Raw genomic sequence first — 489,837 nt, forward strand, 5'->3', positions numbered from 1 at the left:
CTTGTTTGCTTGTTTGCTTGTTTGCTTGTTTGCTGGTTTGCTGGTTTGCTGGTTTGCTGGTTTGCTGGTTTGTTGGTTTGTTGGTTTGTTGGTTTGTTGGTTTGTTGGTTGTTTGTGCTTTTTTGTAAATGTTTTTGTCTAGTTAAAGGGTATGTATGTTTGTTTGTTTGTTTGTTTGTTTGTTTGTTTGTTTATTGTTGAAGGTTCTGTTTGTTTGTTTAGTGTCTGCTTTTAGTCTAACTAGAATGTGTTTGTTCTTGTGTCGGTGTGCTTGTTTTGTTGCAATGTCTAGTTAGAGGGGGTGTATTGTTGGAGTTACTAAACTAAACTAAATTAAATTTAATTGATTAGAGTTAGATTAAGTTAAAGGCAGTTGACACTATTGGTAATTACTCAAAATCGTTAGTAGCATAAAACTTCACTTGGTAACAATAATGGGGAGAGGTTGATAGTATAAAACATTGTGAGAAACGGCTTCCCCTGAAGTGATGTAGTTTTTGAGAAAAAGTAATTTTCCACAAACTTCATTTTGAGACCTCACGTTTAGAACTTGAGGTGTTGAAATAAACCATCTAAACGCACACAACTTTGTGTGACAAGTACGTTTTTTCCTTATATTATCTCGCAACTTCGACGATCAATTGAGTTCAAATTTTCACAGTTTTTATTTTATTTTATGCAATATGATGAGATACACCAAGTGAGAAGACTGGTCTTTGTCAATTACCAATAGTGTCCACTGTCTTTAAGGAAAATTGAATTAAATTGAATTTAATTATTTAAATCAAGGTACCTGTCTTTATCTTTGCGGATAAAGACAGGGCCCAGTCTATGGTTTAAACAGCTTTAATGTACACAAGAGGGCGCCATACCCTCACACTGATGTATGTACATGTAATAGCATTGTTTGTATGACCTTGTGCAAGCAAGCTTATCCTCCATGGTGCAAAGGTCACTGTAAAAGGCTCCTGCCACTAAAGGTGTCATGCATGTCAAGCACTCTTTAGAGTAGAGCCTTCACAGCCACTGACTAAGATGGAGGGAGCTGGAGGAATTTGTTTCAGTGACCATCGAGGTAGACCATCATGCAGTGACACTCTTGTATTCTTTTGCAATGGAAAAAAGGCAAGTGTTGATTTGTTGTGTTTTCTTTCTACGGCCAGGAACTCGTGTCATAGTAGAAATGATAACACTGGGTCAAGGCCCGGTCACACAGGCCCCGATAACGAGAACGAAAACGATAAAGATAAAAATGCAAGCTCATGATTGGTTGAATTGCTCCTTGCAGAAAACGCCCACGTCATTCAACCAATCGAGGGCGTGCATTTTTATCTCGTTTTCGTTCTCGTTATCGGGGCCTGTGTAACCGGGCCTTTCCCCCCCCCCCTTTAGTATGATGTACTTATTTGTATCATAATTATTTGTTCGGGAAAAATTACTGTATCCTGCTTAACTTTTTCATTCTTAATGAAATAAGTTAGACCTACTCAAAGGAGATTTTCTTTTCGGTAACTGTAGTGAAAAAAGGTGGCAGGATACGGAAATCTTTTCTCCCCTTTGCAACAGAACTTTAGCAGAAATATGTCCATCTGGCCGACCGCATTAAAGTTTTTGGGAATGTTAAAGTTTTGGGTTTAAGTTTAAGTCTTCGAGTGGAGTTGTTTTGGTATGAACAAGCCCAAGTGAGATTGTTATATTTAATTGCCAGTCATTTTGGGGAAATTTTCAGCTATGTTTTCAAATAGTGTTGAAGTTTTTGGAATAAAAAAAAAAAGATAAAGTTTTTGAAATAACAACAAGTTTTTTTCAGACTCAAACATTGACATCTGGATAATAAAAAAAACCTCAAATTATAATCTTAAAGTTTTAAATAACTTCTGTTAAACAAAAATCAAACTCTCTGTCACTTGTTACAGTTAAATAAGCTGAACTTAAAACATAAACAGTCATAACCCCTGATTGCAATGATGTACTGACTTGAAACTTATTTCAAATATTGCTTCATCCATGGAGATTCATGGATAGATAAAATTCAAAGAATTAATCAATGGTTTCAGTTGAGTGAGCTAAAACAATGTAAAACTTGGCATAACTCCTTATTTCCATGACCTACTAACTTGAAACTGAAATCAAGTATTGCTTCTTACATAAAGATGCATATGAAAAGATAAAACTCAAAGAGTGCACCACTGGTCCCAGTTGAATGAGCTGAAACAATGAAAACCTTTAATGGCCACACCTTCTTACTGTAACAAATTACCAATTTAAAACTTAAATCAAATATTGCGGCTAACGTGTAGATAATATGAAAAGGTAATCATCATCAAAGATTTTATCACTTGTTCCAGTTGAATGAGCTAAAACAAAGATAACCTTTAATGGCCATACCTTCTTATTGTAACGAATTACCAATTTAAAACTTAAATCAAATATTGCTGCTAACGTGTAGATAATATTGTAGCGCCGGTGCAGATCGATCGGTTGGGGCACCAGCACGATTCCCCTTCGGAGCACTGCTTTTGGCCCAAGCCGGTCGATTTGTGAGTCTGCTCGCCAGAGAGGGCGCTCTCTGGCTTAGGCCTTCTCTCTCGTGTAATTTCAGTGAATTGTTGAACTGATGACAGAATAGCCAGTTAATTGTACCTTTCTTGTGTCATTAAACTGTGTGCATTGCAACCCCTGGTTGACGCCACAATATGAAAATATAATCATCATCAAAGCTTTTATCACTGATTTCAGTTGAATGAGCTTAAACAATGAAAACCTTATAGGGTCATAACACCTTTTTGCAATGATGTATCGATTAAAAACTGTAATCAAATATTGCTGTTTACATGTATGTAATATAAAAAGATCACTGGTTCCAGTTGAATGAGCTAAATCAATAAAAACCTTAAATGGTCATTACTTCATATTTGTCAATGTCCCCACCCCTTTGACCATCAATTGATCAAAAGATTGGTTTTTCATCAGTCATTGGTTCTATCTGGTGATCGGCAGCTTCGCTGCTCTAGTTTATGTATGGGATACACCAAGTGAGAATACTGGTCTTTGATAATTACCAATGTTTCCGTGCCTTTAAGTACAAACTGCCAAACATTATTGTAAACTTGTACAAGTTTTGAGAATTTCGTGGTAAGAACACAATGACCAATGACCAATGACCATCCTCTATCCTCTAACAGGTTATAGATCACCATGCTGATCCTTCGATGACATTGCTCTCCTATCTGCGAACCAAATGTATCCTTTGTAAGCTTTAAAAGTTTGTTTGTTTCCAAGTTTTGTACTTTTTAGTGTTCCCAATCTCTGCATTGCTCAGGAAAATCAAAAATCAAAAGTTGCATCCCCCTGGCTGCCGCTTCCCACGTGGTTGTACTTTAAACTTTGGTGTGATCCCTGTTTAAATGCTCGTATGGCTTCTGGCTATAGCACCCCAGTCAAAGATATATTAACAGAGATAAAGAGACTGTCAACATAGGGCGAAATAGCTCAGTTGGTAATCCGGATGTCATTCAAATCCCGCTTAAGTTGTCTTTATTCATTCCCAAAATGATTTTGCTTGCAAATCATTTTTGAATTTGAAGGAATACTTAATATTTCTTAATGAGTTGGTAACAGTGCGTTTAACAGGAAGTAAACTAGGATGCGGAGAGGGTGGGTGCGGTGCCTGCACGGTCATGGTATCCAAATACTCACCGAAGGACAAGTCCATCAGGTATGATTAGGTAATCTGGGGCTTAATTTTACAGAGCTGCCTGAGCTGAAAATTAACCTTTGTAACTTTCTGCTAACAAAAAATTAGACCAGTCCAGATGGGACGCATGGAATGAAACTAATTCTGGAATTAAATTATAACTATTTTGTGCTGCTAGCTACTTTAGTACTTAAAGGCAGTGGAAACTATTGGTAATTACCCAAAATAATTATCAGCATAAAACCTTACTTGGAAACGAGTAATGGGCAGAGGTTGACTATATAAAACATTGTGAGAAAGGGCTTCCCTCTGAAATAAAGTAGTTTTCGAGAAAGAAGTAATTTTCCACGAATTGGATTTCGAGACCTCAGATTTAGAATTTGAGGTCTCGAAATCAAGCATCTGAAAACACACAACATCGTGTGACAAGGTCTTTTTTCTTTCATAATTATCTCGCAACTTCGACGACAAATTTAGCTCAAATTTTCACAGGTTTATTATTTTTATGCATATGTTGAGATACACCAAGTGAGAAGACTGGTCTTTGACAATAACATATAGTGTCCAGGGGTCGATTTCACAAAGAGTTAGGACTAGTCCTAACTTAGGACTAGTCCTAAGAGATATCAAAAATGTACAGCTAGTACTAAGTTAGGACGAGTAATTCTTCCTAACTCGAGATAAGACTAGTCCTAACTCTTTGTGAAATCAACCCCTTGGTCTTTAATCCTCTTGTAAAAACAGGTTTGTTAGCCACATACAAACGATTTTGCATTTGAAAATGTCCGTAACACAGTCATGCAAAAACAGTTTTGTTTTTGGTTTTGAAACAACATTTTCTATCAAAATTCTTTCATGGAAAAGAAATTTAAGCAAAAAGGAAAACATTTTGGCGAAAATCAAGCCATGAAACTGATAAGGGCCATGTCACAGGATGCAATTTTCTGGCAACACTTTCAGGCAGTCTCCAAGAAGAGAATCTATTCACATTTGAAAGTTCACATATTTTTCTTGAGGACTGTAAGACGGTGTTTGAACGATGTTTAAGAAAAAAATAATATTTTTCACCAAAGTGGTCCTCTATACATTGGAGCATGCACTGCAGTTGGTTGCCTGTAAAAATTGCCTTGTGTGATAAGGCCTTAACCATCGTAATGCATGAAGGTCAATATTCGTTATATTGGACCAAAATTGATGTTGAAACATAAACAAAGAGAAGATTGTATTTTTGTTTTATTGATAGCCATCTTGCAGTGAATGCATGCCTGACTCCCATCTGTTCTGTACACTGTATGGCAGTCACAACTGTAGAAGGAATTGGAAATACAAAGACCAGACTCCATCCTGTACAGGTATGTACGTCAGATACTTTATATCTAAATATCCCATTAATGGACAGGACGCACATCCCACTACGCCACTTAACAATGTATTCAAATGTTTTGTCCCCAATGCTCTTATAACCGCCTTATCCAGCTCATCATTATAAGTTATCACACAAGCGCGAGTGGAATACAGAAAAATATAGCGCTTCTGCGTCCCATATCCAACGAGGCCGAAGGCCGAGTTGGATATGGGACGCAGACGTGCTATATTTTCCGTATTTCCACGAGCGTGCGTGTGATAACATACTTATCTTCAAGCAAACTTGGCGCGTGACATAGAACACACAAGACGCATGGTAGTGATATTAGCCGTGCAATATAGGTTTTTATCACCACTCCATTCTGCCAATCTATACTTATCATATAATAGGTGTGGAGTTCCTCTGTATCATGACATAGGTCAAGTGTTAATGGCAACTGATCCTTTAACTATGGATTGGGGACTTGTTATGGCAATGTCATGCTGTAGTTTTTTTTTGTTTTTTTTCCCCCAACTGTTTGGTTTTCACCGTTTTATAGGAGCGTCTCGCAAAGGCTCATGGGTCTCAGTGTGGTTTCTGCACTCCAGGCATTGTTATGTCAATGTACACCCTACTCAGGAACAGACCACATCCTACCATGGGGGAAATAGAGGGTGCCTTGGAGGGGAACCTGTGTCGATGTACGGGGTACCGGCCGATTCTACAAGGCTTTAAAACATTCACAAAGGTATACTTTATCATCTTAAACAATCCCGCCTATTAAACTCAAACAGGGCTAAGTTTCGTAAAGTTTAATAACAGTTGGTCATCGAAGTTTCAAGTTGTTGCACAATCCCTTGTTGCACAAATTTGTGTGCGTTCAGATGCCCAATAAAGGCTTCAGACTTTTTAAAAATATTTTTTTATTATTTTCTTATTTACCCTGGGGAAACCTCTCAGTGAAACACTGTTTTCCAGAGGTGGCCAGTGGCTACATACACATTACAATTTTAAAGACATTAAGTGTTTTAGTATTTAAGTAAGAAATTACCTCTTTCTAAAAAAACATGTTACTTCAGAGAAAGCCATTTCTCACAATGTTTAATACTATCAACAGCTCTCCATTGCTCATTACCAAGTAAGTTTTTGTGCTACAAAGACTTCAGAGTATGCCAGTAGTATCCAGTGCCTTTAAAAGGAAATACTATTCTTAAAAAGTTTACTACACTACAAGTCTTGTTGTCTTTCGTTTCTGTTTGCAATACCTTTGAATTGATCTTTATGGTTCATGTCCAGGAAGGATGCTGTGGCAAAAATAGCAAGAACTGCTGTATGAGTTCGTCGTCGAATAATATAGACCTCGGGGTGAGTATATCAATGTTTGAAGCTTAAAAAAAAATGTAATAATAATAGTTGGTTCTTATATACGACACTTCTCACACCAAAGGGTTCACCCGAAATGCACATTATGGGCTTTCTTTACAAGGAAGCATAAGCGATGTTTGAAATTATAAGATCCATTTTACTGTGAAGTAACACATTGTTACAATTTACAAGGTGCCATGCCAGAAGCACAAGGGCAAACCCTTTCTACTGTGTTCTTTATAAAATAATAATAATGATCGGTTTTTATATATCGCTTGACACTCAAAGGGCATCTCATGAAGCCTGTGCTGCCAAATATGTAGTGAAATAAATTCTTTCCCTGGGTGGAGAGAACTGCAATTATAGTTAAGTGTCTTGCTCAAGGACACAAGTGTTGAGACCAAGCCCCACACTCTGCTGAACAGAAACACCAGAGCTTGAGTTCAGTACTCCTACAGATCTACGGATCATAGTATGTTTTTGCTTTTGTTGTCCCTTGCCCATCTCGTGGTATATTGTCTTGTATTTTGTTTTGTACTGTTATGGCAAATAAAATAATAATAATTACACTACACACCAAGCCTAATATTATGGCTTGACACCTCATCCGTAGGAAGAAGCGATAATGGTGACGAGTTTTGCTCGTAAGGATACAATTAGTGTCATGATCGTGACTCAAACACAACACTCTCCTGATCAGAAACACCAGTGCTTTAGTCACAAGTCTTATTATTATTATTATTCAGCCACGACACGTATACCACAATCAGAAAACACAGAGTATAATAGAGTTCACTGCGTTTGGCATTTTTAGTCAGTGACGCGCTGTTAATGATGATGATATTCATGCTATTTCAGTTGGGTTTAACAAAATTAACAAACAGTCGTAATTTTGATTGTGACATCAACTTTGAATCAACAAATCCCAAAGTTGTTACTTTTTCCCAATCTGTTGTAAAGATCAGTGTTTTGTTTTCAGGTTTCAACCCAACTATTTGACCCGACCAAGTTCGTGCCCTATGATCCTACACAAGAACCGATCTTTCCTCCAGAGCTGATGGTAATTGTATGATCTGATAACTATACTATTTGTAGTCCCATAGGGTTTGTTTGTTTGTTTGTTTGTTTGTTTGTTTTGTTCCCGATTTAAAACAAAAGGGAACATGTGTCTTGGGGAAACCAGAAAGCCAGATTTGACCGAGTTATATAAACATGTATTTAATATTTGTTTTTTTATCAAACCTACCCACAGATCCTTCTCATGGGATGTTCTTTTAAGCTTTACACAATTAACACAGTCTTGGAATTATGATTTTTAATTTTAAATTTTCAAAGATGATGTTAACAGAGAAGACACCTGTACTTGAGACCTTCTGTAGTGATAAAGTGACATGGTTTCGTCCAGTCCTTTTAGAACAACTCCTGAAGCTAAAGTCTAAACACCCACAGGCTAAGATGGTTGTTGGAAACTCTGAAGTTGGTAGGTGAAACATTCAATCACGCCCCCCCCCACCCCCCTGCAACGATGTGACTTGGTCTCATACGGATAGTCTGGTGCCCTTTTGAACCTCTGGTCTTGTTTTGGTATAGCCCCACCCCAACCCTCCCCAACCCTCTAAAATCGGCCTCCCCCCATGAGATCCATTATAAAATGCATTTAAAGCATCAAAAAATAACTTGTGACACCCGCTTGTCCCTTCCCCCTCAATGCCAAATTAGATCACTGGTGTCGGTCCAAGTGTAAACCGTGCTCCATAAAAAAAAATCAAAGGACAGTCTCAAAAGTCTCTTGATGTTATTTAAATAATCGGGGGGGGGGGGGGGGGGGGTCCTATCACTCTATTTATCTCTCGAGTCGACCGAGGACAGAATCATGTTGAGATTCAGCTATTGAATAGACTTTCCCTCATTAAAGGCAGTGGACACTATTGGTAATTACTCAAAACATTTATTAGCATAAAACCTTTCTTGGTGACGAGTAATTGGAAGAGGTTGATAGTATAAAACATTGCGAGAAACAGCTCCCTCTGAAGTGACATAGTTTTCGAGAGAGAAGTAATTTTCCAAAAATTTGATTTTAAGACCTCAAATTTAGAATTTGGCGTCTTGAAATCAAGCATCTGAAAGCACACAACTTCGTGTGACCATGGTGCGACAAGGGTGTTTTTTTTTAATATTAATATCTCGCAACTTCGACGACCGATTGAGCTCAAATTTTCACAGGTCTGTTATTTTATGCATATGTTGAGATGCACCACCTGTGAATACTAGTTTTTGACAATTACCAATAGTGTTCAATATCTTTAAGTTGGGGATATCACCTGGAAGCACCCCGAAGTCCATAGATATCTCAAAGATAATTCGCATTCATAAATGTTTGTTACAATTTGTCTAGTATTGAACTTTCACTCTTGTTTTGACAGGTGTGGAGGTGAAGTTTAAGAACCAGCATTATTCTACTCTGATTGACGTCAATCACGTACCAGAGCTTAAACGAATTGAAGACACGCCCACTGGGGTCAGAGTTGGGGGGTCAGTATCTCTGACGTCACTGGGGGATCATCTGAAGAAGCTTATAGGCGCAGAACCAGGTATATATTTTTGTTGATTTATCTCTTCACTGGTGCGTTAGGTGGAGAAATAGTTGAATAACTCATTATTTGGGTAAATCGGTAAAAGATTAACATGTGGTAATTAATGACCTAGTTAAAATGACACAATAAAGATCAGTCCAACTGACCCAGATTGTAATAAAGCTTTAAAAAACATCAGATATTGATAATTAAATCTTAAGTCACTATGTAAATTACCTGAAATAATCACTATAATTGATAGCCTTACATCGTTAAAGTTGTTTTGAAAATGTCTAATTGCCTTTTATATTGTGTTGATATTCTAGAACACAAGACGAGGGTGTTCAGTGCGATCGTAGAGATGTTGCGATGGTTTGCTGGATGTCAAATTAGGAATGTTGCCGTAAGTTGCCTGACCATCTCATTCGAGCTGTTATAATTTTCTTGGTTGCTTCGTGTTTTTTTTTCTTTTTCCATTTGTTTTTTTTATTGTCATTGCTTGCTATTGATTTGCTTTTTTAATTCTGACGTTACTGATTTCTCTTATGTATGTGTCATTGTCAGGCATGATATATCCCTACTTTAGTCTGTTTTCTGATTTTTTTATTTGCCCTTGGAAAATCTTGACAGTTTTGATTAAAGACCCTGGACACTATTGGTAGTTGTCAAATTACTATTACTCATTACCAAGTAAGGTTTTATGCTAATAATTATTTGGAATAATTATCAATAGTGTCCACTGCCTTTAACTAATATTCATCTTGAACTCAATCAAATATTCCTACCATATATCATTCCTGCATTGTATTGTTGATGGTTATTCAGCAGGCCTGGAATTTCATCTTTAAAAGGCGAGGCCATTTTTATTTTGCAAAGGGCACTTCCATTATAAGATCTTCAAGTCAATGGGGAACTTTGAAGGGGCACCAAGGCCAAGATGAGGGGCACTGAAGGCAATGGCCTCCGTGGTCTGTGTGTAATTCCAGGCCTGATTCAGTTTTCTTTCTCCTTTTTTATAGTGCCTCGCTGGTAACATAACGACCGGCAGCCCAGTGTCTGATCTGAATCCTTTATTAATGGCAGCTTTGTGCACAGTTGAACTGATGTCAAGCAAAGGTATTGTGCACTTACTGTAGATTTTCCCCTCCAATTTCAAAAAGTTTTTTTTTAAGTTTCACTAACACGCATTCAAATTCATGAATTTCCCCCAATCAAACTATAAAGGTTTCTTTAACTATGATGAATGGATCATTGTCGATTTCTTGAACGCATGATTTTCTTTTTCAGCAAAAAAAGGTACCCTACTTCTTTTACACAACCACATACCGTAGCATTCACAAACAGACACAATAGAAAATTACTGTGTGTCCCCCTAGATGAGGCCAACTTTGGGGATTCGAGTTTGTCGATACACTTTTATTTGGATTATTTAATCAATGTGGGTACTTCAGACAATCAATCAATCAATCATAAACAAATAATTTGTCTAGCGCCTAAAGCAAAAGTTTGCTCAAAGGCGCTGAGGCACAGAATAGATAAAAAGTCATTGATGGTAGGCCTCCTGAAACAAGTGAGCTTTCAGAAGGCCTTGAATGTGTTGAAGGATATTGTGTCCCTGATTGGGCAGTTTTTTCCAGAGTTTGGGTTCATTTTGGGAGAAGGATCTGACAACAACATTTTGCAGCCTTTTTTTTTTTTTTTTAGGGGGGGGGGGGGTCATTACCAAAGTATGCAGTACCTGTAAGTGAAAGGCACTGGATTCCCACTTAGTTCATCTCAAAATATGCATACAATAACAAACCTGTGAAAATTTGGACTCCATTATTTGGTCAGCAAGAGAATAATGAGGAAAAAAACACCCTTGTTGTGCTCAATGTTTGTGCTTTCAGATGCCTAACAAAAGTGAGAAATTATCTCTTCCTCAAAAACTACACCACTTTAGAAGGATCCGTTTCCATTGCTCATTACCTAGTAGGTTTTTTTTATAACAACTTATTTGAGTATCTATACCAATAATGTCCAGTGCCTTTAAGTTAAGTCAATTTTAAGGTTATTTACAACTTATGTATACAATAACAAGAACATCTTAAAACATTAATGTAATTTTGTTCCCTTCTGAACAGCCTTATAGTATTGTTTTGGAGTCGACATAAACTTAATTTGTATTTTTTATTTAAGGTGGGCGCACGGTAACTTTGGACGGTAGTTTCTTTACTGGCTATAGAAAGAACATCATTGAACCAGAGGAGATCATTATCAACATCAGTATTCCATTCTCGTCACAGGTAAAGAATACCATTTTACTCATTTTTTTCTTGAGTTGTCCTGCGTACGAATCCCATTGGAGCAATATGCCCGTGACTTTTTGTTCACAGAACTCTGAAAAATACTATGGGTGAACAGTGGTAACACACATCTCTTAAAGGGTGGCTGCAGTGTTTTTTTTTAAATTCATTTAAACGGTTTAACATGACTTTTTAAACCTAAAATATATTTTGGGATTTTTTATTAAATGCGCAAGTATTTTAAAAATGGTTTTCAAGGAGAAGGGGAACCCACCCCACCCCTAAAAGGGAGCCTTCATTTGTATAAACGTGACGTCATGGCGGTAACCCGAGCCGCAGGGCCCCCTGGCTGTGTGCATTATAGAGATGTGTGGACTGTGTGGCCTGCCGTCGATTTCACAAAGAGTTAGGACTCGTCTTATCTCGAGTTAGGACGAGTAACTCTTCCTAACTTAGGATTAATCTTAAGGTCTGCATGCTACAGTGCAGGGTTGTGACTCGTCCTAAGTCCTAAGAATAGTCTTAAGTTAGGAAGAGTGAAATCGACGGCAGGTACCTAGGCGCGTGTAGTTAGGGACCAGACTCTTTTTGCCGACGATATGTTTGAATTCGTGACGTGACGTCGATGGTAGGGGGGCGGTTACAATCCACAAAAGGGGGGGGGCATGACTTATTCGCTAATTATGCAAGTCAGATATGTCGGGAATAAGCAAAACACATTTTATTGATGTTCAATACATATATCAGAAATAAATGACAGCAAAATTTACTGTTTTATTTGAATTCACTGCAGCATCCCTTTAAATATCAGTTTAGTTCCATGATATGCCAAATGATAATTTTTCATCGGGGATGAAGGGTATAATATGTATATTTACCCTAAAACCAAATTTATATTAAGCACTGTATACTCACTAAGATTTTAAACTTTGCTTGGTGGAGGGTTACCTATAAAAGAGAGGTTTGTGGTAACACCATGTGAATATCTCTTTTGTATTGAATATCCCTCATTGTATTCCAAGGTTAAACCTCAACTAAGCAGAGCTCTTTAAATAAACAGTCATTCTTGTTTGCATTGAGCTTATTCCTTTTTTTATAAAAAGTTGTTTGTTTGGCTGGAAGGAGTTCGATAAAGCAGAGGTCAGACTTTTACATTTAAGACTATTCTATGCTTAACACATAGAAAAAAACAGTTGTTTGTGTGTGAATTCTGTTCAATTGAACCTCTGGCAGTAAATGGGGTCGATTTCACAAAGGTAGTCCTAACTAATTGGACAAGTCCTGTAGGAGTTAGGACCAGTAACTCTTCCTAACTCAAGATAAGACTAAACAGGACAATTACCAGACATGTCCATGGGTGGATTTCAAAAAGAGTTAAATCTCTTTGTAAATACCCACCCATGGACACGTTGGGCATTTCACAAAGCAATAAAATTCATCGCAAGACAATTTTTCAGTATCACCATAGTAAGTTGTATTGTGACATCACCATTTTCATAGCAACTACGATTGATTTGCAGTTACGATCAACCTTAGATCTTTGTGAAATCGGGCCCAGGGCCCAATTTCATAGAGCTGCTAAGCACAAAAATGTGCTTAGCATGAAATTTCTTCCTTGATAAAAACAGGTTTACCAACCAAATGTCCATGTGATTTTCAGGATAAGCAAACAAAAGCTGAATACCAGTAACAAGCACTATGTAACAAATGGAAATTTGGCTGGTAATACTGATTTTATCGGGGAAGATAAGCAGCTCTATGAAAGTTGGCCCTGTATTCTCGCTAGGTGTATCTTCACACAATGCATAAATTAACCTGTGATAATTTGGACTCAATTGGTAGACAAAATTGCAAGAGAATAATGTGTTGCACAAATTTGTGTGCTTTCAGTAGATGCCTTAAAGGCAGTGGACACTATTGGTAGTTGTCAAAGACTAGCCTTCATAGTTGGTGTATCTCAACATATACATAAAATAACAAACCTGTGGAAATTTGAGCTCAATCGGTCATCGAACTTGCGAGATATGAATGAAAGAAAAAAACACCCTTGTCACACGAAGGTGTGTGCGTTAAGATGGTTGATTTCGAGACCTCAAGTTCTAAATCTGAGGTCGCGAAATCAAATTCGTGGAAAATTACTTCTTTCTCGGAAACTATGGCACTTCAGAGGGTGCCGTTTCTCACAATGTTTTATACCATCAACCTCTCCCTATTACTTGTCACCAAGAAAGGTTTTATGCTAATAATTATTTTGAGTAATTACCAATAGTGTCCACTGCCTTTAAAAAGGCTTCAGGCCTGAAGTCTTTAAGTATATTAGTTGAAAATAACTTCTTTCCCGAAAACTATGTTACTTCAGAGAGCGCTGTTTCTCACAATGTGATACTGTCAACAGCTCTCCGAGTTTTTATGCTAATAATTAGTTTGAGTAATTACGAATAGTGTCCTTAGTGCCTTTACAAATTGAATTGCACTAAAAAATAGATCTTTATATATTTTTTTCAAGATTCTGTGATTCTCTGGAATTATTCAGAGGATCAATGGCATGCATATATGTGTAATCACCTTAACTTCCATGGTGAGAGTAAAAGTATGCTTGGAGCACTCCTCTTCCACATATCTGACAAGTAGGCCTACGTCTGATGCAATTGTGTCCGCCTTGCAGTACTGACCGCTCCGGACACTTTTGCATATGCATCGTGTCCGGGGCTATGCAAAAACCATTCGGCGGACATGTACATGAGTGCAGTACATGTATATGCGCGCGTAGGCACTGAACCTACGTATTTTTATGCAGCATGAATATTCACGTATTTTATGAGCAGCGAATACCCAATGGCCAAACATTTTCCATGTCATTAATGACATGCTCTTAGCTTGTAAAAAATGGCGAACGCATTCCGTATACCAAGGGCGTTTAATTTACTGTAAGGATGGTTTCACACGGGGGCGGACACAACTGCATATGCAAATGTGTCCGGACGGACACAATTGCATTTTGCAGCAGGGTCCGGTCGGACATTATTGCATATGCAAAACCGTCCGGCAGATATGCAATAATGTCCTCCGGATAGTATTGCATAGAGGACATAATTGCATGCGACACCCAACTAAATAACCATAAACTCATTTGGTTTGTGGTGATGCAATGGCACAAGTTCAGAGGGGAATAGTTAGTTTTATCTAGTGTGTGATATTGCCAGACTGGAGGTCGATCATCAATCAAGATCTCCCCTCAAGGTTTCAATTATAATATTTACAGATATCTCTCGGTTCTTATCAATTGGATGGAATACAATAATATATAATTCTTCCAAAAATAACTTCTGTTCAAATCAGCTCAAACAATTTGTTTTTATAACGGTTCGTCCTTGGCGAGTGAACAATATGGAGTTATTATGCAAATACATGTGGTGAGATGTTGACTGTTTCGTAATCTCACACACAAGTTATGAATCCTGTAAATGTTATAGATTTTTTGGGCCCTCTCAAGCAATCAGCAGAAAGGATGCGTTTTAGGGTCAACTGATCTAACAGTTTGCCTATTTTGAGGAACAAAAATTATTGGTCAAGAGGCCCTAAAAACATTTACCTGGCTGCTTACCGGTCTGTTATACATCCTAAACACTCGAAACAATTCAAGCTGTGACATAATTACCTCTGGGTTTGGTCAAATCGATGCATAATCCACGCAAAACGACAGTTTGTTGACCAGTTTCTGGGTCAGCCTGATCTGAAATGGGTCAGGCACATTGACCCAGAGCCCGGTTCAAATCTGACCCGTTTTAGACCTGGTTTGACCAGGAATGGGTGTCAAAATAACCCAGAGTTTGTTCAAACTGACGCAAAATTCAAGCAAAAATATAAAAGTTTCAGTTTCTTGGTAAGCCTGATTTACAAATGAGTCAGGCTTATTGGGAACCAGAAACCGGGTCAAGTTTGACCCATTTTAGAGTGTATCTGCCATTTGTGGAGTCGACGTTTCATGCACGAAATGAGCAGCAAGCCGTAATGCTCTTCGACCTAGTTCTCTGACCTCAAAATGGCTCCTCCAAGATTTTGCAGATGAAGACGTGTTGTGAAATGGGTCAATTACATAGACATTTGTACTGTTAAAAACTTGATATTTTATAAAGTATTTAAAAAAAATATTAAAAAAAATGTTTAGTGTCCTGCCTTTTTTATCATTACATTTTTGTTTAATGGCCCCCGACACATTTTAAAGACAGGTTGCTGGTATTTAAAAAAGAAAATTAAAAAAAACATTTTAAATTGTTAAAATGTCTCCTTTTTGGGGGTTAAAATGTAAATAAATAAAAAGGAGGCAGCCTATAAAAAGGAAGTTGGCGGCAGGGACGGTAAACATGGTTAGTTTTTTTGCCTAAACAATTTTAGAAGGAAATTAAGGGACTTTCTCTAAAGCCCGGTTCATACTTCCTGCGAATGGGAATGCGATACGAATGTTGACGTCACAAATTCGCAACGAATAATTCGCAGCGGTTCAACTTTGTTCAACTCACTCAAGAATATCGCTTCGAAAGGAGGGTTGTGACGTCCCTTTTAGTCTGGTTCTATTTTTTCTTGTTTCAGAACGAGTATTTTTACGGGTATAAGCAATCCCCACGTCGTGAGGATGATATAGCAGTAGTCAATGCAGGGATGAGGGTTGTGTTGATACCAGGGACTGATGAAGTGGAGGATTGTACTGTGGCCTATGGAGGAATGGCTCCCACCACAGTCTTAGCAACAAAGACGATGGAGAACATCAAAGGGAAGTAAGTCAAGTTGATGGATTATGGACGAGAAAGTGTAAGTTCGTGGATTAAATGTACAAGCTGAATCTACACTTTAGTCACGAATCTACACTTTAGAGTCTATTTTCTACTTTAACTATTCCCTCCAATGATTATGTAGCAATGAATTGGATTGCCAAACATTAATAAAACTTATTAGTTTATCTAATTGTGTGTACTTTGTCTAACGAGGACGACAGTTGGTCACATTTTATAACTCTTTAATTTTTTTTTTTATAGATGAGATATAAATTAAGGCAAATTAACTTACAGAGATATTTTGTAATAATTCCTTGTGAAGAAATTGGAGCGATGGTTTGGTGGAGCACATTACTCCGTTTCTGGTTGAGGATCTACCCCTGCCACCAGGAGCTCCAGGGGGTATGGAGAGCTATCGTCAATCACTGGCTCTCGGTTTCTTCTTTAAATTCTACTTGGCCGTCTTGGAACAAATCAATCGCGATGCGGTAAGAAATGAAGGTTCTTATTAAACTTGGGGAGTCTTTAAAATTGCACTTTCAGCTCAAGACCTTAAAGCAATTGGACCCTTTCGGTACAGAAAAAAAAAAAAAAGTTCACAGATTTACAAATTATTTACAGGGTTTACAAAAGGTGATGGTGAAAGACTTCTCTTGAAATATTAGCCCATGAAATGCTTTACTTTTTGAGAAAACGGTAAAATAATCTCGTTAGCGAAAATTACAGATTTTGTTAAAACACATGTCATGACACGGCGAAATGCGCGGAAACAAGAGTGGGTTTTCCCGTTATTTTCTCCTGACTCCGATGACCGATTGAGCCTAAATTTTCACAGGTTTGTTGTTTTATATATAAGTTGTGATACACGAAGTGTGGAACTTGGACAAGACTGTTTACCGAAAGTGTATAATGGCTTTAAAAGGTTCTACAATGTATTAAACATGTAGTGTTTAAGGCAATTGTAACCTTTGGTGTAGTTGTCAAAGACTAGTATTCTCACTTGATGTATCCCAACGTTACATGCTTGAAATAACAAACAATATGTTTAAATTTGGACTCAATTAATCATCAAAGTTACAAGAGAATATTGAAAGACAAAACTGATGCATAATAAAAGGTTTCAGCTAAAATCTTTTAACATTGTTTGAGTGAGAAATTACCTCTTTCTCATAAACTGTGTTACTTCAGAGAAAGCCGTTTCTCACAATGTTTTATACTTGTCAACAGCTCTCCATTGCTCTTTACAAAGTTAGTTTTTATGCTAACAATTAATTGGAGTATAAATCACCCAGTGCCTTTAATTGACTTTGTTAAAAGTGATCCTGAATGACTAATTGTGAGGTGGTGCATGAACCATTAACATTCATTCCAACTTTCCTTGTTTGTTTTCTTTTATAAAGGTCAATATCATTGGTTCATCCATCCCAGAATCTTACAAATCAGCCAATCAGTCGTGGGATAAGAACTCTGCACAGGGTGTACAAATGTATCAGGTAATGTCATTTGTAATAAACCTCACCTGGGTAAATTCTATATAATTTTGAGTTGAATTGCGATAGCGATTGATAAAGTTTGGGTACAATTTGTGTGAATACACCCAAACCAAACAGTAACAGTAATATTGAAGTCTTATATAGCGCACGTATCTACCAAACAGGGTACTCAAGGCGCTGAGTATATACAGTACAATTTCAGAATGATAGGTTATTGCAGTGATGGATTCTGAGACCCAATTATGTAGCACCTTATAAGGGTTTACAAGGTGCTACGGCGCATACAGCAGCCACAGCCAGGAACACAGGGGCGAACCCCTTCTCTTTTCGATAAGTGCACTGGGTTTCTACATGCGTTACACAACACGTGGGACCAACGGCTTTACGTCCCATCTTAAGGACGAAGCAATGGTAAAGTGTCTTGCTCAAGGACACAGTGTCACGGCTGGGAACACTCCTATCAGGTCCGCCACACCTCAAAAAGGCTTATGGCTTCTGACTGGCACCCCAGACTTAAAGCTGGATGAGCTCAGTTGATAGAGCACTGGTACGTTATTTTGGATGTTGCAGGTTCAAGTCTTGCTGTAATCAATTTGTATTTGTTCAGCCAAAAAGGATTTGGTAACTGTTAACCTTGTAGCAACTTGTAAGATGTTTCTGCCTATACCTTACCCCCCCCCCCAAAAAAAAAAAAAATGAAGAAATAGTTTGTCAACCTCAACCAACGTGACTAAAAGCACTAAGTTTATAATACAGATATACTCATTTCAAATGGATAAGTTTATAGCTTTCATCATTATAAGGGACCTTTTCTCTATGGTTTTATCCACATTAAAGTCCCCCACAGGAAGTGCAGTGAAGTAATATTATTCATATAAACGTATAAATTTATTAATAACATGTTAATTTATTCCACTGATATCCACTTGGTTGTCCCACCCACAGGAAGTGCCGTCGGGTCAGCCAGATTCAGACGCCGTAGGGCGACCTTTGACCCATCTATCTGCACTCAAGCAGACAACAGGAGAAGCAGTATATGTTGACGATATCCCTCACATGGATGGTAATGTTATTCATACAAGTGAATTTATTCATAATATGCTAATTTATTCATACATTATCTAATGTTTATTTGGTTGACTTAAAGTGGTACAAATGGTTGATTTAACTCATAATTATTCAAAGTTCCTCTGTATCCTCCCTTGAATTCACTGGGAAAAAAGAAAGTGCAAACAAATAATTAAAAAATTTATAAGTTTCTTCTTTGACAGTTAAATTATTGTTATTATTTTTTTTCATTAACAGATGAGCTTTATCTAGGGTTGGTCATCAGTAAGAAGGCTCACGCTAACATAATGTAAGTCATTGTCTAATTTAATTAATAAAGATTTGGTTTGCAGTAACACTTTCTACTTGCCAGGTATAGTTTGCTTTGAGAGAACTGTCTTGCTTTATTCTAACACTGCGGAGTAGATTGTTCGGTAGTTCGGACAATCTACTCAGTGGTAGTAGAATAAAGCAAGAGAGTTCTCTTTGAACAAACTATACCTGGCAAGTAGATTCACACATGGTGTTTCCGCAAACCAAATATATATTGATACCTCACCATGCAATGCCTCAAATCCTATATTTAATTAGTTGAATATGCTGGACCATCTATTTGGAATACTCTCCCACTGAACCTCAGACTAGTCGTCACTCTCTCCAGCTACAAAACTAACTTGAAAACACACTTGTTCAGTTCAAGCTTTAAGAAGTACTGTAATTAACTGATTTCTTTTCCCTTTGTGCCAGAAGTGTTTTTGGGCAGACATGGTGCACTAAAATTCCCATTAATATTCTTGTTAAATAATAAACCAAAAGGGAAATTGGTTGAATTTTAAATGATTTGGGGTTAAACAAAGAAAAATTCGCTTGAGCGTGATTTGAGCCAATGACGTCCAGAACGTGCAGGCGCTGTACCGACTGAGCTAACCATATGTTGGCAGTCTCCCTATTTTGTCAAAATAATATTGTTGTTGTTATTAAAACAACACCAAACAGAATTGTTTAAATGTTAATTTTACAGATCTGTTGATGCAACTAAAGCTTTGGCCGTTGAGGGAGTTCATGCCTACGTAGACGTTAACGACGTACCAGGACGCAACAGGTTTGGGCCTTCATTGCTTTACGATGATGTCCTCTTTGCAGATGCAAAGGTATGGTCAATATTGTGATGTATGCTTTGAGACTGTAAAATTCCAGACCAATGGTAAACGTTGTGAAGTCCAACCACATAACTCTGTGGTGATTTGCTACAGAAGTTTTGTAGAACTATATCGAGTCACAAGAGTTTTGTACATATTGGTGCTTAAGAGGAAAATAGTGTTTTAAAAGAAACAATGGGGTAAACCCTCTGCCCCATATTGGGCAGAGCACAGGGTTTTTCTTTTTTAAGTAAGTCCTGTCTATTGACCCTTTGCACGCGAAATTGCCCACCAGTATGGCGCATTCAAGATTTTTCTGATGATGACGTCAGATGAAATGGGTCAATTGGGTCCACAGTGCCCTGCGGAACAATCTTGTTGACATTGTTCCAACATTGGTACAGTTGTAACTATACAGCAGTATGAGTTTACCTCGGAGCTACACTCTAACATAAAAGTCTTCGGTCAAAATATTTTTTTTCAGAGAATGGTTTTGCTAGTCATAAAAACGTTTGAGCCGAACCGACCAGGATCCAATTTCATAGAGCTTCCTCAGCAGAAAAAAATTGCTTAACAAGTTTTTGCTTATCAAAAATGAGCTGGCTATACCAGTCAAAAACTGCCTTTCTAATGTTTTGGTTTCTAACCGTCATCTGTTATGCATATGTTGTTGTGCTTAGCTGCTTGTTGTGCTAAGCAGAATTGTTGTGCTGATAGGCAGGATTTAGTCATAGGGTTTTGGACTGGGATACCAGATGTGGTCTCATTCGTTGATATATTTATTTATTTCCTTTTATTGTTTATCCTTACCTTATCTGTTATTTTTACTTGTTTATTTGTTATTCTTATTAGATATTTATATTTATTATTGCTTTGTGTACTTTATTATGTTAAATCTATATTAATTTTATTGTGTACCCCAGATGTGGGGCAACAGATCTACGGATCATAGTATGTATTTGCTTTTGTTGTCCCTTGCCCATCTCGGGGTATATTGTCAAAGTATTATGTTTTGTACTGTTATGCAAAATAAAATAATAATAATAATAATAATAATAATGAATAATAATGAATAATAATATCTTTTTTCTTCAACAATCTCTTGTGTCTTGTTTAATAGGTAACGTGTGTTGGTATGGTGATTGGTGTAGTAGTTGCTGACAATCAAGCTATAGCACAAGCAGCCGCAAAGATCGTCGACGTGAAGTATGAAGAATTACCTGTTGTGGTAACCATAGAGGTACGTCCCTAAACCTAAAGACTAAGGTCAGACTTAAATGACAATCATCAATCATTATGTTGTGGTAATACTACATTTTTGCTCGTAATGATAAAAAAGGTCATAATGTAAGCAATTGTATAAACATTTGAACAAAATAATTCAAAATAAATAAAGAAAGGTTTTACCTAAAGAATGTATGTTTCTTTTTGCCAAATAAACACTTTGAAGACCACTCTAGTGGTTAACAAACCCCATTTACCAGGAGTTTCAAAATATGCAAAAGCAATTTCATAAACCCGTACAATAAACTTGATATAAATTGAATTGTGTGCTAGCTGATGGATCGCAACTGCCAATGGCTTTTCCTCAATGTAAATTTTAAGGAAAGCTTCAGAGAGAACCTTTCCTAATGTCTTTTGTTGGTTTGCTAGGGTTTGTTTGTTGAGGTGTTGGTTTGTTGTGGTGTTGGGGTCTTTGTGTTTGTTTCTTGATTTGGTTTCGTTTGTCAGAGTGTTTATTTGTTTGTTGTTTGTGCTGGAGTTGGGAAAAGGTCGGTTTGAAGTGTCAAATTATCGTTGTGAGTCTTTTAGTCTTACACCAACATTCTGCCTCTTATGTAAACAATTACTACACTGTAATTCTTGTCCCAATCACCATCAATCAATTCAATTCAATAAATTCAATCAAATTTTATTTCCATTTTGGTGAAAAAGGGAGAATAATAAACAAATTAAGTACAATTTTGTTATTCAAAGCGGTCAATTACTGGTCAAGAAAAAATAATTAAAATGAAATGAAAATAGTATGCAGAATTGGAAACGGAGCAAACCAATAATGGTTCATTTACAGAAGCTGATGGAAAAGCTTGTTTTGAAATGCCTGACAAAATCAACAGATGAAATGACATCAAAAACAAAAGCCACAAACAAACAAACAAACAAACAAACAAACAAACAAACAAACAAACAAACAAACAAACAAACACAAAATTAACAATTAAACTCAAATAGGACAAGAAAAAAAAAAAAAAAAAAAAAAAATGATCACATGATTGTTCTTGACAGGATGCCATTGAGAACAACTCATTTTTCCCAATCACCCGTGAGATTAAGACAGGGAATGTAGAAGACGGTCTCGAGGGCTCAGATGTTATTATCGACGGGGAGATTAAGATCGGAGCACAAGAGCATTTCTACTTGGAGACTTTCACCACGTTGGTTATACCGAAGGATGGGGATGAGGTTGAAATCATATCAGCAACACAGTCACTCACCAGAACACAGGTACGAGTACGAGGGTGTTTCTACCTTAACATCCCCTTTAAAAGTAGCTAGGGTCATGATTGGTTTCAGTATTTTCAATTCATTTCAATTCACATTATTAACACTATAACACATTTCCACAAATTACGGACTTATATTGTAATGCATATACATAAGAGACATAGTATCTCCAACAATGACCACTATAACTTACTGGTAGGGCCTAAGGGCTTTGTCATATGAGGCAACTTTTACAGGCAACTTGGAGGCAACCAACTACAGTGCATGTTACAGGATCATCTTGGTAGCACCAAGTAAATTTTAAAAACATTGTCTTCAGTCCACAAAAAATAAATTTTGCCTGTGACATGGCCCTAAGGCTTACTTGGTGAGAAGCACTGCGGCTGTTGATTGTAAAAACTATTTTGAAATAGGATTCTTTTTGTAGTTTATTATATGGTTTGGATAACTTTTCACTCCAAAACATTTGAATCTGAGAAAAGATTTGTGCACAATCATTTCTCAGATTTCTGAGAATGTGTGTCTGTTCGCGAATGCTGCGGCAAGAGATGAGATTAAGAACTTTGATGCTCTTATGAAAATACTGTGACAATTTGCCATTTGCTCAGCAAATAACAGCTGTATTCAGCTGAAACTTTCACATGTGACTTTTATTGTATCTTTCTTTATTTGTTCCTATAGATCAGCATAACGTTGACAAAAAACAAACAATGACCCTCCAGAGTTCAAGCCAAAACTGTTTCCCCAACATATAAGCATATTCAACCGAAAACTTAAATTCAAGATCAGTGTCTATCTATTCTCACAATGAAATCTTAGACCCTAAACGTGTCTTTTATGTATGCTCTGAGCACATTGTGTAGGATGGGAAGTAGAATAAATAAACCTGACATACAACAACTTCAGTGTGTTTCAACCCCTCCCCCCCCCCCCCTGCTCCTCTCTCCCTCTGCACCCTTACAGAGCCTTGTAGCTGAAGCTTTGGGTATCCCGATTCACAAGGTGATGTGTCACGTGAAGAGACTCGGAGGAGGGTTTGGAGGCAAGGAATCTAGGACCTGTCTTCATGCTGGTGTATGTGCCGTTGCTGCCAATAAGTAACTACGTCTTTGATACTTCCTTTTGGCCACTTATAGTTTTTTTTAGCGTATTAGCTTCCAAAGTGCATATTGATTGTATCCAGGAAGGTTGAAATTTTTTGCCGGTTTTAACCCAAACTTTTTCTCCTGACCCACAAAACAGATTAAAGGCACTGGCTACTGTTGGTAGTTACTTCAAATAATTGTAAGCATCAAATCTTAATTGGTAGTGAGCAACGGAGAGCTGTTTATGGTTAAAAACACGTTGTGAGAAACGGCTCCCTTTGAAGTACAGTAGTTTTTGAGAAAGAGGGAATTTCTCACTATAATACAAGACTTCTGCTGAATATGAAGCCTTTAATAATGCATATGAAATCACACAAAGAAGCAACGCAACAAGGGTGTTTTTTTCTTTCATTATTCTCTTGCAAATTTGATGTCTAATTGAATTCAAATTGCCGCAGATTTGTTATGTTATGCATATGCTAAGATACACCAAGCTAGAATACTGGTCTTTGACAATTACCAAAGGTGTCTAGTGCTTTTAACGTAAACTTTAGTTTTTGCATCTGACCGTGTTTTGTTTCTGTCCCCAGAGTTAATCGACCAGTGCGTTTAATGTTGGACCGTAATGAAGATATGCTGATCACAGGAACCAGACACCCTATCCTTGGCCGTTATAGAGCGGGAGTCTCAAAGAGTGGCCAGCTGAGGGCGCTTCACATCGATTTATATTCAAATTGTGGTCACACGTATGACTGCTCAGCGGCTGTAAGTATTAGCTAATCAGTCGGTGTATGGGTAAAAACCAAAATTAATATTCTTTATCCCCGATGCAAATTTAACATCTATTATATCGTTGCGGTACCCGCTGCCAAAACATAGGATTCGAACTGCCTCTAGCTGCCGGGCAACCTTGGTAGTCTAGTTGGTAAGACACTGCTCTAGAATTGCAAGGGTCGTGGGTTCGAATCCCACCCGAGTAACATGCCTGTGATATTTTTTCACAGGACTCGGGAAAGTACTGAGTATACAGTGCTAACACACATCGGTGTATGGGTAAAAACCAAAATTAATATTCTTTATCCCCGATGCAAATTTAACATCTCTTATAGCTAATCAGTCATTTGCTTTTCAACAGGGGGATTAGCCGGATGGACCTTTCCCTTTTTACAAATATTGACTCATTTTCTAGAGGCAGCCTTGGGTTGAGCTGGATTGGCACAAATTGTGCCTAAAAAAACATTAACACTCTGTACAAAATAACAATACCTTTCGATTTTGTGTGGGTGTTAACCATAATTTCAAGAGTGATTTTGGCCAATTTAATAGAATCTGTTACAAGTTAACCTTTGTAAATGATTTTGGGTTGAATAGAGAAAAATTGACTAGAGCTGGATTTGAACCAGATATTGACTAAATAGGGAGATCGCCAACATAGGGCTAGATAGCTCAGTTGGTAGAGCGCCGGCACGTTAATCCGGAGGTCGTTGGTTCAAATCCCGCTCTAGTAAATTTGTCTTTGTTCAACCCAAAATCATTTATAAAATGTACCCAGTCAGTTTCCCTTGTGGTTTATTATTTGATATAAGTTATACTTTGTTGTACTTTTTTTCTGTGAAAGCTGCCCATACTATTGCCATCAATGCTTTGCGGCTGTGATGGTTCAAAAGGATTGGTTTAAATCAATAGGGGTGACTGCCTCCGTATTGACTTTATTAGAAATAAATTGAAATATTAAATTTTTATAAACCTTCATTCAAGGTTGGTTACCATCTTCGTGACTTTCCTATCTTGACTCTCGATAGTTTTGAATAAACTATTCTGAAAGGTTGTTACCATACCTTGAAAACATTAATGACACTCGTCTCTGTTGATTACAGGTACTAGAAAGAGCAATGCTTCATGCTGACAACTGTTACAAATGTACCAATGTCTGCGTGACCGGTCATTTGTGCAGGACGAACCTAGCTTCTAATACGGGCTTTCGTGGATTTGGAAGCCCACAAGCCATGCTGGTCGCAGAGACTGTTATGTCGGATATCGCGACGAAATGTGGCTTAAATCCACTTAAGGTAGGCTTAATCTTATTCCTAGAAAGAAAAAAAAGTTGCAAATTTAATATCTTTAAATTGTTTGCAGCACCCGCTGCTAAAAAATTTGATTTGAACTGCATCTAGCCATAGGGCAATCTCGGTGGTCGTCTTGGTATGACACTGCTCTAGAATTGCAAAGGTCATGGGTTCAAATCCCACTCGAGTAATACGCCTGTGATTTTTTTCACAGAACTCAGGTTAGTACTGAGTATACAGTGCTAACATCTGTGTAAAGGCCGTTGGGTAATGACTCATGTAGAGAATGACTCATGTGCTACCATAGTGTTCCTTTTGCATGCACTGCAGCTAGTTGCCTCCAAGTTGCCTGTAAAAGTTGCCTCGTGTGACAACGCTCTAAGATGACGACTTCCCGAGGTAATGTCTCGGGATGTCCACATCTTGAAAGTTGAATGTCTTTGTTCTGCAGTTAGCTATCTCATTACCTTTCTGAGCTACGTAAATATAAATAACAATGACATTCAGAATAGAAATAATATAGCCTCTATGCGTCATTGCAAACAACTTATAAAGATAATAATGTTTAAAAACTTTTTTTTAATAAAGTATTTTGACCTGAATTGCAATGGTTTTCCTTTTAGAAATGAGTAAAACAAATCTGACAAAAATGAAACCATCATATAGGGGTTTGAAAATATTTTCCCAAAACCAAAGGTATGATTTGTCTTTAAACTGCCTCATTGAAGAGAATTTAAATGGACTCCATGTGCTTCTTTTACTTGCAATATTTTAATCTGTAATAATTTACTCCAAAAGGTACGAGAACTAAACTTCTACAAGGAGGGTGACCGTACTCATTACGGTCAAGAGTTGCAAAGTCTATGTCTGGAACGATGCTGGGAGCAGTGCATTAACACCAGTAACTTTGTCAATAGAAGACAAGAAGTGGATGAGTATAACAGGTAAAGGATGGCTAAAGGAAAGCAGGTCAGTACTCCTGTTTCAGACAGGTGTGCCAGTGTCCCGTCGAACCAAATAGATTAGGAGCGACTCTAGGTCGACCCATATAACTTTTTGTTTCAGACACTCAGGCGAACTTAACATACCATTTACATTGGCTCGGCTCATGACAAGTTCGACGTCTGAAACCAAGGAGCTCTTTCAACTTCTAGAGCATCCAGTTGCTCCTAACTGTTCTAGACGTCAAATTTTTATGTACTTAATTCAGAATTCGGTTCAGTTATTCTGCTAGTCTTGATTGTTGATACTGTTTTTTTTTATGAGTCAAATAAAATTACTAAAAATTAAATTTTTGCATGAAAACTTTATTGGTAATGGAGTAATGGAGCAATGGAGTGTTGATAGCATACAACATGGTGAGAACTGGCTCCCTCTGAAGTAATGTAGTTTTTTTTCAAAGAGGTAATTTCTCACTCAAATAATGAAAGACTTCAGCTGATGCCTTTTATACATCTGAAAGAACACAAAGTTGTGCAACAAGGGTGTTTTTTCTTTCATTGTTCTCTTGCAAGTTGGATATGTTCACAGGTTTGTTAATTTATACATATGATGGGATACACCCAGTCAGAATACAGTTGCCAAATTTCATAGAGCTGCTTAAGCAAAAAATTTGCTTAAGCACGAAAAAATAGCTTGCTTATTTTACACATGTTACTGGCAAAAATTTCCTGCCATGTCAATGCTTGTGACTAATATTTAGGTGTTGTTTACTTAGCATCACAATTGAGTGGAGTCTTAGCCGGTAACCTGATTTTACAAAGCAAAGATTTTTTTGCTTAAGCACGAAAATAGCTCGCTTGTTTTACACACGTTACTGTCCAAAATTTCACGCCATATACATTGCTTGTGACTGTATTTAGCTGTTGCTTACTTAGCATAGCAATTAAGTGGAGTCTTGGCCGGTAATCTGATTATACTTAGCAAGGATTGTTTTTGCTTAAGTAAAATTTTGTGCTTAAGCAGCTCTATGAAATTTGGCCCTGGTCTTTGTCAACTACCAAAAGTGTCCAGGGGTCGATTTCACAAAGAGTTAGGACTAGTCCTAACTTAGGACTAGTCCTAGGAGATACACAAATTGCATTGATAGTCCTAAGTTAGGACGAGTAACTGGTCCTAACTCGAGATAAGACTAGTCCTAACTCTTTGTGAAATCCACCCCAGTGCCTTTAAAGGACTAAACTATTGGTAATTGCTGTATTTTTGGAGAAAACGTGGTTTGGGATTGGATCTGTTAGTAAATGTTTCTCAGGAAAGTTGGTAGGCCTACTGGTATCAAACTCGGACATCAATTATTTTGATGGTTTGTACTTTGTTGTTGATTTATTTCAGAGGTAATCGCTGGAGGAAAAGAGGTATTGCTGTGATACCAACAAAGTTTGGTATCTCGTTTAACTGCAAATTATATAATCAGGTAATTCCTCAATTTTACATGCCTTCAGTCTTATAGTCCCATTACAAATTATGTCAGAGTGTTTTTAGGATGTGATTTCTCCGTTTTTTAAAACTAGAATTTTGTTTTTGGACCCTACAATTTTTTTTTTTTTTTTTAACCCCCTCTTTTTTTAAAGGCAGTGAATACTTTTGGTAATTACTCAAAATAATTTTTAGCATAGCACCTTACTTGGAAATATGGAATGGGGAGACGTTGATAGTACAAATTATTGTGAGAAACGGCTCCCTCTAAATTGATGTAGTTTTCGAGAAAGAAGTAATTTTCCTCGAATTTGATTTCGAGACCTCAAGTTTAGAATTTGAGGTCTCGAAATCAAGCATAAGAAAGCACACAACTTTGTGTGACAAGGGTGTTTTTTCTTTCATTATTATCTCGTAACTTCGATGACCGATTGAGCTACAAATTTCAGAGGTTTGTTATTTCACGCATATGATGAGATACAGCAAGTGAGAAAACTGGTTTTTGACATTTACCAATAGTGTCCACTGGCTTTAACGATCAAATTCTTATAAAAAAAGAAGATAAAACCATAGAATATCGCTTTATATTGTAGAGTAGGGCCTTTAAAACCAAAGATAAATGTTAATATTGGGCTAGTTTTTTTATTGGATTGTATTTGAGGAGAACTATTTTTTATGATGAGAATCCAATACTTCAAATTCCGGTGATTGTTTTTAATCATTGGCTAATAATCTTGTTTTATCAGATTTGTTTCCCCATTTTTGCCTTCATTGTTTTTTGTCATCTGTTCAGTTTTTAACTGCTAGGAATACTCTTTTTTAGCTGGTTTATTCCATAGTGGGGTTTCAATGTATAAGAGGGTTCCCCCAACACCCTGTGCATTTTTTTATTGTCTTTTAGTGGTTTATCTAATATTTATTTTTACTTATTGTCGTCTTCTTATATAATGTTCCTTTGTAATACCCTGTGGTGGTGCAATTTTTGTGTATTTTATCTATGCAGTTTTTAGCAATATTGCTATCTTGTAATGCCACATTATTCAGCTTCCTGCTGCTAGTTGTTTTTTTAATAAAATGAATGAATGAATGAATAAACCATACTCATCTAATCTAATCTAATAGGCTGGTGCCTTAGTTCACATCTACGGGGACGGATCTGTACTCATTGCGCATGGTGGTACGGAGATGGGTCAAGGATTGCACACCAAAATGATCCAAGTTGCCAGTCGAATCTTACGCATACCGGCAGACAAGATTCACATCAGTGAGACATCCACGTCTACTGTGCCCAACACCTCTTCAACAGCAGCTAGCTTCAGCTCCGATTTAAACGGCATGGCAATAAAGGTACAAAGATTGCAGTCACCGAACCCTGGAATTACATGCAGGCCAAGGGGGCCATGCCCCTCTTTTACCCTTGGTCTTGATCTTGTTCCCATTAAACTTTCAGGTTTTCCACTGGAAGTGCCCGTTTTTGCAAAATAAAAATGGCCTTGTCCTTCCAAAATGTTCAAAGATGAAATTCCAGGCAATTTAAACTAAATAAAAATGTGGGTTGCGATTCTGCAATGTTTGCGGACGCAGAACACCTATAGAATAAAGTTTATATAACTGTTCCTTCAATAGTTGTTCTCATTGCTCATTCGCTGACTTTTGTTAATTTGTAAATGCTTTTGTAAAATTTTTTCAAATGTATTTTAATCTGTAATTAAACTGTATGGTCATAGGGCTTTGGCACTCTTTATGTTAGGCGGATGTTTATTGTGCCATTGTATTATTAATTAGTAAATTGAGCCATGTGACTCTGAAAATAACTTATGTTGTGCTGCCGTTGTGAACAATAGTTATGTTTGTCTTCATTGGTAAACATCTGGACTCTGGTCCTGTAGCCTGCTTTTCGGAGTTTCAGCTCAATGAAGGATCCGAGATTAAGATTTTGCTGATTTTATTTGAACTTTAACCAGGAAGCCTGTGAAACTCTCTTGCATCGCTTGGAACCGTTTATTCAGGACGACCCTAAAGGGTCTTGGGAAAGCTGGGTAAGTTATTACACACACACCACGTTAGATGTGGACAACTTATTGTTTACCTTGAGAGGTTTGCAAACACCATGTGAATATCTCTTTTGAGTGGTGTCAGTTCTGGAAAGAACCAGGGGTTAATAATGACTCAACGTTTCGACCAGTATTCTCCAATAGTCTTCAGGAGAACCATTGGTTCCTTTCAGAACCAACACTATTCAAAAGTAATATTCACATGGGTTTTGCAAACCTCTCTTAGTTATAATTCGACCATACAAAGTTTCAAATCCAACCCAGGTCAAAATTCCAGTTGAACCTAGTTAACTGGGGTCAATTCAACTTGTTCAACTGGATAGTGATCAAACTCGTCCATTTTCCATATATTAACCAACTGGTTTGGACTAGGTTTAACTGTGTTCAACTATGTTGAAATTTTAAACCAGTTGGTCTCTGTCCATTTTCCATATTAAACCAACTGGTTTTAATTGTGTTTAACTAGTTTATCAACTGGTTTCAACTAGTTCCAGTTAAACCCAGTTTAACTAGGTTCAACTGGAACTTCGACCTGGGAATTTTTATTGTTAGCTGTCAATACAGGTATTTATCTTATTTGGTGGAGGGTCTTGTCTCGTTCTAGTCAATTTATTATTTTGTTCTCCGAAAATATATTTGTACTTGAAATACACTAGAATTATACTCATACCAGTTTATCATCATCTCAGGTAAATGCAGCATACATGAATCGTGTCAGTCTGTCTTCAACTGGTTTCTTCAAGTAAGTTTATTTTTCTTATCAGTTTTGTTCAAATCGTACTGTATAAACGTTAACTTTTTCGCAAACAATAATTGCTCTGCTTTCAGATACAATAGTTTCAAAATGATATAGCAAATTTCAAATTGTTTGTGTTTCAAATACTTAAAATGTTAGAAGGCACTGGACATTGGTAATACAATAATTGTGCTGTCAATAACAAAAAACCACTGTGAGAAAAGGCGTACATATTTGTTGTTTAAGAAGAAATTTCTCATTCAAATATTCAAAAGACTTCATACCTGAAGCCTTTCATTAGTAGGAATCTGACAAATTTGTGCGACAATGGTGTTTTTCTTTTGTTATTCTCTTGCAACTTAGATGGCCCATGAGTGCCAATTGAGTCAAAGTTTTCACAGATTTGATATTTTATGCGTGTGTTTGGAGACACCAAGCGAGAATACTGGGGCCAATTTCATAGAGCTGCTTAAGCAAAAAATTTGCTTAAGCACGAAAATAGCTCGCTTATTTTACACATGTTACTGGCCAAAATTTCATGCCACATACATTGCTTGTGACTGGTATTTAGCTATTGTTTACTTGGCATAACAATTGAGTGGAGTCTTAGCTGGTAATCTGATTTTACGAAGCAAGGATTTTTTTGCTTAAGCAAAATTTTGTGCTTAAGCAGCTCTATGAAATTGGGCCCTGGTCTTTGACAATCAGCAAAGGTGTTCTGTGCCTTTACATTAAAACAACTAAAAAGCAAGACAATTTTTTTTACTGGTAGAGCAAGGGATCTTTACTTTGATTGGGAGACCGGCCAAGGAGAACCCTACACTTATTTCGTGTATGGTGTGGCTGTTTCTGAGGTCGAGATTGACTGCCTTACAGGTGGGCATCAGGTACTACGGACAGACATCGTTATGGATGTTGGAGATAGCTTAAATCCAGCCATAGACATTGGACAGGTAAAACGCAATATATTATTATTATAAAACATGGGACAACATGCTTCCGAGCAAAAGTAATCAAGTTTACTTTTGTTGTTCCTGACCCACATAAGTTGTTCTTTGTTGGTCTGTCCAGTTGTTTCCCTCAGTTGATTTACTCCCCATGCCTGCATGCTCCTCTTAAATTCGTTCCCTTTTTTGCTCATCTAGTTGCCCTCCTGTCATGTTTCGTTCTGGGTTTTTATTTTTATATTTTTTTGTTTTTATATTTATTGTGTGCTTTTTGCTGGTTTATTTATTGTATTCGCTATTATTTTGATTGGTTTGTTGCTTTTCCTTAACTTTTGCTGTACTTTTTGATGTACTTGTATTTGTTGAGGTCAAATAAATAATAATAATAAAACTTAGGCTCACCAAAGATTAGTTTGATGTTGGGGGGACGGACCAGAACGACCTCTTGTTTGACCAACAAATTAACAAACCTGTGGCCTACAAACTAACTCTGTCTATTATATATAGTGCACATTGATATTATTTTGTCAGGAATCTGACTGCAATGGTTTAAATATCTTAGTTGGTATTTTGGATCCCCAAATTACTATAATTATTATTAATACAAGAAAGTTTTGTGATTTATGAATGCGCTTTGACGATTCAATCCACAGATTGAAGGAGCTTTCGTCCAGGGCTACGGTCTATTTGTCTTGGAGGATTACAGAGTGACCCCATCGGGTCATCTACTGACCATTGGTCCAGGATTCTACAAGATTCCTGGCTTTGGTGACATCCCCTCTGAGTTTAATGTCAGCCTATTGACAAGGGCACCCAACCCTTTCGCAATCTGCTCTTCTAAGGTTAGCGCTAATAATTATAGACTGGTCCTTGCTATGTAATATGCATGTAAGTCAAATTTAACTGGGAATCTCCAGCAACATGAAAACCATGTGAAATGATGCCAGGTCAAAGGTGATACAGCAAATCCCACAATACTCTAAGTGTGACGTCGGATGTTCAGGCTAGTGCTAAATATGCATACTTAATCTTTTGGCAACTTTATAAGGTGTGGTCCCTAATGTCGACTCCTCACCCAAGCTAACATAACAGTAGAACAAAAAGCGAACCAACCAGACTACATTTCTTTCCAGCCCTCGGTATGATGGCATTGAGTTTGAATGATTCAAAACCATCCATAGGCACATAAGCTGTTGCTATAAAGACGTCACACGAAAACCATAACACGATTCGCGCGCATACCACCGGGCAAAACCTTTGTGTTTTGGCAGCCAGCTAGAAAGTGTACGCAAACTTACTATGACTACGCAACTCAGTGCCCGGCGAAACATGACGTATATATAGTGTTTTGTCAACAGAGGGCGGTTTGAATGTAAACATAGGTCACATTGGGCCAGATAAATAAAAACTAGCATTTGCTTTTACTAGTCCTTATAAATAAAAGTAAGCCTTAATATTGCTAGTAATTGGTCGAAATAGTAGGTAAAATCAATGCTTGAGGGACTCTTCTTATTGAGATGTAAATAAAACCGACATTTTACTATTACCTGATAGTTTCACAAGATACTGGGCCGTATAAAGGCCAGCATTAACAAATGTCGATCAGTTTAAGATCAGGCATGAGAATTTGCTCAAATCTATATAAATAACCTTTTACTGGGAAAACACCATTTACTTGAACGGATTAGTAAGTGGTCGGAGAAAAGCACAATAGCGGGGTATTCAGGAGTATAACAATAGAGGCACGGACTCATAGATCAATAGCGATTAACAGAAATGCAGGCGGGGCAGTTTCCTCCACGCCAGCGCTCTAGAGATTGGTTCTTTTAGAGCAATTAAAGTACATAACAAATTTATAAGTAACATTTATAGTTGGATCATTAGGCCAAGGCGCGATACCGAGCCATATATGCAACACTGTTGTTCAAGTAAAGTCTCAAGCTCCTCATGCAGTAGCTTGTAAAAATACAAGTAATTGCTACAGTATGTTAGTAAAATGACGTTTTTATTTATATGTCTATAAGTGAAAGGTAATCCAGTGAGCAAAATGTTCATGTCTGATCTTTTACTTTTCAGTCATCTTGCTAATGCTGAACCCTTAACTTGATAAGTAAATGCTAGTTTTTATTTATCTGGCCCATTGTCTATACACCCCAGACCTAGATATTGCCATTTTGTTTAATGTTAAATTTTATACAAATTTTTAGTTTAATATTTATATTTGCATGTACTGTCAATTTGATTATATCATTTTGTGTTATTCTGTGATTCATGGTAGCATTGAAATAACCTTAAGTGTATTTATGTCTTGGATATTGTCTTAGGCTGTAGGAGAACCCCCTTTGTTCCTTTCAGCATCAGTCTACTTTGCTATCAAGGATGCTGTCCTATCAGCCAGGGAGGACGCTGGTATCAAGGGAGTATTCCGCTTAGATAGTCCAGCCACTGCCGATAGAATCCGTATGGCCTGCCAAGACCAGTTCACTAAACAGGTAAGGTTGATTTACATTTAAGATAGATTGACTAAAAGAATCTTATAAAAATCTTTTAATGCATTGGACCCTTTCGGTAAACAGTGTTGTCCAAGGCCCACACTTTGTGTACCACAACTTCTATATCAAATAACAAACCTGTGAAAGTTTAGGCTCAATCAGTCATCGGAGTTGGGAGAAAACAACGGAAAAACCCACCCATGTTTCCGCGCGTTTCGCCGTGTCATGACATGTGTTTAAAATAAATCCGTAATTCTCGTTAACGAGAATTTATATTGTTTTACCGTTTTCTCAAAAAGTAAAGCATTTCATTTCATATTTCAAGAGAAGTCTTTCACCATTACCTTCTGTAAACCCTGTAAATTATTTGTAAATCTGTGAACTTTTTTTTTTTTCTGTACCGAAAGGGTCCAATGGCTTTAAAGTGTTTTATTAAAAACAGTTTACAAGATCTTATAAGTATCTTATCAAATCTTCCAAAATCCTGAGAGCATTTTAATGAACTTCTTCTAAGATTCTTTTAAGTGTTTTATGGGAAACAGCTTTTACAAGATCTTATAAGAATCTTTCAAAAATCTTATAAGAATCTTGTAAGAATCTTCCAAAATCCTAATTACATTTTTTAAAACTTCTTATAAGATTCTTTTAAGCGTTTTATGGAAAACAGTTTACAAGATCTTATAAGAATCTTATGAGAGCATTCTTATAAGGTTCTTATAAGATTCTTATAAGTATTTTATATGAATAGTAGAATCTTGTAAGAATCTTATAAGAATCTGACATTCAAGATAAAGTTTAATGAACACAATGAACATGAGGGAGCATTATTGAAGACTCAAATAAAATTGTATATAATTTTTCCCAGTTCATTATCGTCCACTCTTTCACATTGTCTACCCCCATGTCTTATCTGGTCGCCCTCTAACAAAGTTATGTTACAGCAACTGTGTAGTTATAAAATATAGGCCTAGTGTTTCAGTACTTCCTTTAGTCCCAAAACTGATTTCTTGTTAAAAATTGGTTTGTAATTGTTTATTTTGCAGTTTCCATCGCCAGCGCCTGGTACATACAAACCATTCTTCGTTCGTCCTTAGGAAGGATAAATTGGACAAACGGCTGACTACGTGGACAAAACTTGTTGGACAAAGCTCTATATGGCCTGCAAAAACGCCAGAAAATGCTTTATTTTTCGAGATAAAACCAGATTAAACTATATTATGGGGTGTCGTGGCCGAGTGGATAAGAGCACCGAACTCAAGCTCGGATGTTTCTGTTCAGCAGATTGTGGGTTCGAATCCAGGTCGTGACACTTGTGTCCCTGAGCAAGACACTTAACTATAATTGCTTCTCTCCACCCAAGGGTAAATGGGTACCTGTGAGGGCAGAGATGGTTCTTGTGATTGGTTTAGCCATGTAGCGCATATATTTGTTGCACAGGCTGTATACTCCCCAGGGAGTTGAGATGGTTTGAGGAATGTTTTAAGGCCCAGTGACCAGGGGTAATAATGTCGGAAGCGCTTTGAGACACCCTGTGAAAAAGCGCTATATAAAACCTGTGTATTATTATTATCATTCATGTATAGGAATGTTTAATACCTAAGATAAATTACAATCCTACGAGAGATAAATAATTTGAATCTTTTCGTATAAAACCTGAAATGTTTGCAAGGCCAGGTTTGCTAGTCATGACCATTATTTATGTGTTTGTTTAATACCATCCATCTAAACACAATCATGTATGGCATCCTAACCCAGCAACTGTTATATCAATCAAACAAATATTAATGGAATTTATTACCAAAAAAATGGTGGACGTGACCTTTCTGATCACCGCTAGTTACTAATCTATTCGTTGTTTAAAGATGCTATGTCAGTTTTTTGGCCCCAAACATTAAAAAATAGATATTTTTTTTAGTGAATGGTATTTCAAAGTGTATCACCTGCTCGAACAAAAAAAAAGTTTAACTTTTACTTTTAATGGTCAGGAACCATGACAAAAATTTTAAACAATTCTTATAAAACACATAACTATTGGTCATGTGATATATATTGTGGGATCCCAACAAAAACTAATTTTGAGCACTTTATTTCACTGTTACTAACAATTGGCAGACCTTTTCGAGCAATGGCTCAAATGAAAGCTTGTAACTTTCTCGACCCCATCAAAATACCTATTGAATTTTACATCAAAATTTTTGGGTCAAATCGGCCAAAAATCTGACATAGCATCTTTAATGTTACAAAAACTGTCTTTCAACTAAACAAATACAAATAAACTATATAAAGTTATATATTATTTCATAAATATTTTTGTACTTTGGTTTTAGTACTTTTGATGATCATCACCAGCAAGACCTCCAGTGTATTTACCATTACAGTTTAAAAACTCCTTGGGGTGGCCAGAATTGGCCTGGGTTTCGTGTTTTCTGAGACATAACTCATCTCTTGGTCGATAGCCTATGGTACGGAATCTGACCCAGAAATGGGCCACAGGTATTCAATTTTAACCGCTGACAATTTGTAGTATTTTTTGTAAAAATACAATAAATCTATATATCAATAAATGTGTCACTGCAAACCAAACATTGATACCTAACCATGCAATGCCTCAAATCCTATTTAATAAAATATGCTATTTCTTTGTTACCATTGTATACGCGCTTGGATTTAATTTATTTGACAGGTGTAATTATTAGGAAACGGCCGGTAATGGTCGATTACCGTCAGTCTGTCAGTTTTGGTCATTAGATGGTCAATATGTTTGAATGTGAAAATTTTGCCAGAGACTTCGCTGCAAATATTGATCGATTCCCAGAAGTCTTGTCAATCTTGTCATTCTTGGAGTATTGTAGAAAGTAAGTGTTTAGGCTGGTTGTATGGTTTGCTTAGTGAAGAATTAAATATTATTTCACAAATGGGACATTCGATTCGGATTAAGTTTGATTAATCATTGGGAGGGGGGGGGAGTACTTCTAGAAACTATCTAGAAGTTGTGGGGGGGGGCCTGATGAGTTGGGGAATCGGGCACCAGCAAGAAGAAGACAAAATAGACAGAGAGAGCAAACATACTTTTTATTAGAAATCGGCACAAAACTATGTTTCTGACAGAGTGTTTATATGCTTTGTTTTTTACATACAAACAATAGCGAGCCGATGCCTCCCCCTCCCCCTCCCCCTCCCCCTCCCCCTCCCCCTCCCCCTCCCCCTCCCCCTCCCCCTCCCCCTCCCCCTCCCCCTCCCCCTCCCCCTCCCCCTCCCCCTCCCCCTCCCCATGCCCTTTATACAAAAAAGTACCCGCCCCTTTCAAATATCGAACGTTAGAGGGCGCTCCACCGAGTAACAAATACCACGACCACTCGCCGGCACCGGGACGGGACGAACGAGAAAGGTAAACATGATTTAATGATAAAAAATAACACATTTGTGAGTAAATAAAACGCAAGTACCATTTACTTACAGTTACTCTCCGACCCAACTCTGTTTGTTGTAGACCCTTGGGCTGTGACATCGTCTGCAGCGTCAAGAACACCACTCTTGAAGGTGAGGGACGACTGACTAGTGAAAATGGCGTTGATGGCAACAGGTTGCAGGTGGCAATCAATTATGTTGTTGGGCCTTGCCACCTTCATCATCTGCAGTTATGTTACAGGTACACTTTCAAGTCTTTGCATCATATCAATTTATCGTCAAGGGAAACAGTAAGTTTATCGATTAATTTATTGGTGGATGCCTGGTGTGTTTTTTGACATTTTGTTTACTTTGGTTGGGGGCGTATGCGCCTTTGCCTGTTTTGTTCTCCTCTTGTAAATCAGTATAATAGCTCCATGCTGTAGAATAAGTATTATGGCATGGAACTAATTCACTGTAATTAAAGCCAGGGATAACTTTCCGTATGGCGCCACCACTTTTTCACTCATTTTTACAAAAAGGGATATATCAATCAGGTAAATTAGATACTATATTATTTTATTTCGAATGGAAAAGTGGTGGCGCCATACGGAAACTTTTCCAAAGCCATAATGTTACTAGTTTTTTTCTGTTTATAAATATCCATAGGGCCTATTTTATAGTGCAAATTTGAATTTGAGTTCATAAATTCATGTCTGTGGACTACTCTATTGAAAGATACTTTCATATTCAAACTGATAGTGTAAATTCTGACATATACATTGTAGGGCTATGTAAACCCAGTAACTGGGGCGCTGTACTAATTTATTTTTTATTTGGTCATTATCGGTCGACTGAAAAAGGGAGTTCAGCGCCCCAGTTACTGGGTCTAATATGTATAATGTAATTGTGAGGGATCTGCAGTCTGTTTTATTCTACACATTATCACTGTAGTGATCACTTTTGGGGATATAACATTTTTAGTAGAATTAAATTTTGTAATTTTTGTAGGCCCAATCACATAAAAAAAATTCTTAAGAAAAGTTGTTGTTGGAATGACTTATCATTTGGTTGCATGGTCGGTAAAATACCCTCACACAAACGTAGGCTTACGTATTCTGTTTAAGAGTGACTGTTGATGCTGTTATTTCAACCCACCTCTTTCACTCTGTATTACCCAATCTATGATTCTATGATTGCTTGTCAAATGTTGGTGTTTACTGTTTAGGTCAGACCAAATAATTATTCTTAATTGCAATGGTTACCTCAAGTATTTAAACCGTTGTTTCCTTTTACTTTTTTAAGGAGTGAATGGTGCAGATGGAGATGAAGCGCCTATTGTTAAGTTAGGTAAATCATCGTCTGTACAGGGACTGATCTTAAAGGCATTAGAGTCCCCAACACCTGTCTATAACTTCCGTGGTATCTATTACGCTGCACCGCCAACCGGCAAACGTCGCTTTGGACCCCCTGCAAGAAGAAAACCTTTCGAGGGACTCTCAGATGGCACCAGGTTTGGACCTCTCTGTCCGCAAAACCTTGAAACAACAGAAAGAGTCTTCAGAGGCATGCCGTTCCCGACGCGGGAAATGAACGAAGACTGTTTGCATCTTAATATCTATACTCCTGACCTGGACGAGAAGGCCAAGTTGGCCGTCATGGTGCACTTCTCCGGAGGTGCGTTCGCTAATGGGGGAGGAGGTTTCTATGATGGAACAGCCTTAGCGGCTCATCATCAAGTAGTGGTGGTAACCGTCAATACACGTCTCGGTGCTTTAGGATTCTTGAGTACCAGTGATGTCTCAGCAATGGGGAACTACGGGCTCTTGGATCAAGGTGTTGCACTACACTGGATCGGTTCTCATATCAAACAGTTTGGTGGGGACCCCGACAGAATCACCATCATGGGTGAGTCGTCCGGTGCCATGAGCGTCAGCCTCCAACTCATGTTTTCACTGAGCGAGGGGCTCTTCCATCAAGTGATCGCTCAGAGTGGTGTTGCCACCTCACCGATAGCCCTGGTTCGAGATCCTAGAGAGTTAGCGGAGAAGCTAGGTACCGCCCTCAAGTGTCCCACGGATAACTCCAGGATTCTTGTCGACTGCTTGAGACAGAAACCAGCCGATAAGATTGCGAGAGTGAAGCTGGTTAATCGACCCATTGAGTTTGGTCCGGTGGTGGATGGGATCTTCTTAAGAGACGACCCAAGAACAATCCAGACTCAAGGAAAAATACCCAGGAAGAATGTTCTTCTTGGATTCAACAGTGATGAGGGAGGTGGGTCTTTACTAGACACCAGAGTCTCGAGTGACCTGCTAAATCTTCTCTCACAGAGTACCTTTAGTAAATTCCTTGAACAAATGGTAAGAACAAAATTAGAATGTAGGATAATTTCAGCTTATTGCAAAATCCGATTGAATATAACTTGTTGTTGTTCTAAAAAGGAAATTCTTTCTTTATAAGAAATATATTGAGAGGAAAGAAAATTCTGAGATACCAAGTTAAACATACAGTAACAAAAAATATATACAAAGAACACCATAAAACGATCCCAGTACTTGGAGATAAACGAATTATTTTACATCTCAAAGAGTCGGATGTAAGTGGTCAGACGTAAGAAATTAAAATTTTGAAAAATTACCCTTCAGATAATTTTTCCAGGGAAAACCCATGCAGTCAGGTAGGAACTGAAAACCCAATCCACATAGTGCCCTGGGTGGGATTCGAATCAGGGAACGTTAGAGGAACACGTTGCCTTGGATCGGTCGAGTTGGTCTTTGAAAAGCGTTTGTTATGATATGCATATGGGTAGAAAGATGCTGTAAAAGTAGAATACAATGATCCACACAAACATGCCTCGAAATTGCACGGTTTTCCTTTTACCTCGTCGGCTAACACGATCGGCCATTTATGGGAGTCAAATTTTTGACTCCCATAAATGGCCGACCGTGTTAGTTCGCACAGTAAAAGAAAAACCACGCAATTTCGAGGCAAACTTGTGTGGATCATTGTATTCTACTTTTAAATTATCTTTCCAACCATATGCATTTTATAACAAACGGTTACAAACGCTTTTTTATAGACCAACTCGTCCGATCCAAGGCAACGTGTTCCTTTAACTACCTGCCAACTAGACCACTGATTGATACTGTTATGTTGGGAATGTTTAATCATCTTGACTTTATTCTTTTATTTGCAGCTGTATCTGGTGATCCCTAAGAGTTTACCAGCCATGCCGCTGGTGAGGGCCATCACCAATATGTACGTAGACACTGAGGGTACATGGGACGATGATCAGGCTCAGCAGTACTTTAGCGACATCATCACTGACTGTGTGTATGTAGCTCCGGCAGTCAGTACAGCTGATGCTCTGAGTGGTTAGTACCTCACCTCAGTCAGTGATAATTACACTACACATGTTGCACCACCCTATAATGAATTGACCAAGTTGTGATATGGCCCTTTTCCAAATCACGGCTTCGGCTTTGGATTCTGCTTCAGGCTCCATTCTCTCGTCTGAAGCCCTGAGGGCATGTACGCAAAGCAGGCACAATTGTCAAATCAACTGGCGGGACCAAGCTAGCCTGAGCCGAATCCAAAGTCGAAGCTGCCGCTTCGAAAAGGGCCTAAGGTTGCGTTTGAATTTGCGGCTATGGCTATAGCTACAGCTGTTGCTAAGGATGTTGCTATGGGCCTCGTATGCTCGGTTCATGTTCTTGTGACAATCAAGCTGCAGCCACAGCCGGTAAATTGGCTTGTTAAGGCAGCCAAAGTATGAAAATTGGAAGTTTCTGTTGCTTTCATGTTTTTCTTTTGTTCGTTTTTTTTACAGTGGGATGGGTGTTTTTTTAACTGGGGGGTGGGTATTAGGGGAAATTCTTTGTGGCAAGTCACCTGTTCCTCCTCGCCACTCACTGGCTTGGTACTTTTAGCTATTTTGGTTCTTTGTTTCTTTATGTATAGATTTGTATATTTATATTTTTATGCCACCGAAAGTCTAATAAAACTAAACTAAAACTAGTGTTTAACTGCTTTGTTGAATAGACAAGATTATCGTGCCGGCGCTCTACCAACTTGGCTATCTTGCCCAGTAGGTTTTAAAGGCAGTGGACACTTTTAGTAATTACTCCAAATAATTATTAGCATAAAACCTGACTTGGTAACAAGTAATGGGGAGCTGCTGATAGTATAAAACATTGTGAGAAGTGGCTCCCTCTGAAGTAATGTAATTTTCAAGAAAGAAGTAATTTTCATTAAATTTGATTTTGAAACCTCAGAATTAGATTTTCACAGGTTTGTTATTGTATGCATATTGAGACACTTTGCATCAAGTGCAAAGACTGGTCTTTGACAATTACCAATAGAGTCCAGTGCCTTTAACTGCTTTGTAGCCAAGGATCACACCCAAGTTTACAATACAACACGGCGGGCAGCAAAGAGATCACCTTAATGTGATCCAGTCAATTTCCCTTGTAGTTTATTACTTGATGTTTAGTTCAACTTTGATTTGCTGACCCCCAAACTATTTACAACTATTATCTGGCAAAGTTAGAAAGTTACATGATCATTGTTAGTTAAAGTCTACAAATTTAACAAAAATTGCTTTGATTTTAGATGAATTTTATTATTTAAAGTTTAAGAGAATATCATTCTTTGCTCATTGCCAGCTATGGGCTAATGGATGTTTTTAATAATTATGTTTGTGAGTACATGTAGGTTATTTGAATCCAATTTCAACCTTTTCAATCGTAACTTTTCCTCTTTTCCAGTGAGAGTTTTTTCTGTTTTCATGTATATATTTTAACATCATTCTCATAATTCGACCTTTTCTCTCTTGACTTTTCCTCTTTTTTTCCAGAGAGAGGTTTTTCTGTTTTCATGTATGAATTTGAACATCGCTCTGGAGATTCCACTCTCCCGTCGTGGGCCAAAGCAGACCATGGTGATGAAGAGGCATATGTATGGGGCGAACCATTCATGGACAGGGGATGGAAAGGACCAGAAGCCTTCACAGAAGAAGAAAAAGAGTTGTCACAAAAGATGATGTTGTATTGGACAAACTTTGCAAAATATGGGTAAGACTTGTGTCTTTGGAGGAATTCTGTATTGTTTTGGGGTCACCATCAGTGCCTTTAGATCAGTTTGTACTCAGTTTGCGGAACACCATTTGTATATCTTCTAGTTAACTGTGTAGATTCTTTAAGAACTTCTCTTGCTATTTATTCTTCTGTCGCGGAGTAGATTTGGGAATTCAGGAGACTACTTATGTAGTTCTGAAAAGAAAAGCTGTCCCCTGCTTATTAAATACTACTTGGGCAGAAGGTAGAAAAACAGCTGGGACTACTACTTTTACTTTGGATCAAGGGAACTTTTATTTATTAACTTAACTACCGCTAAGTGAGTTCTTAATTGGTTCCAATGTTTTGACCATGAGCCGGCTCTAGTCATCTTCAGAAACTAAAGAGTGTGAGACATGTTGGTCTATTTATGGGATTCAGAGGTTTTAGGGTTGAGTCGGTCATTGCTCTGATTGGTTTACTGACAGGAAAACTGTGGCTGGAGGGTCCCTTTATACATCTTTGTAAATTGTCTTAATTCAATAGTTTATTTCCAAACAATCAATGATACTTAAAGGAGTAAACTAACATGACTAGAAATAAAGGGTGATTAAGTATTGGGGGTCTTCATAAAGCAGCGCTATAGTTCAGTAGAGACCCCCATGACGTAGGTAGCTTAGGGGTATAAGTTGTATACAGAATTATTAAATTGTATCACACTAAATGAATATAATGAAGAATTACTTTTCAAATGCACGAAACAACAAATTATTTGTAACTCAGGACAGATATGATTAGATGTTCAACTAAAATGTCTTGTTATTTTTCTTCCTACTTAGCAACCCCAATGGTGTTTCAAAGCCGCAAGACAGCAATCTCTCCGCACCATACTGGTCAAAGTACACCCGGGCTGACAAGAAATACATGCAGCTTGATAATACCCCACAAGAAGCTCAGAATATCAAATCTGAGAAAGTCCTCTTCTGGAATAAACTCTTTTCCTTCTGGAAGCTCGGGAAGCGAAGGAGGGAGGAGCTGTAAGTTCTACCACAGATACTGTTGCTTGAGAGACACCTCCAGACAGGATATTCTTCCTACTTAAAGGAACATGACAGAATTGGTAAGAAGAAAAATCATGAAGATCACAGATTTCCATAAAACTTATACGGTCTAATGATGATGATAGTAATGATGATGATAGTAGGAAACATCCCTTGAAATATTTCTGTCTGAAATGTCATATTTGATGAGAAATAACTAAAACTAGTTTTCCATTTGAAGTTTATCGCTCAGTGAGCATTTTATTCTTCTTTTTTAATCAATGTCATGCTAAATGTGTTATCGGCTTTTTCACTATGCTCTCGTGACCCAGATGTCCAGATCTTAAACCTCTACAGGTTTGTCAGTTTATGTATATGGTGGATTGCATAAAGGGCTTACACTGTCAGCAAATGTTTTGTTAGCAAAACCAAATTCTGTAATGTTCCTTAAAGGAACACGTTGCCTTGGATCGGACGAGTTGGTCTATAAAAAGTCTGTAACCGTTTTTTATAAAATGCATATGGTTGGAAAGATGTTTTAAAAGTAGAATACAATGATCCACACAACTTTGCCTCGAAATTGCGTGGTTTTCCTTTTACTGTGCGAACAATCACGGTCGGCCATTTATGGGAGTCAAAAATTTGACTCCCATAAATGGCCGACCGTGTTAGGCGACGAGGTAAAAGGAAAACCGTGCAATTTCGAGGCATGTTTGTGTGGATCATTGTATTCTACTTGTTCAACATCTTTCTACCCACATGCATTTTATAACAAACGGTTACGAACGCTTTTTAAAGACCAACTCGACCGATCCAAGGCAATGTGTTCCTTTAAGTCTGATTAGTTAGTTTGACCTCGGGGGAAAATCAGAGATACTAAATAGCCTGGAAAATGTAATATTGCTAGTTTGCAAGTCAAATATTCAGCTGGTTTCCATGTACCTCATGATTGGAAATAGCTTCCATCAAACTGCATGAAACAGGAAGAAAAATATCATTGTTGTGCCACTCCATCCTTATATTTGGTATTTTCCCCATAATCCACTACACATACTTCTTCCCCCTAACCCATCTCCACCTCTTAAATAATAGATGCACCACCTTTTGAATGTCTAGTGCCCCTTGTTCGAAAACAAACAAAAACAATTGTGTACCTCTACCTTTAAGCCTCTGGGCGGCTGTTTGAAGTATTGACCTGATTTCAGTACTCAGGAATTCTCAGGGAAATTGTATCATAACAAACGGACATACCAGAGATATGTAATGGCGTTGACATTAGTGGACTGACTCTACATACAATCCTTACACATGTATGATTATCAGTATTCATGTATAACACAACATTGTGTACACATCATGTGCAATATCTACAGTGGATTTTGGAAAATAACTTGACATTGGTATTGAGTTTTCCAACAGCATATTGTGCCGATCAAAGTATTTCATTGATGTTTATGTATACAACAAGAAAGGTAGTTGTAGCACTGGACACTATTGGTAATTACTCAAAATAACTGTTGGCAATAAAACTTACTTGGTAACAAGCAGTGGAGAGCTGTTGATAGTATAAAACATTGTGAGAAACGGCCCCCTTTGAAGTAACATAGTTTTTGAGAAAGAAGTAATTTTCCATAAATTTGATTTCGAGACCCCAGAATTAGATTTTGAGGTCCCGAAATCAAGCATCTGAAAGCACACAACTTCGTGTGACAGTGCTGTTTTTTCTTCCATCATTATCTCGCAACTTGTTTTTTATGTACATGTAATACTTGATATTTAAGTGCTACCATTACCTTCCTGGTTTTATCTATCAGAATAAAAAAGCTTTTGTTTTATATTACTTTAGTATATAACACAATTATATTTGCACTATTTCAGATTAAGGCCTAATTATTGAGGGAAAGTTTAATTGTGTATTTAACACAAGTTGGTCTTAGATTCAGAATATACTGTGTCATTTATCCAACTTTGTTTTAGTACATGATTTGCACAGGCAAATAGTAACCAAATTAATCCCACCCAAGTTTTCTTAGATCATGAGTGTAAATATTGTTTGTACCCATATTTTTTCATACAATTGTGCGTGAAGCAATAGAGGCTTTTTTTGTATACCACAGCTGCATTAAAAAATTAGTGTTTTCCGATTTTATTTGCAGGGTGTGATGAAAGAAAATTTTAGAAATATAATTAATTAAGTGTCAGATCATTTTTACTATTTAAATATATACAACATTAATTTGATGTTGTTTTTTTAATTGATGGATATTAAATAATGTTTTCAAGATTGAACTCCGCCAGTAATACGTAATATACAGCCCCATGGCTGTTTGGAGATTTGTTTGTATGTATTCAAAAGAGACTGGACACTCGCTTGCTGTGCTGAAGTATTTTTTAGTAAATTCCACAAAAAATTAACCTTAAAGTCACCTGGAAGTGGTATTTTTTTTAAATAAAGCTTTTGTCACTAAAATATGTGTTTTTACGAGAGGAATGTGAATAAAAAGTTAACTAAGGTTTAAAAATATTAGTTTTGATTGTATTTACAAGTTTACGAGTAGGCCCCGACCCGAGAGGGCGCTGTTCGTGACGTAATTCAAGGCGCGATATTTGAAGAGAAAATTTGTAGTCAGGCCCCCGTATATTACGTCTTTCAGATACCTTCTTCGATTTCCCACTAGCTGGTAAAATTGTTGGGACGGCGTCGTGTTTAAGAATGGCTCTTCTCGTCATGTCAAATGAGAGGTGTATCCCGGATTCGAAGCACGACGGCTCGAAGTGTTCGCTGCATAGCGCTGAAAAAGACGTCGGACCGAACCACTTTGCTCTAGTTAATCTGACTTTCGCAGCCCACAACCGCCTATACTTGGGATCTGCAGGAAATAGATAAAGACTAACCCCATCTTTAGTTGTTTTGCTGCATCCAGCAGCAATACACCTGGTTGGCATTGCCGGAAAAATGCCAGAAAAAAAACCTTTTTCGCAGCGTACAAACTCACGTCTTAGAATTACATGTACTTTTGCACGTGTGTTTATCTACGCATCGAGGCAAAGTCTTCCTTTTCCTACGTCACAAAAGGGGTAGGCGGAGTCAACCCCCAAGCACTTAATTAATTTTTTAACATATAAATCGGTACAAACAATTACTCAAAAAATTGTTTTATTGTTAATAAACATATACTCTTATGTTTAAAAGAAAAAAAAATCCTATTTCCAGGTGCCTTTAATATTTATGTGTGTGCAATTTCTTGACAATATTAGATTATACAGATTATGTAGTTGTAGCTATGCAATAATTTCTGTGCTTTGTTTTTGCACGATAGTTTTAGTTTTATAACACATTTGTTATCTGAAATTATTGATTTCCAATATATATGATTCTATGAATAAATCAATTATTACTCTTAAGTATTCAAATAACTTTGACTAGTATTTTTCTTTTTATGTTGCACAAAGGCTCTTTATATTTATTTCTTATTTGGGATACGTGTTCTTTAAAAGTCAAAAACCTTTTTGTCTATTCCCTCTGTTGAAGAAATTTGTAATATTTATTTTATTACAAAAAAAGTTCCTGGTAAAATGAATGCATACAGTACGACATACTCCTGCCTCCCTTATTTAATTTCTCTTCCTCGCCAGCTGGAAATAATAAAACTCTTTCTTCACGTTCCGATGAGAGCCTCAGACTAGCCAACCAGTCGGCAGGTTCCACAACTCTCTACGCATACCACGCTATACATAGTTAATAGTTGCCGAGAAGTGACTTGTTTGTAAGTCTATTCTCTTGGTTGAATTCTTGCCAATATCTGTGAGCACGTTCCAAGCAAACTTGGCCACATGATCGGACCGCAGCTATGCTAGGCATCTAACCGACGTGTGCAGCTCTCCCCCAGCCCACTAATGGCAAACCAGCGCGTTTTAACCAACGGGGAAATATAATCTGACATAGGATGGACATATTTGGTAGTAGAGCTTGTTAAAGCAAAGTGTACATTATTATAAGATGCCCTATTACTCTCTCACGACAGCAACACAAATTAGGAGTGAAATTGATGGAGGATACTGTATGTATATAACTGACCATGCTTTCCGCTGGAATGAAAAATAAAGATTCCTCGTATGTTAAAACTTTCCGTATAGTAACAAGGAGGTTATATTGTTTTAAAGACTTAAAAAAGTTCCATCATTGAGAATATTTCGAAAGATGCCCTGCCGTATACGTGACAACCTCGCGAAGACAGAGGGATGTATAACCCCATTGGTTCACACTACCTGACCGAAGCCCCCTGTCTTTGCCCTTTCGAGGTATAGGGTATTTACGTGTCAGATATTGAACTTTATGTTACTATACCCATTAATGAATAACTTGACTTGTTTAAGAATTGCTCTACGATTCAAAAGTATACATGTGTACTTGCTTTATTGAGGATATAAGAGATGTAATGGCAAACCAGCGCGATCTCTTATTTCGTTGCGGTACCCGCTGCCAAAACATAGGATTCGAACTGCCTCTAGCTACCGGGCAACCTCGGTAGTCTAGTTGGTAAGACACTGCTCTATAATTGCATGGGTCTTGGGTTCGAATCCCACCCGAATGACATGTCTGGGATATTTTTTTTTTCACAGGACTCGGAAAGTACTGAGCATACAGTGCTAACACACATCGGTGTACATTGGGTAAAAACCAAAATTAATGCTTATTGTGGATGTTGACATTGTTTGAGGGTCACACCTATAGTCACCGACATGCCTGAACATCCAAGTGGCAATACAAAATGGGGGATCTAATGTAAGGGGGCTACCTGTATTTGTCACTCGTGTGAGAACATCAACAAATAAGAGGCAGAGATATTTGTCAGCAACTTTTTAATATTGTGCAAATCAACTTTACAATAAAAAAACAATTGGAGGTGTGTCATATTTACAGACAATAATAACAATATGGTATTAAACAGATCAAGGTAAGGTTATCAAAAACCTAGCCCTATACTCAAATAATATTCATTAAAAACAACATTTTACAAACATTATTTGGATGATAAATCATGGTTAAAGCACAGGTTTTCCCATCAAGTATATATCAATTTCTTGAAGTGTATTTTTCTCAGTCAATTTCTTATGATCTTGTAAATATTATGCAAATGTTATGCAATATATGCAAATTTATGCCAAATGTTCATGCAGTCAAAACAATTTTTATCTTGGGAAATCACTGGCTATACATCACAGCGAATAAATAAATAAATATGTTAATATAGCCCGGATCTACTATCAAAAGGATTGACATTCATTTTGTTTGTCGTGCTTGGATTTAGATCATAAGTTACTGTTTTTTGGATTCGAGTTTACAACTCGGATATCTTTTTTACTTCTATAATTCAAATGACCCCTTTTTTTAAGTGAGTGAAACTGAAGTAGCATTATTCTGCCTGGAGTTTGTTTTGAAAACATTTCCTGCTTGTCTTGCAAAAAAAGATGGCTGTCGATTCTAATCTTGTCCAATAAATATTCTCAACCATCCCCAGGGGGTTCCAAACTATCTTCTCATATTATTTCTTCCGGTTTTGTTGGGCACATCTATAGCTCAAGGCTTTGTTTTTGTTTTATTCTGGGCTTGGATAAAATCAATTTAAAGAGGTTTGAGGAGAAACACATTGCGAAAAGGTTGAACAAAACACATGTATAAATAAACGGTTAAAGGGGCACATTGCTTTCGGATTTGGGGCACTTTTGGTCTACGCAAAGCGTTTGTGTAGTTGAAATGAATAAATGTGGAAGTATTTTGTTTAAAGTATATTCACATCCGTTGAAATTGTGTGGAATTTCATGACAGAACACAGTCCGATATTTTTGAATAAAAGTTCTGAGTCCACAAAATGGCAGACCGTGTGTTCCGCTGGTGGTGTAGGTCTTTTTTCATTTTCAGGAGTCATATGTAGTTTGTTTTTGACCACTTCTCACCTAAACAAACTGTAGGTGTTTTAGTGCATGAGTAATTTCTTGAAAGGAACAATATTACAGACAGCAGAATTTTAAGAGCTTTGTAGGCAATGCGCCCCTATTAGATTGAAGTTATAGAAAATATATAATTTATATCACTGAATGGTTAAATTTGTGCCTGAAATAAAGTTATCACACAGGAAAGGACACACTCTAAACAAAAATGACCCGGGTCCAAACATTGACTTCGAAAATGATCAATATCTGCGTTGGTCGTAATAAACTATTTCAACGTTTGACCTAAAAACCATAAGTATTTCCGGGGGTCAACACTTGACTTGAAATCCAAGCCAGGCACACATCACTGATTCGAATTCATCACAGTGCGACCTGGAAATGGTTCGTGCTGACCCGGAAATGGCTCGCGTTGACCCAGAAATGGTTCGTGCTGACCCGGAAATGGCCCGGAAATAAGTTCGGGCCATGGTGGGGCTGATCCAGTTTGTGACCCGGAAGCATTAAGAGTGCATAAAACACACAAAAATGGTGATACCATTGCGCCTTTCTCATTATTTCACTGTGCTTTTATACCATTTTTTGACTTGCATTTTGAAGACTAATATTTGTTTTAATGTGATTTTATGATATACATTAATTTTTAACAATCCGAAGCTTTTATAATAATACCAGTTAAAATGGCAATTCATCACAGCTTTAAAGGGAAGGTACACGCTTGGTAATTGTCAAAGACCAGTCTTCTCACTTGGTGTATCTCAACATACGCATAAAATAACAAGCCTGTGAAAATTTGCGCTCAATCAGTCATCGAAGTTGCGAGAAAATGATGGAACAAAAACAACCTTGTTAGACGAATATGTGTGCTTTCAGATAGGAATAAAAGACTTCTAGCTAGAAGTCTTTTATTATTTTAGTGAGACCACCTCTGTTTCGTTTTCCACAATGTTTTATACTCAATTGCTCTCCAATGCTCGTTACCAAGTCAGTTTTTTAATATTTGTTTTGAGTAATTACCAAACGTGTACCTTCCCTTTAACAAAATAATAATGGATTAAGTAAGCATGTAAAGCAAAACATACAATAATGTAGGAAAACCCTGGAATACTGTGAAATCTTTTACGTAGGAAAATGAGCCTTTTGTAAAAAGGGGTGGTACAACATCAGACTTGAGCAAAGCACACTTAGTTTGTTACCTTTTCTTTTCAAGAAAATAGAGCTATAACTTTAAAGGCAAATTATACTTTTGGTTTTACGAACCGTTCGATTGTATTAATCCTAGATATGCAATAAAACTATTGATTCAAAATTTCATTCTACAAGGTGGTAGTGTTTTTGAGATATTGCCGAAAATCCAGAGCGGTTTTGTCCACGCATGACATCCGTCATTCGAGCACACAATCTTGAGAAGCGTTTCTGACAGAAACGCTTCTCAGATTCAAATATTTTGTTGACCAAAACTTATTGTTTTTTTTCTTCTTCCTATAACCACATTACTCCGAAGTGAAATGATTCTCAAAGTGCTTGAGAACTATCGAAATCTGCTGTACCAAGAAAGTTTGTATTTGCCAATAATTTTGGCAGAGTGATTATCTCTACGTATGTTTTCTGAATAAATGTACCTGATTGTTGTTTTATAGCAGTATATACAGTTTGGTTTATATTTAGCTTTTTCCAAAAGAAGCTACTTTAAGCGGTAACATTTCCTAGGAAGCATGGACGGACACAGCTCACAGCTGGTGTCTTCATTTCCTCATAATTATCATTTAAGAATGAGAGTTTACCAACGAAGTTCCATCCATTTAGGTTCGGGCCGTTGCACTTTTAAAGACAGATGGCACAGGACTTAAAACTCATAACTATAATAATACTTTACTTCTAAGTTCGACAATGTTGTTAACAATTTTAATTTCTGAAACTTGTTAACTATTTGGCTTCAATTTTGTTCAAAATAATACCCTTTCATGCTTAAAACGCTCATCGATTTTGTAAAATTCTCAAGAGGGAAAAAAATGAACATAATACAAAAATCTCTCTCAAGTTCTCACTTCAATGGAATGCAGCTTCAATTTTGTCCGAGGCCCCTGTACGTCAAACTTGGCATTTACCGCCGCCCTCACCAGGTGTATGAGATTTAACCAACCAATAGATCAAATTAATTACCTAGCCATACACCCCGGTATGCTTCAAAATGTCACAGTCTTATTATGTCTGTACCTCTCGTCGCTGCTTGTGAATATAACAGACACGCGATATTTTGACATTTTAAAGGGGTGGCAGCGTTGCGTTTTGGGTTAAAGACCTTTTCAGACGACAACTATTTAGCAAGGGTCCCATGCTTATTTACCATGGTTGTGAAGTTTTACAAAATACACCTCGTGTGAAAAGAAAAATTTGTTTACTGTCCATAAAGGACAGCAAATTTGAGAATATTTCACTGGGGACTTTAGGCAGTTCAAACAATGATATCCTTTCATACGAAGCGTAACTTTCACAACCATGTTGAATAAAACAAGGGACCCCTGCTAAATTTCTGTCGTGTGGAAAGGGCTTTAAGAGTACACTGCCCAAAGTTCAAAGTTCACGACGATCATCGTGAATGAGTCGAGACATTTTCATCACAAATGCTCCAGGGGTCGATTTCACAAAGAGTTAGGACTCGTCTTATCTCGAGTTAGGACGAGTAACTCGTCTTAACTTAGGGTTAATCTTAAAGTCTGCATGCTACAGTGCAGGGTTGGGACTCAACCTAAGTCCTAAGATTAATCCCAAGTTAGGAAGAGTTTGGTGAAATCGACGGCTGATCCCAGAGACGCCGTGGAACAACAGTTCGCATGTATTTTTGTCACAATGTGTCAAACTCATTGTTTGTACATTGTATATAGCATCAGTCTCAAGTTTATCAAAGATGGCGACGTATTTTGTTTCAAAGTTTATTATTCAAGCGAACTTTGGAATACTTTTTTTGGTACTTTTGAAAGTCCGTATTTTATCATCAATCATTGACTACAAAATTGATCTCCATGTTGGAGATTTATCGTGTTGCAATAATTTTAGTCAGGTGCCACGTGTAGAGTTTATAGCACCAATTTTGCCAGGCCATCCCTTTATTTCGTTCCTTTCTGGCCTCGTATCCATACAACGGAAATATTTCCCTTCATCAAAATATTAAGTTAACCTTAAACAATAATCCATTCACATTTAAATAAATTTGATTAAAACGAAAAAAATTCCGATTCAAGCTCTGAAAGACACTCTTACTTCAAGATTAAAATCACCTGTTTTCAATATTTTAACACAGATTATAGGTATTACTCAACATAAATAACATTCTATATAATTGTTATGCCCTTCACCGAAACCGTCTTTTTCAAAAACAACAACTTCACCGAGGAATTTTGACTTTTGTGAACTATCCATTTTATAAGTGATTCCGCCGACACTCACTCTGTAGTGCTGCAAACTTTTGTCAATACTTTCTTGCACTTTATGTATTTTTTTTTTATAACTCAATCATTTTATGAGTCTGTTTTTCTTGTTTTTTTTAACGACTTCGCTGCGGTAAAACGTCACAAAGGCACTGAAAACATCAAATTTAAGTATGTCTTCAAATTATAATTGCAAGGGCTTTATCGCAAATTTATTGTGCCGGGAAATTTTCATTGCCAATGGCATCTGTGTCCTGCATCCAAAATGTTAAATGGAACGGCCATTTTGTAGGATTGCTTTTATTCCTACGTCAGGACTGAATGACTTCTTATTTCCACCGATAGTGAGGTCTCATCTAAAACCCTTAAATTCCTTCAAGACCGTCTTAAAAGTCAAGAACCGAATACAAGCTTGACGCCTCCACCTTTACTCGGCATAACTCTCACACCAGGCTGACCCATGTGGACTGTCACCCCTCCTCCGGACGAGGGGCTCTGGGACGGCTGAACTATCACCCCAGGTGGTGACTGACTGAATTGGATGACTTCATTCGGACGTCTATGACCACCAGTACGGATAACCACACCTCCACCCTGATGTCTGATCTTTGGTTGCTGAGGCTGTATCGGGATGCGGATGTAGTCACCGACTTGAAGAGGAGCATTCTCTGGTATACCCATGTTGAATCTGAAGACGACACCATCGCTGCTAGACTCCTGCCGCTGAACGATGCTGTGTTTGTTGGCACTCGTAGGTATCATCTTAATGATCTGACCGCCATCGGGCTGCTGCTGGATGATGTGGGCCGACTCTTCAGCCCTCTGGACGGGGGACATCGGTGGCATGTCCGGGCTTTCCGGCACCGGCTGAAGCTGCAGGACTTTCATGACCCTCTTGGACTCCCCTGGTTTGGATTTCTTCTGGCAATGAGGGCATACGCTGTGTGAATGACCGGAAGGTTTCTTGCCGGCTGTACCGCTGATTTTAACGGTGTTCGAATCAGATACTAGTGTTGCCTCAGAAACACTCATCGGTGGTGATTCTGTCGATGATAGCCTGACGATGGTCTTTGATGTTTTTCTCTTGGGTTTTGGGCTTCTTGCAACGAGCATCGGACCTCCCACGGCCTCAATATCTACGGGCCTAACCTGGAAGGTCATCATGGTTGGCTGGTCGGGAGCTGTACCGGACTGGGGATGAACCACCTGATCCGGCAGGCATGAGACTGGGATTTCTATTGTGGTTTTGGCGATTTTAGACTTTGGCCGACGGGAGCGATGAACCTTGTCATGATCATCTACATCTCCTTGTTCGTTCTTACCCTCTGTAACATCTGGGATAACATCAGGCATTTGTTGGACTGATGTACCCACATCTGATTCTGTATTCGTCCCCTTTTCTACATTCTTAGATTTCACAGTCTCTGTATTCGGCTTCGTCTTGGCATCTGTAGAACTCTCTTTACTTTCCTCTTTTTTCTGCTTCTCAAAGGTACTTATTCTGTCCCTAATGTTCATCTTTTCAATTTCCTCGTTGTCAGCTGCGAGAGGCGAAGTCTTGGTTCCCTGCTTGGTCTTCTCTTTCATCCTGGATTCCATTTCGGCCTTCCGTTTCTTTTCGTTCTGAAGGCGGATCTCTGAGTTCTTCCGGCGAAGCTCTTCAACTCTCTTTGCTTTGGCAATAGTTGCCATCTGATCTTGTTTGGCTTTTGCTTCTTGCTCCTTGAAAATTCCAATCAGGGACGAAGCTTTTATAGCCTCGGCTTGTTCCTCTTCTGTCGTGGTGGGTGCTTGCGCCTCGGTACCTGGTTTGACAGACTTCGGTGTATCCTTTGTTATAGATTCAGATCTAACGAGCAGGCTTCGTAGGTCCGGTTGGGAGTTGCATTTCCTGGGGCTCTCGCAACCAACTGGGCTCATACGAAGGTCAGCAACGGGCTCTGCATCCTCAAACCTCCCCTCATCTGTGTCTTCTCCCGCACATTGCTGCTTGTTGACGTCATATGGGATGGAAGTACAGGTGGTGGTCGAGTACTCGGACTCGTCACTGAAATACTCAGAGCTGTCACTTTCCTCATCCATTGTGGAACCTTCACCTCGGCTGACGTAACGCCATGGAGTACTGCTATATGATGCGATCGAGTTACAGCACAGACATTGACTGCATTCACTGTCTGAGTCCTGGTACGACTCTCCTGAACCGTCGACGCTGTTATTCGACTTACTGTGTCGACGGTGACCCCCATCTGATGTGGTGACCTCGATGGCGTTCGACAACTCGCGAGCACCGTTCTTTGCTTTCTTACCTCTACTACTTCCCGTTGACACTGACCTCCTCAACTTTGGCTCGCTGTAGTCTTTCTCCAAGTCGCTCATCTTGTTGACGTCATCTTCTGTGTCGACAGCGTCTCTGGCTATCTGTTCATCTTCGGATTCGTACTCAGAGTCGGCGTCTTCGCCCTCATCGTCGTCTTTGATCTCTTTGAGGTTGCGGTACATGGACGCAAGCTGACGGGAGAGGGAGCTACCGGATGACTGTAGATTTGTCTGTTGAAACACAAATCAAAAGCATGATCATTGTTTGATATTATAAAACATCTTTAAAGACTGTGAAGGGGGTAACACTGTTTCAGGCCCAGAGGTATATCAACGTGCCTAAATCAGTTTAGTGTACTACCTCGCCTCACATTGAAACGGCCGTCCTTCTCCTTGTGATGTTAGGCGACTTCGTGTAAAAACAACAAAAAGCAGATTTTTAAAAATGAATTCCGTGCACATGGTTATCATGGGATATAAGTGTTTTATAAATAGTCAAACGGTGGAACAAAACACTTGGACTCATTTCGTTTGGTTTATTGAAAGTTGCTCTGACGCAGTTGTATATACTGTCTACCCCTCGATCTTACATTTTGTGGGTCTTAATACACGTAACGATGCTGAACGCGCGTCGTCTAAAATTCAAACTTTATGTGTCACCCTTGGTCTTCTGGAACCAAAACAAGTATAGTGGTCGAGTATAACACACTGTGGCCCCTTTCGAAACACAGCTTTGGCTTTGGATTCGGGTTCAGGCCCCGTCCTCTAGTCTGAAGCCCTGATCTGAGCGCGTACGCAAAGCACGCGCAATATTGTCAAAACAACCGCGGGGCCAAGCTAGCCTGGGCCGAATCCAAAGCCGAAGCCGTGGTTTCGACAAGGGCCTGTTATTCCCAAATGGAACCATAGCTCTGTGCCCATCGGCCACATTTGGGTCAAGCACCTTTCCCTTGTGGTCGGGGCCGGCTGCGAGCCGACAAACAACATCATAATAATTGGGCTACGTCACAATGAGATTGGACACCTGCACCACCTGCTAATTATCAAGGACATTGCAATCATTTATAGGAATTATTTCCATGGTTATTTGAATGGTAGATGAAAACATTCAACCCGTTGGAGTTCATAATATCCAGACATCGGGGAAATTTATATTTTTGTATACGAATTATGTGAAAGGCCAGCCTAAGCCACTCTTAAATTTATAATTATTTTGCATTCCAATTTTGTTTTGGTTTCACGTGTGACATGGCCAAGTGTCCAAAAAACATAAATTGTTCTGAAACCCATTATTCGTTGATCTCGACAAGCTTTCAAGGACCTTCTTTAAAAAAGGTAAATTCAGTGTGTTGGGTACAAACTTAAAAGATACAAATGTGGTCGCAATTTGATTTATTAGTTATTTTTCAACAATGTCTTCCGGGTGCTCTCATTGTCCTTTTAAAGAAAGAAAATTGCGCTGCCATTTCTCAAACGAAATTGGGTTATTTTATCAAGGCTTGATGGGAAGAGTTTCGTCTCTCTGTTATTTTGACGGGATTGGCGAATTGGGTTATGGTAACTTATAAGAGTCCTTTCTCTAAGCACAGAGGGACAACAACAAGAAACCAAACTAAAGAATGAATACAGTTTCAAAAACATCTGAACCTTTCAACTGAATTTGAGGGAGACAACAAATCCCAATTCGGTTTCCTGTCCATCATCGTTTCCAATCATTAAAAGACATTCAATACTGGTTACGATTCTTGCCTCTGGCTACTACCACTGACGAGGCCTTGGGTCAGAACCCCGTAATCCAATATGATTGAGTGATTTACAACACCGACTAACCGAAAGTGAAGCATTGTCGGAAACACAGACGGATAGATCACAGATCAAAGTGGGAAGGTTAAGTGTGGGTTGTGTTTAGACGAGACGCTTAGACCATGAACCGCTGGGTGAGGTTGGGTTGGGGATGCCAGAGAGTATCATAGGGTCAATAGTTTCAACTCAACTCTTGGAAGGTTTTTAAAGGAAAAACATCGAGATGTTTGGCCGTTTATTCTTCAATAAAAGAAAACAATAAAATTAATATATTTAAATTTTTGCATAGTCATAATTGAGTTCTTTTACCCTACAAACGGATATTTTGGTCAGTATACTTTCTTGAGTTTTGGGAAAAAAATCCACAGGCAAATCACACGATTGGGATTCGAACCCTTTTAAAAGATTGATCTTAAGTTCGTTTACCAACTTTAACTGCTAAGCAAAGCAAAGTGTGACGTCACGACACATCGTTGTGGTGATGTTGACAAGTCCTCTTTGAAATATAATTTCACACACCTTTTATGATTAAATCGTTATAACCAATTTAATGGATGACCAACTTTTTCCTATTTCAGGAAAAAAGTAACACATTCGTTTCAAAGAAATCTTGCAGATTTCAATGTAAGTTTTTATTTGTTATGTAATCCTGTCGCTCCAAATCAGGAAGTGTACTCAATTAAACGAAAGTACACCCACCAAAAACAAATTAAGAAACCCCCAGGCCTAGCCTATTATACTTCTCATTTCAAACCATCATTGACTTCACGCAAAGAATTCTTTAAAGTTAAAAACATTCCTCATAATTTTCTGGGATTTGGTCAGGGCGCTACAAACACAGTTGGGTTGCACTATTTACATCTTTAGGGTATGATTGGAATTGAAGTCTATGTTTGAGAACCATCAAGTCTCCATACCTGAAATTCCAGTAGTCTGAAACTGAACGTGGTAACCGCCATGTGAAATACAGTAATAACCCTAAAGGTAGTCAGGTTACCGAGCATGTGCCTTGATAAAAATAACACCGAGTTGTTTCTGTCTCTCTGAAAAACAAGTTCCCATTAAAGGGACATTCATTTCTCTGAGTGATGGTTTTATGGACTGTGCAAATCTCGCGTGTATTCGAAATTCCGAGACCAAGTTGGTCGCGCTTCTGTTTCTTCAAATACTTCAGTTTAAATTAAAACCAAGAGGACTTTTCCCCATTAATGGTCAAATAACTCTAATGTTACCGAGTTTGTGAAATAAGGCGTTTTAACACATTGATTATGATAAATGGTTGACAATGGCAGAGATAGCCGTAGTAGTCTTTAGTAAATAAAATAAGGAAGGTATAATAATCATTACTTTAAGACTTACTGCATTCAAAAACTGCATGAGCTTGCGGAAGCAACAACTCCTTCCTCAGATGCAAAATGGAAAAGATAGAATATGAAAAAGAGTTGCTTGGTTGTGTGATCACAACAGCGGGATGTGTGGTTTGGTGTGGTGTTGTAATCACTGCAACCAGAATGTTCGGACTATGGAGTAACAAAATGGTGACTTGGGTAGAAGAAGTTCAGAGAATTTTCCTCGTCATCTTTGTAAAACCACGTCATCTCAGCTCGCTGAGGAGAGAGGGGCATTCGTGACGATGATGCATGCATGGTGTAATGACAAGTGCGTCATCGCGACCTAAATTCCACAACTCTTATGAAAGTTGATGTTGAGGGTAAAAGGGGGAGGGGGTCACGCCGAGCCATGTGCCTCTCCATTGTAAGCACACCTTTGGTTTCAATACTACATTTGATCGGGTTAATATGCTGTTCAAGCGGCGCTTTGATATGTCACTGAAGTGTTTGAAATATCACATCCGTGCGAGTAAAGTGGCGATAGCAAAATGTTTTCCTCCCACGTCTAAAACTGAAATTTCCGAAGTTCATTGTCTTTTAAACAAAAAGTTGGTGTGAACATGGAGGTTTAAATAGTCCTCCATTGTGTGATATTTCCAATGCTTTGCCGACTTTATTTCAGATTCGGAGATACCGCAGTGCAGTGTATACGGCTAACACTATTGGCGGGAAAAGTTTACACGAAATTATTTCGTCATAATAAATCTAGAACATCCTTTTTGTTTAAAGTACATCCTGAAAGCCCCGAATGGTTTATGGTTTACGTGCGGCTCCATCTCACTCAACCCTCTCTATTTCGTAGTCTCTCTAAGGGAATAAAGCAAAGCAGTCCCAAGTCCCCCGATCCAGAAACCTACTTACAACACTCACACACGCTTAACTATTCTCTTATAAACAAAATGTTTATTAAGACTGGAGGCAAGACTATACGATAACGGCAAGGGTGGTTCCCGCAACACTCGCTGGTGTCCACTGGGAGCTGAGCTTTGATACCTCCCTTTGGGGTTAAGACCAAATTAATTCAGATTTTTAATGTGGTTTACGATCGACCTCTCTTGGTGTGACCTCCCAACCTCCCCCCATCAAACATCAAAACAAGATTTCCAGGCCTCCCGGCAAAATACCAAGATTTTATTTGAACTTGACCTGCGAGTAGTTTCACATTTTTTTTGCGGTAAATAATTTGGTAAAATCGAAGCGAAGAAAGACACTAATCATAAATAGTTAGTTTTATACGAGCTATACAATTACGAGTCAAGATATGTTCACCAGAAAACAAAATGCTGTTGACTTGAAGTTCCTCAAAAAGCTGTTGTTGTAGTCCTACTGAGTATTAAGGGCATACAACCACAGCCACAATACCCTTTTGTAAAATAAAAAAATAAAAAAATAAAAAGCAAAATAAGAAATAAGCAAGCATGAAACATGTAATTTCAAGGTTTATAAATCTCGTTTTGAAGTGCATCTTCATAAATCATTAACAATGATGCCCTCGTATAAATAACAAGTTGTAAGACTTTGAAACAAAAGAAAAATAATGCGCGAGAAATGTTTTAACAAAGCAACGTTCTATTTGACCCTAGGGTACGGATGACGTATAACTGTGCATTGTGTATCAAGGTGAAACGGCCGATGTCAAATCAAGACTCAAACCAACTTCAAGGAAAATTTGAGATTATTTTTGTAAAGTGGTGTATAAGTTTAAAATAGCGCATTCATAGATAACAGGTCAAACTTAAAGTTGAACTTTTTTTAACAAAAACATATTTTACAACTGACGGTTTCCTTTTTACAAAGGCGTAAAGAAATTAAAGTCTCGACCAGAGTTACACATTTACCACAGTAGAACGGTGAAATGCCACAAATCTTCATCATGTCACAGAAATATATTTCCCATCTGCTTCCGGTTCAAAGGAATGTATATAATTTGGAAATGGACCTAAAAACCATTCACTGAAGTAAAGTAAGAAAAAGTAATCTAAAAATAACATGAAAACCTTTTATCAATACAACTAGGTCTCTGTCTTTCATGAAACCGGCAAAGGACTTGTATATAATTTTCCCTTCTGGTGAAACAAATCTGCCAGATGGGTAACGTGGAAAGACAAACCTATGTTTTGTGCTTTTATTCACACCAATGTGTTTTCCCCATGTGGGATCAACTCAGAAAGCACGGAGTGTAAAGTGCTTATCACACGTCAATATTGTAAAGGGGGGCGCCAAAATTAAGACACCATTAAAACTTTTATAACTTTATTCCAAACAATCTGATATAGCTATTATGAAATCTTTTAAAGGGAAATCATAATGAGTACAAAAGTAGGGTCACAGATTGGTTATTGTAAAAGGCACAATTTTGAGGAAGATAGATTACAAGTCACGTGAAAGTTTTAGCTGGTGCCATGTGCCGATCCCGAGAAAACAGACAACAAAACTGTCGCACAAGGACGTCGAATAAGCGATATGGGCAGCGGGCACTAACCGCACCTCTGGCCGCAGCATTCGCGAACGGACACCAACCCGAAATCTGACAAACGATTTGTGCATTATATTGTTTTTTAGATTCAAATGTTTTTGGGTGAAACATTATCCGGATTACCTCGAGAGGAATCCGTTCTCAAAATAATGTTTCCTATCAACAACTGCAGTGCTTCTCACCAGACTGGTTTTTTATGGTCACTACTTTTTTGAGTTCTCACCAATCGATGACCCTATCTTGAAAGGTCATATGAATAACAACAAAGCGGGTTCGTTTTAATGTTACTCCCTCACAAAGAAAGCAGCATATCGAGAGGAAAACATGAGTAAAACATGGCCGCACACTGTGCTTGAATTGGGCCTATAGTAAAAAGTTATTTTCCCTCTTGAAAACAAAAGATGGTTGGGATGACTTCACCAAACCCATGATGTATTCCTTGAAGATGTGTATAATAATAATATACAGTCCTTTAATAATATTATTATTATATATTTGGTTTGCGGTAACACCATGTGTGTATCTATTTGCCAGGTAGAGTTGTTCTTAGGGAACTGTCTTGCTTTATTCTACTGCCGCGGAGTAGATCATCGGAGGTTCGGGAGACTTATCAGTTCTGAAAAGAACTGTCCTGCTTTTATAACTATTACCAGGGCGGATGGTATAGAAATTAGACTGGACTACTACTTTAGCTTATGGATCGTAATAACTGTACTGCCGCGGAGTCAGTTCTGAATTGGTCTGAACGTTTCGACTAGCTTGCTCTAGTCATCGTCAGTACAGTTATTATGATCCTATAAGCTAAAGTAGTAGTCCAGTCTAATTTCTATACCATCCGCCCTGGTAATAGTTATAAAAGCAGGACAGTTCTTTTCAGAACTGAGAAGTCTCCCGAACCTCCGATTATCTACTCCACGGCAGTAGAATAAAGCAAGACAGTTCCCTAAGAACAACTCTACCTGGCAAGTAGATACACACATGGTGTTACCGCAAACCAAATATATATTGATACCCCACCATGCAATGCCTCAAATCCTATATAATATTATTATTAAAGGACTGTATATTATTACTTCAGTCAAGTGAGAAAGCTGAACTATTTACCATCTCATTACGGAGGGACTCCTTTTGTTTTAGTTTACTCTGAGTTACCGCATAGGCAGGGGAACAAAGGAGTGATTTACCCCCAGTATGTTTTCCCTACAATTTGTCTCGCAATTCAATAATACTGGTCGAACCAGGGTTTCAGTGAAAACATGACATCTTGAGTTTCGATGAGGACCAGTGACCATCACAAGGCCACGCCCCTTATTGGAAAGTTACTACAATTTTAAATGAGAAAACCAAGAAATACTCACCATCTGATCTCGTAGAATCATCAAATTGAGATCCATTTTACTGGAGTGATATTTCATTTTGTTATAATCTCTGGGCGAATCCCCCGCTTCGCTACTGTCCGTAGCCATACTGCAGTCAGCAGCGGCTCCCGATGTGGCATCACTACCGGTCGTTTGCGACTGAGTCACGGTGGAGTCATCCCCCTTTCCGCCCGCTGCAGGGCCCGTGGATCCCGTCGTGACATCCGAGCACGATGCCCCCCGGCTTCCAACACTCATCCTCTAAGTCCTTGTTTGTTTCACCCGCAAAATAAAACCACGATTAGGTTGCAAAGTTTTAGAGTTAATCCTCGAGCAATAACGTATAATTCGAGTCAATTTAGAGATGGCAAGTTGATAAGTTTGGTCTGTGTGCCGTTGTTTCTTGACACTTCTCCGATGTGGACCACGGAGTGAACCTGCCTACCGTAGATGACCGACCCCCTAGAGTGGGCAATTGTGTCCCGCCGCCGCTATAAAACACGAAACAAGTCTGCTCTACGACAGATTCCCGTTGGCTATATTTACCATTCAAGGTGAAAGCTGTCAAAAGTGAAATGCGCTGGGTACCAAGGAAAAAGTTGAGACCGCAAATAAAAATGAACTTGCGCCAGGCGCTCGAGTGAAATGTTATCTTATGGGTAGAACTGCAATGACTAACGATAAGAAGTCATCACTTATTATTGAGTTGTCTATAGCCATGGACAGTCTACAGTGTACCTACACCGATACGAGTGTACTGATAAAAACTTGAGGGCTATGAATTGGCCAATTTATAGTTATTACATACAAAATGGCCGCTGGCGATATACCAATACACATCTTGGATATTTTAATTTCTGAACTTGGGTGTTGCGGAAAGTATTTATATATTCTGTTGGAATGATAGACCACCGAGTTTGCTATGGTAACATAACATGGCGCATTTTGCGTCATTCCATAACAACATACGGCATTGACACTTAATTATTGATGGCTTAAAAATGACTAGAGCAAGTTTAGCAAAAGCACTCGGACTCAGACCCCAAATACGCCACATCAGATGCCTGGCATACTTCAAGTTGTTTGGGTAGCATTCCTTAATGGCGTATCATCGCTCAGTCAGAATGCCAACGCGCTACATTAGCCAATCAGTGCACTGGATAAGTGATATCAGCGCATAGATTAGACAAAATTATGCTAATAAATCACGAGTCTGTTTCTCGTCATATACATCGCTGACAGCTTAGCCAATCAGTGTCCTGATAAGTATATTTAACTGCATAGATTAGGAATAATTATAATAATAAATCACCACAAGTCTGGTTTGTGTAATAATGGTACATTTTGTATTCCATACAGTGTTATTCGGCCAATTGGCCTACGTCACACGTACGATAAATATTTCTTGTTTTACTCCCACTGAGTATGACGAAATCGAAGTTGTCGCTCTTCTAGAACATAACGAGATGACGTCACCCGGCCCTCAGCAGCTGGTAACGATTTAGATGAGGCACTTGCTCAACAAATATTTTGAAGAGACCTTCTGCCCCGACTCCCCCCCCCCACCCCCAATGTTTTGATCACCTAACCGAATTGGCCGAAAGATGAGAAACCATGGGGGTATGAATGTTTTGTAGATATCTTCTGCCCCCCCCCCCGAATTGGTTCAAAGTGTTTCTCGATCACCTGACTGAGTTTCCCCATGGTTTGCCGAAAGATGTTAAATCATGGAGTTAGAAAATAAAAATGAAACTATATTAAGCGTTTAATTTGAAGGAGGGGATAATTATTTCATTGGTTATCAATTATTTGTTGTAAAGTGGACAAACACTCGTGCTTCTTCTGCATTTGATTTCACTTCAAGTGATGCATTTCAGTTCATCAAACTGACAAGGAATGTCATTCATTGTGAAGTAGGAACTTCATGTATTTCTTCATGTCTCATTCATGTCTTTAAGAAACTACCCTTTAGAGGTCACATTGTATCGTTTTGAATGTGCAAGGTTAATCGCGGCATGAGCAACAGACGGCAAATAACATTCTCCTCAATATACCTCTGGTATAATCCCCCCAACCCCATTAATGACCATCTTACTTGGTAAGATTATAGGCAGTGGACACTATTGGTAATTGTCAAAAACTAGCCTTCACAGTTGGTGTATCTCAACATATGCATAAAATAACAAAACTGTGAAAGTTTGAGCTCAATCGGTCATCGAACTTGCGAGATAATAATGAAAGAAAAAACACCCCTGTCACACGAAGTTGTGTGCGTTTAGATGGTTGATTTCGAGACCTCAAATTCTAAACTTGAGGTCTCGAAATCAAGTTCGTGGAAAATGACTTCTTTCTCGAAATTATGGCACTTCAGAGGGAACCGTTTCTCACAATGTTTTATACCATCAACCTCTCCTCATTACTCGTCACCAAGAAAGGTTTTATGCTAATAATTGTTTTGAGTTACAAATAGTGTCCACTGCCTTTAAGTAAACATTTTGAGAAACGAATCCATTCTTAGGAAAGATTTTTTTGGAGAAAGGGTTAGGAGACTGAAAAACGTTTCACGCAGTAACGTTTCTCAGGTTGTGTGTTCCAATTACGGATCCTTCTTCCTGATTGGACATAAACCGCTCCGGATTGTTGGCGTTATCTAAACCATGCTACCTCCTTTTAGAATTAAATGTGTATGGGTTAGTTTTATTGTATAGGATGTCTACATTTTAGAGTATCAAACGGATACTTTTATTATAATAAAAAATAAACACAAAATGACGTTTAGGGAACTGAACAAAAACTGGTAACAAAAGAGAAAAAATTACACTAGTCCAATGATTTTGCAAGGTACAGGTAGTTTTAAATTGGGAGATAAGAACATACACAATCTGACTCTTCGGAAGTTCTTTTAAATCGAAAATATTTATTAGTAGACAACAACATTACTTCAAGTGCAGATATGTTTTCAAAAATTTACAATTCTACATATTTATTTCACAATTTGTACATAAGTATTGCAGTTCTCTGATGAAATTCAATTAATATAGTTACAACAAAGCAAAACTATTAATATAAATTAAATAAATTTAACACTCTAGATATAACTTCATTTCTTACAAATATAGATAGGATACAGCAATCTTGCCGAACAGAACAGAAAGCTACAAGGAAGTTAGTAATAGTATTTGGCATGACGCGATTATGTAGGAATGTCCTCGTTCAAGAAAGGCTGAACAAATGTTAAGTTCAAAAAGAAATCACTAATAATTATTTATGAATATATTATGCAAAATCACACTTTTAGATATTCAATTTGTTGCTTGAGATATTTGATTGACAAACCAAGCTGTGGCCACGAAGAGGAAATTTTATTTATATTTTCACTTGATTTATTGGTATAGATGTACATGTATGTATTACTGATCATTGGTCATTATAGCCTTTGAGGAAAAAACTCTGCTATAGACGTTTATCACGATGTGGTCATCTTGTTTTGACTCCATTCCAACTCATTGTAATAATAAATAATAGTCTGGTGACATGCGCAATGAATGTTAGCATTCATTACTGTTATTGGAAACAGAGAACATGACCAAGATGGTGACAGCGTGATAAAGGGTCAAAACATCTGGCCATTAACTATTTTTTGCACTGACAATTTTACTCATCTGGCAGCTTCCGCAATTTTTCATTTAAGTTTGTCTTTCCCATATTGAACTTGAAAAGAAGTTGAATCTGACAATTTGGCTTCAATTGACAATTGTAACTGTAAGGTCTACTTCTCAAAACTAATGTATCAAATTTCCCCTGATGACCAAACTTGGCGCTTAACTTTAATTTTTAATTAATTAATTACACATAATTTCAATGCACAATCTCAATGAGCTGCAGGCACATTTTAATCAAATCCTACATTAAAAAACAAAAACAAGTATGGGTTAACACATTCTCTAGATCTCAAATAGAAGTTAAATAGAGGGCGCCCTTCACTCTAACCAGCCAGAGCTGTTCGCTCGGCCCCAGCGACCAGTCTATCCAGGACCGCTGGGATGGGCTAATCGCTTGCACAGATTCTTGTTCAGGAAGAACGTCATGCATACAGTGCATAGAAGTATAGTGCAATGTGAGTGTGATGCATGACGGGACTGCGCATTATTAAACCAATGACAGTGCATGGCACGTTTGCCCATCCCAGCGCCTTAGGTTAAAGGAAGGCGCTGGGGACGAGCGAACCAGAGCTGTGTCATGAGAGAGTTGAGACAACTTAACGATTAAGAAGCCTTTTCAGGTCCCCCCCCCCCCCCCACCCCGAAAAAAATGCATGTGCACATACAGGGTGGCAGACTAGACTGCACATTGGGCTGCGCTGCACTTGCAAATTGGCGTTCAGCAAACATGTGACAAAAGAAAAATGGTCCCTCCATGTCGCAACTCTCTACATACATAGCTCTGTTCACAAGCAATGATGAAAGTCCAATATTCATGCAGCCGATTTCACAAAATGCTAGGACTAATCCTATCTCGAGTTAGGACGAGTAACTCGTCTTAACTTAGGATGGGTTCAATCGTCCATGGATATGGAACTCCTCCTAAGACCTAAGATTAATCGTAATTTGAATTCTGTGTAATCGACGGCTGGGGCCTTATCACATTTGAAAACTAATTCTAAGCTGCATTATCAAAATATTACACAACCTCTTGATACTTTTTGATTAAAAAAATATATATATATATTTCAACCCGCCTACTCTTCTTACCATTCTTTACACCATTCAACTACACGGGTTGTGTATAGTTGCATATCATAGTTGTGCATAGAACTGAACTGATGTGTGTACTGTGTAAATACATGTACATCCAGTCATAAACCACACATTATATCACACTGCTAGCATAGTTTATGTGTCGTTCAAGAGGAACAATGATCTTAAATGACACTTCATTTTCTTCCTCAAAACACTTTAACCAGCCTGACTTGATCAACAGATGCACATGTCAACTTTCTGCAGTTTGATGCCAAGTTCGCAAAGTTCATCTTTCAAGGTTCATTTATTAAAATGACAATATCAATCAAAAGAGATCAAAACAAAAATACATCTTTTGGCCTACAGTTATATTTCAAGAACTAGATGGAAACAAGTGTATGACACTGCAGAGGGATCCATTTTTACAACCAGGGCTAAGCACAACAAAATTATGCCTGCCAGAACAGCCGTTGATTTCACAAAACTCTTCCTAACTTAAGACTAATCTTAGGACTTGGGACGAGTCCCAACCCTGCACTATAGCATGCAGACCTTAAGATTAATCCTAAGTTAGGATGAGTTACTCGTCCTAACTCGAGATAAGACGAGTCCGAACTCTTTGTGAAATCGACCCCTGGGTTGCCAACCAAAATACCATGTTACATGTACGATAAGTGACTGGTATCCCTTCTCATTTCTGCTAAGCAGAGAATTGTTGAGCAATATTTTCTGCCTATAAGCAGCTCTGTAAAGTTGGGCCCTGAGCTTGCAGGCACTAAGCCATTTTGAGATATGGTGGACAACATTAATAGTGCATTATTGTCTGTATACACACAAACCAAGGAGTGCAGCCTTACAGTGCCAACCATACCTCAAAGAGGCTAAAGGTCCCAAAATGATCATAAAAATGAATACTTCTTCAATCAAAGTGAAATAATTGATCTGTAAACCGCTGTAGATGAATGGGCTTGGAAGGACTGAGTTTGGATGGATGTAATTAATAAGATAAACATTTAGATTCAACTAGGAACAATCTGTATAAGTTGTTATCATATTACCAACACGTTGCTTCACCGTTCTGCACGTTCGTCCGCCTGAATGAAAACGAAACAAAAAGCAAAGCGTCAATAGCTTTGAAAAGTACTTCATAATTTGTAACCACTTGAAAAAAGGGTGACAGTTCCATACACAACTCATAAATTTTTTCGTTTGCTAGCCATATTTGGGAGGAAAATCAACAAGACTGCAGGGTTAGTATAATAGCTCAGCAGCTTTACTGGACCAAAAACGATTTTATAAGACCAAAACCAGTATAAGAAAAACTTGTTTATATAGTTTAAAGGAACACGTTGCCTTGGATTGGTCGAGTTGGTCTTTGAAAAGCGTTTGTAACCATTTTTTATAAATTACATATGATTAGAAAGATGTTGTAAAAGTAGAATACAATGATCCACACAAACATGCCTCGAAATTGCACGGTTTTCCTTTTACCTCGTCGACTAACACGGTCGGCCATTTATGGGAGTCAAATTTTTGACTCCCATAAATGGCCGACTGTGTTAGTTCGCACAGTATTTGGAAAACCACGCAATTTCGAGGCAAACTTGTGTGGATCATTGTATTCTACTTTTAAAACATCTTTCCAACCATATGCATTTTATAATAAAACGGTTACAAACCCTTTTTATAGACCAACTCATCCGATCCAAGGCAACGTGTTCCTTTAATGTGTAAACTGTTTTATTTGAACAAGCACTGCAGAAGATTTATCTTGTTCTTATTTGTTAGTTTGCTTTGATACTCAATAACAGAACTGAAATATATTTATCAGACTCAATGTCAACATTTGAAATATCATTTTTGTTTTAAAGTATTTCTTCAATAGAAAACACATAACCCCCCAGAATTTGTAAAGTTGTGAGTTGACTGGTCTTAGGCCTATGGTCCTGTAAACAATTGGATATTAAACATAACATAGAAACAAATTTGTTGGATTTTGTTGACCAAAACAAAGAACAAAGGGTTGATTACTAAGGGAATCAATGTGTGGTGAAGAGGTTTTCAACTATTGGTTTAAACCCAACGAGGCCTGGTTCTTGATAATTTTACCGAGACAAAGTCGAAGTAAATTATCAAGAACCAGGCCTCGGCGGGTTTAAACCACTAGTTGAAAACCGATTCAACACACTTTGATTCCCATTCATAAATACCTTTTCGGTCAAAAAACATCAACACTTTTTGATCAAAAAGTAAAATAAATATGCAAAAATTATAATTGTTCAATGATTTCTTTCAATACAACACCCCTCCAGCTACAAAATGGTAAGCCCCTCGGGTAAACAACTCCTTATAAGGGAATGCTGTGCGCGTCGCGCGTATGACGTGATGTGGCACAATTGTTTCAGCCGTTGCTCTTGACCAATAGGAATGAAGAAACTGTCTTATAAGCACAGGTGCAAGCTCGCGTGTTATGCCCATGTTTCAACACTTTTTACTGGTCGTTAACAAAGGTTTATAACACACCCATGTGACGCGCTCTCCACCAATAGGAATAGCGAACTGTCCGAGGTATTTATGAATGTTCCTTTAGATGATCTTTGACATGCCCTTTTCATCTGTGAAAATGGTAACTGAGAGCAAGTTTGAGTGAGGCACTATAGTCGACCATTGGATGATTTTGCCTGGTTACCTATGCATTCAATACATCCTGGGTACCAGGCAAAACAAACCAATGGTCAACTATAGTGCCTCAATTGAACTTGCTCTAAAGGTGGTTGGATTGTAGTTCAGCACCTACACTCTTAAGGATAAGAGTACATTCTGACTACATTCTTAAGGATAAATAAATCTGGACAGTGGCCTGGATCATTTCGCTTACCGTTTGAATGTACTTTATGATGAGTGGAGTGAAATGTACTTCGGTGCCCATGAGCGTCGTCAAATAAACTGTCGCCAAAAAAGGAATCATGAGATCCTCTCTGCTCTCTCTTTGACTGTGAGAAAAAGAAATTGATGTTTAAGTAAACATGGGATGAATCTCATCTTTTTAAACTGGTTGTTTGACATTTTAACTTTTTGCCAGCTTTCTGTATCTAGATTCCTAAAATTAGTTTTCCGTGTAATACTTTTATTATTGTTCTTTTCCAGCGCCTTGAGGGCGGATTCTTTCTGCTATTGTTTTTGCGCTTTATAAATTTCTCTTTATTTATAACAACTTGAGAAAGAGAGCATTGTTTATTTGCAGTCAATTCAGAGGAAGTCTGATTTCACAAAACGATAGGATTAATCCTATCTCAAGTTAGGACAAGTAACTCGTCCGGACCTAGGATGGGTTCAACGCGTCCAAACGTCTATGGTTGCGGAAATTAACTAATTCTTAGGATAAATCCTAAGTTATGAAGAGTTTGGACTTCCTGCAGACTTGAACGGTAAAGTATCTTGCTCAAGGAGAAAAGTGCCACGACCGGGACTCAAACCCGCATGCTGCTGTTTAAAAACACAGAAGCTGAAGTCAGGTGCACTTAACCACTCAGCCACAGACCTGCCTTATGTCAATAGAGAACAATAAACTTGTGGGTTTGAATCCTCCAGCTAACCCCTTATTTAACAATGACTAGAATAAATATTTTGTCTAGTCACTGAATCACAATTTCTTGGTTTGTGCAGTTCATAATCATAGATGTTAACCCATGTTTGTATGAGAGTGATTGGCTTGGCAGTTATATCCCTTTGTGGGAACTTGCCGAGTTCCCTTGATGGGAAGATCATTCAAACAAACAAACAAACAAACAAACAAACAAACAAAAACTTACCCGTGCGTGATTGTGAGCCTTTACATGTGCATTGTGAACTGTGCGTTGATGTTGGTGCATTCTGTTTTGAGACGGAAAACCAGAGCTAAAGAAGTCCTCCTCGAATCCTCCCCAGAAGTCACCTCCAAACTTGGATCCCATGCCCTCAAAGCCTGCGTCAAAGTTTGCAAAGAACTGTTTGAAATTGAACTGTTGTCCTCCGTGCCGGCTTCCACCTCCTGCGTTTCCACGGTTACCTTGATTCTCATATTCTCTCAGACCGAGTCGATCATAAAGCTTACGTTGCTCTGGATCCGATAGTACTTCGTAAGCTGTATGGAGACAAACCAACAATGGAATTAAATAAATAAGAACTTATAACATCTGTACATTACATAATATGTTTTTTTTTTTAATCCAATAGTGTTAGCTTTTATTGGTTGCTAACACAATGAAAGATTTTTACAAATAAAGGTAATCTGAAATTGTTAACATTTCTCCTTATTTATCAAAACTGAATGAGGAGGGAAATTAAAGATCACTTATATGCTATAAAAATATGGTATCATTATTATAATTAAAGAGGTTTATCCCTATAAATTATTGCAGTTCATAAAGAAAGTGTGTGAAATCAATTAAAAGATTATGTTCAATTCGGATATTTCTCTACAACTTAAAGGGGAGGGGAGGGGGAATAAAGATCGGTTTTACCTTTAGCAATTTTTACAAATGTTTCTTCTGCATCCGGATCCTTGTTCTTATCTGGATGATACAGAACAGCGAGCTTTCTGAATGATTTCTTGATTTGTTTGTCTGTCGCTGACCGTCTCAGTCCAAGAAGTTTGTAGTAATCTTCATCTTTACAGTCTGCAATCTTTACGAGGAGGATGCTGAGGCAAACTGCTCCTAGCTGAAGGAAAACTTGATATTGCATCCTCGGATGTGACTGCACCTGTGATAGAAATATTTATATTAAAAGGTTGACAAAATAAAGTCATAAAACACAAGGGAAACTGAACGAGTACAATTTCCCCATTCAGTTTCCAACAGATAAAATAGGGATCAAAGAGCGCATGTTCAAATGACATTCTAGTAGATTGGTTCACCCCCACATTTTAATATTTTTCTTTAACTGAAGTACAATGTGTTATCAAATTTGGCAGGTAAATAATAATTAGTAAAACTTTAATAATAATAGCCCATAATGAGTAACCCAGAAATTTTGTCATTAGTAAGACCGATAATGACTACATTTCGGGAAAAGCAGGACAGCGCCCTAGTTACTGGATCTAAATAATCAGTTTATGTCAATGTTACAGCCTTATTTGTACAAAAAGCAACTATAAGCATTTTGTTGACCAGCGTAGAAATTGAACATTAGTTTTTACGACCGTCTACTGCCCTACTAATCAAATACGTTTTACAAGGTTCTTGTTCTTGTAAGGGTTCAATACAATTCAGAAAAAGCATTTTGAATTTGACAATAATTTACTCAAAACAATAAGGATAACACTCCGTATCACGCCACCACCTTTTCACTCATTTTTACAAAAGGGATATCTCATTGAGGTAAATTAGATACTATATTATTTCATATCGAAGTGAAAAGGTGTGGCGCCATACAGAAACTTTTCCAACAATAATTAATTACAAATTAGCGCCACTTGTGTGGGCAAGGCTAGCTTTGGCCACACAAGTGGGGCTAATTACAAATTAGACAACTCAATATTTAAAAGTGAAAAGTAGGGATAAACAAAAACATGTTTCATTTTAAAAGGGTGTTAAAATAATGTTTGATTGTTCCCACATAAAAAGGTGTGGTCAGACAGCATCGTACATCCTTTCACTCTATTTTCCTCATATAAAAAATGTAACCAAAATACATGTTTTGACAGTTACATCATCAATCATGACATAAGCAAAAAAATCAGTTCGTCTTTAGTAATTTTCTTTCTAATGTTATTATTATAAAACTCCAATCCATTGCATCTTCAGTTATAAAGAAGTAGCCTACTGTTCAAAAACAGTTAGTGTTCTCTTTTTTACTACATGGATGACCCTGAAAATGACATACCTTAACAAATTTGGTTAATGCAAAATCAATATTTTAGTTAGGAAATAAACAAAATAAAAAGGAAAACAACTGTCAAACTCTTTTCTATCCACAAAATAAATGTAATAACTTACCTTCCCAAACAAATTGGTGCACCAAGAATTCTACCTCGCCTACGGTTTCGTTTTTATCTTTCAAAGAAGCAAAAGTGACACAAAACGCAGTTAGTTATGGTTAGAGACGTCCACAAAATGAGCAATCATACTTTACTGCTCAATGAGATAATGAGATTTTTGTAAAAATGAGTGAAAAAGTGGTGGCGCCATACAGAAAGTTATCCGCCTGTACTCCTTTTTTCAAAATTGTGTACCGATAATGACAATAAAAAAAAAAGAGAGGAGTACAGCGCCCCAGTTACTGGGTCTACTCTATGCCCACAATAAATTGCGCAATCAGTTACATTGCTTGAATGTGCGCCTGTAGCCTGTGTGCCCCACTAACTTCATGCTAAGCAAAGGAATTTTTTAATTATTATTATACCAATACAGACTACTACTACAGCAGGCAAAACAGTAGCCCCAATTGTGTGGCCTAGGCTAGCTGAGTCTAGCCTTGGCCACACAAGTGGGGCTAGCAAAACAGTTGACTTTCGGACAGACTTCAAGTTCAAATCATTATTCATAAAAGCCTGTGGTGGTGTAAACACTTTCTAAGCACAGAATAGAATTATATACCAGAAACAGGTTACCAGCCGAAATCATATTAGGCTTGGTGGCCACTAAATTTTTGTTCAGCAAAGTAATTTGACGAGCAGTAATTTCTTCTTGAAAGCAGCAGTGCATAAAAATGCTGGGTGTGGCTCGCTGATCAGTGATCACCGATTGAATTACTCTTACAACCCGGAGTCAATTGATTAAATAAACGGTCATACATGCGGACAAGGGATTACCTTAAATAGACTTCAATTATCTCATCAAACTTCTCGCCGAATAAAAGATTATTGACAATAGAGAATTTCTTTCTCGCCTACACTTCTTGTTTACTAAAAAACAAAGACAACAACTAACTGCTTTAATCTCACCAAATGGTGGCGCTCTGCTACCTGATAAAGGACCAGAATAGACCATTATCTGATAGGGGTAACAATTAATAATTCAAACTTAAAATGACCTAATGTTTTATTATTTTAGAAGAAAACTTTAATACAATTATAAAAAACACATATTAAAATTCGCTTTAATAAAAATTGTTTCAAAATTACCGTTTTTTTTTAAATAAAAGTGGATACAAAAAAATACAAAAATACATACGCATTACCCATCAATACAAATGGAGTATGCAATCACGTGATAAGTTAAAATCCTTGTACCAATTTTGAAACACAGTAAACTGGTCAACCAAAAACCAAAGCAAGACGAAGGTAAATAAATGATTGTGTCCTATTTCTTGTATAAAAATGGCTATACTTTATATTAGTTTAAACATTTATCTTCTTGTCAACTTGATAAGTAACGTTTAATGTTTTGAATATTTAATGATGGGAAGCGATAACCATCGGTGGTTGTCAATTTCTTCAGCAGTGTCATTCTTTTTCATTGCAAAATTATTTTATTTGCATAATGGCGTATTTAATTTATTGAGGCAGTCCTGTTTTGTTTTATTTTTGTTTGTTTTTAAACGTGAGACGATAGTGGAACTTATCTCATAGTTCTAGGAGTAGATGTGGTAGGTGTCTATACTACTATTAAAGAACAATGTTGTTACTTTAAAAAATATTGTTTAATTTAATTTAAAAAAAACATTTATTTATTTAATTTTAATACTGAAAGTGAAATAAAACTTAAAGGGTAGCAACAAGTTTTTAAACTGCTGCTCAAAATCGGCAGGGTCGTGGCTGTGCGATAAAGGCCCAATTATTGTCATTATCAGTCATGCTTAAACGGTTGATAATGACCAGCTGGGCTCCGTTTAAGACAGGCTGGCGCGCAAGCTCATGTATGCCAATTTTATTACACGCAACATAATTCATTAAAAAAATCACAGCTATTAAGTATTGGTATCCTGTAATGTGTGTATAAAATGTGTGTATATACACACCATCCAACGCACATGAAACATTCTCACAAAAGATTTTGAACTGTGAAACTGTTTCACCTTTTAACAAAGAGCATTTTGTGAATTGGAATAAAAGATTAGGGACTGGTTCTTAAACGGTCGATTAAAACCTTGCAAAAAAAAATTGCAGGGTCGTGGCCAGGCAATATTAAAGGCTCTCGCCTCGCACAGCCAAGATCCTGACGGTTTCAAACAGCCGAAGAACTCGTCGTCACTCTTATTACATGTAGGTGGATACATGCGCAATATAAATTGTCATTATTATTATTATTATTATTATTATTTTTATATACCCTTAGTATTATTTAGTTGTTTACCATATTTTCTTATTGTCATTTGAGTGGAGCTGACAAGTGACAACTGACAATGACATGTTACAGCAATGCATTGAAATACAGACCGCAAGGGAATCGCTTTGTCATTTTTGTGGGATTCTGCTTTATCAACCAGAGAACTGAACTGTTTACCAACCCAACTTATTTTGTCTTCTTTGAATACAAATTTCAGCTAAGTCAACTTTATACATCAGAATACCACCATGGAATCTAGAAAAAAATGTCAACATATCGGTAAGTGTGGTACGGGACTCATTGAATTTATAACTCATCAAAGATTAAGGTTTAGTTTTTCCCCTTTTCTTTAAAAAAAAAGGAAATTTCATGAGATCACAATAATTTTATTTTGATACACAATTGCTATGACCTGCTGAACAGAAACACTAGAGCTTGTTTGCTGTGTGCTTGACTGTTTGGTCACGATATGCCATCAAATGTACATGTAGATCAGCCCCAAGTACTCAATAAAATATTCAGCACTTTTCCCATGGACCAAATAATATCATGCCTGTACTATGTATTTCAATCTTTCAGAGCCCGAGGTTGGCTTGTTATTAGATCTAGATTCACCAGTCATCCAGAAGCCGAACAGTGACACCTCATTACCACCAGCCAATGGAAAGCCAAATGAAGAGTTAGCCAACCAGCCACAAGGGGATTGTGATGTCTCTGGTTCAGATCCTCCTAGGGCAGAGATAATTGCTGGCGAGAAGAGATCTTCAAAAAGCTCGACAGAAAAGGGTAGTCTGGGGTCTGCAAGTCTTGAATCTCCTAATTGGCCAGATTTTACAGGTACAATAGATTTTTTTATTAAAAAAGAAAAAAGCATTAGACATGGGGGAGCTAACTTGAATGATCACTTCCCATGCCAAATAGGCGCAAGTTGTGGGCTGATCCGCAAACAAGAATGTGGCTTATACACAAACAATAAATGTTTTTTTATACAAAAAAATACAAAAACCCTGACTTATACCATAGTGACTTTCGGAAATTCTACTTCTTATAAAGATGGTAATGGTACAAGTAGTAAACATCCAGTGAAATTATTTTGATAAAAGGAAGTCAACCCAGTTAAGATCTCCAAAGTATGCCTGAAGATAAACTTTGGAAATTTCCTTGTTGGAGGATACGCTTGGTACCCACTGTCACCATGTCAGTTTTTCCGTGTTTTCCCAAAAAGAAGACACTTTACTCAACTTAAATTTACACAGGTGACTGGCATTATATACTTCTTGCTAAATATGTTGACAAGAAAATAAATGATGACCCTACCTTTAACCAAAATGTAACCCAGGATTTGTTTGTTACACACTGTTTGCACTATGGCAAATTCATAATTGCTATAATTTGATTCTTTCTGTTGTAGATGAGCACCTGATTGACAGTGAACAGTTTGATTTTGACCTTCCAGTTTCACCAGTCCCATGGTATGTATAGTCTCATTGTATAAAATCTTTGGTTCGAATCCCGCTCCTTTAAATTTTTCTTTGCTTGTCAAAAAATGTTTTCCAATCACCGAGTCAGTTTTACTAGCAATTTGTTACTTAGTAGTTTATAATCTTAATTTGTTTTAACCCTTACACCGATGTGTGTTAGCAATGTGTACTCGGTACTTTCCCTAGATCTGTGAAAAAAAATCACAGGCATAGGTCTTGGGTGGGATTCGAACCATCTTCCTTTGCAATTTTAGAGCAGTGTCTTACCAACTAGACCACCGAGATTGCCCGGTAGCTAGGGGCAGTTTTTTCTCAAAGAACTCAAGAACTCAGGAACTCAGGAAAGTACAGCGGTGTAAGGGTAAAACTTTAATTAATATGCTTTATCCCTGATGCAAAATTAAGATAGTTAAAAAAAATTCTTGTTAAACTTCTGAATCCAATGGGTATTAAGTCTAAGATTGTAATAGTCATCAGTTGTAGCCTGTCAAATCTAAAAGTAACTTTTAAATGGGGAAGTTGGTAAATGAAATAATAACTTTTTCCAATAGCTCAAAAGCTGTAGATGTTGATGATGAAGATGAAGTCTTCTTCGGTCCGGTTGGATTCACAGAGAGCTGTGTTGCTAAGAAGACTCAGCTAAACAGCCAGTCACCTATCGATGACAATAAACCAATGAGTCCACTCAATGTTGAACAATATCTAGAGCTCTTCCTTGAGGCAAATAAAGTCGCGATGGAGTTGACCAAGAGAGACAAGAGCAGTGGTTCGTCCGTCGGTGACGAGACGGAAAAAGACAAAGAAGCCTCGGATGCTGAGACGCAAAAGTCTGATCCAGGTACAAAATCCGTTATCCAGGAAGACGTTCATGACAAGGTGGGGCAGCTTCCGCAAAAACCAGCTGCAAAGGACTTTAAACGATTGGTGAAGAAAGAGATAAGGAGCCCACGCCGTGGGACCTACGTAGTGGCCGTTACCCCAGCCGGTACCCCACCTCCACAGCACTTACCGTCGGCCGATGAGTGCGTCTCTAAACTGGCCAAGGATAAACCCAAAGTAATGCAGTTCAATGCAGCAGGGAGCAAGGAGAGTCAGATAAATAAAGAATCGAAGCTGCCTGTACGAGGATTAAGGAAATTATCCAAGTTGCCGATGACTGCTGGCTTGAAGAAGGCAACAATTCCACAGGTAGGCCTATGTTTTTTCATAAAAAATATGTTTTTCTTCTTTGGCAGAGTAAATTAATGACCATAAAACTTACTTAGTGAGAAGCACTGCAGCTGTTGATTGAGAGTATAAACTTTTTCGAGAAGGGATTCCACTTAAAAGTTGGGTGTCGTGGCCAAGCGGATAAGAGCACCGAGTTTAAGCTCTGGTGATTCTGTTCAGCGGAGTGTGTGTTCGAATCCCGGTCGTGACACTTGTGTCCCTGAGCAAGACACTTCACTATAATTGCTTCTCTCCACCCAGGGGTAAATCGGTACCTGTGCGGGCAGAGTTGGTACTTGTGATGGATTAGCCTTGATTGCGCTACATATTTGGCGGCACAAGCTGGATACTCCCCAGGGAGCTGAGATAGTTTAAGGAATGATTTAAGGCCCAGTGACCAGGGGTAATAATGTTGAAGCGTCACTGCGTGACGGACCTGAGCGCTATAATAAGAAGCCACTATTATTAAAAGTAATATGGCTCAAAAATATTTAAATCAGAGAAACATTTCATGCATGAATCATTTCTGATATTTCTGAGGGTTTATGTTCGTTTGCAAATACTACGGCCAGAGGTACGGTTAAAAAGCTGCTGTCGCCTCACTAAATGTGGCCTAATTTAATATTCTTCTGGAAAGACCTCAACATTTTTTTTTGCTGTTTTCTCAGCAAGTAGACACTGCATTCAGCTGAAACTTTTACAGGTGAGTTTTATGGTATGTTTCTTTATAAATGTTGCCTACAAATCAACATGACGTTGACAAAAACCAAACAATGGCTCTACTTTTAATCATTCTTGTTTGCGTCACTTTAAAATACAGCCGTCTACGGTTACCAGCACGGACAAACTTCTGCGGAAGAAAATATACAGCCCTCCCAAGCGTAAACGTCTGAATAGCTGTGAATCTGAAGACATCTCTGAGGGAGGTAGCAGTGTGAAGTCTGAAACCTTTGAGGCACCTATCCCCCATCTCGGCATACCCAAAGGAAAGCGCCCTCTATTGGGCAATCTCAATCCTAAGGTTAGATTGAAAAAGTGGCAGAAGTTATGAATGCTTGGCTCTAGCAAACAGGGCCTGTAATGAGTACAAGTTATGCTATGTAAATTATCACTTTCTAGCAACTTCGAGTGCAATTAACACAAAGTCAGAACACCTGAGCTTCCAAACTGTATTTTGGATATCAAATATTAAACCCTGAGAGAAACTGACTGGGTAGTTTGTTTGAATGATTTGGGGTTGAACAAAGACAAATTTACTACCGCTGGATTTGAAGCAACAACCTGCGGATTACTCTACCAACTGAGCTTTCTACATGTAGCGTTATGTCGGTAGAGCGCCAGTACATTAGTCTGGAGGGCATTGGTTCAAATTCCGGTCTGGTCATTGTTTCTTTGTTCCTTTAAGTTCGGTTACAACTTGAACTTCACCTAGGTCATTTCAAGTTCTTCTGAGGTGTTTTAACAAATACAAATGTGATTTATCACAACGTTTACAGGACAAAAGTGGAGTTGGATCGTCAGGACAACCTGGCAGTGGGTCCACTGATGCTAAAGCGACAGGTAGGTCAATAATGTTCCTCCACTAATGTGCATGTTCATCAACAGTAGACCATAACAATAACTAGAATAGAGGTTCATTTATGTCTTTGATCAGAACAATTAAAGGCACTGCAGCCGATTTCACAAAACTCTTAGACTTGACTCAAGTCCCAATCCCGTGCCATCCCCAGAAAAAAACCTGTTCCGCATGCGGGACAGGGACTTGACGATGTCGCAGTCGCCTGGTATGTAAATATATTCACTTATGAATATGTAACAATGTTACGTGTTACGTTTTGACCAATCAAACGCACCCAAAAAGAAGACTAGTTCATTTGTCACTTGTGGGTTAAGTACTAAGTTGATGATTGAAATATATTTTTTAATAACCAATTAATTGTAAAAAAGAAAGCACTAAATGTTCATTTGAATTTAAGTAATACGTTGTAACATACATTTGGGGTCGGTTTTGTTTGCAAAATTTGAATTTTGGGAAGTGCAATAAAACGACTTATGACACCGACACCCCCTTGCCTGCTAATGAGTTTTCCCGCCCCACGCGCGTGCCAGGTATAGACGCGTACCTTACAACGTCTTCTAATGTAATGTCACAGAGTATAATGAATATTTTACCGGCAGGGCAGCGCTTCCACGCTCCCATTGGTTTTGTACATCTCCCCATTTGGGGAGATTTTCCAATAACAACGTGCAGAGTAAGAAACGACTTCGTCAAGTCCCATTCTCGGGACCACATTTTGACGGCGAGTGCGCACTGTACTGTGTATGCTACGTGTTGTTATATAGTAAGTTGAGGTAATAGCTTAGGGACCTCTCACACGAGAATGGGACTTGAATCAAGTCTACAAAACTCTAGGATCAATCCTAATTTGAGTTAGGACGAGTAACCCGTCCTAACTTAGGATGGGTTCAATGCGTCCTACGTATTTGGATACGGGACTCAACTCGTCCTAAGTCCTAAGATAAATCCTAAGTTAAGAAGAGTTTGGTGAAATCGACGGCTGGACATGTTTGGTAATTACTCAAAATATTTATATGCATAAAAACTTATTTGGTAACAAACAATGGAGAGCTGGTTGATCTAGTATATTAAAAGGTTGTGAGAAACGACTGTCTCTGAAGAAAGATGAATGTTTTAAAGGTTATTTCTCACTAAAATGTTTGAATCTGGGATGACTTCAGGCCTGAAGCAGTTCTCAGGCATCTGAAAGCACACACATTTTGTGAAACAAGGGTGTTTTTTCTTTCATTCTTCTCTCACTTTTGATCTGTTTTGTTATGCGCATGTTCGGATACACTGAGTGAGAAAACTTGTCTTTGACAATTACCAAAGGTGTCCAGTAACTTAATTAACATATTCATTATGATAATCATCCATTACCAACTGGCAACATGAAAATAACTTGATGATGTTTCTCTTGATTGTGACGTTTTTCCAGCAACCAACGTCCACAAAGCACCAGTAACAAAGCCCAGCCTACTCCAGCAAGGATCACTCAATCGCAGGGTGGTGCAAGCCAATCGATCATTGAAACTCGTCAAGCCCGGTCAACATGGCTCAATGGTGCTAGCCAAGAAGCCACAGCCAGTCAAAGCTGTAGCCAAAGGGGCCAAGGTTGCAAGCACTGAGGAAACACCAAAGAAAACAGCCACTGCAGGTAATTAGTATATCTCCCCCCCCCACACTTCCTGGTTGTTCACTGGGTTCTCAAAGTGTACAGTAGTATAATTTCAAGAAAGTTGTTTGAAAGCTGTTCTCTTAGAGTAGACTTGCAAAAACCAATTGTAATATAGTGTCTTCTGAAGACTTTAACCCTTACAGACTAGAAATTGTATTTGTAGCATTTGGCCTCAATCCTTCCATATTCTCTTTTCCTATGTCACTCAATACCAAAGTATTTGGACCTTGATTAGATTAGAATGTCTGACCCATGTGGTGGCTAGCCCCAGTCCTTCTGATGAATCCATCATTTTGGCAATTAGGAGATTTTGACCCAATTCACCTGATTCATCATCAGAATAATCTTAGATGCGCCATACTGGTGGGTAATGTCACTGTGCGTTATTCAGTGAAGTGCGCATTTCAGGCGACGCAGCGTTTACACGTAAACCTATTGCCCACCAAAATGGCGAGCGTGGCACAGTCGCCGCATGTGACGTGCGTGCAAGGGGTCAATAGAAGAACTTTGGACTGTTGCCTATGGGTTGACACATTGGGTATTTTTGAAGCAGGCCTCCCTCTTTCACTCTATGCAAGCCCCCAGGGTGTTCTGTCTAACAAATAATAATTATTTGAATTGATTAACAGCCAGCACAACCAAGCAGATGACTCGCCTTCAGCCTCAAACACCAAGCACCCCGATCCATCAAGCCAAGAAATCTCTCCCAAAGAAAATTTTGTCAAGTGAGATGTCTGCTGGCAAACCAACACCTAGGTGAGGATGTAAAACCAGGGCCCAAACATTGAAGTTGCCTTAGCACTAAATGACGCTGAACAATTTGCTGCTAAGCAGAAATTAACAGTATACCAGTCACAGGTGGTACATGTGGAAAGGTATTTTGGCTGGTAACCTTATTCTGGTAAGCATGCTTGTGTTGTGCTCAGATGCTTGTTGTGCTTTCACAAGCAATCATTCTTGCTTCATCCGCTGGATGCGACATAAGGCTGTAGGCCCCATTTGTTGTGTAATGTACGTAAATAACCCCATATCACTTGGTTCTATGAGTCTTGCAATGGCTGCTGGATGCGCCACAGCACCTTGTAAACCCTTACTTAAAGGTGCTACATTAAGCAATCTCAGAATTAAAAAATCTCAAAAACTTGTCTTAAATGTTTCGTCTTGTTTAACAAGTGCCTTGAGTACCTTATTGATCGATACGTGCGCTTTATAAGCCTCCAGTGATGTAATTAATTTGTTAATTCATCGCACCTCACTTACTCACCTTTGACCTCTCCCCTCCCCCCTCAAAGATCATTAAGTACATCATCAGTTCCAACCCCTAACGCCAAGATACCGCCCTCGACCCCATCTCGCTCAGACTCCAAAGCAATTCCAGCTAGTGCTGGATCAGCAAGAAGACGTTCAGGTCTTCCTACGCCATCTCGGCTGAGAACTTTTGCGTCTACATCGAGGAGTTCAACGAGTAGTGTTATATCCAATCCAAGGTAGGCAGAATTGCTGAAGATTCTAAAACAGTTCAAAAAGTAGCTAATATTTCCACTCATTCAGTTTGTTTACACAATGCTTATATTTCTTTTTATTGTCGTTTTTATAGATTTATGTACCTCGTGGGGTGATGTCATTTTATATTTTGATCTTTGTAATTTTTAACTTTTGTTTTCTTTCCTTGCAATGCAGCTTCTCATCGCTGGGTGTTAGGATATTAGCCTCTGTTGTTGTAAAACTGTGTTTTTGAAAACTGTCTACTGATGGAAATCAAAAGTGATTAAATTGTACCATTTTTTCCAACTCCTCAGCCCAATAAAGTTCCGCCTTTCAAGAGCCTCAACGACATCATCCAGTCCCTCTACCACCCCTCATCCCCCGAAGCCCTCTCATGCATCAACAGAGGGCGCTATTCAACTAGAATTAGACTCCTCCCCAGTGTGCATCAAAGAGACTCAACAAGTCAGTGTCAGGCCGGCGCTTGAGACAAAGACTAACTCCCTGGGGGTTGACAAGAGTTCACCAGGGATTGGCTTGGTAAGTTTTTTCTTTATTGCATCAGAAAATGTTCAAGCTCTTGGTATAATAGTAATGTCGCAGGCCTGTATGCTTCGGGGCAGGGGCACCATGGCATTTCCTCCTTGGTAAAGGGCACCTCATGAGGAAATTGCAAATTTCTGCTGGGCAAGGGCACCAAGGCAATGACCAGGGGGCATGGAGGCAATCGCCTCCGTTCCTGGATTTGTCAGTGTGTATTGAAGTATAGTTTGTTTGAATTTCAATATCTTTTATAATTTCCTGATTTTAAGTTTGAAATCCTTATTGCATTTTTCTTGTACAGCTGTTTATACATTTCTGGTGTTATTCATCATAGGAGGCAGAGTGTGGTGGTAGGAGGGGGCCCGGGCTACTCAAGAAATGCCTCTACTCTTGCTCGGCTTTCTATTGTTTTAAATATTTAATGTTGTGTATCTTTTGACTATGTTGAACTTTTCTGCATTGAAATTGATTGTCTCTTTTTCCCTGTTCTTTATTTCCCCTCTTTTTTATGTGTTTAAAAAATGTGTTTTTGCTGATTTATATAAATGTCTGTTTAACCAGATTTTGTATTTTGTATTTCTTTGCCTTCATTACAGGTTTTTAATCTTAATCAATTCAAGATTTGTTCAGGTTTACTGAAATTTGTACAAATAGTGTTGTAACTTGTACATAAATAGCAGGGCTCTTCCTTAACACTAGCCCGGTGACCGGTGTACACCTTGTCTGAAACTGTCATGGGCTAGTAATACCACTTCTCAACTTGCCCTGTGGGCTACTAACTAAGGAAAAAAAGTGCAACCTACTTGTTTATAATACTCAATAGTTCTTCCTTTTCAGATGTGAACAGCAGTTTTAAAAAAGTGAGTGGGTGTGTGCATGCGTGAGGTGTGTGTGTGTGATTGTAGTTTTCAAGTAACCTCTAAATAGTTGCAATTGGTAGGCCTACCATTAATCAGAAAGATACGTTTATGACTATACATGTTTCAAATCTGGGCTACTAAAACTTTCCTGGGTGCAGTGAAGTGCACACTTTACTAGCCAGCAGACGATTTCACAAAACTTTAAGCAACTGCGTAACTCCACTTGCGCAACGTTTATGGCACAACTTAAGCCATAAACGTTGCGCAAGTGGACTTTTGCAGTTGCGTAAAGTTTTGTGAAATCGGCCAATGGTGGGGGACTTTACAAAAAGCCTTCAGCACACTGGCCTGTGATGTACATTGTATCTAATTGTAATTCTTCTTTGTGATAACTTATTCTTTTCTAGTTTGTATTTTTAATAGAGTAATATTAGCTTGTTTTCTAATACCTCGCTAGACCAGATATTATTTGATTGTATACAATACTTAATTTTTGTTTTAAAATGAATGAACAAATCAATTAACTTTACCATTTTGAGTTTTGATGAAAGTAAAACTACAAAATATAAGTGTAGGAGGACTAGAGAGTAAAATTTATGACACAAACACTTCTGAATTTTGGTTGACACATTGTTTTTATATCAATCTGTTCTGTTTCCAGTTGGTTGACTTCAGTCATGAATCACCAGCAGAAAAGGTGAGTAAAAATACTCTCTTTTGGGGGTCAAAGCTCAGTTTCTTTTAGCCAAATAGACCTTTCCCCTGAAGTATGTAAAATGAACATAGCACGTGCTCACTAATTTTTTGGTTGGCAAAATGAGGGAAAAGCGCTGTTTTGTATGCCGCTAATTGCGGCGTGACCAGAACGCGATTGTGCGTCTGCTTTGTGCCATCTGCAATTGCACATCTCTATCGTGTTTGCAACCAATAGGGTCTGTACGCATGCGTGAATGTAACTAGCATGTTTCATGGGAAGGGTCTATTCACCGCCACTCCTAGTCTTGGTGCAAGATGCTCTTACATTATTGTTAGTAAAAACCATGCACACTCTAAACACAACACGCAATTCTATTCCACTGATAGAGGGCGTTCTCTTGTGTCAAGTTTTGCGTAACTGCACCTGTTAACTTGAATGGTTCTTGTATGCATAGTGTATGGTGTGCAATACGCGTCATTGACCGCCATCTTTGATGTATTTTACACGTGAAAAATGCATAAGAGTCACACGCAGTGCGTACACGCGCGCACTTTTCACGTGTAAAATACATCAAATATGGCGGTTGATGATGCGAAGTGCAATCCATCTATAGTAAGCAGATAGGGAGAATCGCATGTAGTGGAATGATAATGCACAATGTCTTGCACCGAGACTACCCAACTCCTTGAAAAGGTGTGCATGTTGTTGGATTGCCTCTTCTAATACTAAAGTATATGGCAGGTCCTACACAGGTTTTTTAAAAAACTTTGGAATTCTCGCATGATTGGCTGAAGCACGCTAAATTACAAAACAAGGTCTTCAGATTTTTTTTTTACAAAATGTAAATCTTGAAACCCTACAGTGCAATCTGAAGCATTCTATATGATTTTTCTCTTGATAATATTTCATAGAGCCCTATAGCTGCCCATACATTTTGTTTTTAATTGTTCTCATTTACTAATAGTAGTTGTGCTCTTTATTTCTATAGCTTCCCAAAGCCTACAGTGCAATCTGAAGCATTCTATATGGTTTTTCTCTTGATATTTTTTCATAAAGCAATGTTGTACTATCCCAATAGCTGCCCATGCAGTTCCTCTTTTGTTCTCTTTTACTAATAGCAGTTGTGCTCTTTATTTCTATAGCTTCCCAAAGCCGTGGTCCGTCAGGCAAACACTAGAATCGACAAGGAAAATTTGATTGATCTGCTGTAGCGACAGACACCATAGGGTAACATGAGAAATAAATACTATACATTGTGTACTACTCAAGTTAAACTTGGTTCATACTTCCTGCGTATGCGAATGCGGTGCGAATTTTTACATCACAGAGCTGTTTTCGCTGTGTTGAAATTGTTCGTTGTGAATTTGTGATGTCAAAGTTTGCTTCCCATCGGCTTTTGCAGGAAGTAGAACTAGGCTTTATGCCTGTGATTTTATTTCCACAGAACTTTGGAAACAATTGAGTACAGTGATTGATCAGTGAAAGGGTGGAATCAAATAACATCAGTTATCCCTGATGCAAATTTTACAATAAATTGTTGCTGTACCTACTGCTAAAATACAGGCTTCAAACTGCATCTAGTAATCGGGCAATCTCGGTGGTCTAGTGGTAGAACATCTGCTCTAGATTGGCAAAGGTTGTGGGTTCGAATCCCAACCGAGTAATATGCCTGTGGATTTTTTTCACAGAACTCAGGAGAGTACTAGTGCCTTAGACACATTGGTGTAAGGGTAAAACCAAATAATATGCTTTATACCCAATGCAGATTTAACATCAATTAAGTTTAACATCTATCATATAGTATTCAATCATGAATTGTAGCAGCAAACTAACCTGTTAAGTTTGTAACAAATATACCCCCCCCCTCTAAATTAAGTTCTTTGTTTTTTTTCTTTTGTTTTTTCGTTTGTTGACATTTCACAAAAACACTCCATTGACTCGGTTTGATCAAGTAAAAATAGTTACCTACGTACGATAAACCCTGATAAGTATCACACCCAAGTTTTAACAATTCTCACTTATTACCTGTGCATAAATTATAAATTCTGTCTTTAACTCTAACCATTTTTGTGTCGTCATGAAACTAAAAGATAGAATAGCCGTTAGAATCAAATTGAGTATATAGGTAAATATCACTTGTTATATAACTGACATACAGATCCTTGTCATTGATTGGTGGAATTTGTATGATTTTTCATTATGTTATACTTTTAAAATACATCAAATGACAAGGATCTATATATGTCAGTTATATAAAACAAATATTGAGTGGCTTTAATTCGTGGAATGGAAGGAACATTATCGCTCGGTAAAATTTGGACTGTTCCATTTCGCTCGGCTTCGCCTCGTGAAATGGAACAGTCCAAATTTTACCTTGTGATAATATTCCTCCCATTCCTCTCTGAGCCACTCAATATTTATATACTATACTTGTGATGTTTAAAGGGAAAGTTGGTTTTTGGAACTGTTTAATTGTTTCAATCCTATATAAATATAGATATAATACAACAAAGCTATTATCTGAAAATTTCAGTTCAAAGACAAAATGGAGTTGGGTTGTTGAGATATCGCCAAAAATCCAGAGTGAATATGTCCAGGCAGGAAGAATAATCCCCTTGAGGAATTCATAACTTGAGAAACATTACTGCAGTAACTGTTAAAACTGATGACAGCACTTTAATTCCTGATTGAAGTTTTGCTTAAATTTACCTGTTTGAACTGTATCCATAGTTCATACTTAGGGTACAAATTAACACATTTGGTACGGTCCAAAAATAAATCAAAGTAGGGTCTCAAATAGAATGTACATTATGGCTTCTTCAGTTTTTGTTTAGTTTTTTTTATATATAAATTTATTATAGTGAATGGATCTGTAAAATTAACATCACTCGGAGTAAAAAATGTCTGTCGTTAATCCTCATTAGTTTGATCTGATTAATAATATTTTAGCTGGTATTTAAAGAAATATATAATATCTAGCATATTTTCAAGCGAAATGTTTCTGATACTCTGCTATTTTTGGAGTAGAAAGACTGAGGAACTGGCAACAGAATTGTAGGGCTTGAATTTTTAGAATGGACCGCTGGCCCTCTAGAGGCCAGTGGTTTCAGTGTCAGGCCAGTGGTTGAATAATACCTCACTGGCCCTGTGTAATATCCCGAACAAAAACATTTGTTTAAATGTTGACTTTGAGTCTTAAAAACACATTTTAATTCTATAGACCGTATTGAATGACCCCTTTTTTTGCTATGAAAGTCGCCATCCTGAGGGCGAACCCTATGCGCGTCCAAACACGTACATCAATGAAGCACGCAGCATTTCCAGACGCCATGTTGTAGGGCAGATATTTGAACGGTGACATCATATTCAATACGGTCTATTGAGTAGTCCTGCCTCATAAAGAGAAATGAGATCAAAATTCTTCACATAATGTCTTATAGTGTGTTTCAATGCATGTTCTCAGGACTCACTAATTGTTCTTTCAATTTGACCCTGGTATTGTACAAACAATTCTTGTCCAGTCAACGCTTTGAGCTACATGCCCTGTAGTCTTGTGAATTCCCCCCCCCCCCAAATTCAAGCCCTGAATTGTGTACAAGCTTTATGTCAAAATTTAATGAAAGGGAAGGTACACGTTTGGTGATTACTCAAAACAAATATTAACTTAAAAACTGACTTGGTAACAAGCATTGGGGGGCTGTTGGTAGTATAAAAAATTGTGGGAAACGACTCCCTCTGAGGTAACATAGTTTTTGAGAGAGAGGTAATTTCTCACTAAAATAGCTAGAAGTCTTTTATTCCTGTCTGAAAGCACACAAGTTCGTCCAACAAGGGTGTTTTTTCTTTCATCATTTTCTCGCAACTCCGATGACCAATTGAGCTCAAATTTTCATAGGCTTGTTATTTTATGCTTATGATGGGATACACCAAGTGAGGACACTGGTCTTTGACAATTACCAAACGTGTACCTTCCCTTTAATTCAGCTTCTTGATGTTCATGTCGTAGACCGACATAAGGAAGGCATGCAACAATACTTACTTAAATTTAATCAACTAAAATGTATTCTTATCTGTACAATTTATGTGCATGTAAATAGTTTTATTTTCAAATTACTTGATATGCATAAAATCAATGACAGAATATAATTAACCTACAAATCCCTATCCCCGTTGTGAATGTTTTATTTGGCGTGTGCTTCGCATTGCTGGTGGACACCACACTGAGTAACACAGTATACTTTAGATGGAACATTTAATTTGTTTTCTATAATGAAATTGTATTTATAAGGCTGTAATGTTTCCACTCAAGAAGCGAGGTTGTTCCAGAATCAAAATCTGCTGATACATTTTTTTAATTTGCGAAAATAATGTTTTTCTGCGTTTGCTTCAGAACCAATGTATCGTTTGAAACAGATAACTCTTCTCCAGTAATTCTTGTTGCGCTATCAGCAACTGGCATTAAAAAATTGTATTAGTCACCAGTAGAGGGCGCAACATCGACTGGCTCGGAGGCTGGGATTGGGCTAGTCTATGAATCTGGATCAAAAAGTTTGTATCCACATGTTTGTTTGATACAGATAACTCTTCTCCAGTAATTTGTATTGGGGGGGGGTGCAAAGACATAATTTAGGGGACTATTTGTTGATGTATTGAATCACTGTTTTGGAGAGCTCTGATGGAAAGCGAAAGGTTCCTGAGGGAGGGGGAGGGGGGGGGGGCCTGCCCTACCCTGTCCCCCTCCTAGCCATGCTGAATCCATGGAATCTGCTTTCAATCACTTTTTTGAATATCCAAATCCTGCAATTACAAGGTCAAAGAGTCATTATTTTCCTCGAGGTCTCCGACCAAAGTCGGTGCACAAAAACAGACATTACTAAAATACTGCATAATAAATAAATTAATATAAATCAAAAGCAAAAAGATATGTTGAATATGTTACATTTCTTGTTTTATTCAAACAATCCATGGGCTATGGTACAGGGGATAGTGTAAATACAATCAACGCAATATTATCTACCATATAGAAAAATCTAGATATAATAAAGGATATATAAATGCCTTTTTCTTTCAAATAATTACACTTTTCAAAAGTACTTTTTTTTTCTCACAAAGAATGATGCGTATATATAAATAGCAAGTGTTAAAATGTGAATATTCAGACAACATAAAGATCAGTGTTAGTACTTATAGGCCCTTAGTTTCATTCTCTCAACATTATACATACATTTACAGTAGGGTTGTGACTCAAATATTTGCATACATTTTGTTAAACAAAAGGAACAGTTTTATAACAAAGCTGGTAAGCGGGATTGTGATGATAGTTGTCAACAAGTGTTTTCAAAAAGGAAGTGATTGTAGAAGCCAAGCTCTTGTAAAATGTTCATGTATTTACATTTGAAATTTAAATACAGAACACAAATTGATAGAAACAAGACCAGTTTGAGAATGACCCTGGTGCGTGTTGACAAATAAAAAACAATATATCATCCCAAGAGCTGCTTCAATATATTCATGGTTTGTCCCTGACGGGTTCGGAAATATAGAAAACCTCAAAACATCACAAAACTCATTGTCTGATGCCATCTTTCTGATTTCTTTTTGTTACTAAAAAACTTAGCTCATAGGCCTATGTGACACTTCTTACGAAAACCTGGCACTTTCTGCCAAAAATTCCAAACTGGGTTAATTTGCTCATCACACAAAATTTAATGTGAATAGGAACATTCAAATAACACCTAATATAGTTGTTATTGATGTAAGTATTTATCTCAGATAATTACCCAGTAACTTAAATGGACACAATCTTTTACTTTTTTTTTTTTCAAATGGCGACCCCCCAAAACGGGTCACAAAAGCACCCTCAAGAGTCATCTTTCCCATGCTGAAAACCGGGTGTTCGTTAGTCTTTATTATTTTTTTTTTTTACAACAATTTTTTTCTGAAGGGATTTAAAGATACATCACCTTGATATAATGACAGATTTTTTTCTTCTTCATGTTTTTCATTTCTGAGAACTACCTGATTTTGGCATAGGGGCCGATCACAGTTCAGTTAAGAATGCATATATGAATGAGCTATAGACGCGCAGCCCAAGTTTGGCCAACCAAGGTTGGGAAGCTTGTCTATGGGAAGCCATAAATGCCCAAAGCAAAAACAGTTAGCCACAGTTTGTAACAAATGTTACACAAAATATTCAAAAGTAGTGTTGAATTTGATGGAAACAAAGCAACATTTTTTAAATTTTTTTTCACTGTTAAATTTGCAAGAAATGTCTTGAATGTTTAATGAACATTCGGCCATCCATGCTCTTGCCAGCCCTGTTTGTTTATCGGCAATAGAAAGGGATTATTGGGCTATGTATGTAATCAAAAGCTACAGTTCAGAGCCAATAATAATATAACAATCTTGAAGACACACCCACACATAATATTTGGTCCAAAAATATTAATTACAAAATAGTCAAAAAATATACTCCAATTTGTGGGGTATAATGGGTTGTACTTAACAATTCCGTCGAGTCTGAAGACAAAACAGTTCTAAGGTGGGTGTGGAACTGGAAGAAATAGTAGGAGCTTCCTGAACAATGGGAGTATGTTGCTAACTTTGCTAAGAGGGAATATGAGATGGTAAGGATTTAATACTTGGGCCTGCCACTGTTTAACATATGTAAAATTCACGTTTCAACTTTTAGGAAAATATTTGTTTTTTGTTGCTTTTTGGTGTGAAGTGTAAACAAGAAGTTGATGAGCATACTATGATATAAACACAGCTGAATTTTTTGATATAGTTTTCAAACATCCACAAGACAACATGAATAACTTGGTTATAAAGCTTTAGAATACACATAAAGAGTGCTACAAGAAATATAGCTTTTTTTTTAAACATGTGAGTACATTACATGTTGCAGTCTAGGGCACTTAATGGCGTGAGTCAATTCCTTTGCTTTAAAGGAACATTACAGAATTGGTAAGAAAAAAACTTGTCTAAGATCAAGGATTTACAACTATTACACGGTCGAATGATGATGGTCGTAGAATACATCCCTTGAAATATTTCTGTATGAAATATCATAATTGATAAGAAACAAATAAAACTAATTTCCTGTTTGGAGTTTATCGCTCAGTGAGCATTTTATAATTTGTTTGTTTATCAATGTCATGCAAATTGTGTTATCAATTTTTCCACAATTGTTTCATAACCCAGATGGCCAATCGATCTCACTTCTACAGGTTTGTCAGTTTATGTTTATGGTGGACTACATAAAGTGCATACAATGCCAGCAACTGTTAGCAAAAACCAATTCTGTAATATTCCTTTAAAGTGTTTTCTTCTCCCTTTGACGATAGGCAATAGTTCTGATAATCTCATTTTGAGAACACTTCTGTGAGACCAGCTCAGAATTGTTTAACTTTATGGATAATTACAACAATTCAATATCCGATTGATTTATTTTCCAACCTGTCTTATATATAATATACTTTGTTTATACACACTGCCTTATATCTCTGCTGCAAATTATTCATCTATCGTCAACATTGCACATTTAAGGGGAGTATGACATCAAATTGGCACTTTACCCACGGCAATAAATTACAAGAAAAAAATGAGTCTCAGATTAATGTTTCCATTTCAAGAAAACATTCTGGTATGTTAAAATATTGAATTTTTTATACATTTGGATCGTGGGTGTGGGTCGCTTTTACAATATTGAATTTCATTTATGCCTGAATACATTTGGGGAGGGGGTGGGGTGGATGTGTGGGGGTGGTCTGTACAATACTTTATGACCAATATTGTGACTGCTTCAATCTATGCAGGCCTGTAATTTCAGCTTTAAGAGGGCAAGGCCATTTTGATTTTGAAAAGGGCACTTTTATTGGAAAGTCGATGGGAAAGTTTTAAAGGGGCAGCAGTACCAACAGCAATTAGCTTCGGAAAGAAAATGTATTCATCAATTGATCGAAAACTGAAACATTGAAATCATTTTGAAATAAAAGACGATGTTACAAACTGCACAAAGTGTATAGAAAAGGAACAAATAAACATGTAGTAAAATATTTCACAAGATTCTCAAAAGCTCTCAAACAAATATCATTTGGTTGATTCCACTATGTTTCATAGAAAAACAAAACTCTTTCCTAATAAAGAAAAATATGATATTGCTGTAATACGTTAAATTCATTGTTGAATTGTTTTGCAAAATATAAAGAACCAATTCTTGATTGAATTTAGCTCCAGTTGCAAAACAACTTTAATGTGAATGTATCAAAATAATAAGACAGACTTTTCCCCACAAGCACTGAATGTCTATCCCTTTTTCTTGTTATATACCGCGGTTATAGATTGTGAATTTTTATTGGTCGAGAACCAATCATGTGATGTGCTTCACGTACAAAGACGCACATACATGTACATGCTCTCAGGGGAACACGGAGTTATAAACCCCCACTTTGTGAGTGTCGTCTTTCTAGCGTCAAAAACAGCCCCAGGTTCGAGGTCGTAATATACGCTGGTACTACGTAAATTGGTTAACCTTCCTGTGCGATGTGCCTTAGGGAACAGTGAAGCAATATCTTTATCAATGACACGTTCATCTGAATTTTTAACTGTATCGATTTCAATGTTATATTAATGTTTGACGATGACAACAGATCGCCTCCAAAGAAGAGGTATCTATTACCATTTTTGAAAGCACATCAAGTATTGCACACCCGTATCTTTTCTTTTGAAAGATTGCACTATTGTTTTAATAAGTACTATAAATCCTTTCAACAAACCGATTTGCGGTCACCCGAAATACCTTTGATAAAGCAGTATTTGGACAAGTTTTACTGAGCTGAAAGTTTAGACTATTGACTAGTGATTGACTAGTGGGAAATTGTTCATAGAAAAATGAAAAGACTATTCTTCCTTTGTCCGACCTCCGCAACCTTCAGTCAAAACTCTTTCATGGGGGAAAATCAACCAAGAAACAGAAAGTAAACTGACTGTACAATCTCTGTAGGCCTACATGCTGACAATTCTAATAAAGCACCCCAAAATTGCTTCACTAAACAATCATGCAAAAAAGCCGGATATCTCACCAAATTTTATAAGCAATAAATAAATAGTCTTCTTCATTTATAAAATATTTCATATTTTGTGTTTTTCATTTTGGTTTATGTTAAGAAAGCTGTGATATTTGTCCAAGTTATATTATACAGTGTATATTAGACACAATGTTACATGACACACATACACACACATAGACAATGTTTTACAATTGTTCGAGATTAACATCAAAAGTGGTGAAACAAAAATATCAAACAATTGCAGCCACACTGGTCATCTTCCCCGCTCAACTACTGATAATTGCTGTGGAGCTAAATGCCATGTCACAGGCACCAGCCTTTTGTTTATACATTGCCTCAATATGGGCTGTATTGACACTTGACCAAGACTACAGTTTTACAAAGGTTTACAAATGAAAGTCAGGGAAATATGCAAAGTTAACCACAAGAATTGAAGATTAATATTTCGGAAGCTAGAAAAAACATGAAAAGCTCATTTGTTCCTTGTTTGTATTCAAGTGTGTGTGATTAAACCAAACAAATGTAGCAAATATCTTTTGTTATGATATATACATTACCAATTGAGTGGTACAAATTAAGGCAAGAAAGCTGACAACTTTTCAAAATAGAACCCCTCCCCCCATAAAGAAACATCTTCACAGAGCTACGTTGAAGCAAGATAGTACTGTGAAAAACGATAAAAGCCCAAGAAATCTTCTCGAGAGAGTCCCCCCCTCTGAAATTCAGACTCCGCCCCCGAACACACTATACCGTGCATGAGGAAACACTTTCTGTGGAACGAATGAATGTGATTGGAGCATACAGTTTAAAATAATCCATCGTATAGACACATAGTGACTCAAACAAAATGCCGAAAGCAATACTCAACAATAATCTCAAATATCTAGTCGGCCTACACTCCACATCTATCCCAACATTTCCCTATTTATATACAGAAAGACACAAGCCAACATGACTAAACATTTTGATACAGCCAGAAATACTCCCCCAGTTATCAGATACAAAAATGGTTTTGATAAAATTTGATATAATAATATATATATATTTAAAACCGTGGAATGAACACTGTTAGAGGCACCAGTGTATTAGCTCTGCTAATTAAGTGAGTGAAAAGTGAACAGAAAAGTGAACTCATGAATCTATAATACACTACCACAGCAATGATCTCACTCATCTGAAGTCATTGTTTACTGACGATTTAAGAATGAAAAGTTTCACACCGAGAAAGAAATTTAGAAAGAAGCTCTCACGTCTGACTTATTATAAAACATTCAATGTGTTAGTGTGAAATAAGAAAAAATCAGAAATTGCACCAATTAATAACTCGTTGAAAACTTAATTAGCATTCAACTGTTAATGGATGCTATAACATCCTGGGAACTGTTTCAAATGCTGTCATTTTTTTAAATTTTTAATCAACAATGTCCGCAAATATTTCTTTAGAGGACGTTCTTGTTTGTTTATCAACCTACATGAGGAACTTGGTTCATTCAACATGGTTGAGATACAATGGTATTAAGCCATTGTCTTAAAAAATGAATAAATAACGGGCATATCTTCTGCCATAAAATGCTCACCAAAATGGATGCCTAGAATTGTACCCTTCCAACATTAATCACTTTAACCCATGCATTATTGTAGTGATGCTACATAAGAGCACAGTTCTTGGGGAGTGTCTTGCTTGTGAAGGCTACACACAACCACAGTCCTTGAGTAGTGTCTTAGGAGTGATAGCTACACACAACCACAGTTCTTGGGTAGTGTCTTAGGAGTGATAGCTACACACAACCACAGTTCTTGGGTAGTGTCTTAGGAGTGATAGCTACACACAACCACAGTCCTTGAGGAGTGTCTTAGGAGTGATAGCTACACACAACCACAGTTCTTGGGGAGTGTCTTGCTAGTGATAGCTACACACAACCACAGTCCTTGAGTAGTGTCTTAGGAGTGATAGCTACACACAACCACAGTTCTTGGGGAGTGTCTTGCTAGTGATAGCTACACACAACCACAGTCCTTGAGTAGTGTCTTAGGAGTGATAGCTACACACAACCACAGTTCTTGGGGAGTGTCTTGCTTGTGAAGGCTACACACAACCACAGTCCTTGAGTAGTGTCTTAGGAGTGATAGCTACACACAACCACAGTTCTTGGGGAGTGTCTTGCTAGTGATAGCTACACACAACCACAGTCCTTGAGTAGTGTCTTAGGAGTGATAGCTACACACAACCACAGTTCTTGGGGAGTGTCTTGCTAGTGATAGCTACACACAACCACAGTCCTTGAGTAGTGTCTTAGGAGTGATAGCTACACACAACCACAGTTCTTGGGGAGTGTCTTGCTTGTGAAGGCTACACACAACCACAGCCCTTGAGGAGTGTCTTAGGAGTGATAGCTACACACAACCACAGTTCTTGGGGAGTGTCTTGCTTGTGAAGGCTACACACAACCACAGTTCTTGGGTAGTGTCTTAGGAGTGATAGCTACACACAACCAAAGTTCTTGGGGAGTGTCTTGCTTGTGAAGGCTACACACAACCACAGTTCTTGGGAAGTGTCTTGCTTGTGAAGGCTACACACAACCACAGTCCTTGAGTAGTGTCTTAGGAGTGATAGCTACACACAACCAAAGTTCTTGGGGAGTGTCTTGCTAGTGAAGGCTACACACCCACAGTCCTTGAGGAGTGTCTTAGGAGTGATAGCTACACACAACCACAGTTCTTGGGGAGTGTCTTGCTTGTGAAGGCTACACACAACCACGTGTCTTTTGGAGTGCTTGATAGTGATGGCTACATACAAACACAGCTCTTGAGGAGTGACTTGGTAGTAATGACCACACACAACCATCGTTCTTTTGAAGTGTCTCATCAGTAGTGAAAGCTACACACAACCACGGTTCTTGAGAAGTGTCTTGGTAGTGATGGCTACATACAACCACGATTCTTGAGAAGTGTCTTGGTGTATTCTCCTATAAGTGATCAAAGAAACTTTGATGGTCCTACGAGGCAGCTGAGTTGGTAGAGAGTTTGTAGCGTAGGTAACTTTGAGAAATTTTCTTGCAACTTCCACAAATTATATGTGATTTATCAAAGAAGACGGGCAACACAAATGATCACATGATGATAAATCCGAAGGATGTTGGAGAATATCCACTTTTATAGCGAAGTTGTTTTTTAAATAAAGTCCATAGGGTCCGTCACTGCCTATGACAATTTTGTTTTGTCGACCCTCCTGAAGGAAGAAGTAGAATAATGTTTCCCAGTATAACTTCAGACAGGACGCCGATAACACTGATTCCAATTAAAAACAACGGAACATGATAAAAATCCTTGCGATAAAACGTAAAGTTCTCTTCCACAAAACGATCTCCAAGTCTTTTTGAGTTGTAAAAAAAACCTTAAATTGCATTAAATACAAAAAAACTGATCCGTGAAGAGTGGAATCTATGAAGAAATATATTACATCTTGTTAATTATGAGGCATGTCAAAATCTAACATGCCTGCTAGAGAGTTGTGACATAAACCATGTCCTGCTCAGGGTCAGTTGCTATGGGCTTCTCGTCCTCAGACTCTGGTTCGCTACTTTCACTGTCGAGGTGAAGCCTGCCCTCGCCCAGCGGGGTGCGTTCGTGTGGAGAGGATCGCTGCGTATAGTCCTGGAGCTCATAACCACTGAGGTGGTCAAAGTAGGGCAGCGGCGTTTCACCCTGGTTGGCTTGTATGAGTTTATGGGCGGCTTCGTCTATTTCAATGTGTGTCATGTCGCAGGCTTCGGCAAGTTCTCGTTTGACAGTGGTGATGAGGTCGCGATCGTGAATGGGAGAGATGCCTTCTTCTTCTAGTACCTAAAGAAACAAAAAATAAGAGAGGAGGAATATCAACAACAAGTCAACAAGTTGTTATAATTGTTCCTAAGGAAACCAATATTATAGGAATAGGTTAGTATTCTTCAGCCATTCATCAGAGGTGTCATCGCCAAAGTCGACCTTTGACCTCAATGGGAAGATCCGAGTGCAGAACGGTTTGAGGAGCACCACACCCATATCTGTTCCACAGTTCCAAGTCAATGAGAAGAGCATTACAAATATGCAGGCTTATTATTAGTAAAGAATTTGATTTGAAGAAGTTGATTATGTAATAAAGAGAAACTTGAATCAGATACAACTTTAAAAAAGGAAGTGTTTGGGAGGTGAAGACCTTCTTAAAAAAAACTGTAGGAAGTAACAGCATTGAGGTAGACAGTTGTTAAAGATGATGATAAAAAATAAATATCGAAAAAGGCAGTATATAAACTATGGAAATCATAAATTATTCAAATAACTTGCTAGGGGTGTCAAGCGGATAAGAGCTCCGAACTCAAGCTCTGGTGTTTCTGTTCGGCAGAGTGTGGGTTCGAGTCTCGGCCGTGCTGAGCCAGACACTTAACTATAATTGCATCTCTCTAGAGGGGTAAATGGGCAGGTATGGTTGTTGTGTTTGAATGAGCTTATTAGTAGGGCATTTGTTGCACAGGCTGAGTACTCCCCAAGGAGTTTAGATGGTTTAAGGAGTTAATTAAATGGCCCAATGACCAGGGGCTAAGATGTTAGAAGCGCTTTGAGAAGCCCTTCGGGTGTGTAAAGCATGGTACTTTTATTATAAATGTCTAAAGGCAGAATAAAAGTCAATCATGGAGGAAAGGAAATCTCAAGCTGGACATGCAGATACAAAACCAAACGTGTGAGACATTTACCTGGCTGTAACCATCTCTTTACACATCAACTTTAATGCTGAAAAATAAAGATGGTTCTGCCACAGACAAATGTCTTAAAAACAAAGCTTATTCAGTTATCACTTTGTTTACAAACTATCACTTATCAACAAGTTTAGTTCAGAACAGGACGCTAAATAAAGATATGAAGCCAATTGCAACGAATGGTCAAACTGAAATTCCTGTATCTTCAATTAAAGAACACTTCATCAAAAACAAGCCTCAAATAGCAGAAAAGAATCAGATGATTTCAGAAGGAGAGATTAAAGATGAGTAAAATGTTCCAAGATGCACAATCTCTGACATGCTCAAACGGCACACCCCATCGGGATTTACAATAATCATAACAAACCTTAAATGTCAATCCACAGCTCGTTTGACAGTCCCTGTAACATCAGAATCACTCTTCATTGATTAGCATGTAAAATATTAGACTAGTTTGTCCTTTGTTATATTCCTGTTACCCGTCCCCCCATTTTTGGATAGCCCCGCCTTGATCGAATAACCATTTACTTTTTATTAATTTTGGTTTTTACCCATACACCGATGTGTGTTAGCACTGTATACTCAGTACTTTCCCGAGTCCTGTGAAAAAATATCACAGGCATGTTACTCGGGTGGGATTCGAACCCACGACCCTTGCAATTCTAGAGTAGTGTCTTACCAACTAGACTACCGAGGTTGCCAGGCAGCTAGAGGCAGTTCGAATCCTATGTTTTGGCAGCGGGTACCGCAACGATATAATAGATGTTAAATTTGCATCGGGGATAAAGAATATTATTACCTCGGGTGGGTTCGAATCCCACCCGAGTAACATGCCTGCGATATTTTTTCACAGGACTCGGGAAAGTACTGAGTATACAGTGCTAGCACACATCGGTGTGTGGGTAAAAACCAAAATTAATATTCTTTATCCCCGATGCAAATTTAACATCTATTATATCGTTGCGGTACCCGCTGCCAAAACATAGGATTCGAACTGCCTCTAGCTGCCGGGCAACCTCGGTAGTCTAGTTGGTAAGACACTACTCTAGAATTGCAAGGGTCGTGGGTTCGAATCCCACCCGAGTAACATGCCTGTGATATTTTTTCACAGGACTCGGGAAAGTACTGAGTATACAGTGCTAACACACATCGGTTTATGGGTAAAAACCAAAATTAATATTCTTTATCCCCGATGCAAATTTAACATCTATTACATTTACTTTTTCAGTGCCTGCTTTCTGTTTGTGTTTTGAACTTAAACTGACCGGCCCTTGATTTCACCGAACTCTTCCTAACTTAGGATTAATCTAAGGACGATTTAAATTACGTATCCAAAGGCGTAGGACGCATTGAACCCATCCTAAGTTAGGACGGGTTACTCGTCCTAACTTGAGTTAGGATTAATTCTAGCGTTTTGTGAAATCGGCAGTAGCTGTTTTTGGATTTTTAGAAATTCTGTAAAAAGAAAATTGAGAAAAAAGTCTTTCTTATCAAACAAAATGTGTCTTGCTGATTTGTGTTGCCTTGGTACATCCCAAAGTCTATAGTATTTATTGAGTGATACTGTCATTTTGTGATAAGAATGAAACAATTCAAAATGGAAATAAGCTCAAGATTTCATCTGGGAAAAAACTGAGCATTTTCCCAACGGGAAGACAAGTGTATTTAAAAACATAAAGACAAGTATTGAAAACAATCTTTAGTCTTGATTCCAAACCTGCATTACCTCTGGATTCACAGTCATTGATCACTGCTGATGAGTATCAGCTCCCACAATTGGCAAAGCAACGTACATTCAGACTTGAACAAAGACTAAGAGCTTTCTTAAAATATGAAAATCTTTACCTGTGCTACTAGACTCTCTGCACTCCCCTCAACGCTCTCCATCTGACTCGAAATCGACTTCTGACCCTTGGGTATCAGCGGCTGACGCACTTTGGGTTTCGTCAACGCCTTAAAGAACGCCGACGATGGATCCCGAGATGTTCCGATCTCTCCAGTCGAATGACGTTGTGCCAACGGTTCCTTTGTGTTATTGTTATCAGTAGGCATGAGGTTACCACTCCCTAGTGCTCGCCCACGAGGCGGGGTCGGAGTGTGGTACGAGGAACGGACACGCCTTGGAGAGGAGGGCGGTGTTAGCCAGAGACTTGGTCTACCATCGTCTCGAGGTTTACCCTCTGGTGTCATACCCGCTACGGCCATCACCTAGACCATAGGAACAATTAAATATATACACTTGCAATTTGCAAATGACTGAAACGTTACTTAAATAAAATACAAAATGACAAGCCATCAATTTTCTTGATGAATGACTTTTGAGACATCTGAGAAAACTTTCAGAAGTAAAAGAAGATCTTGTGTAATAACCTTTTCCATTCTAAACTGTTTCTAAGAATACTTTTAACATCTGATAATGACAAATGACAAGAAAACAAATTGGATTTATTGCTTCCTTAGCAGATAACCACCCCTTGGTGGTGGAACAATCAGTAAATCACTTGTAACTTTAAAAAACAAAAAAACACCTGACTTTCCTTGATGAAAAATGAATTGTACAAATCAGAGTGTTTTTTTATTTGTACAAAACTTAAAACACTTAATGATAATTGTCATTTAGTTAATAACATGTAAGTTTGAGTTGCAGTAAAAAAAATTTGACGTAACAACTTTGGTGGATAGCAGTGAATTACTTCAAATCTTGAGACTTTTTTCAAAAAAATCTTCCTACACCAGAAGTTGATCAAACAAGCTGAACGTTTAATCAAAGTTTTTTCCAATTCACCTGTGCTTGTGCCAGCTTCAATGGGACCGCCGTCTTTCTCTCCGAAACCGGCCTGATGTCTGGCGGTTTCCCAACACAGGCCGAGAGAAGCGAAGACCCCGACGTCTTATGCGTCAACGAGGGTATTCTACGCTGCATCGGGTAGCTTCTGAAACTATCGCAATCACCTACTGGAAGACTAGAGTCGTCACCGTGGTACTCGGCGACCGGGTAATCGGAGACGGCAAAATCAGCCGGCACCAGGGAGGAGGTCTGAGGTGAGGCGCTGATACTTCTTGAACCGGAAGAGCTCCTTGAAGGAGATGGGGTGTGTTCGTGGCTCAGGAGAGGGTAGGTGGGAGTGTGGGAGTTGTCTGACGATGCATCGTCTTCGATGTCGGATTCATCCTCGTAGCATTCCGTGGTGAGTTTCGGTGGAGGCTCTCTGGGAAGAGGCAAACAAAACAACTATGTCAAGATCAGCGAGACCATTTCCTTAACCTGTGATTATGAGTTAGGCAGAGTTCCTACTCCATTTATTCTGATGCAGTCAAAAGATTCCTTGCATAACGCGCAAAGCTGCAGGGAGGATGAGGTCAAGCGCACGTTTTTAACCAAAAAGTACATCTAGCCAACAATGATTTGTTTCCTTTGGACTCAGCAAGGGTGCATTTAGGCCTTTTTGAGGTGCTTTTCAAGAGTGTGCCATCGTATGCGAGGGGTCTGTACAAATGCCTTTTCATTTACAAATCACTTGATGCAAGATCATGAAATCCATATTTGGTGGGCTATTGAAAGTTCATTTTTAGTAGTATGCAGCTGGACTTCGGGCAAGGATGTTAGAGTCAAAATGACCACTACCGAGCACAAAAATTAGTTCAATTCTCGTTAAGATTTATACAATGTAAGCTATCATTACATACTGATTAATATATTAAGTTATTACAAGAACTATCGGTTCCTTCAGAACTAGAACAAACCAATAAAAGGTGTCTCCGTTAGTGCTACTGCAAACCTGCTGAACGTGTTATTCCCACATGCAGATAATACAATCCTACGTACAGGTTTGTTACTGTAGATGGTTAATATATAAATTACATAATTTGCCTATTAAATCTTTAGTACATTTGTTGATCCATTGGGCAGCCTGTTAGTTGGTGGAACATTGCTTTCACACATCATTAGTAAATGTTATTTGCACAGGTCGAGTAAATAATAATAATAATAGTAATAATGATAATAATAATAATATCAAAGTCTTATACAGCGCACGTATCTACCAACAAGGTACTCAAGGCGCTCAGTATATACATGTCTACAGAAAGATAGGCTATTGAAGTTATGAATTCTGAGACCCAACTATGTAGCACCTATGGGTTACAAGGTGCTGCGGTGCACTCAGCAGTCACAGCCAGGAACACCGGGGTGAACCCCTTCTCTTTTAGATAAGTGAATTTTTTTTTCTTTGTGCGTTACACAACACACAGGACCAACGACTTTACGTCCCATCTGAAGGACGAAGCAATGATTAAGTGTCTTGCTTAAGGACACAAGTGTCACGACTGGGACTAGAACCCACACTCTGCTGGAACTCGAACCCAAACTCTGCAGAGAGTAGGGCAACACTTTTTACTTTCAAACTTGTAAAACCTGTAATCCCTACAACTAATCTCCAGAAGATTATGCTGGGATTAAAATGTCTTAATCTTTGAAAAACTGATTGTTTGAACGATTGGGAAGCTACTTACAAGGGCTACTAACAAGGAAATTTTCTCTTTTTTCACGTCTCATTTTTTCAACAGATTTTTTTCTTCAAATTTTCCATTTTAACCATGGGGTAAACTTCCCATTAGAAACACATGTGGGTTTTCTTCTCGACAAAATAATTCTGATTTTGTTCTCATTGAGGTTGGTATGTCACAGGTTTATCTGTAAATTGAATGCAATCAAATCATGGTAAAACCTACAGTAGCAACTTTAAATGGAACAAAACAATATTAAAGGGGGCAGTTGTGATTAATATTAAGAGTAATAAGTAAAATTCAAATAAAAGTTAATAGGTTAACCAATCAAAACTACATAGCCTTCTCATCATCCAATCAGAACACTGCAAACAACTTTTTGAGTTATCCTTGTTATATGATTGGCTATCTGTATCTGTGATGTCACACCATGCTTACTGTTATTACAATATTTTTTAGTCGCATCAGTGAAGTTAATTTCAGCAACATGGAAGAAAGAATGTATACGTCTTACCTTATCAGACTGCCATTTATAAAAAAGACAAGAGGCAGATGATCAATTTGTTTTTCATAACTTCATTAAAACTCCCCCTAAGAGAAACTTTCCGAGTCAGTTGTAAATCAATTTTATGAAAAAATTTATCAGAGCTGTATTTGAACTTTAACATTTAGGTATCTTTTGCGTGTTGTACACCGGCACACAGTGGTGTAGCCAGAAATTGTTAATATCTGTGTTGTTTAATAATTTTAATTTTGGTTTTGTTCTCACTGGGGGAAGGGGGGAGGGGGGGCTGGATTGACCCTCCTCCCTAATGTCAACCATCTGGGGCTAATTTCATAGAGCTGCTTAAGCAAAAATGTTGCTTAAACACGAAAATAGCTCGCTTATTTTACACATGTTATTGGCAAAGATTTCATGCAATATACATTGCTTGTGACTGGTATTTAGCTGTTGTTTACTTAGCATAACAATTGAGTGGAGTCTTGGCCGGTAATCTGATTTTACTAAGCAAGGATTTTTTTGCTTAAGCAAAATTTTGTGCTTAAGCAGCTCTATGAAATTGGGCCCTTGTTATGGCACTGCACATGAAAGTTGTCTTCTGCTCTGACTATAGTCTTGAAATTCAATACAAATGTAGTATACCATTTTGATCATTTTCATTCTCGAAACATTACGAAACTATGGATTTGGTCTATTCACTGTCTGCAGTATACGCGGACAAGGTATGGGCCTATCCTCATCACTGGTACAAAATTAGCATATTTTATTTGATCTTTTTATGGCAAATATTTGTAGTGAGGCTGCAGTGAACAATGGGGAAATGGATAGTAGTCAGCATTGTGTCTGGGTGGATACAGCCAACACTGTCTGAAGCGGCAGATTTTGTCGGGGAAAACAAAAAATGCAAACTTGAACTAACTAAACTGATGATGTAGCCATAGTTTCAAAAAACATAGTTTCAAACCATTATAAAGTATGCAGAGCCAGTTTTTATGACAACTGAAATCATTTCAAGATAAACATATTACAAAATGCCAATTATTGTATCTTTCCTCATCCAAAATGAGAAAACAAATTGACAATGAATATATGCAAAACCTGACAAATTCACTTCAAGCAGAATAGATGTTTACAAAATGTCACTTGCCACCTCTATATTCTCCATAAAATCCAAACAAAAAATGTCTCCTATCTTGGAGAAAGCATAGGAGTTTCTGTGGTCCTCTCTATGGAGAAAGGTACCTCTGAAAATTGTACTGTAAGTGAGTAAATGTATAACCTTTTGATGTACATTTTCTTTTGTTTCCAAGTATCGTTAATAATATTATTTTGTTTTTGTTACAAAGGTTTATTTACCCCAATGACAAACAAAGGAAATTCACTCTCCAAGTTAGAACAACACGAAGTAACAAAAGAAAAAGAGATAAGAATTTCAGATGCAATTTTCATAACTGTCATCGCCAAATATTATGACGATTAATACATGTATTTGAAAAGAAGATTTCTGGTAATATAATGAGTGGGAGACTAAGAGAGAGCAATGTAAATCACATGACATTTTGGCAGGTGCTAAAAGTGCACATCAGAATTCTGCTCAGCATTACTTGACATAGGGGCCAGCCGTCGATTTCACCAAACTCTTCCTAACTTAGGATTAATCTCAGGACTAAGGACGGGTTCAGTTCCGTATCCAAATACGTAGGACGCATTGAACTCATCGTAAGTTAGAATGGGTAACTCGTCCTAACTCGAGTTAGGATTAATCCTAGCGTTTCGTGAAATCGACTGCAGGCTTATTACGTAAGGTTGATGAGTCAGGGTGAACAACAAACATTCAGGGGTGGATTTCACAAAGAGTTAGGACTAGTCATATCTCGAGTTAGGAAGATTTACTCGTCCTAACTTAGGACTAGCTGTACGTTTTTGATATCTCTGAGGACTAGTCCTAAGTTAGGACTAGTCCTAACTCTTTGTGAAATCGACCCCTGAACAAAGCCTTAACACTCAGTAGATATCAATGTTTACCATTCAAATAAAAGCATATCGAAGCAAGGCTGGCAGGAGAAAAATAGTCTGGTGCTGTTTTTATGTTTTTAAAATCAGTCTTCATTATTGACTCATTACTGCACATTGGGAACATGTCCAAAATGGTGGCAGTGTTGTAGACCAGAAAACCCTTAATGTACTAAATGGTCAAATTACAAGCGTTTCAGGTAACAACAATTTTTTAAATATTTTTTGTAATATTTTTTTACAGACATTTTAGAGAAACTGCGCTCAAAAGGAAACAAAATAGGGTTTAACTGAAGGACAATTGCAAACATCAATTGTATACAAAAAAGGTAATACTTATAAACTTAGTTTTTAGGGGGTCACAAACTAGACAAAACATATTTTGTCCACCAAAAGAAAAAGAAAAAAAATCATCGCTCAACCATTTTATTCCACTTAATTTCAGAATTCACAAAGTTTAAAATTATGTCCAGGCCAAAACAATTGGCTACACAATAAATAAATTAATAGATAAATAAATAAATAAATAAACAAGTTAACACAATAATCCACAATTTGACAATAAAGTTAATTGTTAAAAACTTATCAACAACCATTTCTTACACTTCTTACCTCAGCCTTCGTTTTATCCGAGAGAAAGTCGAAGGAAATCTAAACTCCCGATTTTATAGAGCAGGGATCGGAGGAGAAAACACCATAAATAGTTTTCAATCATGAACGCTAGCCCTCCGCACTTGATCTGCAGATGTAGAGTCCTAATGTAATAGCAACGTCTATTTATTGCAAGCCGTAAGGCTCGCCAGATATAAACCAAACATCAGGTGACTTTTAATAAATGGTGTTAAATTTTTAGGGGGGGGGGGGAGGTTGGTAAACAAGACGATTTCAAAAACAACTGTTCAGTTTTGTTGCCTGGGGCATCAGTGATTTAAAAAAGAAAATGAAGTAATTGCACATTGTTGCTTGGTTATTTACTGAGGATGGTCTCTCCCTCAGGATGTCAGGTGAATCCATTTATCATGGTGGGGGGGGGGGGGAGATTTGATTAGAATGGTGACCTAGAATCTCGATAGAGTTGTATTTTGGTGTAAAAGCTCACATCAATGTATAAAACTCTCCTGCTTAGAGAATTTGTTGTTACAAATTATGTAAATTTTTAACTGTACAATATTGTCAAATTTTTTTAAGACATAAAGCTATCTTTTACCAGACATAAAGAGCATCGGGATAACGCCATAACAAGGGGGAAAATTTTCTCCGCACACACATGAGTTAAAAGAACAAACATCAACCAGTCTCAACACATTTTATGGATGTTGGTTACCAAAATACTGTGATATCCACGTCCACTGGATTTTTGGAGTGATCCTAACTGATACACCATGCTTGTTGTATTTCAATCTTAGCCCACCCCTTCAAACCCTGTAATTTGTCTTGAAGCTAGACCATGATATGGCTTCTTGATCATATATACATGATAGCCTGAGCAAACGTAGCCTTCCCTCAAGCTGTTGTCTTTTTCCCTCCAGATTCTTCAGATCTGTTTTCTTTATGAGGTCTCAGGAAATGACTCGGGGGCTTTGTGAGGGTACTATGGTTATTAATTTCCTATGATGATATTTACTAAAGTTTCTGCCTCGGATCAAAATGATTTGGGGCTCACAGGTTCATTACAAATTAGAGACTCAAATATAAACAGCACCATAGTAACAGTACAAGTAAATTATGTACAGAGAACATCAGAGCCTTAAGTTTCATGGGGCTGCTTCAATGCAAAAAGTACTAAGCACAATGAAATGACACTTAGATTACAAACCAAAAATACCATGCAAAATGTAGAATTTGTGAATGGTATCCTGTAAAATTTTGCTTAGCAGAACATTTTAAGCCAGTTTTCTGCTTAAGCAGCTCTATGACCCTGGGGTCGATTTCACAAAGAGTTAGGACTCGTCTTATCTCGAGGATTAATCTTAAGGTCTGCCTGCTACTGTGCAGGGTTGGGACTCGTCCTAAGTCCTAAGATTAGTCTTGAGTTAGGAAGAGTATTGTGAAATCGACGGCTGGCCTTTAGCAGGAGGTACAATAGTGGTATTCTAACAACTACATCAAACTGAGAGTGAAATATTCTCAGTGGTTGATGCTCATTGTGTAGACATCAAATCATCAAATTAGGAATAATAAAACTTGAATACCATGTGTGCATGAGTAGTAAACTATATGGGAAACTGACTGACTAAATCTTTAAATAATTTGGGATTGAACAAAGACAAATTTACTAGAGCGTGACTTGAACCAATGACCTCCAGATAAACACCCTTTTTTTTCTTAGATAAAAACAAACAACCATTTTTCTAGATGCAGACCAGGCACTTATTGAATTGCACTTTATATTCTCCCTAAAATCGAAACAGAACAATCCCCTCCTTTCAAAAAGAAAGGTACCTCCGAGAATTGCACTGTAAAATGTGCTGTAAGCGAGACGTATACCCTTGTTTTTGATGTACCTTTTCTAAAAATTAATATAAGAGGCTTCATTGAGACTAGGGCTGAACAAAATGATTAGAGCAATGTAATTAAAGCCATTGGACCCTTTCGGTAAACAGTATTGTCCAAGGCCCAGACTTCGTGTATCACAACCTCTATATAAAATAACAAACCTGTGGAAATTTAGGCTCAATCAGTCATCGGAGTCGGGAGAAAATAACGGGGAAACCCACCCTTGTATCCCCACGTTTGGCCGTGTCATGACATGTGTTTAAAATAAATCCGTAATTCTCGATATCGAGAATTGATGTTGTTTTACTGTTTTCTCAAAAAGTAAAACATTTCATGGAATAATATTTCAAGAGAAGTCTTTCACCAGTACCTTCTGTAAACCCTGTAAGTTATTTGTAAATCTGTGAACTTTGATTTTTTTTCTGTACCGAAAGGGTCCAATGGCTTTAATGGATGCGTAGCCTGATTGGCCCAAGGCTGTACTCTACTAGCTATTATAAGCTGTTATAAGTATTAGGTGACTGTTTTAAATTAGATAAGTCCCTAACACAAGCCACGCTTCAAGGGCTTGGTTGCAATCATAAAGACTTGCTCTCTCTGTGATTAACTTCTGTACCCTTAGGGTAATTCAGAATAGTCAATGTTTAACAATTTCAAAATTGCGGGTAAGGTTATGTACATACTCAGGGTGCTTCGTCTCCACAACAAGAGCAACATCTAATAAATTTTTCAGGATTTTTCACTTGTCATTAAACCACAAGGGAAACTGACTGGGCAAATTTTGAAATGATTTTTGGGGGTTGAACAAAGAATTGACTAGAGTGGGATTTGAACCAACGACTGCCGGATTAACGTGCCGGCGCTCTACCAACTGAGCCATCTAGCCCTATGTTGGCAGTGTCCCTATTTTGTCAATATCTTTATGATTTTTCACTTGCATACAATTTTTTCCTTGATCGTATACACCAAGAAGCTGACTTTGAATTCTGATTTAATTCAGCCCTTAATCTGAGGCAAAGACAAACAACAAACATAAACCACATTTATATTTATGTATAAATATACAGATGCACTGAAATAAATAACAACAAATAGGTACATGTACTCATAAAGGCTGGCAGTCGTTGCTGTTGCTATGGTAGCTGAATAATAATTAATGCACAACCAAATAACAATTATAAAACAATATTATATATAACAACAAAACAGAAAAATATGTACAGCTTTTATTTATAGCTGGACTTATTGGTGTCATTGGTGCCCTGCACCAAAACTGGTTACCATCCAGAATAAATAGTACATCATACAGATATAGTTATCTATTATAAAGTACATCTATATGCAACAATATCTTCAGCTAGTTTAATTACAGTCTACTACGAACTATGAACACTTTTCAAATCACACTGCACTCATTTTTGCAAACTTAGTTTTGGTTTGATTATTCTGATGACGTATATAAAATATTCTGACGATGTCTATAGACGATATCATGATAACCCAGCCTACAGTGAACCTGGGCTGGATTCCACTGAGCACTAAGATTTATTTTAAACAGGCCCATAAAAGGATCTTGGAAAAAAGGTAGGAACATTTTATTGAGTACAAAAGCTGGCCTACGTGATGGTTAAAGCCTTTCATAGACTTCTCAGGCAATTTTTAAAAATAAAAATTTTGCTGATTTTTCTGAGGGTCAGAAAAATAGGTTCAAGTAGGAAGAGTATCATGACTGATTGTATAAAGGCACGCTTTGCATTAGGATTAAGATGAATACACATCTTAAAATCTGTCTTATAGCTCTTTGTGAAATCAACCCCTGGTCATTGAGGAGCGCTTTGATATTCCTAGGACACATGTATCGGTAATCTTGTTTTCTTTAAGAAATTTTCAAAAGAAACTGACTGTACAGTATTAGACTGTAGAACCCCTGTATTATGATACATGTAGGACTTTGTAGAATATTGCAAGCACAGCGCTGTGGTGATAAACAACTTTCAACTAGAGATACCAAACTGACTAACAGCGCTGTACATGTACATAGCTGACCAATTTTAGTGGTGGGCTCTAAATCCAATTTAGTCCACCAAGGGCGAGCGGTTCAACAACATTATTCATGTTAAGATATGGGGCCATCATTGCCATTGAAGTAAAAATATGATGGAAATCTGTACTGGGCAGCACAGTGTAATTTACTCGGAGTGCTGGATGAAATTTGTTAGTTCAGGGGTCAATTTCATTAAGAGTTAGGACTAGTCCTAGGAGATATTTAAAAAAAATTAAGGCTAGTCCTAAGCTAGGAAAAGTTCTCGTCCTAACTCAAGATAAGACTAGTCTTAACTCTTTGTGAAATCCACCCCTGGGCAGCCTCGCCCGGCACTGCCCACCAGGGCTACAAAACTGCTGTACTAATTATTGACAAGGTTCTAACATTGCTCTTACCGGCTGTAATCCCTGTACGGTTCTCTGTATGGATCCTGGTACGGCTCTCTAGACTCACTGATGCTATCTGCTCGTCCCTGGCTGAGTCCCCGACTGAGCGTTCCATAGTTTGGATCATCTATACTGTTACGGTATGGTTGGTCTCCTCGAGAATCCTCTTCAGACAGAAGGGGCTGGGTGCCCTCTCTACTTGTTGTGGAGCTGTGTTAAAAGTTATTGTAAAACTTAAGTCAAGTTGTTATAACTTTAGAATACTAGCAGGCTTTGCAAGAATCAAGGGGCTTAGGCCTACTGGCAGCAGCGACAACATTAGCGTTCCATAGTTTGGATGGTCTATACTGTTACGGTATGGTAGGTCTCCTCCGGAATCCTCTTCAGATAGAAGGGGCTGGGCGCCCTCTCTCCTTGTTGTGGAGCTGTGTTGTTAGGTTATTGTGAAGTCAAGTTATATAATCTTAGAATACTTACACGAGGAATCAAGGGGGTTTTGGCTAAGGCTACTGGCAGCAGTGACAAAACATTGAAGAAAAAGCCTTTACTTTCTAGCCACAGCCAAAAATGGCATTGGCGACAAGGTCTTGCAATATGCATTATCAATAATGATACCAGGAGACTTAACAACAATAGATGGCTGTGATACGTTGGGCTATTTTCATTATTTTGTTTGAAGGGTTTTGATGATACCTTAGATCAAGTTTTTGGCCATGACATGAATCCCTACTCACTGTGAGAAAAAGATGTTTGTTATATAATTTACCTGTAAAAGTTTCAACTTCCGTTTGTTGAGAAGCTTTTGAGAAAAAAAAACAATAAAAATCACAGAGCAATGTTTTCATGAGAGTCAGGTTAATACCTTGTACATGCCTAAATAATTTTTGTGACTTTGTTTGACTCATTTAAAAAAACAAAAAACACCTCAGCAAGAAATATTTTTAAGGGAAGCTTTCTGACATCACTATCTTCAAACCATGTAAGTTTAATGTAAATCTGTGGACATTGTGTTTTGGGTAGGGGAAGGGTTGCCTTGGTGAGTTACCAACAGATCTCAACCTACCTGTGTCTATGATTCCTATTAGTCATATTGTTAGGCGAGTAGCGCTGAGAACCGACCGGTGAGAAACCCGTCGAGTTTGGTGACGACACATGCAACGAGTTACCCGTCTGTGGTGACCGACCTCCACGGAATGATCCTCCTCCCGATGACACACTATAGGGAGAACGACTACGTGGGGTGTAACTATAACTATTTAAGGAGTTAGCCGGCGACAGCTTTCGATGTGTATTGGATGGAGACACTTGGAGGTTGTTCGTTAGGGGGAGATTTGGAGGATGTGAGTTGGTCATCGGGGCGGATTGACGGCGATTGTGATACATGTGGTGGAGCATGTTGCCAAATAGTGAATGACTCCTCTGTTGGAGAAAAGAAATAACAGTCATCATTGAATGCTGTGACGGTCAGTTTATAAGTTGCTCAAACCTCCATCATCGTAGTCCAGAGAGTCTGATTGACCAAATTGTGACCCTTCTGATGATGATTTCTATCTCTACCTGTCCAAAGCTGACCGGTAGGTTGTGGTCAGAGACATACCTGTCAGATCCTGTATTCCATCGGTCCAGCAGAGTTTCTGTCTGCCATCTGGTCAACATTTCCTTGGACAATAATCTTCTCCAGATTATCTCCATCTCTTCTTGAGACATGGCCAAAATACTGAAGTTGGTTTTCTTAATCATTTGGCACATAGTTGTGGTGTCATCCTAAATCATTTTTCTGACATAATCATTTTGTTTCTTGCTCTTTCCATGAAAAGCTAAAACGGTACATTGACTTGCCTGAACAACTTGTCATAAAATGAGAGCACATGCCATTGTGCATGATGGCAAGAAATTTTATAAAATGAAGGAATTATAACATAGATATTTTAGTGACATAACAATGTAAAACATGATATAAAACATGATATTATTAATCAGAGTTTCCTGACAAATTGACACCTAGGCAAAAGTCTGTGACACGTCACAGTGACATTGCTAGATTGTGACAATGATTAATGACAGTGGCAGTCACAATGACAATTACAATGGCAGTGACAAATTGACAGAGGCAAAGTCTATGACACGTCACAGTGACACTGTTAGATTGTGACAGACACAGCAAATTAGTGACAGTGGCAGTCACAGTCACAATGATTCAACTCACCCGATGTGATGGTTCATCTAGCTCCACAGCTTCACTGACTTCATCATCCATCTCTTCCAAGTTACCAGAGATGGCTCTCTTAATCTGAGGTCCTATTTCTTGAAGCGTTCTCAGACCAGCCTAAGACACAAAATGATGTTATCTTTTATCTGACAGTTACTGTTGTTTACATGTTTAAGGGGTGTATTCAAACAAATGGACAAGTTTGGAAGGTAGTGCATTCTGCTCTACAAGCCAGGCTCCAAGTGGCCATGCGTGGTCTTTGTTAGGTGATCTGTCATTAAAAAAATTGTTTAAAAAAAACCCCCAGCAGGATTTGTAACTTTTTGAAAAACAAAGTGTGAATAGGAACTTAAGACTGTAAATATTCCTTCTAAGACAGAATGAATGAAGAATGGGAGAAGAGAGGGGGGTACCTGGAGTGCCACAGTGCCCTGCTCATGCCCTTGCATCTTGAGCATGTCGTGTTTCCTTTTCTTGAAACGCCGAAAATAATCCTGAATCAGAAATGTTGCATAGAATTTACCCACAGTCACGTCATCTTCAGCTGCAATGGAAAAAAAAATAAAAATCAACACAAACAAACAAACAAACAAACAAACAAACAAACAAACCGGTAATTACAGAAACATTTCTTCAAAACCATTAATCTTAATCAATGAGAATCATACTCTGGTGGCAGTGTGTTTTGACAGACATGGAGATGCATACAATTACAGCAGAGTAATTCTTAAGTCAATAAAGACAATGAGGGGGGTCAGGTTGGCTCGGTGGTGTGTTTCCTTAATGCAGAGTAATTCTTAGGACGAAATGATCGAAGGGAATCAGATTGACTTAGCGGTTGCCTTGTCTTTTACTTCTATGGACCGCAGTTTGAATCCTGCCTCAGACCAAAGCCTTGCATGTGGATTGGGTTTTCAGTCTCTATACATGATTGCTTGAATTTTCCTCCCCCTTTGGGGGATTTCCCTCCACATCTAAAACTGAACCTCTTGATTCCTGTACTTGTGCTGTTTGGTGTATACCTGTCTGTTGGGTGTGTAATGGCGGGCTCAGTGGTTTCTTTCCGTGCCTTCCACCTCTGTGGACCCCGGTTCAAATCACACCTCAGACCAAAGCCTTGTATGGGGTCTGGGTGTTCAGTCCCTACCTGATTGCATGGGCTTTCCCCAGTTTGGGTTTTCTTCCCACATCTAAAACTAGAATTTTTGTTCCTGTTCACCCGGTATTGTTATGGGTGCTTTCACCACTGGATGTGTAATAAAACAAATAAACATATTTGGTTTTGCTGTAATTCACCATGTGTGTATCTACTTATTGGGTAGATTATGTTCTTCTGAGAACTTGTCTTACATATATTATATTCTACTACCGTTGAGTAGGTTTTTTGGACATCGGGATACTTCTCACTTCTGATAAGAACTTTCCTGTCCAAACTACTACGCGGCCTGAAGGTAGGAGATCAGCTGGGACTACTACTTAATAGCTTTAGTGGATTGAGGGAATTTTTTTTATCGACTTCACTGCTGCGGTTTGAGTTCTTCATAAGCCATTTGCGAGTTAAATTTGAATGTCTGGTACAATGTCTTGCTAAGTTACAATGCACTCTTTACATTTGAATTCCGCAGACTATCGAGACAGTTGCTACGCCACGTGATTAGGGGCAAGCTTTTGTATAGCAACCTCCAGGATGAGCAAACCCTGGTACCATTGTGCTATAAACACATCCATTCAGAATTGTGTATGGGTCTTCACCGTCTCTGATGTAACTATGCAAAAGCTTGCCCCTAATCAAGGGGCGTAGCAACTATCTTGATAGTCTGAGGAATTCAAATGTAAGCAGTGCATCGCAACTAAGGGAGTCTTTGTACCAGACATTATTCAAATCTAACTCACAAATGGCTTATTGGTCTCAAGGTTTTGACTAGCTTGCTCTAGTCATAAATTAGAGAGAGAGAGGTCTAGAAGATAACTTACCTCCAGCAGGGGGAACTACACGGTCGAGCATCTTAGTGCTCGTTCTCTTCCATATCTTCCTAATCACTGATCTCAATTCCTCATTTGCCTTGTCAATGTTCCCTGAAATTATCATAAGGAAAAGGAAATCGTAACAGCTACATCTTGGAACTAGTACTGTACTCTAGAATGCACTCAGGGAATGTGGGTTCGAATCCAATCCATGTAGCATGAAACTTGTTTTCTGCAGGACTCTGAAATCCTTAAGTATACAGAACTTATTACACATCGTTGTAAGAAAAATCAAATAAATAAACACAAACAATGTAATTACGTATTCAAATAATGTAAGTGATTATTCAATAAATTGAAGTTACTCATTTAAATAGCTGAATTACTTATTCAAATATTGTAACTGCCTATTCAAGAAAATGTAATAACTTATTCAAATAATGTGATTACCGGTACTCATTCAAAAAGTTGTTTACCTTAAAGCCATTGGACCCTTTCGGTACAGAAAAAAAAAAAAAAGTTCACAGATTTACAAATAATTTACAGGGTTTACAGAAGGTAATGGTGAAAGACTTCTCTTGAAATATTAGTCCATGAAATGCTTTACTTTTTGAGAAAACGGTAAAACAATATAAATTCTCGTTAACGAGAATTACTGATTTGTTATAAACACATGTCATGACACGGCGAAACGCGCGAAAACAGGAGTGGGTTTTCCCGTTATTTTCTCCCGACTCCGATGTCCGATTGAGCCTAAATTTCCACAGGATTGTTATTTTATATATAAGTTGTGATACACGAAGTGTGGGACTTGGACAATACTGTTTACCGAAAGTGTATAATGGCTTTAATCAAATCATTTTTTTTTTTTTTTTAATAGTGTTACCACTCATCCAAACACTGTAGTAACTTCTTCTAACAATGAAATTCCTCATCCGAACAATGATATAACTTTTTAAAAGAGTGTAATTACTTATTCAAATAATCTTATTAAGTAACTGCTTATTCAAGAAAATGTAACTACTCATTCAAATAATGTAAATACTTATTTATTTATTCACAATGTACTCACCCTCTGTTTTGATCTTGAGAGAAGTCCTGATAAGAGCAAAGAGTGTTGCATTAAACATGACTGTACCATCTTTATTCAGAGGCATGTTCATCGAGACCAATCTCTACATATGGAAAAATAAAGTTCAAAAATAAAAATCAACCAATTGTTAAGAACATTCCTGAGATTTTCTCCTAGAATAGTTTATGCAATCATGAATCAGAAAAGAGCTTTTAAATGGTTCTGCACATCATTCAATTGATCAGAATCAAAAAGGTTTAAAAAATACTTTACCTTGCACGCTATTCTATACGGGCAGAGCTTCCCAAATCCCAGTGGAGGAGAAATCTGTCTCAGCAATGCTACCACATCTAGATGTTTAATCTTACCCCTAAAATTAGGAATAACAAATAAAAGTTGTCAAATAGAATAAGGTTGAATCACATGACATTATCCTTAATAATAATAATAATAATAATAATAATAATAATAATAATAATAATAATAATAATAGTAATAGTAATAGTAATAGTAATAGTAATAGTAATAGTAATAGTAATAGTAATAGTAATAGTAATAGTAATAGTAATAGTAATAGTAATAGTAATAGTAATAGTAATAGTAATAGTAATAGTAATAGTAATAGTAATAGTAATAGTAATAGTAATAGTAATAGTAATAGTAATAGTAATAGTAATAGTAATAGTAATAGTAATAGTAATAGTAATAGTAATAGTAATAGTAATAGTAATAGAATAGTAATAGTAATAGTAATAGTAATAGTAATAGTAATAGTAATAGTAATAGTAATAGTAATAGTAATAGTAATAGTAATAGTAATAGTAATAGTAATAGTAATAGTAATAGTAATAGTAATAGTAATAGTAATAGTAATAGTAATAGTAATAGTAATAGTAATAGTAATAGTAATAGTAATAGTAATAGTAATAGTAATAGTAATAGTAATAGTAATAGTAATAGTAATAGTAATAGTAATAGTAATAGTAATAGTAATAGTAATAGTTATAATAATAATAATAATAATAATAAACAACGCTTATAAAGCGCCTTACATCCATGACTGGACCCCAAGGCGCTATACACATTAAAAATAGCTGCAAACAAGAGCAAAAAACCCACGAGCATAAAAGATTTCTAAAAATATTTAACCCCACATCCTACATCTAGATGTTTATAATGTTACCCCTAAACACTATAGGAATAACAAAGAAAAGTTATCAAATAAAGTTAGGTTTAATCAAATAAAAATAATAATAAAAGGTAGGGGCCATTAATAGTCAATGTTAAAAAAAGAACCTCCCCTAAACCCCCAGAGCAGCTCAGCCCTACCACCCATCCCCAAGAATTAGAGCCTCCCTTATACCCCCAGTGCAGCTCAGCCATACCACCCATCACCAGGAATTAGAGCCTCCCCTATACCCACATTGCAGCTCAGCACTACCACCCATCCCCAGTAGTTAGAGCCTCCCCTATACCCCCAGAGCAGCTCCGCCCTACCACCCATCCCCAGGAATTAGAGCCTCCCTTATACCCCCAGTGCAGCTCAGCCCTACCACCCATCCCAAGGAATTAGAGCCTCCCCTATACCCACAGTGTAGTTCAGCCCTACCACCCATCCCCAGGAATTAGAGCCTCCCCTACCCCCAGAGCAGCTCAGCCCTACCACCCATCCCCAGGAATTAGAGCCTCCCCTATACCCACAGAGCAGCTCAGCCCTACCACCCATCCCCAGGAATTAGAGCCTCCCCTATACCCACAGTGCAGCTCAGCCCTACCACCCATCCCCAGGAATTAGAGCCTCCCCTATACCCACAGTGCAGCTCAGCCCTACCACCCATCCCCAGGAATTAGAGCCTCCCCTATACCCACAGTGCAGCTCAGCCCTACCACTCTTCACCAGGAATTAGAGCCTCCCCTATACCCCCAGAGCAGCTCCGCCCTACCACCCATCCCCAGGAATTAGAGCCTCCCCTATACCCACAGTGCAGCTCAGCCCTACCACCCATCCCCAGGAAATAGAGCCTCCTCTATACCCACAGTGCAGCTCAGCCCTACCACCCATCCCCAGGAATTACAGCCTCCCCTATACCCACAGTGCAGCTCAGCCATACCACCCATCCCCAGGAATTAGAGCCTCCCCTATACCCCCAGAGCAGCTCAGCCATACCACCCATCACCAGGAATTAGAGCCTCCCCTATACCCAAAGTACAGCTCAGCCCTACCACCCATCACCTGGAATAAGAGCCTTCCCTATACCCACAGTGCAGCTCAGCCCTACCACCCATCCCCGGGAATTAGAGCCTCCCCTATACCCCCAGAGCAGCTCAGCCATACCACCCATCACCAGGAATTAGAGCCTCCCCTATACCCACAGTACAGCTCAGCCCTACCACCCATCACCTGGAATAAGAGCCTCCCCTATACCCACAGTGCAGCTCAGCCCTACCACCCATCCCCAGGAATTAGAGCCTCCCCTATACCCACAGAGCAGCTCAGCCCTACCACCCATCCCCAGGAATTAGAGCCTCCCCTATACCCACAGTGCAGCTCAGCCCTACCACCCATCCCCAGGAATTAGAGCCTCCCCTATACCCACAGTGCAGCTCAGCCCTACCACCCATCCCCAGGAATTAGAGCCTCCCCTATACCCACAGTGCAGCTCAGCCCTACCACCCATCCCCAGGAATTAGAGCCTCCCCTATACCCACAGTGCAGCTCAGCACTACCACCCATCCCAAGGAATTAGAGCCTCCCCTATACCCACAGTGCAGCTCAGCCATACCACCCATCACCAGGAATTAGAGCCTCCCCTATACCCACAGTACAGCTCAGCCCTACCACCCATCACCTGGAATAAGAGCCTCCCCTATACCCACAGTGCAGCTCAGCCCTACCACCCATCCCCAGGAATTAGAGCCTCCCCTATACCCACAGTACAGCTCAGCCCTACCACCCATCACCAGGAATTAGAGCCTCCCCTATACCCCCATAGCAGCTCAGCCCTACCACCCATCCCAAGGAATTAGAGCCTCCCCTATACCCACAGTGCAGCTCAGCCATACCACCCATCACCAGGAATTAGAGCCTCCCCTATACCCACAGTACAGCTCAGCCCTACCACCCATCACCTGGAATAAGAGCCTCCCCTATACCCACAGTGCAGCTCAGCCCTACCACCCATCCCCAGGAATTAGAGCCTCCCCTATACCCACAGAGCAGCTCAGCCCTACCACCCATCCCCAGGAATTAGAGCCTCCCCTATACCCACAGTACAGCTCAGCCCTACCACCCATCCCAAGGAATTAGAGCCTCCCCTATACCCACAGTGCAGCTCAGCCATACCACCCATCACCAGGAATTAGAGCCTCCCCTATACCCACAGTACAGCTCAGCCCTACCACCCATCACCTGGAATAAGAGCCTCCCCTATACCCACAGTGCAGCTCAGCCCTACCACCCATCCCCAGGAATTAGAGCCTCCCCTATACCCACAGAGCAGCTCAGCCCTACCACCCATCCCCAGGAATTAGAGCCTCCCCTATACCCACAGTGCAGCTCAGCCCTACCACCCATCCCCAGGAATTAGAGCCTCCCCTATACCCACAGTGCAGCTCAGCCCTACCACCCATCCCCAGGAATTAGAGCCTCCCCTATACCCACATTGCAGCTCAGCACTACCACCCATCCCCAGGAATTAAAGTCTCCCCTATACCCACAGTGCAGCTCAGCCCTACCACCCATCCCCAGGAATTACAGCCTCCCCTATACCCCCAGAGCAGCTCAGCCATACCACCCATCACCAGGAATTAGAGCCTCCCCTATACCCACAGTGCAGCTCAGCCCCACCACCCATCCCCAGGAATTACAGCCTCCCCTATACCCCCAGAGCAGCTCAGCCATACCACCCATCACCAGGAATTAGAGCCTCCCCTATACCCACAGTGCAGCTCAGCCCCACCACCCATCCCCAGGAATTAGAGCCTCCCCTATACCCACATTGCAGCTCAGCACTACCACCCATCCCCAGGAAATAGAGCCTCCCCTAAACCCACAGTGCAGCTCAGCCCTGCCACCCATCCCCAGGAATTATAGCCTCCCCTATACCCACAGTGCAGCTCAGCCCTACCACCCATCCCCAGGAATCAGAGCCTTCCCTATACCCACAGTGCAGCTCAGCCCTACCACCCATCCCCAGGAATTAGAGCCTCCCCTATACCCACAGAGCAGCTCCGCCCTACCACCCATCCCCAGGAATTATAGCCTCCCCTATACCCACAGTGCAGCTCAGCCCTACCACCCATCCCCAGGAATTATAGCCTACCCTATACCCACAGTGCAGCTCAGCCCTACCACCCATCCCCAGGAATCAGAGCCTCCCCTATACCCACAGTGCAGCTCAGCCCTACCACCCATCCCCAGGAATTATAGCCTCCCCTATACCCACAGTGCAGCTCAGCCCTACCACCCATCCCCAGGAATCAGAGCCTCCCCTATACCCACAGTGCAGCTCAGCCCTACCACCCATCCCCAGGAATTAGAGCCTCCCCTATACCCACAGTGCAGCTCAGCCCTATCACCCATCACCAGGAATTAGAGCCTCCCCTATACCCACAGTGCAGCTCAGCCCTACCACCCATCCCCAGGAATTAGAGCCTCCCCTATACCCACAGTGCAGCTCAGCCCTATCACCCATCACCAGGAATTAGAGCCTCCCCTATACCCCCAGTGCAGCTCAGCCCTACCCAACAACCCCTGGGGCCAATTTCACAAAGCGCTAAGATTGATCGTAACTGCAAATCAATCCTAGTTGATAGGTAAAGTGTGACGTCACAATGTAAATCACTATTGTGATACTGACAACTTGTCTTACGATGTATTTTATTGCTTTGTGAAATTGAGCCCTGAAGCGTAACTAATTGCTAGAAGTTAAAATCCTAAGAATTTGAGTAGAATTGAAGTAAAAATCTTACGTTGCCTCTGGGTCGTACTCCGCCCAGTTACGGACAAACTCGTCCAAGTGATGGGGCCCGAGAATGGACCAATCACGAGTCAGGTAGTCAAAATTATCCATGATGACCGCCACAAATAAATTGATGATCTGCAAAATAAAAAGAACGACCAAAAATGACAAACAGATTTTGTAACAGATCCTTACATACATACATACATACAACAGAGCATTTATAAAGCGCCTTTTTGCTAAGATCAAGGTGCTATAAAGTGAGCGAACCAATGGAACTATGCTACAACATATTACATTTGATACAGATAAGTTTTAAGAGGTTCCTAAAAATTGGCAAAAGAGTTCAAAGATACTGAGAGGTTGTTCCACATTTGGGGAGCAACGTAGGTGAAAAGCCGGTTGTGAGCGGATGAGAGTGTTCTGGTAGGCTGAGCCCCTTCCCCTACCTCACATTTTCTAAACACTTTAATCACTGTTTTTCCTTTTGTTGTTTCCTTATTATTATTTTTTTATTGAAGATAAATTCTTAGAACATTTTTGTTATCCAAGGCTTTTTTGTTTTGGCTTTTCATAATGTCTTTTTTATTGTGAATGTCTTTTTTATTGTAAATTAAATCGCAATTCAGCGGTATGCTGCTATGACATTTTAAAAATAAATAAATCATAAACCTTACAAACTGAGTGAAACTCAAAGCGAGCAACAGTTGTAAATTAAGTCGCAACTCAGGGGTTTGCTGCTATGACATTGTAAACTTAATAAATCATAAAACTAGAGCAACAGTTGTAAATTAAGTTGAAATTCAGCGGTTTGCTGCTATGATATTTTAAAATGAATAAATCATAAAACTAACAAACTGAGTGGAACACAAAGCGAGCAACGTTTATCTTTAAGAAAAACATTTCAAACAAGAAATCTTACCAGAAATGAGCAGAGACTGTAGAAGGTCAAGAAGTAAAAGTAGGCAAAGTCCGTTCCACATTTCAAACCCTCGTCCACTTCATCCTCTCTCACGTAGCATTTTGCTGAAGGCGAGTCTGCGCATGCTAACATAATCTCTTGCCACGCCTCACCCGTGGCTGATCTGCATAATCAAATCATAAATCAACTCAGATCAAATCAAATCTGAAATCAGTCAAATAAATCTTAAACTGATTCTGAATTTCCTTTGGAAACTGGAAGGGTTGGCAAGTCTTTTCCAAACTTCAACGTCTAAAATGTTCGATCTATTCAATAAGTAGGGTAAAATCAAATTGACTGGTCAAAGTTTACCATACTTTATGCTTTGTTTGGTACACATTCAACAGCACAACTAGCGCCAATAACAGGATAAATAGGAATTGAGAAGCAATGTTGTTTGTTTTAACTTTTTCTATTTATAATTAGACAATAAGTGTAAACCTTAATCTGAGTTATATAGCTGGCAAAGCAATAATGCAAGGGAAGGTCTATTCTGACTTATCTTTATTTTATAAATATGGAAGTGGCACAAAAGAAGGATCACAGCACTCCATGATTTGTTTGTAACACCAAAAAGGATAGCCTCATTGTCTAAATGAATGTTTACTCACACCAGCTTTTGTAAAGAAGACAATGACGGAATTCAAATTTTAGGTGTGGGAGGAAAACCCCAAACAGGGAAACCCACACAATCAAGTAGAGACTGAAAACCCAGTACATATGCACAGTGTAGTGGATTGGATTCGAACCCGATCCACAGAGGTGAAGAGCAAGGAAAGAAACCACCAAGCCAACCTGGGCCCAATTTCATAAAGCCTGTAAGCACATATGTTGCTTAGCACGAAATTTCTTCCTTGATAAAAAACAAGATTACCAACCAAATTTTACTTTATTGCATATTGCTTGTTTTTACTGGCATTCAGCTGTGTTGTTTGCTTAGCCTGAAAATCACATGAAAATTGGTTGGAAACCCTGTTTTTATTAAGGAAGAAATTTCATGCTAAGCAAATTTTCGTGCTTACAGGCTTTATGAAATTGGGCCCTGATACCAACAGCAAGAGAAATAAACCACAGACACAAGGACAACCTGATCCCCCCAAAACTATTTTACAATCTTAAAATTCCCCCCGCCACTTTCCTGACGAGTTCATACCTGAAAAGTACTAAAAGAGCCGCAACAAACGTCTGGAAGTTGTTGTTTCTATTTAGAGGTCCATCTCGCGTTGTTTGAATCTTACCAAACATCTAAAGGAAATGGAAAAAAATTATGGATGAAAACTGGGATTTTTTTTAACTCACTTTTTCTTTAAAGGTGAAGTTCACCTACAGTTTGATTATACTTATCCTATATAAACATAAACATAATGAGCAGGAAAACTGTCCCGTGAACATTTCATTTCCAATTGTGGTAGCATTTTTCAGATATCACCCAATAGACCGTATTGAATATCAGGGGTGCGTTCCACTCGCGCAAACGTTGCCAACAGTTGCGCACGTTCGCCAACAATTTCGAGTGGAACGAGTTGTTCGCCGCCACCGTTGGCGAACGTTGGCAACTTTAGGCAAACATACTTCTGAGGTGTTTGCGAGTGGTTTCTAAAATGGCGGACAAGCATACGGTATTATTTCTAATTTACATTGTATTTTCAGTGGATGATAATGCAGATTTGGAATAACAAAGTTAATAAGTTGATGTTATAATGTCAAAAAGAGGACTATTGCAGCAAAAACGAAGTTAAAAAAAACGTACATATGGTGCGCGCCATATCATTCAAACGATGAAAAAACGTTTGCGCGAACAGTTGCGAGTCGTTTGCGCGAGTGGAACGCACCCCAGGTTTCAGGTTTTCCATTCAGGTTTTCCATACCATGGGTACATGTACAATCATAGAGCAAGGGTACAATGTAAGGGAAAAACTAATTAAAGAACTTAATAACAGTATGGGGAGGTCGCAGACAGAAAGCCTAGGCTGGTACAGGATCTGGCCTCTACAAAAAGAATACATATAAATAATAAGGGAGGCTCTTGAAAATAGATAAATAAGCAATATTAAATATGAAGTTTATTTATTGAATAATTTCATTTAATAACGTCACCGTTCAAATATCTGCCCTACAAGATGGCGTCTGCGAGCGCGTGCATGCTTGTGCCGTCGAAATCAAATCGGGAACGCTGCGTGCTGCGTGTTTCTTTGATGTACGCATATAGAGGCACATTCAGTTTGCCCTACAAGATGGCGACTTTCATAGCAGCGAAAGGGGTTATTCAATACGGTCTATATGTCCACGCAGAAAGAATAATCCGCAATTGGTATACACAATCTGAAAAAAAAGACTTCTCAGATTCAATTTCTTTTGGAATAAAAGAATTATATATTTGTCATAACCACATGACTTTGAAGTTTCTCAAAAAATGGTTTATGCTATCATTAGCTGCTGTACTCTTTACCAAGTAAGTTTTATTTGATACTGAACCCCTTGAGGTGAGTGAGAAAACTTAACTACAGCTACATCTGCAAATGTCTACATATCATCCAGACTAATGAAACACTTATTCACTATTCACTATCATGTATTGGATAAAACTGTTTTCCAAAATATGTTTCCCGCCCAAAAATATCTTTGTTCTTTACCTGCATACCAATGACTGCGTAGACAAAGAATAGCATGACTATTAATAGGGCCACATAGGGAAGTGCCTGCAAAAGAACAAAAGATTTGTATAAATATGGATATCACAAGTACTTGTAGATGTTTTAAATTGCTTTAAATGTACAGTTGAGACACTTAGACCATTGTTTTCATCGTAAAAACTTAATCCTAGCACTGGAACACTGATAAGGTTACTTTATTGAAAGTCAATTGCCCACTTCTTATTGAAAGTCAATTGCTCACGCCATGAGCGCCTGCATTGGCGGATACCGTTGCTATATAAGACTTTGATTATTATTATTATTATTCTAAAAAAAAACCTTTACAGAACCACTTTTTTTTTTAAGAATACAAACTTTATCCATTGCTTTAATGTTTTATGTTTTTCGATTTATGTTTTTCGATTGTGAGGCTGTGATCTGAAGCGTTTAACTCTTGCCAATATTCTTTATGTTGTACTGCACTGTATAAATATCGATGTTATCTTACTGCCTTGTTATCCTGTTTTTGAGCTTTAATCAATCTAAGACATGTAAACTTTCCATATTTTTTTCTTTTTAAAGAGTGGACAATAAAGAATTGAACTGTTTGATACTATCTAAAATCCTACAAATGAATTAGTGCGAGCCTCTGAGACTCAGATGCTTGAAGTAAAGGATTTTTATTCATCGAGCCCCTCCTCTTACCTGGAAGGACTTGATAAATGTCCACAGCAAGGTTCGAATGCCCTCTCCCTTGCTCAGCAACTTGACCAGTCTCATCACTCGGAACAATCGGAAAAAGTTGATGCTAAACCGATTGTCAGATCCCTGCAACAAAGAAAACAACACACATGAGCCAACTTGTTCCAATTGGTAGAGCATTTCATACACCATACAATTTTCTGGACTAATCGTTCTTACAGATATGCCCGTCTTTATACGCAACTTCAGGCTTTTGGGCTGTGTCCTATTTTCTGGACTACTCGTTCTTACAGATATTCCCGTCTTTAAGCGCATCTTCAGGCTTTTGGCTTCTGGGCTGTGTCCAGTGTCTACTTTTTACAACTGTTTAAGAAGGACTCTTTTATTCCTAATCATAAATGCCCTTTTGTTAAAAAGCGACATTCTGTCGCTTTAGCAAATTTTCGAAGTGTGTACATTTTCAAAATATTTTTTTAAAGTTCTGTTTGGTGCACGTTGGGTTGTGTATACGCTCGTTTACAAATAGATTATGTGCCGGTACTAAAAGCTATATATTGCATTCTGCGTAAATAAATTGGTGAACATGAGCTTGCACACCCAACTTGTGAAGTCAGCTGACCTTTAACAGCTCCATTTATGTAATGTCTCTATCGGCTGTTTAAACAGGCTCTCCACCAATAGGAAAAGCGAAACTTTCTGGGGGTATTTATGAATACAACCTAAAAAACTAAAAAAGCAACTAATGAAGTTTGTGATGTTTACAACAAAAATATATATAAAAAAAATATATACAAAAATTAAAATTGGTGTGAAATGAGAACCTTCAGAACACTGGGGAACAACCAAAACACTACACAAACATTTCCAACTGAATAATTTCTCCTTTAAAAATTGAATGAAATGTTCAAAAATGCATGCAGCAATATACAACGGTTGAAACTGAACTTTGAAACAAAATCTGAAAAAAATATTATTTTAAAAAGAAATGGAAAAATGGGGCACCCTTTTAAAAGATCTTACCAGCTTTTAATATATTTATATATATTTTTGCGACAACAAATATTACTTCAACAAAACATGCTGTAATGGAATTAAATACAAGCCCAAAAAAAAAAGACAACAACAAATCAATTTGATGTGAAGGGAAGACAAGGTGAGAACAAGTCGCACATTTTTGTTTCTAAACAAATTTGACAATTTCAAGTTTTAACAATAAACTCTAGATTTTTGTTCATTGCAGTTTTCCAAAGGGCGGAGCTCAGGTAGCATAAAGACAATAAGTTTGAGTTTTTTCATCAGTGCATTTAAAAACATTTTTTTATAAGAAAAAATTATTAAAAGCCTTCTTAAATTCTAAATTTATTTTTGAAGGAAAAACAATCAGTACAATAACACATGCTGAAATGGAAACAAATACATACAAATAATTAAAAGAAAATGAAGAAATAAATTGAATTGTTGTGAAGGGTTGAAAAGGTGAAAACAAACCACACATTATTTGGAAGACAACACATATTGACAAATTCAAGTGTAAACAATAAATATAAAAAACTCCAATTTTTTTTTTTATTGCAATTTCCTCACTCCAAGGTCCAGTTTGGATCAAAAGCCAAGGCCGCCACTCAATTTGAATATTTATAAATATAAAATGTCCCTTTCCCTTCCAAAATTACTGAAAAACAAAGTAAAGAAAATACTTTAAAATAAAGCAAAGCTTCTCGGCACAACCAATTGTAAGAAAAATAATTGTAAAAAATATATGTAATTTTTTTAAAAAGCTTTTGAAGACACATGCTCAGTTACATTTCTAATAAAACCATTAGAACAAAATTAAATGTACCCCGAAAAAGGAATTGAAAAACAGATAATGAATACAAAAATTTTAATGTACCCCAAAAAAGGAATTGAAAAAACAGATAATGAATACAACAAATTTACTGTACCCAAAAAGGGAATTGAAAAACAGACGATGAGTACAAAAAATGTCACCAAAGACGTGATTAAAAAAGACAGAGTTTTTACCATTTGTGAAGCCTGTATACCAGTAAGCTCAAGTAAAGCAATAAAGGAAGGTAAAGAAGTAACAGGAAAAGATGGAGAGCACGTTAGAAATGTGAATGTCATGTCATTGAAAAAAAAACGAAAAAAAAAAACAACAACAACAACAACAACAATAAAGCAAACCCTTCAACTAACTTATCACATTCAAGTATCCTGCAATTCAGATTTTATCAAAGCGATAGACCTCAATTTTTCCAGTCATTTAACTTTCAGTTTGAGTGTTTTTGGTGTTCCCAAATTTACTCATGAAAGTTTTTATATCTTTTAGTTTCGAAAACCAGTGATCTGTTCAAACAAAAGTTAAAGTTGAATCACAGATTTGCATGTGTGACCTCACCAAAGATTTAACCAATCAGTTGCTGTCTTTCCACTGTTTGCTCAGTTTAGACTTCCCATTGGTCATCTGATAAAAAACATTACCTTCAAGTACGCGCTAATCCTCAAATCAGATTCGCGGAATGGAGTGGTGATAAAAACCTATATTGCACGGCTAATATCACTACCATGCGTATTGTGTGTTCTATGTCACGCGCCAAGTTTGATTGAAGATAAATACGTTATCACACGCATGCTCGTGGAAATACGGAAAATATAGCGCGTCTGCGTCCCATATCCAACTCGGCCTTCGGCCTCCTTGGATATGGGACGCAGACGCGCTATATTTTTCCGTATTCCACTCGCACTTGTGTGATAACGTATAATGTCAAATTGCAGATGTTTATGACATATTATAATAACCTATGTTTCATAATATATGAGCACTGAGTAATTAATCTCAGCTCACAACTTCATCAGTTGAAATCTGAACACTAAAATAAACTTTAGACAATCACCGATTGCTGGATAAATTGTATATTTGTTTCCATACATGCCAGTAAACTAAATGTGGATGGTTAAAGTTGTCAGTAAGATTGTAGTACTCAATGACTTCACACCAGTTAGAAAAAAGCTACGGACCATACAGACTAGAGAATAATGTTAAAAGGCAAAGTTCTTCCTGGAATTTGACAAACTACATTCATGTCAAACTCACATAACTAATGACAAGGGGGTGCGAGTGAGTACAAACAACGTTATTTTGAAATTAATATTCAAATAAACAAGACAGTTTAAAAAACTATCTGAAAGAAATGAAAAGAATACTAAAAATGAATGACAAAAGTAAACAGGTTTTTGTTCTGGTAGAACGCAAGTAATAGGGTGGATACAGGGTGTCATAGTTGAGTGGTTCAGGGCATCAAACTCAAGTTCTGGTGGTTAAGTTATTGTGTGTGAGTGTAGGTTCGAATCCCAGTCATGACACTTGTGTCCTTGAGCAAGATGCTAAAAAACATATAAAATGTAATAGAGGTGAGAGTCATTGGGTGTTTTTGCAAAGTGGTTTAGAGATCGGACTAAAGTTGTGGTAGTTATGTCATCTTGTGTGAGTGTGGGTTCGAATCCCGGTCATGACACTTGTGTCCTTGATATTATGTTTCCTGACCATAAGGCAGTATACGTTTATTGATGATAAAATGAAATTAAACAATAATTTTGTGCTGGCAAGTTTGCAGTCATAAAACTAAACCTTAGTGCAATATCATTAAAACTTGCAAAGTATTTCGACCCAAACAAAAAAATAGTGATATAAAATTGAAACTGCGATAACTGAAATTAAAATAAGTTTGTTTAGAACAGGATGAGAGACAGCTTTCAAGAAAAAGTTGCAACATTGGTTAGTCAGAAAACAGTTTGAATTCCTTTTATTTATTAGTACTTATTATTTTTTTGGTGCAAAGGAGTCATTCCTGGAAACAGTTTTGCCAGAGAAGCTGGAAAAATGTTCAGGCTTTAAGAACAGTTTTGTAATCATAAAGCAATGTTGCAACTTTCCATTGATATTATAGAAGACTACAAACAGATTCACAGAAGTCTTGAAAAGAACAAAACAAACACTGTTTGATAAGATGAGAATTAAGATGGGTTTTTCAAATAGACAGTATGCAATGACATCCAAGATCATTGTATAAATTTGATGACCAGTTCACCAAAATAAAAACAAAAAGGTAAAAGAAAACGCTGAAGGATGCGAGAAATAAAGTTATAAGCAGTTTATGTTTGATTCAAGGAGTTCCAATAGCCTTATACGCTTGTCCCAATGCACATGATCAGCATGCAATGGATTCTTGGTAATATCCAAGTTCAAGTTGGCAACCATCATAGTGCGCTGATTTTGAGACAATGCAATACACATCTTCAAAACCATAGTTACATGTGAACAACTGCTTGGCTGCTTGATTTATTTTCTAACTGTATTTGTGACCCGCTCTGTGAAAATGAGTCAGATGTAGGCAATTTCAGGAATTGAGTCATATGCATGGCTGGAAAGAACACACCACTAGCAGTTATTTGGTATGTCTAAGCTTTGGGGTGTGTCGCGTTGCTGAGTAACTCCAATTTGAAAAGTAAAGTGTGTTTTAAACTACCATTTCACGCAAAAGGATACAAATTCGACCAAAGTATGATCACAAAATTGTTGTATTCATAGCTTTATTGCCTAAAAAAAAAGTGTTCTAACGGTTTACCATGCAAATATAAATCTTAAAAATTTTTAAAAATATATATAAAAATGTTTTGATATTTTCCACATTAAACTTTCCATTACTCAATAATGCTTTTGGCGACATCTGACTCATTTTCACAGAGTGGGTCACATTTAGTTTCCTAGGATGCATTGCAGTGAATTTTTTGAGATGGCGCTTGTGCATTATAACATCCTCTAATCAATTCCTGCAACAGTCTTATTTTCTCTTTTAATTTGTTGTTCTTTTATTTTTTGTGCTAAAAGTTTAAAAAGATCTTGCACAAAAGTGATTTCGGGTACCAGCTTTTGGCTCGAAACTCAAATCTGATATCAAGATAACAGCAAATGGTGACCTGCATCATTGCACAGGGTCTGGGGAAAGTGGGGGGGGGGGGGGGGTCCATTAGTGTTGTGATGGGGAGTACAATGGGTCTATCGCAGTGTATGGGGGCAATCGGCATTGCTAATAGTTATTAGACTCCTCAAATTAAAAGTTGATCCGAGGGTACATTTTGTTGGTCAATGGATCTACTTTGCTATCAATTGTATAGTCATTCATTAATCCACTTTGTGAAGAATATCTCTGTAACATTCTACAACCTTTATATTTTCAAAAATACTCTGACAGGAATTCAAATTGTTACGCTTTTATAACAAAATGATTTGCTGATCCATATTGACCCCTTGCACGCGCGTCACACGCGGCGACTGATGCCACGCTCACAATGTTGGTGGGCAGTTAGGTTTACGTGTATTAACGCCGCGTCGCCTAAAATGCAGATTTCACTGCATAACGCAAAGCATAGAGTTATATACAAACGCACAGTGAAATTGCCCACCAGTATGGCGCATTCAAGATTTTTCTGATGATGACGTCAGGTGAAATGGGGCAATAGGCTGTATTTTTACCTCTGTCTAGGAGTGTGTGAAACAGGGTAGGAAAAGGAGATTGTTATAGTTGTTGGCAAACATAATGTACAGCAAGACATGAACGAATGATTATACAGGAACTAACAAGGGTCATGAATATGCATAGACCTTATGAATAAACATACAACCTAGTAGACTGACCGTCTGAATATTCAACAGAGACATCAATGGTGTGCAATGGAAGCGAGATATTAATGAGGCAAAAGAATGCAAATGCAAAGAGAAATTGATTATTTACATGGAAATGGATTAGTTTGACAAGAAATGAATGATTCACACAAAAGAAAACAATCAGAAAGGACTAAAAACAGAGTGGCAGCTGTCGTTCCGCAAGAAGAAGAAATGCAGACAATGATGATGAGATATGAACAAAAGACTTGTTTGTAGTTGATAAAAAGATTGTGGGGTGAATAGGTAGATGAATAACAGAATCATTTCCAGATTGTTACTTTGTCACAAACCAAGTGTTTGAAGTGAAAAGTGAACAAGAATGACTTTTCAAAAATCCAGTGGTAAATGAAAAAGTGTGGTGAATATGTAATTGAAAAATAGAATCATTTGCAGATTGTTACTTTGCCACAAGTCGAGCGTTTGAAGTGAAAAGTTACACCAGATTGTGTACAAGAGTGACTTTTTAGTACTTCAGAGGTAAATGAAAACAAAAAAAATGACAGGACGTGTACGAAGCAGAAACTTTGTAACATCATGGGGCACTTTTGTAGTTGTCTCTGTATATATGGAATAAGTCTTGAATTTAAAAAAAAAAATAATCAGCGACAACTTCTTAAGTAAAGCTCCATTTTTCAAATTGAAACAACTATTTGAACTTATGTAGGTGTCTCTGTATATATGGAATAGGTCTTGAATTTAAAAAAAAAAATAATCAGCAACAACTTGTTAAGTAAAGCTCCATTTTTCAAATTGAAACGACCATTTGAACTTATGTTATGTATTGATGCAAACGTAAATTATCTCCGCTTGCTGCAGACCATCTTGAATGAGTCTGAAATTTTTAAGCAACTTTCTACCAGGAAAATCATGAAACAGTGAACAGTGTCCCTCGTACAGCAAGAGCAAAATGCTACACAAAATGTATCAGTTGGTGCTCAAAAAATAACCATTTGCCAGTCACGATTAGCATTTAGTGTGAACCAAGTCTGTTCAGACAAACAAAATTTGCTATGCGAAAGTGCTAGATGATATTGTTCCTTGACGATTCCATAAGTTTATTGAATTCCATGCTGAGGTACCACACAGGATTTCTAGTTCCATCCGCTCACCTGTATTGGAAATGCAGCTTTTAATCTTATCTTTCACTTTTTGTAAGTCGTAGAAATACAAACTTAACAAAAATTATGCACAAGGAGAAGTTTTCACAGAAAAACTTTCTTATAGAAATATAGCAGAGGTATACTCACATTTACTTCGGAAATAATTATATCTATGATGCTACCGATGACAATCACAAAATCAAATAAGTTCCATAAATCTCGTACATAATTCTGTAAGAACAAACAGAAAACGAACATGTTACTAACCATGTGTACATAATCAGGAAGCCAGTTATAAAGGCAACTTTATACAAAATACATGTTACTTTAGTTGGTAAATAATTTCAGCTGGGAAAAGGACCTATTTTATTCTCTCAGAGGAGAAGTCATACAAACGAATAAAATGTAACTTAAATAAGGGAACCAATGTGTGGTGAAGAGGTTTTCAACTTGTGGTTTAATCCCAACGAGACCTGGTTCTTGATAATTTTACCGAGACGAAGTCGAGGTAAATTATAAAGAACCAGGCCTTCGGCGGGTTTAAACCACTAGTTGAAAACCGATTCAACACACTTTGATTCCCATTCATAAATACCTTTTCGGTCAAACGGTAAAATAAATGCAAATTCTATAGATGTTAAATGATTTCTTTCAACACACACCCCTCCAGCTATGAAATCGTAAATCCCGCCGCCGCCCTCGGGTAAACAACTCCTTCTAAGGGAATGCTGTGTGCGTCGCGCGTATCGCGTGATGTGGCACAACTGTTTCAGCCGTTGCGGTTAATAACTTGATACATGAATGGTTCAATACAATAAATAACCCCCCCCCCCCCCCAACCCTCCGGCACCCAATATGTCTTTTTACTAGGAAAGGAAGGGTGTACATGTAAATGAAAACAGGGAAAGAGAACAGCATCACTGGGTATAAAAATGGAGGTACGTACTCAGTACACCACTCACCTTTAACTTGAAGGCAGTTATCTTAAGTATACATTCCACTAAAAAGATGGCTGTGAACACTATGTTGACTCTATCTAGCACTTCAGAATAGTTATCTGGCTGATTGTAGTACTGAAATAAGAAAACACACAGAAAATTAACGTTCCTAAACTTCCAAAGACTAAAAATAATGCCTCATCTCTCTTCATTTTATTTGATGATCCCTCAAAAAGGGGAAAAAAGAGTACTTGAAATGAGTCTAGGAGATGAGACTTTTACAACAAATTATTCTGAAGAGTCAAAATTCTTTTGTGAGACAGTTTCACACATAAAAACAAGTTTGTGGTGCACTTTTTAATCGAATGGACAGATCTTACAGATTAGTGTAGACATCAACATTGTGGACAGCAGAAGAAATCCGATCAGCCTTTTTGAGGTATGGTGGATACTATATGAGTGCACTGTTCGGTATTGTGTGTATACAGACAGATTTACCCAAACCTAATAGTGTTGTAGTAATGTGTCCACCGTCTCATAATGGCTTATACTAGCTAGCTTTAGAACTAAAATCGTACATCAGGCTCCCATTTATACACCCGGGTCAAGAGAAGCAATTATGGTTAAGCACCTTGCTCAAGGACACAAGTGTCGTGAACGGGAATCAAACCCACACTCTGTGAGTATTCAGCCATCAGAACATGAGTTAGTCCGCACAGCCACAACATGAGTAAAGAGTGATTTTTATTATTATCCACTATTATCTTCCACTACACGCTTATCCTCCAATCAGATGCTCAAACCAGAGTGTGATAACAGACGATAACCTACTCGCAGTTTTAATATTGCACTCTATATTGCATTCTATACGTGCAAAACTAAAAAACAAAACTCAAACCTAACCTCATTGACTTAATGAGGCTGGAAGATAAATTCATAGTCACACTCGTGCTCGTGGAATATGGCCGAGTTGGATATATGGGACGCAGACACGCTATATTTTTTCGTATTCCACTCGCACTTATGTGATAACTTATAAAATTATTATTGAAAAAGAAGTGTGAATGTAATATTTTCTACTCTACTCACCTTCATGGCTAGTACAATAGTGTTCATCATGATCAGGACAAATATCAAATACTCAAACGGTCTCGACGTCACTATTTTCCACACTTTCAACTGCTTTGAATTCTTTGGAATGTACTTGCGGCCCGGTTTGGCTTTGAGAGCAAATTCTAGGCACTGACGCTGTGGAATTAAGCAGTCAATAAGAACGGAAATTAATATAAAAATTATGATAAGCACCTAATAAAATGATGAAACATTCATAATCAAAAGAGTACAATGTATTTATCTATTTGTTGATTTATTTGATAAATCAAGACTCTAACTAGTCCAGACTAGTCCTAGGACTCTTAAGGAGATATTTTAAAACATAGGCTAGTCCTAAAAGACTAGTCTTAACTCTTTGTGAAATCCACCCCAGGCCATAAAAAGCCATTAGAAAACATACAGAAAATCTTAAATTACAGGCCAACCATTCCAAACAGAAATGCTGTAACAAACAGTGGCACTGAACCAAAGGTGAACCAAATCACTACCTACGACAGTAATTCCCTAAAAAACAAACCCGAAAAAGTCTATAACACCAGGGCCCAACTTCATAGAGCTGCTAAGCACAAAAATTTGCTTAGCATGAAATTTATTCCTTGATTAAAACAGGATTTTCAACCAAATTTCAATTTGTTGCATATTGCTTGTTACTGGTACTTAACTGTTGTTTGCTTATCCTGAAAATCACGTGGAAATTTGGTTGGTAATCCTGTATTTATCAAGGAAGAAATTTCATGCTCAGCAAATTTTTGCGCTTAGCAGCTGTTTGAAATTGGGCTCAAGTCAATCCCAGGTAGTCACCCCGTCCAAATTTGTAAAAATTGGTCATCAGACAAGTACCGGTGTAGTTACAGCGCAGTACGATCAAACAAATGTAATAACATAGTTTTTCAGGAACAGAAAAACACTGTTCAGAGACAAAATATGTATAGAAAGGAATATTCCAGAGCAAAAACCTGGCCATGCAACTTGAAAGTTTTATAAATGATTTCATAAAATGTGTATAGAAAGGAATATTCCAGAGCAAAAACCTGGCCATGCAACTTAAAAGTTTTATATATGATTTCATAAAATGTGTCTTTGAATTGCAATTAAATTATTGTATTCACTATCCATCAATAAAACAAAACGATAGATAAGATAAGAACTTTATAATCCCACACTGGGAAAATTAAAACTGGCTTTGGAGTACAGACATAAACACTACATATTTAGAGCAATAAACAGACAGATTGAAGAAAAAGTTTTGTATGAATATCAAGCATACAAATATGTTTAAAACAGCACCTGATTTTTGTCCAGCTCACAATTCTTGAACTCCTGTTCTCCTTCGTTCTGGAAGGTGACGATGACAAAACCAACGAAGATGTTGACCATAAAGAAGGCTATAACGATGATGTAGATGAAGAAAAAGATGGCCACGCCCAGTTGATTATTCCTGATTGGTCCCCTACCACTCTTACTGGCGTCTACGGCGACATATAATAACCTGTGGGTATGACAAAGGAAAATAATGCGAAATTAGAATTAGCTGAACTTGCAAACTGCTTACAAACCCAAAAGACCTTTTGGTATAAAAGCAAACAAATAGTTAATGGCCTGATATGTCAAAAGTCTTTCTGGACAGCTAAACGACAACACATGATAACACAAGTATTGTTTGAAGCTTTGTATGGTGTCGATAAATATGAAGAAACTATACATAAATAGTTAACTTGCAGGTACAACCATGTGTACATCACTTTTGTGGGAGTGTTGGCTCTGAGAAGAGCCGGTGTGGTCTCGACATTTCGAACAGTAGGCCTATACTTTGCTCGTCTCGCATGTAGATTGGGTTTTCAGTCCCTACCTGATTGTGTGGGTATCCCCTGTTGGAGTTTTCCTCCCACATCTAAAACTGAATAATTCTTCATCATCTCCTGTGCATCCTACTTGTGCTGTAGAATGTTTAAAGTAAAGTCTTTCCCGAGCCAATCTGGCTCATCAGGCCAGTGTTTTTATCCAGTTTCCTTGGCATCTTCTCCTATTCATTCTGTTATTGGAGCTAATTGTGCTGTAGAATGTGTAAAGTAAAGTCTTTCTCGAGCCATTCTGGCTCATCAGGCCGGTGTTTATATCCAGTTTCCTTGGCATATTCTCCTATTCATTCTGTTATTGGCGCTAATTGTGCTGTAGAATGTGTAAAGTAAAGTCTTTCTCGAGCATTCTGGCTCATCAGGCCGGTGTTTATATCCAGTTTCCTTGGCATCTTCTCCTATTCAATCTGTTATTGGCGCTAATTGTGCTGTAGAATGTGTAAAGTAAAGTCTTTCCCTAGCCATTCTGGCTCATCAGGCCGGTGTTTATATCCAGTTTCCTTGGCATCTTCTCCTATTCGATCTGTTATTGGCGCTAATTGTGCTGTAGAATGTGTAAAGTAAAGTCTTTCTCGAGCCATTCTGGCTCATCAGGCCGGTGTTTATATCCAGTTTCCTTGGCATATTCTCCTATTCATTCTGTTATTGGCGCTAATTGTGCTGTAGAATGTGTAAAGTAAAGTCTTTCTCGAGCATTCTGGCTCATCAGGCCGGTGTTTATATCCAGTTTCCTTGGCATCTTCTCCTATTCAATCTGTTATTGGCGCTAATTGTGCTGTAGAATGTGTAAAGTAAAGTCTTTCCCTAGCCAATCTGGCTCATCAGGCCGGTGTTTATATCCAGTTTCCTTGGCATCTTCTCCTATTCGATCTGTTATTGGCGCTAATTGTGCTGTAGAATGTGTAAAGTAAAGTCTTTCCCGAGCCATTCTGGCTCATCAGGCCGGTGTTTATATCCAGTTTCCTTGGCATCTTCTCCTATTCGATCTGTTATTGGCGCTAATTGTGCTGTAGAATGTGTAAAGTAAAGTCTTTCCCTAGCCATTCTGGCTCATCAGGCCGGTGTTTATATCCAGTTTCCTTGGCATCTTCTCCTATTCATTCTGTTATTGGCGCTAATTGTGCTGTAGAATGTGTAAAGTAAAGTCTTTCCCAAGCCATTCTGGCTCATCAGGCCAGTGTTTATATCCAGTTTCCTTGGCATTGAACAACTTAGAATACTTATTCCCCCCCCCCCCCACCCCCCGGACGGACAGGATACCAGTCCATCGCAGGTTACTCCCCAGCTCTCAATGGTACCAATTTGTACTGTTGGTTAGAGAGAAGCAATTATGATAAAGTGCCTTGCCCAAGGACAAAAGTTTCTCGATTGACCAGGCAATGATTCGAACCCATATTCAAATTACAGAACTTAAAAGTCCACTGTTGGATGTGTAATGAAATAAAGAAAAAGACTAGAGTGGACTTACTTCGGCCATCCTTCGAAGGTTGAGATGGTAAACAGCGCCAACATTCCACTGGCCACGTTGTTGAAGTTGAAGTCATTTAAAGTCCAATTTCGATCTTGTACTTGTGGTTGTAAGTAGTTGCCATCTTTGTACACTATGAATTCACCTCTGCAAGCAAACACAATTAGTCATCAATAAGGGAATCAATGTGTGGTGAAGAGGTTTTCAACTAGTGGTTTAATCCCAACGAGGCCTGGTTCTTGATAATTTTACCGCGACGAAGTCGAGACCTCGGCGGGTTTAAACCACTAGTTGAAAACCGATTCAACACACTTTGATTCTCATTCCTAAATACCATTTCGGTCAAAAAACATCAACACTTTTTGGTCAAATAGTAAAATAAATTCAAAAATTATAATTGTGCGATGATTTCTTTCAACACAACACCCCTCCAGCCATGAAATGGTAAAGACCTCTGTCGCCCTCGGGAAAACAACTCCTTATAAGGGAATGCTGGGCGCGTCGCGTGTATCACGTGATGTGGCACAACTGTTTCAGCCGTTGCTCTCGACCAATAGGAATGAAGAAACTGTCTTATAAAAACAGGTGCAAGCTCGCGTGTCACGCCCATGTTTCAACACTTTTTACTGGTGTTATATCATCCATTCAAACAGCCCCTCGTGATGCCCTCACGACCAATCAGAATGGATAAACTGTCTTAGGTATTTATGAATGTTAACTAATGTGAACAGTACATTTTTTTCTTCGTACATTTTTTTCTTCACAGAAGTCGGGAAAGTACTGAGTATACAGTACTAACACACATTGGTGAACCCATGTATTGGTAAAACCAAAATGAACATTCTTTATCCCAGATGCAAATTTAACATCTATAAGTACCATACAGTTGTTTCAATGGGCCTGGAATTAAACAGAGGCAATTTCCTCTGATGCCTTTGTTCTTTGCCTTGGTGCCCCTTCAAAAGTTTCCCATACTCTTTAAGACAAAATTAAAACTTCCTTGCCCTCTCAAAGGTGAAATTCCGGACAACTGTGTAAAGTGAAATAAAATGGTCAACAACTAAAAAAAAAAAACACCCCAAAACCCAGCGTTTCGAATTAAGACAAGTTTAGACTAAAGTAGTGACTTTATTTAAATCTATAACCTTGATTATCATTCACCACAGTTGAATTGAACTCCCATACTCCCTGTGGAATTATTTTTAAAACAAACACAAAAAGTTTCACCACACTTGGCAATCAATAAAAGAGGTTGAAACTCACTGGCAATCTTCCTTAGTCATCTTTGAAGCGTCCGTACACGACGAAAACTTGCCGTTAAACAGCTGAACGCCGATACAAGCGAACATGAAGACCAGAAGGAACATTACCATCATGATATTACCAATCGTCTTAATAGCAACAAACACACACTGAACCACATGCTGTGGAATTAAACAAAGGTAAACAAAGGTACATGTACCAGTCAAAAATAATAATAATAATAATAACAGTATTTATAAAGCGCCAAATTGCCAAAGGAAACAAGGCGCTGAGAAAGAAGGGGAAAAGGACCAAAGATAAAGACGACCAGCTACAAAGAGGCAAAAAGGTGGGTTTTGAGAGCACGTTTGAAGGCTGGGGGACACTGTTTGAGCTTCTGGTTAGGGTAGGTAAATAACTGGTCCTGGATTCTCACCTTTTACTACAAGAATTTCTTCTTTTTTTGGGGGGGGGGGGAGGGGGGCGATACCAAGAAAGCATTTTAGCATGCATCATGAAGCCTAACATTGTGTGACATAGTCATACTTAACCTATATACCATATGGTCTGTCATCGATTAGGAACTAAAATTTAAGTCCCTTGTTGCTGTTATGGTTAAGTACTAAACCTCCTTGCTCTAGTATCAGAAAGTACTTATATTCCAATCCTTAATATTGCTGTTATGTTAAAGTACTATTATTTCAATCCTGCGTCATTGTTATGGTAAAGTACTAACCTTTAAACCCTTTGCTCTGTTAATGGCCCTGAGAGGTCTTAGCACTCTTAGAACTCTTAAAATTTTCACGGCTGATATAGCTTGGCCACTGAAATAAATCAAAACAAAAGTATGAATTTATTAGATGTTAAATTTGCATCGGGGATAACGAATATTAATTTGTGGTTTTTACCCATATACACCGATGTGTGTAGCACTGTATACTCGGTACTTTCCCGAGTCCTGTGAACAAAAAATCACAGGCATCCCACACGAGTAAAATGCATCTGATTTTTTTTTCACAGGACTCAGGAAAATACTGAGTATACAGTGCTACACACATCGGTGGATATGGGTAAAAACCAAAAATTTATAAAAGTATTAATTGATTTGAAATGAACATTTTAATAATTTACAACTATTACAAAGGATCGGTTGAGCTGACAAAACAGACGCAGTAGTTTCATGTTTTGTGTGATCAACCTTATTTAACTTGGAAAAAAAAAAACTGTGAAAAAATGTGATTTATTGATTGTGCGAGTCAAGAGAAAATAGTAAAAACAAAATAATAAGCAGTTTTCAGCATTTAAACACATCTGGGGCCAATTTCAAAGCTGCTGAAGCACAAAATTTGCTTAAGCACAAAAATAGCTTGCTTAATTTACACATGTTACTTGCCAAAATTCCATGCCATAGACATTGGTTGTGACTGCATGGTATTTAGCAGCTGTTTCCTTAGCATTTCCTAAGCTCTTAAGTTAAGCAGCTCTATGAAATTGGACCCAGCTGTTGAGTCTGTCAAGGTTTTCAGATAGTTCTCTCAAATACGACTTCATTTCGGAGGAAAATATTTCACATGATTTTAGTATGAACTTGATAATCAGTAATATTTCTGACTAAATTAATAATCCTTTATATTACTTTTGAAAGATATCTCATCCAAGTTTATTTTAATTTTTATTGGACAGAAAGTTATCAAGTGAGCATGTTTTTTTTCTTCAAAGGTTACAGCATAGAATACAGCAACGTCGAAAAGAATTATGATTAGGACAATTTCTGGCTTGATTTTGAAGTTTGGGAAAAGTACACTCAGTTATACACATGAGATTTTTGAGGGAATTATAGTTTACTGTTGTTAACTTACTTCTTCTGCGTTCGAAGAGCGATGGAGACATATGATACTGTGACGACTAACATATCCAGTAGATTGAACGAATTACGACAGAAGGCACTTCTGTGAATAACTAGCCCGTAGGAAATAACCTTAGGGGGAAAAAAGTGAAACAAATTTATGTTGATTATTGGTTATTTTTTGAGGGTGTTGCAACACCAGGAACTGTCCATCGAAAAGTCTGTCAGAGAATTATAATAACAACAATAGTATGGGTTAAACCAAAATGAACATTCTTCATCCTATAATAGATGTTAAATTTGCATCAGGGATTAAGAATATTAATTTTTGGTTTTTACCCATACACCGATGTGTGTTAGCACTGTATACTCAGTACTTTCCCCGAGTCCTGTGAAAAAATATCACAGGCATGTTACTTATAATAAAAAAATAAATAAAAAAAAATGCAAATTTAACATCTATAAACAATAATATGAATAATAAGTCATTCTTGTAAAAGCGCATTCTGTCCATAAACAAGACCCCAATGCGCTGTACATGCATTAAAACTACTTAAAGTTCATGTAATTCTGCTGCTGGCAGCGAATTGAATAGATTGTTAATAAACCATTGAATGAAATGAATTAAAAACACTAGACACTATTGGTAATTGTCAAAGACCAGTCTTCTCACTTGGTGTATACCCACATATGCACAAAATAGCAAATCTGTGTAAATTTGAACTCAATTGGTCGTCGAGAGTTGCGAGACAATACTCGGAAGAAAAAACATCCTTGTCACACCAAGTTGTGTGCCTTCAGATGCTTGATATTTTAGTTGAAAATTGCTTCGTTCTTGAAAACTACATCACTTCAGAGGGAGCGGATTCACACAATGATTTATACTACCAACAGCTCTCCAATGCCTCCATTACAACAAGTACGTTTTTATGCTAACAATTATTTTGAGTAATTACCAATAGTGTCCAGTTCCTTTAAACCATGTCTTACGCACCTTTAAAAGAATCTCTACCGTGAAAATACCTGTGAAGCCATAGTCAAAGAAATTTAAAATCTGAAAGAAGAACGAAAGATAATGACAAACCATTAGTTTTAAATTAAAGTACAGTACAAACATTCCAAACTTCAAGGTTTGTTTATTTTCAAATTGGGGAGGTAGTGCTTTCTGCTCTACCGGCTAGGCTTTGAATTGAAGATACCCAAGCCTACATTCGTATGGACTGTGAAAGGGGTAACCCTGTTTCAGCCCTAGGAGTAGGGGGCAATGGCCTCTGGAAACAAATAATTGTAGCCCACACCTTGAAGTGGCCTTCGGCCTTGTGTGTCAGGCGACTTGCATTAAAAAATAAAAATAAAAAAAAGTTCAAAGTGGACAACAACAAAAACACAGACACACCACTGGAACACACAGTCGTGTTTGACCATAGAGGACACCTTTGTACTTTCTGTTGTTCCTGTATTGAAGCAATCTCTATTGGTTTTGTACACAAATGACTAGTGAGGACCCATGAAAACAAAGAACCGACCAGTGATGAGGACCTATTGTCCCTGTTGAAAAATGTCCTCGGAGGGTTGGCCATACAAACCCAGAGATGCAGGCCCGAGGGATTGCCTAAAAGCTAAGAAACGTTGGGAGGCTTTCCCACTGCACTGCACCCGCTCAACGGAGAAAAAAAAACCAGGAAGACAAGACAAGACACACAAAATACAGTTTGTTTAAGACTAATGTAAAAGAATGATTTCTTCTGTAGATCAAAAAAAAAAAAATAATAATGGTCTGAAATTTCGACCATAGCAAAGTCATTCTCTTTAGCCTTCGAAAAAGACTCTGCTGGGTTGAAGTAAGTCAAGGCCATTAACTATTTTATGCATTCATACCATCGGTCCTTTTACTTAATAACTTCTTTGCAACGCCTAATTCTATTTTCTTTTTAGATGATGTATTTCTCTTACCGCATTTAAGTTTTTGTTGATACCTCTGGGGTCTTCCGCAGCCAGCATACCACTACTGACTAAGATGAGAACCAGTACTGTGTTTGAGAAGTAGCTATGGTTCACGATGTAGAAACAAGCTTGACGGAATCTGTCAAGATTTTAAAAAATCAATAAAGAATCCATAAATATAACATAACGGTAATAATAATCGGTTTTATAGGGTTTTACACACCTGAAGGGAGTCTCACAGTGCTTCCTACATTACCCCTGGTCACTGGGCCTTTAATTCATTCCTTAAACCATCTCATGTAAAACTCAGTTCACTATAGTCCAGTAGCCTTCTTTACAATAAACTCTTAATGTAAAACCTGGACATTGAAGCATCCTTGCTTTCATTGTGAGGTAAAGAAACTATTTAAAGTCACCTGTAAATGGTATTTTTTCAAAATATTTTTTCAAAATAAAGCTTTTGTCACTAATATATGTGTTTTGATGAGTGGAATGTGAATAAACAGTTAACTAAGGTTTTAAAAAATCAGTTCTTATGTTATTTACAAATTTAAGAGTAGACCCCGACCCGAGAGGGCGCTGTTCGTGACGTCAATCGAGGCAGACTTTGCCTGTAATGCGTAGAGTAAACACAATTGCAAAGTACATTTATGGACCAAGTTGTGAGTTTGTACGTTTCAAAAAAAGATTGTTTTGGTTTTTTTCCGGCAATGCCGACCAGGTGTATTGCTGCTGAATGCAGAAAAACACTTTTTGAAACGTACCAACTTACGACTTGGACGTACATGTACTTTGCACGTGTTTACTATACGCATTGCAGGCAAAGTCTGCCTCGATTGACGTCACAAAAGGGGGAGGCGGAGTCAGCCCCCCAAACAACTTTATATATTTTTTAAACATATAAATCGTGACAAACAATTACTAAAAAAATTGTTTTATTGTTCGTAAGCATATACTCTTATGTTTGAAAGAAAAAAAATTATATTTCCAGGTGACTTCAAAGGCACTTGACAGTTTTGGTAATTGTCTAAGACCAGTGTAATCATGTGGTGTATCCCACATGCATAAAATAACAATCCTGTGAAAATTTTTACTCAATTGGTCATTGAAGTTGCAAGAGAATAATTCTTAAAAAACACCCTTGTTGTACAAATTTGTGTGCTTTCAGATACCTAAAAAGGCTATTTGAGTGAGAAAGTACCTCTTTCTCAAAAACTATGCTACTTCGGAGGGAGCCATTTCTCACACTGTTCTATATTATCATCACTAGGTTTTTATGCTAACAATTATTTTGAGTAATTACCAACAGTGTCCAATGCCTTTAACATGAGTGTATAAATAATATAATTGATTGACCGCACCTGTTATCCGAACTGAACATAAAGAGTGAGCTCTCCTTAGGCATCGGTTGCTTCTTACTCCGCAAGTCAATCTCAGACAGACGTCTTGGCCTGGCTGATTGAGTCGTCACAGTTTCTTCTTCTTCATCCTCATCTTCATCTTCCTCCCCTAAAGATGAACAAGAAACAAAATAACCAGTCAGAGGATACACACTAAATGGCATTTAAAATATTTTAAGCTGTTAATCTTACAGACAACAGGTGGTGCTTTCATGTCTGAAAGCTACAACAGTATGTCCCATTCCGTTCCCTACGCTCTTCCTCAGAGAACCTCTTGGCCGAACATCGCACCGTCTCTAGAGCTGGTTCACAAGAATTTTCTGCTAATAATCCAAATCTATGGAATTCATTACCACCACATCTTCGCCATACAACTTCACTTGGACAATTCAAGAATCTACTTAAGACTCATTTATACAAAAATACTTGACTGTTTTTTGTTGTCTTCACTTTACATTGGAATCTTGAGTTTGGACTTCTTTGTTGCATCTTCATTAGGCGCTTTGTAACCTTAGGAAAAAGGCGCCTCATATAAATGCTAATATGTTCCTAGTACACATGTCCCATCATGCCTGCGTCCCATACTCTATTCGCTGATCAGAGATGGAGAAAAACGCATGAAATATAGCTTGAAACTATACCTTCTTCGAATTACCAAACATTGAAAAAGAAATTTGCATTATGATCAGCTCATGACAAAATCGAAGTGTGCAAGATCAACGTCCGATGCTCCAGAGTTGTTTTGAACGACTGCAACAGTCGATCTATCGACTTTTAGTGCATCAAGTCGCTCATAAGTGTTTTAGGCGTAGAACTTGTGAATTAAGGCCCAGTGACCAGGGGTAATTATGTTGGAAGCGCTTTGAGACGCCCTTTAAAATAAAAAATGCTTTAAGACGCCATTTAAAATAAGAAATGCTTTAAGTGGATTTTGTATTTCGGCGATAGCACTTACCAGGTTCTTTAAGGGCTTTCTTTGCCTCATCATCATCTGTGTTAAGTTGCTGTAAAAAGATTCAAATCAAGATCAGATCAAAATTTATACAATACTGGGCGAAAATAAGGCTAAAGAATCTTGGAATTAAAAAACTTAAACTTGGAGCACTTTGTCAAAATCTGTCAAAACTTGAGTTTAACCACCAGTCTTTCACAGAACCGGCACAGCTTATATAGAGGGTGGTGTCTCCTCAAACCTTACTCGTTTTTATTCCAACCGTCGTTGTTCGTCTTGTTTATAACAAATACTAGTTTTTGGTTCTGAAAAATGTGGACAACTTTTACAATCGTCTTCTTTACCTTTTCACCATCTTCTGATGCCCTGCAAAAAATGAGAAAAATGGAATTTGGAAAAGTTACAAACAAGGCAAAGTTTTTAATAATAATAATAATACCATTTATATAGCGCCTTTTCCTAAGGATACAAAGCGCTCAGAGAATGACAGGAAAAAACAAAAAAGGGAATGCAAACAAAACCAAGAGGAAAACCACGACTAGGCAAAGCTAGCAGCATTTAGCCAAGAAAGTCCCGCGAAAAGCCGGTCTCTCTTTGACTAAAACCGCAGGCCAAGCATGCGAGATTTACTGATTGAAAATGAATGTTTTCAGAGACCTTTTGAACAAGGTAACAGAGCTAGAACTTTTGGTTGAGTTTGGAAGGGAATTCCACATTTCATATTTTACAGAATATATGATATGAATATCTAAGACATGAATTGTTTAAAAACCTCTTTATAACAAAAAGAAGAAATTAGCAGAGTGGTGATTAATGTCATATATTGGCTACGGCCGTATCAAAGTTTCACATAGCTGTTAACAAAATTCTGCTGAGCAAATTTCTAGGCTAAGCAAGAAATGATCTGGTACCAGTCGCAGCAATGGTAACTGTATAGTATTCTGACTGGTAACAATTTTTTGCTAAGCAAAAGTTGTTTGTGCTAGGGTAAGTTTCTTTGCTTACATGCTTTATAAAATTGGGCCCTCTTGACTCCCAAGATGGTGAGACGGCACAGTCACTGCGCGTGATGTGCGTGCATTGGGTCAATACTTCAACCTACGTTGAAGCGGTGATCAAACCATAGCTGTTTAGCCATAACCCCCAATTGGGACACCTACACTACCTTAGTTTCTGATCCACCAATCAGACTAGTACCCTGACTCCTTGTATACCTACTTGTGGTTATTTGCAGCTGGGGATGGAGTCTCTTTATTCAGTGCTTTCCGTTTCTCTTGCAACCTCTTGGGTCCCCGAATGACTCCCTTGGGATCCACTCCTGGAGGCAGCTGCTTGGATAGATCCAGCTGGTTGGCTCGTCTTATCGACTTGTTTCTCTTCTCCTCCTCTTTCTCTTTCTCTAAGGCCGTCAGACTCTCCGCATCGGCGAGGTTATCCACAGCGATGGCCAAGAAGACATTCAGTAAGATGTCTGCGAGATGGGTAGCTCAGGAAAGTCTTTAAATAGTGTTGGGTTTGAACAGAGAAAAATTTATAGGAGTGGGACTTGAACCAACAACCTCCAGATTAACATACCGTCACTGTACCAACTGAGCTATCCAGCCCTATGCAAAAAAAAACCAGCTTCTTACATGTAAAACATTACCAGGACATTAATCAATTAACACAACTTTGTACGAGATCTGATGATCTAGTTCGTTGTTGGCGGGAAAAATTAGCCTCATACTGTGGTTTTGGCACTGGTTTGATGACCACGGTCCAATTTCATGGAGCTGCTAAGCACAAACATTTTCTCAGCATGAAATGATAAAAACATGATTAAGATAACTTAAGTTTAACGTGGCCAGTGATCTGTCTTTTTAAGGATACAGTTTCCGCAGATATAGAGGATCATGAAGTAGACGCTTGCCACGATACCCATAGATTGGACTCCACCATATGCTCTAATACCGTCGTACATCACCACATTCCAATCTTCACCAGTCAGAATCTGCAATAAATAGTAACAATAAATCCATCATTTAATGACTTGATGACTAGAGCAACCTAGTCGAAATGTTGAGTCCGATTAAGAATTCACTCAAGTTAATAACAAGAAGTTCCGTTGATCCACTAAAACAAAAGTAGTTGTCCCGGTCGATTTTCTACCTTCCACTCAGGCAGTAGTTAAAAAGCAGGACAGTTCTTTTCAGAACTGAGAAGTCTTCAAAAGAACATAGTCTACCTAGCAAGAAGATAGACACATGGTGTTACCGAAACCGAATATATATCCAACATTCAAGTTATGTTGGAATAGAATAGGAAACCCATTGTATTGTTTCGTGAGTCTTAGGTTTTGTGTCGTGGCCCGAGTTGTCTGGGGCGTTAAACCCAAGCTCTGATGGCTGTTTTAGAAGTGTGTGGGTTCAAGTCCGAGTTGTGACACCTGTGTTCTTTGGCAAGACACTTTACTACGATAGCTTCTTAAACCCAGGTGTAAATGGGTACCTGCGAGGGTAGAGATTATTGATGTGAATTGTTAATCACTATGCCTGCCCATTTGGTGCTCATGCATATTCCTATGGAGTTGAGGTGGTTTCAGGAATGCTAAAGGCTCTCCGAGAAGAAATTGAATGCATTCACTTTTCAATGTTGACATAATCTTCTCTAGGGTTTGTAAGACCCTTAGAAGCGAAATCGTCTCCAAGTGCAGGCATCGAGACAGACGTGTGCTTGCTTCACTGACTTGAGCGCTTACTAACTTCATTGACAAAATGCGCGTAACGCGAGATCAAGCTTGATTAGAAAAGGTGAATTTGCTACTTGTGTTCTTTTTTCGTCATTCTGCTGATGAGTGTCTTGTGCTACTAAATTTTGCTGGTAACTTGTTTTTGTTAAGCAGTACTTTTCTGTGCTTAGCAAGTATTATAAACTTTAATGCGCTTCACAGCTTGGACAACTCTAGTGAGGGCGTTGTTGGATAGCATCTAAGACTGCAAAGTGCTCCTGAATGACTCTAGATCGATTTCCAATATTGAGGTTAAGAACTAGAGGTTTTTTCTTTATGATGAACGGATCCTACCTGGAACACGGTGAACAGCGACTGCCAGAAGTTATCAAAGTTACTACGAGGTTTCTCCTTGGTATCGGCGAAGTTGAAACGGCCGCCGAAGAGTTGCATTCCAAGAAGAGCAAAGATGAGGATGAAGAGAAAGAGCAGGAGAAGAAGGCTGGCGATAGAGCGCATACTGTTAAGAAGAGATGCTACCAGGTTACGAAGTGATGCCCAATATCTGCAAAAAAATATATACAAGAGACATGATATTTGGTTCTTGGAAAAAAAGTAGGAACATTTCATCGAGTACAAGGGCTGATCTATATGTACATAAAGTGTAGGCTTGAACATGCTTTTCATTTTATCATGACTTTTCTGATATTTCAAAGTGCAAACAAAACTGAAGAATATCATTCTTGACACAAGAGAAAAGTCTATATTTATTGACTGTGCAAGTCTTGTTTGTATTCCGACTTCAAGGACCCACACAGGCCTCCAAATATCCCCAGGCACCCACACCAATTGCCTTGGTGCACTAGAGGAAAATTGCTGTGCCCCTTCAAGAGTGAAGTTTAAGGCCTGCCCAACCACATGAAGTTTTATGTGTGGCTGGAACTGTTTCTTCAAATATTTCAGTTTAACAAAGCTGATGGCTCTACAATTGTTGGGAAAGTAAAATTATTACTATGTGGGAGTTTGCAGAGTTCCCTTGACGGGAAGATCATTAATAGTGGGATTCAATGTGTGGTGAAGAGGTTTTCAACTAGTGGTTTAATCCCAACGAGGCACAGGTGCACAGGTGCAAGCTTGCGTGTCACGCCCATGTTTGAACACTTTTTACTGGTGTTATATCATCCGTTCAGACAACCCCTCGTGATGTCCTCTCGACCAATCAGAATGGATAAACTGTCTTAGGTATTTATGAATACAAGACAACTACATCCCTCCATGGTTTTTTTTTTAACATTACCTAGTGACTTTGAAGACCCGAAGTAATCTGACGCAGCGTAACACACTAATCCCAAGTTGGATAACTTCTGCATACATTAAGACCACCTCTAGTAGGCTGCTGCATACAACGAAGCAATCAAAACGATTGAAGAGCGAGACAAAGTAACCCTGGAAACCGAGACTATACATCTTGATGATCATCTCAACAGTAAAGATGACAACAAAGAGGAAGTTGCCAATATCTGCAGAGAAATAAAGATGCAAGGAATATACAAATTATTTTATTGTAAATAAGTATGGATTTTTAATATATGGCCAGGGATATTGGAAATGAAGGCCTTCGGGCTACAGTTTTTTTGTAAACTTTTTCAATTCCAGGCGTATTTCCCTGATTTTTGTTTTGTTTTACGTTTGTTTTCTGCATATGTTTTATGCCTTAATAATAATTAAGCATCTAAAGGGATAGACGTTAAAGGCAGTGGACACTATTGGTAATTGTAAAAGACCAGTAATCTCACTTATGTATCCCAACATATGCATATAACAAACCTGTGCAAATTTTGCTTATCGCAGTTGCAAGAGAATAATTAAAGGGAAAATAATTGGAGGGACAACAAATGTTGGTGCTATCCCATCCAGTGACGCTGTGTCTATTGACTTGTCCTAATTAGACGAACTGCATTTGCGACGATACGTATTCAAATAATGGCAACTGTGCTGGACTATTTCCGCTAGTGTTGTTTTAACGGAGGAAGTGGTAAGGAAAGAGTACAACCAAGGGAGTTGACCTTTTATGATTGTAAAGGTCAGTAGTGAATGTGAGGGTTCGAGGTAGAGAGATTGGTTTGACAACAAAATTAACGTAAGGCAGTGTCTTCATTGACGGTTTTGGCATGAGCTCAATTTTTGTGAAAATTTCAAGAAAGACCGCAGGGCATGTAGCTCAAAACTTTTAAATCAGAATCTTTCGTAATAACAGAAACTGGCTACCAGCCAAAATTCCATGAAAGTTTACACTGTTACACTATTACAAACAAGTTTGCTAAGCAGTATTTTCTACTTAACAGCTTGATGAAATAAGACCCTAATTATGGCACAGCCTAAAATTGTTACAAATGGTGCCCGCTCATCTTTTGCTTACCCAATAAGTTTGCTAAGCAGTATTTTCTACTTAACAGCTTGATGAAATAAGACCCTAATTATGGCACAGCCTAAAATTGTTACAAATGGTGCCCGCTCATCTTTTGCTTACCAAATAAGTTTGCTAAGCAGTATTTTCTGCTTAACAGCTTAATGGAATTTGGCCCTGGTTAAGACACAGCCTAAATGCTTACGTGCCCATTCATCTTTGGCTAACCAAATAAGTTTGCTAAGCAGTACTTTCTGCTTAACAGCTTAATGGAATTGGGCCCTAAACTCTGAAGAGAAAGATGATGTTACCTTGGAAGCCCTCTAGCCATTTAGGTTGGTTATAATGCTCCGAGGCTAGGATGATTGTATTAAGGAACACCATGATGATAACAATCCAGTAGAATGCTTGGGATTTGACGGCTTGTCGACACATCCTCCTACATCGACGATTCCATCGCCTCAATTGATGCCTATCAAAAGGAAACATGAATATGATAATGCATCAGATTCAAATGGTTTTATAGGATTTGATGCATTGCATAGTAAGGAATCAATGTATGTATTGTTTGAAGCTTTGCATGGTGTGGAGAAATAAGAAGAAACTATAAATAAATAGTAAACTTGCGGGTACAACCATGTGTAAATCTCTTAGGATTAGTGTTGGCTCTGAAAAGAGCCGGTTTTGTCTCGACGTTTCAAATAGTACACAGGTATACTCAACTCATCTTCACATTCACTACCATACTTTAAGGGTAGATTAGGTTCTTTTGAGAACTTGTCTTGCTTTATGTTCTATTACTGTGAAGTAATTTGTTTTGGAATTCGGAAGCCTTCTACTGCAGAGTAGATTTTGGGAATTCGGGAGACTTCTCGGTTCTGAAAAGAACTGTCCTGCTGTTTAACTACTATCTAGGGGGAAGGTAGAAAATCAGCAGGGACTACTACTTTAGCTTAGTTGATTGTGGGGACTTCTTATTATTTCCACGGAGTGAGTTCTTATGGTTCAAAATGGTTTTGCTAAAAGAGAACATAATGCATTGTTCATACTCTAAATGAGTAATTGTGATCATTTTTTGACAAGTTCTTTTTCTTTAGTGGCGTGTCGTGGCTGAGCGTTTTAGAGCACCGGACTCAAGCTGTGGTATTTTTAATCCCCCGAGTTTTGGGTTCGAGTCCTAGACGTGACTGTAGTGTCCTTTAAGCAAGACTCTATTATTGCTTTGTCCTTCAGATATAAACCCAGTATTATTTTCTATACAACAAATACAATGCAAGTCATTTAAAAAATGGTAGTATTATGGTATTTATAAACTAATAAACATTTGTAAAAGAGTTTTTAAAATGGTAGTCCATTTCTTCCACATCATCAATTATGGAGTAAATTTGTGGGGATTCGGGAGAATTCTCTACTTCATTATGACCGAGACAGTTGGCTGCATAGCTACAAGAAAATATATCATCCTCACTTCTTCCTCTGCACCCATGACTGCATCGGGAGGTCCCCGCTTCCAAGCTCTTCCGATTTCTCTGAGGAATCCGACTCGCTCATCGGCTTGGGAACTGTTAAAGGGATGAAATACAACATCAGACAAGCGTGAAAAAAGCCAAACACCAAAGGAGAGCGGCCTGTTACGACACGGACTGCTCAGTTGAGACATCCATCGTGTAGTTTCACACCTTCTGGAGGCAGTCAGCCGCGGGGGAAATCTTAAACCGGGTCGTCGACACTATCTTATCATTCTTATTACCTCAAGATCTCACACACACACACACACACACACAAACACGCACAACCGCACAACGCAACAACAAAAAAATCGCTGGCAAATATTTGAGTTGGGAATTTTGTTTTACATCACTGCGAGGTGCCAAAAGAGCATTAATAAATCACAACCTGGATTAGAACAGCTCAGATTTCCAAAGCATGTTTCAATTTTTAACAAGTAGTCAACGCAAATAGTCTCACTTGTTGTTATAAGCCGTTAATATTGACGCCAGCCGAGTTGCCAACTAGACAGAGCGAGCAGAACTGACTTTTTATCACTTCCCAATATAAATTGTGTGTTAGTGCTGTATGAATGTTTACTAATGGGTTCAATTATCAACCCAATTATTGAACGACAATGTCATTGTGTCTTGCTAGGATTTAATTTTTATTTGTTATTTATTTATTTATTTATTTATTTATTTTTTTATTATTATTATTTTTTTTTGGGGGGGGCAAACCTAACAGGCCTGGAATTACATGCATGCCATAGAGGTCATGACCTTCATTGCCCCCGAGCTTTGCCTTGGTGCCCCTTCAAACATTTCTCATTGACTCTAAGATTTTACGATGTAATTAAAAGTGCTCTTTACAAAATGAAAGTGGCCTTGTTGCCCTTTCGAAGATGAAATTCCGAGCCTGGTGTAAATTTAACATCTGCATGGATTTCGAGCAGTGAGTGGTCCATGATCTTTCCTTTGACCCTGTTAATAACCTCCCATAAGCTTTATTGTACACAAACTTTCTTGTGGAGGGGACCCCAGTCTTTAGAATTCCCCTATGGAGACCTTTTGTCTTCCATTTTCTATTTTGTTCTTTGTCTCCATAAGGTAGTGAATATGAAATCATAGGAACTTTAATAACCACATATAATGGTATAAATCTGTGTTGTAAAGTGTTTGGGAGGATATCAACCCCCAACAAACACTTTATATACAATTTTAACCAAAACAAAATTGTGTGCAGTTTTTCTTCTTTTTTTTGCTCAAATTATTCAACTATCATTTTTTGTATGGCAAATTCAGGGGGTGATAATCCTATGAACCTTCATCCAAATAGGGAAATATTTTAGCACATTCCACCTATGGTGTACATATTCTTTTCATCACCTTCTATGGTTTTTTTTTTTTCACTGAGTAATTTATTTGAGTATCTATGCAGCATAGTTCCATGGCTATTTTTGGTCCAATCTAATTAGTTGTTGTGAATACCTCATGGCAGTTGATACACCCCATGGTATAAATGCTCACATGTATGATGGATTTATGGCAATGAAACCATTTGTTGAAACCTGGGGCCAATTTCATAGAGCTGATTTTACTAGGCAAGGATTTTTTTTGCTTTAGTCATGGCTCTGCTTATCGTATACAAAGAATTGGCTCTTACGTAGATGGGAATTCTGTGCTTACATCAAGCATTCTTCACAGGTTAGCAGGGAACTTGTGCTTGTGCTCATGCGTACTCCACTATACAAGGTATTCTTTGCTTACGCAGCTAGCTTTGATGCTTACACAGTAAACGGAGAATTAGCGATCGTAAGCGCAGAATTGAGAAGTAAGCGGAGCCATGGAATAGGAGACTTTAGGAACGCTTGGTGGCAGCAGACTTACTAGGTAAAATCCATTGTTCTTGATACGAGCGCACGCTCAGAACTATGTAAACAATGAAAATTTACCTCATAAGCCTGCTGCCACCTAGGGTTCCTAAGTCTCCAATTGGCCAGAGGAGTGTTTGCGAAACATACACTATCTCCCTATAGGGGCAATCTTTATCAACTCAACATGGTACGCTTCTTTTATAAGTAATCAGGCCGATTAAACAATTTTAAACCTGCAGCAATAGACAAAACTATTAAAGCATTATTATTAAATTTTGCTAAAACATCAATTTTCTTTGAACCAGTAAAGAAAGATTCAAGAATCTCTTGTTTGCGAGGACATGAAGGCCATTCCATGTTTCAATGTTGTGCTTTTTTTTTTTTAAGCGCATGGGAGCAGTTTTCATCGAGTTGAATTGAACACTTTATGTTGAAAAAAATTTGCGAGTCAAAGTCATGAGAACCAAGTAGATTTTTGAATAACCACAAAAATGGGATGGAAATTAAAATGATTCCAAACCAAGAAAGTTTTGTTCAAAATGTAACCAGTGCTTATAAATTACTCATCGACTTGAAAAGTGTATAGTGCTTTTAAAGACTTTCATTTAAAGGGAAGGTATATGTTTGATAATCGCCCTTTAAATTAATGGCAATAACAACTGACTTGGTTGAAGAGCAGCTTTCGATAATATAAAGCATTTTGAGCATTTTTATCCAAAACAATTTGAATCTGAGAAGCATTTCAGTCAGAATCGTTTCACAGGTTGTGTATTCCAATTACGGATTATTCTTCCTGCTTGGACATAAACCGCTCCAGATTTTCAGCAATATCTCAGAAATGCTATCACCTTTTTTAATAATATTTTTATTTATCATAGGATTCTAAGAGAAGAATTTTGTTTTACATTTCTTTCTCGTGAGAGTTAAAGGAACATTACAGAATTGGTTTTGCTAGCAAAAACGTTGCTTGCAGTGCAAGCACCTTATGTAACCAACCATATACATAAACTGACAAACCTGTAGAAGTTTGAGATCGATCGGCCATCTGGGCCACAAGAGAATAGTGAAAAACCTATTACAAATTTTGCACTGCACCGATGCCAAAACCAAAATGAATAAAAACCCTCACTGAGCGATAAACTCCAAACGCAAAATTAGATTATTTATTTCTCGTCAAATATGAAATTTCAGAGAGAAATATTTCAAGGGATGTTTTCTACTATCATCATCATTAGACCGTTAAGTTTGATGGGATCTTCACGATTTTTGTTTCTTACCAACTCTGTAACGTTCCTTTAACTTTTAAGCAGGCTTCAGAGTCTAATGTCATTCACGAAAGACATTACATTATAACAATATGCTAAAAGACTACACAGTATAACACTATTCTGAACATGCATTCTGGATAGAAATTATGTAAGCACCTGATGACAACATGCATTATACAAATAAGAAATAATGAACAATACTAAAGGTTGACTAATAACTCTGAAAGTTTGGCTTTAAAACCAAACCTGCTGTTCATGGATTCAGTTCACGACTTCCTGTTTCTAAAATACAACTCTATAATATTTATAGTCTACCATTTTTTTCCCATTTATCTCTTCATTCAAACACAAAATCCAACAAAACTGGAATTTCACAGAGGCGTATATTGCATCTCCATTGCCTCTTGCCCATCTGGACCTAATTTCATAGAGCCTGCCTAACACAATTATGCTCACCAGAATAAGGTTACCAGCTAAAATACCATGTCACATGTAACATCTGTGACTGGTATCCTGCTTATGTTTGCTGAGCAGAAATGTTTCTAAGCAATATTTTCTACTTAGGCAGCTCTATGAAATAGGCGACTAGCCATTTCATGCGCATAATTTTTGAGTGGTTTCATGCTAATTTGTGCTTAACAGAAATATGTTAAGCAAGATTTACTACTAAAGCAATTCTATGAAATTGGGCCATGAGCCCAGCTTAACAGAACTGCTTAAGCAGGAAAAATTGCTTAAAAACATTCTGATTAGCAACTAATTGGCAGGATGTCAATCCTAAATGGTGTAATTTGGCTTGTAACCTTTTTCTAGTAAGCATATTTTTGTTGTGCTTAGCTACCTTTTGTGCTTAAGCAGCTCTATGAAATTGTTCCCTTGATTGTTCCCAATTTATGTGCTTGTTACTCTCGAGAAAGAGGTGCTGGAGAAACATTCATGAAAATCCAGCTTTGTGTTAAATTCAATTCATAATAATTTCCATCAACTCCTTCATTAGCAATTGTTTCAAATACTGGCATTCCTTACTCTGAACATGCTTTCACTAATACATAAAACATTACTTTACACACCAGCACTGTTGCATTTTTTTACGCGACTGTACTCAACATAATTACATCACAAAATTTACACAAAACAATTCATCTACAACAAAGTATCGCACAAGACTTGTTGTCTTCTACAAGACATGCAACATGAGTTCATTCAGTGCTACATGCACAACATCCAAAGAGAATCCACAAGTACAATTTGCCCGCCCTTCTCGACTGACTTTTTATCTCATGAGGGGGCAGCAAACATTCAACCCACGCCCTCCAAGTACAAAGTCAGAAACATTTTTAACGATTCTCCCTTCGAGGGTTCAAATTTTGAAAAGAAGGTGTACTGATTTCACAATTGATATGGCCAAGTTCTGGAAATTTAGGCCGTGTCCGAAACTGCGACTTCGCCTACAGCTACCGCTAGATCGTGTGCCTATTCCTCAAAACTGTCAGACACATTGATTTAACCGTAGCTGTAGCCCAAGTCGCCGTTCGGTCACGACCTCAGAGTTTATTCTAGTACATTCTTTTTTGTGACAGAGGATGACATTACAAAAAGTCTTGCACATTCTCTTTGGATGAAGATAGAGACATCGAAATGACATAAATGGAGACTGAGATACAATACCTTTAGTATTAAGAGTGCCTAGTCTCTTCCAGAGTACTGTTCAAAACAGTTTTAAAATGTTTTTTGGTTGAAAACAAACAAATAAGTATTGAGGAAGAGGAACAATAAGTGATTAAGGGGTGGGGGGGGGGTGGTTGGGGATTGGATATGGGACAATAGAATGATCCATTAAAGGAACACGTTGCCTTGGATCGGTCGAGTTGGTCTTTGAAAAGCGTTTTTGACCGTTTATTATAAAATGCATATGGTTAGAAAGATGATGTAAAAGTAGAATACAATGATCTACACAAATATGCCTCGAAATTGCGTGGTTTTCTTTTTACCTCGTCCAATAACACGGTCGGCCATTTATGGGGGTCAAAATTTTGACCCCCATAAATGGCCGACCGTGATAGTTCGCGACGTAAAAAGAAAACCGTGCAATTTTGAGAGATACTTGTGTGGATCATTATATTCTACTTTTAAAACATCTTTCTAACCATATACGTTTCATAACAAACGCTTTTTATAGACCAACTCGTCCGATCCAAGGCAACGTGTTCCTTTAAGCTTCCCTCTTAATGCATTATTAACAACTATCAGTGGTCCTGAGTGCATCCAACAGTCAGACATTTTAAAATGTCCCAATCCCAAAACAGATTTGTTTTTGTGTGGTTTTCCTTAAAGGAGAAGGGGAAGGGCTGGGGAAGTTTGTCTTTCAGGTTATCAACTATTCTTGAGACAGACTTCTCACACAAAACAGAATCTGTAAACAAAACTTGTTTAATGAGTTAAACAGTTCAACTATTATCCTTAACGCTACCCCCCTTCAATTAAGAAACATTCAGTGTTCAGAACTAACATGGAAAACGTCAATTGAAAAAAACAGACGCTGTGTGGGGTTTTTGAAAATAATATTATTTTTCAGCAAGTTAACTTTGCCAAAAATTTAGCACAAAAGTTGTGAGTGATTATTGAATCTGCAGGGAATTAGCTGGTGAAATGAAGAACTTATTTTTATCAACAAAAAACCTTCAGTGTGTGTGTTAGTTTCCATCACAATGGGAATTAGGCACAACAACTCAAGTAGTTTTTTACTTAAATAGTCAATATTAATATTATGTCAAAAATGAAACACTGACGTTAATGGGATAACCCACCAGCCCAACATAACTTGACAAATTTTTCTGTAAGTTTTTTTTCTTTTCACTATTACCCAATACTTTTTCTGATGTGATATTGTCCCCAGCCCCAAGCCCCCTTTCACACAAGTGTGACCCTAAAGTTATGTTAAGTGTAAGATAATTCCAGCATCTAAACTAAAGTTGTTTTGCACTGACTCCCAACCCCCCCCCCCCTCCTCCCCCCACAGCAGTGCCAAGTTTCATATCTCAAAGAAAATAGAACCACACCATAATTTAATTGAGCCCTTGCCCTCCCTTGCACAAAACATGAGTTATTTGCACAAAATGTTTTCAAACCGAAACACATGACACACTCAGACATAGATTACCATATGAGATAGAATAATTAATTGTTATTTTGAGCAGGTAAAAACAAAGTTTTCTGCCACTGACAAAAAAACTTGATGATGAATTAGCTTTCTCTCTTGTTTTTTACTTCAAATTCTTTCACATTAAAACAAAACTTGATTTGGGGTTGAACAAGGAAAAAGAAAAAATTTACCAGAGTGGGACTCGAACAAACAACCTCTGATTTATTGTGCCGAGGCTGTACTAACTGAGCTTATCTAGCTCTAAATTGGCGGTATAAGTATTTTAATAAACTTAACAAACTCTTATCATTTTCTTACCGTGTTTGGGTGGCTCCCCGTGCCGTTCCGTCTCTGTGTCTGGATCAATGTCTTCTACAATGATAAAGAAAAAATATTTTTTTTGTTTTTGTTTACCATTCAGCGCTTTCAACAACAAAATACAGGATGGAAGTTTTTAAAAAACAGGATAACTTTACAGAAAAATATAGCCATTGGAGCGCTATGGTTGCCCAGGTTGCACTCCCCAGTGAGCTGATTAAAGATGCTATGTTTGTAACGTTTCTTATAAAACACATAAGAATTGGTCACGTGAGTTTTTGTCGGGATCCCATAATTTTGAGCACTTATTTCACTGCTACTAATAATCGGCGGACTTTTACGAGCAATGGCTCAAATGAAAGCTTGTAACTTTCTCGACCCCCACCAAAATACCTATTGAATTTTAAATCAACATTTTTGGGTCAAATCGGCCAAAAATCTGACATAGCATCTTTAACATGTACGTTATTCGCCAAATGACCTGCAGGGCACAAATGTAAAGTGTACATAGATGGTTATTGAGAAATCGCTATAAAAGAACTTGTTATTATTATTTTATTATTATTATTAACATTTTGTTATTTATACAACATTTTATAAGGCGCACTTTCCTGTTAACCATTCAAAGGCACCGGTCTAGTAGAAGTTAAAAAAAGTTTTGTCAAATTGTTTGGAAAGCAAATACTCTTGTGTTTTAAGTTTCTGCTTGAAGAGAGTGATGTTGTGCATTTGTCTAAGATCTTCAGGAAGTGAATTCCAGAGCTAGTCTTGGTGCTATGATGAAAAAGGCCCTTCTAAGATTGATGAAGACTGAAAATCTGTTTGTAAAAAAAACACAGACTCTCCCACGGGGGGACGTCATGTCAAAACATTTCAAAAAGAAGAGGTCAAGTATGTTTTGAAAACTATGACAGAAAATCTCAGTTCATCTGCAAACCGCTCTACATTAGCTGATTGCATCCCAGATAATCTTGAAAGTTCAAGATGTCCAACTCAAATCTCCTCAGAGCACATCTTGCAAAAACAAACCCCCTCATACATTAAGATGATCTTGTTGATGTGTCTGGTATCAGACAGGCAATCCAATTTAATGTTGTGAAATAAATTGTGTTTGTCACATTTCACTTGAGTGCACTAGAGAGGATACCTCAAAAGATTAATAATAATTAATAATAGTAATAATGAGGAATGTAATTAAATTCATATTGGCGACTGCGCAAACCGTACCATTTGATGTTGCCCTACCAATGGAATAATATAATAATACGGAAAAGTTATGTTCAAATGTTGACTATTGAGTTTGATTATATCAAAGTGTACCAACTCAAGCCAGATGAGAATGACTCTCAAATAAAAGTAGTTTCTTTAACTGTGAAGAAAATACTTTCTCATTTAGATTCGGGTCAAAATTAAATCTTTTTGAAACCTTTGGTTGTGTGGAAACACCAGTATTTTGTGGCCTGTCGAGGCCGAGTGGGTAGGAACACATGACTCTGGTTTTCTGATCAGCAAAGTGTGGGTTCGAGTCCCGGTCTTGACACTTGTGTCCTTGAGCAAGACACTTAACCATTCTTCCTGCGTCCTTGGGATGGGACGTAAAGCAATAGGTCCCGTGTGTTGTGTAATGCACGAAAAAGAACCCAGTGCACTAATCGTAAAGATTGGCTGCATATTGTGCAACAGCATCTTGTTAACCATCACATAATGCTATACATGTAGTATGTACAATGTACATTTTTGTAAAGAATACACTAGTCTACAGGTCTCATACTTCAAAAACAGCTCCGCATACCTTGAAGGATAAATACTGCATCATTTAAAAAACGTAGTATTAAGCGCGGCAAAAGTATTTCGTTGTCACCATGGGCTGGCTCCATTTCCGACTTAATCAACACGGTTTTAAAAACGAATCAACAAAAATTGATGAGCATATAATGTGCAGGTGGTTTTTCTACAAACAGTTGTCAGTATTCAGACCTCCCCCCCCCCCTGTAAGATGCAATGGCTTAAGTGGCACAATAGAGCGTGTCGTCAGGAAATCAAGCTATCCGCAGTTCAGGAAGAAGCAGACTTTAGTCAGGGATTCTACCTCGACGGTCAATGGCCTATCGAGTCATGTCGGCACAGCTTGAGGGACATTTATCACTCGGAGACAGTCGCAATGGGAATATATATAGATATATATATTTGTACGGCCAAAGGCAAAGTGTGAATATGGTTTAGGCACCAAACGGGAATGCCATTAATTCACCCTATAGTGTTTCTGTGACTGTCAGTGTGGGATGAGTGTTCTCAGACTGCCAGATTAAAATATTGAAATATTGACGATGAAATATTGACGATGAGAAACGGTAACATACATCCGTATAAATGTCACCTGCTCAATGACAGAGTCAAGTCACATGACATAAAGGAATATATAAAGTTATTAATTCACATCGTTGAAATGTGTGGATGTCAAGCACCTAGCATTTACGTAATATGGGAAGTCTGTATGGGTGGTTGGCCCCCCCGCTGCAGCTTAGTTCCTTTTGATACTTTTTTGTGGGATATGTCGGTCTTAGAATTATCAGAAAAGACCAATCCAATATTGTATTACAGCTAATGTCTTGAATTAGTTTTTTAGATGTCAATAGATTAAAATATTCTTAATTGATTATTCACATGACTGAAGCGTGAAATTTTAAATATTAATGCTATTTGCTATTTGAAACAAACAGTTTCCTTTCTCTCATTATCGTGAATTGGTAGACCTGCGAAAGTGCCACCCTATGGTTCTTCTACGAGAAAGTATTCAGGATTCAGAAAACAAAAAACTTAAAAAATATACTGAAATATCACTTCTTTGACCAAAACAAAAGGTAAAATTCGAGCAAGAAAATTCTGGCTAATTATACATGAGTCACATGTCTGTTTGATGGTTGACAGGACTTAATGATGTTATTTTCTCTCATAAAACTAAATTTGACAGTAATTAATTGTCCGTACAGCGAGACGAGATGATTTGCATAACATTGGCCGACAGCCAAACTGATATCATTATTAGCTTTTAGAATTATTCATTGTACACGCAAGTATCAACACACAACCATGAATATACAATACCTCTTCGGAGTTCAGACAATAACAAATTACAATGAATTAAATTACAAAGGAGTCTTTGTGAAACTGAGAGCTCGGCGATGGTTCTGGCCTCGGCTATTAACTCTTTCATCAGTGCTGCTTTTTATTTGCGTTTTGAACCTAAAACGTACAGCTACTTTATACAAATTAAGTCTTTCTAACCCCCAAAAATGTATCTTGTTCATTTGTGTTGCATCCCAAAGCCAAGAGTATTTCTTGAGTGATAATTGTGTTTGCAAATTATGGATTGTAGGCCAATGATTGAGCACACTTTTTGAATAGATAAAATAATGGCACTTTCAGGATACATAAAATAGATTGTTCATGTATGACCTTGGCTGGCACTGAAAGAGTTAATGTTGTACATGCTTAGATACTTTTTGACTCAATGAGACAACAATTTTCTTTTTGAAATTGTTTGACTTATTTCTCAAAAACTACAGCACCACGCAGCGACTAATATTTTAATATTCTATAGCAACATTATCTTTAAACAGTTCGCGGTAAATCCATGGGTGTCTGTGTTTTGTGTCGTACAAAAAGTACCTAAACTCTTTAAAAGAAAAGCTTGTATAACTCCCTTGAACTCCTCTCTCAACCTAGTTCCTAGTTCCTTTTTTTTTTTTTTTTTGCTAACCTGCTTGCATGATCCAGTCCAGATATCCCCTTAGATCCTCTTCAATCTGTTTCTTCTCTCGGAATTTCTGAAAGGCCCCGCGTGCTTTGGCTTTCTCCCTCTCCTTAGAAAACTCCCTGTAGCAAAGGAAGAAAAAAAAGGATGAGACAAAAACAAAAAAAAGAGATGAAGATAAGAATCAAGACGAGAAAAGCATCTCAGGAATAACCAGGTCTTCTAGATACGTGGATGTAATAAAGAATCTGGAGTAAGAAAACAAAAATATTTGAAAATATGCTCTACTCTAACTGATAGGATGTATTCACACCAGGGGTAAGAGGTTTATATTTGGAGACGAGAAGTTAGGAAGAGGTAAATCATAAATTAGTTTGATCACAAATAAACAGATTTGCTCCAGCATGCCCAAAACAAACAAAGCTCAATTAAATTACTAGCTTTAACCAACACTCAAGTTTTCAGTGATACATACATATAAACATACATACATGCATGCAACAGAGCATTTATAAAGCGCCTTTTCGACAAGACCAAAGCGCTATTCAGTGCGCAAACCAATGGAACTATACTGCAGCAAATATAGAATACTGCAGAACAAAATTCTGCAGGAAAAGAAATTACTGCAAAAATAATTTTTATTATTATTACAGAACACTGAGGATAGCAACCAGCAAATATAACGCTACAGAACAGAATTCTGCAGCACAAAATAAATAATGCAGAATAAAATCCATAATAGAGAGTGACAGACAACATGGGATAAAGTAACAGGACACTGCCGAGAAAAAGTTTGATACAAAATGCAGAATAGAGAAAGCTGGGAGTAAAAAAAAAACATTACAGAGGGGAGCAACAGGACTCTACAGCTCTGGCTATGACTGTTGCTAAGTGTGTTGCTAAGAACATTCTATACTTCAATGCATTGTGACCTGGAAATCTAGCCGCAGCCGTAGCTGTAGCCGCTAATTCTGACAGCTTTATTCTGCTATAGGTAAATTTATTCAGCTATAGGTAAACTTATTCTGCTATAGGTAAATTTATTCAGCTAAAGGTAAATTTTTCAACCATTTTTGTTTCAAAGAAAGAACAAAAACTGCAGTGCGATTCGTGACAATTTTGTACGGTCTGTGAATCATATTAACGTTCAGCAATGACCTGACCACATCGCGCAGCAGCCCTCAATAATTGACGAGATTCTTGGGTGAGTTTCCGTCCAAGGATAGGTGATGATTTTCCATCAGGTCTGTGCCATACTGTTATTATATTATGGTCGGCCATGACACTGCGCTTACGGTTGCTCTAATTAAACTCCAGGCATGCCTTTTACTGGTGTTCGTATATCTAGAAATCTAGCCGAGCTCTAAGGCTTGATTAAAGCTTTATGACTGGCAGAAATGGGTTTTAGTTAAAGTTTGTCATAATTAACCGCTTTGAGTTATGGTGAACCCATTATTATGACACTAGGTCGGGTAAATCTGAATCTGTACACCTAAACCAAACAGTGCAAACTCCTACAGTGTTTTTGGTTTTCTTCTTTTTTTTTCTTTTTCTGAAGGGTAGGGTATTTGTTTAAAGAAATTATGGCAGGACGGCGTTGTAGAGGTGTTGTGCTGGTCACCTGTTCCTCCTTGCCACTCACTGACCTGGTATTTAATTCAATTTGAATATTTGTATTTACTTTTTATTGTTTCAGTCTGTTCCTTTTTTTAGGATTGTATATTTAGTTTTTGCCAGTGTGAAGTGTAATAAAACTATTAACAAATAGAAATAATAATATTAACAGTGTCCATCATACCTAAAAAAAAAAAAAGCGAATGGTCTTTTTACATCTTATTTTAGTTCAATTCCAGCCAAAGCTACTGCCCGCATATGGAATGCCCTTCCCTTGCATATCCCTGCAATCAGACCAGCTTTTGGTCAACGTTAATCGCCATCTTGACATAAACGTGTCAGCTGTCTCTACAAGAAGCCTGGGATATTCCATAAAGAGTACATGTACCATTCCTTGTATTCACAATCGATAAAGCCCGGTGTGCACAAATGTTTCCTTTCTGGTACTCATTTTTACATTAGGAGAAGTACACAGTGTTTGTTTGTTTGTTTGTTTGTTTGTTTGTATGATTGTTTAGATGGTCTTCTCGTCCATGGAACTTGCCAAACTCCCACCAGGGGGATAAAGAAAACAAAAATGGCACAAAAATCTGCGTCGCACAGAAAAGTTATGGCGAGTGGAAAGATGATACACTGACCCTACCCCTTAGAATTGATCCAGAGTCCGGGCTGCAGGGGGTCTGACCCAGTTTTGATCATAACCAGGAATCTGTGGCATACTGACCCAAAAATTTGTCCAACTGACCCAGATCTGTGTGAAACTGATGCATGAGCCGAGTCAAAATCCAAAGTTTCAACCAGTTCCCGAGTCAGGCTACCCAGGTGGGGTTTTCGAACCAAGATCTATGCATTCTAGAGCAGGTGCCTTCAGCCCATAGACTGCCAAGTGTGCCCAGTAATTAGAGGGCAGTTTGAACCATGTAAAATCATTTTTTTGGTATCTTATACTTTTTGTGTATTTGTTGTGTAGTAATTTTGTGGAAAACCAACAATTATTGAAATTTTCTCCCTCTATCTAAAAGGAGCCAGTAAAACATGCAGAAACTAGACACTCATCAAATGGAAACATTTTAATGATGAAATTAGCTCCTCATTCTTCTACATACCAACTCCACACATTTGACATTTCGATTTTAACTTGCGAAACAAATTCAACGCCCAACAACCCATCAGGAAAAGTTCAAGAAAACGGTCTCCATCCATACGACAAGATTAAAATGCCGACTCGCATTTGTTAAAACACGAAGATGACCCTTTCAAAAACAAGAAAAAGGGCCATACGAAGTAGACGACATCTCCACGTGGGTAAATGATAAATGACAAGTCTGATTAGCGCATTCTAAGCCTGGGACTTGTTACTACCCCCATGATGGCATGCATCCAATACCGCCTGGATCCATATCAAACTCTGTTTCCTCAGCTGCACAACAGAGACCTACAGCAAGAAAATGTGCCATGAATACATCTCCATGTCACAGATCTTAACTCCATAAGCGTCCAAATGTCAAACCCTTCCGCCAACACGGCACCTGCACAAGGCTTAACTGCTTTAGGGGAAGGAGAGGGGAAAGGGGGGAGGTGGAGTCAGGTTGAGGTGGCTAGAGACAATGTGAGGCATTCATGTGACTTAAAACAATTCTAAGAAGATGAGAATATGTATAAGCCAGAAGGGAATTTCACAGTTTATCCCTTCTGAAATCATCCTTGGAAACGGATAATTTAGGTTGATATTAAAGAGCAGTTGGAATTACAAGAGTAGAGGGGGGGGGGGTGTTGAGAGGAATAGTGGATGCGACAAACGAAGTAAGACAGGACTGAAGATGTCTTGAAGAAAAGAAGATGTCTTGAAGAAAAGACCAAGTAGTTTATACTTTATGACCTTCGGTGTAAATCACTACCGATTTTTTTTTCAAAAGACAGAGCCGCAAAACCAAACAAAAATCAGCAGCCCAACTCTATTGACACCAACAGAGAATCATTGCAAACCAAAGTTGAATATTGTTGAAGATTTGGAATAGACATTTTGTGGTCCTCTTGGCTCGGTGCTCACGAAGTGAGCATCTAGTACCAATTAGTGTCTTTTAATATCAATTAGTGTCTTCTAATCATTTTAGGAATTTGCAATTAAGTCAGAATTTATGCGATTTCCGTTATCAGATAAGAAACATACTTCCTTGTGGGATATGAAAAAAAGGTGTCGCTAAAGATGTTAAGCGAGGCCAATTTAACAGGGTGAAATTTTACTAAACTGCCCACGGCGTGTGGTGATTGTGATTGGGGGGGGGGGGGGGGGGGGGGCAAGGAAACATTCCAAAGATTGTTTTTGTACAATTCCAAAAGATAATTCTAGAAGATAATACATTTATGTTTAGAGTGGAAGAGGGCAGATAGAGAAGGTGAATGCGAGGGACTTACAGACAGCGCAGGTTTCTTGCTTTAATGGTGAGAGAAATGGCAAGTTGCATCCACAATAAAAAATGTAGCTGGCATTTTCATTGTGTCCGTCTGACTCAATGAAAGGTGTCCGGTATCGGTAAATGTCACACTGAGTGCTTGAAGCTCTTAAATGTCAACTCCCCCCCCCCCCCCCCCCCCCCCCCCCCGCCCCAACCACCGAACTCAGCATTCTATTGAATAATCTGATGATTTCATCTTAAGTCAACAAATAGTAAGTTCGGATCAGAAAAAGATCAGAGCTAATGTCCAAGCCATACCTTTCTTTGAAAAAAATATCACGAGCGCGTGGAAATTGATACTGTTTTTATTTTTGTATATTTTTTTTTATGACAATGTGTTAGACAGTCAACATGGTTTGAGTTCATCAGTCTCTTGCAGAGGAGCCAGACATTCCATTTTTTTAATGGCAAAGGAAATTAAATTTTGTCCGGTATTATCTTTTCTTTTAATTTGTTTCTTAAGACACCATTCTTCAAGAGAAAAAGACAAAAAAAGGGAATCAGCTGAAAAGTTGTGTGTCTGTATGAAAGTACTACATATTTTGTGTTCTATATAGTTTGCAACAATTTAAAGATTATTACATTATCTTTTTTGGTTGTTGTTGCTTTGTTGTTGTTGTTTTGGTTAGGGGGTTTTTGCGGGAGGCTTGGAAAAGTTAATCAATTTCAGTCCTCTAGTCTTTTATAAATACACAAATAAAAAGGAAAGCCCCATAATACAACCAATCGTGTGACGATTTAATCAAGTCAATGAAGCCTGGTTCTAGTGACAATAACAAAGAATAATGGTCTGCGTTTTTTATTGTGGTTTTAAAAGCAAGCAATTAATGGTGATTTGTTTGAGTCTTTCGGTGCTTTTTTCTCCAATATGAGAATAAGTTTATTACAAAAGTATTTCTCCAGGGGATGGATTGCTTTTCTATGCACTTTGTAATCAGTGAGTTTTCAGTTTAAAACTAATCAATGGTTTGTTTTGTTGTTTTGGGTTTGTTTGTTTTGTTGTTGTGGTGGGTTTTGGTGTTTGGGGTTTTTTTTTTGGCGGGGATGGATACATCCAATCTTCTACTCTGTCTTTTAAGCACTGATGATGCAGTAAGTTTGAGTAAAAAGGTGCCGAACACTTAGATGCATGGCTAAACAAACTATTAATTTGTTTGCTAGAATATAGAATATGAACTGCCTTTATCTACCAGGCTAGCTAATAGTGGTCCAGTGGTAATAAATCTGCAAAGGTCGTGGGTTCAAATCCCATCCAAGTAGTATGCCTTGTGATTTGTTTATAACAGAACTCTGGAAAGTACTGAGTATACAGTGCTCACCATACATCAATGTATGGGTCAAATCGAACTAATCTACTGTCCCCAATGAATTTAGTATTTGATAATGAGAAAGTTTCGGCATGATTGATACAGTATGTTTGTTTGTTTTGGATTTTGTTTTTATGAGGCAGATGTTCTATAAAATACAAACAGTGTGCGCTGCCACCAAGCCAGTTTTTAATAACCTCCTTATATCAAGTAAAATCAAAAAGTATTTTGCCCTAACTCGTTTATTTACACAGTCATTAATCAAAGAGACTGTCACATTGTAAATGCAAAAAGATTAATATGGAAAGCGTATTTCATGCACAAATGAATAACAACAACTCAGTTTGTTGTATGGAAACTCATAACACGACTATTAAATTAAAATTTCTCAACAGGGCAGCTCTTCACTAATCTTTACACCAGCTCTACTTCCAAAAATGAATTGAGAAAAACAAAAACAAACTGTCCGTCCGATAACATCAACCCAGTTCTGGAAATAAATTGGTATACACCGTCGATATTGCCGAAGGGCAAAGTCACTAGCTGTCCAAAGCTAGCTTTACCCAGTCACCTCCTATGCAATCAACTACTCAACATGTACATTAATTGCTCTCTTTGTTTCTGACTCATCTTGCCACTTTGCAATAAAAAATGATCAATGGATATGATCCAAAATTCTTCCCCCAAACCAGACATTGGTTTAAAGGCAGTGGACAATATTGGTAATTACACAAATATTATTGGCATAAAACCTTACTTTGCAACGAGTAATGGGGAGAGGTTGATGGTATAAAACACTGTGAGAAACGGCTTCCTCTGAAGTGACCTGGTTTTGGAGAAAGGAGTAATTTTCAAACGAATTTGATTTCGAGACTCTCGAAATCAACCATCTAAACGCACACAACTTCGTGTGACAAGGGTGTTTTTTTCGTTCATACTTATCTTGCAACTCCGACGGCCGATCGAGCTCAAATTTTCACAGGTTTGTTGTTTTATGCATAATGTTGAGATACACCAAGTGAGAAGACTGATCTTTGACAATTACCAATAGTGTACACTGTCTTTAATGTCTATGATTATGAACTGCATAAATCACGAAATTGAAATTCAGTGACTAGTCGACAATACTTCTTTGTGAAATCAGCGGTTAGCTTGGTGGGATTCGAACCTACAACCTTGTGATTGCAAGTCCTGCAGTCTAACAACAGTTGGACAACAGTGACCACTGTGTATTTAGCTTTTCTATAAATAAATTTGCCCAAGTAGAGCCATTCTCCTGTTTGCTTTACGGAAAAAAGTAACCTTCCATTTATCTCATTTATTTTCTATCGAGTAATGCTGTATGATTTAAGGGTTTTTGAAGATTTGTGTTTTTGCTGCATTGTTTATTTTGTGACATTAATTATTCACACTTACATAACAATATATTTGTAAATATAGCTGTACTTGGTTTTGTAACTGTCATCATGTGATAAATTTTTATTTAATTGAATTGAATAAGCCTTTTTGAGGTATGGCGGACACAATGCTACAACACTGTAAAGTTGTGGTTAATTTGCGCGCATTGACCATAGAAATAGAGCGTATGTTATTCAGTGAAGTGCGCATTTTAGTCGCTGCGGCGTGTACACGTAAACCTAATGACCACCAACATGGTGAGCATGGCATCAGTCGCAGCATGTGACGCGCGCCTATCATGTTCGCCGTACCTCAAAAAGGCTTATTGAATTCATTGAAAACAAAATGGGTAAGGATTTTTGAGGAGGGGAAGCAGTTAGAACACCAGCTGTAGATAAATCAACAGTCCGACAAATAGGGAAAAAAAACCTCAGAAAGTCAATGCCAACACCAGGAAAGAATGAAGAAAATAATAAATTTGTCCACGCACATTCATAACTTCTTTTTCTTTACACATAAAATATATCAAAAACCAAACCGATGGTTTATTCAACACCTCAACACCTTATTGTTAAATCAGTATTCATATAAAATTTGTATGAAAAAAAAAACACTGGAAAAGGAAATGCTATTATTTATGAATAAAACCAAAGGTTCCAATGGACAAAGGTAAACACATGGCATCACGACATACATGTATGACGATATTCCTGAAATTATATCACACTTCTCAATTCACCATTAATCACATACAGCAAATTGTCCAGCTGTTACTATGGTAACGTATCAACCGACAACAAAGGAAGCATTCACGGCCAAAGTAGGACATTATGACCTTGATAGTCATCCAATCTGAATTAATTTCAATCTTGCATGGGTTTTTTTGTAATCAATTTCAATCTACATCATCTCAAACTAATGGTTATTATCGCAAAATTAATTTGAATTTTCGATTGAAATATGAGCGAATCTGATCTTGATTGTAAAAAAAAATGTAAGGATTTATAAGCAAGTTGTATGTGTATACAAATCCCATGTCAAAAACAAAAACAAATAACAATATTTTAGGTAAAAATTTACAGGTTTTAACAATAGCGCATCAACCATATGCTGGTCACTTCAAACATCAGTGATCAGTATTATAAAGCTACTAAACACAAATATATTTAGCACAGAAAAAAATGTTTGAAGTGGAAACAGCTTATACTTAAAAATTAAATATTTCATGGTTGGTAGGTACTTGTTAAACTAAGAGAGATTTCCAGTAACACCATTTTAAAATTTCTTTTTGGGTAGTGTTGGTTCTGAAAAGAACTAATGGTTACGGCTCAACGTTTCGATCATTACGGCCGGTTTATAGTCGGTCGCGCGATGGTCGCGCGACGGAAATCTTGCACGCAATCCAAAGGATGAGGCCTAAAAATCGTGTATTTTTATGAACGCGCGACCAGATTTCCGACGCCCCGACCATCGCGCGACCAACTATAACTTGGCCTTTAAGCTCTGATCATCTTCATGGGGTTGGCCTGATCACCCCATGTGAAATTAAACCTGGGCAGTCATTATTTTAAAACACCATTCATGCTTACTGACACCATGCAGCACTCCACTTACCCGCTTAGCACACCCAGAATAAGGTTAAGCACAAAGAAGGAGCCGAGCAGTATAAGGGTTACAAAGTAGAACCACGGCCACCAACCCTCAATGGCATAGTTAACCTGATCACATCCATGGGGGATGGTACACCGAGGGGGGTATACACCATAGGGTACATCAGGCATCATGCCACGAAAGGAGGCAGTGGAGGATTAGGGTCAGGGTACCAGAGAAGGGGGGTAACGATGTGGGTACAATCGGAGATGGGAGGAAAAAGGTGGAAGGTTACGGCCGAAGGTGTTCAAGGGGACAGATATAGATGAAGCAAGGGAAGAAACAATCAAGGCAGAGAAGGGGGCAAAGATTGGGACACGATGGGAGATGGAAGGGCAAAGGTCGAAGGAAGGGGATAATGGGAACATATGTAGATGAATAAGAGAAGAGACAGTGGTCAGGGTGGAGAAGGGGGCAAAGTTGGGGATACAATGAGAGATGAAAGGGCAAAGGTCAAGGGTTATGGAGGAAGGAGCAAAAGATGGGGATACAATGAGAGATGAAAGGGAAAAGGTCAAAGGAAGGGGATAATGGGAACAGATATAGATGAATATAAGAGAAGAGACAATGGTCAGGGTGGAGAACGGGGTAAAGATGTGGATACAATGGGAGATGAAAGGGCAAAGATCGAGGGTTACGGAGGAAGGTATGCAAGGAGAAGAGATATAGAGGAAGTAAGGGAAGAGACGTTGGAACAGAGGATAAGAAGGAGTTAGACAAGGTTTTATGGGATCCAGAAATGGGGGTAAGGGTTACCCAGATAAGAGTATTGCAGTGTAAGGTGGGGAAAGACACAAGGAAACGACAAGGGTAAGAAATAATCAGCATGGGGGGGGGATGAAGATAGATTTGATAAGACACAGAGACGAGGATAGTAAGAAGAGGAAAAAGGAAGTGTGCAAGGATACCGGGTACGCCGTACAAGGTTCACAACATCAACAACACATGCAAAAAGAAAAAGGGAAAAAAGTACATCCTTGAGAAACTTGATGAAAATATTTGATGTTAAACAAAACAAAATGACCCTGGAAGTCATGAATGTGTTTTATGTTTTTTAGATTGTTGACCCTTGACCCTTGCACAAAGATTGTTTTGATCCGACGTTGTTATTTAGTGCCTGATTTAACAAGTCTGAGTGCAGATTTTAAAAAGGAATATCAATTCCTTTCTTCAGCTCCCATGAGTTCTTTTCACTTTAAGTTATTTTATTCTTCTTGTAGCAAACATACCAAGAGTGGCTTTTAGCCTTGTTTGGGGCGAGCTTGTGTAAAAAGAAAGAGGAAAATAAAAGGAGTAGGATGACCATGCAGTCAACTCCGTTAACAATCAATCGTCATTACCCACACGGACCACTGTATTATAAATATTTCAGGCTCTCAGCATGGACGCATCTGTCCATGTAATATGGGATTTAATTCCTAATGACGCCAGAGAGCAAGTATTACCACCCAGTTTCTCTCATAGGAGTCCCATGTTTTATTTATGCGGTGAGACTTCGCAGTCGAGGGCGTCAGAGCATGACGGCAATGTGTCATTGGGTGACAGGACCCATTACTGGCGTATTTGTTGCGCTTCCATGATTTGGGTTGAAGTCAATATATTGATCACGTTTCCTTTACCTGCCGTCTACTGCCGATCAAACTGAACCTAACTCAGTGCATTTCTGGGCTGCGTGTGATCTGGCTGGGTAATTTAAAGCATTTTACATTACCTCAGAAACCCAGACCTGATACTTCATGGAGGCATAGATGCGATTGCCCCCCTGCCCCTTAGTCATTGCTTAGTGCCCTTTCAAATGCTTCTGTCAAAATTTACAATTTTCCTTATAAGGTGCCCTTTACTGCATTTTCTTTCAGGTGTCCTTTACCGAGGAGAAAAGGTTTTGATGCCATTGCCCTTCCAAAAGCGAAGCGTACCGGCCTGCAATTGTCTCTAACAATTTTTGTTTAAACCCCAAACTAGAACCTCAGACTTCCAGGATGATTTTGTTTTGCTTTTTGAACCAGGCTTACTTTATGATCCATCAAACTACAGTGAGCTAAGAAATATTTCCAAGTTAAAAATATCAAATAATAACTTCAAAATATTCCTTAAAATAATATAAATAATACAGCAATAAAAACTAGACTAAAGACAGCGGCGTTGTGAAACAGGCAAGTGCTCTCGTACCAAGACCCAAGGCAATGTGATGATCAACTCTACTTTTGAGTTGATGATATACTTACCCGCTAAGTACACCCAGGACTAAGTTAAGTACAAAGAAGGACCCCACTATGATGAGGCTAACAAAATAGGCCCAAGGGCCAGACCCGACTGCATCTGTAATCTATCCAATGTAAGCAAGAATCAAGAAGAGTGGAAAAAAAAAAGGGAGAGACGAAAATAACTGTATTTAAAGTAGCATTTTAAATTGATGCAGTGTTAAAGTGTTTTTGAGACCTGGGACAAAAATTGCCCAGAGGTGAATTTTTACTGGCAGTCGAACCTTTTACCTGTCGGATTAAATTAATGATACATGTATTATAAAGTCTGCTAGAACTATTGTCAGAGTTTTTATTAAGATCTTACAGATGAATGCAGAAAATAAACGTTCTTGTTAGTTTTTATTTTCCATTCTGGAGTGTAAGGCGGTGGGGGGGGGGGGGGTCGGAAATCTGCTCCAACAATGCAAAAGTCGTGGGTTTGAGTGAATTATCCATGGATATTTTTTTCAAAGAACTTTGAAAAATACTTTACAGTGATTAATACACATCAGTGTAAGGGTAAGAAACAAATCATCCTCTTTAACCCTGATGCAAAAGTAATATCTACTAAAAGCAGTATCTTAAATAATTATACAAAAGATCCTACATAATTATAATAATTTATCAACCATTGACCTTTTACTTGAACCACCCATTCCAAATTAACACTTTTCGCAGCCACAATTTGTACATGACACACCTGAGTGATTTACTCTGACAGTGAGGGTTCCGCTTGAATGATTGTGCGGGGGGGGGGGTGGAGCTCCAGGGGTTTGGTGATACTTATTGTCGTTATGTCATCACTTATCATTGATGTGATTTGTTACATCAACTGTTACCATGGAAACAGAGGCCTCCACATCTGTAATAGGCATGTACATTGTAACGCTCGGTTTAATGGAATGGAATTGTTTTCCTTGGAGTGTGTCACTGTACACAAGCTACATGTAGCATTTCCACTTAAACTCTGCACTTTGTTTGTACAAATGTAGAAAACTAAACAGAATTATCCGCCGGTTGAACCCATGTTTTTCACCTTGCGGCTGTGGTTCTGGTGAAAATGAGCTAGGCGGCAACTCAGAGTAGAAACAGTCTCACGTTTGAATGAGCACAGAAAACAACCCCCATCCACAGAATTGAAAATGCTTCAGTTGATCCAGTGTTTGTTTTTTCTCTCTTAAGCATGAGTCAATCAATCACAACAATAAAAGCTTTGCTCTGTTCATCAACTTGTAACATTTGTTGGGTCTTTCCGTTGAAAAAATTAAACTCCTTTTTGGACTGACTAATTCACCCTGCCCCAAATATCAACATGTGTTTTTCATTGATCTGTGAGTGTTTGCTTAATTCGTAATACAAGTACACTATATACCACAAAAGTTTGTGCAAGTTCTAGTCTGATTATGGCTTAACAATATCTACCATAGAACTATGACCTTTTTCCAAACCACGGGTCTGGCTTAGGCTTAGGGTTTATGCTAAGGCTTATGTTTAGGCTCGGGCTAGGCTCTGTCTTGAGCCCAAGCTCTTTGAGTGAGGTCTAGACTGGTCTGTAATAGACCATTCATCACAGGACAGTGTGGCCGTATTGGCTTTTAAAATCTCTGTTAAGCCCGAGTCACACTGCAGCGATAACAAAATAGATAACGATCACGACACAATGAGAGCGCATTCTAGTGGTTGAATTGCTCCACGCATACGCACACGCTCATTCAACCAATAGAATGTGTTCGCTTTGCGTCGTGATCGTTATCGTTTTCGTTATCTCTGCAGTGTGACTCGGCATTAACAGACTTGAAATTTTGTCCCCACCTTCGTGAGGACTCTATCTATTGTAAAATGAGTAGATCACAAAACATTATTTTGACCTTGCAGCAACTCTTTAACTTCTTCAGGAATTCCTGGTGGTCACCCCTCAAATTGTCGATAAGATTCTGCCAAGAGTGCACGTATCTCATCAACCCCAGGTGCCCGAGCTAGAAAGCGCCGGTAAACAGGGACATCAAGCTATGCAATCCTTAGTAGTCACCGTTAGCTTGAAATGTCAACCCTGTCAATAGTTGCACTACTACGCCATGTCAGTCCCTCTCAACGATTTGGATTTAATCAGGTCAGATTTAGGTATGGTGTGGAAAAACCTAAGTCAATTCCTATTGCAGAGTTGATTTCCCCTGTGAAAGGTCCCGGATTCGTTGTCAGACAAAACAATAACATTGCATGGTCTGAATTTCGCTAATTTGTCTTTTCACACTGAGTTTAAGGCACTGGGGGTACCATTGGTTATATTCTCACTTGGTGTATCCCACCAACATAAACCTAAAATGACAAATCTATGAATCTATGAAATTTTCCTCAAATGGTCATCAAAGTTGTAGAGGGAATTAATGAACGGGAAAAAACCCACAAACATTGTCTGCTTTCAGATGCCTAATAAAGGCTTCAGGTGCTGCTTAAATATAGGATTCGAGTTGTCTCTAGCTACCAGGCAATCTCAGTTGTCTAGTTGGTAAGACACTGTTCTAGAATTGCAAAGCTCGTGGGTTTGCATCCCACCAGAGTAATATGCCTGTGATTTTGTTGTTTCCTGAGCTCGGGAAGTACTGAGTATACAGTGCTAATAACACTCATCGGTGTATACTGGGTAAAACCAACAAACATATTCTTTATCCACCGATGCAAATTTCCATCTATTAAAGCATTAATGAACTAATGAATGAGTGATTTCATTTGTTAATTGGCAATTGTTACGTCTGATGGATTGACAGAAAAACTACCCCGTACCTGACTAAAGAGGGTTATTGTGACCCTGGACTGCTTTCCACAGAGAATACAATTAGCTGAGGATTATATCATTCCAAAGTCTTCCACTAAATTAAACGCTTGCTAATTAAGATTTTCTGTTTGGGGTGTTAGAGACGTTTAGCATTGTAAGCCACCTGAATCGCTCTGGACTTAATGTCGCTTAAAGGTGACATAGTTTAGCTGAATGTTTTATTCATAGCTTTTACTCATGTTTTTTTAACAGTGTATGTAGAATTCTACTGGCTGTTAAAGTGGCATAATTTAGTATAATTGTTCTCTTCATAAGCAATTTCCTTAAGTTATTTATCTATTAGTTTTTTCGTTGACATTTATTCTATCATTGTGTTGATCTCCTTCCAAACTATTTATAGTCGTCTTTCGTTATAAGGAGCACTGTTAAAGGCAGTGGACACTATATATTGGTTATTACTCAAAATAATTATCAGCATGAAACCTTACTTGGTAATGTGTAATGGGGAGAGGTTGATGGTATAAAACAGTGTGAGAAATGGCTCCCTCTGAAGTGACATAGTTTTCGAGAAAGAAGTAATTTTCCACGGATATGTTTTCGAGACCTCAAGTTTAGAATTTGAGGTCTCGAAATCAAGCATCTGAAAGCACACAACTTCGTATGCAAGGGTGTTTTTTTCTTTCATATTTATCTCGCAACTCCAACGACCAATCGAGCTCAAATTTTCACAGGTTTGTTATTTATGCCTATGTTGAGATACACCAAGTAAGAAGATTGGTCTTTGACAGTCACCAATAGTGTCCATCATCTTTAACAAGAGGTTCTGCTTTATATAAAGAGTACATTATGAAGTTCCAAATCTCGTTTCTGCTCTTTGTTTCTTTGTTTCGCTGTCCTCTTATAACATAATCCTGTTATAAAGAGGTAATTCGGCCATTCCAAGTGACCTTGTTATAGCGAGAGCCGACTGTATTTGCCTCTGGGTTCCCCTTTCAAATTGGGGGGGGGGGGAGGAGCAATGGGGATGAGAGGGAGTAGCAAGCTAAGGGTTAAGAATCATTAAGAGTTTAAAGGCAGTGGAAACTATTGGTAATTGTCAAAGACTAGCCTTCACAATTTGTGTATCTCAACATATCCATAAAATAACAAACCTGTGAAAATAAGAGCTCAATCGGTCGTTGCACTTGCAAGATAATAATGAAAGAAAAAACACCCTTGTCACACGAAGTTGTGTGCATTTAGATGGTTGATTTCGAGACCTCAAGTTCTAAATCTGAGGTCTCGAAATCGAATTCGTGGAAAATTACATCTTTCTCTAAAACTATGGCCGGGAGCCGTTTCTCACAATGTTTTATCCCATCAACCGCTCCCCATTACTCGTCACCAAGTGAGGTTTTATGCCAATAATTATTTTGAGTAATTACCAATAGTGTCCACTGCCTTTAACTGTTACTGCACCCCTATCCTAAAGACAGGCACGATGTATCCTTGTGAACTAGTCGGACAAATTAGTTTGACCAAGTGGACTGATCTACTTGCTCATACATGGTTCAACATATTTTTCAGGCTAAAATTCATCTGATTTTGAGTGGGAAGAATATATATTTAATCAAAGGGGCACATAATTAAGCACACTTATTCCCTGTGCAGTGTTGGAAAGGTAGCTCCTATACTAGGGTAGGCTAGTACACTCTTGAACTTCTCTATGCCTAAGGAAACCAAATCTCACACGCATCACACGCATGCCAGCCGACAGAAAAAAATAGCTTTCCTATCTTTGCCTCCAGTGAGTGATGAATCGATAACATCATTAAAACATCTGTTGTGTGATTTTTTTTTTACCAACTCATAAACTTCTCTCTTTTTTGAGTGTTTTTGACTAAAAAGAGGTTTCTCTCCAGGGCCGATATTCATAGAGCTGCTTGCGCACACTGCTTGACACATTTCTGCTAAGCAGAAATGAGCAGGATATCAGTCACAAATTGTACTTGTGTCAAGGTATTTTGGCTGGTAACCTTATTCTCGTAAGCATAATTTTGTTACGCTTAGCTACTTTCTGTGCTTAAGCGGCTCTATGAAATTGGGCCCAGGCCTTCAGCTTTTTTTTTAAAGTAGTGAACTGGGCTAGTGAACTTTGCATTTCACTTGCCTCAGGAAGTTTAAGTTACCCAGATTTAGAGTCGTAAATGTTAATACAAAAGAGCCACAGAGCCTGGACAGAATAAATACAGGTCCAAGACAGAACTTCAAAGCCAATTTCCCTGAGCATATTACATTTAATACAGTGACTAACAATATCTCAATGGTCACATAGGTACTAATTAATATTATTATTAACCAGGGATGAGAGTCACTGCCGACAAAAAAGTCTAAAACTGGGATTCCAATCTTAGGGGATACATTGAAATGATGGCATTTCAAGCTTTTGATCCCCCTTTGGAGTTCTAGATTCCAAGTAGTTTCTGGGAACAGTATCCTCAGTGCTAGAGAAGTAGATCAAAGAGCACTTTCTATAACCAGGTTGACTTTTAAAAAGTCTGAAATCAGACAAAAGTCTGACTGGATAAATCACATCCTTGTATTAACTCAACGAAGTACATCGCATACTTACATCATAAAGTACATCTGTCCATCCTTCCATTGTAATACACTGGAACACAGTCAACATAGCAAGGCCTATATTATCAAAGTTAGTAATGCCGGCGTTGGGACCTTCCCAATACTCGTCGCAGTAAGCTCCTCGCCCTAACTCACTACAATTAAATCCCCGCTTGCCACATGGGTTGGGAGACTCTTGGGCAAACTCTCCTACGTTCAAAACAAGAAAGAAGAAAATTACGGAAATAGTTTTATGGATCACTGGATGAGTGTAAAGGCCGAGTCACACTGCAGCGATAATGAGAACGATAACTATTGGTTGAATGAGCGTGTGCGTATTCTGCATGGAGCAATTCAACCAATAGATCGCATTCTCTTTGCGTCGTGATCGTTATCGTTCTCGTTATCGCTGCAGTGGGACCGGGCCTTAACTGACTGGCGGGTTGTTTTACTAGTTTAAAAATACCTTTTTACATAAGGACAGTAACATTTTTAAACCAAGTAGGTCTCTCGAATACCGAAATATACTTCCCTACAACAGTAAAATAAAAAATAATCTACACAGTAAATCATGAAAAGAGAAGATTGAGGATTGCCCAGAAAACTAAAATCAGGGGAAAAACTAATCAATCAAATCAATTTTCGATTCAATTAATTTGTTCGGATACCAATTATTTTCATAGTTTTTATTTATTTATCTGCTCAGTATCTCACAAATCCCCCGCAAAACAGACACCGAACAAAAGTGACCATAGGTCAAACCATCAGCATTCAAAGCCATTTTTATAAACGCTACATAACTGGCATTCTGGAACAGAGTATTGAGTCTGTATATTGTGGGGAGAAAGGCTCTAGCCCAGAGCAGGTGGAGTCTGGAGGAATGTCTTGCCATACAATCAATAATTAGGATGCAGTTTGGCAACTTGGCCATCTCCAACCTTGCTCCCAGGGGTTGATTGATCTTGACGTGCCATTTTTTCCCAGCATGCTCTATTCCCCATAACCCCTGGAGTGCGTTTTGGCGACCCCAACCAGAAACTGTTTCTGACATCATAAACAAAACGGTAACTGAGCTCACAACTCGGTTATCGTTCAGTCTGAACAGCAGAACCATCGACCAACAACCGAAACAGTTTTTGGTTGGGGTTTGCCAAAACGCACTCCTGGAATAGACCACATCGAATATGACCCACAACATGGCGTCTCTGAGACGCGCGTGGATGTGTGCATGTGCGTGCCATGTAAATCAAACTGGGAACGCTGCATGCTGGGTGCTTCATTGATGTACCCGTTTAGAAGTGCATACAGCCTGTCCTACATTGTGGCCATTTTCATAGCAACAAAGAGGTTATTCCATATGGTCTATTGGCTCATTAAAATGTGCCATAATCTAGCACATAGGCTAGTGGCCGATCCACTACGCGCCTGCTCAAGTATGGTTGCCCACAAAAAAGGAAGGAAGTCCAGAGCAACTGGTCCCCTGTCATTCTTCTTGATAATGTTTAAATGTATGCAGTTTAGGGTGACTGTGTAAAAACAAGATTAATTTGAAATAGGATTGCGTCAAAATGCTTGCATTTGATCACTAAATGAGTTGAGGTTGTTCAGAAAAGACCGGTGGTTGAAACTTCTGGTTAAAACACCTCCCTCTTCAGGACCACCCAAACTCATTTAGACATTATCATTACATGTTGTTACCGCAAACCTTACTTTATCGTATTTCCTCCATGCTAAGTTTCAAATCCAAAGAGTTTTCTTTGTTCAAACCCAGATTAAAAAAATTAAGGTGTGAAGACAATATAAGTGTGAGTTTGAACTTACGTCCGCCGTCGATGTCAACCCAACACGTACTATGTAGCTTTCCTATAAACAACTCCAGACCAATGACAGCATAGATGAGAATGACAAATATAACAAGAAGGGCTATGTGAAGAAGTGGCACCATGGCACGGACTATGGAATTAAGGACCACCTGTAAACCTGCATGGGATGACATAATAAAGAGCAAAATGTTGAAGATCTCATAAGTGGTATATCTAGGGCCACTTGTTAAGATACATCACATCTCTTTGTATGTTGTAAAACACCAATCTTAATAGTATTGGTTTCTTACAATGTATAGGGCACGTATCTACCAAACAAGGTATTCAAGGCGCCGAGTATATACAAACTTATAGAAAGATAGGTTATTGCAGAGATGAATTCAAGTTGCTGTGGCGCATACAGCAGCCACAGCCAGGAACACTGGGGTGAACCCGTTCTCTTTTCGATAAGTGCACTGGGTTCTTTTACATGCGTTACCCAACACATGGGACCAATGGCTTTACGTCCCATCCGAAGGACTTGTTCTCCTACAGTCTAAAAAAATGTAGCCTAAACTGGATTGGGCTTAAACTGCGGGAAAATAGGGGGGGGGGGATAACACACAAGTAATTGGGTGTGTACGAGTCCAGTATCGCAGTACATCAACACGAGGTAAAATCTGGACTAGTCTATCTGTTACATTTTACCACTATAGCAAAAAAAAATCACAATTCACTACTCACTCAAACAAGTGTGTAAATAAATACCCGCAATCTGGGACATCCTTAGACTGGTATCCTGCTTTATTCGCAAAGATAAAGCAGTTTTGAGAACCAGTGATTTCATTGAATATCTATACTATTAAAAGCGTAACCCGCGCCATCTTGGATTGAAAATTAGAAGGTCCAGTGGCATGGCATCCTTGTGGAATCCAACACGGTTGTATCGTTACAGACGTCGGGTTGCAAGTCTACAAAACCCTGAACCGAACTCCCTCTTACGAGTTGTCTGATTGGCTGGAGTCACGAGCGATATCTCCTTACATGTGTGGTTGTGATATGGGCCACCTGTTGGTCGAAGGGGGAAGCCGTAGGTTGCGCACAGAGTCACCTCTGTGGTTGTCTGGTTTTGATATGGGCCACCTGTTGGTCTAAGGGGGGGGGGGGAAGCTGTAGGCTGCACACAGAGCCACCTCTTTAGGTTTGAAGTGGGTGGAAACCTCAGACTTCCATTAACATTCCATAGTGACTCATTGATGTTTCGCAGAGGGGTAAATGGCATTGTGTATATACCATTTTGTACAGGGGGGTTTAATTTCGCGTGTTAAATAAAAAACATTAGACTTTAATACATGCATCTGTTACATATGTGTTTATTACAATTAAGTCACTCATGTAGGCCTACCCAACTTTCCAGCATTTTTAAACGCATCAAACAGCAACCCGTTGTTGTGAAACTTTATTTGTTCCATTTAACTCTGCACCATTAGTGGTAGAGTCCATATGTCATCCCCCACACATAGAACGTATACACGCAAAAGTTGAAACATTTTCAAAAAGAAAGTTGAAACATTTTCAAAAAGAAAGTAAATACATTATACTGATTCTTTTCATATACATTGTATAGGTTTTTCCAGTTAAACCTACAAAAGAGTACATGAAATTACCGTTTAAGAATAGTATGCTTTCATGGTTACGAACTTTGTGAAACATCAACGGCTGTTTTGAAGCTGTAAACGAACATTCCATTCAAAGTTCTAAAGCAACAAAATTGTTAGAACGCAGTTTGGTCAGGACTCAGGACGTAGATTTTGCCAAATCCTTTTTGTATTAAGCAATCGGCCGTCGGGTTTTGTTATCGAAAGAGCTCTCATGTGCAGCTGAATCAGGTACTTTTCACGAATTTCTCCATACAAAATTAACGAAACTGGCCTATAAACCCTTAAAACAACAAGGCAAATGTTTTCTGAAAGTGAATTAAGTGAGAGGATGTAGGGGTAGCTGGCATACAAACCCTCAAAATAACTAGGCAAATGTTTTCTGAAAGTGAATTAAGTGAGAGAATGTATGGAGTAGTTATTAAAGACCAATAAAATTACCGTTTCTATTATTTTAGTTTGTATAGGGTTCCACAGATAATTATGATAACATAATTATAAAATTGGATGTTTTATCAGGGGACTTCGTCACGCGGGGCGCGCGCCCCGGCGGATTTTGACCAGAAAGTTTACAAGAGAATTAATTGATATGCAATAAACTAAAAATTAATGAGGCCGACGCTCTGTTACTCCCAAAAGTGGTGGTAAAAACAGTAGATTAGATGTTGCCCATCATGTTCCGAAAACTCGCTTTATTTGGTGCTCAGACAACTTTGTATGCGTCGTTGGACGTACGCTCAATAAATCACGATGAATGGGGCCTTAGACTCTAAAATCGTGTACACGTCATTGGAAACAAAGCAAAAATCATTCAACATATTATAGCAACCAATCATTAAATATATTTATTTTCAATACAATTTGCAGAAATTGACTTTGTCGTTAAAGTCCATACCAACTGGCGCATTTTTTTTTTATCTGCTGTATACCAGAACTTCTTCGAAGCTTCCTTTTCAGTCAGATAAACTCCGCGGCTATTAGTGGCTGTGATTACGAGTTTGTTTTAAAAGAGGGTACCACTTTCATACAAGCCTTTTTAGTCAGATTTCTCCTGTGCTATTAGCAGCGGTGATTATTGTTGAGGGGGGAGACCAGACTTAGACCACTCAAATGCTATATTTTTAGTCGACTAAGCATTATTACCCTTACAGTCATCTAAGCTGGGAAATACTCAGTGCAGTGGATAAAATTGACACAACGACAAAAGCCGATTGAATTAAAACTATGCGTAAATGAGGCGAAACATAATCCACATTACGGATAATGCGTTGGCCCGCTCGATCAACACTAAAATATTACGAAATACCCTACATATCATGCCAAGTACCATCATTGCCAAGTATACCCATCCCCAATATTAAAGCTCAATTCCAGAAACGAACACCAATTCCTTGAGTTGGAGAACGCAAGAGAGAAGGTGAGGAGGGGAGGGGACGCGTCGCGACGTTTCACAACTAAGTTGTGCATGCTCAACAATTAATTTTTATCAAAATACAACATTAATGACAAATTTCCATACCGATTATAAATACAATTTCTAATCCAATCCTACGAAATGATTATTACCTGTAAGAATACCTCCCTTGCCCCCACATTACCTTTTACAACATTTGTATACTAGAATCCTCCTCATCTAGCGGGGTGCCGCGCGAAGCGCGGCATCCCGCTTGTACATGTTATGATTGGATAAACGTGCAGTGACAACATCATTACATAGCTGTGACTTGATTGGTCTGAGGTGATGTTAGTGCAGCTGAAAAACGTCACCTCGGACCAATCAAAACACAGATATGGAAAGCTTACTTTCGGCGTCTGCGTGCATGCAGTTTACAGGTGTATCATATACAGTATACGTACATGTACTTGCATGTATTGTTTGTGCAGAATTTGACGAGTTTCTTTTTCGGTTTGTGTTTCGTCATCAATTGTGGCGCAGTATACATTAGGTACTGTGTTTACAACATCAAACGTAGCTCGGAGCCAGATACAAAGCCTAAGCCAAGGTTCTTGAAAAAAAGCCCCACGACTAACAGCGATTACTGTTTACTGAGCAAAGGCTCCGGCTTTGGCTACGGTGTTTGGTGATTGGCTACATTTAAAACGGTGCATAGTGATCAAGCACAAGAGTCAGGACACAGTCATGCTTGAAGTAAGAAGTTTGAGACAAATAATTTAAGCAAACGCCTCTGTTTAGTATGGGAACCATGCCACCGTGTTGCGTTTCTCTTTCACAGTGGCAGTGGTTCTCTTTCGAGGGCATGGACGTGTTTCTCTTTCATTTGGTGGCGTTTCTCTTTCACTTGGTAGTGTTTCTCTTTCATTTGGGTGTGGTTCTGTTTCACGTGGACGTATTTCTCTTTCACTTGGCAGTGTTTCTCTTTCATTTGGTAGTGTTTTTCTTTCACTTGGGTGTGGTTCTGTTTCTAGTGGACGTATTTCTCTTTCACTTGGTAGTGTTTTTCTTTCACTTGGTAGTGTTTCTCTTTCACGTTGGTGTGGTTCTGTGTCACGTTGGTGTGGTTCTGTTTCACGTAGACGTGATTCTCTTTCACGTGGTAGTGTTTCACTTTCTCTTGGTAATGTTTCTCTTTCACGTTGGTGTGGTTCTGTTTCACGTAGACGTATTTCTCTTTCACTTGGTAGTGTTTCTCTTTCTCTTGGTAGTGTTTCTCTTTCACAGTGGCAGTGGTTCCCTTGGAAGTTGACGTGAAACCACCATTTTGATATCAAAAATGAGTCGTACAAACAACTTCCGAAGAAATATGTTATTTCTGTGAATCGCTAAACGTCATTTTGTGTTTGCATACATTGAAGATGAAATTACAGTTCATAAGGAAATCAGATGTTAACAGAGTTTGAATTTTCGAATCACTTCTCTGCAGTCTTTCCTGAACCGTCTGTTTGCAACTCCATAGATGAATGGGTTCACCACGTGGTTAATGTACAACATGATAAATGTTTCATTCACTACTTGCAAGAGTATAGGATCGATGTTCAGGCCACCCTGTACGGCAAAACTTACAATGATAAAGATCCAATATGGCAGCCATGTAATGGAGAAGATCACACTTGCCAAAAAGAGCATCTTCGTTGTCTTACGCTGAAGTTGACTAACGTTGGAAGGCTGTTCGGGGCGTGTTCTTTGACCGTTTGCTTCCAACCCTGACCCGGTGTCCAGTGAAGTTGGTGTATGTAGATCCGTTGCAAAAGCTTGCTTTGCCGATGTTGAATTTTTGCAGAAGTTTTGATCTTGAACGGTTTTTCCATAGAGTCTAGCAGCTTGAGTTGGTACAGATGCAACCAAAGCTTCCTTCCGAACTTTAGAAGTGCTTGGTTGTGATCCATCTTTGATTGAGCTAGATCCCTGAACTACAACATTAGCAGGGAAGATTGTCGAACAGTCATTGCGACGGGTTCGGAACGAACTGGCCCCAACTTTCACATGTTGCCTGATTGATTTGTAAACTAAGCTGTAGAACACGCGACCATCACGAGCGAAGTTGCACAGATTATAGCATGACATGCCGTTCTTATTATGGGCAAGATAGGACTATTCGAGAACAATTCAACATACTCTGGACTATTTATAAGAACCGAGAACAAGAACGATGCCCAGGCTGCTATCTTACCCCATCTGTGAGTGAAGAACCGCCGATGTGGACGGCAGACGCAGTCGTAGCGATCTACTGCAATCACTGCCGTTATCATAATGGAGGTACCAATGGCAGTCGCATCAAATGCTCCAAAAAGCCGTATAACAACGGGTATTTCGTGTCCCATCATGAGTAAAACTCGGTATGGAATGTTGACTATTTTGATGAGGCAGACAGCAAGATCGGCCCAGGCCAATGTCATGATGAAAACGTGGGTGCTTGTCTTCAGAGTCTTGGTCCAGTACACGCGGAGGATGAGAGAGTTACCGGGAACACCAAGTAATAGAATAAGTGTAAAGCAACTTATCCGGAATATATTTACACCAAGCTGAACGAAGGCAGGTTCAAGCTTGGTGTCGTTCAAAAGTTGGGTTGAATTGAATGCTGACGATAGGTCTTCCATGTTGTTACTGCTGTTGTACACTAACGGTTAAGACTGACATGAAAATCATCCCTTTTTATATGAAGCAACATTAGATATAAACACAAGACACGGTGATGTCTTTCTTTATTTTAGGCGCGCGGTTAAATTCATATTCATAGTCCACAACCGAACAGTCAAAGCTATAATCCCAACACAATGGACAGTAATTCGATTATAGCCCCTTTGTTCGGACTCCGGACGACCAGACAAGCTCAGCGCACTAAAGCATTTGAAGAACCTATCCCCCAATCGTCTCACAACTGCTGCTGAATCGTTTGCTACTGTAATCGTTTGACAATCGTGTGATGGTTGCCGAACCGGCCCTAAATGGACCGTGCGCCTAACAAACCATGGATGGGCTTTGATCAGAATGGTGATCCAGAACTTTGAGCCTGCTGGACAGAGAACTGGGCAAACAACAGGGCAAAGACTTGCAAACCGGGGATCATCCAACGAGATGAAAGATGACACTTTAAGCTCAATCCAATCAGTGAGACCTGGTTTACATGTCTTGCTCTGTTCGAGCCATCTTAGAGCATAAACACAGAAACTGCTCCCACGGGTGTGCACAAAGATTAAGGGGATGGATTGGGGAGGCTTACTCCAAAGCCTTCCCTCCCTTCGGTCATCTGAAAATATTAGGGCAAGGTTTTCGGCTCAAACTTACTTGGAACCCCTGAGACAAGACGAAGTGGTCGTAAGACTCTGAAGGCGCGTAGTGCTTTCACATCTAGTGACGTACCATGGCCCCCACTTAGTGCATCAGCTGAAAGAATGGTGCTCATAATTCTGAAAGAAAGACGAAGGAAAAATGTAAGCTTTCTCATAGAAAATATTTTATGACGTTTGTAACAGTAAAAGGCAGATAGAAGGAAAACTTTGATAGTGGATGAACAGGCTTTTGAGTCAAAGTGTTTTCATTTTGGTTCATCCTGGTTCATCTTAGATTGATATGTCTTTACTTGTTGAACTCCCTCCCGCTCCCCTCTTCCCGAATCCACTCCCCTTCTATACATTTCTCATTCCCTTTCCCCATCTCATTAATTTATACTGTACCTCTATAGTATCTAGATTCTTTGACTGGTATTTTTGTTATACTATTAATCTTTCACCTTGACTGTCCTTGATGTATGACATTTCTTACTTTGTATCATGTTTTTATTTCTAATGTTTTGGCAAACAAAATAATAATAACAATAGCAATTATTCAGATGATCACAAAGCATCAATATTTACAACTCTAAAAAAAAAAAAGGAATTTAGGGGACCCTTATCTCCCAATATAGGTCAAATATCCCCAATGTAATAATTGATATCCCTAAATTGGGTAGACCTTCGGACTTGTCACCGTGGTCCAGTGGTTAGACTGCAGGACTTGCAATCACAAGAGGTTGTGGGTTCAAATCCCCCAGCTATATAACCACTGGTTTCACAATGACTAGAATAAGAATTGTTGCCTAGCTACTGAATCACAATTTTTTGATTTGTGCAATTCATACTCATAGACGCTAAACCACCTCTGTTTGAGAGAGATTGGCTGTTGCCAGCTTGGTGTTTTTATCCCCTGGTAGGAGTTTGCCGAGTTCCCTTGATGGGAAGATCATCTAAACTTACTTACCCTATAAGTACAATAATAAAGTCAAGGAAGTTCCAGGCATTTCTGAGATAGGCTCCTGAATGAAAAAGGAAGCCATAGGCAATGATCTTCAAGATGGCTTCTAATGTGAAGATGATTAGGAAGATATACTCAATCATCTCCTGCAAAACAACAAGAAAGAAAGAAAACAAATGCTGACTTAGTTTTTAAAATAATGTACATACATTAAGAAATATTTAAGAAAACAAAGTAAAACAACAGTGGGGTGCCCAGGAGTGCATGAAAGTATTTTAAAAAACTACTATTGCCAAAAGGCAAACGTCTCCTAAAAATCGATCAATTAAACAGAAGAATGTTTTTAAGCGCCTAAGTCTACACAAGTTGTTCAAAGGCACCCAAGACAGTTCCATGAAACGATTTGCAGTACATTTGTTGAAGAAGATACTATTGGAGCAATTTCTTGAAAATATAAACAGTCCTCGATGTGATTTGGAAGAGTGCTCCATTCTTTTTGGGCAGGTAAACAAGCAATCTAGATAACCTATATCTGCCCTTCTTTGGTGTATATTTGTACAGCAGGTTTTACCCTGCTTCATTTAAAAACATCCAGTGGCCAGTCTGTCAACACTCCACACTGTATGATTTTCTTTGCTCTAGTAATTCATCATTCCTTTCTCTTTATAATTTGCTTTAAGAAATAAAAAATATCCATACACCGATGTGTGTATAGCACTGTACACTCAAGTACTTTCCTGAGTCCTATGAAAAAGTTCCACAGGCATGTTAATCCGGTGGGATTCAAACCCACAACCTTTACCATTTATATTCAGGTTTTCTTTGCAGATTTGTTATAATTTGTTAAATCTACTGAGGCAATTGCCTCCGTTGCCCTGGTCATGATGGCCTTGGTGTCCCTTCAAAATGGTTCCATAGACTTAAAGTTCTCCCAATGGAAGTGCCCTTCGCAAAACAAAAATGGCCTTGCCCATTCACAGATGAAACTTCAGGCTTGCTTCATCATTAACATCTGCCTGTAAAATTCACGATCATCTGTTGGTTGCTATTGCTAGATATTTTACCCTAGGGATATACAGGGTCCAAATATCGTTAAAGGTCAGGCCTGCATGGTATCTAAATTGAAGTAGAGCGGAGTGTAGTTAGTTTCTCATTATTGATACAATTTTGCAATATGCTTCATATCCCAATTGTCAATACTAAGTAGGGACGGAGGTAATAACACTTTTCATTTGCGTTGTAATCATGTGTGGCCCAAAGAACACATCTTATTTTGTTACATGAGGAAATTTTTTAAAAGTCTTATTTTTCTGTGTCAACCGATGAAATTATGAGAATCGATGAAATTATGTCAAACACATTCGAACCAATTAACAATAAGTATTGATCTTGTATGTATCTTTATTATTATTATTCTATTATTTTTATTATTAATATTTTTTGCACACTGCAGGATGAAGACAAATTTTCCCCGCTAAATGTGACCGCTAAAATAAATGATAATGAATGAGCAATAACGATAGCATGTTATACTTCATACTTCCTGCGAATGCGCATGCGATACGAATGTTGACGTCACAAATTCGCAACGAATAATTCGCAGCAGTTGAGCTATACTCAACTTTTGCGAAACATTGCGAAAACACAATTGTGACGTCCAATTCACCTCAATTTGCTTGGCATTCACATTCGCAGGAAGTACATATCTATGAACTGGGCTTTAAACCTCAAGGATTACAGATATTATGTATTCCTTTGTGCAGCCAACATTGTCAAACAGTAATTGTAAAAGGAATGAAAAGGAGAAGTACTCTCCTCTTGTTCTGGACAATGAAGCTACCTCAACTGTAATATTATGAACACTCTATGGCAAACTCTTTAAATCAGCTTAAAATAAACTGAACTAAATTGAACTGCTGAACTGAACTTTTTTAATTGAAGCTGAATGACTTTTAGGAAAGTTCAAAGCTACAGGGTTGGGGTACTTTTTGTAACACAAAACACAATGTCCACAGATTTACATTAAACTCACACAGTTTGAAGATAACGATATTAGAAGGCTTCCCCTTAAAATATTATTTGCTGAGGTGCTGTAGTTTTTGAAAAATTATTAAAACAATGTCACGGAAATACGTTTATACATGCAAAAATAATTTTTGTCTCCCGAGTTGAAAAATTATTTTTGTGACTTGTTTTACTCATTTCTCAAAAACAACAGCACCTCAGTAAGTGATATTTGAAGGGAAGCTTTCTACCATCATTATCTTCAAACCATGTAAGTTTATTGTAAATTTTTGGAAATTGTGCCTTGTGTCCTGCAAAAAGTACCCAGACCCTTTAAAGACATATCTATGAAAAGACCATAATGTGAAATTAATCCTTTCTTATTTTGCGCCCTCCTGGATAGAGTTGAGCCTGGTTCATACCTCCTGCGAATACGAATGCGAATGTGATACAAATTTTGACGTCACAAGTTCGCAACAAATAATTCCCAACAGATGACTTGTGCTAAACTCCTGCAAAACATTCTTTGCGAAAACAGCCCTGTTGCATCAGAATTCACATAGCATTTGCATTTGCAAGAAGTAGGAACCAGGCTTTAAAGGGTCTGTGTAACTTTTGTAGGAAAAAAAACACAATGTCCACAAATTTACACTAAACTTACACAGTTTAAAGATAATGATAGTAGAAAGCTTCCCTGAAAATATTACGTGCTGAGGTGCTGTAGTTTTTGGGTAATGAGTAAAACAATGTCATGAAAATAATTTTCGTCTCATGAGACAAAAATTATTTTAATCATTTACAAACGTATTTTCATTACATTTCTCAAAAACTACAGCACCTCAGCAAGGATTATTTGAAGGGAAGCTTTCCACTGTCATTATCTTCAAACCCTGTTAGTTTAATGTAAATCTATGGACATTTTGAAAAAGTTTAAGCTATCCTTTAAGCTACCCATTGCAGTTATGTTAGACACGTATTGCGTAGATACTGAATCCTGCTCATAACAAATTTTAAAAATCTCTATCGTCCAATCTTGGTAATCAATCAACGATTGTAGGTCTCGGTAGACTGCCTCTAGAGGCTCCCCCTGATGTCCTCATTCAGCCAAGAACGTCCCATCACACCATCATCAAGGCATCAAATTAACACATCACCTGCCTCGTTCTCGCTCTATTTCCAACCAATTGAATTAAAGGTATGGACACTATTGATAATTGTCAAAGACCAGTATTCTCACTTAGTGCCACCAAACAACGTATCTTACTATGTTTTATACTATCAACAGCTTTCCATTGCTAAATAAAAAGCAAAAGAAAATGAAAATAGCTGTTGCCAACTGCTTCACAACCAAAAGGACCTATGGTAGAATGTAAAAAGTAAGTATATTGGCCTTAAGTTTTGACCCTAGCAGAGTCTTTCTCAAAGGCCTCGAGAAAGACTCGCTACAGTTGAAAGGTTAGGCTATGTTTGTGTCCCCCCCCCCTAAAAAAAAGAGCAAGATTTAAAAATCTAATTTGGTTTTTAATAGATTTTTACATCCATCCTTTTTAGTCTCTCTGGGTCTGTTTGGTTTTTGTATTTCTATTTCTTTTTTGCCTTTGTGTTTTTGCAACTTTTTTTTGTAAGGATCAAAATGAAAATAAGACTATCAGTTATTGGGTTTTTAAAGTTATCTTTTGATAATTGTGTGTAGTCTTTCTATCTTGTTTTCTACTTTTAATTATTTAGTTCCATTGTTACCCTCCCATCACTGAGAATGTACATCCAAATAAATTCAAATAAAAGGTTTTTGCGTCACATTAGTTTTTTGTTGTAATATTTTTTTTGTCCAATGCAGAATGGCCATGCCTTTGAACTAGAGTTCAGTTCATTTACATCTTAGTATTTTTTCAAAAGTACATACGTATTAAAAAGTCCCCTGCACTTGATAGTCCACAGCCAAATAGCCTTGCCAATTCACCAACAAAGGTTTATGCCTGACAACGCAGCGACGATTTGTTATATTTAATGCCTTTAGTATGTTGTCTTCCTCAACCCTTTTTTATCTGTAAATATAATTGAGCGAGTACAATGTCTGATTGATGATACTTGAAAAGTAAATTGCAAGATAAAGTAACAAAACTTCCGTATATTATCAAAGCGTCCATTATGTTACTACAAATAGTATACAAATATTGACTGCTTCGAGTGCTATGGTTAAAACTATGACTCCCGAGGTGAATCCCGGAGCGTTCTATTTTCCCGAGGCGAAGCCGAGTGAAAATAGAACGCTCCGGGGATCACCGAGGGAGTCATAGTTTTTAACCATTGCACGAGTAAAAGCAGTCAATATTTGTTTTATAACACCCCAAACATTTCTAAATACTGTACTATTATTATTAAGTTACAGACCTGAATGCTGCAATCCACGGACGACGCGAATACAGATTGCAAACACTTTTACTTACTGTGTTGCATGTAGTGTCGTGCAATCCGAAATGGTTACAGACTATTAATTTATCATCCTCGTACACGCAACGGACGTCTGGGTACTACACGCCGTGTGCTAGTCTGTCGGACTAGCGCACGGCGCCGTGTGCTAGTCTTCGGACTAGCGCATGGCAAACCGACGCACTATCACACGGCCGTCGTCTAGCAAAACTAAGACATGTCATGCGACGTGCTCTAAACCAATGAGCAGGCAGAATACTTGCAAGGGGTGTTATAATAGAGTCTACACATCAAATCGCCTGCGTCCTTATAGATCAATGATGATCGTCAAGAGTGCAGGCTTATAATTTAGAAATACGAGCCACGCAATCGCAGAGCTAACAACATCACCTGCCTATCATGGGAATCCAATAGAAACAAACTTCTCTCATCAATGTTTAAAGGCACATGGACACCTTTGGTAGTTGTCAAAGACCAGTCTTCTCACTTGGTGTATCTCAAATGTTTAAAATAACAAACCTGTGAAAATTTGAACTCAATTGGTCGTCCAAGTTGCGAGAGAATAATGGAAGAAAAAAACACTTTCAGAATTTGAGACCATTCAACTCCACTATAAGGCCTACAGTGAAAAATTACTTCTTTCTCAAAAACTGTTACTTCAAGGAGAACTGTTTCTCACAATGTTTTATCTTATCAACAGCTCTCCTTTGCTCATTACCAAATAAGTTTTTATGCTCACAGTTATTTTGAGAAATTACGAATACTGTCCAGTGCCTTTAAGCAGATGAATCCTCTCCTCTGGCTCAAGAACAACTGATATAAAGTTACCACTTAGTGAAGACTGCAACAGAATTGCCTGTGTGTTTGAGACCCAATCCATCCTAATGAATCAGAGAGCCTCCAGAGCTACTTCTTTGCAACAGGCTTTCTTCTTTTTTTTTACAACATGAGACCTGTGGAAACATCACCACATCCTACAAGGTACAATGGCGAGTGTTTGTGACCGCTAGACCATTCTGAATATACATTCATAAATACCTCAGACAGTTTCGCTATTCCTATTGGTGGAGAGCGTGTCACATGGGGGTGTTTAAACCTTTGATAATGACCAGTGTTTATAACCGGTTGTGAGCGGATACTCTGCGCTAGTCTTGGTGCAAGATGTTTCTTGTTATGGGCGATGCGATGTCAGTAAGTTGGCCGTGCTGTGTGTGAAAGGAAAACGAGAGTGTGTTGCACCAAGACTACGCCCATGCGCACGAACGGAGCCGGAAACTGTCGGAAAATAGGCGTCTCAGTCATAACAATACAACACACGGACGTCGTACATGTACATGTACATACAGAGCTCAAGCACATCAGAAACGGATAAGTTTTACAGAGTTTCTTACTTTATTACGCCTTTTAACCAAAAAGACATTTATGAATGGGAATAAAAGAGTAGTGACTCGTTCTTTAACAGCCGTTTAAAACCTTGCAGGGTCGTTGCCGTGTGATAAAGGCCCTCGCCTTCGGCGCAGGCCTTTATCACATGGCAACGACCCAGCCAGTTCTAAACGGCCGTGAAAGAACTCGTCGCTACACTTTTATTCCCTTAATAAAAGACGATTATTGGGTGCTGTCAGATGCTTGATTTCGAGACCTAAAATTCTAAATCTGAGGTCTTGAAATCAAATTCGTAGAAAATTACTTCTTTCTCGAAAACTACGCACTTCAGAGGGAGCCGTTTCTCACAATGTTTTATACTATCAACAGCTCCCCATTATTCATTACCAAGTAAGGTTTTATGCTAATTATTATTTTGAGTATTTACCAATAGTGTCCGCTGCCTTAAAGCAGAAAATAATCAGTATCCCAATTACACATACACATGAAATGGTATCTTGGCTGGTATTCTTATTCTGGTAAGTTAAGATTTATGCTTAAAGGAACACGTTGCCTTGGATCGGACGAGTTGGTCAAAACTCAAGCGTTTGTAACGCATATGGTTGGAAAGATGTTTTAAAAGTAGATTACAATGATCCACACAAGTTTGCCTCGAAATTGCGTGGTTTTCCTTCTACTGTGTGAACTAACACGGTCAGCCATTTATGGGAGTCAAAATTTTGACTCCCATAAATGGCAGACGTGTTAGTGGACAAGGTAAAGGGAAAACCATGCAATTTCGAGACATGTTTGTGTGGATCATTGTATTCTACTTTTACAACATCTTTCCAGCCATATGCATTTTATAAAAAAACGGTTACAAACGCTTTCCAAAGACCAACTCGACCGATCCAAGGCAATGTGTTCCTTTAAAGCAACTCCATGGTCCAGAATGCCATGTGATATTACTTTTGACTAGTATGTTTCAGCATATCTTTTATATTCTAATATGGCAGAGATTTCTGGGCCAAGGCCTAAAGTCCATGGTACAATGTATCTGTGCTGGGTTTTTTCTTTTCTTCAATTAATCAATCTGAAACATGTGTTGTTTTACTGCATCCGAGAAGCAGCCTATACCATTCTGCACAGTAAAACGTGTCATGGCCGAACGGTTCAGCATGTTAGAACTAAGCTATGGTGTTTCTGACCTCAGCAGAGTGTGGGTTTAACGATATACTACTTTATATGGGATTTGAGGCATTGCATGGTGAGCTATCAATAACATTTGGTTTGCGGTAAAACCATATTTACTTGCCAGCATGTTCTTTTGAGAACTTGTTCTTGCTTTATGTTCTACTACCGCGGAGTAGATTTTTTGAACTCAGGAGACTTCTTAGTTCTGAAAAGAACTGTTTTGGTTATCTACCTCAGGGGCGGAAGGTAGAAAATTGGCCGGGACTACTACTTTAGCTTTAGTGAATCAGGGGGACTTCTGGTTATTTACTTCACTATTACGGAGTGAGTTCTTAATTGGTCTCATAACTGTTTCATTCAAATAATATTCTTTATCCCAGATGCAAATTTAACATCTCTTATATTGTTGCGGTACCCACTGCCAAAACATACGATTCAAACTGTCTCTAACTACCGGGCAACCTTGGTAGTCTAGTTGGTAAGACACTGCTCTAGAACTGCAAGGGTCGTGGGTTTGAATCCCACCCGAGTAACATGCCTGTGATATTTTTTCAAAGGACTCGGGGAAAGTACTGAGTATACAGTGCTAACACACATCGGTGTATGGGTAAAAACCAAAATTAATATTCTTTTTCCCCAATGCAATTTAACTTTTCTTGTGTTTCATTCATGTTATTCATTGTAGCTTTGTCTTTCAAGTAGAGCAGATCAAGCCGTTTGCCTGTGCAAGTGTGTAACTGTAACCACGTAAAGGAATCCAGCCCCAGCACACTTATCCATAAGAATGGGGGGGGGGGGCACCCTGGTGTTTTCTGGAACGGTTGGCTGCAGATTGCGCTACAGCACCTCCTAAACCAATACATAGCACTATGTAAATATGCCGACCGGTTTTATATTTCGAACATAGCTCTGCACACCTTGGAGGAACAAAAATAATGAGTTCTTTGATATATGCCCTTGGATGAGATCAAGCGTTATAACAGAACTACGGACATAATGATGTTTGTCATAGCTGCAGTGCAAGGACTGTTTAGTTGCACATGTACGTGAACATTTATAAACAAACAAAATACCCACACTTGCATACACTTCTCGGCAGTGTTGTATTCACGGCAGGCGGTGCAAGGTGGGCCTGCCAAGCACGAACAAATTTTGCCCAGCACTCTCTCGGCAAAATACACTGTGCTGCCCAGTGACAGATTTACCCAACTTCAGCAATGATGGCCTCATATTCAAGCGTTAATATTTTGGTTACAAGCGCTTGCCTTCGGGTGCACTTAATTTTGATTTAGAGAGCCCACCACAAAAATTGGTCTAGCTACAACACTGCTTCTCGGGTAAACGATGAGGTAAATGAAGAAGGACCAAATGCAAATAAACATTAGTTTAAAATCCTATTGACTTAAAAGGTGGGGTCATTGTTGTTTTGTTTTATCCCAACTTGGAAATCTTTGGAGATTCAACAATTTGTCAACATACGTTTATTGATTGATATTTTAAAACTTGTACTGCTTTTTTTTTTTTTTTTTCATAATTTATTTAAAAAAATTCATTATTTATTATTTTTTTAGGGGGGGGGGGCTAAACAAAAACTTGTTGCAGAAAAAAACCCAGATGAACCCCATCCCTATTTTTTTAGAATGAAAATCTTTGCAATATACACTTTTCTAAACCTGTCCACTTCAAGAACGTGTTCAAAATCAAGCGTTTACCCCCCATCATCCAGCACACCCGACCTAATCAATATTTGTAATTAATGTTCATGGACAGGGGGGGAGCTAGACATGACGAGATCTACGTGTGTACCCCAGAGATCACTCCAGCTTCATCTTCCTCTCTCCTCACTGAGCACACCAAGTAGACATCATTTAATATTATTCCAATTTCATCAATGTCCGATCATGTCGACCCCAAATCCAATTAGAGTAACATGGCCCATTAGATTGTTACTTGCTAAGTGCCGCCTGATTCACACAACTTGTTATGACTCAGACTTGGAAATTCATCTATCGATATTAAATCAAACCCAGTTGACGAATAATTGATTATTTTTTTGTTGTTATTATATATACAGCATGCATCAATGGGCTGCAGGCTTTTTGGAGGTTTATCTCTAACCAGCCTTGAACCGATTAGCTAACATGATAAATGTATGTTTTATTTGTCTGTATTTACAAGTTCTGGATTGATGTTGTTTTACTCAAACTTCAAACTGCGAGGCTCTTTGCACTCTGTTTCATTTATTCAATCACTGTTTTAATTGATGGTGACAGAGCTACATTTAATTGGTGAGGAATGATGCATGAACATTGTTTTGGTTTGTGCCAAACACCATGTGACTGCAGGTATCTACTTGCCAGGTAGATTATGTTCATTTGAGAACCTTGTCTTGCTTCATATTTTTGAAATTCAGGAGACTTCTCAGTTCTGAAAAGAACTGTCATGCTTTTACCTGGGTGGATGGTAAAAAATCAGCTACTTCAGCTTTAGTGGTTCAATGCATGAGTTAGGCTACATTTCTCGAATTGAGATTTCTTCCTTTATAATCAGTATGGACTGTAAAAGGGGTAACCCTGTTTCAGCCCTAGGAGTAGGTGGCAACGGCCTCTGGAAAAAAATAATTGTAGCCCACACCTTGAAGTGGCCTTCAGGCCTTGTGTGTCTAGCGACTTGCATAAAAAAAAAAAAAAAAGTATATGTGATCAACCATAAAAATTAAATAACAAACCTGTGATTTTTTTGTTAAATATTATATGATTCTATACTTCCTTGTCATTTTTCGGTTGTGAATGTTTTGCTGAACTTCAACTGATTTGTATATACCTCTCTTGTTAATTCTGTGTTGAAAGGGATTTTTTAAATGTTTCTTTGTAAGCGTCATGGAGCATTGTTTTTTCTATGGATTTGGCGGTATTTAAAGATTTTGCTAGTATTATTATTATTAAAATGTGGGCTTAATCCGTTGTGTTGTTCAGACGAAAATAGTGGGGGGAAAAAACCAAACTGTCAGCAACCGAAGCACATTAACCTAACATAACAGTAAATTATATTGCGACTACCCCAAAACCCCCAAATTCATACTGTGTTTTATTCAACAACCTAGACCCATAAGTTCTTAGCATGAGACAAATCAACAAGCATCCCTACATTACACTAGACAGTTGCGGCTAATATCCCGCAATACATCAATATATCAAATCAGGTTCTGCAGCAACCACGGATATCTTTTCAATTTAGACACAGATCACGAAAATTGTATATCAAACTGGCTTCACAAACAAACATATAAACCTCAAACACCCACATACTTCAAAAATGAACTGTCAGCGAAGTGATATCAATTTACGGTGAGAGATTTTTATTTATTTTTTTCAGTTCACCAAGATAAAAACAAATACAAGAGTGGGCATGTTGAATATTGACTCGTGCTAACTTCAACCGGAGCTCATTTATCAGGTACAGAGCAGATACAACACGCTCGCTATAAGGCAGGTTTTACAATTAATTTATACGCAACGAGCAAACGATTGCCTAGTCATTTCGGATTTGGATTATATCAAACCAGGTTCACATGCACTTTGGATTACAGTAACGGCCTTAACACTATCTTATAATTCATCAACATACTCTGGTTTCGGGTGCAGGGTAATGAGGAATGAGGAAATACGCATCGTGATCGCCAGACTATTTATTGATTGGCTAGAATTCACAGTACATCAACCTACTTCACAACAACTAAATAAATAACAAAACTCTCTAGTGTTCAACGTTTGTTTTTTGTTTTTTCGGTAACATGTGTTCAATCATGGTAGTTGCACAATCACATTCATTCAACGGATGCCAACTGTGAAAATATGATTACAAATTATGTGTCCAACATAGTGTTACGTGGTAGACGCTGAGGACCAACTTGTCGATTTTTTCTCTCCTTAAAACACTGCTTAAAGCCATTAAACACTTTCGGAACAGAAAAAAAAAAAAAAAGCTTTACAGAAGGTAATGGTAAAAGACTTCTCTTGAAATATTATTCAATTAAATGCTTTACTTTTTGAGAAAACATTAAGACAATTATCAATTCTCGACATTGTCTTTATTGTGCACCATGTTTGTGTACATGCACACCCACTATCTCTTTGGCAACCATTACCAAATGAATAAAAGAAATCCCTCTGGTGTCATCACTTTCTGGTGAATTTACTTGAATGTGGAGGAAAAAAACACTAATCAATGGATACTGGCGAAAACACCGGTCCAGTTTGTAATTGGATTTTTTGTTTACAACTTCGCAACTCCTCCGCAATATTGTAATGGTGCTAGCACACTGTAACTGAAGGCAAGCAAAGCTTTTTAAGACTCCCACTTCTTAGAACGGAAAAAAAAGGGGAATTTATATGTCCAATCACGTCAAGACTTTATTGGAAGTTATTGAAGACTTTAAATACTCCGTCCTTCAGAGCACTGCAGCATGCCTCTCATTATGAAAACTGAAAGCTTTTAAATGTCATCGAACATTTTTATGACAGTGAGAAATGACCGGAGCATTAAGTGCATGTGATGACTGCAGACAGAATCAATTCTGGGAAACTTCAGTGTTTTTTTTTGTCAGTCATCTTTTGCTGAAGTATCCCCAGAGTGTTTTGTCAGTATGGATCTCATCGCACTCATAGGGCCATTGACCTTACATGATATCAAAGATTTGACCCAAGCACAGCAAACGCAAATGTGGTGAAACTGTACACCATGGCTCAATATCATAGAGCTGCTTCTAAGTGTAAAATATTGTTTAGCAACTTTACCTGCAGTTCTGTCCGACTTGTTTCTGCCACTCACTTCAAAAATACCTAATGGGTTTGTTCTGCATATTGCGACCACATGGACGCAGCTTATGTGTGTCTTGTTTGTTGTGTATCTATTATTAGTAAGTATACACAGAGCCAGCGAAAAGGGCAATTCGGCATCTGGTCCGAGGGACATGTGGGGAAAATCATCATCATTCAACCTCATACAAAAATTGTTAAAAAAGGGTGAATTAAACTTGTGAAATTTCTGTTGCAATTCGTTGTTAACAAAAAAATTGCAAGCCTTTCTTGTTTATAAGTCAAAAGTCAAAACATTTATATGTTTAACCATGTACATGTAATCATCTAAACAATACTTATTTTTTTAAGCCCCTCATAATTATGCTTGGCAATACAAAGTTATTAGCAAAGGTGGTGTCCTGTATATTTTTGCAGAATTTTAAAAGCAAATCATTGCTTAAAAAGGTTCTAATGGACTAGAGTTTAATTATGATACAAAAACGTTATATTTTTTCTTGTTCTGGCATTGTATAATGGAATCATATGAAAATTGCAAAAAAATAGCATCTTATCGCAAATTTGCAAACAAAAATAGAACCACTCCTTTGTGTCTTTCCTTTTCAATCCCGTTATTAAATTTCAGTCAGTACCATCGAGTGCCACTCTAAACCACTCAAAGTCTCAGGAGTAAACTAAAACAATATTGGAAAGCCTTAATGCTATTGTGGTCATGTTTTTAGAGATGCAAGAGATGGTGGTCAGTACGTGCATAATAAAACCCTGGTCTAATGTCACATGCCATCATGGTCAGACAGTAGGCAGGAAACCTTTGTAATGATAGACAAAGGTACGCCAGTAATATATAAAGATCAAAGTGTCTTCAATGAAAAGGGTTTTAACTTGAAGAAGGTCAATTTCAAGACATCTCTAAAACGTTTTTCTTTTGTGAGGATTTAAAAAAAAACAAATTTGCAAAGGTCACTTACAAAAATTATTTTAAATTTAAGGAATATTTTGATAGTAAGTGATACGCAAGATAAAAGGATTTTGAAACTCTTCAATGATTTACGTGTTTAAGCAAAACCCAGAGTATGAAATTCTATAGTTTGGGAGAGGACGGTGCTGAAAATAAGATGCAGTTTAAGAGGTTTGTTTGAATGATGACATTGCCACCTTTCAGTAACCCCTGGAGATATAGATGTCAAGGAGTTTCTTGAAACAGTATCCCCAGCGCTATAGATCAAATAGATCAAGGAGCGTATTATTTTTTTATAGGATTTGGGTACCTTTTCAAAATGTCCATAGATTTACATTAAACTTACAGGGTTTGAAGATAATGATAGTGGAAAGCTTCCCTTCAAATATTACTTACTGAGGTGCTGTAGTTTTTGAGAAATGAGTAAAACAATGTCATGAAAATACGTTTGTTTTACTCATTTCCCAAAAACTACAGCACCTCAGCACTAATATTTTCAGGGAAGCTTTCTACTATCATTATCTTCAAACTGTGTAAGTTTAGTGTAAATCTGTGGACATTGTGTTTTTTGTCCAACAAAAGTTACATAGACCCTTTAATACTGCTGAAGAATATAACAGCTATCGTTTTGTTTTTTATCAGGCAAACAAAAACAAGTCTGAATACAAATAAAAGTCTACAATTTCCATAGAGTTATATATAAGAACTAGAGAGCGCACAAGTGATGCTTCGTACACAAATGCCACGGGACCGCAAGATGACAAGCGCGTCATTCTGCACGCGCGTTGAATATGAAACACACGCTTGAGTTTTTTTTTATTGAACGCTCACGCGCTGCTGTTTGTTCAACTTACAAAATGGCCGCACAAACACACGCTGTGAGATGCCAGTTTTGTCAACTTAGAAAATGGCCGCCTGCGCGCATGTCGGAGCGCGTATATAGGCCAGTTCGCCCTCTAGTTCTTATATATAACTCTATGACAATTTCTCATCTTTGAATAATTTATGATTTGATTAAAAATTGTATCTGGAAGCAAATTTCAGAAAATATGCAACATATTGAAAGTCAAATAACAATGGAACCTGACTGGATAAATTCCAAAGGATTTGGGGTGGAACAAAGATCAATTTACCATAGTGGGATGTGAACCAAAAAGCCCCAGTTTAACATGCCTGCCAGACTGGCGCCAGCGCTCAAAACAAAACAAAAAGTCCAAAAACAAACTAACAGTCAAACAAACCCAGTTGAACAGTTTAACTCCACGCATACATAAGTTATGGGAAACTCACACACATGTGTGATACATTAACGTTTGTTTCAATGCTGCCATTTAATCACAGAACAAAGTGTAATCAAATTAACAATATAGGCCTATGCCAATATTTTACAAAAACTGATCAAAGTGAACAATTAAACAAATGGTAACATCTTGGTCCAAGATGAAGCAACATATTTTGTTCCCCAGCCTATAGATGCAGACCTACCAAGTCTCACGCATTAGGCGTGAGACTCACGCATTTGGGCTCTGTCTCACGCTCACAAGCACAGCAACCATTTTCTCACGCATTGGGGCCAGACCGGGAAAAAAAGAATAAGCATTAACGACAATGCATTGCCAAATCGCGCTTGTGTGTACAAAAAACGCAATCTACAATGTTTGCACAATCTTCAGATTGCACGCAGTTTATCAGAATCATCATCTTGAGCTGCCGCACAAACAGAGCGCAAATTTGCAGATTGTGCACGCTTTTGCTCTCCCAGCAGGTTCAGCTAAAATTCGGCAGAGCGCAAAATGCTTATTGCGCACAAGTTTTCCCAAATTGTTGAGCAAATTCGTTAAATGCGCTCCACTAGCGAAGACACAACAGGCAGAAGAAGTGAGCAGGGTTTTGGACATCATTTTTAGTCGATTTTTTTTATTATTTTGGGGGGAAATAATCTGACACAATCGTACCTCCACATTAACCATCAACATCTCCTGTGTACCTCATGTGAGTTTTAATTACTCTGAAGAGGTTTTTGATGCATTTTGGAACACTTTTTTGTCCACAATTAAATTTCTGCAATTTTTTAAATTTTATAATACAAATAAAAAAAAGTTGGGCAGCGATTTCGAAAGGCCTTCTAAAACTGGGGGGGGGGGTGAGCTTTGAAAAATCTCACTCAAAGCTGGACTCTGGACTTGGCATCTCTGAGATGGACAGACAAAATGACAGTCACCTCCATGATATTTACATAAAAAATTACGTACAGTATTTTAGCATGGAATTAAAAAGGCAAATTTTAAGCAAGAGTGTGGTTAATGATTTAAAAGAGTCATCCAGGCTACTCCACTTTCCAATATAGAGTGCCTCATCATGCAACACTATTTTTTTTGACGTGGTTCTACGATAATTAACATAAAGATTTTGTCCAGTAGTATGTGTGGGTGTCGTAGAAATGGATGCTTGAGGTTGGTATAATAGTATGTTGAACTGTCAAAGCATTGTCTGTCTAGTATACAGATGTAATGTGGTTTAAGGTTTCTTGAAATTTGCAATCCTTTAAGGTGTGTTGCATCAATCCACTCCAGTGATGGTAACACATAGGAATTCATGGCATGTAGACTCCGTATTGGTAAAAGATACCACACTAGACATGTAATGTTGTAATATTATATTAATTACCACACTACTGATAGACAGTATGCAGCTAGATACATTTATCTTCAATGCAAAGTTTATGTGATGAAAGTGAGGCTGACAGGTCCCTTGTTTTTCTTTTGCAGATAAACAGTGTATAGAAGACAGGATACCAGGCTCGATTTCACAAAGAGTTAAGATTGATCTTAAGTGCAAATCCATCTTAATTGCTTCGATATTATTATTATTGGTATTATTATATGCCACAATACACATCACTTATAGTAATACTAATGAGATGAGTTTTGTGAAATCGACCAGGGCTCAAATTTGAAATAAAACTCATCAAACTCACATGGCTTGCAGATGTAGCTGAAAATGTTTCTGGGACCATAATAATTCTTGATCATCCTTGTTTGGTGCGGATGGGGGACGGAGGGAAGTTTTGTTTTTTGTGTGTTTTTTTAAAGTTTTGTTGATATGCCAAATATGAAATCAAGAATAAAGAAATCATCACAATCACTATAAAACAGAGGGTTTGTGTGTTTTTATGTTTTCAATAGTTTTGTCAAACAAATTTAACTCCTAGATGACATTTTCTGAAAACTTTTTCAAAAAAAAAAGAAAGTGTAGCCCAAGTAAATATTTGAAGAATTGTTCTCGCTTTGCCAACATGTTCTGTAAACATCTTTTCAAACCTGTACATTTTGAAAAAAATATCAGCTGAAAAATCTGGGCAGTAAAAGTATAAAGAGATATCCAGGCATGGGGGGGGGGGGAATGGGGTCGGGGGTCTTGAACGGTCGGGTGGGGACGATCGACAATTTTTTTATTTTTATGTGGCCTAAGAATCAAGAGCTGCTGACCCTGCCGTCAACTTCACCAAACTCTTCCTAACTTAGGATTGACTCAGGACGAGTTAATTTCCGTATCCAAAGATGTTATGACGCATTGAACCCATCCTAAGTAAGTATGGGTTACTCCTCCATTACTCGAGATAGGACTAATCTTAGCGTTTCGTGAAATCGGCTGCAGGACTAATATGCCAGCATCATTTTTCTCTGGGTTCAGTTCATAGTGCAACAATAAAGAGTGTTGGTCATGTATGAATATATCATTACCAGCATATTTAAATGTTAAGCTCTATCATAAACTTTTATTACGTAGTATTATTGCATTTTGAAGATAGTCATTATCTGTTTTATTGTCACACACCAGTCACACACACAAAAACAGTGAAATTCACTTTGGTTTACGAGTCTGATGTGGGCGTTCGTTCAACAGTATGTACACAAATCAATTTACTGCAGGCACACGATATGGCATTGCTGCTACATTTTTTGTTGCTAGAATCATACTTTTGCTTTTACACAATATGGCATTGCTGCTACATTTTTTGTTGCTGGAATCATACTTTTGCTTTTACACAATATGGCATTGCTGCTACATTTTTTGTTGCTGGAATCATACTTTTGCTTTTCCACAATATGGCATTGCTGCTACATTTTTTGTTGCTGGAATCATACTTTTGCTTTTCCACAATATGGCATTGCTGCTACATTTTTTGTTGCTGGAATCATACTTTTGCTTTTCCACAATATGGCATTGCTGCTACATTTTTTGTTGCTGGAATCATACTTTTGCTTTTCCACAATATGGCATTGCTGCTACATTTTTTGTTGCTGGAATCATACTTTTGCTTTTCCACAATATGGCATTGCTGCTACATTTTTTGTTGCTAGAATCATACTTTTGCTTTTCCACAATATGGCATTGCTGCTACATTTTTTGTTGCTGGAATCATACTTTTGCTTTTACACAATATGGCATTGCTGCTACATTTTTTGTTGCTGGAATCATACTTTTGCTTTTCCACAATATGGCATTGCTGCTACATTTTTTGTTGCTGGAATCATACTTTTGCTTTTCCACAATATGGCATTGCTGCTACATTTTTTGTTGCTGGAATCATACTTTTGCTTTTCCACAATATGGCATTGCTGCTACATTTTTTGTTGCTGGAATCATACTTTTACTTTTGTACAATATGGCATTGCTGCTACATTTTTTGTTGCTGGAATCATACTTTTGCCATTCCCATGCTAATTATAACCTTCCTTTTATTACTTAAAAGTGGCAGAAAAACCAACTAAACTTTCATGCAGTCTTCATGAAACACAGTTTTGCACTTTTTCTTTTTAATTGTTTACTACAGCTCTGGTAAACCTTTTGTTTATGTCATTTTTCCCCGACACATTTCTACAGTACCACAGGTTTAGTCCTGTATATGTACATGTACATAATGCCCACATGCTGCAGTGTGCAGTGCAAGCAAACAGAGGTCAACAAATTTGGAAAGTTCTTGTCTTTGATTGGCCTAATCTTTTTGGCAGAATGAATAAATTATGTTAATGAGGTTTATTCTAATAATTGTGTGTGGGCACTCTTGCCAAGTACTACAAATTGACTACACTTTTTGTGGGAGGGGTTTGGACTGGAGGGGATATCATAACAACAATGCATGCCTAGTTCTTTTAAAGACAGTGGACACTATTGGTAATTGTTGAAGACTTGCCTTCACAGTTGGTGTATCTCAACATTATTATGCATAAAATAACAAACCTGTGAAAATTTGAGCTCAATCGGTCATCGAACTTGCGAGATAACAATGAACGACAAAACACCCCTGTCACACGGAGTTGTTTGCGTTTAGATGGTTGATTTCGAGACCTCACGATCTAAAAAGAGGTCTTGAAATCAAATTGGTGGAAAATTACTTATTTCTCAAAAACTATGGCACTTCAGAGGGTGCCGGTTTTTACAATGTTTTATACCATCAACCTCTCCCCATACTCACCACCAAGAAAGGTTTTATGCTTATTTTGAGTAATTACCATTTGTGTCCACTGCCTTTAACTAGATTAAGATATTATTTTGTTGTATTGGTACTCCTTTAACAGTGTTTATTTTTTTAAACCAAATAAATCATGCACCCTCATGCAGATAAATTTCCAACTTGTAAACTTCAGATAACTGATATTGAGTTGATTTCAATGTGTCCAACATTCCAGTAATTATATCTTTAAGTACATTTACATCCCCGCACTAAAGAAAATAAGTCATAATAAAAAAATGAATGTTTACCCCAAAAAACGAATATTCCTTTCTACAGAAGAATTTCTTTGATGACCTGACTCTTAATCATTAAACCTCATAATAAAGCTCCAAATTATGAAAATGCAGTTTTAAAGGCAGTGGACACTATTGGTAATTACTCAAAATAATTATTGCCATAAAACCTTTCTTGGTGACAAGTAATAGGGAGAGGTTGATGGTATAAAACGTTGTGGGAAACGGCTCCCTCTGAAGTGCCATAGTTTTCGAGAAAGAAGTAATTTTCCACAAATTTGATTTCAAGACCTCAGATTTAGAACTTGAGGTCTCAAAATCAACCATCTAACGGCACACAACTTTGTGTGGACAGAGTTATTTTTTCTTTCATTATTATCTCACAAATGCGATGACCGATTGAGCTTAAATTTTCACAGGTTTGTTATTCTATGCATATGTTGAGATATTTACCAACTGTGAAGGCTAGTTTTTGACAATTACCAATAGTGTCCACTGCCTTTAACAAAATCCATATAACTTGTATTATAAGGACCTTTTAGTCATAAACAGACATTATGTCCTTCTTCCGTCACACTGCAAGGTTTTCATAAGAATATTCACTGACTCTCTACTGCCATGTCATTGAGTCTACATCATGTACCCCTTATAATGGGAATCTGCATTTTCTATCAGTCCAACCTTGAATGCCAGTATTTTTCAATTGAGCCCACGTTTCTCTGTAAACCTGCTCTTGCTATTTCTTGGGGAGGTTGGATTTAATTTCTTATTAACCCAGCAATTTCAATTCCACAGAGAAAGATGCCTTCTTGTGTATTAGGTAATACAAAACTTATGAGGTTCTGGCGCAGATAAACAAAATACCCCCACATTGTTATTGTTAACCGCTATCGGAAATGTGCATTTTCTTTATATGCATAAACTGAAAATTAGCACAATAAATAAAGCAAAAATAGTAGTTGGTATTTTTGAAAGCTTTAATTTTAAACTTGATCAACGTTTGTTTATCAATACAGTGATCAAAAGTAGTCAGGATGAGCACCAGAATAGGCGCAACAAATTCATCACAATAACTACTTCCTCAATGTTTGCCAAGATATAAACAGTTACACGTGTTTGTGTGTGTGACTTTCCCAAGGATTGATTTGTACTCTTTTTTTAAAGAAGAAGTTCATCGCAAACAACACTCTTGCTTTAAATTTGTCTTTTTAATTCCATGCAAAATAGATTAGTTATTGTTTTAAACTTTGCATGGTGTGGAGAAATAAGAGCAAACTATAAATAGATAGTGAACTTGCGAGTACAACCATCTGTAAATCTCTAAGGGTTGGTGTTGGCTCTGAAAAATAAAATGCATAATAAAAGAAATGCCCCAAATACAAAAATGCACAAAATAAAAAAAAAAGGCAAAAAATAAATAAAACGCTCCACATTGCAGGGATTTTGTTTTTATTAGATGTAGGCTTGCGTCTGGTTTTAAAGGCAGTGGACACTAATGGTAATTACTCAAAATAATTATTAGCATAAAACCTTACTCGGTAACAAGTAGTGGGGAGAGGTTGGTGGTATAAAACCATGTGCGAAACAGCTCCCTCTGAAGTGCCTTAGTTTTCGAGAAAGAAGAAATTTTCCACGAATTTGATTTTGAGACCTCAGGTTAGGACTTGAGGTCTTGAAATAGACCATCTTAACGCACACAACTTCGTGTGACAAGGATGTTTTTTTCTTTCATTATTATCTCCCAAGTTCGATATGTTGAGATACACCAACTGTGAAGGCCAGTCTTTGACAATTACCAACTGCCTTTAAAAGCTCTACTCTGCAAGTGCTTTTGAAAATGAAGTCAATTGATGATTTTTGTGAGAAGTTGACCTTGAATCTTAATAATAATTTTGTGTATAAAGGCAGCTAGGACACTATTGGTAATTACTCAAAATAATTATTATCATAAAACCTTTCTTGGTTACGAGTAATGGGGAGAGGTCGATAGTCTTAAACATTGTGAGAAACGGCTCGTAATTTTCCGCGAATTTGATTTTGAGACATCAGATGTGGAATTTGAGGTCTCGAAATCAAGCATCTGAAAGCTTTTTTCTTTCCTTATTATCTCGCAACTTCGATGACCAATTGAGCTCAAATTTTTACAGGTTTGTTATTTTATGCATATGTTGAGATACACCAAGTGAGAAGACTGGTCTTTGACAGTTACCAATAGTGTCCACTGTCTCTAAATACTATCAACCTCAATTTGTACCATGGCCTGGGCCAATTTCAAAGAGCTGCTTAAGCAAAGAGTTTGCTTAAGCACGAAAAAAGCTTGCTTATTTTACCCATGTTACTGGCCAAAATTATATGCCATTATACATTGCTTGTGACTGGTATCTAGATGTTGTTTACTTAGCATAACAATTGAGTGGAGTCTTGGCCGGTAATCTGATTTTACTAAGCACGGTTTTTTTTGCTTAAGCAAAATTTTGTGCTTAAGCAGCTCTATGAAATTGGGCCCTGATCATGCTAACTTGTGCATGCAAAGAACAATGGTACCATTGTTTTAATATATTGCTTATATATAATTTGCTCATTTCTTATTAATCATGGATTGTTCATTATGTCATTGTTTTAGTTCATCGTAATCATTTAATTGTAAAGGCGCATTTGATCTTTTTTTGGTAAGGAAAAATCGCAGTATATAAGTATCATTATTATTATTACCAGCGCCAACTAACACCAATTAGGCTGAAAACATTTTTATTTTCTGACAGTTCACACAAAAAAATCAACAAAGACATGTCACTTTAAAACTGAAATCAACAGGACTGCATAAGCTTTATTACACGACGAACCAGAACTCTATATAATAAACCAGTTGACAACATAGAAATGAACATCCACCAGCTCACTTAAAAAAACCTTCATTATAGTTACGCTTCATTAAAGCCATTGGACCCTTTCGGTACAGAAAAAAATTAAAAAGTTCACAGATTTACAAATAACTTACAGGGTTTACAGAAAGTAGTGGTGAAATACTTCTCTTGAAATATTATTCCATGAAATGCTTTACTTTTTGAGAAAACAGTAAAACAATATCAATTCTCGTTAACGAGAATTACGGATTTATTTAACACATGTCATGACACGGCGAAACGCGCGGATATAAGGGTGGGTTTTCCCGTTATTTTCTCCCGACTCCGATGACCGATTAAGCCCAAATTTTCACAGGTTTGTCATTTGATATAGAAGTTGTGATACACGAAGTGTGGGCCTTGGACAATACTGTTTACCGAAAGGGTCCAATGGCTTTAAACTAATGATCCCATGCCATCAACAATGAAGTCAAAAGGTCAGACTTAACCAAGCATAATGGGATTGTGCTTAATGTGTGCTGAGGACTTAGCTCATAACTCCTTATTATTTCAACATGATCTTTTTTAGAATCAGCATCTTATTTCCATCAAACTTTGTCTTAGGATATAAAGACATAAATGTTCTCGGCAGAGAAATTTCCTCACCCCAATACCGTGTCATTATTTTATTTTTGTTTTGTTTTTCATAACTCTTTATTATTTCACCATGATCTCATACCACTTGGAATGTATGAATTTTTTCTAGAATCAGCATATTTTTTTCATCAAGCTGTTTGCTGATGCACTGAACTTTGCCTCATATTATATGTCAAAATACATGTGCAGCTTCTACAATACATATAAATTTTATACCCTTCATTGAGTTGGTGTTACACTTAAAAAAACAAAAATATCAATGTAAAAGAAACAGTTGAGTTCCTCAAAAATATTTTGAATTACTGTTTAATTAAATTTCACCTCATTAATAATTTGCTGATTTATTTGCCCCTGACTATAAATTCAATTTCCATTTGTGTAGTATTTGTCCTGTTTTAAACTATTATAACTGCTGGCTTCTTCCTCTCGTTCAAGCAGCAGCAATTTGTTAAACCCGTAGGCCTTCTTCCTCGTTGACTTTGACTGCGACTATTCCAAGCAATAAATGTTTCAATTTCAACCACAGACACACTGATAAGGTAAACTCAAGTGATTTGGTATTTTCTGCAGTGGAGATAGGGATCAAGCTTGCTTTTTAGAACTCACCAGCGCCAATCAATAAGAAGGGAGGAATGCCTCCAACTGACTACGATGACGAAGGAAACCCAGGCCATATACCAACAAGAAGTCCCCAATGTTCAAGAATAGCCACTCACAACAAAAACACGCTATTTATTCTTTCACCTCTCTATGCACTGGCTAATTTTTCATCATGACGACAAGTACACAAGGTATCCCCTATCAGATCAAAGTGTTGCCATGGCAACCGTTGATCCGAACGAAACAGTGCAAACCCATCGGGATTTTTTTTTCTTTTCTTTTTTTCTTTCTTTTACTTGAGTCTACATTATTCAGTAATTGAGATGCACGCAGTTAGCGGCGTGGTGCATTTTGCCTGAACTATCGTTGTCGGTCTCCTAAATTACACACTATGTAGTGTGAGTTTGACTGTCTCTAGAGGTGGTTTGGTGTAATGCAAGGGAATAGTAACATTACCACATTGTGATCCCTCGTGCTAAAGCTATTCACACTTCTTCTACATCCAGGGATGTGATAGGCTGTTAAGAAGAGAGGGAAAAAAACTGAACTCTGGGTGCAAGGCGCCAAAAGCATGCGAGCTTGTACACTTGCGAGCATGAAGCCCAATATTACCATTTATCTTTGGTTTTAAAAGCCCTTCTCTGCAATCTAATCTTCTTCTTTTTTGGGGGGAGGGGGGGGGGTTAAAAAAAAGGAATTTCCTTTTCTTTGGGGGGGGGGGGGGGCAAAAAAAGTGCATTCCCTTTAAAGACGGGGAAATCACATCCCTGTTGATCCAGGGGTTGCCCAACGGAAAATCACAAAATGCTCATTTACGAGGATGTGTCTACAGTTACTAGTTGATGTTTAAACAAGTTACATCCACAAAATTACAGTCGATAAAACATTTTGAAATGACTAACAAATAAACTAAAGGGGTAAAAAAACATACAAATTTTCCATATCAGGTATGCCTTGTGTATCACGAAACATATTCGCTACGACAACAGTTTAGCTCTTTTTCTAGTCTTATTTGAAGTGACCTGGCTTTAAAAAAAAAACTCATTAATTTTTTGAAGAGATATTCTCAAGGTCATTAATCATAATTTAATTTAATGTGCTTGTTGTGTTTTTATGAAGCACTTAACCTTGAATGTTGATGCCTAGATATGTTGAAGGGGTCTTAAAGATAGATTATTATTATTATTATTATTTTTTTTTTTTTTTTTTTTTAATATGACAAATGTTTCACCTCAAAACATTTTGTTTAAAAATGTAATACTGGTACCATTTGTACACTGACTGTATATTTCTATCTTAAAATAAATACCAGTAAGAAGACTGTGCTGTGACATCAAGTTCTTAGTTTGATTTGCCAAATTGAAGCATAAAATCATTAAAAAAAACTGGTATTCTGCATTTTCGTTGAATATGTAACCATTTATAATGTGTAATTTAACTGATAATACTATACAGGTTGGTTTGCTAGTTGGGGTTTATAATGACCGATAATACACAGATTTGTTATTTGATGCATATTATGTTGGGCTACACCATGTGAGAATACTTGTGTTTGACAATTACCAAACGTTTCCAGTGTCTTAAACATAAATTAAACTTGTACACTGCGACTTGCAAGTACATAACACATTCTTATAATAATCCAAAATATCACTGGCAGATGCATCATTTACAACTATGTACACATGCCACATGAAGTAATTTCACAATCAGATAAAATGACCTAAAGGACCCAATTTCATTGCGGCAAAATTCACCTTCAGGGGAGTAGTGGCAATTACTGATGCAGACTGTGTGCTGTACTGAGAAGCATGCATTGCATGTATCTCATGGCTTAATATTATTAGTGAGGCGCATGTTATCAAGATTTGTATGGTGAAGGACATCTTGTAGTTTTCTCCCACATAAAACAATATTGGTCAAAACCAGGTCCCAATTTCATAATGCTTGAAAGCACAAAAACTTGCTTAGGTGGTGCCCGACTCAATTTTTGCTTAGCAGAGTAATTTGTTGAGCAGTATTTTCTGCTTTTATTGAAAGCACAATGAACTTGCTTAGCTGATGCCCAACTCAATTTTTGCTTAGCAAAGAAGTTTGTTAAGCAGTATTTATGAAATTGGGCCAAATGTGGAGGGAAAGTGAGTCTGGAGTCTAGCGCCCTTTAAAAACAAGTTTATACTCAAGGGAACCTACATGTACAGGGTTAATGTCCACAGGGATCCCACACAAATGATAAAAGGTTCATCTTGCCAGAATGTGTATGTTTGCAAAGGCCGTGGGTTCGAATTACACCCGAGTTATACGCCCATGTGCTTATCACAGAGCTCGGAAAAGTACTGAGTATACAGTGCTAACACACATTGGTGTATATGGGTAAAACCAGACCCAGTAACTTGGGCACGTATTTTTTTTCCCAAAACTTTTCATTATCGATAATGACAATTTCGGGAAAAAAGGAGTAAAGTGCCCAGTTACTGGGTCTAGGGCGGGGATGCCAGCGACTCTTTCCTTCAGTGCCTGAAAACAAATTTGAAGGAAAGAGGATTCACCCCCCCCCCCACCCCCAGACAAAAAAAACAATAAAAAAAAACATTAACAGCAATATTTTTTGTAAAACATAAAGGAAAAGAAAATTCTGACTCCCCCCCCTGCATAAAAGGCAGGCAGAGTCTGATTTTCGTCTTAAATTTTCCGATTTTATTTTTAACAAGTTTAAAAATGTATTAAAAAAAATACACTTGTGGACGATCTTACCCTCTAATTTCTGCCCTTGATAATAGGGTAAAACAAAAGTTTATAATAAGTATGTACTCACCAGGTTCTCGTTGGTTGTGTTGATATCTCCAGCAGGGAACGGTGTATAGATGGCAAGTGCAAAACAGTTGGCAAATATCGTTAGAAGAATGAGATGCTCAAATGGCGTGAGAGGGAGAGAAAATGGCAAGTTAAGGAAAACAAGTTATGGAATGAATCATCCTGAACTTATGAAAAAAAGTATCCTCCTGGTTGGATATGAAACACTGTTCTTGCAGGGTGTATTAAAGGCAGTAGACACTTTTGGTCATTATTCAAAATAATTGTTAGCATAAAAACTTTCTTGGTAACGAGTAATGGAGAGCCGTTGATAGTATAAAACATTGTGAGAACTGGCTCCCTCTGAAGTAACGTAGTTTTCGATAAAGAAGTAATTTTTTAGGAATTTAACTACAAGTCCTCAGAATTAGATTTTGAGGTCTTTGAAATCAAGCATCCGAAAGCAAACAACTTCGTGTGACAAGTGTGTTTTTTCTTTCATTATTATCTCGCAACGACCAATTGAGCCAATTGAGCTCAAAGTTTCACAGGTTTGTTATTTTATGTATATGTTGAGATACACCAAGTGAGAAGACTGGTCTTTGACATTTACCAAAAGTGTCCAGTGTCTTAATTCAACTTACAAAATTAATTGATTAAAACACTAATTTCAACTGCTGTTTTGCGACCCAGTTTGTTTCCAACACTTCAATTTTGTATCCATAAAAGTGTCATACTAACTTATTTACTTGTTTACAAATTCATGAGCAGGTAAAATGTCGTAATTCAATTTTTCTAATTGTGAAGAACTCTTTTTCCAAAAGAAAGAGTCTACATATGAGTCAGGGAAAAAATTACAAGTCTCTAACGTCACTTTAAAATAGTGCTAATAAACAGCCATTGTATTCGATACCCTCCAGGCAAAAATGTTCAACATTCAAAACATCCGATGACATCATTCCCGAGAAAAAAAAAGCCCTGTACATTTTAGAACAGGGATGTTTTTGTTTGTTCCTGACATTCAATGATATTTAATCAAAACGGCCTTGAATTTGACTTTTTGATATGATGTATGATTTGTGCTATGTACATATAGATACATGTTTGCATATATGTATTTTTTAGCTAGGTTTGTTAAAGGGTGGCTGCATTTTATTATTTTTTTTCATTTAAACGATTAAACATGACTGTTTAAACCTGAAATATTTTTTTATATTTTTTATTAAATGCGCAAGTATTTTTTTAATGGTTTTCAAGAGATTAGGGGAACCCACCCCGCCCCTAAAAGGGAGCCTTCATTTGCATAAACGTGACGTCATGTCGGTAACCCGAGCCGTCGGGCCCCCTGGCTGTGTGCATATAGAGACGTGTGCACTGTGTGGCCTGGTACCTAGGCGCGTGTAGTTAGGGACCAGACTCTTTTTGCCGACGATATGTTTGACTTCCCGACGTGATGTCGATGGTAGGGGGGCGGTAACAATCCACAAAGGGGGAGGGGGGCATGACTTATTCGCTAATTACGCAAGTCAGATATGTCGGGAATAAACAAAACACATTTTATTGATGTTCAATACATATATCAGATATACATGACAGCAAAATTAACTGTTTTATTTGAATTCACTGCAGCATCCCTTTAAATTGTGAGACATGACTTGTTATTTTTACTATCACTTTTTTCCCTTTAAATTAAAATTGCTTGTATGTTACTTTGTTTTTCTGTTTTTGTTATTCTCAGGGCCCCATGGGAGACCCATTTTTTTTATGTGAATGGTTACTCCGGTAGATAAATAAATAAACAAGAAAATAAATGAGTAAAATTTAATGATGCATTACACATCAACCACGAAATTACTACACAGAATGTCAAAAACACATGAATAATTATGCGTTCTCAAGAGACAGATGCACGTCCCAAAAACATGTTAATACTAAATTACTTTGTTTTTGTCCGAGAACCTCTGCTATCCGTCAACCAAGGAACACATGCTTCCCTTTCAGAAGTAAATACGTTGTCCGCAACTTGTTTATGACATATTACAATACACAGAGACAAGGGACATTTGTAACTCTTGGCCAACGTTCAACAAACTGGTAGCGGGGATTGACGTCATTCAGTGGAGGTTGTTGAGACAAACAGTTTGAATGCAGAGTGATGGTTTAAACACGCTGTGGTTTCATTCAATCGTCATTGCCTTGGTAACATTGCCTCTATAGCTGAAATGAACAGGCCCTTTTTTCACTTGATGTCAGATTCTCTTGTTTAAAAACAATCTTGGGTTTCTTGTTTTTCTCAGATCTTGTCTTCATTGCTATGGTAACATTGTCGCTAGTACAAGCTGAAATGTTAACAATACCTATTTTCACTTGATGTACAAGTCTCTTATTTGTGAAACAATCTGGTTTTCTTAAATTGTCTTTTTTGCCTTGCTTACATTGTCACTAAATAGCTGAAATGTACAATGTCTCTTTTCACTTTATGCAAAAGTCTCCTGTTTTATAAAACAATCTCGGGGTTTCCTATTTTTTCTTAGATTTGTTTGCCAAAATCAGTGGCATATGAGGATCATATGAGGTTGCACTCAATCTTCATTGCCTTAGTTTCATTGTCGCTAAAACTAGCTGAAATGAACAGGTCCCTTTTATCACTTGATGTCAGATTCTCTGGTTTAAAAACAATCTTGGGTTTCTTGTTTTTCTCAGATTTTGTCTTCATTGCCATGGTAACATTGTTGCTACTCCAAGTTGAAATGAACAGGTCCCTTTTATCACTTGATGTACAAGTCTCTTATTTTGAAACAATCTTGGGTTTTTATTTTTACTTAAATTGCATTGGTAACATTTCATGTAGGAGTCTCCTGCTTTGATTTTTGGGGTTGAACAAAGAATTGACTAGAGTGGGATTTGAACCAACGACCTCCTGTTAATGTGCCGGCGCTCTACCAGCTGAGCTATCTAGCCCTGTCCAATATAGGGCTAGATAGCTCAGTTGGTAGAGCGCCGGCACATTTACAGGAGGTCGTTGTTTAGAATCCCACTCTAGTCAGTTCTTTGTTCAACCCCAAAAATCATTTCAAAATTTACCCAGTCAGTTTCCCTCGTGGTTTATATTGATAGTCTCTTGCTTTAAGACAATCTTTGGTTTTGAATTTTGTTCGAAGATTTTTTTGTCTAAATCAGTGGCATATGAGGATCATATATGAGGTTTCATTTAATCTCCATTGCCTTGGTAAGTTTATAATCCAATTAGATTAAAAATAACATGTCCAATTTATGGAAGGTTCCACCCAAAAAGAAATTAAATTTCTATATGGCTATTTTAACAGATTCGAGAGAGTTACTAACTTTCATATGAAGGTATTTCACATTTGTTTATTTAAACTAAAAATGAATTATTGTCATTATCTCACATCGTCATAAATTTACAAAGGATATTTTGAATATTTTGTATGTGGTACATGCTAAATGTCTTTGACGTATTTCATTTTGAAAAAAGCTTTATCTGTCAAAATCCATTCAGAGAGAAATTTCAAATTCAAAACAATTATTTTGTAAAAAATCAGGCCATGCAGCTTTAAAATTTATAAACATAGTGTTTATATCTGTCAAAATGACACAATGTGCTAGGCGTCACTGGATTGTTCTGATGCTATCTGCATTATTGTCACAAGTAAACACCTACGTGCATGGGGGTAAAAACAACACTTGCTTTTGCACAGGTGTTTTCATTTTGCAGTAATCTACGACAGCACTCCACATATTGGATTTCTCATCAAAACACATTTCTTATAACTTCACAATTCTTGCATTTGTTGAATCCTTGTGCTTGTAATCTGTCCGTTGTTATTATTGAATAATCCTTCAAAAATGTTCAAGAGGCACACTCAGATTTGGACCCAATTTCATGGCTCTGCTTCCTGTGGAATTCTTTGTTACGGCCACCATTCTCCGCTCACAATTTAAGCTCAAATTTTCTGCATTAGCTGTGCAAGCAAGGAATGATTTTTTAAGTAAACTTAGCGCATGAAGCTGTTTAGCAGGAAATAATGCTTAGCAAAATTCTTTGCTCAGACAAAACTTAGTTGGGAACCAGTGGCGACAATGTAAATTCTAGGAAATTCTGGCAAGTAGCATATTTAAGCTAAGCAAGATTTTGCTGTCCTAAACAAGTTTTTGAAATTTGGCCATTACATGCAAAAGTTAACAAGCAAACAATCCTTGCTCATCTGTGAAATACACTTACGTTTTGCACGGAATTCATATGCGTCTGTAAGCGCTGATCTTTTGCTTTTGGTAAACAGATCCATAAAACTGGACCAGGGCAAAACATCTGTAAACTACTCCAAAAACTGCTTTTTGAACAAACAAAAATATACATTTGAAAAGGAAAACATTTTTCCTAAATAAAAATAAATAAAAAAGATGCGTTATTGATATGTAGCACAATACATCAATGTCTCCAATCAGCATCTCTGTTTTAGGAGTGCTAGGAGTGAAATAAAAGCAACCTGGGTAGATTTATTCCGTTATCAGTTCAAGATGAAGTTCTGATGACTTATCGGTTGCTTGGATTGAAATAAATCATATCAAGATGATGAGAAACGTGACAAGAGGCTTCCAATCATCTCAATACTCAAACACACAGCATTTCCACAAAGCATGAATAACATTAATCAAATACTAAAGCCCTGAAAAAAAAATCTTGCTTTTGTAGAAACGGATAACAGGGAACGATTTCATCAAGTGATCTTGCATTGCATAAACATGTTTTTCATCAAGTGATCTTGCATTGCATAAACATGTTTTGTGTACCTTAAATGTTGATACCTTGATGGTGATTTTTTTTAGTCGCAGATACATTTTGTGCAGCATTTTTTAATGTGATACAAGGGAAACTCAGTGGGTAGGGTAAACCATCATAGCGTCATGCCCTATGCAGTATGTGCACTCCATCTGGTTCCCTACCTAGACCAGTGTGCCCAGTAAGCATAAAGACTTGCTTAAGCACAGACAAAAATTTATCAGCAGAAACTGGTTACCAGCCAAAATTCCGTAGAGTTTATATAATGCAACTGGTGCCCTACTATTTTTTTGCTCAGCAAAGATATATGCTAAGCATTATGTCCTGCTTAACAGCTCTGTGAAATTTGGCTTTGGTAAGCAATTAAACTTTCTAACCAAATCTGTATCTGCCTTATGAAATTGAGAACATACTGAAAATGTTGTGATTTGACTCGGCAATTTATGCATTCACCAGTAACCACCAGAAAATGTTCAAATTCAAAGTTTTTGACACAGTGCATCGTGCAATCAGCTTCATCAACATTTTGGTCTCTTTTTGAATGATGATTGTACTAAAGCCAAACAAGTACTTTGCAATAACTTCCAGGAAAACAATTTTCTTTTTAATCAAGAATTCTTGATGACAAGGTATGGGTTTTCAAAGAGAGTAGACTCTGTAATGCATGTTTAGTATCCCTTAATACATCATACTGCCCTCTGATAATGTTTTTCCAATTCAGATCTATCCTAATGTTAAGCCCAGGTCATACTTCATACTAATTGCGATACAAATTTTCCCTGGCTTTCAATTTGAAAACATTGTCTGCAGTATGTTAAGTGAAGTATGAACCAGGGCCAAATTTCATGGCTCTGCTTACCATAAGCAAAGAATCAGTGCTTGCGAAAGCAGTAAATTCTCTGCTTAAATGTAACATTTCACAGGTTTGCAGGGAACTTTTGCACCCTGTTACTTCACTTACACAGGTACATGTAGCACGGAAGTTCGGCACTTACACAATAAGCGGTAAATGGTGATCGTACAGTAAGCAGAGCCATGAAATTTGGCCCAGGTTTTATATTACACTTGTGTTCTTTTTGTGGAAGACATTGGGACAATATAAGAGACAGAGACGGGTAATCTTTACTCTATCATTATGAAACAAAAGATGAAATGCTCCCTTTAACCCTTTCATGTAGCATTTATTTTAATTGTTTAATCTTTTTTAAGTGGCGACCTCCTAAAGACAGGTCACTTTAGCATCCTCAACATGGCTCTTTCCCGTTCTGAACACTATTTGGCCGTGTGATTCTGATGATTTTTCCCTTGTTTGTGTAAAACTTCGTTATTAATGGTAACAACAGTGTGATGACCTGATCTTTACTGTGTGGTATTGACCTGGTTATCGGCTGGCTGGCTGCTGTTAATGGACCGAGCTGAAGGCGAGGTACATTAAAAGCGGCCAGCCACCAACCAAGGTTATACCCACTAAGAAAAACCTTACATTTTTTAAATGTTCTACTCATGTTCAAGGAACCTTGGGTTGTTCAACTTTTACATGTCAACTAAAGTCTTCCACATAATCAACTATGCATGTTTTCAATATCCAGACTTGTTTATAGGGGCCATTTATTAGCTATCTAGTTCACAGAGTTGGTCTTTATATCGCACTAATAACCAGAGTCTTTGGCCAATCAGAGTGCAGGCCTGTATATATGCTTCATTTTTTAAAAGGCAAGGGCACCAAGGCATTTTCTCTATGGTAAAGGGCATCCTATGACAAAACCGTTAATTCCTAGCATTTAAAGGGCACCAAGGCAAAGACCAGCAGCCACTTTCACAAAGCGCAATGATGAATCCTATCTCGAGTTTTAGGATGGGTTCAATCACCCTAACGTCTATGCGGAGCTTAACTCGTCCCAAGTCCCAATATTAATTGTCAGTTAAGAAGAGTTTGGTGAAATCGACAGCTGGGGGCATAGAGGCAAATCACCTTTGTTGTCTCAGTGAAGTATCAGGCCTGAGAGTGTGCAGACTCTCCGAGGTGTTTATTGATAGACCATAAGAAAAGTGCATGTTAAATATTGTTGGTATGCATAAAATGTATGTGCAATCTCTCTGGGTTCACTACATAGCATTGATATCCCTCCTACTGTGTGGACCTTATATCCTACACCACTTCAACTTCATTCCTTCAAGGTAATGTCACTTTATCTAAAAGGAGGAAACCTCCATCAGAGAATCAGAATGTCAATGATTATATTTAGTTTTAATAGTTTTAATATTTGTTGGGTGATAGCATACCGGCACGCACACACATCTCACAGGACTGTGGGCTCCTGACTATACTGCCGCAGTTCATGTCGGGAGCCAGTATTCTCACGAGAACAGCAACAGTATCGCAAACTTTGCGTGAGAGCATTTATGCTATCACCGCGACAAACATTTCACAACTTGTTACATGTCTAGTATTTAGTAGGAAATCCAATCTGGCCTATGTTCATGCACATCTAGTCAATAATTTCCCTTGTATAACATAGCAAAATGCTATTCAAAATATATCAGTTGCCCACTCAAAAATCATCATTCAGTCACTCAGTGTAAATATTGTGCAATGCAAACTTGCTGGACGGAATTTTTGCATGACATCCAGGAAATTTGAAGCTTGATAAGTAACCTCATTACCATCAGGTATAGAAACCAATGCAACAGTATTGCTGACAATATTTCCTATATTTTACTCAAGAATCAAAATAAAATACAGAAAATTATATTGTTGAAAAAAAAAAAAAAAACTTCTTTTCAAGAAAATTGTATTCTTGCATCTCTACAAAGTGTTCCCTCTATCTTGAAATGCTCATACGACACTAGACACACAAAACCGAAACAAAATTTAAGAAACTCGAAAGAGCAAAAAAAAAAAACATTACAGCTTTATATCATTTTTAACTAACCAGTTGAAAGCAATGTCTGTGTACAAAAAAAAGTAACTTTTTTTTCTACGGTGTGCATTTTTAAAGAAATCATTCATGCATTGAACATCAACAGAATTAAATGCCATTTCCAGAGAGTAAATTGAATACAAGGTATTCCCAAGGTATTAGATCTATGGACGGGGATGGTGTAGTGAGCTAGCTGCGTGCTAATAAATGATTAAAAATACATAATTTATTCACAAATATTACCGGGAAATTATGATTCATGGTAAGTCCATCCTTGATCATCACTGTAGCAGGGACAATAAAGATTAATTCAAAGTATTAATAACACTTGGCATTAAAGCCATTATACACTTTCGGTAAACAGTATTGTCCAAGTCCCACACTTCGTGTATCACAACTTATATATAAAACAACAAACCTGTGAAAATTTAAGCTCAATCGGTCATCGGAGTCGGGAGAAAATAACGGGAAAACCCACTCTTGTTTCCGCGCGTTTCGCCGTGTCATGACATGTGTTTAAAATAAATCCGTAATTCTCGTTAACGAGAATTTATATTGTTTTACTGTTTTCTCGAAAAGTAAAGCATTTCATGGACTAATATTTCAAGAGAAGTCTTTCACCATTACCTTCTGTAAACCCTGTAAATTATTTGTAAATCTGTGAACCTTTTTTTTTTTTTTTCTGTACCGAAAGGGTCCAATGGCTTTAACCTGAACATTAATCAATTGGCCCTCCAAATGCTTGGTTTCATACACAATATCAACCACTACCCTTGCTGGTACACAATTTATTATTGTCACTGGGTTAAGAGAAGCAATTATAGAAGAGCGTCTTGCTCAAGGACACAAGTGTTATGAACAGGATTCGAACCAAAACTCTGCAGACTTAACCCAAAAACTTGATTTTGATGATCTAAACCACAATATCATCCTTTACCCTAGCAGGTACCCATTTATACCCCAAGGATAAAGAGAGGTGTGTTATAGTAAACCATCTTGCCCAAGAGCACAAGTGTCATGACTGGGATTTGAACCCACACTCTGCAGACTTAACCCCCAGAACTCGAATTCAATGATCTAAAATCACAATATCAACCTCTACCCTAGCAGGTACCCTACCCCTGGGATAAAGAGAGGCATGTTACAGTAAAGCGTCTTGCCAAAGGACAAAAGTGTCATGACTGGGATTTGAACCCACACTCTGCAGACTTAACCCCCAGAACTTGAATTCGATGATCTAAAACACAAAATCAACCTGTACCCTAGCAGTATACCCCTAGGTGGAGAGAAGCAATTATAGTATGATCTTGCTTAATAAGGACACAAGTGGCATAACCAGAATTTGAACCCACACTCCGATGACTAAACCAGCATAACTTGACGTTGATGATTTAAACCACTCAGCCATGACACTCTATGTTTATCATAGTTCCACCAACGGCAAAAAGGAATTTCATGGTCTACCACTGAGTAAGGAACAACTGGCCTTCCCATCCTATTACAGAATAACATATTGATCTTTAATTACACAGGTATAGCTCAAAATGAGACGCTGTTAATGCACAGATGTGACTAATAATTCTATGAGTATAATGACAGTGATTCTTGTATGTTTTTACTGCTGTTGGTGTCTTGATTAATACAGCCATATGGCTGGTGCTTAACAATGGCCGTGTGGTTCAGTGTGTAGTCGTGCTATTCATTAGTACACTTATAGTAGGATCGGAGCCTGTAGTTTCAATCAATGCAATATACACATATGGTTCTATTAAAGGGAAGGTACACGCTTGCTAATCACTCAAATAATTATTTTAATAGTATGTAAGCGCTATATAAAAATTGATTATTTTTACTGTTGAAAGTATAAAACATTGTGCGACATGGCTCCCTCTATGAACTTAAACGTAATTTATGGGAAAGAGGTCATTTCTCATTCAAATATTTGAATCTGATAACAAATTTCACGCCTGAGTCCTTTATGCAACTGAAAGCTAACAAATTCGTGCGACAAGGTTTTTTTTTCTTTCATTATTCTCTTGAAACTTTGATGACTAAGTTGAGTCAAAATGTTCACAGATTTGTTATTGGATGCATATGTTGGGATACACCAGGTGAGAATACTGGTCTTTGACAATTACCAATAGTGTCCAGTGCCTTTACCGGGGTAACCACTCTTAAAATTAATGGCAATACAAACTTTTGGTTAGAAACCTTTTACAGCAGCTTTCGATAGTATAAAGCATTTTGCGAAACATTTCACTTGAAATTAAAGGTATCAGTTTTTATGCCAATGATTTGAATCTGAGATATTTTAAATGCTTCTAAAATTGTGTATTCTGTAGTATTGTGGATTATTCTTCTAGCATGAAAATAATTCACTACCGATTTTTCGTAGATATTTTAAAAACGCGAGCTCCTTTTGAAAGGGTATGGGTAACTATCACAGCGTGGTCTCCGATAAAGATTACATAAATTAGTTCTGAATAGGCTTTAAAATAATTGGTTTGATTTTCAATTTTTCCTTTTGCGCAAATTTGGAAAAATGCATCAAAGCGCAAAGAACTTGTATGATGGCTGTCCCACTACAGTTTCATTGTACATATACAAATTTAGTAGACTGGCAACTCATACAAAATGCCATCTGCACCAAGGCAGGCAGGTAGCTAGCTTGAGTGCTTTGATTAAAGCTACAAGGTAATAATTGTACAAATACCTTGAAAAGCAACCCCACTTAATTACACACCATGCACCTAAACTAAAAACAAAGTATAAAACAAATCAATAATCAATCAAAACAAAAATTAAAAAGGGTTCAAGTAATGAGTTTCGCTAACGCAATATTAAGAGAAAATAGAACTAGCTGGAGTGTAGCAAACTGCCCACCAACCGAAATGACCAATGCTATAAATGCAAACAAATAGTTAATAACTTGACTTTATGACCATAAAAAGAGTCTTTCTCAAAGGTTGAATGACAAAATTAATTTATCAATTCATTGCAAATCCTACAGACATGACAGATGACATCTGCATGGATGATTTGGAGAACCTCTCCGAAAAGATGGAAGTTTTTTAAGAGACTAAACTTGGCGTAATATAGTAGACTTATGAAGCACAAAATGAGGACAGAAATTTGTTTTTCATTTTAGTCAACTTGTTCTTATAACTACAGATCCAAGAATATTTAAAGTGTTCATAAAGAAAATGTGGTCAAAATTATACTAAAAATTTGAAGAATATTGTATTTATGTTTGCTTAATTTGCTGTTTTCAAACTTTGTTTTGTCATGACTTCTTTACTTCTAGCTTTATTATACCTAATTTGTACTTTTGATACAAGGGTTTTTTATGCTGTTTCAGTTGAATAAATAATAATAAAACTAACACATGTTATGACTGTTTCACTGATCTTCAAAGGCTGTTCAACACTTTATGAATAACTCAACTGTTTGTTCATAATAAAAAAAAAAATGATAACAAAAATAAAAAACCTAAATATAACTCAAGGCTAATGACTCATAATGGAATTTACTATTCATACTATCTAGGTCAGAACAACATACACATCAGAACGACAAACCGTCAGATGTTCCCAAACCTACTAATCATATTACAGCTCTTTCAGTAGTCTCCGGACTTTCCACTTTTCAAGGAACTGGGTACAAAAAAAAGGGTATCCATAAATATTCATAAATATAACCCACCCTGCCCAGTAATGGCAGATATATACATCTCTACACACGTACACACAGTCACGTAGTGATTAAAATTGCTTCTGGAAAATTGCCTACAGTATCTGACGCTGTTTATTAGTTTGATTGTGCGAGACAAGTTGGGTCATCTTGGTTTATTAAAAGATTTCACACTCAGCAGTATAAACAAGAGCTGCCAGTAGACTTTAGATATTGGATACCAGGTTTACATACTGTGAGCCTACTGTGCTACCCAGACATTCTTAATGAGAGGAGGATGGTTCATTTTGCTCTCAGAGCAAAAAATGATTACGGAGGTTCGGAAGTGCCATCCAACATATTGAGATTCTGGGATAAAAAGAGTCTTTTGAGATGCATGCTCAGTAGTGTGTGCATATGTCTTAGATCACGTCTGAGACCACTCTCGATAAAAAAAAAAAGGATTGTCCAACAGTCTCCCATTAGCCGAGGCTTGGAGTAGTACCATGTGTAACTCTCTTTTAAATAGTGTTGGTTCTGAAAAGAACCAGTAGAGTTGTCAACAACCGTCTCTTTTTAGAACCAACAGAGATTTACACATATATATATATATGCTACCATCTCTTTTGAGTAGTGTAAGTTTCAAAAAGAACCTGTGGAATTGTAAACCACCAGATCTTTTCAGAATCAACGCTACCCAAAAGAGATTTACACATGGTGTTATCATCTCTTTTGAGGAGTGTTGGTTCTGAAAAGAACCCATGGAGCCAACACAACTCATAAGATATTTACACACAGTGCTACCACAAACGTCACCTAATTATACTCCCGCCATGCAAAGTTTCAAATCCTACTGATCGTGAGGATATAATTTGGGATGAGACATCATAAGCTTAAGATGACGACATCCTGAGATGATTGTCTTCCTGAATTGTCATTAAGAAGTTGTCTTCCTGATTGATTTTATCTTGGTATGTCGACATCATGAAAGTAAGATGTCGACATAATGAATCAAGTAGGCTGACTTCTCAAAATCAGTTAATGGGGATGATTAGAATATTGAAAGTGTCAAGCACCCAAGGGATTCTATCTTGGGAAGACGACATCCTACTTCCAAGAAGTCATCATCCCGAACTGAAATACATCTGGAAGATGACATTGTACTTTCAAGATGTCGTCATCCCGAGATGAAACATCTTGAGATGTCGTCATCTTACCTTTATGATGTCACCATCCTGCAGTGTAAATTATCGCAGGGTCTCAACAAGTTGGATGGCACTTCCAGTGCTCTGTAGAGGATTGCTGCATGGTTTACTTTACAAGTTAACCAATGTCGGTTTGCACCCAACAGAGCCTAAAACTCAAAACACTTCAGCTTATCTCAGAGCCAATTGTCCATTAAAGGCAAAGAAACTTTGGGTTTTTGAAACCGTTCAATTGTTTTAATCCTAGATATAAATGCAGACGTAGTTATTATACATATGTGGAAATTTCATTTCAAAAGGTGGTCGCAGTTCTGAGATATCACCTAAAGTCCAGAGCGAAGCGCCGATTATGTCCGTGCAGATTTAAAATTTTAAATTTGGGGGCATAAAAAGTCTTCTAAATATCCACATTTCTTCAAAGTGAAATGTTTCGCATCATGCCTTTTACTATCATAAGCTTCTGTAGGCTTCTAACCTATAGTTTGTATTGCCATTCATTTTAACAGTGATTACCGAACGTAGATCCCTTTAACTACAGGAGTGTTTTTTAATATTTTACAGAGACTCAGTACAAAGTACCTCAAGTGTTTTCTTCAGTACAATTTATGACTGAGCCTTTTCTATGACTGTCCCAGTGTTTAGACAATTTAAGATGACATGATAAGCTAAAACTTACACAGATTACCAACCATGGCCCACTCTATGACAAATGGAATGTGGCGACTGTTAACTTTAGCTTTTGATCCAATGAAACAATTATAGTAAAAAATGTGACATGTTCAGAGTCGAGATGAATTTTATTTCAAATCCTAGTTATTTTAGTTGTTTTATGCAGCACAATTAATATTTGTCAAATGTCAAACCTCTGGGGTGGTTTATTTTCCACTTAAAGCTTTCTACAAATATGTGTGATATTACATTTGTTAAAGCGTATTTTGTTTTTTATTTTATTGCAATCAATAAGCAGTAACCAGCCAATATAATGCCGGCATAACAACAAGAATAATTGATTACCAAATGTCTACCTTTCCTTTAACATGGCACACACAGGTGACAGAAGTGTGTCAAGCAATGGGTCCAAACTGTGTAAGAAAATGAGATGGTTGAAGTGCAAGTAATGGCTGGTGACTGTTGTATGTCAGACCTGGAATTTCATCTTTGACTAGAGGGCAAAGACATTTTCATATTGCAATTGCGTCAACTGGAGTATCTTAAAGACCCTGGACACTAAAATAACAAACTTGTGAAAATTTGAGCTCAATTGATCGTCGAAGTTGCGAGATAATAATGAAAGAAAAGACACCCTTGTCACACGAAGTTGTGTTCTTTTAGATGGTTGATTTCGAGACCTCAAATTCTAAACCTGAGGTCTCAAAATCAAATTCGCGGAAAATTACTTCTTTCTCAAAAACTACGTCACTGCAGAGGGAGCCGTTTCTCACAATGTTTTACACTATCAACCTCTCCCCATTACTCGTGACCAAGTAAGGTTTTATGATAATAATTATTTTGAGTAATTACCAATAGTGTCCACTGCCTTTAGAGTCTAACTCGCCTGTAAAAATCATGAACGAACAAGTCCAGTATAGTCATGTTTTTTTTGCCATTTGAATAAGCTCACCTTGTAACATCTTTGACAAAAGCAGTTTATACATTATTAAAATGTAAAGGCAATTAATTCTCTTTTTGATTTTGGTCTTGTGAAAAATATAACTGTTCCAGTGAAGATCTTAATCTACATCTAAAGCCCTACAACCCCATTAATCTTTCCCAAAATGCGGGCCCTTCCCTAGCAATCAATGTATTTCTTCATTAGATGAACAGCTGGAGGCGTAATACTTTATGAGCCCGGGACGCAAAGTGCCAACACTGTGTCCCAGTAGAAGCCCATTACCAATCAAATGAAGGTTTTTTGAAAAGTAGTACGACATAAACGTGTTTGTTGCAACAATTACTGCATGGACATGTTTACCCATTCCCATGGAAAAGTTAACTCTTTCCTATCATCACGTCATAAAATGCCAGAATAACCAATCAAACTCAGTTTTTTTCCCAAAACAAAGTTGTTAAAGTTGTTACTTATGACTTCTTGCTGGGCACACTTCCATTACAGCATGTCTTTTATTTAGAAGATTAAACTTTAATTACATTTTCCCATCTCTGTTGTACCAATTTTCTAGGCCTGCTCATGGTTGATATTTGACCCTCAGTCAACAAACTTCATGAAATAGTGTGAATGATGCTAACTCAGGCTAAGTCAGTAAGGCTGGTACAGGTATTGTATGTACTGGCATTTCCGTTGGTCTAGTTTGTAAGACACTGCTCTACAATTGCAAAGGCCGTGGGTTCTACTCCCACCAAAGTAATAAGCCTATAAGCCTGTGGATTTTTTTTCACAGAACTCAAGAAAGTACTGAGCCTTATACAGTGCTAAACACACATAAGTGTACACTAAAGCGTATTTCACAGGTTAAAAGGGAATCTTTACGTATACGCGTGCGTTACTAGGCATTCCTTACTTTAATACACAGCTAGTGCAGAAACTTAACGCTGGCCTGTAAATGCAGAATGGTGACCACAAGTGCAGAATTCGGGGGTAAGCAGCGAACCATGAAATTGCGCCCATAAACCAATCACCTCTTTAACAAACTAAATAGTTCAGGGAAAACAGTGCAACCGACCCACTTTCTTCTGTTTTGAACTAATTGTGCAGTACAGCACTGTGGCACATCTCAGTGGACGTGCAAGCATTACTGGCATGCAGTCATGCAATGGTATTCACATTCTTACATAGAATGTGACTGGACTGAGACCAAGAGTCTAGACAGCTACATCTCTCTGCCCCCCCCCCCCCCCCCCCCAACGTGAACATGATGACTTCTTATTAAAGGCAGTAGACACTATTGGTAATTACTCAAAATAGTTATTAGCATAAAACCTTACTTGGTAATGAGTAATGGGGAGCTGTTGATAGTATACAACATTGTGAGAAACGGCTTCCTCTTAAGTGACGTAGTTTTTGAGAAAGAGGTAATTTTCCATCAATTTGATTTCGAGACTTCAGATTTTGAGGTCCCGAAATCAAGCATCTAAAAGCAGGCAACTTCGTGTGACAAGGGTGTTTTTTCTTCCATTTCTCTCGCAACTTCGACAACCATTTTTGTTTTAGCTCAAAATTTTCACAGGTTGGTTTTTTTATGCATATGTTGATACACACTAAGCGAGAAGACTGGTCTTTGACAATTACCAATAGTGTCCATTGTCTTTAACTCTTTCAATATCCTATATTGTCAATGTACATTTACATTGTACTATAGACTTCTTTACAGTCCCAGTTTTACCGATGTCAGTTCTAATAATTCTGGAGGGGGGAAATATAGGTAAATTTCCTTCTCTTTAATAAAAGATATTTAATAAAAATCCTCCCTTTTTAAATCCCTAATCCCCTGCTCATTTCCTTGTTGCCCCTTGAATAGTCAGAGCACAGAGCATGCATATATCATAACAACCTGTGAATACATTTACTTTTTTCTTCTATCCCATTCAAAACAATGGAGGCTGAGGGGGACGTCACACTTTGAGGCTTGTGAATTCCGCCAGAGATCTGCCTTAAACCCAATGTCCATAATCACCTTTGACCTCCCATTAATTTCACATTGCCATCATGGTCCTGGAAATTCGCAGTTAAAACCGACTTACATGTGTATACAACTAAAAATGGTAATTATGGGTAGGTTGTTCCACAGCCAACAGGGAAGCTGTACAAAAGATTCCATCACCCGTACATTCTCACTATTCATCTTTTGCTGTGAGCACACACTTTTTTGCTGCCTGGTTTGTTATTTTTCTATTACACTAACGCCTCACAGCAGTTGCCATGGTGATTCTTCAGCCCATCAAAAGCCTTAGGATAAAAGTGTTCTTGATGCAGATCGGAGAGCAGAGGAGAGAGCGTGTATCTCATTAGACAACAGTATACATTGTTTCATTTAGTCAAGAAGCTTGATCTGTTTCTACGGACATGACTTAAAAGAAAGAGACACGTCTCCACAACCGACCATCCCCCGCCCCCACCTTCCATTACCCCTGGGGATTAAGTGTATCGCTGATACTCCCTGCCCCTGTACAAAGATATCATGGAGTCCAGTCTCGAATTTTACACTGAACCTCACGCCCATGGCAAGTAGTTTTAGTGTCAGGCCAGAAAACTTATGACCGGAAAACCCAGGTGGTGTTGTATTTTTTACTTGGATAAAATAATAATAATAAATAAAATGCACCTTTTTCGGAGGGGGGGGGGGCGGGTCATAAACAAATGTGGCTCGTAAGTTTCTTAACCCGTCGATGAGAAAAACCCTCATGACAATAATGTGACTTTTCCTTTGAAAGGAAAAAAACTGTTATCCCTTTTTTTCATGTTATTATTGGGGGGTTTTTGTGGATCATAAACAAATGTTCCTTGTGGGCATCTTTTTGCTGGATGAACTAGTTTGTCTGTGAAAAACTCTTTTAAGGACAAAGTTGTTTGTTTTGCAAGACAACCTGAGTATTGAAAAAAGCAATCCCAGCCAGATAGCAGCACCACACAGTGAACTGCTTGTTATGTGTATTGCCATGATGAGTTTCTTAATAATGACTACCCTTGTGCGTCAAACTCGTAATGAAATTTTAATTGCAAGGCCACGGCAGCCCATGGGTCAAGTAAATGACAGGCCATAACTACTTGCCCTGAGGGAGGGGGGGGGGGTTAGGATCCAGACTGATTGTTGCATTCTTTGTCATACGGCGGTCTTATTCATCGCGCTAAGAAAATATTGCGCAACGAAGACGGGTGCTATGTGAACTCAAATAGTTCGGTCTGTTTATATATTAATTTTTAGAATTTGAAGCTACCTATCAAAGATGAATACATATTATCTATAAATTTTAACCATAAACAAAAGAGAATTAATAGTAGCAGTTATTGTTTTTCAATTTGTTGTTGTATGAGAATAATTGAAAACAATTTCATTTTATGCATTGTTGCGGGTCATAATGAAATTCATCTGTGCCTGACATTTTTAGTATAAGACCATGTATACGTACCAAAACCACGATGTAGACATTCAAACTAAACATTTATAAAGGTTCAGACAAAATGGCTCAAACTTACGCATGTAAGTACAAAAACAAAATTAAACATGAGGAGTTAACGGCCAGTTTATGGAGTCCACAAAATGGAGGAAAACCGTGCAATTTCGAGTGTGGATCATTATATTCTACTTTTAAAACATCTTTCCAACCATAGCGCATTTTATAACAAACTGTTTTCAAACACCTTTCAAAGACCAACTCACCAGATCCAAGGCAATGTGTCCCTATAACACAAACCCCTGACCGGCTGGTTTAAGCTGGGTTTAGTTTGGATAAAGAGAGTCTCCGAGGTTGGTAATACACCAACACCACTCATGCATTTTTAATGGTGGTCATAACTAGTTTTTATACAACGCTTTATCTACCGGCGTTTCAAAGCACTCAAAGCGGGTGTTTGAAGTTTATTATTTTTTTAAATCCATTAATCATAGCTAAGGGCCTATAGCACCAAGGGGATGGGGTACTTTTAGCAGCCACTGCCAGTAACGGTGTTATTTTACCTCTATTACATGACACACACGGCTTATGGCTTTGACCATGGAGGTAGAAATAGAAATTTATAACTCCATGCTTTGACATAAGAGAGGATGAAGCAATAATGGTTTTAACCATTATTGCTTCATGTGTCTTGCTTAAAGCCATTGGACCCTATCGGTAAACAGTGTTCTCCAAGGCCCACACTTTGTGTATCACAACTTCTATATCAAATAACAAACCTGTGAAAATTTAGGCTCAATCGGTCATCGGAGTCGGGAGAAAACAACGGAAAAACCCACCCTTGTTTCCGCGCGTTTCGCCGTGTCAAGACATGTGTTTCAAATAAATCCGTAATTCTCGTTAACGAGAATTTGTATTGTTTTGCTGTTTTCTCAAAAAGTAAAGCATTTCATGGAATAATATTTCAAGAGAAGTCTTTCACCACTGCCTTCTGTAAACCCTGTAAGTTATTTGTAAATCTGTGAACTTTTTTATTTTTGCCTGAACTGAAAGGGTCCAATGGCTTTAAGGACTGTCAAGACCAGGACTCAAACCCAAACTTGGCTGATCTGAAACACCAGAGCTTGAGTCTGGTGTGTTTGACCGCTTGGCCATTATATCTAGTTATGATTCCAACCCTGACCCGAGCCCTGGCCCAAGCCCTATCCTTAGCCCTAGCCCTAGCCGTAGCCCTAGTCCGAGCACTGGCCCTAACCCTAACCCAACTCATCTAAAAATCATCCATGAATTTAAGTTCACAGACAAACTCTTAAACCATTTGGTCGCTGCTTCCTTTTCCTCTTGAAATATTGTCATCCGAGAAGAAACTACACACGTTTGCTCATGAAAACAATCATTCATCTTCGGAAAAAAAATGCATAGTTAACTTCCAGCTCAAAGTTCAAAGTCTGAGTTCTTAATGTTATGGTTTGGGAACCGTTTGAAGTGTATGCAAAACGAGTGTGCATTTCCTGTCCACAGTGTGCTTAAATATTTGTATTGCCTGTCTGTGCATGATTGCTTTCAAACAATGTATTCCTTTTAAGTTAATTGTGAAACCTATTAAGTTATCCATCAGAGTGAATGTTTTTAGATGCCTTTTGTAGTTCCAGTTTTTGGCCATGACCTACCACTGTGCATATAATTTACCAGTAGAAATATCAGCTTCATCATCAAGTTTTTGAGAAGAAAAAGTGAACATCACAGAGCAATGTTTTCAGGAGAGTCGCTTAAATAAGTTGTACATGTTAAATTGATTTTCATCTCCTGAGACGAAAATTATTTTTGTGGCATTGTTTTACCCATCCTCAAAAAACTACAGCACCTCAGCAATTAATATCTTATGGGCTGTGTGTCTTGTGTTGTATAAAAAGTACCCAAACCCTTTAACTGTGTAGCTTTTAATTGCTTGTGTTACTAGGTAAAGTAGAAGCCGGATGTTGAATTTCCACAGCAGGAGCATTCATAGGCTCAGAAACAGTGTTAAAAATACACAGCTCATACAATCCATGGGTTAATAAAATAATTGATTTATCACAGTCCTCTACTAAAAAGAACGAACCAGAAGGCCTTAATTAGAAACACCCTATGCTGTACTTTGGCACCATTAAATAGTCCCCATTGATTACAGAAAAGAGAAAAGGGCCACAGCATTAAAGCATAATGGGCTTTACATGCTTAGAATATGGTGTGAACGATATTGACCACACAAACCATGAGGTTGATTACAGCATCAACAATATATCATATTTACAATTGACCCACTCAGCTCATACAACAACAAAAAAATCGATAAAGATAACGGCAAATTACGTATTTCTGATGAATGTTCATTCAGTTATTAGGAAGAACTTAGACTAAGCTGTTTCAAAAGATCGATTGACGTACATTCAAATTCTGGGAGTAGAAACCTAATTCGTGAAATATGGGCCCAATTTCAAAGAATATTGTATCTGCACAAAAAGTAGCTAAGCCCAACAACATCCTGTTAAAGGGAAGGTACACAATTGGTAATTCTTCAAAACAAATATTAACCTAAAAATTGACTTCGTAACGAGCATTGGAGAGCTGTTGATAGTATTACACATTTTGTTTTTGAAAATATCTTCCCTTTTGCCTGGTATGTTTTGGCTTTTTTCTCCAATATCCTATTTACAATTGGTCAACCCGGCTTATACAAATAGTATACAAAACGATAAAGTTCAACGCAATTCACATATGTCTGATGAATGTTCATTCAGTTTTCAGAAAGAACTCAGACATGTTTCCAAGATCTATTCACGTACACTCAAACTCTTGGAGTAGAACAATTTCAATGAGCTGTGTATATGCACACAAAGTAGCTAAGCCCAACAAGATCTGTTAAAACCCAATGTTGATATCACCTTTGGTACAAAAGTTGCGCAAATAGATTAAAACCAAGAGATGTGAGAGAATAGAACTGAGAAAAAGGAGTTCGAAGTCATGATAATTTTAAAGATGCTGTCAGATTTTTTGCCCCAAACATTAAAAAATATATTTTTTTGAGTGAATGGTATTTCAAAGAGTATCACCCGCTCTAACGAAAAAAAGTGTAACTTTTACTTTTAATGGTCAGGAACCATTACAAAAATTTAAAACGATTCTTATAAAACACATAAGAATTTGTCACATGATATAACACAGCAATACTAAAATTGAGTACTTTTTCAGAGTCATGTTTTCAATTGAAAAATATATCCAGCTCTCTCTATTCAACATTTGTCTTTTCAATTGTTTTAATTTAAATAAAGATTTTGAATAAATACAATGTAGTTTTACTTGTCATTGTTTAGTTCAAGGATGCAATCCCTCATTAAAGCTGAAATCCCAACCAGATGGATTTGGGGTCTGGCTGGCTGACAACTAAATACTCTTATGACTGGTCAAATTAGTATTGATAAACTTATTGATTGATTGGTAAAAGTATTACAAATTGAAACAATAACTTGAACACAACAAGCAAAACATAATCTATGCATGTATCGTGAAGATTTGTTTTGCCAAATAAATTGCTTTACAGACAGTGGACAAAACAATTCCATGGAAAATACTGTACAAATGTTAAGTGTGATCGGCCATTTCCAAATTTTTTGCAATTAGAAAGCTGCATGTATGATAATAGAAGCAAACATTCTCAAAAACAACAATGGAACTCTTTAAAAATGCATATAAATTCAATTTGTTTTGAATTCATGTTTCATCATACCATGAACTTTTGCCACCTTTTTCCCAATGTGAACAACTAATGTATCAAAATATTTGGCAAAATGGTTTTGTACAGATTCTTGACATAATCACTGCTGTACATTTTCAGCAAGTTGCCAGGGGTCAGGCTAACAAAGATAGTCCTGATATATAGTCCTGATATAGGACTAGTGCTAGGACTCTTCAGGAGTTCTTAAAAACTTAAGGCTAGTCCTAAGTTAGAACGAGTTCTGTCCAGCCTATTTCACTCCACTGCAGGAGGAAAACCTCTTCATCAATAATCCATTTTACTCTATCCTGCTCTTTCAAAAGAAATGCCCATGTACATGTACTTAGTTCATCTCTCCATCTTGTGTTTTGTCTCCCTCTTTTTCATGATCTGTTTCTTGGAGTCCAGTTCCTTAGGACGAGTAAATGTAACTCGTCCCAACTTGAGATAAGACTAGTCTTACCTCTTTGTGATATCTACCCCAGGTCTAAGTACATGGAAAGTTACATCAGATCTTTCCAGAAATCCACAGGTTAGCTCTTCCCTTTCAAGGCAATAGCTTTGACTTAACATTAAGAAGGCTTGATTGTATCCCCTAGGTGACAAAGATATAATCAATGCAACAAGACAGTCATTGCTACCAATTAACAGGGCAGGTTTCCTGTCTGCTTAGGAATCAGTATAAGACTGGAATCAAGTCTACACATTATTTCTTCGTACAGGCTGAGTTAAAGCTGGTTACCTACTTGGTGCAAGGCATTCTTGTTGAGTTGGTAAAACATCTATGGTAGTACCACCATAGCGTAACACAGGCCCTACGAAAACGGTGACGATGTAAGAAAAGTACATGGAAAGTACCTTTCCACAGGGCAATAGCTTTGACTCTATGTAATAAAGGCTTGATTGTATCCCCTAGGTGACGAACATGTTATTGCACCCATCATACAGTCATTGCTACCAATTACACAGGACAGGCTTCCTGTCTGCTTGGGAATCAGTATCAGGCTGGAATCAAGTCTACACATTATTCCCTCCTGATACGTACAATGAACTTTTTTTGCAAAGCGAGTTACATGTATACACTGGAATTTGGATTTCACCTGCATGACTAAGTGCATTTGTCAAATTCCTGACATTCGGCTTAAGTATGACGCCACAAGTTTTGTAGAAATTGTCCAAGACCGATAAAAAAAGTATTATAAAAAGTGCTTCTGGTCACATTTCACTCTGCTGCCATGTTAGAAGCTAGTTATGCGTAGCTCCATAAACCTTGCAGGATAATTGGATGGAGCACCATCGGCCGGCATCACTGAGTGACAGATTTGAACACTACATACAATAGGAAGCCACGTTGAATAGCCGCCAATATTATGTCATTGGTGTCTGGTTTTAAATGCCAATCATTATCCATGTCAAATAATTACTGGTTCACTTGCTTAGTCCTTTCTTCACAAACTCAGAACCTATGTAAAACCAAACCAACACCTAATGTAAACACACTGTTACAAAGTATTGTCCCAGATTTTGTTCACTTTTTTTCTGAAAGTGACGACAACTCTCTTGAAGATGAAAAGCTCATTTTGAAATCAGTCATTTGGAACACTCACAAATCAAGTGGAAACTAATCACTTTAAGGGTTGCACTGCATGATCACCCTTAGATAGATGTATGGGGTATTTATACGTGCATAAATTATTTACATGCTTTGAATTGTTTGCCACCATGATGTATTCACATCAGAGAACAGCACATTTATCACGAGGTTGAAGGCTCAAGCCCAGCTCTTAGTAAACCTTTCTTTATTCAACCCTTAAAAGATTCATATTCCCCAGTCAGTTACCCATGTGGGGCACTTGATGATCAAAACAAAATATGAGTCAATGTGTTTCAAATAGGTTTTTCTTCCCAGTTTATGTTGTTTATCTGATGTTCAGCTTTCTAGTTGGCATTGTCTAGTCCTTGGTCTTTTTTGTTGTCCCTTTGTGTTTGTTTCCTGCCTTCGTTGAAGAAATTTCTTCCAAAACTTTAACAGTGTCTGCGACTATTTTGTCAGCCCCATTAATCTCGAACAATAAATCGAGAAATTTAGCGCATAATGCTTTAGTCTCTACGCGCAACACAAAACATAGAACAATGAAATGTGTGAAACAAATGTAATTTCAAACAACTGAGTCCTTAAAAGTCCCTTAAAAATCAGAAGAGAGCAAGCTTGGCGAATGCGAATTGGCTAGTCTTTCCTTAATGAAGGAGCAATTATAGAAGGCTCTTTGACCATAGAATTTTGAGGGGAAAAAAGTAGATTGCGTCAGTAAGGATTCTCCAGCAGAACAGAGTGGACGAGAAGGAATGTATTTATGCAGAACATCAGACATTCATGAGATACATTTTTAAGACAACTAGAAGACGATAGTCACAGTGCGCAAATGCAAGTTGTGTGTTACCTGAAATCGATTGCCTCCCCTTTATTTTATAAGTCCCAAATGAATCCGTCAGTGAGTTTGAGAGAAACAAGACTTGGAACACCGAAGATGTTACTTTTTAATGTAGTCAAAAGGGCAGGAACGGTCGGTACGCTTTTAAAATAAAAGTGCGATGCACACAACCACGCATGTGCGCTGTGCAAACAAAGAAAGTATTTGTTGGCACTTCATCTCCGGCACACCATGAAAACTGATACTACATATTCGCCCCCGTTCCTAAAAATTATGAGCTTTTTTGCAGCTTCTTCAAATAAGACTATGGTTCTTTGGATGGATTGTGTTAAGCACATCTCTTAACAATACAAAAATATATGTAAAAACTCTAGCCATGAAATCTTACTTGGTCAAAAGATATTATTTGTTTATGAGTTTCTTCAAACAAACAAGGAAAGTTTGCTTGCCTTAAAATTGTGAGGAACTGCTTTTGCAAAAGATGTCTTTTATGAATGATGCAAACACTATGAGTGGAATGGCATTTTATGTAACTTTGTTTTTGTCTGAAGACCTTTAGCTGATATTGCTTAAGTGTTTTTATATTAAATAATGTCTGTAACTACAACAAAGGAAATAAAAAGTGACTGATGTGGGAGTTTAAAACAGGGTTGAGATTTGATGAATGTGAAAATTCCTGGGAAAAAATGCTTGTGCGTCTGGGTTCCCCCGCACTTGAGACCCGGAACCATAAGTGGCAGGGAACCTCCTTACAGACTTTATGCAACACAAGAAATATGAAAACCGCAAATTTCTCCAATTGGTGACTGCTTCACTGAATCCACTGAAAATTTGAAGGCTGGAAAACCCAGAGAAATCGCAAGTTTAAATGAAGTGCAAACTGTTCCAATTGCTTTATGAGAATACAGATTACACAACCAGAAATGTGTTAGGGCCTACTTGATTTTAATCATCTATGGTTTTTGACCTCTCATAAAAACTATAGGTTTACTATTAAAGTCATCCAAGTATCAAAATAAGAACCATTGTTCCATGAATCTGAGATACCTTTAAGTTAAGAACTCCCTGTAACACCCACTTGAAGTCTTTAGTTTCTATAAACCGAGGTGCACCTTTAACAACTGCGCCTAAGGAGTGCTGGAATTCGGTTCACCCCAGGTGCCCCTTTAATGGGATCCAATTAGAGTGCCTCAGCATCTACCACTCATCAGCGTCTTCCTCAGTGTTTGATTAATATTTAGGGACCCCTTTAATCCCATGGTTTCTCAGTGTTTGATTCATATTTAGGGACCCCTTTAATCCCATGGTTTCTCAGTGTTTGATTAATATTTAGGGAGCCCTTTAATCCCATGGTTTCTCAGTGTTTGATTAATATTTAGGGACCCCTTTAATCCCATGGTTTCTCAGTGTTTGATTAATATTTAGGGACCCCTTTAATCCCATGGTTTCTCAGTGTTTGATTAATATTTAGGGACCCCTTTAATCCCATGGTTTCTCAGTGTTTGATTAATATTTAGGGACCCCTTTAATCCCATGGTTTCTCAGTGTTTGATTAATATTTAGGGAGCCCTTTAATCCCATGGTTTCTTAGTGTTTGATTAATATTTAGGGACCCCTTTAATCCCATGGTTTCTCAGTGTTTGATTAATATTTAGGGAGCCCTTTAATCCCATGGTTTCTCAGTGTTTGATTAATATTTAGGGAGCCCTTTAATCCCATGGTTTCTCAGTGTTTGATTAATATTTAGGGAGCCCTTTAATCCCATGGTTTCTCAGTGTTTGATAAATATTTAGGGAGCCCTTTAATCCCATGGTTTGAGATCAGCGCCGCCTCCCATCCTCGGCGTGAACTTTACTCTTTACATTACCTATCACTTAGCAACAAGACTTTCGGATCTTACTGTAAAGGCGACAGGATTCATGTTATATATCCATGCATCATTCTATACAGCCTTCAGCCACTTCTAATCAGTTTCCTCTGATAGCTTTGGAGTGGCTCTGCTTTGAGAGAGAGAGACAAAAAAATGCCATTTTGCAATATCCAGTTCCATTAAAAAAAATGCATCTGCATCATGTATAAAATTGTCTATGACAGGGAACGTCATCGTTCAAAGATTCGGAGCTAATTTTATGCAAAGCACTTAGTTTGAATCAAAGATTGCTTTTGTAAGAGTTGAACGAGCGAAATAAAATACTGTGACGGCTGCTGACGTACTTCACCATTTAAGATTGTTGTTAAAACAAACAAACAGAATCAAATCCTCATATTTACAACTGTACAAAGATACATTTTCCCAGCATTAACACGAAACTCGGCAGCCAACATATGTCCCCACACGAACGTGAACACTTTAGAGCCTCATCGTGTGCATTAAAAATAAATAAACTGTGCAAAACCTGACCCAATAGTGGACCATTAAGCATGGAAACTTACCAGCCATACTAATGCCTCTTTTCATTGTCATGACAACTCGGCTATACACAAGGTATGAGGTTTTTTAAGGTGTTCATGAGGGATTGAAGATTCTATCTCGAAGCTTTTTACTGTGAACAGATCTGAATACCATTATGGATTGGATTTAAGACTACTGCCAAGATGCTTTGATAACTGCCTTCCCCGTTGTTTAAATAAATTTACTGTAGAAATCTCAGTACAACTATTTTTTTATCAGTGTGATGTTTCACATTTCACAATTTTTTTTTATTGTCATGGCTATTTCTGTAAATCTTATGTTAATCAAAAACGAGTAGAATTGCAATATCTAATTTATACTTCAAGAACGAACAGCGTTGTTGATTTCCACACTTTTCAGGTCCAAATGTACATGAAGTAACAACACTGTAATTATTCTGACTAAAAAAAACGGTCATCAGAGTCACAAGAAAATAGTGAAAAGAAAATTATATGTTTCCCTGTTTACAAACATCAGGTTTTTGTCTTGCAAGATCAAAACTATTTGTTTTACTCGTTTCCGAAAACTATGCATTTCAGGCAAACAATATTTTATGTATTTCAAGGGAAGTTCTCTACCATGACCATCCTTATACCACAAAAGTTATGTGCAATTTTTTTAGCACAAGCTTTCCACCGAGCCAACTGTTAAGCACCACATACAAGATGTTCTTTTAATTTGTGTTGTAATGATTAAAAACCTTAGCTATGCTGTCTCTCCTTATTGTTGACAATTGGTACACTTGTGTTTAAATACATAAACATTAAATGCAGACTTAAATAATATATGTAGATAAGTTGCAATAGACGCCATCTACAGGCAAATTGCATCTTGGCTTGCAATTGCGTCAAGTGCTCAGTTTATTCACGCAACCATGCCGTTTACTACTAACCAAGCAATGAATTTTGTGAAATGTGCATTCGTGCAGGTCGTTATCATGCAAAACGCATGGCTGTGTGTTCCAAATTGCCCGTAAAGATGGCCGATTTACGCCATGTGGGAATGCCACAACAATCTCACAAAAGTGAGGTATGAAACTAGGACCAGAAACTTAGGAGGTATGTTGAAATGATGGCGTTTCCATCTTTTGGTTACCCCTGGAACTATAGAATTTCAAGGAGTAATTTGTGGGAGAAAGTAACCTCATCAATGGATAAGCAAATCAGGAGTCGATTTCAAAATAAGTTGGGCAGAAGATATAAAAAACTTAATGCTAGTCGTAGGTTAAGACGAGTAACTCGTCCTAATTCTTGATAAGACCGGCTCTTTGAGAAATCCAACCAAGGGAGCAGAAATTCTTTATAACTGAAGAAAATAACAGGAACTCACATAAGAAGAATGAATTTTCTCGCCCCTCAACTCACCAAAAGCAAACAACAAACAAACAAAATAAACAAACCCAAAAAATTAATCCATTTCAAAACGTGATCTTCCTCAATTTGAATGATCTCTTTTGATGGGGAAAGATTTATGAATGAGATGAGTGCTCTCTTCCCCACTTACAAATTGACATCTTTTCACTTTGTTACAATCTGTCCTCCGAGAATATTTATGATCTACAGGCCTCTTACATGACGTCTGTTTACAAAGACTTCCCCTAAATTGTTATTTTGTCCTTCAATGACGAGGCATTCAAAACAAACAAGGAGTTTAGCCTATAAATAGATACAATAAACAAAGATTTGAATATTACCTTATCAGTCACCGTGACTCCCATGACTGATTCAGCTTAAATGTTCACAGGTTTAATTGTTTCATGTATATTTTGGGACCTAACAGCTGCCATGTTCAGGCCTTTAACTTCTCTCTCTTTAAAGGGCACAGCAAATTTCCGTCTGGAAAAGGGGCACTTCTGAGAGAAAAATGTAAATTAATTTTGTATTGGAACTTATTTTCTTTTTTGAAGTTTATTCTATTGTGTACTTTTGTTGGTAGGTGTTAAATTGCTGAAGAAAATTAACTATTAATTATTGTTCATAAATTATTTGACTATTTTTCATTATCATTGGTAAACCCTTTTTTAAGATGGATACAAGATAATTCTTTAATATCAATCCTTATAATTTGCTTTGTGTGTATTTCATATCATCAAACAATAGTATTTCTTTGGGAAAGAAAGTTCACATTCGTTCAGAAAGACAGATGGAGAGAGATAGGACAAGGCAAAGAAAGTTGTCCTGTACATTAGGTCCTAACTTTGAAACATGCCAACATCAAGAAAGGTATTAAAAAACATCTTGCCAAAGAGTTTTTAACATTCCAAAAGTGGTGAAATAAATACTGGATAGTTTCAGCGGTTTTGTAGATCCACTCAAAACGCTGAGAAAAACTTTGTTTTATGTGGAATTCCCGCTTGAAAATTGCCATCAATAACCCTAGTGATGTTGTCTGCCACTGGGCCCCACTGTTCACTGTCATCACTGCTGGTATCTGTTCATAAGCCCTCTACAGCAGACACAAACACCAAATATGGTAAACGCACAAACACACTGCGCTGCTGCAAACCCAACTACACGTCTGCTCAATGTTATGACAGTCCTCAAAATTTTCTATCATGTGAACAGTATTAATAATGCCCTACAGGTTTTTATTAATGCCTATAGCAATCATGTGAACAATGTTATATGCAGTCCAAGTAGAACATGTAGAGCAGAAGGAGAAGGTTGTCAATTAAAACGTAATGTAGTACATTCTAGGTACTGAGAATGTAAATAATACAGCTTTGGTTTTAGGGGTGCTAAATTACATGCAGCATACTAGATTACAGGTATCAAAATTCATAATTGTTTTATGTCCCATTTCAGTTGATTTCAGCAGTCTGAAAATCTGTTTTTGTTTAGTGTGTGCATCAAGTACTTATATAGTGGATACTATTTTAAAATGTCATTGAACCTTTTAATGTCTGGTTCAATTTAATAAACATACGTGAAGGGACAATTTTGACTACTCTTCACTCAAAGCTGTTTTGATGAGGGGTGGATGAAAAAAAAATCCTGAATTAGTTAACCCTACCCTTGTGGTTTATGTTAATTGATTGATAAGTTACGACTCTATAAAAACTATGAACACTTATTTGCAGGAGTTGACCTGGACTGGATTCACACCAAGGGTCCACAGAGGAGAAAGGAAAAAACCACTATATAAGCCAACCTGATCTCCCTGTTATATATCTTATAAGTATACTAAATGAGGTGGGATTTGCACCAGGGTCCACAGAGATGAAGGGATAAACCACTATAAACCAACCTGACCCCTCTTGGTATACATGTCTTATTAACACTTAAAGCCATTGGACACTTTCAGTAAACAGTATTGTCCAAGGCCCACTCTTCGTGTATCACAACTTCTATATTTAAAATAACAAACCTGTGAAAATTTAGGCTCAATTGGTCATCGGAGTCGGGAGAAAATAACGGGAACACCCACCATTTTTTCGCACGTTTCGCAGTGTCATGACAAGTGTTAAAAATCAATCCGTACTTCTCGATATCGAGAATCGATATTGTTTTAATGTTTTCTCAAAAAGTAAAGCATTTCATGGAATAACATTTCCAGAGAAGTCTTTCACCATTACCTTCTGTAAACCCTGTAAGTAATTTGTAAATCTGTGAACTTTTATTTTGTTTTTCTGTACCGAAAGTGTCCAATGGCTTTAATACAAATTATCACTTATTAGTAAGAGGAGTGATTCGAACCAGGGCCACTGATATGAAATGAGCAAATCACAAGCCAACCTGATCTCATTAATGTTAAATGCACATTTTCTCTAATAATCTGGTATGAGGTGGGATTCCCACCAGGGTCCACAGAGGTGAATGGGGAAAAAAAAAAAACAATAAGCTAACCTGATCCCCTAAATGCACATTTTAATTGTCTCTAATAACCTGAATACTTTACTTCATTACAAGTCACCTGACTCATTATGAAGTAAAGTCACTAGGTAATTACCTCGTTAAGCCAAATTACCTTGAATCCATTCACAGGATGTGTTTTTATTGGTAAAAGTACGACTGATGTTTACAAAAAAAAACAGCCAGAGATGGTAATTTAATTTGTGAACATGTGAGTAGAGAGAAGTGCATGGATTCATTTTTTTAATTTTTCTTTATATTTTGTTTCCCTTTTTGCAAATTAATCGTTAAACACGATTCAAATACAGGGATGAGATTTTGTGCTTGTGAACCTTCCTAAAAACTGACTTGGAGGCCAGGGGTTCCGGCCCTTGTTCTAGACCAAGAACCTCAGCTATGTTACAGCTCGAAAGGTTTAAAGACTCTCTGTGCATCAACAGAAATAAGAAGCTACTGGTTTGGGCAAATTGTGTCCAGAAAATGTCTTTCTCCCTTTCTTTGAGTTGACGAAAAACCTCTTGCTGGGTGATGCTACATTTCAAACATGGTCTGTACATTTTGGAAGATAATTTTTAGTTCAATCCTGAATTTTGATATTTAATCGAACCGCCATTAGTGATAATTCCTTTATGGATTGTAGTCCATTTGCTGAGTGCACCACAACACTCTTTTGATCCTTGAGCTGCTCTTTAAACTATAGCTCAGAACTATGACATTATGACATTGAATAAATTTGAAAAAAGTGAATATATAATGAATGTATTTTAGAATTAGAATTATCCAACATGTTGTTGCTAAATGAGGACACCAATCTTAGTTTAATATGTTGATTGTGTCTGTTACATTTGTCCCAAGCCTTTCATTTGGCTAAATATTGGCATAATTACCAAATGTTGCAAATGCACACCTTCTCAAGACTAAATTGAGTAATGTTATTGTTTAGACTGTAAACATCTAAACCAATCAATTTATGTTACAGTTGACTTGTACCACATGTTAATACTATGCACATGTCACTTAATTAACAAGCTGGTCATTACAACGCTGGTGTTAAAGGCAGTGAACACTATTGGTAATTACCCCCCAAAAAAGAAAAGCTCTACTTATGAAACGAGTAATGGGGAGAGGTTGATGGTATAGAACATTGTGAGAAACGGCTCCCTTTGAAGTAATGTAGTTTTCGAGAAAGAAGTAATTTTCCACAAATTTGATTTTGAGACCTTAAATTTAGAATTTGAGGTCTCGAAATCAAGCATCTGAAAGCACACAACTTCGTGTGATAAGGGTGTTTTTTCTTTCATTATTATCTCGCAACTTCGACAACCAATTGATCTCAAATTTTCACAGGTTGGTTATTTAATGCATATGTTGAGATACACCAACTGTGGAAGCTAGTCTTTGACAATTTTACCAATGTAGTGTCCAGTGTCTTTAAGAACATTGTCTGAGATATATCAATCATGTTGTCTGTACCTACTGCTCAACTTTTAACCTCCTCATGTAGGTAAGGTTGAATGAGTAATGAACTGTTGAGCAGGTGGATGAGGTGAAACGAGTATTAAGTAGACTCAACTCAATATTGCTTAACCCTCACAGTACCAAATTGGCTCGACATAATATAAACAACCTATAAACAACCGATGGTGACCGACTTGTTCAACCACTCATGCATTAATGCGAAACAGTACGGAATGTGTTCAGCGACCAGTTCTTCTAACCTTCACTCTGAATGAAGATTTCATTTAAGAGCAAAATAAATAAAAGGAAACTTTCTTGTTTATTGAATTTCCCTTTCATGCCAACATCAAAGAGATTTAAAACAATAAAAATCCACATTCTCGTCTTCTCGATCTTCCAAGTGTGATTTAAAAACTCAAAAAGCTTTTTGTTCACAGGCACGACTCCATGTGTTTTGAAATTTCAGGTCTTAACACTACCTCTGTTGCCCTTGCCTTGGCCTTGGTGCCCCTTCAAAAGTTTCCCATGGATAGATTTTAAGATTTCTTAATGGAAGTGCCCTTTTCAAAATGAAAATGTCCTTGCCCTCTCTCAAAGATGAAATTCCAGGCCTTGGACAAACTGATTTATGGGCTATCTATCTAGAAAACTAACTTGTGTATTGTGTTCCAAATTAGGACTGTACTGCTGAAAGAAAGTACAAAACATGGCTTTGATATTCATTTCAATCCCTTTTTTTATTAGAGCAAAATTCAAAATCTACCTGTATCTGTGTCATGTCCTATGAAAGCTTAGAGAGCTTTTAGGGTTTTTCCCCTTAAAATTAATGAGGGGAATTTCCTGAAGCTCAAATGATCTCCTCCCTGTCAAAGAAGACATTTTGAGTCTGATTGACAAAAAGTCTGCTCTTCTACATTATTTTGTACTTTTTACATGCTCCCCATATCTGTATATGTTCATATTTGTATATAAAAATATCTGTAAATTGTAGTTTTATTCTTGTTGTCTACTGTTGCTATGCCTTTCCTGTATGTATTGTATAGTCTCCTTTACACAGGGAAGACAATTTCATGGTTTTTTTATCACGACAATAAATATTTGTAATCTTAATCTTTTAATTATGCACCAAAAAGATAGTTTGTCTGATGCTTCATTATTGCATCTGATGAAGCAGTTGTTGCTACGAATTTCAATCATGTAGTTTTTTTTAAACACTATTAGTTAGTCTTAAAGTGCTACCACTATCTTCCTTGTATTTTCTATCAGACTTCTGCTGTGATTTTGTAGTATTTTCAAGTATAATTTTTCTTGTAAGGGCAAGGCAGTTTTCTCTTAGTAAAGGCCATCTCTATGAGGAAAAACACAACTTTAAAGGCAGTGGACACTATTGGTAATTGTCAAAGACTAGCCTTCACAGTTGGTGTATCTCAACAATATGCATAAAATAACAAACCTGTAAAATTTGAGCTCAATTGATCATCGAAGTTGCGAGATAATAATGAAAGAAAAGTAACCCTTGTCACACGAAGTTGTGTGCGTTTAGATGGTTGATTTCGAGACCTCAAGTTCTAAATCTGAGGTCTCGAAATCAAATTCGTGGAAAATTACTTCTTTCTCAAAAACTAAGGCACTTCAGAGGGAGCCGTTTCTCACAATGTTTTATACCATCAACCTCTCCACATTACTCGTCACCAAGAAAGGTTTTATGCCAATAAATATTTTGAGTAATTACCAATAGTGTCCACTGCCTTTAACAAGAACAGTTTATTATTATTATTTGTGTAGGGTTTTGTATCGCGTCATGATTGTCAAGACTCTACGGGTATTGTTATTTTGTTATTACTATATAATTATTATTAGTGTTATTATTAAAGTGCACCAAGGCAATGACCGGGACTATGGAGGCAATTAGAATTTGTTGCCTCCACAAAGTATCAGGGCTGAGCTAATGAATGTATGGGTTTTGGGTTCTTTTTATAAATATTGACAGTGTGTGGAAATAAAGAAAAAAAAAGCAAATCTTTGCATTTTTACTTTACCTAAAATATTTTCTGAGTTTTAAAGAAGAAAAAAGAAGATAAAAAGAAAACTAAAATATCCTGACAATGGAAAAAAAATGGAAACCTTTTAAATCTAGGTACTTTTAAAGAGGAAAACTAAAACAAAAACATAATGTACAAAAGATGATACTTAAGAGGGAAGCAAAACAATGAACCTACATGTAACTTGACAGGCATGAACACCTTTCTCCTCAGAGTGTCTGCTTTTAAGTTTTCATTCCAGGAACTGTTCAGTTTTTATAATTCAGTACAAAAATAAACCAAATATATTTTAAGAGGGCTTTGGTGTACAAAACAGACACACATTCACCTGGATTGTGCTTTAATAAAATAATAATGATAAAGTGTGGTACATAGTTTACATGCAGTTTGTCCAGCACCTGGACACACGTTTTTGGTTTTTTTTTTAAATATCGACATAATGTATTTATAGAAAGTAGAAATTTGAGCTGGTACTGCTGAGGCGATGAACATTCTTGACATTTTAGGCAGCGGTAAACTACTTTCTTTAGTATACACTGTGACCTCATTAGTATACAGGTACATGTGATCAATTTCAAAATGAAATCATCAAAGCTTTGAAAACTTCTACATATTTACATTTGATTTCAATCTCAGGTGTTTGAATTACAATTTGCTTACGAATAATAGTTGTGCGGGGATGATGTGTAACTCTTTGAGCGTTGGCATTTTTTCCATAATTACCAAATCACAGAAGTAAAACTCATTCTCTTTCTGAAAATATAATCATAAGCTATGCCAATATTACAAGGAGCGTCTCCGAACAAAAGCAATAAACCGTCCTTCGTTATAGTCCTCATTAACGACTCATCAATCACCAGGGCAAGCAACCACGTCGTGGTCTCGCTGTGACAGCGTTCTTTAAGGGCCCTCCTCTTTTTGGTGATTGCATTTTGATGAAGTTTGCTAACGGAAGAAATGGATGGCTTCAATTGCCTCATGACGAAGTGGAAGAAAATGAGATGTGTAGATTTTGCTGCTGTTTGGGAGGGGGTATTGACTGAAAGTTAGATACATATTACATGATAATGAAGTAAACTGTGAATTTATAAGTTAATCATTTCTTGCAGGAATGACAAACAAGATGTATATAAGCTTGAAGTCCAGTAATGTCAAACATTTGGCGCCATGTAGATTTTATGAATATCTTGAAGTTTTTGGAATGGATGTTTTTCATGTTAGAATAGTTTACAGTTGTTATGTGTCAAATCACATCTCTTAGTGGTTAATATCAAAGTAATAGTCTTGTAAAACACTTTCATGTGCACTTTGGTGTCAAAATCTAGTAACATAGTCTTTTAGCGCAATAAACAATATCCTATTGATGGATTACAGTTCATTACATTATAGTATTGGGCATATTGACTGGCACTCCTTTTGTCCCTTCATTTCAAAACATGATCAGTGTTTTTTTTAAGGAAAACAATTCTCCCTATTTTAAAAGAATTTTTGGAGTTTCCCTTGTGGTTTATATTGATATTTTAAAAGAAAAATCTACTAGAAAGTTCATTTCTGCCATTAACTGTCACTTTTGACTTTGTGAGTATTCACTTTTTGTTTTTTTTATGAGTAGTCACTTTTGATAAGTCCATATTTCGCTTATGAAACATTGCCCAGTCAGGCAATAACAAAAAAGTAAATCTAAGTACAACAACAAAGTACCCCGGTGTGAACAAATATAGTATTTGGCGCTGTAGTAAACATTGCATTTGGAGCCTCCAAAACGACAGAAATTTTTACAAGAAAATGTTCACAAACATCTTTAAATGTTAATCAATTTAAGACCACCTACTACGTATGTTAGCCCGAGTGGAAAAATAAAATTCAACCCAATTCTCTGCATTGGTTTACACCACATCACCTCTCAGTACACAAACCCTTAGTACTTCGGCAGACAGCTCTACTTGTGTATTACAATAGGTTTATGTGTGCTCTACCATTGTGCCACATGTGTGTGCAGTTGCTTCCTTTTATTAACACACTTGCTATTCATAATTTATGTGCTATTTTTCGAGTGTTATTTCAGTTGAGTGTCTTTATAGTTTCACCATACACACCATTTTGAACTGTATTGAGTATACGCTCAATGCAGTGTGTAACATGTTTCCAAAAGGTAAATTCAAAGTGAAAAAAAAATTTGAATTAAGTATTTTTGACAAATTGTGAAATATTCAAACAAATTGTCGATGATTATTTCACTTATTTTCATTGAATGCGACACACTTTCCAGATTTTTGCTATACTCAAGAAATTATAACAGATTCTTTTGCAAGAATGAACAAAAATTCTTAATAATCACATTTTAAAAGAAAATGTTTAAGACCTATAATTTGTCAATTTCATTGTTGACATTTAAAGGTATATTTTATAATCTACAGAATAGAGGATCACAAATCAGATGCAATATGCAGTAAACCTCTCTGTTCTCCGACGTTATAAAGAAAACACATTCCGAAATTCCTACATCTCAGAATTAATTAATTCCTTGGATGATGCGTGGGCGTAAAAATTAGCAACAGTGAGTACTGCCCTCAGTCATTTTTGATTTATGTAGAGATAGTGGGAACTATGTTTTACGAAATGGGACAGAAAGGTCATTTTAATTACAGGACAAATTACATCTATTGTAGAGAGCGCATTGATGAGACATGACAGCAATATAGCGCCACAAACAGCCAAGGCTAGCTTTACATAAGGGATTAATAACAGTGAACATGGAAGATAAAATAATTGCTGCTCGTTGTACAATTTTGTTTTAAATTAAACTGGGGACTTTTTTTTTCTTTTCAGATGTGGCCTTACAGAAGGCTCACTTTTAAAATTGTGACATGTACTATGTAATTTTGTTTTATATAGAATATTTAAAGGATCATTCCTCTTTGGGTTAAAGGGTAGGTACATTTACACGTTTGGTAATTACTCAAAACAAATATTAACTTAAAAACTGACTTGGTAACTAGCATTGGAGAGCTGTTGATAGTATAAAACACTGTGGGAAACGACTTCCTCTGAAGTAACATAGTTTTTGAGAAAGAGTTAATTTCTCACTAAAATATTAAAAGACTTCTAGCTAGAAGTCTTTTATTCCTATCTGAAAGCACACAAATTCGTCCAACAAGGGTGTTTTTTCTTTCATCATTTTCTCCGAACTTTGATGACCAATAGAGCTCAATATTTCACAGGCTTGTTATTTTATGCATATGTTGAGATACAGCAAGTGAGATCACTGGTCTTTGACAATTACCAATATATTGAGTAAGCAACTTCCCTCAATTGTATAGCAGAGAAAATTCTATAAAAAAATGTGTCAGTTGTTACTCAAAAAGCATCATTTGTTAATGAATATTGGCCCCCATGCAAACTTGGTGGGCGAAATCATTTTTTCGTTCCCCGATTAATTTCTTTGTGTATGTAAATAAATTTGTTTCTATGGTTTCTACTTTTTTGTGAGTCACAGAAGTGTCAACAAGGAATGAGGAATTGTAGATTAGGGTACATGTATGGGTGTGACAAACCATTGTTTTGCAACATAAATGTAAGTATTTAAGTTCTCAAACAAAAAGCATCTATCAGCTACAAAATAAATTATATTTTAACTTTAAATCATTAAGGTGGTCAGGTTTATCAATGAAAAACAGTTCATTCAGTTTTCCCAGGAATTTTGTGCAATTTTAGGCCAAGTATTTTAAGTTTTTTTTATGATTGAGCGTCCCCACCCTCATCCTTTCCTTATGCTGTAAAAAAAAACTAATTGTTTATGAATTGTTTCACCTTGACACCATTCTTTTGAAAATTAATTTATTCTTACCCATATTTTAGACTTCTAAGTTCCACAAAGCCAGCAAGTATTATTTAGTCTGGCTTTTACTCCTCGTGAAAAAAAATATGTATAAATAAACAGGAGCTCATCCTCCTCTGGAGGATGATCATAAACTGTTTTATTTTCTTTTTTACTTCACCTGATGCTTCAATCTGGATTAAAAACTAAAGTGACTTTTCAGGGAATTGTTTCTCAGGCGGCAAATCACAGATAGTCTCAGATAAATTTGTATTATAATATGGAAAGAATGTTTTGTAAGAAGTGTGCTATTTCCTGTCAATTCCATGTTTACAACTTTCCTGCAGATTTCTTGACTTGATCAAACGTTAAAACCAACTACTTGGCAGAATTCATGTGTCTGCAATACATCCGCACAGCCATTTTTAACAATTAAATGCAGTAATGGTCAAAATTAGCAAGACCTTCAAACAATTTTGGCTTTAGTTACTGGCTAGAACACAGCAAGCTTTAAAATGATCAATGTTGCCAGCAGCAACAGACATAGCTTAAGTCATAGAAAGGTCTCAATGGCTTAGTAAAAAAAAAAACTTGTTCAGTAATAATGAACAAAAACATCATTTCATAATAATAAAATGTAGGCCTATACACAAACTTCACTTTCACTTCAAAATGGCTCAAAAAGGATATTTCCATTCGACAAAACTGATGCACATCCGCCGCACCGGGTTGTCCAACGTAAGGCAAAACAGCGCCCTCGGTGGGCGCAGCGAAGTTCCTGAGTGTTGCTTCTTCTTGTTATAAGTATTCCTTCTCCGATTCATTGTGGAGACCGTGGTGGTGGCCGCCAGCGTGGTCTTCCAAGCTGAACTAAGAGGGGCTTTGGTACCAGTACCGGTAGTAAACGGGTCTGAAGAGGGTGCGGTGGTCGGGGTCGGGGTGGTTGCGCTCCCGCTGATGTATGTTCCACTGCTAGCTGTAGCAGCAGCGACATTATTACGTACCCCTGAACAAAGAAGAAGAAAAATCAAAGAATATTACACACTTGCTTTGTTTCGGGGCTCAAATTCGGGGGGGGGGGGGAATCCACAAGACCACAGGACTTGTTAGAGCGGGATTTTATTTACAAGACTAGATTCAAAAATTTGAAGACACCAGATTCAAAATAAATAAATTTTTATCATCTTCATTATTTGAATAAAACAAAAATAGAAAATCTAATCTATTCTGTTGTATTGTACTCAGCAGGATTAAAAGATGTTTGTGAGACTCGAACTCAACATCTGAAAATCACTCTTTTGAGACAAAGATGTTGAATTGAGAAACAAATATAAGACAGTTTTGGACTTGTCCTTTCATTGGCTTACTGACCCCGGCACTGGAATCACTGACCTTGGGCCAGTGGTCCAGTGAAAAATTCAAGCTCTGTTATTTTATTATCTCTGGTTGTATCATCTTAATTTATTCTTGTGTCTAATGAGCCACCATTTCATCTTGCATTCATTTAAATTTAATACTCAGGGCATTGGTGCTCTCTTAGATCGCTGGTCTGCTTGAGGGACTGCATTTCACACTTAATCCTTGCCTTAAAATAACATGGATTGCTCCAATTTATAATAAAATAAAAAATAAAAATATTTGAAGGTGTATCATTACTTATCAAGTTGAAATTTCTTGTTACATTACTTAATTCATCACGTCCACCAAATAAATTGCTCTACTATCAACCAGTGCTCGAAGGCAAGGCTCATAACACCTGTCCTAGGTCAGACAGCAAGATACAGAGTCTGTGATTGGTCGGCATTGCGAGAAATTCAACACCCCTGGCCAACCACTTACCCTGTGAGACAGGATAACTTGATTTGTGCCAATATTTTCACTTGTGACTCGATCGGCGTGTCATACAGTTTACATTTAGGGAATCGGTTTTGAAGACAAATATTGAGATGGTTGGAGCTTAGGATTAGCTGAGACCGAGATCTTGCGGGCATTTTGGTCTCGATAGGAGGTGGGTTTGTCACATTAAAAGGGTAGTGGAAAATTCCAATGAGTACAGATAAACTGTTTCGACTTGAACCCCCCCCCTCCTTCAAGACCCCACCCACTATACATTTTTTCAAGGTTTTACTGGAAATTGATTTGGAACCATTTCCTTAGCTGACTCAAGTACAGTTGGTGCGACGATTCATTTATTACTTAGGGATGAACGTGTACAAATTATGTTTCTACAAAATGATCCGTGTCGTATTTTTTATTGGGGCAAAGTAAATCATTCATTCATTTTATTTTTCCCCACACAACGAAAAGTGATATAATTTAGACTATATAAAATAATAATTAGGAACAAAATGTAAGTGAATTTGTTTGTTTTGGGGGTGGGACTGGGATGGGGAATCAGTTACACTGATTACAAAACCAGACCATTCTTCTCACTTTTATGTTTGTTTTTACAGTAATATAACCAATCAATCAATTATACAATTCAATAAATATATTATTTCTTTCAAACAAAGTAATTTTACTTAATAAATTTCATTTAAAGAAAGTATTAATACTGCAAACTAAATATTCAAACAATATTCCCTTCCGAGTACTAGCATAGTTTGAGCCCACGATACCACAATATTTTCAAGGGGATCAATGCATAAATGCATTGATTATGTGTAAGTGGATACGAATATATTCGAAAAATAATTTACTATTGTTTCAAATTAAACTAAAATAGGCAGACTACAAGAAAAGAAAGAAAATGTTTCAGCAAATAATGCTGATGGTTCATCAGTTGATGCATAATTTTAAGATGCAAACATAAAACAGCATCTTTGAAATCTAAGAAATACAGCATGTGTAGTGTGTGTAGCACGGTAGCAAGTAGGTCCTGCATCCCAGACGTGTGGGATTTCAAGCAAATAAAAGAATGAGGGACGAGAAAAAAAGAGCAAGCAATCCCATTGTGCAACATTGGGATTAATAGAACACGTCCACAAGCCTTAAAATTCCCCACCATTTGGAGTATAGTGAAATATACAATAGGTTATCATGCATGGCTAAATCGTCAACAGAACGTGTATTGTCAGCCCAGTCCTATATCAAAAAAACACAGTAATTACTTCCATAGTGGCACGCGCCGTGGTGGCATACACAAACGTACGTAAAACAACGCCACCACCACAAGCCGTCTAAATACACTGAAAATGGCATTTTTAAAAGACAAATTTCCAGAGCACACCTCTAAACGACAACCAAAAACCACAGACCACTACAGGCAATAAATATGAAAAGCAATATTTACCCGTCCGAAAATTATCCATGTTGCTAGTCAATCAATGGGGTGGGTAGGGCATGAAAAATGGTTGGTAATTCCGAAGAAAATATTTACAATAAATCCTCAGCGTTGTTCCATGTTTAGTTGTATTATATCGCACGTAAATTCACTATGTGTGTATTTTTTTTTTAGTTTGCTCTCTGCGCGTGTACTGTGTGTAAATGAATGGGGCTAGCTGTTGAACGTACGTTTGCATAGGAACATCCGGGTATGTTGCTCCTCCACCATGCCCATTCCAAGAATACCTGAAATGGATGATGCTGGAGGATGGGGATGCGGTGGAGACGGTGACAATGTCAAAGGTCAAGTGTGTTTTATGGAAATTAATCAGTACCACTGTTGTTGTAGGAGGGAAGAAGTGGTGATGTTGATGATGAAGATAATAATTTGGATTTCTAGCATTGATTATGATAATGATGGCATTGTGCCTGGTGATTTTTAGGGTGGCTCTTCACTTTATCAACATAAAAGAATAATAGCGAATTCCGAAAAATCTACTCGGCGGTAGTAGAGTAAAATTAGAAAGACAAGTTCTCAATATAGTCTCTGTCCCATAATACACATGGTGGTACCACACCCCCCCCCCCCCCCAAAAAAAAAAAAAAAAAAAAAAAAAGGCATGGGTACAATAGTATAATAATTCTCTTCCTTTGGTAAATGAATGGGGTTCGGGATAACAAAGTATGGTGTGAAGTTGTATGCATAACAACGCATAATAATACATTGAATTCCCATCCAGGTAATGTTATCTTTTCTTTCTTCTAAATCACGACAAAAATCTACCCTCTATTTTTAACCAGTTGTGCGTTTTCGTCTGGTCCCAATGCAAAGCGATCCATTGTCTCTTGTTTATTGACACTAATCCTCTTTAACAACGTATGCATTCATTCATTCTGACCACAGCGCTACATCTTCAAACGGGTGATGCTGACACGTATAGGCTATTTGCCGCTTCAACGCCTCCCTGCTGTTTCACAGAGTTAATCTGCTATGTGAGAAAGTGATAAAATGATCTCCGTAATGGGATGGATGAAGGGCGCCGCCTAGCGTAACTATGGAATTTGTATCTGTGTTTATTGTAAAACAATGGTGACCGCATCCAGCAGGCATTTTGTTTTCTGTATATCGAAAATGCTTGCCACTGTTGTCGTTGTGGTTTTCGGATGGGGATTTTGAAGATGGAAACTCTGTACTACATGCAAATTTCAATAAGATGAAATAATATTTAACGTGACAAGACTAGGCAGAGGACCCATAAAAAATGGAAATAAATTACAAAAAGTTAACACAAGGCCTATTAACATAAAATCAAAATATCACAATGGGCGGAGGTAGGTAAACACCATGACAGCCAACTACCACAAGACGTCTATCTTGTCTTTGTAGTGGATTATTGTCATGATAAATTATGTGGCATCAGTTTCTGGTAGAGTCGAGTCTCTAAAAAGCAGCTACATTTTAATCACATTAGATTATTCTCAGACATAAAATACAATGATGAAGGCTGTTGCGTCATGTTTTCTTTTGGAAACGGAATCTAGCAGTAAATTTTTAGTGTGAGTATCAGCTCGTCCGTTTACACTAGAAAATTTACTAAGCACTTGAATGGAAGTACTTCCCTCTTGTAAATAATTATGGTGTATACTATTATTAACAAAAAGGGTAAGATTACGCCAGACATGAAATCGATTGAAATAATTTTTTGTTATCAAAAACGGAAATTAAAACAAAGAAAAACACCACAATGTCTATAAATAAAATGTTTAGGACTTATAATCACATGAGCGAATCATTAGGAAAAGTAATCAATGAAATAAAAACAGAGTAACACAAGAATCAAGTTTTGTGCGTACATTATCGTATGACGCATCACAGCAGCGCAGCGCGCCCTTTCATCTGTGTCCATAAACGTGCACAACTCGCACGTGTCTTTGTTTTGAAATAGCGCCCTCTTGTGAATAACTAAATTCCAACCAACAAAACAGAGAAGAAGCAAAATGGCGGCTGACAGTAAAGCGGAAAACCGAATGAACTTAGCAGCGTTGCAGCAATGCGACCAGCACATTACGAACATTGTCCAGACGGCTAGTCAAGTAGCCCTCTATACGTTCAATGCTGACGGTAATGAGTGGGTAAGTATGTTCTTAAATTGATGCAATTTGCAGTTGTTTTAGTTTTGTTGTAATTGAAAAAAGAAGAACGAGTGCAGTACGTGTAAACTGACTTACTCCGTGCACATTACATTTGCATGCAGTCTGTATGTAGCATAGGTTACCGACCGTAAACGTGTACACACACGCGCTGGCACTGTGTAGTGTGTGTTCATTGTGTTGTTTACATTCAGCAGGACTTTAAGTACAGAATGGAGGTAGAGGAAAAGTTTCCGTATGGTGCCACCACTTTTTCATTTGATATAAAATAATTTAGTATCTAACTTACCTCAATGAGATATCCCTATTTTTTTGAAAAATGAGTGAAAAGGTGTTGGCGCCATACGGAAAGTTATCCGGAGGTAGATACCTCCATGAGTACAGTGACAGTAGTCAATACAGTAAAAGAAATGTGCTTCTGGTTACGAACTTAGAATAGATAGACTCATCAAAGAGTCCGAAAAAAGGCATGGAAAAGTTTCCGTATGGCGCCACCACTTTTTCATTCGATATGAAATATAAAAATAGTATCTAATTCTAATTTACCTCAAGCTCAATTACCGTAATTTTCGGATTATAAACCGCGCGGCGTATAAACCGCACTTCCCCAAAATATACAAAAAAATATTTAGGTGTCGGCGTATATGCCGCGCGGCGTATAAACCGCGACCAAAATAAAAAAAAAAAACATGAAAAAACTAACCTCAAAACACGGAAGTGAAGGACGCAAACCTGCCGCGTTACGGGTGATTTTTTTATCTCACACTATCAGTCCTGAGTTATACTTTTTTCCATCAACAACCCTTTTCAAGAATTTGCGATTTGATGATCGGTTGTGTTGACCATGTTTTGTGAACTTCTTTGGCAACAAACTGTCCGTGAATCAAAGATCGGTCGACAACGCACACCGAGAAATAGTTGAACTTTGCCCTGCATCGCATCGCCCTCTGTTGACAAAAGTTGTCCATGTTTGATTAGACTGGGCCCCGAGCCTCGAAGCGTGGGTCAGACGTTCAAGCTATTTGTTGTACAATGGGCAGCCGCTCTACTCGATCCGTCCGAAGTCTAGCCAAGATTTTATGAATGGAACTATCACCGGCCAATCAACAACGGCCAATCATCAAACAGCCAATCACCGCATGCGTACACACAAAGGGGCCGTGCTTGTTTGCGGTCCTCTTTGTGGCGATATGCAGTGACAGGCGGGCGGCACATCAGTCAGTCTTGTATAGTTGCCGCAATGTGGGAGTTGCGTCGTAATTAGAGTAGAAATGTATTGAAGTTTACACTATTGATCGTAATTGAAATGATCTATTATAGGATAGTATTCTTTTTGTATACTGAAAAAAACCAATAACAGTTTTTAAAATTGACAAAGTTAAATCCTACTCCATTTGTAGGTAAGTGAGATCGTGTTGCAATAAAAATTAACTTCTGACAGTGCGTTGACTATCATTTCAACATAGGATTCGTCTGCAGAAGCAGTGATAAAGAAACAGTGCGAAGATTTATATCCAAGGAATCCTTTGCCTTCCGTTTTGTTTAAATAGAAAATAGACAAACCAAAACCAAACAGTCCTTTTCAGGGCTACCACAACACAAACGAGAGTTGTCTATGACTGTTGTTTCTGTTTACAACGTATAAAGGAACATTTTTTAAACATGTAAACAGCTCCTAAAAAATTCCTTTATAAAATATAAAAGAAATAATAATGGGGACGGCTAAAGTTGTTCCCTCACTTTTATTGTATAGCGGTAGTAATGAAACAAAATGCGCTACCTTATTGTGTGCGTAATCATAAGGACATGGGATTCACTTTTATTAAACATCGGAGTAGACGGGAAATAAGGTTGAAATGGGTCTTTCAATAAGGGAATTAAAGAAAAGTGGTTGTTTCTCCCTCCCTTTTATTGTAGTCCCACAACGAGGATCCACAACAGATATTGCAACGACGGACGGGCGGACGGATGTAGCGTGTGTGTAGTAATGTATCCTGCAGCGTGCACATTAAGCACATGTACACACATGCGAGTTCGTAAAGCTAGCAATCTGTTTATTGCGCTGCTCAATCTCGAAATTGCACAACAGATGTTGGGGGCACCGTATTGAGCGATGTTCGCCGACGGGTTGTGCTACGCCCTCATATTTGCGCCGCCTGGAAATAAAATTCCCAATGTTACTGGACGCAACAATCAGGGTAATAGGGCGGTTTGAAAATGTTTTGTTTGACCCCCGGCGCGGCATAGTTCTTTGCGTACGTCCATTCACCATTCTGCTGTTGCCGTGTGCGTGGTTGACCTGAAGAAACCGCTGGCTAAAACGAGTGTAGCCTGGATGTCTGACGTCAGTAAAGATCGTGGGATAAATAGACAGGGGACGAGTCTATTTCGCTGAGACACGAGTATAACTTGAATGTCTGACGTCAGCATGTAGAGATCGATAGGATAAATAGACGGGCACCAGTCTAGTCTATCCCGAGTTGCGCTGAGTAGAGGGGGAGCTGAGGGCGGTTGATAAACGTTTTACAAAGGAAACACGGAATACAATTGTGGTGGGATTTTCAACAGGATTTTGTCATCACACAGGCAGGTTTTTGTTCTCGTTGAAGAAAAAAAACATTGTTATTAGAATAGTTTACGAACGATCTTTCTTTTAAAAAATGCCGTTTTTTCTCTGAAATATTTATACGTCGGCTTACAAGCCGCCCGGAGAATAAACCGCAGGAGTTCAAAAAAATGTCAAAATCAACATATAAACCGCGGTTTATAATCCGAAAATTACGGTAGATATCCCTTTTTGTAAAAGTGAGTGAAAAAGTGGAAATGCACACTGCTAACTGCAGTTACTGCAGCTGTGTATTTACAATTACAAAAGAAATTCTGTAACTAAATTGAGGGGCAGCCCAAAAAGTTGTTCATTCATGTTATTGTTACCAAACAAAAGCAATTATCTCATTTGTGCACATAATAAAGATAGAAAAAAACCTGCCACCACTTTTTCATTTGTTATATGAAATAAAGTAGAATTTAATTTACTTAAAATTTGATTTTTTTTTTAATGGGTGAATAAGTGACGGCAGGAAACGGTACAGAAATGTAAAACAAAATCTGAATTTTTATCTGAATCGATCGCCACTCATTTGAGTTGAGTATAATAATTTCTTATTGAATGAAAAAGTGACCTGAATTTTGACCTGAACTTCATCATCAATCATACAGTGCCAGCTTGCTCCCTTTAAAGATAGAGTATACTTTTGGTAATATTGTCAAAGACCAGCAGCCAAATTCCTGAAACACTAGGATTCTTTCTATCTTGAGTTAGGACGAGTAACCCATCCTAACTTAGGATGGGTTCATGCGACCTAACGTCTTTGGATACGGAACTGAACTTGTTCTAAGTCCTAAGATCAATCCCAAGTCAGGAAGAGTTTGGTGAAATTGACGGCTGTATCCATAAAACATGTGAAAGTTTGGGTTCAGCCATCAAAGTTGCAAGGGAATAATACTTAGGTAAGGTAAAAACACCGTTGTTGTAAAGAATTGTGCGCTTTCAGATTCTCGCTAAAAGTTTGTATTATACTCAGCGCCTTGAGTACCTTGTTTGGTAGATACGTGCGCTATACTTGGATAGTATTATTATTAATATTAAAACTACATTACTTCAAAAAAGTACACATAATATCACGTTAAAAATTCCTCAGAGAATAAATTAATTTTGAGTTGTTTTTCGGAAAAAAAAAAAAAAAAAAATGTTCACATTTGAGGAAGTTTTTGTGTCTACAAGGAACTCGTTTTATAGCATTGGTGACAGGCTGGAAAATGCCCAACGGCTGTTTGAGTTTTATAAAACTTTATTTCACTAGCACAGTATGTACATGTGTAATCAGACCATTTAGCTTGATCCCAAAATATTCTTATTTATATAGAAAACCTAAAAGTTATATGAACCCAAGTCTCGACACTCATGGGGTGACAGGTCTTTTTCTTCAGCCGCGCCACGCGTCTGGAACTCTCTACCACTTAATCTTCGATCTTCGATCTTGTGTTTGTACCGCAAAATTCAAGTCTCTTCTCAAAACTTATCTTATGTCACAGGTTTTCAATGACTAATTTTGTTGTGTCTGTTTTTCTTTGTGTTATGTTTTGTTTTTGGTTTTACTGCGCCTTGGAACACCCAGCAGGGTGGATATGTGCGCATTACAAGTCTTATTATTATTATTATTATTATTATTATTATTATTATTATTATTATTATTATTATTATTATTATTATTATTATTATTATTATTATTATTATTATTATTATTATTATTATTATTATTATTATTATTATTATTATTATTATTATTATTATTATTATTATTATTATTATTATTATTATTATTATTATTATTATTATTATTATTATTTTTATTATTATTATTATGCAGTTCAGTGTTCAATTTGTTTACATTTTATTATCTTTTTGTTTTCAGGAAAAGACAGACATTGAAGGAAGCCTGTTTGTCTACGCAAGGTAAGACAAACAATATAGAACATATTGGGATGTTTTTTTTAGGTTTGTTCATCTGAATTTATTTCCCTAAATGTTTACATGGAATGTGTGACTTTTGTTTAGCCATTTTATAGCTGTTTCTACCATGAAGTATGAGCCTATAGTTCTGGTATGATTAATTTCAGACTTTTATTTGACTTTTGAGTCGGTTAAGAACAGATCCTGTATTTCCCTTCAAACTTAGTAAGCCAGGCTTATTGATCTATAACTCTAACCCCGGAATTAAACAAAACCAGGAAACGTAAACGCCATAGTGATCAAAAGGTGGAAGTGCTGGAATTTCAAATTAAACTATCCTCCTAAGATCTGGGTTCCCGTTTCAGACTTTTTTGGTCTTTTAAATTAACGTTCTTCCAAAGGTAATTAAATGATATTTTGTGCGCACTGCTGGTTTATGATAATGAATGGGGTTTGTTTTTATATGAGAAAGTTGCAGCTAATCACAGCTAGCTACACACACGGGAACGGGAATTAACACTTAATTTTGGGTTGGAAAACTAGGTTGTATCTGGTTCATTCCCTCAACAACTTTACTTAACAGTGATACGATCAAGCTACGACTTCTGAAACAAGTAAGTTGTGAGATATTTTCCAAAAGGAAGACAGTGCGGATCGGAAACTCCAGCGGGCACAGAAATAGAATTTTGTTGTTGGTGGGGCCAAGGATATGAAGTGATTTGGCCGTATTTATTTGGCTACATGATGACCAGAGACGATAGCGGGTCGAAACCCTGTGGAACCAGCATTGGTAAGGGTCGCCAATGCATGACCCAGTAATCAACCTCGTGGGCTGGTTTTAGTCCGCTCGACAAGAATAAACTCACTGTGTGAACGCAAGCCCGTTTTATCTTTTGAACACCCGCGAGGCTCAGAATAAGGGATAGAATTACTCCTCGTCTGAACGTACCCACACATGTAGGTGGAAAATGTAAAACAATAAATTGACAACAAATTGTAGAGGATTTATTACAATGTTTGTGGGATTAAGATAAGACTGTTAGTTCACGAACAAAAGTTGTCCTAAAAAGAAAAGGAAGGTTTAAAAAACAGTGGCTCTGTTTAAGCATTTAAAGGTAATCGGAAATGAATTTCAATGTTTAACCAGTTAACCGATTAAACGTTCCAACCCTACATGTACGTTCTTAACCATATTCAAGCAAGTTCATTTGTATGTGTAGCAAGATTATAATGAGTATGATTTAAAAGAAATACTATAATGGCCAAACATCACAAAGCCACATTCACAAGCATTCATGTTGGGGCTTCAGAAATAGGTGTGCACACATGTATGTCAGAAGGAACACGTGCAGTCAACCCTCGTTAATATGGCTCAGGACCAGCCCCCAAAAACCTTGTACTTTGTATCAACCACTATCTCGTATTTACAAGCTTGTCTTAAAGGATTCGGGTCCTTTTTCAAAATGTCCACAGATTTACATTAAACTTACAGGGTTTGAAGATGATGATAGTGGAAAGCTTCCCTTCAAATATTACTAAGTAAGGTTGTGTAGTTATTGAGAAATGAGTACAAGTCACAAAATAATTTTGGTCTCATGAGACCAAAATTGATTTAGCACGTAAAATCCGTTTCTCACAATGTTTTATACTACCAACCTCTCCCCATTACTCGTTACCAAGTAAGGTTTTATGCTAATAATTACGGTGAGTAATTACCAAAAGTGTCCACTGCCTTCAATTTAAATCTGTGGACATTGTGTTTTTTGTTAGGAAAAAGTACATAGACCCTTTAACAAGGGGATACTCATGTCTTCATGTTAAACTGCATGAATGCAACAGAGACCTTTGACTCCATGATCCTGCCTTGTTGTCTTGGTACCTAACCCCCCTGCCTTGAGTCTTCAAAGAGGTGTGAGAAGCTGTGGTCTTTGACCTTTGTGCTTGTTGAAATAAAGGTTTTAACAATACCTAGGTAATTAGCTGGCACTCATGTCCATTGAGTGCATTTTGAAAGTCAAAGTTCTAATCCTATCCAAGTCCAAACAACTTGGTATGGAAAAGAGGAATAGAAGGGTTTCTGTGGAGTCTGTAATCAACTTTTGAGTTTTTAAATGTTTTTGGTGTTACAGAATGTTTTTTTAATATTTATTACACCCCCCCCCCCCCCCCCCCCGGCCCCAATCATTAAAAAAAATATGATCGATTGCGTATATAAGGTAAAATTAAGAGTAAATCAAATCAAATCAAATCAAATCTTCATCCATCTTTAAATCAACCTCCCTGAGGAGGACAAGACTTGGCCAAGAAGATTCGAGACTTTAGACGGTCTTAGACCTCAAACGAACAAGTCTGTAACCCCCAGTTGAACCTGCCATGTTGCTTTTTGGTGCACGTCACACAATTAGGTGGTACTCATTTATACGGGAACTAGACTGGCATAAACTAGTGCTCAGTTTTAAATCTTCCCTGAGTGTCTTTAAGTTCCAGACATGTATTCAAAGTCAATCAAGATAAAGTAAATAGCGCCCTCTGTTGGTCATTATTGTGTTTCACTTCAACATGCACACAAATTCAGTGGGAGACTTAAGAATGCTAGGTGTCAGCAGACCAGGTAAATTCAATTTTTTTTTTATTACTTCATTTGGATTTTACCTGACAAGTCTGCTGCCCTCTAGTGTCACAAAATGGATTTTTTTTTCTTTCTTTCGAGAAAATGTTTTTTAACTGAAGTTTTTTTTAGACAGGCCTTCTTGAAAGCATGTATGTCTGAACATTTGATATATGAAAACAACATGTATTGTTTTATATAGAAAGGTTTGCGGTAACACCATGTAGTGACTATCTCTAATGAGTAGGGGTGGTTCTGAAAAGAACCATTGGTTTCAACTCGTTTCGATCAATATGCTCTGATCGTCTTCTGGAGAAAGCTGATGTATTGTTTTACTAAGCTAAAGTAATAAGATTGTCAGATTTTTTATTAATTCTGTTAATTATTATTGCTTTTTAAAAATCCTTTGCACCTGTTTTCAGACTATTTATTGATGTTGTATTTATTTTGCAAAGAGTTCCCTTTATGCTGTAAACCTCATCTTTACATTACAATCAAATTCTGTCAATAAGTGCAAATAATACTGGGAAAAAAAAAAGAAAAAAAGGTCTCATATTAGCGTATTTTACATAAAATATTTTAAACGCGCTGTACAGTAAAATAAACACAAGTGCCTTGATCCACGTTAAAAGTATTCAATTTGAATATAGTTTTTGATCCGAGATGACCTGGGTGTGGGTGAAGGTTCCTTCCATCAGATCTCAAATAAACAAGGAAACTGAGAACGAACAAATCACACTTTTCTTCAAATTTAAATTTACCTAAATTGGTACTTGGGTATGCACCAAAGCATGGCTAAAAGTACAGTACGCTTGTTTGTTCGGCCGGATTGAAAACCAATACAGTGAGGTGATACCTACGGGAGGAATAGCCTGTTTTTTAAGACATTACTCCGGCACCCACTCCTTCTCTCAGCTATTGTTCCAACTTCCTGTTTCTTCCTTTGTATCTCAACTAGTTCAGGATAGCATATCAGCATATTCTACATCATAAAAAAAAAATAGAAAGCTAGGTGACTTTTTATATGCTTTTGTTGAGTTGAGTGACTAGCAGTATGCGTGGGTAGTAGTGGAATGAATTTAGGGGGAAAAAGGTTCTGTGTAGTTAAATCGATTTAACAGAGTGTGTGGACTGTGTACGGACTGTGTCAGTCGTGACAGTGGTTTAATGTCAACCTGAGATGACTTTAACATGATACAATACATGTAACTCCCCTCCCGGTCAAATCGCAGCGGCGGGCAAGCTTTCAATGTTCAAATCCTGCCGCGTGCTGTGTCTTTAGTTAAGTAATTAACCCCTCAATTATGGGAATAGGTTGGGAAATTAATTCTAGTGTGAACTGGAAAGATGAGCCAGAGGCATGGAACATATTTACCACTGGCCTGTACACAAATTGAGATGCAGTCAGTGTTGTAACAAGTGCTGTTCATCTATGACAGAAAGTTTTTATAAAAAAATAAGAAAGCCTTCGAAAAGAGTCAAAACATTAGGCCATTAACTATTTCTTTGCATTTATACCACAAGACCTTTTAGTTGGTAAGCAGCTTTTAAATACCAAATACATATCAATAAATTTGTATGGTGCCTGGCAGAAGCCTGTTTTTTAGAAGTCTCTTTGCTCTTCTTACAAGCACACAAAGTACTTTTCTTTTTGATTCAGCAACAGAAGATGGAAAGCAATAAAAATGAAGAAGAATTACCCCAAATAAATGTTTTCCAACTCCCATGCAGAATTCAATCTTTCTATAATGGCTCTATGAAACTTCCTTGATACTTGTCCTAATTTAACCTGATTCCTGATTTTCTAACCCCGCAAAAAATTCAGAAAAATATATCCGACGTATGTAGGTCAGCCCTTGTACATGTCAAATGTCCTACTTGTTGTCCGAGGGTCAAGTATTATGCAAACTGGCTTCCTGTTAATGGCTTGTAAATAAGTTTAACATCTTTCAAATTTCATGAGATCTCACATAAATAAAAACACACCATAAACAACTGCATTCATCAAGATCTACTAAGATGTCTCTTAATGAGACAGTTAAGAGGTATTATTTCTCCTTTTTTTCCCCCGTTCTTTTAAATAATCTCTCGTCTCAGCTAAAATCTTCAAGCATAAGAATTATGAAAACATATTGACGGTAAATCCCTACGGTACCAGCTGATACGATACACGGAGCCCGTAATACAGGCATTAGCGGTGCTATCAGAAGAGTGTAAGTCAGCTTTAAGCCCTCTCTCAGAGTGAGTGGATACATAATCCTGTCGCGTACCCGCTGTTTGCGTGGTACGGCAGCTTGCCATATTGATAAGCCATTCCTGGAGTTGATACTCTACATTAAGGCAAAGTGCATGTCCTCTTGGACTGATCTTAAATAGTAGCAGAGGACAGAGGCCTCTGAAATAAGCTTGGGCGATATCGATTTATTTTATTCACGATATAGCGCCGACAATATATCGCGATATTCGATATAATTGCGATTAATTAAATTTGACATCGTCCGTCTTCAAACCCCAAGTGAAAGTTGTAGAAGAGACAGTCCTAGCATAAGAGAGGTGTTCTAATGACCTATTCTTCTGGTTTTACTCCAAACCTACATGTATGGGGTGCAAGATGTCTCAGCTAGCAAATACATCGCGATATTTAATCGATATCACGATATATCGCGATATATCGATATTTTGATTAAAACCGAATCCATCCGATATCGAAATCATTTCCAAATTAATATCGCGATATTATCGTGATATTGCCCAATCTTACTCTGAAATCAATCTGAATGGCATAGGGTCCGCCGCTGGAGCACTGTTAACACAGAGCTCGTACTTGTCATGGCAACTTGTATTTCTCATTGATTCACCTTTTTTATTTTTTTAATATATTTTTTACACCCCCACCCCCTGTTCTTTCTTCTGGCCTCAATTTAATACTTGAAAAACCAAATTGAGTTGTGAATGTCTCACACAAATTGTCCCAGAATACTGCTGCTTGTAAATCTGATTTTGGCACGGACGATTTTATACTCATGAAGTTGTAGCCTCAAGGAACTGATGTAATAGTGTGCGCAGTGAATAATCGTGTAGTGGTTTTAGATACAGTGAAATTTGAAGCTGAGATTGCGTGCGTTATTTCTCTTCATTTCAATTTCAATTTCATTTCTCTTCAAGATAGGCAGAATTAAATGCTATCTGGTAATTTTGTATATTTGTACTACCACTGGCGAGTACCAGGACTGCTAAGTCGATTATTGACTCTTTGTATGATTTATTTTATGTATTCCGAAAGCGCTATTATGTACAACCTTTTTTTATCTTCTCAAAGAGTGTTATCAATGGTACGTACGACCAATTAATGGAATAGGCTACATGTTATGACGAGAGGACATTATCACTCAAGAAATACTATTGAATTTGGGTTGTACCAATTCCAAGGCAACTCAAATCAGCAAAATATTTTTTGTTTGGACAAAAAGTCTTGCAAATTTTGTTGACAGAGTTTTGAAAAACCTAAAAAAAACCTGGGCATTTAGATGCAGGCACCGACAGAGTTTATATCATCACAAAAGCTTCCTGAAAATAAAACCTGATGGTTGATGCTGGAATATCCATAACTTATTTTATTTCTGCTACTTTGGTGTTTTTTCTTCTCTATCATATTGGGAAAGCTTTGAAGTATGTAAAGCTGCAATGTTATAACTTTTGCGTTAGCATCGCATGTGTTCAGTTAATTAAAGTAATCTTGATAAAAGGCTCTTTGGTAATTAACTAGTGATTAGTAGATTATTTTTAATTGGCAATCGTGATTGTGCATGTATGTTTTTTTCTTGTAAAGGCATGCTGCTATTTTCAGCTGCAAAGGAAAGTCAATATTGCATAATGGTAAGAAAAATTACATTTAAACTCCATGGGGAAAAACGATTGTGAGAAGGGAAAGGGATATCGCCTGTTCAAATTGGTGCTTTTTAGTAAATTCTTTAATACATGTTATGAAATAAGTTTTGAATGATAATAATTTAAAATACATTTATAAAGCACCTTTTCAAATGTTATACCCCCAAAGTGCCTAAAAATAAAAAATAAAAAATCATTGAATTTGTTTAAAAAAAATAAAGTTTCTTCTTAATTGTACAGATAGCAGTCAAGCTTGAAAGCAGACTTTACTGAAGTCATGAAGAAAATGAAAAACTGAAAGTGGACAAAATTTAACCCCCCCCCCAAAAAAAAAGCACTGGAAAACATTTCTTAGTATTTTGCACTATACAATTACTGAGATTGCCATTGCCGTACAGTATACTATATGTTCCCATAGTCCATTGATCTAAAGTGAAAATGAAACATGTGAGTTTGTTTCATTTTAAACAAATAAATTGTGCATTATAATAATGATGTAATTTTTCAAAGCTTCTTCCCACATACTGCCTTTTTGAGAACCCATTTACCTATAACCTGCTTCCCTGCCTCTTATAACCTGAACCAATTCAAATGCAATATCAACGATCATCTTTCTACTTTGATCTCCTTTTCTGGTATCCCATTTGGTGGCCTGTTTTAGGGCCTTGTGATGGGTCTTTTTTAATAAAAATATAAAATAACAAAAATATAAAAAATAGTGCATTTTAGTTTCACAAGAATGATTTATATACTACATGTACGTAAGTATTTTGGGAAAGTATTATCATAATTTTTTTGGGGTGGACCTACTTTGACGTGTTTCACATGAAGTAATTCCTTGTAAAGTGCAAAGAATGGAACAGTCTAGATCCAGATTGCTTATAAGAAACAAACCAAAGCCCCAAAATGACCATTCTATTTGGTTTTCTGTAATCACGTAGTACCATTTCACCATTTTTCTCTCTTTAAACAAAGCCAACAACACCACAGGACGTACAATTAACGTTTACATTCCAAGTCTTGTTTTCCCATGCGCTAAACCCCGCATTGTGCGTCAAAACAAAAAATATTAGAAAATCTCTAATCAAAACAGACGGCTGAGTAATATGTGATTAGCGTCCCGACGATTGTTTATCTTTCTGGATTCAGACTGTTGTCCCAACATGAAGTGGGGAGCAGTGTGAGACAAGACCAGTGGACTCTGTTGTTTAATACCATGGCATACTTGCATAAATTAACAACGTTGACTTTCCCTCAAGGATTAATCAATTGGACAAACAGTTATTGTTCATACTACCATGTTGTTCGCATAAAAAAAACCAAGTGGCGGGCATGGACAGGGGATGGTAGGCAATGTGTGTTCACTGATTAATAATGATGGGTTTGTATAGCGTACTAAAGTATGCTCTATAATGCAGTAAACGAGATCTGCATCTCTGTACGGCTATAATTTGGTTTAGGCGTGTTTTTTTCCCCTTTTCATCCCAGCTTTAAAGGTTTTGATACCTTTTGTTGGTCATGTTTTTGGCCATCCCTTCTCACTGTGAATGAAGATGTATGTAAAATAATTTATCTGTAGCAGTTTTAGCTTCTCAAGTCATGACGTTTTTGGGGGGAAAAACGTGAGGACGTTTTTTGGGGGGAAAAACGTGAGAATCATGTAAAGTCGTAAATTTTTGTATTATGAGACGAACATATTTTTGGTGAAATTGTTTTACTAATTTCTCAAAAACTACAGCATCTCAGCAAGTAATATAAGAAAAGCTTTCTCTACCATAATATCTTTAAACGATGCAAGTTTTATGTAAATCTGTGGAGGTTTGTGTTTTGTGCAAGTACAAAAAGTACCCCAACCCTTTAATAATGTTTAAGTGGTACTTTTTTGGGCAGCTGCCCTAAGGTTCTACTGTATGTTTTTTGGGTGTTTTTTTTTCAAAACTGGGGGTAATTTGGGGCAATTCTTTTTTACAAGTTCAGCCATGGCACTTTTTGTGGGGTTTTTCTTTCTTAAAAAAGTATGCAAAAAAGTGTATGCAAATACAACAGAAAGCCTTGTTTTTATTTATTTTTTCTTTTATCAAAAAATAAACCACAAGGTTTTGGCCTGCAATTTGTATCAGCCCTATACGCTAGCTTGAATCCTGTGCCCTTTCATCAAGTATAGTGATAGAAAACATCTCAATAACTTCTTGAATGAAGCCTATAGCCTTATCTGCATGTGTCATTGCATTAGCTGCACCTTTGGGAAGATCTGCCCCTCCCTGCATATCAGCAAATTTCCTAAAAACTTCTGGAATGGAGACTAGTACCAAATCATTAATTAGGCATGTTAATAATAACGTACTAAACAGATGCTACGTATTTCTTACTTTTTTTTTTCCATATTGCAGTGGGTTTTTTTTCGCTGAAAGGTAAATGGATGTGTGAATCACAGAGAAAGGACATTGCTAAAAAAGAGACCCGAGGCCGTTCAGGTTTATGTCAACATTTTCAAGTGCACTCTGTGAAACAAACATGTCACACAACAAATCATTTTTGTTCAGTCATACACAGGTAATTCCATTGATTGATTGTACCCAAAGTACAGTGAACTTTTTGGCGGGTTTGTTTCATTCAAATTCAGCTGCCGCCACTCTTTAATAGCACATCATGTGAACATGCTTATGGTTGAAAATGGACAAAGAAATATTTTAAATTAATAGACAAAGTAATTTTTGTTAAACTGTATACATTACATTAGGCTGTGTCGGACTGTACGGCTATGGCTAAGGTTGTTGCTACATGTATGGACATCCTATGCTTCAATGCATGTTCAAAAGACTTTATGAAGCTGTAGCCACAGGCAGACTTGACCGTAGGCTGATTTTATAAATATTTTTTTGTTTAATATGTATATTGACCATAAAAATATGTTAATGTGTGGATGAAGATTTGTCATCTTGCTAAGCTCTGAAGTACAGTATTCACTTGAGCTCAAATTGATACAAGTACATTGTATACATGTACACCCCTAGTCAAGATAGATGGGACGTAAAGCTGTTGGTCCCATGTATTGTGTAACACATGTAAAAGAACCCAGTGCACTTATCAAAAAGAGAAGGGGCTCGACCCGGTGTGGTTATTAGCAAATTGCACCACGCAACTTGTGAAAACATTACATGGTGCTATGCAAAGGACTAGGCCACGTAACTCAAACGTAGTCCCATATTTGCAGGAAATATTGTATGTTGTAGCGCCAGGAGCGTCACTGAGTGACAGGCGCACTATATAAGAAGCCACTATTATTTTTTTTATTATAATTGGGGTTCTAGGCTAGTACAACTGCATGTCACTCGGCCCTAGGAATTTGAGTAACCCAGATTTCAAACATGTAATGCAATGTCATCTTTCTGATGGGAGCAATCACAACCAGTTAAATTGTCAAATGAAGTTACATTCACAACACTCAAAAACAAATCTTGGGGTTAATCCAATACAAAACTGTGTCAACCCTTGCAGGTTCCCAATAATCACCTTGGTTAACAAATATTGCTAAGTGCCTTGCTTAAAAAACAAACACACTTTTTAAATCTATTATTCACCACTGAAAAAGAAGAAATATTTTGAGCATTTTAAACATCGAGGTTGCACAGTTTTTAGTAGCCCACAGTGCTAGTTGAGCAGTAAATGTTTACTAACCGGTAGCATCTTTTACTTGAAAGTATTATGCAGGACTGAACTGATGTATGAACCGGCCGAAAATTATCTTTTTAGTGGTTCGGCAATTTATTCAGTACTACAGGTGTAGAATACATACAATGTCTATTGAAGTGTCCACTGCGACACTGAGCCCATGTCTCCTATACTTTTTACATACAGGTACAATCTGCCAAGAGTTTAAATTGAGGATTTTATTTTATTTTATTATTTGAGGACATCGATAGCAATGAAATTTGCTGGATATTTCTTGACTGCGTTTGGGTTTATTTCGCATGTGTGACATAGCCTGATTGTCATGGAGATGAAGATGTAATCGTGGTTCTTGACCTCTCTTTAAGTCAGTCTTCAATTGAGAAAAAAGTACCTGCTACCAAACGGCTGGGTCTTTTAATTGATTTTCTTTTTAGTGCAAAGTTCTTTACACTATTTAAAAAAAAAATGGAACTGTTGGTTATTATTTGCACAAAAAAAAAATGAAATCGTTACCAAACAATATTATTTGTTCTCCTATTGAGTATCCAACTGAACTGTATTTATTCTTAAAGAGAAATGGCCTCTGTTATCCTTGCCTTGGCCTCTGTGCCCTTTCAAAGTTTGCCCTCTGGAAGATGAAATACCATGCCTGCTGCCTCCTCGCTTTGTTTTATTGATACAAAGAGAAACATATTTGTGCCTCAAGAAAGGTTATAAAGTAAACTTTTATATCATATATGAAAATTGCCTTTCCCTCTCAAGAAAGGTTAAATGCGTCAACTTTTGTATCATCCTTTGAAAATGGCACTGCCCTCTCTTTGATGAAATTCCTGACCTGCTACTTCCTCACTTTGTTTGATTGATACAGAGAAAAACATAGATGTGTCTCGAGAAAGGCTAATAACTCAACTTTAAGATCATTATTTGCCCTCCCCTCCAAAAAGAAACCCCCCAGCAACCTTATTCCTCTTTGTAGGCAATGGTGAATCTACATGTAGACCTTTTAAGTCAATGAGAGAGTGAGATGTGTTGAGGGAGGGAGGATGATAAGGATTGTAGGAACACAAGGAGATGGATATCATCTTTATCATCAGTGATGAAAGGAACAAATGAATGTCAATAGATTGTAACGGGATCCATCTCAAAGTGATGACAACTCAATTGCTTCGGATAGATCATCACCTGCATGCACTAAATCTGTCGCCGAGTATTTATGAAGAAAGAGAGGAAGAAGAAATAAAAACAGCTCGGCGACACAGTCTATAATATCAGCCCACCCCCGTATACGGACAAGTTGATTAATTGTAGACAAATTTGATAGGTAAGACAGAATCCTCGACATTTAGATGACATTTCCATTTGAACTTTCGGGGAGGAATCCGATGTAACATTAGTGACAGGATGTCTTTTATCATCACGATTTTGGATCTCACTTTTGGAGAAGTCATTCGGACGGCGGATTCGGACGAGAGATTTTAGCGGAATACAAAGTAACTCAATTCAAATGTTATGACTTGGAGGGTCTGCTCCCACCTTAGGGATGTTGGCTAGGGATTGTTGGCAGGTCTGTGGCATCTTAATGCTCTCTTTGAATCAAAATGAGGCAGGCCTGGATGCTTCGTTTTTGAAAGGGCAAGGGCACCAAGGCATTTTCTTTTGGTAAATTGTAAATTCTACTGTAGCATTTCAAGGGCATGAAGGCAATGACCAGGGGGCATGGAGGCAATGGCCTTAGTTGCTTTTGTGAAGTATAAGACCTGCTGATGAGGAGATGTTGCCTGTACTCCATGTTATAACTGTTCTGTCAGTTATGTGGCTTATTATGCACTGGGACTCAATAGACATGTCTAGGGTTGATCTTTAAGAATTCATGAATGTCCAATCAGCAAAATCGTAAAGTAGCCAAGTTGTGTGTCAGATGGCATTAATTTTTGAATTTGGCCAGTCCTTTTGTTCCATACTTCATTTAAAAACGAAAACATAATTTCAGACTTTTCCACTCAAAGGAAAAAAACTTGATCAGCTTAATTTTGTGCAAAAAATAAGTAAGTGGCCTGAGGTTTCGAATCTACTAGCAGAGTCTTTCTCAAAGGTTATTAAATGACAGCACAACAAATGTAAACAGGCATAATGGTGTAACAAAAGCAGTCGAGTGAAAACAGATAATAGAGCATAAAATTAGTATAACTTGACGTTGACTATCTATGAAACTATTTGTTCATTTTTTTTCATTCCCAAGTATTCAAAATTGCCCTTGATTATTATTCACAAAATCATACATAAACAGGGACAAGTACAAAAGTGGGGCAAGAGATAATAGGAATAGACCGAGGCAGTGCTGATTCCATTTGAAGATGCTTTGCCAATGAATTTTAATGCCTGGTGACCAGGGGGGCTTGTTGAACAACATAATTGTGTTGTCGTCTCGGAGAAAGGTTTTCATTTTAGAAATGCATTTATCTCCGCAGGCTGCCACCAGGACGGCAGCCACGCTGGATCACTGTCACAGCCGTTCTCTTTTTTTTTATTCATATTTTTTTTTTCTGCGTGGAATTTACACATTGGATAATTGCGTTACTTTGGTGATTGGGCTTTATTGATTTTAAATGCCCCCTTAAAGTGCATTACTTGAATTGGGTTGTGCCTTATTGAGGAAAGATACGCTTTACAACATTGTGTTAAACTGAAATATTTGTTAAGGGGCACTTTCCTTTTTTTTGGGGTGGGTGGCAACAAAATATAAAATAAAATACCATCCAAGAAAGTTTAACAAGAATTAACTTTATAGAGAGTGTTTGTGCGTTTTCTTGTGTGTGTGTTAATCTTTGGAAATGTTTATGGTTTCTGACATTCTAATTATAACAATTAATAAAATATGTTAAATTTGCATCAGGGATAAAGAATATTGTTTTTTTTACCCATACACAGATGTGTGAAAGCACTGTGTACTCAGTACTTTCTTAGTTCTGTGAACAAAAGTCACAGACATATTACCCGCGTGGTATTCGAACCCACAACAATGATTCCAAATTGAGCAAGAGGGCAAAACATCCGATATGACAGACAGCATACTCTCAGAAACAATGAGCCCATCGGGTCTTCTCAGAAACCAAAACCACTCAAATTATTACTGGTTACATTTAGTTAGTGTTGGTTAAATGGAGTTATCATCAATGCTTTAGTAACATTTATTGTTCAATTATCATTGCTTAATTGCTTAATATTTAGTTGTTAGTGCATAGTTGTCATTGCTAGAACCATTTCTTTGGGTAGCCCTCAAGTGTGAAAAGCGCTGTATAAAAGCTGGTTATTATTGTCATTTCTTAGTTATCATTGCTTAGTTATATCTTTGCTCAGTTGTAATTGCTAAGTCATCATTGCTTAGTTATCAATGCAGACAATACACAGCAGAGTGCAACTGCTTTTTTGATCCTCCTAGCTCACATTAAAAAAAAACTTATCTTGGGCTCTTTATAAATAATTCTCTCTTACAGTCATAAAGATTTCTCCCCCCCCCCCTCTCCCTGCCCTCGCTCAACCAGGCAGCGTGGCACCTCTTCTTGACCATCGCTCCATTAATTAAAGATTCTTGCTTGAGCGTTCCCGGCACCCAGCCCAGCCACATCAATGCATTGGCATGTCTCATACAGTCAATCTCTGCATGGGCTAACGGCCGTCGCCTGTACTATTTGATTAAAACCTAATGACGTTTGGCTAAAAGTTCTGTGAGTTTTGACGCATCCGTTGCTACCTGTTTTTAAGTGCAGCACTCAGAGCCAATGTTGGTCGGCCAAAAAAAAAATAAAAATAAAAAAAATGGAGATGTAAAAAAAAAAAATGTCTGTCGTGTAATTGTACAAGATGGCTTTGACCAAGCTGAGAGGCAATGTACACTACTGTAATGAACATCGGGTACGTGTTGTCAGAAACCTGATTGATATTAAACTCTGTATGTTTTATAAACATCTGCACCTGCCAAAATGTGTGATACATGATCCTAGCTAGATCTTATCATGGTCCTCCATCTTATCTAGACATCTTCTTGTGGTGACTCGGAAAGCCATTGTGTTCCTCTTATTAGCCTAGTTTATTGGGTCGAGCAAAAATCTTGCCTACGTGGCGTTGGGGTAAATTAAGATAGTTAATATTTACAATTTGCAAACCTTTGCAAACCTTTGCAAATAACATTGGCTGTATTTATGCAAACTTAAAAAGCGCTTTAGTTCGCATTAAATTTAAACAGAGTCAAGAAAGAAGCGAACCGTTACTGTAAAATGTGCTACACAAAAAAATGATGGTAATTCAAAACTGTCATCTCAAACAATTTCATACTGACCTTAGAGAGGGTTAAAGCCATTGGACACTTTCGGTAAACAGTATTGTCCAAAGGCCCACACAAAAAATGAAATCGTTAACAAACAATATTATTTGTTCTCCTATTAGGTATCCAACTGAATTGTATTTATTCTTAAAGCCATTGGACCCTTTCGGTAAACACTATTGTCCAAGGCCCCCACTTCGTGTATCACAACTTATGTTAAAATAACAAACCTGTGAAAATTTTGGCTCAATCGGTCATCGGAGTCGGGAGAAAATAACGGGAAAACCCACCCTTGTTTCCGCACGTTTCGCCGGTCATGACATGTGTTTACTATAATCTGTAATTATCGATGTCGAGAATTGATAATTGTTTTAATGTTTTCTCAAAAAGTAAAGCATTTCATGGAATAATATTTCCAGAGAAGTCTTTTACCATTCCTTCTGTAAACCCTGTAAGTTGTTTGTAAATTTGTGAACTTTTATTTTTTTTCTGTTCCGAAAGTGTATAATGGCTTTAAAGCAAGAACCCATTTAAGAGAGAGTTATTGAGTTAGTTCTTGTCCATAAATTAATAACATTGAACAATTCATTTGTTTAATCCAATTATTTATCTGTTCTTATTTTCTTTATACACAACGTTAATACTGCTGTTTGTTTCTTAAATAGCAGCAATTGTAGGGACAAACTGCAGTTTTCAAAATTGGATTACAACAATCAATTAACCTTTCCAAAAAGCCTCCATCTGAACAAACCTTTTTAACAAATTCAATCTGAAATCAAGATTGTCCGAAACCCAAGTGTACGCTCTCCCTCAAGAAATTGATATCTACAAAGTCTACTCTCCGCTCATACCCTGTGGATTTAACTGAAATCTTTTTCATGGACAAACAATTTTTTTCATTTGACCACTAAGTAACACTATCTTCACACTGCTTAATTAGGAAGCAGCAAGTCGTCATCTGGTTTTCTTCTGTATATTCTCCCAATACACATATGTTCCTAAAAGTGACCCGTACACTTTGAAAGCTGTTCTTCCTTTCTATGATTTAATATCTTTCTTCGGTTTCAATTAATTTACAAAAAAAAAAAAAATACAGAAACTATATACCCACACACAAAGGCCCTGGTTGGATGAAATTTGTCTACTTAAATTGAAATTGATTGAATATTACGTTTATAGGTCTGTCTCTCTGGCTGCCCATATGTTGTCTTATGTTTAAGCAACAATACAATGTGATGCCTGCGTAGCTCGGTGTAGTTGAATTCAGGTCAACACTGGTCAGTCTTCATTTAGCCACGATATTATCATGGTTGCTCATCTGATCCTCCTGAGGGATCAACTCGTAAGATATCTTATCTTATCCTCCTCGGGCGTTGACACTTCCTTAAGAGTTGAATCACGTTCTAAACCCTTGTTCTTACACATGGGGAGGGAAACAGAAAGCAGGCTTGTATGCTTCGTTTAAAAAAAAACGAAGGCACCAAGGCATTTTTTACTTAGTAAAGGGCCCCTATGAGGAAATTGTAAATTTCTACTGTAGCATTTCAAGGACACCAAGGCAATGACCAGGGGGCATGGAGCAATCGCCTTCGTTGCCTCCCTGAAGTATCATGCCTGAGAAAGCATCCCCCAACTGTATTTTCAAAAGTTCAAGACAACTTATCTTGAAGCTTTCCACAAATGTTTCTTAAAGTCTTTAGGTACTTATTGTACGACACAAAACACAATATTCACAGATTTAAAATATTACTTGCTGAGGTGCTGTAGTATTTGAGAAATATCAAAAACAATTTCACAAAAATAATTGTTAATCTCATCAGCATGTAACATATAACGGAGTATAATTTCTATATTTCAAATTCATTGAATAATAAGACAATTTTGTCAGATAAAAGTCCAGGCAAACAAAACAACCCACAGTTTCGAAGCCATACAAAAGAAAATTACCACATCTATCTGTTAGACCTAAGCACTAAGAACACGTGACCACTTTTTCCCCCACAAACCACAAAAAACATACAATCTAACTTCAGTCTCTGCCTGACACAGTTGTAGTTAGTTTTTGATCCAGCCCAAATGGTTTGAAATGTTTGAGCAATCCAGCCGGATCCATTTCACCTGTGTTTATCGCAGAGCCTAGTGTGTGATCATTGCTATACGATACAGTGTCCGTTGTGACAACGTATTCCACCTGTACTTAAGTGCAAAACTGCACAACTTGCATTTCTCTTCAAGACAACACTTGATTGGGCTCGGAACGGAGGAAACTGTGAAACATAGGGAGAAAAAAAGTCCCAAAGAGGAGGAGAGTCAGAGTCGCGGTCTTTAGACGACAGAGGTTATTTCAAATTCATCTGCTTATTATCGCAAAAAATCAATTGGCAGTGAAGATGCAATCGAGTGACGGTCGTGAGTGCCAATCGAACATTTCTTTTTCTTCGTTTAAACCTTCGCTGCTTCTTGCTGAGTGCCTTTTTTTATTTATCAAATTAATCTACTCTCTGTTTTTGTATCGGTTTATTTGAGATAGAGTTCCTGGTTTGTGGTAGTCCCGAGGATCTTTCATGGAAGTCCTTCCAGAATATTGTTTTTTTTCCCCGCAGATTCACAAAATCAGCTATTTCTCCCATCAAAATAAGTTCCCCTCGACTTGAGCAAAAGAGTTAAATAAAAAATTAAAAATTTGTTTCAACACAAAAAAAGATCAATTTCAAAGCAGGCATGGAATCTCATCTTTGAGAGAGCATGGCCATTTTCATTTTCCAGGGGCCACTTTCATTGGACAAACGTTAAAGCACTATGGAAATCTCCCATTTAATTCCGGCCACAATGCAGATTTTCAAGCAGTTCAAACCAGTTTTTATGCAAATTCCTCAGATATTATGTTAATTTATGATCTGAAACACATCTAGGTCGTTCTTTAGTACGTGTCACTGATTCGTCAGCAGAATGTTTACAACTGAAATTGTCAAAATACTTGTGAATAGATGACCGGAATGCTTGGTGAAGCAGTAAATTCATCCTAAAATATCTGAGGTATTTTAGATTTATTATTCTCAAAGAAAACAACATAGAGATTATAATTGTTTTAAAGGCAATGGACACTAGTGGTAATTACTCAAAATAATTATTAGCATAAAACCTTTCTTGGGGACGAGTAATGGGGAGAGGTTGATGGTATAAAACATTGTGAGAAACGGCTCCCTCTGAAATGCCATAGTTTTCGAGAAAGAAGTAATTTTCCTCGAATTTGATTTCGAGACCTCAGATTTAAAACTTGAGGTCTCGAAATCAAACATCTAGGCGCACACAACCTCGTGTGACAAGGATGTTTTTTCTTTCATTATTATCTCGCAACTTTGATGACCGATTGAGCTCAAATTTTCACAGGTTAGTTATTTTATGCATATGTTGAGATACACCAACTGTGAAGGCTAGTCTTTGACAATTACCAATAGTGTCCACTGTCTTTAAAACTGTTGTCATTCCATTTGTAGTAATTTTAGAAACAGACTCACCAATATTTCCCAAACAAGGATCATAGAGTTTCTTAGTCAAACTATCCCCATCATTAACATATCAGCGTTTTGTGTAAACCACTTAAAGGCCTCGATTCAAAACTCCCAGTCATTTAACCCGGTAAGCCGGGGCCCACAAATTCAATTTCAGTCAATCCCGCAATTAAAGTATTTGAGGATGCAGCCTTGTGCCCGCTTGTTTACACTGACACCTTCAGATTGGTTGAGGTTATTAATAATGTAATTGCTGCTGCTTGCTGCTGCGGCTGCGACTTGGGCAGTCGTCGCCGCCATCGCTTAAAGGAACATTACAGAATTGTTTTTTTGCTAACAAAACAGTTTGCTGGCAGTGTAAGCACTTTATGTAATCCACCATATACATTAACTGACATTCTGACAAACCTTTAGAAGTTTGTGATCGATCAGCCATCTGAGACACGAGGAAAATATTGAAAAACTGGCTACACATTTTTCATGTCATGGATTTAAAAAGCAAAATAAAAAAACGCTCACTGAGCGGTTAACAAGGGAAATTCGTGTTATTTATTTCCCATCAAATATGACATTTCCAACATAATTATTTCAAGGGATCATGTTTTCTGCTCTCATTTTCACTCGACGGTGTAAGTTTTATTTTAATCTGTGATCTTCACAAGTTTTTTTCTTACCAATTCTGTATTGTTCCTTTAACCGCAGTGATTTACTCAGGGGAGAAGGCACTGTCTCTGGGTAAGAAAACAGGGGGGTTTCCTTCCTCCCCGGACTGTCAAGGACTCTCAGGTGCTTCTCTGGTCTATTGATCCTTGAATCCATTTCTTGTTCCAGTATTTTTCTCTCAACCCCCAATCCTCCCCTTAACTTAAAATAACATCAATAACGTGGGTGTTATGTACACAGTGCCAGGGTCAACATCACAGCGGAGATGAAATCATTCTCATTTATGTTGAAATTATTTAATTTGGGGGGTTTTAATTTAGTGAAAATGTATCTGCAATTGAAAACGGCATTTATATGTTTATCCCTACTATGAAAAACCAATTTGATACTGAATATTCCAGTCCCCCCCCCCACCACCAAAAAAGTAAATAAAAAATCCCACAATATCCCTAAAACAAATAAGAAAACTAGAATGATTTTGTTTTCCTTTTAAGCAAAAGGTAATCAAGATTTTGCATCCAGTACTAGTAGGACCGAATGAACTGGGCCTTATTTCATGGAGCTGCTTGACCATAAAACAATTGCTTATAAAGAGAGGTCCCAACATAATTCAGTTATGTGACACATTCATTTTCCAAGAGATAAAGTCCTAATGATAGCACGGAATAAAATTACAAATCTCTAACCTCGTGTCCTCGTGGTATACAAATTTCATTTTGTTTTCAGAGTGAAATTTTAAATACGACGTCATTGAATAACAAGAAAAACTTAACAAAACAAAAAACTGACGGGAGAGAATGCAAAAATGATTTTTTTTGAAAATCTTTCTGTATATTTAAAAAGGAAAGAAAATCAAAAGATTTGTACACATAATGCAATGAATGATGACTGTTTTTTTAATCAGCAAGCTGGTACCAGGGCATTGTTGAATGCAGTCAATCGACAATAAAAACAACAACGTTGACATTGATTTTTGTGTGTGCGCCTAGACACAAATAACTCATCAAAAATAGAAAGCTCTGCAAGGCCATTTGTTACTGTGTGAAAAACAATAAGGACAACGTTCCACAGAATCTTGAAGACATAAATAAGAAAATCCCATTAATGTTGATAGACTGTTCGTGTCACAAGAAAGTGTACTCTATAGGTACAGTTTTAAGTAATTTAGAAATATCAGCTAACAATCTGTTCAAAAAAATTGAAAGTGTCTGTATTGCTATTGTATGTTAATATAAAAGTATTAACATTTAAAGTATAAAAACTTTAACGAAACTTGTAGTCATTTTATGCTGCTGTTTCAATTTATTATCTACTCTGCTCTTGGTTTTGAGTATTGATCATTTGTTGTTGAGTATTGAATATTTACTGTTGACTATTGATAACCTATTATTTGGTTATTGATTGACAGTTATCAACTTTTTGGTGTTGCATATTGATTATCTGCTAGTGGATATTTGAAATTTATCATCAAGGTGTTTGCTTTTGATTATTTGTCATCTGTTGTTGAGCATTGAGTATTTACTGTTGGCTTTCGAGAATTAATAATCAAATGATTGGTTATTGGGTATCGGTTATCAACTATTGAAGTTCATTATCTGCTAGTGGATATTTGAAATTTATCACCTGCTAGAGTTTTCAGTATTGGTCATCTGTTGTTGATTATTTGATATTTACTTTCTGGCTTTCGAGTATTGATAACCTGCTGTTTGGATTATTGAGTATCAATTTTCAAGGAGGAGCATCGTTCTTAGTTAACTGCTGGAGACATACGCATAAGTCATAGTGGATGACAAAACAGATGGTTTAAATGTATCTTGAATGCAAGTAAAGGGCATTCGTCCTCCGTGGCATATCTCTATAAAGCCAATGAACCATGAACTTTGATCAAGTTCTAATGCTGACCTCCTTCAACCATGGAGCAATTCCAGAGTTCATGACTTGAAGACAAAAAGGCCGATACTGAGGTATCCATTACAAGAGATAAACTCTGGAGATGATACGCAGTGATTGAAAAGGGACTGCTCTTGGGCAGTGACTTTAAGATGATTCTTGAGTCTGATATAAACCCTCCAAGGAGAGAGTATCCACTTCCAATGGTATTAATCCCATAAGTTATAGTAAACCTGCAGGTACAACCGCGTATTAAATCTCTATTGTGGGAGTGTTTGCTCTGAAAAGAGCCGGTTTGGTCTCAACATTTTATATTGACTCCCCTCACACACAGGTTCAGTACGTCTTGGCACAATGGTTAGCATCTTTAAGACATGTGGACTTCAATGACAGACATGTACTGGGCATTAACAAGAATAACTTGGGCGCCTAATCATCTATTTTTTTGGCAGCTGAGAAGCTTATTTGAGAGGAACGCAACTACTAAATGGTTGAGTTAATGGCAATGTATAGGTAAAATCAAACAGCCACATCATCCCATACATGTAGATGGCTACAAAGCAAAGTCAGTGATAAAAGCATTTGATTTGACAAGTTTTACGGAGGGAGGAAAAGCAAGGGGCCTGGATAGGTTAGTATATGTAGGCACTGGACTAAACTAGGTACCAGATTCAAAAGCACATAATAATTTAGCTCTAGAGGTGTCTGGGTACTGGGCTTCACTGGGTATGAGATCCCAAATTGGTTATCCACATGTATTTACTCTGTGATTAAGGTATAGTTAGTTCAAGCTCTACACATGTACATGTAGGCGAATCTTTATTCAACTATTCAAGGTCAATACTAAACACATAATTTATAATTTAATCAGGAAGGTTAATATGCATTATATAGGACCTTTCGAGGGATCTAGGCTCTGGCACTAAAGGTTGTCAGCCTTCATATGCACCTGCTATGTTCCAATTAGTTAAGTTAATATTTCTGGTTCAATTGTAAAGGTATTTGCGTGAGTGGGTATCAGCTTTTTGTGTTCATGTACTATTGTCAGCTGGTTCCAAATGTCAACCTTTATATGGTATTAAGATACTGAGGGTGTGATTGGGTCAGTTTGTGGGCATCTGGTGGGTTGAGATCATGCCCTATATTGGGTTCAAAATCTGCAGCTATTGGGCGTGAAATGGGTATACATAAAGGCTTTCATATGCACATGTTTTGGTAGAGTGTTAAGATGATACAATGGTAAAGACATCTACATGTAGGCACTGGGTGTGAAGTACATTACTGTACATGGGCATTCTGCCTGCTGGCATTTGATCAGAGAGGTTAAGACAACTCCATGTTCAAAGGCTCGGGTCACAGACATACATGTAGGTACTGGGCTAGAACGGGTGTATGTACAAGCCTTTATGTTTACCTGCTGGCATTTGATCAGAGAGGTTAAGACAACTCCCTGATAAAAGGCTCTTGAGGATATCTAGGTACTGGGCTATAAAGGGCGTACATATAGGCTGACATGGGTACCTGCTGGCATTTGATCAGAGAGGTTAAGACAACTCCCTGATAAAAGGCTCTTAAAGATATCTAGGTACTGGGCTATAAAGGGCGTACATATAGGCTATCATGAGTACCTGCTGGCATTTGATCAGAGAGGTTAAGACAACTCCCTGATAAAAGGTTCTTAAGGATATCTAGGTACTGGGCTATAAAGAGTGTACATATTGGCCATTATGGGTACCTGCTGGCATTTGATCAGAGAGGTTAAGACAACTCCCTGTTTAAAAGCTCTAAAGGATATTTAGGTACGTACTGGGCTATAAAGGGCGTACATATAGGCCATCATGGGTACCTGCTGGCATTTGATCAGAGAGGTGAAGACAACTCCCTGATAAAAGGCTCTTAAGGATATCTAGGTACTGGGCTATAAAGGGCGTACATATAGGCTATCATGGGTACCTGCTGGCATTTGATCAGATAGGTTAAGACAACTCCCTGTTCAAAGGCTTGAGGCTAAAAACATCTAGGTATTGGGCAAGAAGGGCGTACATATAGGCCTTCATGTTTACCTGCTGAGATTAGATCAGAGAGACAGCTCCTTGTTTAAGGTTCCGGGGTAAGGATATCTAGGTGCTGGGCTTTAAGCAGGTAATGATGAAGGCCTACATGTATATTTGATCAGAGAGACAACTCTTTGTTTAAGGCTCCGGGGTCAGGATATCTAGGTGCTGGGCTTTAAAGGGCAAACATGTAGGCCTTCATGTTTACCTGCTGGCATTTGATTAGAGAAGTTATAACAACACCCTGTTTAAGGCTCCGGGGTAAAGACATCTAGGTACTGGGTGTGAGAGGGTATAGACCTTCAGGTTCACCTGCTAGCTGCCAATCGGGTGAGGTTAGAATATCATATATTTTAGGTTCCAGGGTGAACATATCTAGGCACAGGGCGAAATATGAGGCTATCGTCCTTCATGTGCACCTGCCAGCTACCAATCAGTGAGGTTGTAGGCATGTATAAGATTCAAGAGCAGGTGGCTTTCTTACCACGTAGAAATAATTGAAACGGTAATCACATACTGGAAGTGGCCTACGGCTCGCGGGATTTTTTCTTCTTGTTGTTTTCCTGAGGAAGGATGTTTGACGGAGCAGAAAAGAAAGCCTTAATCTCAGACCACTCCTAGCCTTATGCATAAAATATCTTAGGTTTTTGACTAATTCATACAATAAATCTCTGTGAATCTCTGGATGTTTCTTGTTTTGTGTTTTACGATTCCAACATTTTATATGTGCGAGGGGAGATGGTACGTAGGTGTTTATAGATGTACATACTCTATGGGAGTCTTGGACTTGTAGGCATTTTAATAGAAGTTGTAATTAAAGAGGGGCTGGCTGCTCCAAGGTCAAATTCAGTTCTGTGGCTCACTCATTTTGCCAATAGATAGAGTTCATTTGAAAATGGGAATTAAAATATCGAGCCTCCTTTTTCACCTCTCGAGGTCGGGTCCATAGTGTAACTTGTGTTTTAACTATTTTGATGTAAGGTCTTTTCGCCATATTAATTGTTTTGTCTTGTTTTCTCTGTTTAAATAATTTTATTGTGCAATTGTATGTAATTTAAGGTTTTTATCCATCCTGTCATTGGCGCTTGCGCTGTTGGATGTGCTGAAATAAAATGAAATAAAAAACCTCATGTTAATTATGCCACTGTGTTTGATACCCTTCAAGTGCAAAAAATATAAAAAAGAAAAAAACAACATTCGATGACGTCACATTTCAAATAATGGTTTGTACATTTTTGCACAGAGATGTTTCAGTTTATTCCAGAAGTCTGATGGTATTCAATCAAACTGGCATTGAATTTTGAGCTTATGACTGGTGCAGAAATAGACTAGAACGTAGACTGGAACGTACAGTCTAGTGACTTCATGTTTCAAATTCCGCTCAGAAAACGTATTATATAAAATATTATTTTTCACTGTCAGATGCCTCATTTTTGAAAGGGTAAGGGCACCAAGGTCTTTTCTACTTGGTATACGTGTATGGTACATGTACCTCTTTGAGGAAAATTGTAAATTGAACATTTCAAGGGGCACAAAGGCATTGGCCAGGAGTAAAAGGAGGCAATTGCCCCTGAAATGAAGTATCAAGGCCTACAAAAAACAGCTACAATGTATTTTGCATTGTTTTATGTTTTTCAATATTTGAATTCGCAGAATCCGATTTTCCTTTTAGAAAAAATCATCCGAATGATCAGGCAAAAATCAATCGGGATTTGTTTTTCCTTCAATACTAGAATGTGAAGGCAAAAACAGAAGTCATCAATCACGTGAAATCAAGAAGATGATGTATTACAGGCTGTCGGCCCATGAGTATGTGAAGTAATGTACAGCGTTTTCCCCCCTCTGTGCACTCGTCGCCATCAGCTGGCAGCTAATTCAGTGCATTTGTGTAATTAATATTGATTTGTAAAAGGCCAAGACACAATCAATCTTATTGAAGTCATAAGTCATTGGGTTGGCTCGTTGCAATGGACCCCCCCCCCCCCACCACCTGATCAATAAGCAATTATATGAAAGGGAATTAATTACAACTCTCTGGATGGGTGCTTTTTTGGTGGACTTGTTTTGTTAATAATGATGGAATTTATTGTTTGGTGTTTGTCGTAAATCTTGTGCACGAACATTTGTTGACATGTCTGGTAAAAGGTGTTTACTTCTGAATGGTTTGTACCTGAAACTGCAAGGGGGCGTCATTATAAAGCTGCTAAGCGTGACAGATGTGCTTAACACAGAAACAGGTCACCAACAGTTTTTCTTTTTATGTGTAGTACACTGTGTGTGGCTGGTAGTCTGCTAAGTTTGCTGAGCAAAAAAACTGCTGGAAATTGTGTCTTGTTTTGACCATAATTTGTTATTTAATCAGAGAATGCAAAGTAATTGAGTGCAAAAAAACATACTCTGATGAAAATTAAATTAGAATTTTACAAATTACATGCACATTGTTTTACATATTTTAAGTGAAGATAATGACATTACTGAAGATATTAAATAAGCTATTCATCCTGAAACAACCGTGAGCGTCAATTTGTAAAAGAGTATGATACGATTTGTTATATTTTACTAGATGTTACGCATAAAGTGGAATGCTCGTTTGCATGGTTTAAGTTCAATTCATTGCGGTTGTTGAACTCTTCCCTGAAACTGTGCCAAATACATTACCAGCTGAAACATGTGCAGTCATTATTAACATTAGATTTCCATCTTAGATTAAGACAGCCATCAGTTGTCATGGTGTGTCATTTCTTATTCATAATTCGATGTTATCTCCAGAGATTTATCCCTTTGCAATTTGTGAAAAATTAAAAAGCTACTTCTAATCCTGTCGTATCCCTTCTGCCTTACTGACGACAAACAAGAATCGTCCGCTGAGACTCAATGACTGAGGGAAGTGCAGTTCAGCTTGTCACCGAACCAAAATTGCAATTTTTTTCTTTTGTGGAAAGTGGAGACAAGTAGATCAAGCAATTCTGAAATGAGGAGTATACAGCAAAGATATTGCAAGGATCGAGGCAATCTTTCTGCAGCCTCGCTATCAAGGGCAGCGCGCCGTATCGATACCTCTCCTAACCCCCGATAGGGATGTGATTAAAAACAGCACTGATTGGCAACCAAAAGTGTCTACTTTGCATGCATGCTTGTGAAAAACCTTCGAGCCCTTGAGAACTGAGAGGACCCAAAATTTCGAACAAAAAATCTACTCTGCGGCAGTAAAGAAGCATCCCGAATTCCCCAAATCTACTCTGCAGCAGTAAAATAAGACAAGTTCTCAAAAGAGCATTATCTGCCCACAGCAAGTAGATACAAATGCTGTTACTGCAAAACTAAATTATACATTGATACCTCACCATGCAATGCCTCAAATTCCACATAATCTCTAATTTATTTATAAGCCGGTCTTGATGTGGTCCTATCCACGAACTGATTGTTGTACCTTCACCTTCAAATTCATTGGACACTTTCAGTGAACAGTATTGTCCAAAGGCACACACTTCGTATATCACAACTTATATATAAAATAACAAACTTGTGAAAATTTAGGCTCAATCGGTCACCGGAGTCGGGAGAAAACCCACCCTTTGTTTTCGCATGTTTTTCGCCGTTTCACATGTGTTTAAAATAAATCTGTATTCTCGATATCGAGGATTGATGACTGTTTTAATTTTTTTCTTAAAAAGTAAAGCATTTCATGGAATAATATTTCAAGAGAAGTCTTTCACCATTACCTTCTGTAAACCCTGTAAGTTATTTGTAAATCTGTGAACTTTTTTTTTGTCTGTTCCGAAAGTGTATAATGGCTTTAAAAAAAAAAAGGTCTAACGTCAGAAGGGGAAATTTCGAAAATTTCCATAACCGTTTTGTTGATGCCACCTGAGCCAGCCTTGACTAAACAACCGTGACCTTGAATTGGTGACAAATGACAAATTTTTCTCGTCAATGACGTCATGGCTGTTGAGGTGTAGTTATATGACACACAAACAAACAGATTATTGTTGTTTATTTGGTGCAACACACGTCAAACGTCACCTGTCTTATAAAACAACAACTGTTTGTTTGCATGCTTTGATACAGATTGGAGTTAAACTTCATTTTATGCAATTTGTTTGTCTTTTATTTTTGTTTCTTCATTTTTTTTAAGGATTAAAACATTAAAACAAGCAAACTGTTCCAAAAACCAAAGGTTACATTCCCTTGAAGGCCTTGGACACTATTGGTATGTACTCAATTTAACTGGTAGTAAAGCACATTGTGTTTGAAACAGCTCCCTCTCATGTAATGTAGTTTTTGAGAAAGAGGTAATATCTGAATTAAAAGAGGTATAAACTTCTCTTTAAATATTTGTTCAGGCATCTGAAAGAACACAAATTTGTGCAACAAGGGTGTCTTTTTCCCCCCCACTATTCTCTTGCAATTTATATGGCCAATTGAGTCCAACATTTCACAGATTTGTTATTTTATATGATGGGATACACGAAGTGAGATTACTGGTCTTTGACAACTACCAACGGTGTGCTTCGTACATGTACACCTTAAATTATTGTATTTTTTTTTTATAGTTTTGTCTCCACTCTCCCTGTGGGATTTTTCAAAGCCGTCAATATTTTAATAATTCCCTGTCTGTTTGATTCCGCCGTCCGTCTGATTTGATTACCGCTAATGGGTTAGTTGCTTCCCTCCAGTTGATTGTGTGACTATTGTATTATTTGCCCTTGATTATTTTATTCAATTTTTGTGTATGGCATTTCCTATGCATCAGGGTGCCTGGTTTGAAACAGCATATTTGAAATTCTCGGTAATGGCTGTGTAGGTTTTGTACACTATGTGCAGTTTGAATATTTTGATGTGATTAAAACTGTGCAACAAATTGAAGGTAGTGACAAAATCAGGCAACTGAGACAATTCCTCTTTTCAGCTGATGTCCTCTTTTTTGTGTGTGTTGATTTTCTTCTATTTTCTTCAGTTTCTGTGTACAATAGTATAGGAAGACTTTTCCTTATTTTTTCTTGCCCGGTTTTCTCTTTTCCTTTTTTTTCTTCCATGGATAGTGACTCACATGCCTGTAAAACAGGGATACAGAAGGGCAAGGTTCATGGAGCTCAGTTGGTGGAACACTGGCATGTTAATCCGGGGGTCAGAGGTTCAAACTTATCCCAATCATTATTTAAAGAATAAGATAGTAGACTAAGTCTAAATAAAGCTTTGACCTCTATTTATTAATGAGAACTCTTATGTAGGTTTCAAATGGGCTGATGGGCTACCGACGGCTGACGCTTGTGCCAGTTTTAGTTCATTCACTGCTCAAAATTGATTAGGAATCAATGTTTTCAAATTAGTAAAACAATTTTAAGAATTTGAAAGTCAAAAGATTTTACTTGTGTTCATTTAAAAAATAAATGTCAATCTTTTCCATTCTTACAGTCAATCAAAATAAAACACTTTTTCTTTAATACTCCCTCAAGTCATTCAGAATCTACGGATGATTGACCATGTCGCAGGATGTCTTAGATCCAGAAGCAAATCTTGGCATATTCAACAGACTCTTAAAGGGCTTTGCTGGCCTGGAATTACACACAGGCCATGGCCTCCATTGCCCCATGTCTTAGCCTTGGTGCCCCTTTAAAAGTTTCCCATTGACTTTGAGATTTACCAATGGAAGTTCCATGCCTGATACCTTTCGTAGATCAAGTTTTTGGCCAAGACATGAATCTCTATACTCACTGTGACTTTGAGATTTACCAATGGAAGTTCCATGCCTGATACCTTTCGTAGATCAAGTTTTTGGCCAAGACATGAATCTCTATACTCACTGTGCGTGACGATGTATGTGACAACATTTTCATGTAGAAGTTTAAGTCTCATTACATTAGTTGTCACATTTTGTGAGGAAATTTGTGAAAATTACAGAGCAAGTTTTTAAGGAGAGTTGCTTAAATCTGATGTACATGCTAAAACAATTTTTCTAATGAAATTGTTTTACTCGTTTCTCAAAAACTACACCACCTCGGCAAGTAATATTTTAAGGAATGCTTTCTATCATCATTATCTTTAAACCAGGTAAGTTTGATGCAAATCTGGACTTTTGTTGGACTTAAATGTGTTTTATGTCATACAAAAACGTACCCCAACCCTTTAATGACTGTCCTCTTATTCACTTCATCAAAACATCCCCCCGAGGACCTAATTTTCATGGCGTTATTAAAAAGTAATTCTCGTCCTCCCGGGGAAGTGAAACATATTGGTCTTACTTAATAGGTTGATGTTGAAACGACAAACTAATATTGGGTGGTTATGGCATAAAGTAAAGACATAAAGCTTTAGGCGTTGCTGTGGGGTAAACACAAATGCAACATCTTTCCAATCCGCGCTCCAATCCATCTTTCCAATTTGTGCTGCTACTGTTTATTAGTGCAGAGCTGTGCTACAAATTGACTTCTTGGTAATCCAACAGAGAGACTGGAAAACCAAAATATTTTCGAGCTTAACAAGATTTGAAGAGGGATATTACAAAATGATAACGTGTTAGATTTTAAAGTGACTGTGAGAGTTCATACATTTGCACAGTTCTATGTCTCTGCTTGACCTACATTTGTATGTTCATCTCTGAGCAATTACATACTGTTTTAAAATGATAATTTGAAAGACTTTAACATCCAACATTACAGAATGTTGTTATGAAAGTTGCTTAAGTATCCTAAAACAGTAAAGCCTCATCAGTGATGAACTTTCTTCATGGTTCTTTACCAATAATCTCACAGTATTTAATGAACAGCTTTCCAAAGAATCCATTTTCTCCCATTTCTTCCATTTACTATGGTAAATGTATAAAATAAAAAAAGAAGATAATGGTTACTTCTTAGAACTGAAAAAGTCTGAGGATTTTATCCCTGCCCTCACTGAATTAAAAGCAAAAGATGCAATGTGCATGTGTTGGACTTTCTAAAGCTGTAGGCCTACAGTCATGCTTTACATGTATTTCACATTCAACTTGTGTGTATGTCACTCGAAAACGAAATTGTCTAACTCTAAATTGATGTTGCTCTCATTTTACCCGGAGCTTTTCGCCGATCTTTGGATCTTATGGACAGGGATGACTTTGCGTTCGTCACAATTGGGTTCAGGCATTTTGTGACTTCAAGTTGGACGTCTGTAAAGATTCCAAACACTCAATATGCAAACATTGGGTGAACATCTCCGAGGCACGGTAGAGAACAAATAAAATATTCACAGCATAATCAAGAATTTCTCTTGTGATTGACAATGGAGGCTATGCACATTCAATTTAGATGCAGAAAAAAGAAGCGTCCCATCCTCTGCTAATACTGAATTGAAATAGCAATGCAATTGACTTGGGAAACTTGCCCCCTTCCCCCCTGAGGTAACTTCCATGTTGAATTCATGTCCGATATCTTAAAAGGCTTATTGTCGTTAACAGTGATTGGGACGACGAGTGATTCACATTTATTGCACAGCTTGAGGGCTTCGGAATTAGACAGACGCTTATAGATTCGGACATTCTCATATTGATTTGGTCTCATCTTTTTTAGAGGAGAGTAATAAGTCATCGAGTTCGGAAGGCGTCTTCAGCTGCCAGGTGTTTTGGAAGTGTCTTAGATTTTCCCTGTATGTCTCAGAGATACATGGTGCTTTGACGCGAAACATTGGCGTTTTGAGAAAAAGCATCTTGATATGTAGAGGGATTTCTTGATGTGGGTGTAATTTTCTGCTGCGTATATGCATGAGAAATTGATGAATATTTATGAGTGTCTTTGAGCCTCCAGAGACGGTGTTGTTGATAGAGTATGTGCACCAGTCTTATTTAACTGGTATTCATCATATGCAACCATTTACAGACTGAAGGGGGGGGGGGTGACACAAATTTTCTTTAAAAATTAATCTTTGAACATTAATATTGATTTGAGCCTTGGGAGTTGTCCTGTAAAGCTTTGATTTTTTTCTTCTAATAAAATATTGAGACTGAATTTCCAATTTGGTTCTGGTAGTGATCCGTAACAGTTCATTCACAGTGGGTGTGGTTACAATGTTGGAATGATGTCACATGACCAACAATAGGCTTTGAATATTCATATATGTTCTTTTGCATATATTAAAAAACAATCAAGTTTGAATGAACAATAATAAATACAGCTAAAATTACAAATCATCTTTAAATGATATTGTGTTAAAATGAACACCGGGAAATCTAATCTTCGTTGTCCTTTATGTTGATGACATTTGGAGCTTTCAGTGTGACAATTTTCCTTTTTCTTTTTCTAACGGTAAGACACAGAATAGCAGCAGGGGTTCTGCGGATCCTTAAAAGTATTAAAAAGTCTTAAATTGAACCATCCAGAGTTAAGGCCTTAAGAAGCATTAATAAAGATTAAATTGAGTTATTTGATGTCTTAACAAAAAATTGATGAAGCGTTTAATGACGTTTCCTATCGGCTCGTAAAGAACTGAATTACACTGCCTTTAAAGAAGTAACGTATCTGTTTCTCTCTTGCGCCCTAATTCACTTATTTTGGTTTTTAAAGGGTAGCAATAAAATGGTATTGAAAAGTGTGTAGATACAGTGAGCTAGGAGTACTACAGACTTCTGGGATTTAAACCATGTCAGATTATCCTTTGTCTAATCCAGAACTGAGCGTGGTTTAAAGCTGATTAAAAAAAAATCTAATCTCATACAATCCAAGAACGCATAACAGTTTTATTAATCTCAGAGCAGTATTCCCCTGACTCTCCCCAACCGTGACAAGTTGAAAAGTATTCGCTTACAAGCAGACATAGCTCAGAAATTTCAATTGTGTAAATTAAATGATGATCACTGTAGAAATTGGGATGGTGTGTAAATTACAAACGCTGCTATTTCAGTGATTTCGTTTCGGCTTGGGATGCTGGACTACTTCTGGGTGGTCACTGAAAGGTATAATTGTACTGCAAGTTTTTTTTGTGTAGTTGTAAAGAAAATATACTTTTGATTTTTGAGCTATAAAATCCATGGTTTTAAGTTTGTACTTATAATTATTCGAAATGACAAAATGTTACAATTAGAAATCAGCATGCTTATCTAAAATGATGAGGTGTATGAAATTTTAATATTTTGCATTGTACAATTTATGAAACTCAAATATCGGCCCTTTTACATATAGCTTTGCACCTTTAGATTGTATTCCCTTCGACTCTCCCCAACCGTGACAAGTGGAAAAAGTATTCGCTTACAAACAGATATATGTATACACCTCAGAAATTTCAATTGTGTAAATTCACACTGGGAATATTTTTTTCGTATGTATCATCAAATTACACGTCCTATGCACCGGCAAACACGGCACGCAAGATCCATGTAAAATGTTGATTTATGAAATGATAAATTTATAAGGTCCGCGCCAGACATCAGCTGTGGGGCAGCTATAGCGCATCGTGGCGGCTGATGGCGCAGCGAGGGGAGTCATCAGTTAAGATTCACAGTAATTATTGTTGGTTGATCATTCTGTAACCACTTACTGAGTCTAAACTGTGCAGTCAAACGAGGATGTACGTCTGCTCGTTTATTTCTTGACTAAGTACCTCGGGAAATTGTTCAAACAATTATTTATTGAGTGTGAGTTATTTAAGGTCAACCTATAAAACTGCTTAGCTTTTTCGTTGGAATTTTCAGAATTGCTTTTTGCTTTTTCTGGGTTGTGCTTTTGTATGCACAAGGTCATAGAAAGGGAAGAAATTGTAATTTTTTTTTCTCGCGACACTTATTTTCTACCGAGTAATGGATTTAAGCAGGCATGACATTCTTCCTACATGAGTCTGATTTTCAATTTTTGGGCTTCCACAAAAAGTAGTAAATTGTTATGAAATAGCCAAAAAGTCTATAAAAACCTATACAATAAGGATGTACTAAATAGAGTGTTCCTACTTATTTCCGATTTTTGGGCTCCCACAAAAAGTAGTAATTTTTTTTAAAGCAAATAGCCAAAAAGTCTATAAAAACCTTTACCATATGGACGTAACACTCAGTATAATGTTCCTAGATTTAGGAGATATTTTTAGCACTAGGGTACTCCACATTTAAACAGCTATGATACCCCCGAAAGAAAAAATTAGGCAGAACTTTATCTTCTTTGCTTTAATCGAATTTTGTTTGTGTCCCCTTGTTTTTTTCCGGCAACAAATCTTCTCGCACAGAGACATTTGTAGCACTGAGTATGATACACTCCACTCTTAAACATCTTTGATACCTCGGAAAGAAACGATTATGCAGAACTTTTTCTTCTTCACTTTTATCGTTAACAAACAATTTTAAGCTTGTTTTTTTCTCTGGCAAAAAATCTTCTCGCATGGAAACAATTTAGCACTGGGTATAGACACTCCACTCTTAAACATCTTTGATACCTCTGAAAGAAATGATTACGCAGAACTTTTTCTTCTTCACTATTATCGTCAACAAAAATTTCTAATCTTGTTTTTCTCCGGCAACAAATCTTCTCGCATGGAAACAATTAAGAACTACACTCCACTCTTAAACAGCTATGATACCTCCGAAAGAAACGATTATGCAAATGGGAAATTCAACCCAAGCAGAATAATGCCGGTGTAATTGTTTCATTTCACTTTTTTTCCCTCTTCTTATCGAAGGGTTATAAATAATTAAATAGAAACGCTGGGCCGTAAGTTAGTTGAATTTTATGTGCAGGTGTAAATCCGTTTTCTTGAGTGTCTCAGAAAACCAACTGAGTAATGGAGTGGCTGAGTTGGACCAGACGCAGCAACGACTTGTCTCTTCAGTGAGATCAGGTTTTTGTTTTCTCATGTTAAATTATTACCTTTGGTTTGAAATATTTAAATGTATTATTAGGATTGCTAGACCTGAAAAATAGTCGCAGGTAGTGTACATCAACGACTGTCTGTTCAGTGAGATAAGGGTTTTTTCTTCTCTCCCCGGTTAAATTATTACCTTTGATTTGAAATAATTAAATATATATGGGATTGGTAGAACTGCATGATAAGTAGTTGCAGGCAGTGTTCATCATTTACTTTCTCTCTGGTGAGATCATTTTTGTTTACCTCCCCGTTTAAATTATGCAGCTGAATTATTGTTTTCAGGGACATTGTGCTTCAACAATGCATAAAATTTGTTAAAAAAAACCCTAATACAGAAATTATACTTTACAAACTGATTCATTAGCTAAACACAGAAGTACATGTGTTAGGTGCAAAACAACCAAATGTAAATTACGTGCAGTGTAGTTGAACCAATGATCCGAGGGATCCTTCCTGCTCTCTACGATGATTTAGGGAAACTATTTTTAATTTTTTTTTTTTACTACTTTCAAATTGGACTATTATGCATAGCCGTAATCACACTCCAGACCTAAGCTCACATACTATGGGGACTGTTTATGATGTCGAGACTCATTGCCTGTTGAATATCTTACTTATACATTTATTGAAACACTTTCATTCGATTGTTGGAATATGCTTTAAATGTCATCAGTTTTTTGTTCGCAATGCGAATGCTATCGCGCTACAAAACAGGCATGATAGTCTGCCTACTTAAAGGCAGTGGACACTTTCGGAACAGAAACAAAAAAAAGTTCACAGATTTACAAGTAACTTACAGGGTTTACAGAAGGTAATGGTGAAAGACTTCTCTTGAAATATTATTCCATGAAATCCTATACTTTTTGAGAAAACATTAAAACAGTTATCGAGAATTACGGATTTATTTTAAACACAGATGTCATGACACGGTGAAACATGCGGAAACAAGGGTGGGTTTTCCTGTTATTTTCTCCCGACTCCGATGACCGATTGAGCCTAAATTTTCACAGGTTTGTTTTATATATATAAGTTGGTTGTGATACATGAAGTGTGGGCCTTTGGACAATACTGTTTACCGAAAGTGCCAACGGCTTTCAGTCTGTTTTACAATTTTTACAAAAAGGGCACAATAAATTACCTGTAGTTTGAGCAATCATAATCTACAGTGACCCCTTTGTTGACCTCGTAGAAAAAGCTTTTTGGTATTGTAACAAACTTTTGATAAATGCTTTCTTTCGTCGTTGAAATGTCAGAAGTCTGCAGAAAGGTACAACGTAGGGCAAGGTGGAGCATAGAACATTTTATCTTCAAGTACGCGCTAATCCTCCAATCAGATTCGCAGAATGGAGTGGTGATAAAAACCTATATTGCACGGCTAATATCACTACCTGCGTCTTGTGTGTTCTATGTCACGCACAAAGTTTGCTTGAAGATAAATACGTTATCACATGCGCGCTCGTGGAAATACGGAAAATATAGCGCGTCTGCTTCCAATATCCAACTCGGCCTTCGGCCTCTTTGGATATGGGACGCAGAAGCGCTATATTTTTCCGTATTCCACTCGCGCATGTGTGATAACTTATATTGTCAACCACTGGTCAATGTGCTATGGTTTCCTATGCCTGCAATAAACCCCCAATGGTTGACAATATTCAACTATAGACCCTCACTCCAACTTGCACACAATTGCAAAATTAAATGGAAACCCACTTTATATTATTAAGTTTTTAACATTATGAGTGTTTTTCATCTTTAAAAGAAATAATAAATTGAATAGGAAACAAAAATATTGATTTTTTGGCAGGTGAATAGTAAATCAAATGTCAAAAAGTAATTGTAACAATTTCAGTATTTCCTTTTTCAAAAGTATGGTTATTGTTTGAAGATTAGTGCTAGGCTAGTTTTAAGATAGATATCTTGAAAACATGAGACTAGGTAGGAAAAAAAAAAAAAAAAAAGAAAAGCTTAAAATAATTACTGAACTTTCCCTTTAAGCAAGTCATACCAACCTCATCAATGAAACGTCATTGTTCCAATCCACTTGCCTCACATGTTGCATGTTTGCACGGAGCACCAATCATTCCATAAACATCCAAAAAAGAGTCGCAGCAAATAATCAACTCGTAGAGAGCGCGGCGGGTGAGAAAAAAAAAAATCCAACAAGCTTTTTAAAATTATTCTCCGGCCCGGTCGGTCGTACAAATCGGTAAAAAAACTGAAAGCGATGAGTAATTAATATATCCCAGGAGTGTGTGTCCGATACACGTCGATCCTATACACCAAATCAGCGTTGTTAATTATGAGTAGTCAGTGGTAGGAGAGAGATGTTGATCTGTCATGCCGAGCATGTAAACTGTGCAGGTCCGATCATCGGGATAGTAGTAGCCCCATATCATACATTACTTAATAATCACACGAAACTCACTCCCCCTCTTCTCTCTCTCTACAGTCACAGAGGCTCATTGGCCGGCCCGTGTATCCAAGCAACTAACTGATTTACATTGTGTGTTCAGAACCGTAGGTTACTCACACACACAGAGTACAAGCGTGGTAAATGACACAGTTGTACAGTGTCTCGGCCATTGTGTGTACTTGACGAATCGTGATTGGTTGTTTTGGGGTATGGAGTAGGGATATAACCGTATGCTTGTCACTTGGCCGTGACCCTCCCTCCGTCAGTGTGTAGTGGCTTTTTCCGTCGACGGCTCGCACAAATGTGAATTTTTATTGATAGAATCGATGTTGTCTGTGAATTCTTGAAATATGTAATTACATATCGGGTCGAGAAGTTGCTAATGTAGGCGTTCTTGATGAAACTGTATCCGCGTACATTAAAGTGTTACACCGGCATATAGGCTAATTCATTACTGGTGTGGGACATTCTCTGCGTAGTGTTATGAAATAGATTTATGATCATAAATAAATACTTGTATAAAGTTAAGTATTGATCAATATTGTGTCACTTTAATTTTATAGTTGGAGGTCATTTCTCTTCACATATAAATATTCTTGAAATAATTTATTTTTGTTTCTTGAAAAAGAAACCCCTAGCAACCTGGACTTGAATTTTGAATTTTTACTTGTTTATTTGTTTTTGATCATTTAAAGTGTTTTAATTATGGAGTCTTCGTTTACTTTGAATCCACTGTAATTTATCACTTCTTATTTTCACTATTTGAGGTAGGGCTACTTTTTTTTTTTTGAATGAAGGCTGAGGTTGTATCAAAATTCAGGACAATCTTTAGAAGAAAAAGTTACGTAGGCCCCCTACTTTATAGGCACTGAACTCCTTAGTTAATTGTTTTAATATCCATAAAATAACAAACCTGTGCAAATTTTTGGCTCAATTTGTCATCGAATTTGCAAGAGAATACTGAAATAAAAAATACCCTTGTTGCATTACTTTGTGTGCTTTCAGCTATGCATTTATCAAATGCTTCAGCTGAAGTTTTTTATTATTTGAGTGAGAAGTTACCTCTTTCTCAAAAACTACATTACCTCAGAGCGAGCCATTTCTCACAATACTTTATACTATCAACAGCTTTCCATTGCTTGCTACCAAGTTAGTTTGTATTCTAACAATTATTTTTTGGACCCGTAACTACCAAGTGTTCAGTGCACTAAATGGTTGTCTTGGTAGTATCAAGCACTGTTAGACTAGCTTGGTTTTGAGCTCTGATGAATGATGCAACATACATAACTGTCTCCGGAAGTCTGCCAGATTTCCTACAAGTTATTGGGAATTGGTGAGCTGATTTAACTAAAAGGTTTTGGGGATTTTTTTTCTTTCTAAATGTGCAAGAAGTCTTTGAAGAAGTGTATTAATTTTACTAAAAGGGCTGAGATCTGGAGATGGTCGTTTCCATTCTGGTTAAATACTGGAATTTGAGAATTTAAGATCTAAGAACAAACCTCCAGAATGGTTGTCTAATTTCATTATATTCATCTGGGGATGGGTTTTGCTGATTCCAATGAGTTTTTTGTTTGTTTCTTAAAAATCACCCAAACTGCCAAGTTTGATGCTGTAATGGTCTAGCTTCTTAAATACTTTTGTGTATAGTATCCTTTTCTATCCGAATTGAATATTTTCTTACCAGTGGCGCATTTTTGTGTGCCTAGTTTTGTGGGGTTTTCTTAAGCCAGGGGAGCCTTTTGAAAATTTGGTTGCACTGAGTTGTAGTTAATGTTAATTTTAAAAATATTCACAAATTTCTTTGAAAAAAAAAAAAAGACAAAAACGATCTGACTTATTTCTTTGATAAATCTAAGGTGTTCTAAGGTTTCTTTTATGAATTTGCATCAGTCATTTACATGTAAACTGTAGTGTAAGTGAACAATTTGGACACCTATTTTAAGTCACAGCACATTTGAACATCATTTTTACTAAATCCAGGCAAAAAGCCTTGGGTGCAACCCTCCTTTATTGTGTCTTCATTTTCCAGGAATCTCAGTAATGCTTTAGAAGGAAGGGGGAGATGTGGCAGTAATTATTAGAAAATTTGATATTCAAGGGGTAGGGGTGGGACTTTACTCCCTCTTCCACATATAGGGCATGCTATACAAATGGTGACCTAGAAAAGCTTGCAAGTGTGGCAGTTAAAGGCACTGGACACTATTGGTAATTGCCGAAGACCAGTCTTCTCACTTGTTGTATCTCAACATGCATAAAATAACAAACCTGTGATTTTTTTTTAGCTCAATTGGTCGTTGAGGTTGCGAGAGAGTAATGGAAGAAAAAAAAGGCCCCTGTCGCACAAGTTCATTGCTATTAGATGTTTGACTTCAAACATCAAAATCTAATTCTGAGGTCTCTAAATCAAATTCTTTTAGTGAGAAATTACTTCTTTCTCAAAAGCTATGTTACTTCAGAGGGAGCCGTTTCTCACAATGTTTTATACTATCAACAGCTCTCCAAAAAGTAAGTTTTTATGCTAACAACTATTTTGAGTGGTTATCGATAGTGTCCAGTGCCTTTAAGTGTAACAGTCTGGTAGTTTAGCACTTCAGGAATGTTCTCTTATAAGATCATTGCCCGGCATCATTGAAGGAAGGAGGACAGATTAAAACATTCTGGTGGTAGTAACAACCTTTACATATAAAGATTAATGATCACTCTAGAAATTGGAGCGATGTGTAGAAATATAAACGCTGCTATTTCAGTAATTTCATTTTGGCCTGGGATGCTGAACTATTTCTGGGTGGTCGTTGATATACACATATTGACTGGCAACGAAGTAACTAGTATACGTCTAGTCCCACGAGGGACTTTGAGTGACCAGAAGAGCGACCTATTTCCCCGAGGCCGAAGGCCGAGGGAAATAGGCCCCTCTTCTGGTCATTCACAGGCCCGAGGGGAATAGACGTATACTAGTTACCGAATAATGCCAGTGAATATGTGTTTTATAACACAGCTCGGTCTTAAAATGTCAAATAAAAACAGAAAAAAGGAATTTTGTAGTTTGTTCACGGTTCAAGTCAAGAGAGGGCGCTGTTACCGCGGGCACTATTTGCAAAAACTAGTGCCCGCTCTGGTACTATTCCCGCAAAACACGCGCGCGCGTGATCACTAGGCTTTATTAGTTCATTCCACGTGACTGTGTTTCAGCCAACCAGAAAAAGCAAGAGGTGTGTTATAAAGGGAATTATTGTTTACAGGTATTTTACAGGACCCAAATCAAACTGGGAAAAAAAAAGCAATAGTAAGAATGAAATAAGACCTACGCAGTTTAACATATAAACAAACATTTGAACAAATACTAGGCCAAGTTAAAGTATGATCAAGTTAAAGTCATTTGAAGTATGGTCAAGTTAAAACCAATACTCAATAGATTTGAAAGATACTCAGAGTGACATAATTCAAATGAAAAACATTAGACTCCTGGACTTGTCTGGTCATGAATTAGGTGGTCAGCTGTCGTTTTCACCAAACTCTTCCTAACTTAGGATTAATCTTAGGACTTAGGACGGGGTCAGTTCCATATCCAAATATGTAGGACGCATTGAACCCATCCTAAATTAGGAAGGGAGTAGGATTAATCCTAGGCTTTAGTGAAATCGGCTGCAGACACCTAAATTACTGGGCTCAGTCCTGCTGTCCAGTGTTAACTTCCAGCCCTTTGCTTCCTTGGTGTTTGTTGATTCCAAACCCGCCTATTTCTTTTTTCTTCAAAGGTTCAAAATAAACATGGTTTACATTTGTAGCTCGCCAATACCTGTTGGTATCGTCCCAATAGAAAGCTTTGTCCTGGCCAACAAAATCTCCTCACTCATTTTCCAGCCACCACCAAAGCATTATGGGGAAAAAACCTTTTAGGTTGCATCTCCTGAACTATGGAATTCACTCCCAAATAATATCAAAGAAAGCTCCTCTCTAGAACAGTTTAAAGGGAAGGTACATGTTTGGTAATTGTCAAAGACCAGTCTTCTCACTTTGTGTATCCCAACATAAGCATAAAATAACAAGCCTGTGAAAATTTGAGCTAAATTAGTCATCAAAGTTGCGAGAAAATGATGAGAGACAAAAACACCCTTGTTGGACGAATTTGTGTGCTTTCAGATAGGAATAAAAGGCTTCTGGCTAGAAGTCTTTTATTACTTTAGTGAGAAATTACCTCTTTCCAAAAACTATGCTACTTCAGGGGAGCCTTTCTCACAATGTTTTATACTATCAACAGCTCTGCAATACTCGTTACCGAGTTAGTTTTTAAGTTAATATTTGTTTTGAGTACTTACCAAACGTGTACCTTCCCTTTAAGTATTTTTTGAAGACAATTTTTTCGTGACATAATTTTTTTTAATTTATGCATTGTGTGGGTTTTTTTTTGTAATTTTTGTATTCAACAGTCCTGGTTTCTTCTCTCTGACTTTCAAAAAGCGCTTTAAGACTTCACTGTAATTTTGCGCTGTAAAAAAACTGTGCGTTAACATTATTTTGAGACCCCTTTAATCATTGGCATTCAACAGCTTTTTAATTGACACACAGTCAAAGTGACTTATGTCCAATGCAATAAAGCTCAGTTGAATTAATTGCAGTGTTTATGGGACCTTTGCCAAGATGATTATTTGATATTGTCTGGAAATATTAGGCTCTGGAATTTGTTTGTATAATGTTTAAAATGAGTAGGGTAGATGGCCTTAGCTTTCAATCCAAACCAAACCTTCTTTAGAGGCATAAACAAGCACAAACATTTATAAGTTAAAGGCAGTGGACACTATTGGTAATTACTCAAAATAATTATTAGCATAAAACCTTTCTTGGTGATGAGTAATGGGGAGAGGTTGATGTTATAAAACATTGTGAGAAAGGGCACCCTCTGAAGTGCCATAGTTTTTGAGAAAGAAGTAATTTTCAATGAATTTGATTTTGAGACCTCAGATTTAGAACTTGAGGTCTCGAAATCAACCATCTAAACGCACACAACTTTGTGTGACAACTTCGATGACTGATTGAGCTAAAACTTTCACAGATTTGTTAGTTCATGCATATGTTGAGATACACCAACTGTGAAGGCTAGTCTTTGACAATTACCAATAGTGTCCACTGCCTTTAAAGAGGATCGAAGGACATTATATATTGTTTTGAATTATTCCTCAATGTACATGTACCATGTGATTTTTTTGCATATATTTTTTCAACTGAGCTATACTTGCTTTTTTTAGACGAAGAAAGATAAAAACGTGCGCAAGCCAATTCCCACTACATTTTAAGGCATTATGTTTTAAAGTTATACCAAAATATACACCAGTCTGATAACGGAGAATAAATTGTTTATGCATCACTAACTTTACAAATAAATTGCTTTTTCCCGCTTGTGACAACTTGGTTTTTATGATGATAAAAGAGGTAATACTTCCTATGATTTATCAACCTGTATTGAAACCGGAACGACCCAATTCATCTCAGAGAATTCCAACATGGGAACTCCCTAGGTGTTTATCCAACTTGTAGTATGGTATTCTCGTAGATCAAAATAGGTAATTTGAAGAAGAATTTGCTGGTATCCATGGATACTTTAAATTTCCTACAATGTCATCAATATTTTGGATCCTAAACTCTCAAGATGTAATGATTTTTTGCCTGTTTTTCTCTTTAACTGTTAAGTATACGTAGGTCTTGAACTACTTTGCAGAAACCCACTTTCTGTGGTGCCCGTTGCAAATTCCTACACAAATTTACATTTTCCTCATAGAAGTGCCCATTACCGGAGAAAAATTGCTGAAATTCAAGGCCTGCTATGTACATTATGTGACTGTATTTGTTATTGCACATGGATTTATTCAAATTGAGAGAATATTCTTCACTTGTATATATTTTGGATGGAACGTAAAGCCATTGGTTCTGTAGAGTAATGTATAGTATCAATAGAAGTACGGGTTTGCCATGGGTGTTTCTGGCAGTAGCTGCCGAGTAATAAAACCCTTATAAGGTGCTACATAAATCAGTCTCATAAATCATAAAAACTTGTCTTAAAGACAGTGGACACTATTGGTAATTGTCAAAGACTAGTCTTCACAGTTGGTGTATCTCAACATATGCGTAAAATACCGAACTTGCGAAAATTTGAGCTCAATCAGTCGTCGAAGTTCCGATATAATAAGGAAAGAAAAAAACACCCTTGTCACACCAAGTTGTGTGCTTTCAGATGCTTGATTTTGAGACCTCAAATTCTAAATCTGGAAGGTCTTGAAACCAAATTCCTGGAACATTAACTTCTTTCTCGAAAACTACATTACTTCAGAGGGAGCCGCTTCTCACAATGTTTTATACTATCAACCTCTCCTCATTACTCGTCACCAAGAAAGGTTTTATGCTAGTAATTAATTTGAGTAATTACCAGTAGTGTCCACTGCCTTTAAAGGAACATGTTGCCTTGGATCGGTCGAGTTGGTCTTTGAAAAGCGTTCTGTAACCATTTGTTGTAAAATGTATATGGTTAGAAAGATATTGTAAAAGTAGAATACAATGATCTACACAAATATGCCTCAACAGTGGTTTTCTGTTTACCCTGTCGACTAACACGGTCGGCCATTTATGGGAGTCAACATTTTGACTCCCATAAATGGCCGACCGTGATAGTTCGCTACGTAAAAGGAAAACCGTGCAGTTTGGAGTGATACTTGTGTGGATCATTATATTCTACTTTTAAAACATCTTTCTAACCAGATGCATTTCATAACAAACGGTTTCAAACGCTTTTAATAGACCAACTCGTCCGATCCAAGGCAACGTGTTCCTTCAAGAGTGTCTCTTTTTGTTCAAGCGCCTTGAGCAAATTATTAGTTGAAACATCGGTATACATGTATAGCCTAAATAAAACAGTATTTATATAGCGCGATGTAAATTAACATTCCTCAAAGCGCTTAACAGCAAAATAAAAAACATTAAGAAAATAAAAACTTGGAGTTTATTTTCCAATTTAAGTCCACTAACTTATATAAGAATACATTGTTATTATTAAATTAACATAATGGAGATAAAAACCTGCAGGACTGAAGTTTCCTTTAGATCTTTACAGACTGATCAGTCTTAACACGATTAAGACTCTAGTTTTTAAGACATAAATTTACTTTTTGTTTTAGTGTCCCACCAGAGCACACACCAAATTATTACTAAAACCCTTGGCTCAACTCGACGCCAAATTCCACCAAGGCTGTCTCTAACGATCGCACTGCGAAGAAATGTTAGACAAACATCAATTTGACAGCCCTTGACGCTTCTTCCCAGAAATTGATTTCATGTTCACACTTCAACCTCAAGCTAATAACATCGGCGGCATGGTTTTATCGATTGCAAACCAAGAGGGCGCTGTTCCAGTTTGCTTTTTATTTCATTAAGCCCAATCTCACTAGAGCTATCTGAGTAGATAATACTGCTTAAAAATGCGCTATATAAGTGAAATGCGCTATATATAAGAACTTAAGTATTGTTATTACTATTATTGTTATTAAAAAATTTGTTGATGTTGATGTTGTTGTTATTGTTGTTGTTGTTTTGCAGGTCTGTTTCACCTTACAATGGCTTCATGATCATGAATCGTCTGAGTATGAATAACCTGACGGAACCGGTCACTAAGGACCTGGAATTCCAACTGCAAGATCCGTTCTTGCTGTACAAGACGGCACAATGTGAGTCCGAAACCAGATCACCTGTTCACCGATAAAAACAATACCATAATGTAATAGATAATAAATTTGCATCAGGGATAAAGAATATTAATTTTGGTTTTAACTTACACCGGTGTGTGTGTTAGCACTGTACACTCAGTACTTTCCTGAGTTCTGTGAACAAAATCACTGGCAGATTGGGATTTGAATCCACGACATTTGCATCAAGAGGAGTGTCTTACTAATATACCTGTCTTCATGTAGTTGGTAAGACACTGAGTATACAGTGCTTACACACATCGGTGAAGGGTAAAAACCAAAATTAATAAAATACTATTTAATGCATTCCCTGACCCCAATTTCATAGAGCTGCTTTAAGCAGAAAAAATGCCGAACAATTGCTGCTCAGCAGAAGTGACCAGTATCCTGCTCACTGGTAGTTTGGCTGGTAACCTTATTCTGGTAAGCAACATTCTGTTGTGCTTAGATACCTTTTGCAGCTCTTTGAAATTAGGTCATGATTGCCCTTCTCTGGTCAAATTGACATGTCAATGCATAAATGCTACTCAAGCACCAGCTAGAGGAAAAATGTTTGCACCTATCCCACAGAGTGTGCAGGCTTTACTCCCTTTGCCTTTTAAAAAGCCTGAAGGCTTAAAATAAACTACAAAAACCAACTGTTTGGATTAAATCTTGAGATGCTTTTAACATGTATGCGAGAGAAAACAATCCAGAGCAATTGATTCCAGGGCACAAACATGCCTACTGGATGTTATGGCCGAGGGGGTTTGTAGCAGCAAATTCAAGTTCTGGTGATTTAGTCATCGGATTGTGGGTCCGAACCCCGGTCATGGCAGGAGTGTCCTTGAGCAAGATGCTTCACTGCAGTTGCTTCTGTCCGGGATTCGAACCCACACTCGCCCATGATAACTTAACCACGATAACTTCATCACCAGGGGCCAATTTCATAGAGCTGCTTAAGCAAAAAATTTGCTTAAGCACGAAAACAGCTCGCTTATTTTACACATGTTAATGGCAAAATGTTTATGTCATATACATTGATTGTGACTGTTATTTAGCTTAGCATAACAATTGAGTGGAGTCTTTGCCGGTAATCTGATTTTACTAAGCAAGGATTTTTTTGCTTAAGCAGCTCTATGAAATTGGGCCCAGGGCTTGAGTTCGTTGCTCTAAACACCCAATGACGCTCACCCCTCTTATGTTTTATATGCTTGTTAGCATCTTGCTCAAGGACACAAGTGTTATGAGCGGGATTTGAATCCACACTCACCCACAATAACTTAACCACCAGAACTTTAGTCCGTACTCTAAACCACTCGGCCATGACACCCAATGACCCTCACCACTCTTACATTTATATGTTTTTTTCTTTTTCTTGTAGCCATCTATGGACTGTGGTTTTATGACAGAACCGAATGTCAACAGGTATCAAGACTCATGGAAAGGTAAACACTACATCAAGTTATGAAACTAAAAAAAAAAAAAAAAAAGGAAATGGCGTGACGTGACGTTTGGAGTCTCGCAGAGTCTTTCTGAGGGTCAAAACATCAGTCCACTAACTATTTGTTTGCATTTATACCTACATATGGGTCCTTTTGGTTGGTACAGACAATTCTCTATTCTCAAGTTATGAAACAATACACAAGGTTTTCCCCTGGTTTATCCAAAACTGTTGGGCATTCTGGACCCATTTTTTCCCTCATATTTTTGACCGAAGCACACTGAATTTAAGAGAGGTCTTCTTGGTGTTTATCTTGGTTATAAAAGCCCTACTGTTCATCCGGAGCATTTTATATGGTTTTCTCCTGATGTTTTTGTGAAGCTATTTTTTTTAAACTTGTATAGTTAGTTTTAACCGCACACATCCAAAGTCTTATTTTTAAATAGTGACAATATTTTTCTTTCCTCAATTTAGACTCAATTAAGATTAAACTTTCACTGGTATTTATTGTATGTTGCATTGGCCTTATGCTTTTAAATGAGTATTCATAAATACCTAAGACATTTTATCATTTTTGATTGGTCGAGAGGGCATCACGAGGTGTTGTTTGAACGGATTAAATAACACCAGTAAATTTATATAACATGGGTGTGACAGGCGCGCTTGTTCCTGTGCGTATAAGACAGTTTCTTCATTCCTATTGGTCGAGCGCAATGGCTGAAACAGTTGTGCAACATCACGCCATACGTGCGGCGCGCACAGCATCTCCTTATAAGGAGTTGTTTACCCGAGGGCCTAACCATTTTATAGCTAGAGGGGTGTTGTGTTTAAAGAAATTATAATTTTTGCATTTATTTTACCTCTTGACCAAAAAGTGTTGATGTTTTTTGAACGAAAAGGTATTCATGAATGGGAATCAAAGTGTGTTGAATCGGTTTTCAACTAGTGGTTTAAACCTGCCGAGGCCGGGTTCTTGATAATTTACCTCGACTTCGTCTCAGTAAAATTATCAAGTCCAGGCCTCGGGTTAAACCACTAGTTGAAAACCCCTTCACCACACATTGATTCCCTTATTGAAATCCAGGATGCATGAAAGGCAATGAAGGCAATCACCTCCAATCACCTCCTTGCCCCCTGATGACCTTAAAATGCTCAAGTAGAAATTTACATTTCCTCATAGGGTGCACTTTACCAAGGAGAAAATGCTTTGGCGTCCTTGCCCTTTCAAAAAAGACTCATACATAATGCCCTTCAAATGGTTATAATTTATTTCAAAAATATTGCATACATTCATTTAATTTAGAGTATGGTGACTTTATGCTGGTACCCCTCACTTCCTGATGTTGCAGAATAGACAAGTATTGACAAGTAGACCTCGGACTGTGATTATGACAATATTGAATTAATTATTAGCCAAGGGGTCGATTTCACAAAAAGTTAAGACTAGTCTGATGTTGTTAGCTTTAGCCTTAAGTATTCAATGTCTCTTAGGACTTTCTGTGAAATTGACCCCTGGCCTCTAAATCTTTCCAAATTTTCCTGTAAATCATAAAAAATATGGCTTTATTGATAAATGTGCCTGATGCTTCTACAAAATCTTCTGCGCTCCCATCAATATTGAGAGGCTAGACGAGGGACGGGGGAGAGAATGTTTAAAATAATATGGTTAAACTTCAATCCGAACAATCATAATTTTATTTTTAAAACACAGTGTCATCTGTCAGTTCGCGGTACGGCCGGCAAACTAAATATGTTGATGAATATTTCCATCTTTCTTCAAGAAAAGTCTCATACATGATGTTCCATCAAAACACGTTTGAGCCTTTGAAGAAGACTCTGCTTGGGTCAAAACATCAGGCCATTAATTTTATTTTTGCATTTTTTTGCTAGGTTCTTTTGGTTGGTAAGCAGTTTACAACAGCTTAATTCATTCCATTTGGGCATTTCAACTGAAGACCCATCAATTTATCGTTAAACTGTTGTCTTTTTTATCTTGAAGCTTGGTTTATAAAGCTAAGAAGAGAGCTAAAGGCGGTGGGCATCGTAGTCGGAGTGTGTCGGAGAGTGATGCTGGCCCATCAACACTTGGACACCAGTCCGCAATTGGGCAGTCCACACAACAAGTGGACATTATGCAGATGTTGTCTAGAGCACAGCATGAGTATAACAAGGTCTGAAATTTATTTTAATTCTTCCTCGGAGCTCAATATATTTTGTTTTGTGCGGCCGTCTTGGTTTTCTCCCATTCAACTCAATGTGATCAAAGCGAGGCTGGAAGGAAAAACAGTCTGGTTCCTTTTTGTGCAATGAGTGTTAGAATTAATGTTACTGGATGCAGCGAACATGACCAAGATGGTGGCAACATAATAAATGGGAGACTTTTGGGACGCTTGGTGGCAGCAGACTTACCAGGTAAAATACATTGTTCTCGGTCATGTGCGCACGCTCAGAACTACGTAACTAATGGAAACTTACCTGGTAAGTCTGCTGCCACCTAGCGTCCCAAAGTCTCCGTTTTCATAGAGCTGCTTTAATGCAAAAATAGCACTAATTATGCTTACCAGAAAAAGGTTACAAGTACAATATGTGACTGGTATCCTGCCTATTTTTTAGGCGGGAAATGTTTCAGCAAAATTGTCTGCTTCAATAGGTATGCTGTTATTGAGTGATCTCATATTACAATTGTTCCCTCTTTTAGCAATTTTGTTTACATACAGTTTCAATGTATTTTCCCTCCCTTTGTAGATGTGTTGTTTAAAGACAGTAGACACTATTGGTAATTGTCAAAGACTAGTCTTCACAGTTGGTGTTCCTCAACATATGCATAAAATAACAAACCTGTGAAAATTTTAGCTCAATCGGTCGTCGAAGTTGCGAGATAATAATGAAAGATAAAACACCCTCGTCATACTAAGTTGTGTGCTTTCTGATGCTTGATTTCGAGACCTCAAATTCTAACTTGAGGTCTCGAAATCAAATTTGTGAAAAATTACTTCTTTCTCGAAAACTACTTCACTTCAGAGGGAGCTGTTTCTCACAATGTTTTATACTACCAACCTCTCCCCATTACTGGTAATCAAGAAAGGTTTTATGATGATAATTATTTTGAGTAATTACCGATAGTGTCCACTGCCTTTAAAATGTCTTGTTGCTGCTGTTTCTTTGCCTTGCCTTGGTTCTTTCTCATAATGTTTTTGAAAAGGAATTTCGTGAAATTTCTTATTGTTTTTTTTTTTTTTTTTATGAACGCGTGTATATTAATTAAAACTGTTTTATTTTATTGAGGTTACAAATAAATGTTATAGGCCTACTCTATTAAATATTTTCTTTTGTAATGTTGTAGATTATAATTTAAATCAAATTATCTTTTTGGCCTATCTTTTTAAATGTTTTCAAGCCTGTCTGTTACTTTTGTATGTCAAGTAATGTAACCAGAAAGGAAGCTAACTAGGTATTCTACAAATCAATTTGGGTTGAACAAAGACAAATTGAGTTGAGAGGGATTTGAACTTGCAACCTGATTAATGTGTCGATGCTTTACAAATGTTGGCAAACAAAGATATTGACAAAACAAAGATGTTGACACAATAGGGAGGTCACCAGCATTTTGGCAAGATACCTCAGAGTTGGTAGAGCTGTGGTGTAGCTGGCAATTCTGTTCTCTTTGAGATTCTGTTCCCCCTGTACGGCGAGTTGTGTTGAAATTCTGACGGAAAGCGCCCTCTTATGAGTAACCATTTTTCAGTCCATGATAGTTAATAGTACCGGGACACACCAACCAGGAGACAAAATTGCCAATCACACCGGAACAATAATCCAGAGGTTGCAGGTTCAAAACCTGCTGAAGGAAGTTTGTCTTTGTTCAACTCACAATTATATGTTGAAAAGTAATCATGTTTTTTTCTTTTTTTTTCTTTTGCAGACTCAACAAGATGAAAAGATTCCGGACTCTTCCCCTAAACCCAAGAGTCCCCCACGTATAGCCTCGGAGTCCCCCACCGTCCTACGCCCGGTGCCCGTCAAACCAGAGGACGGTACCCCAGACCAGAACTCTAAACAGACGGGCATGGTGAGCGATCAACCCACAACCAACAAGGTCATAGGTCAAATGTCTCGTGGACCTAGCATGCATCCTGGGTTCCAACGCTCAGTCTCCATGCAAGGTAGTCTGGGATATTTAAGCGGCAACTCTATCATGAGCAGCGGCCAGGCGGCTCAGGTGCCAGAAATGTTGCAGAAGCTTCTGTCTAACGCAGCTGGGGAAAGCCAAAGAGTGATGCCGGATCACCCCCTTAGTAACAGACAGGTTCATACTGTAGAGAGTCTGGAGAGAAGACACGACAACCAAACGACCCCCAAGAAGTCTCCCGAAACTGACTCGAGTCAAGGGTCAGCTGGACAGGGTCAGAGGTCAAGGGGTCAGATGATGACCGTGGAGAGTTTGGAGCAGCAGCACAAAGGTTCTTCTGCAAAGGAGAACGATAATAAGAGCCAGGGGTACCCGATACAGAATCTGCTCGCACAGCTTAGTATCACGCAGCGAACTGGACAACATGAGACAACAGAGGGCAGTGGTTCCTCTATGTCCTCTAGCTCCCAGGGACATTCATCATTCGCTGGTAGTCAAAAACTTCCGTCAGGAGGGGGTGATCATGGACACTATGCCGCTGGACCAAAACCAAAAGCGGAGGACATTGTCGGGCAACCCAACAACCCCGATATGAACCAGAAACTCCTGACCTCGACGAGATCGGTAATACCGACGTCTCAACCGTCGCCGTTACAGTTTATACAACCCTCTTCCATTCAACCGAACTTGCATGTGAAGCCTAAAGGTAGCAGGGAACCAGTACAGTTCACTGGTAACCAAGGTGTAAGGTCTTTGCAGCAGATAGCTTTAGGAGGGGTGCAGTTTGGACAAATGAGACCTAATACATCGAACCAAACAACGACCAATGGTGTTACAACTCATACGGTAAGTCCACATTAATTTCAAAGGCATACAGGATTAATATATATTTGGTTTTCAGTAACACCATGTGTGTATCTACTTGCCAGGTAGATTTTGTTCTGAGAGAACTGACTTGCTTTATTCTACTACCGCGGAGTAGATTGTTTGGGTGTTTTGGAGACTTCTCAGTTCTGAAAAGAACTGTCCTGCTTTTTAACTATTATCCGGGCGGATGGTATAGAAAATAGGCTGGGACTACTACATTAGCTTAAAGGATCGTAATTAACTGAACTACTGTGGAGTCAGTTCTTAAATTGGTCTCAGCAGTTCTAGAACAAACTCTACCTGGCAAGTAGATACACACATCGTGTTACCGCAAACCAAATATATATATTGATACCTTACTATGCAATGCCTCAAATCCTATATATACAGGATTAGTTCTACCTATCAGAGTGTTTGAGCTTGAAACCGGACTTTCTACCCATACACTCTTGATTTGGTGAGATATAGAACAAAGAGCCATTCCAACAGCTTAATTCCTCATACTTCTCATCTATTGGAATTCCTTGCCTGGTGCATGTTTTCTTCCATCCTACAATCTGGGCTGTTTTAAGAGGAATATCAAATTCTACCTTCAGCTCCATTTAGTTTTTTTGTTACATTTAATAATTGTTCTTCTTGTAGCCTCCTACCAGGAGTTAGTGTGCAAACTTGCAGACAAAATAAGGATAAGGATAACAAAGATTAAAGTAAATATAGAGGTTCAAAGGGCATGCAAAATAAGTGGCTCAAAGCACACAGAATTTGGTTTTAAAACATTTAAAATATTTAGACATTGGTTCTAACCAAAATTGTGTATGAAGAGGTTCTTTATGTGTGCCAAGTTTGTTTTATTCTCTAGAAGTATTTTTGTTACATGTGTACCTATTTCTGATCCTTTCTTTTGACCTGTTTATTTGAATCATTAGTGAGCGCCATGACTGCCCTTTTGTGGCAGATACCGGCACTGTACAAGACTCCATTATTATTATAATTATTATTATTAAATCCGCAATTATTTTTAAAGTAATAATTTGATGTACTATACACTGTATTTGAATTTTTAAAATTGTAAACTGTGTACTAACTAAGCCCCTGGGCTACAAATACATTGTTTCTAGAAACCTGAAATAATAATAATAATTAATTGTTTGTATTTCAGCCTGTTTCTCCTCAGAGGATCCCTGGCTCACTTCTTCCTCCAACTCTTCTGACGCCACAAGCGTTCAGAAAGAGAGCTTCCAGTGAGACCGTAGTGATGGCCAGTCAACAGCAGCTTTACCCCCCTGTCATACAAAATGTGGTGGTCCAGTCTGCACTCTCGTCTAATCAGCAAGCAGGAGTTCATCTTGCTAATTCAGTTCAGCACAATCCACTATTGAACAGGGTGGAACCAGCAGGGAGGGTGAACTCTGGAGAGATACTGAACAAAGAGCAGTTCAAGCAGGCATTTGTACATTTATTACAGGTAATTCAAATCACTTTTGAATTCTGAATGTCACCCCGAACAAAGATGTTGACAAAATAAGGAGACCACCAACATAAGGCTAAGATAGGTCAGTTGGTAGAGTGCTGATGTGGCTGGAGATTCTGTCCCTCCGGATATTCTATCCCCCCATTTGGCAAACTTTGTACTAACCTTCTCAGATAGCGCCCCTTCTTTTGATTTGCCTCCTTCAGCACATGTAAATTCCCCATATGGGAAACAGAATCTCAGAGGAGCATACTTTCCTAGGACACCGGCACATTATTCTGTAGGTCGTTGGTTCAAATCCCGCTCTAGTAAATTATTCTTTGTTCGACCCAAAACCAAAAGCCATGAGCAAGTTCAAGTGTGCACCAAAGGTTGACTATTTTGACTTGAATCTAGGCTGGTCGACCATTGGTTGACTACTGTGGTCGACCATTTGGAACCAGCCTCGAGCCAATAGTATCTTCACTGGTCCCAATAGCCTATTCTAACATGTGTAAAGCGCAGAGGGGAACCAGTGACACTAAAGCGCAACGCGGAAGGCATTGGAGTGTTGAATACCGTTGGTTGACTAGACTAGACTTCCTAACGAGTCGTTTGAGTGAGTGTGTCACTGTGCATGTACATTGCTGGTCATTAGTCTATCAACTAGTGCTGGGCGAATAGTGAAATTTTGTTATTCGGATACCGCTGGCCAACTATCTGAAATTAACCGGATATTCGAATAGTTTTTTCGCCGCTAGAGGGCGCTATTTAAAATAAAAATAAAAAATTAAACTTTTTTTTTTGCCGCTAGAGGGCGCTGTTCGTTTGTGAATGAGATCTTATGGGCGGATTGATATTAGTTTTAGAGAGTGTCACTCGGTTCATTCATAAAAATGACCGGATCTAATTTAAAGATGGCGATTTGCTTTTTCTTTTGATCGTGATTGACTCTATGTGAAGGAAAACTTTTGTAATCTTTGAACAAATTACGTCAGAAATGTCATTGTTTTAACTCTTAACGGAGGTGAGCATAGTTAAATACTTAATTTATGCTGTTTTATGCTGTCTTAATAGAAGTTTCATAAGGATTCAGACAAAACATTCATATCAGTTGTCGCCCGACATCCGCGGATATTCGGATATTAAAGAATATCAGGTTACTCGGTTGTAATTACAGAATTATCTGGTTTGTAAATAGGTATTCGCGCCCTATGCGGATATCCGGTTAAGAAAAAAAAGGCATTCGCGGTTACGGATAGGAAAACCTATTCGCCATTAACCGGATATTCTAATAATTCGCCCAGGCCTACTATCAACTAAATATGCCCACTTGAACTTGCTCCCTGTATGCGCACAAAAGATCAGTGTTTTTCTTAAAAAAAGAAGAAGAAAAAACTAATTAAACCTAAATTTTATAACTTGACCGTGAATCTTTTTTGTTGTTTACAGAGTGATAACAGTTTCCTAAGCAGCTTACACAACGCTTATCTCCAGACAGTTCATCATCCACCAACTTAGCAAACTGTCCTCATGAGCTACTTGATGGTCAACATTGGCGTCATGCTGCAAGCTGTACAGGTGCTGTTGTAAACAATGTTATTTTATAAAGCAGTAGTAAGTAATTCTGTAAAGTGATGAACACTTTCAAAGGAGATTTGTTCATATTTGATCCGATACACTTTAACCCCAACCTTGACATTGTGAAAAAAATAACTAAATTTGTTGTTTCACATTTATGCGATAAAGCTAGTGATAAATTATCAGCTTATTCCTTGAAATGATAGTGGTATCCAAGTTTTAAAAAAGCTGGTACAATCATAGCTCCCATATTTTTTTTTTCCTGACCTAAAAATTATCTTTGATGAATGATACAAAGTACAGATAGGAACAGATAGCTATAGCTACAAGAAATCCAAGTTAACATAAACAGTGCCCTCTAGAGGGGGAATTTAAATTTGCCTGTGTTTCTTCGTATGTTACTTCCTAACGCAGCAGGTGCTCCATAGTTTTGACCCCCTAATAAGAAATACTTCCAATTTTTACTCTCTTTTAGCATGTGAAAAAAAACAAAGATCCAAATTATTTTCCTTTGATAAAATAAATTTAAATATAAAAAAAAAGTAAAAATAAAAAAAATGTTAACACTGACTAACGATAGAATTTTGCCTTGAATACCTTTTGATTTATATTCTATTAAGGATGAATATAAGTTTACGTACTGAACGTTTTATTTTAAATTATAAGAAAAATGAGGGAAAAAAATGACTTGCCTTTTACGTAACTGTCACTTTATTTTTGTGTGTGTACGTTAAATACCATTTTGCATGGTATGACAAAATGTACAGGCGCATTCTTTCAACCTTAAGTGGTTCAAAAATCCACTTGAAGTTGTAATTGTGATTGTTTTTTTTTAAGTTGAGTAATATTTATCTAAGTTTTTTTTTCTTCTTCAGTATATTGACAACATGGATAACGTTTTAGGGAAACGTCTATGTGAGAGGAAATTAGTTGCCAGCATCGAGTAACAGTAAAGTGTTCAAGTCCAAAAAAGTAATGGGTAATATTTTTTAAGTGATTGAGGATTAAGTCCAAATTGTTAGCAAAGATTTGAAGCTAGACTTAATATAAGAAGATGGTATCTACATTAATTTAACGTGCATTACAACTCTTTTTTCTTTAGTTTTGATTTTTTTTTTTTTTAAGAAGCTGTTTCATGCAAGCAAAATTGCTTTACCCTCTACCGTCAAAATCCGTCAGAATCCGTCAGAATCCGTCGGCTGGTTTCTTATGTCATGGACTAATTGTTTTTCTGGGCAAACTGATATCATCTGGGTCAACAGACTTGGCAGGGTTTGCCCATAGATATAGAATATAATACCTAGATCGGCCGCGCGTACATACGCAGGTTTTGGCACGGGGGCAGCCATTCGCCTATCTCCAACGTTCATCTTGTACCAGACTTTTAGCGCTTTCATAGTGGTTTAAGGCCTATCTCAAATGTTCATTTTCTGTGCGTTACCACCAGCACGTGATTTTTTAGCGCGTCCATGAAGAACGCAAATTTTTTGTGTATGGCTTGTGGCGCGTATGTACACGCGGCCGATCTAGGTATTATATTCCATATCTATGGGTTTGCCTTGAACTTGTTCAGTTACCAACCTGTAGGACCAGCTACATGTACATGTAGCTGGCAATTTCACTGGTCCATATTTGATATGAAAAACGGATGCTTTTCACTTTGGACTAGTCAGCCTGGCCTCTTTCAGAGAGTTCTGACTGGTCCTAGGGTGTTTTTTTACTGGCATTTAGGCAACGAACCACGAGAACGCTGCTTGGTAGTTGAGAGACTGTATACTGTTGGAATTTGATGGATTAAGAGTTCTGTCTAATCGACTTGGCACTGGGCTGGGTGGATGTACAAATTCTTTGAGTTTTTATAAATTTGATGAATTGGAGGCGCAGTAAATAGTGCACTACGGCTTTGGTTGTTGTTACAGCGCTAAATGGATTATCAACTATGAGTGTGCTATTAGAACATGCTCATGTTTGTTTTGTTCCCCATTGCTAGTGTTGGGAAGGTGGTAGTGTAAGATAGAAAAGGTATTACATAGTGAGTCATGTGTTTTTTTCTTTTTTCATTTTTTCATTTGTTTTTTTTTTAAGGGGGGGGGGCGGTCGACTTGGGAGTTTGTAAGTCCTGTGTTGTTTAGACAGGCTTGGATTTGCGTAATTTTGAGGAGCATACTGATTTAGTTGAAGATTGGTCACAGGCTCAAGCTCGTATGAAAGTATAAAGAGCTCATTTAACAACAATTATTGTTGGGAAGGACTTGACTCTTTGTGTGTGTTTTATTTTTGTTTATTTTTTTAGAAGAGGGTTGGATTCTTTTGATCTGGGTATACGGGAGACCAGATACCCCAGGGGAGGGCGGGGCAAGGGGGGTGTATTAATTGATGATGTGGGTGGAAATGGGTTGCTCATGTATGTTGTGAGTTTCAGGGAGGCTGGAATACTGTATGGTGTAGTTAGTTTGGGGTTTGGATTTGTTATTGAGGGTGGGTGCGGAAGGGAAGACCTAAATTCTTAGGGTAGTTGGGTAGGGCTGAGCTACTCTATGGATATATGGGAGGCTCTTATTCCTGGGGTAGTTGGGTAGGGCTGAGCTGCTCTGTTAAGTATAGGTCGATTTCACAAAGCAATAAAATCCATCGTACGACAAATTGTCAGTATCACTATAGTGATTTACATTGTGACATCACACTTTACTTAGCAACTATGACTGATTTGCAGATAAGATAAATCTTAGCGCTTTGTAAAATCTGCCCCAGGGGTAGTTGGGTAGGGCTGAGCTGCTCTGTGGGTATAGGGGAGGCTCTAATTCCTGGGGATGGGTGGTAGGGCTGAGCTGCTCTGCAGGTATAGGGGAGGCTTTATTCCCTGGGGGTGGTTGGTAGGTTAGTTAACCTTTGGGTGATTACAGATACTTTCTGAGTGCTGAGAAGGTTAACTCGGAACTGGGAAGGGTGGGACTACTCATCTTAGTTATAGACGTTGCTGAGACTTGAAAGTACTATATAATGAGTATTGAATTGGGTAAGGGTGTCTAACAGTAAGATGGGTTGCAGGAACAGTGCTGAGGCCACTGTATTGAGTGAGCTGGACATTTGGGTGGGACCAGACTAAGGGCTGTGTCACAAGAGGCACATTTTGGGTGCGTTCGATTAGCTTCCCTGGGTCGACCCCGGTCTGCCCCGCTGCTTTGGAAAAGCTTTAATCTTCATTACAGGGGCTCACCCAGGTCAGCCCCAAGTGCCCTGCTTGTGAAGGGGGTCACTTCGGGGCTGGCCCCAGGTGCATGACGTCACTACGAGAACGATGTGTGGTCGTTCGTTTAGCTCTTGTCAGGGGCTCACCCGAGTGAGCACCGTGGGGTAGACCCAGGGAAGCTGATAGAACGCACCCAATGTCAGTGTTTGTTTGTTTCTTTCTTTCTTTCTTTCTTTCTTTCTTTCTTTCTTTCTTTCTTTCTTTCTTTCTTTCTTTCTTTCTTTCTTTCTTTCTTTCTTTCTTTCTTTCTTTCTTTCTTTCTTTCTTTCTTTCTTTCTTTCTTTCTTTCTTTGTTTCTTTGTTTCTTTGTTTCTTTGTTTCTTTGTTTCTTTGTTTCTTTGTTTCTTTGTTTCTTTGTTTCTTTGTTTCTTTGTTTCTTTGTTTCTTTGTTTCTTTGTTTCTTTGTTTCTTTGTTTCTTTGTTTCTTTGTTTCTTTGTTTCTTTGTTTCTTTGTTTCTTTGTTTCTTTGTTTCTTTGTTTCTTTGTTTCTTTGTTTCTTTGTTTCTTTGTTTCTTTGTTTCTTTGTTTCTTTGTTTCTTTGTTTCTTTGTTTCTTTGTTTCTTTGTTTCTTTGTTTCTTTGTTTCTTTGTTTCTTTGTTTCTTTGTTTCTTTGTTTTTTGTTTCTTTGTTTCAGGGTTCTCTGTTAAGGGTTAGGAGAAACATTTGGTTGGTGTATTTTTGTTTGTTTCGTGATTTGTTTAGTAATATTTGAAGAAAAACTCATTTTTGTGTTGTTTCTCTTTATTTAATTTTTTTTTTCCTGAGGGTTAGTTTTGCTTTTCTAATGAGATGTACGTATGTAGGTGTATTTGTAGTCATTCCTTTTTTTTTTTTTTTTTTTTTTTTTCACCTTCACGTTATTGCCATGGTATTATAATTATCTTTAAGTTATTTGTTGAGTGCAGTTATGATTCAGTTCAACCGATGGATTTTTTTTGTCTTACATCCGATGAATGGACAGTCGTCGCTGCTGTTTTTGGCCAAGGGCTGTTGCTGAAATTGAGGTTATTTCAGACGTGGTTATGGAGTTTTTTTTAGGAAGTGGTCCCCCAAAAAATCTGGGGAGAAAGCACCCCCAAAAAAATCTTGAAAAAGTAGCGGGAAGGTTGGGATGCTAATGTCTAAATGCAATAGGAATTAAGGTCTGTAGCAAGATTAGGGCTTCATGTGAAGGCGCAAGTATAAAGATTACAAAAACAAAAACGAAAACAAAATAGTAATTGAAAAAGTGTTTAAAAAGGGCATATTCGTTAAAGTTTGCACTGTGGCTGCTAAATTGAATTAAATTTGGGGACATTTTAGTCAACCATTTCAAGAGAGGATGGTTGACTGATTGAATGTGAATTGTGAATTTAGCATGATGTCATTCTAGTAATGTCAATATTAGCCTTAAATAAACAACAAAGGCTCTTTGGTTAGCAGCCAACAAAAGAGGGCGCTGTCACCTGAGTATGGAGTCAAATTATAAACCTCAACTTGTCATCATCATGTCAGATCATGATCCTTCTGAAGACAGGTCACAAGCGTGACTGTATGCCTAAACACGTATTGAGCATTAGCAAGTTGTTAGGTTTTTTTTTTGGTTTTTTTGGTTTTTTTTTTTTTTTTTTTTGGGGGGGGGTCCCAGCCACCCCCAGCATGACCTAGATGTGTTTTCAGTAGAAGAGATATGAGGGTCTTTATGTATGTAGGAAGATGTGATCAGGATACAAGATGCTTTGTGGTGTGGTGGTTTCACATTCCATGATTGCGGCTGCTACTCACGCTGATAACAATCAAACAAATAGATAAAATAAAACCATTTAAAAAAAAAGCCAGTGCAAGATCATGAAAAAGAACTTATGTCTAAAGATCCAACGTTGCTCCGATCGCACCTGAAATGACTTCAAACCTGGGCCGATTTCATAGAACTGCTTAAGCAGAAAGAAAGTTGCTTAGCGCAACAAAGATTGGCTTACCAGAGTATGGTTACCAGCCAAACTACCATGTCACATGTACAATTTTTGACCGATATCCTGCTCATTATTGCCCCCACAGAAAATTGTTAAGTAGTATTTTTTGCTTCTAGCAGCAGCTCTATGAATTTGGGCCTGAAGAGGGGATTTATTTGATCGCTGTTTGGGAACACTGCTGGCTTTGATTTGAAAACAAAAAGTATATATTTTTAGCCAGTGGAGTATCTTAAATTTGAATTTTCAGGGAAAGTTTGCAATTAAGATCATTCACTCGGGAAAATCTGAAGTTCCAGTGAATAAGCAAGACTTATTTTTTCACTTTACGTTTATTGTTGTTATTACCGTTCAGTTATCTTTTATGTCGGGTGTAAACTTAAGATTCTTAAGAGTAATGCTGAAATATGCTCAAACTAATTTTGAAAGTTGCACAAAGAGTAATTTGATTCACTCGCAGGTAGGCAAATTAACAAATGGGTTTTTTTATAGAGAGATTTAAGTGCAGGATTTTAAAAGTGGTAACAGGAAATGATCAACAGTACTGGCCTTGACTTCTAAGACTGATTCATTAGGCTCCACCCACGGCGCACGTGTGGTGTGAGCAAGAACTCGTGAGCCTCTCCAATGCCATTCTGCAAAACCACGCCACGCGCGTTAAGCATACGCGCACGCAGGTCAGACCTTATTTTGTCTGACTTGGGCAATGGGTTTTGATACGTCAATATGCAATGGGGCGGAGCTTAATGGATCAGTCTATTTGGGGCCCTGCCTCCAATCAATGTTGACTTTCTTTGTGCACCTTTTGGGGCGGTTACTATAATTATTGTTGTTATACTCATTGTTAGCATTTATTTGGCTGAGATTCAACTATTATGCAACAATACAAGAAGGTAATATTTGTTACTGTTCCATTACTAATAATGTAACGGAGCAGCCGTTGATTTCACAAAACTCTTCTTAACTTAAGACTAATCTTAGGACTTAGGACGAGTCCCAACCCTGCACTGTAGCATGCAGACCTTAAGATTAATCCTAAGTTAGAAAGAGTTACTCGTTCTAACTCGAGATAAGACGAGTCCTAACTCTTTGTGAAATCGACGGCAGTTACAGAAAGGCAAGACAAACTATTGGAGTTGGATGGCAAGACAAACTTGCATTGGTTTATCCAGCAGGACCTCTTGGAAATTCTAACTGGTTTTCAGGATTTCTGATAGCCTTTTCTAAGGGAAAATGCTGTCTGTAGATAAGAATTTTAGTGATGGTATGTAGTAAAAACATATTTCACAGAAACTGAAATATTCATATAATTTGAAACTCGTATGAGTATCAACAAAGTTGCTATACAGTAGGCTTGGTCTAAAATGTAAGAGATTTTTTAGATTGTAGTATAGTTAGATGTTAGATTCAGAAGTCTGCTAATCATATAAATTGTTCTACCTCTCTGTAACTTCATCTGCTGAAATGTTTGCAAAATCACAAGTAGATAGTTAATCATAACACTCTACCAATATAACGTGTGCTACTTTGTTAATAAAAATGTACCTACCATATCTAAATCATTGTTTTTATAAAATACAAAAAAAAATCAACATAGACTGTTCTGAAAGTTCAGGAATACACCATCTGATTACGTAGCGTTTTGTGAAGTCAAGACACACGTAAACACCTATTACAGCTCGTGTCACAGCCATGCTTGTGTCACAGCCATGCTTGTGTCATATCCTTGCTCAAAAAGAGACCAGCATGAATTGGCGAACCACTTCAGGTTTAGTCTGGTGTTTTGGGTGCTGAAATACTTGTGCAGTACGCGCCTTGACCTTAGTCCTGCTGCTGTTTTAAACAGAAAATGTGTCGTGGTCGAGCAGTTTAGTTCAGATGGCTGTATCGTCAGAGTGTGGGTTCGAATCCCGGTCTTGACATAAAGTACAATTATGCTTAATCACACTGGAGTAAATCGGTACCTGCGATGGTATAGAGTGTAGATGTGAATAATTAGTAACCTGTGTAGTTGATCTGGCTGCCGGTGCTGCATATTACAAAGGAGTTGAGATGACGCGGGATAGTAATGGTGTTAGGCCCTTTGAGACTACGTTTAAAAGCATGGAATTATTGGCTATTATTGTGAGAGCAAATCACTCACTTTGTTGTCAGTTTAACTTCTGACATCAGGTGTATGGAGTATAAAAGATTCAGGGTCCACTTTCATAGCTCTGCTCAGCGTGAAATTCTGCGATTGCGGGGCCCTGTATAGCATACAACTCTACAGGTTGTGAGCGCAGAACTCTGCGGGAAGCAGAGCCTTGAAGTTGGGCCATGCTGGCTCTCATGGGCAAAACGACATGCCATTAGCCCAGTTGATACTAGACAAGACAGATAGGCTGATAAAGTAAATAGAAGTCAGTGACAGTAATGGCCCAATTCTCACGGTATCTTTAATGTATGTGGCAAACTGATGCGCCATAGCAGCTTTCTCGCCGAGTCTACTTCAATTTATAGAACACTAACTTCATGCTAATGGTTAATAAGCCAAGTTAGCTTAACGAGGCGTTTGTTTGACATTTTGCAGGACATACTTACATATTATCTGCTAAATGGCATCATTTTCAAGCTATTTTAAAGCTAATGTGTTTGGCTGACGCAAAGTTCTCTTGTAATAATATCAGTGAGAGGTAGGTAGGTAAGCTTTAACAACATGCTTAACATGAGCACTTGCATAAAGACCTTGTGTACTCTTTTTGTAAAGACTATACGCCTTGGCTACAAATCACCACAGCCTCTCTTTATACTATTAAAGCCAATTCCCAAGAAAGAAGTAAAAACCCTGGGTGATACCTGGGGATCTTTAACCCCACTGCCACCCCATGTCCATTTTACAAATAATAAAAAATTTCCAGAGGTAAAAGGGAACAGTCAGTATACTTAACTCTTGGGTTATATTTCCCTTCACTGTACCCCAAAGCAGGGGTAGCTGTTTCGTGGGAGTTTACCAGGCTTAGATTTTGCAGCCTGAATAGGGTCCACAGGCCTGTGTTCTTTGTTTATGAAAAGGGCAAGGGCACCAAGGCATATTCTCCTTGGTAAAGGACACCCCTATGAGGAAATTGTCAATCTCTACTGGAGCATTTCAAGGGCACCAAGGCAATGACCATGGGGCATGGGGGCACACGCCTTTGTTACCTCTGTGAAGTATCAGGCCGGGGCCAGCCAAATTTATATGGGTATATCCTAGTAAAGTTGTCTGGTGTTGGAAGAGTCTTGTGAGAACAATCAGCACGCATTGGTTACGAGAACTTTTTCTCCTCTCATTGACGTGTTTTTATACTGTGTGTTAAGACACAGTAGTAAAGATTGAGGGGTCGAGTTCCCACATAGTCTTAAATAGGAACTCAGTCCTACATGTAGGACTCGTTATTACAAAAGGGGTTATTACAAACGGAAGGCTAGTTCTAAGTTAGGACGAGTAACTTGAGTAACTTGTCCTTACTCAAGGTTAGACTAGTCTTAACTCTTTGTGAAGTCCACCCCAGTTCACACAGCTCTTGCAGTAACTCAGAACAAAGCCTACGGTGGTAACACGTGTATATGGATAAAAAACAAAATGATCATTCTTTACCCCTGGTGCAAATTTAACAACTATTAGAGAATGTATTATTAGAGAATGTGGATTGCAAACATGGTGAACAAAAATAAAGTATTTGGTACCTTTGTGAGTATCAACCACACAGTACCTTGATATGCAGATTGTAAATGACCCCCAAAAAGTAATGGAAAGCACTGGCGATAAATATTTTTATGGCTGGAACAATGCTGCGAAGTTGGAGACTGCAGACCGCAGAAAGATTTAGATCAGATTATTTGTAGGTATTTTGACTCTTGGCCAAACTGAAACGAGAACAACAGTGTGTGGAGAACACATTGGAATGTAGATAGGGATATCATTATGACTTTATTGTCTGACAATCTAATACTAGAAGACTTATTGGTTTGTGTAGGTATTTGCTTGTGGAATTTATTTATTGGACTGAAATGGAAGCAGTATAGCTTCGTCACTTCAGAAAATAGGGGCATGGGTTAAGGCGTGTTTTGGTAACTCTGAGAAAAAGATTCTGATACAAAATATATTGAATGAAATAATTTCTGAGGGCGACGCGTAACCAGAAAGAAGTTGTGGCGTAGGTGAAAATGCACATTCTCAATGTATACAGCCTTTATTTTATTCAAAAATACTTGAACATCGTCTTTCGCATCATTTAGATTGGTATGTTTCAAGTTTTTTTCATTTGTTAAAGAAATCCCCGGACATTAAGATCCGCCATCTTGAAACCAAGACTATAAAACAGAGCCAACAACTTGGTTATGGTTTATGTTGGAACAGGAACAGCCACATCGCCGCGAATGCGCCAAAATGCTTAACCAATGACAGTTGCTCAAATATATTTTAGGTCAGTTTCGCCAAAACTCGCCCCAGCTCTGATTCACAGATTGGGCTGTCTGATTTGGTGACAACAAACATGTTGGGCATTTATTGAGACCAGGGCCCAATTTCATAAAGCTGTAAGCAGAAAACGTTGCTTATCAAAGTTGATGACTAAGCAAGAAATGACCGGGGTACGAGTAACAGCAATGGTAAATGTATGGCATTCTAGCCTGTACCATATTTTTTGCTAAGCAAAGGTTTTTTGTGCTAAGCAAGCTTTTTGTGCTTACAGGCTTTATGAAACCAGGGCCCAATTTGCGGGTACTGCGGAATTCTGCGCTAACACCCTGACACTGTTCATAGAAGTACTTGTTTTACAGGACGTCGTTAGTGCATAATTATTTGGTGAGCAGTGCCATGAAATTTAGCTAAGCATATAACTTGATGGCCAAAAAAGTTATGCGCAGTAAAAATTACCAGCCAAAAGTTGTTGCGAGGCATGTAGCTTGTGGCTGGTCCCAAGATAACAATAACAGCTTTCCCTCTATTTGTATATCTTACCCGCCTAGATGTATGTTTTAGCCCTCTGTAGTTGTATTTTTTTTTTTTTAATATAAAGTTGAAGCATTTTATTCACTGGTTTTATACGCTTAGTTATAAAAAGGTTTCAGCATTTTCCCCATGACATTGAGCAGATGAAACACTGACAAACAGGAAATATATGTTTTAGAAATACTTGCTATGATATCAAGTATTTGTGGCAGCTAACATTGTACTTCCTGCTTTGCAAATAACTTTTGTGGGAACTGTTTTTGAAATTGGAAACAGAAATGAAGATATATATAAGTGTGTTCTGGTTTTTTTTTCTTTCTTGTAATTACAAAGTTGCTGGTCTGTTTATAACAGCTCTATTTGCAGGAAACCAGTGGCTATCATTGTTCAGTGAATGACTCTTTGGCTGGTAGTCTGGGTTTTTTGTTTTGCTAATGAGGTCATTTTGTGTTAAGTGCGTTTTAAAGTTAGTTCTTACCGGCTCAGATTTCTAAGTTTTTAACCATGGTTTTGTATAGTCTGTTTCCATGACTTTCTGGCAATTGTTTGCTTGAAATGGGCATGTTGGGTAATATGAAGTACCTGTCCATATGTGCTCTTTGAAGGTATTGTACAGGATTGGGCAGGATAAAACCATCAATCTATGATGTCAAACAGCTAACTGATTATGTATTTCAACTAGAATCATCTTGTGTGTGAAATATTTCCCTCTGAAATCTGTATCTGAAAGCCGTGTAAAAAATCAACCCAACAACTGATTTTGGTTCTTACGACCAACACGTTGGATAATGGGTTTACTTGTGAAAAAACTTGCATTGTTTTTCACTATTGTCTCCTGACTTACACAGTGGATAAAGCCCAAGTTTTTACAGATTTGGTCTTTCTTGTATGTGGTTGATCACACAAAACGTGAACACTGTCTGCAACTATTTTGTTAGCTTTACCAATCCTGTAAAATACCTTCAAAAATTTCTCCTTTTTCAACAAAAGTTGGTGTCATTGTTATATATTGAAACTACATGTACAGTATTGGAATAGCCTCTGCTTCATCTTCAATGTGAAGATGTCTTGCGTTACTGTGAATGTGCTAATTTTAAATGTGTGAATAATAACTTTTAGAAATAGACGGGTCACAAGATCCGGAGACAAATTACTTTTTTGTGGCAAAAAAAAATACTGAAATTTGATATCATTTTTATTTTATATCGATAAACCTTGATCTCTATGAATGATTTTAAAGGGGCAGTAAGGTCGAAGCCAGGGGAACAAAAACCAAGGTCAATTCTCAAGTTTCATATATAGTTGGTTGCTTGAGTAGAAAATATTGCTTAGCCATTAACAGTTTGCTGCTAAGCAAAAGTGAGCAGGATACCAGTCACAGATGGTATATGTAATGTGCTGTTTTAGCTGGTAGTCTCATGTTTCGGTGCTTAGCAGCTTCATGAAGTTGGGTCTTGATCTTTCAAGGCCTGCCCTGTACACCTTTTTTCAGAAATGGAAACGAAACATTGTAAAAATTTAGAGAAAAAAACGTTTGAAAGAATTGCCAAACTATTAAGTTGAACAGCTCTAGGTATATGCCATCTTGATCTTTAAAAAAAAATTATTTAGAGTAATTTTACTTTTTTTTTTTTAATATGATGGAAATAGTTTCAATTATTATACTTAAATAATGTGATTGTGCAATCAATTTTGCAGATTGGTTTTTCTTTCAGATACCGTTTTATTACCAAATTGTGTAGACATTTTTACTCATTTCACTATGTACAGTATCATTCATTTTTAAATGCAAGTTTTTTGAAAATGTGCAAAGCATAATAAAGATTAAAGATGTCAGTAAAGTTTAATAATAGGTGTGTATAATTTGTTTTGAATGAGTTGTTTTATTTTGTAAAAATCCCAGATTTGGCCAGAATTATCCAGACTTCCAGAGGTTTTGTTGGAATAACATAATGCTATCAAATGTTCCAAGGTGATTCTTACTTCAGTTTTGGCCAAGCAAGTTCAGATCAATATCTGTGAGTAATGTTTTAGTGAATAAGCCTTTGTTGAAATAATTAAAGAAATAACCCTTGGTTTAAAACAGTGATTCATAATATGATTATTGCTTCTTCTTTTTTTGAATTGCGTCGGTGGCAAACAAATTTTCTCTTTTGAGGTCCCAGGGGCGGAGTATGCTATCCTAAAGCCGTGTCCAAATCGGAAGCTTCGGGTACAGCTATGACTGGATCGATGCGCCATGATGCACTTCAGTGTTGGACGTCCCTAGCAACCGTTGTAGCCATATAGCGGTCCGATTCGGCCTAACACAAGGATTGGTTCACCCATAGGCCCTTTCAAAGACTATGACTTTACCTTTGACTCTGGCTTAGACTTCCTCTTTGGCTCTGGCTTATGGCTCACAAATGAGACCTAATTCTAAGGTATGCAACCCCCCCCCCATCTTTCCACTCTTTGCCTGCCCCACCCTTTGTCTCCTGTCTCTCAACCAATCAGATACATCAGTGCTTGTACCTGACTAAAATTTTGGCTTAGCAAAAACAATTCCCAGGCAGTAATTTCTTGCTTTTAAACAACTTTATTAAATTGGGCCAAGCTCTTATCGTCTTGATGGGGAAGGTGTGCCAATAAGGTATAATGTTTATCTTTACTTTTGGTTTCGCATTAGTTTTTTTAGGTCAAGATGCTCGTTTTTATCAGCAGCGATAACCATCAGTTGTTGGTCGACATCCCTTATCAAAGTCTGCTGTGAACCATTTTAAGACGATCGTTAGCGAGTTGCATTCTTGCACATGTTGTTAACGAGCAAAGTAAAGTATGATAAGAAAAATACCAACATGGTTTTAATATGGTTATTAAGGCCCGGTCACACAGGCCCCGATAACGAGAACGAAAACGAGAACGATAAAAATGCACGTTCGCGATTGGTTGAATTGCTCCACGCAGAAAACGCCCACGCTCATTCGACCAATCGAGGGCGTGCATTTTTATCGTTATCGTTTTCGTTCTCGTTATCGGGGCCTGTGTGACCGGGCCTTTAGAATACAACCAAGTTCATATCAGAATACAACCAAATTTGTTTAATGATATGTGGCTATTGCCCCATTGCTCGAGGATGAAGTCACCTTGGCCCAATTTCACAAAGCTGTTAAGTAGAAAATACTGCTCAGCAAACTTCTTTGCTATCAAGCAAAGTGGCACCAGTTGCAACTTTGTAAACCTAACATAATTTTGGCTGGTAATCAGTTTCTGTAAAGCAAGATTTGTCTGTGCTTATACATTATGGACCTTTTTTTGTTTATTATCATAAAACGATTTCTTATGAATTCCTACATTCAGAAAGGAGAGCGATTAACCATCAGAGATGATCCATCTCCGATCGATGGCCATCTCCGGTCAACGGAGAAATTTGTTTGTTCCAAAAACTTGAGTTTGTTCTTTCAGAATTTGTTTAGAAAGTGGAGCATACTTGGAACAACTAAGTATTGAATGCAAAAACAGGAACCACGTGGCTATTAAACCACTGGTGATGGCGGCAGTGATAATAGTTCATTCGATGTTGGGACGAACTCCTTCCGATCAATTTGTGCCAATATTTGAAGTTTGTTCTTTTCAGAATTTGTTTAGTAAGTGGAGCATACTTGGAACAATTAAGTATTGAATGCACAAAGGGAACCACGTGGCTGTTAAATCACTGGTGCTGGCGGCAGTGGTAATAGTTCATTCGATGTTGGGACGAACTCCTTCCGATTACTTGAAGTTTGTTCTTTTTAGGATTTGTTTAGAAAGTGAAGTATACTTTGAATAACACAAAGGCAACCATGTGGCTGTCAAATCACTGGTGCTGGCGGCGGTGATCATAGTTCATTTCATTTGATGCTGGGACGTTCTATCTCCTTACATGGTCCTTTCTCTGTGGTTGAAGTTCCGGTTGAAGTTTTGAGGTGTCTTTCCACAAGAAGGAAAGAGGTTATCCAGATGATAAGACTCTGCAATGCTTTGCGTGGGTGAGATGCACAATTGTGTCAAACGAACACTGTGCACAACGCCTACGCAACACCTTACAGTGCTATAGATTGTCCTCTTTAAGATCCGTCTCCTTCAAGATCTGTCTCCTCCAAGATCTTTCTTTTTCAAGATCTTTCTTCTTCAAGATCTTTCTTCTTCAAGATCTAAATCTGGGCGAACAGGATGAGGAAGGTGAAGTTGTTCTCCTGCAATAGAAATGTTTCAGATTATCAAGTAATAATTCACAAGAAGGACAATCCCGTGTCCATCCATTTAAAGTAATGCAACTGAAACTTAGGCCTAAATGCAAAATAGTCTGGTCCCTTTTTTTGTATTTTGGATGGCTTTTGCTTCATGACAACAGACATCTGTAGGTCTGTAGCCAGCCTCTGTCTTTATGTTCAATGGTAAATGTGCCACCAGTGTGCCCACTTAGTTCCTCCTATCAGATTTTTTATAGCATGAAACCAGACTTTCTGCTTCTTCTCAGCCGTACACTCTTGATTTGCTGAGATGTAGAACAAAGAGTCATTCCAATAGCTTTATTCCACAGGCCTACTGCATCTTATTGGAACTCGTTGCCTGGTGTATGCTTCCTTCCACCCTTAATCTAGACTGTCTTAAGATAACATATTAAAATAATGTTCTATGGATGTATTATTTCCTCAATCAGTTGAAAGTTACGCAGGGTAAAACCACATCGCAAGGTTTATAACAGAATCTCAACTTTCATACAAACTATCCATAGTCTGTTGAATATTTTCATCCTTAACGTTATTTACTTTCATGAAAACAATTTGGGCCAAATTCCTCGCGAAGACACAACATGGAATGGCAGTTGTTTTAGTTTCTGCACCAACAGGGTCAACATAACTAATGTGGAAGACTAGAGGTCGGGTCATCCAATCAATGACCTGTGTGTCACACCCTTTTACATTAGTGAACAGACACATGAGAAATGTGCATGAACATCTTACCCCCCCCCCCCCCACCCACCCAATGCAAGCCCGCTCCCCCTCCTCCCCACTTTCGATGTGATTCGCGGCGTATTAAAGATACTGGACATAATTGTCAAAGATCAGTCTTCTCACTTGGTGTATCTCAACATATGCACAAAATAACAAACCTGTGAAAAAACACCCTTATAAATACAAAGTTGTGTGCTTTCAGATGCTTGATTTCAGGACCTCCAAATTTAATTCTGAGGTATCGAAATCAAATTCGTGAAAAATTACTTCTTTCTCAAAAACTACGTTACTTCAGAGGAAGCCGTTTCTCACAATGTCTTACACTCTCAACAGCTCTATAATGCCCATTACCAAGTTCGTTTTTATTTTGAGTAATTACCAGTAGTGTCCACTGCCTTTGTTAAGTTTAAATTGGTTGAGTCCCTTCAACCATAGTTGTACTCAAACTTGCCAGACAGTTCATGATACCAACACTACACTGAACAGAAATTGGGGTGTTCAAATTCACATCACATATAGATACCGAAAAGAGAGTAAACATTGACAGCATAGCGTGTTTAACACAAATGTAATCGTTTTGGCCGAAGATTTGTGTTAGATTAACACCAAAATGGCTCAAGCTTTGATTCTCTCTTCAGTTTCTATGACAACACCCATGGTGTAAATTTAAACACCCGAGATTTGTTCAGGAACAAGTCGGTGACGATCGGCGTTTAGCTTTGAATCAAAATCGTCAACGTCAACCACATATAGGACCGAGTCGTGTAGTCTCAGACCCGGGTCCAAATTTATGGACATATCTGCTTTACACACACAAAAAAAAACGACAAATAATTATACTTACCCGAAAAAGGTTACAGGCAGAGTATGTCACATGTACAACTTGTGACGAGAGTCCTGCTCCTTTTTGCTTAACAGAAAATGTTAAGTCAACATTTCCTGTTGAAGCAGCTCTGTGAAATTGGGCTCAAACACGAGGCATTTCACAGGCAACCAGGTCCAGGCAATCTCCACAAAAAGAAAACTTTAACATCTGCATTTACCGAAAGTTCACACGGATTTGTAAAATACAACGTTAGAAAACGTCTCAATCAGATATTTGTGTTTAAGCTGCCAAGAAAATGGCGTTGTGTGAGACAGTCTTAAGCGTAACACCACTGCCTCCAAAACAGAAAAGGCTACCAACTTTACTTTCAAGGAAAAAAACACTCGACTTTTGTTCCATGACAGTTTCCCATCCGATGTTTACCGACCTCCTCTGCTGTTACGTAACAGACAAAGAAACGTCCACCCAGAAACTGCAATGTAACAATTAACAGAATATTGACTAATAACTGAAGTTGTATTCAAATAGAATTAAGTGCAAGACATCTAGATTGGCGACATGTAACGAGATTTTGGCGTAAGCCTCTACAGCTACGCGAGGTTGCCTCTTCTTAAGGCATTGGACACGTTTGGTAATTGTCAAAGACCAGTCTTCTCACTTGGTGTTGGCAACATTTGATTACACAATAAACCTGTGAAAATTTGAGCTCAATCGGTCGTCGAAGTTGCGAGATAATATTGGAAAAAAACAACACCCTTGTTACACGAAGTTTTGTGCTTTCAGATGCTTGATTTCGGGACCTCAAAATCTAATTCTGAGGTCTCGAAATCAGCACTGCTCGAAATCAAATTCGTGGAAAATTACTCCTTTCTCGAAAACTATAACTTAAACTTTACCATGAAGTTATGTATCTGAGATTGGTAAATTTTTAACTTAGTCGTGTAACATTTTACAAAGCGTTTTTTACCCACTTTTGTTACCATTTATTTTGTGTGTGTAGTCCTTTTCAGATCACAATTAACATAAAATTTTTTTGAGAACATAGCTCCGTATCTGTCTCTATATATATCTGTTTGAGTGACTTGGACAATCTGTAGAAATACATGCAGTCATGGTTGCAGACAATACTGAACAATACAGAATCATACCCGGAGAAAAAAATTTAAAGTGAAGTTTTTTTTGTTCAATTTATTGCGACTTTTGGCTTCAACAAACCTTACAGGAAAATACTGAATGTTGGTATTACGCCATGAGCATCACCGAGTGACGGATTTAAGCACTATTATTATAAGAAGCCACTATAGTAAAAATTAAAATTAAAAACCACATTTTAAGGACGAATGAAATTGAGAAACAAATGACATTCCACACATTTTCGCCTGTGTAAAAACTTTTGTTTGGGAACTTTTGTCAATAATCAAAATAATTGTAAGCATAAAATATTACTTGGCAATTTCTTACTCAGATATTAAAGAACTTCAGGTCTGAAGCCTATTTAGGCATCTGAAAGCACACGCAATTATGCAACAAGGGTGTTTTTCTGTCATTATTCTCTTGCAACTTCGATGACCAATTGAGTCAAAACTTTACACAGATTGGTTTAGCGTTATGCATATATTGGGATGCACCAAGTGAACAAACTGGTATTTGACAATTACCAAAGGTGTCCAGACCCTTTAAAATATCGTGGCCTCTTAACAAATCAACAATTTTAGGTTTGTTGGCAGATTTTCAGGTCGAAATTTATATACTTGGTTGACCTTCGATTGGAAGGTATGCAAACTAATGACCTCAAACCAATGGCATATTTTATACAATAGAGAAAGACACACGTTGTACGTTCTTGCTGGGAAGTGAGCATCGATTGTAGTTTTCTTATAATACTTCGTCTCGTTTTTTAATACTTCGTCTCGTCTCGAAAAAAAAAGGTGGTTTTCCAGTTTTCAATTCAAATTAAAAACGTGAAAGTTTAAAGAAAGTATTTCCCCAAATCAACTTGTACGAAGAAGACACAACAACTATTGAGACGTCCTCTTCATTAGTCTTGAAACTTGAGTTGAGTCTTTAAGAATGCAATTTCGGGTTACTTATAGCCAACTAAACCTATGCATTTGTAATATTTCTGCGTTCCTGGGGGATGCAAATTGCTGTAACTTTTCGAATTGCACCAACCGCCACAACAACACCTCTAAAGGACAGATCAATATATCGTTTTGTCATCCATGAAAAAAGGGCTGTCCACTCCCTGTGGCCTTAGAGGGGCTAGACACGCCCCCATTTTCAGAGGATTAGCAGCTTGCTTATAGAATTTACTCACGGACTATTTGCTGTGGGGGAAAACGGCGGGAAAATCCGTATCGACCGTGAGGAATGCTATTTTTGAAAAGTGAAAAATGTTTGTTTCGTGTTGCTTGGGATCAGTGATGGTGTAGGATTTGAAACTTTGCGGGGTGGAAGTATAACCATAGCTTCATGGTATAACTAAGATACATCTGTGGTACAACCATATGGATATCTTTTTGAGTAATTTTGGGTCGTTCTGAATAGAACCGGTGGTTGACGACTAAGTGTTGGGGTGTTGGGGTTTCACTTGGTGTGTTTGAGTGGACTACTTGTGTAAATACGGAATAGCTGTGGGGATAACTGTGGGGACGTTTTTGGCCAGTTGTTTGGTTTAAACTGAGGAAGGCAAGCTTGTTCAAAGAACTTGCCTATAAGTAATAAAATGTAATTGTACGGCTGTGATGTGGATGGAGGACACTAAGTAACATGTATAGGGTGCCTATACTGTATCAAAATTAAACAAAGTTTGCAAGAAACCTTTATAGACCTTGATCAATCCATACAACTCAAGCCGGTTACTTTTAAGCTGTTCGGGTGAATGTTGAAACACTTGTAATATTGATCAGATTAAAAGGCGGAATGTACGTTTGGTAACTATACTTAATAATTTAAATAGGTTGGTAGGTACAGAGCACTGAAAGCTGTTGGTATTATAAAACATTGTTAGAAATGACCTCTTCTTTGTTGAAGTAATGTAGTTCTAGAATAATTGTTAACCAAAACATTTGAATCGGAGAAAGGCTTCAGACAAAAAAACTTGAATTCTTTCTTACATCTAAAAGCACACAAACCTATACGCACCGAGTGTTTTTTTCCTTTTTAAAGTTATTTTCTTTCAACTTCGATGAGCAATTGAACCTAGATGTTCACAGGTTTGTTATTTTATGCACCAGTTGATGATACTTGTTACCAAACGTATACCAATTCCCTATATTTAAAATGGAACAAAATGCTAATTGCAGCATCCGTCATGGTAAGCCTGCCAGTATTTGAATTTAATTGTTTATTCATCAATTAAAACACTGGCCTTTGTCTTATCACTTGACTGATACATTGATAGTTAAAGGATCTATAACAATTAGGTAATGACTTTGAAAATTAATGGCAATAAAGTACCAAAGCTTTTAATTGTATTTTTTTTTTTAATTAGATTTTTTTTCACTTCAGTTATGGATAAAGATATTACCCTTTTATCCAACAAATTTGCAAATGAGAAGCGTTAATAACAGTACCGTTGCTCTACTCAATTTGTGTATTTCATTTATAGATATATTAATTACTCCTGCGTAGACACAACCACTCCAGATTTTCGGCAATCTTTTATCTCAAACGCTACCACCTTTTGACATCAAATTTTTAACAGTCTATACTTTTGTGGCATATCTATAAACAACTATTTGGTAGGATTGAATCAAACAGTGGGTTCGAATTACCAAATGCAGTCCCTTTAAAGGACTTTGGTTGATAGTCATTTTGTTTTGAATCATATATGATTTTTGTATGATTTAAACACCGTAAAAATATTCCCCCACATCTGTACGTCTACTTAGATTTAGCTATTCCACTTATAGTAACTTCAACATAGTTAAAGAACTCATCTGAAGAAATACAGTATCCCCCCTATCAAAAACAAAAGAAGACAGAAAATATATAGCTACGCCACCGATGGGTGTAAGTGTAGGCTCAGGCCTAATACTTCACCGAGGCAATGAAGGCGTTTGCCTCCATGCCCCTGGTCATTGACTTCGTGCCATTGAAATGCTCCAGTAGAAATTTACAAATTCCTCATGGGTTGCCTTTTACCATGCCTTTTTTACCAAAATGCATTGGTGCCCTTTCCCTTTCAAAGACGAAGCATACAGGGCTGTAGGCTAATAAAACGGTTTGTACTTTGAAAAGTATAGTTTCTTACCCGTGTGTTAGCAGGGCTACTGAAAAACTCTTACCAATGAAGGACCTTGCGAAAAACCTTCTTCCACTGCCGTCGAATGTTGCAGGCCGCCGGTATCAAATGTTGGACGAAGTGAGGAAACCACGTTGTGGTTGCCGGTTGCTGCTTTCCCGAAGTACAGATGACATCAAGTTATAGTTCTACCTCCATGGTTCAAGTCTGGACATTAATGGCATGAGAAAACGCATCCCTAAATAAGACTGAAATCCAATCAACGTGGAGTTAAATCTGCCTAAGATACAAGGTTTTCGCGCTTAAATTTATTGTCACTAAAAGTAAGAGTTGCAATAAACGTTTTGCACGAGTGAAAGTGTGTGGCGAAGCAGATTGTCTGAAGAAGTCTTGAAGTTGGTGAGAACCGGGTTACAGGAAGAGTAGAGCTTGTGTGCTGCAGTCCGGATCGGTGGGTACAGCCTCGACACGCGGAGGACTTATAAAGATCTAAGCTGCAGAGAGTGATGACAAAAAAGTGAGCAGTCTGCAGAATTATAACAAAATGAAGACCTAGTGTCCTGGAGATTTAACGCACGGTGTCTCAGTTTGGCGTGGGTTTATATACAGGTATTTGGTTAGACAGTCTATCCGCACGACGCACAGCGTGCTGTCTGATGATGCTATTGAATTGATCACTGAGAATCAACTACAGGTCTGACACCTGGTTTATCTTGAGATGTTGGGAACAATCTGTAATAAGGAGCTACCCTAGTTCGCTCTCCTCTATACATACTTAAGTGGCTTCAAGATGCTACTGGACGGGGCTGTCAGCTCATCCACCGACGTCTATTGTGTCCGGCCATTTGCACATGTTTGTCAAACAAACGAGTGTACCGTCTTCCAACTCCGATCTCCCCCTACAAAGAAGAGACTTTTTTTGGTCAATTTATTTGGGATTACCGCGGTATTGTCACCTCGGTAGTACCCCCTGGCGGACATATTTACCTTCCAGCGCGAAGGCCTGGGCTGATCCGCCGTGGTTTGTCCCGTCTGTACGGCATGGGCCAGATGATAGCGGCTTATGTCGATTCCCACGTCAGTATGGATTTAATGGTAAGACAAAGAAAGCGAGAACATTGTGTTTTACGCTGTACCATAGCTGAGTGTGGGGGTGAGTGTGGATTAAAATAAGATGCATTAACACAAGGACCCTGTAGCTCCAAACAGGTCCTGCTGAAAGAGACACCGAGGTCCCTCAATGGGGTTCGTTAATGACCTATGAATGGGAGCAGAGGATTTTGTAATATGGAGGTGTTACGTCGGTATCGATCCTTGAAAGTGCACTGGGCGTTTTGAAAATGATTACTGCTGTGGAGAAATCGAACATAGCTTTGGGCTTGTTGGGTATGTGATGGAATGCTCATAGAAAGTATGGAAAGACGGCTAATCTAAGTCTGTAGATAATTGGGCAGATTCTAACCCTTCTGCTGTAACAGTTTCCATGTGTTTACAAGCACAAACATTATTTTACAAAACGTGTTTTTTAAGTCCTGACTTTGCCACAAAAAAATTTATTCGCACACAAGTGTTGGAAAACATCAAAAGCATGGACACTATTGGTAGTTACTCAAGATAATTTTTTTGCATAAAAGCTTTCTTGGTTATGAGCAAAGGTAAGTTTTGATGATAATAATTATTTTGAGTAATTACCAATAGTATCCACTGCCTTTAAGTGATTGCTCCTTTGGATAGTGGTTTGGGTTCGCTTTTGGGCAATCCCTATAGGCTCCCGTATCTTCTTTATTTGTTATGTCCCTATTGTTTTCGTAATGTTGCTAAATATTTCAAGTATTCTGTGTGTTTTTGGTTTTTGTTTAAGGCAGGATGAATAAATAAGTAAAAGAAAAAAATAGGCCCCATTTGACAAAAAAAATAAAATATATTGACAACTTGTTTCATTGGATAACACTAATTTGTCTGGGATTGGCAGTCGCGCGTGTCGCATGTGCTGAAATCTACTTAATAACGTTCTTAGTTAATGTACAGAGGTGTGAAAAACAAGCACTGAGCTGATCATTAAATCACTCTTGATTCCCTTTGAGGCAATCTCACAAAAACCCTGAAGCGTAAAATCGATCATTGATTTAAGCCCAGGGGTCCCCCCCTCCATCTCTCATCTCGCGGCTGTCTTTCATTCTGCTAATCTCCCCGGCGTTCCCATTAGCTTTTGATGTCAAACCTCGTAATTATTAATGAGTGTAAAACCATAGTGTGTAGATTGAACACGTGTGCCTTTTGTGGGGATGTTAATATGTCGTGCAAATATACTGAAGATAATTATGTAGTGTCTTCTTTTTCTGTGATTGGTGGGTCTAACTGTCGTCTGCTAAACTGTGTTTTGGCGGGCTATGACTACCAACGTTTTTTTTTTCGTTTTACATGCCGTAGGCCCTTACTGCTTCTGTTAAAATGTCTCCATTGTTACCTATTGATATCTCTATTTGGACCAGACTTACTATTTGGACCAGACTTACTATTATGTAAGGCGGACAAGCATGTCGCATTCCTTGTACATGTATTATGAAATTCAAAATGGCCGGTTGGTGATTTTTTTGTTCCAAGACAGAAATAACCTAACGATCACAAACCAGTCTGGACTGAAGACGCTCGTTTTTTCTTCCAAGGTTTTAACGAAACATAACAAAACAACATTAAGAATAACTTCTAATAACAGTAAACTAGCGGGTATCATGTGATAAAGTAATCTCGTTTACTTAGCCACTAAGCGATAAACTCCAAACGGGAAATTAGTTTTATTTATTTCTCATCAAATATAACATTTCAGACAGAAACATTTCAAGGGATGTTTTCTACTATCATCATTATTAGACAGTTTCTTTTTTTTTATCAACAGGAAGTTTTACCAACATGACTTTTACAGTTTATATCATGTAATTTCTTTTTGGTACCAATCTGTGAACAAAATTTGATTCTAAGTCGTACTAATGTTGTGCGCACCCTTTGAGCCTGCACATGGGCCTCATGAAACTGAAGGTTTTGGAGTGAGCACAAAACATTGGTCACCGCAGTGGCCGCCATTTTGGCTTCAAAATGTTTTTTGAAATCAAGTGCCTACAGACGCGTTATGAATATGATCACTTACTTTGGATCATCAACCGTAGATTTATGGGCATTTTCGCATTGAATTGAAATATGCAATTGTAACCTCAGATTTTTTTTTTTTTTTTTGTGGACCTTGGGATTAACTTCGTCAAGACAGCGTCAATACACCGAAGCAACTGAATACAAATTTGCCGTCAGAGGGCGGTGTGCATTTGTTTCTTTCTCAATATTTTTGGAGGACAAAACGAGTGCGGGCGCCCTTTTTAGAAGCAAGACTTCCTTTCGCACGACCGGTCTCATCCAAGACAAGCTAGGATGGGCTAATGGGGATGTACGAGAATTTGGTGTCTCTTTGTTGGACCGGTGCACCGCGGTGGGACCATGGGGGAATGGGGCAGAGTATGGAGGTTCCTCGATGGCAGAGTGATCCGTCTTCATGACCCCGACTCCTTTCTGTGTTTCAAATGCATCACCCCCCCCCCCCCAAAAAAAAAAAATAAATAAATAAATAAATAAATAAATAAATAAATAAATAAATAAATAAATAAATAAATAAATAAATAAATAAATAAATAAATAAATAAATAAATAAATAAATAAATAAATAAATAAAAACATAATACAAATTAGTAATCAGACAGTACTGACTCAACACTGACACGTTTTACAACCCTTTAACTTCTTAACCAAACAATATAAGAGTAAAAAGCCATAGACCTAAACTATTATTTTGGCCACGTCCTACTTTGAAGCTTGGGCGAGGGAATTACGGCGACAATAGTTCGTAGATTCTTTCGAAATCATGAAGAGGTGACCCGAAGGGTTAGGTCACGGAAAATGGGACCAAACGAGCGTGCTGTGTGCTGGGGACGAACGTCTCAGAGAGTGACCTCGGTTGTAAGACTTTAACAAAAACGTCTGGCAAATTAAGACCAGCGGTCAACTTACTGATCTCTAAACTGGGCCCCTGCAAGCTCTTCAGATCCAGGGATTTCATTGGATATAATGATATCATTAGATAAATGCAGTGAATAAAAGCTACCGTATCTGTGTTTGTTTTGATTGGTCTTAGGTCACCTCGGACGACCAATCAAAACACAGATATGGAATTTTTGACTGCGTATCTCCATGGTATCTCTATGTGAAATTAATGTAGGTCAAAGGTGAAGATACACGCCGGCTGGAGGCTGGTCTCTGGCGTTATTCACGATGCTTTAAGTGTGACGTCAGATGTTCAGGCTATGGTCTCTGATGATCAGATCAGTGTGTTGACCGCCTGCACTCTGGGGGACGAAAAGCACCTCTTTCGGGGCATGACTTAAATTTATTGACCAGCACCAAAGAGACTCGTTGAACTTTGGCTTGATCTCAAATGAAATTATGGTTAAGAAATTAATTCCTCTTTTAAAGGTGTGGGACGGTCATTTTTTCTTTTTACGTATTGTCACCTAGTTCGAAAGCTTTGCCTGAATGTATATACTTATTGAAAAAAAAGCAACAAACTGTCACTGTATATTCATCAAGAACCTCAATCCATCCGGTTTAACGAGGTGACAGCGGGTTCCAACCGCATCTCTGACCGCAGCATTCACAAACGGGGGACACCACGGAAATTTGAATCTCCAAAATGTCGCCTTGTTCATTAATTAGCAACATTGATTTCTAATCAACAGGGGGCGCTTCATACCAAATATTGTCGCCGAATTCTCGCTACCATAACCATATTTACAACAAAATAGGCTTTCGGATTTTATTTATTCATTTTTTCGAGGTCAAACCCTTCCATATGCCATTTTCTAAACCAGGGCTTCGGCTCCAGATTCGGCCTAGGTTATAGCTTGGCCCCGCGGTTGCTGTGAAAATTGTGCTTGCTTTGCGTACGTGCCCAGGGCTTCAGACGAGAGAAAGAATACATAGATCCTAAATAGACCCATTGCACTTGGAGTTCCAACACGTTTTTGGTGTAAAACCTAAAGCTACCTCGATCAAGGAGAACGATCAGTAGAGTTCCTGAGCTCGATTTCACAAAGAGCTGATGATTTGATCTCATCTGCAAATCACTCGTAACTGCTAAGCAAAGTGTGATGTCACAATATAAATAACCTTGCTGACAACTCATCATAAGACGAAACTTAACAAAATTATATTAGTAATAGTTGACTCCGTGGCGCAATTTGCAGCCAATCAAACAACACAGAGCGAACCCTTTCTATTTTTCGATAAGTGCACTGGGTTCTTTTACGTGCGTTATTAAACAACACACGGGACCAACGGCTTTACGATCCATCCTTAGGGCTTTGAGAAATTGACCCCATATTTCGAAAACACGCTCTCTGTCGATCCCGATGAACACGTGTTTCTCAGCTCTGGCACTAACCAATTCCCCCCTCTGAAATGTCTGTTATCACCCATCTGAAAATTGCCACTTTCCCAACAGCAAGATCTCATCTGACACCCAGTAGTCAGAATTTTTCAGAACAATACCAGAGAAAAGTCATGAAACTCTATTACCTCATCAGCAGTACAGAAATTATTCCCAGAGGCCGGTTTGGATGTCTTTGAATAAGAAGCACTTTGACCTCTTATTGGTGCAAGGTCAAGTTGAGCCAAAAGGTCAACTGAGTGAGGTCAGCTTATTGATTGTTCAGTAAGGGTTTGTCAACTTATTATTAGATACATATCTCCGGGTCTGGGTAGAATATAGCACAGAGCAACACAAGATTCCACGAAGCAACAGCTGGGAGACTTCAAGTCAGTTCGTTGTTTTTAAACAGCTAGCCCGCTAGCTATGATGCGTTCTCGTGGTCTGGAAGAAGACGGTTCTCAGGAGTTGCATCGGGGCAAGTTCTACGCCGGATTGCGTAACGTTCAAGGTAAGTGCCGTACGGATTACTTTAACACCCCCACCCCCACCCCCTCCCCATTTGATACACAACATGTCCACGCATGCAACTTTTTAGCTGGTTTCATGTCTCTGCTTATTACAAAGAAATTTGTCTTGCCTTCATCAGTCTATTAATGACTTTACATAAACAGGGCACACACTTCCTCGGTCAACCAGAGTAATGAAATTGAGCCAAGCTGTGCTCAATTTTAAAATGCAGCTTAAATGCAGCTTAAATGCAGCTTAGCAGGATAATACCAGCCACAGATAGTATACATGTGAAATGGTATTTTAGTTGGAATCTATAGTCAGTCTGAATCTAGAGTGAGCCTAAATTTATTGTGCTAGTTCTCTATGAAATTGGGCCCTGGTCAACTGACTTCATAATGCTACAGAAAACATAATATACACACCTGACCAAGTTTTGTGGCCTCGGCCATTTTCCTTTAAATTAAAAAGTTTGCTTGCAGTTTGCTGACCACCACAGCTTTGCATAGACCTTATGCCACGTGCGTCATTGGAGTAGAGCGCTCTCAGCTAGCTAAGGGGGGGGGGGGAGGGGGGGGGGGATGGTCGCTCACCCATTGTTTTCCCACTATTGCATCATCGGCTTATTGACGTCAATGCTTGATCTCTAATATAATTTAGATCAATGATGATATCTATGGTGTGATGCTTTTTACAGAAATGAAAAAGGTATTGATGATGTTTGAGGAGACAATACCGGTCTCTCTGGTATCCCCGCTAAAACAAAAGATTAGAATTCATACAAAAAATTTCTTATGATCGGGACTCTTATTTGCTCCGGAGGATGAATAGAATAGATAAAACAATAGTGCTGCAGAGTTTACAGTAAACGTGTTGTGATTATTTTATGCTCAAATCTTTACAAGAAAGGCAACTTATCTACCTTGATTATTAAAAAACAACCAAAACCAAACAAATAAAACCTGAGGGGCAAAATTGACATGTGAGAAAAATATAAATCACACCATGTCAAATTTGTCATTAATGGTCCGGCTGTTGACCCAGAAACACCTAAGAATAGCATAAGTATGCAACTTATTGAGGGCACGGTAAGAGGGATTGAACTTAACTGGCCCCGTTGGGACCCGGAGTTCCTCTTAAAGGCACTGGGGTGGATTTCACAAAGGTAGTCCTAACTTAGGACTAGTCCTATAAGAGATAGGACCAGTCCTAAGTTGGGATGAGTTACTGTTCCTAACTTAGGACTGGTCCTATATCTTAGCATTGCCAAGGTCTAGTCCTAAGTTAGGACTACCTTTGTGAAATCCACCCCTGGACACGTTTAGGTAATTGTCAAAGACCCGTATTCTCACTCGGTGTATCCTTAAACATATGAATAAAATAACAAACCTTTGTGAAAATTTGACTCAATACTATTGGTCATCGATTTTGCAAGACAAATAGTAAACGAAAAAAAGAAAAAAAAACCAACACATGTTGCATTACTTTGTGTGCTTTCAGATGCATAATAAAATGCTTCAGCTAAAGTCTTATTTGAGGGAAAATTATCTCTTTCTCAAAAACTATGTTACTTCAGAGGGATCCGTTTCTCAGAATGTTTTATACTATAACATCAGCTCTCTATTGATCGTTCACAGACAGTTTACAGATTTACAAATAACTTACAGGGTTACAGAGGGTAGTGGTGAAAGACTTCCCTTGAAGTATTATTCCATGAAATGCTTTAGTTTTTGAGAAAACAGTAAAACAATATCAATTCTCGATATCGAGAATTACGGATTTATTTTAAACACATGTCATGACACGGCGAAACGTGTGGAAACAAGGGTGGGTTTTCCCGTTATTCTCTCCCGACTCCGATGACCGATTGAGCCTAAATTTTCACAGGTTTGTTATTTGATATAGAAGTTGTTATACACGAAGTGTGGGCTTAGACACTACTGTTTAATACCGAAAGGGTCCAATGGCTTTAACAAGTAAGTTTTCATGCTAACAATTATTTTGAGTAGTAACCAATAATGTTTTAGTGACTTTAAAAGAGAGCTTGCACAGAACAACCCTCAGGGTCGGGTTACGAAGTGTTACGGACACAGGTAAGCTGAACTTGACACCAGCGTGGGAATCACACCAAGATAATGCTGAATGTCAAAAGGCTAAACAAGATATTGAACTTGGAAATGCTTAGGAATTTTGGAGTGTGATAAGTGTGATAATGATATTCACTACACCATACGGGGACTGAGATCAAAAGCATAAAACTGGAAACACCAAAAGTCTCCATTAGGGCAATTCTAAGGACTTGGGTGCACCACAAGGAACTATTATGTGTACAAAAGTCTACAAGGACGAAGAACAACACATCTCTCCACAGTAAGCAGGAATGCAAAAATCAGAGTGTATGGACATGCGTGGTGTGAAGAACTTAGACCCAAGCTTGCTCTCGTAATGTAAAAGAGTGAAAAATACCACTCTTTACATTTCGAGATGTCCCTCATATGGCTCTCAAAAAAGAGTGGTGGTTATTTCACTCTTTTAGAGGGTTTTCACTCCAGGACAGAGTAAAAAATCACTCAAAAAGATGCAAACCTCAATCTAAAAGAGTGGAAAACCACTCGAAAAAGAGTTGTCCTTCATATGGCTCTTCAAAGAGTGCTTTTTCACTCTTTTACATTAAAGATGCTATGTCAGATTTTTGGACGATCTGACCCCAAAATTTTGATTTAAAATTCAATAGGTATTTTGATGGGGGTCGAGAAAGTTACAAGCTGTCATTTGAGCCATTGCTTGAAAAAGTCCGCCAATTATTAGTAGCAGTGAAATAAAGTGATTAAAATTAGTTTTTGTCGGGATCCCAACAATATATCACGTGACCAACTCTTATGTGTTTTATAAGAAACGTTTTAAATTTGTGTCATGGTTCCTGACCATTAAAAGTAAAAGTTAAACTTTTTTTCGTTAGAGCGGGTGATACTCTTTGAAATACCATTCACTCAAACAAATCTACTTTTTATTGTTTGGGGCCAAAAATCTGACACAGCAACTTTAAGAGAGTGGAGTTAATGAGAATTTTAATTTTCATGAACTCTTAAAACTTAAAAGTATTTTAAGAGAGTTCAAAACTGAGGAGTTTATCACTCATCAAAATGACCAAATGTAGACTACGTCTGTTCAATGAAAAATGTAAAGTTGCGAGATTGTATATAGACCACTCAGTATAAAACATTGCAACATATCGCGAATCATGAATGTTGTGAAATTGTATTCTTAAAAAAAATTAAAATAAGAAGTGTCCGTGATAAGAAGTATATTTCCAGAAGTAAGATTAAAACACGGATTTATCTGTACGTGTAATTTACGACTATTGGAACACCTCCAACATACAACATACCGTAGTGCGTCTAACAACATGAGCTATAAATTACATGCGAAAGGAAAAAATCCTCCGTGGGTTGATACTCTAAGATATGTTTAGTTCCCTGTGGACGTGCAAGAAAATTCTGGAAAGAAAAGAAAAGCTGTAATTGTAAACAATATGGAATTTATAGTACGGTCCGAGAGTCCTCAATTATTCGCAAGATTTATGTTATTTGAAGTTGAAAAAAATAATGTGTTTATAGGCGTTACATTGTAAAGGATTTGTGGGTACTTTTTCAAAATGTCCACAGATTTACTACAGCACCTCATGCAGTAAGTAATATTTCAAGGGAAGCTTTCTACTATCATAATCTTCAAACTGTGTAAGTTTAATGTAAATCTGTGGACATTGTGTTTTGTGTTAGGAAAAGGTACATAGACACTTTAAGTGTAGAACTGAGAACAAAAGATGTCTGCATTGTTCACAACAAGTCCCTTATAAGGGACTTGAAACATTGTGGACTTATGCACGTCAACAGTTGTTCTTTTAAAGGCAGTTGACACTATCGGTAATTACTCAAAATAATTATTAGCATAAAATCTTAATTGCTGGTAACGAGTAATGGGGAGAGGTTGATGGTATAAAACATTGTGAGACACGGCTCCCTCTGAAGTATAAGGCTAATGTAGTTTTCGAGAAAGAAGTAATTTTCCACGAATTTGATTTCGAGACATCAGATTTAGAATTTGAAATCAAGCATCTCACAGCACACAACTTCGTGTGAGACGGTTTTTTTTAGGTGTTAGGGCCAACAGCCAGGAACACCTCTCATATCCTTTCATTATTATCTCGCAACTTCGATGACCGATTGAGCTCAAATTTTCACAGGTTTGTTCTTTTATGCATATGTTGAGATACACCAACTGTGAAGGCTAGTCTTTGACAAGTAATAACAGTGTCCAGTGTCTAGAATTTTTACAGTGTTAAAGATTTTTCTTCTGAAGAGCACAGAACAAATGTCCACAGAGTATATCTGGATGTGCTTTCATAATTTTACGTAAAACAAGTTCCGTATAGTCAGAAGTTATGTTTTGTGTTGATAAAAAAATAGGCAAGCTGAAATTACATTATGCAAACGAAGACATAACATAGAACGCAGATACCGCACTTCAGGCATCCTGACAGCTAACTGTATTGTTTACTGCGGTCAAATTCTTGCTTATTGTTTCCACAGACAAAGCGGTAAGTCAACGTAACTGAAGCCCATTGTGGTTTACAACAAAAAACAAACTGTCATGTGTTTTGTTTAAACATGCGGGTCTATTTTACATGCTCATGCACACCGCTATTGTACAACTGAGCTGTTTTTATTGCCTCTCGGTAAACCGTTATAAAACAGAACTCCATATAACGGACGATGATGGGAAAGCCTGCGATGTTTTATCAGAGATGCCAGAGGGTGGGTAACTTTTGTCTTTGCCGTAGCCTACTTCCTTGTTACCAATTTAGTGTAATATCATTTGGTAAGGACTCCCACAAAGAGTTAGGCCTCAGACTATTATAGTCTTATCTCCAGAGTTAAGACGAGTTACTAAGAACCTTAATTGTTCCTCCATGCTTAGGACTAGCCTGTTATTTTTAATATCTCATATTGGACTAGTCCTATATTAGGAACAGTCCTATAACTCTTTGCGATCGACCCCCTGCAACCATAACTGTTATTGTGTTCAACGTTCTCACACTCCCCATACAATTCAAATTCTGGAAGCGTTGGGTTTCCAGACTGTCAACTCATTGAGGTCAGAGTTCTGCCTCCATTCATCCTTTGTTATGGAGATGTTCTCCAAACAGACGCATTCAAACCAACACGAATGGATGACTGCACTACACACTGCACTCGTTTGTGAATCACCAATGAGTTGTTATAAAAAAATGCATAATACATGTACATGTCACCACGTAATAGTGCGTTCTCAGAGATCCATGTAATTGTTTAGCGTTGAAATGGACTTTGCCCATCGTCTGGTGTGATAGCATTTACTCCTGCGTGGCGTCGTTATTGGACCCATGGAGTCGGTTTGATTTGATTGAACCCAAGCCGTACACACCGCGTCACCACTTCAATTTCATTTTGATGATTTGGATTAAATTTACCCTCACGGCGAGGGCCCCCCGATACAATGTACTCCATCTGTACATGCTGTGGAACTGAATCGAATGGATTATGATAATATACTGGTTGACTGCATTTAAGGATTGAACCGGTTTTTAATATCGCTGCTCATTTCCTCAAATGACGACATTTTTCCTTACGATGTTTCGTTGACACACCCCATTTTTGGATGGTGAGTATTTGACAAGATATAATTACCGTAAACTGAGATGAATATCTGAATACCGAGGAATTGTATTGTGGTCGTTGTTGTTTATTGTTTGTGAACCACCATGGCGTACGTATGTGTATACACTTCGTATACGACCCGGCTTCCATGTTGATTTCTTTTTATGTTGATATACACATAAAATCAACGGGGGATTGTAAATGACTGGCGCACCTGTCAATGTTCATTTTCACATCGTAAATTGGGCACAGTCGTGGCACGTGGCTGAAAATAATTCAGTTGTGACATGACAAGAGTCACCTCATAAAAACGACGTGGGATAGTTTGGAAATGCAAAACCTTCTCTCATGTCAACACGGAATAATGATGGAGATGGCTGTTGATGTGCACATGTACATGGAAGTTGTAACCAGCATGTAAAGATGGGGAATATTTGTACACAAATGTGTGGGATTTGAGGCATTGAATGGTCAGGTATCAATAATATTAATTGGTTTACTGTATTTGTGTGTATTTACTCGCTAGGAAGATTTGTTCCTTTGAGAGCTTGTCTTGGTTTATATTCCACTATTGAATTCCGAAAATCTACTCTGCCGCAATATAAATCCTCAAAAGAACAAATCTACTTGGCAAGTATAGATACACACACCATGTAACCTCAAACCAAATATAAACCTTCCAGAGTGAGTTATGCAGGAGACGACCCGTGGAAATAACTCATTCTTTCACTTTCCATTTCAAGGTCAACCAGGAACAAGCCACGGACCAACGCAGAAGCTCAAGCCGAGGATAGCAACATCAAGATGTTTATGTTACAGAAACGTGTAATTTTGTGAAGTAAGAACATGAACTTGGCTCCCAAGATGAGCAATTCACTGAACCTCACCCGAGCCCTGGCTCTGAATGATGCCGGTGGCACACAGTTGTTTACCTTTCTTCTCTCTATGAATGACTTGGAGGCGTTCTTTGAACGGCCTACTAGATCATCTCCAATCTACTATGAAGGACATGAATGGTATCTGACTTGTGGGGGATACCAGTCGAAAGACTCTGATGATATCTTTCTTGGGATGTACCTGTACTGGGATAATAAGGCCGCCGGGGAGGGGGTAAGTTGCCGAGCTGACTACCGCCTGATTGTCAGGAACGTCGTGGATGCTTCGGAGAGTGTAGTCTCCGAAGGCTCACAGGTTGAATTCAGTGCACCAGATACATTGGGATGGGGGAAACGAGAGCTTGCCCCTCTCCACGAAATTCTTGCCCCTGGAAATGGCTTCCTGGTGGACCCAGGACGGACGGTCATTGTTGAGCTTGCTGTCAGATACTGCCGGACAATCTACCAACAGATGGTTGACTTCTCACAGCTCCCCGATCACATGAATCAACCATTCTCTTCCTATTTCACACCGAATTTCTCCATCTGTGGATTTGATTTCTACATGTCGTTTTATCCACTCGGTGATCGCGAAGAAGCAGACAAGCATGTCTCGATGTATCTGCACCGTCTGAACAACCCACAGGTCCCGGAGTGCCTGTGCTGCAGAATCAGGTACCGCTTCTTCCTCGGTGATCGTGTCTCCCCAGACGGTGACTCGAAATCGTTTGAATTCTCCTTCAAGACGGATCGCGGCTACGGGAGATTCAAAGCCTTCGATCCCCTCTCGACCTCGGACATGTTCAGCAAAGGTCCCGTGCCGATCGGCGTGGAGATACTCTCCATAACCCCGTTTGCCTTCGTGGAAGTGGGCCTGACCACCCGAGGTTACTACCACACGGATAACTTTGTCTTCGATGACGCCATCTTCCCCGATCATCGTATGAATGTGTGGAAACTCTCGGCCAATAACTCATCCCAATACCTGTCACTTCGGCTTGATGTGGAGGACAGGAGCCAAATTTACCCAGTGAGTCGACAGGGGCAGGCCCGAGACACTCTCTGCACTAAGTACTTGCAGTGGAAAGCATACCTTCTTTCTCGTACGGACCGTAGTCACAATGTATTCATCACGGAGTCTCCCATGTCTGCGTATTTCTCACCAGCATTCCCCGAGAAGTTGTTCACTATGGCGACTGACATCCCAATACATCGGGTAAGTCAAATATATTAGAATAAGATATGTTATTGTACGCATCATAAATATATTATATTTTTACAGATACCAGATGGCATGACATAAAATAATGTTTTTTAAATAATCTCTACCCCTCGATTTGAAATTCCACGCCATAGTTTAGTCTATGACAAAAAATAAAATAATCACGCATCATCGCATAGTTATTCACCATGCATGAACAATGGACCATGTCAGACAGGCCACAGGGATTTCCCCTCATTTAGAAGGGTCTGGATTTCAGTTACAGTTTTTTTTGGTAGGTCAGTATTATTTCTGCAATATTGTTATATCATCATCTTGCGTCTATTTTGTTTTAGATAATAGTATAAGATTAAGACAGTCGAAGTCGTTTTGTGTATAAAGGGTTATGCATCCGTTATTATTTTCTATTCTATGTACTTTAAAGGGGGTTAACCCTAAGAGAGTTACTCTAAAAATGTGTAAACATAAAGCCATATAGTTTTATAGTAAAGAGTACTGAAGAGCTGTTTAGTATAAAACATTGTCTGAAACAATTATTAATGTAATTGAGAAAAAGAGGTAATTTTACACCCCATAATTTTAATCTGAGAAAGGCTTTTCTCATGCGTCTGAATGCACCCAATTTTATGCAAACAAGGGTGTTTTTGTTTCGTTCACTTTTTTTTCTTTCAAGCTCGATGACCAATTGAGCCCAAATTTTCACAGGATTGCTATTTTATGCATTTTTTTCAAGATACACCAACTGAGGACAGGCCTACTTGGCAACTACCAAAAGTTTACTCTGTCCTAAGATTTATTCCGTTTTGAGTATATGAAATATAGAAACCATTGTTTACAAACACTGAAGTAACCGTTTTGTAGGTCACCCTACTCGAGGTTATCATGCTGCGTTCGCACCAGTAAGGACCCGGACGTCAAGTTACTGGTCCAAGTTACATATAATGATCTTGCAATCTTGAATCAGATCCAAGCAGGATGGAGCAAAAACCACAAACGTGGGGAGTAGGCTTTTTCCATTTACGATTTCCTTAAAGGCAGTGCACACTATTGGTAATTACTCAAAATATTTATTAGCATAAAACCGTTTTGGTGACGAGTAATGGGGAGAGGTTGATGGTATAAACCATTGTGAGAAACGGCTCCCTCTGGAGTGCCATAGTTTTCGAGAAAGAAGTAATTTTCCACGAATTTGATTTCGAGACCTCAGATTTAGAACTAGAGGTCTCGAAATCAACCATATAAACGCACACAACTTTGTGTGATAATGGTGTTTTTTCTTTCATTATTATCTCGCAAGTTCGATGACCAATTGAGCTCAAATTTTCACAGGTTTGTTATTTTATGCATATGTTGAGATACACCAACTGTGAAGTCTTTGACAATTACCAATAGTGTCCACTGCCTTTAAAGGCAAAGTATTTGGAGTTTGGAACGGTTCCAATTAATCCTACATGTAGGCCTACATTAAAAGAGCAATACAATAAAACATTTTCCCTCCATGATAAAACAAACCTGGACAAATTTAATTTCAAAAGGTGGTACGTTTTTGAGATCTATTGCCGAAAATCTCCAGCGTTTATGTCCCCACATAAAAAATAATCCGTAATTGGCCTAAGTATTTTTTAGAGGGAATAGTGAAACCATATTCAATGCGTAGCCGTTTGCAAACATATCATGACATGGGACCAAGTGTGTCAACAACAACAACATACATCCCGAATAGTACTCGATATAACACTCATAAATTGAGAGTTTTTGTTAAGACGTGCGCAGAAAAACTAGGACTGGAACGCAATTAAAATGCTCAAACAGCTTAGCATCCTCCCCGTGTCGAGTGAGAGTCATGTAAATGAGAATCATGAGTGAAAAGTTTCATGCAAAAACATTTCTCCGATTGAAGTGTGTTTGAACCCCTTTCCCTATAACCACATTTCTTTGAAGAGAACCGTTTCTCAAAGTATCATACATTGTCGACTTGCTTCTAAATAACTGGTCGTTTCTGTTTTCAAAAGGTAAACCCTCCCTTTAAGATGGTTGATACTTTACTTTCTTTGATCGTCACAATTCAAGACCTTGATCATGACACTCCTTGAGTATAATGTCAATGCCCTGCGGAGTCGGGTACACGACCGACCCTTATCAACCCCGCCTTCCCATGTTGGAGTCCCGAGGGCAGGTGCCCAAACAATAAACAAATCATATCTCCACTTGTATTGGTCGTAAAAATATTTTGGTTTCATCACTCGGTTGCAAAATGCCACTTTTGACTGTATGAAAGTTGCTAAAAGATGAGTTTGTTTTGTTGTTTTGTGCTATAGATGACGTCACCGTTATTTTGGGGGCATATATAGTTCCCTTGGTAAAAATAAATCTGTTGGAAAATAAAATAAATATTAGTTCGTTTGGTTGTTTTGGGCCGATTGGAGAGGCTATCACATGATGTCACCGTTTCGTGCATGTATTTATAGTTCCCTTCTAAGAACAAAATAAAATGGTTTGTTGTTCCGAACCGATTAGAAATTGGGTAATAATGTTACAGCACTTCACTATCATACTTTGTATGTTTCCCTGCCAACAATAACGCATTGGTCTGAAAATAACACATGCTTTGGTTTTGCTTTGGACAATGACGTCATGCTTATTTTGTTGTATATTTGCCCCATATGGCAGTTGGCCTATATAAAGGAAGGCACCGTCTGTTGACATGGCTATAAGTAATTTCATATAGGCCGCAAGGCAACTGGCGTTTCCTGAATTCCTCCAGTAGCCTACAACACGTCAGTTCTTTTGAGAATGGCGATCACCTTTTATTTTTTATTTTAGAGGGGCAACAAATCTGTTTTAGTCTACTTGGATCGGACGAGTTGGTCTGTAAAAGCGTTTGTAACCGATTGTTATAAAATGCATATGGAAGAAAGATGTTTTAAAAGTGGAATACAACTATCCACACGAATTTGCCTCAAAAATTCGTGGCTTTCGTTTTACTCTGCGAACTAACACGGTCGGTCATTTATGGGAGTCAAACAATGGCCGACCGTGGTAGTCGACTGCAATTTTTCCAAATATGCTTAGCCTGATTTTTCGAAAGCTTCCATGTGCATGTAGCTGTTAGCCCACCTCCCAATCCAAACAAATCAGTTTGGATTAGGGGAATACCCTCCATGAGCTGCCCCAAATTACTAGCCTCCCACCCACCGTTCTATACTCTGCGGTTTACAATCCGCAAAGCATCTCGGATCAAAGATGACTGGGTTGTGGTGAAATCAAATATCTTAGAAGACTGATGGATTGTTGGTTTTCTAGAAAGACGGATATAAAATCCCCGACCTCCCGATGAGCACACATTAAATGAAACAGCTGTTGTGTTGACGGTTTGAAAAACTAACTCCAACAACTCAAAAGCGTTATTTGAGACAAAGTTCCCGCCAACCTGGGGATTGTTTGCATCAATTTTTTTTTACGGTGCAGTTTTTTCCCTGTGCTTGGCAAGTTCACAGCAGGGCACAATTTCGATGGAGAGGTTTATATAAGCACATCGAAATAGTTGATTACTAGAATAAACATCCATCTATACCATCTATACGTGTAATAGTTTAAAAAAATACTAAACTGGAAAATCTACTCCGCGGTAGTAGAATTAAGCAAGACAGTTTTCTAAGAACAAACTATACAAGTAGATACACACATGATTTTTATAAAGAATAAGGTTACCAACCAAAATACCATTGGTTTGATGTAGGCCTACCATCTGTGTCTGGTGTCCCTGTTAATTACATGTATGAAATAAGTAATTATGCTTTAATTAATTACATATGCAGAAAACTGTTGAGCATAGTTGCTCCTTTGTAAGTAGCTCTATGAAATTTTACAAGAGTTTATTGTTAACACACAAGTTTTCAGTGGGACAAACTTTATTAACTACATTGGACCTATGTGCTTATATGGTTTATTCAGTGAGTAGAAAATATGCCTATTTGAAGTCGGGTCGAAACTCGAAAGTTTTTCAAAGGATTTTAAAGACACAATCGAAGCAAATAAATTATCAGACTCTAAACCCTACATTTTAAAACGCCAAAAGTAAATGAAAATAAAATATACAGTTTTTTATTTTCATTGACTTTTAGCTTTTTAGAATTTCATAGTACATCTTGGATGGGTTATCATAAAAATGTTTGCCCACTGCAACACACAAACCTTATCGAATTAAACCAACCTCGACTAGGAGGCCACCGCCTGCTGTCCCCACCCACCCACACCCACCCACCCAAACCCGCCCCCATCCTACCCCCATGGACCACCTGTGCACCCTCACGACTAAGATGATAGAGCTTTAAAGTAGACCCCTGGTGCATACCATGGAGTACTCAACGCCAATAAATCAAACCACGCTATTTGTCGTTCAAGGAGAGCTATCATAATTCCTCTATCAAAAACTGTATCCTTCATCAAAAATCGCAAGTAATGCAGTTTATTTTCGCTTTCGTTTTCGTTTCGAAAGGTAACTTTAGGATGACAGGTTTCAATTTCAAAACTTTCCTTTTAAGTTTTAAAGATTGTATGAATAATTTTATATTTTTCGAGGCAGGTTGGCGAACTAGATTTTCAAATTCTTGGTATGTTTCACAGTCTGCAGTAATGATTTCCATCACAATTTTAAGTGACACTTTAAAATTATTTTGAAGTTTTGTTTTGAGTGTTGAAAATGATCAAGTTTAAACTTGAGAATCTGTGATGCTAGTTTTCACATAGTTAATATAATTTTGAAATAATGATGATAATAAAAATGACGTCTTCTAAAGCACTGGTATCTACAAATAGTGCTCATGGCGCTTGCTTCAGTAAAAAAGTTCCCTGCTAAAAAATCCAATGTCTATGTAATGATACTGAAATGGTTTTGAAACGATGAATATTTAAACTAAAGGTTTCATTCTCTTTAAAGCACAGACAACAATGTCACCGATTGGTAACCAAACATTGAATGGTTTTGTAATATTTTGTTTATTGTTATAGGCCAAGGCTTTGGATGGTGATTATTGCACAATGGACGAACCTTCTCTACTCCTTCGGATTGAGTTCTTCAATGCACAGGACATTCCTGGCATTATGCAAGACTACCCGGTCCTGGAGTTCGAACGTTTTCGCCTCTATCAAACCAGGTACGGAAAAACCCCACCCGTAAACCCCCAACCCCCAGCCCCTAACCCCCACCCCCCAAAAAAAAGAACAAGAAAAAGCAAGCACAAAAAACCCCACACCAAACAAACAGACACCCAAAGACATCCAACACCCCGCCTAACCAACAAACAAGCAAACACCCAGCACCCCGATAAGTTAACCCCACAACAAACAAACGCTGCTAAACAAAAACGAAACGGCAACAACAACAATACTGTCTAAAACAATCCTTCAACGTATTCATTGGTAACTTTTGTGTAAATGTTATAATTGCTTTATATTTTTGTAAAATTGATGTATGGTTGATGTATGGTTCATGCATGATCTTTACCTAATAATTGTAATGCGTGAATTTTGAATGTTCCCAAATTGCCAATTGAACTGTTGTATTTTTCACACGATCTGTATTTTATCTTTTTATGCAGTTAACCTGTCTATTTCTGTTCTCTGTTGTATAATGCTTTGTCTGTTTTTTGTATCCCCTAAAAAGGTTTATAAAGTACAGGCCTATCATTAGTTGACGGTTTAAACGTCATAAAAAGCCAATAACAATTTGTCATGGCCGAGCGGTTAAGAGCGCCGGATTCAAGCACTGGTGTTTGATCAGCAGGGTGTGGGTTCGGATCCCGGTCGTGACACTTGCTACATAAAATTTGGGAGGTAGTGGTTTCTGCTCTACCGGCTAGGCTTCGAATTGAAGATACCCAAGCCTACATTCGTATGGACTGTAACAGGGGTAACCCTGTTTCAGCCCTAGGAGTAGGTGGCAACGGCCTCTGGAAAAAATAATTGTAGCCCACACCTTGAAGTGACCTTCAGGCCTTGTGTGTCAGGCGACTTGCATAAAAAAGTATTGGCAGATTGAAATGTTTTTGTTTCAGAAAATTGTATTTTTCCCTCCTGAGTCTAGCCTTCTCCACATCTTTGTTGTAAATGTAACGTTGTGGTTTTGTGGCTGTTCCCACCTTCTTTTTCTTTTAGGGATTGTCTTTTTTAGACTACTTCATGTGCATAATTTAGTGTGTACATTATTTGAATTTGTGAAAGGAAATACATTTACTCGTACTTGTTTTCACTATTTCCCCATTGACAATGGAATACTATCAGATATGTTAATTATAATAACCAATTTGGTTTTTGATTAAAAATGATATCAACTCTAACAACTTGTCAACTTCTAAAACAACATTATTTACATCAACTTGTCCACAGCATTTTTGCAATACCTTAACATTTGGTCAAGTTTGTTCTTTACTTTAGAAACAAAATTAATTTAAAAAGGGGCAAGATATTTCATGGTTCAGTTCTATAACTATTTTAAAAATAATTTCAACTCTAATGTATTCTGAGGGACGGGAACGTCTTTCGTTTGTTTTATTTTGTTAACTTCTGAATAACATGCGGATAATGTTCACAGCAGTAGGCCTACTGGTATTATCTGTTCAAATATGTTCAAGTTTGTTCTTTTGTAAAAAGTTTTTGAAACTGGAAAGCATAGGCAAGAGATTTATAACTACACAATTCATTGCTGCACCTTATAATGCTTGCTGTATAAAATCTCATGGATTCGATTTATATTTAAATTTACAGGGAAGGCTTAAGACGTTGCCTGGAGGTTAATACTACCCTGAAAGGTCAATTGAATGACCTTAGACGTAGACTGAACGAAGTCATGGCAATTGGAGACGGCAACATCGGTGGAAACAGCAAACAGCAGTTGATGCGTGAATTCCAAAGCCTTTTGCAGGTGAGAACGGTTTTTTAGTGTGACTGTTTCATGAGTCAAGTTTGTTGTTATTTGGTCGTAGAGATTCAGTGCATTATTTTGTGATTTACAGTGACGCTCAATATGGCTGAACTTTTTATTAACAAACGACACAAATAAAGCTTTTTGTTGCAACCAAGATAAGGTAGCAACATTGAACTTGATAAAAACAAATCAATAATAAATTGTCTTGTTTTTATTTTCAGGCAAGTGACGAAACAGACTCTGCCAGTCAAGCAGCTTTCAAATCCATGACTGCAACTCCTGGGTCCGACAACTTCGCAACCTCATTCTCTTTTCCCGTGTCATCAGCTTTTGACGCACCCCCCATGGGCAAGATGTCGCAGTATTTGAGCTCTAGCGGCAACAGTATGAATAAGGAACCAGTAAATATGCCTACTAAAGAACCCAGTAACAGAATGTCCCAGTTATTTAGCTCCCGTTCTGGTACTACACTGCCTGATTTCAGGACTGCTCCTCCCTCAACATCAGCAGGAACTGCACCCGCAGCTTCCAAGGTGAAAGATAAAGAATCCAAGACGTTGGGTGCAATGGCTAGTATTGGTGCAGCCTTCAGAAACCCTGTTAAAGGATCTGGCTCTGGTACAACCCATAATCCTTTCAACAGAGGAACTCATGCCAGGGCAAGTACGGCATCTTCAGTTAGGTTCGGATCTTCTTCAGGATCCTCTAAACCTTCTAACGGTTCATCAATACTTAAAGATGCACCGTCAAGGAGCGGTCTTCCTCCCGGCCAGAAATCCACATCCTCATTGAATCGGCAGATGGTGGGTTCTGGAAGACAGTCGAATATCTCAGGGGGAAACATCCCTACCTCTCAGATGAGGTCTAACGAGGGCGTCAAGTTGACATCTGATCATACTGTGTACGCAGCCATCGCTGTACCACCTCCGTCAAATACATTACCCACAGTGAGTCGACCAGCATCAAACACATATGCTATTGTAGGTAAACCACCACACAACCCTGAACCTGTAAAAGAAGCTGAAGTCACACCCGAACCAACAAGAAAGTCTAAATTTAATCCCAACATCTTCAAGTCGGTCCTTCCTAAACGAAGTCATTCCAGTGCAAACGATCATCAAGACCACCATCATGAACACCATCAAGGCAAGTCCAGCACCCTTCCTAGAAGTTCACATTCCGCTGAGAGGAGCACTGACTTCTTCGGCAACAAGAGCTTACCAAGACCAACTCATGGTATCTTCAATCAGCCTTCATCGAGGAGCACCTCGACGCTCTCCGCTTCCTACAACAACCCAGCCCCTGCAGTCCAGAAGGTTGTCCCAACTCAGTCTCCTGGTTCAACAATGACCCGATCAGGTGGTGTTGCGAATCTTGGTAGCTCTTCATACTATCCCCCAGTAACTACAGCTATCGTGATGCCAGTGCGAGATGTCACCTACACTGAGTCTGAGAAGACCAGGATCCCTCCTGTACCAGCACCTCGACAGGGACTGACGAAGAAACCTCTTGACGAATACCAAACTGAAAAGCTGCAGTACTTCGATGAAAAACCATCCTTTGAACCAGAGACTAAAGAAACTTTCCAGTACTCAGAACTAACAAAACCACTACCCCAAGAACCAGAACCAGAACCAGAACCAGATACACCCACCCCATCTGTTGAGAAGACACTGGAAGATAAAACAGCCTTCTCAAGAGCATCTATTGCATCTGTTGACGATCCCATGTTACAGAGTGAAGTGTATTCCATCTTTGCGACAGCTGCCAAGCAAGGAATCAAATTAGTAGACGAAGCACCCGAGATGGATGAGCCAATTGTCATGGCCCCACCGCCAGACGCTGTTGCTCAACCTAAAGTAGAACCCAAGCCACAGCCACAAACCAAGCCACAGCCACTGCCTAAGCCTAAGCCTCGTAACAGAGTCACACCGGAGATCACTGTAACAGACAGCCAGGGGGCCCAACAGAGCCAGCAGACTCATCAGAATCGGGATTATGGGCCTCAGCCACTGTCTCCATCCATTCTGAAGAAAGAAGCTAATATCAGTGAACCGGCAGCAAACGTGAAAAAATCGAGAAGCACCAACAATGTGCGGTTTAATGAAGACCCTGAGACACAGGGGCAAACACAACGAGTTGTGGGGACTTCCAGGGCAGAAGAATACAAACCAACTGGGTCTTTTGATCAGCATGACGGTCGCTCTGTCAGCGTTGGTCAGCAGAAAGGGGGCCAGTTCCAACAGCAACCAAATGCCCAATTGCAGAATCAACAACAACTTCGTTTTCAGCAGCAACAATTAGAACAACAAGAGTATAAGAAACAGTTGCAACAGCAGCAACAACTGATGCAGAAGAGGCAGCTGCAGCAGCAGGAATTACAACAGAAACAAAAAGAGCAACAACAACAGCAACTGTTAGAGCAAGAGCAACTACAACGACAACGACAGCATATGCAGCAGTTTCAACAACAACAACAACACGAAGGAAAACAGCAACATCAAAATAATCAGCAACACAATCAAATACAATACAATCAGCACTTAGCACAAAACCAACAACAGCAGCAACAACAACGCAGACAGCTGCAGCAGCAAAAACAACAACAACAACAACAACAACAACATCAACAACACCAACAACAACAGCACCACCAGCAACAACATAAACAACAACAACAGCTGCAGCAGCAGCAGCAGCAGCAACAACAACAACAACTGCAGCAACAACAACAACAACAGCAACAACATCTGAAACAGAAACAGCAGCATCCAGAATCCAACAACCGTACGGAACAACAGCAACAGGAATATCAGCACTATCAACTGTCAGAGGAACAAAAGCAGCAGTTTCGCCTGCAGCAGTTACGTCGTGAACATCAGGAGTACATCAAACAGCACGAGCAGCAGCAGGCACCAACTCAACAGCAGCAGCAACTGCAGCAGCAACTGCAGCAGAATCGGAATCAGCCTCAATTGGCGCCAAAACCAGGAACCAGTCAAACTAATCTAACGAGGTCTAGCTCTGGTGTGGTACAAACTTCATTGTAACAAATGTATCACTTATGCCAACCACTTTGACGCTTTTTTGAGTCACTATTCAATGAAAAATAATATTCTGGTTTCATGCAGTTTTTAAAGAAATATGCGGATATGTTTTTTTTTTATTATGCTCAATTTTAAGTAAAGTGTAAGCCAACATCAACTTAGTGCCATTTGTAAATTTTAATCTTTTGGATTGCTGATCAAGTATTCTTCGATTTGAATTTTAAAACGCGTAAAAAAAGAACAATTAAACACACAAACAAGCAAACAGAGTTGACATGCATGCCTTAAATTCACCTTTTATTAGAAAAACTGTTTAAGGTGTATGGATAACTTTTAAAGGGACATCAGGGCCAAGGCCAATGAAACCAATCCTGTTTCACTCAGGCCGTGACCTGTTTTTTGCTTTTTAACTTGAAGTTTTTACATGAAATTGTGATCGTAATGTGTGTGTTTTTATCGCTGTATATATTTGCACGATTTGTTTATTTCTGAACTGAATACTAAAACTAAATGTAAATATTTTTTAAAAATCTAACCACATGTCGGCAGAATAATTATTGAGCCTATAAATTATTGATTATTTAAAAAAATCTGTATAATGATAAATTGTAGTGCGGTGACCGTAATTTTTTTTAAAGCTTAAAAACAACTTGCCGCTGTGTTTCTAGTCTTGCAATAAATACTACGCCAATCAATTCATTTGAAGCATTGCATACATTCTCCATGTACGGATCCTTTTAAAAGGGAAATAGACAAAAAATAAAGGTATGTGGAAAAAATTTCGTTCGAACGAAAATAATCTTTGTTCAAACGTAACGAATCGCCGTTCGAACGAAACAAATCTTGTTTATTTTTTTAAGAAGAAACGACGACATTAAATTTCCAATTGTGAAGCATTTACAGTTATCCGATAGTTTTCCGATATCGTTTTTATTATTCATATATTGTTTTTTTTACCTGTCCAATTAAAAGACACATACCCATGTGAAAGAGGGGTTTATCAAACTGCCACACCCACACACACAATTATTGCATAATTTGGTCCGACTTAATTTGTGGCGGTTGCGGCTGTTTATGGGTAATTGGTGCGCCTGGGTCGTCCTGCATTCAAAATGTATCTTTTTTAAATTAAAACTTTAGGTATTCTGTAATATTATAATAATCGAAACATGTTTTCTATTAACAACTTCTACTGTTAAATCAAGTTTACGGTCAAACTGTACCAAGGCAGCTTCACCGTGTGGTAACGCTCTGTCTACGTAGATAAACATATGTTGTAACTGTCAAAATAAGTTTTAATCATTACATATCGTCGGTCGCACCACGAACTGACCTAACTCGTTCACTGTTTTAAAAAACGTGTTCAAAGAAAATCAGTGTGTATTAAAGGCAGTGGACACTATTGGTAATTACTAAAAATAATTATTGGCACAAAACCTTTCTTGGTGACGAGTAATGGGGAGAGGTTGATGGTATAAAACATTGTGAGAAACGGCTCCCTCTGAAGTGTCATAGTTTTCGAGAAAGAAGTAATTTTACACGAATTTGATTTCGAGACCTCAGATTTAGAACTTGAGGTCTCGAAATCAACCATCTAAACGCACACAACTTCGTGTGACAAGGGTTATTTTTCTTTCGTTATTATCTCGCAACTTCGATGACCGATTGAGCTCAAATTTATACAGGATTGTTATTTCATGCATATGTTGAGAAACACTAACTGTGCAGGCTAGTCTTGGACTATTACCAATAGTGTCCACTGCCTTTAAAGAATGTGCAAGTCTCGTGTGGGAACCGGTAAAAAAGGCGGGCGTTTGTTTCCTTCACGCAATGCACGTAGGCCCTGTCCTAAAATGTTCGAATAAACGCGAGACTTGCACGGTCTGTTTCAACTATCTAACAACCACGCGCCAATACTTATGTACATTATGAAGTACAATTATACAATATTGACTTCTACAACTCTTTTAAACGTACCTATCATAATTTCGCACGAGGAAAGCTAAAAATTCACACTGTAAAAAACTGTGCTTACCAACTTTTTAAACATCTTTAAATGATAAAAATGTTTATCATTTTGACACCTGCTCACACGGTTTGTAGGTTTGCACAAAAATGGGTACAAATTTTGTGCTTAGAAATGTGTTCAAAAAAAATACACTGTTTTTAGAGTGTAAACACAATTTTGTTCTATGCACTATAAAAACGGTGTTTATGTTTTGACGATAATCCAAGCGGTCGATCGTTGATATTAAAGGCAGTGGACACTATTGGTAAACACTCAAAAAATTGTTAGCATAAAACCTTTCTTGACTACGAGTAATAGGGAGAGGGTGATAGCATAAAACATTGTGAGAAACGGCTCCCTCTGAAGTGATGTAGTTTTCGAGAAAGAAGTAATTTTCCACGAATTTGATTTCGAGACCTCAGATTTAGAATTTGAGGTCTCGAAATCAACCATCTGAAAGCACACAACTTCGTATGACAAGGGTGTTTTTTTCTTTCATTAATATCTCGCAACTTCGACGACCGAGTTGAGCTCAAATTTTCACAGGTTTGTTATGTTATGCATATGTTGAGATACACCAACTGTGAAGACTATTCTATGACAATTACCAATAGTGTCCAACGTCTTTAATGATTTGTTAGTAAGATTAACCAAGTTGTATTCACTAACCCCATGTAATCTTATCTGCCAACAAAAAGTTGTATATTTATTTTGTAAAAATTGGATTGGAACTGCACTGTGTATTTATGTAGAGGCAATTGAACCAAAGGGCATTTTGGAATCGAAAACATTTAAATTTTAATTAACTATTAACATGCAGCTCATTGTTTATTTTAATATACGATTACATTGATGTGGCCTGTGAATAAATAATGACTAGTATAGAGCTAATCGCTGTTTTCTGTTCAAAGTTTTTGTTTAAGAACTGTGTTTGATCTAAACTAAACTGTATCGATCCAGAAAGTTTGTAGACTTGCCCCAGTCCTTCCTAGGCAGGCTCTAAAGCGTTCTCTGTAGCACCCTTGACACCGGGGACTAAGACAAAAACAAGGTCGCCAATAAGCCGTTTATTATTTAGACTCCCAGTATGTATTTTCTCGTATCAATGGCCATCTAGATCAAGGGAAGATATTGCAACCTTTTCACTCATTGTGGCCAAATAAATACTTATATCTGGGTAAATTTAAGACTAATTTTGTTAATGTCATAATATCTTTTTTACAAACTCCATAATAACAACACTGAGGCACAACATACATTTCTTTGTTTAGCGTCAACATTACACTTCCGTTTTAATTTAAAAGGTCTGACCCAAATCAGAAAATTCTATGAACAAAAAAACTTAACCAACCAAGGGAAAATAATTTCAGTCCTCAACTTATGGGCAACTCGAAAAAACAAAACATCCTCTACATCTCAATGCATAATAATTGCATCTCTGTCAAATCCGTAGGGCAAATTGTTTGTACTCTGTTTATACAAAGAAAATATTTGTTTATACAAAAAACAATTTGTATAGGGGCATATCTATCCAAAATGTACATGGTAATAAGCTTTTTATTAATTTTAAACAAAACAGTTTAAAGCGAGAGTCAAATTTCAAAATGACGGGCAATGTTTAGAGAGTTTCATTTGTTCAACTCAAATAGGGCTTTAGGCAAATCTGTTAACTTTATCAGTATACACTTGCATTCATGTTTGGCATAATTTAAAAACAAACAAACAAACAAACAAACAAACAAACAAACAAACAAACAAACAAACAAACAAACATACAAACACCCACAACAAACAAACAACACCACCCCGTCGAAATGGCAGGGAGAGGGGTCCATAATGCCCTATAGTATAATAATAACACAACATAAAGAATAAACAGCATTGCATCCATGTTTACCATTCATAAAAACTCTGTTCACCAGCAAGTAAATAGCTACACTATATCATGAGTAAATTGACCTTCAATGATAAAATGTGTCCCTCAACTTTTATCACCCCATTGGTTACCGACCAGTTCCATTATATCCATTGGCCATAGCTGTGCATTTATATGTCATTTTCTTGTATTTTAAAAAGAAGAGACCAGAGTGTGTATTCCTTTCCAGGCTCGATTTGGTTGCATTTATTTGACTGGAAAAAAAACACCAAAACCCACCAATACCGTCAATGAGCTTCCTATGAATTAGGTGCATTTGTCTCAATACCTTAAATTTATCTCCAATAATCATTTTCTAACACTGAACCTAATATTCCAAGAGAGAAGTCAGGTACTCAGGCCAGGTTCCTTGTTCACCCATCCATTTATGGCTGTGTTCTTACACATAATTCTTATTCCCAGTACCAGACTAATTCCCTTCCAGTTCAGTTTGGTTGCATTTATAGACCTTTCTATTGCGATGTCACAACCCAAGTTTGTTGCCAGCCAAGGTTGAAATACTGTCTATGGGAAGCCATACATGCAAAGTAAAAACAGACAGCCGGAGTGTGTAACAATGTTACACAAATAGTTAAAGGCAGTGTTAGATTTGTTGGAACCAATCATGAGATCTATTTTGTTTTTACTGAAAGTTTTCAGAAATGTTGAATTTGGTCACAACATCTGTTAACGCGATTTAATGTTTTCCTTGCACTCGGCCGTCCATGCCCAACCAGCACAGTTTGTTTACCACCAATAGAAAGGCCTATATAAATGGAGAAAACAAACAACCTATCAACACCCCCAACAAACAAACAAAACAATACTGGTATTTACCATCCTATGAAATAGATGCAGTCTTCTTCACCTATTATTACAAACTAAATACTATCTTTTTGTTTAAATGCCTCATCTTCACTTTGTCAGCCTCTTTGTACAACTATCTACAAATATAATAAATATACATAAATACAAATCTATCCTTTCTCAAATCATTCTAAACTATGTGCATTGTCATAACATAAACATTTATACTTAAATAAAAAATAAACAAAAAAATTACTAGTTCTAAGAAAAACACAAAAGGGTGCTCTGATATATTTTGGCCGATGGTTCAAATAAGTTTTTATTTTATTTTTCATAGAAGCAAAGTAACAGATGCTATCATTGGCTACCTTCTACTTTTGCATTTTTTTACATTTTCGTTTGCAACTACCCCCAAATAATGCCTTATAGAAAAAGCCAACACCTGTGTGTCAACCAGGCCCTTAATTAAAGGCACTGGACACTATTGGTACTTACTCAAAATAGTTGTTATCAAAAACTTTGGTAGTTAAGTTAGCAATGGAGAGCTGTTGATTGTATAAACATTGTGAGAAACGTCTCCCTTTGAAGTAACATATTTTTTGAATAAGAGGTAATTTCTCACTCAAATGTTAAAAAACTTCAGATATGCAGCCTTTTTTTAGGCATCTGAAAGCATCCATTTCTTGCCACAAGGGTGTTTTGTCTTTCATTTTTTTTTTTACAACTTTGATGACCAATTGAGTCCAAATTTTCCAAGCTTTGTTAACTTTCTCCATATTGTGCCATGATACACCAAGTGAGAATACTGGTCTTTGACAATTACCAAATGTGTCCAGTGCCTTTGATGGTGGCAACTGCCCCAGTACCTCTAGTCTTTGCCCTCAGTGTCCTGTGAAATGTTCAGTACAAATTAAAATTTAAAATGTTCCTCATAAAGGTGCCCTTTACAAAGGAATAAAACTTTCTTGCCCTGACAGGAACAGAATATCTTGCCTGGCTGACTGTTTTTATAGCATTTATAAAACAAGCAAAAAAATTATTGGCAAGAATCAAAAGAAACATGCAGCAAAGCATTCTAAACTATAAATCTGAAGTGTATTTCCAGTGAGTGAACTAGACTTTATCATTTCTCTTTTTTTTTTTTCTTTTTTTTTTTTTTTTGGGGGGGGGGCGGCGGCAAGGAAACAGCAACAATTTTGAGCATCCTTATGTTTGACAAATTAATTACAATACATATTATAGGATTTCCCTGGTCAGTTTCAACAAACAAGTGGCCAATCTGAACCTTGCCATCTAGAAGATGAAATGCCAGACCTGTGACAGTAACATAGGCTGGGTTTTGTGCCCACAATGACCCCGTGCGAATCTATGATGTATCGAACCATTCAGTTACTACCTCCATGGTTATACATTATCGATACTACTATAGTAGCCTGCTTAATGTATCATTCCAAGTTGCCCCATTCCCACTTTTCCTCCATTGTTTTTTATCTTCCAGTACGCGCTCGAACTGGAGGGTGGTATAAAAACCTATATAACCAATGCGTCATGCTCCGCATATATACGGACAATGCAAAAATTACACTCTAAACTTTGTGCGCGTGCAAGCTGTTCATCTCGAAATAACATTCTGAACTTTTTAACTTTGCGCGTTGCGCGTGAAACTGAAGCGCTATATTTTTCCGTATTCCACTCGCGCTTGTGTGATAACTTATAATACGGTGGGCCGTGGAACAAAGTGTGTGCCAATCTTTCAAAACTTTCATTTTTCTCCCCACATCCAGACACACCAACATATCTTTTCTGACACAATTTCAGTACAGTAAGTTCACACTGTAAAGTAATGTATTTCAGAGTAAAACTAAACAGTGTTTTTGTTTATCCTTAACCAGTCCTGTATAGTACCTGTAACTTTTTTACTTTACACTAAAACGAAAAAAATAATACCCATACAAGATGGCTATGATAACAATGAGTAATTGATATTCCACTAGGCACAGCTGGTGATATGATAACAATCTCGATGTGACTTTATAATGTTATTACATGCATGTGTGTGATCCAGTAGTTTTCATGACAGTATGTCATTATTAACTTGTCAAATCATGATCAGAGTGAAATTAATGGCTTTTAAGTTAAGGTGAGTAGCTATGGCTAGGTAGACCAGCCAAATTTCAATATTGTGGCTACAATCACAATTCCATTTGGACCCGGCTATTCTTGAAAATTAAGGCAAGAGTGGATGAGCTTGGCTATATTTTCTAATATTGAAAGTGCTGGAACACGCTGGTTTATCTATTTCAAAAGTGTACGTACATCATTGAGAACTGAAACAAAGCTGAGATTTTGGTAAAGTTTGCCACAGTTTAAGAGAAAATCAAACTCCACAACCACCTGTACCACTTCAGTAATTTACCTGGTAAGCCTGCTGCCACCTAGTGTTTGAAAATCGCCCAGTGGCCAAAACAAGCAGTAATCAATATTATTCTGGTGTACTTTTTCTTAAACTTTTTGTGTGTAATTTTCTCATGTTGTTTCTTACTGTGCCAATATATGCGCCAACATAAATTTGATAAACTAATTCATCCCCTATGCAAATATATAGCCACAACTTAACTTGATTTACTCCAAGTAGTTGATACTTGGTTGTTGACTGACTGGTACCCCTGCCTGTATCGTAGAGTGATCCATAGGGTTACCGATGACAAGGGGGCCAAAGGTCACATTGGGCGATTGGCCGAACTCTGTGCTGTTGTACATAGCTGGGCTGATGCTGATTGGTTCTTCCTTACTGTTCGTTGAGTAGGAATGGGGGAGATGGTGCGCCTCGTCCTCTGCCTCCTCGGCCGGGTTGTTGTACGATAGAAGTAGGGGCTGCTTGAACTTTCTAATAGAGAACAAGAAATCAATTCAAAAAAGAACGTTAATGAAGAATTCCTTTTTTTCTTCCTTTTTATGAGTCTGTAGAAAATGGGGAAAAAGATAGAACACCAAAAATGAAATTCTCTGGAGAAATATAGGGGGATAGGAGGAGTCACTGGAGTGCAAGAGTGCATACAAATTAAGAACAAGGGATAGTTATTTTTTATTAACTGAAAGTACGAAAAGTAAAAGATAAATGAGACAAACTTATTAATAATAATAATAATAAAAATGTATTTAAAGTGCGTCAATTCCAGGCAAACCAGTTCAAAGGCGCATGACAATGAACGATAAAAATATTAACCAATTCAACCATCTTGGATGTAAACAATAAAAAAATAAAACAGTGTTTAAAGTGCAGACAAACATTTCAGTTAATGGGTATGAAGGTGAACATTGGGGGCAATGATGACAACATCTTTTAACTCCACATCATCCTAACATGACAAGAAAGGGCCATTATGACATGGTCTTCAATCAATCATTAGCTGTACTCACCTAAAAAACTTGTGTAGGAATGTCAGGTAGATTAACGGCGCAAAAATAGAGAAATAGATGTATGAGGTGGCATCTACAACACTGTACAGGATAAGATAACATAGTAAGTTAGCATTTACAAAGGTTGATTAGCCTTAAGACCGAGTCACACTGCAGCAATAACGAAAACGATAACGATCACGAAAACGATAACGATCACGAGTACGCACACTCTCATTCAACCAACAGAATGCATTCCCTTTGCATCGTTATTGTTGTGGTTCTCGTTTTCGCTGCAGTGGGCCAGGTCTTTAGAAAGAGAAAATAAACTGCTGCTGAACCTCTTTTGCAGAAACGAAACAAACACACTTAAAACAAAAACCATCCAGACACTCATAAGGGTGCAAGTTTAAGAAGAAGTCCAGCAGGAGATACTGCTTAGAAATTGTTGAGCAGCAAGTTGGGTACCAGTTAGAGCAACCCAAATCGGTTGTGACATGTTGGCTGGAACTGGCAACTTTGCCTGCAAAGAATGATGTTCAAGTGTTTTGAGTCTCACAAGTATCTTTCAAACTTGCCGAGTATCACCCATAAAACAGAACAGATAAATTTTGTCAGTGTTTGTTCGTATGTTTGTTTGTTTGTTTGAATGATCTTCCCATCAAGGGAACTCGGGAAAATTCCACAAAAGGGATATAAACACCAAGTTGGGAACAGCCAATCTCTCTCAAACAAACATTGGTTTAAAACGTCTACGATTATGAATTACACAAATCAAGAAATTGTGATTCAGTAACTAGACGACAATATTTGTTCTAGTCATTGTGAAATCATGTTCAAACGAAACAGTTCTCATTGTGATTCTAAGGCGTATTTTCATTTTGGTTCTGGTCTATTAAATAAAATCTCATACTAAAGATTGTGAGGTCTGGTTGATTTTCCCGCCAAATTTGAACCCGTAATTTCCGTTTGTTAGAAGACACTGAGATAGCTTACCATATAGCAGGTTTAGCTCCGCTATACACCAGGCCACTTGCAACAGCTTGAATCAGATTTAATAAGGCTAGAAATGCCACGTAACTGTAAAAAGACTTCTTGACTGTGGAAATAAAAACACAAATCCCAAGTCAGAATACACATTAAGTAAGAGAGAGCTTTAAATGAATCAAACAATTGCAGAGATAGTAAAACTAGGCAGGATATTTGGTCCTTTGAAAGGACAAGGGCTGACCAACAAGTACACATATACTTTATTACACTTGTCAGGCCTTTTCATCACAACATTTCTGATTTTTCCCAAGGACAAAACAAATCGGAAATCAGACCCAAGTAGAAAGAATATCATACTTATATTAAAGACAATGGACACTATTTGTAATTGTCAAAGACTAGCCTTCACAGTTGGTGTATCTCAACATATGCACAAAATAACAAACCTGTGAAAATTTGAGCTCAATCGGTCGTCGAAGTTAAGAGATAATAGTGAAAGAAAAAAACTCCCTTGTCATACGAAGTAGTGTGCTTTTAGATGCTTGATTTCGAGACCTCAAATTCTAAATCTGAGGTCTCGAAATCAAATTTGTTGAAAATTACTTCTTTCTAGAAAAACTACAGTACTATAGAGGGAGCTGTTTCTCACAATGTTTTATACCATCAACTTCTACCCATTACTCGTTACCAAGTAAGGTTTTATGCTAATAATTATTTTGAGTAATTACCAATAGTGTCCGCTGCCTTTTAAAGTATTTGCAAAAACATGAGAAAAGCCTTAACAGATTACATAATCTGAACCTTTGCGGAATAAAAACTCAAACATCTTTTTATATAACCACATTACTTTTCTCAAGATTCTTTATACTACCGAAAACTGCTGCAGGCTTCTAACCAAAAGTTTTTTCTGCCATTAATTTTGAGAGTGATAATAAAACGCACACCTTCCCTTTAACATTCATAATCTGTGTTTTTGTTTAACACCAGGGCCCAATTTCATAGAGCTGCTTCAGCAAAAATATTTGCTTAAGCAAAAAAATCGTTGCTGTGTAAAATCAGATTACCGGCTAAGACTCCACTCAATTGTTATGCTAAGTAAACAACAGCTAAATATTAGTCACAAGCAATGTACATGGCATGAAATTTTGGCCAGTAACATGTGTAAAATAAGCGAGCTGTTTTCGTGCTTAAGCAAACTTTTTGCTTAATCAGCGCTATGAACTTGGGCCCTGTACATGCACTCACCAGGGAGTTGTATAACATATTGAATTCTTGTACATGGAAGAACCAACACTGTGAAATATGCCTGTGTAAATATGAAAAAAGACACAATCAACGTTATCACCATCAGGGCTGGACTATTACGCTAGAGACCATAGACCTGAGAGGCCAGTAGTTTTAGTGTCGGGCCAGTAAACTCAAGATAGGACAAGTGTCAATTGGTCTGGGTGTTTTCCATTCAACATCTATTTTCTCATAAGAAGAAGCTTGAAATGTTGAGTTCAAGTCTCACAACCCGTAATTACAAGTCCGGCAATCTTGTGTTTTTTAATTGAATATTTGTAAGGGAATCAATGTGTGGTGAAGAAGTTTTCAACTAGTGGTTTAAACCCGCCGAGGCCTGGTTCTTGATAATTTTACTGAGACGAAGTCGACATGAAGTCGACACTGGTACACATGGATTTATTCGATCAAAACACCTCCCAATGATAGCCTCTCGACCAATCAGAATGAATAAACTGTCTTAACTATGAATGAATAATACCTCACTATGTATCATCTTGAGTGACAAAAGAACAAAAAGCTCAAATGTTTACTTTGAGTCTGATAATAAATATCTTTCAACTCTACTGAGTACTAACATATTGAAGTTTACAACTCTTTCAGTGCCAAAATCTATTTTTTGTATCCGAAATAAATTTGTACACATGGATTGATTTTGATTTTGAGAGTTGTGGACTCACCAAGGCAAATACTGAGGAGCTGATACACCAGAAGATCATCCCACCGTGAGCGTAGATGTCATATTTATCAGGTGCTACAAAATGTTTATCAGGAAACTTGATCTCTAGAACACCCTGGATGAAGAAAACAAAACAGCACTGTTTTAAGCCTGATCCATATTTTGTTGACGTCAAAAATACGTAACAAATAATTTGCAGCAGTTCAACTCTGCTCAACTCACTTGCAAATACTTGCTGCAAAGGGAGGGTTGTGACGTCAAATTCCATCAAATATGTATAGCATTCTTATTTAGTATGAACCAGGCTTTAGTCTCATTCTTAAAGGCACTGGACATGTTTGGTTATTTTCACTTGTATTCTAACATTATGTGAATCACAAATCTGTGAACATTTAGACTCTTTGATCGAGAATGAATGAAGTTTCGAGAGAATTATGAAAGAAAAAACACCATTGTTGTACAAACTTGTGTGCTTTCAGAGGCCAAAAAAGGAGGTACATTGAAATGATGGCATTTCTACCTTTGCCAAACACTACAGTTACAGATTCCAATGAGCTTCTGGGAATAGTGTCCTCACTGCTAGCGAAGTAGACCAAAGAGCACAACTTATTTAATTTGGAGAAAAACATAACACTATTTAATTACCTGTGTAACCGAGTAGGCCAGCGCAATGGTTGACGTGACCATGAGAATCCTTTTAATGATGATTTTACTGTCAACGATGCTGGAACAGAGCCCAAAGATAATCACACTTAACTCAATAGATATCAGGAAAAACTTGACGATGATCCATAGAACCTGTGAGACATCCACAGAAAAACAAACACAAGAAAAAATAAAATCTCCAAAGTAGTGAAAAATATCTGAGCAACTTCCCTCTACTACTCCTTCCTCATTGTTCATCCCTTGCTTTTTCTGCGTGCTTTCTGTCTCTTGTTCATTTCTATCCAATTGACTGCTTCTGTTACACCGGTATATCTGTTTGTTTGTTGTTTTGTCATTTAGCCTTTGAGAAAGACTCTACTTGGGTCAATATGTCAGGCCATTAACTATTTTTTTAAACATTTATACCAATAGGCCGTGTCTGAATTGGCGACTACGGCTGCAGCTACGGCTAGGGCGCGCGCGTCTGCCATTCTTCAACACTGACAGACGCGCTGATCTAGCCGTAGCTGTAAGCAGTGAGTTTGCAACAGCCAGTTCTATTTTCTCACCAAAAAAAACACACATTTTATTTAAATTAACACATTCCATCGTTGAAAATAAAATTATTTAGAATTTCAAGACAGGATCTCTTTAGACAGTATCTCCTCATAGCATGCCACTTCAGTATACCGAACAATCACAGTTGAGATAGTGGCTCAACAAGCATACATTTTAGACAGTTAGCACCAATGAGAGGCAGTTTCTACGGTGAGCAATGCCCAATGAATTTTGAATATTTAACTTCTGTACAAGATTTTAAGCTCCATTTACATGAAGCTTGCCAACTTTCAATAATGTAATCGTTCAAATAATTCTGCTGCTGGCAGCGATTTGAATAGATTTAAACAAAAAAAAACCCATTAAAATGAATTGAATGAAACAATCACAACTGAGAATGTGGCACAACAAGTGAAACAGCACCGTTGCTGGGCACTTTCTACCGAGGGCAGTGCCCTTTGTCTCTTTTTAACTTCTGTCCAGATCTTGAACAACCTCCCATCACACAATAACATGAATGGCTCACAGATGACAGGATGTTGGCGTTTCCTGTACATGTTATCTCTCTGTTTGACTACACAATGGTTACATAGATAACCCTAATAAGGATCATGGTTGGACCAGTACAGTAGCGGGCCTCCATGACTTATACTTGTTAAAATTAACGGCAATACAAACTTTTTTGTAAGAAGCCTATAGCAGCATTGAATAGCATTTTGAGAAACATTTCACTTTAGAAGTAATGTGATGATATCAGTTGTTATGCCCCCAAATTTGAATCTGGAAAAGCATTACTGCCAGAATCCGATTTAAGACTTCATCATGCCACCATCTAGGTCATATTCCCTGTATTGAGTAACAGCAATGAATGCTGATATTCACTGTACGAAAAAGGAACCAAACTATTTTTCCTTCCAGCCTTGGTTTGCTTACACCGAGGTTGAATGGGAGAAAATTCAAGATGGCCGCACCATGATAAAGGTCTATAAGACAAATGTAATGACTTTTACCTTAAAATAGAGAGTTTTAAAAGACGGTATATCAATTGTTCTAGATACTGACCGTGTCGGTAATATCACCACTTTCTGTTGAAGCATTGACCATCATTGACACAACAGCCCTGGCTACACTGATGATGGCTACTGTCAAAACCTAAATAGCAAAACCAAAACAATTTATTACAAACATGACCAAAAAATATGCTGCACAGGGATCAAAATTGGACCCTGGTTGAACTTTCAATATTTGAACTTTCAATATCTTGATAAAGGCCTATAGGCCTGTATGCTTTGTTTTTGAAAGGGCAAGGGCACCAAGGCATTTTCTCCTTTGTAAGGGCACCCTATAAGGAAGTTGTACATTTCTATAAGGAAAATTTCTACTAGAGCATTTCAAGGGCATCAAGGCAATGACCAGGGGGCATGGAGGCAAGCGCCTTTGTTGCCTCCATGAAGTATCAGGCCTGTTGATACTTGGTTGCCGTAAGGGCAAGGCGGTTTTTTCATATATGGCAACTAAAATCTCCACTGGAACATTTCAAGGGGCACCAAGGCACATGACGAGGGCACAGGGACATTTGCCTCCCTAGCCTGTGTTAATTCTTTAACTCACCATAGCATAAAATGCAAAGAACACAGCACTGCTCGTCTGTCGTAGTTTAGCGACGGCTATTTTGCCTTTGAAGATGAGAAACAGGAGGAACAGAGAGTTGGGAACAAGGAGGGCAACGTCCCATATCCGCACACTGTCAGAGCAAGGTCAGAACAAAGATTGTAAAACGTTAAATATGAAAGCATTACATCAATCTGTTGTAATTGAACATTATGTATCAGGCCTGGAGGTGTATGCAGGCCATGGAGGCTTTCCTCAGATTCAAATGTTTTTGTGAAAAACTACCGCTTTCTCTTACAGGTGCTCTTTACCAAGTAAGTTTTTATGGTCATTAACTTTTGGAGTGATAATCAAAAGTACACCCTGCCACCCTGCAGCCGATTTCACGAAACGCTAGGATTAATCCTACCTCGAGTTTAGGACGAGTTAATTTAGGATCAATCTTAAGGTCTGCATTCTACAGTGCAGGGTTTGGACTCAACCTAAGTCCTAAGATTAATCCTAAGAGTATGGTGAAATCGACGGCTGATGACATTGAACCAAGGTAGTTTTACACGTACTTAGATGTGCCGAATTCTGCATAGAGTATCCAAAGGCAATGTTCTAACGAAACTGGAGCTTCTGTGATTGTTGTCACATCCATTGCCATGGTAACTTGATTTGCTGTTGTTTCTCCATCTGTTACCGTAGTAACATTACCATAACTGCCGGGACTCTGGGTCATGTTGAGTTCATCCGGGCGGGGCAGCATGTGAATGACTTCAAGCTGTGAAAGTGATGCCTGAGACATCATTGAGTCCCTGCTGCTCTCACCTGATAGTAAACAGAAAATTTTGTTGGTTGTTAAACACGCAAATTCACCACAAGGTTAAAGTTCATTTATTTCTAGTTCTAGCCCCATCAAATGATGAACACTGGTTCAAGGAGACTAACGTCGTGTTTGGCACGATTTATGGGGCTAATAAAATATTTCCACAGTATCATTAATATTAATAAAAAGTGGCGAATTTTGATGTGGCAACTTCGTCGATGAATGACAAATCAACGATTATGATTTATTATGAATGTGATTATTTGCTCAGTCATGGAGGTAGTCTCTACCTCTAGCGTCCATGGTCATATGATGGATGAATTTTATTGCACACATAAAGCCCGGGTCATAACCTTTGAATGCGATTGTATACAAATTTTGACGTCAACTTCACAACAAATAATTTGCAACAGCTCTGCGGAACATTTGGTGCACAAATACTTCTAGAACTCCCCCATGAGCGGTTGAGCTGTATAATAGTTTCTAGAAGTAGTGCGGAAAAAATATGTAACGTCAAAATTTGCCTTGCATTCGCAAGAAGTATGAATCGCATCATCACATGACACTCTTTTGACAGTCAGAGTTTGGCCTATGTTAAGTTAACAATCAATTCAATGCTTTCCATTTTTACACTTGTTGAACTTGAACTTGAAGATTATCCACATACTACCAATAATCATGTACAAACTCATATGGTTGTAATATTTATACCAAACTCCTTAGTGCATTAACACACACAAACGAGGCAGATTTAATCAAACCATACATAAATAAAACTAAAATTTATTTATTATTTTAAATGTAAAAAAAAATTAAATTCACTTTCGATGACTTACCGATTCACTTTTTAAAATAAAACCATATGTCCAACAACAGCATACAACAATGGCTGATAAACTGTCGTTATGTGATATTTGTTACTCTACAACAATGTTCAGTATGCGCTGACCAAAGGATAAATAAATTAAATCAACTTCCGAGAACGACACAAAACTTCCGCAATCAAAAAAACTTTCACGTTTGTATTTTTCTGTCGATCGGCTGCTTACTCATCACGCCATGTTTTGGTTGACGTCATCGTTGACCCGATAAAAATGCATATTCATCGTTTAAAACCCAAACGTGCATAATTAGCAACCTTTGACCTTCACAAAGCTTCGCGCGCTTTTCGATCACGAGTTGTCTTTTCTCAGTGTCATTTATCGAAGTGCGGGAATCTCATCGACATGGCGGTAAGTAAATTCGGTATTATTTCTCTTTTTTAAAGGCTTAATAGTCGTCGAGAGATACATATTACGAAAAAATGATTTCAGTAGAATTACATGGGACATTTTGGTGACGGTTTTATTCCTGAAAGGTCGTACAAACATTGTCAAAACATTTGGGTGCACATGTTCGCTTTGTTTTTGTCTGTTTGTTGGTTGGGTATTTAAACTTTAAGTTAGTGTGTGTACAATACAAAGCAAGGGAGCATTAGATTATACAGGGTTGGTAAGGTCAGGGTGAATCCCATACTAAAAATCTAAATTGTTAGTAAATTTTAGTCCGAGATTCCTTAGAGAATATGACGTTAGTTTATGAAGCTCAATTGTATTTCATAAACTAGAAATAAAAATGTAAATATTAGTTAGATTTAGAAGTAGAGTGCAACCATTTTATTTTGTCCGGAAACAATTCCCTTTGAAATGAAATGAAGCCTTGTTCGTAATATTGATCGTAATATTTTATTGTAGTAAAATGTAACAGCTGGTTTATTTTGTGGGGGATGTTGCTACAGTAAAAAAAATAGGGACAAAGTGTTTACGTGCTGAGAATTGTGCATTTTTTTGTACTATTTTCTTCTGACTCACAATCATGACAATAAATAAATAATGGCTTAAAGCCAGTGAACACTATTGGTAATTGTCAAAGACCAGTCTTCTCACTTGGTGTATCTCAACATATGCATAAAATAGCAAATCTGTGAAATTTGAGCTCAACACGTCGTTGAAGTTGAAGATAACATGGAGAATAATGAAAGAAAAAAACACCCTTGTCACACGATATTGTGTGGGTTAAGATGCTCATTTCTAGACCTCAAATTCTTAACCTGAGGGTCTCAATAATCAAATTCGTGGAAAATTACTTCCTTCTCGAAAACTACTCCACTTCAGAGACAGAGGGAGACAGTTCTCACAATGTTTTATACTAATACTACCAACCTCTCCCCATTACTTGTTACCAAGAAAGGTTTTATGCTAATAAATATTTTGAGTAATTGCCAATAGTGTCCTCTGCCTTTAAGCCCAAATTTTCACAGGTTGTTATTTCATATGTTTAGTTGATCAAACAAAACATGTCCACCATCTTCGACTGTTTTGTCAGCTACACCAATCCTGTATTTTTTTCCCATGTTCCCACTTAAAAAAATAATAATAAAGCACTGGATTTTAAATTTCCACAGGAACCAAGTTCACCAGGACCTTTCTCCGATGCGACAAGTCATGATCGTTCCATTGGGGCGCCCTCAAGCAGCCCTGGACGAAGTGATCTTCCACCATTCCAAGATGAATCCGAGATTCGAGGCGAGGAAGAGATCGTTCAGGAGGAGGATGAAGACGGAGAGGAATTGTTTGGAGATGGAATGGAAAGGTACAACATCACTGACAGAACCTGTATAAACCCCTTGCAATACGCGCAGCGTACTCACACGCGCCTATCCTACCGTCATTTTGGTTGTCAAAACCGTATACAAACACGCATAAAAGAGAGTTGACGCCCGAAATTATGCGCATTGTTCGAAGGTGCGTTCTGTAATGTGTGAGAAATCAATAAAACCCCTTGCATACTGCGCAACGCTACAGGTAAGCTGAGGTCAACCCCAAAGTTTCTGGTTCACATACATAACGAGCACCCTTGTTAAAGGTTTCCTTAAGCTTGCAAGCTACAGTGATTAAGTGAGGTCGCTCTAGAGGCATACTTGGTTTCATCACCAAAATAAAAGAATAATTTGATGTTTATTTGACAGAGACTATCGTGTCATTCCGGAGCTGGACACGTATGACATCAATAACCTCGATCAAGACGAGTACGATTCTATGGCACCAGAAGAGAGAGCCGAGGCTGAAAGACTGATGAGGAAAAGAGATCGGGAGGAAGCCATAGCAACAGGGCGCATGAGACCTGGACTCTTATACGGTACGTCAAGTTTCATTCAAATATTACTGTACTTACTTGTGTAGTCGGGGCATGGTTGGCTTGTGCTTAAAGTGCTCGCCTCTTACCACTGCGACCCTGGTTCGATACCCGGCCAGGGGTAATATGTGAGTTGAGTTGTGCTGTGGTTCTCTGCTGTGCCAAGTTTTATATTTGTTAATAGTTGATTAATTGAACCCATTTTTATTTTCTCTGACTTCAGAGGATAGTGATGATGAAGATGAGAGGCCAACGAGGCGGAGACGTCTTGCTGAGAGGGCTGCAGAAGGAGTTGAAGATGATGAAGAGGTAGATAAGAAGCAAAGTTATTTCATTTGTATTGGTTAATTATAGTAATATTAGCTTGTGTCGTAACTTGGGTCTGATCCCTGGCCACTCGGCAGCTAACGGTTGTATGGCATCTGAATGGCACCTCGAACAAAGATATTGATTAGAAGGGAGGCCGGAAGGGTCCATATGCCAGACTGTATACTCATCCGACCCAGTTAGAATATTGTTACCATTCAGATTTTTGAGATGCTCCTAAATGAACCCTCAAATATTTGTTGCTAATCCTCCCATATTTTTGGGGGTTGTAGCTTGACCGAGTTAGAGGTTGGCTATAAATTAACAAAATTTGAAGTCTACCAAAGGTGAGCTGATCAACAAAATTGAGTTTGCACTTTTGATTGTGTTTGTTCTCTTTGACATTTGATACTCTATATCATCAGCTGTGTCTTAGATCAATGCATAGTGGAAATTTTTGGCCTGGCTCGCCCAGCACCGCCCAACGTGGCTACAGCACATTTTGTTGCTAATCCGCCCATATTCGTTGCTATCTTCTCAACCACCTTTCTTGCTTATTCTCCCACCTCATTTAGATGATTGAGAGTATAGAGAATCTTGAAGACATGAAGGGACACACCGTCAGGGAATGGGTCTCCATGGCTGGGCCTCGTCTGGAAATATACAACCGCTTCAAAAACTTCCTGCGTACTTTTGTCGACGATAAAGGCCACAACTTATATCGAGAGAAGATTCGACAGATGTGTGAAGGTACAACTCTTGCCTAATATTTCAACAGGGCTTAAATTTTACACTTGGTGGTTTCAGTGTCCGGCCAGTAAACTCAAGACAGGACAAGTCAGTTCAGTCAGTTCAACATCTTTGTCTCAAAAGAATGATGTTCAAATGTTGAGTTTGATATCTTTCAATCCTGCATATCACCCATAAAATAGAAGTGATAAATCTTATAACCCTTAAGCCCGGTTCATACTTCCTGCGAATGCGAATGCGATACGAATGTTGACGTCACAAATTCGCAACGAAAAAATTCGCAGCAGTTCAACTTTGCTCAACTCACTTGCGAATATCGCTGCGAAAGGAGGGTTGTGACATCAAATTCGCTTCGCATTCGCATGAAGTATGAACCGGGCTTTAGTGTTAAAAAAACACAACTTCCAGTCTATTCTCATTTTGATTCTTGTCTTGTAAATAAAATCCCGGTCCGGTAAAAATTTTGAGCGACAAGTCCTGCGATTTTGAGGTACAAGTCTCCCCCTCCCCCCCCAAAAAAAAAATAAAATATTGAGCTCTGATACATATTTTGACATAAGAGTTTTTAGTAAATTCTACATTACCCTTGGATCAATGTCCAACATGCCTTTTTGTCTGCCACAATCACCATGTTGGGTGTCAAATTGTTGCCAATTCTCTACCATTTACACAAGTTTTAAACCATACATATTTAAAGATTTTAACAAAGATTAAAGTCATTATACACTTTCGGAACAGAAAAAAAAGTGAAAGTTCAAAGATTTACAAGGGTTTACAGAAGGTAATGGTGAAAGACTTCTCTTGAAATATTATTCCATGAAATGCTTTACTTTTTAAGAAAACATTGAAACAATTATCAATTCTCGTTGTCGAGAATTACGGATTTATTGTAAACACATGTCATGACACGGCGAAACGTGCGGAATCAAGGGTGGGTTTTCCCCGGTATTTTCTCCCGACTCCGATGACCGATTGAGCATAAATTTTCACAGGTTTCTTATTTTTTATATCAGTTGTGATACACGAAGTGTGGGCCTTTGATCAATACTGTTTACCGAAAGTGTCCAAAGGCTTTAACAAGTCAATATTTTTTTTTCTTTTATGTTATGAATCAATCTGATGAGATGGATTTTTGTATTTTATCTTACAGGTAACAAAGAGAGTCTTGTCATTGACTACAATATTTTGGCGTCTCAAGAGCAAGTTCTCGCTTACTTCCTACCCGAGGCTCCAGCCGAGATGCTGAAGATCTTTGACGAGGCAGCCAAGGAGGTTGTCCTGTACATGTTCCCGAAGTACGAGCAGATCGCCAAGGAGATCCACGTCAGGATTGCTGAGCTGCCTCTGGTAGAAGAGCTACGGTCACTCAGGTGGGAAACAAATCAAAAACATTCCTTTCTACTTGAAAAATCAACATATTACATAAAGTTATGTGGCGTGTACTGGACGAGCGGATAAAAGCAGCGGACTTAATAAGCTCGGTACCCAATTTTATAGAGCTGCTTAAACACAAAAGTAGCTAAGCAAGACAAAGGTATGCTTTCCAGAGTAAGGTTACCAGCCAAACTACCATGTCCCATGTTTAATTTGTGACTGGTATCCTGCTCGTTTGTGCCTTGCAGACAATTGTTAAGCAATATTTTCTGCTTAAGCAGCTCTAAGAAATTGAGCCAAGGTGTTTCTGATTAGCAGAGTGTGGGCTGGTCCAAGCCATTGGTTCTGTCTGTTGTGTAATAATTGTGAAAGAACCCAGTGCGCTTATAAAAAAAGAGAAGGGGCTCGCCCCAGTGTTCTTGGTTTGGTGGGCTGCGTATTGCACCACCCGCAGCCCCTTGTAAACCATTACAGGGTGCTACGCAGTGGAATGTGTCTCATACCTCAAAATGTAGCTCCACTTACCTCGCAGGACAAAATACTGAGCGCTTTGGAACGTTCCTAGTGGTGGGATAAAGGGTTATATGAGAAAAGAGAAGGGCTTCACCCCGGTGTTCCTGGTTTGATTGGCTGCACTGAAAGAGTTAAAAGAGTTTCTTTTGCAAAGCCAATGTTTTATTGAATGTCAGAATATCATATCTTCAATAAGAAAAATAATAACTACACAGCATTTATAAAGGCGCACTAAATCTGGTGTAAAATCATTCAAAGGCGCCGGTCAAGATGGAAAACAGGAAATTCTCAAGTGTTAGGGAAAGCAAGTGTGAACAGGTGTGTCTTGAGTTGCTGCTGAAAGGTGGAGATGTTATATATTTCCCTGAGACTTTCAGGGAGTGAATTCCAGAGCCTGGGTGCTGTAATGGAAAAACCCCTGTCCCTGTAGCTGGCTAGACAAGATCGGGAAACAAGGAGCATGTTACTTGTGAATCTAAGACCTGCCGTCAATTTCACAAAGAGTTAGGACTCGTCTTATTTCGAGTTAGGACGAGTTACTCTTCCTAACATAGGATTAATCGTAATTTCTGCATGCTACAGTGGCTGGGACTCGTCCTAAGTCCTAAGATTAGTCTTAAGTTAGGAAGAGTTTTGTGAAATCGGCCCCTGGTCTTGTAGTATGGGTAGTCAACAGGTTTTGAATGTAGGGTGGGGCTGAACCTTGGAGTGCCTTGAAAGTGAGAATGATTACTCCCGATTTTAATGACAATTTGTACAATATTCCTCTTCTCCTGTCCAGACAACTACATCTGAACCAGTTGATCCGAACGAGTGGGGTAGTCACAAGCGCTACTGGTATCTTGCCTCAGCTCAGCATGATCAAGTATAACTGTCCAAAGTGCGGCTTTGTGTTGGGACCGTTCTATCAGAATCAGAACCAAGAGGTGCGACCTGGGTCATGTCCAGAGTGCCAATCGGGAGGGCCATTTGAAATCAACATGGAGGAGGTGAGTTACACCCATAGAGTTATGTATGAGAACTAGAGGGCGCATACATGCGACCCGTCATGCGCGCAGGCGGCCATTTTCTAGTGTTCAATAAACACATACTCCAACGTGTGTTTCATATTTAACGCCCCTACAGAATGGCGTGGGCTTGTCTCCTTGCGGTCCCGTCGCGTTTGCGCAAGAAGCATCACCAGTGCACCCCAACTCTATGGTTACACCCGGTTCAGACAGGCTCTCCACAGAGTTGTGGCGAACCAAATAGATTAGAAGCGACTCTGGGTAGACCCGAACTTAACATTTACATTAGGTATGGCTCATGCCAAGATCGACGTCTGAAACCAAAGTGCTTCAGAGTCGTTCTGACTGACTGCAACAGTCAACCTTTCGACTTCTAGCGCTTCCAGTCGCTCCTAACTGTTTTAGTTGTCAAACTTTCATGTACGTAATTCACAATTTCGTTCGACGCAACTCTGGAGCGCATGTCTGAAACGGGTGTTAGATAACTTTTTGTAGATCAATTTTGTTTGGCCATGACATGAATCCCCACTCACTGTGATTGAAGATGTATGTTATATATTTTACCTGTAGAAATTTCAGCTTCACTAGTCGTCACAGTTTTTGAGAAGAAAAAAAAAGTGAAAAATCACAGAGCAATGTTTTTAAGGAGAGTCGCTACAATTCGTTGCACATGCCAAAATGATTTTTGTCTCACTGCGACAACAATTATTTTTGTGAAACTATTTTACCCATTGCTCAAAGACTACAGTACCTCAGCAAGTAATATTTTAAGGGAAGCTTTCTACCATCATTATCTTTAAATCGTGCAAGTTTAAATATTTGGACACTTGTGTTTTGTGTTGTACAAATACATTTGGTAGTCACTATTCAAAATGAGCGGCAATAAAAAACTAACTGGGTTAGAATAGAAGTACAGCACATTTCATTAGACTAAAGCATTTCGAGGAACATTTCACTTTGACATAATGTGATTATGGAAAAAATAAGTTTTTATCTCCAAAATTTGAGTGTTACTGACAATAACTTTCTTTGATTTTGTATTCCATTTGTTAAATATTTTTCCTGCTTGGACTAAACCGCTCCGTATTTTCGGCACTATCACAAAAAACGCTACCATCTTTTTTAATGAAAGTTCCACAGGTTAGTTTTATATCTACATTTATATAGATGATTAATCAAAGTCTTTTTGGATTTTTGACTAAAAACTCAACTTTACGAAACAAGACTTTTTATTTATTTTTGTCTTGCAGACTTTGTACAAGAACTACCAGAGAATTACTATCCAGGAGAGCCCAGGCAAAGTGTCTGCTGGTCGTCTGCCTAGATCCAAGGATGCCATCTTGTTGTCAGATTTGGTGGATAGCTGTAAACCGGGAGATGATATCGTGAGTTCAAATTTTAAAGGGACATATTGCCTTGGATTGGATGCTTTGTGCCTCAAAAAAGTGTTTGTAATGAAATGAATTGAAATGTATATGGCTGAAGAGATGGTGGTATTCCTTTTTGGCTTTGTGAACTATTAACACTGTCTGCCATTATTAAGAACCAAATGTTTGCTTCCACATAGTGGGCGACAACATTAATATGCCAGTTCATCGCAGGTTAACGGCCCGTTCACACAGGCCCCGATAACGAGAACAATAAAAATGCACACCCTTGATTGGTTAACAAGCCTGGGCGTATTTTGAGTGGAGCAATTCAACCAATCGAGGGAATGCATTTTTATCGTATCGGTTTGGTGTCTGGTTATCGGGGTCTTTGTGACTGGGCCTTTACTCCCCAACCCGCCGGTACCCCATTTGTACTCTTAGGTGGAGAGAAGCAATTATGATAAAGTGGTTTGCCCAAGGACACAAGCGTCACACTGACCCTGACCAGGGCAGGATTCGAGCCAGCATGCTGTGTAAATTACAGAACTGTAGTCTACCGTCCTAGATTGCTCGACGGTGATACCCAAAACTCTCAGAGGTATTATACAGGGATGAGATTGTTCAAACTTTTGTCTGAATTCAGAGCTTTTTATGTCGCCCTGGTGAAGAAAATCAGACAAATTTTTTTCCACAAATAAAGAAATCCTGCTCATTGGTCAACTTCTCTAGTGCTTTGGATACTGTTTCCAAAAGCTCCTTGGAATCTATAACCCCAGGGGTTACCAAGCGGTAGAAATGGCATCATTTCAACAAACCTTTGAATTTGTATCTAAGTTTCAGACTGTTTTGTTGGTCATGATTCTCAAAGCTGTTGTACTCCATGTATAATGACAATCGTACAATTTGTACTTTCAGGAATTGACTGGGGTTTATCACAATAACTACGACGGCTCGTTAAACACAGCCAATGGTTTCCCAGTGTTTGCTACGGTCATCCAAGCTAACTACATCACTAAGAAGGACGACAAGATGGCGGTCGGGAGCATGACAGATGAAGACGTCAAAGCAATTGTCGCTCTATCTAAAGATGAACGCATCGGAGAAAGGGTAGGATTTATATAATAAACAACTACATAAATTTTCTTTTTAAATTTTACTTTTAGAATTGCTGGTGTTTCATTATTATAATATTACAGATACTAATTTTTATGTAGCACTTTCTCGCAGGCTCTATAAAACTCATGATTTCTAAAGGTCTTTTCAGAATAGTCAATGTTAAACACTTTTGATTTCATTCAAAATTGTTCTGACCCACCCATCCAAAGTTTTCTGTAAAAAAAAAACCATTGGAACTTTTTTTTTTAAACCACCTGATGGATTCAACTTGTTCCGTTTTGCAATTTCAGATATTTTGTAGTATTGCACCTTCCATATATGGCCATGATGACATCAAGAGGGGTCTCTCTTTAGCCCTGTTTGGAGGGGAACCCAAAAACCCTGGTAAGATTTGTCATTTATATGTTTATGCTCTTCGTTCGTTCTTTTCTTACAACTTCGATGACCAAATTGAGCCCAAATTTTCACAGGGTTATTTATTATTTGATGCATTTGTTGTGATACACCAAGTGAAGATACTGATCTTTGACATTTACAAAAACTAATACAATAAAAACAACTGCATTTCTCTATAAAGCGCTCAGAGGAAACAAAAGAATAATTACATAATATGATGGATTGAACTGAAATGTTTTTGAGTCCTGAAACGAGATAGTTATCTGGTTATAGCTTATTTGATGTGTAGAGGGAGATTGTTCCATAAATGAGGTCCAGTCATTTGAAAAACTTTGTTGACCATTTGTTTCGGTGGCAGTATGTGGGATTACCAGGGTGTCTTCCAGTAGGAGTGCTATACCCTGCCCTCTAGTCTCACTGATGATTGTTCATTCTGTTTACGCAGGTCAGAAACACAAGGTCCGTGGTGACATCAACATTCTCCTTTGCGGTGATCCCGGTACAGCCAAGTCACAATTCTTGAAGTATGTTGAGAAGACGGCTAGCAGGGCAGTATTCACCACCGGTCAAGGTGCTTCGGCCGTCGGTCTGACCGCGTATGTCCAGAGGAATCCCGTCTCAAGGGAATGGACGCTAGAAGCTGGGGCCTTGGTCTTGGCTGATAAGGGAGTTTGTATTATCGACGAGTTTGATAAGGTAAGAGGGATTCATCAAATGAGTTTATATCTAAATTGAGTGGTGTATAAATGGGGCTTGGCTTGGCCATGCAGTACGCCAGGGTGGTCCTGCAGCAGCAGTGCTTGATGGAACCCCTCTTGGACGCCGTGGTTGGGATTGGTAGACCAAAACTCTGCTGCTTGGATGAACTCACCAGTTGGAGTGGCCTCAGCGTGGCTGAACTGACTGCGGCGGCGTCAAGTTTTCATAAGATGAACCCAATGTAAATGTTTTGCTAAGTTTGCCTGTTTTTATTTAGGTCGACCTCGTGCTGCTCCTTATCTATTTGGTTCTGAGCGACTCTGGCGGGTCTCTCTGAAACGGGTAAAAGATAGGAAAAAAATAGGAAGTAAAAACCCTAATTCTCCCTTATTGAACACTGTAGATGAACGACAATGATCGAACCAGTATACATGAAGCTATGGAACAACAGAGTATCTCTATATCTAAGGCTGGTATTGTCACGTCTCTGCATGCCCGATGCAGCATCATGGCCGCCGCTAACCCTATTGGAGGACGTTACAATCAATCTATGACATTCTCAGAAAACGTAAGTAGTAACATAAGAAGAAACCAGGGTCAAGGGTCGAAATTGCCACTAGCCCGCTAGCCCGGGACTACCAGATTTACAGCCGGGCTACTCATTTTTCCAGTTTTATAGCCCAACGGGCTAGTGGAAAAATAATGCAAAAATCATCATCACAAACAATAAAGAACTATGTTATTGGTGTATTGTAAAGTTTGAGCCGTGACGCGAGACATATAATGTGTCTTTCGGGCTACCAAAATCTAATCAGGGCTACTAAAAATTATTGGTCACTAGCCCTGCTGACTACCATGGAAATACACTTAATTTCGACCCCTGAGGGTGGAGCGGTAATGAATGGCCCTCATTTGGTGCTCAATGTGTGGTTTCTGGGGAGAAAGTACTAAAGATACAGTGCTTACACTCATAGGTGTAATGGTCAAAAAAAAAAATACTATTCTCTATTCCTGAAGCAAGTTTAACATCTATAACATTTTTTAACTTTTTTTCTGTCCAGGTTGATCTTACAGAACCTATTTTGTCCCGTTTTGACATATTATGCGTTGTACGAGACATTGTGGATCCAGTTAAGGTAATTATGTACAGCTTTGTGAGTTTTCGTTTGAGTTCCTCGCCTATGAAATTCTTCGTAAAGTGTAAAGGGTAAAAACCTAATTGTATTCTTAAAAAAAAACTAACATCTATTTATCATTCTTGTTTGTGTGTTTAGGATGAGATGTTAGCAAAGTTTGTGACGGACAGTCATATGAGACATCATCCATCAAACAGCGGAGAACTGGAAGAGAACCTACCCGTAAGTATTCTATTTAATCTGGAAAACCTAAAGTGCTTGGCACAAATTGCAGGAAAAACTTAAAGTATGCAAACTGTTTGTACATCTCTGCTGGGCCCAATTTCATAGAGCTGCTTAAACACAAAAATAGCTAAGCACAGCAAAATAATGTGGTAACCAGCCAAAATACCATTTCACATGCACCAGTTGTGACTGGTATCATGCTCACTTTTGCTTAGCAGGAAAATGTTGAGCACAATTCCCTGCTTATAGCAGCTCCATGAAATTGTTGTTTTTAGCAAACAACTTTTTTTCTTTTCTTTTTTCTGTTAGTAATTGTCAACTGGTTTCTTTTTATTCATTTTGTTTTTCACCCATATACACCGATGTGTGTTAGCACTGTATATTCAGTACTTACCTGAGTTCTGTAAACAAAATCACAGGCATATTACTCAGGTGGGATTCGAACCCATGACCTTTGCAATTTCAGGGCAGTCTCTTACCAACTTGGATCTTGTTGTTTAGTGTCCCAACTGAATGGTGATAATTTTCATCCTAAAGTGTTGTTTTATTCATATGTAATATGTTTTAATGTGCATTTGACTTGACTGCAAATCTGCGTGTGAAATGAAATGTCGGTATATGGAGTTATCTGCAAACCTTAAAATCTGTTGGAAGACTACAAATTTTACGTCGAAGTGTGTCACTCTTTAAATTTTGCTTGCCAAGGTTTTTTTCTGGATCTACAGGAAGTTTCAACACCAATGCACCATATCATGCTGAGAGTCTATCCCTGCTGTCAATACATTTTATATATTAATGTGCACTATTATTGAAAATATTATTGTTTTCTACATATTAATCATTGTTATAAATTATTAATTTTATGATATACGAATAATTGTTTTTAATTAGGTACATGTATGTATTTGTTGAGGGACATAAGTGGTCAGACATAGGAAAAGAATCTATTTTATCTTTTGTTTCCAAGTTGGCTGTAAAATTATTTTCTTAAGCTCTGAAGCTCCGTTGAGTGATAGAGCTGCGCCACAATAAAAAATTGAATCGTTATTATTTGTATTTTGTCAACTCAGGAGCTGCCTACAACCTCAGGCTTAGAGAAGATCCCCCAAGAACTGCTCAAAAAGTACATCATTTATGCCAAGGAGAAGGTTCATCCCAAGTTGCATCGCATGGATCAGGATAAAGTAGCTAAGATGTACTCTGAGCTCAGGAGAGAATCTATGGTTAGTGTAGTTTGAGTTAAAGTAGCTAACATGTACTCTGAGCTCAGGAGAGAAACTATGGTTAGTGTAGTGTGAGTTAAAGTAGCTAAGATGTACTCTGAGCTCAGGAGAGAATCTATGGTTAGTGTAGCGTGAATTAAAGTAGCTAAGATGTACTCTGAGCTCAGGCGAGAATCTATGGTTAGTGTAGTGTGAATTAAAGTAGCTAAGATGTACTCTGAGCTCAGGCGAGAACCTATGAATAGTGTAGTGTGAATTAAAGTAGCTAACATGTACTCTGAGCTCAGGCGAGAATCTATGGTTAGTGTAGTGTGAATTAAAGTAGCTAAGATGTACTCTGAGCTCAGGCGAGAATCTATGGTTAGTTGTAGTGTGAATTAAAGTAGCCAACATGTACTCTGAGCTCAGGCGAGAATCTATGGTTAGTTGTAGTGTGAGTTAAAGTAGCTAACATGTACTCTGAGCTCAGGCGAGAATCTATGGTTAGTGTAGTGTGAATTAAAGTAGCTAAGATGTACTCTGAGCTCAGGCGAGAATCTATGAATAGTGTAGTGTGAATTGAAGTAGCTAACATGTACTCTGAGCTCAGGCGAGAATCTATGAATAGTGTAGTGTGAATTAAAGTAGCTAAGATGTACTCTGAGCTCAGGCGAGAATCTATGGTTAGTGTAGTTTGAGTTAAAGTAGCTAAGATGTACTCTGAGCTCAGGCGAGAATCTATGGTTAGTTGTAGTGTGAGTTAAAGTAGCTAACATGTACTCTGAGCTCAGGAGAGCATCTATGGTTAGTTGTAGTGTGAATTAAAGTAGCTAACATGTACTCTGAGCTCAGGCGAGAATCTATGGTTAGTTGTAGTGTGAGTTAAAGTAGCTAACATGTACTCTGAGCTCAGGAGAGAATCTATGGTAAGTGTAGTGTGAATTAAAGTAGCTAACATGTACTCTGAGCTCAGGAGAGAATCTATGGTTAGTTGTAGTGTGAATTAAAGTAGCTAACATGTACTCTGAGCTCAGGCGAGAATCTATGGTTAGTTGTAGTGTGAATTAAAGTAGCTAAGATGTACTCTGAGCTCAGGCGAGAATCTATGGTAAGTTGTAGTGTGAATTAAAGTAGCTAACATGTACTCTGAGCTCAGGAGAGAATCTATGGTTAGGTGTAGTGTGAATTGAAGTAGCTAACATGTACTCTGAGCTTAGGCGAGAATCTATGGTTAGTTGTAGTGTGAATTAAAGTAGCTAACATGTACTCTGAGCTCAGGAGAGAATTTATGGTTAGTGTAGTGTGAGTTAAAGTAGCTAACATGTACTCTAAGCTCAGGAGAGAATCTATGGTTAGTGTAGTGTGAATTAAAGTAGCTAAGATGTACTCTGAGCTCAGGCGAGAATCTATGAATAGTGTAGTGTGAATTAAAGTAGCTAACATGTACTCTGAGCTCAGGCGAGAATCTATGGTTAGTGTAGTGTGAATTAAAGTAGCTAAGATGTACTCTGAGCTCAGGAGAGAATCTATGGTTAGTTGTAGTGTGAATTAAAGTAGCTAACATGTACTCTGAGCTCAGGCGAGAATCTATGGTTAGTGTAGTGTGAATTAAAGTAGCTAAGATGTACTCTGAGCTCAGGAGAGAATCTATGGTTAGTTGTAGTGTGAATTAAAGTAGCTAACATGTACTCTGAGCTCAGGCGAGAATCTATGGTTAGTTGTAGTGTGAATTAAAGTAGCTAACATGTACTCTATGCTCAGGAGAGAATCTATGGTTAGTTGTAGTGTGAATTAAAGTAGCTAAGATGTACTCTGAGCTAAGGCGAGAATCTATGAATAGTGTAGTGTGAATTAAAGTAGCTAAGATGTACTCTGAGCTCAGGAGAGCATCTATGGTTAGTTGTAGTGTGAATTAAAGTAGCTAAGATGTACTCTGAGCTCAGGCGAGAATCTATGGTTAGTTGTAGTGTGAGTTAAAGTAGCTAACATGTACTCTGAGCTCAGGCGAGAATCTATGGTTAGTGTAGTGTGAATTAAAGTAGCTAAGATGTACTCTGAGCTCAGGCGAGAATCTATGAATAGTGTAGTGTGAATTGAAGTAGCTAACATGTACTCTGAGCTCAGGCGAGAATCTATGAATAGTGTAGTGTGAATTGAAGTAGCTAACATGTACTCTAAGCTCAGGAGAGAATCTATGGTTAGTTGTAGTGTGAATTGAAGTAGCTAACATGTACTCTGAGCTCAGGGGAGAATCTATGGTTAGGTGTAGTGTGAATTAAAGTAGCTAAGATGTACTCTGAGCTCAGGCGAGAATCTATGGTTAGTTGTAGTGTGAGTTAAAGTAGCTAACATGTACTCTGAGCTCAGGAGAGCATCTATGGTTAGTTGTAGTGTGAATTAAAGTAGCTAACATGTACTCTGAGCTCGGGCGAGAATCTATGGTTAGTTGTAGTGTGAGTTAAAGTAGCTAACATGTACTCTGAGCTCAGGAGAGAATCTATGGTTAGTGTAGTGTGAATTAAAGTAGCCAACATGTACTCTGAGCTCAGGAGAGAATCTATGGTTAGTTGTAGTGTGAATTAAAGTAGCTAACATGTACTCTGAGCTCAGGCGAGAATCTATGGTTAGTTGTGTGAATTAAAGTAGCTAACATGTACTTTGAGCTCAGGCGAGAATCTATGGTAAGTTGTAGTGTGAATTAAAGTAGCTAACATGTACTCTGAGCTCAGGAGAGAATCTATGGTTAGGTGTAGTGTGAATTGAAGTAGCTAACATGTACTCTGAGCTTAGGCGAGAATCTATGGTTAGTTGTAGTGTGAATTAAAGTAGCTAACATGTACTCTGAGCTCAGGAGAGAATTTATGGTTAGTGTAGTGTGAGTTTAAGTAGCTAACATGTACTCTAAGCTCAGGAGAGAATCTATGGTTAGTTGTAGTGTGAATTAAAGTAGCTAACATGTTCTCTGAGCTCAGGCGAGAATCTATGGTTAGTTGTAGTGTGAGTTAAAGTAGCTAACATGTACTCTGAGCTCAGGCGAGAATCTATGGTTAGTGTAGTGTGAATTAAAGTAGCTAAGATGTACTCTGAGCTCAGGCGAGAATCTATGGTTAGTTGTAGTGTGAATTAAAGTAGCTAACATGTACTCTGAGCTCAGGCGAGAATCTATGGTTAGTTGTAGTGTGAATTAAAGTAGCTAAGATGTACTCTGAGCTCAGGCGAGAATCTATGAATAGTGTAGTGTGAATTGAAGTAGCTAACATGTACTCTGAGCTCAGGCGAGAATCTATGAATAGTGTAGTGTGAATTGAAGTAGCTAACATGTACTCTGAGCTCAGGAGAGAATCTATGGTTAGTTGTAGTGTGAATTAAAGTAGCTAACATGTACTCTGAGCTCAGGCGAGAATCTATGGTTAGTGTAGTTTGAGTTAAAGTAGCTAAGATGTACTCTGAGCTCAGGCGAGAATCTATGGTTAGTTGTAGTGTGAGTTAAAGTAGCTAACATGTACTCTGAGCTCAGGAGAGAATCTATGGTTAGTTGTAGTGTGAATTAAAGTAGCTAACATGTACTCTGAGCTCAGGCGAGAATCTATGGTTAGTTGTAGTGTGAATTAAAGTAGCTAACATGTACTCTGAGCTCAGGAGAGAATCTATGGTTAGGTGTAGTGTGAATTGAAGTAGCTAACATGTACTCTGAGCTTAGGCGAGAATCTATGGTTAGTTGTAGTGTGAATTAAAGTAGCTAACATGTACTCTGAGCTCAGGAGAGAATTTATGGTTAGTGTAGTGTGAGTTAAAGTAGCTAACATGTACTCTAAGCTCAGGAGAGAATCTATGGTTAGTTGTAGTGTGAATTAAAGAAGCTAACATGTACTCTGAGCTCAGGAGAGAATCTATGGTTAGTTGTAGTGTGAGTTAAAGTAGCTAACATGTACTCTGAGCTCAGGCGAGAATCTATGGTTAGTGTAGTGTGAATTAAAGTAGCTAAGATGTACTCTGAGCTCAGGCGAGAATCTATGGTTAGTGTAGTTTGAGTTAAAGTAGCTAAGATGTACTCTGAGCTCAGGCGAGAATCTATGGTTAGTTGTAGTGTGAGTTAAAGTAGCTAACATGTACTCTGAGCTCAGGAGAGAATCTATGGTTAGTGTAGTTTGAGTTAAAGTAGCTAAGATGTACTCTGAGCTCAGGTGAGAATCTATGGTTAGTGTAGTTTGAGTTAAAGTAGCTAAGATGTACTCCGAGCTCAGGCGAGAATCTATGGTTAGTGTAGTTTGAGTTAAAGTAGCTAAGATGTACTCTGAGCTCAGGCGAGAATCTATGGTTAGTGTAGTTTGAGTTAAAGTAGCTAAGATGTACTCTGAGCTCAGGAGAGAATCTATGGTTAGTGTAGTTTGAGTTAAAGTAGCTAAGATGTACTCCGAGCTCAGGAGAGAATCTATGGTTTGTGTAGCGTGAATTAAAGTAGCTAAGATGTACTCTGAGCTCAGGCGAGAATCTATGGTTAGTGTAGCGTGAATTAAAGGCACAAACTTAATTGGTAAGAACAAAATGGTAACTACTGGTAAATACTCAAAATAATTATTAGCATAAAACCTTATTTGGTAACGAGTAATGGTGAGGTGTTAATAGTATAAAACACAGTAGTTTTCCATGACCTCGGATTTAGAATTTGAGGTATTGAAATAAAGCATCTGAAAGCACACAACTTCATGTGACAAGGGTGTTTTTTCTTTCATTATTATCTTACAACTTTGACTGTCCACTGTTTTTAAGATCACACATTTACATAAAAGTTACATGGTCTAATGATGACGATAGTTACCATCCATTGAACAATTTCTGTCTGAAATGTCTTATTTGATGAGAAATAATTAACACTAGTTTCTCGTTTGGAGTTAATCACTAAGTGAGCGTTTTATTCAGTTTCTTTTTTTGAATCGATGTCATGCAAAATGTGCAATCGATTTTACACTATTTTCTCGAGACCCAGATGGCTGATAGATCTGTACAGGTTTGTCAGCTTATGTACATGGTATGCTTACAACTGCCAGCAACAGTTTTGTTAGCAAAAACCAATTCTGTATATTGTTCCTAAATGGCACCAGACACTTTTGGTAATTACTTAAAATAATTGTTGCCATTAAAATGTACTTGGTAACGAGCAACGGAGAGCTGTTGATAGTATAAAACATTGTGAGAAATGGCTCACTGGTAAAATTTGTCTTTTGTTGATGAACCCAGCATTGTAAATGCTTTATGTTATTATCTTTACAGGCTACAGGAAGTATTCCAATTACAGTCCGACACATTGAATCTGTGATTCGTATGGCTGAATCTCATGCTCGGATGCATCTCAGAGAGTACGTGAATGAAGACGACGTCAACATGGCAATACGCATCATGCTGGAGAGCTTCATCGACACGCAGAAGTTTAGCGTCATGCGAAGTATGAGAAAGGTACGGTTGCCAACGGCGTGAATTATGAATACTAACTCCCTGGAGTGATGTGCTTTTAAAAGATTGGGGTACTTTTTGTAACACAAATTACAATGGCCAATTAACAATTACCTACACGGTTTAAAGATAATGATGTTAGAAGGCTTCCCTTAAATTGTACTTGCTGAAGTGCTGTAGTCTTTGAGAAATCAGTAAAACAATGTCGTACAAATTTGTTTACATGCTGAAGTAATTTTCGTCTCCGAAAATAATTTTTGTGACTTAAAGGCAGTGGACAATATTGGTAATTGTCAAAGACCAGTCTTCTCACTTGGTTTATCTCAACATATGCATAAAATAACAAACCTGGGAAAATTTGAGCTCAATCGGTCATCAAAGTTGCGAGATAATGATAGAAGAAAACACCCTTGTCACACGAAGTGTGCGTTTAGATGGTTGATTTCGAGACCTCAAGTTCTAAACTATGGTTAGTTGTAGTGTGAATTAACTTCTAAACTTGAGGTCTCGAAATCAAATTCGTGGAAAATTACTTCTTTCTCCAAAACTATGGCACTTCAGAGGGAGCTGTTTCTCACAATGTTTTATAACACCAACCTGTCCCCATTACTTGTCACCAAGCAAGGTTTTATGGTAATAATTATTTTGAGTAATTACCAATAGTGTCCACTGCCTTTAATTTACTCATTTCTCAAAAACCAAAGGACCTCAGTAAGTAATATTTCAAGGGACGCTTTCTACCTTCATTATTTTCAATCTGTGTTATTTTAATGTAAATCTTTGGACATTGTGTTTTGTGTCCTGCAAAAAGTACCCAGACCCTTTAAATATATTCATAAATCATGAAATCTCGAAAGAAGAAAACTCTTATTGTTTTCTTTTACTTGCGTTCAGGTAGATCTTTTGTGTGGATTAGTTTTGTTTGTTTACATCAATGTCTTTCTCTTTTCTTGTAGAATTTCTCAAGATATCTAAGCTTCCGTCGAGACAACAACGAGCTTCTCCTGTTCATCTTGAAGCAACTTGTGACGGAGCAGGCAACGTTTTATCGGACTCGTTATGGTGCCGACCAAGATGTCATCGAAATATCCGACAAAGATCTAGCTGACAAGGTACGGAAAAAAAAAGAAAAACAATTTCCAAGATGATGTTTCCTTGAATTTGTTGATATCAAATATTGTTAGTTTGTACCAAGCTGTGAAGCCATTACTACCTGTTTACCTTCCACAGATTGCCACGCATTTTGCATTGACTTTGGACAATTTATGATTTTTTTTTATTTATTTATTTTTTTTATTCAAATTCTGTTGTTGTGTGATAAATGGACGTGTGGGGCAAACTGAGAGGGATAATGTTGACTTTTGGGGTACACTGAAGTTAGGGCATACAAGCTGTTATGTTGGCTTGTTGGGCAAACTGAAAGTGTGTGGGCGCGCAAGCCAGTAATGGACCGATCCGGCATATCAATCAAACTGTGCACGTTCCCCCATTTGACCAATCACAGCAATGATTGTGGTCAGACAAACTTGGTCATGCGTGCGCGTATATTTGGCACGTGCGGCAGAATCGTGCAGAATGTCATTGGGAGTGTTCGTACACGTGTCTTGCTCACGTGCGCGGTGCGCGGAGCTTAGTGGAAAGCCGGAACGGTCCATTGGCTTGTGGGCCAAACTTAAAGGGTGTGCGCTAGCTGATATGTTGGCTTGTTGGGTACACTGATGAGAGGGCATGCAACCTGTTATGTTGGTTTATTGGGCACACTCGGGGTGTGCGCAAGCCATTATATTTGCTTGTGGGGCAAACTTAAAAGGCGAGCGCAAGCTAATATTTTGGCTGGAGTCCTCTAAGTGTCAAACCTTGACAAGAATTTAGATGACAGTGCTGCACACATTCAAATTTGCAGGTGACACGGCTTTCTCAGTAGCTACTCACTCAGTAGCTCAACATTTGTGCTTGTATCTTTTCCATCAGTTCAAATGATGACTCAAATTATCATGCCAAGTCACTGGAGTGTGGGTTCGAATCCCGGTCGTGACACTTGCGTCCTTGAGCAAGATACTTTACTATAGTTGCTTCTCTTCACCCAGGGGTATAAATGGGTTCAAAAGCCTTCAGAGCGCCACGACAGCTCTGAGCTGTATACTCCCTATAGGGAGCTGAGAAAGATTAAAGGGATGTTATTGGCCCAGTGACCAGGGGACTAATGTAAAGCGCATTGATACGATTTATTGTGAAATGTGCCATATATGAATTTGTTGTTACTATTATTATTATTATTATCATCTTTTTTTATCTTGAGATTCCTAACTTATATTTCCTTGTTTTATTTGATCTTTGCTGGAGTTCATCTCGGCGGCGCACCGTAACCTTTCAAAAATGTATAATTAACGGTATTACTATGCTATTATTAATGCAGTCACAATTGCCAAAATGATTTTTGTTCTAGTTCTAGTATGAAATAATTTGTCTGTTTGGCACTTAGCTCTAATTAACTTGTTTTTCTTTAGATAGGAACTTCAGATCATTTCATACGATACTTGTGGTGTACTTGTCTATATTTGGGGGTTGGGGTTTTAGGCTGTTTCAGACAGCATTTTTATTGTTGATTGTAGCAATACTTATTTGTATAATAAATATACTTAATGGTTTTCTTTTCTTCTGTAATGGTTTGTTCTATTTTGCCTTGCCTGATTGTCTTCTCACTTTGATATTCTTTATTTATTGAATTCTTTGATTGTAATTCTTATGTCTTTTTTTTGTTTTGAGTAATGACTTGCAATATAATAGTGGATTTAGTTAGGAGTAGATAGTAAAAGATTGAATGGGTTCGTAACTCAAATAGAGAACCTTATGCTAATGAAAGAAGTTCATTTCCTAGTGTACTAAAATTTGCTTATTCTCGCACTTATTTCAGGCTCGTCAGATAAACATACACAACTTGGTTCAATTCTTTGACTGTGAGATCTTCAAGGCTCATAAATTCACTCACGACAGTCGACGGAAGCTGATCATACAGACCCTCTGAGAGTGAAGATGTCTTCATCCAGACATCGACAAAGACGGGACAAGGAGCACTTTAGGTCAGACTGGTGCCTTGCCAAGACACTTTGTATCTTGTGCATCTTTTGTCATTGTGTACATGTAGTTTGTCCTCGGGAGCTGCACATCGCCGTCTCAGTGCTGTAAGGTCTTAAACTGCAATTTCATACTCGTAACAGTCAAAAGGTTGATAAATGAAAAATGCGAATCGAGTTTGAAAAAATTAATCAAAATCCACAAGTAATTTTTTTTTTTTTTACAAACTGAATGTTATTTTTGGCAACAATTACCTTGGTGACCACTCTTGATTAATAAACTCCATTTACCAGGAGCTCCAAAACTTGCAAAAGCAATTTATAAGATCCGTTTTTACAAACCGCATTAATGACCTTATAGTTCTGAGCGGACGGCATGGGATACCAACGCCACTTTGGGAATTTCTTCAATGTGTTGAATTTTTACCAAAATGTTTGATAAATCATAAAGTTCATAAATTGGAATAATAATTATAATATTTTGTGATATAAATTGAATGTGTACAGTTTGTAATGCTTCATTCCAAAAAGGTTACTAAGCTTGTTGTTAGGTCTGTCATTGCAGAAACATTGTGACTTCAAAAAGAAAATTTATGCTAAAAATGAAAAAATATACTTTATGATAAGAATGTTCCAAATGTACACTTGGTAAATTCGGTGAAATCGACAGCTGGTTTGATATCAGTTTTCTAAAAATGGATGTTACATTAAAAGGGTTAAATGTAGTTACGCAAAAAAAATATTGTGCATCTGTACATTTCTTAAACCATGTAAATATTTTGACACATTTCAAATGTCCGCTCAGATCATAGAGGTTTTGTTGGCTTATAGCAAAACCCTGAATTAGTGTAACTATCATTTTGTTATCTTTTTCTAGATTTCAGTTTATACTAAACATCAGTCTGAAAGCTTAGCTGCCAACTGGGTCTTAAGAAAAGGGCACTCACTTTCGAACATTTTGAACTTTTGACTTGGTAAAAGTAGGCTTGGAAAAAGCATTTATGGAGAATGAAAATGTTCCTTTAGTGGTTTATCAAACACTTAGCATGGAATGTAAATACCAGTCAATGCTTTAGAACATTATTGATCGTTGTGAACACAATAAATTTCTTGTTTTTTTTGGTACTGAAATGAAGTATTTGTCACTTTTATTTTAGTTGTTGAGTTTTAAGTTGAGAATTTTATTATGTTGTATGGCACCAATTTTATGCATGGCCTATGTATACATTTTGGTATAATACAAATGTAAATGATTTTTTGGTTCAATTGTTTATCGCAACAGTTTTGGTTGTAGATGGCGCATGCCTCCAGGTGAATCGTAAATCTGTACTAGGGCCTAATTCACACTGGCTTTTGACTCTTGTTGAGGTTGTTCTTTAATGGCTTCTACATTCCTATTTTAGATCTTTTCTTATTGTTTTCCAACATTCACCACTCTTTTCTACAAGCAGCCGAGTTGCACAAAATTGATACCGGATAATGGAACAAATTATAAATTCTTTGAAAATGATTTCCACAATTCGCTATGAACAATATCAAGAAATGTCGATTTCTTTTGGGTGGCAAATATTATTCGTCGGTTATTTTGATTTATTTGGTAGAATTTGTAATAAATTACAAATTATTTGTATGTTTTAACCAGTGAATGAAGGCCCCTATATATTTGCCAACCATGGTAAGCAAAATGTGCTTTGGTCGCAACCAAATTAATTTGGTGAGACCAATCTTAAACTGCCTAAATCCGGCCGACAGAATTTTTGAACATTTTTAGTGAGCCATGTCCGTCAACGAATAAACTACTGGCGCAAAATTTAGAAGTCTGCTAATACACACAAGACAACCAAAAGTTTAAAGGCTGTTTCCGAAAAAAAAAAAAAATGTTTTGAGATGAGTTTTGAATTGGGAACAAGTAGTATCTTCTTATAAGAAATGAAGTGGGATGCCCAGCCAAAAGAGATAGCCCGGCGCAACAGTTGTACCCGTGTTTAAAAAATATTGTGAGGTTTTGTGCTACCACTCGGCAAGCAATTTATTGTTGCACAAAATAGTTTTCCTTTTTACATATCAGATGTTCGCTATTACTTTTGACGTTCTCTGATATAATATTTGGATCTGTCAATTAACAAAGTTGAAAGTTGAAGGGGGAAAAAAGATATTAGAATAATAATTAATTAAAATAACAATCCAAATGACAATATTTGTTCATTCTTATTATACCCTAGGAAGACCTATAATGAGTCATCAAAACGTTGTTTTCCAGAGGTGCCCATCAGCTACAAACAAACCTTCTTTTTAAGACTAAGAACATTAAAAAGACACAAACGATACTGACGTAATCATTTATATTAATTAGACTTATAGTTACGTACTTGTATATACGTACATAATTAACAAAAGTAGGGGCCATCCAGATTAGTCGATGTTTTAAGTAGATTGTTTTTCTTGGATATTGTGGAAGAGTGGATTAAAGAAATAACTGAAAATAGAAGTTCAGACTTTTTAAAAACAAATACAACTATAAGGAAAAGGAAGGAGGAAGAAAAAATAATTAGCCGGCCAATACCATCAAAGTTTGTTGTTTAAGAAAGAGAAACTATTTGAGACTTTTGAGACCTTGATACGTGGTTGATTTGTGGCATTACTCTGTTTTTTATTGTAAAGATTATTATATTAAGAAATTTTGGGTGGGTTGGTTTGGTCAAACCAATTTCGAAAAAGAAAAACCTGTTTGTGATTTTTGTCTGGGGTAAAACTAAAAGAATTCGCAGGAAAAAAACCGATCGAAAGGTGGGCGTGCGAGTTGTAAAGTTCACCATTTGATTGTTTTTTGTAGGTTGTTTGAGTTAGTTGAACGCACACCCTCCGGATCGGCCTCAAAATTCCACCACATGTCAATTACTACCACACAATATGTATATATATGGCGATTACTGAGTGAAGTTTCTACTCATGGCTAGAAATCCTTCACAAGCAAAAAGTGCAATAAAGTTTACATTGTATTTCCTAAATATATTGACAATCATCTTACGAGAATTGTTATATAAATCATTGATAATTTACATTATATCTAGGAAGTATATGTCAACGCAATGTCCATTCCAGTATATTTCTTCATTCTAAAACTACAGTTTTAAAGCAGTTCCGCATTTTCAGTCATGACACTTGAACATGACCTTTTGTCTAGCTGCTATCCGTGACGTCACTCATGACCTTCCCTCGAGAGCTTTCGTGTCATCAATGGTCGTGCGAGTTCCTAGAACCTATAGATCGACACTACATACTGATAAACATGATAAAGTACTGTAACGATTCCGGGGTGGGGTATGGTTCTTATGAATTTAACCAAGCCGCCACTCTGGAATCTGAAGAAGCCACAGGGGAAGGATGAAACATATTATTGGGGGATTGTCCTTAAACTCTACTGATGAGGCACATTGAAATAAATCAACTGTTTCAAACAGAGGGTTGACATTAACCGCAAGGAACTATACACAGTGTGTATTATACAAATATTGACTGCTTCGAGTGCTATGGTTAAAACTATGACTCCCGAGGTGATCCACGGAGCGTTCTATTTTCCCGAGGCGAAGCCGAGGGAAAATAGAACGCTCCGGGGATCACCGAGGGAGTCATAGTTTTTAACCATTGCACGAGTAAAAGCAGTCAATATTTGTTTTATAACACCCCAAACATTTCTAAAACCTGTATTATTATTATTAAGTTACAGACCTGAATGCTACAATCCACGGACGACGCGAACACAGATTGCAAACACGTTTACCTACTGTGTTGCATGTAGTGTCGGACAATCCGAAATGGTTACAGACTATTAATTTATCATCCTCGTACACGCAACGGACGTCTGGGTAATGCACGCCGTGTGCTAGTCTGTCGGACTAGCGCACGGCGCCATGTGCTAGTCTTCGGACTAGCGCATGGCAAACCGACGCTCTATCACACGGCCGTCGTCTAGCAAAACTAAGACATGTCATGTGACGCGCTCTAAACCAATGAGCAGGCACAATACTTGCAAGGGGTGTTATAATATTCAATCATGTTCAATCACAAAATGTACATAGCGCCCTCTCTTGATTTAAACGGTATTTACTTAAGGTAATCTGCAACCAACCAGGGCCCAATTTCATAGAGCTGCTTAAGCAAAAAATTTTGCTTAAGCAAAAAAACATTGCTTAGTAAAATCAGATTACCGGCCAAGACTCCACTCAATTGTTATGCTAAGTAAACAACAGCTAAATACTAGTCATAAGCAATGTGTATGGCATGACTAGCCACGCTACCATGTATTGCTGCGTGCGAATGATGAACCAGCGAACTGGGGCCAATTTCATAGAGCTGCTTAAGCAAAAAATTTGCTTAAGCACGAAAATAGCTCGCTTATTTTACACATGTGTAAAATAAGCGAGCTATTTTCGTGCTTAAGCAAATTTTTTGCTTAAGCAGCTCTATGAAATTGGCCCCAGTTCGCTGGTTCACCATTCGCACGCAGCAGTACATGGTAGCGTGGCTGCTCGTGTTGTAGTAGTTATCTAATGAGATTCGCCAATAAAGTGAGTAGCATCGTTTGCGTGCGTGTGTGTACTTGAATGGTCTTGAGTTCTTGAGGTCTTGAATGGTCTTGAGTTCATGAGGTCTTGAGGTCTTGAGTGGCGATCTCTAGTCTGGAAGCGACTGAGCCCCGATCCGAGCTCTGGTTTTCGTCCCCTTTTAAAGCCTAGCAGAAGTACGCGCTGCACGCAGCTTGCCTAAGCCAGAGAACTGATTGGTTAATATTTATAAGCGTTAAGAAGACAATGTTAACACCTTTGGTAGCGTGCGCGCTAGCAGTTTGTAAGCGTGGGCGTAAAGCGCACGCGAACGCACAGCCCAATACGCCCAACCTAATGTGTGAACACTAATAGACTGTGCAAGTCTCGCGCGCACCGGAGCGAGAAAACACGACAACTGAAGAACTTTATTTTTTTGTGAATCAAAACTTTGCTTTAATTTATTCTTCATGCCGAATCTGAACAACAAAAATACCCATTAGAGCTTGTTTAAATAAGTTTTAGCTTTTTAAACAAATACACAATTATCGGTTAAAGTCTATGTATGGACACAAGTAAAACTCTGGGACAAGGATGTTTGTTTGATTTTAAATGTTTTGAAACCCCTTTTGTAAATCTATGCCCGAATGTGAAACTACTGAAAGCTGGTTTATACGCGGACGCACGATGGTCGCAAGGCCGTTAGATAAACGCGTGACGCAGTTTAAAGAGGAAGCCGACGCCTAAACGACCAATGAAAAGGCTTTTCACCCCGCGCGACCGAAACAAGCGTCTGCGTAAGTTTCGTGATCGGAGATGGGCACAAATTCTTAATTTTTACCAAGTAACCTGACCCGAGGTCAAGTTTAAATATCGGTTTTTCTTCGTTATTATGTTGACTTTATTTTTACTTTTATATATGATGTTAATTAGTATTACATTTTTAACAACATTTGTCATTTTTATGGTCATAAACTACATTAAACTAAAGTAATGGACAAAACAAAATCTCCCCAACGTAAAACTCCATAAGGTTGGGACCACAATGGTCCCGGAAGTTCAAATCCGCGCGAGACTTGCACAGTCTATTTAGCTGAAGTTAAACTTACAATAATGGTGAATTAGCAAGACATTATAAATAAAAGAGATAGAATTAAATTGTCTCAACAACTCTATAATTAATTCTAAAACGCAAGGCAGTTTTCGCCACAGTACTTTAACCGGTCCCGTGAGTTTCCCTTCGTGCCCGAACAAATAAAACCCTCTTTCTAAAATAAACTCAGAGTGAAAGCTGAAAGGATACGAATACAAACCGATCAAACAATATTTTAGTATGGAAAGGTTTGCGGTAACACCACGAAATGATTATCTCTAAATTTAACGATATTCATTATACATGGTGTTAGTAAATGAGTTGGGATGGTTTCAACTCCTCAATATTTCAGTTTATAGTTTTGTATACCGCAACATGTTCAACGTGTTGTTGCACAGGGTCAGGGGGGGGGGGGGGGGCAGGGCAGTGAGAGTGTCAGTGCAGTGACGTTCATGCTATACCATTGTTCACTCTTTTACATTTAAAGACATTGTACACTATTGATAATTGTTAAAGACCAGTCTTCTCACTTGGTGTGTCTCAACATATGCATAAAATAGCAAACCTGTGAAAATTTGAGCTTTAATCGGTCGTCGAAGTTGCGAGATAATAATGAAAGAAAAACCACCCTTGTCACACGAAGTTGTGTGCGTTAAGATGGTTGATTTCGAGACCTCAAGTTCTTAATCTGAGGTCTCGAAATCAAATTCATGGAAAATTACTTCGTTCTCGAAAAATATGGCACTTCAGAGGGAGCCGTTTCTCACAATGTTTTATACCATCAACCTCTCCCTATTACTCGTTTACCAAGTAAGGTTTTATGCTAATAATTATTTTGAGTATTACCAATAGTGTCCACTGCCTTTAACCACAGTGAAGGGACTCGACGATCCCGGACGTAAGCTTTATTTCGTGTGAAGCCCGAAAAAATAAAAAACTTTCTAAAATAAACGAAAAGCCTGAAGTGAAAACGTGTACAAACCGATTGAACAATATTTCAGTAATAATTTTGTACACCGCCTTGCAGCATGTTCAACGTGTTGTTGTATGAGAATCAGGGCAGTGAGATTGTGCAGTGACGTTCAGGCGATAATACTTGTTTCCAGCACTCGAATTGGGCAGGGTAAAAACAATTATTGGTGAGAGGAGGAATCTAAGGAGGACAATGTTATCATTATAACGAATAAGCCATTAGGACAGACGAGCTCATTGTGGCTTGGCATCAGTGGCCTTTGTTTCTACCTCCATGATGCGCGTGACTTGTAAGCATAGGTAAAGAGGTTTATGACGATAGAGGTCGCTGTTCAATAGGAATCCTTTCTCAGTCTAGTAAGGGATTGAACTATGGGAAGAAGAGAGGAGGGGGGGGGGGGGTGCTCGATAAGCAAAAAAGCCCCCCCCCCACCATTCCCAATTAGAATTAGGATTGACTCTGCGTGCCAGTCTAGCACAAAGGGTAATTTTGTCACAGATTCTGCACCATTACTACTATATTATGTGTAACATTCATATTTTTTGTTACGTCACTTTTAAAGTAAGAGGCCCAAATATAAGCCTATATGTTTTTAGTAAGCATAAAAAAGATATTAGAATAATAATTAATTAAAATAACAATCCAAATGACAATATTTGTTCATTCTTATTATACCCTAGGAAGACCTATAATGAGTCATTAAAACGTTGTTTTCCAGAGGTGCCCATCAGCTACAAACAAACCTCTTTTTTAAGACTAAAAAATTAAAAAGACACAAACAATACTGACGTAATCATTTATATTAATTAGACTTATAGTTACGTACTTGTATATACGTACATAATTAACAAAAGTATGGGCCATCCAGATTAGTCGATGTTTTAAGTAGATTGTTTTTCCTCGATATTGTGGAAGAGTGGATTAAAGAAATAACTGAAAATAGAAGTTCAGACTTTTTAAAAACAAATACAACTATAAGGAAAAGGAAGGAGGAAGAAAAAATAATTAGCCGGCCAAGACCATCAAAGTTTGTTGTTTTAGAAAGAGAAACTGTTTTAGACTTTTGAGACCTTCGATACGTGGTTGATTTGTGGCATTACTCTGTTTTTTAGTGTATAGATTGTAATATGAAATTTTGGGTGGGTTGGTTTGGTTAAACCAATTTCGAAAAAGAAAAACCTGTTTGTGATTTTTGTCTGGGGTAAAAGAATTCGGAGACAAAAAAACCGATCGAAAGGTGGGCGTGCGATTTGTAGAGTTCACCATCAGATTATAGATTTTATAGATTTTATAGATTGTTTGTTTGTTGAACGCACACCCTCCGGATCGGCCTCAAAATTCCACCACATGTCAATTACTACCACACAATATGTATATATATGGCGATTACTGAGTGAAATTTCTACTCATGGCTAGAAATCCTTCACAAGCAAAAAGTGCAATAAAGTTTACATTGTATTTCCTAAATATATTGACAATCATCTTACGAGAATTGTTATATAAATCATTGATAATTTACATTATATCTAGGAAGTATATGTCAACGCAATGTCCATTCCAGTATATTTCTTCATTTTAAAACTACAGTTTTAAAGCAGTTCCGCATTTTCAGTCATGACACTTGAACATGACCTTTTGTCTAGCTGCTATCCGTGACGTCACTCATGACCTTCCCTCGAGAGCTTTCGTGTCATCAATGGTCGTGCGAGTTCCTAGAACCTATAGATCGACACTACATACTGATAAACATGATAAAGTACTGTAACGATTCCGGGGTGGGGTATGGTTCTTATGAATTTAACCAAGCCGCCACTCTGGAATCTGAAGAAGCCACAGGGGAAGGATGAAACATATTATTGGGGGATTGTCCTTAAACTCTACTGATGAGGCACATTGAAATTAATCAACTGTTTCAAACAGAGGGTTGACATTAACCGCAAGGAACTATACACAGTGTGTATTATTCAATCATGTTCAATCACAAAATGTACATAGCGCCCTCTCTTGATTTAAACGGTATTTACTTAAGGTAATCTGCAACCAACCAGGGCCCAATTTCATAGAGCTGCTTAAGCAAAAAATTTTGCTTAAGCAAAAAAACATTGCTTAGTAAAATCAGATTACCGGCCAAGACTCCACTCAATTGTTATGCTAAGTAAACAACAGCTAAATACTAGTCATAAGCAATGTGTATGGCATGACTAGCCACGCTACCATGTATTGCTGCGTGCGAATGATGAACCAGCGAACTGGGGCCAATTTCATAGAGCTGCTTAAGCAAAAAATTGGCTTAAGCACGAAAATAGCTCGCTTATTTTACACATGTGTAAAATAAGCGAGCTATTTTCGTGCTTAAGCAAATTTTTTGCTTTGCTTAAGCAGCTCTATGAAATTGGCCCCAGTTCGCTGGTTCACCATTCGCACGCAGCAGTACATGGTAGCGTGGCTGCTCGTGTTGTAGTAGTTATCTAATGAGATTCGCCAATAAAGTGAGTAGCATCGTTTGCGTGCGTGTGTGTACTTGAATGGTCTTGAGTTCTTGAGGTCTTGAATGGTCTTGAGTTCATGAGGTCTTGAGGTCTTGAGTGGCGATCTCTAGTCTGGAAGCGACTGAGCCCCGATCCGAGCTCTGGTTTTCGTCCCCTTTTAAAGCCTAGCAGAAGTACGCGCTGCACGCAGCTTGCCTAAGCCAGAGAACTGATTGGTTAATATTTATAAGCGTTAAGAAGACAATGTTAACACCTTTGGTAGCGTGCGCGCTAGCAGTTTGTAAGCGTGCGCGTAAAGCGCACGCGAACGCACAGCCCAATACGCCTAACCTAATGTGTGAACACTAATTTAGCTGAAGTTAAACTTACAATAATGGTGAATTAGCAAGACATTATAAATAAAAGAGATAGAATTAAATTGTCTCAACAACTCTATAATTAATTCTAAAACGCAAGGCAGTTTTCGCCACAGTACTTTAACCGGTCCCGTGAGTTTCCCTTCGTGCCCGAACAAATAAAACCCTCTTTCTAAAATAAACTCAGAGTGAAAGCTGAAAGGATACGAATACAAACCGATCAAACAATATTTTAGTATGGAAAGGTTGCGGTAACACCACGAAATGATTATCTCTAAATTTAACGATATTCATTATACATGGTGTTAGTAAATGAGTTGGGATGGTTTCAACTCCTCAATATTTCAGTTTATAGTTTTGTATACCGCAACATGTTCAACGTGTTGTTGCACAGGGTCAGGGGGGGGGGGGGGGGGCAGGGCAGTGAGAGTGTCAGTGCAGTGACGTTCATGCTATACCATTGTTCACTCTTTTACATTTAAAGACATTGTACACTATTGATAATTGTTAAAGACCAGTCTTCTCACTTGGTGTGTCTCAACATATGCATAAAATAGCAAACCTGTGAAAATTTGAGCTTTAATCGGTCGTCGAAGTTGCGAGATAATAATGAAAGAAAAACCACCCTTGTCACACGAAGTTGTGTGCGTTAAGATGGTTGATTTCGAGACCTCAAGTTCTTAATCTGAGGTCTCGAAATCAAATTCATGGAAAATTACTTCTTTCTCGAAAAATATGGCACTTCAGAGGGAGCCGTTTCTCACAATGTTTTATACCATCAACCTCTCCCTATTACTCGTTTACCAAGTAAGGTTTTATGCTAATAATTATTTTGAGTATTACCAATAGTGTCCACTGCCTTTAACCACAGTGAAGGGACTCGACGATCCCGGACGTAAGCTTTATTTCGTGTGAAGCCCGAAAAAATAAAAAACTTTCTAAAATAAACGAAAAGCCTGAAGTGAAAACGTGTACAAACCGATTGAACAATATTTCAGTAATAATTTTGTACACCGCCTTGCAGCATGTTCAACGTGTTGTTGTATGAGAATCAGGGCAGTGAGATTGTGCAGTGACGTTCAGGCGATAATACTTGTTTCCAGCACTCGAATTGGGCAGGGTAAAAACAATTATTGGTGAGAGGAGGAATCTAAGGAGGACAATGTTATCATTATAACGAATAAGCCATTAGGACAGACGAGCTCATTGTGGCTTGGCATCAGTGGCCTTTGTTTCTACCTCCATGATGCGCGTGACTTGTAAGCATAGGTAAAGAGGTTTATGACGATAGAGGTCGCTGTTCAATAGGAATCCTTTCTCAGTCTAGTAAGGGATTGAACTATGGGAAGAAGAGAGGAGGGGGGGGGTGCTCGATAAGCAAAAAAGCCCCCCCCCCCACCATTCCCAATTAGAATTAGGATTGACTCTGCGTGCCAGTCTAGCACAAAGGGTAATTTTGTCACAGATTCTGCACCATTACTACTATATTATGTGTAACATTCATATTTTTTGTTACGTCACTTTTAAAGTAAGAGGCCCAAATATAAGCCTATATGTTTTTAGTAAGCATAAAAAAGATATTAGAATAATAATTAATTAAAATAACAATCCAAATGACAATATTTGTTCATTCTTATTATACCCTAGGAAGACCTATAATGAGTCATTAAAACGTTGTTTTCCAGAGGTGCCCATCAGCTACAAACAAACCTCTTTTTTAAGACTAAAAAATTAAAAAGACACAAACAATACTGACGTAATCATTTATATTAATTAGACTTATAGTTACGTACTTGTATATACGTACATAATTAACAAAAGTATGGGCCATCCAGATTAGTCGATGTTTTAAGTAGATTGTTTTTCCTCGATATTGTGGAAGAGTGGATTAAAGAAATAACTGAAAATAGAAGTTCAGACTTTTTAAAAACAAATACAACTATAAGGAAAAGGAAGGAGGAAGAAAAAATAATTAGCCGGCCAAGACCATCAAAGTTTGTTGTTTTAGAAAGAGAAACTGTTTTAGACTTTTGAGACCTTCGATACGTGGTTGATTTGTGGCATTACTCTGTTTTTTAGGTATAGATTGTAATATGAAATTTTGGGTGGGTTGGTTTGGTTAAACCAATTTCGAAAAAGAAAAACCTGTTTGTGATTTTTGTCTGGGGTAAAAGAATTCGGAGACAAAAAAACCGATCGAAAGGTGGGCGTGCGATTTGTAGAGTTTACCATCAGATTATAGATTTTATAGATTTTATAGATTGTTTGTTTGTTGATCGCACACCCTCCGGATCGGCCTCAAAATTCCACCACATGTCAATTACTACCACACAATATGTATATATATGGCGATTACTGAGTGAAATTTCTACTCATGGCTAGAAATCCTTCACAAGCAAAAAGTGCAATAAAGTTTACATTGTATTTCCTAAATATATTGACAATCATCTTACGAGAATTGTTATGAAAAACATTGATAATTTACATTATATCTAGGAAGTATATGTCAACGCAATGTCCATTCCAGTATATTTCTTCATTCTAAAACTACAGTTTTAAAGCAGTTCCGCATTTTCAGTCATGACACTTGAACATGACCTTTTGTCTAGCTGCTATCCGTGACGTCACTCATGACCTTCCCTCGAGAGCTTTCGTGTCATCAATGGTCGTGCGAGTTCCTAGAACCTATAGATCGACACTACATACTGATAAACATGATAAAGTACTGTAACGATTCCGGGGTGGGGTATGGTTCTTATGAATTTAACCAAGCCGCCACTCTGGAATCTGAAGAAGCCACAGGGGAAGGATGAAACATATTATTGGGGGATTGTCCTTAAACTCTACTGATGAGGCACATTGAAATTAATCAACTGTTTCAAACAGAGGGTTGACATTAACCGCAAGGAACTATACACAGTGTGTATTATTCAATCATGTTCAATCACAAAATGTACATAGCGCCCTCTCTTGATTTAAACGGTATTTACTTAAGGTAATCTGCAACCAACCAGGGCCCAATTTCATAGAGCTGCTTAAGCAAAAAATTTTGCTTAAGCAAAAAAACATTGCTTAGTAAAATCAGATTGCCGGCCAAGACTCCACTCAATTGTTATGCTAAGTAAACAACAGCTAAATACTAGTCATAAGCAATGTGTATGGCATGACTAGCCACGCTACCATGTATTGCTGCGTGCGAATGATGAACCAGCGAACTGGGGCCAATTTCATAGAGCTGCTTAAGCAAAAAATTGGCTTAAGCACGAAAATAGCTCGCTTATTTTACACATGTGTAAAATAAGCGAGCTATTTTCGTGCTTAAGCAAATTTTTTGCTTAAGCAGCTCTATGAAATTGGCCCCAGTTCGCTGGTTCACCATTCGCACGCAGCAGTACATGGTAGCGTGGCTGCTCGTGTTGTAGTAGTTATCTAATGAGATTCGCCAATAAAGTGAGTAGCATCGTTTGCGTGCGTGTGTGTTCTTGAATGGTCTTGAGTTCTTGAGGTCTTCAATGGTCTTGAGTTCATGAGGTCTTGAGGTCTTGAGTGGCGATCTCTAGTCTGGAAGCGACTGAGCCCCGATCCGAGCTCTGGTTTTCGTCCCCTTTTAAAGCCTAGCAGAAGTACGCGCTGCACGCAGCTTGCCTAAGCCAGAGAACTGATTGGTTAATATTTATAAGCGTTAAGAAGACAATGTTAACACCTTTGGTAGCGTGCGCGCTAGCAGTTTGTAAGCGTGCGCGTAAAGCGCACGCGAACGCACAGCCCAATACGCCTAACCTAATGTGTGAACACTAATTTAGCTGAAGTTAAACTTACAATAATGGTGAATTAGCAAGACATTATAAATAAAAGAGATAGAATTAAATTGTCTCAACAACTCTATAATTAATTCTAAAACGCAAGGCAGTTTTCGCCACAGTACTTTAACCGGTCAGGTGAGTTTCCCTTCGTGCCCGAACAAATAAAACCCTCTTTCTAAAATAAACTCAGAGTGAAAGCTGAAAGGATACGAATACAAACCGATCAAACAATATTTTAGTATGGAAAGGTTTGCGGTAACACCACGAAATGATTATCTCTAAATTTAACGATATTCATTATACATGGTGTTAGTAAATGAGTTGGGATGGTTTCAACTCCTCAATATTTCAGTTTATAGTTTTGTATACCGCAACATGTTCAACGTGTTGTTGCACAGGGTCAGGGGGGGGGGGGGGGGGGGCAGGGCAGTGAGAGTGTCAGTGCAGTGACGTTCATGCTATATCATTGTTCACTCTTTTACATTTAAAGACATTGTACACTATTGATAATTGTTAAAGACCAGTCTTCTCACTTGGTGTGTCTCAACATACGCATAAAATAGCAAACCTGTGAAAATTTGAGCTTTAATCGGTCGTCGAAGTTGCGAGATAATAATGAAAGAAAAACCACCCTTGTCACACGAAGTTGTGTGCGTTAAGATGGTTGATTTCGAGACCTCAAGTTCTTAATCTGAGGTCTCGAAATCAAATTCATGGAAAATTACTTCTTTCTCGAAAAATATGGCACTTCAGAGGGAGCCGTTTCTCACAATGTTTTATACCATCAACCTCTCCCCATTACTCGTTTACCAAGTAAGGTTTTATGCCACACGAAGTTGTGTGCGTTTAGATCGGTCGTCGAAGTTGCGAGATAATAATGAAAGAAAAACCACCCTTGTCACACGAAGTTGTGTGCGTTAAGATGGTTGATTTCGAGACCTCAAATTCTAAACTTGAGGTCTCGAAAACAAATTCGTGGAAATTTACTTCTTCCTAGAAAACAATGTCATTCAGAGGGAGTCGTTTCTCACAACTTTTTATACTATCAACAGCTCCCATTAGTCGTTATACCAAGTAAGGTTTTATGCTAATAATTATTTTAAGTAGTTACCACTGCGTTTAAGGGAGCATAATCAAAATCAAGGGTTCAGAACGTCTTATAAAAAAAGGATAAATAGAGCTGGATATATACACAAATTGGCCGCCGATTTTTTTTTTTTTTTTTTTTTTTTTTTTTTTAAATATTAAGTAATTGTGAATGCCTCCAGGGGCTAAAAGAGCAGGCCAATTTCATTGTGACGAAAGAGCCAATTTTGACGGAAAGGGGAAAAAATATTGCAATGTCGTTTGGTCAAAAAATTGCCTGGGGGCACACTTATTAGCGATTAATTTGTGTTATTTTCTACAAAAAGAAGGGGGGGGGAAGAAAAAAAGCCGATCGAAAGTTGGGCGTGCGAGTTGTGAGTTGTGACCCTTATGGGTCGAGATCGTAGGATTTAGAAATCCATGATCGTGACAGGTTTACTGAAGTAAACAGTGTTTGGTTTAGTTGAAAGCACACCCTCCGGATCGGCCCAATATTTCCACCACATCATTTCACTACTACAGAATATGTATATATACGGTGTTTACTACAGAAATTACTAGTCATGGCGAGAAATCCTCCAGAAAGAAAGTGCAACTTTCCTAAAAATATGACAAGCACTCTTAAAAGAGAATTCTTACAATATTCTAAAGCATTGATAATAATTACACAATGAGTTTATGCATTGGAATGTCCATTTCGAGGGGATTTCTTATTCTAAAACTACAGTATTAAAACACATTTCTAGTCATAACACTTGAACATGATCATGTATCAAGTGACGTCACTCATGACCTTCCCTATGAGTGTTTTCCTGCCAACTACTAGTGCGAGTTTCGAACCGTATGCCTACTAATGATTCACCACAGAGAAAGGAGATTTCCTTCGTGTGGTGCCCAGACAAATACAACACTCTTTCTATAATAAACGAAAAACCTGAAGTGACATACTAACAATAAAGGTACCCAAGGCGCTGAGTATTTACAAACTTTAAGAAAGAATCAATCATTACTCAGCAAAACCAATGAAAGGACACCATAATGGGAACAAACCGACGAGAACAGAAACAGATAGAGAGACGATTTTTTAAATTTTTTTATTATTTTTTTTATAAATATAATTAAATATTGTGAGTGGCCCCTGAAGGGGGTGGGGGGTAGCGATCGACAGGCGTCCTTTTGTATACCCCACAAAAAAAAACAAAAAAAAAAAACACGAAAAACAACAACAACAACAAAACAAACAAAATAACACACCCCAAAACCGATCGAAAGGTGGGCGTGCGAGTTGTGGATTACTACCGTAGGGCGAGAGTGCTTAAGAGTTTGATTTCAGTTGAACGCACACCCTTCGGATCGGCCAGAAATCACTACTGCAAAATGATGAATAGATATGGTGTTTATTACTGAAATTACTAGTCATAGCATGAAATCCTTCACACAGGAAGTGCAATAAATTTTACAACTCACTTCCTACAAAATACACACTACACACGGAGTATATGCATTGGAATGTCCATTTCGGGATATTTCTTATTCTAAAACTACCGTATTAAAACACATTTCTTGTCATGACCCTCGAACATGATCTTTTATCCAGTGACGTCACTCATGACCTTCTTTACAGAGCTTTCACTGTCACAAATGATAGTGCGAATTCCTCCATGCTACAAACGTACGTGTAGGCCTACATACTGGTATTAAAGGCAGTGGACACTATTGGTAATTAGCAAAGACTATAGCCTTAACAGTTGTTGTATCTCAACATATATGCATAAAATAACAAACCTGTCCAAATTTGAGCTCAATCGGTCATCGAACTTGCAAGATAATAATGAAAGAAAAAACACCCTTGTCACACGAAGTTGTGTGCGTTAAGATGGTTGATTTCGAGACCTCAAAGTCTTAATCTGAGGTCTCGAAATCAAATTCATGGAAAATTACTTCTTTCTCGAAAACTATGGCACTTCAGAGGGAGCCGTTTCTCACAATGTTTTATACCATCAACCTCTCCCCATTACTCGTAACCAATAAAGGTTTTATGCTAATAATTATTTTTTAGTAATTACCAATAGTGTCCACTGTCTTTAACCACAGTGAAGGGACTCGACGATCCCGGACGTAAGCTTTATTTCGTGTGAAGCCCGAAAAAATAAAACACTCTTTCTAAAATAAACGAAAAGCCTGAAGTGAAAACGTGTACAAACCGATTGAACAATATTTCAGTAATAATTTTGTACACCGCCTTGCAGCATGTTCAACGTGTTGTTGTATGAGAATCAGGGCAGTGAGATTGTGCAGTGACGTTCAGGCGATAATGATTGTTTCCAGCACTCGAAAAAAAACCAATTATTGGTGAGAGGAGGAATCTAAGGAGGACAATGTTATCATTATAACTAATAAGCCATTAGGACAGACGAGCTCATTGTGGCGTGTTAATATCTAGGTCGGTGGGCTGGTGCTTGGCATCAGTGGCCTTAATGTTTTTACCTCCATGATGCGCGTGACTTGTAAGGGTTCGAGGTATAATGACAGCATAGGTGAAGAGGTTTATGACGATAGAGGTCGCTGTTCAATAAGAACACTTTCTCAGTCTAGTATTGGGATTGAACTATGGGAAGAAGAGAGGGGGGGGGGGGGGGGGGGGGGTGCTCGATAAGCAAAAAAGCCCCCCCCCCCCCACCATTCCCAATTAGGAATGACTCTGCGTGCCAGTCTAGCACAAAGGGTAATTTTCTCACAGATTCTGCACCATTACTACTATAATGTGTAACACTCATATTTGTGTTACGTCACTTTTAAAGTAAGAGGCCCAAATAAGCCTATATGTTTTTAGTAAGCATACAAACGGAATAGCTGTGAAACAGACCGGATGCACGTGACGTCATTTTGAGTAGGGCGCCCTCGGTTAGAAGTCAAAAGAAGGTAGACTGGGCCCCTGTCGTTATCTGCCGCTTTATCTGCCGCTAGATCCAGTGATTCTGTTGGATACATTCATATCATCAACGTGCAGTGACATACGATGCACTAACAGTCACTCTTGTCACGTCCGCAATAGAATTTGACTGCGTATCTCTATGTAAAACGAGGGAAGGTCCAAGGTCAAAATACACGCCGTTTTTGATGCCGGTATCGCATACGGTCCTCTATGCAATACTATCCGGAGGACAGTATTGCATATAAAATAATGTCCGCCGGAAGGTTTAGCATATGCAATCGTGTCCGCCCGGACGCTGCTGCATAATGCAATTGTATCCGCCCGGACACATTTGCATACGCAGTTGTGTCCACCCCGTGCAAAACCGGCCTTGCAGTAAATTAAACGCCCTTGGTCGACGGTTCGCCATTTTTTGACAAGCTAAGTGCATGTCATGAATGACATGGGAAATGTTTGGCCGTTGGGTATTCGCTGCAATCATAAAATACGTGAATAGTCATACTGCATATTATACGTAGGTTCAGTGTATGCACGCTCGCTTACGCGCGCACATACAATATGTACAGTCATGTACATGTCCGCCGGACGGACGGTTTTGCATAGCCCCGGACACGATTGCATATGCAAAAGTGTCCGGAGCGGACAGTATTGCATGGCGGACACAACTGCATCTGACACCGGTCTCTGGCGTTATACGAGCCTCGAAGTGTGTCAGATGTTCAGGCTAAAAAGGTTGCTCATTGGCCCATTTTGCCAGATAAACCTTCCATTGTGCATAAAAGAAAAAGCGTATAACCAGCTCCCTGCATTTCTATACGAAAGAAAACTGCACAATCTATGCTCAACCAGAGACATGTCAAGAAGTAGCCTACACTAAATGTCTCATCACACGAGTCTATGTACAGGCAACCAGTTCCAGGCAATCTCTAATAAGGAAACACATTCATACTTTTCGTTATTTTCCTGGGGACAGTATTAAGTAACCGATTGAAGAGCGTTTCCTGATGCTGCAAGGTGATCCTTTTGGGCATGTTGATTGCCTCCATGTTTGTTTGTTTTTTGATTGCCTCCATGTTGCCTAAAAAAATTGCTCTTATATAGTGACAATGCCGTTACGTATAAGAGCTAGACAAAAGGGAAAAAAATGGCTGAGAAAACATGACCAAGGTTTGGAACGTCTGATGAGAAACACTAACAAGATTAAGTGAGGCTGGGTACGCCGCATATCACCTAGATCAATCACTGCTGAGCTAGCAAAATCAATGAAAGGACACCTTAATGGGAACTAACCGAGTGGGGAGCACAGGAGAAAATGATAGAGAGACGAGCTGCAACAATACTGTGTGAGGGGGGGGGGGGGTCGTTCATTAAGCACCAAATCATAAGGCACAAAATAAGTCCTGGTTATACGGGGCCTGGTTGTGTGTACTGAATCCTATCATAGAGCAAGGAAATGAACATTTTATCAAACAGATTGCTTATTAATTTCAACCACAATGAACTTGAACAAGTATTGTCCTCTAGTTATTAAATTAAAATTTGACTTCATGTTGACTACGAGGCCTTCAATCATCCTGCTGTACATACATACATAGTATACATACATATACATTCAACTCAATATTTGTCAAAGCGCTGAAAGATCAAAGCGCTGAAAAGAGCAAAACCAATGGAACTATAACTACAACAAATTAGTAATTACGTCTGGTAAAAATGAGTTTTGAGAGATTTTTTAAACAAGGTCAGAGAGTTCTGGGGGATGCGTACTGGGAGGTTGTAGTGTATCAGCAATGGAGGAAAAAAAATCAAAATTAAAATCATTGACCCATCATCCTGATTATACATATAACCAAGCGCTTATGGCGTGTATAACGTTGGCACGAGCTGCAAAACCCCAATGGACTGTCAAAGAACAACATGGCTGAAAAGAACAAAAATTGAAGACATGGAAGACACGGACCTGAACATCAACAGTAGGAGATACATTTTGCCGCTTGTAGAGTATAATGCACTATTGTGAAGGGAACTTAAAGTCATTATACACTTTCGGCACAGAAAAAATATAAAAGTTCACAGATTTACAAATAACTTACAGGGTTTACAGAAGTTAATGGTGAAAGACTTCTCTTGAAATATTAATCCATGAAACGCTTTACTTTTTGAGAACACATTAAAACAATTATAAATTCTCGTTGTCGAAAATTACGGATTTATTTTAAACACATGTCATGACACGGCAAAACGTGCGGAAACGAGGGTGGGTTTTCCCCGTTATTTTCTCCCGACTCCGATGACCGACCGAGCCTAAATTTTCACAGGTTTGTTATTTGTTATATCAGTTATGATACACAAAGTGTGGGCCTTTGGACAAAACTGTTTACCGGAAGTGTCCGATTGCTTTAAAGGCAGTGGACAATGTTGGTAAATACTCAAAATTTGCAAAAAACCTTACTTGGTAACGACGAGTAATGGGGAGAGGTTGATAGTATAAACATTGTGAGAAACGGCTTCCACTGAAGTAACGTATTTTTCGAGAAAGAAGTAATTTTCCACGAATTTGATTTGGACTCCTCAGAATTAGATTTTGATGTCTCAAAATAAAGCATCTGAAAGCACACAACTTCGTGTGACAAGGGTGTTTTGTCTTTCATTATTACCTCACAACTAGCTCCCTCTGAAGTGCCATAGTTTTCGAGAGAGAAGTAATTTTCCACGAATTTGATTTAGAGACCTCAGATTTAGAACTTGAGGTCTCGAAATCAACCATCTAAACGTGCACAACTTCGTGTGACAAGGGTGTTTTTTTCTTTCATTATTATCTCGCAAGTTCGACGACCGATTAAGCTCAAATTTTCACAGGTTTGTTATTTTATGCATATGTTGAGATACATCAACTGTGAAGGCTGTGTCCACTGCCTTTAAAGAGTGTGCAGTGTCAGACGCACTTAATATTGACGAAAGCGCATAGATGCGTAAAAATGGAGATCAATGGTCCCATGGTGACGGAGTCAAACTCACACGCGCTTTTATAACGGTTTCAAAATATCCACGAGTTTCCACGTGCACACAGTCTACATATACTGCCATGTTTTAAGCAATGTTTTTTTTTTTAATTCAATGAAACGTTTATTCCTACTCTTCTTGGAAAATATTACAACATGGGAATTAATCAGATTGAAATGTAACAAAATCAGAAGCGCATGTAAGTATTTCTAAAGCAAATAATAAATAAACAACTATAGGAATTAATTATGCAGGCTTACTGGATAGGAGCGAGAGCATGAGGCTGTCAGAGTAAGCCGAGGCTTATAAGAGATGTTAAATTAATATTCTTTATCCCCGATGCAATTTAACATTTCTTATATCATTGAGGTACCCGCTGCCAAAACATAAGATTCGAACTGCCTCTAGCTACCGGGCAACCTCGGTAGTCTAGTTGGTAAGACACTGCTCTAGAATTGCAACGGTCTTGGGTTCGAATCCCACCCGAGTAAAATGTCTGTGGTATTTTTTCACAGGACTCGGGAACGTACGGAGTATACAGTGCTTACGCGCATCGGTGTATGGGTAAAAAAACAAAATTAATAAGCTGAGGCTTGTATAAAACCTTATACAACCTTTATACAGACGAGAACAGCAAAACAAAAGAAAAAACAGCGAATACGAAGCGAGGAAAGACATAACGAACAATGACATGACGAACGCTGGCGACAAATTACCCCCAAAAATAATACCGGGCTGACTGAAGACGTCAAAAGTGAATAGGTCCAAGAAAAGCCATGTAAACAAAATGGCAGCATTCATTAATGGTATATCCATCAGTCGCCGCATAAAATACACGTCAAGTAAAACAAAAACGTTCCGTAGCAAACAGACAAGAATGGTAATTTGGGCTCACAAAGATCTAAAATTGATTGATCTTAACTGCGATTCAATCTACGTTGTTTTAGTTGAAAAGTGTGCTGTCACAAAATAAAACACCAATTGAATATCTGCAGCCTTCATCAATGGTATCTCCATTCGCTGCTCATGAAACACATTTAGTAAAAAAGAGGGTTGAATGGTGAGGCTCATCAAGATCTAAGATTAATTGTTCTTAACAGCAAATCAATATACGTTGTTTAAGTTGCAACAGGCTTTATGCAGCCTTTATCAGTTGCAAAGTGTGCTGTCACAAAACAAAGTGGCTATTTCAGCCTTCATCAATGGTGTCTCCATTTGCTGCTCATGAATCTTTTTAGATATAAATCTTTTACTCGGAGTTTGTCACGCAAAGTTTCATTGAGTTGCATTTCGAAGTTTGTAAAATCCAGCGCATTAACTCATTTATATTTAGAGCTTTAATTTGGTATTTGTGATGGCGTTGCTTATTGGCAGAGATCGGTTTGCGTGTAAGAATCTTTTTTTTTTAATCAGTAAGAAAGTGTGTCACTTGGGTGTGAATTAAGATTGAGACCCACTTTTGGCAGCAATTTCCCCCTACTTGTTGTAAGGAATGTTTCAACAATTCAGTTTGATTATAAAATACGGATCTTTAAAAGTGTTGCAAGAAATACAAACGCATATTGGGAACTTGGGTTTTTTGAGAGTTTGCAGATTCAAAATTTCTTGAGGCAAACCAGGTTGACAGACTGCTTTGATTCCATCCGCTTGAACTTCAGAGCTTGATTTGAGAAAGATAGAGAAAAACCACAACACTTTAAACGAAAAGATGAATGTTTTAAAGCCATTGGACTCTTTCGGTACAGAAAAAACCCCAAAAAGTTCACAGATTTACAAATAACTTACAGGGTTTACAGAAGGCCATGGTTAAAGACTTCTTTTGAAATATTATTAGTCCATGAAATGCTTTACTTTTTGAGAAAACGGTAAAACAATATAAATTCTCGTTAACGAGACTTACGGATTTAGTTTGAACACATATCATGACACGGCGAAATGCGCGGATACAAGGGTGGGTTTTCTCGTTATTTTCTCTTGACTCCGATGACCGATTAAGCCCAAATTTTTACAGGTTGGTTATTTGATATAGAAGTTGTGATGCACGAAGTTAGGGCCTTGGAAAATACTGTTTACCGAAAGGGTCCAATGGCTTTAATATAACCAAAGTAAAGTATATTTACTTGTTCCATGTGAACGTTTTCTACAATTTAATACATGTTATTCCTTTCACACTACTTTGGACATTTTTTTAACAAAGACAACAATTACATTAAAGACTCAAACGACTGTGATTTTAGTCACTTTACTCAAAAATAAGCACTCTTTTAATAATGTTTTTCACTTGAAGTTGAAAAGCTATACTTTACTTAAAAGTATTGATGAAAACTGCCGCTGCATGCCGTCAGAGTGTCTTATTTATTTACGTATATATTTATTTTTTGCATTAGGCAACCAAAGTATACTCATTCAATTAACAATTTATTTAAACCGTGTTCAAATTCACAGCAGCTTTTTGCATAACAATCAATATTTTTTGTGCCTAGTATGTAAATTGAATTCCGACCTGCAAGCGCTACCATAACAAATAACTAATAAGTTTGAGTAAACAAAGGCTTCCTACACCCTTCCTATAGCGCTTCCTGCATATATTCACAAGCCTCAAATTGAAAGTGAATTACGCAATTTTTCCAACGAATATGAAAAAAAGACTAGAGATTGAGAGTTTGTGAACAAATTCAAGGTGTTCGGTTTCCGGGAGTAAAAGCCTGGATTAAAAAACAAATATTATACCTGGCTTTGGTCTCAAGATTTGTAATAAATGATTCAAATTACAAAAACTGTCAAAACCACATGATTACGTCATCTAGTAAAAGTGTATGTTTGGTGACGTCATCGGTAACATTTGTTTTAAACCAGACCTTTGCCAGACTTGTATGGTGTGATGGTAAAGCATCAAAGGATGTTTTTTTCGACCTAAAAGACAATAAACCACGCCCTTTCAAATCATTTCACAGTCACTTCCCGTTTAAACAAGTCAAAAGGTCAACGAATGTTCACCAACATATCCATTTCTGTCAAGTACGTACAGCCCTTTCATATGATGTACAAATTGTCAAAATAGCTTATGTAGTTTAGGAAATATGAACTTAGGAAATATTGACTGACGACTGAAGAAAAGACTGTAAGGGGCATGTATGTTTTAACCGCCTTATTGATAATATTTTAAAAAAGTAAAAATTACTCAAGAAAGGATGACGTCATCATGACCTAACTAACACATTATTCCACTCCTATTGCATATCGAACCATGTGCTAAGTTTCAAGTTCATACGAGTTTGGGAAGTGTGCTTTTGTTCGAGGACAAAGGACGAAGAGAAGAAGAAGATGAAAATCTGGATTGTTTTATTGATTTGTTTGTACTAAAGTTTTGTTTAATCCGGCAGTTTATTTTAGCAAGACCACTCCTAATTGCTTGGGCCTTATGCTTTAACCATTCTGTTTTCTTTGAATGTTTTGTATTGTAACATCCATGTATGTGCATGGAGGTAGAAATAGATTAGTTTACGTAACGTCCTTTCCTACTAGAGAAAGTTTAAAAGGGCTTATGTTATTCCAGAGATTTTCTTTCTTCAAAATATTTAACTCAAAATAACTTGGATAGTTGTTTTAACAAATAATCAAAACAATTGATGATTATGCTAAGTTCAAGAAGTAATAGATATCGTAATACTGACGTGAATTCCGTGGGCCCAAAACGCCCTTCACCCGGGGGGAGTGGTCGATCGATGTAACGTCTCTATTCTTCTCGGTGTTTAACCAAAACATGACCAATGCTCGTCATTTTGTACTGTTGTTTTCTCACATAATTAAAAGTCCCATGAATCACTGAAGTAGGTGGCCATCTCAGCGAAACTTCGTCTTCAATTCCACATTGACCACTAAGCCATCAGAAGGGTAACATTTGAACAATTTGACGCTGAAGATTGAAATGAAATCGTTTTCGCAGCGTTCTGCATAGCTATATAGCTCTATGCATATCACGCTATGGTACAGAGTACAACAAACTTGGCAGCATGCCACCAAATAAATTATGCCTAATACACTACACGTGTAAGTCACAAGTGTTACGCACAACCAATGGGGAAATTTCGTAGTTCTTTATACAAGAAATTGTGAATTTTCAAACTCGATTTTGAACCAGAAGACGAGATCAAAATGGGATCACGTCTGCGAGGCATTTACGGAGTTTTTAACGAACTTTCCGATGATGTGTCGATTGTAACAACCCATCATGTAGATCAAAAGTTATGATTTTTTTAAATAATAAACTTTGAAAATTCATAACTCAAGAATTGATGACGTCATCGTGACATAACTCAAACGGTTTCTTCTCCCTATACATATCTAACTATGTGTAAAGTTTCAGTTTTATATGTGCTTGGGAAGTGTGATTTTTTTAGCGGACAATCGCCGCTAATAAGCAGAATGGATGATCACTGGAGCGTGCTCTGCTGCACCGCTAATACACTACACGTTGTGTGTATGCCTACGTGCAATGTTTATGCACATACCAATGGGGATTTACGTTGTTCTTTAGACGTGAATTTTGAAATTTTCAGCCTCTTATTTGAGCCGGAAGACAACATCAAAATGGGGTCATGTCTGTGAGGCGTTTACGGAGTTTACAATGACGATTCCGATGATGTTTCGATTGTAAGAATCCCTCATGTAGATCAAAAGTTATGATTTTTTGAATTAATAAACTTTGAATATTCATAACTCAAGAATTGATGACGTCATCATGACGTAACTCACACGGTTTCTTCTCCTAATAAATCGCTAACTATGTGTGAAGTTTCAAGTTCATACGAATTTGGGAAAGGCGCTTTTGTTAGCGGACAAGGGACGTGGAGAAGAAGAAGAAGAAGAACTAGAAATTGAGAGTTTGTGTACAAACTCAGGGTGTTCGGGTGAATGGTCAAATGAGGTCACGTTGTGTACAACATTTGTAGAACATTACAAGAGGTTTCATGTAGTGAAAGAATCTTGTACGTAGCGTTTGTGGTTCTCAAGATATGAATTTTTCAATTATTTACCGTTTATTTAACGTAATGACGTCATCAATGACGTCATCATTCCAAAAAAGTTGCGGGTTCATCTACTCATGAAGGTTCATGTTTATGATAAGTTTCAAGTTCATAGTAGTTTAACATTTTGTTCAAAATCGCACGAAGAAAGATGAGGCGAATCCCAGCGTAGTGGAATTTGAATTACGCGCGCCTTCAACGGAGTCTGCATGTGTATACACAACCCGTAATGCCCACAGCCACGCAGTGCTGTTTTGTCGTAGAGCATGGATACAATGTAGGCCTACATGAACTACACGCACACACACCCACACACCCACACACCCACAATACAATAGTAGCATTCACATACATGAATGGCGATACTATCTGGTTTCTACGCGTAATGAATGGAGGTCAACACAAACGCGCGCTTTTACGACCAGAAGGCAAAATTCAACTGGCATTATGTTTGTGCAAAAGTTTGAGCAGGATAACTGATCTTCAAACTGATATTCAAATTTTGCGAATATGATATATAGTTCTTGAGATATGAACTTTTGAAATTTTGTACTTCCGGTTTCAACCGGAAGTAAAAGTCACATGAGGTCACGTTGTGCACGACTTTTGTAGCTAATTACAAGACCTTTTATATGCACCAAATATCTTGTGTGTGGCATTTGTAGTTCTCAAGATATGAACTCTCCAATTTTTAGCGTTTTTTTGAACGTAATGACGTCATCAATGACGTCATCATTCCAAAAATGTTGCTGTTTCGTCTACTCATTAAGATCAATATATATGGTAAGTTTCAGGTTCATACAAGCTTTAGTTTTTGCGAAAATCGCGCGAGAACGTTCGAGGAGAAGAACACGCAGAAAAAAAAAAAAAAAACTAGAAATTGAGAGTTTGTGTACAAACTCAGGGTGTTCGGGTGAATGGTCAAATGAGGTCACGTTGTGTACAACATTTGTAGAACATTACAAGAGGTTTCATGTAGTGAAAGAATCTTGTACGTAGCGTTTGTGGTTCTCAAGATATGAATTTTTCAATTATTTACCGTTTATTTAACGTAATGACATAGAAGAGTTTGCGGTAACACCATGTAATAACAATCTCTAAATGAGTTGGGGTGGTTCTGAAAAGAACCGTTGGGTTAACTCCAACGGTTCTTTTCAGAACCACCCCAACTCATTTAGAGATTGTTATTACATGGTGTTACCGCAAACTCTTCTATATCTTATCTCCACCATGCAAAGTTTCAAATCCTACTTAACGTAATGACGTCATCAATGACGTCATCATTCCAAAAAAGTTGCGGGTTCATCTACTCATGAAGGTTCATGTTTATGATAAGTTTCAAGTTCATAGTAGTTTAACATTTTGTTCAAAATCGCACGAAGAAAGATGAGGCGAATCCCAGCGTAGTGGAATTTGAATTACGCGCGCCTTCAACGGAGTCTGCATGTGTATACACAACCCGTAATGCCCACAGCCACGCAGTGCTGTTTTGTCGTAGAGCATGGATACAATGTAGGCCTACATGAACTACACGAACACACACCCACACACCCACAATACAATAGTAGCATTCACATACATGAATGGCGATACTATCTGGTTTCTACGCGTAATGAATGGAGGTCAACACAAACGCGCGCTTTTACGACCAGAAGGCAAAATTCAACTAGCATTATGTTTGTGCAAAAGTTTGAGCAGGATAACTGATCTTCAAACTGATATTCAAATTTTGCGAATATGATATATAGTTCTTGAGATATGAACTTTTGAAATTTTGAACTTCCGGTTTCAACCGGAAGTAAAAGTCACATGAGGTCACGTTGTGCACGACTTTTGTAGCTAATTACAAGACCTTTTATATGCACCAAATATCTTGTGTGTGGCATTTGTAGTTCTCAAGATATGAACTCTCCAATTTTTAGCGTTTTTTTGAACGTAATGACGTCATCAAAGACGTCATCATTCCAAAAATGTTGCTGTTTCATCTACTCATTAAGATCAATATATATGGTAAGTTTCAGGTTCATACAAGCTTTAGTTTTTGCGAAAATCGCGCGAGAACGTTCGAGGAGAAGAACACGCAGAAAAAAAAAAAAAACTAGAAATTGAGAGTTTGTGTACAAACTCAGGGTGTTCGGGTGAATGGTCAAATGAGGTCACGTTGTGTACAACATTTGTAGAACATTACAAGAGGTTTCATGAAGTGAAAGAATCTTGTACGTAGCGTTTGTGGTTCTCAAGATATGAATTTTTCAATTATTTACCGTTTATTTAACGTAATGACGTCATCAATGACGTCATCATTCCAAAAAAGTTGCGGGTTCATCTACTCATGAAGGTTCATGTTTATGATAAGTTTCAAGTTCATAGTAGTTTAACATTTTGTTCAAAATCGCATGAAGAAAGATGAGGCGAATCCCAGCGTAGTGGAATTTGAATTACGCGCGCCTTCAACGGAGTCTGCATGTGTATACACAACCCGTAATGCCCACAGCCACGCAGTGCTGTTTTGTCGTAGAGCATGGATACAATGTAGGCCTACATAAACTACACGCACACACACCCACACACCCACAATACAATAGTAGCATTCACATACATGAATGGCGATACTATCTGGTTTCTACGCGTAATGAATAGAGGTCAACACAAACGCGCGCTTTTACGACCAGAAGGCAAAATTCAACTGGCATTATGTTTGTGCAAAAGTTTGAGCAGGATAACTGATCTTCAAACTGATATTCAAATTTTGCGAATATGATATATAGATCTTGAGATATGAACTTTTGAAATTTTGAACTTCCGGTTTCAACCGGAAGTAAAAGTCACATGAGGTCACGTTGTGCACGACTTTTGTAGCTAATTACAAGGCCTTTTATATGCACCAAATATCTTGTGTGTGGCATTTGTAGTTCTCAAGATATGAACTCTTCAATTTTTAGCGTTTTTTTGAACGTAATGACGTCATCAATGACGTCATCATTCCAAAAATGTTGCTGTTTCGTCTACTCATTAAGATCAATATATACGGTAAGTTTCAGGTTCATACAAGCTTTAGTTTTTGCGAAAATCGCGCGAGAACGTTCGAGGAGAAGAACACGAAGAACTAGAAATTGAGAGTTTGTGTACAAACTCAGGGTGTTCGGGTGAATGGTCAAATGAGGTCACGTTGTGTACAACATTTGTAGAACATTACAAGAGGTTTCATGTAGTGAAAGAATCTTGTACGTAGCGTTTGTGGTTCTCAAGATATGAATTTTTCAATTATTTACCGTTTATTTAACGTAATGACGTCATCAATGACGTCATCATTCCAAAAAAGTTGCGGGTTCATCTACTCATGAAGGTTCATGTTTATGATAAGTTTCAAGTTCATAGTAGTTTAACATTTTGTTCAAAATCGCACGAAGAAAGATGAGGCGAATCCCAGCGTAGTGGAATTTGAATTACGCGCGCCTTCAACGGAGTCTGCATGTGTATACACAACCCGTAATGCCCACAGCCACGCAGTGCTGTTTTGTCGTAGAGCATGGATACAATGTAGGCCTACATGAACTACACGCACACACACCCACACACCCACAATACAATAGTAGCATTCACATACATGAATGGCGATACTATCTGGTTTCTACGCGTAATGAATGGAGGTCAACACAAACGCGCGCTTTTACGACCAGAAGGCAAAATTCAACTGGCATTATGTTTGTGCAAAAGTTTGAGCAGCATAACTGATCTTCAAACTGATATTCAAATTTTGCGAATATGATATATAGTTCTTGAGATATGAACTTTTGAAATTTTGAACTTCCGGTTTCAACCGGAAGTAAAAGTCACATGAGGTCACGTTGTGCACGACTTTTGTAGCTAATTACAAGACCTTTTATATGCACCAAATATCTTGTGTGTGGCATTTGTAGTTCTCAAGATATGAACTCTCCAATTTTTAGCGTTTTTTTGAACGTAATGACGTCATCAATGACGTCATCATTCCAAAAATGTTGCTGTTTCGTCTACTCATTAAGATCAATATATATGGTAAGTTTCAGGTTCATACAAGCTTTAGTTTTTGCGAAAATCGCGCGAGAACGTTCGAGGAGAAGAACACGCAGAAAAAAAAAAAAAACTAGAAATTGAGAGTTTGTGTACAAACTCAGGGTGTTCGGGTGAATGGTCAAATGAGGTCACGTTGTGTACAACATTTGTAGAACATTACAAGAGGTTTCATGTAGTGAAAGAATCTTGTACGTAGCGTTTGTGGTTCTCAAGATATGAATTTTTCAATTATTTACCGTTTATTTAACGTAATGACGTCATCAATGACGTCATCATTCCAAAAAAGTTGCGGGTTCATCTACTCATGAAGGTTCATGTTTATGATAAGTTTCAAGTTCATAGTAGTTTAACATTTTGTTCAAAATCGCACGAAGAAAGATGAGGCGAATCCCAGCGTAGTGGAATTTGAATTACGCGCGCCTTCAACGGAGTCTGCATGTGTATACACAACCCGTAATGCCCACAGCCACGCAGTGCTGTTTTGTCGTAGAGCATGGATACAATGTAGGCCTACATGAACTACACGCACACACACCCACACACCCACAATACAATAGTAGCATTCACATACATGAATGGCGATACTATCTGGTTTCTACGCGTAATGAATGGAGGTCAACACAAACGCGCGCTTTTACGACCAGAAGGCAAAATTCAACTGGCATTATGTTTGTGCAAAAGTTTGAGCAGGATAACTGATCTTCAAACTGATATTCAAATTTTGCGAATATGATATATAGTTCTTGAGATATGAACTTTTGAAATTTTGAACTTCCTGTTTCAACCGGAAGTAAAAGTCACATGAGGTCACGTTGTGCACGACTTTTGTAGCTAATTACAAGACCTTTTATATGCACCAAATATCTTGTGTGTGGCATTTGTAGTTCTCAAGATATGAACTCTCCAATTTTTAGCGTTTTTTTGAACGTAATGACGTCATCAATGACGTCATCATTCCAAGAATGTTGCTGTTTCGTCTACTCATTAAGATCAATATATATGGTAAGTTTCAGGTTCATACAAGCTTTAGTTTTTGCGAAAATCGCGCGAGAACGTTCGAGGAGAAGAACACGCAGAAAAAAAAAAAAAAAAAAAAAAAAAAAAAAAAAAAAAAAAAAACAGAACAATAACAATAGTTGTTCGGCTGGTGGCCGAACACCTAAAAAACTAGAAATTGAGAGTTTGTGTACAAACTCAGGGTGTTCGGGTGAATGGTCAAATGAGGTCACGTTGTGTACAACATTTGTAGAACATTACAAGAGGTTTCATGTAGTGAAAGAATCTTGTACGTAGCGTTTGTGGTTCTCAAGATATGAATTTTTCAATTATTTACCGTTTATTTAACTTAATGACGTCATCGATGATGTCATCATTCCAAAAAAAGTTTTGGTTTCGTCTGCACACTAAAGTTTATGTTCATGGTAAGTTTCAAGTTCATACAAGCGTTAGTTTTGTTCAACAAGTTCATAGTAGTTTAACATTTTGTTCAAAATCGCACGAAGAAAGATGAGGCGAATCCCAGCGTAGTGGAATTTGAATTACGCGCGCCTTCAACGGAGTCTGCATGTGTATACACAACCCGTAATGCCCACAGCCACGCAGTGCTGTATTGTCGTAGAGCATGGATACAATGTAGGCCTACATGAACTACACGCACACACACCCACACACCCACAATACAATAGTAGCATTCACATACATGAATGGCGATACTATCTGGTTTCTACGCGTAATGAATGGAGGTCAACACAAACGCGCGCTTTTACGACCAGAAGGCAAAATTCAACTGGCATTATGTTTGTGCAAAAGTTTGAGCAGGATAACTGATCTTCAAACTCATATTCAAATTTTGCGAATATGATAAATAGTTCTTGAGATATGAACTTTTGAAATTTTGAACTTCCTGTTTCAACCGGAAGTAAAAGTCACATGAGGTCACGTTGTGCACGACTTTTGTAGCTAATTACAAGACCTTTTATATGCACCAAATATCTTGTGTGTGGCATTTGTAGTTCTCAAGATATGAACTCTCCAATTTTTAGCGTTTTTTTGAACGTAATGACGTCATCAATGACGTCATCATTCCAAAAATGTTGCTGTTTCGTCTACTCATTAAGATCAATATATATGGTAAGTTTCAGGTTCATACAAGCTTTAGTTTTTGCGAAAATCGCGCGAGAACGTTCGAGGAGAAGAACACGCAGAAAAAAAAAAAAAAAAAAAAAAAAAAAAAAAAAAAAAAAAACAGAACAATAACAATAGTTGTTCGGCTGGTGGCCGAACACCTAAAAAACTAGAAATTGAGAGTTTGTGTACAAACTCAGGGTGTTCGGGTGAATGGTCAAATGAGGTCACGTTGTGTACAACATTTGTAGAACATTACAAGAGGTTTCATGTAGTGAAAGAATCTTGTACGTAGCGTTTGTGGTTCTCAAGATATGAATTTTTCAATTATTTACCGTTTATTTAACGTAATGACGTCATCAATGACGTCATCATTCCAAAAAAGTTGCGGGTTCATCTACTTATGAAGGTTCATGTTTATGATAAGTTTCAAGTTCATAGTAGTTTAACATTTTGTTCAAAATCGCACGAAGAAAGATGAGGCGAATCCCAGCGTAGTGGAATTTGAATTACGCGCGCCTTCAATGGAGTCTGCATGTGTATACACAACCCGTAATGCCCACAGCCACGCAGTGCTGTTTTGTCGTAGAGCATGGATACAATGTAGGCCTACATGAACTACACGCACACACACCCACACACCCACAATACAATAGTAGCATTCACATACATGAATGGCGATACTATCTGGTTTCTACGCGTAATGAATGGAGGTCAACACAAACGCGCGCTTTTACGACCAGAAGGCAAAATTCAACTGGCATTATGTTTGTGCAAAAGTTTGAGCAGGATAACTGATCTTCAAACTGATATTCAAATTTTGCGAATATGATATATAGTTCTTGAGATATGAACTTTTGAAATTTTGAACTTCCGGTTTCAACCGGAAGTAAAAGTCACATGAGGTCACGTTGTGCACGACTTTTGTAGCTAATTACAAGACCTTTTATATGCACCAAATATCTTGTGTGTGGCATTTGTAGTTCTCAAGATATGAACTCTCCAATTTTTAGCGTTTTTTTGAACGTAATGACGTCATCAATGACGTCATCATTCCAAAAATGTTGCTGTTTCGTCTACTCATTAAGATCAATATATATGGTAAGTTTCAGATTCATACAAGCTTTAGTTTTTGCGAAAATCGCGCGAGAACGTTCGAGGAGAAGAACACGCAGAAAAAAAAAAAAAAAAAAAAAAAACAGAACAATAACAATAGTTGTTCGGCTTGTGGCCGAACACCTAAAAAAACAGAACAATAACAATAGTTGTTCGGCTTGTGGCCGAACACCTAAGAAGAAGTATGAAGAAAAAAAAAAAAAAAAAAACGAACAAAAATAAGAGGTGTTTCGGGCTGTTGGCCCGAACACCTAAAAAAAAAAAAACCGAACAAAAATAAGAGGTGTTTCGGGCTGTTGGCCCGAACACCTAAAAACGCTTTTGTTAAAATTAGTGAAAATTAAATAGGCTGTTTTATGCTTACTCATCATGTAATTTAAACAGTACTCTATAAGAGACGTCACTTGTATTTTACAGTTTTACAAATGTTTCAGTAGGTGACTACGGCCGTACAGAAAACCAAATCTATCTTCATTATCTTTCGCATAATGTTTAATTTGGGGTTTTTTTCCTGCAAGGCACTGGACACATTTGGCCATTGTCAAAGACAGTATTCTCACTTGGATCACCCAATTATTGTGCACAAAATAACAAACCTGTGAACATATTAATGGTCACAGAAGTTGCAAGAAAATAATGAAAGAAAAACATCTTTGTTGCACTATTGACTGTGTGTTATTCAGATGCTTGCGAAAGGCTTCAGTATTTCTCTATGATTCAAATATTGTACTGAGAAATTATCTCTTTCTCAAAAATACTACGTTACTTCAGAGGGAGTAATTTCTCAAAATGTTTTTTTATACTACCAACAGCTCTCGGTTACTCGTTACCACTATTTTTTTTAAAATCCAGTACCTTTAAAGGCAGTGGACTCTATTGGTAATTACGCAAACTAATTGTTCGCATAAAACCTTTACTTGGTGATGAGTAATGGGGAGCTGTAGATATTATATAAGACATTGTGAGAAACGGCTCCCTCTGAAGTGACGTAGTTTTCGAGAAAGAAGTAATTTTCCACGAAGTTGATTTCAAGACCCCAGAATCAGATTTGGTTGACCCGAAATCAAGCATCTGAAAGCACACAACTTCGTGTGACAAGGGTGTTTTTTCTTCCATTTTCGCAACTAGGACGACCAATTGAGTTCAGATTTTCGCAGGTTTGTTATTTTATGCATAGGTTGAGATACACCAAGTTAGATAGAATACAGGGTCTTCGACAACTACCAATCGTGTCCACTGTTGTTAAGCTAAGGAGAAGCTGTTGTCGTTTAACACGTCAACAAGATAGCGTGGTCTCTGCTCAACTAACTCTAAATGAGATCAAACAAAGCTTCCCCAAGAGATGATTTTGAACAAGCCACTTGGATGATTTGAAATGGATGTTCAAATTTGTGTATATCCCACCCGTAACCAAATTTATTACTAACTTTTTAATATCGTATAATTATGTTAATGTTGGACCACGAACATATACCTAAGTGTATGTTAGTTTGTTTATTATCATTTTACTTCAACATTTCATACTTTTTTTCTTCTCAAAACCCAAGACAAGACATAAAACTTAAAGACGTGGTCTTTTCTCCATAGGCATGAAGTGGTTCATTACTTAAACTATGGAGAAAGCGATATTCACTGTCCACATAACAACAAATTAAGGAATATTACAGACCAGTATAAATTATTTCTTTTGTTAAAATTGGATCATTCCAGTTCTTAACATGGAGTAGTTGACCATGAGCCGTGGCGAGTTTCAGATGCTTATTATTCACAGTCAGTGGTAAAACATACATTCTGATAAAACTAGACCTCGGACAATGGTCTAATAGGTTTAACCTATAAAGAATAGTCCTTTGTCGGGTCACGGTCAAAAAACATTTCTTTATTTCATTATCAGTTCAAGGGACAATTTGTTGGCCTTTTTTCCTCTCGATTGTAATTTTAGCCTCGATTGTAATTAGATTTCGCAAAGCTATTTTTCAAAAAATCTCTGGAGTGGAGTAAACATGTCAGTGGCTCTTGAAGATAACGGCTGGATATTTTGAATTTGTTTTACAGATTTTGTTTTTCTTTATTTTAATGGGAAGTTACCAATAACAAAGCTCTCCAAAAAGACCACCAAGGTAATGTCTAAAAGGGGGGAAATTGGTTAACAGGAGAGAAAATCAATTGTATGATAATTGATAATGTGTTTGAATTGGGACAGGGCTAAATTTCACAGAGCTACTTAAGCAGATAATGATGCTTAACAATTACTGTCTGCTATAACCTGGGGCCAATTTCATAGAGCTGCTTAAGCAAAAATTTTGCTTAAGCACGAAAATAGCTCGCTTATTTTTCACATGTTACTGGCAAAAAAATCATGTCACCTGCATTGCTTGTGACTGGTATTTAGCTGTTGTATACTTAGCATAACAATTGAGTGGAGTCTTGGCCGGTGATCTGATTTTACTAAGCAATGAAATTTTTGCTTAAGCAAAATTTTGTGCTTAAGTAGCTCTATGAAATTGGGCCCAGAAGTGAGCAGGATACCAGTCACAAAGTTGTTTATTCTGGTAAGCATAATTTTGTTGTGCTTAGCTACTTTTGCGCTCTATGGAATTCGAAATTTGGCTCTGATCGTAAACAACTACTATGTGAGTTTTGCCCAAGTGGCGTTCACGTTATCATCAAAACCTATGTTAATGGTTGCACGAATTCGGGCGTGATCCGCAAATGGGGTTTCTGAAATGAGTCACTATCCTCGTATCAAGCTTAAAATTAGCCCATACAAGGTGCTGCAGCCGGCCACGACCGGTGTCGGATGCAATTGTGTCCGCTATGCTATACTTTCTGTTCCGGACACTTTTGCTCATGCAATCGTGTCCGGGACTATGCAAAAAATCGTCCGGCGGACATTTACAAGACTGTACATGTTTGTACGCGCGTAAGCGAGCGTACATGCACCATAGATATAGAATAGAATAACTAAATCGGCCGCGCGTACATACGCGGGTTTCGGCATGGGGGCCGCCATTGCCTATCTCCTGTGTACACTCTCTGTGCGTTGCCGTCAGCACGTGACTTTTTGCCGTCAGCACGTGACATTTAGCGCGTCAGTGGCCTATCTCCCGTGTTCATTTTCGCGCGTCGCCTTTCGAACGTGAAATTTTTACCGCGTCCATGGCGAACAAAAACTGTTTCTACACAGGCAATGGCGCGTATGTACGCGCGGCCGATCAAGTTATTTTAATTATATATCTATGACATGCACTGAACCTACGCATATACGCAGCATAGACCTTTTCGCAAATACTGGGGCGCGCGCGTAAATCTTGGAATTAGATGCATTGTGGTCTAGCTGGTAGCAAAATTTGATTCATATCTATCCCACAAGGCACCTCATTCAACAGTCTGCGCTTGCGCATTGGTATTTGCGATAAGGTCTATGACTATTCACGTATTTTATGATCGCAGCGAATACCCAACGGCCGAACATTTCCCCAAAACAGCAAACTGCTTTGGCATTTAAAAAAAATGATTTTATTTTATTATATTTTCTACACTAAAAAATACAATTTCTGGATCAAGTTCAGGTTCGTTTTTTATACGCACGAGACTTGCAGAAACAATCCCATGACGCCCACAACTACGACTACGACTGTTGCTAATGTTGAAAATCCTATAAGTCAACGCGGCAATGCAGTTGTAGCCACAGCCATTGTAGCACCTATTTGGACACGGTCTATTGATCTTCATTGTTACAGATTGTTGGCCATTCAACTTCACTCATGCATTTTCGCCAAATGAAACGAAAACAGTATAATAAGCTGTTTCTGAACAAAATCGTAGCAATTGTTTGGTCATAAATTGTTTTCACAAAGATCTATATATACAAATTTTCCAAAATAAAAATTACTTAAAGAAATCAACAACAGATATATTCAAATCAGTCGTCTTAAGATTTGAAATGCACGGAAGCATATCATATGCTGCCACATGATGGACCAAAATCTCTCTTATCTTTTTACCTTATCGTGTACATAACGTTAAGCTTGGACTAATCGTGTCGTCTTGACATGAATAAAACAATCTCTGGTTGGTCTTATCGTGTACGCACATGGTAAGTAAAAACTTATCGTGGATATCGTTTTTAATGATTCCTGTAAGTGGCGGCTATCCGTTGTTGGATATTAATAAATAAAAATATATAAAAAAATAATTAAAACCATCACGATAAGAGAGCTAGAAAGAGAGAGAGAGAGAGAGAGATTTGGATGCATGTGGCGGTCAATAGACCGATTGCGCTACCAATGTCACGTGACCTGAGATGCGTATTACACACTAACAAACATGACGTACTGTATATCAACCTGCGTTAAAATGACATGAATATTGTTGCATTTGGTTTTTCCAATCGAGGTTTTTCTTTCTCGAAATCACTGAAGAAAATTATGGAGTTTGTACCATGACACATTACACACAGTTCCACCAACTAGGAAATTCGACGAGAATGTTCACACGATGTTATGTGTTTGTGCACGGAAAGTGTGGTTTGACATTGCTCTTATTGTAATGATTTTGCGGCCAATATTTTCATTAAAGAAAATCTCCCGTATAAGCTGCAATTTCCTTTGTTTTCACCCGCAAATTATTTACATGTTCGCGGGCTCCTTTGGCACAGCCGTGCACGCCAACGCAAAAACCACGGCGCGTGAGCTCACTCAAACCTCGGTAATTTACGGAGATGAAACACTCGCCAAACATCTGAGACATCATGTCCGGCTGGTTTATGATCCCACTCATGGTAGCCTTGCTCAAGGCAGTCGCATTATTCGCTCCGAAACGACGCAGCTGTAAACCCACCCGCCGTATACCCTGTGCATGGTGTGTGCGATCACACCGAATGACCCACCCGTATACACAATGTCACATCGCACGAATACTGTTCACACAAGTCATCGCACTCGTACACCACTAACCGCATGCGGAGGCCGTAAGGCCGACAGCCTTGTCGGATCTGTATCTTCCCGTTTTAATGTGTTGTATTGAAAAAATTCCAATATTGGACGAAATTGGGGGGGCTCTAGGATATGGTAGTATGCAACTCATGAATATGTATATCGTTCGTCAGACCTATCAGACAACACAGGATGTGAGGCAAATGAATTATTCATTTTGACGTCCAATCACGCACTTCCCTTATCACGACCTTTGGAGACCCTATCATGCGTCCGTGGTGGTGGTGTGTGAGGTAAACATGTCTCGTCTTTCGCGGGCATTATGGTAATGAGCTGACCGTGGGAACTCTTCGCTTATTATAGTAATGAGGTCAGTGGCTTCAACACAGATCCTACAAGGCTGTCGGCCTGATGGCCTCCGCATGCGGATAGTGTACGGGGGCATCGTGTCGTGCGATGTTACGCACAGTGAATACGGGTGGGTTTTACGCACAGTGAATACGGGTGGGTTTTTATACAGCGGCGGTCTTTTTTCGGAGTGAATAATTCGACTGCCTTGAGCAAGGCTACACTCATGGTTGTAAATAGCACGGAGGGCAAGGGTTTTTCTTTTGCTGCGCACAAAAACCACAGAACGTTTTGTCCTTCAACAAAAAGCTCGTTAACATATCTTGTGGCAACATTGCAGCAACGTCACGACAACGTCAATAGAGTATGCACATTTTGAGATCAGACTTAGATGTGGTTAAAGTCACCTGGAAGTGGTATTTTTTTCAAAATAAAGCTTTTGTCACTATTGTGTTTTGATGAGTGGAATGTGAATAAACAGTTAACTAAGGTTTTAAAAAATCAGTTCTTATGTTATTTACAAATTTAAGAGCAGACCCCGACCCGAACGGGCACTGTTCGTGACGTCAATCGAGGCAGAATTTGCCTGTAATGCGTAGAGTAAACACAATTGCAAAGTATATGTACGGACCAAGTCGTGAGTTTGTACGTTTCAAATTTTTTTTTTTTTTTTTTTTTTTTTTTTTCCGGCAATGCCGACCAGGTGTATTGCTGCTGAATGCAGAAAAACACTTTTTGAAATGTACCAACTCACGACTTGGACGTACATGTACTTTGCACGTGTGTTTACTATACGCATTGCAGGCAAAGTCTGCCTTGAATGACGTCACAAAAGGGGTAGGCGGAGTCAGCCCCCAAACAACTTTATATATTTTTTAAACATATAAATCGTGACAAACAATTACTAAAAAAATTGTTTTATTGTTCGTAAGCATATACTCTTATGTTTGAAAGAAAAAAAATTCTATTTCCAGGTGACTTTAAATACTGAATAGAATTTTACAGCAAACAAATCGGTTCTAAACCACATACACGTTTAATTTATTCATTTGTGCAAACAAAACAATAAATTGTATAATAAATTAAATGTCTGAATTAAACTTAACAGCTTATTTCAATTTTGTTTTCATTAAGATGACAAAAGTTTTAATATCTTGATTAGTATAACAGGTGCGGTGAAGAGGACATGGTAGACGCTGGGAGCGCAATGACTGATGACTGAATGGGTGTGTGTAATGAGCAAGTTAACAGATAATGTGTATAGTTAGAACAACTGCGAATAACTGTGTATAATATAATAACTGTGAAAAACTAATGAACGAATGTTGATGTAACGTCAAACAGCGACAGGAGAAACGTTGCACGGACGTCAAAACATGACGTATGGGACTTTGCTGTAACGTTTTTATAGAACGTTATTAAAACCAAAACTTCTACACAATGTGGCAATGTTGTAGTACAGTCATTGTCAAGGTGTCATTAACTATAATAAATGTGTCTTAAACGTGCAAGTAACGACGTATATACATTGCGTTTCTTACGTTCTTGAGACGTATAGGGGAGCCGACAACGTTTCGTTGCTGCCACGTTTTTTAAACAACGTTATTAAAACCAAAAGATCTACACATTGTGGCAAGGTTGTAACATTATAGTAATTTATAAGTTGACATTAAGTTATAAGAAACGTACGTGTCTTGAACTTGTCAGTAGCGTCGTGTATGCGTTGTGTTTTTACGTTCTTGAGACGAATAGGGGAGCCGACGTTTCGTTGCTGCCACGTTTTCAAACAACGTTATTAAAACAAAAAAATCTACACATTCTGGCAATGTTGTAATATTATAGTATCTTCTAAGTTGTTATCAAATTAGAAGAAACGTGTATTCAACGTGCTAGTAGCGTCGTGTATACATTGTGTTTGTACGTTCTTGATACGTAGGTGAGTCGGCAAGTTTCGTTGCTGCGACGTTTGTTATACAACGTTTTTAAAACCAAGAAACTACACAAAAGTGGCAACGTTGTAATATAGTAATTTATAACTTGTCACTAAGTTTTCAGAATCTTGTCTTGAACGTGCCAGTAACGCGGTAATTCGACATTTGATCTTGGTTCTGCACCAAATAGAGTCACTGAAACATACCCGTTCATAATCATAAATGAGTCGTACAAAACAACCTCTGGATATTGTTATTATGAACACGTCCCTTAGTGTTTCCTACATTCAGCAGGCCATAAACTAAAGTTTTCATTAACACCAAAGATCCATTTTGTTAAGTAAGATAGTTAAACGAGCTCATACTTTCTCAAATTCAAGATAAAATTCATGTGTTGGAGAAATTCAAATGTTAGCAGAGCTTTAGTTTGCGAATCACTTCTCTGCAGTCTTTCCTGAACCGTCTGTTTGCAACTCCATATATGAATGGGTTCATGACGTGGTTAATGTATAAAATGATATACATTTCATTCAGTACTTGCAAGAGTATAGGATCGATGTTCAGGCCACCCTGTACGGCAAAACTTACAATGATAAAGATCCAATATGGCAGCCATGTCATGAGGAAAAACACACTTGTCACAAAGAGCATCTTCGTTGTCTTACGCTGAAGTTGACTTATTGGCTGTTCGCGATCGGGGCGTGTTCTTTGACGGTTTGCCTCAAACCCTGACTCGGTATCCAGTGAAGATCGTGTCTGTAGATCCGTTGCAAGAATTTGCTTTGCCGACGAAGCAGCTTGAGTTGGTACAGATGCAACCCAGACTTCCTTCCGAACCTTAGAAGTACTTGGTTTTGATCCATCGTCGATAGAGCTGGACTCCGGAACTACAACAGTAGAAGGGCAAATTGTCGAACAGTCGTTGCGACGGGTTCTCAACGAACTGGCCCCAACTTTCACATGTTGCCTGATTGCTTTGTAAACTAAGCTGTAGAACACGGCGACCATCACGAGCGTAGTTACACAGATTATAGCATGACATGCCAATATCAGTATGGGCAATATAGGAATGGATGAGAATACTCCAACATACTCTGGAATATTTATTAGAACTGAGAACAAGGTCGATGCCCAGGCAGCTATCTTACCCCGTCTGTGCGTGAAGAACCGCCGATGTGGACGGCAGACGCAGTCGTAGCGATCTACTGCTATCAATGCCGTTATCATAATGGAGGTACCAATGGCCGTCGTATTAAATGCCAACAAAAGCCGTATAACTACGGGTATTTCGTGTCCCATCATGATTAAAACTCGCCATGCAATGTTTGCTACTTTGATAAGGCAGACAGCAAGATCAGCCCAGGCCAATGTCATGATGAAAACGTGGGTGCTTGTCTTCAGAGTCTTGGTCCAGTACACGCGAAGGATTAGAGAGTTACCAGGAACACCAAGTAATAGAACAAGTGTAAAGCAACATATCCGAAATAGATTTACGCCAAGCTGAACGAAGGCAGGTTCAAGCGTTGTGTCGTTGAAAAGTTCTGTTGAATTGAATGCTGATGACATGTCTTCCATGTTGTTACGGCTGACGCTTTAAACTGACATGAAAATCACCATTTTCGTATGAAGCAACAATGTAATGTACAACTGTAGCTAACACAAGACACGTTGATGTCTTTCTAAAGTATCTCAACCTGCTTTTTCACTAGCAAATCACTTGATCGTTAATGACATACTTCATTAGTTCAGACGGATCGTGTGTGTTTTTCTTCAGGAGTTGACGGGAGTCCCACACACTGCATTTCTCGGTACGTATAAAGGATTGGGATGAATTTAATCTGGCGTGTATTGCGTGCTCACAGGAGTAAATGCATCTTGACTTTCCCTAGCCCGGCGGCATAGTCAGAAATCATGGCATTGTTAAAGCCAACCAATCACAAGGCAACATTGAATTATTCAGTGATCGAAAGTTAGCCTTGGCCCAAGAGCTAAAGCTCCTCGCGACAGCGCATCACGATAATAGACTGTGCAAGTCTCGCGCGGATTTGAACTTCCGGGACCATTGTGGTCCCAACCTTATGGAGTTTTACGTTGGGGAGATTTTGTTTCGTCCATTACTTTAGTTTAATGTAGTTTATGACCATAAAAATGACAAATGTTATTAAAAATGTAATACTAATTAACATCATATACCAAAGTAAAAATAAAGTCAACATAGTAACGAAGAAAAACCGATATTTAAACTTGACCTTAGAATTTGTGCCCATCTCCGATCACGAAACTAACGCAGACGCTTATTTTGGTCGCACGGGGTGAAAAGCCCATTCATTTGTCGTTTAGGCGTCGGCTTCCTCTTGAAACTGCGTCATGCATTTATCTAACGCCCTTGCGACCATCGTGCGTCCGCATATAAACCAGCTTTGAGTAGTTTCACATTCGGGCGTAGATCATAGAGTTATATATAAGAACTAGAGGGCGCACGAGTGATGCTTCGTGCACAAACGCCACGGGACCGCAAGATGACAAGCGCGTCATTATGTGACGCGCGTTGAATATGAAATACACGTTTGAGGGTTTTTTTATTGAACGCTCACGCGATGCTGTTTGTTCAACTTGTAAAATGGCCGCACAAACACACGCTGTGAGATAGCTGTTTTGTCAACTTAGAAAATGGCCGCCTGCTCGCATACCGGGGCGCGTATATAGACCTTTCTTTTGTTGATCAACAAACCGCCTTGGTTGGCATGGTCGGCCGAATGTTAGTAAAACACTAAATCGTAAAAACAAATGTTTAAACAATGTTCAACATTTTCTGCTAACTTTCAGTTAAATAAAATACCTCTCATAATTAGTTGTTTTGTTTTAAACAAAATCGACAAATTTGGTTACATTATCACACAAAATAGCAATCTTTTCTTGATTTGCACTTATGGCTTTCCATAGTTGTCCAATCTGGGTTGGCAAAAGCTCGGGCTGTGACGTTGCAAAAGAAAGGTCTATGGGCCAGCGCGCGCTCTAGTTCTTATATATAACTCTATGGCGTAGATTTACAAAAGGGGTTTCAAAAAAATTTAAGATCAAACAAACATCCTTGTCCCAGAATTTTACCTTTGTCTATAAATAGACTTTAACCGATAATTGTGTATTTGTTCAAAAAGCTAAAACTAATTTAAACAAGCTCTATAGGGTATTTTTGTTGTTCAGATTCGGCATTAAGAATAAATTAAAGCAAAGATTTGATTCATAAAAAATAAAGTTCTTCAGTTGTCGTGTTTCTCGCTCCGGTGCGCGCGAGACTTGCACAGTCTATTCTTGTTTCTTTCGAATTAACAATCTTTACGCATTCTCTCACCAGTGGTCACATCACATGTCTTTAAACAATGTTTGACAAGTGAAACCATACCACAAGCGTAGAAAAAGAGAAAATCGTTTTCACTTGTTATTTAAATTTAATGTCTTCCACGACAATCTTTGCGATTTCGCTGACATGGCTGCATGATATGACGATGTATATATTAGTCTTGAATTTTTTTTTTTAAATTAAGCACAGAGTAAAATACTGAAATTCTGACAAAAAAAAACTCTGCCGATGTCGACTATTATGCAGTTTCACGTCTTTTTCCCCTAACTCACCTATAAGGACAAGCACCGCTTTCAAAATGATTCGGTTTCTATTTAGTTGCAAATATTTGTGGTCAATTATCTACATTAGTTTATATCATGATATCCTGGAAAGGAAATTGTGTAAGTCGTTGAGGAAAACATTTGATTTCCATAAAGAGTGAAACGGAACATGATTTCCTCATGTCTCTGTGCACATAACTAGGCACATGTACACCTCAGCAGTGGCGCGCGGCAGTGCTCAACACTTGCGTGCCCGTTGCGCGCCTGGATTGGTCTATACAACAGTTGAGCTTAAAACTCGTTTTGATGTGTGTACTAAAAAAGCCGGACATGCTCTTTTTGTGGTAAAATGTTGCACTTCATTGGGTAAACTGCTCCTCGTGGAAACCAATTTACCCATAATGCAAAGTGCACATTACACACACACTATGAAACAGCTAATTCTATTTTCTCAAATTCCAGATAAAATTTAAGTGTTGGAGGAATTCAAATGTTAGCAGAGCTTTAGTTTGCGAATCACTTCTCTGCAGTCTTTCCTGAACCGTCTGTTTGCAACTCCATATATGAATGGGTTCATGACGTGGTTAATGTATAAAATGAGATACATTTCATTCAGTACTTGCAAGAGTATAGGATCGATGTTCAGGCCACCCTGTACGGCAAAACTTACAATGATAAAGATCCAATATGGCAGCCATGTCATGAGGAAAAACACACTTGTCACAAAGAGCATCTTCGTTGTCTTACGCTGAAGTTGACTTATTGGCTGTTCGCGATCGGGGCGTGTTCTTTGACGGTTTGCCTCAAACCCCGACTCGGTATCCAGTGAAGATCGTGTCTGTAGATCCGTTGCAAGAGTTTGCTTTGCCGACGAAGCAGCTTGAGTTGGTACAGATGCAACCCAGACTTCCTTCCGAACCTTAGAAGTACTTGGTTTTGATCCATCGTCGATAGAGCTGGACTCCGGAACTACAACAGTAGAAGGGCAAATTGTCGAACAGTCGTTGCGACGGGTTCTCAACGAACTGGCCCCAACTTTCACATGTTGCCTGATTGCTTTGTAAACTAAGCTGTAGAACACGGCGACCATCACGAGCGTAGTTACACAGATTATAGCATGACATGCCAATCTCAGTATGGGCAATATAGGAATGGATGAGAATACTCCAACATACTCTGGAATATTTATTAGAACTGAGAACAAGGTCGATGCCCAGGCAGCTATCTTACCCCGTCTGTGAGTGAAGAACCGCCGATGTGGACGGCAGACGCAGTCGTAGCGATCTACTGCTATCAATGCCGTTATCATAATGGAGGTACCAGTGGCCGTCGTATTAAATGCCAACAAAAGCCGTATAACTACGGGTATTTCGTGTCCCATCATGAGTAAAACTCGGTATGCAATGTTTGCTACTTTGATAAGGCAGACAGCAAGATCAGCCCAGGCCAATGTCATGATGAAAACGTGGGTGCTTGTCTTCAGAGTCTTGGTCCAGTACACGCGAAGGATTAGAGAGTTACCAGGAACACCAAGTAATAGAACAAGTGTAAAGCAACATATCCGAAATAGATTTACGCCAAGCTGAACGAAGGCAGGTTCAAGCGTTGTGTCGTTGAAAAGTTCTGTTGAATTGAATGCTGATGACATGTCTTCCATGTTGTTACGGCTGACGCTTTAAACTGACATGAAAATCACCATTTTCGTATGAAGCAACAATGTAATGTACAACTGTAGCTAACACAAGACACGTTGATGTCTTTCTAAAGTATCTCAACCTGCTTTTTCACTAGCAAATCACTTGATCGTTAATGACATACTTCATTAGTTCAGACGGATCGTGTGTGTTTTTCTTCGGGAGTTGACGGGAGTCCCACACACTGCATTTCTCGGTACGTATAAAGGATTGGGATGAATTTAATCTGGCGTGTATTGCGTGCTCACAGGAGTAAATGCATCTTGACTTTCCCTAGCCCGGCGGCATAGTCAGAAATCATGGCATTGTTAAAGCCAACCAATCACAAGGCAACATTGAATTATTCAGTGATCGAAAGTTAGCCTTGGCCCAAGAGCTAAAGCTCCTCGCGACAGCGCATCACGATAATAGACTGTGCAAGTCTCGCGCGGATTTGAACTTCCGGGACCATTGTGGTCCCAACCTTATGGAGTTTTACGTTGGGGAGATTTTGTTTCGTCCATTACTTTAGTTTAATGTAGTTTATGACCATAAAAATGACAAATGTTGTTAAAAATGTAATACTAATTAACATCATATACCAAAGTAAAAATAAAGTCAACATAATAACGAAGAAAAACCGATATTTAAACTTGACCTTAGAATTTGTGCCCATCTCCGATCACGAAACTAACGCAGACGCTTATTTTGGTCGCACGGGGTGAAAAGCCCATTCATTTGTCGTTTAGGCGTCGGCTTCCTCTTGAAACTGCGTCATGCATTTATCTAACGCCCTTGCGACCATCGTGCGTCCGCATATAAACCAGCTTTGAGTAGTTTCACATTCGGGCGTAGATCATAGAGTTATATATAAGAACTAGAGGGCGCACGAGTGATGCTTCGTGCACAAACGCCACGGGACCGCAAGATGACAAGCGCGTCATTATGCGACGCGCGTTGAATATGAAATACACGTTTGAGGGTTTTTTTATTGAACGCTCACGCGATGCTGTTTGTTCAACTTGTAAAATGGCCGCACAAACACACGCTGTGAGATAGCTGTTTTGTCAACTTAGAAAATGGCCGCCTGCTCGCATACCGGGGCGCGTATATAGACCTTTCTTTTGTTGATCAACAAACCGCCTTGGTTGGCATGGTCGGCCGAATGTTAGTAAAACACTAAATCGTAAAAACAAATGTTTAAACAATATTCAACATTTTCTGCTAACTTTCAGTTAAATAAAATACCTCTCATAATTAGTTGTTTTGTTTTAAACAAAATCGACAAATTTGGTTACATTATCACACAAAATAGCAATCTTTTCTTGATTTGCACTTATGGCTTTCCATAGTTGTCCAATCTGGGTTGGCAAAAGCTCGGGCTGTGACGTTGCAAAAGAAAGGTCTATGGGCCAGTGCGCGCTCTAGTTCTTATATATAACTCTATGGCGTAGATTTACAAAAGGGGTTTCAAAAAAATTTAAGATCAAACAAACATCCTTGTCCCAGAATTTTACCTTTGTCTATAAATAGACTTTAACCGATAATTGTGTATTTGTTCAAAAAGCTAAAACTAATTTAAACAAGCTCTATAGGGTATTTTTGTTGTTCAGATTCGGCATTAAGAATAAATTAAAGCAAAGATTTGATTCATAAAAAATAAAGTTCTTCAGTTGTCGTGTTTCTCGCTCCGGTGCGCGCGAGACTTGCACAGTCTATTCTTGTTTCTTTCGAATTAACAATCTTTACGCATTCTCTCACCAGTGGTCACATCACATGTCTTTAAACAATGTTTGACAAGTGAAACCATACCACAAGCGTAGAAAAAGAGAAAATCGTTTTCACTTGTTATTTAAATTTAATGTCTTCCACGACAATCTTTGCGATTTCGCTGACATGGCTGCATGATATGACGATGTATATATTAGTCTTGAATTTTTTTTTTTTTAAATTAAGCACAGAGTAAAATACTAAAATTCTGACAAAAAAAAACTCTGCCGATGTCGACTATTATGCAGTTTCACGTCTTTTTCCCCTAACTCACCTATAAGGACAAGCACCGCTTTCAAAATGATTCGGTTTCTATTTAGTTGCAAATATTTGTGGTCAATTATCTACATTAGTTTATATCATGATATCCTGGAAAGGAAATTGTGTAAGTCGTTGAGGAAAACATTTGATTTCCATAAAGAGTGAAACGGAACATGATTTCCTCATGTCTCTGTGCACATAACTAGGCACATGTACACCTCAGCAGTGGCGCGCGGCAGTGCTCAACACTTGCGTGCCCGTTGCGCGCCTGGATTGGTCTATACAACAGTTGAGCTTAAAACTCGTTTTGATGTGTGTACTAAAAAAGCCGGACATGCTCTTTTTGTGGTAAAATGTTGCACTTCATTGGGTAAACTGCTCCTCGTGGAAACCAATTTACCCATAATGCAAAGTGCACATTACACACACACTATGAAACAGCTAATTCTATTTTCTCAAATTCCAGATAAAATTTAAGTGTTGGAGGAATTCAAATGTTAGCAGAGCTTTAGTTTGCGAATCACTTCTCTGCAGTCTTTCCTGAACCGTCTGTTTGCAACTCCATATATGAATGGGTTCATGACGTGGTTAATGTATAAAATGAGATACATTTCATTCAGTACTTGCAAGAGTATAGGATCGATGTTCAGGCCACCCTGTACGGCAAAACTTACAATGATAAAGATCCAATATGGCAGCCATGTCATGAGGAAAAACACACTTGTCACAAAGAGCATCTTCGTTGTCTTACGCTGAAGTTGACTTATTGGCTGTTCGCGATCGGGGCGTGTTCTTTGACGGTTTGCCTCAAACCCCGACTCGGTATCCAGTGAAGATCGTGTCTGTAGATCCGTTGCAAGAGTTTGCTTTGCCGACGAAGCAGCTTGAGTTGGTACAGATGCAACCCAGACTTCCTTCCGAACCTTAGAAGTACTTGGTTTTGATCCATCGTCGATAGAGCTGGACTCCGGAACTACAACAGTAGAAGGGCAAATTGTCGAACAGTCGTTGCGACGGGTTCTCAACGAACTGGCCCCAACTTTCACATGTTGCCTGATTGCTTTGTAAACTAAGCTGTAGAACACGGCGACCATCACGAGCGTAGTTACACAGATTATAGCATGACATGCCAATCTCAGTATGGGCAATATAGGAATGGATGAGAATACTCCAACATACTCTGGAATATTAATCAAAACTGAGAACAAGAACGATGCCCAGGCCGCTATCTTACCCCGTCTGTGAGTGAAGAACCGCCGATGTGGACGGCAGACGCAGTCGTAGCGATCTACTGCTATCAATGCCGTTATCATAATGGAGGTACCAATGGCCGTCGTTTCTAACGCCAACAAAAGCCGTATAACAGCGGATATTTCGTGTCTCATCATGAGTAAAACTCGGTATGGAATGTTGGCTACTTTGATGAGGCAGACGGCAAGATCAGCCCAGGCCAATGTCATGATGAAAACGTGGGTGCTTGTCTTCAGAGTCTTGGTCCAGTACACGCGGAGGATGAGAGAGTTTCCAGGAACACCAAGTAATAGAATAAGTGCGAAGAAAATTATCCGGAATATATTTACGCCAAGCTGAACGAAGGCAGGTTCAAGCTTTGTGTCGTTGAAAAGTTGGGTTGAATTGAATGCTGGTGACATGTCTTCCATGATGTTACTGCTGTTGTACACGAACGCTTTAGATTGACATGAAAATCATCCCTTTTCATATATGAAGCAACAATAGAAGACACGGTGATGTTTTTCTAAACGTATCCCATTTGGGCTATTTCAATAGGACAGCACTTGGCCGCAGGAATATAAATGTTAGTGACATTGGTCCCAGACGGATCGTGTGCGTCGACGGCAATCATGAATCGACGGGTGTTGTCCCACACATTGAAGTTATCAGTACTTATACATTATACCTATGCATCTAATCGTGCCTGTTGTTTATGCTCTCAGGAGTGACTTTTTCCTAGCCCGGTGGCATATAGTCAGAAATCATAGCATTGTTAAAGCCAATCAATCACAAGGCAATTTGAATTATGCAATTATACTCGCATCACTGCATCGTTATTATTCTTGTTCCATTCGATTTAACAATTATTATGCCTTCTATTATCACCTCACATAATACATGTCTTAAAATCAAGTTTGACCGAGTGATGCGTACCTCAAGCGTTAGATTTAACAAGGATAAAAAAAACATTCCGCATCACTGCAATAAACTGAGGTGTTCAAATGGCACCATGGGTATTGTCACAAAATTGATGGCAACAAAGTACCATCAATTTCTTTCAAAACAATTACATTCGGTGTTGTTTTTGATTCTCTGTTCGGTACAAGCATGCATATGGTGTCAATTTTAACACCCCAATTTTTACAGTGTGTATATTGTAGATAGTTGACCTTAAAACTCGTATTAATGAAATAACCTTTATTTTACAAACTTTTCGATTATTCATTTAGGGAAAGCAGTTGACACTATTGATAATATTGTCAAAGGCAAGTCTTCTCACTTGGTGTATCTCAATAAATGCATATTATAACAAACCTGTGAAAAATGGAGCTCAATCGGTCATAGAAGTTGCGAGATAACTATGAATGAAACAAACCATCCTTGTCACACGAAGTTGTGTGCTTTCAGATGCTTGATTTTGAGACCTCAAATTCTAAGCTTGAGGTCTCGAAATCAAATTCTTGGAAAATTACTTATTTCCCAAAAACTACGTCACTTCAGAGCGAGCCGTTTCTATCATATACTATCAACCTCTCCCCATTACTCGTTACCAATTGAGGTTTTATGCTGATAATTATTTTGAGTGACTACAAATAGTGTCCACTGCTTTCAAATGTCTTTTTTTTCTTAAGGATCGAATTAAAGTCAATAATGTTTTGACCCATTAAATATATCCTACACATGTTGAAGATAGACCAGGCCAAGGACACAATAAGGAATTAATGGGAAGGTATACACGTTTGGTAATTACTCAAAACAAACATGTACTTGAAAACTGACTTGGTAACGAGGATTTGAGAGCTGTTGATAGTATAAAACATTGTGAGAAACAGCTCCCTCTAAAGTAGCACAGATGTTGTGATTTTGTAAGAGGTAATTTCTCGCTAAAATAATAAAAGACTTCCAGCCAGAAGTCTTGTATTCCTTGTTATTATTTGTTTCTATCTAAAAGGACACAAATTCATCCAACAATGGTTCTTTTCGCTGATCATTTTCTCGAAACTTCGATGACCAATTTAGCTCAAATTTTCACAGGCTTGCAAATTATGCTTATGTTGGGATACACCAAGTGAGAAGACTGGTCTTTGACAATTACCAAACGTGTACCTTCCCTTTAAGAACCGTGTAAGTGCATCCCAAACGCACCACCTAGCGTTCGCTGTGGCAAGCAATATGTTTTCTAATGAGCCCCGTTTTTACGAGGTATCTGTGGAGCAGATATTTATTACGTAAGGCGTACAATAGTTTATATATTCGCTTCAAGATTCTGTCATATATTTGCCATCCCATTGTCTGCATAATAAATGCAGTGAACACTATTGGTAATTACTCAAAATAATTGTTAGCACAAAAACTTACTTGATAACAAACCATGGAGAGCTGTTGATAGTATAACACATTGTGAGAAACGGCTCCCTCTGAAGTAACGTAGTTTTTGAGAAAGAAGTAATTTTCCACGAATTTGATTTCGAGACCTCAGAATGAGACTTTGAGGTCGGCTATATATTATTAGATATGCCGGCTTTTTGTTATACCTTCCATCAATATCTTGCTCCATTTTTGCTATATTTGTGTATGCCTTTATTGTTTATGCCTCTGACGAAGGTCCCAGCTAGTCTTATAAAAATATGGCTTTATTATTGATAACATCACTGTTCAACAGTCTAACAATGAGGAAGTCATTGTACTAAACTCAACAAAGAAGTGCCGCGGGCACTTTGAAACACCGCCCTCTCGTTCAACTTCGTATTCACCAATTCCGGAATAATTGATAATTGAAGCTTTGTGAGTCTGTTCCGATGAAAAGTTGATTTAATTTCAAAAAAACTGTCATGGTAGGCCCCCTACCTTTGATTGTATTATGACGTCAATGGGTGAACTTCGTAGAGAGAAGTGAAGACATAAAAACGAATTACATTTGTCAATAAATCATCGTGCAATTTTTCTGTTCTGTTCTGTTTCGTTTTGCATTGTTTTGTAAAAACAACGCTTGTTGAAAGAAGCGAAGAGAGAGTGACTTTGGCAAAATGGTGTTCCACATTAACACCATACTGAGTTTTGATTGGTATGGGGACTTTTTTTGTTCAGACCTGGGCCAAATTTCATGGCTCTGCTTACCGTAAGCGCAGAATCGCCGCTTACGGAAGCAGTGAATTATGTGCTTACGGAAAGCGTATTTCACGTGCTACTCAACGTTACTAGGCATTCTACGCTTACAAGGCTAGCGCAGAAATTCGGCGCTTGCACGTGAGCGAGGAATCATGATCGTAAGCGCAGAATTCGGCGGTAAGCAGAGCCATAAAATTAGGCCCTGTTTTTTTTAGACGGCGAGATTTTTTGAAATGAGTGATTCCCATCCATGCATCTCCTGAATACAGTGCAAAAAATGAGGTATTAAAGGAACGTTACAGAATTTGTAAGAAACAAAAATCGTTAAGATCACAGATTTACATAAAACTTACACGGTTTAATGATGATAGTTGAAAACATCCCTTGAAATATTTTGTCTGAAATGTCATATTTGATGAGAATGAAAATAATATAATTTCGCGGTTTGAGTTTGTCGCTCATCGAGCGTTTTCCTCATTTTTATTTTGGCATCAATGCAATGCAAAATTTGTAATCGGTTTTTCACTATTCTCTCGTGGCCCAGATGACCGATCGATCTCAAACTTCTACAGGTTTGTCAGTTTATTTATATACACTGCCAGCAACTGTTTTGTTAGCAAAAACCAACAATGTAATGTTCCTTTAACTTTGACAACATAGATGTTGTCACATAATATTACTAAAAAGAGAATCAAATTTCAACATCTTCAGGGTGTTAAATAACACCAACGTAAATTTTTGCAGAAATTATTGTGTCATTATATTATTGTTGTGTCACAGTGCGATGGTGTTTTGTGTTGCGCCTCTTTCCACGTAAATCTTGACAAACCGGAATCAATTGCTCAAGACGTCGAAATTCCTTTGAATATGGTTTGGCTTGATTTTGCATTAGTTGATACTAAAATGCCGGACTAAATGTAATACAGACCTATATCATGGATAGTACTTCAAAGAAATAACACACAACGTCATGCTGAATGAAAGGGACTGTACATTATTGGTAATTACTCAACATAATTGTTAAAGCATACAACGTATTGGTAACAAGCAGTGGAGAGTTGTTGATAGTATAAATCATTGTGAGTAGGGGTTCCCTCTGAAGTAACATAGTGTTTGAGAAAAAGATAATTTCTTCTTTGAATATTCTCTTGCAACTTCGATAACCATCTGAGTCCCAATTTTCAGAGGTTTGTTATTTTATGCATATTTTCGGATACACCAAGTGAGAATACTGGTTTTTGACGATGTGTTCAGAGCCTTTAATCCAAGAACTTAAAGAAAGGTTCAAACGAAGATCACGAGAGAATAAAATAAAACGGCAATTTTTTTTCTCATGAATTCTGAGTGAGTTAATAAAGTATTATGAGCCAGCCTTTTTGTAAAATTCTTTTATCAGAATGGTCTGGTAATTAGTATAGGTTTTCTCTGTCAAGTGCGGCAAATAAGCTGCCAGTTTCATTTTAATGCGCTCGAATTAAAGCTGTTTTGCCTCTCCAGTTGTTACTGCATTTCAAACTCAGAATTCGGCCATTCAATTTCGTTTTGAGTCGAGTCAAATTCCTTTAGCACTAGGTTCAGTTAAGCGTATCGTCATTCTTTTTCGAGACACACACGCCCCAAGAAGCGTTTGCGAATTTTAATGCTGCTTTGATGAATTGTGCAATTGAAAGACTATTTTGTTAAATCGAACGACGTGACATTACGTTTGACTAATCACAAAACGAAATCGAATGACCCTTTTCAGTGGCATTCGATTTCGGGTGAAAAAGAATAGCTTGGTGGTTAAATTGGCTGCTCATTTACTGAAATTGGCCGAGAAAACCTATCATTAATAATTATTCGGTAAAAAAGAGAGATATGTTTGTAAAATCGCTTGTTTTTTACCCCCCCAAAAAAATTCCATTTGGATCCACCGAATAAGGGGAGTAAAGATTTTAAAGATTCCAGGTTTTAGTTACTGTTGTATGTCTTGATAGTCGTACTTATTTGAATCCTCGTTGAGCGAAATTGGTTGCCTTTACAAAATTGAAAATGATTAAATCAGCACAATCTCCAGTCGTACTAGCTTTGCTAAACTGAATTGTGATTGTGTGTCATGAAAAAGAATGAGTGTGTTTGGAACTTGAATGCCTCCAAACGAAATTGAAGGGCCGAATTCTTAATTTGAAACGCAGTAAAAACCGGAGAGGCAAAATAGCTTTAATTCGAACGCATGGAAACTAAATGGCTGCTCATTTCATAAATTGACCGAAAAAACCTATAATGATCATTATTATTAAGAATATTATACTGTACATGAATTATAGTTCCCTTGACCATGGAGGTAGAATGCCTTGACTCAGCATGGTTTGTTGTCACCAATAGGCATAATTTTTGCCTATCGAATATAACGAGATGAATGGTTAAATTGTGCAATCATTTATAGCCCCAAAGTTTTTACAAAATTGTTCCCAGCAACACAGATTAATTTGGATCCTCAGTAAAGAAGGATAAAGTTTTTTTCATGATTTTCTTTTTGAAGATACGAGCGGTTGAACCGAATAACGAATTGCACAATGCCGTGGCCGTGCGTTAAAGGCCCGAGCCTCCGGCCGGTTTTAAACGGCAGTTTAAGAACTCGTCGCTACCCTTATATTCCCTTAATAGCACAATTCTTCGGAGGTTGATTGTACGAGATCAACAAAGTGGTTTCAGTGACTCTATAATGGTTGTGTCTAAGATCTAAAAGCCGGTTACAATGTAAGCTTTATAGACAACTTTGGTGTTCTAGTGGCGACAACCAGGTGGAGAGAAATACTTCCATGTGAAAGAGAAACACCACTACCGTGAAAGAGAAACACCACCACTGTGAAAGAGACACACCACCACTGTGAAAGAGAAACACTACCACCGTGAAAGAGAAACACCACCACTGTGAAAGAGAAACACTACCACCGTGAAAGAGAAACACTATCTCGTAAAAGAGAGACAATAGCCGTGAAAGAGAAACACTACCACTGTGAAAGAGAAACACTATCTCGTGAAAGAGAAACACTACCACCGTGAAAGAGAAACACTACCACCGTGAAAGAGAAACACCACCACTGTGAAAGAGAAACACTACGTCTGTGAAAGAGAAACACCACCACTGTGAATGAGAAACACCACCACCGCGAAAGAGAAACACTACCATGTGAAAGAGAAACACTACCACTGTGAAAGAGAAACACCACCTCTGAGAAAGAGAAACACCACCACTGTGAGGGATTACTCAGGAATACTCCTCAACTGTGGGCTAGTTATGAGAACTGAGAACAAGAACGATGCCCAGGCTGCTATCTTACCCCGTCTGTGCGTGAAGAACCGCCGATGTGGACGGCAGACGCAGTCGTAGCGATCTACTGCAATCATGGCCGTTATCAAATGGAGGTACCAACGGCCGTCGTTTCTAACGCCAACAAAAGCCGTATAACAGCGGGTGTTTCGTGCCTCATCATGAGTAAAACTCGGTATGGAATGTTAACTACTTTGATGAGGCAGACGGCAAGATCAGCCCAGGCCAATGTCATGATGAAAACGTGGGTGCTTGTCTTCAGAGTCTTGGTCCAGTACACGCGGAGGATGAGAGAGTTACCAGGAACACCAAGTAATAGAACAAGTGTAAAGCAACATATCCGAAATAGATTTACGCCAAACTGAACAAAGGCAGTTTCAAGCTTTGTGTCGTTGAAAAGTTAGGTTGAATTGAATGCTGATGACATGTCTTCCATGATGTTACTGCTGTTGTTCACGAACGCTTTAGACTGACATGAAAATGGTAACTTTCGTTTGAAGATGTTCATCAAATCAAAAGATAACAGGAAACACGCTTGTGCCTTTTTATATCGCTCGGCTCGTCTATTAGCAAATCACGTGGTCACATAATGGAGGGTTGGTGTAATGTCTGGTGTTGTTGTTATTGGTTCAGGCGAATCAAGACGTGAAAAAACGAAGGTAACGTTGTTGTCTTTTTATGCCACCCAATATCTGGTTAATTACTGTATGGCTTAAATTTATGTAATATTTATTAAATGTTTTATGGGACATCGCAAAACCAATTTACTTCTGTCAATGGGAAAATAACAGAATTTTTTTAACAAAAACACTGACGATGACTTCGAGTGACGCAAAGTAGTCGCCATTGCTGACCTTGACGCCTATAACGAATTGAGGGCTCTGAAGAGGTGATGATGCCTGGGTTTAAACAACAAGATCATGAGGAGGAAAGGGGGCGATAGGCTACTTCTTGGAGCATAGGGTAATGACTTTAAGGGGCTCAGTTTGGATAGGTTTCTTTGGAGTGGATGTTAAACTTTTGGGAATGCGATGGGTAAAAATCTGAACTCCAGTTTGGAGGGGGGGGGGGGGGGGGTTGGAGGACAGGCTACTACGTAGACTTGATTCAAGTCCCATTCTCGTGTGAGAGGTCCCTATCACCCCAACTTACTAACTATGGAACAACCCGTATACAGTACAGTGCGCGCTCGCCGACAAAATGTGGCCCCAGGTTTGGGAATGCAGCGCAGCATCACAAAACAGTAGTTTCCTGGGGGATGACACGGGATTGGGACTTGAGTCAAGTTTAGCAACTATACCTAGTCAATGAAGGCCTATCCCTATCTATACTATTAATTTTTTAACCCGCGCCATCTTGGATTGAAATTAAAAGGTCCAGTGGCATGGCATCTTTGTGGAATTCAACACGGTTGTGTCGTTTCAGACGTCGGGTTGCAAATCTACAAAAACCTTGACCCGAACTGCAATTGTCAAGTGATAAATCACACGGATGATGTTTTAGCCGACTTGTTCGGTCTACAAAAAAAAAGAGAAAAAAAAGGTGAAGATAAAAGAAGTGACCTACCGTACAAGCCTGTAGTTTAAGATATTTCTCACATGTACTTTCGATTAACACATTAAAGACAATGGACACTATTGGTAATTGTCAAAGACCAGTCTTCTCACTTCGTGTATCTGAACACATGCATAAAATAACAAACCTGTGAAAATTTTAGCTCAATCGGTCGTCGAAGTTGCGAGATAATAATGAAAGAAAAAACACCTTTGATACACGACGTCGTGTGCTTTCAGATGCTTGATTTCGAGAACTCAAATTCTAAATCTGAGGTCTTGAAATCAAACTCGTGGAAAATTGCTTCTTTCTCGAAAACTACTTTACTTTAGAGGGAGCCGTTTCTAACAATGTTTTATACTATCAACCTCTCCCCATTACTCGTTACCAAGAAAGGTTTTATGCTAATAATTACTTTGAGTAATTAACAATAGTGTCCACTGCCTTAAGCTAACTTATTGATCAACAAATTCAGTTAAATTCCTGTATTTTTATAATGATATTGAAATAAGTATCTTCGCAAACCTAATTTTGGGGAGTTTACTCTCTTACCATGTTTGTGAATGATAAATTAAGCATTTTAAAACAAATTAAAAAGGTACTGGTTTAAATGAAATTAATTTATCTGACTTTAAGACTGTTGTAGTTTACTAACACTTTTAAACTTCTCAGCTAAACAATAATTTAACAATGTAGCTGTTTACTTGTGGAAAGTCTTTTCGAACCTTTTGTAATACATGCGTATAGCTCTTATAACCTGTGTTCAAAACAAAATAAGTGGTCTATGGCGTCATTGTGACGTCCTTTACTTTTGTTCATTTACGTTAGCACAATGGGTGGTATAATTGAGTACCCATCGCGCCGTTCCTGCAAAATAATGAAGCGATTTAACAAAAGCATGACGTCTCAGGTGTGGGTTAAAGGAACACGTTGCCTTGGATCGGACGAGTTGGTCCATTAAAAAGCGTTTGTAACCGTTTGTTATAAAATGCATATGGTTAAAAAGATGTTTTAAAAGTAGAATACAATGATCCACACACATTTGCCTCGAAATTGCGTGGTTTTCCCTTTTCTTTGCGAACTAACACTGTCGGCCATTTCTGGGAGTCAAACATTAACTTGACTCCCATAAATGGCCGACCGTACTAGTCGACGAAGTACAAGGAAAACCGTGCAATTTCGAGGCATGTTTGTGTGAATCATTGTATTCTACTTTTAAATCATCTTTCTAACCATATGCACTTTATAACAAAAGGTTACAAACGCTTTTCAACGACCAACTCGACCGATCCAAGGCAACGTGTTCCTTTAATCACTGAGAACTGCAGAGTGTGGGACGACTCCCGTCGATTCATGATTCCTGTCGACGCACACGATCCGTCTGGACCAAGGTCACTAACATTTATATTCCTGCGTGCTGTGCTAATGAAATAGCCCCTTGGGATACGTAAGAAAGACATCACCGTGTCTTGTGTTTACATCTATTGTTGCTTCATATAAAAAGGGATGATTTTCATGTCAGTCTTAACCGTTAGTGTACAACAGCAGTAACAACATGGAAGACATGTCATCAGCATTCAATTCAACCCAACTTTTGAACGACACCAAGCTTGAACCAGCCTTCGTTCAGCTTGGCGCAAATATATTCCGGATAAGTTGCTATACACTTATTCTATTACTTGGTGTTCCTGGTAACTCTCTCATCCTCCGCGTGTACTGGACCAAGACTCTGAAGACAAGCACCCACGTTTTCATCATGACATTGGCCTGGGCTGATCTTGCCGTCTGCCTCATCAAAGTAGCAAACATTGCATGGCGAGTTTTACTCATGATGGGACACGAAATACCCGTTGTTATACGGCTTTTTGGAGCATTTGATGCGACGGCCATTGGTACCTCCATTATGATAACGGCAGTGATTGCAGTAGATCGCTACGACTGCGTCTGCCGTCCACATCGGCGGTTCTTCACTCACAGACGGGGTAAGATAGTAGCCTGGGCATCGTTCTTGTTCTCGGTTCTTATAAATAGTCCAGAGTATGTTGAATTGTTCTCGAATAGTCCCATCTTGCCTATAATAAGAACGGCATGTCATGCTATTATCTGTGTAACTACGCTCGTGATGGTCGCCGTGTTCTACAGCTTAGTTTACAAATCAATCAGGCAACATGTGAAAGTTGGGGCCAGTTCGTTGAGAACCCGTCGCAATGACTGTTCGACAATCTTCCCTGCTAATGTTGTAGTTCAGGGATCTAGCTCAATCAAAGATGGATCACAACCAAGCACTTCTAAAGTTCGGAAGGAAGCTTTGGTTGCATCTGTACCAACTCAAGCTGCTAGACTCTATGGAAAAACAGTTCAAGATCAAAACTTCTGCAAAAATTCAACATCGGCAAAGCAAGCTTTTGCAACGGATCTACATACACCAACTTCACTGGACACCGGGTCAGGGTTGGAAGCAAACGGTCAAAGAACACGCCCCGAACAGCCTTCCAACGTTAGTCAACTTCAGCGTAAGACAACGAAGATGCTCTTTTTGGCAAGTGTGATCTTCTCCATGACATGGCTGCCATATTGGATCTTTATCATTGTAAGTTTTGCCGTACAGGCTGGCCTGAACATCGATCCTATACTCTTGCAAGTAGTGAATGAAACATTTCTCACGTTGTACATTAACCACGTCGTCAACCCATTCATCTATGGAGTTGCAAACTCACGGTTCAGGAAAGACTGCAGAGAAGTGATTCGAAAATTCAAACTCTGTTAACATCTGATTTCCTTATTAACTGTAATTTCATCTTCAATGTATGCAATTCACAGAAATAACATATTTCTTTGGAAGTTGTTTGTACGACTAATTGTTGATATCAAAATGGTGGTTTCACGTCAACTTCCAAGGGAACCACTGCCACTGAAAGAGAAACACTACCAAGAGAAAGAGAAACACTACCACGTGAAAGAGAAACACTACCAAGAGCAAGAGAAACACTACCACGTGAAGAGAAATACGTCTACGTGAAACAGAACCACACCAACGTGAAACAGAACCACACCAACGTGAAAGAGAAACACTACCAAGTGAAAGAAAAACACTACCAAGTGAAAGAGAAATACGTCCACTAGAAACAGAACCACACCTAAGTGAAAGAAAAACACTACCAAATGAAAGAGAAACACTGCCAAATGAAAGAGAAATACGTCCACGTGAAACAGAACCACACCCAAATGAAAGAGAAACACTACCAAGTGAAAGAGAAACGCCACCAAATGAAAGAGAAACACGTCCATGTCCTCGAAAGAGAACCACTGCCACTGTGAAAGAGAAAGGCAACACGGTGGCATGGTTCCCATACTAAACAGAGGCGTTTGCTTAAATTATTTGTCTCAAACTTCTTACTTCAAGCATGACTGTGTCCTGACTCTTGTGCTTGATCACTATGCACCGTTTTAAACACCGTAGCCAAAGCCGGAGCCTTTGCTCAGAAAACAGTAATCGCCGTTAGTCGTGGGGCTCTTTTTTCTAGAACCTTGGCTTAGGCTCCGTATCTGGCTCCGAGCTACGTTTGATGTTGTAAACACAGTACCTAATGTACACTGCGCCACAATTGATGACGGAACACAAACCGAAAAACAAACTCGTCAAATTCTGCACAAACAATACATGCAAGTACATGTACGTATACTGTATATAATACACCTGTAAACTGCAAGCATGCAGACGCCGAAAGTAAGCTTTCCATATCTGTGTTTTGATTGGTCCGAGGTGACGTTTTTCATCTGCACTAACATCACCTCAGACCAATCAAAACACAGCTATGTAATGATGTTGTCACTGCACGTTTATCCAATCATAACATGTATACATCTAATGAAATCACTGGTTCTCAAAACTGCTTTATCTTTGCGGATAAAGCAGGATACCAGTCTAAGGATGTCCCAGATTGCGGGTATTTATTTACACACTTGTTCGAGTGAGTAGTGAATTGTGAGGTGTTTTTTGTGCTATAGTGAAATGTAACAGATGGACTAGTCTAGATTTTACCTCGTGTTGATGTACTGCAACACTGGACCCGTACACACCCAATTACTTGTGTGTTATCCCCCCCCCCCCCCCCCGAGTGCTAGCACTGAGTCTATCTCAAGCATTTAAATTACATTTACTGATTCTAGTCAGCCCAGGCCTACTTTTAAATACGTTTTCATCTTTTTTGTTTTGTTAATTCCCCGTCAGTTTTACCGTAGGTCTACCTGGGCCTACCGCCCAACAACTAACGGGACGTAAAGCATTTGAGTGAACACCATGAAATCCAAGCAATGCAGCTTTTGTTCATAAAATCAACAAATTCTTCCAAATGTTCCAAAAGTGAAACAACTCGTTGTCAAAAGCTACTTTACTGAAGTCAGCAACGCAGCAACGAGCCAGCCTTTAGACTTGACTCAGGTCCCATTCTCGTTTGAGAGGTCCCTAAGCTAATACCTCAACTTACTATGAAACAACCCGTAGCATACAGTAACGTGCACGCTCGCCGTCAAAATGTGGTCCCGAGAATGGCATGCGGAACAGGTTTTGGAATGCAGAGCATCACAAAACAGTAGTTTCCTGGGGATGGCACGGGATTGGGGCTTGAGTCAAGTCTAGCCAGCCTTTGGTTTCTGGAACCGTTAGTTTGTTTTAATCCCATGTATGCCTAAATAACGTAGGCCTACTAGATGCATATCAAACTAACATTGAATATTTTATTTCAAAAGGTGGTCGTGTTTTTGGTGCCGCAATTCTGGAGCGAATAGTCCACGCATGGAAGAAAAATCCGTAGAATATACGCAATCTGAGAAGCGTTACTGACAGTAATGCTTCTCAGATTTAAGTTTTGTGGCATTTAAACTTCTGTCTATTTACATAATCACTACTTAAAAGTGAAATGTTTCTCGAAGTGCGTTATAGCGAAAGCTGCCGTGAGTTTCTAAGAAAAAGATTCAATGCCATTTACTATAAGGGTTGATTACCAAACATAGTTTGCCTGTAAGAGATTCATCAGTGGTTTGACATCTAAACGTTCCATCGGTGAAATAAAAGATGGAAAAAACGACACAGGAAAATAAACAATATTCAACAGCTTCTTTTTCAACATGAAACCAACAACCATGATCTGTTTATTAAACATCTAGATATCAATAAAGTTCAGGCAGTATTTTGTTTTGAGAAGATCAAAGGCACTGATGGACACCTTTGGTAATTGTCAAAGATCGGATTTCTCACTAGGTGTAGGATCCCAATTAGGTCAAAATAACAAATCTGTGAACATTTTGACCCTCGAAATTACAAGAGCATAACAAGAAGTACACCCTTGATGCACACAAATATAACTTGTGTGTTTTCTCAGATGCCTTATCAAAAAAATATATATTAAAAGACTTCCTGTCTGAAGCCTTTTAATATTTGAGTGAGAAATTACCCCTTTTTCACAAACTACGTAATACTTTAGCTGGAGATGTTTCTCACAATGTGTAATAATATTATCAACCTATAGCTCTCGATTCCTCGTTACCAAGTAAGTTTTTATGCTAAGATTTGTGTATACCGATAGTGTCCAGCAGTGCCTTGAGTAGGATCATTGGTAGGTGGCAAGTTAAATCGGGTACACAACCCGGGAGACTATGCGGTTCATGTCTTATGACCATGGGTGGATTTCACAAAGAGCCTATAGGACTAGTCTTTTCTCGAGTTGAGACTAGCTATACGTTTTTGATATCTCCTAGGACTAGTCCTAAGTAAGAACTAGTCCTAACTCTTTGTGAAATCGACCCAAGAAAATATAACATGTCTCACTTAGTTGTTTATATTGACTGATAAATTCGGTTTTAAGAGTTTGACTACGGGCTCCTCTAACCTCACGTTAAAAATTGTGTAAAATGTCAACCAGTGTGCACAGTTGTTTGTCAAAATCCAAAAACGGTCTCGATTACGTCACATTTAAAACTTGTACAGCGGTATTTTTTTCCAGGTCATTCCTGAATTTTTGATGATATTAAATAATAATTGTATTGTATTTTGACATTTTGACTGGCACATAAATTCTTCTCAGAATCTACAGAGTAGATGATGTCATATTTAAACTTTCGCTCTGAATCGAATCATACTACACAATGTTAACGTGAGTTTAGAGACACGAAAGCTTAGAGACATGTATGTCTCCGCTTTGGCAATGACTTCAATCTACTGGGGAAACTGAGTTTATCACATAAGTGCCTCTTGAAAAGCAGTGGACACTCTTGGTTATTACTCAAAACAATTGCTAGTAAGCATAAAACCTTACTTGGTAACGAGTAATGGGGAGAGGTCGATAGTATAAAACATTGTGAGAAACGGCTGCCTCTGTAGCCTTGATCAAGGCTGTGTAGACAATTACTCTAGCTAAAAACCATAGAGCAAGGATAAACCTAAGCCGTCCGAATGAGGATGCGATACCCCCGACTGCTGGGGGTCCGCCCGATAGTCCGAAGGTCCGTTAGTCCGAAGGTGCAATAGTCCGAAGGTTCGATAGTCCGAACGCGCAAATTTTCCATAAGAGGGGGTTCATTAGTCCGAAAATGTAATAGGGTTCGTTAATCCGAACATATGATGCGATAGTCCGAAGGTTCATTAGTCCGAAGGTTCATCGATCCGAAGGTTTACTGGTCCGAAGGTTCGGTAGTCCGAATTTAAAAAAGGTTAGTTGGTCCGAAGGTTCGATAGTCCGAAACAAAAACGAGGTTCAACAGTCCGAAGGTTCATTATTCCGAATCGACGATAAGGTTCGATAGTCCGAATCGACGACAAGGTTCGATAGTCCAAATTGACAATAAGGTTCGATAGTCCGAATCGACAATAAGGTTCGATAGTCCGAACTGACAATAAGGTTCGATAGTCCGAACTGACAATAAGGTTCGACAAAACAAAACGAACTTCTTATTTAAATTTCCCTACGGTGTGCGTCTTTCGAACCTTAATCGAACCTTATTATCGATTCGGACTATCGAACCTTATTGTCAGTTCGGACTATCGAACCTTATTGTAAATTCGGACTATCGAACCTTATTGTCAATTCGGACTATCGAACCTTATCGTCGATTCGGACTACCGAACCTTATCGTCGATTCGGACTATCGAACCTTATCGTCGATTCGGAATAATGAACCTTCGGACTGTTGAACCTCGTTTTTGTTTCGGACTATCGAACCTTCGGACCAACTAACCTTTTTTAAATTCGGACTACCGAACCTTCGGACCAGTAAACCTTCGGATCGATGAACCTTCGGACTAATAAACCTTCGGACTATCGCATCATATGTTCGGATTAACGAACCCTATTACATTTTCGGACTAATGAACCCCCTCTTATGGAAAATTTGCGCGTTCGGACTATCGAACCTTCGGACTATTGCACCTTCGGACTAACGGACCTTCGGACTATCGGGCGGACCCCCGGTAACCGACTGCTGTACATGTACGCATCCTCACACGCACACCGCTATTCCACACACCGCTATCACTCACAATCCTAGCCCTTGAGTCGTCAGGCTCACAGCCTTGACGATCTTGTAAACCGAGTGTCTCATGTGTTTCATTGTTTTTCTTCGCAAATCCGTGGAAAATGGGGGGGGGGGGGAGGATGTGAGTGGATATGCAAAGATCAGCCTTGATCAAGGCTACTGCCTCTGAAGTAACGTAGTTTTCGAGAAAGAAGTAATTTTCCACGAATTTGATTTCGAGACCTCAGAATTAGATTTTGAGGTCCCGAAATCAAGCATCTGAGAGCACACAACTTCGTGTGACAAGGGTGTTTTTCTTCCCTTATTATCTCACAACTTCGACAACTAATTGAGTTCAAATTTCCACAGGTTTGTTACTTTATGCATATGTTGAGATACACCAAGTGAGAAGACTGGTCTTTGACAATTACCAATAGTGCCCAGTGTCTTTAAAGCAATATTGCAATGGTTTCAGGGCGCCTTACTGCGTTTCAATGACATTGCAGTAAAAGACACTGTATATGGACACTACTGGTAATATTGTCAAAGACCAGTCTTCTCACTCGGTGTGCATAAAATAACAAACTTGTGAAAATTTTAGCTCAAACGGTCGACGAAGTCCAACATAATAATGAACATCCTTGTCAAACGAAGTTGTATGCTTTCAGATCAGATGCTTGATTTCGAGACCCCAAACTCTAAATCTGAGATCTCGAAATCAAATTCGCGGAAAACTACTTCTTTCTCGAAAACCAAGTTACTTCATAGGGAGCCGTTTATCACAGTGTTTTATATCATCAACCTCTTCCCATTACTCGTTACCAAGTAAGGTTTAATGCTTATAATTATTTTGAGTAATTGCCAATAGTATCCATTGCCTTTAAGGTGTTTGTAACTGCACAATAGGCCCACAACATCCTCAAAGTGATTATTTACGTCAAGTGATTATTTACGTCAAGGCCTACAAACAAAACACCAATAATATATTATAAGTGCATCACAAAACTCAATGATTGGTCAATAGCTTGAAGAGTAACTGACTTGGTGCTTTACAGTTTCATTACAACATGTTTTTTGTTTTTACTACACCATCAACACCCAAAACTTGTTTACTTCTGTCAAGGATTGAGTACATTACTAAGCTTTAAGAATAACTGACTTGCACTTAAATTGCTGATGTTATATAATTTATGAAACACCGTAGAATTTTAAATAAGGGTTTTTACCCATAAAAGACCTACACCGATACGTGTTAGCACGGTATACTTGGTACTTTCCCGAGCTCTGTGAAAAAAACACTGGCGTATTACTCGGGTTGGAAAACCAAAAATAAATATATCCTTTATTCCCGATGCAAATTTAACATCTATTAAACCATAGAATTTCCCCAAACTGATTTCGTTCTGTCAATGAGATAGGCATACAAACAATGAGTAGACCTACACACAATTCAATGATCAAGTAACAGCTTGGAAAATGACTAACTTGGTGCTCTACACTGAAATTACTAGTGTTATAGTTGTATTACATACCATAGAATTTCCCAAAACCGATTTACTTCTGTCAAGATAGGCCTACAAACAAAATAACCAACAAATGAGTACATCACAAAACTCAATTATTTTGCAATAGCTTGAAGAATAACTGGCTTAGTGCTGTCAATTAAATTACTGCTGTTATGTAGTTGTCTACACATCATAAACACAAATTCCCAAAATGGATTAACATCTGTCAGGCCCAAACAAACACAACACTTTGACATTTATTTTTAGTACATCACAAAACTCAATGATTTTGCAATAGCTTGAAGATTAACTGACTTGTTGTTCACAGCGACATTACTGCAGTTAAAGGGTCTGGGTACTTTGTGTAGGACAAAAACCACAATGTCCACAGATTTACATTAAACTTACACAGTTAGAAGAAAATGATGGTAGAAAGCTCAGCCCTGAAAATATTACTTGTTGAGGTGCTGTTGTCTTTGAGAAGTGAGTAAAACAATGTCATGAAAATAATTTACGTCTCAGTGATCATGACACGAAAATTATTTTAGCAGGTAAAAACGTATTTTCGTTACATTGTTTTACTCATTTATAAAAAACTACAGCACCTCAGCAACTAATATTTTAAGGTACGCTTTCTACTATCATTATCTTCAAACGGTGTTAGTTTAATGTAAATCTGTGGGCATTGTGTTTTGTGTTACAAAAAGTACCCAAATCCTTCAAAGAGCCTACATTTTGTTTGTAGTTTTTACTACACCATCAACATCCTAAAACGTGTTTATTTTTATCAAGGAGTGAGTACAATCAACTCAATGCTTGAAGAATAACTGACTTGGTGCTGTACAATGAAACTGCCTTTGTTAAAGTTCTAGAATTTCCCTAAACCGATTTACTTCTGTCAAGGAGATATAGGCCTACAAACAAAACAACCAACAAATGAGTGCATAAAAACAACTCAATGATTTTTGCAATAGCTTTTAGAACAACTGACTTGGTGCTTTACAATGAAGTTACTGCTGTAAGGCTATAGTCGTATTACACACCACAGAGTTTCCAAAAACGGATTAACATCCGCCAGGCCCAAACAAACAAACAAACACAACACTATAATTACTAGTACATCACAAAACTCAATGCTTTTGCAATAACTTGAAGAACAACTGTCTTGGTGCTTTACAATGAAAGTACCATTGTTATAGGGCCTACATTTTGTTTCAAAAACACCATCAACATCCCAAAACTTATTGAGCAAGGGTGGAATTGCTGTTGTTTTCTTAAAAAAAACCTAATTGACTTCTTTCAAGGGATAGGTCTACAAAAAAAAAACCTATATATACAAAACTTAATCAAAAACTATGGCCGATTATTACATTTTTTTTGCGTGTGTTACAATATACAATACAATCACACACACAGTGTATTCTCAACAGTGCATTGACCTCCCAATCTCGTGGCTGCGCGCCATGAAATAGTGAGAAATTGTGAGAATCTACTAGAAGACTGTATTTTAGGAAAAGCTGTAATGTTAAGAAGTTTGTAGAAATAAGACATTTCTAGATTACCAAACTTGGTATTGTAAAGACGGGCTGAGAGAGACATTTAGTTTCAAGGTAGCATAAGGTAGCATAACGGATGCAAACCGACTGTATGCGGCCCCAGAGAGCTATTCGGTGTGGAGCTGAATTTTGTTCCGGGAGAGACAGTTTTGTGAGCTGAATCTGCAGTTCCAGTTTTGGGATCATCGGTTCCCTTATTTGCCACGGTCATCCCGCCGCCGTTTCGTCTCGAGACCGGTCATCGTGTTTGAGGTGATTTTTGCCCCAGTTGCAGCTAATTTGTGCACCGATAACGATCAGGACTGAACTGTGTTTACCAGTATTGTATAGTGCCTCAAGCGCTCGCCCGTAAGATCTTCTTGTTTTTGTAAGATCATTTTTTGATTATTACTCTTCACATTGTAAATTAGTATTGATCAACATTTTATTGTTATCATCTTTGACGGCTTAAGAGTAGTGTTTTATTAAATCACACTTGTTCATGTTGTTTATATCAGTGTGATCTTGTTTGATTCTTTGTTGCGTCTGAGAAAAGTCAAATTTTCGGATAATCGACATTGAGGAAAGTTTGGGGATTTTCGGATCGTAACACGTGCGTAACTCAAGCAGCGCAGGTGTTGCCTCAAGAAGGTTTTTCATTAACATCAAAGACGAATTCTGATTGAATTTTGTTCATAGTGATCTTAATAACACCCACAGGTGACCTCAGTTCCTGCTATTATCGCTCTCACCGTTTTCATTTCAATTCATTTCATTTCGAACTATGGTTTTTGAAGACAAGGTCTCTTAGACCGTGGGATGATGCTCCAAATTCTGCTTTTCAGTGCTCTACCCTACACAACTACTTACATTTGGTCTCAAAATTTGAAGAAAATTACCACCCAAAAAAAAGTCGTCAAGCACAAAACTTGCACAGTATGGATTTATTCGCGAAATGAAGCACAATAATACAGCGAGAATAAATGGCTGAACGTGCAACAAAAAAATAGATGACTTATAAGCTCGGCCAATCATAGCGCATATGACATGCATGCGGATGTGTGGACCAATGAAAGAGCTTGTTTCGAAGTCCTGTGGTTTTGTGGCCCTTTTAGAAACGACGGCGCCTGCGTTGGATTCAGCTTCAGGTTCCCTTATCTCGTCTGAAGCCCTGACTGAGCGCGTACGCAAAGTACGCACAATTGCCAAAACAACCGCGGGGCCAAGCTAGCATGCGGAGCCGAAGCCGTGGTTTCGAGAAGGATTTCAGAAAGATGTCGTCTACGCTTCTCAGGAAACTTCGTCCTGTGTGAAGGGAAGAAAGTTGCGAAGATCGGCTCGTTTTATGTTACATGAACACAACATAAATTTAATCCGAGCTAGTTCGGGAAAATAGTTATCGCTGGCAGGAGTTCGTTGGCCCAGCAGTGGTTAGGAAAAACATCATGATCATCATGACATGTGAAAATGTGTATGCTTGGAGTTTGGACGCCATGGATGGATGACATGACAGCGACCTACAAAAGACAAGACCTTCCGATCCAATTTCACCAGAAAGCACAACGGCAGCTGCTGGTTGGAGTACCGTGGATGTACTAGTGGAAGTTGAAGGTATTTAGGCAACATTTCTTTCCAGAATAAGTTGTGCTTCAATTCGAAGCAAAGCAGTTAATCATTTTTTATTTTATTTTGTTATTCAAGTCATGAAGTTAAACAAAATGAAATGCTCCGATCTCTCAAATATATGAAACGAAATCAGAGTCACGATCACATGATGAGGATACACATTTTGGTGATGAATCATGATGATGACACACATCGGTTTTAGTTATTTACTTAATACTTGAATTAATAACAAAAAACATACATCATATTCATACATGCACTGTTACAATTAGTAATTACAATTACCGTGTACAGACTACAGTATGAAAAATAAAATACATTAAATATTCAATGCACTAGGCCGATTAAAAATGTACACGATTCAGGAAAAATTAAATTGGCCCTTACTTACTAAACTAAAACACTGAAGTGGAGGAAGGGCAAGGGTACATACACGTACCCCAAGACCCCCATACTAATCACGTGATGAAGTATGCTTGAATAATAATAAATAACATCCCCATCTTTATTCTTAAAATTCTAGAGGCAAACAACCAGATTTCTTTGAGATGTGGTATTAAAATTAAAATTTTGTATTTAAACTAAGGGGAACAAGCCTAATTTTGTTTTCAAATAAGATGAGTAAACTAGGGCCTCATTTATTTGTATTTCTTTTCTTTTCAGTATGACATGTCCGCTCTGGGTTAGTGGTATATCAACACTTTTCGCTGACAATGAAGCGTGCAGGTAGTAGGAGAAACAAAGAAAGGCAGAAACTAATCTGAGAAAGCTAAAGAAGAACAAAAATTGAAGGTAAAAAAAAATAACTTGTTCATTACTCTCGTCCACCAGAAGAAATACTGTGCGTAACCTTCTAACCTTTTTTTCTTTTGTTTTCAGGAAAACGAGAGAAAAAACTCAAATGAATATATGGTTAACTGTTGGTATTTGTGAACAGGACCAGTATCCCTACTATTAAATAAAAAAATCTATGTATAAAATCTGTGTAAATTTTTGCAAGAATTTGCTACAAGATAATGAAAAGTTCAAAGTATTGGGTAAAAATGTCCTCTTTATATCAAAAGCTTTCCAGTGCTCTTTATCATACGTTTTGTATGGATTGACCTTTAGTAGTTGGGCACAAGTTGACTAGGGTATGAGGGCATGCCACTTGGATATGAGAAATTCATACTGCCTAAATAAACTTTGGATTGGATGTGTACTACAATTAAGGAACAATGAGTTGATCTACCTTCACCAAAACTGTACATGTTTGCTTTTCCTACAAATTGTTTTTATTTTGTGTACTGTCTGTTCAGTCATCGAGTATGCTTTTATAATTCGCTTGCAGAACGCGAGAATAGTGATGCCATTAGCAACGAGACAACTGAAGGTGAACCACGATCAAAAGGTTGCTACGCTCTGACGCTGGTGATTCTGAAACGCCTCAGCTGAACGTGCTCCCCGAACAGTGTATCAAGCAGATTGAAGAAGAAAGTATGTAAAGGAAAATATCACACAGCAGATGTTCCTGTCAACAAATCAATTTCCCCTGCACAGACTTATGCTTTTGTGCCAGTTGCGGAGTGGCTACAAAGGACTCGGACGGGGATGTTTATTCTGATGACAACTAATTTAAACAAAATGTTGTCTGAATCATCATTTTCAATAGAAAAGTAGAAAAAACAAGAAGAGAATTCTGCACAAGTACAATGTGTAAAAAGTAAGCTTTTGGCTTACCAAAATATAAACCTTAAAATAAATGTGGAACAATTTATTTGAGAATTGAATTAACCCATCAGTTACTGTGGTACCAGAAAGACAGTTTGGGAACTAGATTTATATTATTTTCATTCAATTTTGTTAAATCTTTATATCTTTGAAATTGTTAACGGCCCTGTCACACCATGGTGTATCGCCTTAACGTATGCCGGCGTATAGGCCTACAGAAACTAGTTCGAGCATTTTAAAAGTTCAAGAGTGCCCAACTTCCCAGAATCGCATCCATAGCGTACTGAACGTATACAAAGCGTATGACTAATGAATTGATAGCGTATCACTAACTTAAAATGAAGTTATGTATGTTACATGTGGATACGTGAGAGAATACGTCAAGACTTTTTGGGGATACGCCAGGCATAGGTTATACGGCACATAAACGGATTTATTATTGTTTTAAATTGAATTATGTGGGGGAATTTAAAAGGGCCTTTTCAAGAAAGTAACATAATTCATCATGATAACAATGAGTATTGTACTAGAAATGTGTCATTATGATATGAAGAGAAGAAATTAAAAAAATCTTAATGTCAACAATATCCTTTTTTTTGTCAAGTTCATTCATTCAATCGATTACAATTTAATTAAGGCCTGTCTAAGCTCTGAAAACTTAGTAAATGACCAAAATGAGGCCCAGAAAGTTTGTTAGTGACATTAATTTGAAACAATTGAAATAACTCAATTGGGGAAATGATTGATGTCCAGGGATGTTAAATAATTATTAATCTGGGAGAAAAGAGCTGAAAACCTGTAAATGAAAGCAAAATAAATAAGCCAGTATATTTTCCCCATTCGTTTGTGCACTTGGTGTTTTGCCCATAGAGTTTGTGCATAGTTCTCCAGTTTTGACCAATAGAGGGCGCTATTTTTCTATAATTATTTTCTAATTAAAATAACTCATTACTGTGCAAGTTTTGCCCTTGACGACTTTCACATGTTATTCAGGACTACCATAAGAACATCTGGGGAAAAATTCAGGTAGTTGCAGAGGGTAGACCACAAAACTCGAAAACTAGAGCCCTTTTTGATGATCATCCCACGGTCTATCTCTTTAGAAGCGCAAAAAATAATCACTCTGTGACCTTAAAGGCAGTGGACACTATTGGTAACTACTCAAAATAATTATTAGCATAAAACCTTTCTTGGTGACGAGTAATAGTGAGAGGTTGATGGTATAAAACATTGTGAGAAACGGCACCCTCTGAAGTGCCATAGTTTTCGAGAAAGAAGTAATTTTCCACGAATTTGATTTCGAGACCTAAGATTTAGAACTTGAGGTCTCGAAATCAACCATCTAAACGCACACAACTTCGTGTGACAAGGGTGTTTTCTTCTTTCATTATTATCTCGCAACTTTGACGACCGATTGAGCTCAAATTTTTACAGGTTTGTTATTTTATGCATATGTTGAGGTACACCAACTGTGAAGGCTAGTCTTTGACAATTACCAATAGTGTCCACTGCCTTTAAGGTAAACGTTGCAATTAGCCAACACCCCCAAATGGAGAAATCACAAGAAAGAAGGTTTCAGTTTTAGATGTGGGAGGAAAACCCCAAAGGAGTAGTCCAGGGAAAACTCAAGCAGTCATGTAGAGATTAAAAAGACAATTCACGTAGTGCCCTCGAAGTGATTTGAAGCGGGATGCTATAGACTGTGCAAGTCTCGCGCGCACCGGAGCGAGAAAACACGACAACTGAAGAACTTTATTTTTTTTATGAATCAAATCTTTGCTTTAATTTATTCTTAATGCTGAATCTGAACAACAAAAATACCCTATAAAGCTTGTTTAAATTAGTTTTAGCTTTTTAAACAAACACAATTATCGCTTAAAGTCTATGTATAGACGAAAGTAAAACTCTGGGACAAGGATGTTTGTTTGATCTTAACTGTTTTGAAACCCCATTTGTAAATGTACGCCCGAATGTGAAACTACTCAAAGCTGGTTTATACGCGGACGCACGATGATCGCAAGGGCGTTATATAAACGCGTGACGCAGTTTAAAGAGGAAGCCGACGCCTAAACGACCAATGAAAAAGCTTTTCACCCCGCACGACCAAAACAAGCGTCTGTGTACGTTTCGTGATCGGAGATGGGCACAAATTCTTAATTTTTACCAAGTAACCTGACCTGAGGTCAAGTTTAAATATCGGTTTTTCTTCGTTATTATGTTGACTTTATTTTTATTTTCATATGATGTTAATTAGTATTACATTTTTAACAACATATGTCATTTTTATGGTCATAAACTACATTAAACTAAAGTAATGGACGAAACAAAATCTCCCCAACGTAAAACTCCATAAGGTTGGGACCACAATGGTCCCGGAAGTTCAAATCCGCGCGAGACTTGCACAGTCTATTGACCCCTTGCACGCGTATCTTACGCGGCGACCAATGCCACGCTCACCCATAGATATAGAATAGACTGTGCAAGTCTCGCGAGAAATTGAACTTCCGGGACCATTGTGGTCCCAACCTTATGGAGTTTTACGTTGGGGAGATTTTGTTTCGTCAATAATTTTAGTTTAACATAAGTTATGACTCTAAAAAGTGAATATGTTCTTGGGAATGTAAAAATAAGTGATTAAAAACAGAAAAGTAAAATCAATTCAACAAATTAACGAAGAAAACTAAAGAAAAAAACTTGACCTCCAGTTTCCGGTTTACTCTAAACAATTAAGAATATTACCCAATTGACGTTCCCATTATCGCTGAACCTATGTGATGATCGCACCAATTGGACGTGATTCACAAACGGGGTTTGTTAGAAAAACCATTCAGGTCGATGTCGAACAGCGATCCTTGTCCCGATAAATGTATAATATTTACGTTAATTTAAACAAAACAATTATTATGTACACGAATTAAAATAATAATTATACAAAAAGTACGTTAAAAATAATAATCTTTAAGAATTTTTTAACAAATAACAATTTCAATACAATTTGGTTTTGTACAAAAATATACTTTTTTTCGAATTAAGTTCTCGTTTTTCGCTACGTGCGAGACTTGCACAGTCTATTCTATATATCTATGCGCTCACCATGTTGGTGGGCAGTTAGGTTTACGTGTATTAACGCCGCGTCGCCTAAAATGCACGCTTTCACTGCATAACGCGCAGCATAGAGTTAATATAAAAACGCACAGTGAAATTGCCCACCAGTATGGCGCATTCAAGATTTTTCTGCTGATGACGTCAGGTGAAATGGGTCAATAGACCTTTATCACGGTGTAGCCATCTTTAAATATTAACAAACCGACCCTGTGGATGAACAGAAATAGTCTGGTTCCTATTTGCAAAATGATTATTTGCAAAATGATTATTGTCGGGTGATGCCCGGCAATCCAGCAGAGTGATTTTAGCAAGCAATGGAGTAAGAAGTGTAATTTCAAGCGGGAGTTGTGTGACGGGCTGTGGAAGACGGGATGGAAGTTTCGGTGCTGCGGTAAATCCGCCGGGACCCATTGCTGCCTCCGACCCAACTTCGGCCTATTCAACAGCGGTGACCTCACCGGGGTTGACGAGTGGTTGTTCATTATCAGTTAAGTAGTTCAGCTAATTTGGAAACTCGAATGAGACAATTGGCGAAACAGTCGGCGTGCTAGCGCGTGCATTTTGGTAGCTATAGTGCATATAACACTGGGTCGGTCCTCCGAGGAGTGCATTCGAGAAGACAGGTTTGTTAAAGGAATTGTGAAAGGTTTGTGAAAGGATTGGAGATAGTGAGATGCCCAGGAGGCAATTAAAGAGTTCAACACATAGAGCTGTGTGTCAGAGTCCCCTCATTTATGTTCTCCCAAACCCCCGGTAGATTCCCAACCCTGCCCCCAGAGTGCAACAGACAAACAGTTACCGATCGGGGGGTAGATGTCCACCCAAACGAGCCTGCAGCCTTAGCCCGAGACTGCTCGTAGTATTCCCCGGGTCTGAGGTACGATTTGGATTCGGGATAAGGGGAACTTGCGGCCCAGCGGTCGGACAGTCTCCCCGGACTCCCGAACTCGAATTAGTCTCGCGGGAAACCCGCCACAATATGTTGTGAGAATTCTGGTCTTTGATAATTACCAAACGTGTCCTTTAACTGTCTGGAGATAATGATGTTCAGTGTCAAAATAACAGCGGAGGTTGAGTATTTCCTAATGGAGGATTACATGGCAATTAGTTCTAACCTTTAATTTGGATGGGCAAGTCGTGATTCAAATCATAAAACGCACGCTCATTCAAATAAACAACATGAAGGATTTACTGTTGCCCGTTGTATTATTATGGCAGCCTAATTATCAGACCCCAAACCTTCCAGCTAGGTTTACATAGGTATAATTTGATTGATATATTAACGATTAACCATGACAGGGTCTTTTTAAAAAGACTCTGTCATGGGTCGAAACGTGTTTAGCCTTGTTTTATAAAGTAAGTTATTCAGTTAAAGAAAATATTTGATGGTAATTTGGTTCGCCAATTAAAGGAATATAAAGCCATTGGACCCTTTCGGTTCAGAAAAAAAATAAAAGTTCACAGATTTACATATAACTTACAGGGTTTACAGAAGGCAATGGTGAAAGACTTCTCTTGAAATATTATTCCATGAAATGCTTTACTTTTTGAGAAAACAGCAAAACAACATAAATTCTCGTTAACGGGAATTACGGATTTATATTAAACACATGTCATGACACGGCAAAACGCGCGGAAACAAGAGTGGGTTTTTCCGTTGTTTTCTCCCGACTCCGATGACCGATTGAGCCTAAATTTTCACAGGTTTGTTATTTGATATAGAAGTTGTGATACACGAAGTGTGGGCCTTGGACAATACTGTTTACCGAAAGGGTCCAATGGCTTTAAATGGGGATATACATGTACATGGATTTTTTTGCTCGCAATGCCTGGAATTAAATAGATTTCATATGAGATTGGAAGGTTTTCGGCAAATGTTTAGGTTAAAATTCCGCTTTTTGACTACTGGCAAGAAACTTCGAACTTGTTTCATAAAATTGGAATTTGCAAGCCACAAGGTGTGCCAACGGTGATGGCTTGCTCATGAGTCAATGCCAAGGCATAAGTCCAAGCTCCAGACCCCCCAAAATGAGAACACCCTACACTATTTGCTCACCTAAATATTTTTATATGAAAATGTGCGGTAGGACATGCTGATCATGAATCAGGGTGGTGTATAAAATTTTGACCCGGCGAAAGTGCATTTTGGGGTCAAAAAACAAAATGGCCGCCGTTTTCCAACTGAAACCATATAAAACAACTCCCATTGACATAACTAGAAAATTAAGTGACCGATTCAGCCCAAATTTGGGCTAAAGTTATAGAATTGTACGTTTTTACAATTAAAATGTTTCAAAATTCAAGTTGGCCGCCATTTTGCATAAAAAAGTAGGGAAAAAGACAAGTTTTTGTGAAAATTGTAAGGCAAATTTGGTCAGGATCAAAATTAAATACAGTTTTGGTTGAACAGAATAATGTGGTGAAAAAATATACGTCTAATATTTTTACATAAAATTAAGAGACAGATTCAGCCCAAATTTGCCTGAAAGTATGAGGTTTGTACATTTTACATTTAAAATGTTACAAAATTCAATATGGCCGCCATTTTGCATGAAAAATGGTGAAAAAACACATTTTGGGGATTTCTTTAGGCAACTTTGGTTAGGTACAAACTTGGTTGAACAGAATATGTTGTGAAAAATACACATTCGAATAATTTTACATTAAAATGTGACAATCACTATAGCATTACAGATCGTCAGGAAAAAAAATCAACTGCAGACACTCAAGATCCTGAACAAGAGTAGGAAGCTGAAAGAGTAACAAATAAAGCAGTAGCTATCTGATGAAATGTCCGTTCCAAAAAGACAAGTCCTTTGTTCAGCTTGGTGTAAATATATTCCGGATAAGTTGCTTTACACTTATTCTATTACTTGGTGTTCCTGGTAACTCTCTAATCCTCCGCGTGTACTGGACCAAGACTCTGAAGACAAGCACCCACGTTTTCATCATGACATTGGCCTGGGCTGATCTTGCTGTCTGCCTCATCAAAATAGTCAACATTCCATGCCGAGTTTTACTCATGATGGGACACGAAATACCCGCTGTTATACGGCTTTTGTTAGCATTTGAAACGACTGCCATTGGTACCTCCATTATGATAACGGCAGTGATTGCAGTAGATCGCTACGACTGCGTCTGCCGTCCACATCGGCGGTTCTTCACGCACAGACGGGGTAAGATAGCAGCCTGGGCATCGTTCTTGTTCTCAGTTCTCATCACTAGCCCACAGTATATAGGAGTATTCCTAAATAATCCCGTTCATGGTTCGTCCAAAATAGTATTGGCATGTCATGCTATAATCTGTGTAACTACACTCGTGATGGTCGCCGTGTTCTACAGCTTAGTTTACAAAGCAATCAGGCAACATGTGAAAGTTGGGACCAGTTCGTTCCGAACCCGTCGCAATGACTGTTCTACAATCTTCCCTGCTAATGTTGTAGTTCAGGCATCTAACTCAATCAACGATGGATCAAAACCAAGCACTTCTAAGGTTCAACGGAAGGACGTCTGGGTTGCATCTGTATCAACTCAAGCTGCTAGACTCCATGGAAAAACCTTTCAAGATCAACGCTTCAGCAAATATTCCACACCGGCAAAGCAAGCTTTTGCAACGGATCTACAGACACGAACTTCTTTGGACACCGAGTCAGGGTTGGAGGCAAACCGTAAGAGAATACGCCTTGAACACCCATCCAACTTTAATCGACTTCTTCAGCGTAAGACAACGAAGATGCTCTTTTTGGCAAGTCTGGTCTTCTCCATGACATGGATGCCATATTGGATCTTCATCTTTGTAAGTTTGGCCGTACAGAGCGGCCTGAACTTTCAATCCAATATTCCTTCAAGTAGTGAATGAAATGTTTCTCATTTTGTACATTAACCACGTCGTCAATCCATTCATCTATGGAGTTGCAAACAGACGGTTCAGGAAAGACGGCAGAGAAGTGATTCGAAAATTCAAGCTCTGTTAACAACTGAATTCCTTATGAACTGTACACAGTACACAGAAATAACATATTTCTTCGGAAGTTGTTTGTACGACTCAATTTCGATATTAAAATGGTGGTTTACGTCAACTTCTGAGGGAACCATGCTGCCACTGTGAAAGAGAAACACTACCAAGTGAAAGAAAAACACTGCCAATGTTAAAGGGAACCACACTACCAAGTGAAGGAGAAACACCACCACTGTGAAAGAGAAACACTACCACGTGAAAGAGAAACATTTCTACTCGAAAGAGAAACACCACCACTGTGAAAAAGAAATACTACCACTGTGAAATATAAATATTTCCACGGCAAAGAGAAACACCTCTAAGTGAAAGATAAACACGTCCACGTGAAAAAGAGCCACTACAACTGTGGGAGAGAAACACTACCACCTGAAAGAGAAACACTACCACTGTGGCACTGTGGAAGATAAATATTTCCACCTGAAAGAGAAACACTACCACTTGAAAGAGAAACATTTCACTCGAAAGAGAACAACTGCCATTGTGAAAGAGAAACGCAACACGACGGCATATTATGGTTCCCATACTAAACAGATGCGTGTGCGGGCTACATTTAGGGCTCGGGCTCCATTATGGTGCCGCACAGGCGTGTGCTTAAATTATTTGTCTCAAACTTCCAACTACAAGTATGACCGTGTCCTGACTCTTGTGAATGGTCACTACCACCGTTTTAAAAGTAGCCCAGCACCATGCTTGGCCAAAGCCGGAGCCTTCGTTCAGAAAACAGCAATCGCTGTTTTAGCCGTTGGGCTTTTTTTAAGATTCTTGGCTTAGGCTCCGCCTCTGGCTACGAGCTACGTTTGATATTGTAAACTCCGTACCTAATGTGCACTGCTCTACAAATTGATGACTGAACCCAAACCGAAAGAGAAACTCGTGGCCGTGGTTTGGATAGGGCAGCCTATAGCATATCTTTCAAACCTTGTTAATTAGGAAACCATACAACAATCCCCGCCGTCCTCACATTCATTTTCCAAAGAGATACGTCGTCAAATTCTGCACCAAATGCAAGTACATGTACGTGTACTGACCATAATACACATGAAACTGCATGCATGCAGACGCCGAAAGTAAGCTTTTCATATCTGTGTTTTGGTGGTCCGAGGTGACGTTTTTCAGCTGCATTAACATCACCTCAGACCATTCAAGTCACAGTTATGTAAATATTTTGTCACTGCACGTAACTTTACCCAATGAAATCACAACATGTATTCAATGAAATCACTGGTTCTCATAACCAATTCCCTATCTTTACCTTTGCGGATAAAGCAGGATACAGTGTAAGGATGTCCCAGATGGTTTTTTATTTATTTAATACACACTGATTTGAGTCAGTAGTGAGTTGTGGATTTTTCGAGTGAAATTTAACAGGCAGGCTAGTGCAGATTTTACCTCATAATAATATTATGAATGATAAAAGAGTATTTATATAGCGCCTTATATGTCAGGCCTCGACACACTAAAACTATATTAGTCAAAACAACGCTAATTAGTCGTAAGAGACATGATTTTGACTAACTTACATCAAAATCATGTCTCGTACGACTAATTAGCGTTGATTTGACACATACATTTTATTTATTTTTTACATTGAAAGCGCTTTCCACTAAAATACAATTATTTTAAAAACAACACTAAGTATAGAAAAGGCAGTCTAAAAACCTAAAAAAGTGTATACTGGGGTATACAAAAAAAGGTATAAAACTTATACTGATGTTGTGTGACACTGGAATCGTGTACGTATCAAGTTTTGGGTACATAACCCCCCCCCCCCCACCCCCCACAACCCCCGGAAGGATGACAATTAGGTTTCTACTTTGTTACGGGCGGCAAGGTCGGCAATGACGACTACTTCACTCGAAGTTACCGTCAGCCTTTTCTTTTGTTACACTTTCTACTATTTTCTCTTTGACAGAAGTAAATTAGTTTTGCGACGTCCCGTAAAACATTAATTACCATACATAAAAAATTTAAGCCATTCAGTTATTAACCAGATATTGGACGGCGAAAGCCTAATGTGTTACTTTCGCTCTTTCACGTCTTGATTCACCTGAACCAATAACAAAATTATCACAGACATTACACTAACCCTCTATTATGTGACCACGTGATTTGCTAATGGACGAGCCGAGCGATATAAAAAGGCACAAGCGTGTTTCCTGTTATCTTTTGATGGACATCTTCAAACGAAAGTTACCATTTTCATGTCAGTCTGGAGTGTTCATGTACAACAGCAGTAACATCATGGAAGACATGTCATCAGCATTCAATTCAACTCAACTTTTCAACGACACCAAGCTTGAACCTGCCTTCGTTCAGCTTGGTGTAAATATATTCCGGATAAGTTGCTTTACACTTACTCTATTACTTGGTGTTCCTGGTAACTCTCTAATCCTCCGCGTGTACTGGACCAAGACTCTGAAGACAAGCACCCACGTTTTCATCATGACATTGGCCTGGGCTGATCTTGCTGTCTGCCTTATCAAAGTAGTTAACATTCCATACCGAGTTTTACTATTGATTGGGCACGAAATACCCGCCGTTATACGGCTTATGTTGGCATTTGAAACGACGGCCATTGGTACCTCCATTATGATAACGGCAGTGATTGCAGTAGATCGCTACGACTGCGTCTGCCGTCCACATCGGCGGTTCTTCACTCACAGACGGGGTAAGATAGCGGCCTGGGCATCGTTCTTGTTCTCAGTTCTGATAAATATTCCTGAGTATGTTGGAGTATTCTCATCCATTCCTATATTGCCCATACTGAGATTGGCATGTCATGCTATAATCTGTGTAACTACACTCGTGATGGTCGCCGTGTTCTACAGCTTAGTTTACAAAGCAATTAGGCAACATGTGAAAGTTGGGGCCAGTTCGTTGAGAACCCGTCACAATGACTGTTCGACAATCTGCCATGCTAATGTTGTAGCTCCGGAACCTAACTTATTTAACGATGGATCAAAACCAAACACTTCTAAGGTTCGGAAGGAAGTCTGGGTTGCATCTGTACCAACTGAAGCTGCTAGACTTCATGGAAAAACCGTTCAAGATCAAAGCTTCAGCAAATATTCCACATCGACAGCGCAAGCTCTTGCAACGGCGGATCTACAGACACGAACTTCTTTGGACACCGAGTCAGGTTCGGAGGCAAACCGTAAGAGAATACGCCCCGAACATCCATCCCATTTCAATAAACTTCTTCAGCGTAAGACAACGAAGATGCTCTTTTTGGCAAGTCTGGTCTTCTCCATGACATGGATGCCATATTGGATCTTCATCTTTGTAAGTTTGGCCGTACAGAGCGGCTTGAACTTCAATCCAATATTCCTTCAAGTAGTGAATGAAATGTTTCTCATTTTGTACATTAACCACGTCGTCAACCCATTCATCTATGGGGCTGCAAACAGAAGGTTCAGGAAAGACAGCAGAGAAGTGATTCGCACATTCAAGCTTTGCTAACAACCTCTGAACTCCTTATGAACTGTAATTTCATCGAATCAATGTATGTAAACACAAAATGACGTTTAGACATTACACACAAATAACATATTTCTTCGGAAGTTGTTTGTACGACTCAATTGTGATATCAAAATGGTGGTTTTACGTCAACTTCAAAGGGAACCACTGCCACTGAAAGAGAAACACTACCAAGAGAAAGAGAAACACTACCACGTGAAAGAGAAACACTGTCACGTGAAAGAGAAACACTGCCAATGTGAAAGAGAAATACAACCACATTAAAGAGAAAAACTACCACGTGAAAGAGAAACACCTGTAAGTGACTAGATAAGCACGTCCACGTGAATAAACAGCCTCTGCCACTGTGAAAAAGAAATACTATCTCTGTGAAAGAGAAACATTTCCACTCGAAAGAGAACCACTGCCACTGTGAAAGAGAAACGCAACACGGCGGCATAATGGTTCCCATACAAACAGAGGCGTGTGCTTAAATTATTTGTCTCAAACTTCCAACTACAAGTATGACCGTGTCCTGACTCTTGTGCTTGATCACTATGCACCGTTTTAAATGTGGCCAAGCACCAAACACCGCAGCCAACTTTTTCAAGATTCTTGGCTTAGGCTCCGTCTCTGGCTACGAGCTACGTTAGCTGTTGTAAACACCGTACCAAATGTGCACTGCTCTACAAATTGATGACTGAACCCAAACCGAAAGAGAAACTCGTGGCCGTGGTTTGGATAGGGCATGCAGCCAATATCATATCTTTCAAACCTTGCTTATTAGAAAACCCTACAACAATCCCCGCCGTCCTCATGCACCTTTCACCTACATTCATTTTTCAAAGAGATACGACGTCAAATTATGCACCAAATGCAAGTACATGTACGTGTACTGACCATAATACACATGAAACTGCATGCATGCAGACGCAGAAAGTAAGCTTTTCATATCTGTGTTTTGATTGGTCCGAGGTGACGTTTTTCAGCTGCATGGACCATTCAAGTCACAGCTATGTAAAGATTTTGTCACTGCACGTAACTTTATCCAATGAAATCACAACATGTATGTATAGTCAAAGAAATCACTGGTTCTCATAACCAATTCCCTGTCTTTACTTTTGCGGATAAAGCAAGAATTCGAGTGAAATGTAACAGATAGGCTAGTCCAGATTTTACCTCATGTTGATGTACCGCGACACTGGACTCGTACACACCCAATTATTTGTACGTTATGCCCCCGAGTGCTGACAATAATTAGGTTTCTACTTTGTTATAGGCGTCAAGGTCGGCAATAGCGACTACTTTGCGTCACTCGAAGTCACCGTCAGTCTTGTTAAAAACTTTCTACTATTTTCTCCTTGACAGAAGTAATTATTAGTTTTGCGATGTCCAATAAATTATTAAATACCCACATAACGAATTTAAGCCATACAGTAATTACCCAGATATTGGGTGGCAAAAGCCTTAGTGTCACCTTCGCTCTTTTACGTCTTGATTCACCTGAACCAATAACAAAATGATTACGCTGACATTACACCAACACTCAGTTATGTGACTACGTAATTTGCTAATAGACGAGCCGAGAAAGCGTGTTTCCTGTTATCTTTTGATGCACATCTTCAAACGAAAGTTACCATTTTCATGTCAGTCTGGAGTGTTCATGTACAACAGCAGTAACATCATGGAAGACATGTCATCAGCATTCAATTCAACCCAATTTTTGAACGACACCAAGCTTGAACCTGCCTTCGTTCAGCTTGGTGTAAATATATTTCGGATAATTTTCTTCGCACTTATTCTATTACTTGGTGTTCCCGGTAACTCTCTAATCCTTCGCGTGTACTGGACCAAGACTCTGAAGACAAGCACTCACGTTTTCATCATGACATTGGCCTTGGCTGATCTTGCCGTCTGCCTTATCAAAGTAGCAAACATTGCATACCGAGTTTTACTCATGATGGGACACGAAATACCCGCTGTTCTACGGCTTTTGTTGGCATTTGAAACGACGGCCATTGGTACCTCCATTATGATAACGGCAGTGATTGCAGTAGATCGCTACGACTGCGTCTGCCGTCCACATCGGCGGTTCTTCACTCACAGACGGGGTAAGATAGCTGCCTGGGCATCGACCTTGTTCTCAGTTCTGATAAATATTCCTGAGTATGTTGGAGTATTCTCATCCATTCCTATATTGCCCATACTGAGATTGGCATGTCATGCTATAATCTGTGTAACTGCGCTCGTGATGGTCGCTGTGTTCTACAGCTTAGTTTACAAAGCAATCAGGCAACATGTGAAAGTTGGGGCCAGTTCGTTGAAAACCCGTCGCAATGACTGTTCGACAATTTGCCCTGCTAATGTTGTAGCCCCGGAACCTAGCTCAATCAATGATGGATCAAAACCAAACACTTCTAAGGTTCGGAAGGAAGTCTGGGTTGCATCTGTTCCAACTCAAGCTGCTAGTCTTCAGGAAAAAACCGTTAAAGATCAAAGCTTCAGCAAATGTTCCACATCATCAGCAAAGCAAGCTCTTGCAACGGATCTACATAAACCAACTTCTTTGGACACCGAGCCAGGGTTGGAGGCAAACCATAAAAGAATACGCCCCGAACACCCATCCCACTTTAGCCAACTTCAGCGTAAGACAACGAAGATGCTCTTTGTGGCTAGCGTTGTCTTCTTCGTCACATGGATGCCATATTGGACCTCCATCTTTTTAGGTCTCTCAGTACAGAGTGGCTTGAACATTGGGCCCTTAGTCCTTCAAGTATTATCTGAAATACATCTCAGTTTATACATTAACCACGTCGTGAACCCATTCATCTATGGAGTTGCAAACAGACGGTTCAGGAAAGACTGCAGAGAAGTGATTCGCAAATTCAAACTCTGTTAACGTTTGAATTCCGAATAAACTTTTATTTTATCTTGAACGTATATCAAAACACAAAAGGATGCTTGTTACATATGTTTGTATGATTTAGCTATGATAACAAAATGGTGGTTTCAGTGACTTTACTCGGTGCTGGACCAAGACCAAAAGGTCGATTGTAATGCAGGTCTAGAAACACTTCCAAGTGAATTAGAAACAACATGAAAGAGAAACACAGCACCGTGAAAGAGAAACACTATACTACTATTAAACAGAAACACTACCCTGTGAAACGTGAAAGAAAAAACACTACCACAGTGAAAGAGAAACACTACTACCGTGAAAGAGAAACACTTCCACCGTGAAAGAGAAACACCACCACTGAGAAAGAGAAACACCACCACCGTGAAAGAGAAACACCACCACCGTGAAAGAGATACGCCACCACTGTGAAAGAGAAACACTACTACTGTGAGTGAGAAACACTACCACCGTGAAAGAGAAACACTACCACCGTGAAAGAGAAACACCACCACCGTGAAAGAGAAACACTACCACTGTGAAATACAAACACTACCACGGTGAAAGAGAAACACTACCACCGTGAAAGAGAAACAACACAACTGTGAAAGAGAAACACTACCACCGTGAAAGAGAAACACTTCCACCGTGAAAGAGAAACACCACCACTGAGAAAGAGAAACACCACCACCGTGAAAGATAAACACCACCACCGTGAAAGAGATACGCCACCACTGTGAAAGAGAAACACTACTACTGTGAGTGAGAAACACTACCACCGTGAAAGAGAAACGCTACCACCGTGAAAGAGAAACACCACCACCGTGAAAGAGAAACACTACCACTGTGAAATACAAACACTACCACGGTGAAAGAGAAACACTACCACCGTGAAAGAGAAACAACACCACTGTGAAAGAGAAACACTACCACCGTGAAAGAGAAACACTACCACTGTGAAAGAGAAACACTACCACCGTGAAAGAGAAACACTACCACCGTGAAAGAGAAACACCACCGCCTGAAAGAGAAGCACTACCACCGTGAAAGAGAAACACTACCACCGTGAAAGAGAAACACCACCACCGTGAAAGAGAAACACTACCACTGTGAAACAGAAACACTACCACCGTGAAAGAGAAACACTACCACTGTGAAACAGAAACACTACCACCGTGAAAGAGAAACACTACCACTGTGAAAGAGAAACACTCCACCGTGAAAGAGAAACACCATCATATAAAAATAACACCACTCACAAAAATAAACACGTCCACTCGAAAGAGACACAGTTCAACATGGAAGAGAAGCACCACCATTTAAAAGAGAAACGTCGCCACGTGAAAAAAAAACACCACCACGTAAAAAAAGAAGCACTTCAACGTGAAAAAAAAGAAGCACTACCACGCAAAACTTCACGCAAATACTATAGGTTTTCTCGGTCAATTTCGGAAAATGAGCAGCCAATTTAACCACCAGCCTATTCTGTTTCGCACGAAATCGAATGCCACTAAAAAAGGGTCATTCGATTTCATTTTAAGACTAGTCAAATCTACTTTTACGTCATTCGATTTAACAAAATAATCATTCAATTGAACAATTCATCGAAGCTGCATTCAAATTCGCAGGAGTGTTTTTTAGGCGTGTGTTTAGTCATTCAATTTCATTTTGTGACAGTCAATTCTGATACTTGTGCAGTCTTAAAAACGCTTGGTTAACTTGTTGTTTCCGAATGTTAAAGGTATGCGGTTATTTGTTGGCAACCTTGAACATAAAATGTCAAGATGTCCGCCAACAGATGGTTGGTGAATATTTACAAAAACTAACAACTGGAAAAACATTAAAAAAAAACTAAAAAAAACTAAACATTCAAACACATTCAAATGTAAGGTTTGGTCAGTTAACCATTGAAAGTCTCCCGAAAAAAATAAAGAAGAAAACAACCCTTATTGGGCCCAAGGTAAAGTCTACTGGAAACATAAAATAAAGAAAATAAGGTTCGCTCGATTTAAAGCGAAGGTAGGAAACGGTTTGCCTTATACAGTTTATCTGTTTATTCGTATTTCTTTAGTCGTACTTATTCGAATCCTCGGTGAGCGAAAATGATTGCCTCTTTACGAAATTGAAAATGATTAAATCAGCAAAATCTCTAGTCGAACCAGCTTTGCTAAGTTGAATGATGATTGTGTGTCATGAAAAAGAATGAGTGTGCTAGGAACTTGAATGCCTCAAAACGAAATTGAATGACCGAATTCTGAATTTGAAACGCAGTAAAAACCGGAGAGGCAAAATAACTTTAATTCGAACGCATGAAAAATTAAATTGGCTGCTCATTTGCCGAATTTGACCGAGAAATTCTATATCAAAGAGAAACTCTTCCACGTAAAAGAGAAACACCACCAATCGAAAGAGAACCACTGCCACGTGAAAAAAAATTCCACATAGAAGAAAAACACTTCCACGTAAAAAAACAACAACCGCAGAAACACTATCAAAGAGAAACACTTCAACATGAAAGAGAAACACAACCAATTGAAAGAGAAACAATAACACGCGAAAAACAAAGGAACACTTCCATATGAAAGAGAAACATCACCATTCGAATTTAAAAAAGAAGTGAAACAATGAAACGCAACGTGGCACTAATGGTTGCTTTATGGCGGTGTCGCATGCAATTATGTCCTTTATGCAATACTATCCGGAGGACAGTATTGCATATGCAATAATGTCCGGCGGATGGTTTTGCATATGCAATCGTGTCCGCCCTGACGCTGCTGCATCATGCAATTGTGTCCGCCCGGTCACATTTGCATATGCAGTTGTGTCCGCCCCCGTGCAAAACCGTCCTTGCAGTAAATTAAACGCCCTTGGTTGACGGAACACGTTCGCCATTTTTGTATAAGCTATGTGCATGTCATGAATGACATGTGAAATGTTCGGCCGTTGGGTATTCGCTGCAATCACAAAATACGTGGGTATTCATGCTGCATATACGTAGGGTCAGTGCATGCACGCTCGCTTACGCGCGCACATACGATTGCATATGCAAAAGTGTCCGGAGCGGACAGTATTGCATGGCGGACATAATTGCATCTGACACCGGAGACGTATGCTTGAATACACAACCTACCTAGTATAACTGTTGTACAGCTCTGTCACACCTTTATTTTAATGTAGCAATTAGCACCAAACACCCATAGCAAAAATGTCCTGTCACGTATACATGTATAGGTTTTCTAGGCCAAATTAAAATAATTAGCAGCCAATTTAATTTCCATGCGTTCGATTAAGCTGTTTTGCCTCTCCAGTTGTTACTGCGTTTCAAATTCAGAATTCGGCCGTTCAATTTCGTTTTGGGTCGAGTCATATTCCTCAAGCACTCCTTTCAATTTAGCGTTTCGTTACTCTTTTTCGTGACCACACGCCTCAAGAAGCATCTTTGAATTTGAATGCTGCTTTGATGAATTGTTAAATTGAATGAGTTTTTTTTTCACTCGAATGACACAACATTACATTTGACTAATCATAAAACGAAATCAAATTACCCTTTTCAGTAGCATTCGATTTCGCAAGAAATAGAATAGCTTGGTGGTTAAATTGGCTGCTCATTTGCCGCAATTGACCGAGAAAACCTATATTATGCTTATGCGATCTTTTAATAACCAAATAATGCCATTAAAGCTTTCCACCTTATCAAAACAAGCAGGGCGTAAATGCCGGATGGGAAGGACATTATTACAGCCCTCTTTTGTCGAGCGCTGGGGTGGGGGGGGGTCCATAATATCGTACTCCAACACTTCTTATCAGCGATGGAGTTGATGTAATCATAATATTAATAGTGTTTATACTGCACCACCCATCTGGGTTCCCTAATCCAAGGCGCAGGAAAACAAACGATGAAACAAAACTAGCAGACATATACTTCAACAGAATAGGCTGTAAGTTTAAATTAGAACATTAGTACAACAGCAAATTATAAATGGGCGAAGATTTCCGAGTATCGTGTAAAGACAGATTTTTCGCACGGCACCAACACCTTTGATCGGCGACGATATTAATGTAAAAAAAAAAAAATTGTACATACGATGCACCGCTCATATTGAGATCCACTTCACTCAAGGTTGCAGAAAAGAGAATTGTACAAATTAAAAAAAAAAAATTACTAATTGCATTGATAAGCACCCTTTCGTCTAGAAACCAGTTCCAAGGCGCAGAAACAAAAGAAAATTAACAAAATATTTCACAAAATTAACAATGGTATATTATAATGCACAGGTTATCTAAAGACCCATTCCACGGTGCAGAAAGAATAACACAAACGATTAAACGAAACAGTCACACAAATATAAATTAATAAATATTATAACTATTCGGAACAGTGGTATAACGCCTTCCGAAGTTTGTGCGCAAGAAATGAGAAAGTTCTGTCAACGTATTAGAAGAAGAAGTTGTCAAATCGGCACCAAAACTTGTTTGAGTAACGCACATAAACCACATTCAATTAACTTGTTGTATCATCTATATTTTATTTTATCTATTTTGCACTGGTCTTCTCACATTATTACTCCATCACAGCCATAGAAACAATATGTTTAATTTATCCTCTCCAATATCCGACACAAAATAACCCCAACTTATTTTGACTCTTGTGCAATCCCTAACCGTTAGCATGCATTGGTTTGTAAATTCCTATTTTATGAAACAAGTTTCTTGCCAGTATGTCAAAAGCTCAAACTAATTGAGTCTAAACATGCCAAAAACCTTCCAATTTCGAAATCCAGGCATTGCGAGCAAAAATCCATTTCTATCCACAAGTAAGATATTCATTTAATTGGCGAACCAATTTGCCATTAAATCTGAATAAATAACATAATAAAATAAGGCTAAACACGTTTCGACCCACGACAGAGTCTTTTTAAAAAGACCCTGTCATGGTTAAATGTTATTATGTCAATCAAAATATGTCTATGTAAACCTAACTGGAAGGTTTGGGGTCTGATAATTAAAAAGACCCTGTCATGGTTAAATGTTATTATGTCAATCAAAATATGTCTATGTAAACCTAACTGGAAGGTTTGGGGTCTGTCAATCAAAATATGTCTATGTAAACCTAACTGGAAGGTTTGGGGTCTGATAATTAGGCTGTCATAATACAACGGGCAACAGTAAATCCTCCATGTTGTTTATTTGAATGAGCGTGCGTTTTATGATTTGAATCACGACTTGCCCAAATTATCCAAATTGACGGAGATAACTAATTGCTATGTAATCCTCCATTAGGAAATCCTCAACCTCCGATGTTATTTTGACACTGAACATCATCGTTTCCAGACAGTTAAAGGCACTGGACACGTTTGGTAATTGTCAAAGACCAGAATTCTTACAACATAATGCAAACAAATAACAAACCTATTTTGGCTCAATCGGTCATCGAATTTGCAAGAGAAAAACACTATTGTTGCTGTCTTTGTGTGCTTTCAGTATTTGGGTTAGAAACTACCTCTTTCTCAAAAACTACGTTACTTCAGAGGGAAGTGATTGTGAATAATTACCCGTTTACTGATCGTGTCAAGTGCCTTTAAAGCAATGTATACAGTCTAGGCCTGACGATTTATTTGGAGAAAATACTCATGTCATTATAGAGTAGGACACATAAAAACAGTTATCTAAACAGCCTGTACAAATTTTAAAGTTCATATATTTGCTTTATGTAGGGTTACTATAACTTACTCTGATAATACACTTGCAGAAATTTAATACAGCAGTCGGTTGCACCACCAACAGAAGGGTTTAACCTCCTTTATTGCGACCCCCGTTTTCACTTAGTTAAGTTGTATAATTGTATGTATTTACCTGTAATAAACTGTCTTGTACTTTCGCTGTTGTACAAACGGAACGAAAAAAACACCCCCCCCCCATAAAAAAAAAAAAACACGCACACAACAAACCGAACAAAACCCGAACAAAAACAAAAAAGCTTGGGTGTATACATGAGCCCATGGAGGAATTTATTCCTCTATGATGAGCCAAAGTGACATGTAAAAAATACAATGGCAATGATTAAACTAGTGAACTGACTGAATAACGTAAAAAGCCGCTAGGCCTTCCTCATAAAGATATGTTCATCTCAATGTTTGAGTTTTCTCATATTATTATTATTATTATTACGAACCACAGGACCTGGTACTCGGTAAACAAAAACAAATGAACCTTGTATTTGCTATGTTTATGTTTATGTATGTTGTTTATATTTATGTAGAACGACTATACTAATTTCCACATTGAAGTGTTTATAATACCTACAATGGTTATTATTTATTGTTAAAGACACTGGACACTATTGGTAATTGTCAAAGACCAGTCTTCCCACTTGGTGTATTTCAACATGCATAAAATAACAAACCTGTGAAAATTTGTGCTCGATTGTTCATCGAAGTTGCGAGATAACTATGAAAGAAAAAACACCCTTGTCACACGTAGTTGTGTGCTGTCATATGCTTGATTTTGAGAACTCAAATCCTAAATCTGAGGTCTCGAAATCAAATCCGTGGAAAATTACTTCTTTCTCGAAAACTACGTCACTTCAGAGGGAGCCGCTTCTCACAATATCAACCTCTCCTCTCTACTCGTTACCGAGTAAGGTTTTATGCTAATAATTATTTTGAGTGATTACCAATAATGCCCGCTGCCTTTATTTAAGTTGTTTATAACTGTATTTGTTTACCTGTGATGAATTGTCTTATACTTTCGTTGTTGTAAGAAGACCCCCGGCCCCCCCCCCCCCCCACCAGAAAAAAAACTTTGGTTCAAGGAAAAGAATTGTTTTTTGGGGGGGTACCTATGAGCAAAAGTGACATGTCAAAAATTTAAAATTACATTGACAATTATTAGACCAATGAACTGACTAAAAAATAACGTGAACAGCCCATAGGCCTACCTCTTTCTGGCGCCATTAGTTTTGAAACATATTCATCTTAAGTTATCTTATACTATTATATATACGAGCCACAGGCTCTGGTACTCGGTAACAAAAAATATTGAACTTTGTATTTACTATAGGTTTATAAATGTTTATGTTTATGTATTTTTTTGGGTTATATTTATGAAGTGTACGACTATACTAATTTCCACATTGAAGTGTTTATAATAGGCCTACCTATAATGGTCAGCATTTATTGTTAAAGCAAGCTGTTGTTTATGAGTGTTTATCATCCGTCGTCCTTAATACCCAATCCTTACCCTTACGATTAGATTTGCACTCTATGGTTATTGTTCGTTACAACACTATGGTGGCAACTTGTGTAGTATTTTGCAGGACAATCATCTGTTTTTGTCCATCATTTTGTTGTATTTCAAAGAACTGTGTGGAGATTGTCTAACAATCAAAGAAACAAAGAAACAAAGAAACAAAGAAACAAACAAACAAACGAACAAACTACCACATACAAAAATAATTTTTTAAAATCATACGGATCCAGTTTGGCAATAGAATAGGTCTACAAACACAAAAGCCTCACGTTTCTTCAAAGTAGTATTTTGTTTCGCTCGAAGTCTTATTTTTTTCCACTAATTTCGCCTGACAGTGTTACATGGCGGTCGAGTGGTTGGGTTGGCGTTTAGGTTTTTATCTGTCCTCGCCTTCCACCCTATAGACCTTTATCATGCTGCCTCCATCGTGGTCTTGTACCTTGTATCGAATAACAATAATGACAGTTAATAATCATTTTGCGAATAGGAACCAGACTATTTTTGTTCTTCCAGCCTCGGTTTGGTAACATTGATAGTAATGGGAGAAATTCAAGATGGCTGCACCGTGATGAAGGTCTATAGCATCCCGGTTCGAATTACGCCGGGGGCACTTTACTTGGATTGTGTTTGTAATCCCTACATGACTGCCTGAGTTTTCCCTGGACTACTCCTTTGGAGTTTTCCTCCCACATTTTAAACTGAAACCTTCTTTCTTATGTCCTCTCCATTTGGGGGTGTTGGCTAATTGCAACTTTTACCTTAAGGTCACAGAGTAATTATTTGCGCCTCTGGGAGTCCTTGTCTTCAAAACCATGATTCGAAATGAAATGAAAAATGGTGTGAGCGATACAGAACTCACTAAACTTGGAGTGAGAATTGAGGCCACCTGTCAGTGTTATTGAGATCATCATGGACACAATTCAATCAGAATTCATCTTTATTATTAATGAAAAAATTTCTTGTCTAGACAACAAGTAAAGCATTACATGGGATAATATTTCAAGAGAAGTCTTTCACCATTACCTTCTGTAAACCCTGTAAGTTATATGTAAATCTGTGAACTTTTTTTTTTTCTGTTCCGAAAATGTATAATGGCTTTGAGACAGTGGACACTATTGGTAACAATTGTCAAAGACTAGTCTTCACAGTTGGTGGTGCTCAATTTGTCGTCGAAGTTGCGAGATAATAATGAAAGAAAAAACACCCATGTCACACGAAGTTGTGTGCGCTTAGATGGTTGATTTCGAGACCTCAAGTTCTAAACTTGAGGTCTCGAAATCAAACTCGTGGAAAATTAATTCTTTCTCCCGCGAAAACTACGTGACTTTTAGAAGCAGCTTTTTCTCATAATGTTTTATTCTATCAACCTCTCCCCATTACTCGTAATCAAGAAAGGTTTTATGATGATAGTTATTTTGAGTAATTACCAGTAGTGTCCACTGCCTTTAACTTGCCACCTACCAATGATCCCTATCAAAGGCACAGCTGGACACTATTTATTGGTATCAAAAAAGGTTAGCATAAAACTTACTGATGAACGAGGAAATGAGTGCTTGGTTGATAATAATATTATAACACACTGTGAACAACAGTTCCCTCTGAAATAACGTAGTTTGTGAGAAAGAGGTCATTTCTCACTCAAATATTATTTAAAGGCTTCAGACCGGAAGTGAAAGCACCCAAATTTATTTTTTGCAACAAAGGTGTACTTCTTGTTAATATGCTCTTGTAATAATTATGGTCAAAATTTTCAAAGATTTGTTATTTGATGCCTCAATGGGATCCACCTACACCTAGTGAGAAACCCGGTCTTTGACAACCAAAGAATGTCCATCAGTGCCTTTGATCTTCTCAAAACAAAATACTGCCTGAACTTTATTGATATCTAGATGTTTAATAAACAGATCATAGTTGTTGGTTTCATGTTGAAAAAGAAGCTGTTGAATATTGTTTATTTTCCTGTGTCGTTTTTCCATCTTTTAATTCACCGATGGAACGTTTAGATGTCAAACCACTGATGAATCTCTTACAGGCAAACTATAGTTGGTAATCACCCTTAAGGCCGAGTTATAGTCGGTCGCGCGATGGTCGGGCGTCGGAAATCTAGACGCGCGATCATAAAAATACACGGTTTTTAGGCCTCAGTCTTGGGATTGCGCGCAAGATTTCCGTCGCGCGTCCGTCGCGCGACCGACTATAAACAGGCCTTTATAGTAAATGGCATTGAATCTTTTTCTTAGAAACTCACGGCAGCTTTCGCTATAACGCACTTCGAGAAACATTTCACTTTTAAGTAGTGATTATGTAAACAGACATAAGTTTTAATGCCACAAAACTTAAATCTGAGAAGCGTTACTGTCAGTAACGCTTCTCGGACTGTGTATTCATACTATACGACTTTTTCATTCATTCGTGGACTTTTCACTATTTTCTGCAATATTATTTCAAAAACACGACCACCTTTTGAAATAAAATAATATTCATTTGTTAGTTTGATATGCTTTTACGCCTACATTTTTTAGGCTACATAGGATTAACACAAACGGTTCCAAAAACCAATTAAGGCTGGCTGTATAAAGAGCTGCAGCGTTGCTGACTTCAGTAAAGTAGCTTTTCACATCACAGCGAGTTGTTCTACCTTGATACAATTGGAAGAATTTGTTGATTTTTATCAAAAAGCTGCATGCTTGGATTTCATGGAATCACTCAAATGCTTTACGTCCCGTTTTGTTATTGATTTTGGGCGGTAGGCCATGTAGCCCTACGGTACAATTGATGTGGCATCCTATCAAAGCTGCCAGGTAAAGTGCCGTTAATTTCACGGAACTTTTGCAAACTACCCCACGGCACATTACAAAACTTCCACTGTAAAATTGACGGCACTCAGCTAGGGTGCCAGGTAAAGTGCCGTAATTTCACAGATATTTTTTACAGTGTATAGTAGGCCTACATGTAAAATACGAATGGAATCAGTTTTGATGAAATTGAAATACTTGAGATAGACTCAGTGCTGATGAGCTGAGCTCATCAGCACCTCGTGAGGTGAAGAGATGATGATGCCGGGGTTTAACAAGATGGGGAGTGGGGCGGGGTTAGTCTTGGTGCAAGACGTTTCTCGTTTCCCTTTCACGCACACCGTGGCCAATTCACCGACTGCGCGCGCACCGACTCACCTGACTTTAGTTCACTCACCGGGGCGGTTAGTTCACTCACCGCCCCGGTGAGTGAACTAATTAGTTCACTCACCGGGGCAGTGAGTGAACTAACCGCACGGTGAGTGAACTAAAGTCAGGTGAGTCGGTGCGCGCGCAGTCGGTGAACTAATTAGTTCACTCACCGGGGCGGTGAGTGAACTAACCGCACGGTGAGTGAACTAAAGTCAGGTGAGTCGGTGCGCGCGCAGTCGGTGAATTGGCCGCGGTGTGCGTGAAAAGGAAACGAGAAACGTCTTGCACCAAGACTAGGGCGGGGTCGGCTACTTCTTGGAGAATGAGGGTAATGACTTTATGGGGCTTTGGATAGATTTCTTTGGGGTGGATGTAAAACTTTTGGGAATGCGATGGGTACATAACTCACTGAACTAGTGTGGAGGGGGCGGGGTGTTGGAGGGCATGCAGGCTACTTTTTTTGAAATTATGTGGCCAAGGACTTTATGTAGCATAGTCAAATTGGAGGGACGCTCTATGAACTTTCTGTGGGAAAATGGGTAGGCCTAGAGTTTTGGGGTACTTGGTTGGGAATATCAGTTAGGCAGAGCATGGCAGAGGGTTGATTGAAAACCGGGGACTGGCGCAACTCGGTCGGTGCACTCGGTGCTGAAACCCTTTTCTGCATTAAGACTGGGTTGCTCTAAAAATCAAAGAAGTGGTGCCAGACTTTCAAAAATGGATTTCGTTTAAACTTTGCACAATTGAAGGCCATCAACCAAAATGTAAAAATAAAGCATAAGTTTTGCATTTACACCTTCGTTGCCATGGCAACGGTCAAGAGTAGAAAATTACCATATTTCACCTAATTTAGCTCTTTTCATGAGTAAAAATTACCCAAAGTTGAGGGCTTCCACTGTGTAAAAACCAAATAGTGGACCTACCTCTCAGCTGGATATGATAAATATGCATCCTTAATCTTTCCAAAAATGCATTTGACAAAAGTACAGTTAATTGTGAATGGAAGATTCCATTATTTCAAAAAGGGGTGTTTTGAGGAAAAGTCAATTTAGGAAATACAGGGGGTTGCTAAAATTGTCAGAAGTCCCAAAGTGGCATATTTAGGAAAGTTTTGCTTCCAGGCATGAAAGATAAGATACTGGTCTGTAAGAATTTCAAAAAAAAAGTTTTGGTATTTGTTGTACTAGGGAGCAGTGCTGCCATAAACTTCGTCCTTTTTTGGAAAAAAAATGTGTTTATTTTCAAATTGTATAACAAAAAAAATATGAATTTTTGTTTTAATGGATTTTGTTTACTCTTTGCACATGTTAATTCCTTCAACCAAAGTGTAAAAAGAAAGCATAGTTTTTGCATTGCACTTTGGTTGCCATGACAACGGTTAAAAATAAGAAAATTTCTGAAAATTACCCAAAGTTGAAGGCTTCACTGTGTAAAGACCAAATATATTACCTGCCTTTCAACTGAATATGGTAAATATACACCCTTGGTCTTTCAAAAAGTGCACCTGACACAGGTACAGTCAATTGTGAATGGAATAATCCATTATTTTCAAAAAGGGGTATTTTGAACAAAGTTCAGTTTGGGAAATAGAGGGGGTTGCTAAGTTTGTCAGAAGTCCGAAAGTAGCATATTTAGGAAAGTTGGGCTACCAGGCTTGAAAGATAAGATACTGGTCTGTAGGAATTTCAAAAAAATGTTTTGGTATTTGTTGAACTGGGGAGCAGTGTTGTCAGAAGCTTCATGCTTTTTGGCGATTGTATAGATTTAAAGTTGTAAAATAATGCTCTTTTTATGACTTTCTACATGCTAACAATGATGAAGACTGACAAAATATCAGGACAAAATATAATAAAGCATCTTATGACAACATAACTCCCAGTTGTATAAACAGGCATCACATAATTAAAAAAGAAAGTTTTTGCATTTTTTGAACTGTGGAGCAGTGTTGCCAGAGACTTCATGCCTTAAAAAAAAGGGGTGTATTTTGCAAATTTCATAATCATATGAAAAAAATAATGCTCTCTTATTACTTTTTACACGCTGAACAATGATGTTGATTGAAAAAAAACAGGCACACAATAGAGCAAAGCAACTTACAAGTATAAAAATACAACTCTCAATTGTATAAACATGCATCACAAAAAGATTCTGTGGTATGTTTGTGGTCATTTACGTTTGGCTATAGCAGCTATACAATCTAAAAACAAAATGTTCAATTTTCTTGACAAAATTGACGTTCACAGCTCTTCGTTTGAACATCAAAAATGTCTAACACGTCCTTAACACTGCACAGAGGCATCACATAATCAGTGACTGCGTGTATAATTAATGGTTACGTAAATCAATTAATTTCCAAGTTCCCTAATGGAACATAGCCGGATAACACTATTACCAGCCGAATTAGCTTCAGTGGGGTGAGTCTTCGAACTATGCATTGTATACAGTTATATTTTTTATACTTGTAAGCTGCTTTGCTTTTTTAAAATTTATTCTCAATCAACATCATTGTTCAGCATGTAAGAAATGCCAATAAAGAGAATTAATTTGTTCTATTTTTTTTCTTCAAATTTTACCATGTTGAGGCAGTGTCACTACATGATACAGTTGCCTATTTGTGCTCCCCAGACATGAAAACACAAATAATCGCCCA

General features: G+C 38.1%; 17 protein-coding genes and 1 long non-coding RNA gene across 24 annotated transcripts; 10 read left to right on the plus strand and 8 right to left on the minus strand.

Annotated features, from left to right (window-relative positions):
* Positions 1–980: 980 nt before the first annotated feature.
* LOC139954532 (xanthine dehydrogenase/oxidase-like) lies at positions 981–36,881 on the plus strand. Of its 2 annotated transcripts, XM_071954375.1 has the most exons (32): positions 981–1,125; positions 3,186–3,243; positions 3,622–3,718; positions 4,941–5,049; positions 5,602–5,790; positions 6,339–6,407; positions 7,387–7,467; positions 7,743–7,887; positions 8,831–8,998; positions 9,307–9,383; positions 10,000–10,096; positions 11,159–11,265; positions 15,856–16,040; positions 16,360–16,525; positions 17,438–17,530; positions 18,476–18,593; positions 18,836–18,887; positions 19,599–19,728; positions 20,837–20,956; positions 22,003–22,221; positions 23,185–23,318; positions 23,897–24,071; positions 25,184–25,375; positions 26,171–26,316; positions 27,704–27,785; positions 28,910–29,134; positions 29,752–29,826; positions 30,531–30,583; positions 31,350–31,530; positions 32,178–32,366; positions 33,849–34,016; positions 35,060–36,881. In XM_071954375.1, the coding sequence occupies exons 1-32, from the start codon at positions 1,036–1,038 to the stop codon at positions 35,108–35,110; spliced, it is 4,041 nt and encodes a 1,346-aa protein (XP_071810476.1). In that variant the 5' UTR covers positions 981–1,035; the 3' UTR covers positions 35,111–36,881. The 2 variants fall into 2 exon arrangements, with proteins under 2 accessions (XP_071810476.1, XP_071810477.1); XM_071954376.1 differs by lacking the exons at positions 981–1,125; positions 3,186–3,243; positions 3,622–3,718; ... (1 more) ...; positions 5,602–5,790; positions 6,339–6,407 and adding an exon at positions 6,815–6,879.
* Positions 36,882–37,356: 475 nt separating this feature from the next.
* On the plus strand, positions 37,357–44,017 carry LOC139954251 (carboxylesterase 4A-like). Its single transcript, XM_071953970.1, has 6 exons — positions 37,357–37,404; positions 37,507–37,665; positions 38,709–39,766; positions 40,603–40,780; positions 42,262–42,478; positions 43,300–44,017. The coding sequence occupies exons 2-6, from the start codon at positions 37,581–37,583 to the stop codon at positions 43,499–43,501; spliced, it is 1,740 nt and encodes a 579-aa protein (XP_071810071.1). The 5' UTR covers positions 37,357–37,404; positions 37,507–37,580; the 3' UTR covers positions 43,502–44,017.
* An 8,964-nt stretch (positions 44,018–52,981) lies between these two features.
* On the minus strand, positions 52,982–62,832 carry LOC139954546 (uncharacterized). Its single transcript, XM_071954394.1, has 2 exons — positions 62,225–62,832; positions 52,982–55,427 (listed from the first exon to the last, which is right to left on the minus strand). The coding sequence occupies exons 1-2, from the start codon at positions 62,480–62,482 to the stop codon at positions 53,274–53,276; spliced, it is 2,412 nt and encodes an 803-aa protein (XP_071810495.1). The 5' UTR covers positions 62,483–62,832; the 3' UTR covers positions 52,982–53,273.
* Positions 62,833–65,153: 2,321 nt separating this feature from the next.
* LOC139933949 (dnaJ homolog subfamily B member 9-like) lies at positions 65,154–73,868 on the minus strand. The gene is made up of 6 exons (XM_071928196.1): positions 73,757–73,868; positions 72,942–72,998; positions 71,466–71,706; positions 70,776–71,086; positions 69,842–69,956; positions 65,154–68,057 (listed from the first exon to the last, which is right to left on the minus strand). The coding sequence occupies exons 3-6, from the start codon at positions 71,686–71,688 to the stop codon at positions 67,987–67,989; spliced, it is 720 nt and encodes a 239-aa protein (XP_071784297.1). The 5' UTR covers positions 71,689–71,706; positions 72,942–72,998; positions 73,757–73,868; the 3' UTR covers positions 65,154–67,986.
* A 309-nt stretch (positions 73,869–74,177) lies between these two features.
* LOC139933836 (uncharacterized) lies at positions 74,178–88,932 on the plus strand. 2 transcript variants are annotated; one of them, XM_071928054.1, is made up of 13 exons: positions 74,178–74,227; positions 75,430–75,491; positions 75,792–76,049; positions 76,624–76,684; positions 77,245–77,881; positions 78,723–78,923; positions 79,399–79,462; positions 80,899–81,117; positions 81,768–81,894; positions 82,431–82,625; positions 82,938–83,163; positions 84,688–84,723; positions 85,866–88,932. In XM_071928054.1, exons 2-13 carry the CDS (start codon positions 75,461–75,463, stop codon positions 85,932–85,934), a joined length of 2,124 nt encoding a protein of 707 aa, XP_071784155.1. In that variant the 5' UTR covers positions 74,178–74,227; positions 75,430–75,460; the 3' UTR covers positions 85,935–88,932. The 2 variants fall into 2 exon arrangements, with proteins under 2 accessions (XP_071784155.1, XP_071784156.1); XM_071928055.1 differs by lacking the exon at positions 74,178–74,227 and having other exon boundaries at positions 75,251–75,491.
* Positions 88,933–89,693: 761 nt separating this feature from the next.
* Positions 89,694–295,190, minus strand: LOC139934028 (voltage-dependent L-type calcium channel subunit alpha-1D-like). Of its 4 annotated transcripts, none has more exons than XM_071928304.1 (45): positions 295,011–295,190; positions 250,284–250,599; positions 212,144–212,249; positions 186,716–186,855; positions 185,765–185,886; positions 179,382–179,540; positions 177,574–177,770; positions 169,911–170,014; positions 161,528–161,643; positions 157,768–157,821; positions 155,976–156,011; positions 151,144–151,237; positions 149,987–150,147; positions 148,566–148,788; positions 147,623–147,833; positions 146,431–146,551; positions 145,780–146,032; positions 144,906–144,927; positions 144,565–144,613; positions 143,571–143,718; positions 142,219–142,348; positions 141,260–141,319; positions 140,279–140,397; positions 139,156–139,243; positions 138,441–138,601; positions 137,178–137,324; positions 135,141–135,342; positions 133,830–133,988; positions 132,765–132,875; positions 131,950–132,033; positions 124,981–125,103; positions 124,276–124,341; positions 122,796–122,887; positions 121,604–121,766; positions 120,692–120,819; positions 115,994–116,090; positions 115,721–115,823; positions 114,658–114,759; positions 113,097–113,227; positions 112,681–112,800; positions 111,538–111,893; positions 110,484–110,684; positions 101,313–101,736; positions 100,373–100,735; positions 89,694–97,637 (listed from the first exon to the last, which is right to left on the minus strand). In XM_071928304.1, the coding sequence occupies exons 2-45, from the start codon at positions 250,415–250,417 to the stop codon at positions 97,296–97,298; spliced, it is 6,522 nt and encodes a 2,173-aa protein (XP_071784405.1). In that variant the 5' UTR covers positions 250,418–250,599; positions 295,011–295,190; the 3' UTR covers positions 89,694–97,295. The 4 variants fall into 4 exon arrangements, with proteins under 4 accessions (XP_071784405.1, XP_071784401.1, XP_071784402.1 ...); XM_071928300.1 differs by lacking the exon at positions 295,011–295,190 and adding an exon at positions 252,886–253,009; XM_071928301.1 differs by lacking the exons at positions 169,911–170,014; positions 295,011–295,190 and adding exons at positions 172,172–172,272; positions 252,886–253,009.
* LOC139934076 (neuromedin-U receptor 2-like) lies at positions 183,866–185,076 on the minus strand. Its single transcript, XM_071928369.1, has 2 exons — positions 184,650–185,076; positions 183,866–184,389 (listed from the first exon to the last, which is right to left on the minus strand). The coding sequence occupies exons 1-2, from the start codon at positions 185,074–185,076 to the stop codon at positions 183,866–183,868; spliced, it is 951 nt and encodes a 316-aa protein (XP_071784470.1).
* LOC139934029 (uncharacterized) lies at positions 254,916–314,893 on the plus strand. The gene is made up of 8 exons (XM_071928305.1): positions 254,916–255,050; positions 259,544–259,584; positions 302,999–303,126; positions 304,508–304,571; positions 306,567–306,738; positions 308,490–309,542; positions 310,723–311,028; positions 312,466–314,893. Exons 1-8 carry the CDS (start codon positions 254,916–254,918, stop codon positions 312,532–312,534), a joined length of 1,968 nt encoding a protein of 655 aa, XP_071784406.1. The 3' UTR covers positions 312,535–314,893.
* Positions 314,894–344,086: 29,193 nt separating this feature from the next.
* On the plus strand, positions 344,087–359,447 carry LOC139954121 (uncharacterized). 2 transcript variants are annotated; one of them, XM_071953788.1, is made up of 5 exons: positions 344,087–344,490; positions 345,230–346,577; positions 351,594–351,739; positions 353,349–353,505; positions 353,730–359,447. In XM_071953788.1, exons 2-5 carry the CDS (start codon positions 345,333–345,335, stop codon positions 356,556–356,558), a joined length of 4,377 nt encoding a protein of 1,458 aa, XP_071809889.1. In that variant the 5' UTR covers positions 344,087–344,490; positions 345,230–345,332; the 3' UTR covers positions 356,559–359,447. The 2 variants fall into 2 exon arrangements, with proteins under 2 accessions (XP_071809889.1, XP_071809890.1); XM_071953789.1 differs by lacking the exon at positions 344,087–344,490 and adding an exon at positions 344,763–344,961.
* Positions 359,448–362,404: 2,957 nt separating this feature from the next.
* On the minus strand, positions 362,405–372,323 carry LOC139954487 (transmembrane protein adipocyte-associated 1 homolog). The gene is made up of 10 exons (XM_071954302.1): positions 372,099–372,323; positions 371,012–371,264; positions 370,452–370,584; positions 369,903–369,992; positions 368,283–368,435; positions 367,639–367,752; positions 366,920–366,980; positions 365,681–365,783; positions 364,706–364,786; positions 362,405–364,172 (listed from the first exon to the last, which is right to left on the minus strand). Exons 2-10 carry the CDS (start codon positions 371,242–371,244, stop codon positions 363,908–363,910), a joined length of 1,233 nt encoding a protein of 410 aa, XP_071810403.1. The 5' UTR covers positions 371,245–371,264; positions 372,099–372,323; the 3' UTR covers positions 362,405–363,907.
* A 100-nt stretch (positions 372,324–372,423) lies between these two features.
* On the plus strand, positions 372,424–394,177 carry LOC139954589 (DNA replication licensing factor mcm2-like). The gene is made up of 18 exons (XM_071954469.1): positions 372,424–372,494; positions 373,706–373,893; positions 374,270–374,439; positions 374,660–374,745; positions 375,318–375,492; positions 376,643–376,862; positions 378,161–378,368; positions 379,637–379,771; positions 380,672–380,863; positions 381,163–381,256; positions 381,714–381,964; positions 382,371–382,535; positions 383,029–383,103; positions 383,242–383,325; positions 384,399–384,551; positions 389,802–389,984; positions 390,938–391,093; positions 392,896–394,177. The coding sequence occupies exons 1-18, from the start codon at positions 372,489–372,491 to the stop codon at positions 393,004–393,006; spliced, it is 2,652 nt and encodes an 883-aa protein (XP_071810570.1). The 5' UTR covers positions 372,424–372,488; the 3' UTR covers positions 393,007–394,177.
* A 39,110-nt stretch (positions 394,178–433,287) lies between these two features.
* Positions 433,288–434,451, minus strand: LOC139949869 (uncharacterized). Its single transcript, XM_071948433.1, has one exon. It carries the CDS (start codon positions 434,449–434,451, stop codon positions 433,288–433,290), a length of 1,164 nt encoding a protein of 387 aa, XP_071804534.1.
* A 2,542-nt stretch (positions 434,452–436,993) lies between these two features.
* LOC139949879 (uncharacterized) lies at positions 436,994–438,157 on the minus strand. The gene has a single exon (XM_071948444.1). It carries the CDS (start codon positions 438,155–438,157, stop codon positions 436,994–436,996), a length of 1,164 nt encoding a protein of 387 aa, XP_071804545.1.
* Positions 438,158–440,701: 2,544 nt separating this feature from the next.
* On the minus strand, positions 440,702–441,865 carry LOC139949887 (uncharacterized). Its single transcript, XM_071948456.1, has one exon. The coding sequence runs from the start codon at positions 441,863–441,865 to the stop codon at positions 440,702–440,704; it is 1,164 nt and encodes a 387-aa protein (XP_071804557.1).
* A 9,102-nt stretch (positions 441,866–450,967) lies between these two features.
* Positions 450,968–452,179, plus strand: LOC139949897 (D(2) dopamine receptor-like). Its single transcript, XM_071948468.1, has one exon. The coding sequence runs from the start codon at positions 450,968–450,970 to the stop codon at positions 452,177–452,179; it is 1,212 nt and encodes a 403-aa protein (XP_071804569.1).
* An 8,918-nt stretch (positions 452,180–461,097) lies between these two features.
* LOC139954232 (uncharacterized) lies at positions 461,098–463,884 on the plus strand. Its single transcript, XR_011788075.1, has 3 exons — positions 461,098–461,572; positions 462,251–462,379; positions 462,918–463,884. It is a non-coding gene; the product is annotated as an uncharacterized lncRNA (long non-coding RNA).
* Positions 463,885–472,661: 8,777 nt separating this feature from the next.
* LOC139949925 (uncharacterized) lies at positions 472,662–473,879 on the plus strand. The gene has a single exon (XM_071948507.1). The coding sequence runs from the start codon at positions 472,662–472,664 to the stop codon at positions 473,877–473,879; it is 1,218 nt and encodes a 405-aa protein (XP_071804608.1).
* A 1,681-nt stretch (positions 473,880–475,560) lies between these two features.
* Positions 475,561–476,775, plus strand: LOC139949932 (gastrin/cholecystokinin type B receptor-like). Its single transcript, XM_071948519.1, has one exon. It carries the CDS (start codon positions 475,561–475,563, stop codon positions 476,773–476,775), a length of 1,215 nt encoding a protein of 404 aa, XP_071804620.1.
* The last annotated feature ends 13,062 nt before the right edge of the window (positions 476,776–489,837 follow it).

Source organism: Asterias amurensis, chromosome 2 (assembly GCF_032118995.1).
Source record: "Asterias amurensis chromosome 2, ASM3211899v1".
Lineage (NCBI taxonomy): Eukaryota > Metazoa > Echinodermata > Asteroidea > Forcipulatida > Asteriidae > Asterias > Asterias amurensis.

Bases quoted from the DNA above. Each gene is read 5' to 3' on its own strand.
- LOC139954532 (XM_071954375.1), top strand. From the start codon at position 1,036: ATGGAGGGAGCTGGAGGAATTTGTTTCAGTGACCATCGAGGTAGACCA. The intron at 7,888-8,830 runs GTAGGTGAAACA...TTGTTTTGACAG, and splicing joins TGTTGGAAACTCTGAAGTTG to GTGTGGAGGTGAAGTTTAAG. The intron at 9,384-9,999 runs GTAAGTTGCCTG...CCTTTTTTATAG, and splicing joins GTCAAATTAGGAATGTTGCC to TGCCTCGCTGGTAACATAAC.
- LOC139954251 (XM_071953970.1), top strand. From the start codon at position 37,581: ATGGCGTTGATGGCAACAGGTTGCAGGTGGCAATCAATTATGTTGTTG. The intron at 37,666-38,708 runs GTACACTTTCAA...TACTTTTTTAAG, and splicing joins CATCTGCAGTTATGTTACAG to GAGTGAATGGTGCAGATGGA. The intron at 42,479-43,299 runs GTAAGACTTGTG...CTTCCTACTTAG, and splicing joins ACAAACTTTGCAAAATATGG to CAACCCCAATGGTGTTTCAA.
- LOC139954546 (XM_071954394.1), bottom strand. From the start codon at position 62,482: ATGAGTGTTGGAAGCCGGGGGGCATCGTGCTCGGATGTCACGACGGGA. The intron at 55,428-62,224 runs GTGAGTATTTCT...GTGTTTCAACAG, and splicing joins TGATTCTACGAGATCAGATG to ACAAATCTACAGTCATCCGG.
- LOC139933949 (XM_071928196.1), bottom strand. From the start codon at position 71,688: ATGCAATATCAAGTTTTCCTTCAGCTAGGAGCAGTTTGCCTCAGCATC. The intron at 71,087-71,465 runs GTAAAACCGATC...GTCTCCATACAG, and splicing joins ATTTGTAAAAATTGCTAAAG to CTTACGAAGTACTATCGGAT. The intron at 69,957-70,775 runs GTAAGTTTTTGT...TTTTTCTCACAG, and splicing joins AGGCTCACAATCACGCACGG to TCAAAGAGAGAGCAGAGAGG.
- LOC139933836 (XM_071928054.1), top strand. From the start codon at position 75,461: ATGGAATCTAGAAAAAAATGTCAACATATCG. The intron at 76,685-77,244 runs GTATGTATAGTC...TTTTTCCAATAG, and splicing joins CCAGTTTCACCAGTCCCATG to CTCAAAAGCTGTAGATGTTG. The intron at 83,164-84,687 runs GTAAGTTTTTTC...TTCTGTTTCCAG, and splicing joins GTTCACCAGGGATTGGCTTG to TTGGTTGACTTCAGTCATGA.
- LOC139934076 (XM_071928369.1), bottom strand. From the start codon at position 185,076: ATGGAAGACCTATCGTCAGCATTCAATTCAACCCAACTTTTGAACGAC. The intron at 184,390-184,649 runs GTAAGATAGCAG...CTAATGTTGTAG, and splicing joins GTTCTTCACTCACAGATGGG to TTCAGGGATCTAGCTCAATC.
- LOC139934028 (XM_071928300.1), bottom strand. The intron at 177,771-179,381 runs GTAAGTTCAAAC...TTTTGAACGTAG, and splicing joins GGTTGACATCGACGGCGGAC to GAGAGTTTGCCCAAGAGTCT. The intron at 116,091-120,691 runs GTAAGATTTTTA...TCCTAATTTTAG, and splicing joins GAGTACGACCCAGAGGCAAC to GGGTAAGATTAAACATCTAG.
- LOC139934029 (XM_071928305.1), top strand. From the start codon at position 254,916: ATGGCGGCTGACAGTAAAGCGGAAAACCGAATGAACTTAGCAGCGTTG. The intron at 259,585-302,998 runs GTAAGACAAACA...GTTGTTTTGCAG, and splicing joins AGCCTGTTTGTCTACGCAAG to GTCTGTTTCACCTTACAATG. The intron at 311,029-312,465 runs GTAATTCAAATC...TGTTGTTTACAG, and splicing joins CATTTGTACATTTATTACAG to AGTGATAACAGTTTCCTAAG.
- LOC139954121 (XM_071953788.1), top strand. From the start codon at position 345,333: ATGAACTTGGCTCCCAAGATGAGCAATTCACTGAACCTCACCCGAGCC. The intron at 346,578-351,593 runs GTAAGTCAAATA...TTATTGTTATAG, and splicing joins CTGACATCCCAATACATCGG to GCCAAGGCTTTGGATGGTGA. The intron at 353,506-353,729 runs GTGAGAACGGTT...TTTTATTTTCAG, and splicing joins AATTCCAAAGCCTTTTGCAG to GCAAGTGACGAAACAGACTC.
- LOC139954487 (XM_071954302.1), bottom strand. From the start codon at position 371,244: ATGATGTCTCAGGCATCACTTTCACAGCTTGAAGTCATTCACATGCTG. The intron at 368,436-369,902 runs GTCAGTATCTAG...GATGTCTCACAG, and splicing joins GTGGTGATATTACCGACACG to GTTCTATGGATCATCGTCAA. The intron at 367,753-368,282 runs GTAATTAAATAG...TTCTTCATCCAG, and splicing joins TGGCCTACTCGGTTACACAG to GGTGTTCTAGAGATCAAGTT.
- LOC139954589 (XM_071954469.1), top strand. The intron at 375,493-376,642 runs GTACAACTCTTG...TTTATCTTACAG, and splicing joins GATTCGACAGATGTGTGAAG to GTAACAAAGAGAGTCTTGTC. The intron at 376,863-378,160 runs GTGGGAAACAAA...TCTCCTGTCCAG, and splicing joins GAAGAGCTACGGTCACTCAG to ACAACTACATCTGAACCAGT.
- LOC139949869 (XM_071948433.1), bottom strand. From the start codon at position 434,451: ATGGAAGACATGTCATCAGCATTCAATTCAACAGAACTTTTCAACGAC.
- LOC139949879 (XM_071948444.1), bottom strand. From the start codon at position 438,157: ATGGAAGACATGTCATCAGCATTCAATTCAACAGAACTTTTCAACGAC.
- LOC139949887 (XM_071948456.1), bottom strand. From the start codon at position 441,865: ATGGAAGACATGTCACCAGCATTCAATTCAACCCAACTTTTCAACGAC.
- LOC139949897 (XM_071948468.1), top strand. From the start codon at position 450,968: ATGGAAGACATGTCATCAGCATTCAATTCAACCCAACTTTTGAACGAC.
- LOC139949925 (XM_071948507.1), top strand. From the start codon at position 472,662: ATGGAAGACATGTCATCAGCATTCAATTCAACTCAACTTTTCAACGAC.
- LOC139949932 (XM_071948519.1), top strand. From the start codon at position 475,561: ATGGAAGACATGTCATCAGCATTCAATTCAACCCAATTTTTGAACGAC.